Source organism: Rhipicephalus microplus, chromosome 1 (genome assembly GCF_043290135.1).
Source record: "Rhipicephalus microplus isolate Deutch F79 chromosome 1, USDA_Rmic, whole genome shotgun sequence".
NCBI classification, from domain to species: domain Eukaryota; kingdom Metazoa; phylum Arthropoda; class Arachnida; order Ixodida; family Ixodidae; genus Rhipicephalus; species Rhipicephalus microplus.
In genome coordinates, this window is record NC_134700.1 from 6,058,780 (window position 1) to 6,617,000 (window position 558,221).

At 44.9% G+C, this 558,221-nt stretch overlaps 8 protein-coding genes, 1 long non-coding RNA gene and 8 other non-coding genes across 39 annotated transcripts in view; 8 read left to right on the top strand and 9 right to left on the bottom strand.

Annotated features, from left to right (window-relative positions):
• Positions 1-569: 569 nt before the first annotated feature.
• LOC142767442 (sorting nexin-4-like) lies at positions 570-284,599 on the bottom strand. 6 transcript variants are annotated; one of them, XM_075869115.1, is made up of 13 exons: positions 284,494-284,599; positions 279,675-279,758; positions 279,514-279,614; positions 275,817-275,940; positions 255,978-256,055; positions 211,059-211,234; positions 203,268-203,340; positions 183,224-183,508; positions 144,806-145,029; positions 98,652-98,746; positions 53,383-53,509; positions 48,433-48,547; positions 31,093-31,413 (listed from the first exon to the last, which is right to left on the bottom strand). In XM_075869115.1, exons 2-13 carry the CDS (start codon positions 279,708-279,710, stop codon positions 31,306-31,308), a joined length of 1,542 nt encoding a protein of 513 aa, XP_075725230.1. In that variant the 5' UTR covers positions 279,711-279,758; positions 284,494-284,599; the 3' UTR covers positions 31,093-31,305. The 6 variants fall into 6 exon arrangements, with proteins under 6 accessions (XP_075725240.1, XP_075725230.1, XP_075725226.1 ...); XM_075869125.1 differs by lacking the exons at positions 31,093-31,413; positions 284,494-284,599 and adding an exon at positions 570-1,061 and having other exon boundaries at positions 279,675-279,850; XM_075869111.1 differs by lacking the exon at positions 284,494-284,599 and having other exon boundaries at positions 279,675-279,848.
• Positions 15,539-17,830, bottom strand: LOC119161440 (piggyBac transposable element-derived protein 2). Its single transcript, XM_075892332.1, has 2 exons — positions 17,628-17,830; positions 15,539-17,367 (listed from the first exon to the last, which is right to left on the bottom strand). The coding sequence occupies exons 1-2, from the start codon at positions 17,659-17,661 to the stop codon at positions 15,608-15,610; spliced, it is 1,794 nt and encodes a 597-aa protein (XP_075748447.1). The 5' UTR covers positions 17,662-17,830; the 3' UTR covers positions 15,539-15,607.
• Positions 21,692-21,764, bottom strand: TRNAT-CGU (transfer RNA threonine (anticodon CGU)). The gene has a single exon. It is a non-coding gene; the product is annotated as a tRNA-Thr (tRNA).
• Positions 22,147-22,219, bottom strand: TRNAT-CGU (transfer RNA threonine (anticodon CGU)). The gene has a single exon. It is a non-coding gene; the product is annotated as a tRNA-Thr (tRNA).
• Positions 22,602-22,674, bottom strand: TRNAT-CGU (transfer RNA threonine (anticodon CGU)). The gene has a single exon. It is a non-coding gene; the product is annotated as a tRNA-Thr (tRNA).
• TRNAT-CGU (transfer RNA threonine (anticodon CGU)) lies at positions 23,057-23,129 on the bottom strand. Its single transcript has one exon. It is a non-coding gene; the product is annotated as a tRNA-Thr (tRNA).
• TRNAT-CGU (transfer RNA threonine (anticodon CGU)) lies at positions 23,510-23,582 on the top strand. Its single transcript has one exon. It is a non-coding gene; the product is annotated as a tRNA-Thr (tRNA).
• On the top strand, positions 23,965-24,037 carry TRNAT-CGU (transfer RNA threonine (anticodon CGU)). Its single transcript has one exon. It is a non-coding gene; the product is annotated as a tRNA-Thr (tRNA).
• On the top strand, positions 24,420-24,492 carry TRNAT-CGU (transfer RNA threonine (anticodon CGU)). The gene has a single exon. It is a non-coding gene; the product is annotated as a tRNA-Thr (tRNA).
• TRNAT-CGU (transfer RNA threonine (anticodon CGU)) lies at positions 25,326-25,398 on the top strand. Its single transcript has one exon. It is a non-coding gene; the product is annotated as a tRNA-Thr (tRNA).
• Positions 50,543-54,766, top strand: LOC142767494 (uncharacterized). Its single transcript, XR_012884922.1, has 2 exons — positions 50,543-50,627; positions 53,360-54,766. It is a non-coding gene; the product is annotated as an uncharacterized LOC142767494 (long non-coding RNA).
• On the top strand, positions 54,788-55,999 carry LOC142767469 (uncharacterized). The gene is made up of 2 exons (XM_075869203.1): positions 54,788-55,120; positions 55,249-55,999. Exons 1-2 carry the CDS (start codon positions 54,982-54,984, stop codon positions 55,551-55,553), a joined length of 444 nt encoding a protein of 147 aa, XP_075725318.1. The 5' UTR covers positions 54,788-54,981; the 3' UTR covers positions 55,554-55,999.
• LOC119178203 (uncharacterized) lies at positions 63,516-67,125 on the bottom strand. The gene is made up of 4 exons (XM_037429398.2): positions 64,298-67,125; positions 63,884-64,072; positions 63,698-63,806; positions 63,516-63,632 (listed from the first exon to the last, which is right to left on the bottom strand). Exons 1-4 carry the CDS (start codon positions 65,526-65,528, stop codon positions 63,560-63,562), a joined length of 1,602 nt encoding a protein of 533 aa, XP_037285295.2. The 5' UTR covers positions 65,529-67,125; the 3' UTR covers positions 63,516-63,559.
• Positions 67,322-81,618, top strand: LOC142767454 (uncharacterized). Its single transcript, XM_075869157.1, has 4 exons — positions 67,322-80,055; positions 80,188-80,476; positions 81,169-81,383; positions 81,467-81,618. Exons 1-4 carry the CDS (start codon positions 79,599-79,601, stop codon positions 81,616-81,618), a joined length of 1,113 nt encoding a protein of 370 aa, XP_075725272.1. The 5' UTR covers positions 67,322-79,598.
• Positions 281,291-284,500, bottom strand: LOC142767466 (uncharacterized). 3 transcript variants are annotated; one of them, XR_012884901.1, is made up of 4 exons: positions 284,157-284,500; positions 281,832-284,028; positions 281,684-281,776; positions 281,291-281,612 (listed from the first exon to the last, which is right to left on the bottom strand). XR_012884901.1 is itself a non-coding variant. In XM_075869187.1 (2 exons), the coding sequence occupies exons 1-2, from the start codon at positions 284,293-284,295 to the stop codon at positions 283,724-283,726; spliced, it is 444 nt and encodes a 147-aa protein (XP_075725302.1). In that variant the 5' UTR covers positions 284,296-284,500; the 3' UTR covers positions 281,291-283,723. The 3 variants fall into 3 exon arrangements, 1 of the variants encoding a protein (XP_075725302.1); XR_012884900.1 differs by having other exon boundaries at positions 281,291-281,776; XM_075869187.1 differs by having other exon boundaries at positions 281,291-284,028.
• A 1,070-nt stretch (positions 284,600-285,669) lies between the features above and the next one.
• LOC142767460 (uncharacterized) lies at positions 285,670-293,808 on the top strand. 3 transcript variants are annotated; one of them, XM_075869168.1, is made up of 8 exons: positions 285,672-286,605; positions 288,573-288,702; positions 288,832-289,007; positions 289,451-289,510; positions 289,582-289,641; positions 289,704-289,808; positions 289,864-289,977; positions 290,274-293,808. In XM_075869168.1, exons 2-8 carry the CDS (start codon positions 288,587-288,589, stop codon positions 290,564-290,566), a joined length of 924 nt encoding a protein of 307 aa, XP_075725283.1. In that variant the 5' UTR covers positions 285,672-286,605; positions 288,573-288,586; the 3' UTR covers positions 290,567-293,808. The 3 variants fall into 3 exon arrangements, with proteins under 3 accessions (XP_075725295.1, XP_075725283.1, XP_075725290.1); XM_075869180.1 differs by having other exon boundaries at positions 285,670-286,605; positions 289,864-290,406; XM_075869175.1 differs by lacking the exon at positions 289,864-289,977.
• Positions 293,809-314,806: 20,998 nt separating this feature from the next.
• The window catches only part of gwl (serine/threonine-protein kinase greatwall), a 517,662-nt gene continuing 274,247 nt past the window's right edge, over positions 314,807-558,221 (bottom strand). For 3 of the 14 annotated variants that reach the window (XM_037429391.2, XM_075869044.1, XM_075869076.1), the window contains 9 exons: positions 553,266-553,369; positions 518,085-518,178; positions 495,920-496,087; positions 464,309-464,434; positions 421,154-421,267; positions 420,906-421,012; positions 380,382-380,483; positions 351,223-351,333; positions 314,807-315,901 (listed from right to left, as the gene is read on the bottom strand). In XM_037429391.2, coding sequence (XP_037285288.2) covers positions 315,851-315,901; positions 351,223-351,333; positions 380,382-380,483; positions 420,906-421,012; positions 421,154-421,267; positions 464,309-464,434; positions 495,920-496,087; positions 518,085-518,178; positions 553,266-553,369 — 977 coding nt within the window. In that variant the 3' untranslated portion in view covers positions 314,807-315,850. Of the gene's footprint in view, positions 315,902-351,222; positions 351,334-380,381; positions 380,484-393,287; positions 398,220-399,687; positions 399,873-407,543; positions 415,817-420,905; positions 421,013-421,153; positions 421,268-428,144; positions 430,442-464,308; positions 464,435-495,919; positions 496,088-518,084; positions 518,179-553,265; positions 553,370-558,221 lie in introns of those variants that run through there. The other 11 variants (XM_037429392.2, XM_075869061.1, XR_012884867.1 and 8 more) reach the window with 10 other exon arrangements.

A 558,221-nucleotide genomic window follows, 5' to 3' on the forward strand; every position in this document is an offset into this window, starting at 1 on the left:
GCGCTGTTGATGAAATAGAGATAAGGCAATGGGACCCACATGCTGTGTCTGTGAGTTTCACCACATCTTTTCTTTATATAGTGTTGACCATAAATTCATGGCTAAATAAAGACTATGCAAATGCAGCCTAATAATTGAGACACTTGATTCACATGACCTAAAAAACATTGCCCTAACTTGATGCAGCATATTTTGCCTCTATTATGAGTCATAAGAATGCTTGGCATAGACGCACGCTAAAGAATGACTGGTATATAGATCATAACAAAAGGAAATAGCTACATTGAGGACAGCATAGGTGAAACATTGCTTAAAACCTTCGTCTCTGGTTTTATCTCTTTTCCTATTGAAACAATGACATATATATACTCTGTTCTTTGTCCAAATTACCCAATGAGCAATTAATCACTAAATCCATACTCGTTCTTGGGACGTACTTATACTGTAAAGAAGAAAATATTTATTTGCTGTGTTTTATACATGGCTAAAACAGCACAGGGGCAATGCATACACCCCTGGCATCAACAAAGCCATAGGAGAAACCAGGGTATGAATATTGCTTTATTTTAAATGCACAAAATTGTGATATCCTATTACATACAAGTGCTAGGTCTTTGGAATCATTTGTCCTTTCTTCCTCAGCTTTAGAATTTTTGGCATGTTTTTAACTTCCTGCAAGAGTGGTATACTCATTTTCTGTTTTTTGATATAGAATCTATGCATACCAAAGTGGAGCTCCTGCTCATATACTAGACTTTGAAATGAATAACTCCCTCATTTATTGGGTGAGCACTTTTTCACTATGTGCTTAGTACCACATGCTGAGGGTGTACTACTGAATACATCATTTTTATGGGGTAATCGTGCAGCACAGTTGATAAATTAGAGAGAAGGCAACAGGCACAACATGAGTCTGCCATTTTCGCCTTATCTTTTAATTATGGTGCTGTTTGATTTCTTTCTCATAAAGAAACTGCATGGCATAATTCAGTCTTGGCAAATGCAGCCCAGTCCCATCTTGATACAGGCTACTGTACATAATTTTTGTAGAACAGGCAGTGCTGTAAAAAAAAAAGAGCTTGATTGAAGCTGAAGATGCAGGATGTTTTTGCCCCAGTGTGTATCAGAAGATGCTCAGCATAAACACATAATAAAAAAATGACTACAGAAATTAGTTATACCAATAGAAGATAATTATGCTCAGCAGGGCATTAATGCAGTATTGTGTGTTATCTTGGAACTGGTTTTTATCTGTTTCTTTGTTGATGCAACCACATAATTCTGTATAACATGAAAAAAGCACTGCTAGCGATTTGTCACCTGTGTTGTAATTCGCACAGAGATTGCTTCATTGAACATTTACTGTACAGCAGAAAGTTTGTTTTTATTTGTTGCATTGCATAAAACATGGCTAGAACTGTACATGGACTGTGCATGCATGTGTGGCATCGACAAAACCACACGGGAGACAGAATTAAGAACATAAGTTTATTTTAAGGCACACAAAAATGTCACATTATACTTTGATACTGACAGTTAAGAGATCGACGAATCCAACTTTTTTCACACATACTATGAACAAATTACAAAGTTCTTCATTGCTGCAAACTTGTTCAGCAAAAAGGCAAGAGCCAGTGATTTGTGAAACATAGTAATCATATGAAATAAGACACACTGATTAGAGGCTCGTTACAAGCCACTTCATGGTTGTTTTCCAGGAACACATGCTTTCTTAGCCCCTTTGCCATAGCAAGAATGCAGTTCTTGACAAGGCACCCAAAATGTGAGGCTTTGCATGTACGAGTGTTTTTTAAGTGCATTGGAGACCACTTCATAGACAAGAGGACAATAAATATATCTTCAATAGAATACAATGTATACCATAGTATAAATGACAATGCACCTTCTCCTGCTCCCTGCGGCAATGTGAAGAACGATAAAAATAAAACACATCTTTCCTTTAAAGTTGAATAAACGTGGTAATCAAGCTTTCAGAATTGAGACGATGTAAGGCACTGATTTCATATATTAAGCACCCTCTTGCAAAGCAAATAGTATGTACAAGAGCAAAGCGGTGCCAGCTATGTGCCAGTGTGAAAGAAGACGACGTTCGTGTGGTTCGTGCTTGCCGGGTTTCTGCCTGAACCAGCTCGTTGTGGCTAACACTTTGTCAATAATAACAACTCTTCGTAGGCGTACTCGCTTGTTGCATTGTAACAAGTTGTACAGATGTGACTGCCGTGGCCGGGATCAAACTCCCAAACTTCGGGTCGGCAGGCGAGTACCTTAACACCTGATCCACTGTGGTGGACGCAACTTTAAGCAGTCGTGTGGCTCTGGGGTAGAAAAATTGGCTACTTCACAGAATGCCTGGATTCACTTTTGGCTTTAACTGTGATTTTTATTATGTATGGTCTTGAAATATTGTACTTTCCGGCATTGTCACTAAAACAGGCAGCAGATTTTTTTTTGACGGAAGCTTTTTAAAGTTATCATCGTAAGATTTCCAATGTCTGTTTTAGCGATACTTGAGAATAAAGCCTTACTGTGGGCTTATGACCTGTGGGACACGCCCAAATTTTATGGGTCATGGGTATGCACCACATGTGTATGGGAAAGGGTTTCATAATTTACGCGACAGGTATTTCATGTCATTCAAGCCATGATGCGTCAATCATGTTTGTCTTAGACTCATACTCTTATATGCCAGTTTTGGTACGTACTAGTAAAGAAGGTGATCACCCAAGCACCCAGATGCAGGCAGCTAGATAGATGGATAGATCGAAACAGTCAAAATACCTTTATTTCGCTAAAAAATGCTTTGATTCTCGGATGGTGCACACACACTTAAGAACAAATTGGAAGATCATTTAGAACATAGTTAAAAGATTGGGCATGTGACAACCTTTTTCATATATTAAGAGTGGAGCTGTTTAAGCAGAGCATTGGTTTGCGATAGGAAAACAGAAATAACTATCACAACTAAACAGGCAGATGCTCTTTTTGGCCTCTTGTTCAGCTTTGTCCTGCTGTGCTTCACTCCCAGAACACATGCGCCGATACGTCTGGCATGGGATGCATTAAGACTTGTGGACTAGAGAATGAGTGCAAAGAGAATGAAGCGATGGCAAAAAAAAAAAATCTCAACGAGACGGCTTTCAAATCTATATACTGACAATCTGAAAACAACCCCTCGGCTATCCAGGCACACTAGCAAAATTTATCATAGCTTTTCATAGTACAGAGTGCAAGGGGGTTGGAAAGATAAGTGAGAGTGAGGAACAGGGAAAAAGGTTGGGAGGGGGAAGGTGTCGCATAGAAAGAATGAGGAAGGAACAGAATCAAAAAGTGAAGGAGAAAGGTGAAAAAAGAGAAATAGAATGGAATGTAAAATAGAGACAAAAATAAGTTGTAGGAAAGAAGACAGAAATAATAAATAAAAAAAGAGGAAGAAAAAAGACTAATAACACAAAACAAGAAAGTTTGCTCAGTATCATTTCTTTGAGGCTTCGCACCACTATTGCAAATCTGCCTCAATTTTTTTGTCCCATTGTTATCAGGTGAGAATAACACTCGGCACTGGTTGCAGATTAAATCAAAAGCCTGAAAAACGTGTCCCGCTGACCTTTCTTGAGTGACCAAGCCTGCACAAAACACTCTGAAGCAGATATTTTTACCCTGCTGACGAGGCCCTACGATCCACCATGAGGATCGTCTCTGCAGAAGAATACACACATTTCTTCTTTTGTCGCTGCTAAATTTCGCAAGGCATCAAGCGAGCATGTTCAGAACTTCAGCAGCTGTTTTGTATTTTACAAGGAAGAAAGTTTTGTCATTTTGCTAAATAGCACTCGCACTTATTTTTTGCATCTTGCCCTTGATAACGTGTTCAGGAAAACCACACAGATGTAATTGGTCTCAAGCTTTTGTTCCACAAGCACCCCATGCAGCCAGAACATACCAATGGAGTAAATGTTTGTTGTTTTGTAATCAGCATCCATATTTTAGCCATTTTGAATGTCGGTTTCATCATCTCTCTCGAATTTTAATGACGTATTTCTCTCAGAAATTTCCCATATATAAGATGCGGTAAAAAGGCCTTTTAAATTACATTATTTAATGTTTTTCACCCCCTCCTCCACATCAAATTTCTGCAGAATGCTAGCCTTTTCAGGACTAAACTTTGTGATTGTGGTCCAACAGATCAGGGGAGTTTGATACTTTCGGTTTCCTTCTAATGGTGCGCTTTCTCATAAGGTTAGTTGCGAGATGGTGCAGTGGTGTGTATTTGTTCAGCCTGCATCCTCGTTTTTTTGCTGTGTCGATTTCAACATGCATACAAAGCATCTGTGCAGAGATTTTAAAATAGTCAGCACAACTGCAGATAAAGCAACACTAGTGACATGAGGACAAGCACAGGCTTCCAACTGAAATTTTATACAACATACAATATATAGCCGACATCCAAAATATTAACATGCTCATGGTAAGAAAAAATAACTTATGTGAAAGTGCACTGAAACAAACTGTAAAAAAAACTAAGGCAATATAGCACATGATGATGAATACAGGTAAGCCAGTTCTTTAACAGATAGGAACATCGAAGTTTTAATGTCACCAGCTTCCTTTAGCTGTTCATGCAGCCTTAATGATAATCCTGGTGCTATCATAAAGGTGAGCTGCAATAGCTTCTGTTGTCTCAAACAGAGGCTGGCAACCACATTCTTAACAATCAGAAGCCAAAGAACCATCTCTATCTATGGTTTTTACCTTTTGACAATGTTCCTGCAAATGTATACTTAGGCACTTGTCTCTCTGACTCACATAACTGTGTCCACAGAACCAAGATATGCTGTAATCGATGCCTCCTGCACAGTCAATAAAGTTTTGCCGTGCATAGATTGGCTATGGTTCAAAGCTTTGTTAACATCACAAGTTCAATTACATAAATGATATTGCTTATTCGGTGCATTGGTAAAACAGGAAAGTATCTAAACATATGGTTACAGGGAAATTCGCAAACAGTTAAATGCATGAATAGAGACGTTTCTGTGGGTTCTCATAATTAGAAATACGATTGTCAATGCCTGTTTGAGAAAACACAAGTTCTTATAACTCATCCTCATGATGGCACCCAGAACCTTCAATACTTTTGACTGCAAAGAACTGGCTTACCTGTATTCATTGGCATATTCTATGTCACCACTTTTCGTTTTTTTTTTTGTGGTCTCTGTGACTTCACGCTTCACTTCGATTTTTTTTTTCAGCATAAGCATGTTGTTTTTATCTCGGGTGTAGGCAAAACATTACGCAGTTGAGATAAATTTCAATTGGCTGTCGGCGCTAATTCTCGTCTCACTTGTGCGGCTGTGTTTACCCCTGAGCAGTTTGAAGTATGGAGAGTAATCCCACGTGAGTAATCTCACGTGGAAATACCATGTTAATGAAATACACAAAAAACTTTGCAAAACAATTGGTCTCATCAATAAAAATAGATACCTATTGCCTGAGCCCATAAAGCTCTTGTTATACTATTCTTTAATCTCCCCTCAGCTTGGTTACGTGCACCTAATTTGGGGAACAACAAAAAAAAATAATATTAACAAATTGTTACTTTTACAGAAAAGGGCAATGAGAGTGGTAGCAAATGCTTCTTTTTATTCTCACACCCAGGAGTTGTTTGATCGGTACCGAGTAATGACCGTAAATCATCTTTACAACTACCGTTTGACGCTGTCTTACTGCGTGGCAAAGAAGAATAACTCATTTTATAATGAGCTATCGATGCTACAAAAGAAATCTCACTGGCACGATACACGTTTCCCAGAAACGTGGTCTATTCCAACACCGCGTAATAACTATGCTTCTCAATCGATAACTTATACACTGCCCCATCTATCAAATAAATTTACAAATAATGTTATTGATATTGACGCGTGTCTACATGTGGACGAAAACGATGATGGGAAACTTAGTGGACATGAGTAGTGGGACTCTAGCTTCACTCGAGACCGAAGAAAACGATCTTGTGGTTTCTTTCTTTTTTTCTTAACATACTGTCTTCACTATACAACTCCCCCCCCCCTTTTTTTTTTCGTTGTAAGCAATAATGCAGTTATCGTCCATATGAGACTATATGTTCTCTTGGCCAATCCCCCAGAGTGGATACGAGCCATGGATTAGAGGATACAAACAAACAAACAAGGCTCAGCTGTTGAGAACACGCTGCATCAAGGTGTACCTGTGTTTTATTCGCGTCGTACCGCGACACTGGTGGAAGTGCTGGGCCGCAACCCTGTCTGATGCTCCACACGCCCCCTGGGAGCCATTCATCGAGTTCAGAATCATTGTCACCGGTAGCAACTCCGGTGCATCGCTCCAGTCGACAGTTGCGAGGCCTCGCGCCAGAGGTCACTCACTCGCTGGAGCCTCCTAGGCACCGTACACCTCAACCAATGGCCAACGCAAGCCTGCAACAGGTGCCCCAAGGCAGCTTTCTGACGCCCCCATCATGTGACCATCTTTCAACCCCTCGTTCCCGATCACTTTAGTGGCGGTGCCCATGAAGATGTTCACGACTGGCTTGACAACTACGAGCGTGTTGCCAAGGTCAATCAGTGGTCGGCACAGAAAAAGCTTTCTCGCGTCTATTTCTACCTTGACGACGGTGCTCGTAATTGGTATGAGAATAGAGAAGGCAATTTGTCAGCTTAGTCCGACTTACGACAGAAGTTTGTCGATACCTTCGCCAATGTCGACAGAAGGGACCATGCGCAGCAGTTATTGGAGATACGAGTTCAAAAACCCAACGAAACCATTGCAATGTTTGCCGAGGGCATGACTCGTCTCTTTCATCGAGCTAACCAGCACATGACGGAAGATGAAAGGTTGAGTTACCTCATGCGCGGTGTCAAGGAACAGCTTTTTGCCGGGTTACTACGCAACCCTCTAAGTACCGTGGTTGACTTCATTAAGGAAGCTACGGCTATCGAGCGGGCCCTTCATGAACGCTGCAGGCAATATGACCGCATGTCCTGCAATGTCCCAATCAATGCTAACGCCATGATGTCTGAGAATCAGACCTCCTTACGTGGGTTGATTAGGTAGATAGTTCGAGAAGAACTGCAGAGGTTACGAACTCCGGTTGCTGAAAATCCCATCGCGTCGATCGCTGAAGTCGTACGCGACGAAATTCACCAAGCGTTGTCTACGACTGGTCCTGATACTCAGCAGCGTCCTATGAGCTACGCTGCCGCTCTCAACGTCCACCACCCGCTATGCCGACGCTGTAACACCAGGTGTCCATGGTTCCTTGGTCTCCGCCGCAAGAGTAGACACTGCATCAACCACCCCCGCTACGGCCATACAACCAGCCGTCCACAGCCACCCCATGGGCAGCGACGCCAGGGGAGATGCTCAGACGTCCAACGACCCGGGAAAACCGATGCATGGCGCACAGTGGACAGACGTCCACTATGCTTTCACTGCGGAGGTGCAGGCCATGTTGCCCGTCATTGCTGGCATCGAGGTGATTCATTCCGTCCTCATCGACCTTGTTTTGACGGTCGACGTGTCAATGACGAATACACACCACGCCGTGACGACACCCCTTCCTATGGAGCCCGTTCTCACTTTGGCTGCCTCCTCTGCAGTGGTACAGCCACTGCAGCGGAGGCAATGCCTACGCACCCTCCTAGTCTGAGACGTTGATCCCGCTCTTCGTCCCTCGCGCGTTCGCCTTTGTCGCACCGCCGCACCTACGCGGACCTTAATACAAGAAGGTCACCTAGCCCGCGACGTGGAAACTGGGGGCGGGGACCTCCGGAGGCAAGGTTGCAGGCCATAAAGATGATGACAAGAAGCCCCCACAGCATGACGTCGTACAGCCGATAAGCTGTGAAATTGATGAAATCGTGACTGCCGACTTTAGTATTCTTCTTGACGGCCAGAAAGTGACAGCTTTAGTCGACACTGGTGCCGACTTCTCTATTATCAGTCAGGACCTCGCTGACAGCCTCAGAAAAGTGAAGATGCCGTGGACGGGCCCTCACATAAGAACGGCAGGGGGCCAGTTACTGATGCCCTCTGGAAGATGTACTGCAAGAATTGACATCAGAGGTTATCCTTTCACTGCGTCGTTCGTCGTTATCGCCGCATGCTGCAGAGATGTAATTCTTGACATGTATTTTTTACGGGAATATGGCGCCGTTATCAACATACCAGAGAGCTTGATTACGTTTTGCAACAGTTCGGTCAAAGAAAGACTTTTTGGAGAACCTCTCCAAAAAAGACTTTTTGAAGAAAGATCTTTTGGATCAAGCAGTCTCTGCGGCGGGTTTATAGAGTCAAAATAGGCTCCTTAAAAGTATTACAGTGGAATTGTCGATCAATAGGGTCGGCTACCACAGATTTATCGTGTATTTCTTCGCAAATTTCCCCAGATATTATTACTTTACAAAAAACTTGGCTTACAAATGGACAAAAATTTTACCTAAAAAGTTATCGCTTATTTCGTTTAGACAGACCTAGCAGAGGTGGTGGACTTGCTATTTTTATATCAACTAAATTTAGTCATAGAGCGAAGATTAACTACCTGTGCATGGATTCTAACTATGAAATAATGATATTAGACATCACTCTGCCAGGCTGTTCCCCTTTTTCTTTTGTTAACGCATACTTTCCGGTAGGAGTACAGGACACAAGATGCTTAGATACAATGTTAGCTTCCTGCAGGAAGGATGTAATATTAACTGGTGACTTTAATTCACACCACGTGTCTTGGGGTTTCAAGACTGATGTAAATGGAAGGCGCTTGTGGGAATGGACTGTTGATAATAACTTATCTTGTGTAAATTTCTCCACTGTTACGTTTATTAGGAGACAATCAAAGTCGGCGATAGATCTGATTTTTTCCAGCTCCTCACTAAACATTTCGTCGTGGAAAACATTAGATTGCGCAACAAACAGTGACCACCTTCCTATTAGCTTCGATATTAACTTTCCCGGGATATTTTTAACCGGTAAAATTGGCTCGTTTGTAAATTATGAGCGTTTACAAAAAGACTTAAAGTCTACTTTGGTTCTTCGCAAGGACATGCAGGAAGACATTCGGGCTATGAGTCTGTGTGCGGTATTGAGAAAAGCAATAAAAAAGTCAACTTTTTCAATAACTTCAGGCACAGGCGGGTCGTTTAGCCCATGGTGGAACGCTGATTGTATGAGGGGGAATAGAAAACGAAAAGCGGCGTGGAAGCAACTTATCCACAACCAATGCCCAAAAAACTGGTGTGACTATAAATAAGTGCCAGCAGATTTTAAACGTACAGTACGCAAAGCAAAAGATGACTATGACACTAACAAATTTAGCTATCTTTCAAAACCATACAACAGAAAAGCGTTTTTAGATTTTTGCGTTCCAGAAAAATGATACCACCATCAGACAATATTGATTCTTCAATTCTATCGCCTAGCGAACTCACTGAATTATTAGAAAATGTTGCTAAAGGATTAGAAGAAAGATTCAGATCAACAATGCCAAGACACATAGTAAAGCCGATTGCAGGGGAGGAGTTCAATGAGGTGACATTAGCGGAACTAGCGGGTGTAGTGAGGCACTTACCTCCTACAGCACCTGGACCAGATGGAGCAACCTCAGCAATGATAAAAGTACTATATGACATTTCCCCACATGAACTCTGTAATATGGTTAATTACTCTTTGTAAAAATTCTTGGATACCGGCGGATTGGAAACTTTCCAAAATAATTCCGATACTTAAAAAACAGGGACTTGGGTATACACTTGACAATGTGAGGCCAATTGCTCTTACATCTAATTTGGTTAAACTAACTAAAAGAGTTTTGAATGCACGTGTAATAAAATACATTGAGGAGAAATCAATACTGAACCCCAGTCAAATTGGCTTTATATCGGGATGCTCCATATGGTGTGCGCACGCAGATTTGGAGAGCCATATACAGCTGGCTAGGCGTAGAAGAGAGTATTATGCATTAGTTACTCTGGATTTGGCCAAGGCGTATGACAATGTGGAGCATAAAATACTAATAGAGCAGATGGAAATGTCACACTTACCAAACTACATGACAGCATGAGTAGCAGAGTTTTTAAGGGAGAGAGAGTTTTATTGCTTTCAAAGGGGTTGTTTTTCTAACAAATATCGACAATACTGTGGCGTATCACAGGGGGCAGTGCTCTCACCGGTGTTGTTTAACATCTTCCTCAGTTCGATTCCAACACATAGCGATATTCATTTATATGTGTATGTTGATGACATTGCTTTCTTTGCGACAAACAGTGATCTGCAATTACTTTATCAGACATTACAGAATTACCTAAACATGATAGAGGAATGGCTTGAAAAAATTGGAATGTCTCTAAATGTAAACAAAAGCGCGCTTCTAGCGTTCTCGTTCAGGGATCCTGTCAACATCTCCTTGATGTATGGCACAGAGCAGATTCCCCAGGTGGATTCACTCAAATACTTAGGCATCATATATAACAGCTCATTAAATTGGAAAAGCCACATCGATCACATTGCGTCCAAAGCAACGCGAGCCATGGGGTGGTTACGCAAGCTCAGCAACATAAAAAGGGGGCTGCGAAGAAATAATTGGTAATGGTCTATAAAATGTACATTCGTCCTATCATGGAATTTGGCTGTCTTATTTTCGGGCAGTGCGACATATAAAATGAGACCGCTAATACTATTAGAAAGGGAGGCTTTACGACTGTGCCTTGGACTACCCAAGTTTGTTGCTAACAATGTGCTATACATGGAAGCACGTCTACCGTCATTGTTGAATAGATTCAAAATGCTTACTATCTAATTATTTTTAAAACTATACACTGTGCCCCAAAGAGCATCGTTTTATGCTTTTATTAAAGAACCAAGCTTATTTTTTGAAACTTGGTGGTCACGATTCCACTGCCCACAGATCTTGTTCGTTCAAGCGCTGCTAGAACCACTGAACGTCAAAATCAAACATATTTTCTCAACAAGAAATGTTAATTTAGATCTTAAGATAGAATTTGAGAATATTTATCCCTCTAACGCAAAGAAAATGCCATTTCAATATTTAAATGATCGGCTGCAGGATTGCTTGGCACATGTGAACATGAACAACATAATTGCGACTGATGCATCCGTATCAAATGAAAAGGCTGGGGCAGGTATCTTCTCACGTTCCCTTGACTGGTCCTTTTCGGTTAGACTCCCAGATTACACACCAATATTCATAGCAGAATTATTTGCTATTGTACTGGCTCTACGGAAACTTCCTTTGGGCGAATCGGAAGCAGTTGTAATTACAGATTCTTTTTCAGTATGTGCTGCTCTGTCTTCAGGAGCCAACTTAACACTTATGCACATGTTTCGACAACTCGTACCGACAAACTTGAAAAAACTGCAGCTCTTATGGGTACCAGGCCATCCTGGCATATATCTCAATGAGATGGCGGATGCACTAGCCACAGTATCTCTTAGCGGTCCCCTTATCCCGATTTAGCCTGATACGGCTTATTCGACAGCAATAAGGTTTAGAAACCTCTGTCTGCATGAATACGACTGCTACTCATTGGGTAATTATCGAGATTTCGCACATCTAAGATGCCGCTGGAATAGACAGTGGTGTGCAACACGGCACTTGGAAGTTACTTTTACAGGATTGCGTTGCAGAATTCCGCAACTGAATTATTATTTGCATAAAGTTGGTCTGAAGGCGTCACCTTTATGTCAGACTTGCGAAGAAATAGAAACGATAGATCACTTTTTTTTGTTCTGTCGCCGATATTCTCATCAGCGGATGCGGATGCAGATACCTGGTAGCTCCACTTGAAAAATTGGGATTAGAATTGAATGTGGCAGTAATTTTGTTGTTTCGCAGCATTAAATTCGGTTATAGCCACAGGGACCTCTGCTCTGCGGTATTTGAATACATAATTGAAACAAAGTGATTGCCATGTTAATCTGCCTATATATATATATATATATATATATATATATCATTTTAGACCCACCATTACCTCTGTCTCAAATCGCATCTGATAGCCTGCATCGCTCCCTGCTCAGATATTCTCCTTTTTCGATTTTCGGCTTTTCTTTCTATATTTTTTTTCAGCCCAAAATTACGTTTTGTTTGAAAACCATTAGCCTTTTAGTTAAGATCCTGCCGCCCGGTTCTTGGCCGATCCCCCTTTGTGGATCGGCCATGAGCCGATCCACAAAGGGGGATCGGGGAAAGAACTTTGTGGGTGTGCGCCAGACTATCAAGGATCATCATCATCATCATCATCATCATCATCAGTTCGGGCTTACCCAATTCTCCAGAGGCGCGACCAAACTGTTGTGTTCTGGGTTTTCGGAATCGGAATGACATGTGAGGATGCCAGGGGGCGCTGCTCTGGCATCCAGGATTTCAAGGCGACTGTAAAATAAAACGAGTGTGCGTTGGGTAACCGTGGAGTGCGGTTGTTGTTCCTCTCTTCGGCGCTTCGCGCCAACCCGCGTGTTCGGGCTGGTCGGCGTCCGCGCCGGCCGCGTACGTCTCCGTCGGCCGTCTTCTTCTTCTGCTTCGTGGGAACCAGCCAGCCCCCAACACAGCAATGGCTACAAGCACGTGTAAGAACCCATTTCGTTCTCCGTGTTCGTCTTTTTCTTGCTTCTAATGGACCTACCCTGCTAACCCTAGACGCTCTTTGTTCCCAGCAAGGTGGCTGCTGCGTGCTGCGTCGCTTCATTCCTTTTTCATTCTGCTACGCCGCCCCTGTCATCTTCTTCAAACAGTGTACTGGCATCATTTTCTTCTCGTCTGCACCTCTTTATTCTTCTTGTTTGAAATGGAATCTCCTGTTCCACCTCCCCTATTTCTTCATTCGCCCGGAGACCCGCCACTTCCGTGGGCGGACTGGAAATTGGTGTTTCAGGCCTACGCAGACGCGGCCGGGGAAGACGCCAGCAAGCCCGAGCGTCGCAAGGCCCTGCTGCTCAACGCGTTGGGCCCTGCCGGGTTAAAGCTCTTCTATACTTTGGACGCCACCAACGCGTCGCCGACGCCAGCGTCGGGCGATGCCTTCAAGAATGCTGTTGCTCTTTTCGATGAGCATTTTAAAGGTATCTCGTGCGATTATCTCGCACGCGTAAAATTCCAAGAAAGGTGACGATTGCCTGGCGAGCCAGTCACCGAGTTCATTACTTCTCTTCGAACGCTCGCCGCGTCGTGCGGCTTCGGCGCGCTCGAGGACGATATGATCCGCCATCAGCTTTTCACCGGGGTAGCCTCGCGAAACGTCCGCTGCCGCATGCTTTAAAAGGGCTCCTCGATTTCTTTATCCGAGGCCCTCTCGATTGCGCGAGAGGACGAGCTTATTCACTCCCAGTTGGAGCAATTCGCTCCGCATTCAGTGCAGCAACTTTCTGCTGCGGGGGGCCTAGGTGGCGGCTCTTTGTTTCATGGGACGCGTCAATATGGTGGCCCTTCATCTTCGTCTCGGCGGCCAACATGGACGCCCGCCTGCACAGTCCTTCCGTGGCGGCCAACATGGCGGCCTCTCTGCGTCGCGGGGGCGAGGAAGCCGGCAATATGGCGACCCCATTCCGCCAAATTCTGGTTTTCAGGAACAGCACCGAGCTCCTAACTCGCGTTCGCAATTTTCTTCTCCAAGCGCAACCGCGCATTGCTTTCTTGCGGATCGGCGCGGCATTTAGCCAATCTTGCGCAGTGTCCCACAAGAAACCGCACTTGTCTTGCGTACGGAAAAATCGGACATTTTCAGTCCGTATGCAATTCCCGTCCAGCAAATCTTCCTGAACCAGTTTCTTCGTCCGCTCCTTCGAGCACTGCACAGACCAATACGGTCACTGTTTTAAATGTCGATGGCCTCCACACTACGTCCGAGCCCAGCATCGTAGCTTCAGTGGGCCATGTGCCCTTGTCATTTCTCGTGGACACTGGTGCCTCAGTCTCTTTAATCAGTGCCGCTGACTTTCATAGTAATTTTTCCAACATTCGGCTTTTGCCTTCACACGTCGTTTTACAAACATATTCCAAGGAAACGATTGATAATTTAGGTCATTTTACAGCTCAGGATGGATGGATGGATGGATGGATGAATGGATGGATGGATGGATGGATGGATGGATGGATGGATGGATGGATGGATGGATGGATGGATGGATGGATGGATGGATGGATGGATGGATGGATGGATATGGCTGTACCCTTTATATCAGGCGGTGGCTAGCGCCACCAAGCTGTGATACTTAATGAACCAAAAACTGGATTTATTTTTTTCCTTTAAATAGTGAGGTTGAGGATTCGTACATTGCAGTGAAGAGTTTAATTTTGACTCGTGCCTAGACTTTAGCCACCGATCAGATAACCACAGACAGCTGGCGCCACCTATCATGATGTTGTGCAACTATTAGCGGTTGAGGAGAGCGGCTGCAACGGGGCAAGAGATGGTTGGGGCGAGCGCGAAGCGGTTCACAAGGCATCAGTTACGTAATCTCTTCGAATGGTTAATAAATCACTTGTTTGTCGTTCAATCAGTCGTGTCATCGTATGCATCAGCCCCTGACATGGCGACGAGGACCTAACGAACGTATGGCCGACGTAGAACAGAAGACGAAGTGAGAAGGTAACACTGTACGTACCGAGGCCTAACAAAAGCAAGTGCAGCCAGCGACAATGACCAGTATGGAAACCGACCACACCGAAGTTAAAAACTCCACGCTGATCGCGGACGAAGCGGCTTTTGGCTTGAATGAGCTGAAGCTTATGACGTCTCAAGGTATTTTCGAAGACAGCATCTCTCTAACTCGCTTGACACGCACGGACGCCATCGAAAACCAAACTAGGCCGAACGAAAACGCAAGTGGAACAACGGAGCTCGCGATGCTCAACACTAACTCGTTGCAAACGATGGCCCGACTTCTCGAAAAGCAGTTGGGAACACCGCCAGGCATATTGAACAACAACGCCACCAGTGCTCAGCTGCAAATAATTACGACACCAGATCTCACGGGAACGCTGCCGACCTATTCGGGAACTCAGACAACTTCGCTCAGTGGAAGACTGCCGTAGAATTAATGCGCGAGCGGTGTGCATTAACTGAGGCAGCAACAATCAACGCAGGAATCTCGTGACTTAGGGGCCGCGCAGCCGCTTGGCACCAAACTACGGGAAACCTGCACGTCGACTGGACATCATGGGTGACGGCATTAAAAGCTGAATTTGACAAGCCTCTCCTGTTCTGTCAATGGGTGGCCTACGTCGACGCAAGAGCTCAACGAGAGAACGAAAATATGACAGACTATATGTACGCACGCCTCCAACGCATCAGACGAGCCTGGTATAACCCTTTCAGCCCTGGAATTTTTATTTTCTACACAGATTTTTTTCGTTTAGATATTTGATACCTCAAGGACTCTAGAAACTTAACTAAGCAAAAAAAAATTCATTTCTGCGATTATTTACCGATTTACATCTACGTCGTCAAAACCGCACATCAGGGCTCAGTGGTTGCGAAACAGCGAAAAGTTGGTTTATTGCTATGTGAAAAGTACAATATAGTTCCAAGCACAAATTTCATCACTTATGCATATGGAATGCTCGGAAGCAGTTTCGAGACTTGGCAAGACACACATGCACCTTACATTTCTCACACATTATACGCGTTTGTCCCGTGCAACCCTCCAGCTTACATCGCTGCTCCCTGCTGTCAGAGCGAATAGGCCAGTGTCCCACCTCGTCGTATCGCACATCTCGCACAGGCCTATTTTCGGTATATTTTGCTTCTTTAGAAGGTTGCAAAGGTGAGAGCGATGGCCTTCCGCGTTTTCTCGCCTTGGGCAGGCTCTGTACTCGTGCAAGGGCTTCTGCAATACTCAGAGTGAAGTCGAGCAAGTCCAGCTGACTGGCAGACGTCAGCCCTCGTGCGACTGCATCTCTTCTGTATTCAAGCCATGCATTCACGACTGAAGCATTGATAACATGAAATATCATCCTCAGTGTCCATTTTCGTGACCGAATCTTCGTGCGGTAGAGTGCCACTAGGAAGTCGGTTTTATCAACTCCACCCATGCTGCTGTTGTACATTCTTACAACAGCAGGCCGTTTTACTTCTATGTAGCACCCATCTTTCTTGCTCCAGCGCTTTGCGGTGTCTTCATCATCGATAGCCACAAAGTTCGATGCCAGAGTCACAGCCTTGTTGTCGTACCATCGTGTGACCGCCACTTTTCCATCTTTGCTGACCACAGAAGCGGAAGAACCGCGACCTTTTTGCTTTAGATTTTTCTCTGGCTCCAGCGGGCATTTTTGACATCGGTTGACTCGAATTGTTCCTGCAGCAAATATCTTCTTATCAAGGAGCATGCGCAGCAGAGGCAGTGACGTAAAATAATTGTCAAAAAATAGCTTGTGCCCCTTGTCGCAGGGAATACGGTGAGCAAGCTGTGACACTATAGCGCCTGTCACGCCATACTGCTGTTTTAGGCTTTCGTCTAGCCTTGTTGTTGACCCCTGATAAGGCAGGGAAGAATACACAATGCCAGACTCTCCACACAGCATGAAGATTTTTACACCCCAGGGGTGTGGCTTGCCTTTCACATACTGCTTTATATCGAGCTTTCCTTTGAAGGGAACAATTTGTTCATCGATACACAATCGTTCCTCCACCTTCAAGGACCGACACCTTGCTTCAAATTTATCAAGAAGGGGTCTCACCTTCCAGAAGCGATCCTTTGGGTCCGGCAGAGACACGTCAACGATGTGCAGATTGTTCCTCAGCTTTTCGAAGCGGTTGCGTGAGAGTTCAGTGGATGCCACCAGCCTAGTCTTCATTTCCGGCTTCCAATATAACCGTAGCCTTGGGTATCGCATCACCCCCATGATCAAGTGAAGAGAAATCAGCTGTCGGATTTCCTGTTCATTTGTACCAACGCATCTCCCTTCTTGCAGTAAAGAATACTGGTTAGTTCTTTCTGCCATGTCAATGAATATGCTCTTGGGAACGTAGTGACTGAAGTAGTCCCACGGTGAGGGCATCTCTTCGTTAGTATTCAAAAAAGGAAGTTCGTCGCACTCAAAAGATGTGTCTGGCTTTACGAACTTCTTTTTAGTCCAAGCTGCTGCCGGCACCTCGCAAACATCATCCGCACTTTCCTCCTCGCTGTCAGCATGTTCTTGCTCGGGCTCCTCAAGATCATCACCGCTGTCAGAGGAATTGTCTATTTCTCCTTCTAGATCAGACAAATTACCATTGTCCAGTTCATGAAAAAGTGCATCTGTGCTTTCTTCTAAACGCCTGCCGTAGAACGAGGATGCTGGTATACCTGGATTAGGTGCACCTGTAAGGAAAAAAAAAGCTCAATGTAGCCGGATGCCAACGCAAGTCGCCCGCCCGCCAGCACGCGATGAACAACCACAAAGCCCTGCTGTCGTCAAAACCGCACGCCGAAAAAACGCCTTTTTGCAAGTAATCCGCGCATGCAGTGACAATAATTCAAATGCCCGTGTTATGGGCTATCTGTTTAGATATTATAAGAAAAATTACAACTTGAAATATGAAGCGGTTCATGAATTACAAAAGAAAGAAAAGCGCACGTACCTGCCGATGCGTCTGCCATGTTTGTTGTTGTCATTTCTTCTTCTTCCTTCAACGCTCCTCTGCGGGATCACATGACTAATGATGGCGATGGCACTAGCACTTCCAATTGTACAACGAAAAAGAAAACGAGCAGTTTCGGTTCTGTTTTCACGTTGAAAATGAAGTTTTTGAGTCGTGTCGTCATTTGACGACGCCAGGGCCGAAAGGGATAAACTGTTCGATAACGATGTGGTCGATTGGCTCATACAGGGAGTACGGTCAACAAGCGTAAAAACCATGTTAGGAGCTTTTCACAACCTGCGATGCGGAACAATCACCGAGTTCTTGCACTACGCCAAACAGCTGGATAGACGAGATGTTGGAATCAGCGACGAAAAAAGCCTCCGGAAGTCAGCAAATCGTCAAAGCTCAGCGAGAGAAATGCAGCTGAATCAACGACCACAACGACACCAAAGTATGCATGCTTGCCGATCGACACGTGTGCACGTTGCAAAAGGAAAGGACACAGAGCAATTGACTGCCCTGATACAGACACACGAACAGAAGATGAAAAAGCAGCAGCTGTGCGACGTCGCCAAGCGAAAAGCCCATCACAAGGCATCAATAGGGTCGCCATCGCATAGACGAGTGGGCAAAGGATAATACTACTACAGGCCAGTGTAAATGACATCACGTCACAAGCACTTTGGGACATAGGCTCTGCAGTAACACTCATCGACGAGCAGTTTGCACAAAAGCACAATTTCGAGGTTGCTGCTGTCGTGGACTGTGTATTGGGTGGTCCATTTGGCAACTCGTTCAAACCAACCAGTGTGACTCCCTTGCTCACCGGTTCAAAAGAATTTGCTCCCGTTCTGAAGACTTTGAGGCCAACACAGAGAACTTGTGCAAGGTACTTTCAAGACAACATTATTCTCCTTTCATAGTGAACGACGCCATACACAAAGCGGCAAACCTAGATCGCCAGCAGCTACTTGACCAGCAGAAAGAATTGAAACAAGAGGGACGAAAGAACTTAGTTTTAACATTTTGTAGCAACCCCCCTAACATAAACAGAATTCTAAAGAAACACTTTAACATCTTACAACAGAGTGAACGGCTATCAAAAGTTTTCCCTTCCCCTCCATGAGTGGTATATAGACGCCCCAAAAACATTAAAGATTATCTTGTGCTGTCAAAAACCGATAAAACGTCTATAACTAGATGTCAGCCATGTGGCAAAGCCAGCTGCAAAGTGTGCCAACACATACAGGTAACCGACGTTGCTGAAAGAACACAATCTGATTTCAAGTACTTCATTAATTCAAACCTTAACTGTGACAGCTCCAATCTAATATACCTTCTCGAGTGCGGAAGATGCGGTATTCAATACATAGGACAGACTGACACAGCCTTTCGCATCCACTTCAATAACCATCGTTCACATGTTCATTCACTTCCGGATCTGCCTCTGTCTCAGCATATTAACTGCGGAAACCACCCATTTCATTCCATAAAGGTCACACTCTTACAAAGCGGTTTCTATAGCACAAGAGAACGTGAACAGCACAAATCATACATGATTTATAAATTTAATACATTAAAAGCTAGTCTAAATAACACTCCAGGCATACTTTCTTCAATCTGCGCTCTGGAAGATTCAGGATAATATTTATCCTAACCAAACGTTTTAGTTTTCTTTTTTTCTACTTCTTTTTCTTTTCTTCTTCTTCTTCTCTCTTTTTTGGTTTCCTTAATTATCATTTTTCTTTTCTTCTGATTTCGCCCGGAGCATGTGTTCGGGCGTGCGGCATGGGCACGCGCATTCCGAGAAAGGTGGACCACTCTCGAAGCATCCTTAACCCCCCCCCCCTCAAAGAAATCACCCCCTCCCTCAAAGAAATCACCAGACAACCAAGTAAATTTCCACATTCAACCTCCGAGGTAAAAACTTGAAAAATAACCTCCAGTATATATTTAATATTCTTGAGCCACAGACCAAAGAACGTAGCTACCTGGCATGTGCCTATCCTGCACGTGCGGAGCTTTGACACGCGTAGCCCTTGTTTGCTGTTCTCTTTTTTTTTCTTTTTTATTTTATCACATCGTTCTGACGTAGCCCTCCTCACCAGGCTTCAAGAGCAACTATGGATGGGGAGAACAGGTGGAATGTGACAGCGACAATGATCGCAAGGAATGTACTTTGGTATTCTTTACAAGCTACTGGGAAAGCTGATGAGAGGTGAATCTGACGAGTCAAACTTTTTATCACTGGAATTTGTTTAATTTAGTCACCTGGACCAAAAAACTTGCCATGATTGCATGTTGTTTACCGCTCGTTTTTTTTTTTTTTACAAAATGCACCTGCCATTAATAGTATGCATACGTGGTCGTTTCACTACTTATCAGTGTATAATGAGTGGTATCGCCACTGGCCCAGGTGCGTTTTTCTCTTTTTCTTTTTCCTTTCTTTTTTTTAATGCACGTGCTATGCGTAGTACGCACACGTGGTCGTTCGGCTGCTTATCAGTGCATGATGGGTAGTTGGGCCACTGGTATATGTATATTTTTCTTTTTTTTCTCTCTCTCTTGACTGGACGATGGCATAAAAGCGCGTCGGAGCCTACTAAATTTTGTCTGATAAAGATCGGTCTCCGATCGAAATGTCACCAATAAACAGTTTTTTAGAGGCGTATACTTATTTTTCCTTAATTCTACGGCAACCGAAGCCAGACTCTCTATAATCTATGTATATATGTATGTATATATATATTATATTCATAATATATATATATATATTTACGTAGATTATATATATCTATATATATGTATATAAATGAGATCTAACAGACAGTAATGCCAAGGAATGTACAGGGGAAGTTATTAGAACCAATGGAATGTAAATAAGAAGAAAGAAAAGCGGATGAAAAAATAACCAGCCACGAGCAGGAATCGAACCTACGACCTTTCCTGCTCACGGCTGGTTATTTTTTCATCCACTTTTCTTTCTTCTTATTTACACTTCATTGGTTCTAATAACTTCCCCTGTACATTCCTTGGCATTACTGTCTGTTAGATCTCATTAATATTGTGTTAAAACACGGAAAAAGGAGCCCTTAGGTATACACTTTTTTCCCTTATATATGTATATATATATACATAGCCTTTAGGTTGTATACGAGGGACGATTGGTCAGCTGCCCACTCGTAACAAGTTCACGTGCTACGCGACGCCAAACAGGCTCAAAAGAGTGTGCCACACTTGCCGCCATGGCTACTGGTGGCACTGACTGGCACTCCTACGTTTAAAAGTCGCATATAAACCCAATAAAGTGGCTGGGGGGATAGCTGTCGTGGTAGCTCAGTGGTAGAGCATCGAACGCGTCATTCGAAGGTCGCAGGTTCGGATCCTGCCCTCGGCAAGTTATTTTTTCACCCACTTTTCTTCATATTTACTTTACAATTTGGTCTAATATCTTCCCCTATACTTTCCTTGGCATTATTGTCTGTTAGATCGCATTAATATTGTGTAAAAACATGGAAAAACGAGCTCTTAGGTATACGCTTCTTTCCTTATATATATATATATATATATATATATATATATATATATATATATATATATATATATATATATATATATATATATATATAAACATATGTAAGTAGATGCGCTTTCACATAACTGTTTATTCTGCCGACATTTCGACGGGAGCCCCGTCTTTTTCAAGGTATAAAAGACGGAGCTCCCGTCAAAATGTCGGCAGAATAAACAGTTGCTATGTGAAAGCACATCTACTTTCATAATTATAACATTGCGGCAGCTGAAGTTGTTATTCTGCATATATATATATATATATATATATATATATATATATATATATATATATATATATATATATATATATATATGTATATATATATAAAATAAGGGAAAGAAGTGTATGCCTAAGGGCTCGTTTTTCCGTGTTTTAACACAATATTAATGAGATATAACAGACAGTAATGGCAAGGAATGTACAGGGGAAGTTATTATAACCAATGGAATGTAAATAAGAAGAAAGAAAAGTGGATGAAAAAATTACCAACTGTGAGCAGGAATCGAACCTACGACCTTCGAATTACGCGTTCGATGCTCTAACCACTGAGCTATCACAGCGGCCCTCCCTCCATCCACTTTTTTGGGTTTATCTGTGAATTTAGAAGTAGGAGCGACAGTCAGTGCCATCTATAAGCCAAACAACGAGTGTGAAAACACTCTTATGCGCATGTTTGGCGTCACGTAGCACGTGAACTTATTATGAGCGGGCAGCTGATTAATTGTCCCTCTTATACAACCTAAACACACCAAGTCTGTCAGTACGAGACCCTCGTTCAATGAAATAAGGGAAAGAAGTGTATGCCTAAGGGCTCGTTTTTCCGTGTTTTAACACAATATTAATGAGATATAACAGACAGTAATGCCAAGGAATGTACAGGGGAAGTTATTATAACCAATGGAATGTAAATAAGAAGAAAGAAAAGTGGATGAAAAAATTACCAACTGTGAGCAGGAATCGAACCTACGACCTTCGAATTACGCGTTCGATGCTCTAACCACTGAGCTATCACAGCGGCCCTCCCTCCATCCACTTTTTTGGGTTTATCTGTGAATGTAGAAGTAGGAGCGACAGTCAGTGCCATCTATAAGCCAAACAACGAGTGTGAAAACACTCTTATGTGCATGTTTGGCGTCACGTAGCACGTGAACTTATTATGAGCGGGCAGCTGATTAATTGTCCCTCTTATACAACCTAAACACACCAAGTCTGTCAGTACGAGACCCTCGTTCAATGAAATAAGGGAAAGAAGTGTATGCCTAAGGGCTCGTTTTTCCGTGTTTTAACACAATATTAATGAGATATAACAGACAGTAATGCCAAGGAATGTACAGGGGAAGTTATTATAACCAATGGAATGTAAATAAGAAGAAAGAAAAGTGGATGAAAAAATTACCAACTGTGAGCAGGAATCGAACCTACGACCTTCGAATTACGCGTTCGATGCTCTAACCACTGAGCTATCACAGCGGCCCTCCCTCCATCCACTTTTTTGGGTTTATCTGTGAATTTAGAAGTAGGAGCGACAGTCAGTGCCATCTATAAGCCAAACAACGAGTGTGAAAACACTCTTATGCGCATGTTTGGCGTCACGTAGCACGTGAACTTATTATGAGCTGGCAGCTGATTAATTGTCCCTCTTATACAACCTAAACACACCAAGTCTGTCAGTACGAGACCCTCGTTCAATGAAATAAGGGAAAGAAGTGTATGCCTAAGGGCTCGTTTTTCCGTGTTTTAACACAATATTAATGAGATATAACAGACAGTAATGCCAAGGAATGTACAGGGGAAGTTATTATAACCAATGGAATGTAAATAAGAAGAAAGAAAAGTGGATGAAAAAATTACCAACTGTGAGCAGGAATCGAACCTACGACCTTCGAATTACGCGTTCGATGCTCTAACCACTGAGCTATCACAGCGGCCCTCCCTCCATCCACTTTTTTGGGTTTATCTGTGAATTTAGAAGTAGGAGCGACAGTCAGTGCCATCTATAAGCCAAACAACGAGTGTGAAAACACTCTTATGCGCATGTTTGGCGTCACGTAGCACGTGAACTTATTATGAGCGGGCAGCTGATTAATTGTCCCTCTTATACAACCTAAACACACCAAGTCTGTCAGTACGAGACCCTCGTTCAACGAGGGTCTCGCCCGCTCATAATAAGTTCACGTGCTACGTGACGCCAAACATGCGCATAAGAGTGTTTTCACACTCGTTGTTTGGCTTATAGATGGCACTGACTGTCGCTCCTACTTCTAAATTCACAGATAAACCCAAAAAAGTGGATGGAGGGAGGGCCGCTGTGATAGCTCAGTGGTTAGAGCATCGAACGCGTAATTCGAAGGTCGTAGGTTCGATTCCTGCTCACAGTTGGTAATTTTTTCATCCACTTTTCTTTCTTCTTATTTACATTCCATTGGTTATAATAACTTCCCCTGTACATTCCTTGGCATTACTGTCTGTTATATCTCATTAATATTGTGTTAAAACACGGAAAAACGAGCCCTTAGGCATACACTTCTTTCCCTTATTTCATTGAACGAGGGTCTCGTACTGACAGACTTGGTGTGTTTAGGTTGTATAAGAGGGACAATTAATCAGCTGCCCGCTCATAATAAGTTCACGTGCTACGTGACGCCAAACATGCGCATAAGAGTGTTTTCACACTCGTTGTTTGGCTTATAGATGGCACTGACTGTCGCTCCTACTTCTAAATTCACAGATAAACCCAAAAAAGTGGATGGAGGGAGGGCCGCTGTGATAGCTCAGTGGTTAGAGCATCGAACGCGTAATTCGAAGGTCGTAGGTTCGATTCCTGCTCACAGTTGGTAATTTTTTCATCCACTTTTCTTTCTTCTTATTTACATTCCATTGGTTATAATAACTTCCCCTGTACATTCCTTGGCATTACTGTCTGTTATATCTCATTAATATTGTGTTAAAACACGGAAAAACGAGCCCTCAGGCATACACTTCTTTCCCTTATTTCATTGAACGAGGGTCTCGTACTGACAGACTTGGTGTGTTTAGGTTGTATAAGAGGGACAATTAATCAGCTGCCCGCTCATAATAAGTTCACGTGCTACGTGACGCCAAACATGCGCATAAGAGTGTTTTCACACTCGTTGTTTGGCTTATAGATGGCACTGACTGTCGCTCCTACTTCTAAATTCACAGATAAACCCAAAAAAGTGGATGGAGGGAGGGCCGCTGTGATAGCTCAGTGGTTAGAGCATCGAACGCGTAATTCGAAGGTCGTAGGTTCGATTCCTGCTCACAGTTGGTAATTTTTTCATCCACTTTTCTTCTTATTTACATTCCATTGGTTATAATAACTTCCCCTGTACATTCCTTGCCATTACTGTCTGTTATATCTCATTAATATTGTGTTAAAACACGGAAAAACGAGCCCTTAGGCATACACTTCTTTCCCTTATTTCATTGAACGAGGGTCTCGTACTGACAGACTTGGTGTGTTTAGGTTGTATAAGAGGGACAATTAACCAGCTGCCCGCTCATAATAAGTTCACGTGCTACGTGACGCCAAACATGCGCATAAGAGTGTTTTCACACTCGTTGTTTGGCTTATAGATGGCACTGACTGTCGCTCCTACTTCTAAATTCACAGATAAACCCAAAAAAGTGGATGGAGGGAGGGCCGCTGTGATAGCTCAGTGGTTAGATCATCGAACGCGTAATTCGAAGGTCGTAGGTTCGATTCCTGCTCACAGTTGGTAATTTTTTCATCCACTTTTCTTTCTTCTTATTTACATTCCATTGGTTATAATAACTTCCCCTGTACATTCCTTGGCATTACTGTCTGTTATATCTCATTAATATTGTGTTAAAACACGGAAAAACGAGCCCTTAGGCATACACTTCTTTCCCTTATTTCATTGAACGAGGGTCTCGTACTGACAGACTTGGTGTGTTTAGGTTGTATAAGAGGGACAATTAATCAGCTGCCCGCTCATAATAAGTTCACGTGCTACGTGACGCCAAACATGCGCATAAGAGTGTTTTCACACTCGTTGTTTGGCTTATAGATGGCACTGACTGTCGCTCCTACTTCTAAATTCACAGATAAACCCAAAAAAGTGGATGGAGGGAGGGCCGCTGTGATAGCTCAGTGGTTAGAGCATCGAACGCGTAATTCGAAGGTCGTAGGTTCGATTCCTGCTCACAGTTGGTAATTTTTTCATCCACTTTTCTTTCTTCTTATTTACATTCCATTGGTTATAATAACTTCCCCTGTACATTCCTTGGCATTACTGTCTGTTATATCTCATATATATATATATATATATATATATATATATATATATATATATATATATATATATATATATATATATATATATATATTGTGAGCGCGACAAGCAAATGACTCTTTATTCTCTTTGTAATCATCATCACCTGTACATCTTCTTCATCTAGGAATATCATCACCGGCGTGATTGAGCTCGAGCCTGGCGGAATAAACCGGTTCCTCACAAGTGGTGGACTGTGCTTTTCGTTCCCTCAAGTCCTCTCGCCCGCTCTCACTGGAGCTCCGCTCGGGTCGTCGCATACAACCCCCTGCCATGGCGGCCCAAGAAAACCCTGGCCCATCCAACGTCGCCGTCTTACTGCAGCCACCGCCACCCGCTCCGCCCAACAACACTCGCCTGCGTGATCCACCTGCGTTTTCTGGTCTCCGAGGCGATGATGTCGAAGACTGGATCAAGAACTACGACCTCGTCAGCGATTTGAACAGGTGGGACAATCCACACAAGTTGCGCAGCGTCCCATTTTACTTGTCCGATGTTGCGAAAACTTGGTTCTGGAACCACCACCCGGATCTTCCCGACTGGAACACTTTCGAGCAGCAAATTCGTCAGGTATTTGGTGCTCCTGCCGTTCGCACTGAGGCAGCAAAGAAGAAACTCGCTCAACGCACGCAGCTGCCGGGTGAATCTTACACCTCTTATGCTGTTTTTCACTGGTAGATTCGGAGCAGGTTTTTTTGCTCCGTGGCGACGACCTGTGCAAGCGCGTTAACACCGGCATGTCTCAAAACGACCAAATACGCCACATTATTAAAGGCATTAACACCGTCGCCTTTAACGCCCTCGCCACGCAAAATCCTGCCACCACCCAGGACGTGATAACCATCTGTCAGCGACTTGACGAGCTTCAGTCTCTTCGCCTTTGCTACGATGCCACCGACGTTCGTTTGCCTGCACCCCTCGACTTGCGTGCGCTTATTCGCGACATCGTTCGTGAAGAGCTGCACGGGCGCTGCTCTTCCTGTGCTGCTGAAGTTACTTTACATCCTGAAAAAGATAGCTTGCGAGACCTGATTAAACAAGAGATCGCCTCCGCATTGCGTGCGACGTGTTCCAACAGTCCCTGCGTGCGCCAGACGCGCACGTACGCCGAAGTTGCCGTGCTCTCTGCCGCACCCACCGTTTCTGTGCCTACAACAGCAGACCATACGCCTGTGCCTTCGTTATCACCGCCAGTGCGTGCACCACCTTACTACGCACCTCAACGCCCACCTCGACCAATCTGTTACTACTGCGGCTATCGAGGACATATCGCTCGGTTTTGTCGAAGGCGCCAGCAAGACGAGCAACGCGGCTACGCTCCCGAAGAACATCGAAGCTTCCGTCCGACCATGAACTACTTACGGCCACCCTCCCCATCGTCCTATTACCGTTCACCGTCACCTACTTACAACACGGACATGCCTGGGAATTCCCGTACGTCTCGCCGCAGGTCGCCTTCGCCAGGTCGCCGTTCAGTGTCGCCTCTACGGCCCGCCTGCCATTCCACGAACGCCCACGCGGAAAACTCCCCAATGCAGTTTTAGGAGGGGAAACTGCATCCCTTGGACAGCTAACAATTCCTCCAGAGCGGCCATCGAATTTGATAGTAGTGTTTGTAGAAGGTGTACGTGTTGAGGCTCTTGTAGACACTGGCGCTGCCGTTTCGATTATTCGTGCTGATTTTTGTTCCCGCCTTCGAAAAGTCACCACACCTTATGGCGGCCCACCTCTACGTGCGGCGACCAACGCTCTCATTCGTCCACTTGCACAGTGTACTGTTCGTGTCTGCATAGAAGGCATTCGTCATCACATTGTTTTCGCGGTATTTCATGAGTGCACCCACGCTCTCATTCTTGGGTGGGATTTCTTGTCTTCTGCGTCCGCTTTCATATCATGTCATCAGCGCCTCCTGCATCTAAACGCCACTGACTCTTCTCCGCTTGAACAAGATGAACGCATCCGCCTTGTCACCAAGTCAGATTATGTACTTCGGCCATACATCGAAGAAATTATAAGTGTTAATTGCACCGACATTGTGGATGGTGACGTACTAATTCTCCATTACGGTCATACCCTACGTAGGGGCATTGTGATCACACCGGGGCTTATTCGCTTCTTCGATGGGTGTACGTACCTAACCGCCATAAATCAAACGCCCGAGTGTGTACTGCTCCCCTGTGGCTCAACAGTATCTTGCGCGGTCGACAGTGAGCCTGTTGCGATTGTTACTCTTCCGAACAACAACCACAACGATGTCCCGAAGTCGCAATCATTGCCATTCAATGCCTCTGCCACACCTGTGTCGCCGACAATAAGCAATGACTTAACACCTGATCAAACTGAAGATTTGCTCGCCCTGTTAAATAGACACCGTTCTCTATTTGACGTGAACTCGGCCGCCCTCAGCATGACTACCACCGCTACTCACAGCGTCCAGACTGACGGCTCTCGTATTGTACATCGGCGTCCATATCGCGTGTCTCAGGCAGAACGCAAGATCATCGAGGAAAACGTCTCAGACATGCTACGACGCAACATCATACGTCCTTCCTCGAGTCCCTGGTCATCCCCAGTTGTTCTCGTTCAAAAGAAAGATGGGACAGTGCGTTTCTGCGTCGATTACCGTGCGCTAAACAAAATAACGCGCAAGGATGTTTATCCCCTCCCTCGGATCGACGATGCACTGGATTCATTACAGGGCGCAGAGTATTTTTCCAGCCTCGACTGGCAGATACCAATGTCGGAGTCTGATAAAGAGAAGACCACCTTTTCAACGCCAGATGGGTTGTACGAGTTCAATGTGATGCCTTTTGGACTCTGTAATGCGCCCGCCACCTTCGAACGCATGATAGACGGCGTATTGCGTGGTTTGAAATGGAAAACATGTCTGTGTTATCTCGATGACATAGTAGTGTTTTCATCCACGTTCTCGCAGCATCTACAACGTCTTGACGAAGTCCTCACATGCCTTGCAAAAGCCGGTCTACAGCTTAACACCAAGAAATGTACCTTTGCTAGCAAGACAAACAAGGTTCTCGGCCACCTTGTCAGCAAAAAAGGAATTCGGCCCGACCCCGAGAAGCTTGCCGCTGTCCTCGATTTTCCTCGTCCACTACGTCAGAAGGACCTGCGCAGCTTTCTTGGGTTATCTTCTTACTTCCGGCGCTTCATACGTGGTTTCGCGGAACTTGCGTCTCCGCTCCATCAACTCCTCGCAAAGAACGTCCCCTTCATTTGGTCCGAAGACTGCGAAAGCGCTTTCACGGCATTGAAGCAAGCCCTCACGCCGGATCCGGTACTGTGCCACTTCGATTCCACCGCACCCACCATCCTTCACACCGACGCAAGTAGTCATGGTCTTGGTGCGTTACTCTTGCAGCGTAACAAAAACTTACGCGAACGCGTCGTTGCTTACGCAAGTCGTACTCTTACCGCTCCAGAAAAGAACTACACTATGACCGAGCAGGAGTGCCTTGCTGTTGTTTGGGCAGTGCAAAGATTCCGACCATATCTTCACGGCCGTCATTTTACCGTCGTGACCGAGCATAACGCCCTGTGCTGGCTTTCATCGCTGAAAAACTTATCGGGTCGCCTTGGTGGCTGGGCGCTTCGCTTACAGGAGTATGATTTCGATGTCGCCTACAGATCTGGGAAGAAGCATCAAGATGCTGATGCTCTATCGTGCTGTCCTTTGCCCAGCGGAAGCAATTCACCATCGATACTCCAAAACAACAGCACCTCTCCAATCGCAGTGCTAAGTTCATCACCTGCCACCCTATCCGTCCTTGTTTCACAACAACGTGCCGACCCGTACTGCCGCACCATTGTTGACCGCTTGACCGGCTCTACTACTCCTCCAAACGCCAGACTCCGTCGACAACTTAAACAATTTAAGCTTGCCGGTGATGCTTTATGTCGCTACATTTACCACATCGATGGCAACAAGTGGGTACCCATCATCCCACGTTCTCTGCAACGTGAAGTTCTGGAAGCCTTTCATGATGATCCAACCGCTGCTCATCTAGGCTACCACAAGACTTACGACAAAATACGAAGTCGTTGTTTTTGGCCTGGCCTCTCTTCAGCCGTCGCTAAGTACGTCGCCTCCTGTGTCCATTGCCAACGGCGAAAACGACCGACAACTGCTCCGGCTGGCTTAATGCAACCTCTTCCTTGTCCCGCCTCACCTTTTGAAGTCGTTGGAATCAACTTGTATGGCCCTCTTCCTATATCGTCCAATGGGAATCGCTGGATTGTCACGGCAGTCGACCACCTTACCCGCTACGCAGAAACAGCTTCTATACCATCTGGGACTGCCACTGAGATCGCCGATTTCTTTCTTCGCCACATCTTTTTGCGTCTTGGAGCTCCACCCATTCTCCTCAGTGATCGTGGCAAAGTCTTCCTATCTTCCATTGTCGAGGAAGTTTTGCATGTCTCGAACACTGTTCATAAGACCACTTCTAGCTACCACCCGCAGACCAACGGATTGACTGAACGGTTTCATCGGACCCTATCGGACATGATCGCTATGTACATTCACCCCAACCACACGAACTGGGATGCAATTCTACCCTTCGTGACATTCGCCTATAATGCGGCTGCTCAACGCACTACCGGCTTTTCTCCATTTTTTCTCGTCCATGGTCGCTCGCCGAGTTTCGCTCTGGATGTCTCCTTTCGGCCCCTGGACCCTCAACGGCTCCTTTCTCTCAAGAATTCCTATCTCGTCTCGCACACTGCCGTCACCAGGCCCGTGTTAACACCGGCCTCTCTAAAGACACTCGAAAATCTCGCTACGACTCGTCTCGCCGTGTTGTGAGTTTTTCCCCTGGTGACGAAGTTCTTCTATGGACTCCACTACGCGTCCCCGGCCTATGCGACAAATTCATCAGTCGCTTCATTGGGCCATACACGGTGGTCGAACAGACATCTCCTGTCAATTACCGCGTTTCTCCTCTTAGCGCTAGTCCTGATCATCGTTGCCGAGGAACAGAGATAGTGCACGTATCTCGTTTAAAGCCTTATGCGCGACACATTTCATAATACTGTCAAGCGACCAGGCGGCCGCTTTCACCGCGCGGGGGAATTAGTGTGAGCGCGACAAGCGAATGACTCTTTATTCTCTTTGTAATCATCATCACCTGTACATCTTCTTCATCTAGGAATATCATCACCGGCGTGATTGAGCTCGAGCCTGGCGGAATAAACCGGTTCCTCACAATGTGTGTGTGTGTGTGTGTGTGTGCGTGTGCGTGCGTGCGTGTGTGTGTGTGTGTGTGTGTGTGTGTGTGTGTGTGTGTGAAGGGAGAGGCCAGTTTTTGCAACCTACAAGGGCTCAGCGTTGTTGGAAAGAGAGGCTACACATCTGATAAATGACTGCTTACAACACTGATCACCTCTGCATCGGATGTGGATGCTCTAACCACTTTAACACTTGCGGAATTCTCGGAAGGTGCTCAAAGTATGTGGTGCCCCAGTGTTTGTGTGCTCTGCCTCATCAAAACATGATATCTGCTTAGTAGCAGGACAGCGATCCTCTGTAGGGTACTGCATGACATGCTCCTGTCTGTTCATGACACAATGTTTTTTATTCACTATGGCATTCATGAATAACAATAAAATACAGATGTTGATAACTGTGCATCAACTAGAAGATTTAAGCTTGAAAAGCAGCGAAAGACAGAATAGTAGCGGTGTTCCTACAAGCATCTTCACAGCACATCCCCGTTTCAGGCAAATTGTTCACAACAGATGTCCTCCATACTGGCAGGCAGTGGGTTCATCACTGGTGAAGTCTCGTTGACAAATTGGCACTTCCACCAGTTGGTGTGGTTTCGTCCTGGCACATTTCCTCGAAGCACTGACACACCCTTTCCCATATTGCAATGGACTGAAAAATTATGGCTTACATCAAAAAGCAGAAAAACAGCCCCGAAAGAGAAAGTTTTCACAGTCCCACATGAAAAACCAAGAAGTAATGGTCTATTAGAAAACTACACACAGCAATGTGTACCACAAATTTTATACCACTCACATATGAGGTATGAGAACATACACCTCCTATAAGCAAAAACTGTTTGCTTATATGCAAAGCAAATAGACATAACATTTTTTTTGTTTGTCAACAATTCGACAATGTGGTTAAACGAAAAATGTCCAATACCAGTCATTTTAGCATTTATTCAACTTGTTTTACTCATGCACCCTAAACCTTGGAGACAGTATCGCCCAGGAAAATGAGCACCTTTGCTTGATCAACATATGCATGATCTCTGATGTTTGGTGATAACTTTATGAAACCATTCTTTTTTTTTTTATATCAACTATACGCAAGTAATTTGGAGGGGGGGATAGGCTTTACATCAGAAAATTCAACATTTGCACAGGCTTTCGTGTTGCACATATCCTGTGTGATGTCTTAAGTTATTTGGACGGTGCCCTAAAAATGGCACTAATTAGCCTTGTAAACAATGTTTACAGGTATATGTGGATGATTAACTCAAGCTAATGATTCTGCTTCTGTGAGACAGATCCGGGTTGAGATTAGATAAATCTTCAAGCAACAAGAGAATGAATTGATTGTGTTTCACGCATGAGGTTCCGCAAAATAATACACTGCCGTTTCTTTATCTTGAGCTAACTTTTAATGCAAATCATTTGTGCAAGTTTTAATTCTCCCCATTCAATGAAACCAATTTTAGATTATTCATCTTATCATTTTGAAGTATCGAGTATTGTAGTCAACCTTCTGAATTCAGCTGTTAAGAAGTCATGTTGCCACGAAATGGCATGTGTTTTTTTTTTTTTTTTCAAAATAAATAACTAGCCTGCCAGATGCAGGCTTTCTGACCAATGTTCTGGTGCTCGCTGCTCTAAAGTTTTTGTGAATGAAAAAGGGAAATATATACACTACTAAAGCTGCAAAAAAATGACAACAACCTTGTATGTGCATGTATTTACACCAGGGCTGGGCAGAAATACTTGTAAAAAAATTCCAGAATACAGATATGGAAATACTTGTGTTGAAAGCCTGAAATACAGATACTGAGATACACAACCTTTGATGTAGCTGGGTATTTGGGAGATACTTCCGAAAAAAGTTGCAAAAAGCATTCTGGAATAGAAATACAGCATTACAGATACAAGAATACTTTGTTTCAGGGAAGCTTATATGCCGCAAGGACTTTAATTGGAGCAACGTAATGCAGTCAACAAAGTTGCAGAGCATTGAATCTTGCAGTCAAATTTTTGTTTATTACACTACCCTCAGAATCATTAAAACCTAACCAAGGGAGGACTTACAATATACAGTACAAGTAATAATTACATAATTGCAAGTACCAATATGTGGCACTTGGATAGGCTTCAGCGTGATTTGGATGAAGACCAAGAAGACACAGAGAATATGGACAAGCGCTGACTTACAACTGAGTTTATTTGCAGTTGAACAAGCCTTTCTATGTGCCGAAATCTGCCTGTATTAACTTATACACAGAAGAGCAAGATAAAAGACGATATAAACAGAAACCCAAGATCTATAAGCAAAAATAAAAAAAAATTCAAATGCTTACAGACGGACCAAATATCAAAGATATTACACACCTATATCACACAAGATAAACTGATCTTCGAAACGAAGATAGCACATGATTTATACTTAAAAAAACGGCCCCTTCAAAATAAAAGCCGACCAAGCGCATGGCGATAAATGTCTAACTTGTCCTGGTGATATGTAATGTGGGTGTCTAAAAGAAGAAGTGATCAAATAACATGGAAAGCACATGAGGATGAAACAGCAATGCATAACAACCTAGAGAACAGATATCGGCGTCAGTTACTGTAACCAACAACCTTCTTGCGCTCTCAGCGAAACCCGAGCTATACATAACCAAAAGCTGACAAAACCAATAAAAAGATACCCAGGAACGTACCAAAGTAAATTAAAACAACCCAGCGCAGGGGTGACAAACTACGCTCTGTGAATAACAAACTAATTTGTATCATTTGTGTCAAGAAAAACAAGCGTCAAGAAAAATAAAAAACCAAAACCAGAAAGAAAATCATGTGAGAGTGAAATGACACATCAAACGAAATCATCTAAAAAGGAACTCAACGTCCATTAGTGTAACAGAAAGCATGCTTACACATTGATCACCAGCTTTTTTCAATACAAAAACGCTTCAACAAGTTCGCGTTCAGTCCTATCTATGGCTATTTTAAAAAGTTGGGTGCCACTGAAATTTGGTGTGCAGCCACAACGCTTATAGTGCTTGGCTAGGTGGCTTTATTGCGTACATTCGAGTTGTGCTCTTTTGCACGTTCATTAAAACATCTGCCCTATGCAACAGCAGTCACGGCTTAGGAGAATGTCATAAAGCACATTTGCTACACATTCTGTGAACCTGTTTTTTGTGCCGAGCCAAGCATTGGGGTAACGCTTGCTGATTAGTCATGCTGCACAATTTCGACAGCTTACACGGGGCTGAGAAGACAACTTGAACATCAAGTTCATATCAAGAGTTCATATCAATATCAAGAGGGTAGCTTTGAAGCTACCCTCTTGATATTGTGTGAAATTTTATGCATGTAGGGCATCGCTTGTACCTGCTTCTTTCGATTTGTTGTTTTTCCTTGTCAGACCGCTTAGACTTTTGAAGCAACGATTTGGAAACCTCAGATACCAGGAAAGATGGGTACCCTGCACTGCTCAAACAGGTTACCTGATCTTTGAAGCTTTCATTCATGCAATGTTCACAGGATTTTGTTAGCGTGGACTGGAGACAATTCATAACAACTATTCCTCTCTTGAAGAGTTTCGAATCAACGCTTTCAAAGGGAAGTAGGCATTTGTATTTTATTTTATTTTTGCTTAAATATCTTGGGTTCTGCTTTTCATTGTCTTTTATTTTGCTCTTTTGTGTATAGGTAACAGGCAGCTTTTGGCACATAAAAAAGATTGCTGAAGTGCAACTAAACTCAGTTGAAAGTCGGCGCTCCTGTGTGTTCTGTATGTCTCTTTAGTCTTTGTCTAAATCACGCCTATCCGAGAACGTACCAACTTGCCTAAGTCGAAGCGTTATTGCGTATATGGTACTCTGCTTATAAGAGACATCACATATAAAAAACAAGAATTGCTGCCCTAAGCATGCCTCTTATAAAGGGGCTCAACTGTACTCAAACTTATCTCAGAAATACTATCATGATACTCTTGATACTACCCAAACCTGGTTTTCACAAAGGGAAAAAAAATGTGCAGAAAATTTTATGTTGACGTTTTTTCCTACAGCAAAAAATTTCAGCATATAGGTTCAAAAATGGACAAGAAAGCTATATGAAGATAGGCCCGTGAAGAATAGTTGTGGTGTTAAATCATGCGACTCGTTCGAATACCTGTTCATTGAACGTGGTTTCTACAATGCACCCAAGCCTGCACCAGGTTTACAATAGACATCTACCGGGGTACGTCACAGTGTGACATCACCGGCGCACGTGCAAGGCGGTGGTTGGCAAAACACTCCCGTTGGCGGCTGAGTTGGGTGCACTCACTCGGTGCTTGGGGCAAGTTTTTTTTTCCTTTTTGAAAACTTAATCTTCATCTCACAGTGGCAACATTAGCTTGGTATATGTCAGAGAACATCCAGGTGTGTGGTAAAGTGCGTGATAAAATATTTGCCAAGCTGGCTGGCTGTTTATCTCGAAGAAGTGAACACACGTGGCGACCTGTGCAAGGAACAGTGGCATCGTCTTCGAAAATGTGCAGTGTTGAGTGTGGCGTGTAGTGTGCGTTGAAAGGTATCGGAAATAATGGTTCACCTTTACGGATGGTGAAACTGGGAATATTAAGCGTTGTGTGTGATGTATGAATAAGATGGTGCACCCTGTTTGCGAAAACACTGGTATTCGTTGTGAGCTGGTTGTATTGCAAAACTTTATTACAAATATTTTTTCTGGTGAAGGTGGAGCCCTCTTGTAATAACCGGTTGTCGTTGAAACTTTACGATCTGACATTTTAGTCAAGGTAAAAATGCATTTGACGCAGTCATCTGTGAGTGGATAAATCGTCGTATGCACGGCAGGGGAAAAAAAAAAGTGCATGATGAATGGATTGGAATAAAAAAACTTTATTTTTTTTTAATGAAAAAACTTTATTTTGGAATGAAAAAACTTTATTTAAGTTATTTAAGTGCATGATCTTCGGGTGAAATATGCGATTACCAATGAGCATGTTGAGGCGTTGCCGAATCTGCATATACGCTTTACCATGGCTATAACTCGTATTATCAGATACCTGATACGTGTTAATAAAAACAGCCGAGATTTCAATTTCTTATCTACTTTGTACTGTTAAGGCGTTTAATAGCCATAAGGATCAAGCCGATTACGGCTTGATCCTTATGAGGTGACAATGCGCATTAGAAGTTTGTGTATCAGGCCTAAAGAAGCAATGTAAGTACGAAAACACGTTATAGGTGTCAAATGCAGCAAGGTAAGTGTGCCAAATAATATTCTATATAATTAAGTTGTTGGGTTTTACATCAAATGAGTTTTCACGAGGTGATTGAGAAATGCAGCGGCAGAATTTCACTTTAATTTTCCTGAAAATATGTTAACCTAAGCCTAACGCACGGCAAGAAATGTTTCTTTTTTTCATTCATCTCCCATCAGATTTTGTGCAATGAGTGAGAATCATATCCGTGATGTCGTGCACAGCAGCTCAAAACCATGCTGCCACCAATGCTGTAACTCATTTAAAACTACATTGCACATGTCACAATAGAAGTAAGTTTAAATCCATGCTGGGCAAATATTTCTTTGAGTGTCAGTTACCGTGTACATTCAAAGCTTTCGGTTTAGAAATAGATCAGATTTTTTCGTGGCTGCCATCCACGTGGGTGAAGCCCATTGCGGGACAGTCGCATCTCTCAGTACTCTAAAGTTTCTCTATCCATCCATCTACGACGAGCAAATTTCCACACTATAAGCAGTGACCATTCCTCGACCCCCTTTTCAGAAGTTGTGGCTTTAGAACATGGCAATGTAGAAACTTCTGTCGAAAAAATGCAGGCACACAGCTCTTCTATGCACAAAGATGCCGCCGGCGGAACTTTCTTGCCAACCAGCACCTGCTCCGAAAGAGGGTATGGTGAGCTTGGTGCCCGCAGTGACGTCACACTGTTTACAAACAGGGAGAGGTCTATTGTCTACCCATTGCACAAAGTGTGTTTGCGTACCTGAATTTTTGCACGTGTCCTGATAGCATTGATAGTTCTGTCTGGCTATACTGCTTTGAGATCGCGAGATCTCAATTTTGAACTACACTGAATTTTGGCAGACCATTCCCTCTCACATTTTCCTCTCTCCTCAAGTTTCTTCTGGTATACACATCTTCTGTCAATAAGTACAAGTTTCAGTGTTCACTTGTTTGTGTGCCATTAGTTTGCTCTGCCAAAATTCAATATGAATCTGTACCAACTAGCCCTCTTTGCAACCCTTCTGAAAACAGGAATCGTCGCACGTTCAAGGAGAACGACGTTTGCCGCAGTGATTAGTGGGCAGACATCAACAAAGAAAGCAATGTGTAAAATTTTTGTGTCAATCCTCCCTTTTAGTATTACGAATGTTCAATAAAGTGAGCATACACATGAATCCGATCAGCTTGCTCTCTGTAGTATACAAGCTATTTACAAAGGTAATTGCTAACAGAGTAAAGAAAACATTAGAATTCAATCAACCAAAGGAACAAGCAGGATTTCGAACAGGCTACTCAACAATTGACCACATTCATACTATCAATCAGGTAATAGAGAAATGCTCAGAGTATAACCAACCACTATACATAGCCTTCATAGATTACGAGAAGGCGTTTGATTCAGTAGAAATATCAGCCGTCATGCAAACACTGCGGAATCAGGGCGTAGATGAAGTATATATAAACATTCTGAAAGAAATCTACAGGGGATCAACTGCTACCATAGTGCTTCATAGAGAAAGCAACAGAATACCAATCAAGAAGGGTGTAAGGCAGGGGGACACAATTTCCCCAGTGCTATTTACCGCGTGCTTACAGGAGGTTTTCAGAAGCCTAGAATGGGAACAGTTAGGGATAAGAGTCAATGGAGAATACCTTAGTAACCTGCGCTTCGCCGATGACATTGCATTGCTGAGTAACTCGGGGGACGAATTGCAACTCATGATTACGGAGTTAGACAAGGAGAGCAGAAAAGTGGGTCTTAAAATTAATCTGCAGAAAACGAAAGTAATGTACAACAACCTCGGCAAAGAGCAGCGCTTCGAGATAGGTAATGGTGCGCTTGAAGTTGTAAAAGACTATGTCTACTTAGGGCAGGTAATAACCGCAGAGCCGAACCACGAGATTGAAGTAACTAGAAGAATAAGAATGGGGTGGAGCACATTCGGCAAGCACTCTCAAGTTATGACAGGTAGATTGCCACTATCCCTCAAGAGGAAGGTATATAACAGCTGTATCTTGCCGGTACTTAGCTACGGAGCAGAAACCTGGAGACTTACAAAGAGGGTTCAGCTTAAATTGAGGACGACGCAGCGAGCAATGGAAAGAAAAATGGTAGGTGTAACCTTAAGAGACAAGAAGAGAGCAGAGTGGATTAGGGAACAAACGGGGATTAAGGATATCATAGCTGAAATCAAGAAGAAGAAATGGACATGGGCAGGGCATGTAGCGCGTAGACAGGATAACCGCTGGTCATTAAGGGTAACTGACTGGATTCCCAGAGAAGGGAAGCGGGTTAGGGGGAGAGAGAAGGTTAGGTGGGCACATGAGATTAAGAAGTTTGTAGGTATAAATTGGAAGCAGCAAGCACAGGACCGAGTTAACTGGCGGAACATGGGAGAGGCCTTTGTCCTGCAGTGGACGTAGTCAGGCTGATGATGATGATGATGATGATGACACATGAATCAGGTTATGTAAATGATACATATACCTGAATGCAATTATTCAGTGATTTAATGAAATCTCTTTAATATTATAAAGTTTTTTGCTACAGTTGTGTTTATTTTTTTTATTTATTTACAGATACTGCAGGCCCTACCCGGGCCCATGCAGGAGTGGGATACAAACAATACATTTAAGCAATAACTAGTAATACACTGGAGTACAGGGCATAAATGAAAAAATACATAACTATCAAGTACAGAAAAGTCAAATATATTTTCTCGCTGTTCAACAGAACTGCGCTCAACTAAGAATATTTTCAACATTTGTAGCCGGATGATTTGCACTCAAATGACACTATTTTCTGCATACATCACTTATATGGTGAAATTAATCTTTTCTATCTGTTGAGTGAATGAAGCCGTCAAGGCAGCATTCACTACTTCCGCAGGTAATGCGTTCCAATGAAAAATTGCGCGAGGAAAGAGAGCGAACTTGTGGGCATTAATGTGGCTAGGTGGCTGCCTAAACATTTTGTTGTGATTTGTCCTAGCTGAAAGTTTAGAAGGCTGCTGAAGGTATCGTTCCCGTGATAATTTAAAATCCCCGTGATCAAGTTGGTAGACGAATTTTAATCTGGATATTATCCTGCGCTGTTCTAGTATTTGTAGGCTTGCCCTATTACGTAGATTAGTTACACTATGTTGTCGGGAGTAAGCGGAATATATAAAGCGCAGAGCTAAATTTTGGACCCTTTCTATTTTCTTAATCAAATATTGTTGCCAAGGGCTCCAAATAATGTCGGCATACTCCAATTTTGGTCGCACGAGGGCTTTATACGCTTTTAGTTTTAACGTGGGAGGAGTGTTACGCAGTTTTCTTTTCAAAAAGGATAATTTCTTCAGTGCACCCGAACACACATTTTCAACGTGCGTTTCCCAACTGAGGTTACTGGTAAGTGTAACTCCCAGATATTTAACCCGATCGGTTCTCGTGATTGCAGCATTTCCTATGAAATATGTGAAATGAAGGGGTAACGTTTTGTTGGTAAACGTAACGGAATTTGTTTTTGAACGATTTATTTTTAGTCCCCACCTTATACACCATTCGTTAATTGAGCGCAAGGCATCATTAAGTTTAATTTGGTCTTCTTGGTTATTTATGGATGTGTACACTACGCAGTCGTCCGCAAATAGTTCAATCTGGATCGGTGGCTCGACACAGAAATAAATATCATTAATATAAACCAAAAAAAGAAGAGGTCCGAGGACTGAGCCCTGCGGAACTCCCGAATGCACTGCCAACTCTTTCGAGAGACAGCCATTTATGATAACACACTGTCTCCTGTTACTCAAGTAGCTCCCGATCCATGCTACAACCTTCTGCTCAATGCCTATAGCTAATAATTTTGTTATTAAATTCTGATGGGGTACGACGTCAAAGGCCTTAGAAAAATCCAAAAATATGGCATCGGTTTGACCTTTCAAATTAAGCGTTCTGATTAAATCATCAGTTATTTCAGCCAGTTGGGTGACGGTCGACAAACCAGACCTAAATCCATGCTGCTGGGCATACAGTAGTTTGTTATTTTCTAAGTAAGTGATCATGGCCTTAAATATAATGTGCTCAAATAATTTACAGCAAGTACTAGTTAAGGAAACAGGCCTGTAATTGTTAACTTCCAAAGTGGAGCCCGATTTATGTACCGGAATTATTTTTGCCGAGCGCCAGTCATCAGGAATAACTGCAGCGTCTAACGATGCAGTGTAAATGCGATGTAAATATCTTGCCACCCAAACAGCATATCTACTCAAAAAAGTATTAGATAGTCCGTCCGGACCAGGTGATTTCTTTACATCTAGTTTGTGTAAAAGGCAAAGGACTCCATCCTCAGTGATTTCCACTTCTGGCATGAGGCTATCAGAGTCATATGACCGCAACTGAGCATGCGTGGCTGTCCGTGTAAAAATGGACTGGAAAAAGACATTAAATTTGTTGGCAATGGTAGTCACGTCAACAATACTTTCTCCCTCGACCCTGATCTCTGAAATGCCTCGTTTATCTTTTGACAGATAGCGCCAGAATTTTTGGGGTTCATTCTTCATGAATGACGGTAGAGTATCTGAAAAAAATCTTTCCTTTGCCGATCGTGTTAGTTCTCGCAGCTTAGAAGTAAGGCTTGAAAAATCACTCGTGTTCTGACGCTTGCGCTGACGCTTAATTTTGCGTTTCATTTCTCTCGTGAACCACGGATATTCCCTATTAACTCGTTTCTTTTTTAACGGCACATATCTTTGCTCGCAAAAGAGAACAATTTCTCTAAAGTTTGACCACATTTCATTGACATTATTAACTTGGCTAAAACAATCAAAGAGCGATTCCAAATATTCTAAAATAGCGTTATCATCCGCATGAGTGTAATCTCTCACGAAAGTATCCGACGGTCTAGTAAATGAACGTGTTCCCGAAACAGGACATGACATAGCAAGCAACTTGTGATCAGATATTCCTTCTTCTACATTGGCTGAACAACCTTGGAACGAGCTGCTAACCAGTGCCAAATCAAGGAGGGATGATGATGAACTGTCAACCCTAGTAGCCTCAGAAACTAGTTGTTGTAAGCAGAAGTTGAATGCGGTCGTAATCAGTATATCTGCACTTCGAGATTCTTTGCCATCATAAGAAAAATCAGCCCAGTTTATACCCGGTAGGTTGAAATCTCCTGTTATTATAATCCGGGATCGAGAATTTGTATTATCTGCAAGGTAGTCTTGAATGGCTTCTAAGTATTCGGGCGAAGAACTCGGTGGTCGATACACGCCCCCTAAAAGTATTCTTTTACCAAGAAATTTAATTCTGCACCACACGCTTTCGTGGTTGTTGATGCCATCCAAAACAGTAAATGCGACGTTATTTTTAATAGCGATTGCTACTCCTCCCCCGCGTGACTCCCTATCTTTACGAATAAGCTTGTAAGAAGACGGTATGACTTCCGAATCTTGCACATCTGCATGTAGCCATGTCTCAGTGATTACTAAGACGTGTGGCTGGTAACAGGAGATAACGTGTTCAAGGGAACTGGCTTTGTTAACAACACTACGCGCATTCAGTGAAACAACTCTGAGAACTTTGCTCACAGGCTGTCATTTTTTACTGCTGCTTCTCGTGTTCACTCGGGTTGTTGCAGAATGACCAGAATTCCGCCGGGCCTGCGCATAACGTCGTGTAACTTCCAGTCGTTGGTTTGAAAGCTCGTCCCAGATATAAACTTTATCGTCTACTTTCAGTTTATCAAACAAGAGTGAAACCTTTGCTCCATTGGTTTTTTCCACTGCTGCCGAATGCCACAACCTGCGGCGTAAGTCGCGAACTCTCTTGGAAAAATCTTCAGATATAGAAATCTGTGTTCCTTTTAGCTTGAAACAAGCCGACATAATTGTAGTTTTCTCAGAGTAATCAAATAGCCTTAACATAATAGGTCGGTGTTTCCCAGCACGTTTAAAACCTACTCTGTGGATGCGCTCTATCGAATTCACTTCGACGCCGAGTAAGTCCTTAAATACTTGTTGTTGAACCCTGTCTTGCAGAGATTTGTTATCTTCTTTTGATTCTTCACTTAAACCATAAATCATCAAGTTGTTTCTTCGACTTTGGTTTTCAAGGTCATCAACTTTAATCGTAAGCTCGTTCACTAGTTCCCTCGTCCCCTTGCACGCTGCTTCGTGCTCAACCAGCTTTTCCTCGCATTTTTGTAGCCGTCCAAGCTCTTTTTCAATCGACGCTATCCTTTCTTGAACACCACCTATAGTTTTTTCCACTTGTTTCAGGTTGGCAGAAAGCATGGTGAGCGTCTTATTGGTTTTTGTTTGCTCTTTTAAGATTTTTCTAAGAAGCTGACTGTTTACAGTAGCCTCGGATTCTGATTCCGAAGACGGACCTGGGTTCAGCTCCACGTCTCCCAATGCTAACAAGAGCAATCTAATGACAATCAAACAGTCACACAGCGAAACAAACAAACATTGTGGGCTTGGCAGCACTATCAAAGTAAGAGAATCGTCACGAATAGACTGATAGACAGGATATTTGTCACCAACCTGGACGAAAAAGCAGAAATGCATGAGCGTCCGTCCGAAGAAGGTGCTGCCAAGCCCACTGAAAGGCCGCTGAAGATGGACCTTGGTTTCATAGCCTAGCTGGTCATTGTCCGCTGACGTCACACTGCGAACGTCATGGCGTCGACACAACACCTGAGGCGTAGCTTCCCATGATGATGTTCCATCGAGGCCTTGTCCCTGTGCATGCGCGATGGTACTGTCTTGCGGTGAGGCAATATCTGCAAATCCCACGGCGGCATCCGCCCGCAACAGGGCAATCTGGACGAAAAAGCAGAAATGCATGAGCGTCCGTCCGAAGAAGGTGCTGCCAAGCCCACTGAAAGGCCGCTGAAGATGGACCTTGGTTTTATAGCCTAGCTGGTCAGTGTCCGCTGACGTCACACTGCGAACGACATGGCGTCGACACAACACCTGAGGCGTAGCTTCCCATGATGATGTTCCATCGAGGCCTTGTCCCTGCGCATGCGCGATGGTACTGTCTTGCGGTGAGGCAATATCTGCAAATCCCACGGCGGCATCCGCCCGCAACAGGGCAATCTGGACGAAAAATCAGAAATGCATGAGCGTCCGTCCGAAGAAGGTGCTGCCAAGCCCACTCAGTGGGAGTAGGAAAAATTGACATTTATTTTCACCATAAGCAACTATATAGTATTCAATGTGTTAGTCTTCAGGTGTGCCTACTAGTAATGGTATTATGTCTTGCTAGTCCAGTTCGTGTTTCTGGCACAACATTAACATTATTACTAAGTTATTCGTTTCTATTTTCTAGGCTTTTGTTTCTCAAATAGTTGTTTCCTAGAGTGATTCTCGGCATACCTGGATTTATTGTGAGTAATACTGCGTTTTATAAAAAAGAAAGAAGTGAGAAAAGTTTTGAGACCTTACAAACACAGGAAACATGCTTTTTCTTGCTTTAACAGTATAGCCGATAACCTTGGTATAAAATGTGTGAAGGATGGTGCCCGACAATCATCATTAACACTAATATGATTGTGCCATGGAACTTGGGCAAGTTGCGCTACTCACGGCTACAGAATGACAGCCTGTAATATTACTCTGATGGGTGAGTGAAGAAGTACAGAGAGAAAGATATAAAGAGAAAAATTCTTGCCGAGAAAAAAAAATCTTCACTACGCGGGATTCGAAACCACATTCCCACGATCAAAACGCAAGCTTCCTAACCACTTGGCTATTTAGGCTTGCTAGCAAGCATAGCACAGCTTATAGTGTATAATGTAGCAAGTGATTATGTGATGGTGAGGAGGAGGGGAGAGAGTAAAGCGTAGCCCAGAGAAATAGAAAGGAGGAAATAAAAAAAAAACGAGAGAGAGCATCAATGAAAGTGAAAGAAAGAAGATAAGAGAAACTTAAAAAATAGATTATCTAGCGCCAGCATACTGCACCACCTGGCCAAGCCGCACATGCGCTGTAGTTACAACACGCACATCAATGCAGACATAGCGTGCAACCTCTCCTCTACAGTGCACAGCCTGGCTGCACCTGAGTTATGGGGCATCCTAAGAAAGTGCACACTCCTGAGCAAGAAGCTTCACATCTCGAAGCCGGGCATGTCTTGGTCAACGGGGAGAACGAGCATGAAAGGGCCCGTGCTTCGCTGTGCCAAACTTTGAGCAATTTAGTGCAAACTGCCCGCAGTATCGTTCACCTGTACATTTTCTTTTTCACTTGTATCTAACTAATCTCGAACTCAATCGCTGCCAGTAGGCGATGCGGGTGCAGTTCATTGCTGTCTACTCGACCTCCTCCCGGCAAGTGTGATTGAGTCTGTACCACATGCTTTCATTAAGCAACAACCCAAATGTGCTGCACGGCCATCCACTGCAGGAACAGAAGAGGCTCACTATTGACGTAACCATGTGCGCTCAGAAATGGAGCGAGCACGACGTAAACGAGTGTGGCAAAAAATGATGCATTTAACTAACACGGCAGAGATTTTACACTGGAGCACAGAATATATGCACATACACCAGTAAAAGCAAGACGAATCACCTCCGCAGCCTTCGTGTTCCGCCTTTCGACATGATCGTGTGGGAGAGTCGTAATTTTTCCCCTTTTTGCTGGTTTTGATGGTACTAAACACGAGATGTGTGACTGCCACATTTTTGATGGAGGCAAAAATGCTTGAAGCCCGTCTATCTTTAGAAAACTCAGGACCATATTAACCCCAGCCGGTTGAAATTTCCTGAGCTGTCGATTACAGCGTTTCTCGTAATCAGATCATGGTTTTGAGACATTAAACCTCATTAACTATTAGAGCCATGAGACTCAAATCTGTTTTTGGCAGTAAGTACATACATAAGCGTGGTTCCTGTAATGTATTGACCATATCATAATGAAAGCTTGAGCAAGCACCAAATTCTTGATATGTACTGACAACCCTTCAGAGATGGTTAGGGGCAATTTGACCACCTGGATAAAGTAAAAAAGTGCAAAAATCCCTTAAAGTGAAAGGATTACTTGATTAGTCAAGTGATTTCCACGTGACTAACAATGCGACTCGCCACTTCTTCTGCCACATCGACCAGTGCTTTGGTTCAGCCATTGTGCCAAGGTCGCATGATGAAAGGAGGAAGTAAGGACACTGGTTCCTTTGTGCGCAAGTTGCCTGAGGTGAAAACAGAAAGCTGCGTCGCATCAGTCTGTGATGTTGCTTGGCTTGCTAATGAGTTAAGGCAGAAACATGATTACCAATGTGTAAATGGTGGGCATAAATGAGTGAAGAATGGCAACTTCCACAAGCTAAGCTTCAGAGGATGAAGCAAAAAAGATGACAGCGGTCACCTTGGCAATGGACGCCTCGTATTCAGACTTCGGTGATAATTTCAGGAACTGACGAAACGACGGTGTGAGTGCTCGCAATATGGAAATTTCGTCTAGCCATACTGGTTGATAAACTGTGCATACGCTATGAGTGTAAACAAGCATAACAAGCGTTTGTGAGCATAAGTGGGCCTAGCCGACCAAAGTCACAGTCATTTTTCTTAGAGAGCCCAATTTTTCAGATATGTATTGTGATGTACCACTCAGTGAAAATTAATACGTCAATAAAATATGATACTGCCACATGCAACCAAATATCCCTGCCTAGTTGTGTGCAACGCATTGCCTAGTTGACTTGCACAGTTTCTTTTGAACACACATGCATGAACACACATGCGTGAACACACATGTATGAATACACACGAATTGGCTGTGGGTGTGCCCTTCAAAGCATGCACTATTTCTTGGTGTTCTGTGCTCCTTCGTAGCGCTTCTTTATGCTCTTAAGCAACAGCTATACCATGCATCTCAACTAACTGGCCAAAGTGTCGATTCTCTTGCAATGCATGGGTGTGCAGAGTAGCCTGGTGAGACGATGACAGCCTTCGAACGATTGATTGATATGTGGTGTTTAACGTCCCAAAACCACTATATGATTATGAGAGACGCCGTAGTGGAGGGCTCCGGAAATTTAGACCACCTGGGGTTCTTTAACGTGCACCCAAATCTGAGCACACGGGCCTACAACATTTCCGCCTCCATCGGAAATGCAGCCGCCGCAGCCGGGATTCGAACCCGCGCCCTGCGGGTCAGCAGCTGAGTACCTTAGCCACTGGACCACCGCGGCGGGGCCAGCCTTCGAACGGGTGGCGTTGGAACGTGTAATGTGATGTTAGGGTTGTCCCCTAACAAAACCTTGCTGTACAATTGCTGTTAGTGCAGCATGGTTTCTTGGTGCCTGAGCAACTAAACTCTGCATTTCATGTGCTCTTGAAACCGAACTCGGCTCCTGACGTGTACTTGATAGCAGTCTCTCACAATGTGTAGCTCGAATGACAACATGGTGCGCCTATTAAAGAAAAGACATGTAGTATGCTTTTTATAGTGCTACATTAAACTCGTGGTGGCTGAGCATATAGTTGAAGATGATTATTGTGACAGGGTTGTTGACAATAAACCATACTAGCACATTAGTCAGTGGTCAACACCCTGCCTTCATTTTTTTAACACAAAAGTGTTTTGTGCTGGGGGTCCACCACAGCTCACTTGTATTTACGTCACATATATGACATAAAATAAATACTAACAATTACAAAAAAACAAAAAAGTTTTGTTGCCAAGAGTCGAATTTACAACTTCACGCTTCGCAGTGCGTAGTAGACCACAGAGCGTACGTTGTCCAGCTTGCTAACGGCGAGCTATTTATATGCTAGATTTACCATGAACCATCCTCGGAACTCCGCAATTTCAGCGCGTCTTTGTAATTAGTAACAAGATGGTGCGAAAAGCAAGCACTGGGCAAGCTATAAAGGTTATCGCTCCATGCGTTGTGACATGCGCGTGCTTCTACAGAGCATGGTCACTCATGCGCATGCGTTTATCTCATGATTCGGGCACTTTGTACCTTTTGTGCTTCCAACCCAAGTTTGCTTTGAAGTTACATTGGTTAAGGAGAACACGAAGGTCACATCGCTCGCTGCTGCGGCCACGTTTATAAAAGAAGCACACTGCTCTTATGAAGAATTGTGATCGTTGTTCATGCTTGCGTTGTGTATACTTGTGCGTTTGTTTCATGAGCCTTTCTGTCTGTCTGAGCAGCATGCTTTCAGTGTCAAGCTGCAACAATTATTAGAGTTAAAGGAGAGTACCTCAGCAACCTGCGCTTTACCAATGACATTACATTGATGGTCAATAGCCTTAACAGAGTGGCGACATGTGTGCCACCTTGCTTGACAAAAAAAGGAACTCTTTATATTTCTTTTAGGTTGGTCTGATGCCTTGGCTCTTTTGATTAATGTAACTAGGTGTTTTAAAGAGACCCGACTCAGGGGACAAACTGCAACTCATGATTACTGAATTAGACAAGAAGCGCAGAAAGGAAGGTCTTAAATTTAATCTGCAGAAAATGTAAAACGAAAGTAACGTACAACAACCTTGGAAGAGAACAGCACTTCGAGATAAGTAATAGTGCACTTGAAGTTGTAAAAGACCATGTCTACTTAGGACAGGTAATAACCGCGGACCCGAACCACGAGACTGAAGTAACTACAAGAATAAGAATGGCGTGGAGCACATTTAGCAAGCACTCTCAAATCATGACTCACATCATAGCTACTATCGCTCAAGAGGAAGGTATATAGCAGCTGCATTTTGCCGGTACTTACCTATGGAGCAGAAACATAAAGGTTTACAGAAAGGGTTCAGCTTAAGTTGAGGACATCGCAGCGAGCGATGGAGAGAAAAATGAGAGCTGTAAACTTAAGAGACAAGAAGACAGCAGAGTGGATCAGGGAACGAACTGGGTTAAGGATATTATAGAAGAAATCAAAAAAAGGAAATGAGCACGGGCCGGGCATGTAGCGCGTAGGCAGGATAACCGCTGGCTATTAAGGGTAACTGACTAGATTTCCAGAGAGGGCAAGTGGGTTAGGGGAGACAGAAAGTTATGTGGGCAAATGAGTTTGCGGGTATAAAGTGGCAGCTGTAAGCACAGGACCGAGTTGACTGGCGGAACATGGGAGAAGTCTTTGTCCTGCAGTGAACATAGTCAGGCTGATGATGATGATAATGATTTTGTGTATGCTCATTTCGTGCGTGCTTTCTGCTTGAGGCGCATGCTGCAAGTTTGGAGGTGCTTTCCATTTTTCGCGTCACATTACAATTTGTTACTGTAGCATTCATACCTTCGGCCTTGTGGTGAAACAATGCATAATAAATGCTCATTTGCCTCTGTTTAGACACGTTTCACTTACATGTTATACCAATTCCTAGACAGAAGGATAAGCCACATATTATTCTGATTCTTATCCGTGAAGGTGTCCCATAGCTCTCAATATAGAACTTGGCCCTAGATACAAAGTGCATTAAATAATAAGCTGCCCACCTCTCGACAGAGGCGGATGTTGGTATTGGCAAATATGGTCAGTGCTTTGGTGAAGTCGCGCTCCTTCTGCTCCCGAAACTTGGCTACCTCTGCCAAAGCCTTCTCAGAGAATTCCCTGAAAAGGCAAATCATCAGATGCGACATTATTACAGGCATAAAAACAGTATTATAAAGTGCTCCTACACTCAAACAAAATATTCCACACGACCTGCTCCAGACTTTCTTTCAGGTAAGACAATACAGCAATGTCATATAGATCCACATGCACGAATTGCACACTCATGCTTTGAACTGCCAGTGTCAGTTAATAAACACCAATAACAACATAGCTCGTCAAGGATGCAGCTCGCCTGCTCTAGGCCATGGGGACGTGAAACACTGAATTTATCTCAGTATGTTCTTGTTAGACGCTGTGCAAGTTTAACGAGAATGCCCTTGAGCTCATTTACAGGAACATGTACAAGCGCGTCCTCAATCGCCCAAATAACCATGTTCAACTAGCACCTTAGGGGCGTGGGTACATTAAATAGCTTCACATAGCTCACTAGAGCAATCAATGCACACGACTATCAAAGACTACGTTGGGTCACCACCTGTTAGCCCGACTACATATGCAGCCACACAACAGTGACGTAAGAGCACGTATGTATCCCAGAAATCTGAAGATGAATGGGTGATATGAGCGTCCCAATCGTAACAGAGTGGCGACATGTGTGCCACCTTGCTTGACAAAAAAAGGAACTCTTTATATTTCTTTTAGGTTGGTCTGATGCCTTGGCTCTTTTGATTAATGTAACTAGGTGTTTTAAAGAGACCCGATCTTCCTTCAAACAGTAACGTGTTGCCCCTTGATTTATCGTAAAATGCCTCTCTCCTTACTTCATTTTTGCCCTTCTGTCAGTTGCTCAGAGCCTTTTTTTTATCACTTCTACTCAGATTCAGCAAATCATCTCCACCTCTTTGACTTCTTGCTTAACATGTTGCCTAATCGCTAAAAGCCACATACATTTGTGAGCCTCCTACTTGGTTTTCTTCACTGTGTGTCAGTGCTCTTCCTATACAAATAACAGAACACCTCTGCCCATCCATTTTCCTTTATAATCCTTATCCTTACTTGGAACGTTATCTTGCTTTTCCAGCTTTCCTTGCCTCGAAACCTTGTCGACCCCGTATTGCCTTTTACAACTTCATTAGACGTCTTCCCATCAGTGCCCAACTCGAGGCGTCCCATAGTTTTTTTATTCACATCCATTCACGATTGTACCTATGAACTCACGCATACCAGTGAGCTCCTGAAAGTAAGCCTCGGAACCATTACAGTTTTCCACAAGCCTCAAAGCACCTTAAACTGGAAAGATGTGCCCTGCGCATGTGCCCTTTTCTGGCAAGCATGGACCACAGTGGCAGGCACCTTGCACGGGCAGAGGCACTGGCCCACTACTATGGGAACAAACATGGCATCTTTTACGTGGACGACTCCGGCTCTTACACGTCTGCAGTTGTGCACCAAAACGTCACATTTCGAGCACAAAATATAATACACGCGGAGTAAGTCGCCATCACGCTAGCTTCCGCAGACCAGGACGCGCACATCATCATTAGAGACTTGATAGGAGCCAGCGAAATACTGAACAGAGCTATGTCTCTTACTTGGTGCATCACATTATTTAAAGTATAGCAATTACATTGGGGGCTGCCGAAGGATATAGGGGCTTCAGCTCATATGGGCCTTGTAGGCAACAACACGGCAGGTGCTGATGCCCGCATGCTCACTCTGTGGGCCAACATTATCAACCCTTCCGAAATAAATCCCGAACCCAATCTGGCCTCAGCCATTAAAGAAGTTACTGAATTTTGCCAATTCAGCCAGGCGATTTATCCTTAACCCTGTAAGAGACTTACAAAGGCAGAAAAGCACACTCCCGGCAGTTTTGACACACTTGGATCCTCTTTAGTTCATCGAATAGTACTGCTGGACTCGCCACACAATAGATAACGTGCTGGCTTTAAACCTTGCCAAATTCAAATTCCAATGGCAGCTTGTCCAGACATCGAAATTCTTAGCATCTTCCACTGTTTCGCAAGTATGACCCCAGTCGTGGTCTGTTGATTTGCAGCTGCTGGGGACTGAGGACGGAGGGTTATTCACGAGGGAGCTAGTGGCCAAATACTGTGCCAGGGTGGCCAGTCCTCTGGTGAGTGAAGTGAAGTTTATTTTCCTTTCATACAAAGAAGGAACCTCTGCCTAAGAGATGAAATGCCTGACGAAAGCCTCAGTTCTTGGTGCATTTTGGTGAGGGAGTTTATTACCAGCAGTGTCCACCAGTAAGACAACCACCCCCCTGGTGTCCTTATACAATTCAATCACGACGTGGTGTTTTGTCCACTGGAATTAGAACCATGGACCTCTTGCCTGCGAGGCAGCTGTTGTACTTCTATGCCATCAAGTTGCAAAGTATTTTAAATTGAGGTAGCATAATAGTGCCAGTGTATTTGTTTATTATTATAGATTTTCATAGCAACATGTTGCAAAAGCATTACTGGAACTATGATATTGATGAGGTGCATTACAACAATCTCAGAATAAGAGAGAGCTGAGCTAGTTGCAAGTGTTCATTGAAAGGGCGTGCAGACACGACTGCAAGAAAGAAGTAGAGGCACCACAGACGCTGGTAAAGACGTCTGTGGTGTCTTGACTTTTTTCTTGTATCTGCACACCTCGTCTTTTTTTGGAATGACCAACAATGAACAATGGCAGTACGTTCTAGGTGCAAGCGCACTATTTGAGGTGGCACACACAGATCTTTGCTCCTTTGCAATCCTAGGCCCTGCTGTCCATCTCATGGAATACATTTTGTCACTTAAAGTCACGTTTGGTTACCTGTCCTAGTCACGACACGGGCTGCCCATTTCTTTCTCTCAATATCTACTAGGATATTGGCTTCACTTGTTTGTTTGGCTATCTGTTATGCCCATAACCATTAGTTCCCCTAAATGCTACATGGTTTTCAGATCAAGTTTCTTTCTACGTAACATTATTCTTTATGTTTTTGTCCCGCATGTTAGCAAGAGCAATGATTGTGCACTACAAACTTGTGTGATGGCAATAAGCCTCCAGTCAAGAATAGCTACTACATGCACATTATGCCTTTTTCATTTGTTAGTGAATTGTTTTTTACGTGAATAGGCTCCTCTTTAATATCTGACCAGGACACAAACTGTAGACGAGTTTGCATGAGGCTTACTCTATTAAGCACCATCAGAAAAGAATGTGACGCTCTTCTACCTTGTAGAGTGCAATAGCCGGGCTTCTTTAACTCTTTATATGGCACCCAAAAGGCAGCTGGTCAGTGAATATGGGTTTATTGAACCAGAATGTGACACAATGTGGGGTAAAGGGAGGCTTACGTGTCTGCGGTGCCATTGGCTACCATACACACAATGTCCACTGAGCTTGCAAAATAGTCTTGAACAGATTCTTGGGTCCCACTTGAAAAATTGAATTGAATGCTGCAGTTTGTGCAGCAATTCAATTTTTCAAGTATGAACCAACTAGTCTGCAAAAAAGGATTGTCTCGGATCCTGTTGTACGTTGCAAGCTCACACTCTTATGTTGCGAACTCACAGCGAAACCACTGCAGGGCAAACACTTCAGACAGTACGCTTATACTGTCACCAACTAGCCCAAGCATCTGTCTTATCACACTTATTGTATTGCGATAGAAAACAGTAAGGCAATGAAGGACAGTAGACAGTCCTTTAAAATTGCTTATTTGCTTGCTTGCACTGGGTTGCACACATAACAGAGTTTTCTATCGAAAAATCCCGAGCCCCATTTCCAAAAATTTGCAAAGCACCGATGACCAAGCTCCTTCCTCTCAACCTGTCACAGCAGCAGCAGCTTCTAGGAACTTAAGCTCTGAGCCCTTAGATACAATGTGCATGGTTTCTCAGTACTTTTACAGTGTGGCCTCGGAATTACATTCTGACTATTCAGATTTCAAGTTTGAGGCACGCATTCTTCTCTTTTCATAAAAGATGAAATTTCACACAAGGGTTCCCCCAAGTTCAGTAAAAATAGTAGATTCATGCATTTTCTGTACAGCCTTTTATTAGAAGCACAATTTTGCCTTATTCTTATAGGCTTCTCTGCCAGCATCTTGAATTTTGGTCTGCAACTGAGCAAAATCTTCCTTTATCTTTCCCTGTATGAGGGGTGCTTGCACGTAAATTTACATTACACAGAGTTTTCTATAAGTCGACTTGATCCTGCCACTCTTTTTCACAGATGCTTCTACACCCTTTACGTAATATAGTTTAATAAGGAACTCAGTTTGATTTTGTGAATCAGTTTCTGAAGATGAGCAAACTGGATTTTAACATAGGTATACTTTCACCCGTTGTCATTATTTTATGAAGTGTTCAGTAGTTTGAGACAGCTTCTTCTCTTCTTGGTGCTCTGCCACCACTTTCAAGTGCTGTTTCAGAAATCAGGGTACACTCAGACCACGATATAACGAATAATTGGTTATGACGAAGAATAACTCTGTTATAGATAGAGTGCTATGAATATACGTTTACAATAAATTTTCGGCTATAACAAAGTATTTTCGTGGCATATATGACAGTTACTACGCAGTTCGAGTGTAGTTGCAGGAAGCATACTCAACAAGGAGGTTGCTTTCAGAAACGTCTGTTTGTAATGCACATGCCAGGTATAGCTCAGTTTGGAAATGAATGAATGTTGTATATTTCGGTTAGTGACATTAGGATTCGATTTTCTATATAAAAATAAATGTTTTTACAGACATAATACAAGCAACATGTGAATCAGCTGATTTGAGACTGAAAATTATGGCAGGAACTCTTCTGTAGCAGATTAGACTCTCGTGCCGCAAAATGAAACGAAATTTGCTTTTATTTACAGTAGTGCTGTCCTATGGAACTCACTGCTTCTCACGTGCCATTGCTTGAATCTCGGCGTCCAGGCTGTGCAGCTGCTGCTCCAGTGCCTCTGTCTTCTGTCCAGGTGTGGACGACAAGTGCAGCAGGCGTGACACAAAGCCCTGCCCACTGACTGCCTGCGACAAGGCAACCGTCTCACACTGATAAAAACTATTTCCCAGAGCACAGATAAATTAGGAGGCACTCAAGTTCTGCCTTGGCAAGGTTCATACCGGTTGTGACTAGTCACTCCATCAGCTAAAAGCAATACAAACCTAACTACATCCGAATTCAGGTCATTAAAATATTCTTAATATCAAACTATTTTCAAACAAAACAATGCTTGAGCCCTTTTGCCACTGAAGAAAAAAAAAAAAGAAAATGTGCCAAAATAGCAGGAAAATCTTACCCACTCAATTTTTAGAGCTTTTTTTTTTTTTCTGAATAATATGGTGCCATTTTTTTACTTTACTTTTACTAAACTTCTAGAAAGAGATAACTTGAAGGTGCCTTCCCTACATGGCAATACAATAAAAAATGGCGATAAAATGAAATCCGAGACAAAAACATCCTAGCAAGTAGCAGCTAGAAACACAAGTAAAGCAAGTATGATCTTCACTGGTTTCGTGCAGGACCAATTTTTGATTGATAAGAAGTATAGTCATCGGCAGTCACGAAAGCATTAAAGTAGAGAACGATCTGACTAAAACCAGCAGATCATAATCACTGTAGGAATTGATTAATGTGAAGCAGGAAATGATTCAAAGCAAGGCAGCTATCTAAGAGCTGCAGACACCACACTGTTGGTCTCTGAATAAAATCAAGGCATTCATTCTGCAACATGTCACTCACTATATCATGTTTGTCATGTATGAATACATCTCGTTGTACACACAATATGTGACTTTTTATTTATATACATTTGTGTCATGTCATCCCATACACCATATTAACGAAACAACCATGAGTGCACTATGGCCTGTAAATGATGCTTGACACAATGAGACAAAGGCTGACAAAAAGAAGGTGAACAGAGTCTACCTTTTCGCCCCTGTCGCCCTGGCTTTCCCTATGGAAGAGACGGTCGCTCGGAGCAGACAGTGCTAAAGGCTTCCAAAATTTTGCTCTCGCAGGCCTAGTACCTACTCACTTAGTAACGATTTAACAAACCTCCTTCTGTGTATTAATGCATTTTTTTTAGCTTTCTTTTATTTTGATTTCACAATGGCTAGCTCTAGTGAGTTGTGTGCAAGAAATTGCTTCTCAGGCACTTCTGAAAAGGACTTTCTACCACACGTAAAATTTTTGTCTGACTGGGGCAAAAACCGTTCATCATATCGGCAGCAACGAGCATGCTTTTGTTTAATAAAAAAAAGAAATTTTAATTTGATGTTGAAAGTTGACAAATGGTCTCTTCGTTTTGGCTGCACCGGCTGAACCAGTTCAAAGGGTGCAGCACCTTCGTCCTCGTTTTGCCGGAGCAGCGCGCGCCCTCTGTCGCACCCTCTGCACTGGCTCCCTCGTTTTGTCTAGGTGTAAGCCTAGTTCCTGACGAGTTCTGTACCGGCGTGCACGCACTCCAAAGCAGGTGCAGAGTAGTGCAGCATGGCGGGCGTCCCCCCAAGGCCAGAGCAGACGACGTTGCAAATAGTTGTTCAGGGCGTTCAAAAGGAAGTTAAGGCACTTCACAATCCCGACGGGTCATTTATGACGGACGCCAACGGTTACGTCTATGAGGCATCAGGTAAGTCAGGCTGCATGCATTGCCAAAAAACGTGGTTAGCGGCCAGGAGTCGTAGTCGGTCAGCAAACAGCCTCGTAGCATTGCTTATGCTATGTCGGTATTTTTAATCTTGGTTTTCGCCCTTGCAGACGGCAAGCGCGTTACGTTGCGGTTCATGGCAGGGAATCGTGAAAATGACCCCCCTCCGGCACAACCGCCGACGCCTTCTCCTGCCTGCGACGGCGACGTTGACAGCGATGGGGCTTTAGCCGCATTTCCAGCAGCAGCCGCGTCGGCTGAAGATGTGGAAGAGCTTTGGAGCGCCCGAAAAACAAGGTTCTTCATCGCCAAATACTCGGAAATGAAGGACTTGGTGGGAAAAACCAGGGCACTTCGGTATGTCATCCTATGTCCAAAATTATTTGCAGCTTTTTATTATTCCGTTTCACTCTAGGCAAGCACCAACAAGATAAGGGCGCATGAAGTTCACAATGGCGATGGTTATTGTTGCCTACATTTTACTGCCAGCAATTTACATTTTACTGCCCCCCCCCACTGAAAAAAAATTTTGGCTATGCGCCTGACTGTGACATATACGTTTACATATACACACAAACAGTATGTATAGTCACGCACATATATACACAACGAAGGCATTCGTAATGTTTCATTAAGTCAAGTGATCTTCAAAAACAGCGACGGTGCTTTTGTGTTGGGCATTGCACAACCGCTGTCTTGCCGAAAAGGTGCAGCACCTCCAAGCTCAAGCCATGTTGCAAGTGTAGTGCTGCCTTGAGAATTTGCACTAGAGGGAATTGCATGTTGTTATTCTGAGGCACATCTCTAGCAAGTCTCGCCCTGCAGTCCTTGTGTCTTCACTGTCTGTCCGCATTTCTCTCGCACTGCCACTTTTCAAGATGGTGCAGCTCATTGTTAAAAGAGATATGCTTCTTGACACGTGCTACCCTATCTTTGAACCTAGACTGCGCCGTCGTGTCAGCAAACAAGGTTGCGCAGCTGCATGTTTTACAATGCAAAGACAGGTTAGAATATGGCTGTCTCCTTAGTGAAGCTTTATGATCCAAAAGAGTGATTTACACAATGTTCAACTTCTCCAACATAATGCTTCCCGCACAAAAAGAACGTTCGCAGTTATCAGAAGTGTGTGAATAGTGAATTTCGGAACCTAATCAAGTAAGAGTCAAATAGTAATGGCACCAAATAGAATACAAATAGTAATTGAATACTGTTTGAATAGTAAGTAGACCATTTTCAAAACAGCCTTAGAACAGAACATTTTATTTGAAACAAATAGTCACAAACTTTCGACAAAGGCCATTACAGTCAGTTTGAATCTACTCAAAATACCACAATTACGAAAACTAAGGTAATCTCGTATGCAGCAGGAACTAGAATATTCGTAACATTTTGTAATTGTAGGTTCAACTACGGCATTGACTAGCGTTATCAACGTGAGACTTTGTCACCTCACTTTAAATAAAATTGGGACACAAAAACAAAACAATTTACAACCAAACATTGCAGATACAACTAAATATGTAACGGAGCAGATCAACCCGTCATCACAACATGGCCTGCGCACTAAAAGCGGATAACAATGGGCGTTGAAATTTACATCTGCAAGAACAATTTACGCAAACGCAAAACTTGTATCTGTTGCTAGTCGTGAAGCTGCAAGCACTCGTAGTTCCCACCTTTGGTTATTACAAGACGAAGACAGGAGCTGATAAATGCGATACAGCTAAAGTGCAGTAAAAATTGAGCAAGAATGGAGCTTTCAGAAGCGCATTCATTCGACAATCAATATAGTGTAGGTAGTCTTGCAAAAGCTTGGGCTGCGTACAGGTCACATTAGGGATTGAAAGAATGACTTGTAGCTGTTTCGTTGTTTTGGGGTTCTCCCGCCAGTGCCGATTATTAAAAGAATATTTGTTACTTAGAATATGTGCAATTCGATTCGACTTAGGAACCGAATACAGTGCTGTTTGATTCATTATCCAAAATTTTCGAATAATCGAACATCCCTAGCAATTATCCCTGAAAGCTACACATATGAAGTACTAAGGAAAGGTTCATGTGCTACTGCAAGACTTGGGTCACGTTACGTCGCTTCCTTCTTTCCTACTAACTGTGCTTTGCTTTTTTGTTTAGCACAAGAAGGCTTCTGTGGAAGAAGTTGGCTGAGGCCATCAATACGGAGTTCTTGTGCAACGTGACTGCCACACAAGTGGAAAACAAATGGAAGTCGCTGGACAGAGCATATAAAAAGTCAAAAAAAGACAACAATTCTTCAGGTCACCACCGTGTGAACTGTGAATATGAAGAGTAAGTTACGATTGTGTCTTCATATCTTCAGTGATTCTCATAGTGTCTATTACAGAGAGCTGGCAGAAGTCTTGGAAAAAGAACATAGTGTAAATCCAAGGCTGCTCTTGGAGCCTGGAAAAACAATCCTGCCTAGTGCAAGTCCAGAGTAAGTAAAAATTACTTAATTTGTGCTGTAGCCTGGAAATGACATGGCACCTGTACAATTACTTTCAACAGCACCAGCATCACTGAAGCACCTCAAGATGCAGCAGTCCCAGTCGAGTGCAACACAGCATCCAAAGTTCGGAGCAGCACAACGCCAAAAAGGAAGCGCCAGAGTAGGTCCCAAGTCACGCCGCTCTTGGAGGCATTAGAAAAAATGCAAGCTTCGAGAGCTAAGCAAGAGGAGGCAGCAGTGAAACAACTGGAGGAAAGAAAAAAATGGGAAGAGGCAAAGGCAAAGCGGCATGATGAGCGCATGCAGCGATTCGATCGGTTGATCGACGTACTCTCAAATAAGGACGGGTTATAATATGGGCAATAAACTTTTATAACACTAGCAGTGTCTACTCCATCTAATTTGTTAAAAAAAAACATTGCTTCTAGACGCGGCACCCCACTTCGCAAAACATTTGCACACTGAATAAATCGCGAAGCAAAGATGAACTTCTAGCACTGTTCCTTTGCAATGAACTCTCGCAGAGACTGACTGTAGCCTGGCAGACTGCAATCAAAATCTCCTTCACTTTCATCATTGCCCACATCTTCTTCTTGGGGAAGCGTTGCAAGTTCCTCAAGGAAGTCCCTTTCATCGTTGCACATGTTGTGTAGCACACACGCAGCCATAACTATATAGCAGCACTGTTGCACACTTTTTGCATCAACAAGGTAGAGCCTCCTAAAACGCTGTTTAAGCAGGCCGAAGGTGTTCTCAATAAGCACTCGTTGTTGACTGTGTCGTTTATTGAAGCTCTTTTTCCACGTAGGAAAAGAACTTCCATTGTCCTTGAATGGGGTCATGAGCCATGGCATCAGTGGATATGCACTGTCACCCAGTATATAATTGTCTTCACATTCCTGAATTGCGCGTGCAAAGAAGGGGCTCTCCCTCAGGACACGGGCGTCGTGAACCGAACCTGGAAACCCAATAAACACGTTCAGCAACTTGTTCCTGTCGTCGCAGATTCCTTGCAGGATTATCGAAGGCCACTTTTTCCGGTTGAAGTAAGACTGCGTAGATTCGCTTGGAGTGAGTATCCCGATGTGTGATCCATCGATACAGCCGATGGTGTTTCTTGGGCCCTTGCCTTTACTTTTGGCGAGGAAGCCGTTCTTTATGCGGGTCACTTCCGCGCTACTAGGCCAGCAAATTATCTCATCGCTAATAGCGTGTAAGAAGTGAACGACCCGTGTCACACAAACATGAACAGACGACTCGGTAACATCGAATTTGTCGCCTATGGCGTACATAGATATTTGTGAGCCTAGGTACACAAGCGCTATGAGGCATGTTTTTTCGGCACTGATTTGTTGGCGGCCTTGCACTGCCCTTGGGTAGAAGGCTGAAGTCTTGAACTTGGCCCTGAAACTATCAAAAGTCTCCCTGGACAGCCTGAAGAGGCGCTTGAATTCATACTCATGGTACCTGCCGATAATGCTTTCGTACCCGGGTACACGGTTGGCATCGTCGCGCACCAACGCGCACGCGACCAAGATGCACGCATCGTCGTACTCATCGTCGCAGTCACTGCAAACGGCACCGCTGACGGAATCGTCGTCGCTGCTCGAGTCCAGCAATTCCATCGCAGTCACAAGAAGTGCCATCACGGCCGTGTATTGATCGGACAAGGCGGCGGAGGCGGCTATTTTAGGCTTACACTACAAGGTGTTCTCCGGCCTGCACTCACGTCAACTCACGCCTTCGTTTTGGCTGTAGCCGTCGCGCGCTAGTGTCGGCTAGTGCCGAGGCGTGGTTGAGGCTGCACCTGCACTTGCTCGACCGGCGCTGCACGCTCACTGCACCGCTTGGCACCGCTTTTTCTGCACCTGCACTTTTCTGAACTAGTGCAAGCCAAATCGAAGATTCCTAAAGAATGACCACTAGTGCCACCCAACAGCAATGTGGTTCCATCTACTGGCAGGACACGTAATCCGTGCAGGTAAACTAATTTTACTTAAAAACAAATATTTATAACTTGAAATTGTATTTTACGCACTTGAAGCAGCTTTAGGTTGCACCAGAGAGTATTTTTTTCTTTTTCTCTTAGGCATTCAAAGAGGTGCCCGATGGCGCTACTGACGATGTGTTCGCTTGCCTGCATTCCTGCCTGCAAATGGCGAAGAAACACAAGCACTGCGTCTGTCGCCCCTCATAAGAACAATAGATGTCTGTGTGCCTTAAATGACTACTAAGGTATTTGTTTTATTAATAAAGAAAATCTGATGAAGCCTGTAAAAACTGCACGCGGTTTAAGTTTTCGACTTTCACTAGCGGTACATTTGTCATTGCTTCCACTGACCAGTCTTATGGGTATTCATCCCAAAAATGGAATGAGACCGAATGCAGATAGAAAAGAAATCTGTTTTAAAAATTTCAACACACTTTCCAATGAAGCTGCTACAAGGTTGGACACTTCAGATGGTATGCTTCTTATTGCAATGCAAAATAGAAAAACAGTGAAGAACGGCAGACAGTCCCTTGAAAAGGAACAACAACTGACCCCAAAATGACTACCTAGATGAAAAGATTGCCCCTCATAGTGACCCAAACCAACCCTGTTTTTCTCGTGAGAAGTGGATTTATATATTTTTTTATTTCTTCATTAAAAATCGCAAAAAATGGCCTAAGGTGCCTCTGGTGGCAAGAACTTAAATTATTCTGTCGTAGAGTGGTGCACATGGTCACCAATTTTCTTGTTGGTATAGAAATATTGTTCGCTTCTTTATAGTAAAAGATATTACTCCATAAAAATGTACATATAAGCCTGCATTAAAACGGCACTGCCTTCATGTGACATGATAATCCCATGCTCATCAGCACGCCTTGATCTCTCTTCAGCATGCTCATGAAATCGTGCATGCAGTTTTCAGGTCGGTAAGATTTTGGAGCAATGTGGTTTTTTTACCTACACTTTATTTCAGGGGGACGCGGCCCTTGAAAACCGAAAAATCGCGAAAAAGTCGGTTTTTGAAAAACCACATTTCTGGGTTGTATGTCTCATAAACTACTTATTCTGTAATTATCAGCACCTAATTCAACCACAAAGTGCAAAAAAAAATTCCCGGACCATGCAGTCGTCCCGCGCCATCTTGGTGTTGTTTTGACCGTGAATTCTTTCTCTCTCGTTCGCCGCCTTGCAAAATGGCGTCGGCAGCACAGTTGAGACGCTATTGGCGTTTTCCCACAATGCGATGCGAAACGCTGATTGGCTAGAGCAGCGCATTCGTATCTCGCGGGAGAAAGCGTGCCCGCCATTGGCTGCTGTGCAGCAGCGGGGGCGGTCGCTCCTCTCGATGGCGCGTCCAGCGCGCTCGCTTCGTTGTTGCTCTCTGCTCCGTCCGCCTCGACAGACGTCTGCTTACGAGCCGCGCTTCGCCTTGTGCTATCTTTTCGATCATTTTCTCTCGTTTTTTTTTTTCTTTTTGCACTAGTTCTGTGCCTTTCGTCTTTGTTGTTGCGGGCGATGCCGGCAACGAAGCCGGAGTCAGTGCGGAAGTCCGGTGCGCGGAGGCGCGCTATGCGGCTTGTACGATCATTGAAATTCCGCTATTCTGCTGCAGGTGCCGACTGCGTAGACGCTTGCAGCGACGGAACTGTGTTGTCGGCTGTCGCCAGTCGAGAATCCGACACATCGAGTGTGGCTGGAGCCGCAAAAGCACCGAGTGTTTCCGAGATCGCCGGGCTCGACACGTGCTCCGAATCGATGCCATCCAGTGTGACACCGAGTGCTTCTGATATCGCCGGACCCAGCACTTCGTCTGAATCGGTGCCGCCATCGAGCGTGAGTGGACCGTCGCTGCGGACGCGTTTCCTAACGAAGGAAGAAATCGATGCGAATGCGAAACGTCGTGACGCCGTTCGCGCTGAACTCGAGTCTACGCCGGCGACGCAGAGGAAATTTCAACTGATGCAGCCGGCTCTTGCACCTGCAGTGACAAGTGAGGGCGAACATTTTTCGCTCGTTCAAATGAACATCTTTAACGTCGTGCTCAGCCGCACAGTGTGCAAAGAATGTTTGAAAGGTGCTATGACTGTCCGAGAGAGCACCAAGCTTGGTTTTGCAACAAAACTTGAAGTCGTGTGCGCCTCTTGTGGCACCGTCGATAAATTATGGACATCACCCCGCAAAAAGGACACGCAGGCCTTCGATGTAAATGTCCGCGCCATAATGGCTATAAAGCAAATGACCGACTCTATACGCACGACGTCGTGGGTCTTGGCGGAAGCGTGTATACGCACGACGCGACTGACGCGCCACGCGGCAGTTGCTGAAACCTTCCGGATCGGACTACCGATGCATGCTTCCGAGTAGTCTGCGCGTGTCTGTTCGGTCGCCGCGCGTGTGACAACTGTTTAGTGGATGTTGCCAAAGTAACGGGCCCTACAGCTGTGAACAGTACGATGTTTTAATGCAAACGAGAGCGTGTGCTGCACCTTGCTCACCTTATCGGTCTGCACGTAATTGCGCATGCAAAGAGCAGCAGTTTTCAATGGGGTAGACCACTATACTCGCGGACAACTTTTTCTTGGCATTGAAGCGAAGGCTGCAGGGTCAAATCGCGCGTATCCTATCGTAAATAATGTAGTCCCGCAAATGCCACCGTATTTCTAGGTAAGTTATCAGAACAACTCTTTTATTTTCTACATGTAGCCCTCTTTGAGACAGGACGCAGCACACACTAGTGAGATGTACAGACTCCCAAATCTATAACTATCCAAATCTCGTGCGCGAGCGCCGACCTTTTTGTGCGTCAACGCCATACGACGGAGCCATGTTCCAAATAGGGCGAGAGAAAACTTAAAAAAAAAAGCGTTTGCGTCGCCAGATAACAAATGAACGATCCACATTTGTCAGCTTATCTCATGCGCGGGGGCGTGTGACGTATCTGCGGATTTCATTTTCTCGGTTGCTTGCTAATCTTCGGAATATTAAGATACGAGCCAGACGCGCTGCCTGTTCTTCTGAACTAAGTTAATGCAGGGTGACGTTCTCACGAAGGAACAGCCGAGCAGACGATAGGCCCATGTGCGCGCGTCATGGGACTGCGCTTACTCTCGCCGTTTGCAACTTGGCTCCGTCGTACGGCGCTAACGCACAAAGTCGGCGTTCGCGCACGATAGTTAAAAAGATTTGGGCGGCTGTACATGTGCAGAAGCTCCGCCCCCGTAGCTTTCCCTTCATTGCCATGAAAAGTTGTCCTCGTTGGAAGAAACCAGCTTGCAGTGGAAATGGAGGTCTTTGACAACGCTAATAGGGTGAACACCCTATTATTGTTCAGCAGTGCCTTCAGTTCATATACATCTGGCCATCCTGTTTGAGCATGTGTTGGCAGCAAGCACTCCGAGCTTCAGAAAAAGTCAGCTAGCCGCGCTGTTCACACGCTGGCTGTCCTCACCGTCGAAACAGTTTCATGTTGGAGCATATTACAGTTACATGTATTTCAACTTACACTTGTATCAGTTACTCTATTTCCCTGTTTCATAGATGACAAGATATAAAAGTTTAGAAATAATTTACTGTAGTAAATTTCTCATCCTGCTGTGTCAAATTACCCCCCCTTCCCTTTTTCTCAGGGTCTCCCTATTTAAACTTTCACGCTACACAAAAAAAGTAACCTAACGCTGATGTGCTTCCTGGGTGAGAACTGAAATAGACAGGACGCAACATGCGTCAAACACTTCAGTCACCTTGGTCTCTCGCGATTCCCTCATCTCATGCGCGGGGGCGTATGAGATATACTAAGCTCTCCTGAACTTTTGCAACAGAGCGGACGGACCCGTAGCAGTACTGCAGTTTCGAGCTGACAAGGCACTGCACTACCGAAGACTGCCTACCGTCTATTCAGCAGCAAAACAAAACAGCATAAGTGCAAAGAGAAAAAAAAGCATGCGTTTATTGCTCCAGGAAGTATCTATGTGTGACTGCAACACTTCATACAGAACCAGTGACGCTTTAGGTCCTCCTTCTTCACTGAAGCACACGGCCTGTAATATAATGGAGAAAAGCATGTAAGAGCATAAATTATGACCTTATGCCATCCTATACTTACCAGTGAAACCATTCCAAGCACTGATCACACAAAACGATTTTTATTTCGCCATCATCCTTTTTCTTGCATTGTGCACAGCTCCATATGTCTCCTTTTTTTTTCACAGCAACTGCAGACAAGGAACAGTTGCTCATGCATGGCAGTCACAAAACAATGATAAACGACCAGAAAGAGATAGGTTCTTACGGGATGATGAGAGCAACAGCCATGCCTCTGCGGTGAAGTATTTCTTCAGCTTTGGCAATGATACCCGGTGGTCTAGGAGGGCGCTCGCCAACTCCTCGGGGCGCACTTCAATATCACTCTCATCGAGAATTCCCCCTTCATTCAAAACACGTGCTGCAGCCTCCTGGCCAGCAATGCCAGTTAGGATCACTGAAAAAAATATCCAGCACATAATGCACAAGCATGACAAGCCATGCCAATAAAGAACATTTCCTCAGATTAACCTTTCTTGAGGGACAAAGCTAGTGCATGTTTAAAAGTTCTTAAAAATTATGCATCTGACAAAAAATCATCACTAGAAACGTTTTCTGTTCCATTCCAAGCAAGTAATGATTGCACACTTCCAGAACGCTTGCAAAAGGCATATTTTCTTACACTTTTCTTGAGACCTCGGAGATAAATCCTTGAAAGGCACAGGACCTTCTCCTTGTCTCTTCCTCTTCATTGTTCTTTGGCGAATGCGCTTGGCAGGACGTCCTCTGCTTTTCACCACTGGAAGCTTTATTGGACAGCTTTTCCCTGTTTCCTCAGCTTTCTCCTGCACGTTTTTTACTACAACGGGTTGACCAGGATTGTCGGGTTCTTCAGCTTTCTCCTGCATGTTTTCCAGCTCAATGGCTTGACCCGAATTTTCAGCTTCCTCAGGTTTCTTCTGCATGTTTTCCACTTCAACGGCTTGACTATGAGGATTTTCAGCTGCTTGTGTGTCACACTCACTGTTACTGCTGGTGGCTAAATTTATAGAGCAGTCCCTTTTGTTCTCTTCACCTCCTTTGAGCCAAGTGCTATTCAAATCCTCCAAGAACCCGAGTCGTTGTGCAAAGATACCAGGTTGACAATCGGCCAACGTGTCAGCAAGTGACTTGAGTGTCCGCATAGCAAAATTGTATCGCTGATTACGGTTCATTTTTTCAAAATTTGGGCCAGGCATCGAAAGTATTCGGAGTTGGTCTGTGGGGGTGCTGTTCTCAGCAGCGGCTTGCTGATTTGGCAAGAATGCGGCCTGGTACCGTTTGAACCAGCGGCTTCGTACTGCTTTGTCCAAGTCGGGCTCAATGTCGTATTTGACGTACACGGCCAACAAGTGCCGGCAAGGCAACCCCATTTTGGAAGAGAAGGTGCAGCTGCACGAGTGACTTTCAATGGAAATATCATGCCACCTTTCTCCATTTGAAAATGTAACATGGTACAATTTTTCTTTTGTTTTCTTCACTTCAATATCATTTTCTGCAAGTTTGCTGAACTGCTTTCTAATTACTCCACAAGCAAACGGGGTCAGCACTTTAGCACATGCCTCTTCAATTTTATTATTGCTAGAATGGTTGTAGAAGATGCATGTCTTCAGCAATGTTGCTGAGTGGGCCGACTTTCTTTCAATACTGCTTGATAAATCTAGCAGTTTCCTTACAGCATCATGAACGTCTTTTACAGAGGTCTTCACCACAAGACGTTTCAAAAGCACTTGAAAGAGACGTTCAGGAAGCCAGAGGCCACCGCTTTGGAGAAGTTTTATGCTGATTCTGCCACAGCAGTGATCAAAACATATAAAGAAATGGACCCCAGCTTCTGCAAGGACATCACCGTAGTGTACGATGGCACATGGCATAAGCAGGGTCACACATCGGAGTGGGGTCGGTAATTGACTTCTTTACAGGTCTCATCTTGGATGCTGTAGTTCTTTCAAACCACTGCCTTGGATGCCAAGCAGGGCCCAAACCTGGAGATGCAGCATACGAAAGCTGGCAGAAGCACCACATTTGCCAGAAAAACACAGACGCAAAATCGAGAAGCATGGAAGTGGAGGCAGGCTTGACTATTTGGGCGGTCTGTATCCAAGCATGGCCTGCGGTACACCACTCTTGTGTCCGACGGAGACAGCCGTACCCTCGCTGCCCTCACAGAAGAGAATGTGTACGGGCTAGTGCCAATTGTAAAAGAAGAATGTCTGAACCATGTTCAGAAAAGGATTGGAAGTGCTCTTCGAAACATTGTGCAGAAAAGTGATAAGCCACTGAGTGGGAAGGGGAAGCTGACTAAAGCCCTCATTGAAAAGCTGACAGGATATTATGGTTGGGCCCTGAGAAACAATTCAACTGACCTAACAGCCATGCAGCGTGCAGTGATGGCAACATATCACCACGTCACATCGACTGACCAGGACCCTCACCATGAACTTTGCCCAGAGGGGGCTTAATCGTGGTGCCGCCATAGAGCTGCAGAGGCAAAGCGTGAGCCACAGCCAAAACATAAACACAGCCTACCGGACTATGTCGCTGCAGCTATGCTGCCCATCTACGAAAGACTGTCACAAAAGTCGCTTCTTCAGTGCTGCCTGGGAGCGAAGACGCAAAATGCATCAGAATCATTCCACTCCATTCTGTGGTCTCTGATGCCGAAGGAACAACACTCATCCTTGATCGCGGTAGAAACAGCACTGCATGAAGCAGTGCTGCGCTACAATGCCGGCTGCTGCAAAGCAACCCAAGTGATATCGGACTCCATTGGACTTCAACCAGGTCATCTGGCCATCCAGCGAGCTCGTGAAAAAGACGCTTTACGCCTAAAAAAGAATTCTAAAAGACACCAAGAGAAGATGGAGGCCAGGCAAAAGAAGAAAAGAGTGCGCCAGGACACTTCTAGTTACTGTGCTGGAGCTTTTTGAAGAAAACACGTGTTTTGAACTTTCTCGGCCTGTTTTCTCAGAACGGATTTTTTTGCTAGTTGTGGTGCTGAGGAAAGCAAGAACTCGAAAACCGTTCATCAGATTTGTGTGCCGTTTTTTTTATTCTGTTCCTGAATGACCTTGCAAGGGCGTAACAAGCTCCTTTTTTTGAAAATTGGTGCTGTTAATTTATAATAAACAATTAATTTTTGATAAATCTGGTCATTACTGGTTACATCAAATTCAAAGTTGCGTGAAAATTTTGGGGGGGGGGGGAATTAAAAAAAACGGCTTTGTAGCGCCCTGGGATAGCTATCAAGGAATGACCACAATGAATTTCAGCTTTCTACTATGTCCTGGGATTTCTCACGACTCTTCCTCAGGCACCCATGTGAAGCACCCAGTTAAACCTCAATAACTCTGGAACTAGGAAACACAGCTTCGTGAAACTTAGCAGTTGTGCTAGTTTTATTGTAGTGAACAACCCCTGAAAGTTTCATCCAGATATCTTAAAAAATAAAAAAGTTCGGTCTCCAGAGTAGCCTCCCCCCTTCAGAAATGACATGTACTACTCGGCACGGCTGCGCATATCCGCATTGACATTTTCGGTCACTTAGCTTGGTTCATGTGTCAAGAAAGTAATGATGACGGGACAAGCCATCCATGAGACAGGCGCAACAACTTTGGGTGCCAGTGCATGCAACGTGGCACAAATATACAGGGAAGCTATGCAAAGCCACGTCGTCTCATCGTAATGACTTCTTATTTTCAAAATTAGTTGGAAAGCTCATAATAAACGTGGTTAATCTTAGTTGTCGGCCCCTTCACCATGTTGCGAATGCAAAAAATTCAATCACCTCAGTAAGTGCTCAGAACCTACTGAAGTATAAGCAAACAATAAATCTGAAACTTTTTCTTCTGATTCACAGGAATGCACGAGCTTCTATTCGCAGCCCCTGAGGGGACAGGGAAGTGGCAAAGAAAAGAATGACCAGGATGTATGTGCTCTACTAAACACTATTCTAGGGGGGTTTTAAAAGCCTGTGAATCTTCCAGCGCAAGCAGGTAATATTGATGATGCTATGTCTCACCTATGTGACAAATATAATGAGATTTTAAAGACTAGGACTCGGCATGACGCATTATGATGCAGAGTGGGCATGTCAGCAATATCTCACGTTCAAGCGATGTGCTTGCTTTTCATGCAGAAACTTTCCCTGACATGCCTGCAGACATCCTTCCATGGGCCACTCTACGTAGCCGTGATGTTAAGGGGCAACCAGCCGCTGCATTCTTCGACTATGACGGCCTTCGTCTGATTATATCCTGGCTCCGAAAACGAGTAGCGTGACATTCTCCAAAAGCATACTCCTGCCTACTTCATCCCTCAGCTGCCTTGTGCCCTTTTTGTCTGTGGATGCATCACTACCACGTCGACCACACTGACGTCACAGCGGCACTACACTCTGTTTAACGAGTTCCATGCTCCTTGTCATCGACTAGAGTTACTGTATATGCTATTTTTGGAAAGCTGAGTTGCAGCTTTGGTAGAACTGACCACTTGTGACCCCATTCGTCAAGCAAGCTCACGTGCGTAAGAAGCGTCCTTTTGAGGGAAAGCCAACTTGATGGCTATGCAGGTGCTGGTGACCTCCTCACCACCACCACTGGTTTACCGCCATGCCACCGCTGTCCCAAGTGGTCCGTCGAGGTGATCAGGCTGAGTGCGGAATGTCTTCCATTGGTGCTGTGGCGATGTTTTATATTGTCCTTCTTAAGTGAACGTAGCATTTTCATCATGGTCAGTATGCATATTTATGAGTAGTGTGAACTAGACTGGACACTAAAATAACATTTATGGGTCTTAGGCGCCATAGACGGAAAGTACAGAGGGGCTGGGGGACTTGGGCCCTCCCCTGAGCTGCATCATGGGGGGCAGAGCCGCCTCTAGTGCTGGGTTTTTTTAAGAGCTTGGCTGAGGCTCTCATCCAAGGCCAATGTACTGTTGGCCATTTTATCTTGCAGCAATTTCACAGGGAACTGTTTATGTCCGTTCCTTTTTCTTGCAGGATTTTATACGTTCGATCATGGGGCATTTACAAGTAGTCACCCCGCCGATGCACTGGGTAAGATACAATCCGCTAGACTGACTCAAACTTGTACGGCGTCTACAATCGCCACCGTCTTGGTTGCACGAGTGGCACGACAGAGTCAGCAAGACCTACGACCAAGGCAGCCTAAAGCCCCTTGATCTTGGGAAAGCACCACCATTCACTGTACTCGCCGCAGTGTGCGCGACTTCCTCTCTGCTTTCCTGCCCTTTTCAAGTCCTCCCGTTCTCCACCACTGTTTCTGAGCGCTTGTTGGTCTTCTCCGCCGTTGCCCGTAGAAACGCGTGACTCGTGTGTTGTGCTGAAATTTTTCTTTCTCACTCGCGCCATTTTTCGCTGGGGCTGCGCATAGCTCACGTAGCGAACATTGGGTGCACTTTGTTTTCTGCACTGTTTGCTGGCACAATGTCATATGGTTGCACTTATAACTGTTGCAACCAGAATACAAAAGGCCTTGCCTTTTTTTTTTATGATATTGAAGGTGAGTGCTGTCGCAGAAACGAGAGGAAACAAGCGTGGACTGCGTTCGATGCGAACTGCAAGAATCTTTTTTTTTGCCTACTAACGCGCGTGCTCTTTCGTGCCCCTTGTCTTTTTCTTCTCCTTGTCTTCGGCGAATTTCAATAGCTTCTGGCCCGCATGAAGTTTTGTTCTTCTCATTGGAAACAACCTTCAAGTTGGTAGATATGTTGTACAGGTCTCCGAATAAGTTTTCCATTGGTCTTCAAAAGGCAGGAGCGTATCTTCCCGTCAACTCCCGAATAAACTCCCATGACTTTGGCCAGGTTCCAAAGTGATCTAGGAGTGCGTGAACCAAGCAATACGATGTCTCCTTGGTTCACCCTCGTTTCTTGTTTACTTGCGTAAGCTTGCTCTTTCAATTCCTTCAGATATTCCCTGTTGCATCTTTTCCATCAATCTTTCATGATGTTCTGCGGCTTTCTCCAGATTTCTTCAATGTTGTTGTCGTGTTGATCTTCGTCATTGCATGAAAGTCTGTATTTTCCACCTATTATGTCAGCCGGCACAATAGGTAGCGGCTCATCTGGTTCGCTGTATACACAAGTTAATGGCCTGTTCTTAAGCAACGCTTTAATTTCAGTGGTTATGGTTTCCATCTCTTCCCTGGTTAGCAGACTCTTTCTGATGACTTTCTTCATTGATGATTTCATGCTTCGTATTATCCTTTCATAGAAGCCTCCCCACCAAGGCACTTGTCCTTGGTTAGCTCTTTTAGAGGCTTCTTCTTGTAACTCCTTCAGCATACGATTGATTTCTCTCTTGGCTTTTTTGAATGTCCTTACATTGTCATTATATATTGTGCGACATAAGCCTCTTCTCGCTGTAAATCTTCTGAATGCATGTAAGAATGCTTCTGTTTTACAGTTGTTGACAACTTCAAGATGTAAAGCTCTTGTTGCACACATAAATACTGCGATGTAAAGTTTTGTCATGCCTTTCACGGCGTCTTTTATAAGCATCGAGCCTGTAAAATCTGCACCTGTTTGTCCGAATGGTTGTCGGTGGTTCACTCTGTCAGCAGGCAGGGGTGCTGTGTCTTGCTTAATTGGTTTAGCGTCAAAGCGTTGACACTTTAAAAATCTATGAATAACCTTCTTCACCAGCTGCCTTCCTTGGATTATTCAATATTTCGTTCCAAGCTGCAACAGTGTCGCACTGACTCCTCCATGCAACGCGAGTGGATACACATGTCGTACTAGCAGCTTAGTACACTGACTCCTCCATGCAACGCGAGTGGATGCACATGTCGTACTAGCAACTTAGTAGCAGTCGTCCACTTTGCTAGCAGCATTGGATGTTTTTCGTTGTATGTCAGTCCACTTTGAAACAGACGACCCTTGTGCCTTATTAGTCCTTGTTCATCTTCAAAGACTTCCCTACTACAAAGAAACATCCTTGTTGTCTTAGTCATATTGCTCTTATTGAGTATAATATGTTTCTGTATCTTTCATTGCTCCAATTTTATTATTGCTGTCTCTGCATTCTTTAGTTCCTCAACACTCATATCACCGATTATCCGCTTCTTTTTTATAATCTGTATGTATCTCAGAATCCAAGCTGTTACTCTGAGCAATCTTATGTAGGTTCCATACTTCTCTGCCTCGATCACGACCGGAATTGACGTGTATGTGTTAGTTGTATAACACTCACTACTCTCAGTGTCTTCTTCCATTTCCGTCTGCCCTGTGGTCTTGTTTTCCATAACAAATCACTTTGGACCATGCTATCATAGGTCCGACTGTCTCAAAGCCTTTTTGCTTACACCTCCGGTCATGAGACCAGCTGGGTTCTCTTCACTTGCAATGTATTTCCACTCTGATAGCTTCGTTTTCTCTTTTATCTCCTTCACCCTATTCTCTACAAATGTCTCTCATTTTTTCCTTCCGTGTAGCCAACTAAGAACAATGGTCAAGTCCGTCCAGTATCTTCTAGCATTTATATTCCTTACGAATTTGCTTCTGATGTATTCAGAAATCAACGCAGCCATCAACTCAAGTCGTGGTAACAAGATTTGCTTTATTGGCGCTATTCTTCCTTTTGCAATTAGTATTTCAGCCTCCTCCTTTTCCTTCTCGCAGTGATTTATCAAATAGGCCGCTGTTTCGTATGCATATAGACTTGCATCTGAAAACAAGTGAAGCTCCGTGTGAATAGGCTTCCTCCTTTGTCTTACATCAAACCATCAAGGTACACTGAACTCTTGAATCGATTCCAGCTCTTTAATCCATCTTCTCCAAGTCTCCCTTTCATCATTTGGCAGTGAGTTGTCTCGAGACGTCCCTTTCCGCTACATGTTTTGTATTTCTCGCTTGGCTGTTATCGTGAATGGAGTAAAAAGTCCCAGAGGATCGTATACTCTTGCAGTGAGCTGCAACATTTGGCACTTCGTTAGTGCACCACTGGCATCGATGTCTTTTATGTCAAACGATGGTGGGTACAGCCTATCTTCCTTGGAAGTTCCATCTGATGCCAAGGACCTTTATTTCGGTGAAAGCCCTGAAGCTTGCATTTTCCTCTTTCTTTATGTTTTGTTGTAATCCAGGCTCATTTGTGTTGAACTTTCTGAGAGTCATTGACGCCTCTTAAAAAATCTCCTTTGATTTCCAGTAAAGTGTTTGGCTTCCTTGGATGATTCGGCTCCCATTATTGTGTCGTCGACGTAGATGTTTCTCCTCAGCTGTTCAATCGTTTCCGGAAATTTCTCCTCCAACTTGCTGAGGTGGTGTCAAACGTCACTCTTGACATTCTCCATGTTATGATCTTCGCATCGCTTCCACTCGGAATTCTATCCCAACAAAGGAAACGCAGCGCGTCTTTGTCTTCCTCATGTATTGAAATCTGTAAGAATGCCTTCTCATCTCAATATCAGCTGTCATTGCAATGCGATGGTGTCGAAAGTTCATCAGCATGTGCACGAGATCATAATTGAGATTTGGTCCAGTTTCGAGGTTGTCATTTAAAGATGACCCTTTAGTGGGCGATGATGATGCATCAAATAATATTCTGATCTTTGTTGTTTGACGATCTTCCTTGATGACGGCTTGATCCAGCATGTAGTAGCAGTGTGTCATTGGTACTATTTGTTCCTCAGCCACTTCTGCTACTCCACCAGTCAAGTACTCTCTGATGGCATTGTCGTAACGTCGCAATACACGTTCGTCTTTCCGTAACTTTCGAGTTAGTTGCTTCAATCTGGTCATTGGGACACCCTTGTTTTCATCAAGCTCCCCAGTACCTTTCCATGAAAGTCGTGCTGAGTATCTTTTTCTCTTCACACTTTAGGTTCTTGGTAAAATACTTCATCACACTCTCTTCTTTCTTTGCGTCTTGCTCGGTGCCCTTTATGCCGATGGTTTCTATGTTCCAGAAATGCCTTAGCTCTGTCTCTATGTCGGACTTGTCCACTTCAACGTGAAGTGCCATAACGGTTGACTGTTTCATTAACGTTGCCACTAACTTAGTTTTACCTTGCACCGTCTAACCAAATATGGTCTCTGTTGCTGTCAGCTTCGCTTCATGTTTTCAAATGCCTCCGGTCATTATTTGCCAGTACTGGTCTGATCCAACAAAGATTTCGATTTCTCTGTAGTCTGTGCTTGTACATAAACCATCAGCCAACTTTAATTCGTCGTCTTAATACTTCTTCTTCAGTGGAGCTGGCCAGAACTGTATTCTTTCTCTTGATATAATGTCAACCTTGAGTGCTTCCAGCAAAACCTCTTCGCCACTATATGCGCTTCTAAGTTTGACTTCAACTGAATGCATAATCTTTTCCTCTTGTCCTCCTCCGAAAGAGCCTATGGTCAGTCTTTCTTTTCCTTTGACCGTGCAACCAAGCTTTTTTGACAAGCTTTCAAGGATGAATGTTCTTTGGCTACCAGTGTCCTACAGAACCCGACTATAGCACGACTTGTTTCTACCTTCTGCCATTGCCATTGTAGTCTGCAGAAAAATGCTTGACGATATATTCACGCTTTGGCAGGTTGTTCTTTGCTCTTCTTGATTTTCATTTTTACCTTGAATAGCTGCTGTGCCCTGTGCTATGAGTTATTTTCCCCGGCACATAGACGTTGCATGCCTTTTCCCGCATATCCAGCATCTTATGCTTGCCTTCCATATTTTGGCGGTATGTCGAGGCCTCGTGCAACGGAAGCATCTATAGGACTTTTTCAGTTTCATTTTCTTCTCTTCATACGGCATATTCATTCTGCAGTTATCAGAATAGTGGGTGTTAGTGTTACGTCCTCGTCGACCCCCGTGCGTTGGCGCAAACGAAGTAGACACAAGCTGACAAGCTGGTAGAATCGGCGTTCATTTGCAGTGTACTTTGCAATATAAAAACTCAAAGTACAGAGGGAAAGGAAAACAAGGTAAGTGAAACAAGAGATAAAAGCTTTGGCTATAACTGAGCCAGAAACTGATAAAGGTTACACTTCAGTTACAACACTTCTCTATCAATAATATTGGAGACGCTGCACAGGTTTTTCGCTGTCGTGTTGAGCGCCGGAGTTCTGTGGTCACTGTAGGTTCCCTGGACTTCTGCTTTTTCTGGCCTTGGGTTGGGGATGATGACTGTAGCTGGTGTGGGGGCTCACGGAGTTCCGCCTTTACGTTTGGCCCTGATCCGGTAGTTTCTTGCGTAGTTCTCAACATATGCATACTTCCCCTTCCTTGTCACGGTAGGGTTCAAACGAGTCTCTCCTTGTGTGAACTTGATCCACATGTCTCCGAACAAGGCCCTCTGGCGTCTCGACTGTCCCCATCCTCGCTCTGTCGGCTGACTTTATCGTGCCGGTCTTCCACTTTTCACCCTTGCCAAAGTTGCGGATGTAAACATTCGTGTCCGGCGCCAGGGTCCACTTATCTGATTCACCTGATCTTCCTGCAATCAAGGGGGGAAAGCACGTGTCCAGACGAGATTGAATTTGGTAGCCCAGGAGAAGCTCCGAAGGAGACTTGCCCGATGTGAGGGGTGTCCTCCGGTAATTGAAGAGTAGCCTGCAAAGGCAATCTTCTAATCGGCCCTGGTTAATCTTCTTCAGCCCATCTTTCACGGTTCGAACAGCTCTCTTTGCCAGGCCATTTCACTGGTAATGAAACGCAGCTGTGCACAGGTGAGTTATGTTGTTCTTATTTATGAAATCGGCAAACGCTTGACTTGTGAATTGCGTTCCATTATCTGAAACAAGGGTGCGCGGAATGCCGAACCTGCTGAACAAGCTGCGCAGGCAAGTCATAGTCGAAGATGTGGTCGCCTGCTTCACTGATATGGCTTCAATTCATTTTCTGTGAGCATATACAAGAACAAGGATCATGCTTCCATTTATTGGCCCCGCGAAATCTACATGTACTCTACATGACTAGCTTTCCTGGCATGTCAGCTAGCTAACTGGCAGGGCAGATGCCGGCACTGGTCAATTTCGAATACAGCTTGTGCACCTCGCTGACATTTGTTCGATGTCATTGTCCATTCCAGGCCACCAGAAAGCCGACCGGGCGATTGCCCTCATTGCTGATGGTCCTTGATGAGTTTCGTGGAGCATGTGAAACATTCTATGCTGTGCGCTCTCTGGAATGACAACCCTAAGGCCCCAATAGAGCAAACGGTGGGTCAGGGAAGGCTCGAGTATGCGATTGAAAAAAGGGAGTAATTTTCGTTCTAGTGCTTTAGCACTTGTAGGCCACCCATTCTTTGTGTACTGCACAACCTTGGCCAGCACTGGGTCACTGGCGGTTAGCGCTTGCGATGCCGCTGTCGATACTGCACTCTCCTGTACGGATGCGAGGGCCAAAATGTACTCGGGTGGCTCGACGTCCGCGGTTGGCTAAGAAGTTTCTCGTGGCAACCTACTGAGGGCGTCCGCGTTCAGGAGCTGCTTGCCTTGAGAATACTGCCGCTTGTAGCAGAATCCGCCCAAATAGAGCGCCCAGCGCTGTATACGAGCAGCTGCCAGCGGTGGAGCTGGCCGATCCGATCTCAGCAGGCCCAGGAGCGGCTGGTGGTCTGTGACCAGTATGAATCCTCGTTCTAGAAGATAATCATGGAACTTCATTACTCCAAATACCAGGGCTAACACTTCTCGTTCAAGTTGTGAATAATTTTGTTCTGCTTTCGACAATGTTCTCGAACGGAAGCCCATAGGCTCGTTCCTGTTTCCTTTTGTGTGAAAAAGCACTGCGCCGATGCATCTTTGCGATGCGTTGCACTCTAGTTTTAGCGGCTGTGAAGGGTCGTAGTGCACTAACGCCCGTGCCTGCAGCAAACACCGCTTTGCTTTGTCAAATGCGGTTTGTTGTTCTTCTGTCCAGTCCCAACGTCTGTTTTTTTCCAGTAGCCGATACGATGGAAAAAGCAGAGACAATATGTTTGGCAAAAACTTTGAGTAGAAACCGATCATGCCAAAAAATGAAGGAAGCTCGGCTACATTTTTCGAGCTGGGAGCATCAACGATTGCTTTGATATTTTCTTCTATTGGGTGCAGCCCTTGCTGATCGATTCGATGGCCAAGATAGGTAACAGACACCTGCGGAAATTTGCATTTATCAAGGCGAGAATCCACACTCGATGTGTCGGATTCTCGACTGGCGACAGCCGACAACACAGTTCCGTCGCTGCAAGCGTCTACGCAGTCGGCACCTGCAGCAGAATAGCGGAATTTCAATGATCGTACAAGCCGCATAGCGCGCCTCCGCGCACCGGACTTCCGCACTGACTCCGGCTTCGTTGCCGGCATCGCCCGCAACAACAAAGACGAAAGGCACAGAACTAGTGCAAAAAGAAAAAAAAAACGAGAGAAAATGATCGAAAAGATAGCACAAGGCGAAGCGCGGCTCGTAAGCAGACGTCTGTCGAGGCGGACGGAGCAGAGAGCAACAACGAAGCGAGCGCGCTGGACGCGCCATCGAGAGGAGCGACCGCCCCCGCTGCTGCACAGCAGCCAATGGCGGGCACGCTTTCTCCCGCGAGATACGAATGCGCTGCTCTAGCCAATCAGCGCTCCGCATCGCATCGCAGGAAAACGCCAATAGCATCTCAACTGTGCTGCCGACGCCATTTTGCAAGGCGGCGAACGAGAGAGAAAGAATTCACGGTCAAAACAACACCAAGATGGCGCGGGACGACCGCATGGTCCGGGAATGGCGCGCGCGCGAAGTTTGGTTTGATTTCGGGATTTGCGCCTGTTTTGGACCCCGCGGCGGCCTCGAAAATAGTATTTTTTTTGCACTTTGTGGTTGAATTAGGTGCTGATAATTACAGAATAGGTAGTTTATGAGACATACAACCCAAAAATGTGGTTTTTCAAAAACCGACTTTTTCGCGATTTTTCGGTTTTCAAGGGCCACGTCCCCCCTTAAGTGATATGTTCTCCTTCACCTTTAATGTAATTATTTCTTTTTCTTTTTTCCAGTATGTGCAGGAGCGTGAATATGCGGCATGGTTTCCTTCGCAGTTTACACAGTGTGGCGGTTGTTTGCAATTCTCAGACACGTGGCCTAGGACTCCACATTGTGCACAAGTCTGGCGACCACGACAGGTTTTAGAGCCATGGCCATACCTCTGGCATTGGAAGCAACGACGAGGGTTTGGTACATACGGCCTGATAGATGTCTTCGTGTACCCTGTTTGAATGGAATCTGGTAGTTTACTGGATGCAAACGTGAGTATTAAGTGTTTTGTCAGTATTTCCTTATTATCTCTTCTGATGATAATTCTCTGTACATTATTGACATTTTGGCTCTTCCACCCTTCCAAAAGTTCAGTTTCGGTCAGGCCAAGTAAGTCTGCGTCAGATACCACTCCGCGAGTGATGTTCATACATCTGTGTGGTGTTACGGTGATCGGTACGTCACCAAACGTTGAGAGGCTGTCTAGCTTTACAAGTTGTGCTTTGTCACGAATTTCGAGAAGAAGGTCTCCGCTAGCCATTTTGGTTACTTTGTATCCTGCCCCGAGAGTTTCAATAAGACACCTGGCAACTACGAAAGGAGATACGGTCCTGGCTTGCTTTCCGGTTTTTTCACAGTGAATGACGTGGAAGTGGGGAAAAGTTTCTATTGGCTGGTTGAAGAAATTTATGTCGTTGGTGCGTACCCGCTTTAGGCCGGTTCGATCAGACAGGAATGCTCCATGCATGCCAGTCTTATTTTTGTTCAGCAGCGTTAGCAGCCACCCACCATGGAGCCCAACAAGGGGACGCTGCAAGTTTGCAGGTGCTGAAAGCTTGCAGACGTCAGCCGTACAACACTGCCATAACCCAATGCGCCTAGACCAAGGTAGGCTATTTGCACAGGGTTAACCCTTGCCGCCAGGAAAATTGAAAGTAAACAGAAGAGATAAGTAGACAGGACAGACTAAAAGAGAGAGATAAGGACGAAGTTGTAGGGAGAGAGAGAAAGGAAAAGGCAACTGCTGATTTCCCCTGGGTGGGTCAGCCCAAGGGTGCCGTATACGTGAAGCCGGGGCCAAAGGGGTGTGTTGCCTGTGCCGGGGGGTCTGAAAGGTCCAATCGCCCAGCATCGGCTCAACCCCCAGGATCCCCTTTTCCCCGGACACAGCAAAGCCACGCACGGCTAGGCGTGGGAGGGAGTCAAAACTCCCCTGTTAGCTCGGGTCCATGGTGTCGCTACACACCAAACGTCTACTTGCGCAGGCGCCCCTGCGGGTTGCCGAGTAGACCAACGTTACTAGAACGTTGGAGCAGACGACGCGAAGCGGATGAATACATGTGCGAGGCTAATCGACTTTTTTCTTGGCTAAACTGCCAAGTCGGCTTGACAGTGCTGAAAGCTACTTATGAGACGGAGTATATGTTGCACCCCACCGTGTTTCAAAAGCTCAATTTTGCAAGGTAACATAAATATCGGACTCCTGCGGTACTTGAAAGCAAAGCTTGAGATTAAACAGCGTTTATATAGGCACTGATCATGAAAACAGGCATATACAGGCACTTATAGAAATTTAGGCACCGATGTCCTCTGTCAACATAGCGGAATACTAGAGCATTAATGAAAGGGTGGTAGGTATCGTAATTAAACTCGATAAAAGATACAAGATCAAGGTGGTACAGGCTTACGCGCTTACATCCAGCCATGATGACGCTTCAGTTGAAAGCTTCTATGAAAACGTGGAATTGGCAATGAGTAAGGTAAAAACACAGTATACTATACTGATGGGAGACTTTAATGCAAACGTAGGGAAAAAGCAGGCTGGAGACCAGGCAGTAGGAGATTATGGCATCGGTACTAAAAATTTTGAATACCTTCTACCGAAAACGAGGAAACCGTAAGTGGACATGAAAGAGCCCTAATGGCGAAAATCAGAACCAAATAGACTTTATAATGAGTGCACGCCCAGGCATCGTGTAGGATGTGGAAGTGGTAGGTAAGGTACGATGCAGTGGCCATGGAATGGTACGGTCTCGAATTCGTCTAGACTTGAAGAAAGAACAACAGAAACTGATACGCAAGAAGCCAATCAATGAGCGAGCACTGAGAGGGATAGTACAGGAATTCAGAGTCTCGCTTCAGAACAGGTGCCCGGCTCTTATTGAGAAAACCAACCTTAGCGTACATACAATGAATGATAATCTGACGAGTGTCATCACGGAGTGTGCAGTGGAAGTTGGAGGCACCGCAGTTAGACAGGACACTGGCAAGCTTTCCCAGAAAATGAAGAATCTCATTAAGAAGCAACAAAGCATGAAGGTCTCAAGTACAACAGACAAAATAGAGCTTGCAGAGCTTTCGAAGTTGATTAATAAGCGTAAGGTATCCGATGTAAGAAGGTACAACATGGAGAGAATCGAACACACTCTGAAAAACGGAGGAAGCGTCAAAGCAGTGAAAAGAAAACTTGGGATAGGCAAAAACCAGATGTATGCACTAATGGACAAGTTAGGCAAAGTAATTACAAATATGGATAGGATACTTAAAATAGCGGAGGAGTTTTACAGAGATCAGTACAGTAGCCGGGACAACTAGCAGTAACCCAGATGACACCCCACCAGCAATGATAGAAGAAGTCAGAAAAGCCTTGGGGAGCATGCAAAGAGGCAAAGCAGCTGGTGAGGATCAGGTAACATCAGATTTTGGAGCGTTATCAACCCTCAAAATTCCCAACCACTGGCACTGTTTGATAATCATAACCAGAGTCCTTCAATGCTTTTCTGGTCACGAAACTCCGCCGTCACTCTATGGGAGAGCTTCATACGCTGCCCAAAACTGCCGCGATGCGGCGCCACTGTGCCACAGAGGGCATCGTTCGGGCTGCTCGCGTACTGAAACAGACTGAAACGGACCGAAACGCGTGCGCACAGCGAGACAAACTGGCGGAAGAAGCGTGCGTGCGTGTCTGAGTTAGCCAAAATGTTGTGAGACGACGATGCCTAACACGTGTTGCGTGCCGGGGTGCCGTTCCGGCTACAGAGGAACGACCGAGAAGGTGTCGTTGTTTTCTTTTCCACCTGACAAGGACCAGCGCGAGAAATGGAAACGGGCCATACCGCGGCAGGAAAGTGGCGACTTCAACTTTGAGTCCAAATATACACGTGTGTGTGCGAAGCATTTCGACGCCTCGGACATTGTCACTACTTATGATTTCAATATCAACGGCGACGCCGTGTCCCTAGAGCGCGACAAGCCAACGCTGAAGGCTGACGCTGTCCCAAGTATTTTTGGTGGCCTTCCTTCGTATCTCACGAAGCGTAAACCTCAACCCCGCTCATCGACAAATCGATCACCGCGCAAACGAGCACGTGAGTCGTCGTGCGAGACGGAGGAGCAACGAGCATCGCCGACGACCTGTTCAGACCGCACCAATGCTGCATCAGTGAATGAAGGTATGTAAGCGCTAGGCCAGATTACATCCGTGTCGTCGTGTATGAGGGTATCGTCTGAGCCTGTAAATTTGAAACTGCATGACTTGTTTTTCTTCACTCCTTTTCTTCTTCCTTTTTTTCTTTTTTTAGCAGATGTGGCACTGACCAGTGAAACGGTCGAAACCTACCACACGGACACAGCTTGTCAGACAGACCGCTTGGTTGACTGCGCCAGCTGTGCAGCAGTGCAAAAGTTGAGGTGCCAACTTCGAGCTGCGAAGCAGCAGCTTCGGCAATGCCAAACAAAACTCGCCGAGTTCCGAAAGAAGACTGCCAAGTACGAACGACAACAGCAGAGCCTTCAAAGACTTTCTGATCGCGAGAAACTGATTATTGATCAGTGCGTGATGAAGGCAAACGCGAAGTCTGCAAGAGCCGTACGGTAAGCTTCAAGCACTACTTAACGAATATGGTTTACGTGTAAAGGCGATGGAATATTCACGTGGTAATTTTAGATATTCATCAAATTAAAAGCTACATATCCGTTGTTTTCTGAGCAAGTGTCGGCTCCATTCAAAATGAGCTTAGCGTTCAAAACTACCATGAAATACGTTTTCTGCTTGAGTCCACCTTTACTGCGCTGACTCTAATACTTTAAATTATGAAACAATGATTTTCGTCCATATAAAAGATGTGCCCTTTTTACTACTACGAGTGGCTTATTCACACCCTCATAACCATGTTATCGTGATGTGTTGATCTTTTTTTCGCACCTTACTGCTATTGTTTTGAGCACGTTTATAAACAGACAGTGAATGATTGTTCTTATGCGCAGTTTCGTTGAAAACTTGGAGATCCAATGTGCACTTATTTTCTCTATTAATTGGTTCTGGATTGAGAATGCACCATAGATCTGTGTCATTTATAGTGGCCTGCTCTCATTATGAAGGTTTTGGCCTGCATGTTGATCAGGTTTCCACTGTGTACACAGTGCAATGTGCATGTTCACATTACCCCTTGGCATGCAGTTACACTTGGTTAACAGCAATGTGTCTTTATGCTTGATAGCATTATGGAAGCACTGTGCTAGCATGTTTGTGCATGTGAATGAGATTTGCACCCTTTCCTTACCAGGTATAAGAAAGACTGGTTATATGACTGCCTGCTTTTGAAAACGAAGTCCACATCTGTGTATACATATCTCCAAGAGAACAACTTTCTACCCTTGCCAAATCCACGCACACTCTACTGCTATATGAAGAGCTTGAAAGCCGATTTTGGCTTTGATGCGCATGTATTTACTGTGCTCAAGGAAAAGCTGCTCACTTCCCCTGAAAGTGAACGACGAGGTTTGAAAGCACATCACTTAACCTGAATGCTGTGTGGTTTTGCCTTTCTGAAGTGATAGAAATTAATTTTTTTTTTCTTTCAGGTGTGCTCATGTTCGACGAAATGAGTGTCAGGAAAATTTTGCACGTCCGAGAGTCTGACATGAAAGTCGTTGGTAAGGTTGACTTTAGAGAACATACCAGGCCAGCAGACCGTGAAAAGGATGCTGATCATGTTTTGGTCTTCCTGTTTTGACACTTTCTGGGGGGATGGTCGCAGACTGTGGGTACCTTTTGTGCATCAAGTGCTGCCCTGGGATCAATACTTGCAAAGCTTGTGCTTCAGTGCATTGTACACTTGTGTAATGCTGGCACAGTTATAGATGCTGTGACATGTGATAATTCAACTACCAATCGGTGTGCCTTGAGGTCCTTAGGTAAGTGTTTAACACACAAGCTCTGCTGCAGACTATCTGGAAAGGTATAATTTATTAGTTGCTCATTTCTTTCAGAAATTCGTGGTGACATGAAAGACCAGCAGGTGTCGTTTCAGCACCTATGCGACCCCTCTAAGGTGATCTATGCTATCATTGATCCACCACACATATTTAAATGTATTAGAAATAACCTGCAGAAAGTTGGGAAGTTTTTGGTAAGTGAAATAATTACTGTTCCTGTGATATAGTCACTCATATGATCTCATCTCAAGTGACATTCTGACATTCCTTCTTTCTACAGCTGCCTCAAGATCGGGAAGTGTATCATGGTCATTATGCAGCACTTCTAGAGTATGAAGAGCAACAGTCAGGGCTGCGTGCTGTACCAAAGCTGACGAGGGCACATATATACCCAAACGCTTTTCAGAAAATGAGCGTCAAACTTGCTGTTCAAGTAAGGCGCCCAACACTCAAGTGCACATAGAAAACAAAAAAAAATTGCCTTTTTGATGTGACTCACAGTGAAATGCAATACAAAAAATTTCTTTTCAGCTCTTCAGTGAATCCACAGCTACAGCCATGATATTTTACAGTGAGCAGGAATCATGCAAAAAGCTTCACGGGTCTGCGGAAACATCTGAATTCACCAGACAAATGAACAGATTCTTTGACTGCTTGAACTCCCGCAGGCCTGAACACTTGCAGTACAGTGAAGCTGAGCATGTTGACGTAAGAATTATTACTTTGCTCTTGCACACATTTCTGATCTCAGGCTGAATTCTTTCTTACTTTATAGACACTGAAAGAGGGAATCTCATGGTTGGACAGGTGCTGCAAATACATCGAAAGTCTGCCAAAGCAAAGGCAGGTGTGCTTTTTAAGCAAGCCCACCTGTGAGGCGCTGAGAATAACTTTGCTCAGCACAATATCACTGGTTGAAAACCTCCTTGCCTCAGGGTTTCGCTACGTACTGGTGGGAAAGTTTGGACAGGACCCATTAGAGGTAAGCATGTGCACGTTCTCGCTTGATAGTTAAATAGTAATTCTTATTTTTTCTTTCAGAGATTTTTTGGCATTATCAGGCACGTGGCTGGTGACGGAGGACAACCAACAGTCCAGCAATTTCTGTTCATTTATAGAATGCTCTCTGTCAGAAATCTTGTCCAGCCGCCTCAGCGAGCATCAGTTGTAGGAGACGGCCCACAACTCCTCCTGAGGCTCCAAGACCTATTCCAGAAGGAAAAACCTGCTGCCTGTCACGTGAGCAAGAATATATTAACAGGGGTTGAAAGGGTAGAAATCTGAGCCAGATGGTAAGAATTCGTCAGGGAAAACAAAATGAAAAAAAAGTGCAGGCAAGGAAGAACACAGTACAAACGCTTTGCGGAGCGATATCTCCTGAATAGGATGAAACTGATCAAAGCGTATTAGTTCTTCAACTAAGTTTTCAGGATAGTTTTTAGGCTGCATGCATTTAGGTGTGAATTTTCTCATTTCTAGCCACACTAAGCTGTATGAGCATTACATATGTGCCAGGGGACTGTGCAGTGCAGGCAGTATCAAAGATTTTGCAGCCATTAATTTGGAGAAGCCGAGCTGATTTCTGATAAAGCCTGGATTTCGTCATACAAAAGGTGTAAAGCAATACTAGGCATTCAGTACATCTTTTTCGTTCGGTGCACTTTCTATGTTCAGCACACCAGCAATACAGTGTTTGCATTTCAGGCGGACTGTTTGGCTATTCTCTTTGATGAAGTACTTTTGGAGCCAGGAGAAACTGTGGAGCAGGCTTCACTTTTGCAACATCAGCAGTCTCCTAAGGAGAAGATCTTGGGCTACCTCGCTGGATACGTTGCAAAGAAGTTTTCCTCGCTGAGATGCTCAAGCTGCGTAGAAAGCCTGAGGAGTTCAGAACGACCGGCAACTGGCCTGATTCTTGTTAAGTCTAAAGGTTTTCTCCTTGGGCCCTACAGCCAGCTCGCCACACTCCTTCAAATTGTGGAGGATCACATGGAAGCGCACGCAGTTGAAAAAACTGCTTGTTCTGGTGTGTACATGAATATTGTGGAGGATGTTTTGATGGACCCTCGGACTGCTTCAGCTGCTGTCGGTTGCAAGTCACATTTTGTGAGCACGACTGCAGAAGTTCAGTTTTTTCTCAAGGTGCGTTTGCATTTTTTTACAGAGAAAGAAACAAACAGATGCAAGCGAAAGGGTGCGCTTCATGTCCAGCAGGGGGTGGTAAAAAACCAAACACTCAAAGGTAACTCTGCACCCAATCCATATCTCACATATGTTGCTGTCCATTCTTCACGTTTTTTAATTAGCTTTTCATGAACTGGTGCACTGGTGTTCTGTGTATGTGGTTTGTTTTAAATAAAATTAATAAATGGTTGTGCTTGCATATTGCTTTCGCACAGGCACCTTGTATGTATTTTTCTTGTTGAATTATTTTTTTCCTTCTGACACTGACAACAATATTAGCATCGATTATTGGAATATCTTAACCCCTCGTATATAGTCGGCCATTAGAAGAATCAAAATAACTTCTTGTGTGTTTTTGTCGAAATCACGAGCGGCTTAAGTTACTGGTTTACTGTCTCTTCTATATGAGACTGCTTATAAAACAATGGCCTAATTACAATACACTGTCAACTGTGTTCGACCTTACTTTTCACGTTCGTCATGATCATAAACTAAACGTCGCACCGGTTGACTGATGGGGTTTTACGTCCCAAAACCAGCTGTGATTATGACAGACGCCCCGTGGTGGAGGGCTCCAGAACGAATTTGACCACTTTAACGTGTACCAAACTCCAAGTACACGGGCCTCAACATTTCGTCTCAACCAAAATGCAGCCGCCGCGGCCGGGATTAGATCTCGCAACCTTCGGATCTGTAGCCGGGTGCCATAACCGCTAGAACACCGTGGCGGGGCAACACGCCGCACCGAAGACTGCTATGAGGTTAGTATTGCTGGCATTTAATGACTCTGATATTACATATATTGTACCTAAGGCTCGTAGAGGGATTTAATCGTTCGGTCCAGAAATTTGAAGCGCATAGAACAGGTTTTTTTTTTTTCTTGTCATGAAAAGAAGGCATTCTACGGAAGCATTTCTTGCAGTAATGGTTTAATTGTTTGGGTTTTCTGTTGCGAATAAAATGACACCAGGAGTCTGATAATGTTCACAGTTTAATAGAAATTGAGCGGCCGTGCCGTGCGAACCATCTGGCCTTATGCGCAACTTTTCGCAGTCGAGAGATTTCGCTCACTTCCGGGCGAATGGACGTGTAACAACTCGTATGTTTGCCTCTGTTTACATGTGGCACAGCAAGTGCGTTATTGCGAATGTACAGTGTCTGATTTCAGGCAATTTTTGAAAAGCTGGACCAGTTGCAGTATTGCGACGAACGAGCGGCGCTCCCCCGACCCTGATGGCTGCATTTCGACGAGGCGAAACGCAAGAGCAGAAAAAAAGGCGTGCACTTTGATTTACATGCATATAAAAACAATCCCAGCTGTTAAACATTAATCAAGAATCCCCCACTACGACGTGTATCAAAATCATATCATCGTTATTGTGCGGCAAACCCCGAATTTTTTTGTCATTTTCGACTGCGACTGCCGCGAGCTGCTTGTCCAGAGCTGTTAGTTTCTTTTCTCCCGGGTGCTCATTTCAAGGCAGACGGCGCGTTCACGCAGTCACCGACGCACGCTGAATGTTCCAAGTAAATGAAGGAAAGTGAAACGACTTTTGCACAAGTTTAGAAAGCTTGGAAATCAAAGCAGACCAACACACTACCGCAGCGGTAGTGGACGGCAGCATGCCCTCACGAGCACAGCTGCGCCCCTAGCGGCCAGTGCTGGCTCCATATGAAGCTGAGGCGGCACTTTCGTGACCAGAAAAGCATTGAAGGACTCTGTCATAACCTTCCGATCCCCGACGATGAAGCCGCCAAACAACTTAATCATTTTTTCTCTTCCATGTTCACTATCACTATCGAACCTAACGGCAACTTACCTTCATTCCATCCTCGTGATTACGACATGATGCCGGACATCAGGTTTTCTCAACAGGGCATTGCTAAATTAATCGACTCATTAAAGCTTACATCTTCTTGTGGCGCTGATGGCATCAACGCTAAAATGTTAAAAAACACACAACCCATTGTCAGTGTGATAATATGCCATATTTTTCAGCAATCACTGTCTTCAGGAGTGGTGCCGGAAGACTGGAAAGTGGGTAAGATTGTACCAGTCCCTAAAGAAGGGCCCTCTATCCCAGCATAGCAGCTATCGTCCCACCTCGCTCACTAGCATTTGCTCTAAACTAATGAAACATGTGATCTACTCTAACACCGTCAAGTTCTTAAACCGCCACAACTTCTTTCCTCATAGTCAACATGGGTTTCGCTCAGGATTATCCAGCGACACACAACTTGCTTCATTCTACAATGACATCAGTTCCAGCGTTGACCTAAATATACCCACCGATGCCCTCTTTTTAGACTTTGAAAAAGCATTTGACAAAGTTCCGCATCAACGGCTACTCCTCAAGCTTTCTTCCTTAAACATTAATACATCGACGTTCAACTGGATTCGTAGTTTTCAGACTAATCGGCAACAATTTGTGTACGCTAACAACCATTCATCTAACCATCTTCCCGTAATCTCTGGCGTCCCACAGGGCACAGTACTCGGACCCCTACTTTTCTTAATTTATATAAATGACCTCCTAGCTAACATTTCATCAAATATTCGCCTGTTTGCAGATGATTGCGTCATGTACCGTCCAATAAAAAACCCTACCGATATTGCTATACTTCAAAACGACCTTAACCTCATTGAATCCTGGTGTAACGACTGGCTAATGTCTTTAAACGTAAATAAGACCGCTAATATTCTTTCACCGTAAGCAACATTATCAGCAAGCGACTTACACCATTTTGGGCTCTACAATCTTAACAGCAGAATCCTATAAATACCTCGGCGTAACATTCTCAAGCAACCTCACCTGGTCCACTCACGTTAACAACGTAGCATCCTCCGCTAATCGTGCGCTGGGTTTTCTTCGTAGGAATTTAAAACTTGCTCCCTCATCAGTGAAGTTGTTAGCTTACACCACATTTGTTCGCCCTAAATTGGAGTACGCATGCTCTGTTAAGGACCCTCATCAATCTAATCTATCTAACCTTCTCGAATCTGTACAAAATTGCGCAGCCCGGTTCATCTACTCTGTGTACTCTTATCATTCCAGCGTTTCCGAACTTAAAACTCATGGCCACCTCAACAACCTAGAATCACGTCGTCATATATGTCGGCTCTGTCTTTTTCACAAATTTTATCACGCTCCTTTCAACGTTCCAGCCATCTTGCCTGCTCATCGATTATCCAGCCGTACAAACCATCCCCGAGCCGTTTATCCACCGCCAGCACAAACTACTGCCCACCTTCGCTCCTTTTTTGTTGCAACCGCCCGGGACTGGAACAACTTGCCTGCCTTCCCCATGCACCACCCCGACCCACATGTATTCAAGACTGTGATTGAATCGTTAATATGTTGCCAATTATGCCCATCCCTCATGTAATACCCCGACTGGGGCCTTTGAGGTATACTAAATAAATTAATAAATAAAATCTTCTGAAAGATGGAGGACAGATTGTGTTGTAAAAACTAGCCACCCTGTTTACGAGGTGTCTCCTGACGGGAAGAGTACCAGAGTCTTGGAAGAGCGCTAATATCATCTTAATACATATGAAAGGAGATGACAAGGACTTAAGAATTACAGGCCAATCAGCTTGCTCTCCGTAGTATACAAGTTATTTACAAAGGTAATTGCTAACAAAGTTAAGAAAACATTAGAATTCAATCAACCAAAGGAACAAGCAAGATTTCGTACAGGCTACTCAACAATCGACCACATTCATACTATCAATCAAGAGATGGAAAAATGTTCAGAATACACCCAACCACTACGCATAGCCTTCATAGATTATGAGAAGGCGTTTGATTCAGTAGAGATATTAGCAGACATCCAGAGAATGCAGAATCAGGGCGTCGATGAAGCATATATAAACATCCTGGCATCTGGAAGAAATCTGCAGGAGACCAACTGCTACCATAGTGCTTCATAAAGAAAGCAACAGATTACCAATCAAGAAGGGTGTAAAGCAGGGGGATACGATCTCCCCAACGCTATTTACCTTACAGGAGGTTTTCAGAAGACTAGAATGGGAATAGTTAGGGATAAGAGTTAATGGAGAGTACCTTAGTAACCTGCGCTTCGCCGATGACATTGCTTTACTGAGTAACTCGGGGGACGAATTGCAACTCATGATTACAGAGTTAGACAAGGAAAGCAGAAAGGTGGGTCTTAAAATTAATCTACAGAAAACCAAAGTAATGTACAGCAACCTCGGAAGAGAGCAGCCAACCTCAAGTTGTAAAAGACCATGTCTACTTAGGGCAGGTAATAACCGCGGAGCCGAACTACGAGATTGAAGTAACTAGAAGAATAAGAATGGGGTGGAGCACATTTGGCAAGCACTCTCAAGATATGACAGGTAGATTGCCACTATCCCTCAAGAGGAAGGTATATAACAGCTGTATCTTGCCGGTACTTAGCTACGGAGCAGAAACCTGGAGACATACAAAGAGGGTGCAGTAGACGTAGTCAGGCTGATGATGATGATGATGTCCAAAATAAGCATTTATAGGCACTATAAAAACACTATAAAAGCTTTTCTTGGCCTCTTATTCATGCTCATATGTCAAAATGGCACGATAGGCATGCAAGAAACGAAATAGGCATTTGCCTATAATCCGGTCTCTAGTTATTAGTGCAGAAAGTTTGCGGGCAGTTTCATCATGCCGCACCAGCACGCACCAGCTACTTCAAGCGAGGCAGCAGCGTCCCCTCAACCCCTCCCTTCAAAATGAAGCAATAAATGCTGCGCCGCATGTTCAATTTTATAAAATTTTTTAACCGACAGCTATTGACCAAGCAAAGCAAGAGGCGGACGTGAAACAAGGCGTAGCCACTTCGCAGGCATTCCACCACCAGAGCCGCCAGTGATGTCCTCACTATAGCTGCGCGTATTAAAACCGAATTGCGGCTAGTCCGACCAGGACGCTTGCTTTAAAAAATGAGATGACATTTAAAAAGAAAGCGTGCGAGAATTTTATTCGAACCCTATAGCAACCTCGAGCTCGAAAGGGCAGGGTCTTTTAGGGGCTTTTACCGCCACAGCAGTTATAAACGCGGATATGGTGGTGGAAAGAATTATGAAACAGCTATTCTGTAGATGAATAATGTATATTAGAGGAAAAGTGTCAATGTGTTCTGACCATTTACGTGTTATTCTGCAGACGCGAGGCATAAAAATTTGATCATGATGTGCAGACATAGACGTGACAGACATACTGGCGGCACGCGTGCAGTTATTAGTGGAAATTGCCTTGTTACATGCCACACAACTCTCCAAACAATTTATCAGCAGGGTTCCTGGAATGGAGGACATCCGCTGATGAATCACCGCAAGTTTTACGCTACCAATTCGTCTAGGCATCACGAGCCCCTGCGGAGAGTGCGTTTCGCTATTAAGATAACTTGCACAACAGAGTTGTACAACCAAACATAGCATCATGAATTTTAGGACGCATGTGCGACAGCTCTTTATTCAGTGTAATAAAATAAACACGTGATTGTGACTTTGGTGGCCCTAAGAACAAGGTGCACATGTATTGATGCACTGCATGGCTTGCCGGTAATAGACGCTCCCAAATCCAACTATAACGCAGTTTCACAACGAGAGTGGGAAAAGGCTAAGAAGAGGGTTCCAAGTAGTACATAAACAGGCCCAGATGGCTTTCAATTATGCTGATAAAGACATTGGATCCGAAGTCTAAACAGACTTCGAGAGAGGCAGTGAGCAAAACTATAATCGATGGTGAAGTCCCTGATGGATGGAAACTTAGCAGGATGAGCATGATTTATAAAGGAAGGGGGGACAAAGATGACATAAACAACTACCGTCCCATAACAGTGAAATCAGTGGTCTACAGGCTGGCGATGCAGATTATAAAGGAAAGACTGCAGGCATGGATAGAGGATGAGGGGGTGCTGAGGGAACTGCAGAATGGGTTCCGGAAACACAGGAGGTTGGAAGACAATCTGTTTTCATTGACGCAGTGCATCGAAATAGCAGTAAAGGAACTCAGGCCCCTGTGGCTAGCATTTTGGATATCAAGGGAGCGTATGATAGCGTGGTTCAAGAGGACTTGTGGGGAACACGAGACACACTGCGTGAGGAAGATGGAGTCACTAATCTTTTAAAGGAAATCTATAAAACTAACAAGGTAGTTATAAAGTTGGAAAAACAGGTATCCAAGCCCACAGAGGTGAAACGGGGACTTAGGCAGGGGTGTCCTCTGTCACCCTTGTTATTCATGATGTACCTACAAGGATTAGAGGCCAAATTAGAGGGAAGTGGACTTGGCTTCAACCTCTCTTTAGTAAAACAAGGAAAACTCATTGATCAGGCACTACCAGCATTATAGTACGCAGATGATATAGTGCTAATGGCCGACAACAAGGAAGATTTGCAGAGATTGATGGACAATTGCGGTAATGAGGGAGATAGATTAGATTTCAGATTCAGTAAGGAAAAATCAGCAGTCATGATTTTTAATGATAACGAAGGTAGTGAGCTTAGAATACAGGAGGTCGCGTTAGAGATAACAGAACAAATATCTGGGCGTATGGATAAGGAATGGGACAGTGTATCTAAGGGAACACGAAATATACGTGACGACTAAAGGTAACAGGAATGCAGCAGTGATGCAAAATAGGGCACTGTGGAATTACAATAGGTATGACGTTGTGAGAGGAATATGGAAAGGGGTCATGGTTCCTGGGCTGACGTTCGGCAATGCGGTCTTGTGCATGAGATCAGAAGTTCAAGCAAAATCAAAAATTAAGCAACGTGGAATAGGTAGGCTTGCTTTAGGGGCTCACGGGAATACACCGAATCAGGGAGTACAAGGTGATATGGGATGGACATCATTTGAGGGCAGGGAAGCTAGCAGATAAAATTTGAGAAGCGATTGAGAGAAATGGGGGAGGAGCGTTGGGCTGGGAAGGTTTTCAGCTACTTGTACATGAAGAATGTCAATACAAAATGGAGGAAGCGAACCAGGAGAATGACTGGTAAATACTTGAAAAACAGCAGGTGGCCAAACCAAACAGAACTATCGGTTAAGAAGAAAGTAAGGGAAACGGAGACTGACATGTGGGGAATTGGCATGATGAAGAAGTCCGCACTAGAGATCTATCGAACTTTTAAGCAGGAAATTGCCAAGGAAAGGATCTATGATAATACTCGGGGTAGTTCTCTACTGTTTGAGGCCAGGACGGGAGCAGACGCTCCCTGGATTTCGTGCCGACCGGTTGTGCGCCCGCGCGCTCGCGACCTTCGGCGTCATCGTAGCGCTGGCCGACTGGGCTCGTCCTACGTCATCTCCTCTCGCCGACGACCTTCGACGACAGCGCAGCTCTGATTTACTGGTCCTGCTCTACGCCATCTACAGATGCCGACACCATCTCACGCAAGTGTACCCCGTCCTCGGACTCCAGTGACCGTTCTTCCATCTTTCCTGTCTCTCCTATCCCCTCAATTTGTTGTTGCTTCTTCTTCCTCTTTCCTATACCTTTACTTCTACCCTTTTATCCCTCCTTACCCCCATCCCTTTGTGAGCTCTGTGGCGGTGTCGCTCACTGAAGCAGACAATAACGGGGCTCACTTTTCTCTTCCTTTCTCTCAAGAACCACTTCAGGACGGGAGTATTGCGAACCAAAACATATCGGGCCAAATACGAAGGGGTAGACACAGTATGCACTGCGTGTAGAGAGAAAGAAGAAACTGCCGAAAACTTGATAATGCTCTGTAAAGGGCTTCATCCTATAGTACAGGATGATGGCGCAGAGTTTTTCAAAGCACTGGGGTTTAGGGACAGGGAGGGCAAAATAGACTTTAAGCGGGTACAATTAACTAGAAGGAGGTTATCTGATTGGTGGCTTAAGTCAAGGCACGAGTGAAAATTAAACCCTTCACTGCAAAGTACGAATCCTCAACCTCACTATTTAAAGGAAAAAAAAAAGAAAAATCTAGTGGTTAGTTCACTAAGTATTACGGCTAGGTGGCGCTAGCCGCCACCCGATCTAAAGAGTACAGCCACATCCATCCATCCATCCAGTGGCTGGAACGAGCCGACGACACTATTGTGGCAGTTTTTGGGGGTGCGATAATTATTAGAGGAAAAAAAGACATCGTATTTTTCTTAAGCGATGTGGGGGGTGCGAGAATTATGCGAGTGCGAGGATTACGCGAGTAAATACGGTATTGATTATAACAGTTTGTGGCAATGTATGCTCAGATGAGCGCACACCTATAGACATGCAAAGAAAGAAACTGCCTCGCGGCCCAATGTACTGCTACGTGACCACGTGTGCGACGGAAAATAAACACAGTCGAATCTCATTAATTCGAACATGCTTAATTTGAACTTCCGGTTAATTCGAACTCACGCTGAGGTCCCGTCAAAGCTATGTGTGTTCCAATGGGCGAAAACGCCTTTTAATTCGAATGCACAAGCACTTGCGATGGTTAATTCGAACATACCGCGCTCCAAAAATGCTCCCAGCACCATGCTCGATCCCACGGCGGCACCTCTCAATGCTGCGCGCGAAGAAGGAAAAGAAGAAAAGACTGTGGTGAATTGTTTGCTCTCTCTCAAATGCCGATCTTTGATGCGCCTGTGCCACACTTCTCCCTTTTCTGTCTCTCTGCACACAGAGACCCTTCTCCTTTTAAGGCCGCGCATGGAAAGAGAGAGAAAAAAAATTGGCCACGTATTTGCATGTTACACCACAAATGTCACTGAAAGACGATTGTGTTGTACCTGGAGAGAGTGAACAAAACATTTATTTGATGTTCTGCGCAAAAAAATTGGTGAATGGTATTCTGGAGGCACTGCGTTAGAGAGTGCCTCGAGCGTGCAGCAGAGGCGAACAAGCGCGTCAAGTCACGTCACACGTGAGACTTGAGCCCTATCTGGCAGTTATCCTGGAAAACGAGGCGTGCGCCGTGCGCGCTCGTTTCTGAGGTGATAAGGTGTAGAACGCAAGGCGACGGGTAGGTGCCACCACTGTGTCGTCTTAGCAAAGCGTTGGAAAACGCTTGCCGTTTCGTGCAAGCGTTGCATGGCCAGCGCAGCGTTTTAAAGGCTATGATCCTTAAAATTACTTATGTATGCCTTTTCTAGTAAAAGTACACATACATAATATTGATGCGTTGTTATGGTGCCTCAGATATGCGCAATAATTGCTTTTCAATTGATAATCACACAAGTATTAATGCTGAACTTTGAGCAATATTGGTGGGTGCTGCAGCTGAGGTCGGCCGTTTGGAGTATCATTTGGTCACTTTGGTACCGATTAGGGTGCCGTAAAGGGTGGACAGACAAACGTACAGACAGACAGACAGAGAAACAGACAGACCAACAAACCAACATTCTCGCATTGAAGACCCCCAAGAAAGACTATCATCTTTAAAAAGAAAGCTGTCGCAGAGAGTCCTCCTTTCTCGGTGCAGAGGGTAGGAGCGGAGATGCAGCCGTTGCCAAATGAGACGAAAATCGCTTTGCACCACGGCACCCTTTCTCGGTCATGTGACCCGCTGAGAGCTTCCTCAATCCTCTCTGCTGGCTGTGAAAAAAGGATGGTTCTCTCAGCCGCGCGAGGCGTGGCTGTAAAGTCAGCGCGTGAGTTTTGAAACAGCCGCGCCGAACAAGCGTCAAACTTCGCAAAAAACTATATACTTAACACACTATGGTCAGTTTTTTTCTTGATAGACTAATTTAGTTCGTTATATCCATTTACCGGTCATTTTTACTTCTTTACAAAGAGGTTTAAAATGCATGGTTCTCAATATAGCTTTCAAGAGGAATTTCGTTTACTTCTACACATATTATTTCATTATATCCTGTTACGTTATAACGAGGCTTGAGTGTACTTCTGAAAGCTTGCATTTAGATCTGGCATGAGAATCCCCATTTGCGGCCACTTCGTTTCCTTTTCCGCTCTGTATGTTCTTGCGGAAAGTTTTCCCCACATAATTCTCGCACCCCCCATTTTTGCATCACTTTACCGCCAAAGAAAGTGTGAGGATTATGCGAGTAAATAAGGTATCCGATGCATGTCTTCTTGCAGGAGAGGCAGAACTCCATAGAGTACCTTATAGCAAAATTAGCACAATTATACACACTGTATTTACTTATGTAATGAATGCACTCACACAATAAATGTACTCCCAACTTCTGCTATCAAAATTTGGATTTCCTTTCTTTGCGTAATAAACGCACCCCCTATATTCATTCCATGCAGTCCTGCTAACAGACACCTGGCGCCCCCTCACCCGTTGAATCTCTTCTGTTTTTTATTATTTTGCAGACTCCCCTTGGTCACTCCCTCCCCCTCTTTGCCTGCTGCCCCATGCCGTATAGTTCTTATATCTGAGCGTGGCACGTCCCCCATCTTTTTTATCTGTGCGGCACAGCGGGGGTTCACGAATGGTGGGAGTGTAGAGACATTGCAGCTGATAAGCACACAGTGTGCGAAGGTCATGGAACTGTCTGCGCCAATCGACGGTCGCTTCCGGCGAATACGAAAAAGTCCAACAAGGTGCATGCCATTTTTAGGTGACGACCACGGGATTTGCTGTCGCGAAGGGTCATTTGTCGCTATTGCGTCACAGGTTTCTGGAAAACCCAAAAAAATCGCTTGTCCTCAAGAAAAGATTGTGACAATTTTATTCCGCAACATGGTAGCACTCCCAATTCTCGCTTTGCTTGTTATCTGCACGTACAGGAACTTCTCATGTAGAAGCAAGGCAGCAGGTGTATTTTGACGGTTTGTTTTGATGCTTCGGGGGTAGCTTAATACAATGTTAATGGCCTCGTCACGGTCGTCATGCGAGGTTGCCACAAAGTTGGCAAAGTGCGTCGTAGCATATGCTTTTGGGCGCCCCTCAAGATCACAGCAGATACCACTGTTGCAGTTAAATGATTGCAAGAAAAGATAGTCGCAAAACACTTTATGGGGTGCACGGGCGGCGCGGAGATAGCTTGCCGAAGATACCGCCATCAAGCACCGAAGATGAGTAAAGTGCAATAAAGCTGCTTCCAAACACTGTACGTGTATTTAAGCGGCCTAAATTTTTTTACATTACTGCAACTTTTTGCGCCTCCCGAAAAAGTTCTCATAAAAATTTACCCCGCATAATAAAGAAAAAAAGTGCATTCATTATGCGAGTAAATACGGTACTTCTGTGATTAAAAATTGCAATAACATCATCCGAATTCATAGCCCTGAAAGAATCATTGGAAGCAACACTATTTAAATGCTTTAACAAGCACTTGCCAAGAATTGTTCTCACTAACAAAAGCCTTAGTAGGCATACCTGCTTTATGAGTCTTCGCATTAAAAAATGCGGAGTTTTTTTCCTTTGCACATAGTGATGTTCTTTGCTTGCTTAAAGAGGTCATGATAATCCTTGCACAAAGCAACAGCCCGAGCTTGCAGATAGGGCTAAACGGTAGAGCTAAGTCTCATCCCCATACCTTTCGAAAAAAAAAAACATTCTAACTACACATTTCTAGGCTTTTTCTGGTGGGTTTCCCTTCCTTTGTATAGGTTCTGCTTGCAAAGCTTTGTCAAAAAAAGTTGGGCATGAAAAGGATGATGCCTTCGGAAATCGTTGCAGAGAGGAGGTCACTTGGTACACATGATTGGAAGAGTAGACATAAATGCAAAAAAAAGAAGCGAGAGCATCTGCATGGCACAAGTGGCGAACGAGTAGGCAGCAGCACAGATAATGAAAGGTTCTTGAAAGAAGGGCATACCTACTGGCAAAATGTATTCGCCTGGTTAAGCTGGCAGCTGTTCGACCATTGTCATTGGGCAGCATGAACACGAGGAGACGGTCGTCTTGTATAGATTGCCTCAAACCAGCCTCCATAGAGACACCCATCCTCAGAGCAGATTCCAACAATGTCCACATACATTGCATGTGAATGGCATTTGAGCAAAAAGCAGGAACACAATAAGAGAAACCACTAGACAAGCCTAAATTAACAACTAAAAAATAATTGATGGAAATGTACAATTGTTTAGAAAACATTCGAGGGCATGAGGTTAAGATCACAGGTTTATGATCATATAATCAATGTCAATTTTATGGTGGTTCACCGATGACCTTACCACACACATCACTGAACTTTTAAATTGTACAAGGCCTTAACAATCTTTTGTGCAGTGTATCTTCGAGCCTCAACAGAAATTTCATTTAATTTCGTAAAGGATAACATTTGCAATGTTTACAGTGTATGCAGAGATTACAGGTCTTCTCCTTCGCATCCCTGTCAGTTGCACTAATTCCATTTACTCGCTCAATGGTCCATTCTTCTGATACATTTCACGCTTGCACTATTGGTTTCTCTGATATGGCTCCAGTTAAGCCTTTTCTTTCACTGGGGGGATGCAGAAGTTCGAAACGCCAATGCCGAATCCATCGATCAGCCTGACCAGTTTTCTATTCAGCCAAATATTGGCCAAGCTACCTCCACTGAAATGGCGTCTGAAACGCATCACCTCATGTGCAACATTGTTTCCCTGGCACACATGCTGTTCATGCATTACAGTCGAGCACACATATAACCACCCCACTTAAAACGAACTTTCGCTTAGAACGAACAATATCCGCATGATAGTGAAAATATACATTGGTTCAATGGCATGAAATCGCACTTACAACAAAGGTTTCCGAGCGCCGCTGATCGGTTACAGCGAACGGGGTCGGCGCTCTGCCGACTTCCTGGGAAATCACTTTCGACCACTGATCAGGCATCGGCGAGGTGGCCATACATTCTTATTGTTAAACAGCCACCCTGCCTCCGCCCCCCTCTAGTTGCCGTTCTCCCCGACTGTTTTTTGTCAGGCACCCCTCCGTCCTTTGTCCCACCACTACTCTGAGCACCCCGCATCTCCAGACGAGGCCCGTGTTTTCACACTGCCACCGATTTTTCGAAGACCGGTCGGCCATCTCTTCTGTTTTTGATCGCTCCTACTGTTATTGGCGTCGCCGGCCTGGAGTGATCAGACAATTTGCCAACATTGTCGGCCACCGACTGTATCCAATCGTCTGTATCTAGTGCATGCGCATACGTTACCCTACCAACTTTGATAATTCACAATTCGATTCGTGTTTATGACCTGTTCTCGCTCACTTTTTACTCAGCTCAGCATGCCCTTCACACGCATGCAGAAGCGCGAAAATGGCTGTTCCTTTGTGCGAAACGAATTGCGAAATATCGAAGTCAGTGAGGCCACCCAAACCCGCCGGTGCAACAAAACGAGTTTTTGACCACGGCTGCCAATTCTTTGAGCACCACAGCGCGCGCTGATCCAGGCTGCCGTGCTTTGACTTCTGCGCGCGCAGGCACTCTTTCATGTTTTTATATGCGGGAGTTGTGCGTTTCGCGGACCTTTCAAGCAAGCTACCCGACCTGCCTGCTTCCCGCGTGTTTTGGTTTTTAAGGTCGCCCTCCCGTATCCTCCCCTCTCTTCACTCTATCACAACTCCTTGCCCATTTCTCTCGCAAATCTGCTCCCCTGCCTTGATCACAACCCTTTGGTCCGTCTCCACCACTACGCAACGCCAGCCATGCTGGCTCGAATTAGTTTCGTTTTCTAACTAGAAACGGGCCCAGAGCTGTTCCAAGTGTTCTAGTATATGTGTCGCCTGTGCGCATTTTGCTCGCTCTTGGTGTGCATGTGTGGTCACGATTGCAGACGGGAGGACTTGCACACTTTTTCCTGCTGCTCAACAAAACGTCGAAAATGTGACTGCTTGGCTTGAGCGTAATCTGCGCATTAGGTATCGTGTTGCGGAGTGCTTGCTCATAGCTGTTGACCACCTGGCAGCCAACTTGCCGCTTCGGGCGTTCCGGTATTCAGCTGTGGAGATGGTGAATATTTAGTGGGCAACAGTGACAGCTACATGCACGCAAAACTGTTTTCGTGAAGCCGACTTCGGCAACGTCGTCGGGCCAGATGCCGATCCTGAAGCTTCCGAACAGAGCCACTGCGGCGGCGATTTGTGGCAGCGCACCATTGACTCCAACATGGGAGAGCAGGTGGGACATCTGTTGCGATGGTTTCATTATGGCCGATGATAATGCCCACACCGCGGAACCGTGCACAGATTAGGGCATTGTGAATGAAGTACACGGCAAGAGCGATTTGGAGGAATCAGATTTCTAGAACGACGAAACTTTGAATCCAGTGCCTAACGCAGCTTATGGCAGGGGCCTTGGCAAACGAGCATGCTATTGTTTGAAATAAACTCGAGACCCCCCTTATCGCTTCTGCTCTTTGAAACACTTGCATCACGGACTTTTTTGGGCAAAAATTTGGTGTTTTCACTCGCAACGTTTTTAAAAGCTGTGTTTCATTTACTATGAACTTCAGGATAGAGCGAACGGATGCCACGTTAGGCTCAGGTTCGTTACAAGCAGGCTCGACTATATGTTTTTTGAAGCACTATAGCTACTGCAAGCCCTTCTGTGATGGCCCTCCCTGACCATTTCCTTCTGAAACAATGATCAACAGTTATGCTGTTTGGCTTTACAAATACGAAAAAAACACATCAACTGTCCATGAAGAATGTATGACACAGTTCAGCTACACTAATAGTAATTACAAGTAGTACAGCTAAAATCAAAAGGCAGACTTGCGATTTCAGCCTGTTGTGACTTTCTGGAGGCGTAGAGGCTCTTCTTCTGTTCCAGCTTGTACTGCAGAACCTCTTGATGACTGCACACTTCCCTGATCACAGACACAACATTACAGACACAACATTAAACAGCCATCAGTCACACCAAAGCAATAACCACTAGTATTGTGGGGGTTTTACATCTCAAAATTACGATATGATTATGAGAAGTGCTCTAGTGGAGATATCAAAAAAATTTTCCACCTTTTGATATTTTTAAATATTTATTTTTATTTTATTTCAAAAGACAGCAGACCATTCCAAGCAGGAATGATATGCATGATAGTTATGGTGATGACAAAAGCAATCCTAAGAAAACAATTGAATGCTGGGTGAAACCTGAATAACAGTTTTGAAGATACAGTGCTTTGAGCTATTCCACACACACACACCACTCAAAGTGTGACTAGAAATGATGAATGGCTCGCCTCAACACTCGCCACAATCATCAAAATGTCGGCTTCATGTGTGTACTCAATGCCTTGTCTAGAAAGATGCCTGCGATGTCACATGCTTTACCATTGGGATAGGACGTCCCTCGTGGTTCAGTGCTTTCTCCGTGAGGAGCACTGGCAGCCGACATGATCATTTACGCTAGATTCGGAAGGGAGACCATCACAGAAACACAACCGTGTTGCTTTCAAGAAGGCAGTAGGTGTTGCTTTAATATCAGAGGCAGCACGATTTGAAATGGCTGCCTTAGTGATTGACTGCTTCTGACATGTGACAACATGCCATGCCATTGGTCTAATGCCTGCACAGGAATAGCATCGTCTGCTGCTTGCGTATCTCCGGGCTACGACCATCACGGCTGTCAAAATTGTGTTACTTAGTGACTATTTCACGCTTTTTTTGTGTTCACAGGTAGACGATAATTTAGCATAGAATTGCACCTTAGCTTGTAATGTCATCGACTGATATTGTAACTGACTGACATTGTAACCCATTGTAATATTATCGACTCCTTGGATCCGCTGTTAGATATTCTGCTCACCAGTACTTAGGACCTTACAGCGAAGACCCCCGCAGGGCAACTCTATGTACTCGTGAATGAGCATGACGAGCTTGTTAACATCGGGCACCACAGCCACAACTGAGCTTTCTGCTCCAAGTCGTGGCTAGGCCTAACTCGGCTGCAAACTTTGCGGGCAAGACAACTAGCGGACATGCGAAATCGAACACGCTGTAATGTGCTTTGTCAAAAGCAATGAACTGCCATATTTACTCGCGTAATCCTTGCACCCCCCCCCATCGCCCAACAAAAATACGATTTCTTTTTTTCCTTCAGTAATTATTGTACCCCCGAAAATTGCCACAACAATGTCGTCTGCTTGTTCCAGTCACTGATGATGAGAGCGCGTGCCATCTGGCTAGGGTGGCTAGAATGGGAAGGTGTGATGACTGCGGCGGCGGCCTCTTGCCTAGCGAGGCCTCTCTGCGTGTTCTCGCCGCTGGGGGGAAATTTGGTGCGTCAGTCTGGGGCGCTGTTGGCATGTGCCGACTGTGAGCATGTGTTGCTCGTGTCTCGTAGGTGACGGAGCAGCGCAAGTTAGCAGTCGCTGTTCACGAAGTACGGCCTGCTTTTTCTATCGCTTCCCGATTTTTTGAAGGAGATGATGTCAGCGGTTGTCGTTTTTTGAACCACTTTGAAGAATGCTGTCGACGGGCAAAAAAAAACGCAGAGGTGGTGCTTTGTGCCAGGTTGCGACGCCGGCTACAAGTCCTGCGGTGAAAGACTGTCTCTCTTTCGTGCACCTGCCCATGAGGATGAATTTGAAAAGTGGGCACGTGCCATACCAAGGGCTGAGCCGCAAGCCCCTGCAAGAGAATTCTGCAGTTTGCGAAAGCCATTTTGACCCAAGGTACGTATTGAATTCGTACATGTTTAAGCATATAGAAAAGTTGAGGTTTCTACAAGTTAACACACTGACCCGGTGTGACACATGGGTCATGAGCAGCAGAAGTGCAGTGGAAAGAGCCAGACTAATTCAGATGATCGGTTGTTCTTGTACTTACATTGGCATGTTGCTCCACGTGGGCGCGTTTTGCGTTCTGCCTCTATCGACCCGCAGCTAGATGTGTGCCACCTAACGCTGCAACACATGCATTAATTATTGTTTCGTTGCTTGGAAATTCGAAGAGTCTTCATTACAGAGGCTACGCTCACTTTTTATTATGTTTTCAGGTTTATCATGAGACATCAAGTGCACATTGTGAATAAAAAGGAGGTCCATATACCACGCGATGTGCCTGCCCTTAAGGAGAGTGCTATTCTAACAATTTTCCCGAACCTTCCAAAGTATATGATGAAAACTCTGCCAAAAGAGAGGAACGGGAGAATGGGACAGGGCTCTTCCGTGCCTGCAAAGAAGAGCCGCGAGGATATTGATGATTCAGAACGCGAATCGGTTCAGCTCATTCCTCATGACGAATTGGACATAGTCAACGATGAAGTACCTCGGAAACACTTCATTTTTGGTCTTTGACTACCATCGGAGTATTGGTCACGTCAGACATTCCAAAACAAAAACATAGCGAGTTACCAAACAGCTGAACATCATAAAAGCAAAGTACCTCCTGTTGCCTTCAGCAAGATAGCTGTCTGAAAATTAAGCACCAGCTTGTGACGACGTTACACTACCTGTCGAAGCAACAGAGGTTGCGATTGAACACGCTGACTACGTTGAAGAACGCAGTGATGACTGCCTCACCTATTATATTGCTGGATATGTAGCCAGGAAGCGGATCTTCTCAACCCAATGCGAAGCTTGCAAGGATGCTTGCCTCGTGACACGTGATAGTGTGATGGACCAATTGCCAGCAGAAGCGTGTAAAAAGTGGGACACGGGGGGCCTTCTTTACCCCTCTGTCCGTCTATATAGTCTAATCAAAACCCTTGAGGATAGACTAACTTGTGCATTTAGCACCACGCGCTTGCACACCAAAGTAGTGAAGGATTTTTTTGCGCCTAGCAGCCAATGTGCCACAAATTGGCTGCAGTGAGCATTCAGCTTCTTTAATAACATCGGTTGTCAGGTTCTACAGCATTACGCGTGTCCATTTTCTGCTGAAAGGGCTAAACCAGCATGCTGTGCAGAATAAAGCCAAGAAGGTGAAACCCTGTACTATGTAATGTTTTAATGTACTGTTTCTAATAAACTTGAATCAAGTCACCAGTCTTGTACTTTATTGCATTCTTCTGCCGCACTGCATAAAAACTGCATTGACTTCCACTTTTTAAAGTACTATTGCAATCGAAAATGTATAATAAATCTGCGAGTGACACACGCAAGGTTGTTGACACCTGCTGGTCTGCGGGAGAGATTCCTCTGAACTAATTTTCGCGTGACAAGCGCTCCCACCTCGCAAGAAGTGGCCGCGAAACCCACGCTCTGTATCGGCTGCGTGGTTTGCGCTTGTAGATTACACGTGCAAGTTTCTCAACGTCAACAACATAATTGAAAAGACTACAGCCATAAAACTGAGCGCGGTCGAATTATTTACCCGCCCAGAGGGAAGTAGACGACGCGAGAAAAGCACAGCGCCCCCACCGGCAGTGCCACCGCGCAACAGGAACGCGCTTTTGGGCCAGCCTCCGGAGGCCAGTCATCACACCTCCCTAGCCACCCTAATTGGCACCATTTCCTAAGCATAGAGCATACTATTATTGCACAGTGATTCAATTCAATCCAAGCCAAGCCAAAGTGGCAAGTGGGCGTTGCGGAGTGTTTTGTACGTTGTGTCTGTAATGTTGTTACATTATGGGGCGATAGAGAAACTACACGGCTGCTTTTAACTTGAAAGTGATTCACCATGCACTAAACAACAGCAACAGGTCTGCCGGTAGGCCTTTTAGAGTCGACGAGTTCTGTGTTCGCTGCTGGTGATAGCAGCTGAAAGCCACCATGACACGGCCCTTCCGTGTTCCTAAGATTGGCGTTGATGGTGGTAAACGTTATTTCGTCAGAAGGCAACTGCGGACGATTCTGTTAAATGGCCATCAGCCCAATACTGGCGTTCGACTCTTACCTTTTGCGAGCTCCGGTTGAGCGACGAACACTGCCACTACGCCCGCAACGCCTACAAGCTTAATGTACGATATATTAATTCTCAACTATTTACTTGGGCCTTTTGTGTCTCAAATAACTCTTGTCTTGTGTTGAACCTGTGCATTGTTGAGGTAAGTTTTAATTAGCACTTCTCAAAGCTTGCTGTTAGTTGCTGGCGTGAGAATCCCGATTTGCGATCACTTCGTTTTCAGTTTTGCTCTGTACGTCTTTGTGGAAAGTTTTCCCCGCGTAATTATCGCACCCGCCAACTTGGCATCAGTTTTTCGCCAAAAAAAGTGCGACGGTTATGCGAGTAAATATGGTATATCGCTTGCTGGTTCTTCAGAACCGTGGATTGGCATTTTGAGCATCGGCAGCAGACCTCCCCCTCACTGGCGAAGCTTGCCGCACAGTGATTACTTGAAGCAGCAATGGCAGCGGCTAGCAATTTCGCGTGTCAGCACTCTGAAACGCGAGAACAAGCACGCTACAGTCAAACACGGTTATAGTGAAGCCACATATATCGAATTTTCAGGCATATCGAACTCGTCAAGTATCACCTTAAAATTTTTTTGTTAAAGTAAAAAATATCGCAGGTTTATATTGAACGATATTTTTACCTGCTTTCAGATATATCGAACGCCGCACGAGTTGGAAAGTGCATTTCGACATTCACAACGCCCTGCTATCTCCTCGGCAGCGCGGCTAGGCGTGCGAGTGGAGAGGTGCACTTTGGCACTCGTACGCCTGGTGACCTTCACGCGGCACCACGCCTCCGTCAAAACCCGAAACACTAAAAAAAAACGGTAAGGACGAGAGGGCTCGGACTGCATCATTTCTAACTTGCAGAACGCCTTTTTTTTTCGTTTCTCTTTCTCTCTCTCATGCTTTCTCTGCCAAACCGTCAGCTCGAAGAGCAGGAACAAAGAAGTTGACGTCCTCCTCATTCTGCCTTTTCTTAAATTTTTTTTTTTGCTGTTTTGCGAGGTTTGATTAGCCAACCACCGCTCGCGCCTTTTGCTGTTGCCCTCACAGGTGGCTATCGCCTCCCGAGCGCTTCGCCTGTGTTGGCGTGTTGCCTATGTACCATCGCATCTGCAGCATTTCTCTTTTGCGTGCGTGGTGTGCAAAGCCGCTGGGGAATTCTTGAATTGTCGACTTCTCGTGTAGCTGTGGCCAGTGTCAAGAAGTGCAAGACCCATTACTTTGTGACGAAGTTGGAGGCTAACAGCGTGTTGAGGCGGGCGAAAAATGTTCGACTGTCGTGGATGACTTCGGGATACCACGGAGCACTGAGTACCTTGTTGAAGAACGAAGTTGATATCAGGGCAAAGGCGGCGGAGCAGCGAACATCGGGTGCCTGTCATGCGCGCGCTTCTGCCCACGAGAATGTAGAAAAGGCACTCTATCTTGGTTTTTAGAAGTGCGCGCGAAAAACATTTCGGTGGATGGCCCAATATGCTGATCGCCAAGGCGAAATGGTTTGCCGCTGCACTCAGTGAAAGAACTTTGCTGACAACACCAGGAAGCTTTACCGATTTAAGCAGTGCTACTACATCGTTGGCAAAACCAATTCTGGCGAAAGCGAAGCTGTCAGCAGCCAAGATATCTAGCTGTGGTAGACAAAGAAGTGGCCGGAAATCTTCACAAAGGTTTCTGCTGCAGAGATCTTCACCTGGTGAGAAAAGAAGACGGACACAGTGGTTAGCTGCTTCCGCAAGGCAGGCTTTATGATGGTGTAACTTGCGGAAACCAGGGAAGACGACGACGAGCTGATAGAAGACGCATTTTGCGAGTTGTCCTGCTTCCCAGCAGCAGTTCCACATGAAGTGTCTGTGGACGACGTAGTGAAAGCGGACTGCAATGTCAGGCCGTTGCGAGCCTCGCTGACAAGGGCATAGTAGCTGCGGTCGCAGGGACCCAGGATACCCAGGCCGACAGCTCAAGTGATAAGGAGAATCGTCCGAACGAGGCGCTGGCCACAAACATGTACTCTGCCTCTGAAGTAGCGGCAGCGTTCGGCGTCATTCACCGTTCTATTAGCCAGATGAAGTGAACCGGGCTTCCGCACCTGGACAGCCTTAATAGGATCGAGACTAGCGCCTTCAACTTCACTTCAAAAACTAAGAAGCTGGCCAAGATAAGCATTTTTTTTCACCCAAATAAATTATTCTGTTGCAGCGCGTTTCCAGGATTAGTTGTTATTCTTGGATGCGCCTATTGTAGGCGATGGTCTGCTACAGGTAAGCTCTCGGGACCTGTATTTTTTGATATCGAATTTTTCATTTTTCAATTTTCAAAAAGATGGTACCATACAATTTCCCGTCAACTACCGAAAGTTGAATGAGATCACGAAAAAAGACGTGTATCTTTTACCATGAATAGATGACTTGCTGGACATTATTCGCAACGCTCATTACTTTTCTTCCATGGATCTACGCAGCGACTATTGGCAAATTTCTGTTGACGAGCGTGACCGCCAAAAGAGCGCCTTCATTACTCCTGATGGATTCTACGAGTTCAAAGTCCTTCCCTTCTGCTTATGCTCGGTGCCAGCTACTTTTCAAAGAATGATAGACACGGTTGTTTTCGGGCTAAAATAGCAATCGTGTCTTGTCTATCTTGACTATGTGGTCGTCTTCACGGACACGTTTGAGCAGCACGTCCAGCGCTTACAGAGAGTTCTCCAGGCGATTCGAACAGCTGGACTTTCTCTCAAACCTGAGAAATGCCACTTTGCTTTCGAGGAACAGAAGGCTCTTGGTCACGTTGTCAGCCACGCCGGTATATGCCCAGACCCTGAGAAAATGAAAGCTGTTGCCGCATTTCCTGTCCCAACAAGCAAGCACAATCTCCGCCGATTTCTGGGACTGTGCACATATTACAGACGCTTCCTCAAAGCCTTTTATAAGATCGCTGAACCTCTAAATTAACTTACAAAAGATGGCATACCATTTGTGTGGGGTCAGGATCAGCGTCACGCCTTTGACACGCTACGAAACCATCTCCAAGCCCCACCTGTACTCGGTCACTTTGATGACAACGCTGCCACAGAGCTACACACGGATGCCAGCAACGTCAGACTTGGAGCTGTATTGGTTCAATGACAAAATGACATAGAGCGCGTGATTGCCTAGGCAAGTCTAACACTATCATCTGCAGAGAGAAACTACTCTGCAACAAAAAAAGAAAGCTTAGCCGTTGTTTGGCCTATAACAAAGTTTTGGCCTTATCTGTACGGTCGCCCATTCAGGGTAGTTAGTGACCACCATTCTTTATGCTGGCTCGCCAACCTCAAAGATCCTTCTGGTCGTCTAGCACGGTGGAGCCTTCGGCTGCAAGAATTTGACGTTACAGTCATTCACAAGTCAGGACGCAAACACACCGATGCTGACTGTCTCTCACGTGCGCCAATCGGAAGTACGAATGCGGACGTTGAAGAGGACGATACATCCCTTTCCTCTGTACAAGCAACCGACTTGGCTCAACAACAACGCGACGACATAGAGCTAAGCCCGCTGATTGACTACCTCGAAGACCGAAAAACAAAAAAACCTGACCACTTTGCTGGCTTCACATTTTAGTAAGATATATCCGAATGGCCTTTGTGCCAGAATCAGCAGTAAATGAAGCTAAATCAATGTAATAAATAGGGAGGTCAGCGTAAAGCTGCCAATAGACCATGGATGGACGAATGCTATGAGGGTCCCCTTTATAACGGGGAGGTGACATGTGTGCCACCAGGCTCGCAAGAAAAAAAATGAAAGCTTTCTTTTTATGTTGGCCTAATGCTTTATCTACTTTGATTAAATCAATTTTATTATAAGAAAGAAAATGATAATTTGTGTTCCATCTCTCTGCCTCTTCAGGCAGAATGACTGTTTTCTCACTATTTCTGTCCTTTATCTCCGATTTTCTGTCACCAACACTCTAACCATTCCTTGCTTCTATCGTGGATATGTTCAGCTTTCCATGTTTATCCCTGAGAACCAAAGCCTCATGTAGGCTTGTACCCGCATTCAATCAGAACATATTCCGTCATTTCCTTAACTCCTCCACAGTGTGGACATTGTTCTTTTTTACTGAATCTTGCTTTATGACTATGCATTCTAAGGCGACCAGACCTCACTTATAACAGTAAAGCACTTTTCCTTGAATTATAATAAAACCTGCCCTGTCTTATTTTGTTCTTGCCCTTTCATTAGTTCCCGAGAGTCGGCTTCTTTTCCATCGCTGCCATGCAATAAATCCTCTCTGCTTCACTGACTTTTTGCTCAATTTTTTTTTGTCGACGTGTCGCCCACACTGCCAGCTGTATATTTACTGGCAAGCCTCCTAGTTATTTTTCTCTACTTCGTGCCCACGCTCTTTATAGACAAATACCTAAACACCTTCCCTGCCTATCTACGCTTCTTCATTTTTTCCTAAAGGCCCCTCTTCAAATCTCATTTTGCTCTGAGCTTCCCTTACTTCAAAACCTGTCCATTCCATATCCCGCTTTACAATCTATTCGGTGTCTTCTCGTGAGCGTCCAACCTGTACATCCCCAGTCCTTTGATTTACATCCATTTCTGATTGCACCTCTGACTTCATGCACACTACTGAGTTCCCAAATGTAAGCCCTGGAACCATTATGCCTTTCCACAGACCTCAAAGCATTTTGTACCTATTGTACCCCCATAACGCTCTGTGCTTCATTACTGAATCATTCCTCTTTCACTTTGCTGGCAATGTTTTTTCCTGTACCTTCATATGTCTATCTCCCTCAATTACCCATACTCCAAGGTACTTGTACTTGCTTACCCTCGGTATTTTTTGGCCTTTTATTGAGACCGCGTGGTCTTTGTGATCATTGAATACCATCAATCCACATTTTGTTTACACTGAATGCTAGTCCTAGAGCCTTGCCTTCCCTTCCACATATATGGTATAATTGTAGTGCATGAGGAAACAAAAGAACACAGGACAAGCTCTTCCTCACAACTAAAAGACTTATTGGAAAGAGAAGAATATATAAGGAGGCAATCAATATCAACCCATGCATTGACATTGATTGCTTTAAACTACGGTTATACCATGCATATCCAACTAACCCATCTTTTGACTCTGTTCCCCATATACCTACCAGTCACTGTATATCGTATTGACTATAAAATAGGACAATATTGTCGATAAAAATCTCCGAAAAATATATTGTCAATATAAAATAGAAAATTGGTCAATATCCTCTGCATAAAATAGACCTGAAAGCTTGTCCTCAGCCATAGCGCCAGCCTGTTTGTCATTTATATGAGTATAGCATGCCACAACAAGGACACAAAAAGAGACACACACACAGTGCTAACCTGCAACTAATGTTTTATTTGCGATCACACATGCTATTTATACAATAACAGTAGACTGATAAAACCTAAAAAAGATGATGTTAAGATACAGCACAGCTCATGCACGCGTCATCACCGATTGCGACAAATTGACCTCGCCAACATCAAAATGAAGATTATAGAGATTCTAGACAGATGAAACCCAATGTTGCTACCTTCCAGCGCTTTTTCCATCCTCACCATGTACGTACAGCATGAATAACAGCGTGGACAAAGGACATCCCTGTCTAAACCCCTTGTTGATTTCAACGCTGTCGTTGCTACTTACTCCTTCCTATTCTATGCAAACTGTATTTTCTCTGCACATTTCTCTCAAAAGCTGTATATAGTCGTCGCCTATGCCCACTTCCTTCCATATGTCCTACAAAATATCCTGGTTAACATTGTCCTACGCCCCAGTGATGTCCAGATAAGCTACGTATTTGCAACTTTCACAGATGGTGGCAACACCATGCGGCATCTGTTGTAACTGTCGTTTAGGGGATGCCCGCACAGCCAGCCCATGCCATCGTTCAGTTGGCCTCACTTTGGTGGTTCGCTGGTGCTTTATATTTTGTCGCTGGCAATTTCTACTACAGTTATTCTGAATTCGGTAGTAAACTACCGAAGTCGGACAGGTGCTGCAGATCGTAGTAGCAATGATTTACTCTTTATTGTTTGCTTGCTGAGCTAGAAGAATCACAAAATATGTTTCACGCCGTGCAGTCAAAGGCGAGGTTTCCTGCTTCCCAGTCAAAAAAAGTGAATTGGTCCAATCTGTCATACCAGTTCCTAGCAATTGGTCCTAAATGGAATGAATTGGAAAGCAGCGGGGATGTGGCGCTTCAATGTGCAGGACCAATTGGACCACACAGTTATGATAGGCCCACCAGTTTCTGATTCGTCTCCCAATTATAATGCTTGTCAGTCCAATTGGTTGCACACATCCCAATTGATAAACCCATTGGAACAGTGGATTCCAATCGGCCTCCCAATTAGAATGCTTATTGGTCCAATTGGATGTGCACACCCAAATAGGAAAAGACTTTCCAATTGGAGAAGACCCTTTAGTGGAAACATTCTAGTTGCAAAGAGTTCATGTTTTGAGTGTTCAACTGGTTCACCTAATAGAAACCAGTTAATTTCAAGATTCAAGATTGTTTATTGTCTCTTTTTCATTTTCACCAAATACATGCATGAATGTCTGGATCCTTAGCCTATTGGCTAGTAATAGATCCATTAAAAACATAATACAAATGAATCAGGGGCTATGTATGTACAACCACATGTTTGGGGGAAAATGTAGTACATACAGGTGTTCAAAAAATTGTCCATAAAAAGCATGTGTATGAATAAGAAAGACACATTCAAGATAAATTACAGTGCTAAAAACAAACGCTCGGTTTATACAAAAACTATGAATAAGACAGCTGTGTATAGTTCTCATTGCAATAACACACATACAGAAGACCACACGTCAGGACTGCAGTACATCGTCAGTGGTAGAGGCTGCAAATTTTATCGTCCCCAAAACAACAGCAGTAGGAAAAACATGTACAAGGTATTATAAGTTGATGTTATTTTCAATTTTTTTTCCCCTACTTTTTGTTCTTCGATAAGCTGGATGTTGTGTGATGCAAGAAAAAGTCTTTTAAAGCCTGATCTACCCTGGTTGATTGTAAAACGGATGATGGGAGATCATTCCAAACGCCGGCGTACTTGAGACGGCGTTGTCCGTATGTGTTATGAGAGAGAGGGATTAAAAATTTGCCTTCGGAGGCAGAGCGACTACTTTTACCTGGTGTTTGGAAAATAGTTCTAGGAAAGGGGAAGTTGTTACAAATGATTTTATATACCAAGAGAGTTATACGATAATCTCGTAGCGTAAGCACGGGCATTATTGCGGTTTTGGAAAATAGAGGCGGAGGGGGTGTACGAGGGGGAACATGGTTTATTATTCTCAAGGCTCTCTTTTGTAGGCATATTATGTGCTTGATGTATGTGTGATAGGTGAATCCCCAACAGTCGATGCAATATGTTATCTGAGATTGGAACAGAGAGAAGTAGATGGTGCGCAAGATATCAGTTTCCAAATGGTGTCGAGCTTTGGTCAGGGTAAAACAGACAGAGGAAAGTTTCTTCCCCAGTGTGTCTAAATGGGGCTTCCAGTTACAGGCATCGTCCAGCATTACGCCTAAATATGAGATACTACCGACTTTTTCTATTTCTTTATCATTGACCTTCAGCTTGCCCATAGTGAAGTCTACAGGCTTGCAGGGGGATTTAAAAACTATATATTTGGTTTTATCGGTTTTTAAAGTAAGCCTATTTGTTGTGAACCACTCGCTGATTTTTAAAAGTTTGTCGTTTAAAATATGTGCCGCAGTATGAAGTGACGGGGTGGTGAAAACTAGCGCTGTGTCATCCGCGTACATTACAGCACTTACCCTAGAAAGACAATTGGTTAAATCGTTAATATATAACGTAAAAAGAATGGGTCCGAGAACGGAGCCCTGTGGTACTCCTGCATCTACTGGTCTTAAACTGGAAACATGCTCGTCAATAACTACCCTTTGGTATCGCCCATTTAGACAACTTTTAAAAAACTGGAGGGACTGGCCTCTGAATCCGTATCGCTCAAGCTTTTGGCTTAATATTTCAAGATGAACTGTATCAAATGCTTTTCTAATGTCTAGAAACACACCTATAGCAAATTGGTTGTTGTTGAGGGCCTCATTAATTACATCTGTCACGGAAAGTACTGCAGATAGAGTTGATTTGGTTTTCTGAAAGCCATGTTGGTCCGGCGGTAGAATACCGTTTTTATGCAGGAAATTTTTTACTCGCATCGCTAATAACTTCTCGAACAACGTATTAATGCAGCTTAAGACGGATACAGGTCTGTAATTGTTGAGTTCATTTTGGTTTCCAGTTTTATAAATTGGGGTTACTTTAGCTATTTTTAGAATTTCAGGATATATACCCGTATGGAACGCTTTATTAAAAAGTAATACTAAGGTTGGAGCTAGGATTTCTATGTTTTTTGTAAGGACTGAAATAGGTATGCCATCAATGCCTTTAGCCTTCCCTGAATTCAAATTTTTAGCAGTTACTATAACCTCTGTTTCAGTTATGTCGATGTAACCAAATGACGGACCATGCCAAGGAGGTAAAGAAGGTTCTTTTGGTGAACTTAGGCCACTATGCAGGTTTGAGCCGACTGAACAGAAGTGCTCGTTGAACTGATTTGCGAGATTGTGCATTTGCGGCATTTCAGGGAGGACTCTTTTTGATGGAGTTGGCTGTATAATAGAGTTAATAACTTTCCAAAGTTTGCCACAGTCATTGGAAGTTGAAGTTACTTGTTTCTTGTAGTAGAGTCGCTTCTGTTTACGCATAGCTGCAACTGCTTTGTTTCTATATATTCTAAACTGGTTATTGTAATAAGAGTTCCCTCTGTTTTGTTTCATTTTGGTGTACCAGAAATCTCGCGTTTTTATAGCATTTAGTACGTTAGCTGTCATCCATGGACATATTGGATGCGTATGGTACGTTTTCTTTAATTTTTTACTGCTGTCCTTGATAATCGACTTTATCCGTTCGACTAGGGTCCGACAATGTTCGCTGACATCCATACCGTTAAGGTCCTCAAAATTGGCTGCAGAGAGCAGCTGCGAAACCCTCTCGTAATCAATTGATTGATTGATTGATATGTGAGGTTTAACGTCCCAAAACCACTATATGATTATGAGAGACGCCGTAGTGGAGGGCTCCGGAAATTTAGACCACCTGGGGTTCTTTAACGTGCACCCAAATCTAAGCACACGGGCCTACAACATTTCCGCCTCCATAGGAAATGCAGCCACCGCAGCCGGGATTCGAACCCGCGCCCTGCGGGTCAGCAGCCGAGTACCTTAGCCACTAGACCACCGCGGCGGGGCACCCTGTCGTAATCAAGCCGTGTAGTATAGCCATGAAAATTATTGCTGGTTATGTGGTTGTTGCCGAGACGATATAGGAATGCTATTGGCAAGTGGTCAGCTACAGGAATGTCGTATGTTCCTGAAAGGGAACTGACAGGTTTGAAGTTGCATAGGACATGATCCAAGCATGCACAGGTGTCTGAAGTGATGCGAGTGGGATATGAAATGAGATTTTGGAAGCCATAAGAATTTAGCAAGTTTTGATAGTCATCACAGTTGTCACCTAAGATATTGATGTTCATATCGCCCACAACTACTGTATTCTTATGATTGTCGTTTAGGTAAGACAAAATACTTTCAAGGTCTTTCAGAAACTGCTTGCGATGCGACTACGGGGGTCTATATACAGCACCGTAAATGACATCATCAATTTCTACAAATAAGGATTCACAACTAGTAGCAGCAGGTAAGTATGAACATTTTTTATATGCGAGAGGCTTCCTAATATATATTCCTACTCCTCCTCCCCTATTATTTGCTTCTCGAGGGTGGGATATAAACAAGTACTTAGGAATGTTATAGCTTTCGCCAGGCATCAACCAGGTTTCTGTAAGCGCAATAACATCGTACATACATGAATGCTGGGTTAGAAGGGAGCAAAGAGCATCGCTGTTTTTTGAAACGCTTCTAATATTACAGTGAAGTATAGAGCGTGTGCCTTTTGTTTTATGGAAGTTGTCATCTACAGATGGAGTCAGCATAACAGAAGGGCTTATGCTATCTGCGCAAGATCGGCTTCGTTGCGGATGCGGATAGTGTCCGAGTTCTCGGCTTTTTTCATCAATATGCGCCCGTTTGCAACCCAAGCGTGTCGCCAATCGTGACGTTTTTTTTGCGGCAATAGTTTTTCCCAGTAGGGCTTTATACGAAGGACAGAGATGTTCGTTAAAATACACAGGCGTCGATCCGGCAATTCCAAGGTCAGATGTATTCAGTCGCATTTTTTTCGTAGCATAAAGCAGCTTATCGCGGGCTGCGCAGGACATAAATTTTATGACAATGTTTGACACATTTCTGTCCTTAGTCGGTACCCAGTGGGCTACATCAATATCAGCTGGAGATAGCGTTACTTTACCAATTGATAAACCATTGGAACAGTGGATTCCAATCGGCCTCCCAATTAGAATGCTTGTTGGTCCAATTGGATGTGCACACCCAAATAGGAAAAGACTTTCCAATTGGAGAAGACCCTTTAGTGGAAACATTCTAGTTGCAAAGAGTTCATGTTGTGAGTGTTCAACTGGTTCACCTAATAGAAACCAGTTAATTTCAACTGGCTGACCAGCTAAAGACCAGTTCTTTTCAACTGGTTGAACCTATGGAGTGCCATGTGCAAGTTCTGTGAAATCGGCAATGAGTGAAAGTGGTAAAAATTTTTTAACATTTTTTTAAAATCATAAAACACCTTACTACAGTACTACTGCACACTTTTCTTGCCACTTGACATCTTTATCATGCGAGCAGCCGCCGAAGTTTATTCATAAGAGAACACAGTGAGAGAGCGGCTGAGCAAGCATGGTTTAGTACTGACAACCATTCCAAAAACGCTGCATTCGAAGTAATAAAGTAAGGTCAAAATAAACTTTAAAATTAATTATCACTATAAAATTTTGTATTGTTTTTTGACCAAAGCAATAGTCATGTAGTTTATACTTTCATAAAGTGCATGCGCTCACAGTGCAAGCATGGTGGCAAGTGCCATCAGCATCGTCATCAGCAGCGCACCACCGCAGCGAACACAAGTCATAAGCTTTACCGGCGTGTTTTATATCCAGCGTCTTTGCAATAATCATGTTGGCATGATCCATTGAATCAGCCCCATTTCTTCACAATCAAGGCAAGTATTTTGTTTTTGAACCACCTTATCTGCTGTATCATTAGCACCTTTTGCACATTTTGTTCGTTACCCTAAGTAGTGTTGGCTCGCGACTGCAGCGGACACGGTGCACGGGCGCAGCAGGCATGAAGTGTGGGAGCTGCTGTACGCGGTAAGCCTTGTTACATCGATAACATTTCCATTCTTCATGCAGAAATAACCACACTCGTCTGGAACACTCGAATGACGCACTCCGAATTGCACTGTCGATGTTGGCATGCATGACCGCTTAGGACGAATTCTCTATGTGTGGAGTTTCTCGAACTACCCGATCTGGAAAGTGCCAGAGCGTTCAGTTACAACATTTTAGACTAGTGTATTAACCTCTTTACTTCAGCCATGTAGCCCATTTTTCTCTGTCTTATATTTTTCGTTAGCACAGCCTGCCCGCATGATTCCCGATGCAACTCGGAACAAAGAAAAAAAACTGAGCACCAGCGACCTCCTTTCCAGAAGCTGCAGCAGAACAGGCGGCAGTTTGACTACAAATACCCTCACTAGCAGAAATTGGGGAGTTTTACTACAAAGCTCACTCTGCATGAGACATTTTCGCAGAACTATTGTTGTCTAATAAAGGCTCTTTGTGTTGAGCACTAGTTTACTTTAAGTGGATGACCATTTGCGCTCAGCCGGTTAACCAGTTGGCAACCAGCCTAATTCAACTGGCTGACCAGTCGAGCACCTGTTACCTTCAATTGAATGACCACATCTATTCAATTGCTTAACCAATTAAAAACCATGTACCTGAGACTTTCCGTCTAGTTGGACACTAGTTCTCTTCAACTGGCAAACCATTTAGACGCCAGCTACGTTCAATTGGATGAATACACCTATTCCAATTAGTTAACCAATTGAAGACCACCTAGTTTCAACTGGGGAACCATTTACGATTAACTGGATTACCAGTTCCACACCAGCTCACTTTAACTGGTTAGCCATTTGGGCACCAGTGAGCTTAAATTGGATGACCAATTGGTCCCCCACCTACATCATTTGTCATCAACCCCTTTCACCAATGTGGTCGCTAGGCCTGCCGATTCTTCATTCAAGACATCGTTTAGACAGCCCACAATTATCGCGAGGTTTCGTCCATTATCTTTAGTTGTGAGTTTCCCGCTCGCTTGCCTCATCACTGCTTCCAGCTTATATCCTGGGAACGTCTCTATTGAAACCCTCTTGTCGCCTCTTACCCTCTCTTTGATTGCTTCTGCGCATCGATTTAGGTTCGAGTCCCCGGTGATTATCACATGCTGTGAATTTTCTGCTAGAGAGTCCCGCACCTGGAGCTTACTTGCATTTGTACCACCAGCTACCTTGTTCCTTCCCACCCCCACAATTACTTCACAGAAGCTGGGTCTTGTGACCATTGAACCGACTGAACCTGTTTTTTCTGAACCTGTTTCCCCTTTTTTTCTCTATCATTATGGGTGCCGGTACCCTACCGTTCACTCCATTGGCTGCTTCTTTGTTCACCTTCGCTAGTGCTTCTTTGGCTGATGATGATGATATATGGTGTTTTTTGGCGCAAGGGCCATTTAATGGCCAAAGAGCGCCAGTTCATGGGACAAGGAATGTGGATAATGATTGTGATTAGCGGCTGTATAAGGGCCATAAAATTCCTCGCAGTAAGGCGGTTAAAAACATACAAGTAATAAAATCATGACCATGCCGTGAAAGGTGTGTGTGGTGTGAATAGGTGACAAAAGTTGGAGATAATGTAAAACGATGGTGGACATGTATGGCATTAGCACAAGTACCTCACTCTATCATACCCTTGCATCCAAGGGCCGTGAGGCAAGTGCCTTCCTGTGTAGCCACCGCAGCAAAAACCTCTCTGGAGAGGTCGTGCTTTGGAATGCCCGGGTATATGATATGAAAATTATGAATTTCTTTTAAAAACGCTAACAATGATTTATTACTAAAAAATGGTTCCCTACCAATGAACATTGCAGGGTGTAGAGGTATATGTTGTCGGTAGGGTAATGGAAAGTGTTGTCTTCTTAGAGTGTCTAACTGTTTACATTGAATTAAAACGTGAAGAACTGTTAACGCCTCACCACATTTATCACACAATGGTGGATCACCACCTGACGAAAGATGTGTGTCGTGTATGTGTGTCCTATCCTGAGTCTTGTTAGTGTTACCTCCGTTAGACGTGATTTTGATACTGGTCGCCAATGGCCAAGGTGTGGCTTGATAACGTGTAGTTTGTTTTGTGTGTGTGTATCCCACTTGCTCTGCCAGTAGTACCTGAGGTTTCGTTTGAGAGACGGCTTAAGATCAAGGGCCGGGATTAATATGGGTGTAGGGGCAGTGCTTTTGTGGACGGATGCAGCGAGCTGATTCACCCTCACGTTGCCTTGGATCTCACGGTGCCCTGGCACCCAGCACACTACAACATGTTGTTTGAGTGTGTAGAGTGTGCACAAAATGGAGTAAAGTGAGACAAGGACCAGGTTTTTTTGTTTTTTAAGACTGTGCAGAGCCATTACCACACTGAGGGAGTCTGTATAAATTACTGCTTTTTGTATTTGTAATTGTTTGATGTGTTTAGCTGCCACAAGTATCGCGTAAGCTTCCGCTGTGAAGATACTTGTGCCTGGATGTAGAGGGCCAGCATCCGAAAAGGATGGGCCGACAGCAGCGTAGGACACAGAGGAGTTAGACTTGGAGGCATCTGTAAAGAACTCAGGACGTGTGTATTTGTGTTGAAGTTCCAGAAAGTATGTTCGGATATGGGCAATAGGTGCATGTTTTGTAACTTCTAGGAAAGACACATCGCAGTCTATAGTCTGCCACTGCCACGGTGGCGGGTACGCTACAGGAGCCATTAAACTGTGTTCAAGTGACACTCCAGTTTCTTCAGCTAGACCCCTCAGGCGAACTGAGAAGGGCTGCCTCATCGAAGGCCTGTTTTGAAACAGAATGGAGCTCGACAGATCATTAATAGTAGAGTGGGAGGGGTGCTTCTTGTCTGCTTTCACCTTAAGAAAATATACAAAGGACATGTAAGTTCTCTGTAGATGAAGCGACCATTCATTTGACTCAACGTAAAGGCTTTCTACGGGGCTGGTGCGAAAAGCACCCGTAGAAAGGCGGATGCCCAAATGATACACGGGGTCCAGCATCTTCAAAGCACTTTGAGTTGCAGACTGATAAACAACGGCCCCATAATCTAAGCGGGTGCGAATGAGGCTTCGATACAGATTCATGAGGCATTGCCTATCACTACCCCAAGTAGTACGTGACAACACTTTTAAAACATTCATGGCTTTTAAACATTTTGTTTTTAAATACTTGATGTGCGGTACGAAGGTCAACTTGTTGCCCAAGATTAAGCCTAAGAATTTATGCCCGGCTTTGACAGAGAGACGTTGCCCCTTCAGTCGAATGTCAGGTTCCGAGTGCATGCCTCTCTTTTGAGAGAACAAGACACACGTGCTTTTTTGTGGGTTAAGTCGAAATCCGTTTTCATCTGCCCATTTGGAGACCTTGTTTAAACCCAGCTGAACCTGCCGCTCACACATTGCCAAGTTGCATGACTTGAAGCCAAGCTGAACGTCGTCGACATATGTACAATACAACATATTGCGGGGGATGGACAAGTGCAAGGAATTCATTTTGATAATAAAAAGTGTGCAACTAAGTACACCACCTTGTGGCACGCCTGTTTCTTGGACAAATGTTTGGGAGAGAACACTGCCCACACGGACACGGAATGTCCGGTTTGACAGGTAACTTTCGATTATGTGAAACATTCTTCCACGCACACCAAGGTGGGACAGGTCTCTTATAATTCCAAAATGCCATGTTGTATCATAAGCCTTTTCGATATCGAGGAACACAGAGAGAAAATATTGTTTATGGATGAAGGCGTCTCTGATCTGTGCCTCGATACGAACAAGGTGGTCTGTGGTGGATCTACTTTCTCGAAACCCGCACTGAAATGGGTCGAGCAAATTGTTTGTTTCAAGGATATGTACAAGTCGGCAGTTTATCATTTTTTCGAAGACTTTGCACAAGCAGCTTGTAAGTGCAATAGGCCTATAACTCGAAGCTAAAGAAGGGTCCTTGCCCTCTTTCAAAATGGGAATAATAATAGCCTCTTTCCAGGAGGTAGGGATAGTACCAGAAAACCAGACAGCATTGTACAAACAAAGTAAGGTTTTCCGTGTTTCGGCTGGTAGGTTTTTTAGAAATTTCATACACCACACGGTCAGAACCTGGGGCAGAAGTACTGCAGGAGTTTAGAGATGTTCAGAGCTCAGCTAGACTGAAAGCTTGGTTATATGCCTCGTATCTAGTGGATTTGTGTTCGAGTTTCTGCTTTTCTATTCTTGTTCTGTATTTTTGGAAAGTGTCAGTATAGTGGGACGAGCTGGATACCCGTTCAAAGTGTGCACCGAGGAAGTTTGCCTGATCTTCCAAGGTATCACTCTGAGTGTTTACGAGTGGCAGTGAGTGTACTTGTCTTCCTGCTACCCTACGAACCATGTTCCAGACTTTGGCCTCTTGTGTATATGAATTTGTCCCTGATAAAAACTTGTGCCAGCTTTCTCTTCTGGCCTGCCGACGCGTTCTCCTGCCTCGAGATTTTATTTTCTTAAAGCTCTCAAGGTTTTCCGCTGTCGGCGAGTTCCGCAGCAACCTCCATGCCCTGTTCTGTTCCTTTCACGCATTCTGACACTCAGTGTTCCACCACGGGACGTGTCGTTTGCCGGGCAGTCCAGATGTTTGTGGAATGCACTTGGCTGCTGCGTCAGTAAGAAAAGCCGTGAAGTACTGCACAGCTTCATCTATGCCTAATCCGCATATGTCTGTCCAATTTAAGTGAGTAAGCTTTTGAAATTGTTCCCAGTCGGCTTTGTTTACCAGCCATTTGGGAACATGTGAAGGACATTAATATATTATTGGTGTACTCAAAACTAAAGGAAAATGGTCACTTCCATATGTATTATTTATGACTTTCCACTGAAGTAATGGTACAAGTGAAGGAGATGCGATACTGAAGTCTATGGAAGAGTAAGTTTTGTTGGCAAGGTTACAGTATGTTGCCTCTTTCCTATTCAACAGACAAGCACCTGATGAAATGAGGAATTGTTCAATGAGACGACTTCGTGCATCACAGCGAGAGTCACCCCACAGACCATTATGTGCGTTCAGGTCTCCAAGGACCAGATAAGGTTCAGGTAGTTCGTCTATTAAAGACTGGAATTGAAGTTTTTCCAGACGGTGGTGCGGAGGTATGTACAAAGAGCAGACAGTGACGAGTTTGTTTAGAATAACTGCTCGGACAGCCACCGCCTCGAGGGAAGTTTGAAGGGGTAATTGTGTACATGCTATATCTTGACTAACTATAACCGCTACACCATTGAATGGTGGCATGGCATCATCTCTATCCTTTCGGAAGATTACGTAGTTGTGTAAAAAGTTTGTGTTTGTTCGTTTCAAGTGTGTCTCTTGTACACACAGCACTCTAGGATTGTGTTCATGGAGGAGTTCTTGTAAGTCATCGAGGTTTCGAAGAAGGCCTCGGATGTTCCACTGTAATATTTCTGTCTGCATATTTAAACAAGAGAGATGCTGCTGTGTGTACAAAGAGTATCTATCCTGTGTTGGAGTGAGCTCGTTAATTCAGGTGGCAGAACGGTCGTCCGGCCCCGTTATTGGTTTCTTATTTTTCTTGGCGAGCTCCAAGGAGCCGCGCCGCACTTTTGGTACCAAGGGTACCGTTGTATCCATTGCCTCCTCAGAGGCACTGGGTGCCCGCACATGCGAGCTGGTGGTTCGGATTTTAGGCCTCACCTGGTGAGGGGAGGCCTTGAGACCAGAGGACCCTGGAGTCTCCGGCCTCGATTCGCTAGGAGGCGGAGTAGACTGAACTACTGCCCCCTTGGGGGCAGGCGCCACAGCCGACGGCTCGCTCTGCGCTGGCCGAAGGGGTGGCGAGGGCTGGTGCGGCGTTGCCCCCTGACGCGCCGCATCAGCATATGTAGCGCCGTAAAATGGCGACACTCTTCGTCTTGCTTCTTTGAATGCGATATTTTCTTTAATTTTCAATGTGATAATTTCTTTTTCTTTTTTCCAAAATGAGCAAGACTGTGAGTATGCGGCATGATTTCCGCCACAGTTCACACAGTGTGATGGTTCTTCGCAATCGTCAGAATTGTGGCCTGACACTCCACATTGTGCACAAGTTTGGTGACCACGACAGCTTTGTGAGCCGTGGCCATACTTCTGGCATTTAAAACAACGACGTGGGTTAGGTATGTATGGTCTGATCGACGTCTTCGTGTACCCTGTTTGAATACTCTCTGGCAGATTACTGGAAGCGAACGTGAGTATTAAGTGTTTAGTTGGATTACTGGAAGCGAACGTGAGTATTAAGTGTTTAGTTGGTGTTACCTTGTTGTCTCTTCTAATGATGATTCTTTGTACATTGGTCACATTCTGACTCTTCCACCCCTCCAGAAGTTCCTCTTCGGTCAAGCCGAGCAAATCAGCATTAGATAACACTCCACGGGTTGTGTTCATAGATCTGTGTGGCGTTACAGTGATGGGAGTGTCACCAAAAGTTGAAAGATTCTGTAGCTTTTCAAACTGTTCTTTTTCTCGAATTTCAAGGAGGAGGTCTCCGCTGGCCATTTCGGTAACTTTGTACCCAGCTCCAAGAGTTTCTGTGAAACATCTGGCTACTACAAAGGGGGATACAGTTCTGGCTTGCTTGCTGCTTATCTCACTATGTATAACATGAAAATGGGGAAAGTTTTCATTTGATCGATTGAAAAAGCCAAAGTCTTCGGTGCGTACGCGCTTTAAGATGGTACGATCACTTAACAAGGGAAATGCTCTATGCATTCCAGTTTAATTTTCTTCAGAAGCGTTGGCGGCCACCCACCACGGAGCCCAACGAGGGGACGCTACAAGTTTGCGGATGCTAAAACCTGCAGACGCCAGCCGTAGAACGCGACTATAACCCAATGCGCCTAGACCAAGATAGGCTATTTTCACAGGGTTAGCCCTAGCCGCCAGGAAGTTTGGAAGTAGACAGAAGAGAGTAGAAGACAGGACAGATAAATAGTGAGGGATAAAGACGAAGATGTAGGGAGAGAAAGATAGGAAAATGCGACTGCCGATTTCCCCTGGGTGGGTCAGCCCAGGGGTGCCGTCTACGTGAAGCCGGGCCCAAAGGGGTGTGTTGCCTATGCCGGGGGGCCTTAAAGGTCCAATCACCCTGCGTCGGCTCAACCCCCAGGATCCCTTTTTCCCCGGACACGGCAAAGCCACGCACGGCTAGGCGTGGGAGGGAGTAGAAACTCCCCCGTTAGCTCGGGTCCGTGGTGTCGCTACACACCAAACGCCTACTTGCGCAGGCACCCCTGAGGGGTTCTTTGGCTGACCTAAGCCTTTCTTTCATAGCCCTCGTTTTACCTCTTTCTGCCACCAATGCAGTCTCCAGCTCAGCGATTCTCATCATCAGTTCACCCTGGGTCCCCATAACTTTCTCTATTTTTTTCTTGACCTCACATTGCCTACAATTGGCATCAGCTTCCTTTGCATTCACATTTGCACTAGCCTTCATTTGCAAACCCACCTTGCATTTTGAACATTTTACAGTCTTTTTAACCATGTCTTTCTGACAGTATTTTTGACACCAATTCATCAGTGTCCACATGTAGCTTAATTGTAACACTTGATAACTACAGGACGCCGCGTACGACGAACACTGTCCTAAGTATAAAAAGTCCAAGCTCTACTACAAAAATTTGAGGTCGGTGTACTTGCACTTCCACCACATGGTAGCAGGAGAAAAAAAATGCAAACAAAAAAATACCAGGTCGCTGACACCCCCAACAGTCCAACATTGTAATAAGTGCTATAAAGTTTTACACTGCTGCCTTATTAACTATAAAAGCAAGCTCAAAGCATGCAAAAACACTTATCTGCACAGTCTATCTGGAGCCCTCGCAAAGCACGTTCGTCCATCGCAAAACTAACTCAACCCGCAACTAAAGCTTACATTTTCAAGCACACCAGCGCCACCAATGGGCACACAAGCACTGGGAGGGCCTCTCGACTATTTCGATTCACTGAGAATCTGTTGAGCAACTCAGAAGTGTCACGTTTTTTTTTTCTTCCCCTTTAAACCAGTACTTTATGACAAAAATAAAATTAAAAGAGAAATACATCTTGGTTGCCGATGAAGCGCATGGGCTGTTTTAGATTTGCGGATGCATTTGAATTGAATATCAATTGACACTGTCGACGAGTAAAATTTGAGGTTTTGATTTTTAAAGAGTATTATAGAAAGTATAGTCGGCGTTTAATAAAATAAGATACATTCACTAAATAGCATGTGCGTCGCTCACACAATATATGTAACGAACGATAAGAGTGTACTAACTTTCATTGGCACTATAACTACAAGTTATAATAGTACTTACAGTGAAAATAAAAACAAGACAATGAAGAAAATACATCACCATCTCACACTCTGAAAGTTTCTTACTTGCGTGAAAAAAAATCTACAAAAATGGGCATGCACCGTGCGTGTCGTAAAGAGGCACGAAAAGTCAAACAATGAAGGCGCATGTTTACAGTTGATAAAAATAATCGAAATATTTGTCTTGTAACAACAGCAAAGGTACCGTATTTACAAGATTCTACCGCGCCCTCGATTGTAACGCGCACCCGGTTTCCACGGCGAAAAAAAAAAAAAGTAAGACATCGATTGCAACGCGCACCCATTTTTCTCGTTGGCCCGCACGATCACACCACTCGGGAAAACGACTCTTTTCGCGAGCGTCTTCCATTTAAATATGAGGTACGGGGGAAGCTTGGGCCTATCTGACGTGCAGCGAAGCATTGCCGTCACTCTAGTTTTACCGTGGCCCGATGTCAGCACGCGAACTTGCTTCACCCCCTTCTTTTCGACGGTTGTGGTGCCAGGCATGTCGAAGTAAAGAGACGTCTGATCGGCATTCCCGATTTGCCCAAGCAGGTAGCCGTTGTTGTGATGCAACTTTTGGTATATGCCCGTTCGCCATCGGAGGAAAAAGCCTTTCCTCTTCATAAAGTTAGTTAGCCAGCACCTGCTCGCTTTAAACTGGCTCCGCATTAGCCCTTTTTCTAAGGCTAACTGCATAGCCTGCACTTGGAGCAGTTCTGTCGTCACGGGCCGCTCACTGCTCAATCATATACCCGCCAAGCAGCTCTTCAATTTGCGGAAACCGACCCTGCTGTGGTCCACTGAAGCCTTTGCGTGAATGTTTGCTGTCGACAATATTCTGCTTTTGTTTCCGCCAGTCCCGCACGCACGTTTCGGGAACTCCGAATGACCGCGATGCGGCCTGATTTCTGTCCGTTTTGGCACACGCGATGACATTTCTTTTAAAAGCGGCATTGTGGTGCACTCGTCGAGTTTTTGGAGTCGGCCCTTCCATGCCGTCGATTGATTGATATGTGGGGTTTAACATCCCAAAACCACTATATGATTATGAGAGACGCCGTAGTGGAGGGCTCCGGAAATTTAGACCACCTAGGGTTCTTTAACGTGCACCCAAATCTGAGCACACCCATGCCGTCGATCCTAATGCACTACAAGATGACGAACTCCTCAGCACACGTACGAAGTGCCACACATAGGAAACACATAGGCAGAAATGGCCGACGCGCCAAGCCGACGCGCGTAGGGGGCGGCCATTTTGGAAATGCCGATGGCAATAGAATGACCGTATTAATTTTTTTTTTTTTTCGTACTCGATTCTAACGCGCATGGATTTATGAACCCGCTTAACCGGAAAAAATGTGCGCGTTAGGTTCGAGTAATTACGGTAGGCTTGCAGAACGTGTGGCATTACTTGTGACATAACATGCCTCCGCAATTTCACGCTTTGTCTGATTAGGTTGATCGAACAAAACTACTGTGGTTTCGAAGACTGGGTCACATTTACATGACTGACACAGTGAAGCGAAATGAGATGGCTCCTTTAAATGAATTTCGCCGCTTGCTGGCGTATCAGTTGGCACAGTCATCGACCAGTCTAGCAGAAATACTTTTGGAAAAAAAAAGGGAGGAAAAGGTTAGAAAGAAATTTGTGTTTAACTGCTACACAACAGATGAGAAAACTGCTGACAAGATTCTGACTGCATTTTTCTTTGGTCACTGGAGACTAATAATAATAATAATGATATCTCGTGATTACGTCCCAAAACGAAGAAATGATTAGGAGAGACGCTGTAGTTGAATGCTCCAGAAATTTCAACTATAACGTGTTCTTTAACGTGCACTGACAATGTACAGTACATGAGCCTCGACCATTTCGCCTTCATCGAAATGCGACTGCCATGACCGGGATCAAATCTGCGATTTTTTGGGTCAGCAGCCGAGCATTGTAGCCACTGTTCTACCGCAGCAGACTTCCATGCCGACTTTTGTGCACTATAGAACGAATATGATTAATCTTATTTGTGGTGGCAAACAACCCTCGCCCCACATCGCTTCTTTACATTCTTCAGGTTATGCAACTTCGCATATATATGTCAATGACCTCAAATATTTTTAGCTTCCTTAATATTCCCGGGTGAAAAATGTCCGTATATTTATCTCGTTTTGCCATGTGAACCGATTTTATCAAACCAATGCAAGGACAGGGATTTGGCGAGCGATTTTCAGCTAAAAACTACTGCTCATCTTATGTGTGCAAGTTTTGTTTTTGATTCTGTGTGTAGCATAATGTCACAATTTTTCATTTAAGAATATTCAAATGCACCGACACAAAATTAAAACATCAGTTTTGATGAACCTGCAGTGCAACTTTAAACCATGTACCAAGAAACTGCAAATTATTAGAGCAAAGAACTACTCAGATGAATTCTAGTTCCATTCCTTGTTTAAACGCACTTGGAATGTGCTCACTTTTTTGTACAATGCGTGAGTTGTGAATTGAAATAAAATAATAATATCTGTACCTGAACACTGCGAAACCCCTCAGCAGTTTCGTTATTAATTCATTATATGTTCAACCTATGAATCCCTGAACAATTATGAATTTGGTGTTCCAGCTCCCATTGCTCACGACAGCACGTTTTGACTGCGTGTATCAGACGTGATCATTCATCGCATGTCGCTTAACTGCTACATCCTGTATACATCAGCTCTGTTATACCTAGACTGACTGCGTCATTTCTTTCGTATTTAACACACAGGTGTGTTCAGGGATATATTGTATTTTGGATGTACTAATCGTCAACATTCAAAGACCACTTTCATTTTTCTTTTTTATTTGGTGCACCCACAAGCTGCGGGTGACAGAAAACAGCCGGTGTGCTCGACTGGTTCGATGCACACACTTCTCTCAAAGTGCTTAATGCGCCCGCGGGGGTTCTGGGATTGCTGGGTCGCCAGCGAAAATTTCTGTTTTTCTAATAAAGAGTCTTTCTCTATGTGGTATCGAAATGTCTATTGCAAGCAAATTTGTTATAACGATGTCAGTATATGGGCACTATTGGCTGGTTTTAGCTGCTACCGTTGTCGTAGCCATCATGTCCCATAAAGAATCAGAAAAGTATTTTTCGACACACAGACATGAAAGGGCAACCTCTCGCTCTGCAGCCCGTGACATTCGACCATTCATTTGATGCCTCACCAGTGCAGCGTGCGTAAGGATGAAATAATTGCAGGATTGACGCACTGTGTGATTGCACCTGTTCTGCTGCCACTGCTTGTTATCAAAATGTTGGGTGTTGTCCGGAGTAACGCAAAGCCGATGCTATCAACCCAGCTAACCTGTTTGCTCTGTTTTCAGTGCGACAAATCTACGACATCGAAAACTGTACATCGCATGCTCGAAAAAAATCAGTCGCAGTTTCTCCGTAGGGACAAAGAAATAATGTGATATCAACAAATTGAAACTTTGAATGAATATAGGCTACAGCAGCCACGGCATAGCCAAAAATTTCTAGGAGGCCGCTCGCCAAGCTAAGTTTGTGCACATTTCTGCACAGCTACTTGTCATGAACACCTTCGAAACAGGCAGCGGGGCAGAAAGAGCACACGGCTGCAATGCGGACCCGCGGCCAAGATCTTGCGGTAGGAGCTCACGACGCTGAAGTGAAGAAGGCTCATCAACAGGCAGACCCTGAAGTGAGAGCCCGTAAAACAGAGGCAGCACCCAAGCGACGGCAAGTGCACCTTGAATCGGAGCGGGCGCAGGAAGTGGTGGCAAGGGCCTAAATCGGTCACTTGAGGTTGGTGGCACTGCTGCACACTTTAAGCGCAACTTCAAGGGTGAATGATCGATCGGTTGGCCACAACTGTAAGGTATGCGACCGCTCGTGCTTTGACAACAACCTCACCACAAAACTTGAGCCAATGCCATTGCCATGCTCCAACGACAGTTTCCTGTCCCTGCCGCGTCATCGGCACCACCAAGCAACTAGACTGAGTACCGAGTTTGCTCCCCGTGCAAAGACTATTTGGTGGCAGGAAAGGTTCTGACCACGAGTGTAATGCACGAATACCCCTACCCTCCCAGGCCAGAGCGCCAGCCCATGCTCAACCTAGTTGAAGAACACCTCACTGCTCTTCGTCTATCATTCATGAGCATCAGGCGTTTAATTCGTCAGCGGCCAGTACGTCGCAAAGGGGCAGGTGGTCAATGTCCCGATCGACGTGCCGAACACCGTGCAGTGCTTGCTGCGGAACGTGCTTGCCGCCGCCATCTTCGATGTACACCTCAAGCGCCGGCTCATCAACAAGCCATCCTGCAAAAAGCGCCTCGACAAGAGGATCCACTGGCTCTCCCTATCAGTTCCGAGTAAGCTCCTCTATCATAATTCACCTTGTGGAGATGGCAGGACTTTTCCTTCGGGAGGGAGGGGAGTTCAATCAAGCTTTATGTATGTTAGTGGGTGTGTTTGTGTACTTATACGCATACAAAATAAAAAAAAACTAGGTAGGATTCGAACCTCCTGAATTTCGCTCCCAGTGGTAGCAGCTCACCACCGCTTAAAAAAAAAAAGGCCACTCTAGCATGCGAAATGATCTGTCTTTATCATCACCGAAAACTTTGTGAACAACTTGTATAGAGGTATGCACTGTCTGCTCATTCCCTCTAAAGATTTTGCACGAAAATACAGCCGTTGGTACAAAGTGTGCATTTTCTTCCGGAGTTGTGCTACCTCTCCTGCTCCAATCTTCATGAGCATTTCGCACAAAGAAGACAGCTGACTCCTTTCATCTCACGCGTCGTTCATCGGCAGCCTTCTCACTCACACACAGAACGTACTAGACAGTTATAATTTAGTGGACTCAGCGGGATAACAAGCTGACCAAGTAGCACAATTGAAATGGGCATGTACAGTATGCTAAAGAACCCATAGCGTGTACCATATGCACACAATTTTTCAGATTTAGCATTACCGTGTTTGCATAGTATATGTAGTGTACTTCGAGCATTGCGGTGGTTTCAGACGCCCGCTTTAAACTGAATTCAGCGATCGTGGGGACCGATCTACTTCTTTCGCAGCTAACAACTATGCAACATGGCTTCGATTGACATTAGGGAGCCTCGCCGACCGGGTATTACGAATAACGTAGGATAGTTTTTGTGATAGCTTCCCATTTCGAACATCTCTAGGCTTAGCTAGAAGATCGGTGTAAACAAATCTGCAACACAAAAATTTGCGCTATTAATGCATGGTTTACGTTCATGTTCACGCGCACATTATTGAGCTGTGAACGTTGTTCACGCTCAACCTGTGTGCGTTCCTTTTAGGCAATCTTCGTGCTTGAGCAGCATGCTGCATGTTTTGATCTGCTTGCCGTTATTCACGTGACATCTCAATATGTTGGTATCACAATTATTGCTTTGCCCTTGCAGTGAAGCTGACTTTTTTTGATGCAGAAGTACTGATGCGCTTTTCGAATTCCGATAGTTTTAGAAATGTCACCTGTGTTTCACAAAAAGGGCTCGGAGCTTCCTGACCGGTAAACAGATGGGCAGCCCATTGGCCGGAGCTTGATTGTGGCCCCAAACACTACCTTTCATGCTTTTTACTTTTCAGCTTGCCAACTTTCCAAGCAGTGTGGATAACAGCTTTGATGAGGGGGGCCAAGGGCCACCACCTTGATAGCTCAAGGCACTCTCGTGTGTAGCTTGTGTCCCTGGTATCACGATTGTACATAATTCTGACGAGTAGAGTACATTTCTTAGTACAACGTGGATTTAGAGGTGAAAAGAGGACGAAAATGTGTGTGGTGCGTGGCGGCGCTGCTCATGAGGAAGTGGAAGGAATACGAAGGAGGTTAAACGCTCGAGAAGCCAGGCGAGTCGAGGCAGTCGGACAGCAGGAGAGAACGAGGGTTGTGACGATTACTGGTCTGTTGCGGCGCCGAACCTCGCACGGGTAAACTCAAGGTGAACGCCGGGCGACGACGGTGAAAGCGTCACCATCGAGACCCACGAGCGAGTTGATGATGCTGGGGGCAACGGAGCCAAGCAAGCTGAGGCCTAGCTGCGGGACTGGCCTACCAGTGTTCCAAGCGTGGTCAAGCACGCGTCTGGCCAGCGACGCTACAGCGAAGCGGCCGTCCCAGCGACTGTCGTGTAGAAGCACCACAACCTCAAGGCGACACACATCGGACCATCTCGTCAACAGCGACGAGTGAGTGACTCACGTGCAGTGTGGTGCTAAATAGCTGCGCGGTGTCAGGGTCACGGAACCATGTACTATAGCTAAGGATGCACAAGGACAATAGCGCCGCAAAGTATTTTAAGATCATTTATGTTAGTCTAAACCCTTCATTGCGGCGATGGCGTAGTGGTTAGAGCATCTGCCTCGCATGCAAAAGGTCCGTGGTTCAAATCCCGGTGCCGTGCAGTTTCCAACAGGATAAAAAAAAATCCGCGTGATGATGCAACTGCATTAAGAAGCCTGGGATGCGGCCTCACCGGTAACCACCGCCAGGAACGCACTCCCTCACCAGAGGATTGGCCACCCTGGTGCAGTATCTGGCCACTACCTTCCTCATGCATACGTCGAATAACTCAGGGTCCTCAGTCCCCAGCAGCTGCGAAGCAACTGATCACGGCGGCGGTCAGATCTGCAATGCAGCAGAGGGTGCTAAGAATCTCTGGATTCGGACAGGCCGCCATTGGAACCTGAACTTGGCAACGTTTAATGCTAGAACCTTATCTAGTGAGGGAAGTCTAGCTGTACTATTCGAGGAGCTAGAGGGTGTTAAATGGGATATAATAGGGCTCAGTGAGGTTAGGAGGACAGATGAAGCCTATGCGGTGCTACAGAATGGACACGTCCTTTGCTATCGGGGCTTGGCAGACAGAAGAGAACTGGGAGTGGGGCTCCTAATTCACAGAAACATAGCTGGCAACATAGAGGAATACTATAGCATTAATGAAAGGGTGGTAGGTAACGTAATTAAACTGAACAAAAGATACAAGGTGACGGTCTACAGCCTTACGCGCCTACATGCAGCCATGATGACGCTTCAGTTGAAAGCTTCTATGAAGACGTGGAATCGGCAATGAGTAAGGTAAGAACACAGTATACTATAGTGATGGGCGACTTTAATGCAAAGGTAGGGAAGAAGCAGGCTGGAGACAAGGCAGTAGGAGATTATGGCATCGGTACTAGAAACGCCAGAGGAGAGCTACTAGTAGAATTCGCAGAACGCAATAATTTATGGATATTGAATACCTTCTACTGAAAACGAGAAAACCGCAAGTGGACATGGAGGAGCCCTAATGATGAAAATAAGAACGAAATAGACTTTTTAATGAGTGCACACTCTGGAATCGTGCAGGATGTGGAAGTGATCGGCAAGGTACAATGCAGTGACCATAGAATGGTACGGTCTCGAATTCGCCTAGACTTGAAGAAGGAACGACAGAAACTGATACGCTAGAAGCCAATCAATGAGCTAGCACTGAGAGGGAAAGTACAGGAATTCAGAGTGTCGCTGCAGAACAGGTACTCGGCTCTTAGTGAGGAAACCAACCTTAGCGTAGATACAATGAATGATAATCTGACGAGTATCATTACGGAGTGTGCAGTGGAAGTTGGAGGCAGGGTAGTTAGACAGGGCACTGGCAAGCTTTCCCAGGAAACGAAGAATCTAATTAATCATTAAAGTCTCAAGTACAACAGACAAAATAGAACTGGCAGAGCTTTCGAAGTTGATTAATAGACGTAAGGTATGCGATGTAAGAAGGTATAACGTGGAGAGAATTGAACACGCTCTGAAAAACGGAAGAAGCGTCAAAGCAGTGAAGAGGAAACTTGGGATAGGCAAAAGTCGAATGTATGCACTAAGGGACAAAGAAGGCAAAATAACTACCAATATGAATAGAATAGTTAAAATAGTGGAGGAGTTTTACAGAGATCTGAACAGTAGCTGGGACAACCACGACCTTAATACAATAAGAACTAGCAGTAACCCAGATGACACCCCACCAGTAATAATAGAAGAAGTCAGAAAAGCTTTGGAGAGCGTGCATAGAGGCAAAGCTGCTGGTGAGGATCAGGTAACATCAGATCTGCTGAAAGATGGAGGAAAGATTGTGTTGGAAAAACTAGCCACCCTGTATACGAGGTGTCTCCTGACAGGAAGGGTACCAGAGTCTTGGAAGAACGCTACCATCATCTTAATACATAAGAAAGGAGATGACAAGGATGTGAAGAATTACAGGCCGATTAGCTTGCTCTCTGTAGTATACAAGCTATTTACAAAGGTAATTGCTAACCGAGTAAAGAAAACATTAGAATTCAATCAACCAAAGGAACAAGCAGGATTTCGAACAGGCTACTCAACAATCGACCACATTCATGCTATCAATCAGGTAATAGAGAAATGCTCAGAATATTACCAACCACTATACATAGCCTTCATAGATTACGAGAAGGCGTTTGATTCAGTAGAAATATCAGCCGTCATGCAGACACTGCGGAATCAGGGCGTCGATGAAGTATATATAAACATCCTGGAAGAAATCTACAGGGGATCAACTGCTACCATAGTGCTTCATAAAGAAAGCAACAGAATACCCATCAAGAAGGGCGTAAAGCAGGGGGACACAATCTCCCCAATGCTATTTACCGCGTGCTTACAGGAGGTTTTCAGAAGCCTAGAATGGGAACAGTTAGGGATAAGAGTTAACGGAGAGTACCTCAGTAACCTGCGTTTCGCCGATGACATTGCATTGCTGAGTAACTCAGAGGACGAACTGCAACTCATGATTACGGAGTTAGACAAGGAGAGCAGAAAGGTGGGTCTTAAAATGCATCTGCAGAAAACGAAAGTAATGTACAACAACCTCGGAAAAGAGCAGCGCTTCGAGGTAGGTAATAGTGCACTTCAAGTTGTAAAAGACTATGTCTACTTAGGGCAGGTAATAACCGTGGAGCCGAACCACGAGAGTGAAGTAACTAGAAGAATAAGAATGGGGTTGTGCACCTTTGGCAAGCACTCTCAAATTATGACAGGTAGATCGCCACTATCCCTCAAGAGGAAGGTATATAACAGCTGCATCTGGCCGGTACTTAGCTATGGAGCAGAAACCTGGAGACTTACAAAGAGGGTTTAGCTTAAATTGAGGACAAGGCAGCGAGCAATGGCAAGAAAAATGGTAGATGTAACCTTAAGAGACAAGGAGAGAGCAGAGTGGATTAGGGAACAAATGGGGGTTAAGGATATCATAGCTGAAATGGACATGGGCCGGGCATGTAGCGCGTAGACAAGATTACCGCTGGTCATTAAGGGTAACTAACTGGATTCCCAGAGAAAGGAAGCTGGTTAGGGGGAGACAGAAGGTTAGGTGGGCAGATGAGATTAAGAAGTTTGTGGGTATAAATTTGCAGCAGCAAGCACAGGACCGGGTTAACTGGCGGAACATGGGAGAGGCCTTTGTCCTGCAGTGGACGTAGTCAAGCTGATGATGATGATGATAAAACCCTTCATATATGTGTGTCCATGTCGTATAAACGTGCTGTCGTTGTATACGTTGTATCTCTTGTCATTTGAACACCTGGGTCCACACGAACCTGTCATAATTGGCGAGCCTGCCAGGATAGGCTAACTATATTGGTAGCCAGCGCTCAAACACAGGGGTGAGGCATGGATAACGACAATGTTGTCAGCATTCAAAAAGAGCTAGGACTGAAGGATACAGAATTGAGGGCATGGGTTGGGCAGGAGCGTATAGGCTGAAATACGTGGCGCAAGGTTGACAAAGAGAAAAAAAGACGAGACAGAGCGCCAACTCACAACTAAGTTTCTTTTCATGAAGCATTCGCAATATATAGGCTTTTGGGGGACATGCGCAGACCATTTCATTCACCGCAAGTGCAGGCATGAACATTTTTATGATGTAATAACTGATAATTGCAATGATGAAATCTGGGAACCACCAACAAACAGATATGCCTAATGTAAAGACGTCGAAAAAACCAAACACACCCAAGCCTGCGCAAAAAAAAATGCCAGGAAAAACCAGCAAAAAAGGACTGACAGACACTTCGTAGCACCCAACTAAAGTACATCTAGATCCAACAGTTGGAATTCACTGTAATGCAGCACAACTGAAGGCACGCTGACGCATGAGTCACCTTTCTTCATTATGTGAAAGGCTTCGAGTAACTCCCGCGCCAGCGCATCCCGGCTCCTTCCACGTACTCGCGTGCGATCGAACTGTGGCGTGCAGCCACACGAAGCACAGTGAAAGGGCAAATGAGACCCTGTTTCACTCCTAATTGATAAGGCATGCTTTCTTAGACGGTCATTTGTACAGCGCCCTGTCTGGGGACAAACACGGACTGGGGACGAACAAGGAGCTGGGGACAAACACGGACTTGGATCCGGACACTGAAGCGACATACATATACGTGATGGAACTGCGCCAGCGACTAGAGAAGACATGTACTATCGCAAGAGAGAAATTTGAGAAAGCGCATTTGCTGCAAAAAGAATATCACGACAGAAAAGAAACAAGATCTATTTACGACAGATAAAGTGCTAGTTTTGTTGTAAGCCGATAAAAACAAGTTAATCTTGTCATGGAAAGGCCCGTTTTTTATGGTAGAAAGTTGCAATGAATTGGACTATGCTCTTAACTTTGGAAATAAGGTAACTTTTGTATATTGGTCTGTTTGATTTCGGTTCCACGATCACTGCCGCTGGTGGCACCAGTGTTATTTATGTATATAAGCATGCGCAAGTTGGAATAAGGGGGCTTTTGTTCCGATGAGCACTCAAGTTGTCTAGTCGTTCATTCACCGGCGGCACACGCTGCCACTACATTGGCGACGAGGGTGCTCGTCTAGGAGGGGGTCTGATTTTCGTCATTTTCGCCGACTGTTTCCCGCACCATGAGTGTCTCTGGACTGGCACCACCGCCCCCGTTCCTGCCCACGCCTGGCCGCAATGGATCCGCATCTTCGAGAATTTTCTGCTCGCAGCTGGTGTTTCGGACTGTGCGCCGGACCGTGGCAAGGCTCTCCTAATCCACAGCCTCGGCGTAGAAAGCCAGCGTATATTTCACACACTACCGCTTCAGTCTTCGACCAACGCAAAGTCCGGGTGAGTCAACTACTGATACAGATTCGGGAAATGTCAAGTACAGTTCTCAGACACAGCATGAAGCGTCGTCGTACGATACCGCTGTTGCAGCGCTGCATGCACACTTCACGACAACAACAAATATTGTGGTCGAACAGCACCGGTTCGGTAGGCGCGTGCAGCAAGTCGGTGAAACAATCAATGAGTACATTACCGCGTTACGTGAGCTTTCTGCTACGTGCTCTTTTCCTTCTCGGGAAGATTCCTTGCGTGACCAGTTCATTGCGGGTGTATTATCTTGGAACTTGCGCAAGCGGTTGCTGCTTGAAGGGTCTTCTCTTTCGTTCGCTCGAGCTGTACTAATAGCGACACAGTTTGAGCAGGCAACCAATGATTGCAGAGAATTTGCTATTGCAGATGTCCAGAGCATAAATGCTCGCGAAAACATCCCTCCGCCCGCATTTTCTGCCAGTGACCCCTCGAAGCGGTCGCGCAGCCAACGGGGCCAGTGTTATCGCTGCTGTTCACCTCGGCGCAACGCATCTTCATTTCGCTGCCCCGCCAAAAACAAGCGGTGTCATGGTTGCGGTATTATGGGTCATTTTTGCAGAGTCTGCAACAGAAACGCCGCTCCTGTTCGTGAACTAGACGACGAAAGTTCAATAACAGAAGAAGTATTGAGTATTCTTGCCGTGACGACATCCACTCGTCTCGCAATCTACGTATCGGTAGCAGTTGGGGAAACGAAGTTAACTTTTTTCTTGGATTCAGGGTCATCAGTATCGATTTTGACGCATGACCTATTTAGGCAGCATTTTGCAGGTCGGCAGCTTTCAGCTGCTCGAATTAAGACTACTGAACTATTCGAAGAAACCCATTCCAGTGTGCGGTTGCTTCTTTGCTGATGTCACGTACAATAACTGCACAACAAAGCTTCTTTTTTATGTCGTTGAACAAGGCACCTCGCTTTTAGGTATTGATGCAATTAGGGCACTCAGTCTGCAGATTGATGGGTCGTCACTACAGTGCCTTGATACGACAGCGGTGCGTACTAGGGCTCGAACGGAGCACACCGCAGTCATGACAGAGGCAGAGGAGTCCATTCACCTTCCATCAGAATTAGTCGAAGAGTTTGGCGCTCTTTTCAATCCAGGACTTGGCATCGCAAAGGGTTTTGTTCATCGCGTCAAAACACGGTCGACAGTTCAGCCAGTTGCTTCAAAACTCAGGCGCCTTTCCCTCTAACTGCAACCACGAGTCTCGGAAGAACTGCGCCGCTCGAAAAAAATGTACGTGATAGAGCGAATAGAGGCAGCCGAGTGGGTGTCCCCCATCGTTGTGATTGAAAAGAAAGACGGAGGTATCCGCCTTTGTGTAGATCTTCGACAGGTAAACAAAGCCGTCGTAGCAAATAGCTTTTCCCTCCCTCATACAGAAGAGCTATTCCATAGTCTAGTGGGGGCAACCCACTTTTCCAAGCTTGACCTTGCATCAGCGTACCATCAGGTCATGCTTCATTCCGAGAACGGCTTTTATAACACACAACGGCCCCTTTTGTTTTAAGCGCGTGTGTTTTGAGCTCGCGACGACACCATCTGCTTTTCAGAGTATGATGTCGAAAATTCTGCAGGGCTGCAGCGGCGTCCTGTTCTATATCGATGACATCATTGTGTTTGGGAAGGGCAGAGAGAAGCACATGGCGAATCTTACCGCAGTGCTGAGGTGCATAAAAGAGGCAGGACTCAAATTGAACACGAAATGTGTCATCGATACACCGGAGCTTACGTTCTTGGGCCACAGGATCACCGCAAACGGTATTGTGCCGTTGAAGGAAAAGGTTGCTTCCATCCGAGACACTACAACGCCTACGGATCCAGTAGGCCTTCGATCATTTCTGGGATTGGTCGAATATTATTCTAGGTTTATTCCCAATTTCGCTGACATGGTTGAACCAATGCGTGTCCTGCTAAGAAGGGGCAGCGATTCGTTTGGTCTGATGAGGTAGACGCTAGTTTCAGAAAGACCAAAGACACGCTGGCATCTAGCTCTATACTGAGAATGTTCGATGAATCTCTTCCAGTCTTAGTGTCGATGGACGCATCAGAGTGTGGAGTTAGAGCGGTCCTACAGCAGGTGGACGGCATAACTGCACACCGTTGCTTTCGGGTCTCGAGTCCTTTCGCCAGCTGAGAGGAAATATTCGGTAGGAGAACGGGAAGCGTTGGCCTGTGTTTGGGCGTGCGAGCGGAGGCACATGTACTTGTAGGGACGCCACTTCACGTTGCTCACTGATCTTCAAGCCTTGGTGGCATTGCTTTCAACCCAAGGAACAGGAAGGCTTGCTGGTAGCACGATAGACAGAGCGCCTACTACGGTACAACTATACAGTCAAGTATCGCAAGGTGTCGCAAAACCAAGTGGCGGACGCACTCTCACGCCTGCCCGCGTCCTCTTTCCAGGAAGAAGAAACCCTGTTTGACGAGGTTGTATCAGTTCTCAAATTCCTTCCTGCATTACCAGAGAACAGTTTGAGCAGTCCCAATTGCAAGATAGCGCACTGCAACAAAGCAAACAACAAAGCAAAATCTATGTACAATCGTCGTGGCCTGCACACAAATCGTTATCGGCCGAGCTTCAGCCATTCTTCAAAGTACGTGACGAACTTTCTGTGGTAGACAATCTTACCTTGCGTGGCGAACGGCTTGTGGTTCCCACGTCACTCACGCAGCAGGTAATCGCTGCAGCACATGAGTCGCATCCCGGAGTGGTGCGAACAAAAGCGCGGCTGCGAGAAAAGTATTGGTGGCCGGTCATGGACCGCCAAGTCGAGCTAGCTATTCAGATGTTTAGCATATGCCAGGAAGCAGACAAGAGCGTCAAGGTGCCAGCTACACCCTTGCAACCGGTCCCCTTTCCAGAGCAGCCGTGGCTCAAACTCAGCATGGATATTGTAGGCCCATTTGAGAAGGCGCCCTACGATTGCAGATATGCAATCATGCTTGTAGATTATTATTCCAAATGGCCCGAAGTGCATTTCTGTAGCGAGACTACAACCAGCACAGTAATACGCTTCTTAGTCGCTGTGTTCGTGCGTGAAAGCTACCCAGAAGAGGTTATTTGTGATAACGGTCCACAGTTTGCATCTCGGGAGTTGGAGGTATTTCTTCAAGATCGCGACATCCAGGTCAAACATTCGTCCGTATACTATCCACAAGCAAACGGCCAAGTGGAGCGCTTTAACAGAGTATTAAAAAGCTTCATTCAAGTGGCGGTTCTTGAGCAGCGACCTTTGCGCCAGGCGGTAACAGAGTATCTTGGTGTTTACCGATGCACACCGTATGCTACAACGGCAAGGGCTCCAGCTCTTCTGCTACACGGGCGGCTGCCAAGAACTCAGTTGGATGTCGTCGGGCATCCGTCGGTAACCTTCTTTGATGACCCTAACTCGGAACTCCGGCGCTTACGTGAGCGGGTAAAGTAAAAGCAACAGAGCAGCAAACGATACACAAACGCTCGGAGGGCTGCAAGAAAAACCAAAGTTGACGTTGGTGACTTCATCAGAGTAAAGATAAAGAAACCCACTACTAGATTTAATAGCGACCTGGAATTCAGCCACCCAAGAGAAGTGATCAGCAGAAAGGGACCATCTTCTTTCCGCCTGGCTGACGGCAAAATGTGGAATGCATCCAAGTTCTCAAAGGTGCCACGAGCCTCTACCGCCCTTTATACGTGGGGAGGAAACGGTACAGCTATGGGGGGGGAGGACCTCTGCCTACATGATGGGGCCCCACCTCAGAGATAACTACCAGGACTTCAGCTGCTGCTCCTTCGGCTGCGCAGGCACCCACGCTTCTGCGTACGCCGCACACGTACCCACGTCTTCTGCATATGCTGCACAGGCACCTACGTCTCCTGAGTATGCTGCACAGGCACCTACGTCTCCTTTGGCTGCGCAGGCACCCACGTCTCCAGCGTACGCTGCGCAGGCACCTACGTCTCCTTCGGCTTCGCAGGCGCACGGGTCGCCTGTTGCGACACAGTCAGCCAAGTCTCCAGGAGCAGTCACACAACAACGCAGGGTGCAACCACCAAGAAAGAGACTACCACCAGAGCGTTATGGCTACTAGGTGTAGCAAGAGAAGTTGTGCTAAAGTGAATGAAACGGACGTATCCAGTGCGGTGGATTCCTTTTGTAAACTGTGTGATTTTATAGTACTAAATAGTTACGTTCATTGTACAGGTGGTATTTTTGTATAGTGCTTTTTTGCATATGTGCTAACACACTAAACTACTAAATCACTAATCCATATAGCTGTTTTTAAGGAAGGGAATGTGTTGTATATTGGTCTGTTTGGTTTCGGTTCCACAATCACTGCCGCTGGTGGCGCCAGTGTTGTTTATGTATATAAGCATGCACAAGTTGGAATAAGGGAAGCAATACTTTTTTGCAGACTAGTTGGTTCATACTTGAAAAATTGAATTGCTGCACAAACTTGAAGAAAAAACAAGAGAGACAGGAAAGAGTGCAGACTACCAACTGTTTATTGTCGTTTTTTGAAGCCAATATATACATGCTACGCTGCGCTTCCACGATGCGCACAAAACCAAAGACGTCGCAAACAAAGCCGACCAAATCAAATCAAAATTGACTGTCACCACAATGACAAACGTGAAAAATGGCAAAATACAAAAGTGATACCCACCACGATCTAAACTGCTTACTCCCAAGGTGTGCGCTCATCTTTTATCTTTTATTATTCATTGCACCAAGCATCAACTAAAGCATGAAAAAATGAAAACATGTTCTAAAGATTTTCGTTTTAAAACCCTAAAAATAGCGCTTAGCACCAAATAAAACAATAAATTAACATTTTCATATTCACTCCAAGCAGCCCCAAATGAGAAACCAGAAGAAGCAGTACGCCGAGAGAGTCAAAAACTATACTAACATAAAATCTAACAAAACATTCCGTAGCGTCACATGGGAAAGAAAACAAGAACACTAATAAACAACACAAAGAAAGATGAATGGAAGAGAACACAATGCAAGGCGTTAGCCACAACATTACACATGACCTTGCAGGAAGACCATTTCCCTGTCCGAAAGTGAAATGGAAGGCATGCTTATGCACTTGTCATCATATTGCCTGATAAAGTACGCTTCAATTATCTCTCTTTCGGTCTTTTCACGCGCCTTAGCCATGACTGACGCACTCTCGAAACGGGGGGAGCAACCGCATGTCCTACAGTGGAAATCTAAATGACCGCCATTTTTTCCTTTTACGGCCAGACTGTGCTCACGCAAGCGTTCGTTGAGGCAACGCCCCGTCTGCCCTATGTACACCCTCCCACACGACAAAGGAATCAGATACACAACCGCAAATACACACCTAATGAACACGTTCGCATGCTTTTTTGTGCACTTTTCCTTCTTCTGTTTAGTCATTAACGAGCAGATCTGACGTAACTTTGTAAGCGCAGAAAACAGTACATCAACACCGTACCTATTAGCCACCTTTTTTACATTGTGGGAAACACTATGTAAGTAAGGCATAACATGAATAGGCCTCTTCTCCCTTCCTTCGACAGTTGGACCCCCGCCCTTGTATTTTTTAAGAAGGCTTTCACAAGCGCTAGCTAAAAACTGTGCTGGGTACCCAGCCGCACCCAGACGAGCTACCTGATCCTCGAAGCTTTCAGAGATCAGATGAGGGCAAGACTTGTCGAGGGCTTCCGCACAAGCTGACAACACAATGCCCCTCTTAATCAACTTCGAGTGCGCACTATCAAAAGGCAACAAGCCTTTCTTCGATCGCGGATTGTACTTGAAGCAGATGTGCTCCTTGGCAAACTTCAGCTGTAGGTCCAGAAACTGGATCTCATTATCAATCGGCATTTCGTGCGTGAACTTCAGGCCACTGAAGTTCATGCACGAAATGTTTGTTCACGCACGAAATGTTGTTTTATTTGGTGCTAAGCGCTATTTTTAGGGTTTTAAAACGAAAATCTTTAGAACATGTTTTCATTTTTTCATGCTTTAGTTGATGCTTGGTGCAATGAATAATAAAAGATAAAAGATGAGCGCACACCTTGGGAGTAAGCAGTTTAGATCGTGGTGGGTATCACTTTTGTATTTTGCCATTTTTCACGTTTGTCATTGTGGTGACAGTCAATTTTGATTTGATTTGGTCGGCTTTGTTTGCGGCGTCTTTGGTTTTGTGCGCATCGTGGAAGCGCAGCGTAGCATGTATATATTGGCTTCAAAAAACGACAATAAACAGTTGGTAGTCTGCACTCTTTCCTGTCTCTCTTGTTTTTTCTTCAAGTTTGTGCGGCAATTCAATTTTTCAAGTATGGAATAAGGGGGCTTTTGTTCCGATAGGCACTCAAGTTGTCTAGTCGTTCATTCACCGGCAGCACACGCCGCCACTACAGTAACAGTGTTTCACATTAACATGTTGACAAAATATGAAGAACGAGACACAGCCGACTTGTCTTTGATGGCTGTAGTGGCAGCTATGGGCAATGAAATTGATGACGCGGACAGCCTTCACAAGGAAGATGAAACTGTTCCGCTGAAGCAATCTCAAGGCTGGCGAGACATCGATATTTTGCCGGCACTCACGGATGGACAGAAGGCTCAAGTAGAGACGTTGTTTGAAGAACACAAAAAGATTTTCTCCATTCTACCAGGAAAAACTGACCTCATGCAGTGCCAGTTAAAACTCACAACGTCCACACCAATTCAAGTCCGTCAGTACCCTCTGCCCTTCGCGATAAAAGAGGACGTGGAAAAGGAAATACAGGAGATGGTACACTTCGAGATCATTCAAAAATCTCGACTCTTCATACAATGCACCTATTGTTGTTGTTAAGAAGAAAGACGGCAAAATAAGGTTATGTATTGATTTCCACCAATTGGATAAGGCTGTGGTCCCAGACTGTGAGCCAATTCCCCGCACTGATATGATGTTTGCTAAACTGACAAACTGCCGCTACTTCTCAAGTTTCGACTTCACGGAGAGATACTGGCAAGTACCCAAAGGCAACGAGTCAAAAGAACTCATAGCTTTTCCAGTGACTCTGGACTCTACCAGTTCGAGTTCATGCCCTTTGGCATCGAAACCGCGCTGGCAGTGTTCAACAGATTCACGTGTGCAGTCGTCAGAGATATACCAAATGTGCTGCACTAATTCGACGACGTGCTTATCGCTACAACCACGTGGCAAGAGCACGTCAACACCCTGCAGCCCGCGTCCGGCAGGCCAAGCTTTCTTCGCCCGCGTCCGGCAGGCCAAGCTTGCTATAAAACCCAAAAAAAGTGAAGTGGGCTTCCCCAAAACTAGGTTACTAGGTCATATCGTCGGCCAAGGAAAACTACAGACTATGAAAAATACCACCAACAAGAATCAAGCGGCTGCAAGGCCACAAACAAAAAAAGAGGTACGAGCATTCTTGGGCCTCACCGGGTACTACAGAGACTTTGGACCCAATTATGTAGAATTGATGTACGTCTTAATAGATCTCACAAAGAAGAGGGTGTCAAATAACGTTGTCTGGAAAGAGCAGCATGAGGTGGCCTTCCAGAGGGTGAAAAACTTGCTCACAACGCAACCTCTATTGCAATCACTTGATTTACAAAAGCCATTCGTTTTGCGAACAAACGCATCATTGCACAGCTTGGCCGCGGTGCCTACTCCAAGAACATGAAGGGCGCCTCCACCCAATTTCATATGCCAGTAGAAAACTGCTGCCGCACGAGGCAGCGTATTCCATGATCAAAAGAGAATGCCTCGCCGTGGTATGGGCAATTAAAAATACCATGCTTTCCTCTATGGTCAACCATGTATATTGCAATGCGACCACCAACCACTGGTATATATTCAATCTGCCAAACATTTTATCAACGTGTACTTTGTTGGAGTCTGCGACTCATGCAATATGACTTCACAGTTAGCTACATTTAGCTACATAGGAGGCTCAGAAAATGTGGAAACACACTATCTGAGCTCAGCTAACACATAACTTCCACTGAGTGTTCAATCTTCAGTGCACTCACAGGACAATCAGTGTGTTCCCTTGTCTAGTGACCACTGTGATTGCTGCAGTGTTGTGTGTGTTCTCAAATGGGTGGGGGAGTGCGACAAGTGGAGTACATTTTTTAGTACAACGTGGATTTAGGCGTGAAAAGAGGATGAAAATATGTGTGGTGCGCGGCGGCGCCGCTCATGAGAGAGTGGGAAGAAGACGAACGAGGTTGGAACGCTCGAGAAGCCAGGCGGGTTGAGGCAGTTGGACAGCAAGAAAGAACGAGGGTTGCGACGGCTACCGGTCCGTTGTGGCGCCGAACTTCTCAGTGGTGAACTCGAGGCGAACTTGGATGGCAAGTGATGCCGGGCGACGACAGTGTGTCACCATCGACACCCACGAGCAAGTTGGTGATTCCGGGGGCAACCGAGCCAGGCAAGCTGAAGCCTAGCTACGAGACTGGCCTATTGGTGTTCCAGGCGTGGTCAAGCACGCGTTTGGCCGGCGAAGCTACAGCGAAGCAGCCGTCACAGCAACTGTCATGATAGCAGCACCACAACCTCAAGGCAACACACGTCGGACCATCTCGTCGACAGCGACGAGTGAGTGGCTCACGTGCAGTGTTGTGCTAAATAGCTGCGCGGTGTCAGGGTCGCAGAACAATGTATTGTAGCTAAGGATGCACAGGGACAATAGCACCGCAAAGGATTTTAAGGTCATTTATGTTAGTCTAAACCCTTCATATATGTGTGTCCATGTCGTATAAACGTGCTGTCGTTGTTTGGTTGCATTTTTTGTCGTTTGAGCACATGGGCCCACACGAACCTGTCACAATCATGAACGAGCAGCTTTACACTGCTAATGTTCTAAATGAGTACTGTGCTTTTTGTATTCTGGTGCCTTTTACTACTATCTAACAAGTACTATTTGATGCAATGCTGATTTGCTATACCTTTCTATAACTTTCTTGCTATAACTTTCTTTTATGATGTTACCGGGAATAAAGTATACACGATGAATATACTGGCGAGCAAATGCGTACAACGCTGCTACAGTCTGAGCCCGTTCCCCTCAGCCCTTCATCGTCGTCATCCTCAGGCATCTACTTAGCCCGTCACATTACCCGCCAGCGGCAGAAGCACCGTCCCGGTGCGATCAACTCTCGAGGCGTGAGTAGTATAGTTTAAGCCGTGAGACGTGCACTATATCGGTCTGGACTGAAGCTGGTACTGACGTGGTATAGAGTGGAGCTATCTCATAGATCGCGCTGGTGACCTTGCGTATGACGCGGTAGGGGCCAACGTAACGGGACATCAGTTTTTCGCAGAGACCAACACGACGTGATGGTAACCACAGCAAGACGAGCGACCCCGGGGAGTACTGTACGTTGCGGGGCCGGCGATCGTAAGCACTCTTTTGGTTAAGCTGCGAGGCACATAAACGATCCCGGGCGACTTGGCAGGCGATGTCAGCTCAGGCCAGGGCATCACGAGCATAAGCAGTCGATGAGGGGGTGTCAGATTGGAGCATGGTGTCCATGGGTAAAGGCGGGTCATAACCAAACAGTAGGTAAAAAGGTGAAAATCCAGCTGTATCATGACGTGAAGTGTTGTATGCGAAGGTAACGAAAGGTAAGTGGATGTCCCAATCTTTGTGATTCTTGGAGACGTACATCGCTAACATATTCGTCAGGGTACGGTTGAAGCATTCCGTGAGGCCGTTGGTTTGTGGGTGGTACGCTGTAGTGAACTTGTGGTGGGTAGAGCAGGATCGCAGGAGCTCGTCGACTACTTTAGATAGAAAACAGCGGCCGCGGTCGGTGATCAACTGACGAGGAGCAACCACTGCGCAGAATGATGGCAGCTGGTGGGGAGGGCGCGTGTAACGGCATACCGCGTTGCGTAGTCGGTAGCAATAGCAATCCACTTATTACCGATGGCCGACACGGGAAAAGGTCTTAGAAGATCGAGGACGACTCGGAAAAATGGCTCATCTGGTACTTCAATGGGCTGGAGGGTACCAGCAGGTCCCAGAGCAGGTGTCTTGCGGCGCTGGCAGAGGTCGCATGCCGCAACGTACTGTCGCACAGAACGGTAGAGGCCAGGTCAAAAGAATCGGCGGTGAACGCGGTCATATGTGCGTGACACCCCTAGGTGTCCAGCGGAGGGGGCACCATGGAGCTGGGCCAAAACCTCTGAGCGAAGATGCGCAGGAATAACGTGTAAAAGCTCAGCACCATCAGGGCGGGCATTGTAGTGGTGCAAGATGTCGTTGTGAAGAATGAACAGTTGTAAGGAGTGGTCAGGGTGGGGAGAGTGCAGATTATTGATAATAGCACGCAAAGAGGGGTCGCGGCGTTGTTCAGCAGCTATGTCGGTGAAGTCGGTAATTGAAAGAACGAGGGCCTCTTGTCTATCTTCCATCATGTCAGGGGGATCGACTGAGTAACGGGACAAGCAGTCGGCATCCTTGTGAAGTTGTCCAGATAGCGCAGCGCCCAGCGACCAAGGCGTCCCGTGGGCTCCTTGAGTGAGAAGATCCAGCAAAGCGCATGGTGGTCCATAATAACTGAGAATGGTCGGCCATACAGGTACGGTCAGAATTACTACACAATATGCTATTTAATGCATGCACTTCAGCATTCATTTTGTATGCTAATTTGTTTTATGTTATGCCTGATTTCTAAGGAAATTCTGCACCCGCCCCTGCAATTTCTTGTGATGACACGGCAGTATATGTAAATAAAAAAATTAACTACCTACTTACTCGCTATACAATTCACATGATGTTGTGTCTGGTGTGCTGGTGTGATTATACCCCTCTGCCATAAAATACTTCTATTGCCGCCAGTGCGATTCCTCACCCAACATGATGCTTTACAAAATTAATTACAAACTAGTTTAAAGCATTGATGTCATTCTGTGGCAGAACACTCAACTACCCCACGAAATGCCTGGGTTTGTTGCCAGTTCAAATTCTGGACTTTTTTAGCCCCCAATGTGCGCAATAAGTGCAAGAGACACTGGTGATGGTGTGTTGGCATAGAAACTGGCTGTTGCAAGCTCTTAACAACTTACGCTCTAACGTTGCAAATGCCAACGGTTCGTATCAGTTGGCCAGAAGAGATTTTTGCACTTTGTGTCACACCTTCTCTTACCATGCCTGCATAACATGCATGCACTAAGGGCAAACATGCAAGGAGGATACAGTGGTTGTATTGGCAAAGCAGCAACATACATGAGTGCATTGGCGTAGGCCAGGTACTCCTTGAGGCAGTCAGCGGCTTCCTCCTGCTCCTCGAGGAAGGGCAGTGCTGCCTGGGAAATCCGGTCCATAAACTGACCGGCTGCCTGAAGACGGTCCCCTCGTACCCCAGGGCCATCCCGAAGGCTCATCTCACTCAACACCTGGCCATATTGCTGGTGGGAGGCATGGAAATCGAGCGTTGCATCCGCCAGGTGCTGCAGTGATTTCAGCGAACACAAAAAAGAACCTTTATCGTATGCATTGCCTCCAAAATAACACCGGAAAAACACAGCTATAATTAGGTAGCAGCAAATTCAAATGTAATGTTAGTCTTTTAGAATATATTTAATATATATAGCTGTTTTAGGAGCAAGCAAAAACCTGTTTCAGAGAAGAATTGGAGCATGAGCAAATAAGTTTAGAAGCCACTGAAAAGTGTGTGTTTCATAGCAGCTTTTGAACAGACAAAATGCTAATTGTATTCACTGGAGGCCGGACTTATAGGCACTAAAAAACCAGGTTTTAGGTGCCAAAAATAGGTTGTAATACACTGTTCAAGGCCCGTGAAATCATAATTACAGGCACAACAAGCTTTGGCGAAATTTGAACTTTTGAAGAAATACGTGTGGGATCAGTGTATACGACAGGAAAGCAAGCAGGAATGTTTTAGTTTACGATGGTACAAAGGTGCCAATGGCTTAGCCTAGCCACACGTTTTTTTTTATCTCGCAGAGATTGCAATATACGGTCTCTTGTTTTCTGGTCCAGCATGGTGGGTTAGGTGTCCACCTTCGAATAAACAGGGTCCTGAGCAGCTTTCTTTTCGGCATGGCTCAAAAGGGCAATGCAGGAGCAAATAGTGAAAGCGCTTACAGGCCAGAAGGTCTTCTTGCTGTGTATTAGGTTGGTCGAACAGCACAGGACCAATTTCTTTTCTGTCTGTGAACACCTTAAAGGTCCCTTCATTAGGTTTGAGAATTTTTAGCAGGCTACAGGAATGTATGCAGTGGGCACTCACAATTTCATCTGCAAACACTTACAATGCTACGTGTCTTGGAAAGAGGTGAAATATCAGACTGAATGCCTCTTGGCCATCAACTCATGGGCGCGCACCCAGCTTGTTGGAGGTGACGTATACAACTAGGAATGGTCCTGTGTACGTCAAAGTAGTTCATGACTCTGCGAGAATTATTCGGGGCAACATGTGTACTTCTTGCTATTTGTTGCCTGAATAAATGTATGAAGATTAACTAATATATTGAAACATACAAACAGAATCTGCGCACGTTATTTTTTCCTAACCTTGCATCAGGCGAGATGCAAGATTAAGCTGCCTCCATTTGTTTACGTTGGTGTTCTCGCCATTCTTGTATCGTGCCAATGCCAGCATTCACAACGCTTGGCGTGTTTTTGGTGCATCGTTCCTTAGAGGAGATCCAATGGTACGGCGCTGTCTATCGTGGCGAGGACAGATGATTCATGCCAGCCTCTGCAAACATGCATACATAGAGGGATCCATCCAACAGGCAGTACAATACAGAGAACATTGAAACGACACAACACTGCTTGCATGCACGACCCGCCAAGGGCATGTCATACGAATGTAACCTTACGTGTGCATGACGTGTTGATGCGTCAGCGTCATGTGATCTTCTGGCTCTGAATTGCTTTGATATTGAAGAAGACAGGGAAGGAATTTTACTTGCGAAGTCTACACTGGGCGAGTGGCAAGGGTTTCAAGCTCACTTCCTCTCATCATGCCTTCGCAGCTTCTAATGACCCAATTAAAAAAGTATAATGGTGCAAAGATTTTCATTGGGCATGCAAAAACTTCCAGAGTCTAAGTAAAATTTCTCATGAGACTTATATTGAAGTGCCGTTTGAAAAGTAAATAAACAACAAAACGAAAACCACATGGTCATTTTTTTATCTACACTTTACCTTCCCCTGATGACACTCAATGGTTTCGTATTCGTTCTTCATCATCCCACGGCTGCACAGAAACGCCTACTGTTTACTACGCATACGAGCAGACGCCAGGGAGATGCGGAGTAGATGACGCAAAGCGGATGAATTCATGTGTAGATGCTAATCGGTCTTTATATGGGCTAAGGGGCCTTGTAGCCTTCAGAGTGCTGGCAAGAACTTATGAGATGGAGTATAGGTTGCACCCGAAAAAAGTTTTGAAAGCTCAATTTTGCCTGGTAATATGAATACCTGTCGCCAACTGCCGTCGAAAGCAAAATTTATAGGCGCTTATAGAAATTTAGGCATAAACGTCAGAAAAAGGCATTTATAGGCACTATAAGAAAAGAACAGTGCAATAGCGCTTCTTAGTGCCTTGAGGGGGGGGGGGGGGGGAGTGTTCCCACGCGCCGGTGCCACGCTTCCCCCTTTCCCTTCTCTGCCACATAAAGAGCCAATCACTTCACTGGCACGCGTATGCTCGTGTCTACGCGTCAAAAGCATCAAATGCGCTTCTCGGCGTCAGCATCGGAGGAGCATACGCGAGGGATCAAGCCGGGCTTTATATTTTTGCCACGCGTACAGTGGCGCCCACCAACCAGGGGCCGTGCGCCGACCAACCAGAGGCCACGATGCCTCCGAATGCTGTGCCTAATGGCCGCCGCTTCGCAGGCTCGGCCAAATGCTGGAACCAAGCACGGATACTACTCCGAACGTTTCTGAAGACCGCTTTGTAATCTAAAACAACACGACGAACGACTGCGAGTGCTACCAGCGTGAGTGGTTTCGTGCCGAGTTCGAATGACGCAAACAAATCCAGCGAATGCCGGCCGGTGCCAGTCCCGAGTGCGATCTAAACATGTGTTATTGCTGCGTGCCCTTCTGTACATCGAGCCAATGTAAGAAACAACCCAGCGTGTCGTTTCACAAGATCCCTGCAGAGACAACGCTGAGGGAACAATGGCTCAAAGTGATATCGAGGAAAAACTGGCAGCCAAATTCAACGAACAACTATTTTGCTGTCTGCAGTGTCCGCTTCCTCAAAAGCGACTTCCGAGGAGACACCAAGAGGCGCATGTTGAAGCAAGGTAGCGTGCCGAGCGTTTTTCCATACTATCCGTCGTACCTCCATCCAATAAGGCTGCGGAGCGACACAAGCATCGCCAAACGCAAGCGTGAACCATCGCCGGTAAAGACAGCTTCACCTAGAGTGTATACTCGCGCTCCTAATGTAGACCTCCGTACAGGACCAAGTGTTGTGGACAGTGCGACTGTGGATTGCTTGGATGCCTCTGCACCTGAAACAGCAGCAGCAGACGCAGTGACTGCGCGATGCGGCATTTCTGGCATCACAAGTGAGTTCTTGGAGGATCGTTAACTGCCTGAAGCCAGAAATGTGCCACTTCTCGTGCCTACGGCACGCGCTATGAGGTCCTTTGGCACACAAACGAACGGATCAAACTTGTCAGCAGCCTACTTGCGAAAAAAGAAGTGGGGCGAGAAAGAAAAAGTTTGAAGGCACAATATAAAAGGTTGCACCTCACTGTAGATAGATATAAGAAAAGGCTTGATCGCCTGAAAGACGAGTGCCATGTAAGCAAGTTTCTGCAAGTCGTTGAAGATTCAGAACTGGCAAGCACTAAGGCCCAGCTAATCTTAGATCAAATGATCAACTACAAGGCAAAAAAGCCGACATGGTCCGAACCAACAGTCTGACAGTGCACTATATTACGGCACCTATCAGCAAAAGCCAATGAGCACATTAGGACTGAGAAGCTGCTTGCTCTTCCCTGCTGAGCCACTCTACAAAAACACCTGTGAAATTCAGTAGGTGAGGTCGAATTCAGTGATTTGGTGAAGGCACGGCTGAGTACTGAGCTGGAGTGCCTCACATCTCCACTGCCAAAACACTGAAGCTTCATCGTGGATGAGATGCGTATCCGACAAAAACTTCAGTATAATAAGCAGAGGAATGCATTTCTGGGAGGTGTTGATTTAGGTGTTGGCCTGAACCACCTACGTCGGAAAAAAGCCAGCTTGCAAATTCCCTTTTATGTTTTCTGCTTTGTGGTCTGCACAGCAGGTTTAAAATTCCAGTAGGCTACTTCTTTACTAAAGGATGTTCAGGTGAGCTACTTGCTAAGGCAATAAAACTCCTCACAAAGAAAACTGAAGAAGTGGGATACCACATTCTGCGGTTAGCGACGGACAGCCACAAGATAAACATTCTTGCAATGGAAATTTTGTCGCAAGGACAACTGCGAACCCCGATACCCCACCCAACTGATGCTTCGAGGCAACTGTTTCTGGCTTTTGACCAAAGCCATATAATCAAGAATGTACGGTCGCAGTTTCTCTCAAAAGAAATCGGTGGGAATAAAGAAATCTCATCTGTATATCTCAAGGACTTGTACAAGATGCAGCAAGGCTCCACAACGAAGCCAGTTCGCTTTCTTACTACAAAGTACATTTTTCCCACGAACATTGAAAAAATGGGAGTGAGAACAGCCATCCAAGTGCTCTCGCCTCTGGTCACAGCTGCCTTGCACTTCATGAAGGATCAGGCAGGTCACACTTGTGATATAAAGTTCGCAAATGTAGGTCCAACCGTGGAATTCATGTCGAACATGTACAGGTGGTTTGTGCTGATGGATGTCAGCAATTGCCAACAGCACATTCACCAAAACAATCCTGATACAAAAGAATTTTCTGACCCCGAAGGCGTAAGGCTGCACTGGCTTGAACTTATTTTTTTTTGAGTATGTGGAAGACTTGAAGGAAGCCAGCTTCAGGAGAACTTTTTAAGGGGAGATGCTACTCGAAGACACTTTTTTTAATATTCACCCTAGAGCAATGAAACTTGACCTGTTTATAGAACTTTTTATGCTGATTTCAAATATATAATTAGTTTTCTTGCAAGTTGCTTACTTTTAGCTCTGCAAAATGACAAAGCAAAAACCTTAACCCTTTTGCTTCCCTCTTTTCATCCCTGAACTTCGGTAATTTTTTACCATTCATAGTTTATGTTTGAAATAAAGTGTAGAATGCAAATAACTAATTAGGAAGCACATACAAAATATGTAATAGTCATGAAAAATAATAGACGTAAAAAGTCCATATTTCACCTACCCTGGTAAAGGTTTACATAAAACTTTTTTATTATACAATAAAATAGTGAAATTTAAACTAGATAATTGCATTCGTAATACATTGGAAAAAAAATTGGGCAAAATTTCATGCATATCTGAGCACCAGAAGTGCCCAAAAAACGAGGGGCACATTGAAAAAAATGGCAAAATTTGTGTTTTGAGAAAAACGAGTTTTCAAGTTAAAATTGAGTTTTTATTTATGAAAGATATCATTAAATCTGATGAAATTTGCACACCAAAAAGAACAATCCTTCTAGTGGTCCCTACGACTAAAATACGCCAGCACCATGAGTTTGTCCCTCTCGGCTTTTTCGAGCCGACTCCTCACAGACCTTTCGCTCACAGGCAGGGCCATGAAACGCTTGCCAAACTTCCGCCTCATCTGGCAGAGCCTTGTGCAAACTGCAAGCTAGGAAGAAGTTCGAAAGGACTGCGATATCCAAACTAAGTCCAGTGTCATGCCATTTTGCGGCCATGTTTGTGCCACATACCGTCGCACATAATGGCAATGTCGTCCCTACTAAGTTCTCTCACTGCGAGCTCTTTCAACCTGGCAAGATTGGTGCTGACGTCATCCATTGCCGTATCACGAAATTTCCGGCTGACGGGTGTGAATGACTTTTGATGCATTGGTTTTTGCAAGCCAACAACTGCCACAAATCGGACCAGCTGCTCGTAGCCTATTGCTACAGAGCACGCTGCACAACGGCTTTCACTTGCGAGCAACGCTTTTTTCATTCATAACAGAGATCTTCCTGCCGTATTTGTACTCTTTGTTTTGTGACGTTGCATTGTTAGTACACAAGTGATGTTAGTACGCACTTATATACGTATTATGCTATGCGCAATTGCATGTCATGCACTGTATATTTTTCTTTTTACCGCGTTAAAACCTGTGTGTCCACGGCATTCTCTGTGCATAATATATTGTGAAAATGTTCAGTGTGCTATATTTATATGTTATCCACTCCTGCTTATGGCTTCACTTTGAAGCCAGCAGAAATCCTGTAAATAAATAAATAGATAATTACACGAGAAAAGCATTGTTCAGCTGCGCTGCTCGACAAGACATGGACCCCGCAAATAGGCTTCACAGCACATACAGGTGCGCAGTGGCCAATGGCGGTCCCCGATCCGTACCACGTGATAAGCCAGTCCCGGTGCTCGAAAAACGCGCAGAAGCGTGCTTCTTTTTATTATTTTTTGCACCGCATCAGCGAGGAAAACTGTTGTTGCTTGAAGAGTGAGGCTCGACTCTTCGGCTAATGCGATCAACAATGGCGAGCGGCGGCGCATTATCGGCGGCAAGGTGCTCGAAGACTGCACACTTTCGACCTTTTAACAGGCCCCTCATGCTCTTTAGATGAAATTTTAAAGCATTTCCAGTCAAGTCTCGACATGTAATTTTTTTTTTTCATAACAGTAGAGATACTAATCTTATCAAAACAGGCAAAAATAAAAAATCGGTAATTTTGAAAAAAACTCGCATTTTTTGACCCGCATCTTCCCCTAAGCAAGGAAACATGCACTAGTGTTTACAACTGTCTCAAATATAGAGTGCATAAGATTTCTTTTGATCGAGTGCAACTTTCAGTTTGTTCTCCCAAGAAAGTTTTTTAGCGACCCAATAAAATTTTTTTTTGGATTTTTGAGACGAACGACAGGCTGCAATGAGGTCATGGACGTGCGAAGTGCCCTTTGTAGGGTAGAGAAGATGCTGAAGACAGGAATCGTTGTAGCATCACAGAAAAGTAACGTGAGCAGTTCTGCATCATTCTGCTCTTCCCGAGCAGTAACTGTCGCTCAAGTGGATGGCAGCACAGTCGCGGTATCTGCAAATGTGAAGCTTGCTCAGCAAGCACTTCGAGAACTGTGCATGTTGACAAGCAGCTTCATACCTACTCCACATATGGCTGCCATTGCACTTGTCGCTGGATACATATCTCGTGTAGTGAGCGAAAAAACTGTGTGTAAAAGTTGCATATCTCCAGAATCCGGAAGAGGACTTTGGTATGGATGGGCTGATCGCACACCAAGACAGAGGTGGTCTGTTCTATCCTACACAGCAGCTTATCAGAGTATTGCATGCTCTTAAGCGGTATGTAGACATTATGCTGTCTGATTGCAAATATTTGCGAAAGCCTCTTGAGGAGTCCACGAAGCATAGTGTCAATATTGTGATAAATTTACCTGTGTTGCGATGTGATCAATCTGATGAAAACTGCAGGACAAGTTTTGTGAAATTGATATGCAAAAAAATTATCAAACCATTGCTTTCTGAACATGCATTAGACATCACTGACCAAAATGCAGTGGCCAAATTATATTAAAAAAAAACATTGTTGTGCAAAGTGCTTAAACTTTGAATCGTTTGTATGGAGTGATGCATCTGGAAAGGAATGGAATGAAAACACTTCATTGTATGAAAGTGGTGCTTCTGCTTTTTCAACTTTTTTATCAATGGAGTTTAATTTTGTTTCCTACAAGACCATGTCTTTCAGTAGGAAGCATTTTCTTGCCTAGCAGAGATGTTTTTCGTGCGTTTGTTATTTTATTCCTTCTTTATTGATGCTAAGTCATTGTCTGTTAGATTGAAGAATGTTGAAATAACTAATGTGCAAACACATTGATTGTTTTCCCTTGTTATTTCTGTTTTATGCACTTATATGTATGTATAGTACCACGCTGCCAAGATCTTGTAAAAGATTGCAGTATTTATAAAGAAATGAATTGAATAAACTCATCGTACTGGCTCTTTTCTGTCATCATCCTGATGTTTTTGTTTGCTGGATTTCTGGATCCTCCGCTTTATGCATTTTCACGCCGACAATAAACTTTAGTTATGCAGGTGACTTCGCAGATACAATTAAAAAAAAAGAAAGCTGGCAAGTACGGGCTTTCCGCACTTTCTACTCTGCCAGGAAAGTGTACCCTTACTGAACAGGTAGTGTCAGAACCTCGCGCCGCCTTGTGGTGGGCCTTGCGCCGCCTTGCGCCGCCCTGCGTTCCGAAACCCAGACAATCCATTGCCCGACCTAGCTAGAGTGAGCCGATCGTCACGCCATCTGGAAGCGACAATACAAAGCACTGCATCGCTACTTGGGCGTGCTCTTTTTTTGATTATAGGCAGCTCAACACCGCATGCAACACTGGTGTTGTCGCCTCAATAAATGGCACGGAGAAAGAAAAGGTAGGAGAGGCCCTGATGTCACTTGTTGTGAAGCTGCAATGAAGCCAGAAGTCAGCCATATTGACTGGGCAAATTCTCTTTTCTTGAGAGGAGAATTTGACCAGTCAATATGGCACCGTATGTATGCAAACATGCATACATGCATACATGCATACATAGAGGCACCATATGTATGCATCGCGGTTAAATGAAGTTCCTAGTTTTTGTAAAGGAAGGGCTACTTCTTAATGACGACTCCTATTACTGTGCAGTGCGCAAAGGAGAAGATGGCTATGTGCCTGTGTATACCAATCATAATTTCAAGCCTGATTAATGGTTGTATGAGCAGCAGCAGGCAACATACAACAGTAAAATGAGTCCAAAAGTCACTTCCAAGGCTTCAGCAAAAGGCGACACAGAATTGCTGGTGCGATTTTCAAACTCGGTTTACACATACACATCTTACTCAAGTCATGAAATCGAGCTCGATTCTATCACTATAATTCTGTCTGGGGCCAGTCGAAATCAGACGCTTATGCTACGGGAAACAAGCAAATAGTAATACAATTACTTCCTTTAAGTTTTAACTGATTACAAACAGCAATTAGAGCCACAGCAATATAAATGAGCAACTACAGAAATGTAATCAAGTACTTTTGCCTTACTTTCATTTAAAAGATTTTATCATATACTATCATGCATTATTGTGCACAGTCAAGAATGCCCACTTTTCAATTATCTGCACTATAGTATTAAACCATGTTCACATTGGTTTTTTATTGTAACCAGTCCTACTCCTGGGTGATTTCAATCTTCCAAACAAAACATTGAACGATCACCCTTCTTTGCTCACTCTTTTCAGTCATAAGCTAGTGCTGAGTTTTTATTTTATCACAGCTAGTAATACAACCGGCACATGCATCAATGTTGCATATGTACACCCAACCTCGACCTTGTTTTGACATCTTACCTTGATAATAGGCTAGATATTATGTACTTGCCTGGCATAAGTGATCAGTGTATACCCACATTTTGATTTATTTATTAACAATTTATTCATGATCCCTCGAAGGTTCTGATGTGGGACATTGCACGAGGGTTATGCACACAGAACAAAGAACCGGTCTGGTTAGAACCTTTACAGATAAGTCTTCAAAGGTTGTTTTGAAATGAGAAATATATTGGTTATTAGGGCATTATCAAGGGAATCTCTGGGGGATCACCATATTTCGGTTCACAATATTCTACTGAAGCACTTACAACATATGCAAATAGTAATATCCCGAATTTCACCACTTTTTTCCCAATAAAGGTAAACTAATTGTCATCCTCAGGCAGTGATCATACAAGAGCTTTAGCATATGCCCCATTGTGTCAGTGATGCCGCATACGATGCAATAGTTTAACAATTATTAATACTTGGCACAATGGTGGAACCCACGGTGGAATGCCACTGTGTCGTTGGTGTTTTGATTTACTTGAATTTTCCTTATTTCGTGTGATAGTGGTTACGGACAGTGGCGGTGGCGGACTATTCCACACCCGACTCTTGTTGTGATCTCATAACAGCTTTCACTGTAAAAAATCTGCAGAAATATATTTGAGTAGATTTGCTGTGAGAGGCCATGAAGAGAAGACACAGCTTAGGTTTTAGAGGAAAAAGAACCGATTTGTTGGAGCACAGTCCGAGCCATTGGCGATAGACATACACTCAAAGCTCATTATAACAAAGTTGCACCTTACACAAAAGTAAGTTCATTATATCGGAAAATTCGTTATAAAGGTATATTCCTAACACTATATCTCTTGCAAGACTCTTTTTCGTTTAGTTTGTTGTAACCAATATTTTGCTATATCCGTACTCGTTATATCAAGGTTTGAGTTAGTTCTACCTGACTACCAACTTTGTCGATGTGATCGCAGTTTTCGTGGTGATAGAGTGGCTTTCATTATCAAGCATAGCATTGATATATTTATTGCTGAGCGTTTTCCAGCGAGAGCAAAGTCTGCTTTTGAAGCTGAAATTTTTTGATGACATTTTTTTTTCTCTGTGTGGCATATTGATGTCTCAATGTTGAGGATTTATTTTGTGAGTACCTTGAATGATGAATTGCTATATCTGTGAAGAAAAAATATTATTTTCATAGAAATCTCAAGGTTTCCTTCTAGTCATTATTTGAGATGATATAAATTTTGATACTTCTTCACACTTTTCTAGACATAATGTTTTCCTTTGGCCTTGAGAAAATAGTAAAGACACCCCACAAGGGGGAGTCCGCTACTTTATCTGCTATTTACAATGGAGCTCTTTACCAGAACCACTATCGCTATTGAAACCGGTATTTCTGATCATAGTATAATATAATTTGTTTGGGATAGGTATGGTCAATGTAAATCAGTGACAAGGCCAGTGGAAAAAGTAATAAAAAATTTCAAGCGAGAGGATGATGTTGCAGTAATTGATTATTTAAAATACATCTCATTACTTCTGCTAGTGATGTTGATAGCACCTGGCAACAGCTCTGTGATATTGTGAACTTCAGCACAAAAAACGTGCCTCTTGAGAGAATATGCGAGCGTTCACATCACCCACGCATTAACCGTGAGATTATGCAAATTAAGAAAAAAAATACAAGACCAGCACACAGCATTTTTTCAAACTCAAAGAAAAATTGCAACAGAGTGTTAGTAGTGCTAGCCACCAATTTTTTTAACGACACACTACCCGAGTCCATCAAGTCAAATCTAGATAAATTTTGGGAATACCTTAAACAAAGTAATCAGGAAGTTTATAAAATACTAGTTGAGCAGGTCATGATAACCGCTCAGGCATTAATTACTAATCATTTAGTTAAATACTTTCAAAGTGTTTTTTTAAACCACAGTATTATGAACTGTGTGGCCCAATACCTGCAATCCCAGATGATGTCCTGATAACTCATGAACGTGTTTTACAAATGTTACGTAAGGTTAATCGTCAGGGCCTGACAGCATTAGTAATTCGTTCCTACAATGCTATGCTGCACAAATTACTGACTTCCTTTCTGCCCTTTTCAATGCATCACTCGAATGTGGTGAAATATCAGCTCATCGGCAGATAGCTCGTGTTGTGCTGATATTTAAAAAAGGTGTTTGCCATTCCTTGTCAAATTATCATCATGTTTCTATTACTAGTAGCTGCTGAAAAATGTTAGAGCATGTTGTTGCCAATTATGTCAACACATTTTATCAGAAAACAATATTTTGTCGTCATATCAACACGGTTCCTGAGAAAATATGTCTACTAATTCAGCTTGTAACTCAGCTTGGTGTCTGAATAGATATATTCTAGATATGTTTGGTATTTGGGAAGACTGACATGTTCCTTTTAGATTTTGGTAAGGTTTTTCACAAGGTACCTGATAAAGGACCCTATAGCTAGCTTGTTTAGGATAAAGAATATTGCTTTTTTTTTTTCAGGTATTGTTTGGCGGATTCATGCGTATTGAAAAAACATTAAGCCAATTTGTTGAGGCCAGAGATTGTGCGTCTCTGCGTGTTTCTTCCGGTATGCCACAAGGTAGTGTGTTAGGCCCCTTAATATTCTTAATATTTATTAATGATTTAGTTGATGTCATACATAAGGACATATATATTCGAATATTCGTGGACGATTGTGTCATATTAAAAAAAAATATGTGTTGTGTAAATTAGTAGATGTTACTTTATCAATCTCATAGAAGTATAGACAAATGGTGCCAGAACTACGGTATGTAAATAGAGACAAAAAATTTCTCATGAAGATAATAAGAAAACGAGATCCCAGCTTTTACACTTACTGTATTTGGATTAACCTACTCAAAGATGTAGAAAAATACAAATTTCTAGAAGACACTTTAAAAAATACACTTACGCGATCAGATTACATTACAAGCATATGCATGGATCCACTTAGGAAACTGTGGTTTCTGAAAGAAAGCTTAAATCCTCCACGATGAAGAACAGATTATTGGCATACAATGCCTGTATCAATTAGATTAATACCTTGATTTGAAGTCACAGGGGCCGTGAAAAGTCTTAGAGTTAAGTGGGTTTTCAAATTAACAGAACGTACTAATATGTTGGGTGCAAGGAACTTAGAGTTATTTTAAGCAGGGCTGGTTGTTTGCTCTACAGGCTAGTTTGCGGCTCCAAGTGTTATATTTTCCAGCAATACCTGGTCTGAGTTTTGTTGCAAACACGGGAGAACGGCGAGCCTCACGGCTGCCACTGAGAAAAAAAAAGAGGACGCTGTTTTGACCAACTGAAATGCACGCCTGCGGAAAACAAGACATCTTTACTGCAACACGGTAGTGACACGCCGGCTGCATGTCGCCAGCATCTCACTGCATCAGCACGTCATCGTGTGACCATTCGTTCTGATAAAATAAAGAAGTCAATAATGGGCAGTGTCACGAAACTCGCGATGCATTTTGGCTTCAAAGCATGATCACTGAAGCTTTCGAACTTGGTTTTCGAAGTAGGCGTTGCAGGCAAGAACTCCGTCAGCAGAGCAAGTGCGCAGATTGCTGGAGAAACCAGCAATCGAAGGTTAGCACACATCGCGAACTATGGCAAACTGTCTTTGATTAATTTCTTTACAATCCCAAAAAGAATGGGTATCATGACGCGCTGACGTTGTGAGAAACATGCAATGTGCTGCTTGCGCGTCATTACTGTATTGCAGCGAAGCACATTGCGTTTTCCGCAAACACAAAGTTTAATTGACCACGAGACCGGCTTTTTTTTTTTGCGCTAGAAGTCGTGAGCTTAGATTACCTTAGCTGCCAATTATTAGTATCACTACATTACATTGCCTTGTGGCTCTTAAGGGCCGTCATTTCCGCGAATTTGCCGTGAAATCGAGATCGAGAACTGGCACATGGCACCCAAAGTCTTCGAATTAACCAGACTGGTGCTGACCGCCGCCCCAAATTATCTGCTGTGTGTGTGTGTGTGTGTGTGTGTGTGTGTGTGTGTGTGTGTGTGTGTGTGTGTGTGTGTGTGTGTGTGTGTGTGTGTGTGTGTGTGTGCGCGCGTGCGTGCGTGCGTGTGTTTGTGCGCACGTGCACGTGCACCTTGGTTGTTTGGTATTCTCAATAAACAAAAGATGTCTTGATTGTGACATATTGTGATTGTGACATACTGTGACATATTGTACAACTTTTTTTTTTGTTGTCTCTCCTGCTAGGGTGTAAGTATGGGCCTGCAGCAGCTGTAAATAAAATAAAATAAATAAAAGAATGAATCCGGGACATTGGTCATGGACAAATTCTAGAGAAATACTCATTAAGTTTATTTGATGATTGTTATAAAAAATTTCTACAGGCATATTGCAGTTTAGATCAAATTAAAGTTTCATATGTAGCTAGTCTGGCTGCAGGTGATGCTGAAGACAAGTTTTAGTATGGATACTTACAAAGAAACCAATCGCAGAAACAAATTGGAATAATATTTATAAAACCTGTAAGTTTTGTAGGTGATCTTGAACAAACTGTTTATATAACTGAAATGAGTGGATGATTGGTGGTGCATGGCAAAAAGTTCCAGAGTTTTGATGCAACATAATAAAATGAATTGGATCTGTAGTTAGTTTTTATGTGGGGTATGCAAAATGATGCAGTTAAAGTGAAACGTAATGAATATGCGAATTTTTTATATGTTTATTATGCTATTGATGGGCATGGAACAGCATTATTAAAAGTTTGTAGGCAAGTAGTAAAACATGATAAATGACCCAATCCGCTGTATATTCAGTAATTCATAAACATGTAAAACTGTGTGTGTTTTTTGTATGAAAGGAAAAGCACGTGGTGCCATATTTCGTGCTACTTTTAGAGGTTTCACCATTGTAGGGTATCTTCCATAAATTGCTATCGCATATGTGATGTGTGAATGTAAGAAATATCGACATAATGTTCTCATTGCTCCTGATGAAAAAATGTAGCATATCCTGTAAATATTAGGATTCTTTTTATACTTACATGTAGTCTCATGAACATGCATGCATATGTTGGAAAACTCACTCATGTGTGAACTCTCTCAGACTCAGATTGAGCTGTAAGTCTGAGTGAGTCCAGGTGAGTAATATTTCCGTGATGAGAGTGAATCCAAAGCGCCAAATATATTTCTTGAGCAAGTCTGAGTGCGTTACACTTTCTTTTGTCGACCTAAGCAAGCATGTGCCATGAAACTTGTGTGTCCAAGTAGACGCCAAGAAATTCTGCAATACCCATAGTGATCGATGTAACTGATAAAGAATGCCCTGTACTTCTTAATATGACACATGGTAGTTGCTGCTTGGCTGCATAGTATATTTTTGTTTTTGTATGTTGTAAATGTATAATGGATACAATCTTCATAAGTGATGAATGGTAGACATTGATATAACATAAAAAACAAAAATGGCCCCAAAATCGATCCTTGCAAAAACACTGTTCGTTATACATCAACATGACAACACACCTTTTACATATATTTGTATATGTATTTTTCTTTTTGTTATTTATATATTTAGACAGAAGTGTTTATGCGGTCCCACATATTCTATAGGGTTCTAATTTGGTTATTAATGTGTCATTGACAAGTATATCAAACGCTTTCATGAGGTCAATAAATATGCCCATTTTAAGTAATTTATATTCTGATTTACTTTTTTTTTCAACAACATTAAGTAGAGAATGTTCTGTTGATTTTCCCTTTTTTTCAGATGCATACAATTTATGTTTCTCAAAAAAATTGCTAGATATTTAGTACATTGCCCTTTCAACAACTCTGGTCAATGCTCGCAATATAGTGGTTGGACAATAGTTCGCAACTTTCATCTTGTCACGTTTCAAAAACATGGGCATTATTTTGGCGACTTTTAATTTTAATGGAAACCAACCCGTTTCACAAATATCATTGATGACATACTATATGTTGATGGCTCAGCTAGTGGTGTAGATAAGTGTTTTATAATTTCAACCTATATGCCATCGTCTCCAACAGGCTTGGTGTTTTTAGTGACAGAATTGCTTATTTAATTTCGTTCTTCGTTGACCGGATAACAAAACTTCATTTCAAGCTTTTTGTGCCGGCCGTGAAGGCACTAATGTAGTAGCATGACATTCTGTTGCTTGCGGTGCCTACATTTCCAAAGTGATTATTAAAAACATTGCTTATAAGGGCAGTTTTAATCATTATTATCCCCATTAATAATCCCTGAACCATATTCACCGTTCCTTTGTTGGGGTTTAATCAATAAATTTCCACGTCACCTTACTGTCCTTGTTACCTTGAGCTATTTTTTAACTGAAATAGCCCCGCTTATAAATTCCCAAAACTTTGTTAAGGTGGCCACTGTATCGCTTGTATCTTGCTTAGAGACTGATCTTATGCTGTTAACGCTTTAACGCTTCAACATTTTATACATGTTCTTGTGATTCATGGAGTGCAAAAGACCAGCAGTTATCTATGGTGTGCATTTAAAGTTAGACCTAGTAACAGTGGTCAGTGTCCCTCAAACCGTCCCATGTGTTTGCAAAATGTTGATGAATGCGTTATATTTTTTCTCGGTTGATTCTGCAGAATGCATTTCTTGCCTGCTTGTTTCTGGCCAAAGAGTGAAAAATCTATTTTTATTTTGTGATAAATTATGTAGGTTTGGGCGAATATTTGAATGCTTCAAATATTCGAACTTATATTAGAGTATTCGAAGTCGCTTTGATTCAAGCTTAAAATATTGAAAATTTCAAAGTATTCGAAATAAACCAATAGGTGTATGTTAATCCACATGTGAATTCTTGTAAAGATGGTTTCGCCATCTTAAATAAGTTCTAAGCCGTGAAAGTATTTTTTTTATTATATATTAGTTAGCATATGTAACCTGTAAAAATAATTTATACTGCAGTAAAAAAATGTTAGGCAGTGAAAACATTTATTCAGAAGAAATTTGCACTGCCACAAAGCTCCAATTCAAGTTAAATGAACATATTGCCTCCATGTCGATTCATTTTTTTAAAGGTCAAAAGCTTGTTATATAGCCTTACATGCACTAAGTGTAATAATTAGTAAACATTTCATATTTTACAGGTTATTACTAGCATTCTACCAAATCTCAAATCCTGCTATCATTGAAAGTAGTTCAAAAAATATAGGCAGGTTAATTAGGTTATGACAGATATGCCCAATATTTTTCTTTATAATATGTTATATATGCTATTCAAATTCGATTCGAATTTATTCAGCCAAAACTATTATTCATTTCGAACCTAAAATTCACTATTTATATAAGCCTAAAATTATACATGTGATTTTAACTTCCATTGTTTTGGTTAGTTGGATTTGATATTGCAAACACTGACAGATGGTCAGTAATGTCACATAAAGTGGCGCCTGTTATAATTAAAGATCATTGATGCATGGTTCGTTATAAGGATGTCAAGTACACTTTGTCAGAGCTTTTTATAAGAGAAGCAAATGTTCATCTTAATTTTAGCAGCGCACTGGGGGACGAGGATTAAGAAGAATGTGCATATATTGAGCACATTCGTTCTTCTATTTCCTCGTCCCACCGTGCACTGCTAAAATTAGGATGAATACATGCCAGTGTGCTCAAGTTCCAATTCTAATGCAGCCAATGTTATTGATTGCACCAGACCTTCCCCAGAGAGTAAGCCAGCATAGGAATAAATAGTCAAGTCCTTCTAAGAGGCATTAATATTGCCACCTACACGTAGTGGGTCGACTGCAAGAGCGGCTCTCAATCTGGAGGAAAAAAGAAGATCGCGTGCTTCTTCTCTGCTAGAGAGCCAGCCAGACGGTTCTAGGACACTGTGGATTAAGATTAAATATTTGAATTGGCCGATTCCTTAGCACGAGCCGCACTTGATGGCACAGTTTTATCCATACTGCCAAATGTTGAATTCATTACAGCAATAAGTATCGAAAACCAGCATTCTCCACTGATACGATAGAAAAAGTAACTACATGGACAGAATATAACCACCTCAAGTTTCCATGGCAACCCTACTGGAGCCAGTCCAGAAAGCTCGAAGTTTTAATTACTAAATTTCAATGTCGTGTCCCCCCCCCCCCCTAAACCTGTATCTACACAGAGCTGGTCAGACAACATCACCCCTCTGCGCATTCTGCGGAGAAATGTAATCACTAGAACATTATTTTTTGTATTGTCGTCGCTACGCTATACTTCGAAAAAGGTTACTAGTTATTGCATTTCTGAAAATAGGCGTTAGATTCACGGCGGAAACTGCGCTAAGCTTTGGTGCCTCAGTTTTGGGACATTGCGACAGGGATGCTTTCAATGCCGTTTGCGATTATATTCAGGCAACCAAGCATATACCTTTGTGATCTTCAATCGAATAATTATTATTTATTACTCCCCATGGCAAAGTGAAGTAAACGCAGCTGAGTGGTAATCACAACACCTGAAATCTCAAAATTGCTCAACTTGACTTTTCTATTGTTTTTCTCGTTTGCTCTCTTTTTATGTGGTTTTTCTTACATTAGTCATATTATAATACAAATTCACTACACATAGTTAAAATGATCACAGAAAAACTGCACTACACTTTCTTGGCCAATCCCCCTGAGTGGGTATGAGCCATCACCACAGGGAAACAAACAAACAATTCTTCTCTGTTCCAGCCACGACTGATGCATCCTCCTAGAGCTAGCTACTCGGTGGTTTAATAAACCCCCAGTACTTGTGATTCTCGCAAGTCCACGTCTTCTCGCAAGTCCACGTCTTCGAAAGTCCACATGTGTAGCGGTTTCGCACTTCCACTCCCACGCGTGGATGTGGAGCGTAAAGCCCCTCAGCGGAGCGAGCGCCGCAGAGCCTCCTAGTGGGCACTCTAATACTACCGACTGTCTACGCAGGCCTCCGAGATGACGGGCGCACGCCACGTGCCTACAATCTCGGACGTCATGGTTTACGACGCGACAACGGACAAGCCTGAAACTTAAGAAGCTTCGCGTCTAAAAATATGGCTGATCCTCCCGTCATAGGAATCGGTATAGACGTCAGACTGTGTCCAGGCGACACTGCGAAAAACGCCGCTATCAGCGCCCCCATCGCCGCACCGGCCATAACTATAGAGGCGCCCGCAAGCGAGCGTGCATATGCCTTTCTCTTTTGTGGTGTTGAGACGCGGTTTTCTGAAAATCTGTTGGACCTAGCAACATTCTTCCGTCAATCAAACCTCGCTTCATGAAGTGGGAAGCTCATCAAAGTGAACAGCGGGTACAATTCAAAAGACGTTTCAGTTATATTTATTTTGGCGTACTGCAACTCTCAATTTAAGCGCAAGCGAGCAACGCATGACATCGCGTTTGAAACAAGCACTCAGACGTGCGTTCTGTACCGCCTGAATGCGTTAAACTTGGGCATACACATGGTCCCCAAGTGATGAAGTGCATACACGAGCAATCAATCTTACGACCAGTGGTGTGAACCTCGCTTTATCCGGCATGAATAGCCCCGACAATTTTCCCCTGTGCAGTTGCATTCTCCATCCATCTCTCGCTTCCCGTGCGTTGAACTGTTTTATTACGCATGCTAGCATGATCTGTTTACGGTTGTTTTCCGTACTGCAAATGGGCATACATGCGTGTCTACTTTCTTTGTGCACGAAGAAAGGCAAAACCGAGGCCTTTGAGATAGCTCCTGCAATCGCGGAGACTAACGGCAAGAAAAACCTGATTCTGGTCACGGACAGCATTTTGCGATTTATTAGTATGATGTACGTGTTCGCGTTTGCTAGTTAAAGCCAGAATTTAGAGCCTTCAAAGCCTATGTGCGTGATGCTGTGTGGTGTTGACCACTTCAGACTATCGATGATCGCGGCGTGTGCAATATTCATTGTGCGCGTCACCGCTCTACCGTTGCATGGCACGCACCGAGGTCAGAGGCTCTGTGAAGCCTCATAATCAAAGTTACTATGGTTCTCTGTCAAGGCTACTCAAAACAATAACAGGAGACCTACATTATTATACTTTCTCGTGCGACCAGATGTGGCGAACACGAAAGTGTCAAGTACAACAGACAAAATAGAACCGGCAGAGCTTTCGAAGTTGATTAATAGAAGTAAGGTATGCAATGTAAGAAGTTATAACATGGAGAGAATTGAACATGCTCTGAAAAATGGAGGAAGCGTCAAAGCAGTGAAGAGGAAACTTGGGATAGGCAGAAGTCGGATGTATGCACTAAGGGACAAAGAAGGCAAAATAATACCAATATGGATAGGATAGTTGAAATAGCGGAGGAGTTTTACAGAGATCTGTACAGTAGCCGAGACAACCACGTCCTTAATACTATAAGAACTAGCAGTAACCCAGATGACACCCCACCAGTAATGATAGAAGAAGTCAGAAAAGCTTTGGAGAGCATGCAAAGAGGCAAAGCTGCTGGTGAGGATCATGTAACATCAGATCTGCTGAAATATGGAGGACAGATTGTGTTAGAAAAACTAGCCACCCTGTTTACGAGGTGTCTCCTGACGGGAAGAGTACCAGAGTCTTGGAAGAACGCTAACTTCATCTTAATACATAAGAAAGGAGATGACAAGGACTTGAAGAATTACAGGCCGATCAGCTTGCTCTCCGTAGTATACAAGCTATTTACAAAGGTAATTGCTAACAGAGTAAAGAAAACATGAAAATTCAATCAACCAAAAAAACAAGCAGGATTTCGAACAGGCTACTCAACAATTGACCACATCCATACTATCAATCAGGTAATAGAAAAATGCTCAGAGTATAACCAACCATTATACATAGCCTTCATAGATTACGAGAAGGCATTTGATTCAGTAGAAATATCAGCCGTAATGCAGACACTGCGGAATCAGGGCGCAGATGAAGTATATATAAACATTCTGGAAGAAATCTACAGGGGATCAACTGCTACTATAGTGCTTCATAAAGAAAGCAACAGAATACCAATCAAGAAGGGTGTAAGGCAGGGGGACACAATCTCCCCAATGCTATTTACCGCGTGCTTACAGGAGGTTTTCAGAAGCCTACAATGGGAACAGTTAGGGACAAGAGTTAACGGAGAATACCTTAGTAACCTGCACTTCGCCGATGACATTGCATTGCTGAGTAACTCAAGGGACGAATTGCAACTCATGATTCCGGAGTTAGACAAGGAGAGCAGAAAGGTGGGTCTTAAAATTAATCTGCAGAAAACGAAAGTAATGTACAACAACCTCGGAAAGGAGCAGCGCTTCGAGATAGGTAATAGTGCAATTCAAGTTGTAAAAGACTATGTCTACTTAGGGCAGGCAATAACCGCTGAGCCTAACCACGAGATTGAAGTAACTAGAAGAATAAGAATGGGGTGGAGCACATTTGGCAAGCACTCTCAAATTATGACAGGTAGATTGCCACTATCCTTCAAGAGGAACGTATATAACAACTGTATCTTGCCGGTACTTAGCTACGGAGCAGAAACCTGGAGACTTACAAAGAGGGTTCAGCTTAAATTGAGGACGACGCAGCGAGCAATGAAAAGAAAAATGGTAGGTGTAACCTTAAGAGACAAGAAGAGAGCAGAGTGGATTAGGGGACAAACGGGGGTTAAGAATATCATAGTTGAAATAAAGAAGAGAAAATGGACATGGGCCGGGCATGTAGCGCGTAGACAGGATAACCGCTAGTCATTAAGGATAACTAACTGGATTCCCAGAGAAGGGAAGCGGCTTAGGGGGAGACAGAAGGTTAGGTGGGCAGATGAGATTAAGAAGTTTGCGGGTATAAATTGGCAGCAGCAAGCACAGGACCGGGTTAACTGGCGGAACATGGGAGAGGCCTTTGTCCTGCAGTGGACTTAGTCAGGCTGCTGCTGCTGATGATGATGACTTGCGATTCATCGTGACAAACTGGTGGAGGTGCTGGGTAGTCTCACGAATGCTGCAGACCTCCCCAGGGAGCCGTAATAAGAGTACAGTGCCAGTCAATACTCCCGTGCATTGGAGCGGCCGCCGAATCAGGAGATTGCCTCCAAAAGTCAACAATACTGCTCCAATCACGTCGACAAACATGACCAGCGCTTCGGTGCAAACCTCGCCAACCGGCACGGGAAGCACGACGTCGAACCGCTATACGTTGAAAAGCCCATGGGCACCAGCGACGTTCCATGGTACGGAGTGCGAAGACGTTGAGGACTGGTTTGCGGACTTCGAGCGCGTAGCCACCTTGAATCAGTGAAACGACGCGGCGAAACTGGGTCGTGTCTATTTCTATCTCAAAGAGGGGGCACGTATGTGGTATCAAAATCGAGAACAGCAGCTGACAACGTGACTTGCATTCTCTCATAGACTTCTGCAGACTTATGCCAGCGCTGATCGCCAAGAAAGAGCTGAACGAGCTATTCTGGCTCGCGTCCAGTCGCCAAACGAAACTGTGACCACGTACGTCGAAGACATGACACGCCTCTTTTGACGAGCCAAATAAAAAATGACGGAGGACAAGAAGTTGCGTCACTTGATGCGCGGTGTCAAGGACCAGCTTTTTGCCGTCCTCGTGTGAAGCCCTTTGAAGATGGTCGCGAAGTTTTTGTCCAAGGCCGTGACAATGGAAAAAATATCACTGCATTTCAAGCTGCTTGAAGATAATTATGGGGCAAAGCTTTCGGAGGTGATTATTGTGATTAAAGTTGAGATAGTACTGAGACTGATTGTGGTTGTGATACTTATATATTTTTTTTATTCAAAGAGATAGTGCTGAGACCGATTGTGATATAGCGGTGATTCTTCTTTATAGCTGACATGAGGTTCCGAGTTACGTTTTGACTTCATAGTTCTGGGTTACGTTTTGACTTCATAATCACAGCTTCATTAGCTATCGTCTCTGGTGTAGAATTTTCTTGTTGGTATTGCCGCCTTGCATCCGCTTCAAGTAGTCTCAACTGCGCGTCAGCTTGGCGTTTTTCCCGCTTAGCCTTTGCTTCCTTAGCCCTAGTCTGTGGAGTAGAACTTTGTTGTCGCCATCGCCGCTTTGCATCCGCTTCCTTTTCTTTTGTCTCTGCAGTAGCTTCTTGTCGACAGCAACGCTGATACTCAGCACGTCGCGCTTTCCTGCGTTCATCTTCGTTCATATGAGAGAAGAGAATGTGAGGTATGGGACGTGGTTATATATATATATATAGCGTTGACAGCAGCGCCATCACATCTACAATTAACCACAACGCCCTCAGTTGCTTATAAGTTGAAGATTAGATGCAAAACGGTTACCACCAATGCCATCTGTTGCTTATAAGTTGAAGGTTACATGGAAAATGGTTCAGAAATGTCAGACAGATGAAGACGTGTTACGGACAAACGGGAGACGGCGGACATCGTGAGGTCTTAAGTAGCTTCACCCCTAAAATGCCGCAGCACTGATCCAACCAATACGACAGGCAAGTCAGTGGCATGTCCACTGTTGACATTTTCAGCGCCGCTGGAACCAGCAATGACTCTCTACGTGAACTCATCCATAATATAGTACGCAGAGAGTTGCAAAAGGCTGGTGCAACACTTTATCTTACGGTTAGCTCTATTGCAACTGTGATCAAGGATGAGCTGCACCAGGCCCTCCGGGACACCTTGCCTCCTGATACAGTTGCGCCAGCTCCTGCTGAATACCGCTCTGGGACAAACGCCCCGCCTTGAAACGCCCCGCTGCATCGCCGCCATTGTTCGTTCATCCTGTCCCTGCTGTTTCACTCGAGTCAGCGCAGCACATACCATACTACGAAGGCATATACACGCCACCGCCATTGCCCTTTGTCTGTGGCGCTTCTGTCACTCGTCGTTCGGTTCAACCGGTCCAGTACATCGACGATCGGCACACGTCTCCTCGGAAGTCTGATGTATGGTGCACACCCGATCACCGGCCTCTATGCTTTCACTGCGGAGAAGCTGATCACTTGTACCGCCAAGGCCCATATCGCCGTCTAGGACTTCACGGCTTCTCTGCGTGCTCGCCGCCACCCCGTTACGGCCAGAGACCACGCAACATCGAAAACTACCTCTACCAGCAGCATGCACCATCGTCGGCCGGGCGCCAGTCGCGCTCACTATCACCGAAGCGATTTTCATCAACGCCCCAGCAGTATTCTACCGCATGATCTCCCAGCCCCCGCCGAGAAAACTAGCCGGAGCGACTTCTGGGGGCAGGTACACTGAACGTCGAAGCACTGAAGACCTTTATTGATGCAGAACCGTACAGAAACTGGTACGACATCACCTGTTGCTGCAAAGGATAGTTTGCTTTCACTCGACATAGCAGTGACAATTGATGGTTGTGCAGATAATGCGTTAGTGGACACCGGTGCAGACTATTCCATACTGAGCGGGAAACTGACAATGCAGCTGAAGGAAGTAAAAACGCCGTGGCACAACTCGCAGATTCGGACAGCTGGTGGCCATGACGTTACTCCACTGGGCGCCTGCACAACTAGAGTACAAATTCAAGAGTACACATTCGTAGCAAGCTGCTTTGTTCTACGTGAATGCTCCCATGACGTCATTCTGGGAGAGTTGACTTTATACTCGAAAATGGAGCTATCATTGATCTGCAAGTGTGACGCGTCATGTTCTCAGCCCAGCGAGCAATCAACGTGCAGGATGACGGAGGGACGTACTCCGTATTTCTGAACAGAGCGTGACGCTTCCTCCACGAGCAAGTGTTCTAGTCGACGTAACATGCTGTGGTTTGAGCAATGGCGATGTGGTGGCCGAGACAAATTTAGAACACCTCCTGCAGCAAGGCATCTGTGTAGCTAGAAGTGTAATACACATTAGTGATGGCCGATCTGAATTGCTCGTTACCAACTATAGCAACGAACATCGACACCTTTTCCATGGCACTTCAATGGCGTTTGCCCACGAAGTAGCAAACGTTACCAACTGTCTTAGGTCAGAACTAGTGGATACCTCAGACACGTCAATGAGTAATATTGACATCAATCCTGATCTGTCCTCCGATAACCAGACTGCGCTGCGAGTGCTCTTGTTCGAGTTCAGGTCTTGCTTCGCAAGTTGCTCAAAGATCCGCCTGACATGCATCACTCAACACAGGATCATCATGTACGAGGATGCACCCCCGATACACCAGCACCCCTACTGCGTCTCGGCTAAAGAACGTGAAGCAATATGTATGCAAGTCCGCAAGATGCTTGACGTTGGCGTTATCGAATCGTCCAACAGACCGTGGTCACCTCCAGTCGTGCTTGACAAAAAGAAGGACGGGTCGCTACGCTGCTGCATTGACTACCAAAAGCTTAACAACGTAACCAAAAAGGATGTGTACACGCTGCCACGTATCGACGATTGGCTGGATGGACTTCGTCGTGCCCATTATTTCACTTTTCTCGATCTCAAAAGCAGGTACTGGCAAATCAATCGAGGTAGATCAGCGAGACCCCGAGAAAACAGCCTTCGTGACTCCAGATGGCCAATACCAATTTCGAGTACTCCCTTTTGGTTTGTGTTCAGTGCGGGCAACCTTCCAGCGAATGATGGACACTGTCCTCACAGGGCTCAAGTGGCAGACTCGTCTTGTCTACCTTGATGATTTGGTGGTCTTCTCTGCCATATTCGAGCAGCACTTTTACCGCCTGCGCAGCGTGCTAGAGGCTATCCAATCGGCGGACCTCACACTAAAGCCACAAAAGTGCCACTTTGGCTATGAAGAACTCAAATTTCTTAGACACGTAGTTAGCGCCAAAGGAGTCTGGACTAATCCGGACAAGCTTGCCGCTATTGCCGAATTACCAGCACCTGTCGATAAGAAAGCTGTCCGGTGCTTCCTTGGTTTGTGCGCCTACTATCGCCGGTTCATTCACTATTCACAGATAGCGGAACTTCTGACTCGTCTCACAAGGGACGACATGCCGTTTGTCTGGGAAAATGAGCAACAAGCAGCTTTTGATGAACTGCGACAGCGCATGCAATCAGCGCCCGTTCTCGCTCATTTTGACGATGATGCTGACACGGAAGTCCATACTGACGCTAGTAACGTTGGGCTCGGTGCAGTGCTCATTCAGCGTCAAGAGGACACCGAAAGAGTCATAGCCTACGCCAGCCGCTCTCTATCCAGTGCCGAAGCGAATTACTCCACTATGGAGAAAGAGTGCCTCGCAGTCGTGTGGGCAATTACCAAGTTTCGCCCGTACCTTTATGGTTGTCCCTTAAAGATAGTGACGGACCACCACGCCCTCTGTTGGTTGGCAAGCCTGCGCAACCCTTCAGGACGGCTAGCACGGTGGAGCTTGCGGCTACAGAAATTTGAGGTCACCATCGTCCATAAGTTCGGCCATAAGCATGAAGACATTGACCCACTGTCACGCGCACCCCTTCATGTCGTCAGTCAGGAAGCAGAGGAAGACGAAGGCTTCCTGGGTGCCATTAGCTCATTAGACTTGAGCAGCGAGATGACGCAGAGATTCGTCCAATCATCAATCAAAGGGCCAGGGCACTATCATACCATGTCATTTATCCCGCTCGTTGACTTCGTTCTGCCATCAAGATAGTGTGCTGTACAAGAAGAACGCTCGTTCGAACAACCGTGCTTACCTCCTGGTGGTTCCTCGAGACATGCGAGACAATGTCCTCTTCGCTTGCCATGACGAATCCACATCCAGTCATCTGGGCTACTCACGGACACTTGCCGGAGTGAGTGAGAGGCACTATTGGCCAGGACTTTCGGCAAGCGTCAAGAGGTACGTTAAGAGCTGTCGAGAATGTCAGCGCCGAAAGCAACCGTCTGTTAAGCCAGCTGCTTTGCTTCAGCCCACTTAAGCACCTTGCATGCCGTTCGACCAAGTCGGCATGGACATTCTCGGGACATTTCCTCTGTCTGTGGACAGCAACAAACAGGTGATCGTCGTGACCGACTATTTGACACGCTACGCTGAGACACAGGTGATCCCATGAGCCATGGCTTCTGAGGTAGCACAATTTTTCATGCGCTCCATCGTGTTACGACACGGTGCTCCTTCCAGTATAATAACGGCCAGAGGAACGGCATTCACGGCGCAGCTTATGGACGAAGTTTTCAAACTGAGCAACAACAGACACCGAAAGACAACAGCGTACCACCTGCAAACCAACGGACTTACCGAGCGACTGAATAAGACCCTCGCAGACATGACCTGAATGTAAATCAACATACAGCACAAAACATGGGACCGGATCTTACCTTACGTGACCTTCGCGTATAATACCACCGCACAAAAGACTGCGTGATTCACGCCATTTCGGCTTTTCTACAGCCGGGAAGTGCAGACCATGCTGGACTCTATGCTACCGTGTCAAGATGAAGACGAGCTGGCAACTGATGTCGAAGAATTCGCAGAGCGTGCTGAGGAAGCCCGGCAGCTCGCGCGACTGCACATCGGCCAGCAACAGCAGGCAGACGCACGAATCTATAACACCGCCACAGAAAAGTGTTTTACCACCCCGGAGACCAAGTTTGGGTGTGGATGCCCGTACGCCACCGTGGTCTTAGTGAAAAGTTACTGAGCCGGTACTTTAGCCCATATAAGGTGTTACGCCGCGTCAGTGATGTAAACTACGAAGTGGTTTTGGACTCAACACTGCAGGTACAGAGCAGGACACGACTGAGGCCAGACGTCGTTCATGTGTTGCGCATGAAACCAGTTATTGCGCGCTGTTCGTAAGTTTTTCTTTACCGTACACCATTCTTTGTGTTATTTATTTTTGTGAACTTGCTTCATCGTTCATTGACTTTTAATATATTGGCACGCTCTTTAATTTCTACTTTTACTTTATCCGAATTTCAAATTCTTTTTTTTTTACGTGCCTATGCTGTAACATCGGGGTGGTGCTACGTACTTTTTTTCCCCCTTTTGAGACTTTTTTTTTCTTTTCAAAAAAGGGGACAATGCCATCCACACGTAGTGGGTCGACTGCAAGAGCGGCTCTCAATCTGGAGAAAAAAAAGAAGATCGCGTGCTTCTTCTCTGCTGGAGAGCCAGCCATGACTGATGTATCGTCCTAGAGCTAGCTACTCGGTGGTTTAATAAACCCCCAGTACTTGTGATTCATCGTGACAATATTAATATCACCCAGTAAAATGATGCAAATGTTGGATTCAGTGTAAGAATAGAAGTTTTCCAAGTTCAATTTAGTGCTAGTAACTGAACACTTTTTTTAAGAACTTGAAAACTGCTTGATATATTGAGCAGTTTTCCAAGTTTTTGAAAAAAGTGTTGTTTTGTTATATTGACTTGTGTACGACACTTATCAAGGTTTTTTAGTCTTGTGTGGCAATGAGCTTTTCATATAATTCTGCAATACTCATAGTTGTCCATATATAATTCTGCAATACTCATAGTTATCCATTTAACTAATAAAGAATGCCTTGTACCACATGGTTAAAAAAATTTCTGTCTTCTGCAATGATTGCCAATGTCCTACTTGCTAGAATGATCATGCAGTTATTAAACTCCATTGTTTGTTCATCTGACTGATGTTGCAAAACTAATTTATTTGCTGACACACAACACTCATACCCTGGTTCTCAAAATTGTGAAGACCAGTGCCGTTCTAATATTCTAACAAACATTTCAAGCATTAAATGAATACATCGTCACTGCCATACACGGCAAGCTACACTTCACAGTATGAATTTAAAAACACACTTCAAAATGAAACTCAGCTTACTTTTTAAAATCTTGGTTACTCATTAATTACATCACACTCTTGATACAATAATAATTCATAGATTCAATTGTTCTAAAATTGGGTAACAGTTTTGATAAGCTTTGTCATAAACATTTACATTAAAGGTCATCTGGCCTTGGCATTAGCATCTTGTAGTGCATTAGATGCTCCTATAAAACTGCACTCACCTGGTTACCATTGATCAATGGCTACTACTCCCCGCTTTGAAGCATAATTTCTTTAGTGCACTAGTTCAGTACCCAGGTGCACCCAGTTCGTTCTCTGTTTATACTAACAACTTTTTTTCTCTGCTGTCACCTAGCATTTACTCATCATTTGCTGGTAATGGTGTTATCACTTGTGAAATATCTAATCCAGACGATTTTAACTACCTGCCATAATTACTGTGTATAGCAATCTGGCATGAAAGTAGGCGTTAGTAAACGTAAAATTATGGGTATGTCTTAAAGAATAAACATAATGCATATATTGCTACATATATTGCATATATAGGATGACGATGAAGTGACTCTGTAGCTGAGTGTTTACCCCTCATCTCCAGACTTTTTTGTTGTTTTCACATTTCTACGAAGAACATACAGCTCCCTGCTTGTCAAAGATGGAAGTGGACTCTCCTGTACACCCACCCCATCTGCCGGCACCAGTGTCGACAGCCTCGAGGAAGCGGAAAAGCGATTCCAGTGACAGCAAGGCAACCATCATTGACACCAACAGTTCCAATGACAAATACGAGACTTTAATGAGTTAGAAAGCAAAGCGGAGGATGCTCAAGGCCTCCATGGACGCAGCTGTGAAAACCACGACAAGCTCACCGAAGTACGCCATCCTCTTCTTGCCCACGCATCCTTTCACCAACATGAGACTGCTGAACAGGCAGGAGGTATCTTCAGAGCTTGAGGCACTGATACCGAACAGTATTGAAGACATGAGAGTGAACCCCCGGAAAAATGTTGTCCCGGTGGAAGTCACTCAAGCATCTGCGTTCGATTCTCTGAGCAAGGTCCCCTTTCTCGTTGGCATGAACGTTAGGACGATCATTCTGCCAGGGAGACGAGGAACTACTGGCGTCATATATGACATTGATGTAACCATCCTGAATGAAGATCTGCCAAGTCTCATTAAGCCTGCCAATGAAGGACTCGAAATCCTTCAGGTATGCCGCATAGGAAAGTCCCGATGCGTGAAGATTGACTTTAAGGGTGATTGCCTGTTGTCATGTAAAGGTGGGTCATTTCCGAAACGCTGTGCGGCCCTTTGTTCCTAAGCTCCTTCAATGCCAAAAATGTCGAAAATTTGGTCATGTGAGCGCCGTCTGAAGAAATCCTACAACATGTTCCTGCTGCAATGCAACACATTTGGCCGAACAGTGTAAGGCTGCATATTACAACTGCCCGGATCGCTAAGGACCCTATGAAGCCTCATCAAAGGAGTGTCCGAAAATAAGGCAGGAAATTTTGGTTTTGAAGTCGACTCACTGGGAAGCAGGTGCTGTCGTCAGGCGACCTCGTTCTCGTCGCAGACCTTCATCAAGAAAGCCTACCTACCGAAGCATACTTGCAGCAAAGCCCTTTTTGGTGAAATCTACATCGTTAGCAATGCCAAAGACAAACAACATGTGCATTACGAATACTACACCTGAAAAGGAGACTATGGAAGAAGCATGGCCATCACTTCCACGAACAATTACTGTGGATAAGGTGTAAAGCCCACCGGTAGCACCGCGCTCCGCATCTTTCCCAGATGAGCCTTGAGAGCGTGACCGTGAAATTTCGATGATGATTAGGTCTCTTATCAATGTAATACGCACCCTTGTAGGTGATATCAGCACTCCAACAGCATGATGCACAGTAAAAGTATTGGATGCCCTGATTCCAGTGCTTGCCAACCTTGAATAGACACAATGACTTGTCCGCCGCCTTCACTCCGCGAAGAAGTGCATAGTATGACGGTTTTCCAGTAGAATGCCAGAGGACTGAAATCACAAATTTTTTGTTTTGACCGGCATGCTTTCTGCAATAGACTACCTATATTAGTAATATGCAAACCAAACCTATCAGAGCCGATCAAGCTCTCTGGCTATGAATCTTTCACTTCATCGACTTGTGATGAACCCCAGTAAAGTAATTGTATATATTCACTCATTTCTAACCTACATTATGCAGTTGGTGCAACCCCACAACAGAAATCAGTATGTGTGCCTCCGTGTTACAAAACAGAAGGTAGCCTTGATGCTTATTAGAGCTTACACTTCTCTATCTGTTCAGTTCTACGGTGAAAGACTGCATGACATCTTGACAGCTACAGCTGGTCCCTGGATTATCACTATTTCAATGCTCATCACTTTCTTTGGGGTAGCACCAAAATTGATTCCAGGAGCCGGAAACTTGCTCACCTCGCCTCACGCCACGAACTTCACATTATGAATGATGGCAGTCCAACGTATATACGTAGTTTTAGTTACAGCAGTTGTTTGGATTTGGCGCTGATGTCACGGCAACTCACTCAAAAAGTGTGATGGTTCACCGATATTGAGACTCACGGAAGTGATCATATTCCAACGTATTTGAAGCTCATAGGTTTCGTAAATTCCTCTTCTTTTGTTTACGGAAAAGTTAATTGGCAAATGTATAAGACGAAGGTAGATGAGGCATGAGACGGTCTCACGTCCGGCCTGGAGGAGGTAATCGGAAGTGTAATAGAAGTTATGAAGCATGGAAGCTTGGGCAAGTTGGTAGGACATAACTGAATGCAGGAACAGCGCAACTTAGAAGTAGTTACTTCGTAACTACGGAAGCAAAAAAACAAGGACAGAAAAGAGCGCTGACTTTCAACAAAGATTTAATATCGGAGTGGTGTACATATATAGGCAAAAAATGAGAAAATTGGGCATGCGTAGTAGGGTGTAGGAACAACCACTGCGATACAATGTCAGCAAAACTCTTGTCTCTTGTTGAATGGGCTGAAAAACAAATACATATGTAACTTAAAAAAGATCGAAATACGCAATCTCCTTTTGCAACAACACAACTGATGGGCAACTTACACATTTACCGTCAAACTTGTTTATTTGATAAGCTTCAATTATCTCACGCGTGGCCTGCGAGTTGTGCTTGCTTAATACCTCGCAACGCTCAAAAACAGGCACGCAGCCGCAGTCTCGGCAGTCGATTCCGAGGTGTCCTTGAACTACGTTGTGTACATTGTTATTGTGCTCTCTTAAACGGTCATTAAGGCACCTTCCGGTTTGCCCTATGTATACCATTCCGCACGAAAGCGGAATGAGATATACGACACCAATAACACAAGGTACAAAGCGCGTTCTGTGTTTCACAGTGCATCTTCCTTTAATAGCAGCTGGATTATTCACCAGCTTACAAAGCTTTGCAAGCTTTTCTAGGGCGGAAAAAATAACAGTGACACCAGCGCGTTTACCGTTTTTTTTTTCAGCCGATGCGACACGTTATGCAGATAAGGAACTGCAACACATTTCATAGGAACAGACGCGCTTTGAGGCTGAGATCGCCCTCCTTGATTTTTAATGTGCTTCAAAAGTTTTTCCGCAACAGCAGAAATTAGGGCGCTCGAGTAACCAGCGCTTAAGAGGCGCTCTACCTGTGCTTTGAAACTGCATTGCATCGAGTGCGGGCATGACCTCTTGAGAGCGCTTACCAGGCAACCTTTAATGATACCCCTTTTCACCAATTTTGAATGAGCTGAGTGGAAAGGTAAAAGGGGTTTACCACTTCTCGGTGAAAACAGCCAGCACAAATGATTACTTCTAAGACAGAGTGTTAGGTCTAAGAACCTAATCGAATTTTCATACAATAACTCATGCGTAAGTTCAAGAGGATACAAGTGCTTCTTAAACAAATCTAGAAGACTAAGGACAACAACTTCAAAAACAGTATCCAAACAATCAATAAATACAATGAAATCATCAACAAACCTACAGACCTTCACAACGAGAGACAAGTCGAGATCTTTTTGAATGTGGCGATCCTTATGCGCGAGAAAGATGTCACTCAGGACTGGTGCCAAACAGGAACCTATGCGAACGCCGCTTTTTTTAATTAAATGTTGCTCATTCCAAGATGCAACCATTGACTTTAAATAAAACGAAAGCAATTCCAGAAAACCATGAACTGACATACCTGACGCATTCTGGAAGTTTATCGACCCAAACGAATCAATGCATTCTTCTAAGCACTGGAGCAGTGCGTTATGTGGAAGTGAATAATATAGATCTTTCACGTCTATTGAGAAAGCCTTCAGTCCTTTGTCATTAGACCTTAAAAACTTATTAACCGCTTCAGAGTCTTTTACCAGGAAAGGATCGTCAATAGTTAAAAAGTTAAGCTGTTCTTGTAAAAACAAGGCGACCTGTTTTTGCCAAGTCCTGTTCTCAGTAACTATAACCCGTAGTGGGCAGTCAATCTTGTGCGTCTTAGCGGTAAAAAAGATGTCAAGACTTAGCTTCTTTGATTTGTCAATAGATTTAGCAACTTTATCTAGGCCAAGAGAGCTGCAAAGCCTTTTCGCTTTCAACTTAGCTTTTTCTATAGAAGAGTGACTGGGTTTAAAAACAGAGTTTATAGCCATGGTGGCTTTGTCCTTAAACAAAAGGGAAGGCAAAACAGCAAAGCCACCTTCTTTGTCCGATGGTAAAAGGGCTAAAGACTGGGCTTTTAAGAAAGATACAACATCTAAGGAGTGTGTGTTGCCACATAAATTCCGTCGTGCTGTCAGCCAAGGCAAAGAACTCACGCCATTTCTTCTTAGCAGTAGAGAGCCTTTCTGAACGTTGTAGCTGCAGATAGAGGATCTCGCGACAACACACACTCCTTAGCCTACGAGCTGTCTCTTCAAAGAAGCCAGTCTTGCCGAAGAACCGGGTACACATCGTTGGTGATGTTGAACTTCCTGGGAAAGAGCATGATGTCTTGGGACTTGGACCAAAGTTTGCTGTTGAACCTCGAAAAACGCCACAAGAGCTACTGACCCTCATACGACAAATTGCTCGACGCACCCTGGACAGCGAGATGAACAGGTGTGTTTCTGATGGTGTGGACGTTTTAACAAGCTGTAAACCATCTAGCAGTGTAGTGCCCACTAGAAATATTGCCCACACATGCTTAACTATCATCGTCATATCTATGCTATGCATGAAAAATTGAATTGCTGCACAAACTCTACTGCTATGCAGTAGACTCTCGATAATTCAAACTCCGATAATTCATACTTTTGGTTTATTCAAACAAATTCAATCTTATAGTTGGCCCTCTATTTTTTCGATGTATTTAAAAGCCTCTTAATTCAAAATCCATCATTCGGTTATTTCATACTTTTTGCAGTGCCATACCAAAATAATCTACTGCTTTCCAATGCACATGCACTACTATTTAAAAATTTGTGTGCCTATATAATCTTAACAGTCTAAAATGAAGAGTAGGCACCTCATGCCTTCAAGAAAAAAGAATATGCCAGTAAACAAACATTTGAAACAAAGCACACGCGTGGTAAACCGTAATGCTTTTCGAATGGTATAGAGAGCTTTGTACTGAGAGCACATACCTATAGCAAATAATCAGTCAGCAATTAATGATTTCTTTAAAAGATGTGATCAGTAGTAAATTACCAATAAACTTGTGGAGCTTACGCCTCTACTTTCTGTTCATTGTGTACAGTTAAGGTTTAAAAATACTTGAAAAAAATTTAAATGTGATGAAATCAAAGCCCAATCATAATGTGCGGTGTCACCTCACCCAGGATCATCTATCTGAGAACTTTTGATAATTCAAACTCATTGATAAACTCATTGATATTTAAAATAAAATTCAGAGGTCCCTTTGAGTTTGAATTAATGAGAGTCGACATATCATGCAACTAGAAATAAACATAAGTATTTGTTCGATATAGTTGTGACTGCATAGAAAAATGGTGAGCAAGACGCAGTTTTCAATTGCAAAGTGTGGGCTATGCACAGAAAAAGGCTTATTTATGGAAACAAGAGCTTACATATGGAAGGAAGTCAATAAAAAATGCAACAACAGTGAAAACAGGTAGTGAATGTAAATAAAAAATTAGGTGTGCTGATGGTAACAAGGGTAAACGAACTAGAAATTAAAAGGTAAAATATAAACTATAAAAGCAGAGACAATGGTAAAAATTAACTCAGCAAAGTGCGTTACAAAAGCCAGTAAAAACAGATCTATAACAAGCATAAAAAACGAGATTAATAAGTAGATATATGAAAGAATGGCTCATCTATTACATGGTCAGGAATGTTAGCTTTCAACACTTTCATTAATACCAGATGACATGCGTCCCTGAATTTATATATAAGGAGAATTCACACACCTTTCTTTCATGTTGGGATCAAAAACCAGATTCCAATATCGTTGTTGTTAGTTGATCAAGCAAATGACACCGTTGAAAGGTGCAGGTTAGGATTTTTTTTTTCATTTTTTTATTTAAGTATACTGCAGACCTTCTCGGTCCAAGCAGGAGTGGTACATAGGATATACAAACAACGATGTCACGTACAGAAAGGCACCGACACAATCCAAGAAAAGAAAAAAAAACTATTGAATTCCAAGTAGCCAAAACAACAGTGTCATAATGCAACGTTCAGAATCATGCTAAAAGGACAAACCAGTCAAAGGGAAAGAAACTGCTCACAATAAATCCCTATTCGTAGATTTGCGTCTATTGTTCAAAACTTATAGTTTTAATCTTTTCAATAAAAGATTCTACGGTGTCACAGTTCACAGCTATTACTGGAAGTTGATTTCAATATGCAATTGATGACGGAAAAACAGAGTTTTTGTGAATGTTGTTGTGACTTGTGGGCAGTCGTATTGTCTTATTGTGGTTAGTTCTCGTGGCATGCCTGAAAGGTTCAAGAAGATAGTCTGATCTGGATATTGTATATTTCCCATGATAAAGAAGATACAAGAATTTAAGTTTAGAATGTATTCTCCGTTCGGAAAGGCAATGAAGTTCGGCTCTTTTACGCAGATTAGTAACTCTGGTATACCTGGAGTAATCGGAAAACACAAATCGAACTGCTAAGTTTTGCACTCGCTCAATTTTACTAATGAGAAATTTATGATGTGGACTCCAAATTATATCGGCGTATTCTAGTGCTGGTCTAATCAGGGTCTTATAGGCGGTTAGCTTTACTGCAGGGGGAGTGTTACGGAGTTTTCTCTTTAGGAAGCCCAATTTACCTTGCGCTTTCGAACAAATAGCAGTTATATGTGGATCCCAATTAAGGTTGGATGTTAATGTAACTCCCAAATATTTAACTTGATCGCTTTTAGTAATTTCTAATTTGTCTATTGTATAAGCAAATTTGAGTGGTTTTTTTCTTATTCGTGAAAGTTATGGCTACGGTTTTCCGCGCGTTCAATGTCATTCCCCACTGGGAACACCAGGCTTGAATTTTTGTTAATGAGTGATTAAGGTTAATCTGGTCCTCAGTTCGATTTACCCTTGTGTACACAACGCAGTCATCTGCGAAAAGCCTTATTTGAACGGGCGAGTCAATGACCATAGAAATGTCGTTGATGTAGATAAGAAACAAAATTGGTGCTAAGACTGATCCTTGTGGTACGCCCGAAAGGACGTTCAGGCTGTTTGACGTGTGGTTATGTGGTTGTTCACAGCGACAAACTGCTTGCGGTTGTGTAGATATGATGTTATCCATGTAATAATATTATCTTCAATACCAATTGCATGCATTTTAGTTACTAGATCAGGGTGGCGAACGGCGTCAAATGCTTTTGCAAAATCTAAAAAAACGGCATTTATTTGTCCTCTTTCATTCAGTGCATTCGCAATGCCGTTGGTAATCTCGGCTAGCTGTGTGACTGTCGATAAGCCAGATCGAAATCCATGTTGCCTATAGTAGAGTAGGTTGTTAGTTTCTAAATGTGTTATAATGGCTTTAAAAGTTATATGCTCTAATATCTTGCAACACGTGCTGGTTAATGAGACCGGGCGGTAGTTACTGGATTGTAGTTTAGAACCGGATTTATGTATTGGAATAATCTTTGCCTTGCGCCAGTCATTAGGGATTGTCTGCGTAACTATTGAAGTGGTGTAGATTTTACGTAGATATCGGCTTATCCAGTCAGCATATTTATTAAGAAAGGTGTTCGAAATATTGTCTGGGCCTGGAGACTTCTTAGTGTCAAGATTGCGGAGTAGGCACTGAACACCTTCTTCATTAATCTGCAATTCTGGCATAGGGCTAATTAAAAGATATGATGGTAAAGATGCTCCAGAGAACCCATGCGCGAAAACTGAGTGAAAGAAGGCATTTAATTCATCGGCTATCTGGTCTGGTTGCGTGATAATTTTGTTGCACGATGTGAGCTGGGTAATATCAGAATGCTGCTTAGACAAGTAGCGCCAAAACTTTTTTGGCTCAGACTGCATGAATGATGGAAGCGTGTCAGAATGTAATCGAGACTTAGCGCTGCGAATTTTGTTGTTCAGTGTAGCGATAAGGCCTTGTAGTTGATCAGATTTTCCGGCCTTGCGTCGCCTTTTAATCTTCCTTTTTAAATGTATGATCTCCCGCGTCAGCCACGGATAATCCCGGTCAACGCGATTTCTTTTAAAGGCACGTGACGAGCTTCACAATCGCCCACGATATCTTTAAAGCATGTCCACAGTTCGTCCACGTTGCTAATTTTATCGAAAACAGGAAACGACGATTCGAAATGGGCGAAGATAGCAGCGTGATCTGCACGTGCATAGTCCCTGAAATAAGTAGCTCTGGATTCCTTTGTTTTTTGAACTAGTGTTAAAGGACACGAAAGAGAAACAATCTTGTGGTCGGAAATCCCATCTTCAACACTTATACAACAGTTTTCAAGGGAATTACTTACAAACATGAGATCAAGCACAGATGAACAAGAACCTACAATACGCGTAGCACTAGATACTAGTTGTGACAATGAGAAACTAAACGCTGTTAGCAACAATGATTCCGCACTTGCTACCTCTCGGTGATCATGGCCCAATTCAGGCCAGTTAATTCCTGGCAAATTAAAATCTCCGCATAAAATTATCTTCGAACGTGAATTTGTGTGTTGTGCAATATAGTCGTGCATAATCTCTAAATATTCAGGGGAAGAGTTTGGTGGACGATACACTGCGCCCAAGAATATGCTTTTTCCATAGAAATTGATCCGGCACCACACACTTTCATGGTTGCTAATATCCTCTAAACGGGAAAACTTCACATTCTTTTTTATAGCTATCGCTACTCCGCCACCTCTTGTTGTTCTGTCTTTGCGGATTAATTTGTATGAGGAGGAGACAACCTCAGAATCAAGCACGCCTTCGTGCAACCAGCTTTCTGTAATAACTAAAATATGTGGATTGTGGTTTAGTACTAGGCTTTCCAAAAGAGTTAGTTTGTTTAAAACGCTGCGTGCGTTAAGTGATACAATTCGAAGGGTTTTAGAACGCTCCCGTCATTTCTTCGTTTGAATTTCCGGCTGCCTTTGCGCAGGCGTAACTGATTTTGTCAATCTAACCCTTCGATTGTGTTGCGAATCCCAGACGAACAGTTTTCCGTCCACTTTTAACTTGTCATAAATTAGCGACACTTTTAAGCCTTCGGCCCTTTCCTGTGCTGCAAAATGCCAAGGTTTCTGTCGTGTATCACGCACTATTTTTGAAAAATCCTCCTAAATTGCTATTTTCGTTCCTTTCAGTTTGCTGCAGCAGGACAAAATTCTGGTTTTTTCTGCAAAGTCATAAAGTCGAAGGACAATCGGACGGTGGCGTTCTTTGTGATATTTTCCCACTCTACGAATTCTTTGTAATGACTTTACTTCTATGCCTAATACTTTTTGGAATACTTCTTGCTTAACTATGGCCTCCAGTGACTTCCAATCTTCGTCTACTTCTTCATTAATACCGTATATTACGAGATTGTTGCGTCTGCTCCTATTTTCTAGGTCGTCTACTTTAGCCAATAGTTCAAGAAGTTGGATGTTTGAGCTGCTACAGGCTTCCTCACATACCGTCAACTTTTGTTCAAGCGTTTGCAGGCGACATATTTCCTTTTCAATAGACGTAACCCTTTCTTGAACGTTGGTCACCGCAGATTCGACTCTTTTTAGGTCGGAAGTCAATTCTTTCAAAGATTTGGTAGTTTCCCTTTGCTGTTTCAAAATTTTTTTCAGTAGGTCGTTAGTCGAACTGGATTCAGACTCTGAGTCTGATGTTGGCCCCGGATTGGTTTCTATATCGCCAGCGGTTAGTAACAGCAACTTGATAACATCAGCACAATCTTTGACAGTTTCAAGAAGAAAATGTGGACTTGGCAGCACCATCAAGGCCAGGGAGTCATCTCGAATGGAAGAAGTGTATTAGTGTATTGCACACTAACCTGGATAATGAACAGTAGAGGGATTAGCATCCTGTCCTTTCTGGTGCAACCAAGTCCACTGAAAGATCCATCGTTGCGCCCGGTATTTATACAGTCGAGATGAGGGACTTCTGTTGACGTCACTGTGTCAGTCCGCCACTGTCTGCGCAGTATGCTTTCGTTGATGTCGGGTGGTAGCAGTTTCGTTGCGTCCATGGCGCATTGGTCCGGCGCAGGTGTTGTGATGACTTGCAAACTGGCTGGATCACCGGCCACAGCGATATGCCCCGTAGAGCACAAAGCGACCTGGATAACGAACAATAGAGGGATTAGCATCCTGTCCTTTCTGGTGCAACCAAGTCCAAGTCCACTTGGTTGCACCAGAAAGGATATATGGTCATACATGCCTTGTGGTAATTGAAACCTAATCTAAATGTCGTTTCAGTTTGACCTGTATATTGAAATTTGCAAGCTGAGAATTCCAGCACATAGACACAGTTGTTGGTATTGCAGTCGAAGCTTCCTTTAATTTTCATTGTAGAACCATGTAATTGGGTATGTTCAATGATTCAATATATTTGCACATCTTCGGAATATTTGCAGTGCTATAACTTTTATTGTGCATATAATTTTTTTCATATTGGCTTTACATGTTTCCTACTAAAAGCTTCTGTGCCATGTTTTAACAATACCTTCATTGATACCTACATACAATAATACCTACACACAACAATATACCTACATACAACAATACCTACATTGATGCATGTGCCGGTTGTATTACTAGCTGTGACAAAAATAAAAACTCAGCACTAGCTTATGACTGAAAAGAGTTAGCAAAGAAGGGTGATCGTTTAATGTTTTGTTTGGACGATTGAAATCACCCAGGAGTAGGACTGGTTACAATAAAAATCCCATGTGAACATGGTTTAATACTATAGTGCAGATAATTGAAAAGTGGGCATTCTTGACTGTGCACAATAATGCATGATAGTATATGATAAAATCTTTTAAATGAAAGTAAGGCAAAAGTACTTGATTACATTTCTGTAGTTGCTCATTTATATTGCTGTGGCTCTAATTGCTGCTTGTAATCAGTTAAAACTTAAAGAAAGTAATTGTATTAGTATTTGCTTAATTGTTTACTGTAGCATATGCGTCTGATTTTGACCGGCCCCAGACAGAATTATAGTGATTGAATTGAGCTCGATTTCATGACTTGAGTAAGATGTCTATGTGTAAAACTTTAAACTGAGTTTTTCCATAATGTGCATGTGTCTATTTAGTTACATACCTGCTGGCAAAGCCACAAATAAAGACAAACGGAAGTTAAACATGTCCTGTGTTTTTTGCGTTATGTGAATCTTACTTCTGCACTTCATTCCCCCCCTGAAGTTGTACCATCTTGCCAAGTTATAAGCTTTGTTAAACTATTGGAATGTATGCGGCATCATCGACACAAGATGACAACAGAGCATATGCTAATGCTCGTGCGTGATGGCAGGCTGAAGATGACAATCAGTTTACCTTTGTTAGGACAAAAAGTGCTGAAGTTTAGCATATCACTGTTTGCATATGTTTCAAGTGCTTCAGTGGAGTCTTGTGAACTTAAGAATGTGGTGCTCCCCAAAAAAAAGTTTATTTCTGTACTGTCACCAACCTGGAAAACTATGAAGATGATAAGTAAAAGCAATCACAGTTGGGCAAAATTATGTGTTGCTGGACACTTCAAGTGAATGCAAGAGCAGCATTTGCCAGAACTAAAGCCTCTTGTACACGGTCGTCACAATTTTGTGCATGTGTGTGACAGGTACGAACCAGTACAGGGCACGCAAGCAGAAGTGGTCACTAGTTTTAAGAATACACACCAGGCTTTCATTCTACAGTGTCTGATAGCTCCAGTGACGAGAGTGCACATCATGATGGCTGGAGCCGTCCCTGCATGGCATCAGCTAGATTGACTGTGACAAGCTGCATACTTTCACTTGGGACAGCTGTGTGGGAACGAGAAAGGGACACTGTGCAAGGAAATATTTTGAAGTAAATCTAAGGGCCTGCGGTGAGGGGACTATGTGAATGTGTGCCGTCTTGTAATAGAGAAGCAACACTTGTACTTAGTCTGTTATCTGTTAGTAGAATCTGATAAACGTTGGTAGTACAAGTTCATGGCTACATAACAATGATGGCCAGGAGATGCCCTCCTGAAGTGACCTGCACCCTTCTTCCATGTCCTTTTTGGTGCACTGGAGGTTTTGCCCGTAGATAATAGATTCCTGGGTGGATGCTTCTGAAGGGCTTATGATTGAGCTCACTTTTACCACCTGCTTAAGGGCCAAACCTGGTGCTGGAGCTTGTTTGCCCTAGTAGAAATTTTCACCGACAAAGAGGTTTCAAGTATTACACAAACAAAGCTTGAGCACTGAAAGATTACCATACACATTCTGTACACAGACCTCTCCAACAAAATCCACTAAAGAGCCCCAAATTACCTCTATGTTGTGCCTGATAAGTAAGTAAGTAGTTTAATTGATGTTATATTTTTTAATAGGGAAGTTTACCTAGGAAAAACTAGATTGTTTTCAGTGGCACGACCTACACCATTAAAAACACCAGTAAATATAGACTGTAATGATGGTACCAGAAGCATCAGCAAAAGTAAATTCACCCTCCTGGAAACTTCATTTGACATTAAGACTGTCTATGCATTACAAACAAAGTATTTTCATAATTTCATTGCTTATAATTCCTCAATTTGCAAAATTTGCTAAAAACCCAACAATTATTGACCTACAAGGTGTTTCAAAAGTGACCTTAAGGTAGCTGCAAGCCTTAGTGGTAACCCTACTATATGGAGGCTTAAACAAGTACTGCTGTGTGCTAATCCTGTCAGGAACTTTTGGGCCTGGCCCTTTATAGCAACCTCTTTAGGACTTGGAATGCAATGCGTGTCCACACCTGATGACAGGCACTTGCCTAATTACTACCCCATCTCGCCAACAAGCAGCCCCTGTAATATGCATGAACATGTATTGTCATCTCGGGTCGCCATAAGTTTGTTGAAACCAGCTTGCTGTTAGTTCTGGCAAAATGTTTCAGAAATCAATTTCTTGCAAAGGTCAAGCTGCTTCATTTTCTTCCCCTTTATATACTCTGACGTTTGAAATAAACGTTTAGTTGAAGTTAAGCGCTTGTGTTGTGTGTTCTTTGTTATAGTGGCTGCGCTTCTTAGCAAGATGCACATAAAATTTTTCGACCATTGGAGTCTGTCATAGGTGTTTAGCACTTCTCACAATAAACTAGCAGTTCATTTTTGCGAACTGGTTTATTCTTGCTTTGCGAACTGCTTGTCACAAAATATTTTTCGAGGGTAAATGACTATGAGCTCGTTACAAAAGCTGAGGTCGGTGGCGATGCTGTCTACCATCAACGAGACAGCTAGGGAGACGACGCACACACACAAGGCCTAATGACAGTGCTACATAGTACATGCTTTGCCACAATACACTACGTGCACTTAGCCGCATAACACGTTTGCCGGCAATGTTGAATAATTCTAAAAAGACGTTTGAGGGTCGGCATTTTGAGCTAGATGGTGCTCCGAGCAATGAATTTTCGTTTAAATTTTTTTCCTTTGTCTAACCTATCTAAACTGACACTGCTAAGAAAACGGATTGTCATCATCGGTGACAGCATAATTGTTACATCGGGTGAGCGGCTGCTCACATCCCGTCTCTTCCACCTTGCGCATGCCGTATATGCCTCGCACACTTGCGCAAGATGAACCTTAAAGAATGAAAAGTGTTGGTCGTAATTCACCCAAATGACAGTCCAACTAATACCGATCCGCTCTCAGCAACACAAGCACCACACGTCCACGTACTACGTAAGCCACAATACTAAAATTGTGAGTCGAACAGGTATTCACAAATCATACAAGACATGACCTTTAATTCATACTCCTACAGCTCATTATCACTGCTTATAGATTTCGCAGCAAACACTTCAAGAGATTTGGTGTTATCTACTGAGCACCACGGTGAAATCCGTTCGCCCATCAGCGTAAATACAGCGACCTCGCAAGAACTGAGAAAAGTGGCAGCGACTTTCACGTGAATCACTCTTACACAACGCGATCACATCCCCACGGGCAGATATGGTTCTCGCTATTGCACACAGCTCATGACCAAAACCAACATTCATCACGGAGATAAAACATAAACCCACCACAGCATAGTTTCTAAAAAGCTGGTGAGACACTGTACCCTACCTAAACCACCTAAAAAAGCTTTAAGCCAAGCGTTTCTGCTGCCATCTGCTCAACCACTTCAAGCCAAGTCAAGTTGGTTTTAAGCGGCTATTGGGTGAACGGAGCGTTTTGCCCTTCAAAACCCTCGTACCCCCGGGGGAACCGAAACACTGCCTTCTACCGTCGAGTTCGTATGAGCCAGCTCATGCGAGGAACATCGGCTGAAAAAAATCAACGGTAGTTTTCGTTGCAGCATAGACACTATATACGATGCCCAAATCATCATGTAGTGCATACGGAGTTTTTATCTGCACTGCGTTTGTTTTCAACATCGGTATCCATCATTGCTGAAAGCGAACCTCGCTATAGCAAACACATTTCGGAGATGTGAAAACGTACGTATTTATATAAGTGCATTCGCGGATTGTACGACGCTGAAACATTCGTTGGCTTCGATCAAAATCGTTTTAGAGTGTTGCCAAGCTAATAACAAGCGTGCGCTGGTTGGTAGCAGTGTGATGTGACTTCGTGTCGGGTACCACCAACGCTGACACATTCAGCTGTCAGCTGTCGCATTTCCATTCATGTACAAGATAGAAACTCGAACATGCATTGCTGTGGTGATCTAAAGAAAAGTTGCATGATTAAGTGCTGCTGGTATTGCCTGCTATTTCACTTCTCGCTTGTTCTGCTTCTCCGCCACGCTCCGTAGCACATATGTTGTTTAGAAGCATTCTAACACACACATTCTCAATTTCTACTTCATTCTGATACTCATAGCTATAGGCATACAATGGTCCTTCTCCGTTGTTTTACAGTTTACTATAATATAACACGCCTTTTGTTTACAGCTGGACAGATAACTGAAAACCTTATGAGAAGCACCCGATTTGAAATCAGCTGCACGATGACGCCCCGTCACGGTGGTCTAGTGGCTAAGGTACTCGGCTGCTGACCCGCAGGTAGCGGGATCAAATCCCGGCTGTGGTGGCTGCATTTCCGATGGAGGCGGAAATGTTGTAGGCCCGTGTACTCAGATATGGGTGCACCTTAAAGAACCCCAGGTGGTCAAAATTTCCGGAGCCCTTTACTACGGCGTCTCTCATAATCAAATAGTGGTTTTGAGACGTTAAACCCCACAAATCAATCTAGCTGCACGATCACACAACAGCAGGAAGAGAAGGTCATAACATGTGTGCACAGAATGAATAAAGGTGCACTAGTATTGTACTGCACTTTGTATAGAAAAAATGAAAAAAGTGCCTCAGGTGACTTATGAGACCATTCAGCGCTGTGCATGTATTTATCTGTTCCTCCAGACTGTAATGAGCTGAAGATATTATTAGATAGTGTCGAACATTGAATCTTTGTATGTGTTTCCAAGGGCTGCTTCATTTCTGTTCAGTTTTTTAGTATATGCATAAATTTAGACTAATTATGCATGCACTTAAGCATATTCAAAATATTAAAATATTTGGTTTAGCTATGTTAGAAAACTTGCCAAAACTTCTGTACAGCGCTCTGGTGCAATCCTATGACCAATATGTGTCGCATCAAACATTTTGGACGTGCTTTATTGCATTATAGGGTATTTGGCTATTGACTTGCGAAAGCCTTCTACGCAGTGCTTGGCTGCAATTTCAAAACCAATATCTGTCTCATTAAGAAGTATCAGATGTATTTTATAGATGTTAAAGAATATTTAAACTACCAGCAAAGTGCAGAAGCCTTCAACACAGCACTGATCTGCTAACACAATCCAGCTTAGAAACCATTCGTAGTGCTCTCTAAAACGTTCAAATAAAGTTAACAAACACTAGAATGATCTACTTGGTTTGGTTCGTAATACCAGTGTGTCTGACTTTTTGTAGGCACTTGTTATATTTCTTTCATTTTTCTATTTCTCTCATTTTTTACCGGGCTTCACTTAGAAGGTAGTGATATTTATTTACGTTAGCACATTTATTGTGATACTACTGTTTCAATGCTTTCATTTTGTATTAACGTACATAACTCCTGCATTGGGCTGCAGTATTTGAAAATAAAAAAATATACCATTCGAAAGGATTCCATGCAGTGCTCAGTTCCAATCTTATGACTGATATCTGTTGCATCATGAAGTGTCGGGTGTGGTTTACTGCATTGGAGAGCATTTTGACTGCAGACAACGTTCAAAATCCTTCTGCACAGGGTTCAGTTGCAATCTTATGTCCAATATCTGTGACTTCATGAAGTGTTGTGTGCGATTTGTGTTTCTAGAGAATATTTAGACTACAGACAATGTCTTTCATACAAGATTCAGTTGCAGTCTTTTGAGCAATATCTCTCACATGAAGTGTCAGGCACAGTTAGTTGCGTTAGAGCGTATTTCGACTACAAACTATGCCCAAAAGCATTCTATGCAGTGCTTGGTTCCTATCTTATGACCAATATCTGTTGCATCATAAGGAGCCAGGTGTGCTTTCTTGCATTAAAGGATATTTCTAAAACACACATAATCAAAAGGCTTCTAAGTAGGGCTCAATCGCAGTGTTATGACCTAAATCTGTGACATCATGAAGAGTCGAGTATGGTTTATTGCATTGGAGAAGATTTTGGCTGCAGACAACGTTCAAAAGCCTTCTGCACAGGGTTCAGTTGCAATCTTATGATCGATATTTGTGACATCAAGAAGTTTCGGGTGTGGTTTGTCGCTTTAGAGAATATTTTGATTACTGACAACATTCAAAAGCCTTCTATACATGGTTCAGTTGCAATCTTATGATCGATATCTGTGACATCACGAAATGTCAGGTGTTTGTCGCGTTAAAGAATATTTTGACTACTGACAATCAAAAGCCTTCCATGCAGGGTTCAGTTGCAATCTTATGATCGATATATGTGATTTCATAAAATGCTAGGTGTGATTTGTGTTTTTAGAAAATATTTTGACTACAAAGAACGTCTTTCATACAGGATTCAGTGGCAGCCTTTTGAGCAATATTTGTCACATCATGAAGTACTTGGTGCGGTTTGTCGCTTTAGAGAATATTTTGACTACAGACAACGTCCAGAAGTCTTCCATACAGGATTCAGTTAGTACAGTATTGTAAGCAATATCTGTCACATCATGAAGTGTCAAGCACAGTTAGTTGTGTCAAAGCGTATTTCGCCGGCAAAAAAAAAAAAAGCCCAGAAGCATTCTACGCAGTTCCTATCTTATGACCAATATCTGTTGCATCATCAAGAGTCAGGTGTGGTTTGATGCATTAGAGGATATTTCTATCACAGACAACATCTGAAAGCCCTTTACATAAGGCTTTATTGCATTCTTATGACCTATCTCTGACACTTTATGACGTTTTGGGAGTGATTATTAAGTTGATGAGAGCTGTAAGTTATGAAGTGTAAATGTACTGAAAGTACCAGGATATTCAGAATGTAATGAATTTGGTAGTGTAGGTATAGCAACCTGGTGATCACTACACCTCGGTTTTTTCTAAACCTGATTTATAAACATAATTAGGGGGCGACCGCCCCTTAGTCACCGAAGAAAGGGGGGGCGCAGTGTCAGCTACACAGATTATTATAATAGGGGGGGGGGGGGGCGCTAAGGCAGCCCGTATACATTGACAATATAAGGGGGCGCTGCGGTGATCATCCTCCTCCCCCTTAAGGAGAATCCTGCGCATTCCTATGATAGACGCACAGTATCCTAGACTTAAATTTTTTGTCGCGGGAGCGGCGCATGCAGCGATGCTGATTTCTGGTGCATACCGCTGTAGTTACTCTGCTCCCTGCGATGTCAATTACGTCTAAAATAGTCAAGACTGTGGCGGGTGAAGCACTATAAATATTTTAACGCGCTATCGTATCTTCGGCATCGTACGAACCCGCTCCAGTTCAAAACGCGCCGTTCTATGCTGAACTAGGACAGTTTTAAGCCAAAAGACCAAGCAACACTGTGCATCGGCACTGGACGTGCGGGTCTCAACGCGGTCGACGCGTGCCAGTGGTTGCGCGCCCTTTTCTTTCACAGGCATGACTAGACGCTTTTGACGCGTAGGCGCATGCGTACATGTGCCAGTTATTCTTGTCCTTTCAACGACGCGCGCGAAGAGAGCAAAAAAAAAAAAGCTGCCGTGGCGTGTTTATTTACTTATTTATTTGTCATACTGTTAACCCTCACTTGAGGGTCGTTACAGGGAGGGTGAAGAATTGAGTTGCACAAAATTAAATATTTGAAAAATCGTAAGATGAACTCTGTAACATATAGCAGAATTATATGAGAAACACAGTGACATGCTTTTTCACTCAATATATTTACAACATGATCTCTATGACCAATGAAACATTTCTAAGGAAACACATACATGAACACTGCAAACTATACATTCTCAACAAAATGCCTATCAAGAGCAACCTCAAAATCACTCAAAGTTCTTATTTGCACCATATCGTTCGGTAGTTCATTCCACATATTAATAGCATCTGGAAAGAAGGAAAATCGGAAGATATCTGTTCGAGCATGTATTGGTTGTATGAATGTAGTGCATGTTGTTCTTGGAAACCTTTCGTAAGAATGCTTCAAATAATCATCCCTGTTTATTTTCACCCCAGCATGCAGGATCTGAAAAAGAAGTTTCAACCTTGTGTTGGTTTTCTCTCAAATACCAATCTGCTTCTCTCTAACTGGAGACGCTCCTCCTTTCTCGTCATGTGCTGGCTATGCTGCGGCTGCGTAGCGGAGAGCAGGAGGCTCCGCTACGCAGCAATCGTTGTTGTCGTCGTCTTTAGAAAGCGTCGACGCTGGACATTTACGCACGCAACTTCTCTTGCCAGAAGAATGCCGAAGCCGAAGTAGAAATGCTTTGCAAGCTACGTGCGAAATTGATTGACTCGCTGCAAGGCAAACGTGTCCAGACGCGCATCACCAATTACTTCAATTAATAATGGATGTCCTGTGATTTGTGAATAAATGTCATCATGATCATCATCATAATCATCAGCCTGACTACGTCCACTGCAGGACAAAGGCCTCTTCCACGTTCCGCCAGTTAACCCGGTCCTGTGCTTGCTGCAGCCAATTTATACCCGCAACCTTCTTAATCTCATCTGCCCACCTAACCTTCTGTCTCCTCCTAACCCGCTTGTCTTTCCTGGGAATCCAGTCAGTTACCCTTAACAACAAGCAGTTGTACTGTCTACGCGCTACATGCCTGGCCCATGTCCATTTCTTCTTCTTGATTTCAGCTACGATATCCTTAACCCCCGTTTGTTCCCTAATCCACCCTGCTCTCTTCTTGTCTCTTAAGGTTACACCTACCATTTTTCTTTCCATTGCTTGCTGCGTCGTCCTCAATTTAAGCTGAACCCTCTTTGTAAGTCTCCAGGTTTTTGCTCCATAGCTAAGTACCGACCAGCTACAACTGTTATATACCTTCCTCTTGAGGGATAGTGGCAATCTACCTGTCATAATTTGAGAGTGCTTGCCAAAGGTGCTCCACCCCATTCTTATTCTTCTAGTTACTTCACTCTCGTGGTTCGGCTCCACGGTTATTACCTGCCCTAAGTAGACATAGTCTTTTACAACTTGAATTGCACTATTACCTATCTCGAAGCGCTGCTCCTTTCCGAGGTTGTTGTACATTACTTTCGTTTTCTGCAGATTCATTTTAAGACCCCCCTTTCTGCTCTCCTTGTCTAACTCCGTAATCATGAGTTGCAGTTCGTCCCCTGAGTTACTCAGCAATGCAATGTCATCGGTGAAACGCAGGGTTACTAAGGTACTCTCCGTTAACTCTTATCCCTAACTGTTCCCATTCTAGGCTTCTGAAAACCTCCTGTAAGCCCGCGGTAAATAGCATTGGGGAGATTGTGTCCCCCTGCCTTACAACCTTCTTGATGGGTATTCTGTTGCTTTCTTTATGAAGCACTATGGTAGCAGTTGATCCCCTGTAGATTTCTTCCAGGATGTTTATATATACTTCATCGACGCCCTGATTCCGCAGTGTCTGCATGACGGCTGATATTTCTACTGAATCAAACGCCTTCTCGTAATCTATGAAGGCTATGTATAGTGGTTGGTTATATTCTGAGCATTTCACTATTACCTGATTGATAGCATGAATGTGGTCAATTGTTGAATAGCCTGTTCGAAATCCTGCTTGTTCCTTTGGTTGATTGAATTCTAATGTTTTCTTTACTCGGTTAGCAATTACCTTTGTAAATAGCTTGTATACTACAGGGAGCAAGCTAATCGGCCTGTAATTCTTCAAATCCTTGTCATCTCCTTTCTTATGTATTAAGATGATGTTAGCGTTCTTCCAAGACTCTCGTACCCTTCACATCAGGAGACACCTCGTAAACAGGGTGGCTAGTTTTTCTAACACAATCTTTCCTCCATCTTTCAGCAGATCTGATGTTACCTGATCCTCACCAGCAGCTTTGCCTCTATGCATGCTCTCCAAAGCTTTTCTGACTTCTTCTATCATTACTGGTGGGGTGTCATCTGGGTTGCTGCTAGTTCTTATTGTATTAAAGTCGTGGTTGTCCCAGCTATTGTACGGATCTCCGTAAAACTCCTCCGCTATTTTAACTATCCTATCTATATTGGCAGTTATTTTGCCTTCTTAGCCCCTTAGTGCATACATTCGATTTTTGTCTATCCCAAGTTTCCTCTTCACTGCTTTGACGCTTCCTCAGTTTTTCAGAGCGTGTTCGTTTCTCTCCATATTATACCTTCTTACATCGGATACCTTACGCCTATTAATCAACTTCGAAAGCTCTGCCAGTTCTATTTTGTCTGTTGTACTTGACACTTTCATCATTTGATGCTTCTTAATTAGGTTCTTCGTTTCCTGGGAAAGCTTGCCAGTGTCCTGTCTAACTGCCTTGCCTCCAACTTCCACTGCACACTCCGTAATGATACTCGTCAGATTATCATTCATTGTATCTACGCTAAGGTTGGTTTCCTCACTAAGAGCCGAGTACCTGTTCTGCAGCGACACTCTGAATTCCTGTACTTTCCCTCTCAGTGCTAGCTCATTGATTGGCTTCTAGCGTATCAGTTTCTGTCGTTCCTTCTTCAAGTCTAGGCGAATTCGAGACCGTACCATTCTATGGTCACTGCATCGTCATACTTTGCCAACCACTTTCACATCCTGCACGATTCCTGGGTGTGCACTCATTATAAAGTCTATTTCATTCTTATTTTCGCCATTAGGGCTCCTCCATGTCCACTTGCAGTTTTCTCATTTTCAGTAGAAGGTATTCAAAATCCGTAAATTATTGCGTTCTGCAAATTCTACTAGTAGCTCTCCTCTGGCATTTCTAGTACCGATGCCATAATCTCCTACTGCCTTGTCTCCAGCCTGCTTCTTCCCTACCTTTGCATTAATGTCGCCCATCACTATAGTATACTGTGTTCTTACCTTACTCATCGCCGATTCCACGTCTTCATAGAAGCTTTCAACTGAAGCGTCATCATGGCTGGATGTAGGCGCGTAAGGCTTTACCACCTTCATCTTGTATCTTTTGTTCAGTTTAATTACGATACCTACCACCCTTTTATTAATGCTATAGTATTCCGCTATGTGTTCTTACCTTACTCATCGCCGATTCCACGTCTTCATAGAAGCTTTCAACTGAAGCGTCATCATGGCTGGATGTAGGCGCGTAAGGCTTTACCACCTTCATCTTGTATCTTTTGTTCAGTTTAATTACGATACCTACCACCCTTTCATTAATGCTATAGTATTCCACTATGTTGCCAGCTATGTTTCTGTGAATTAAGAGCCCCACTCCCAGTTCTCTTCTGTATGCGAAGCCTCGATAGCAAAGGACGTGTCCAATCTGTAGCACCGTATAGGCTTCATCTGTCCTCCTAACCTCACTGAGCCCTATTATATCCCATTTAACACCCTCTAGCTCCTCGAATAGTACAGCTAGATTTCCCTCACTAGATAAGGTTCTAGCATTAAACGTTGCCAAGTTCAGGTTCCAATGGCGGCCTGTCCGAATCCAGAGATTCTTAGCACTCTCTGCTGCGTTGCAGATCTGACCGCCGCCGTGATCAGTTGCTTCGCAGCTGCTAGGGACTGAGGACCGTGAGTTATTCGACGTATGCATGAGGGAGGTAGTGGCCAGATACTGCACCAGGGTGGCCAATCCTTCTCTGGTGAAAGAGTGCGTTCCCGGCGGTGGTTGCAGGAGAGGCCGCACCCCAGGCCTCGTAATGTAGCTCCATCATCACGCGGATTTTTACTTATCCGGTTGGGAACTGCGAGGCACTGGGATTTGAACGGCGGACCTTTTGCATGCGAGGCGGATGTTCTAACCACTACGCCACCGCTGCTCCTGTGAATAAATGTAAGTTTTCCTAAACTTCCCCCTCGTGTGTTAGCTCAATGCACATATGCCACTGCATAAAGAGCCCTCCATTTTAATGCCTTCAATATTTCAAACTTTTTTTATTTCAAACAAATATTTGAGCCCCTCCGAGTTCGAATTATCAAGATTCGACTGTATCTTGGCCTGCGGTTGCAAAGTAGGGAGCCGACTACCCTCCATAACCCGTCAAAAGCAAATAGTACTGTCATGTTTCTGAGAGGAACTTCTTTATTCGCTCGGTAATATATAAATATATATATATATATATGCATATAAGAGAAAGAAGTGTATACCTAAGGGCTCATTTTTCCGTGTTTTAACACAATATTAATGAGATATCACAGACATTAATGCCAAGGAATGTACAGGGGAAGTTATTAGAACCAATGGAATGTAAATAAGAAGAAAGAAAAGTGGATAGAAAAATAACCAGCCGTGGGCCGGAATCGTCTACGACCTTCGAATAACGCGTTGGATGCTCTAACCACTGAGCTACCACAGCGGCCTTCCCTCCATCCACTTTTTTTGGGTTTATATGTGAATTTAGAAGTATGAGTGACAGTCAGCGCCATTTATAAGCCAAACGACGAGTGTGAAAACACTCTTATGCGCATATTTGGCATCACGTAGCACGTGAACTTATTATGAGCGGGCAGCTGATTAATTGTCCCTCGTTATACAACCTAAACACGCCATGTCTGCCAGTACGAGACCCTCGTTCAATGAAATAAGGGAAAGAAGTGTATACCTAAGGGCTCGTTTTTCTATGTTTTAACACAATATTAATGAAATATCACAGACATTAATGCCAAGGAATGTACAGGGGAAGTTATTAGAACCAATGGAATGTAAATAAGAAGAAAGAAAAGTGGATGGAAAAATAACCAGCCGTGGGCAGGAATCGAACCTACGACCTTCGAATAACGCGTTCGATGCTCTAACCACTGAGCTACCACAGCGGCCTTCCCTCCATCCACTTTTTTGGGTTTATATGTGAATTTAGAAGTAGGAGTGACAGTCAGCGCCATCTATAAGCCAAACGACGAGTGTGAAAACACTCTTATGCGCATGTTTGGCGTCACGTAGTACGTGAACATATTATGAGCGGGCAGCTGATTAATTGTCCCTCTTTATACAACCTAAACACACCATGTCTGCCAGTACGAGACCCTCGTTCAATGAAATAAGGGAAAAAAGTGTATACCTAAGGGCTCGTTTTTTCGTGTTTTAACACAATATTAATGATATATCACAGACATTAATGCCAAGGAATGTACAGGGGAAGTTATTAGAACCAATGGAATGTAAATAAGAAGAAAGAAAAGTGGATGGAAAAATAACCAGCCGTGGGCAGGAATTGAACCTACGACCTTCGAATAACGCGTTCGATGCTCTAACCACTGAGCTACCACAGCGGCCTTCCCTCCATCCACTTTTTTTGGGTTTATATGTGAATTTAGAAGTATGAGTGACAGTCAGCGCCATTTATAAGCCAAACGACGAGTGTGAAAACACTCTTATGCGCATATTTGGCGTCACGTAGCACGTGAACCTATTATGAGCGGGCAGCTGATTAATTGTCCCTCTTTATACAACCTAAACACACCATGTCTGCCAGTACGAGACCCTCGTTCAATGAAATAAGGGAAAAAAGTGTATACCTAAGGGCTCGTTTTTCCGTGTTTTAACACAATATTAATAATATATCACAGACATTAATGCCAAGGAATGTACAGGGGAAGTTATTAGAACCAATGGAATGTAAATAAGAAGAAAGAAAAGTGCATGGAAAAATAACCAGCCGTGGGCAGGAATCGAACCACCTACGACCTTCGAATAACGCGTTCGATGCTCTAACCACTGAGCTACCACAGCGGCCTTCCCTCCATCCACTTTTTTGGGTTTATATGTGAATTTAGAAGTAGGAGTGACAGTCAGCGCCATCTATATATATATATATATATATATATATATATATATATATATATATATATATATATATATATATATATATATATATATAGGTATGGGATATATATATATATATATATAGTCAAGTAGATCCTTCGTGAGCGGTCACAACGGGGTTTATTTCGACGTTTCGGCCTAGAGTCTGGCCTTCATCAGGATCCTGATGAAGGCCAGACTCTAGGCCGAAACGTTGAAATAAACCACTATATGGAACACTGCGGCCACTCAACCACCATGCCTATATATATATAAATATAAATATATATATGTATATACACACACACACACACATGCACAATGCACAGTCCCAGCAGGGCTGTCATGACAAGAAATTAACAAGACAGCATAAGCACAATTATGACACATCTCCTACTCAAGGCGGATCAACTTTCAACAACAGAAATATATAAACATATTAACAAGAACCATCTTACGTTACACTCACGAATACCGAACCGAGTTACAACAGCCAGAACAGAGTCAAAAGAACCATACTGCACTACATTCAGAGATACTGTAATGGTCTGTTTTTTTTTTATAATCCTGTAATCACAATCATGTAATCACAATCATGTGATATCTTTGCCTGGAATGCGCAGCAATTAACTAAATGTTACTGCGATCTTTTGGGCACTCACACTGAAGGACGCAAGAGTTAGGCTGGTAGCCAGTTTCTGGGCTTTCCAGGCTAAGGGAAAAACTCGTATGGCTCGTCATACAAGTCTGAAACACCACTTGGCTTTTGTTTTACTAGCATTTTTCGGTTACATTTTCTCTGAATGCTGCCTTTTGTATCAACGACATACGACGAGAACTGTCTTGCCCGCCAACAGATGACGCCTTTTCGCCTGAAGCCTTTGACCCAGACGGTGTCATCAGACGCAAATGAAAGAAGGTGGCGGGCAGCTTGGCAGAGATTATAATTTGTCTTTGCTGGTCCCAAACAATAGCATCCTTTTTCAGGTTACATGTCTTTGGTATCAACCTATTTTGGTTGAGAGTTTGAAGCCCCATGAGCAGCCCCACCATTATTTCGCTTAGTGGTCCTAGGGTGAAGCTAACAGAGCCAGATAGGGGTCACGAGACTTTAGCAGTAGCCGTTTGACTGTTTTCACCGTTCGTTCAACCTACCTGCTTGCTTGCAGATATCTAGATCTACATTTCACACTTCTGAATCTATATGCCTTTGCAAACACCTTAAATTCCTTGCTGAGAAATTGAGCACCGTTACCTGTCACAAGCACTTCCGATATACAGTTCCTAGTGAAAACATATTTCATACGACTAACAATGCTACTGCTGGTCAGAGATGTCAGTGAACACAACTCTGAAAACTGAGACAGCTAGTCCATCAAAAGCAAGTAGTTACGACCATTGAAATGGAAGATATCTGGAGCGACCCTTTGCCAATCGATTAGATGCCTGTGTTGGGATCATTGGTTCAATAGGTTGGAAAGGTGGGCTAGTTGGTAATTCATGATGTTTCAGCGAACTGGGAGCGCGGGGGTAAACACAGACATAAAGCAAAGAGGAGGCACACAGCACGAACGCTCAACTAACAACTGGTTTATTCTCACGTTTGAAGGACATATAAGTACACAAGGGCACGCTTGCTGCTCACACTATCATCTTATTTCTGTTGACATGCGCACCCTTGTGTATTTATATGTCCTTCAAACATGAGAATAAACCAGTTGTTAGTTGAGCGCTCGTGCTGTGTGCCTCCTCTGCTTTGTGTCTGTGTTTAACCCCGTGCTCCCAATTCGCTGAACCATCATTGGTTCACTTGGCTGGTCTCGAAATTGCAGACATGGCAGTTGACAACTAAAGAAGCAAGCTGAGAGCTCAAGCCCGGCCACCAAACAGATTCTTGTGCTCTCGCCCTGCATATCCCGATGACCCTCATGAACCAGACTCAACATTTTAGGAGAAAGTGCAGCACAACGAGGTGAGTGCCATGCATGAGCACTCTTTTACACATGCTCAATGATGTATGATCATGTGAATATGGCCTAATTACAAAGGTAACGACACAAGGCATGGCAGGCCTCGTCCTTCGCTTGCTCCTTGGCTACCAGTAGAAAGTGATTCGAATCAGCCAACTCTCACAACACACCCGAGACAAACAAGTTGATGTCAACAGAAAGGAAGTCCTTGTTTTTTTTCTCTCGTGCTGGTGCTCAAGAAAGTGCGTGAATGATTTCCAATTTTTTTCTTGAAAAAAATATTCCACCTCAAAGATGAATTGCATCAGACTCATTGGGAATTATTGAATGTGCAGTGGTAGAATATCTATTGAGTTCTCTCCTAGGAATGTAACTAGCGGTTTGTTATCTGTTTCTAGCGTCTGCAGCCCACACACGTAAATTTCAAGACGTTCAGCGGCCCATGTTAGAGATACCTAAGGTCTCCTTATCAATTCGTATTTCTGTTGGTGTTACGATCTGGAAATAGACACACACAACTGGCTGTCTTTCTTTGTTTAGTTGTACCTTGATAAGGCAGATACTTGGGCTAGTTGGTGATTTGGAACTAAAATATTTGCACAGTGCAAGAAAACGAGCAGTTACAGTGTAGCTACCGAAAGAAGAAACTTGGACAGGAAAGAGCACTGACTACAACTAAATTTTATTAGTGAAAACGCTGGATATATACACATGATAGTAAGTTTCTTTCTTGCGTACTTACCCTGTAACTACTTCATTTTTTTAAAGTAAACAGTGTGAAAAACGAAGACAGAGAAGTAGGAAGACACAGGACAAATGCTGTCCTGTGTCCTACTTCTCTGTCTTCGTTTTTCACGCTGTTTACCTTAAAAAATGAATTGTTACCAACTCGTCCAATTTTAAATACTTCTCTATAACTATTTGTTTTCTTGCGCTGTGCAAACATGTTGGTTTGTACCTGAAGCAGAACTGCCCCCAAACCGTACGAAGACACATATGCAAGAAGAATATTTTGATCATGTGTATAAAACTTTACCATACACCTATCAGAACAGACAGCATGTTTGACGCTGTGAAAGCCATCTGCAGAGGCACAGCCCAAATCAACTCCTAGTTTCCTTGCAGCAACTGACGTAACGGCACGGTCTTATCTGCCTGGGATAAACCACGAGCAACGATTTGCTAGACCAAGAAACTTGTGCATGGCACTGATATTTTCCGGCGGATTCATATCAGTGATCGCAACTTTCGCTGAGTCTGGCCTTAAGCCATCTTTGCTTACTCAGAATCCCGAAAAACAAAACTTTTTTGCACTGAAATGACTGTTTTTTTTATTCCAGGTTACCTCGGCTTCTGCTAAGCAGTCTAAAATCTGGAACAGCCGCTCATCATGCTCAGAGAAGAACCACCAAAGACCAGTACATCAATCATTAGGTTTACGACTCCCGGCACGCCATCAAGGATTTTACACACTTGCCTTTGAAAGTACAGTAGACTCCCTTTATGATAAACTCCAAGGGACCTCGATCATTTGCTCGTCTTATCAGGAGTTTGACTGATCAGAAGTACACCCAAAAGCCAAATGTTAACAAGCCAAGTACACTTAAATATGTTGCTTGAAAACACGGAATAAAGTACACTAGCAATCGGGAGGAAAGAAACAAGGAAAAGCATTTATTTGGCTCAGCTTGATAAAAACTATCCTTTCAACTAGAGTATTTAGACTAATCTAGCAAGTACTCAATTTCCCGATTTAATAACTATGCTCATGAAAACTCCTACTACGTTTAGCAACAAAACTGTAGCACGACCCTTTCTTCAACAGGCTAGGGGTAAAAGAGATACCAGCTTAATGCGTTGACCTTTCCTTTTCATTTATCTCGCTTCCTCTATCCACATCACAATTTGCTTTCGATATGCTTAGAGTCTTGGTGCCAAAAGTGATCTCTCTCTCTCTTTTTTTTTTTTTCATTTTGCTTTCTCACTTCAAGACTAGAATGTTCGTTGCGCAGAATCTTTGTCAATTTTGGTCGCTGCGAGAGTTCGTCTTAACAGAAGAGGCATGTTACACAGTTAGTCTTAAGCAGGTTTTTCTGCATTGAGTCTATGAGAAAACAAACAAATGTCCCCGTCTTGTCCGTCGCAAAAATTCGTCGTAACAGAGTTAATTTTAAAGGGAGTTCATTGTATTCTGGGGAAGAGGTTATGCCGAATGGCAGATGCTCAAAGCAGTAATGGTCAAAAGGAGTAATAAACGTTGTCAGTAGCTGACTGTCATGAATTTGTCTTGGGAGCACTTGCAAAGAACTGGATTGAAAAAGATGGGAGACGGGCGTGGCATAACAAACACACTTACTAGAAAGGACGGACAGAACTAATGCACAAAATTTGCGTTGAGCACTCAAAAATTAACTTCATTTCACAACTTTTACATACACCAGTCTGCTACTGACGGTAACCAAAACTAAGCGTTAGAGCCAACTCTCACCCTAGTAAACATCTATTCAAGATGGCGCCTCGGTATCAAAATGTTCTTACAGTTCACGTTGCGTTACCACGTTGGCTCGGTACCCTCGTTGTGTCGACGGTTCGTTGATGGTGTTCTTCAACATCCTCCCCAAGTTCCTACAGTCGTCCTCTTTCGCTGAAGAATCCGCTTGACCTTATTGTCGATTGGTTCTGGCCTTCGTTGTCTTCTCTGGCTCACTTAGGCTCCGCCTAACTTGTCAACGGCGTCCCGACTGTGGCTCGGGCCCCATACATTTTGGATCGAAGCGGAGGAGCTGTAGTACACCCAGGAACTGCGGTGAAAGGTTGCAGCAAGTTCGGGCAGCCACACTTGAGTTTTCCGAGGTCGACAGACACTCACCGGGCCTCTTCCCCGACAACCTCAGTACCGGGCAGCTCCACTGCTTTTATAGCGGTAGCAACAGTGGTTTTCCTGATCTTCGCAGTTCAAAGCCCCAACGCACAGTGACATATCCTCTGGGATTTCCCATTACGGCTCGGGTAACATGCCACGAGCCTTTCTTCGACCAATCTTGTAGTGAACGTGGCGTGTCAATGCAAAATCGGGGTTCTCACGCACAGATGTCGCATTCCAGTGCCTGGCACGTGTGCCGTGCCCTCTTACTTATGACAATGACAGTCCTTGCTTAGGTGCACTTGCTGAAATCCAGAGTTCGCGTCAAGTTTTGAAATAATGCTGCTCCGCTAAGCAGTCCTGGCGTCTCATCAACAGTAGGAAGCACGAACCTGTCAGCTGTGTGGCTCAGATTCGTACTTGCCCAGAGGGCTTCAACACGGGCACTATGGCAGCACTGCATGCATCTGGTCAGCCCTTCCACTTTACTCCGCTTCTTTCTATTTCCTCTAACTCGCATTTCACACCATCCCTCAGCAGTGTGAATGGCATAGAGCACCATGTATGCTTTACCGTACAATGCAAGCACATTTGTACTTGGCCGCAATGTCTTATAGATTCTCAGCTACATTCCTTACTTTAGATTTGGACAGACAGCAAAGTACTCACTGCTCGTGACCTTAGGAAGTTTGTCAAGTTCGCCTTGAGCTCTGTGCAGTACCTTTTCAGCTCCTCAAATTCTCTGAAAAAAAACAAACATGTAGTGGTAGTTCAGAAAAAAATGAAATGCCTGAACACAGGGTGTTGCTGGAGCCAACATTTCTACAAGCATACCTGTCTTCTTCAAGAGCACACAGAAGACAAATTGCTCATTAAAGAGCAGTGCATGCTAGGAACACTGCCCTGAATATTCTCATGAACAGGGGAAAAAGTTTTGTAACCCCAGCCCAACGCCCACATCAGTGTAGTGAGGTGGTATACTGATGGTTCAGCGAACTGGGAGCACGGGGGTAAATACAGACACAAAGCAAAGAAGAGGCACACAGCATGAGCGCTCAACTAACAACTGGTTTATTCTCACGTTTGAAAGACACTTGCAATGTGAAGCTAAAACATTGCAATTGTTTTAGCTTCACATTGCAATTCCTGCAAGTGTCAACCGTTGTTTGAAAACACAAGTGTACTTTTCCGGCATCCGCTTCAAACCACGCGTGAAATTTCCGAAGCATATCACATTTCTAGAAATAAGAATCTGTATTTGCCATCCAACATTATCACTACTTGACTGTGAGTTTAACTATATTGATAATTCGTAGACAAGTGCTTCGAATGAACGCCACGCTTGCTGCTCACACTATCATGTTATTTCTGTTGACATGTGCACCCATGTGTACTTATATGTCCTTCAAACGTGAGAATAAACCGGTTGTTAGTTGAGCGCTCATGCTGTGTGCCTCTTCTTTGCTTTGTGTCTGTGTTTACCCCCGCGCTCCCAGTTCGCTGAAACATCATGAATTACCAACTAGCCCACCTTTCCATCCTGTTGCAAGGTGGTATACTATCAGAGCTTAAAGGGGTCATGTAAAACTTACTCAAATAATCATCAAATGCTTTCATTAAATGATTTATTGCCTCACAGATTGAGAGCTGCAAAAATTTTTAGAATCCGTCAAGTACGAGCAGAGCCAGGGTATTACAACAGAGTTACAGCAGAGCAGTTACAGGCATGCATTAAATGCTTTCCTTCTCTTTTTGCATTGGCGAGTGTGCTAAAGGTTACACAGGGGGTAAGGGGGGACGACAAGGCCACAAAAAGATGTGTGTGTTGACCAGCTGACTTCATGACCTTCTTTATTATTTCTTCAAATGCTCAACTTACTTTCTCTTGGAATGCAGGCATGTAGGAGCATCTTGCAGCAGCTGCAGCAACTATGCAGCTCACAATGCTCAAGCCAGCCAATAGACACTGACTTCGTTTGTGCTCACAGCACAGAAATTTGGGCGTATGACTTTATTTGTAGAGAGAACAGTAAGCAATTTTAACTCACTTTAAGAATAAATTGTAAATTCCAGGCCATGTGCTATGATGATGTTTCGCTATGATGTTTCGGTCACGTGTTCTCAGGAGCATTGACTACCAATCAGCAGCAATTTTTTACCATGCTCAAAAACAGTTGAAGAGCCCCTAAACGTCTGGTAAAAAAAAGGTTTACTGAAGTGCAACATTACACTCTGCTTCACAAACAATGCACAGAATGAGTACAAGTTCCACAAAAATGTAACTGAGCTTTCAAAACATTTGCAAATCAAGGAATTTTCTTTTAGTGTGGCACAAACAGAAGGTGCGAAAAATTACTCTCTGTAACACTAGATACAGGACAATGCCATGAGCTAGACCAATACACATAAAACTAACCTCAAGGAAAATTCTGAGCACAAAAAAGAAAGAGCTGAAAGCTGAAGAACCTAACTGATGCCGAGCATAACATTTTGAAACAACTGAAAAACACAAAGCCATGTACGTTTCTTGTTTCAATTTTGCTGTATTTGGTTCACGCCCACAAAGACTTTCAGCAATTCTCAGTATAGACCTCACCTCAGTGTTTAAGAAGCCTCATGATTATAGTAGATCGTTTTGTTAAGATTGTGCGCAGGACTCGAACAGTAAAACTTATTCCAGAGCTTGAATGACCCCTAGTTATAAGGCCGGAGAGTTCGACACGTATGGTAAAGAACAGCCCGTCCCAACAATGGTCAGCTTTTTCACGGCCGATGCTCTCTACACCCCCTCCACCCGCTCTCAGTGCACAGAGTGTATCGCTGGTAGCCTTTTTGCTTTTTTGGTAGACATTAGGCTCTTTGGTAGACAAATGGTAGACATTTGCTTTTTAATCGAAAATGCGCACAAGTATGAACGCAGACACCTGATCAAGATGGGTGGGTGTTGAGGAAGTGGTTCAACTTTGGTCTTGGCCTAGTATTCAATCATTTTGGTTAACAGACACAATTCAGGCCCAATCAGGCTAGGCCGAATCACTGTTAGTGATTTTTAGTGGCGGTAGTGGGCAATCAAAATGTGGCTTTGTGCGGCTCTACTTGAAGGAAAAAAGGCTTGTGTGGCGCATGTAATACTTGAATGGCATTTTGCGATTCGACTGTGATCTTCTGGATACGGGCTGCGGGGTGATGAAATCGAACGATCAGTACCATTCAGCCACAGAAAATTTCGGTCGTGATGCGTACAATCTAAGTGGCCTGAAACGTAATGGGCAAATTTCCGCAATGGCATTTCTTTTTTCGTAGTTCTTTTTTCTGTGTTCATTTCATCGACAACGAGAGTCTTTCAATGTCAATTTTTGGAAATTTGAATGCATACAGTGTGGTTTTATGCCTTGATTCTCGGACATGCGAGACTGCATGCTCGGCACATTTAGCACTACTGTAGCCTATAAAAAAGGTTGTTTCAGGTGTAGTGCGAATATTTATGTTTTCTGCAATGTACGTTATCAGCAGTCTATGTTTTAGTGGGAAATAAAGTTCTAGAAAATTTCACCCTACGTAATATGCGCACCCTCAACTTGGAGACAGATTTTTTTGAAAAAAAAAAAAGTGAGCCTATTATGTAAGTAAATAAGGTAACTATCAATATAGATAGGATAGTTAAAGTAGCAGCAGAGTTATACAGAGATCTGTACAGTAGCCGGTACAACCACGACCATAATGTAAGAACTAGCAGTACCCGAGACGACCAGTAATGACAGAAGTCAGGAAAGCCTTGGAGGGAACGCAAAGAGGCAAAGCTGCTGGAGAGGATCGGTAATATGAGATCTGCTGAAAGATGGAGGACAGATATTGTGTTAGAAAACTGGCCACCCTGTTTTTGAAGTGTCTCCTGATGGGGAGGGTGTTGGAAAATGATAGTAGACGAAAAGGACGGAGGGTTCTGGCCTTGGGATCTCGCGCTACAGCAGCAATTCACAAAGTCGGGCTGCGGTTTATTGTAAATAAACCCCTTATTCTACGCAGCGGGAGGCTCGATTCTCTGTAAGTGGTGCTGAAAACCATCAGAACAATCAACCATGTCTATGAACTCAAGGTAATCGTCTTCCCGCTAACAGATTCAACCAACCGACATGCAGCTGCTCAATGCGTAGACCCAACATAGAAGCTCTCAAACTGAAGTGCAAATCTCAGAGAGTTCAATTAACACACATTATCAACAAGGCAGAAACGCTCTCTCAAGAAAGCGTCACAGAAGAAGAGCTTTGTATTTTCAACGAACGCCTCAACCAGCATAACACCGACTTGAAGGCCATTGACTGTGACATCGTTCCTCTGCTATCAACCACGGAAGTGGAGGCAGAGTTTGGCCGGGTAGTGGAATACAACGATCGAGCCGTAACCACGTCAGCGAAGCTGAAGTATAGGCTACGCCAACTTCAACTTTTCCGGAACCTTGCACCACCAACAGCCCCTACTGAACCCGTGTTACGCACGCCCAAGTCCGCTATCCAACTTCCCAAAATCAACCTCATGTGAAGTTAGATGGCCAACCTCAACGTGCATGCCTTTTTGGGAGCAGCATAGTCAACTGATTCACAACAACGGTGGGCTCCGCAAAGTACACCGGTTCGCCTATCTAGGTTCGGTTCTGACCAGTGACGCGGCATAAGCTATCGCCAGTCTTCCAGCAACGGCAAGCTGCTATTAAGAAGCCCTGGACATTTTGAAACAACGCTTCACCAAGACCGACACCATCATTCAGGCACACATTCAGCAACTTATCGACATACGACCCGTGCAGTCATCTAATGATCTTCGAGGACCTTTACGACACGGCCCAATCCCAGACACATGCCCTCAAGACTCTCAGAGTATCAAAGGACAATTACTCCACAATGTTATACCCCATCCTGCTCAAGTCTCTTCCTCACAACATCATCCCCGACTTCCACAAGACCATCGCACACCAATGTACAGAGCACACAGGCCAGCAAAAAAGGCACAGCCAACTACAAAAGCCAAGTAATCAGTCTTTACTGCTTTTTGTTCAAATAGAAATCGAGGCTCAAGAGCAAACAGACCTGCAAGTTTTTATGAGAGAAGACGCATCAAATGCCAAGCTACAGATTCTCACACCAGCGCAACGTCCTTCTCGCGACATTCATCTAGCACGCAGTGTTTGACTTCATTAATAAAATCTTCTGATAAGAAGAACGCCTGCTTTTCCTGTGAATCAGCTGCGCATTATACCGAGCAATGCGACTTTCCAATACAGTAAAATCTCGATGATACGATTATGATTGATGCGAATTCGGCGATGATACAAATTTCAAGGTTGTTTTGAATCGACTACATTATAAAAATTACACCGTGATTCGGTGTTATACGACTGGTTTCCCCAGCCACCGCTGATGATGTGAATGTGCAATTGACTGATGCATGAAAACGCCACGAGAACGATGCGAAAAAATCTGTCCGAGACCGATTTCCCCGCCACGCGATAGGTTAGTATCAGCTTTTTGCTTACGGCTTTGGCTTCACCGGCTGCTCTATTGCTCTATCTCTCAAACCACGTGATGTCAACAACCCAAAAATATTCTGTGGCCACAGTGTGCAGCAGAAGCCCCTTTGACCGCATGACCATGTGACAATAAGGTAAAGCTTGTGGACGAAGATGGGAGTGTCAAAAAGTATTCTGTGGCCACAGTGTGCTGCAGAAGCCGCTTGGACCACATAACAATAAGATAAAGCTTGTGGACAAAGGTGCGAGTATGAAAAAATATTTTGTGGCCACACTGTGCTGCAGAAGCCCCTTCGACCACTCGAAAATAGGATAAAGTCTGTGGACGAAGGTGCAAGTATGAAAAAAATATAATGTGGCCACAGTGCGCTGCAGAAGCCCCTTTCACTGCATGACCATGTGACAATAAGGTAAAGCCTGTGGACAAAGGTACAAGTAGGAAAAATTTTCTGTGGCCACCATGTGCTACTGAAGCACCTTCGATCACGTGAGCGTAAGATAAAGCTTGTGGACGAAAGTGCGAGTATGAAAAAATATTTTGTTGCCACACTGTGCTACAGATGCCCGTTTGACTGCATGACCTTGTAACAATAAGGTAAAACCTGTGGACAAAGGTACGAGTATGAAAAAATACTCTGTGACCACACTATGCTGCAGAAACCCCTTCGACCACTCAAAAATAGGATAAAGCCTGTGGACGAAAGTGCAAGTATGAAAAATATATTTCGTGGCCCCAGTGGGCTGCAGAAGCCCCTTTCACTGCATGACCATGAGACAATAAGGTAAAGCCTGTGGACAAAGGTACAAGTATGAAAAGTTTTCTGTGGCCACCATGTGCTACTGAAGCACCTTCGATCACGTGAGCGTAAGATAAAGCTTGTGGACGAAGGTGCGAGTATGAAAAAATATTTTGTGGCCACACTGAGCTACAGATGCCCGTTTTACTGCATGACCTTGTAACAATAAGATAAAACCTGCGGACAAAGGTGCGAGTATGAAAAAATACTGTGTGGCCACACTATGCTGCAGAAACCCCTTCGACCACTCGAAAATCGGATAAAGCCTGTGGACGAAAGTGCAAGTATGAAAAAAATATTTTGTGGCCACAGTGGGCTGCAGAAGCCCCTTCGTCCATGTGACAATAAGATAACGCCTGTGAACAAAGGTGGCAGTATGAAAAATAATCTGTGGCCACAGGATGCAGCAGAAGCCCCTTTGACTGCATGATCATGTAACAAAAGATAAATCTTGTGGACTAAGATGCGAGTATAAAAAAATATTTTGTGGCCACACTGTGCTACAGATGCCCCTTCAACTGCATGACCTTGTAACAATAAGGTAAAACTTGTTGACGAAGATGCGAGTATCAAAAAATATTTTGGGGCCACACTGTGCTGCAGAAGCCCCTTCGACCACAGGAAAATAGGATAAAGCCTTCGGACGAATGTGCAAGTATGTAAAAAATATTTTGTGGCCCCACTGTGCTACAGATGCCCCTTCGACGACGTGACAGTAAGATAAAGCCTGTGGACAAAAGTGGAAGTATAAAATAATATTCTGTGGCAACAGTGTGCTGCAGAAGCCCCTTTGATCGCATGACCATGTGACAATAAGGTAAATCTGGTGAACAAAGGTGCGAGTATGAAAAAATATTCTGTGGCCACAGTGTGCTATAGAAGCCCCTTTGACCATGTGACAATAAAATAAAGTCTGTGGACAAAGGTGGAGTAGGAAAAATATTCTGCAGAAGCCCCTTTGACTGCATGACCATGTGGCAATAAAGTAAAATGTGTGGACAAAGGTGTGAGTGTGAAAAATTATTCTGTAGCCACAGTGCCCTATAGAAGCTCCTTCGACCAGGTGACAATAAAATAAAGCCAGTAAACAAAGATGGGAGTATAAAAAAACATTCTTTGGCCACAGTGAGCTGCAATAGCCCCCTTTGATCACATGACCATGTGATAACAAGGTAAAACCTGTGGACAAAGGTGCGAGTATGAAAAAATATTCTGTGGCCACACTGGCCATCACCTCAGCACTCCTCACATGGCGAGAGAACAAGGAAAAGCGCATTAAGTATTATGGTAATGCCCTTTCTTGATAGACAAAACCAAATGCTTGCACTGCATAACCAGTCACCCTATACAGTTTACTCTCGTTACAACGAAGCATTATAATCTGGCAAAATGTGTCTGTTTTAACCGAAGTCCATAATATCCAAACTTCACGAGGGGGAGAAGGGAGGGGGTTGAACTGCCATGTGATGACTGTTCTGATTTCGCTCAGCAGTATGAGGCAGGATAGTTCTGCTGGTGAATGCTGAATACATTCGCCAGCATGTTTATAAAAGACTTAATCACTAGCAGTGGATATTAACAAAATTGCAGCGTAGTGCCTTTACAGTAGATGCAGGGATGCCACGTAGCTTAATAACTAGCAGAGGTTGCACACTTGTGGCACTTAGTCCTTGGCGCTCTCCAATGGTCATGTGAATTAGCCCGGTTGCTGCCAAATATGACCAAATTAACATAAGTTTGATGCCATTCAACAATACACATGCCCCTCAGAACAAGATGATACATCCTTATGATCCAATTTTCCTAACTGTCTGTTTCCAAATGATCATTTACTGTAATGGTTTTCAAATGGGGGTTCGCGGAGGGTCCACGGAGCCACTGCTATGATCTGCAAAACCCTCACCCGCTGTTTTTTTTTTGGGACACGTATTGATAAACTATCCAAAACGAAGTGATAAGGCCCGTTTGTTCGATGTTTTTCGAAGCAAAAAAGGAACCTGTTTCACACTTCAGTTGTGTTAATTCACCTACGTACCCCCTCCTTCCCCTCCACTGCAAGAAGCCCCCCATCACTTCCACCAGTCCACGAGGGTTGCCGACACATCCATGGCTGAGAACCACTGATATTAAAATACTCACTTGTCTGGGTTCCTCAGCCGTAGAGACGCATTGAAAATGTGCAGCTTGCTGTCAGCTCGATGTAAGATTCCATCTCTATCGTGATTGTCTCGCCAACTGGCCTCACGTCGCAGGAACTCGCCAAAAAGCTGACTGGCTGACAGTTCCGGATGTCTGGCTACCCGTCGCAGGAACATCTGTGCATGGGTGCAATGAAAATGAAGTGTTTCTCTACTGAAGTCCTAAATAGTTACAAACCACACTGACAAGAGACGTACACAAATAAAAGAAATTCTTGCTTTACATTGGAAGAACCATTCAGAAGTACTGTATGCCTGAAACCTAGTCAGAATCAGGAATCTACCAGGTCAGGTGCTCCATAACTATGTTCGGGATAAGTACAGTTGTTAGCAAGGTTAAAACATTATAGCATGTCCTAAAATGACGCTAGCATCGCAGTGCAGTCATGAATTAAGTGGACTCCGTAAAGTCCGCTTATAACGATATATTGGTTATAATTATGGGTTGACTTAACAGCCTCATTTTTTACATTGGGGCTATGGGGAAAAAAACCATATATAACGATAAGTTATCCACCTCATATCGGACACAACGATGAAAATTTTGCCGTTTAGATGGCAAGCTACAGAATAATCGTAACATTCACATCGATAAGTTCAACTGAAACGAACGCGACAAGATGAAAAGTTAGCGTAGGTGAGATCGTATTTGCAGCGATTGCAGCGCAGCGAAGGCAGTGCATCCTGCCAAATCGCGAGTTGCTGTGACGGGACGCAGAGCGCGGAGAGAGACGAAAAAAAAAAGCGAAAAGCAAAGCCTCTCCACGGATCCCCGCGACCAACATTGTGCCACCATGTCAGCGATGAAGGAGAGAGAGAAAAAAATGTGAAAAGCAAAGCTGCGCGCAGAGTCCTCGTTCCTCTATGCCCCCGCTGACCGGACTCGTCGCTCCTAAAGCCCGTAGAACTTCGTAAAGTAGTGATACTCTCCTCCTCTGCTCTCGTTTTTCCTCAGTCTCTTCTCTCTTGCACTCTCGTTTCGAATGTGGCGCCACCTACATTGCTCCTGCATAGTAAACGTCCTTTTGCTAGAGTGCACTAGAAGTGCGGAGTGGCGTGAACGCGCCTTGCCGCCTGATCCCTTCCGCGTTGCCCGTAGCGGCGGCACTGCAGCCGGATAGTACTGAAAGAGCCGCATGCAGGAACTGCTATGCACTTCAACTCCTCCGTTGTGCTTTCTTGACCCAGATTTCTTCGTACCTGCCCAAAATTCATGTCTAGCACATGATGCCATAGCCCTTGCAGTATGACAGCCCTATCTACTGAATTTGAGCTCCATAAAAGCCCTTGTGAGAGATCGAAAATAATGCAGAAAGGGCGTGTTATACTGATTTCTTCCGTCTTAACTCTTTCTTTGTTGGTTAGGCATCTGGAATAATTAGAATAACTGAGCTGATTTATTGGAAGTTAGCTGTGCTCAGAAAGCTGTGAGATTAAAAAATACCGTGTCAAACGCACGCAGAACCAGGAAGACTGGCGGTGAATCGAACATACGCAACGAAAGAACGACAGGAACGCCAGCACAAAACATAACAGCAAGAAATAAAACTCACACGCAACTCGCCGTAGAATACAGACCATTGACTATACACCCCGAAAACCTGGCGAGGCCTCGCCTCTGTCGCCTGCACGGAGGAAACTCCTCGCGCCTAGCGTGACCGATGCCGCGTCACCTCGCTCGCTTGCCACCGAAAAAACCCCTGGGCTTGTCTTGCACCCCTTTATATCTCCCAGCCACATTTCCGCCCTTTGTGGCTTTTTCGATGCTGACGCTAATCCCGCGCATGTGCAATGCGCCTGTGTTCTCCTCGCCCTGCTTCCACCATGCGTGCTACAGATAAGGGTTCATCAGCCCCACACTCCCCACCCCCCCCCACCCCCAAGATTGGACACCCCCCTGAGTGTCATAGTCCACCTACTACAAAAAAATAATGAACACTATAAAAAATACAAGATAGTAAACTAAGAATCAGCGCCTGATTAGTGTACACAGTTCCGTCGGGCACGATAACACTTCATTATTAGCTGCGTGTCCGTGTCGACGCAGTTTGTCAGGCATCACAATACATCACCTCTCGTCGCATGACTTTGTCATGAGTTGCACCGAACGGAGCTGACACACACATCACATAACTCTTGATGACCTGTCTTTGTCCTGCCGGTTGCACAGAATGGAAAGCACACGTAGCGTGTGGCGATGTTCACAGAGCGGACTGGGCCGGCACTCCATGACTTGTCAGCTTTGTGCTTTGTTGCTGGCTAGGTAGGAGGCACTAAAGATGCTGCTGATGATCTGCGAAAGACAACATTACTACAGCAGGACAGGAACAACAATAACAACAAAAAAGGCACCGCATCCTGAATGGCAAACAACTCATATGCCGGGCAGTAATGTCTACGATAGTGGGGGTATGAGTTTATCCGTCTGTTGGGCGCTCGTAGTAAGCTTTGAGGTCACACACATTTACAGGGCCTGTTACTCGACCACCGCATTTGTTTTTGAGAAGGTATTTTGCAATCACATAGAGACCATCTTAACGTGGTGCGAGGGAGGCAGCAAACCCTTTTGCAGCGCCACTGAGTAGATGCGTGCGGCGGAGCACCTCATCGCCAACCGTGAACTCAAGATGTCGCCTGCCCTTGTTATATTTATTGCAATATTCTAGGCGGCCCGACAAAAAATATATATATATATATATATATATATATATATATATATTGTGAGACGACGTCAGGTACGAAGAAGCGACCGTTTTATTGTCAACCCAGACGCGCGAGCCAGCAACCGAACAAGCAGCGAGCCGCTCCGATGATGATGATCACGGTGCTTTGTATGCGCAGGTGAAAGTGAAAATGATGAGCAACACAATCAGCGCTCACACTATTTCCCCCCTACACGAAAGCGGTCTGCAAGACGTTCATTTAGTAAGTGTATGAGCGCTGGATATAAGGTTTCAGGCGAGACACATGGACGATCTCGGTCCCGCGACGACGGCGATCAGAAGCCGAAGTAACCGGCGCGACGCGATAATTTACGGCCGATGTTCGTTCAAGCACGGTGTAAGGACCCAGGTATCTGTGAATGAATTTTTCACAGAGGCCGGGTGTGCGAACAGGTGTCCAGAGGAGCACTTCGTCGCCTGGGTAGAATGACACAACTCGACGTGTCGCATCACAACGAACTTTTCGCTGGGCCTGAATGGTAGAGGTGTTGGCGCGGGCGATTGTGCGGCAGTGGTTGACACGGGCAGCGAATTCTTCCGGAAGGGACGCAGATGGGACAGAAGGCGTGGACAAAAAGCTGGTGTCTAGAACAAAAGATGGTGCACGGCCATACACAAGAAAAAACGGGCTGTAACTTGTAGTGCGTTGTATGGCAGTGTTATAGGCAAACGTGACGAAAGGTAGTATTGTGTCCCAGTTCTTGTGATCGGGTTGGACATACATAGAGATCATGTCTGACAAAGTTCTATGAAAACGCTCAGTAAGACCATTGGTTTGCGGATGATATGCCGAGGTGGTCTTATGGATTGTGTCAGAGGCCTGTAAAACTTCAGCGAGCACACGAGAAAGAAATGTCTTGCCACGGTCACTCAGGAGAACACGAGGGGCGCCGTGGCGCAGGATAATGGCACGCAGAACAAAGTCGGCTACTTCGCTGGCAGCTCCAGTAGGAAGAGCTGCCGTCTCAGCGTAGCGAGTAAGATGGTCTACGGCAGTAACAATCCAGCGGTGACCGGCGGCGGTAAGCGGAAGGGGTCCGTATAAGTCTATGCCGACGAACTCGAAGGGAGCGGATGGGCACGGGAGAGGCTGTAGAGGGCCGGCGGGAAGAGATGTCGAACGTTTTCGGTGCTGACATGATGAACAGGAAGTGACGTACCTGGAAACACTAGTGGAGAGGCCAGGCCAGAAGCAGCGAGTCTTAATGCGATCGTAGGTTTTATGAAAACCCAAGTGGCCAGCCGTCGGGTCGTCATGAAAGGCTTCTAAGACTTGGAGTCGAAGTGAGCGAGGTATGACCGGGACCCATCGGCTACCGAGAGGATGGTAAGTTTGTCGAAGTAGCGTTCCGTCATGAAGTTTGAAACGCGTGAGTTGTCGTCGCAAGCGGCTGTTGGGAGCACGAGATGAGCCGGTGAGCCGATCGATGATTGTACGGCAGTATGTGTCTGCACGTTGGAGCGAGGTGAGGTCTGCGGATTGAAGGAAGTCATCCGGTGCAGTGGGCTCGATGGGACTAAGACTGGTCATCTGCGTGGTCTCTTGGCTGGGAGGTGCTGCGCAGCAGGTAGATGCGTCATGATTTTGCAACAGCGGACAGCGTGACAAAGCGTCGGCATCTTGGTGTTTGCGGCCCGACCGGTATGTGACACTGTAGTCATACTCCTGCAGTCGGAGCACCCAACGACCGAGGCGTCCTGACAAGTTTTTTAATGATGACAACCAACAGAGCGCATGATGATCCGTGACGATCGTGAAGCGGCGGCCATACAAATAGGGGCGAAATTTTTGCACGGACCATACGATAGCGAGACATTCCTGTTCAGTGATGCTGTAATTGCGTTCCGCTGGGGAGAGAGTACGGCTCGCGTAAGCCACGACTTGCTCTTGTGAAGCCTGGTCACGCTGCAGCAGAACAGCGCCGATTCCGTGCCCACTTGCGTCAGTGTGTAATATAGTAGGGGCTGTGGGATCAAAATGGCGAAGAACTGGCCCTGACGTGAGGCATCGCTTCAGGGTCTGGAAAGCAGCTTCACAGTCATCTGTCCAAAGAAATGATGCACTTGTGGTCAGGAGTTTGTGAAGAGGAGCCGCGATAGTGGCAAAATCACGGACAAAACGGCGGAAGTAAGAGGCTAAGCCGAGGAAGCTGCGAAGGTCTTTGAGCGTGGTGGGCTTAGGAAAGTGCAGCACAGCGGCCACTTTGTCGGGATCAGGTTCGATGCCAAGCTTGCTGACAACGTGGCCTAACACTTTGATGCTGCGGCTCGCAAACCGACACTTCTTTGTATTTAGCTGGAGACCGGCTTTGGCTAGACATGTGAGCACCTCGTCTAGACGTTCTAGGTGTTGCGAGAAGCTGGATGAAAAGATGACGATGTCATCCAGGTAACAAAGACAGGTCTTCCATTTTAGGCCACGCAGCACCGTATCGATCCTCCGCTCAAATGTGGCTGGGGCATTGCAGAGCCCAAAAGGCATCACATTGAATTCGAAGAGACCATCAGGAGTAGCAAACGCTGTCTTCTCTTTATCAGACTCATGCATCGGGATCTGCCAATACCCAGATCGTAGGTCGAGACTTGAGAAATATTCTGCACCCTGTAAGGTGTCAAGTGCATCGTCAATTCGAGGCATAGGATATACATCCTTGCGCGTAATTTTGTTTAGTGCCCTGTAATCAACGCAAAATCGCACTGATCCGTCCCTTTTCTTAACTAGGACAACAGGAGAAGACCAAGGGCTTGTGGAAGGTCTGATAACGTTGCGTGCGAGCATGTCATTGACTTGTTCCTCGATGACCTTGCGTTCTGAAGACGACACGCGGTAAGGGCGACGGCGGATAATACGAGAACCGTCTGTGGCGATGTGATGAGAGGTCACCGTAGTTTGACCTAAGCCATCCGAACAAACGTCAAAACAAGTCTTGTGTTTTGTTAAAAGGGCCATTAAGTCATTAGTTTGCGTTGGAGTGAGATATGGACTCAAAGTGGCTTTAAGCGCATTAGATGAGCCTCCTGGTGGCGTACACTTAGCGACTGACGGCGGAGACGATACAGTGACGACACATACCGGTGCTATGTCGATAAGGCTGGCAACAGTGGACCCCTCTGGCAGTAGTTGTGGCTCTGTTGTCGTGTTGTAGGCGGTGAGACTGGCATGACCACGCGAAAACCGCACTAGACAACATGCGATGGCGATTCCTCTGAAAATGCAGCGCTGATCGGGGACAACCACTGCGTCACCGTCAATGGTATCGCTGGATCTAATGGTGAGGATACGTTCTTGGGCCGGGGGCAGTACAAAGTCTGCAGCTGCAACAAGGTGAGGCGACGAAAAATCGTAAGCACTAGAATTTTCAGTGTCCGTAATGCGAATAACGGGCGGACCACACGAAATGACAGCGGAAGCGGCTGACAGGAAGTCCCAGCCCAATATAATCGGATGAGCACATGAAGAAAGCACAGCCAATTGTATATGGTGACGAATTCCGTCGATCAGAACACGAACAGTGCATTGTCCAATAGGGTAAATTCTATTTTCATTAGCACCACATAACACCGGACCAACATATGGAGTTTGCACTTTTCGTAGACGATGACATAGTTCGCGATCAATGACCGAAATGGCTGCTCCAGTGTCCACGAGTGCGTCAACCGAAATGCCTTCTACACAAACAGTTAGTAAATTTGCAGGGCGCGCAGGAGGAATTGGGACAATTCGACGACAGGCAGTTTCTCCTCCAAAAACTGCAGCTGCTAGTTTTCCGAGTGGCTGTCGAGGGGCATCAGGGCAGAACGTAAAGGCGAAGTAGTACGGCGGAAGGGCGATGGTGAACGACGGCGGGGTGAGCGGGAAGAACGAGGTTCACCGTGGGACAAAGGAGGCGAAGGCGAACGTCGTGACGAGGGAATGTAGGTTCCTGGAACGTAGGGGTCAGACCTCGCAGCCCGGTCACTCTCGTACGAAGAATAACCTCGTCGTTCATCTTGCTGGCGCCGACGGCAAAAGCGGGAGATATGTCCTCTTATGCCACAGTAGTAACAGACGGGGCGCGTAGGGCGCCAGGCAGGGAAGTGTGGTTGTGGTGGTGCCTTGGCTGCCATCGCAGCCAAATGGTCGTATACGACGTCCGTAGTTACAGGTGGAGTAGGTGGAGGAGGCCGTGACACGACTTCGGCATACGTAGGCACATGTAAGGGCACAGGAGGCGGGGCACGTGCGACGCTCGTCATCGACGCCAATTCGTCCTTTATAATTTCCCGCAGGTTAGGAGGGGGTGAGCGGGCAGGTGAAGTCGGTGCGCTGGCAGGAACAAGGCTGTGAAGTTCCTCTCTCACTATGGTGCGAATTAGAGCTCGCAGCTCATGCTCGCCAGTAAGACGAGTGTCATAGGAGGCGTGTGGAAGGCGCATTGAGTAAAGTGCGTCCAGGCGCTGGCAGGTGGTAATAATGTCCTGAACTGTTGTCGGGCTCTGCATGACAAGAGCATTAAAGGCGACGGAGTTGATGCCTTTCATTACTTGCCGAATACGATCGGCCTCCGGCATGTCCTTTTGGGCGCGGCGGCAGAGGGCCAGAACGTCTTCAATGTACGATGTGTACGATTCGTCAGGCCCCTGGATGCGGGTAGCGAGCTTCTGTTTAGCTACCTCAGAGCGTCCTGTAGAAGTGCCGAATATTTGACGTAGCTGCACCGTGAATGCTGACCAATCAGGAAAGTCGCGTTCGTGGTTATGATACCACGTCTTAGCAACCTCCTTCAGATAAAAGGGTACATAGCGCAGCTTATGTGCCTCATCCCAGTAATTGCAAGCACTGGTACGGTCGTAACTGTCCAGCCATTCTTCTACGTCCTCACCGCGAAGGCCAGAAAACACTGGAGGGTCTCGTTGCGAGGTACTCACGGTGTGGTGAGGCCCAGCAGGCTGAGCGGGTGGTGCGAAGAAGGCGGTAGGGGGTGGGTCGTTTTGCGCCATCACTGTTGGCAAGCACAGCCGTCGACCTGATCGGAGCTCCAGGGGTGACCGGTAGTGCACGAGGACTTGGGAATCACAGCACGCTCCACCACTTGTGAGACGACGTCAGGTACGAAGAAGCGACCGTTTTATTGTCAACCCAGACGCGCGAGCCAGCAACCGAACAAGCAGCGAGCCGCTCCGATGATGATGATCACGGTGCTTTGTATGCGCAGGTGAAAGTGAAAATGATGAGCAACACAATCAGCGCTCACAATATATATATATATATACACACACACATACACATACATAACATACATTGTTTCCTTTTTCTTTTTACTTTTATTTTGACCCCTTCCCTCCTGTGTCGACAGGCTATAAGAAGGCACTGAACATGTGTAAATATTATTATGCCTTGAAAAAGACGGAGCTCCCATCAAAATGTCGACAGAATAAACAGTTGTTATGTGAAAGCGCATCTACTTTCATATTTATAACCTTGCGGCAACCGAAGTTATTATTCTGCATATAAGCCTTACCACAAATGGCTGCTGCCCGGGCTTTTCGCAAACAACTTACATGAAGGTTTCCAATCCACGGAGCCTCGACTGCAATAATCGGTGACTCTCAACTAAAGTACCTGCATCAACACTTTGATCCGGCCAGCCCCCATTCCCCTGTCTTCATCTGCCAGCCTGGCGCATGCATTGGCGACATCGGAGAGCTAAAATACCTCGAACCTTATTCTGCACAATGGGACTAACGACCTGGCCAATACGGATGCCCCTACAGCATTCGACCGTTACGTGGCCCTCCTTGACCGCATCCGGCATGAGAGATCAGACATTTCTAAGGTGTTTGCCACCCTAGTGCTCCCACAAGCCCCCAACCAACGACTCCGCCGACACAACTGGCGTGCGGTGAGGTGGTTCAACTTCGAGGCTCGAAAGTTTACCCTGCGACTGCTGAGCTTGTGCCATGAGAGAGAGGGCGTCTTCTATGTGAACCATCGCATCGACGCGCTCCCGCCGTGGACCGTGCTCGCGGCCGATGGTCTGCACCCGAGCTTCGCCGGAGTGTCTCTCTTGGCCTGGAACATCTACAACCTGCTCCTCGACCTACGGCGGCCATACATCACCAACTGGCTGGACCACGCGCCACAACCGAAGGTGGAGGCGTACGGACTTTGGGAGACGCCATCCTACTCCCAGGCACTGCGGCGTGACTGTCCCGACGCTACCTGTCGAGGCAACGAAGGGAAGAAAGAGAACCAAGCAGCCCCAGAAACAGCTGCTGCCCCTTCTACAGGCCAGCATGTCTCATTGAGACCCCCCTCACCGAGTGCACAACCACCATCACGCTTGCCACGGCTGTCGACGACGCCTACGAGACACACCCCGGAAACGGCGACGAAGGTTAGTCCGGGCCAACATTGACGGCCAGCTGTACCACAATCAACAGCAACCAGTGGCCAGAATCAACTACCCGCAAGCAGAAAAAATCAGCAGCCAACATTATCCAAGAGCAAGCAGCAACCACCAGCAGCCAACAGCAGTTGTCTACAGGCCAGCTCGTAACGGAAGACACAATGGGATGGAGCTCCAACCCAAACCAAGTACGACCTCCGGGTACCTTGCGGCTCTCTTCGCCGTGTCTGTGCAGTGACATACTGTCTGTGCGAGTGGGCAAACACCGTCCGTTTCAGATGAATTAGGCCATAGAATGGGTCCAAATTTTCTTAAACTTAGAAAAGTTGTTGACAAAAGAATACGGCACGAACTTCACATGCAAAGCCTCGAACAATATGTACTGCCGAGTACGGTTCCGAAGGGGCTGCGCTTGTCGTTAACACCATCGATGCATAACTTTGCCAAAGAGGAAATGAAACGGTGGAACAAAATTCTCGATTGCGCCACGCAGGAGCTAACTAAGGTCACCATTGAACACTGTAGAAAGACTCTAAACGCACTGACAGACGAGGAGCGGTATAGAAGAAATAACTTGCCTCTTTCGGAGTGGGAAGCTAAAGAACTCAACGTATTTGAGCACAAAAAAACGGAGGAAATAGAAAAACTTAAGAGGAAGAAATTGTCACGGGGTCGTGACGTGGCCGAAGACAGGAGACTTCATGTTGGCATTTAACTGTTTATTTGGGCAAACCTGTGCCCGGTAAACGGAAAGTTCGATTACAGTAGCAGTCTTGCACAGATAACAGTGAACGAAGCGTCGGCCGTCGATACTACTGACAAGCGGCGAAGCGCGTCGGCATTTATAATCTTGCCGTCGAATGTTCTAGCGTTATCGCTGGCGGTGGTGTAGGTTCCAGAATAATCTGTACAGTTCGCAGAGTAGGCGTGATCTTATCGAAATGATCTACAACAGTCCGGAAGCTTCTCGAAAACTGCAGGTGCGGTTTGCGCTGAGAATTGTGTAGTGTTTTGGGACGATAACAAAACTTGGGAAATAGAACGTGGCAATATGTACTGGCGGGTATGGTTCCGAAGGGGCTGCCCTTGTCGCTAACACCATCGATGCATAACTTTGCCAAAGGGGAAATGAAACGGTGGAACAAAATTCTCGATCGCACCACACAGGAGCTAACTAAGGTCACCATTGAACACTGTAGAAAGACTCTAAACGCACTGACAGACGAGGAGCGGTATATAAGAAATAACTTTCCTCTTTCGAAGTGGGAAGCTAAAGAACTCGACATATTTGAGCACAAAAAAACGGAGGAAATAGAAAAACTAAAGAGGAAGAAATTCGCGCGAGACAATGTGTCACAAGCTATGCCCACTGCTGCTCACAGAAAAAAATACCAAACCACCTCACGTTCAAAAAAATTTGCCACCACACCCCAAAGAGCCAAACGTTATTAACCTTTCCAATAAAGAACTTAGCAAAGAAAAATTGAGTGCACTATCACGCGGACTTACATTCTGTCCTGGCAACGGAAGGTACGATGAATTCACGCTCCTAAAAGACCTAGACGACTTTGCACGAAATTTACGATTGGAGGAATATTTCTTCGATAAACCCCAAAACGATAACGCACTTTTTCGTGGGGTAATCGGACGGCAATGGACCCCAGACGCCAACAGACATCGACATCTAGATCTCTATATATACGCGGTTCAGAGAAATGTTATACATGCATACAAGGTGCACAAACCAAGCATGAATAACATATCAAAAAGAGAAAGAGAGGCACTACTTGCGTTGAGCAACTGCGAAGATCTCATCATTAAACGAGCAGAAAATAAGGCGCGATTGTTGTTCTGAATAGATCGGACTACATTGAGGAAGGCAAGCGACAACTAAATAACAAACAATTCTACAAACACCTCGACTCTGACCCTACCACCAAGCACAAAAAGATCATTGTAACAACCAACAACCCTAGAGGATCTCACACGAGAAGGCGCCATTGATTCAAAGCTTAAAAAGGCACTTATTATGGTACATTCAGCGCCTGGTCGTTTTTACAAGCTGCCAAAGATTCATAAAGAGAGAAACCTTGGCAGACCCATTATATCAGGCACGGGAACGTTAACGGAACCTATTTCCAGTTATATTGATTCTTTAATCAAAGACATACCACTCACACATGAGTCTTTCTTGCGGGACACAAACCATTTCCGCCAGTAAATATCGGACGTAAAAAGTCCAGACGGTGCATTTCTCGTAACATTGGATGTACGCTCACTCTACACAAATATCCCATATGACGATGGTGTAAGAGCGCTTGTTGAATCCTATGGCACCCACAACTCTGCCGCATATCCAAGCAAAAAAGTAATTGAAATCTGAACGAGACTTGTACTGAAATTGAACAGCTTTGAATTTAACAACCTTCAAATGTACCTTCAAAGTACTACCTTCAAATCAGCGGCACGGCAATGGGTACAAGAATGGCCCCAAACTACACTAACATACTCATGCACCACATAGAGTCCAATTTTCTTTCATCTTGTGATATCAAACCATTATTCTATAAACGGTGCCCAGATGATATATTCATAATTTGGACACATTCGGAAAACGAGCTCCTCAAATTCATACAGGCATTTAACCAAGTACACCCCAGCATTTATTTTACACACTCCTACTCTAACACTGAAATAAACTTCCTTGATGTACTCATTCGAGTTGACGATGGTGCGTTGGTAACTAGTGTATACAGAAAACCTACGGACAGGCAACAATACCTGCACTTCAAAAGCTGCCACCCGCGACATTGCAAGACCAGCATTCCCAATTCCCAAGCACACAGATTCTGACGAATCTGCTCCCGCACCGAGGACTTCCACAAAAACAGCACACATATGCGCGAAGTACTCCTTAATCAAGAATACCCGCCAGCTATCATCGATGACACCATCAAAAAAGCTGAAAATCTGGACCGCCAGATTCTTCTCAACCGCCAGAAAAACGCCGACCAACACCGCAATAAAAACTTGCTATTAACTTTCACGAGCTACCCACCAAACATAAACAAGGTCCTAAGAAAACACTTTAACATATTGGAACAGAGCGTGCGACTATCCAAAATTTTCACTTCTCCTCCTTGTGTGGTATACAGATGGCCAAAAAATATAAAAGATCATTTATAAATTCAAAGATAGGCGTGAAATCTCAAATAGGGTGTCACCCTTGCGGAAAAAGCAGATGCAAGGTATGCAAACACATGCAGACGACAGTGGCGACAAGCATCCACTCGGGTTTTAAGCACAGGATAAGAGGTGCACTAGACTGTGACTCAGACAACGTCATATACCTTCTGGAATGTGGGGTATGTAACAAGCAATACGTGGGCCAGACAAACACTCCGTTTAGAATTAGATTCAACAACCATCGGGCACATGTACGATCTCTGCCAGGCCTTCCACTTTCAAAACACAGCACATTAAAAGACCACAGCTTTGATGACATCAGGGTTACACCATTAGAAAACAATATTCGAACAATCAGAGAATGGGAACAACGGGAATCTTATTTTATCTACAAATTTAACATGATAAAATACGGAATAAATGAACAACCAGGCACTCTGTCAGCGTTACAACCACTAAAAGATGCAAACGCTTTTCTTTAATCAGTCTGTTCTCATTACGACATTACTATTACCCGCTAACAAAGTTTAAGCCTATGCATCTGATAATATAGAAATGGTTTGCCTCTTCAAGCACAGCCGGAATCACGACCGGCTTTATAAATAGCGACCTGCGCATCCGCCACCAGCGCCGTGTCCGTGATTTTTTTTTTGCTTGGTGTGTTATTTATAGTTTCCGCGAGCGCCGCTGCAAGCCGTGGCGCTGCTTTTAATCCTCACCTCTCCCATCCTCGCGACTGCGTATGCTGCCGGGCGAGGTTGATCGGCGCGTTTGCTTGTGCATTTGCATGCACGTCTCTTGGTATTACCTCAACTATTAGCTATGGTTGAAAGAAGTTGGGCGAAGTAGTTACACGGTGCAACTTGCGCAATGGTTTATTGCTGCGTACCGCTCTGCAAATCAAGCGGGCGCACGGCCGCATCACGAGGAATATCGTTCCACGAGTTCCCGATCACGGATGTGCGGAACCTGTGGCTGAAGAACATTCATCTTGCTCTTAATGTGATGCAGTCTGTTGAAGATGCTGGCTTTCGAGTGGTTCGTCTTGTTGGAGACAATCACAAGTCGAACACGAAGTTTTTTTCAAGCTTGTCAGGGGGGCAGATACAGCCTGTTGTAGAGTAAGTGCAGGGATCTTATGAAGTCACATCTGATTGGGTGAAGTGCCAGCCTTGCCTGTCGAGCCTGTCAAGCAAGCTGCTACTGGCACGGACATCCGGAAGCTCCTGCTGCCTCACCTAGCTACACTGGAACGCTACCCATGTATGTGCACAATCATTACGCAGCTTGAACTGAAACATAAGATTAAGTGAACAGTTACAGATAGAAAAAAGACAACACAAGAAAACAAAGCGACACCGTGATATAATTGTTTTCTAAACTGCTGTGCTGGAGGGAGCACCCACTTCACTTTCTTGCTCCCCACGGCGGACACCTTAGGCTATTAAATCTACTTATTCACCTTGTTCTTTTTCATAATTTTCGTAGGTCCTCCACAGCAGAGTCTGCGGTCCAGTACGTTGGCACTGATAGCCGGTTTCCTCGTCCGGGCCATTCAGGATAACATTGAATGCGAGGGCTGCCTGGTGAAGCTACAAGCTCTATCTTCCAGCTCCCCAACCACAGCCCTCATTGCTGGCATCGACAGGGGAGGCCTCTCCTATCCCACCTTACCATTTGTGGGATTTGTCCACCACCTGGAGCAAGCTGCCTCCCGAGTGGCTTCCGTGCTTGTAAAGGGACCTCAGCCGCTCAAGAAGTTCTCGGCCGTCGTGTTACCTTCACTTCTGAAGAGCCCACTTTTTGATTGTGCCGAGGACAAAAGTGTGCCACACAAAACAAAGCTGGTCAGCGTAATTCTGCAGAAATTCATGAGGCCATTTTTGTCTAACACCGCCAATGGCCTCACAGTGTCCAACGCCAAGAAAAAGGCACTCAAAACGAAACCCACCTCGCGAAAGGTGCTGAAGGTCTAATTCTGAAGGCCAGACTGTCTCTAAATGTGCTCGTGATTCAGTGTGTCATTTAACGAATAAAACATTTGGCAAGTTGTGATCTATTGTTGCTCTAAGCTTGAATGCATGGATTAGATGAGTTGGATGTGTCCTCATTTCGTCACATGTTCAAGTTTCCTTGAACTAATTCCGTAGTCCTTACGGTGCGCCTCGAAGCCCAAATGCAAGCACAGCGCGTAAAACCCAGAAAAAAAAAAAAGCGTGTAATATTTGTTGGCGCTCCCGTCACCTGCATAAAACGCGATAAATCTGACGAGACGGCCAATGCAGGTACAACTACCGTAATACAGTTTAAAAGTTAGCGAGCTCATTGCACCAATCTGTGTGACCTGCGTATCAAACAAGCCACAATTGAAGGTGAAGTTGCGCAAGAACTCTCGAAAGGATAAAGTGACAAGTACGTACGCGCACAAAATGTAACAGCCGACCTAGCCTACTTGTTTTCCTGCACTTCGGAGTGCACCTCGCGGACCTGCTAAATATACCTCATTAGACAGAACCAGCATGGCACTGCATAACATTCTATGACAATGTTGTCTAGGCTGCCAGGAAAAGCTAGCCCAGGTTGCGGGCCCGTGCAACAAGCCACCGTTACGAGTGCTGACGTTTCTACGTTTCCTCGAAGTTGGTTGGTTGGAAGTTGGTATATACTGCCTTGTTTCACGTCATGGTAGGCAGAACAAAAAACAAAACAGCTGATGTTTGCAAAGGCACGGGGTTTACACGATCTCGTGCGTTCCGCTGTCGTAGTAGCTGTAGCAGCCGACACGAAGTTGAGGATTAAACCCAGTGCCCCCTGGTGAGACGCGCCGTCAACATCGCGGCTTTTCTTGGACCGCGTAGCCCCGTAGGAGAAGGGCGCGTGCGCAGGTCGCTATTTATAAAGCCGGTCGTGGCCGGAATGCACAGATAAGTGGTCCCGAATGTCTTACAGTCCCCCCCCCCCCCCCCTTTTTTAACGCACACTTTATGTTCCTTCACTGACGGGAGCCATTGCATATAATGAATATCGATGGCGGCACCTCAATTACCGACTTTTTCATTCCTCCCGACGCCACCAGCACACACTCGAAGCGCTTAAGCTCTCCCCATCAACTTGTCCTAAAATTCAAAGAGGAACGAGCCGCCAGCGGATTACACGGGAAGGTGAAATACAAGAACGGCGGCACACTGCCCACTTGGGGAAGAGTGGGTGCGGGAGTGGTATTGTTGACAATGATGGCATTGCTCGTCTACCTCCGCCCTACTCTGTTGAGATGCTGCCCCTTTCTAATTCCTCCGTGTCGGTCTTGCTTCTTCTCCTAGATTTCCTATATTTCTTTAACATTTCTCCCCCCGTTTTGTTGTTTCTTTTTCCTTTTCTTTTGACCCCTTCCCTCCTGTCTGGACAGGCTATAAGAAGACACCGAACACGTGTAAATATTATTATGCCTTGAAAAAGACGAGGCTCCCGTCAAAACTTCGGCAGAATAAACAGTTATTATGTGAAAGCGCATCTACTTTCATATTTATAACCTTGCGGCAACCGAAGTTGTTATTCTGCATATATATGTGACGTATGAAGGTAGCGATGGTTGGTAGAAGCCGAGAGGGAAGAAGGATAACGGAATATACATGGCGTATGAGCCAGGCCACGTCTCCCATTCATCATAGCGTCACACGAGTCGAAAGGATGGAGACCTGCCTGCCCCTTCATCAGTCACTCATCATCGACGAAGTTCCCCAGAAGACACCCTGACCATACATTGACTACCGAATCATCGCCTAGAAAGACAACGACCAGCACCATGACAGAACCTTCGGCTGACCTCGACATCCCCAAGTACACCAGATCAGCGGACGACGGACCCGTACAGGACTGGTTCAACCTATTCGGGGTCCACGCCACCGCTGCATCCTGGTCGGAACGGGAGATAGTTACGAACTTCAGCGACTACGTCACCGGTGAGGCATTTAAATTTTACCTCACCCCCATATTCGACAACGACGAGTCTTGGCAAAAGATAAAAGAAGAAATGATCGTCTGGTTTCAAGACAATAATGAAGACTCGATTAGAACACACACTCTCAGTGCATTCGAACTCAGTCATCCCAGTCATAAACAGCCTTCACGCATTCGAGCACAGAGCAGAAGTTTACAATTCCCGTCAGGCGAAGTGAGTCATCTGCTCATAGAAAGACATCCGAGCCGTTTTTCTGCAAGGCCCAACCTTCCACCTGATTTCGCATCTGCACGAATATCGCCAACGCTAACCTCTTCCATGCAATACACAAATCAAGACAATATTCAAGCACCCAATGTACTTGACTCTTCATCTCGCTTACGTAAGCCATCATTTGGTTCTGTGCCAAGTAGCTCATCTGGTGCTTGTCACTCTCATCGCACCCCTCAAGATATCGCCACATACGCAACAGACCACCTGAAATATCGGCCAAATAACTTTTCAAGCCATTGCCATTCCGAAAGCGGTTGTACTTCAAGAACGCTTGGCTCGATTCTCCCGCAAAGAAACAAACATACAGAATCGGAACCACGTCAAGCCATGTTTGGGGTGATGTCATCCTCAGGAACCGGAACAACCGAAAGTCGAAGCAGGACGGAGTCACTGTTGTATGCAAGTCTCGCCGATAAAAATGAAAATGTATCTACTGCTTTCCTTGACACAAATCATGCTTGCATTCCACTCGTAATGAATGCTGGTACTACCGACAGCGTCTCCTTATTCAACGAAGATGACCACCCACAATTTTCTCAACACCATTACCAAATCAAGAAAAGATGACAGCGAATGAAAACTTCAACGGAAGCACGCTCTCAACTTGAACGACTTAAAAAATTAAGAACTTTGATCCAAGGGCCATTTCAAGAAAAAAGACGTTTCCGGATGAAGAAACATCGCCACAGACGCTCTCTGCGCCAGCGGTTACACAGACGACAACACTACGGAAAACGCTTATTAATACGCGGAGCGACTTCTTGCACGCCGCCAGCACACAGGCATTTAGCCGTCACCATCTCTCAAAAAGCACGCATACTAGATACAATGCATCTGTCGCAGCCACGACTCAGAATCCAACGCATTAGACATCTAACCTTCCAACGCTACAAGGACTCCCAAGCTTGTTCGTTTTTCGCTACTATCCAGGCTGTGTCATCATCATTTTCCAAATCGAATGCATCATCATGCTCTCCAGAACACCACAGCCAACCTCGCCAACCTGAGGTCTCCTAGATGTCACTGGACTGCCTTTCCTGTGAATATGTTTGTGCAAGTGCATGGAACTGCCGTGTTACATGGAACTACTCTACTTTGTGATATTTTTTCCCATGATGAGACACCACTTGTTCATGCTTCATAGTTTATAGCTCGCGCATTCTTTCGGGGGGGGGGGGGGGGGGGGATCATGAGACGTATGAAGGTAGCGATGGTTGGTAGAAGCCGAGAGGGAAGAAGGAGAACAGAATATACATGGCGTATGAGCCAGGCCACGTCTCCCATTCATCATAGCGTCACATATATATACATATATATGAGATCTAACAGACAGTAATGCCAAGGAATGCCCACAAGTTTTGCTTATGTCCATTTGTGAGTGCGTTCATGTCGTTAGGCTTCTGGCTATGTCCGGCGATGTTGAGGAAAACCCGGGCCCGCCAAAAGAAGATACGGGGAAGCAATACAACGAGTTAATCTCGTTGATTAAGGGGCTGCGCTCTAAGATAGACGCAAAACACGAAGAACTTATGGAATCCATTAACGAAGTTAGAGAAGCGCAAGTGTCTCTTGAACAAAAAGTGGCAGATTTAGACAACCGATTATGCGCACTTGAGGAATGTGTCCGGGTCTCAGACAGCAAGCCGAATCGTCAACGGGTACCGGAGGTACTTTCGGTTAACAAGCGCCTTGACGAACTTGAAGATCGTTCTCGCCGAGAAAACTTGATTTTTTATGGAATAGAAGATTGCGATTCGGAAACGTGGGCGCAATCAGAAGAAAAAATTTGCCAAATCCTCAATAAAACTCTGAAGCTAAACTTGGGAAGTAGCGACGACCGCATATCCCGCTCGCACAGGCTAGGCAGATTCGTAGTTGGCAAATCTCAACCAGTAATCGTAAAATTTGCTTCTTTTAAGTTCCGAGAAAGCATACTGCAGTCTAGAAGTAGTTTTCGCGAGTCTCATGTGTCAATCAGCGAGGATTTCTGCCGCGCAACAAGAAGCGTGCGCAAGAAGCTTTTTGAATTCGGCAGGGCGAGTGGCGAGAAGTATACCGTCAAGTACAATAAGCTTTACATCAACAAAAAGTGCTTTGTGTACTCTCCGGTGACCGACAGCGTTTGTGAGCTGCATACAAATGCGCAGAACTCATCAGAAGCTTCGTCCTCCGCTACGCATGCCGACGAAGATACGCTCTTATCCTAACAAAGTTCACCCCTCGGCTACTTATCGTAACTACTCAGTTTTATATTCTAACGTACGAAGTGTTCTTAACAAACGGGATGCATTATCTTCAATTTTTGATGACTGCGTCGCCGATGTTGTAGTGTTAACGGAAACCTGGCTTACCCCTAACATTGCAAGTGTAGAGCTGTTCGATTGTGAAAATAATTATACCATTTACAGATGTGATAGAGAAGAATCGCCAGGAGGTGGTGTACTTATAGCCGTAGCTGATTATATAGTTTCTAGCCATATAGTAATAGCATCACCTTTAGAATTTGTCTGTGTTTCCCTCCGTGTCAACTATCAAAATGTCATATTTTGTGGCTGTTACCGCCCTCCGAGTGCGACGCCAGTGTTTTGCGAGCAACTGCATGATGCTTTGAATGATATTGTCAAAAGGCACCCGCATACAACTGTTTTTATTCTAGGCGATTTTAACTACCCGAAAATAAACTGGTCACTTCCTTCCTGTTCATTAAGCTCACTTTTAGCCGACAGTTTACATTTCGTGGAACTGTGCGAAGACTTTAACCTTACCCAACTCGTAACGCAACCAACAAGAATGGGCCCCAATTCATCAAATGTTCTTGATCTGATTCTCACCACTGTACCTGACCTTGTCCATTCTATTTCATATATCCCAGGCATAAGTGACCATTGTTTCGTGCACTTCAATCTAACAGGTTCTGTAAGGTGTCGGTCAAACAATTGGAAAACAATAAGAGACTACTCACGCGGCAATTATGACTCAATCAACAGTGAACTCGAATCGAATTTTGAGAGCTTTGCTAATGGCTTCTTTGATCGCAGCGTTCAACAAAACTGGAACTTGTTCAAAATGAAAGTTGAATCTTTAATCACGCGATACATTCCCACATACGTTATCAAGGGTCGCCAACGCCCCCCTTGGTTCTCAACTGACTTAAAAAAATTGCGGAATAAAAAGAAACGGTTGTTCCGTCAGGCAAAGCAGACTAATTCGTTAGCCCGTTGGCACAAGTACAAATCTGTCCTTTCCGAATACAGAGCAGCTATCAAGGAAGCCAAGCGCGTTTTTCTTAATAATACCCTTCCCTCAATTCTTGTAACCAACCCTTCTAAGTTTTGGAAAACTGTTAAACCTAGGGAAAAGAAAAACATTTCGCTTACGAACTTAGACGGGCAGCCAGTTCGCTGTGAAGAGTGTTGCATTGCATTAAATGATTTTTTTGTTACTTCTTTTTCAAGTTGTTCTGCTTCTGCGTTGCCGCAAATGCCTAGTCGTGATTTTTTACCCATGTATCCTGTTACCGTTGATGCCGTTGGAGTGCAAAATTTAATTCACAAGCTTAAGTTATCCTCTTCTTGTGGCGTAGATGAAATCAACTCAAAGTTTCTAAAAAACACTGCATTGTATTCATCAATTTACTTGTCCTTAATCTTTTCGCAATCTATTCAGACCTCCACTTTGCCGCTTGACTGGAAGGTGGGGAAGGTGGTCCCTCTGCACAAATCTGGTAACACACAGTCTCCTCTCAATTACAGACCAATTTCCCTAACCAGTGTTCCTTGTAAAATGTTAGAACATATAATTTACTCCAACCTTGTCTCATTCCTAGAATCAAATTCTTTTTTTACTCCCTACCAGCACGGATTCCAAAAAAGTTACTCATGTGAAACCCAACTTCTTTATTTTACTAATGACATAGCATCGGCTTTAGATCGCGGCTCACTTGTGCATTGCATTTTTCTTGACTTTCAAAAAGCTTTCGATAAAGTACCTCACCAATTACTCCTCCTGAAAATTAGTGCCTTAAACATTGACCCGAACATTCTTAAATAGATTGAATGCTTTCTTACTAATCGCACTCAGTTTGTAACAACTAATGGCTATAACTCACCTCTTTCTAAAGTAACATCCGGCGTACCCCAAGGTTCCGTATTAGGCCCTTTACTTTTTCTTATATATATTAATGATCTCCCAGACAGCATTAACTCCGCTATAAGGTTATTTGCAGATGATTGTGTAATTTACCGCGAAATAAACAATGAATATGATAACCAATTTCTACAGTCAGACCTTGACACTGTCTCAACCTGGTGCAATAAATGGCTTATGACTCTCAACTCTAACAAATCTAAATGCATGTCAATAACCCGGCGATCTATTTCTCCCCCCTGTACCTACAGAATTAACGCCGTTCCCCTCCAGCATGTCTCTTCATATAAGTACCTCGGCGTTTACATTACCAACAATCTATCTTGGCACACGCATGTTACCTACATCTGTAATAACGCTAACCGAACGCTAGGATACTTACGCCGCAACTTTTCTCGCGCTCCGCTGTCCCTCAAAATTCTATTATACCGATCACTAATTCGCCCAAAGCTTGAGTACGCGTCCGCTATATGGGATCCCGTGCAGCAAAATTTAATTAACGCGTTAGAATCTGTTCAGAACCGCTCAGTTCGGTTCATTTGTTCTAATTATTCCCGTACTGCTAGCATATCAGAAATGAAATCTAACCTTGACCTACCCAATTTAACTGTCCGGAGGAAACTGGCGCGACTGCATTTTTTTCATAAGATATTTTTTCACAATCCATCAATGAAGCGAGACCTCATTTCACAACCGTCATACCACTCATCGCGCATTGATCATCAGCATAAGGTTGCCATTCCGTTTTGCCGCACCAAATTCTTTTCAGCAGCCTTCTTACCAAAAACAGCCGCCGATTGGAACCACCTTCCCTCTTCCGTTGTATCAATAACAGACCCTTTGTTATTCAAGACTGCAATTTCTCAGCAATGCTTGTAACTATACGCAGTTTCCATTATCTATCTTTGTCTTGTATGTGCTTGAATTCTTATACATTTTTAGTTGACTTATGTTGCCTTCCTGATTTGCGCATCTGTTACTTGTTTCTTTATTTTGTCTTTTTTTCTTGTGTGTTATATATGTTCTACCCACCCCCTCTGTAATGCCCTATGGGCCCTGAGGGTATTCTAATAAATAAATAAATAAATAAATAAATGTACAGGGGAAGTTATTAGAACCAATGGAATGTAAATAAGAAGAAAAGTGGGTGAAAAAATAACCAGCCGTGAGCAGGAATCGAACCTACGACATTCGAATAACATATTTGAGCATCGATCTCATTATTATTGTGTTAAAACACGGAAAAACGAGCCCTTAGGTACACACTTCTTTCCCTTATTCATTAACGAGGGTCTCTCACTGGCAGACTTGATGTAATTATATTGTATACGAGGGTCTATTAATCAGCTGCCCGCTCGTAATAAGTTCACGTGCTACGTGACGCCATACATGCGCATAAAAGAGTGTTTCACACACGTCGCTTGGCTTATAGATGGCGCTGACTGACACTCCTACTTCTAAAGTCACATATAAACCCAAAAAAGTGGATGGAGGAAAGGCCGCTGTGATAGCTCAGTGGTTAGAGCATCGAACGCGTTATTCGAAGGTCGTAGGTTCGATTCCTGCTCACGGCTGGTTATTTTTTCACCCACTTTTCTTTCTTCTTATTTACATTCCATTGGTTCTAATAACTTCCCCTGTACATTCCTTGGCATTACTGTCTGTTAGATCTCATTAATACTGTGTCAAAACACAGAAAAACGAGCCCTTAGGTACACACTTCTTTCCCTTATATACATATATGTATATATATATATATATAGTGTGTGTGTGTGTTTACTGTGTACATATACAAGTTTAATTTCTCAAAACAAGATGCACCACTGTCTGCCTACACTTTTAACACTTAATAAAAGAACTACGCTTATAATGCAAAACATTGCCACAAATTCGCTGGCTTGTAATGGCATTACGCCAATAGAATATTTGGAAAGCAGCACAATTTAAGCTGTTGATACAAAATGAAACTGGTTAGAATGAATTTACACGGGTTAACAAACAGGCGATATATACGATTGGCATTTTTATGTTTGTTTGTTGTTTTTAATATGTGTAATATATAATAAGCCTTTCAGAAAGCAATAACTATTATCTTCTGCAAAACTGGCATGATAAAACAGAGTTGTCACCGATATAAATGTTGTGACAACGTTACTTATACTCGGGTTTCTCTTGAAACAATCGAGCACATGTAGGCTCATATGAGGAACATTGTGCTCTGGATATCGTAGAGACTGCCAACAATACGAGCGTATGATTTAATGGTGGTTTTGATACTTCTCCTCTCTTTGTAGTTCGCCAGAAGCCACTTATGATGCTCAAAGCGCTGCTTGAGTGAGAAGCTAGGCGGATCCGTGAATTCTGATTAACTTTTTTTTTTTCGTGGGTCGGCGCAATTTCAGCGTGCCTGCATATTGACTCGTGCACCATGGCGCATAGCAGGTGCGTCCACTGATAAAGGCTCAAAAGCGCAGTAAACACAGTGGCGTCTCGATATGGCGAGTGACACGCCCTTGGAGTGAACGGACAGCAGACGCGGTCAGTACAAACCAAACAACACATACATTTATTTAACTAATTTAAAATGACGATATCATCCGCCAAATGGATACATCAATCGTTATCAATACACTAGGACATTCGTACACATATTATCATACACTCCATGACAAACACAATAACAAGAAAAACCCACAATAACATGACAAAACACAATAACACACCCAAGGCGGCATCGCCAATGCCGGACTTGCCACGCTCGACAACAACCGGCAGACGCGGTCCGCGGTGCCGAGCACCGGGGACCCACGCTAGAGACAGCCGTTCGTGGCAACCGCCACGCACAGAAGAGACTCGCTCAACTTTCGCCCGCCACCAAGGCTTGCCTTCTGCCAGGGGTCACCGCCCGCGTTACACCATAATGATGATAGTGGTGATCAACGGGAACATGCCACCTACTGCTCGGTGATTGTAACCCGAAACGCGGCTTTTGGGCGAGACACGTGCACCACACAGCGCAAACACCTTCACAGGGGGTGTCAGCATCCCCACAACGCGCTAAAACAAGCAATTACAGGCTTTCACATTCTACAGCGTGCACGCTCCCAATGCAGACGCTCCTGGGACCTTCAGTACCATGGGACTACAGCGCCGGCGCTACTGTCACCCGCTAGAAAATCAGCTTAGACGCGGCACGGCCGCCTCGTTCATTGAACTGCCCCCTTCTAGTACACTGTACTTTCATGACGAGAGCGCTTACTCGGCAGGCAGCACACTGAGGGCGTTGGCGCCAGCTGGCTAACTCACCATAAAATTATTTTGACGAGTGTAACATTGACCCACAACCGCTTTGTTTATAGCCACGCGCTATGCGTACGTGTGATCTGCCTTGATCGAGTCACTCGGCGTTGCAGTGACCAGATGGTAACTTTGTGCGCGTTACCCTTTAGAATGTATGTTCTTACACATAAAATTGTGATCATTCGTGAGAACCTCCTTTTTTCTTGACTAGAGACAAGGGAAGGGACAGAAGCGCTTCCTTCTGTCTCTTGCCTTGTCCTATGATTCTAAACGCGCCACGTCGATTAATTATGTCCTTTTTTCTTGGTCCATCGTTTAGGGCATCTGCGAATAAGTTTTACACTGTGAATACAGTGTAGACCGCTTATAACGTAAGTCACGGGAGTTGTAAAAATACGCGCTATAAGCGGTACCGCGTTATAACCAAAGCATGCTTTTTTCAGCCTTTGCCTATGTCAAAAGGGCAACCCACCTTTCAAAAGAAATTTACTACACTTTTCACTCGCAGACACATTCAACACAATCACAACACCGCGCGGAAACAAAGTTCTCAAGTCCGGCATCAGTGGAAGAACGCCGTTATTTTCGTCTGGCGATGCTTGCAAACAGCGCTGCGAACAATTTCGTCCCCCACAAAGCTTAAGCACTTGAGCGATTTCTCGCTAAAACTGTTTTTCGCGCAGTACGTTTTCACGTTAGCGAGGTATTCCAATGTGTCTTTGCACGGGAAATCTGGTTCTGTCGTCGGGTCGACATCGTCTTCGCCGTCCGACTCGTCGTCCGTTGCAACCTCCGCACTACCGCGCACCGCTGCAACGATAGCGTCATCTGTGCTCGCTTCCTCGCAGACAGAAAGCTCCGACTCCCCGGCATCAACAAATTCTTGGAAAGTGTCAGTGGCAGTTACAAAGTTGCTGTCAACGAGGCAGGACCACACGTCATCAGTGTTGAGGGTCTCATCGGTTGCTCTGCTCATCGTCTTCCAGAGCCTCTGCATTGCGCACGAAGCCTGCCCTCTTGACTTGCTTATAGTATCGGCCTTTAGCTGCATCATGCTGCATGCTCAGCAAAACTCTCTTGCAAATGCGCTTTTTGTACAGCGCCTTTACGGTTGCGATGACACCCTGGTCGAGAGGTTGACTTTTTGTTGTCGAGTTGGCAGGCAAAAACTTTAGGTTGACTGCGGTCAACTTCGGCTTGACGTTGTGGGTCGTGCAGTTGTCGAGGATAAGCACGACCCGCCGCTTCTCTGCCACCATATCCTCATCAAACTTACAAAGCCAGCTGATGAACAAATCCTGCGTCATCCACGCCTTTTTATTGGCTTTGTAGGTCACTGGCAGGCACTCTCGCTTTTTAAAGCAACGTGGCCTTGCCGATTTGCCTATGACAAAGAGGCGGCGCTTGTCGCTCCCGTCCAAATTGGCGCAAAACAATACAGTTATGCGCTCCTTTGAGACCTTGCGGCCGGAGCAGGCTTCGCCTTTCAGCGCAAGCGTGCGGTTGGGCAAAGGTTATAAAATAAATCAGCTTCATCGGCATTATAAATGTCTCTGTCAGTATAGGTCAACAGCATACTCTCCAAGTTCAAGCGAAGCCAGACTTCGATAGACTCGTCATCGACAGCGCCGCTTTCTCCGCACACCACTTTGCAGCTGATGCCATGGCGATCTTTGAAACGCTGAATCCACCCGTTCAGTGGATTCAGACGAATCTTGCTGCAGTTGCTGCTGCAGTTGCTGCCGCAGTTTGTCCTTGTTTTTGTAGATGGTCGACACGGTCGTGTCGGAAACGCCGTATTTCGCCGCCACCGACGCCTTCTTCAGGCCACTCTCTATGTCCCTTACGACGCATTCCTTAATCTTCAGCGATAAGGCACGGCGTTTTTTCACACCGCTTGAAGACGCCGCCGACGCCATGGCGACAGGAGCTACGCAACACACGTGCTCTGGGCTCTCAGACGGCAATGACACGGCGAAGGGCACACAGCAAATACCAAGAAGCAAAAGAAGGAGGTTGAGAAAAAGAAAGCATGCTACCGCTTCTCTTCCCCACTCCGCGCAGCGTGCACCCGGATTGGACGCTGCCACGGTCGCCACGGTGACGAAAACACGCTCCCTCCTTCCAAGGTCTCCCCGACTCCCTCTCTACTGAAACCTCTCTTCTCCTCCGCAATGTTTGACTTTTCGCGGCGGTCTCCATGTGCGCCCTCCCGCTCACACTCCCAACGTTCCGGCGCGCCAGGAACACCGCCGGGAAACCGTGCCGACCGTGCTCCGTTCGCCGATTTTATGGTCGCGCGCCTAAAAACTCCGCGCTATAACCGGTATTCTCCTTCGCGCGCCTACGCAATAAACGGTCGGCCTATATTGAGTTCTATGGGCGACATATCGGTGGTCAAAAAACCCACGTTATAACCGGTCCTGCGCAAAAAGCGGTTACGTTATAAGTGGCCTGCACTGTAACATCCCTCAAATGCTCAAGCACGGCTGCTATGGCTTACCCATCTGTTAGCTCGCCCGAATGCACCCGATGGGATGGTGTGGCCGTCTTTCCTTACTCAGCGCATGGGTAGTGCAAACTTCACCGTATATAGGGTACACAATATGTACAGAGAGCATTCACAGTGACTGTTACGCAGTGAAAGTAATGACTCGTGTTGACGCTGTTGACACGGGACGGCGATGTCGTGGGCAGCCAATTTTAGCGTTTAGTAAGGCATCTAAGGACTTAATAATGTGTCAGTAGACGTACAGTTAATACACTCGAACAGCTGTGGTTATTTTGTGAAGTGGTTAGATGCACCAATCATATTTCAGAAGTGAACCATGTGGATGTATCTCACAAACGAACTGTATCACTGAAAGAATGAACTAGCAGGCCACCATACGCGATTACTTTGTGAGAGCTCCACTCGGGGATATGGAGCTTCACACAAAATAGCAAAAAAACTATCATGCGAAACGACACGTATGTGTAAGGTTCCCAAAACGATGCACCTAATGACTCGAAGGCATGCGCGCTTTTCATAGCCGCATGACCTTGCATCGCGAGTGATCGGTCAATGTAAAAGAGCCACAGAGAGCAATTCACTCTGAAACATACGAGCACGCAACAAAATCTAATGAAGAGTGTGGGGGTGCTGACATACCCTGTAAAGTTCTTTGCGCCGCGTGGCGCACGTGTCTCGCACAGAAGCCGTAATTTGGGGGCGGCGGAACGATAGATGGCGTTGTGTTCGCGTTGAGTACCACTGTTGGTAGTGGTAGTGCCGACGGTGACCCCTGGCGGAAGGCAGGCCATGGTGGCAGGCAAGAGTTGGGCGAGTCTCGTCTGCAAGTGGCGGCTGCCGCGAACGGTTGTCTCTAGCGTGGGTCCTCGGCGCGTGGTACCGCGGGCCTACGCGCCCGGGGGCCTACGTGGTAAATGAAGTGTTGGCGACGCCGCCTTGGGTATGTTATTGTGTGTTTGGTGTGTTACGGTGTCATGTTGTTTGTATGGTAGCGTGTTAATCACAATTGATGAATCGATTCGGCGGATGATATCGTCGTTCTAAATTAGTTAAATAAATGTGTATGTATGTTGTTTGGTTTGTACCGACTGCGTCTGCTGTGTTCGTTCACTCCAAGAGCACGGTGAGGCACTCGCCTCGTCGAGACCCGACAAGAGTACCAATCTTATTGTTAGTTGCGGCACTCCAGTTTTTGTTTATTCAAAACTGCTGCGCGAAATCTTTGAAGTTCCGCAATGACAATTTTGAGTGTCTTTCAGCGTACAATCTAAGCGCACAAACAAGTATCGCGAACTCAAACCAGTTGGCGCATAACGACAAGAACACGTAAGCATGTAATGTTGACAAAAAAAAAAAAGTCCCCGCAGAAGCGTGAACGAAACTTGAGTGGGAGATCGCAACGTCCTAGACAATTGACTGCGACTTGTCCACGGTGTTAGAGCAGACGTTGAATTGAGCAAACATCGAACCATAGTCACAGTGAGAAAGGCGCAACTTATTTCGCAAAGTGGATTCGAAAATGTTGGCTTGAAGGTCTCATTTCCAATTCTACGTAATCATATCTTTCGTCTCAACTCATTGCGCTTAACAAGCAGTATTATAAAGAGTTTTTGACCATCACTTGACTTGTTCTGGCAGCAGAAGGTGCAACAACCACCCACGGCAATGAACAGCGAGGTCATTCTACAATGAAAAGTATTACACAGCACAGAGTGCATGGAAGGACAAGTTTGTATCCACCAAAACAGATTAACTGCGCCCCAACGGATGTGCGCTTCCAGAGCAAAGATGGCAGTCGCGAGTGACTGTAAACAAACAAACAATGCGAGCGGTTCCACATGACGGCATCTGGCCAATACCGACACAGCGCCGTCCTCGGAGAAGACGGAGGAGGGTGAAAAGAGAGGAGGCACGTCAATAACCACGAACGTCACTACTTTACAAAGTTTTAGGGGCTTTAGTCTCTCCTTCTCAGTGATCGCATCGCGCGAGCAGCACAGGTGGAGCTAAGCTTCAGCTAAGATGGCGGCGACGAAGCATAAGGCCGTGTCGCTTGACACCAAGTTGAAAATTTTACAAGACTCGCGACACGGATTCAAGGTGAGCGCCCTTGTGAAAAAATATGAGCTCGTGCAGTCGACAATATCGACAATCCTCAAAGCTGGCAGCACTGCACTTTTGAAAGCTGGATCCAGCAGCCATGCCGACGAGCGGAAGAGGATACAGGAGCCTTTGTATGCGGACGTGCAAGAGGCACTCTACCAGTGGTTTTTGACAATCCGTGCACAAAATGTGCCGAGCAGTAGGCCTATACTTGCAACAAAGGCAAAAAATCTTGCTTCTCTGCTTGGTCGGCCAGATTTCGAACCCGGAGGCGGATAGATTCAAAGGTTCAAAGAGCGGCATGGAATCGTTTACAAAAACGTGGTGGGGAAGGTGGCTTCTCTGGACTCTCACGCGAAGCAGCATTGGCTGCAGACCAAACTGCCCGCACTTATGAAGCGCTTCTCGGACAAAGATATTTATAACTGTGAAGTGACTGCCCTTTTTTATCAAATGATGCCATCGAAGGAGAGGCGATTCGTGTCCTGGTGGGAAGCACTTCAAAGTTAGAGTGACCGTATTGTTCTGCTGCGTGAACATGGATGGCAGTCATCAAATGAAGCCCTTCATGATTGGGCGATCCAAGAAGCCAGTCTGCTTCACAAATCAGCACATCTCGGTCTGCTACTGCAGCAATAAGAAGGCCTGGATGACCCGCGTTATGTTCGAGGAGCGGCAGCTCGAGATGGATGGCGTCATCAGAAGGCAGGGGCAGAAGGTGGTGTTGCTGCTGGATAACTGCAACACACACAACCTGAGCCCAAAGCTGACATCAATAGAATTGATGTTCTTGCCGCCTAATACGACGGCAGGCTTGCAACCGCTAGACGCTAGCATGATAGCAAATTTCAAAGCACTGTATCGGTGGTGCACGCTGAAGTGGCTGGTGTTAGCGACTGACCGCTCGGCTACGGGTATGTCAGGCAATGCAGATGGACCCCTTGACTTGAAGATCAGCCTTCTAACGGTTGTGCGCTTTGTTTACAACGCATGTTAGGAGGTGAAGCAGACCACCATGCAAAACTGCTTCAGGAAAGCAGCTTTGTGCGTCAAAACCAGCCTCCCCCTGCCTAATGACAGCGAGACCTGCATGAAAACTGCGGATCTCGATGAGCTCTGAAAGAACGTCGCTACTGGTGACACAGGTAGCGGGTGTGCCGCATCGGTTCAGGACTTCCTCACAGCAGACAGTGCTGCCTCGCGCTGCGAGAAACTCACCGACGAGGCAATCGTCACGGGTGTGATGTCGCGACAGACGCCGGCGTTGTGCGACGGCAGCAGTGACATTAGTGACGACGAGGTCAACAGTCATAGCGTTTCTCCAGCCCTGTCGATGACCACGCAAAGTGCACTGGTGTCCATCCACGCGCTCGTAGACTTCATGCGTGCCCGAGGAATGCCGCCAGAGTATTCGTAACAACTTGAAGCTATGCGAACCGCGCTTGTGAAGATGAAGCTTCCGCAGAAGCAACAGCGGATATCGGACTGCTTCATCACGCCGAAACCATAAACGCTCATCGATGTATAAAGTGCTTTTTTATAAGCCTTTCATCTACCCCATTTGTCACTAGTGGAAAAAGCGAATTCGTGCCTGGAGCTACAAAACGTATGTCCGGTGACGATATTTTACAACAGTACAGATATAACGATTATCGGTAATAATGACCATATTTTCAGGTATCCTCGATATCGTTATAAGTGGGCTGCACTGTAGCTCTGGGTTCTTTTTCCAAGATGTTACGAACACATGTCAATATATGTCTGAGCATATCGATGCATTATTTCGGCAAGACCGCTAAGTGCTTCACGGCTGGCATCAGTTGAATTAATTCAGCTCATGCTACAGAGCATTCGAGTTCAGCTTGCTGACAACTGTTCCAACTCAATAATAATACAAAGTTTTAGAGAAAGCATGCACGACGCTTTTGCGTTTGCTGCAACTGCACGTGTTGTACGCTAACCTATAGTGGGCTCCCGTGACATGTTGAATATAGCGGGGAATCACAATGAACGCAAACTTAGAACTACGCCATTCTGAAACTCCATATTACAAGTTTTAACAACATAATGAATGCACCAATGTGAAATAGCTGCACTGCAATCTTTCGTTTGTCCTCTGTGGTAGAAGAAACTACTGACTACAGATTTGATCTGGTGTATTATTCGTTATTTATTTATTTACACTTCCTCTACATCGCTATAAGAAGTTACGTAGAGGAGGTACACGTGGGTAATATTGTAGTATAGTTTGCAATCGATATCACAAATACAACAATACATATGATATTTTTAAGAGAGAATAATCAAATAATGATTACTCACACAAATTATAAACAATGTCACAGTCATACATTTTAAACACCCAAATGATTCCTCTTAGACAACAAACCAATCTTATTATAGTGAAGAAAAAAAAACTGGCCACGAATCTCTGTGCTTCGTTGCAAGGATGTCAAAAGACGATAGTCTTCTATCTGGAGGTGCTGTGTGAGATATGGTGTCATCTGGCTGCAATGTGAAGAAATAAAAGTTTTTTTAAAACACAGAACCACTGGTAGGTGGCAGCATCAGGTCGTTTTTCAGTTAAAGCCTGTGAACTTTTGAGTGAAGTGTAGGAAACAACCGTTTTTTTTCGTTTATGGGGTCACATTGTCAGTGCATTGTATATCTATGCATTTTTTTTATAGAAAGAGACACACTGCTAGAACTTGCATCATCATCATCATCAGCCTGGCTACGTCCACTGCAGGACAAAGGCCTCTCCCATGTTCCGCCAGTCAACCCGGTCCTGTGCTTGCTGTTGCCAATTTATACCCGCAAACTTCTTAATTTCGTCTGCCCACCTAACCTTCTGTCTCCCCCTAACCCGCTTTCCTTCTCTGGGAATCCAGTTAGTTACTCTTAATGACCAGCGGTTATCCTGTCTACGCGCTACATGCCAGGCCCATGTCCATTTCCTCTTCTTTATTTCAACTATGATATCCTTAACCCCCGTTTGTCCCCTAATCCACTCCGCTCTCTTCTTGTCTCTCAAGGTTACACCTACCATTTTTCTTTCCATTGCTCGCTGCGTCGTTCTCAATTTAAGCTGAACCCTCTTTGTGAGTCTCCAGGTTTCTGCTCCATAGCTAAGTACCGGCAAGATACAGCTGTTATATACCTTCCATTTAAGGGATAATGGCAATCTACCTGTCATAATTTGAGAGTGCTTGCCGAATGTGCTCCACCCCATTCTTATTCTTCTAGTTACTTCAATCTCGTGGTTAGGCTCTGCGGTTATTACCTGCCCCAAAGTAGACATAGCCCTTTACAACTTCAAGTGCACTATTACCTATCTCGAAGCGCTGTTCCTTTCCGAGGTTGTTGTACATTACTTTTGTTTTCTGCAGATTAATTTTAAGACCCACCTTTCTGCTCTCCTTGTGTAACTCTGTAATCATGAGTTGCAATTCGTCCCCTGAGTTACTCAGCAATGCAATGTCATCGGCGAAGCGCAGGTTACTAAGGTATTCTCCATTAACTCTTGTCCCTAACTGTTCCCATTCTAGGCTTCTGAAAACCTCCTGTAAGCACGCGGTAAATAGCATTGGGGAGATTGTGTCCCCCTGCCTTACACCCTTCTTGATTGGTATTCTGTTGCTTTCTTTATGAAGCACTATGGTAGCAGTTGATCCCCTGTAGATTTCTTCCAGAATGTTTATATATACTCCATCTACGCCCTGATTCCGCAGTGTCTGCATGACGGCTGATATTTCTATTGAATCAAACGCCTTCTCGTAATCTATGAAGGCTATGTATAGTGGTTGGTTATACTCTGAGCATTTCACTATTACCTGATTGATAGTATGAATTTGGTCAATTGTTGAGTAGCATGTTCGAAATCCTGCTTGTTCCTTTGGTTGATTGAATTCTAATGTTTTCTTTACTCTGTTAGCAATTACCTTTGTAAATAGCTTGTACATTACAGAGAGCAAGCTGATCGGCCTGTAATTCTTCAAGTCCTCGTCATCTCCTTTCTTATGTATTAAGATGATGTTAGCGTTCTTCCAAGACTCTGGTACCCTTCCCGTCAGGAGACACCTCGTAAACAGGGCGGCTAGTTTTTCTAACACAATCTTTCCTCCATCTTTCAGCAGATCTGATGTTACCTGATCCTCACCAGCAGCTTTGCCTCTATGCATGCTCTCCAAAGCTTTTCTGACTTCTTCTATCATTACTGGTGGGGTGTCATCTGGGTTACTGCTAGTTCTTATAGTATTAAGGTCGTGCTTGTCTCAGCTACTGTACAGATTTCTGTAAAACGTTTCCGCTATTTTAACTATCCTATCCATATTGGTAGTTATTTTGCCTTCTTTGTCCCTTAGTGCATATATCCGACTTTTGCCTATCCCAAGTTTCCTCTTCACTGCTTTGAAGCTTCCCCAGTTTTTCAGAGCGTGTTCAATTCTCTCCATGTTATACCTTCTTACATCGCATACTTTACGTCTATTAATCAACTTCGAAAGCTCTGCCAGTTCTATTTCGTCTGTTGTACTTGACACTTTCATGATTTGACGCTTCTTAATTAGGTTCTTCGTTTCCTGGGAAAGCTTGCCAGTGTTTTGTCTAACTACCCTGCCTCCAACTTCCACTGCACACTCCGTAATGATACTCGTCAGATTATCATTCATTGTGTCTACGCTAAGGTTGGTTTCCTCACTAAGAGCCGAGTACCTGTTCTGCAGCGACACTCTGAATTCCTGTACTTTCCCTCTCAGAGCTAGCTCATTGATTGGCTTCTTGCGTATCAGTTTCTGTCGTTCCTTCTGCAAGTCTAAGCGAATTCGAGACCGTACCGTTCTATGGTCACTGCATCGTACCTTGCCCACCACTTCTACATCCTGCACGATTCCTGGGTGTGCAGTCATTATAAAATCTATTTCGTTCTTATTTTCGCCATTAGGGCTCCTCCATGTCCACTTGCGGTTTTTCTCGTTTTCGGTAGAAGGTATTCAAAATCTGCAAATTATTGCGTTCTGCGAATTCTACTAGTAGCTCTCCTCTGGCGTTTCTAGTGCCGATGCCATAATCTCCTACTGCCTGGTCTCCAGCCTGATTCTTCCCTACCTTTGCATTAAAGTCGCCCATCACTATAGTATACTGTGTTTTTACCTTACTCATTGCCGATTCCACATCTTCATAGAAGCTTTCAACTGAAGTGTCATCATGGCTGGATGTAGGCGCGTAAGCCTGTACTACCTTTAACTTGTATCTTTTATTTAGTTTAATTACAATACCTACCACCCTTTCATTAATGCTGTAATATTCCTCTATGTTGCCAGCTATGTTTCTGTGAATTAGGAACCCCACTCCCAGTTCTCTTCTGTTCTGTCTCATAACTTGTTCTGTTCTGTCTCAGAACCTGCATATTCTGTCTCAAATAAGCATAATATTTCCTTTTTGATAGACAATGTTCACAAGTATGAATGCAGGCACTAGATCAAGATGGGTAGGCTTCAAGCACTCTCTTAAACTTTCTCCGGGTGGCTAAATAGTTACACAGACACTGACAGACCAGAATTTTTTTTTGCGTGGAAGTATCCCAAGAAAGACTATCATCTTTGAAAAAGGAATAACTATCACTTTCATTAACGATATCATCTGGGAGATGATTCCATTTCTGTATTGCTTTTACAAATAAGGAACTACCAGAAAAGTAGGTTTGTAGAGGTATTCTAATAGTTTTCATGAATTGTCTCGCTGATTTGAGATGTCCATTGGTACCAACAGAAAATCAAGAAGGTTTGTGGCATCAATTTTGTAATAAATATTATGAAAAAAATTAAGCCCCAGTTTCTGCCTTTATACCATTAGTGCCTCCCATTTCAAGGTTCTTTTTTGTTTTTTTTTTTTGTTTTTTTTTTGTGATGCTTATGCTTGCAAAGGAACTGTAGTTGTTACTAACAAATCTGGCTGCTTGACTTTGAGCTTCCCGTCTGCCGACCAAGTACTGCTGATGGGGTTCATATATTACACAAGCACAATCTAGCATAGGTCTCATACACACCAGATATAGAGTTTGTTTCATGGTCTATAAGGCTTGCTTAAAATTGTCTGTGATCCTTCGCTCAAGATACAGCTACCATCACAACTTTCCCGTTCTGATGCGACACTGTTATGCCATGTTTGGTTGGGTGTTGCATTCACAAAGGTGTACTCCTTTCGCATCCGTATGGCCGACACCTCTACATATGACTCCGGCAGAGCTGAAGAGACCATCAAACACATCCTGTGCAGCTGCGCTTGCTACAACACGCAGCGATGCCAGCTCCGGATGGTTTTCAATCAACTGGACTCTAGACCATTCTCTGTGCAGATGATTCTAGAACCTTCGGCGTCTGCCTCAATTGTGCAGAAAGCGACTAAAGCACTCCTACATTACTTGAACACAATAAACCTGAGCGACCGCCTGTAGATTGTGTGTGCTCCCCCGAGTGTGCTCGTCATTGTGTGTACCTTTCTTACCTCTCTGCAACCTCTTTTCTCCCCTTCATCCCTTCCCCAGTACAGGGTAGCAAACCGGATGTGTGTCTGGTTAACCTGCCTGCCTTTCCTTGCATCTTTATCTCTCTCTCTCCGTGTATTGTGAGGGTGCTGACACCCCCTGTATACTTGTTTGCGCCGCGTGGTGCACGTGTCCCGCGCAGAAGCCGTATTTCGGGGTCACAACTATTGAGCGGTAGGTGACGTGTTCGCGAGCGTAGATCATCGCTATCATCATCATGGTTGGTAGAGCAGTAGCACCGGCAGTGACCCCTGATGGGAGGCAAGCCTTGGTGGTGGCAGAGAGAGTTGAGCGAGTCTCTCTTTGGCTGGTGGCGTTTAGCCCGAACAGTTGTCTCTCGCAGTGGGATCCTTGGTGCACAGCACAGCGTGCTGTCTGCGGTGGGCCCACGTGGTGAGTCAGGCGTTGGCAACACCACCTTGTTTGTCATGTTGTTGTTGAGTATTGTTTAATAATGTGTAAGGATGTCTTAGCGTGTTGATCACGATTGATGTGTAATAATTCGGCTGACGATATGGTCGATCCAAAAGTAGGTAAATAAACGTCTGTTTGGTTTGTCCTGACTGTGTCTGCCGTGTCCATTCACATTAAGAGCGTGGCGTGGCTCTCTCCATTTCGAGACCCCACAGTATAAAGTATAGCATTCTACCTGCCTTTGTCATGGTTATATCAATGTGTTTAACCCACTTGAAAGTATTGTAAAAATGCACACCTAAATACTTATTATGAGATTAATTGCTCATTATTGAGCTGTTGATTTTGTACATTGTATCTGAAGTAATTAAATCTGATACTTGCATTACTGCGTGGCAAGCGACAGGACTGCCCAAAATGCCAGAAATAAAAGAAAAAAATGCGAGCTGCCTTGCTTATTTCAGTAGCCCGAGTAAAAGAACCGCTTTTCCAGTTTTCTCACCACTGTTTACCTAATGCACCAATGTTCCTTCTGACTTGCACACCTAACACAAATGAACCTTAGAGTAGAAGAGCCTAGTGTTGGGTGTGCAAAGCACCCATGCACCTTGCACACCCAATAGCACCTATGCATGTGAGGGCACGGCGGCACTCGTCGGAGCAGCATGTTTGATTCTGCTTGGCTTGTTGTGCAGGTTGTATTTTTGATCCGACCGCTGCCATGTGCCGAACAACCCGCTCATTCTGGGCCTGCGCTGTGGACTGCCGATTTATCGCACAAGTGGAAAACGCCTGCACGGACTGATCATCTTTTCATCGACTCAGCGGACGGGACACCGAATTGGCTGCACAACTCGGTGACGTCGACCATACAGGATATAAAGTCTCCGGTCGAGCCCTGTCCTCTCAGAGGGCACGGCGGCACTCGTCGGAGCAGCATGTTTGATTCTGCTTGGCTTGTTGTGCAGGTTGTATTTTTGATCCGACCGCTGCCATGTGCCGAACAACCCGCTCATTCTGGGCCTGCGCTGTGGACTGCCGATTTATCGCACAAGTGGAAAACGCCTGCACGGACTGATCATCTTTTCATCGACTCAGCGGACGGGACACCGAATTGGCTGCACAACTCGGTGACGTCGACCATACAGGATATAAAGCCTCCGGTCGAGCCCTGTCCTCTCAGAGGGCACGGCGGCACTCGTCGGAGCAGCATGTTTGATTCTGCTTGGCTTGTTGTGCAGGTCAGTTTTTACAACACGCTTTCTGGATTTCGTTCAAGTTCATACACTGTTATAGTGCTGCCGTGCCCCCAAAGATGTATTCATGTTGTCATAGATTGCTGGTCTGTTTTTCTGCTCCTTTTATGTGGCGATGTGGAAAGTAACCCTGGTCCCGAGATAGAACAAATGTTGAAGGATATTATGCTTCAGTTAAAAGAGCTAAAGGAAGCGGACACAAAGCGCGATGCCACACTTTCTGAGGTAAATGCGAAGCTGTCAAAACTAGACGAGGTTCTGAAAATATCGAAGGAAAATGAAGAAAAGATACAGAAGCTGGAAGGAACAGTACAGCGGTTGGAGAAGGCTTTGGCTGAGCAGGACCGGAGACTGAATGATTATGAAAATCGTTCACGCAGAAACAATGTAGTCGTCTTCGGAATTCCTGAGGAACCAAAAGAAACTAGGCAGGATCTAGAGGATAAGGTTTTGCGTAAGGTTTTCGGCGAAACACTTGGTGTTTCCGTCAGATCTGTAGAACGAATTCACCGAATAGGAAGGCTGCAAAAAGACCGCCACAGGCCAGTTATCCTCCGGCTGTACGACTACAACGAAAAAATGGAATTGTTCAGGAACTGCTCAAAGCTCAAAGGTTCTGAAGTGTCAATCTCCCACGATTATTCTCAAGCCACACAGCGCATAAGAAATAAGTTGTGGCAATCTGGATTACAGGACAAGCGTACTGGTGATAAGATGCAATTGGTGCATGACAAGTTGTTTCTAAACGATAACGTTTATGGGTGGGACGACACAGCTGGTCGCAGGGTGTTTCTACGTAAGTCTTCCCGCGCGGAAAAATGACAAACCCAAAATAAAACTGAGCATGCGCAAAAGGCTTTCCGATTGCTGTGCCTGAATGCTCAAAGTGTATGCAACAAGCAAGAGCAACTCGAGCACCTTTTGCTTTCTTACGACCCACACGTAGCAGTAATATCGGAGACATGGTTGCACCCTCAAACTCCAGATAATTGCATATTTCCTCCTTCACACATATGTTATCGGAAAGATCGTCAAACAAGAGGGGGCGGAGTTGCTATCCTTGTTAAACGCGAGGTATCGTCCGTTTCCTTGCCTGATATTAATAGCTGCCACGAAAGTGTTTTTTGTAAAGCTGTAATTGCTGGTAACCCTATTATTATTGCGGGAGTCTATAGGCCCCCTGGCGCCCCACCGGCTTTCTTGATAGACCTGTACGAGCACTTAGAAAAATACCGAAATCAAAACATTATTATTGCAGGTGATTTTAATATGCCAGGCATACATTGGGAATCGATGAAATGTGGTTCTATTGATGTGCAGAGTGCTGAAATATTACTAGACATGTCGCTTGCTTACTCCCTTACGCAAACAGTTCTTGATCCTACGCGCGTGACAAGTTCAGCTTCTTCAATACTAGATCTCGTTTTCTGTTCCTCAAGTTTTGAATCCTGTATGGCAACAGTTTTAGATGGCATTTCTGATCACAAATTGGTCAATTTCAATTGTTCTTTACCTCGTAGAACAAGGTCATCTAGACCTGAGCCCGTAGTTGTAAAACAGTATTCTGCTGCAGACGATTTCCAGATTGTTCACTACCTAGAAGAAGCTTTGCTATCATTTTGCGACGGCAGTGTTAACTCGCTATGGACACAATTCAAATTTTATTGCCACTTCTGCATTCGCAATTTCGTTCCAGATAAACTTAAAAAAGTTGGCCGTACAAACCCCTGGATAACGCGCGATCTAATTCACCTAAAACGCAAAATTAAAAGGCGTAGAAAGCAAAAAATAGCTAATGATGTAGTTCTGCACGATCTAAGAGATACTTTAGCATCCAAGTTGAAGGAGGCTAGGGAACATTATTACACCGAGACACTAGGCCGCTTTGCGGCAGAGAGTCCCCGAAAATTTTACCAGTTCTTGCAAAACAAAGACAACCGTATCCCTGATGAAATAATGAACGGAGAAACCACTGTCACAAATAAAAACGAAATAGCAAACGCATTTAATTCCTACTTTCAGAGCGTTTTCTCAAGACCACAAAACTTGAGTATTATGACGGTGCCAGGTCCTTCAAGTCTAATAAATATATCCTTGGAAGGGGTGACAGAACTATTATTGCGGCTAGACGTAAAAAAATCGACCGGCCCTGACGGTATCCCAGCTGTTTTTCTAAAGAGGTATGCTGAAATTATAGCTAGATTCCTAGTAATAATATTTGATGTTTCGATTAAAACTAGTTCAGTGCCCGACGATTGGCTGCTAGCACGTGTAATTCCGGTATTTAAGAAAGGTAACAGATTATTAGTCAGTAATTATCGACCAATCTCCCTTACCTGTATTTGTTGCAAATTACTTGAACATATTATAGCGAAATATTTAAATACTTTTCTTGAACAAAATAAAGTAATTCACAGCGCGCAACATGGCTTCCGACGGGGATTATCTACCACCACACAATTATTAGCAACTGTTAACGAGTTCTCCAAAGTTCTGGACAAGTCTGGACAGGTTGATGTCATCTTTATGGACTTTTCCAAGGCCTTTGACAAGGTCCCGCATATTAAGCTAATAGATAAGATGAAGGTTATTGGCATTCCTCCGGAAATAATTAACTGGGTCATAGCATACTTAACGAACAGAAAACAGTACGTAGATATAAACGGTTTCACTTCTGGGTATTTGGGGGTGTTATCTGGAGTCCCGCAAGGGTCAGTTCTCGGGCCTCTACTATTTAATATTTATATTAACGATTTAGTTCAAGCCATCCGACCTGGCGTGTCTGTTAAGTTATTTGCAGACGATTGCATAATTTTTAATACCATAAATTCTATCTCTGACCAGCATGACTTGTGTGAGAACTTAATCTACATAAAAGAATGGTGTAAAAAGTGGGAAATGGTAATTAATTTTGAGAAAACTGTATATTTATGTCTGAGTAACAAAATCCGAAAACTGGAGTTTACTTATAATGTAGGTGGATACGCTATCAGGCAAGTAGAAGAATTCAAGTACTTGGGCGTAACGATTACATCGAAGCTTACCTGGACAGCACATATTGATGATATATGTTCTGCTGCCAGGAGAAAATTAGGCTTTCTAAAATATAAATTGGGTCGTTCTTCTAGTTCACTAAAACTTAGAGCCTATAAAGTCATAGTTCGTCCTTCTCTTGAATATGCCAGCATTGTGTGGGACCCCCACACAGCTGGTAATATACAGAAAATAGAAAAAATACAACGATTAGCTGCTCGATTTATATACAACCGGTATAGATGTCGCGATTCGCCGTCAGCCCTGTTGCAGGATGCGAACCTCCAACTTTTGGCCGATCGAAGGAAAACTGCACGGCTTAACTTTTTCCGCCTTTTATACTTTTCCAGATCAGGATTGCACGCACCAGATTACATAACACAGGACACAACCAGGTCTTCACGTCATAAACATAGTCGTAGCATTACACCTATATTTGCACGCACTAACATTTACAAGTATTCATTTTTCCCGAGAACTGTCTCTGATTGGAATGCTCTGCCCCATGATTCCCCTATGCTCAACACGCCGAGATGAAACTATACCCTTTTTTTGTTGCTTAAGTCTGCTTCTTTGCCTGTATTTGTCCCTTGTTTTTCACGAGTTTTTAATGTACATGAATTTTGTTCTGCAGTGAATGTATACTGCAGCGGAAGTGTATGTATGTAGAAGAATTTTGTACTGTATTGCCCTCTCCTGCATGGACCATACTTGGTCCGCAGTATGTGATAAATAAATAAATAAATAAATGTCAAGTGTTCGTGGTATCTAGCGCTGTTGCCCACAATTGTAAAGTGTTGCTTGTATGTGATGTCATTGGTCCTACGAGTGTCTGCTATATATGTATGCTGGTTGCATGGAATAAAGGTTGATGTTATCTCACCCACATCGGAAGTGGCTCAGTCCCTTTCTCTGCTCCTGCGGCCGGCCCGAATGCGCATGGCCTTTTACTCGGCCGTAACTCGACATGGTGTCAGAAGTGGCCGTCTTCTGATATTTGAGGGGTGTTTCACAAGTCTTCGTCAAGCTGTGCTATGTTGGAAGACAAAGAAGCCAACTCAGTTTACGACATGTTCGCTGTTCCAGCTTCAACATTTTACTTCGACCGGACAACCGAATGATTTTCCTGGATCCAACTATTCAACGACTACCGCTTTGCTTCTGGCCTAAATGAGCAAAATGAAGAAGCGCAAATCCGGACACTACTCTACACAATGGGCAGGCAAGCGAGAGAGATCTTTTCAACCTTCACACTATCTGAAGAACAGCAGAAGCAGTACGAAGTCGTCAGGAAAAAGTTCGACGATTACTTCGTGGCCACATGGAACCTTGTTGACGAGAGTCAGCCGGCCAATTCATCACCGCGTTGCACACACTGGCAAACCGGCGCGACTACAAGGAAAAGGAACGCATGATCCGTGACCAGTTTGTAGTCGGCATCAGTGATGCTTTCGGAGTCTCTGTAAATGGATGCAAATTCGACATTCGCCAGAGCTTCGGCAAAAACTCGATTGAAGGAGACCGTCCAATAACAGTAGCAACAGCTGCGAGAGACCAACGACGAACCTTCAGCAGCACCAGCCAGCAACCTGGACCCGGTCAAAAAACAACGGCAGCCCAGGAAGAATTTTTCAGGACGTTTCAACACCTAGTCAAGAACCAGTGCACCTATCATACAATGTCAACGCAGACCACAGTCCTACTGACCTCTTACCCCAAGTTCATGCCCCAACTGCGGTCAAGGAGAGCACCCTAGGACCTTCTACCGGGCTCGAGCTGCGACATGCTACTGCCGTTGTTCCAGGCATTCTGCAGTAGTGTGTCGGAAAAGGCTCTAGGTGAGCAAAAGAAGGTTCAGCTTTCTTCTCTCCATATAGACAAGGGGGCGTATTTCGTAGGCGCGGTAAATGGGGAGCACTCTAATTCTCGGTATGCTCAAGTTATCATTAACGACACTCCTGTGTTCGCTAAACTTGATTCGGGTGCAGAAGTGCGACATAACCTTAACAGGCCCTGCGAATGAGCCACTGCTTGTTCTCGGAAAGTTCTTTGCCACTATCCAGTGGAAACAAGGCATTGTCCAATAAACGGTGTTGTCACGTGTAAATACCGCGAAACGTTGGGGCCGTCCACTGAGCATGGGGGGCGAAAAAGAAGAGCGCGGTGGATTGGTGTCACGAGGTGTGCTTTCAGGGTTGGGGTCAGGCGCAGTGCAGTTCCGGGCTCCAAGACGAGTGAGACATTCTGCCAAGTGAAACGAGTGCAAGTACGGAGAACCATGGAGCTGGGCGAGTTACGGATATTCGCGACTTCCACGACCCTCCGTATAAGCGATCTATACTGTATTATGGTTATAAAGCACTAATGGCTCATATTGCTCCACATTAACTATAGTAGTAAAACAGCCTAAGGCTAGTTGGTAGTGGTTCATTATAAAATATAGAAGTGAGGTGCAGTACGTAAGAGAGACTGGAGAATAGAACAACACAAGGCGCATATAATGCAAATTAATAACAAAGAAGTGTGTATAAGACATTTCATTGAACAAGAAAGTTTGCAAAGCGAGTTCTGAAATGCTCCACCCATGTTATTGCTTACAATAGGTTCATAGTAGTTACATAATTGATAGTATATAGCATTAAAAGAGATTACACTCCTTTCATGTTAAGGAATGTGTGGAGAAAATTTCATCTGGATCTGAACATGAGAAACAGAAAATAAAATTATGTTCAAACTCAAGATATTGTCCTAAACTGCATCCTCAGAAAAACAAATTTTAAACATAGAAATGAAAACTGATCGATCTTGTAAAAATACTTTTTGAAAATTATTTATTCTGTCAAGGGAGCTTGAGAATCATGCTTATTTTGGGCATATAGCTTTGGTGAACTCCTCATGTGAAATGCAATGGCCAGCAGCAAGGTGAAAATTTCCAGGGGACTTTAAGAGATGAGCTCTTTCTAGTTCTTAATAGCCACCTTGTGCTCTTTAAAAGTGGTTTTAATCTAGTTTATTTATTTACAACTGTGATTTTTTTGTCATGTAAGTAAAGAAACTGAACTTGTGAAAGCAAGTGAAAACAAAAAATTTTGCCTTTTTTGAGCAGCATATCCTCTGGAGATAATCTGGCTGTAGCCGAGACATTGCAGCTTTTGAGAATACCACTTGTGCCGTTTGGCTATAAGTGAAATTGAGGGGGCAAAGATCTGTGTTCCACTGCATTTCATGCACGAGTTGACATCCACGCTTGACAATACCATCTGCACTCGTAAAGGGAGGTACATGCTGCACCACCATTATAGTAACTACTTCCCCCTATGTACAACCTGGGTAGAATAGTTATGAATTATGTAGTGCAGAGCAATGCCCGGCCATATCAGCAGCCATGGTTTTTGAGATTGCTTGTCTTGCTCTTGTTCGGCAAGCTGCTTGGGTGTGCAATCCTATGACTACTTTACATTTTGGAGAAGGCTGCTTTGGTATTCGCCCACTCAAGAAATGAGCAGCTGAACACCAAGTCATACAGCTCTACCTGCCAATGTATGTGCTGGTGGCCAGTGTCAGCGACACCCTGAGCTTTTCAGCAGCCCCGATTGAGCAAGGCATTGAGGACAGGTCGAAATCGTGCAAAATAATCGCCATCCTCCACAATAGGATGATATTTTGAAGCTCAACAATAAAATCTATGGGTGTCACCAGTTTTCGGCTGCCCTGATGGGTGCAAACTTCAGACAGAACAATGCTTACGAAGCCGATGGTGGAAAATGTAGGCGATGTCTGCCATCTCATCCAACAATGTCCTGTTGGATGAGCTGGTGTTGTAAAAGCTACTGTTAAGAAGGCACTGCCCCTCAGGTTATTGAGCTTTGCTAAGTTTTGCCAACCTCCAGAGACAGCACCTTCTCACATGACACCCATCCATATTTCAATGAGACTCTCTTGAGCAAAACTTGAACTTCAACCAACAAAGACCTTATCTGGCTCTGCCAGATAAACGCCTTATCCATGCTTATTTCCTTTGACTCAGAAACTTGTCTACATGCACATCATGATTGTTCAGCGAACTGGGAGCGCGGGGGTAAACACAGACACAAAGCAAAGAGGAGGCACTAAGCACGAGCGCTCAATCACGAATTACAACTAGCCCACCTTTCTATCCTATTACATGCACATCTTTGTGCCTCGAATCCTGTTCTTACCACAAGGCTTTGGAGACCACTTATCAGATGCCCGCCCTAATAAACCGTTTGTAAATAAACTTTGATGTTCTACTCTACCAATTTAAAAAACAAATAAGACTATTCCTATTAAATGAGCACACAGCCATTACAGCATAAGCTCATGCATGCCGCCATACCATTTTTCTTTACATTATCCAACATTATTATATGTTTCAAATGTTCTCATTTCTTGCATGTACCTATCTTATTCACTTTCCTTTATATTCGTGTGTTGAACGTTAATGTGCATTTTTCTGTAACATCCATTTCATGGTATCAGTGCATCATGTTGTATCTTTTTATAAGTTTTTCTTTCGTACCTCTGTTTTTCATATAACAAGTTTTCTTTCGTACCTCTGTTTTTCATATAACAAGTTGTATAAGTTATATAGTTTTTTTTTTTTCTCTGCAAATATCCATTCACTGCTGCCTGTATGGTCCTCCCAGGTTTCCTCAAGCTGTTTTTAACAGCTTTTTTGCCTGGGGAACTCCCAGCTGTTGTGTGTTAGAAATAAAAAATAAATAAATAAATAAAAATGAGCAAGGCATATTCAGAGAACTAGACAAAAAGTTTGCCAAATTGTAAAACAAGCCTAAATTAATAAACATTAGGAAAAACTTGGCATAGTGACAAGTATTTCTGTACAGTGACATCATTATAAAGTTGATGATCGCACTAACTTTAGTATAAAATTGCAATATTTTAAAGCATTTTTGAACCTTAGTGGGTGTGATCTTTCATGCCACAAGCATGTTCCTACAACTTGAAAACTATAGCTCATCTAAATTAGGGTGAGCCCTACCTCAAGACCAGCTCTTCTTCGCTCCACAAACTCTGGGTCCAGGGTGTCTGTGGGCAAATTCTGCCAGCGGAACTGCACCTAGAAAAGGCAAGCACTTCACTTGTGAGCTCAGCCAGCCTAGAGTATTGAAAGTGCAAAAAGATTCAAAAAGAAAAGACAGTCTCTTTCTCTTTCTGATTATTAACGGTTAGATTTATTACAAATAACGTAACTGCTTATGTTGAAGGACTGGTTATGATGCAATCTTTTTCGACGTGCATATACACTCCCATTTAACCCCATGTATACGCATACCGCTTCTTGTGCAATCCCCCAAGATGAAAGACCGGTCTTAATGCGGGTCCCGGAAAATCTACGACAAACCCGGCAGAGAGTGCACGTCTGAAAGGAGGCGCTCTGGGAGTGCATCTTGGGAGCGAGTGACGACGTTGTTACGGAGGAGAAGGGGAGGCGGAGTGGACGAATGAAGGGTGAAGGAAGGAAAAACAAAAGAAAAAAAGACTGCAGCACACTGCATGTGCTCGTCTAGTGGAAAAAGGGCAGTTGTGTAGGCAACGAAGCCTTTGTACCGGCGCCGACGCGGCTACAGTTTACTACCGTCGTTCGCGTGGCTTCGGCCGCTATCTGCTGGCTGCGCACGGCTCAACATGGCATCTGCGATCTTTTCCTTATCAACTGCGCTTAACGGCTTCTAGCTGGAAAAAGTGTCATTATCGAGCTTGCTGCAAATATCGTGTTTGCTACTTCATCCCTAAATTTAAAACTTTTAGATCTTTATGACACAAGCTTTCTCCTTTGTTGCCAGTGCACGGTCTTACATAAGCATGACGGGCTTTCGTAGTAGTTGATCTCCTCGCGGCGAACTCAATTCGTGTCATGCACACTGTTCTTGGTTCAGTGCTCGAGTGCAATCTTTTGGACGCCAGATCTTTATGTCTAAACCAAACTTCCTGCAACAATGTACCGAACGGCAGGCTAAGCTTAATCAGTGTTGGTTGCATTTTGGTTGCAGTTTTGTACGTGTGATAACCGAGTAGTTCGGGGCCATGCGGTATGCCGGACCGAATCACACACACGTACGTTGGCGGGTTCCAGACTGACTGAACTCGTCAAGTGCGTCGTATTTATTTCATTTCAACATTGACGCCCCTGGGTGCCGGAACGGTAAACTAATCTTATCACATCCCTCCCCCTTTATTAATGAATGCAAACAATTGTTTAAGGTGAGTAGTGCAATACTGGTCATTTAATTCTGGTACTTCGAAGCAGGACAGCAGTACTGGATGCTGTGACCGCTAGTTCCGTTTCCCTCGCCACGTCTTCCCTGGGATCTTGCCTAGACTCGGTGTCGTGTAGGCTATCCGGAGTTGGCTGCCTCTTACCCACGTTAAAGCTTGGAGCAAGACCTGTAGCCACGGGTCTGCCTGACTTTTGGTCTTCTCCACTCAGTTCCTCATAGGGCAGGCGGATGTGATCCAGATGTCGAGTTAACCACCGTCCATCCTTCTGTAGAACATCTATGGACGAAGTGCGTTGTTTGGTGAGGACTGCAAGCTGCCACGCAGGACCTGGACGGAAGTTTCTTGCGAGCACCTGGTCACCAAGGTGACCCAAAACCCTGGGTCTTCTTCCTTTGTCCCATCTGATTTTCTGCTTAAGTTTCTTAGCACCGTAGTCCGGAGGTTTTGGTGTAGTAGGTCCAACACAGTCTTCAGCTTCCGCCCCAACACCAGCTCTGACAGACAGCAACCCGTGACCTCGTGAGCGTGAACCTTTGAGTCAGGAGAATACGGGCAATTCAAATGCGAATATCTCCAGAGCCAGCCTTCCGCAACTTGTTTTTGACAGTGAGCACAGCTCGCTCTGCAGCACCATTCCACGCTAGATTATACGGCGGCACCAGCATTCGCCTCACCCCGTTTTTCTTGAGGAATGTGGAGTAGAGCTCACTGGTAAATGCCGGCCTATTATCCGACACGACCACGTCTCGAAGGCCTTGGTTTGCAAACATAATTCGCACGCTGGAAATAGTGGCTTCAGCCGAGGGTGTGGAGACTGGGAACACTTCAATCCACTTTGAGAACGCATCGACTGCGATAAGGAAATAGGTGTTCCAGTAAGGACCGGCATGGTCCACATGCAGCTGTGACCACGGTTTCTTCTGGAATGGCCAGGGCATGACAGGCACTGGTCATGACACTCTTTGATGCTCCTGGCAAACACGGCATTTTTGAATAATTATCACTATATCGTTATCCAAGCTGGGCCACCACACATGGCGTCGCACAAGTGCCTTCATTTTGGACAGTCCTGGATGACCCTCACGTAGCAACTGGAGGACTTCCCCTTGTAAGGATTTCGGAACAATGACTTTGTTTCCCCACAGTAGACAGGTCCCTTGCACACTCACCTTCTTAAAGCGCGTCTCTTAGGGTCTTCCCTCAAACCCTATGTTTATCTGGCAGCCTGACCACAATGCTGCTCTTACTTGCAACAGCACTGGGTCTCTAGAGGTGACTGCCGCAACAGCATTTGACGACAGCATCCTTGGATATATCGGCAGGGCAGTCAACAACAAAATCGGCACTTGGCAGAGGTAGCCGTGTTAACCTATTGGCATGTGCAATTTGTGAACCCGGCCTATACATCAGGTCGTAACTGTACCCCGACATCAGCAAGGCCCACCTTAGCACTCTCAGAGAAGAGGATTCGGGAACTGGTTTGTCAGCTGCGAGCAGGCTGAGCAGTGGTTTGTTGTCCGTGACGGCCCCGAAATGCCAGCTGCATAAGTACTGCTTGAACTATGTGCGCGTGTGCTGCCGAATGTGCTGTGTTTATCTCTCTTCGCTCTCTGCTCTCTACCTTTCATCTCCCTCATCCCCCTCCCATGTGCAGGGTAGCAAACCGGCTGTCTATAGGCTGGTTAACTTCCCTGCTGTTCTATTCCTTCTATTTTCCTTCCTTCCTTCCCTCCTGGACTGGACTTCTGGAAGCACTGGACTTCTGGTTTCGAAAATTCGCTTTTGGATAACTTCAGTCACAATCCCGCGGTTTTCAGGTGATTCAACATTCGGCCCAAGTTTTCCCTATGCTTTTTGTCACTGATTCCTGTGACCAGAATATCGTCAAAGTGCACTACGACATGGTCAAAGTCGAGCAAAAGATTTTCCATCTCTGGCTGAAATATAGCTGGAGCTGATAAAACCGCGAATGGCAGCCTTGTGAATCAGTATAACCGCTTCAGAGTGTTAATGATGACTAGCTCTTTGCATTCCTCAACGAGTGAGACCTGCTGGTAGGTATCTTGCAAGTCAAGCTTTGTCAACTTTTTGCCCCTTGTTAGCAGCGCAAAAAGTTCCTCAATCCTAGGAATAGGGTAGGACTCGACGACTGTCATTGGGTTTATGATAGTCTTAAAATCGTTGCAGACCGGAACCCGTCTGTCGCGCTTCAATACAGTAACGATGGGCGCGACCCACTGAGAAGTCTTCACCAATTTGATAACGCCTTCCAGTTCCATCCTCTGTAGTTCTATGAAAACCCGATCATGCAAAGTAAATGGTATCGTATGTGCCTTGACAAAACGCGGCTTCGCGCCCTTTTGTACAGATATAGAAGCTGCAATGGTGCCAAGCTGCTCTGAAAAAACTTCGAGATATTGGCTTACCAGGTCTTTCGTAGACTTCATGACGCTGACTCCCTCTGTCTGAGCGATGCCTAGCTTGAAGGCCTGCATCCAGCTTCATCCATCCAAACAGTGTAGGACACGCCCCTTTCACAACAAATAGTGGTAGCTAACGCTCCTTGTCACCAAATTTGACCATTGCTCCCAGCTTTCCTTGGTTGCGTTTCATGTCGCCAAAAAGCTTCTCACATGTACACTCGATGGCTCCAACGGCACGGACAGAAAAACCTCGGCGAACTTGCCATCATCAATGGTCGACACACTAGCGCCAGTGTCCAACTTCATATCGAGCGTTACGCCGTTAACTTCAACCGCTATGCGCATTGGCTTCGAACTAGCTATGTGAAGCATCCACACGTCGAAAACTTCAAGGTCTTCAACAGAGTCAGGCAGGTCATCCAGGTTGTTCACGCGATAGACCGGCTGCGACTAGACTGGCTCCGGTCGAAATTTCTGCTGCCCGGCTGAACCCTGCAAACTCTTGCAAGATGCCCTTTTTGACGGCAGTTGAGACAGATTTTGCTGCTGTGCCTACACCAACATGTAGAATGAGCTCCCCTGCAACGAAAGTAACAGCTATAATTTTTTCCCGAGGCGACAACGTTCACTTGCTCCGGAGCTTCGTCAGATAGTAGCTGTGCTTGCTGACAGCTCAATGCACGTGAAGTTTTACACGCAGCCTCCATAGCTACGACGGTGACTTTCGCAGTTTCGAAGGTGAAACCCGTCGTTTCCAGCAGCTGTGTTTGCATGATTACGTTATTAATTCTGCTGACAATCTGGTTGCTCAACATGTGCTCTCGAAATCTTGCAAAGTTGCAGTCTTCAGCTAATTTCTTCAACGAGGCAATGTAGTCACGGTCTCCCCCTCTTTTCGATGCCTTGAGAAAAACTTGAAACTAGCCATTACTTCTGATATGCGAGGGACGTAGTGCATGCCAAGTGTGGTAAAAATTTCAGTCATTTATGCTTGGGCGGGCCTGCTTGGTGCTAGGAGGCCTTGTAGCAGAGAATAAGTCTGTGGACCACAGCATGTCAAAAATACAGCTGTCTGCTTGTCGCTCAGGATGTCGTTCGCGATCAAGTACACCTTGGCCCGCTCACGGTATTCGGTGGCACGTGTAGCACACGATCGGTGGTTCGCAATTCGATTGCGATGTCTTTAAATCAGATGCATGCCCGCACAATTAAACGATTGATGTCTTTCAGCGCATGAAATTTTGGACATAATTCGACATAGTTTCTGTGTAATGCACACAATCAATGTGGTCTGAGAAGTAGCAGCGAAATTTTTGCGACAATGTTTTCTTTTGTTAGACCCCTTTCCCCCTCCTTAATTTCAATCCTTGCAATGGCAACATAGATTTTCAGACATTGAAGTTTTTTAACATTCGGAAATTGAAATAGTTGTAAGCACCATGCATCACGTGCTTTAATTATCAGACACGCGAGGCTGCGTCCTCAACCACAGAAAAAAGTTGGCTAAAGTGAAAGGTCACTGCACTGAAAAAAAATAGCTGTGTTGCAATTTGTTATCACAAGCTAAAGAGAACACCGGTAATTGAAATGAAACTTGAATCTTTTTGTTTGCAATGTTATTTATTTGAACGGGAATATCTGTTTGTTTAGTTATTTTGAAGATTATACTTGTAGCGCCTCAGCATGCTGTGCCCGTCAAGGAAGAAGTTGACATTCGGATACGTAGCGGGTGCAGTGCAAGAATAATAAAACACAGTTAGAAACTAAATGCTCCTATAACTGGATCTTTCTTGTGCTTGCTCGGACAGGTAATGGTGACCTGATGAACATACAGCCCCAACCATTATGCACGGATACCATCAGCTCTTCCACCCTTCCTACTAATCCTGACGCCCGAGCAAGACCTAGCGCACTTTCGTCAACGGCAAATCCCCCGCCCAACAGACCAAGTATTGACATGTGGCGTCCTCCTTACCTCCGGACGTAGCTAATATTTTAGCATTACTGCACCCGAGTCATATCTCTACAACACGTTAAAGGCAGCTATCATTTCCCGAAAGTCTTATCCGACCCCAGCAGAGCTATGGTTACAAAGTTTGGTGACCATCGCCCATCACAACTCCTGCAACACATGCGCCAGCTCCTTGGTGGGTTCTCAAGAGGAAAGCTGTTATGTGAGTTGTTTTTCCAACGCTTACTGTAGAGCATGGTCCCGTTTCTCATGGCTGCAGGAGATGTCCCAGTAGACGCACTTGCTCCATCACTGCAGATCTCGAACTCGTGAGCATTGTTTGGATGCCCTAGTCAGAAGTCTCAATGACTTCATACTTTCGCATTGTCGATCGTCATTCAAGTTGCAGTTATATAGTCACTTCTCGATGCCCCCAAGCTCTCCAAGACTTTGACTAACCAATGCACTGTGGGATGGCTCATCCTCGACCGTATGCCGATACCACAGCCTATTCAGTGCCTCTACTTGCAAATGCGCACGCGTGTGCTCTTGGTCAGGAAATTCGACGACTGGCTACAGACGGCAACTAGTGGTACTGGTCGAAAGTCATGCCACCTTTTCTGCTTCTTATAAGATCACGAACACTTGCTTCCTTGTCAAAACAGAAGCCCATGTTAGAGTCATGTGGGTCTCATGTGCAGATCACCATCGCAACAGACCTGCCCACTGTAAGCGATGAACGATTCCGCCACCCGCACATATGACCTACGCTCTCTCAAACTTGACCTTGTACTGCGCTGTATGATTTGCTGGATTTACATTCTTGATGTCTTCGAAGCTGTTCTTTGGGCTGACTTCCTCAGTGTTTTCAACCTTTGTGTGCAAAAGCATGCTAATCGCCTTGTGGCGACCACTGTGCACAAACCTGCGCAGCCTCCATCTCATCACTGGTTAGCCCGGCGTGACTCGGCCACTTGCTTCAACACGCTTTCTTAAAGAGGCAGCGTCACCACAGCTTCACCGGAGGCTCATGTCACCACTGGTGGCTATAAAACTCAAGTTCCCAAGCTCGGTTTCATCACTGTTTCTCTAACCATTCAAGCGCATTGTCGGCATGCTTGCCCCACTGCTGCTATCACGTTAATGAACAATTGTTACATTTTATGTTATGATGTGTCCTATCGACACGGCATACCACATCTGGTAACCCGAAAAACGAACTAACCGCACCAGCATGTTTGACTCAGAAGCCCTCACTGCTCTCCACCATCGAGTGCAACAACTTCAGACCCAGCAACAGCAGCAATCTCGCAATGCTGGCGCAAACGAGTTCGTGCCTACCGGCTTCATTGAGGACGTTGCAGCTCCTACAGAAGCCATCTCACACGCTGCTTCCTGACGTGTTGCTGTCAAGCTTCCGCTGTTTTGGGTGGACTCGCCTAAAATATAGTTTGCCCAACGAGGCCAAGTTTTTGATGGCGCGCATCACGCAAGACCAGACCCTCTATAATTACATTGTCGCCCACCTGAATGCACATTTCGTCAATGAGGTCATTAATGTACTTGCCAACCCACAAACAACCAACCTGTACGAGCACCTGAAGACAGCACTTATCTGCCGCTTGTCATTCTCAGAAGAACAGAAGATACCGACAAATTCAGTCTGCAGAGCTTGCCGAGTGCACACCTTCGCAGCTCCTTTGCCACATGCATGTGCTTGCAGGCAACATGCAAGTCCAGGATTCTTTCCTGTTAACACTTTGGCTCCAACTCCCGCCGCACGCATGGGCTATTCTAATTCTACAGGCTCAGGTAACGCTAACTCTCAATGAACTTGCGGAGACTTCAGATTGTGTTGTTGAGGCCACAGTTTTCGCCTACCATCTAGGCTGTCACCGCACCGCTGAACAACCAGAGCTTGTGCGCTGTATCGATCGACCGATGGTTCACCTCCATTCAACAACACCTGAGTGAACATCTCTTGATGTAACATTGCCGCCATTTGCAAAGCAGCAACCATAGCACCACCTCATCGCTGCAATCTAACATCAACGGTATGTGCTACTACCACCGACACTTCAGTGACAAAGCCTGACAATATCAATCACCCTGTTCTGTGTGACATTCGAAAAATGACAACAGAACCTTGTAGCGTAACGCTAGTGGGGGCCAGCCAGCTAGAAAAAATGAAGACGAGCGCTGGCGGCTTGTGGCCCCTAGAACAACCTAGCTCCTGGCTAGCTGGACAGTACAGCCGCTGCTCTGTACGTCTCGTCCTTCCATTAAACCAGCGACAACAGCACGTCAATGTCGGATGCCGTCACGTCGCGCCAAAGTCAAGTCACATCGCGCCAACGGACACACGAAAAAGTGACCGACGCTGCACAACTGTCACCGAGCTCCACCTACACGTTCCAGCCAGCGCAAGTCTGGCAGCCCCAATTCGACCCACCACTGCCACCATTTTAGACATCTCGCCTAGAATCATGGTTTGAGAAGTTCGCGGCGGCCTTGGATGGCAACGGCATATGGATCCAAGAGTTCATGTACGAGGTATTGGAATATCATCTCCCACATTACCTCAAACACTGCTTCACCTACATCTCCTGGAGCCCTCGCCCGTACGATGATCTGTGAGACGCTGTGCTCAAGCTTTACGGCATCAAATGGGATACTTCTCCCAAAAGCAACACAATTGCACTTGGCTCATCACCATCCAGGACGCCTTCGCACCACAGCTAGTCCAGACCGTTCCTCTGCCAACAATGACTGGCCAAACAGGTAACTAAGACTGACCTTCCATGCCAATCGACCCGTTGTTCCGGAGACCCGCAGCCCCGGAGTCCATGGATGTTGCCTCCGGCGTGCCGGATATGCCACCTCTCTCAATCACGGATTCGACGCTGGCCGCTGCCCCACGCATAGTCGGATTCACTGCAGAAACCTGCTCAGCTGCATTGTCTGCCTTAAGTGTTTCGACGACCCCAGCCATGCCAGCTCATCCGACTGCAGAACCCACGCCTGTTCCAACACGTGTGGAAGGCCGTGACACGATGCCCACTATAGAGTTAGAGCCCGCTGTCGCGCCTCATGCCATCAGCCTTCCCAATACACTGGTGCCGGCTGCTGAAACCCTCATAGGCTGTCAGCCCAACCTCGGGTTCTCAAATCCCTCAAGGGGCAGCCAGGGTTTTCCAGACATGCCTGCGAGTATTCCCTCTCACCTGTCTGAAGAGCCAGGTCACACGCCCTGTAACCAATCCTTAAAGCAGGTACCAGCCAGTGTCGCGAACAACCATTCCGCATTACCCCCACCTTCTTGTGAAAACAGGAGGGGCAGCATCACGTCTATGTGCAGTGCACGACCAGTGGTCTATCCAAAACATGCATTCCGCTGTCACAAGACACACTGTTGTTGGGGCTCAAGAAGCTGCAACGCACGATGATTGGCATGACGTAGACCACGGCGTCCGCACTACTTCCACCAACTCCATTTCTAACACACCCTTCTGATTTGCTTGCTGCTCACGACGACACGCAATCATCAAGGTCCTCGACCGCTGCATGGTTCCCAGTGCCATCCACCGGAACTGTCGGACTCCTCCTAATGCCATCCACCCTGACGAGATTTGGACTTATCAGTGGACACTCTAAAAATTGCCACGTACATGGTGTTATGTTCTTCTAGCATGTTTTACATTCTTTTTTTTTTTATCGCATAACACGCTAGGCGGGGAGCCCTTGTAGCGTAGTGCTAGTGGCGGCCAGCAGGATAGAGAAAAAGAAGACGAGCGCTGGTGGCTCGTGGGGCGAGGTGCCTAGAATAGCCTAGCCTGTAGCTGGCTGGACACCATGGCCGCTGCTCTATTTTGGCAGCCCGCTTCCAATGCGTCTCGTCCTACCATTAAACCAGCGACGACGACACGTCTATGTCGGACGCTGTCACGTCGCTACAAGCTTATAGAGACTGCCGCAAGCAGTCAACCCAGAGGCCGTCCATCTTCGTCCCCAACCAAATCATGAACTAGGTGGACAGCTGTTCTCCGACTTTTGCTACTACCCGTGATCCCATATTCAAAGTTCTCGACTGCCAAAATTTTTCAAGCTCAGCGCGGCAAACGGCTTCATAATCAAGATGTAAGGCTTGCTGCGCCTGCACATCCAGTTCAAGAACCCATGTAGCGATTTTCACTGGAACTTTGTCATTATCGACGTCCCCGAGTTAATCTCAGACTTTTTAGCTCACTACAATCTCCTTCCCGACTACCGTAATGACCAGCTCATTAACTCGACAACGGGACATTCCACACCAGACCAGCAAACGACCGCCCAACAGCCAAGCATCAAGGTACTTGATAAGGTATATTGTCATCATCTGCTCGCTCTGACAAAATTACACCAAAACTCCTAAAAAATACCAAAACCGTTCCTGCTTCCTTTGTAACTTTGCTTTTTTCTCAGTCGTTAAACATAGGTAACCTGGGAAAAGAATGGAAGGTGGGGAAGGTCATCCCGATCGACAAGTCAGGCCAATAAAATATAACCTCTAAACTACCACCCTATTTCCATAACAAGCATCCCTTGCAAGCTTATGGAACATGTCATATGTTCTCACATAATAGATTTTTTTTACTCCAATAACTTTTTTCTTTCTTCACAGCACGGGTTCCGAAAAGGACTATCATGTGAAACTCAATTAGCTATCTTTGTTCATGATCTACTATTCAACCTCGACATTAATACATAGACTGATATTGTTTTCCTCCACTTTGCTAAGGCATTTGACAAGGTAGCTCATCAGGGGCTACTGTTAAACTTTCACACCTCGGCCTTCACCCTAACGTTCAAGCAATTTCTTACCAACTGCTCTCAATTTGTGCAAATAAACAATTCTTCTAACCTAGTTCCAGTAACATCAAGCCTCCCCCAAAGTTCTGTGTTAGGTCCCCTCCTTTTCTTAATATATATTATTGACCTACCTCTTTGTGCCTCTGGTGATATTCGCATATTTACTGACAATTGTGTTGTTTATCGTACCATATATAATACAAATGACCAAATTTAGCTTCAAACTAACCTCATTAATATCCAAAACTAGTGTGATGACTGGTGATAATCTGAGCCCTTCAAAGAGCAAGGTTATGCCAATAACCCGTCGTCGCACTCCCCTTATCTCATCTTACATAATACATGATGAACCCATCTTATCAATCAAATCGTTCAAATACTTAGGAGTCACTATAACCAGCGACCTTGATTGGTGCTCACGTATTGACAATATCATAGCATCTGCTAACGAAAAGATAGGTTTTCTCAAACGTCACCTAACTAAAGCTCCGCCCCACATACTACTTCTAGCATACACATCGTTTATTAGACCTAAACTCTAATACGCTTTTTCAATCTGGTGTCCACACGAAACTTCTACACGAAGCTTACCTTGCCTCTTTCTGGAACTCTTGAACCTTTTACTTTTTAAAAATCGTGCTGCTAGGTTCACTCACTCCGTATATTCATACGATATCAGCATATAATCATTAAAAACATTCTCCTACTTATCATCTGTTTTCTACAGGTGCCATATTATCAGCTTATCATTAAATCACAGATTTTTTTACAGTTTTCCTGCCATCGCACCACACATCTCAACACCAGCACAAGTGTCCCATCACACCGGTCTATCTTTAAATGTTCCTTGCCCACAAAGTGCGCACTGTCATTTTTTCATCTTTTTTCCTCGTGTAGCTGTAGATTGGAATGGCCTTCCCTATGACATTGTTACTATCACATACTCATCCGAGTTTATCGAAGAAGCATATGCACTTCTCTCACCATAACTTTTTCTTTCTATATTTTTGTGAACCCACCCTTATGTAATGCCCCTTTTTGGGGCCCTTAGGGAATAAAAAATGAATGAATACACAGTTTGCTAATAACTCGCCATACGATATGCTGAATTTCCTCGATTGATGCGGCCCAGTGCATTGGCATGCAAGGTGCAGCACACCACCATGCACTACATCCGCACCACTTCAGGCTCCCTGGTTTTTTTTGCCGGGCCTGTTGCTTTGCCCCGGACTGCATGCACATCACCAAAGCAGAATTCGAGGCCATGCTCAACGAAGAAATAGCCTGCCACTCTGACAGCCCATGGGCCTCCCCACTCCACCTTGTCCCGAAGAAGACTGAAGGCTGGCTTTGTGAAAACTACCCCACCCTGAACACGTGCACCATCCCGTACAGGTACCCCATCCACCACATACAAGACTTCGCCCATCGCATTCATGAATGTGTTCTCCCTTTTAGGCTTTGAAGGCCTACACACAGATACCCGTCAATTCAGATTACGTCCCAAAGATGGCAATAATTACGCCCTTTGGCTTGTTTGTATTTCTCTTCATGAGCTTCAGCCTGCGGAACGCTGGACAAGCCTTTCAGTGCTTCATAGTCGAAGTCGTCTGTGGCCACGACTTCTTCTTCGTTTACCTTGACGACATCTGGTATTTTCCTACAACGCCGAAGAGCACCACTGGCACCTTCGTCTGCTGTTCGAATGCCTCAATGACAACTGTATGCTCGTCAATATTCAAAAAAACATGCTAGGCGCTGCCATCGTCCGTTTCCTTGGCCACAAAGTTTTATGTGAGGAAACTCGGCCCTTGCCCCAACGCATCTAGGACCTGCAAAATTACCCTCGACCCATCACTGCTAAAGACTTGCACCGTTTACTTGGCATGCTGAACTTCTACGGCCGTTTTTTTTTTTCACAGGCATGAGGCTCACCTCCTTGATGCTTTGGCTAGGCTACAAGAAAACCAACCTACCACGTGGACACCAACGTTAGCGAAAACCTTTCAAGAAGGCAAAGCCGTCTTCTGCACCACCATGCTCCTCACCCATTTCATGCCAGACTCTTTATCGGCTGGATTGCTCGTCTCAGCGCCCCCCCACTGTGTAACCGTCAATCAAGGAAGGCAGTAACGGTCGCACCTATTCAGGTTCCTCGGACTGACTATCCGTTTTGAACGCTTTAGGACCATCAGTTACCACCCCTACACCAACAGAATGATCAAGCGTTTCCACCAACAATTCAAGACAGCCATCATGTGCTATCCGGACTCATCCTGGCTCGAGGCCGTCCCATTTATCATCCTCGGTCATCGTGCAACCTTCAAGCCGGACATCCACGCTACCCCAGCAGAGCTCGTCTACGGGGAACCACTCTGTCTCCCAGCTGAATTTCTGGCAGCTCTGCCATCCAGCACTACGAGGTCAGACCCCATCAACTTTGCCGCCCAGCTCCAATGCACCATCGCCACTTTACACCCATCACTTGCAGCCTACCACAACAAGCCTACACCTTTTGTGTTCAAGAAGCTAGCATCATGCACGCACACTTTCCTCCACGACGACACCATCCGTCAGCCCTTTCAGTCACCCTACAGTGGACCCTACCTAGTCGTCCCTTGGGATGACAAGAACGTCCCTTTGCGCCTGAACAGCAACGACGTCCCTGTCTCGATTGACCAACTCAAGCCCACATACATCGCTGTGAGCAAACCAGGCAGCGCCACTCCTTCCACAGGCATTCTTTCACAGCCACCGATGTCACAGCTCGCTCCTTTCACAATACACTCTGGACGTCTGGTACACTTCCCAGATTTAGTCAGACCCTGAGGGCTCTACCCCTATGGCGGCGATGGCATAGTGGTTAGAGCATCCGCCTCGCATGCAAGAGGTCCGTGGTTCAAATCCCGGTACCGCGCAGTTCCCAACCGGATTAAAAAAAAAATAAAAAATCCGCGTGTTGATGGAACTGCATTAAGAGGCCTGGGGTGCGGCCTCACCGGCAAACACTGCCGAGAACGCACTCCCTCACCAGAGAAGGATTGGCCACCCTGGTGCAGTACCTGGCCACTACCTCCCACATGCTTACGTCAAATAACTCACGACCCTCAGTCACCAGCAGCTGCGAAGCAACTGACCATGGCGGCGGTCAGATCTGCAACGCAGCAGAGGGTGCTAAGAATCTCTGGATCCGGACAGGCTGCCATTGGAACTTGAACTTGGCAACGTTTAATGCTAGAACCTTATCTAGTGAGGGAAGTCTAGCTGTACTATTCGAGGAGCTAGAGGGTGTTAAATGGGATATAATAGGGCTCAGTGAGGTTAGGAGGACAGATGAGGCCTATACGGTGCTACAGAATGGGCACGTCCTTTGCTACAGGGGCTTGGCAGACAGAAGAGAACTGGGAGTGGGGTTCCTAATTCACAGAAACATAGCTGGCAACATAGAGGAATACTATAGCATTAATGAAAGGGTGGTAGGTATCGTAATTAAACTGAATAAAAGATACAAGATGAAGGTAGTACAGGCTTACGCGCCTACATCCAGCCATGATGACGCTTCAGTTGAAAGCTTCTATGAAGACGTGGAATCGGCAATGAGTAAGGTAAAAACACAGTATACTATAGTGATGGGCGACTTTAATGCAAAGGTAGGGAAGAAGCAGGCTGGAGACCAGGCAGTAGGAGATTATGGCATCGGTCCTAGAAACGCCAGAGGAGAGCTACTAGTAGAATTCGCAGAACGCAATAATTTACGGATTTTGAATACCTTCTACCGAAAACGAGAAAACCGCAAGTGGACATGGAGGAGCCCTAATGGCGAAAATAAGAACGAAATAGACTTTATAATGAGTGCACAACCTGGAATCGTACAGGATGTGGAAGTGATTGGCAAGGTACGATGCAGTGACCATAGAATAGTACGGTCTCGAATTCGCCTAGACTTGAAGAAGGAACGACAGAAACTGATACGCAAGAAGCCAATCAATCAGCTAGCACTGAGAGGGAAAGTACAGGAATTCAGAGTGTCGCTGCAGAACAGGTACTCGGCTCTTAGTGAGGAAACCAACCTTAGCGTAGATACAATGAATGATAATCTAACGAGTATCATTACGGAGTGTGCAGTGGAAGTTGGAGGCAGGGTAGTTAGACAGGACACTGGCAAGCTTTCCCAGGAAACGAAGAACCTAATTAAGAAGCGTCAAATCATGAAAGTGTCAAGTACAACAGACAAAATAGAACTTGCAGAGCTTTCCAAGTTGATTAATAGACGTAAGGTATGCGATGTAAGAAGGTATAACATGGAGAGAATTGAACACGCTCTGAAAAACAGAGGAAGTGTCAAAGCATTGAAGAGGAAACTTGGGATAGGCAAAAATCGAATGTATGCACTAAGGGACAAAGAAGGCAAAATAACTACCAATATGGATAGGATAGTTAAAATAGCAGAGGAGTTTTACAGAGATCTGTACAGTAGCCATGACAACCACGGCCTTAATACTATAAGAACTAGCAGTAACCCAGATTACACCCCACCAGTAATGATAGAAGAAGTCAGGAAAGCTTTGGAGAGCATGCAAAGGGGCAAAGCTGCTGGTGAGGATCAGGTAACATCAGATCTGCTGAAAGATGGAGGACAGATTGTGTTAGAAAAACTAGCCACCCTGTTTACGAGGTGTCTCCTGACGGGAAGAGTACCAGAGTCTTGGAAGAACGCTAACATCATCTTAATACATAAGAAAGGAGATGACAAGGACTTGAAGAATTACAGGCCGATCAGCTTGCTCTCTGTAGTATACAAGCTATTTACAAAGGTAATTGCTAACAGAGTAAAGAAAACATTAGAATTCAATCAACCAAAGGAACAAGCAGAATTTCGAACAGGCTACTCAACAATTGACCACATTCATACTATCAATCAGGTAATAGAGAAATGCTCAGAGTATAACCAACCCCTATACATAGCCTTCATAGATTACGAGAAAGCGTTTGATTCAGTAGAAATATCAGCCGTCATGCAAACACTGCGGAATCAGGGCGTAGATGAAGTATATATAAACATTCTGGAAGAAATCTACAGGGGATCAACTGCTACCATAGTGCTTCATAAAGAAAGCAACAGAATACCAATCAAGAAGGGTGTAAGGCAGGGGGACACAATTTCCCCAATGCTATTTACCGCGTGCTTACAGGAGGTTTTCAGAAGCCTAGAATGGGAACAGTTAGGGATAAGAGTTAATGGAGAATACCTTAGTAACCTGCGCTTCGCCGATGACATTGCATTGCTGAGTAACTCGGGGGACGAATTGCAACTCATGATTACGGAGCTAGACAAGGAGAGCAGAAAGGTGGGTCTTAAAATTAATCTGCAGAAAACGAAAGTAATGTACAACAACCTCGGCAAGGAGCAGCGCTTCGAGATAGGTAATAGTGCACTTGAAGTTGTAAAAGACTATGTCTACTTAGGGCAGGTAATAACAGCAGAGCCGAACCACGAGATTGAAGTAACTAGAAGAATAAGAATGGGGTGGAGCACATTTGGCAAGCACTCTCAAATTATGACAGGTAGTTTGCCACTATCCCTCAAGAGGAAGGTATATAACAGCTGTATCTTGCCGGTACTTAGCTACGGAGCAGAAACCTGGAGACTTACAAAGAGGGTTCAGCTTAAATTGAGGACGACGCAGCGAGCAATGGAAAGAAAAATGGTAGGTGTAACCTTAAGAGACAAGAAGAGAGCAGAGTGGATTAGGGAACAAACGGGGGTTAAGGATATCATAGCTGAAATCAAGACGAAGAAATGGACATGGGCAGGGCATGTAGCGCGTAGACAGGATAACCGCTGGTCATTAAGGGTAACTGACTGGATTCCCAGAGAAGGGAAGCGGGTTAGGGGGAGACAGAAGGTTAGGTGGGCAGATGAGATTAAGAAGTTTGCAGGTATAAATTGGCAGCAGCAAGCACAGGACCGGGTTAACTGGCGGAACATGGGAGAGGCCTTTGTCCTGCAGTGGACGTAGTCAGGCTGATGATGATGATGAGGGCTCTACACTCTATGGGGGCGGGGGGGGGGGGGGGCAGTGATGTGGTGACCACAGCATAGAAACCTGCGCAGCCTCTGCCTCATTGCTGGTTAGCCCGGCGTGACACGGGCACTTGCTGCAACATGCTTCCGATAAGAGACAGTCCCACTGCAGCTTCATTGGAGGCTTACGTCACCACTGGTGGCTATAAAAACCCAAGCTGCCAAGCTCGGTTTCATCTTTTTCACCAAGCAGTCACACTCGCCAAGCAGCCTAAAATCATGCATGGTAATCTACCACTAACTGTCAAGAGGAAGGTATATAACAGCAGCATCTTGCCAATACTTACCTACCAAGCAGAAACCTGGAGGCTTACAAAGAGGGTTCAACTTACGTTGAGGACAATGCAGTGAGCGATGGAAAGGAAAATGATAGATGTAAGCTTAAGAGACAAGAAGAGAGCAAAGTGGGTAAGAGAACAAACCAGGGTTTAGGATATCATAGTTGAAATCAAGAAGAAATGGACATGGGCCGGGCATGTATCATGAAGGCAGGATAACCGCTGGTCATTGAGGGTAACTGACTGGATTCCCATAGAAGGAAACGCACGAAGGGGAGACAGAATGTTAGGTGGGCCAATGAGATGAAAAGGCTGGCAGGTCTAACAGCAGGAAGTACAAGACTAGGTTCATTGGCAGATCATGAGAGAGGCCTTTGCTCTGCAGTGGGCATAGTCAAGCTGAAGATGATGTTTGTCGGTTGGAGTTGTGCTTAGAGTGGTCTGTGTGTGGCGTAGCTTAATGGAACCAAACAGGCGGTGCCAATTTAATGATGCTTATAGAAGAAAAGTTGTCCTAGCCACAGAGTTGTTGTCCAATGCTCGAGCCAGGTAAAACCTTGGAGTGGACGAAAAAAAAAATGTTGCGTCGCTGGAGGGGCTGCAGTCTGCGACGACGACTCTTAGAACTTTGATTATGCACTCTCTGAATGACTCTTTGAAGTGCGGCATATCCAATCGCTTGACGGCACCGAGGATTGTGCACTGTTTGAACACAGGGAGAAAGAAGTCGGCGACAATGACTTGGAACAAGTGCGGCATCTTCATAATGCCAATAACTAGAAGCAACGAGAAAAATATGACAACAAAAAAACGCACGCAAGAGGACTTGCATCAGGGTGTTTCTCGAGTTATTTGCATCATGAACCAACTGCTTTGTTTCATCTTCATGTTGAATAAATCTTTTATCTTTGTTAATTTGTGAACCCTGTCTTCGCTGTATCGTTCGATCTATATTCAAGATAAGTTTTTTTTTTCTGGGCTTCAGGCTTTTGGGGGTTGGCTTAAAATCAGGGTCGGCCTAGAGTGGAGCAAATACGGTATGAGGACAAGATGTACATTTTGAACAATCCCTTGTACATTGTGAAGCTGAGCCATGATCAGACAACCAAGGCAGAATGGCAGCTGGTCAAACATTTACGAACACTGTAAAGGTTGCTTACCAGCGCAAACGACAGAGCAGGAGGGGACAGGAGAAGAGACGAGACAGAGCGCTAGACACTGCACAACAGGCATATAAATCCAACATTGTTAGCTATTTTGTTCAGACTCCTACGATCTACCTCAGGTGCACAAAGAAGGTTGTTTTCTTCGTCCTATCATGCTGTTTATTGGGTAACCAACTTACAACTTGTCCAAACTTTTGGTTGGATTGCAGGGCCACTAACCAAGAACAATGCCAGGCCAATCAAGAGCTCTCACCAGTTTGCAACTAATGTGAGCACGCAGCACCTCGATGATGACAGCGTGAGGATGCCTTTTGATTTTATTTGCTTTTTTACAAATGTCCTTGTACTCCTGGCCATTGAGGTCGTGGAGGTGCATTTGAAAAATCGAAATTCAGGAAGCTCAAGGAATCAAATTGAAGCATGCCCTATGAGAAGTCGTGTTTATGTTGTCGTGGCAAACTTTGTTATTGAGCATATCGAAACAAGTGAGCTGGCCTTATAATTACCCTTTTCCATTAAATGCACTGTAGTTACCCTGATGACACTTTTGTTATATTGAAAAGCATAAATCAGGAGGCCTTCAACAAAGCACTAAACAGAGGACAACCCGCCATTCAGTTCACATACAAAACAGAGAAGGACGATGCCTTGCCTTTTTTTATGTGCTTGTACGTAGGGCTGATATTGACAGGGTGGTAACAACAGTGCACCAAAAGCATATTTTGTGATTTTATTCACGTGACTAGCTGTTACATGATATCAGCTGGAACATGTGATGTGATCAAATGTTATGTGGTTTTAGTGGGCGCATGTCACGTGGCTTGCAGTTACAATATTGTCTGAAAGGGGAAATGAGCCCTTGAATTTAGGCAGCTTTCAGTTGCATGATTTAGAGCCATGTGACAAGTTGTTACATGGTTTAGGGCTGTAACATGTCACATGACTAGCCATTACGCCTTCTCACGTGATTTTAGTCACGTGAGACTAAAATCACGTGAAGTTACGAAGCTTTAGTCCTGGACTAGTTATTGCCTTATGTTACGTGATTTTCATAATCTGACTATCTGTTAGATGATTTCAGCACTGTAACTACAAGTTGTACAATTATTGTTGAGTAACCACATGTCACGTGATTTCGCGTTGTGACTAGATTTTGCGTTATTTATAGCGACAATACTAGTTGCTATGTTATGTTGTTACGTTATATTTAAAAACTTGACTAGTTGTTACGTGACTGTTAGTCACGTGACATACTAGCCCATCATATTTATTGCATTCTACAACCAGACAGGCTGCAGGAGCAAAGCAGTGGATGAAGAGGACGAAGCGAGCATGTGCCAGCTCAGTTCTGTTATCACTACCCATCACAATGAAAAGCTTGAACATGTTGTAACAAACGTAAAAAAGACAGCAACAATGAAGATGAATTTAGTAACATGGCTTACAAAGTAACAGTAGCTAATTACAAAAATTAGTCAAGGCACTCGGTAGCAGTAAATTTAAAGTGTGATGGACGCTGTAGTGAAGTGCTCCGGAAATTTTGACCAGCTAGATCATTTTCACTTTTATCCAAATGTGGCCACCGCAGCTGGGATTTCATCCACAACCTTCATGTCAGCCATAATGTAGGTCACATAACTTTTTTGCACTAATTAATTTGCCTTACGTGCTTTGCTCAAGAGGCCATGCAACGAGACCCTTAAGGCTTTAACAATTCAGTATAAGAAAGTAGGCCTTCACACATACCAATATAATTTTCTATCCATACAAATATCGTTCACTGAAGAGCTTCCCAACTAACTAACCAACCAGATATGACAAAAGAAGACTCGCTCTGGTACACATACCTTCTTTTCAGGCAGAGGAGGGATGACAACATAGTGGTACCTGCCTTGCAGGTGACTGTGCAGGTACTCGAAATCTCGATATCGTCGCCATACAATATACAGTGTCTTCCGCGGTTCCTGGATGCTGCCGTCAAAAATAACAAAAATTAGTTATTTTACATTTTGTACTTTTCGGTCGGTGCTTCTTTGTGTGTTTACACTGAGCCCATGTGTATAATAAAAATAAATAAAAGCTGTGCTGAGATCAGAAGCTGTAAACCAATGCAGGAGCTGTAAATCAATGTTTTCAAAGTAACGGCAAAGGCAGATAATTTTACACCATTGCCCAGCTATACCTTTAGTGCAGTGCAGATGCTTTGAACAGGAGTTGGACAGTCGACACTTACACTGCACAGAAGTTCCAAAAAATGAACATTCTCAGTCAAATGTGGGCACAGTGAAAAAAACTATGGCAACATCACGCTGACCAGTACATGTTTATAGGTTGCTTGTGCAGCATCAGCGCAACCTGGACAGCTTGGACATGTTGGATTATTCGTTCTGATGTAAGCAGCCAGTAAAGAAAAGGACATAGGCTCCGTGTACACACGAAGTTAGCCACAGAGGTACCAAACTGCTAACAACATAAAATAGTCAACCTATGGTTTTTGTACCACTTTCCCTCAAGCTAATTCCGACATTAAAAACACAGCCCACTAACTTTGGTGGGAAAAAAACCTTGGTCAAACAGCATGACTACAGCAAGAGGGACCCTTGCCAGATTCTGAACACTTCACCTAGTGTATTCCAATGACTATTGCTCTCAGCAATACACACGATTCGCAGCATTAATTTTGAATTATGTGTCCTCCTTTTAGCTGAAAATGTACTAGAACTGGGCAGAGATACCCAGAAAAGTATTCCGGAATACAGATATCAAAATACATGGGTTGAAAGCCTTAAATACAGATAGTGACATAGGCGTGCACACAAGGGGGCAGGTGGAGGCAGCTACCCCACCTAGTGACCCAAGTCGTGGGGTTGCAAAGTCAGCCACATACGCCGACTCAATAAGGATGCTGCAGTCAGTGGCGAATCCGGAAGGAGGGCGGTAGGGGCGATTGCCCCCTTCCCCCAAACTGTCTGTCAGAAACCCCCTTTCCTCAATTCAGTGCTCGTAGTCAACCTCCTATCAATAATTAGGACAAATGAGGGAAACCACTCTGAGTACACATTAATAGTATTTATGCTGCAAAGGTATTTTTCTGCTAGTAAATACAAAAGTCGTAACTGAGCGCCCCTCTCTGGTATTGCTTTAGGCAATCACCCCTTCTAAAATGAGAGGCGGGATCCACCCCTGGCTGCAGTAAACATTTGCCTCCCCCCCTCCCTTTCATAAGTGAAACCCTAGGCACAATTATGAATACTAAGATCTGCGTTGCCACTGGCAGCTACTTTTCGCCCAATTTGCCATGGTGAACTTGAGATTGCCGTCTCCGCTAGAGTCCGTGAGCAGACTTTATTCACCTATACCGTCAGTGTCCAAACAAGCACCCCTTTGCAGAGGCTGAGAGTCTGCTTTGCGCAGCTTATGGTATGCTGGGCTATGGGGGGTACAAGGACTATCAGCCACCTACAGTGGCCAGAGAACCCACTGTCTTCCTTTTCTCTGAGCCTATCCTCCACCTTCCAAAGCATCAATAAAGTTGCACCCTCCTCCTCTCTTGACGGCAAACCCTGCACCCACCATGATGAAATGCACTGTTTTTAGTTTTCAAGCGCCTTTTCAGACCAGTTACTAACAAAAATTGCAGTTTTAGGGCAGCATGTAGTGGCATTTCTGTTTTCAAGCAGTTTGGAGCAACTGAAGCAGCATTGTGATTTCGATGCCTTTGGAGGCCAACCCAAATTCTGTATTGCTGTTCAATGTGCTTGTTTACGTTGCCCACTTGCATCATTGTGCTATCCACCATCAGATCTTACCACCTGGCCAGGCAGCTTAAGTTTGTGGCCGCTGCAATCGGGTAAAGCACCTACTCTAAGAAGTTAGCAAACTCAAACGATTTTATATCATTATGGGAAGAACATATAAGTTTGTAGGTAACAGCATCTAATGTAGCGTCAACAGGATCGATGAAAACATTTAACACGAGCCAAGTAAGAGCCATCTCCAGCCCATAACGAAGATTACCATATACATAGAGTTTCCCATGAATACACGAGAGGGAACTCTGGCGCTAGTGTCTATAAAGTCCCCAGAAATAACTGAAGTAGCAGCATTCGTGTCAGTGAACAGACTGTTCGTCTCCTATATGCTTGGTACTGCGAGCGCCATCTTGTCTGTTCTCGGTCATGTGTTTTCTTTCGCTTCTACGACAACACTGGCTTATCCTTTCCTGTGCACCAATAGAGGGCAAGCCTATGTCCGAAGTTACTTGCTGGATGCTGAGATAGGAGGCAGAGGCAATGGGGCGCAGTTGGCGTTACTTTAGTTTTTTTAGGGACTTTTGTGAAAGTCTATGGGAGCTGCAATGCATGGTGCTTCAGCGAGCATGGAAAATATGGGCAGTACATAAATTTGTCTAATCTTTGTAGTTGTGGCTCGATTCGGTATTACGTGGCTTAGAGCTGCTTTGTTACAAGACAACAATCAGCAAAGGTATAGCAGCTACGCATCTTTTTCGGCTCCCCGATTCAAATTGGGTCATGAAGTTCAAAACAGTTTATTCTTTTATTAGGAAAAAACACACAGACACACCAAAACAACAATAAACAAAGCCAAAGTGCATTTGAAGCCTGCAAGCATGAAGACTAGGCAAATCCATGAACTACATATCATTCTTATGGTGGCTGAATGGCCAGAGTGCCAGAGTTCCCTCTAGTGTATTCATAGGAAACTACGCCACTTCACAGTGAACTGTATACAAATAGACTCAGTTATAGTGGACTAGATTATCTAGCACACTATAGACCCAGTACACATCATGGAAAGAGTTTCCACAAGGCAAAGTTCGTGCATGCGCAACCTTCAGCAGATTCTGAATATTCTGCTCCACCAGCAGCCGATTCTGGCTGCTGGTGGAGCAGCCAGAATCGCAGACTGACACTTCCACGTTTAGTTCACATATATACCCAATGAAGTGGATGGGGTAATGGCCGCAGGTAGTTCAGTTGGTAGAGAATCGAACTCATTCAAAAGTTCGGTTCCTGCCCACAGCAAGTTATCTTTTCATCCACCTTTTTTTCCTTACATTACAATTAGGAGGTATAATAACTTCTCCCTATACTTTCCTTGCATTTTTGTTTGTTAGATCTCAACGCACACGCACACACTAACACACACGCACACATACATACACACACACACACACACATCATCTGGAAGCGACTTGCACATCGCCCAAGCCTGTCATCTCGCACAAATGACGAAAACGTGCGAAAAAACACTCCAAGCGAGTTTTATTGAGATCCACTGAGCTGGAAAAAAATCACCCAAGTCGGCCTTCAATGGTTGCTTTTGTACCCCCGAATGTGCTGAAAGTGACATTTGTACCCCCGAATGTGCTGAAAGTTTAACCTCCGCTTGATGCACGGCAGCCAATTGATATATGCAGTGTACGTGAGGTAGGCAGAAGACCATTAGAATTTAGGTGGGATGGAAACGCAAGTGTGCGCATTTCCCGAAATTACATAAGTGCTTTTGAAAGGTGCAACTCACACTGATTCCACCTGATAGGCAATGTAAACATCTTTCAGCGGCATGACAGTACCCGTGCAGCGACGCTCCACCTCTGTTATGCTGACTTCGCAGATTCCACTCTGCACAAAAAGAAAACGCTATGGATGTTCCGATAATCCACCGAAAGAGAGATGGGATACCTGTAGCGAGTTCTCATGTTCCGCAGTTTCAGACATCTCAATACGTTGTTAAATGTGTAAAAGGGAACGATCCGCATGCGAAACATGAGGAATCTTCGATTTGGCTTGCACTAGTTCAGAAAAGTGCAGGTGCAGAAAAAGCGGTGCCAAGCGGTGCAGTGAGCGTGCAGCGCCGGTCGAGCAAGTGCAGGTGCAGCCTCAACCACGCCTCGGCACTAGCCGACACTAGCGCGCGACGGCTACAGCCAAAACGAAGGCGTGAGTTGACGTGAGTGCAGGCCGGAGAACACCTTGTAGTGTAAGCCTAAAATAGCCGCCTCCGCCGCCTTGTCCGATCAATACACGGCCGTGATGGCACTTCTTGTGACTGCGATGGAATTGCTGGACTCGAGCAGCGACGACGATTCCGTCAGCGGTGCCGTTTGCAGTGACTGCGACGATGAGTACGACGATGCGTGCATCTTGGTCGCGTGCGCGTTGGTGCGCGACGATGCCAACCGTGTACCCGGGTACGAAAGCATTATCGGCAGGTACCATGAGTATGAATTCAAGCGCCTCTTCAGGCTGTCCAGGGAGACTTTTGATAGTTTCAGGGCCAAGTTCAAGACTTCAGCCTTCTACCCAAGGGCAGTGCAAGGCCGCCAACAAATCAGTGCCGAAAAAACATGCCTCATAGCGCTTGTGTACCTAGGCTCACAAATATCTATGTACGCCATAGGCGACAAATTCGATGTTACCGAGTCGTCTGTTCATGTTTGTGTGACACGGGTCGTTCACTTCTTACACGCTATTAGCGATGAGATAATTTGCTGGCCTAGTAGCGCGGAAGTGACCCGCATAAAGAACGGCTTCCTCGCCAAAAGTAAAGGCAAGGGCCCAAGAAACACCATCGGCTGTATCGATGGATCACACATCGGGATACTCACTCCAAGCGAATCTACGCAGTCTTACTTCAACCGGAAAAAGTGGCCTTCGATAATCCTGCAAGGAATCTGCGACGACAGGAACAAGTTGCTGAACGTGTTTATTGGGTTTCCAGGTTCGGTTCACGACGCCCGTGTCCTGAGGGAGAGCCCCTTCTTTGCACGCGCAATTCAGGAATGTGAAGACAATTATATACTGGGTGACAGTGCATATCCACTGATGCCATGGCTCATGACCCCATTCAAGGACAATGGAAGTTCTTTTCCTACGTGGAAAAAGAGCTTCAATAAACGACACAGTCAACAACGAGTGCTTATTGAGAACACCTTCGGCCTGCTTAAACAGCGTTTTAGGAGGCTCTACCTTGTTGATGCAAAAAGTGTGCAACAGTGCTGCTATATAGTTATGGCTGCGTGTGTGCTACACAACATGTGCAACGATGAAAGGGACTTCCTTGAGGAACTTGCAACGCTTCCCCAAGAAGAAGATGTGGGCAATGATGAAAGTGAAGGAGATTTTGATTGCAGTCTGCCAGGCTACAGTCAGTCTCTGCGAGAGTTCATTGCAAAGGAACAGTGCTAGAAGTTCATCTTTGCTTCGCGATTTATTCAGTGTGCAAATGTTTTGCGAAGTGGGGTGCCGCGTCTAGAAGCAATGTTTTTTTTTAACAAATTAGATGGAGTAGACACTGCTAGTGTTATAAAAGTTTATTGCCCATATTATAACCCGTCCTTATTTGAGAGTACGTCGATCAACCGATCGAATCGCTGCATGCGCTCATCATGCCGCTTTGCCTTTGCCTCTTCCCATTTTTTTCTTTCCTCCAGTTGTTTCACTGCTGCCTCCTCTTGCTTAGCTCTCGAAGCTTGCATTTTTTCTAATGCCTCCAAGAGCGGCGTGACTTGGGACCTACTCTGGCGCTTCCTTTTTGGCGTTGTGCTGCTCCGAACTTTGGATGCTGTGTTGCACTCGACTGGGACTGCTGCATCTTGAGGTGCTTCAGTGATGCTGGTGCTGTTGAAAGTAATTGTACAGGTGCCATGTCATTTCCAGGCTACAGCACAAATTAAGTAATTTTTACTTACTCTGGACTTGCACTAGGCAGGATTGTTTTTCCAGGCTCCAAGAGCAGCCTTGGATTTACACTATGTTCTTTTTCCAAGACTTCTGCCAGCTCTCTGTAATAGACACTATGAGAATCACTGAAGATATGAAGACACAATCGTAACTTACTCTTCATATTCACAGTTCACACGGTGGTGACCTGAAGAATTGTTGTCTTTTTTTGACTTTTTATATGCTCTGTCCAGCGACTTCCATTTGTTTTCCACTTGTGTGGCAGTCACGTTGCACAAGAACTCCGTATTGATGGCCTCAGCCAACTTCTTCCACAGAAGCCTTCTTGTGCTAAACAAAAAAGCAAAGCACAGTTAGTAGGAAAGAAGGAAGCGACGTAACGTGACCCAAGTCTTGCAGTAGCACATGAACCTTTCCTTAGTACTTCATATGTGTAGCTTTCAGGGATAATTGCTAGGGATGTTCGATTATTCGAAAATTTTGGATAATGAATCAAACAGCACTGTATTCGGTTCCTAAGTCGAATCGAATTGCACATATTCTAAGTAACAAATATTCTTTTAATAATCGGCACTGGCGGGAGAACCCCAAAACAACGAAACAGCTACAAGTCATTCTTTCAATCCCTAATGTGACCTGTACGCAGCCCAAGCTTTTGCAAGACTACCTACACTATATTGATTGTCGAATGAATGCGCTTCTGAAAGCTCCATTCTTGCTCAATTTTTACTGCACTTTAGCTGTATCGCATTTATCAGCTCCTGTCTTCGTCTTGTAATAACCAAAGGTGGGAACTACGAGTGCTTGCAGCTTCACGACTAGCAACAGATACAAGTTTTGCGTTTGCGTAAATTGTTCTTGCAGATGTAAATTTCAACGCCCATTGTTATCCGCTTTTAGTGCGCAGGCCATGTTGTGATGACGGGTTGATCTGCTCCGTTACATATTTAGTTGTATCTGCAATGTTTGGTTGTAAATTGTTTTGTTTTTGTGTCCCAATTTTATTTAAAGTGAGGTGACAAAGTCTCACGTTGATAACGCTAGTCAATGCCGTAGTTGAACCTACAATTACAAAATGTTACGAATATTCTAGTTCCTGCTGCATACGAGATTACCTTAGTTTTCGTAATTGTGGTATTTTGAGTAGATTCAAACTGACTGTAATGGCCTTTGTCGAAAGTTTGTGACTATTTGTTTCAAATAAAATGTTCTGTTCTAAGGCTGTTTTGAAAATGGTCTACTTACTATTCAAACAGTATTCAATTACTATTTGTATTCTATTTGGTGCCATTACTATTTGACTCTTACTTGATTAGGTTCCGAAATTCACTATTCACACACTTCTGATAACTGCGAACGTTCTTTTTGTGCGGGAAGCATTATGTTGGAGAAGTTGAACATTGTGTAAATCACTCTTTTGGATCATAAAGCTTCACTAAGGAGACAGCCATATTCTAACCTGTCTTTGCATTGTAAAACATGCAGCTGCGCAACCTTGTTTGCTGACACGACGGCGCAGTCTAGGTTCAAAGATAGGGTAGCACGTGTCAAGAAGCATATCTCTTTTAACAATGAGCTGCACCATCTTGAAAAGTGGCAGTGCGAGAGAAATGCGGACAGACAGTGAAGACACAAGGACTGCAGGGCGAGACTTGCTAGAGATGTGCCTCAGAATAACAACATGCAATTCCCTCTAGTGCAAATTCTCAAGGCAGCACTACACTTGCAACATGGCTTGAGCTTGGAGGTGCTGCACCTTTTCGGCAAGACAGCGGTTGTGCAATGCCCAACACAAAAGCACCGTCGCTGTTTTTGAAGATCACTTGACTTAATGAAACATTACGAATGCCTTCGTTGTGTATATATGTGCGTGACTATACATACTGTTTGTGTGTATATGTAAACGTATATGTCACAGTCAGGCGCATAGCCAAAATTTTTTTTCAGTGGGGGGGGGCAGTAAAATGTAAATTGCTGGCAGTAAAATGTAGGCAACAATAACCATCGCCATTGTGAACTTCATGCGCCCTTATCTTGTTGGTGCTTGCCTAGAGTGAAACGGAATAATAAAAAGCTGCAAATAATTTTGGACATAGGATGACATACCGAAGTGCCCTGGTTTTTCCCACCAAGTCCTTCATTTCCGAGTATTTGGCGATGAAGAACCTTGTTTTTCGGGCGCTCCAAAGCTCTTCCACATCTTCAGCCGACGCGGCTGCTGCTGGAAATGCGGCTAAAGCCCCATCGCTGTCAACGTCGCCGTCGCAGGCAGGAGAAGGCGTCGGCGGTTGTGCCGGAGGGGGGTCATTTTCACGATTCCCTGCCATGAACCGCAACGTAACGCGCTTGCCGTCTGCAAGGGCGAAAACCAAGATTAAAAATACCGACATAGCATAAGCAATGCTACGAGGCTGTTTGCTGACCGACTACGACTCCTGGCCGCTAACCACGTTTTTTGGCAATGCATGCAGCCTGACTTACCTGATGCCTCATAGACGTAACCGTTGGCGTCCGTCATAAATGACCCGTCGGGATTGTGAAGTGCCTTAACTTCCTTTTGAACGCCCTGAACAACTATTTGCAACGTCGTCTGCTCTGGCCTTGGGGGGACGCCCGCCATGCTGCACTACTCTGCACCTGCTTTGGAGTGCGTGCACGCCGGTACAGAACTCGTCAGGAACTAGGCTTACACCTAGACAAAACGAGGGAGCCAGTGCAGAGGGTGCGACAGAGGGCGCGCTCTGCTCCGGCAAAACGAGGACGAAGGTGCTGCACCCTTTGAACTGGTTCAGCCGGTGCAGCCAAAACGAAGAGACCAACGGTGCTTTCGAACGCACCGTGCCCTCATCAGCTGCTGATCGCGACGGACCGAATTATACGCCCCGCAAAGCTTGGCCACAGAACGCCTACCAGTTTGGCCACAGAACACCTACCCCTCCTCTAAACAATGCCTGGGGAATGGCTCGCGCTCCCAGCGGAGTTGGCCTGCCTTAAGTTTTGAGCCAGCGCCGCGCGGTGGCGCTCGCGACTGAGACTCGCGACTGAGATCAGATTGTCTTCCAACCTCCTGTGTTTCCGAAACCCATTCTGCAGTTCCCCCAGCACCCCCTCATCCTCTATCCACGCCTGCAGTCTTTCCTTTATAATTTGCATCGCCAGCCTGTAGACCACTGATGTCACTGTTATAGGACGGTAGTTGTTTATGTCAGCTTTTTCCCCCTTTCCTTTATAGATCATGCTCATCCTGCTAAGTTTCCATCCATTGGGAACTTCACCATCGATTATTATTGTGCATGAGATCAGAAGTTCAAGCAAGATTAGAAATTAAGCAACGTGGAATAGGTAGGCTTGCTTTAGGAGCTCACGGGAATACACCAAATCAGGGAGTACAAGGTGATATGGGATGGACATCATTTGAGGGCAGGGAAGCTAGCAGCAAGATAAAATTTCAGAAACGATTGAGAGAAATGGGGGAAGAGCGTTGGACTAGGAAGGTTTTCAGCTACTTGTACATGAAGAATGTCGATACAAAATGGAGGAAGCGAACCAGGAAGTTGACTGGTAAATACTTAGAAAACAGCAGGTGGCCAAACCAAAAAGAACTATCGGTTAAGAAGAAAGTGAAGGAAACGGAGACTGACATGTGGAGCATGGGCATGATTAAGAAGTCCGCACTAGAGATCTATCGAACTTTTAAGCAGGAAATTGCCAAGGAAAGGATCTATGATAATACTCGGGGTAGTTCTCTACTGTTTGAGGCCAGGACGGGAGTACTGCGAACCAAGACATATCGGGCCAAATACGAAGGGGTAGACACAGTATGCAGTGCGTGTGGAGAGGAAGAAGAAACTGCCGAACACTTAATAATGTTCTGTAAAGGGCTTCACCCTATAGTTCAGGATGATGGCGCAGAGTTTTTCAAAGCACTGGGGTTTAGGGACCGGGAGGGCAAAATAAACTTTAAGCGGGTAGACTTCACCAGAAGGAGGTTATCTGATTGGTGGCTAAAGTCAAGACACGAGTGAAAATTAAACTCTTCACTGCAAAGTACGAATCCTCAAACTCACTTTTTAAGGAAAAAAAATAAATATAGTTTTTGGTTCATTAGGTGTTACGGCTTGGTGACGCTAGCCACCGCCCAATTTAAAGGGTACAGCCATATCCATCCATCCACCCATTATGACGAAAACGTGCGAAAACGTGCGGTTTTTTGAGCGCTCCGGATCGACTGCGCAGATAAGTATTTTTGCATGTTTTGAGCTTGTCTTTATAATTATAAGGCAGCGGTTGAAATCTTCGTAGCACTTATTTTCATGGTACGGCTTTTTCGGGGGCCAGTCACCAGGTATATATTAGTAAGCGCGGGTGTGTGTGTGTGTCTGAATTTTTTGTTGTTTTGTTTTTCTTTTGCCACCCCGTGGGGGAGGTGCGCGTACATTGGACACGCAAATTTTTGTAGTAGAGCTTAGACTTTCTTTTTTTTTTCTTAGTGCAGGGCTTGAGTTTAGTAATTATCGACTATAGGGACAATTGGTGTCTGAAAGACATTTTTTAAAAGACTCTAAAGTCATAGAGAAAGAAAAAGACAAGGGCGGACACTCCGCGAATATTGGCCTTAGGAAGTGCGTCACGACTACGTAACAAACTAGTGCTCTCACCAAACGTCAGAGGGCACAAGCGCAAAAAAAAACAGTTATAATCAATGCAACAGAATTGTTTTTACAAAATAATAATTATACGCCCAAATTTGGTATGTTTTTTATACATAAAAACAATTTGTTCAACACACCTTACGCTATTATTTTTCTTCAGCCGTACTGTCATAAACACCATCTACCCAGTGACAAGCCCATGCATGACTAATAGCGAGAAGCTTTCATCGCTTTCGTCAACGTCGGCTGCGTCGGCGTTTTCGTGCGTGAGATAACAGGTGAGGCACGTTTTCAAGCGAAGCTTGTTGAATGACATGTTGTTGGTCTTGTTGGGTCATTTTTTCAGAAAACGGTTACACTTGCGCGAATAAGACACCATGCAACAAACATAGAAAGATGCACACACACGTTGCGCGGCAAGGTTCCATTTGGCGTTGCATAAGTGGTTGCCAGACTGGAAGGGTGGTTGTTGCCAGATTGCCGCTAAATTTGGCAGAAAATGTTTTTTTTAGTTGTGGCTTTTCCGCAAGAGTTTGGTGCTATCCGCGGTGCATTTCTTGGCTGAAAACTTTTCTTCTGTAGTTGTGGCTTCTCCGTAAGAGTTTGGTGCTATCCGCGGTGAATTTCGCGAGTGCATGAGCGACGCTGGCCGTTTTAATTACCGGAATGTACCGCGCCTAGCAGAAGTCGAGCGCGGCGCTGCTGTGCAATTAAGAGGCCGTTTCAATTCCGTTTTAATTACCGGAATGTACCGCGCCTAGCAGAAGTCGAGCGCGGCGCTGCCGTGCAATTAAGAGGCCGTTTCAATTCCGTTTTAATTAACGGAAGGAACCGAGCCTAGCAGAAGTCGAGCGCGGCGCTGCCGTGCAATTAAGAGGCCGTTTCAATTCCATTTTAATTAACAGAAGGAACCGAGCCTAGCAGAAGTCGAGCGCGGCGCTGCTGCGCAATTAAGAGGCCGTTTTAATTAACGGAATGAACCTCCCATTACAGAAGTCGAGGCGCGTTCTCTTGCTGTGTGCGCAGCTGTGCGATTACGATATCGCGTCTCAGTATTAGGGATTACGGGGAAAACTGATTAGAGTCGCAGGAGGGGATGCGCTGCCCCCCTTCCCCTTTACTTTTCTTTTTTTTTCTCTCTCAGCTGATCGTGTCGCGTCGACCGACCGCGCGCTACGACGGGGGATGCTACGCTTCCCCTAGCTGTGTCAGCACAAGACACATCGTTCGGACTCGTATATACATGTGATGAATAAGCGTTCCAAGGCTGGTTAATCGGAGTACGTCGGATATGCTACAGCTATGTACGCCTGGAAGCCAAGAAGTGCACCGCGGATAGCACCAAACTCTTACGAAAAAGCCACAACTACAGGAGAAAAGTTTTCTGCCAAATTTAACGGCAGTCTGGCAACGACCACCCTAAAGTCTGGCAACAGACTTATGCAACGCCAAATGGAACCTTGCCCGTTGCGCTTCGAGTGTGCGAGTTTGTTTCTTACGTGGCGTCTCATTCACGCAGTTGTAACCTTTTTCTGAAGCTTGTAAGGACTGGGAGGTTCGCTAAAAAGAAAGTTTGTGGCTCTATGCGGCGGCTAGACGGGAACATTGTGCAACGTATGCAGTATAGCAAAGGCGGCACGGCGTCAAGCCGAGGCGACGCGTGCTGCGTCTGCCACGGACGCGAGCGTCTGTGCGCTGAGCGTAGCTGGGCAGCTAGGTCATAGGCTCGGTGCAAAATATTGAGAAGCATTCGCTGGGCCTCGCATGCTTCACGACGCGTTTCCCGAAGGCTCGGAACACGAATAATTCTTGGTGTGCCGGAGGCAAATCTGGACTAGCCAAGTGGCCATCATCTTCGTTTTTTCGCTAGCCTTGTGCCACTAGTGCAAGCTGCTCACAAATTTTTTTGACGTTTCCAGTATAATTTTACCGCATAAATTTCAACTGCGATTTTTCTTCCCAAGGTACTGCTGGTACTGCGTACGTACGAAGATGTTCTAAAGTTCCCAGGCCGCGATACCATTGCATTACAAGGGATAGCGGCCTGGAAACTTCTGAAGATCTTTGTACGTGGTCTTGACGTATATCTTTGAAAGTCAGAGTTTTATGGGTCAGAGATGTATCACTGGTTTTGTATTGTGCATCAATTAGCTAATCATTCAGAGGGGTTTGTTGGTACACTTATGACGTGCACATATCTTTGTCGTAATTTGACAGCGAAGCATCCACTTACTAACATTTTCAGACCGCGCTGACGCCATGCCGTCCGGCGGTCCAAGCTACGGCAGCTACTGCTGTGTATCGTGGTGCTTCAACAATGGCAGAACCCACAAGAAGCCTGGGACGAGTTTTTTCCGCATACCACGGGACGGCAGGTGTGTTAAAGCTTTTGTATGGTTTGCATGTCTTTAGGCTTACTGTTCGTACTTGCTCAGTGAGGGTAACAATAAAAAATCACTGTTCAAGCACTTCCCCTTTCAGCTGATAGTTCATTGCCAATGCAGGATGAAAGCATGGATGCAGTATGCTGGACGCGATGATCTCCTTAGTAAGCCGGCCAGCCTATTGTACGCAACGTACAGGGTTTGTAGCGACCATTTTACTGCTCAAAGTTTCATGGACCCTGGGCACACAAGGCTTACAAGAATGGCTGTTCCCAGTGTGCAACCAGCTGCACCATGTAAGTGCACTCAAATATGTGCAATAGCAGCCACTTGTATTGAATCAGTGGCGACAGTTAAGCGTGAAGATCTTTGTAGCCGATGGAGAAGCCTCACTATAAAAGTAACACTTGGAAAGTCTTAAATTTTGTGAATTGTGGGCTATTACCTTCCTAACAGCAGCTTTACATTTCTGTCGTTTTTTGATGCTCTTGACCTGCGCAACTTGTTTTAAAAGACTTTAAAGGGCTATTTCACGTTATCTTCAAGCCCGAGTGCACATGTACGTATACCTTTCATCAGTGAAAGCTGCCACTGTTGATAATTCCAAAAATCACAAATTACTTGTTTCCTAGTTGGTGCCTTCTCTTCCACGTTCGACCAACTTATGCGTTTGAAAGAGCTGTTTAAGTTTCCCCATGCTACAAGCTTTGTAACTTGTACCAACTGCACATATATGCAGGTTCTCTGAGCGTCGCTTCAAGTAGTGACTGTGACATGGCTGCAGAAGCTGCACTGCAAGGTGCGGATGAGCTTCAGTTTGTGTTATTTTAAGCCTCTTACTGATACATTGTCGTAATTTCATTTCTTCAGGACCTGCGGTAGAGGCTTCAAAAAGCGGCTCCCACACATTGAGGTGCCCCGATGAACAGGGTGCGTTCAGTGTCGCGATTTCTTTTTTTTACCGAAATTGACTGTTGACCAAACCTCTGCAGGTGGCAGCTCCCTTGTAGCTGGTGAAAGAATTTCCGCTGACTTCGTCTTGCCGGAGAAAACCTTAACTAGTCATTCAGCTGTCACAAAAGGAACTTGTGTGACCGGTAAGTTGCATGTTCACTTCAACACCAGAGTGGATTGATATAGAGACTTCCGCAGGCCGCTCGCAAGATTGTTCTGACAGCACTGTCCGAGGCACTGAACAAGCTTCACAAAACCCTCCAGAAGACGTCTCCGCCAACAGCTCCACGCCTGAGTGCCCTAGAGAAAATTGTGACTATGCTTTTATTGCAGCTGTTTTTAATGTGCTATTTTATGTTTAGGACATTCTGAGGAAACTATCCTCAAAAGGACACTACGTGTGCACTTACAAAATGTAAGGGTGGGCTCTCAGTGATTTTTATTTTTTTTTGTGCATTGTCAACATTGTGAATGGTTTGTTTTTAGGTAGTGGAATCGAAAACTTTGCACCACAGAAAGTTGTGCACCTTGGGTCTGAAAGAGCGAGGAAAGTGCTCGTATGGGATTAGTTGTTCTTCGCTTTTACATCCATTTTTTGTTTATTGCAGTGCGTTCCTGTGTGCCAGCGACAATGTTTCCATCAATGAAGTACAAGCAAACCATTAAACATCTGCAAGCCAAAGTAGCAGCACAGCGGAAAACTATCAAAAGACTGCGGAGACAGCCTCACCAAGCACCGTCATCGACTTCAAAGGCCCTTGAAGTTATCCGACCGCACATCACCGAGGAGGTTTTTAAACTTCTTTCTGCACATGTTCGCTTGAGGCCCAAACGCAAGGGCAAGCGGTTTCCCGTGTGGTTCAAGAAATTTGCTCATCACTTAAACTTCCGAGGTCCGTGAGCATACCGATTCCTGGCTCCATATTTTTCTTTGCCCTCCCGGCGTTCATTAAGAAGGTGGCTAGCTAATGTAAAGATGACTCCAGGCATAATTCCAGGAATCCTTTCTTCCATTGCAACAAATACTCAAGCTTGGAATGAACGAGACCGAGTGTGCGCTTTAGTTTTCGACGAAATAGCACTCAAAAAGAATTTGTACTATGATGCTCCAAGAGACGTTGTCCAGGGTTTTACAGATGATGGCACTCATCGCACTTCAACCATCGCTGATGGAGCACTGGTTTTTCTTCTTGTTGGCGTTTCGAGAAAGTGGGTTCAACCGGTTGCTTTTACTATAGGGCAAACATCAACACCATCATCTGTTATGCATAACTTGCTGGTGTCACTCATTTTGGAGCTTAGGAGCATTAATATTGCAGTGAAAGCAGTCATTTGTGACCAGGGCAGTTCAAATGTAAGTCTCGCTAACCAACTAAGAGTGACTGTAGCAAAGCCTTTTTTTGAAGTTAATGGTGAGCGGGTATATTACATTTTTGATGTTCTGCATTTAATTAAAACAATGCGCAATAATGTCCAAGCACACAAGTTATACATTGGGGATGACATCGTTAACTGGTCGCACATTGTAAGCCTTTACCAATCCTCACATGAGTTGCGGTTGCGATTGGCTCCAAAGTTGACTGAACGGCACGTTCATCAGAAACCTTTTTCTAATATGAAGGTCAGCAGAGCAACTCAGGTCCTCAGTGCATCAGTTTCGATTGCTATCACGACATTGGTGTATGCGAAGGTGCTGCCTGCCTCGGCCATCACTACAGCTCAATTTTGTGATCGTATGGACAGGATTTTCGATGCCTTGAACAGCTCGAGTAAAAGAAGAACTTCGCAAAAGCTGCGACATGCAATCATGAAAAATGATTCAGAGCTGATTGACTTCCTCCGAAGCCAGCTTCCCTGGATTGCATCATGGCAGTTTGTTGGCAGACGTCAACAACAAACCATCGTAGGTTGGCAAATTACAATTCAGGCAATTTGTCAACTATGGGACGACCTCTCCAAAAATTACAATTTTGAATACCTGTTAACACGCAGGCTTCAACAGGATCCTCTGGAGAACATATTTGGCCACATTAGGCAAAAACAGGGTTGCAACACCAACCCCAATGTAGCACAATTTATTTGTGGCCTGAAGCACATCTGCATAAGAAAACTCTTCAAGCTGTCAGAATACGGAAATGTCGAGGATGATGAATGTAACCTCCTCCAGGAGCAGCTCTCGCCATTCTCCCTCACCAGTGCGTCTCTTGTGGATAATGAGGAGTGTGCACAGCCACAGCCTGACGACTTTTCCGCTCTAGACGATCTCTCTGAACTTGCGACAAACGTTCACTCCCATATTATCGATGACTCCGCTGCATATTATGTAGCTGGTTTTCTCATCAAACACTTCCTTCGGAATGCATGTGACAATTGCAGTTGCCCACAGTTACTGAAAGACGACAGTGAGACGCTTAAGGGTACCCACCAGTATTTCACAATGCTCAAAGCATACCACGTCCCCAGCAAACTTATTGGGAATCTCACTGTGCCATCAGAAGCAGCTTTTGCATACGTACAACAACTTGAATCTCACTTTCTTGCCATAATTGAGGCCACTGCACATCACCTGAAAGTGTGCGATGTTTTGTATCACCATCTGTCAAGTGTTGGCGATTTTCATTTCTGCTCTGCTGGGTGTCGCGCGAAGTTTCTGAAAATGTTTTGCCGGGTTCGTTTATGTTGGCATGTGCGTTTTGTCAACCGAAACTTGGATAGGGTTAGGTTCCAGTCTTCAATCTCAGGCATACAGCTTGACAAGTTCAAAGGTTAGCAATTAGTGGCGGGTTTGCACTAAAGTATTCGAGTTGAGCCGAATCCTGCAATAGCTTTGTTATGTTATTACTTCGTTACAGCAGACTTGATTATGGTCTTATATGCTTATATTCAGCTCAACTGGACTAGCCATTCCTTCGTTGCATACATTGTTTAGGTTACCCGCTATGAGGAGTATGGACACTGTGTATTCGCTCGAAGTGATTTGCATAACCTTAAAAAGAATGTTGGGTATCCTGTCTGTATTTTTGTAGCAAATGCGGGCGAACTGTACACTTTACTGTGGCTCGCTTGGTCACTGTGTATGCTTTATCTCTCCAGCTCAAGTAATATATCGATAACAAAACCGCTTGTTGAATTGTCTTCGAGCGGGTAAGGAACACAGTATGAAGTGGGCACGGTTCACGTTATCACACTTTTCGTATTTTAGCTTCTCATCAACCTCCTCATCTCGCCCATCAAAATTTTCAAAAGAATACTCAAACTTGTAGCGTTTGATGGGGCTGCGGACGCTGCCATTTTATTTTTATATAGCTTTTGAGTGATAACGTACGATGTAGAGCCTTTGCGAAAAATAATGAGCCAAAGTGGTTTCCTTCTGCTATTTATTAGCCCTGTAATACCGCTCTCGTAGCACCAATTAAGGTCCACAATTCTGGATAAGTGATGACTACAATCTATTTTAGCTCGCAAGCGTCACAGCAACACCCAGACGCAAATCACTTGGGATCTTAAGTATTTGATGAAGGCGACGCATAAGAAGAGCCACAAGACCTGCCAGTGTTGTAGCATAAGGTTTGTCTTTCACGTAGTGAGCTAGCTGCAAACCCCTACCTTTCTGAGGACAAGCAGGCATCAAGTCTGCTTTTTTTTTCATTTTGGGCTAGCTGTTCTTAAGTGCAGCCAGCACACTGCACCTTTGCCTTTCTGCTATATTGTGTCGTGTGGTTTCTGTGCGCTCTTTTTTTCTATGCATTATTTCGGTTAACCCCAGGCGTGATTCGCGACTTCATTGCTGTGTATATGTCACTTCTTTCTTCTTCATCAGCATTGTGCGCTGTGTTTTTGCCATAGATCCTTACTTACCCACTGGCCCGGTGTGTCATACTTCACCAGCTTCTCGGCTTCTGCCAACTCTAGCGATGCGTGCGTTGTCTGTGTTCTCTCTGTATTTGTTACAATTTATTTGTAAGGCGAGATGCATTTGTTGTCTACCTTTGTCATATTGTGCTTTTTATATTCTCAGACTCTACCTTGCCTTTGAATAAAACATTACGGATACTCTGTCTTTTTGACTGATATATACATTGATCACTCGTTCCAAAAGAAAAACACAAGAGCAATGAATAAAACCGTAGTGAATTATCATTACCTGCATCTCTTTTTATTATAACTTAATCGAAATAAAAATTACGTCACGACCGATTCGCACGAACCACTGAACAAAACAAAACAGGGAATCGCTAAATCAAAACGACCTACAAAAACTATCCATTTGGGCGATGAATAGTGGACTGAAATCATGAACTTTCGTCATAGCCAAATGTCGGTTATGCAAAGTAATTCAAAATTTGCGCCAGTGAAACCGAAACAGAAAGCGCACGCCACCTGCTCTCACCAACCACTAGGTGTGCTAGGGTCGATTGGGCCGCTGGGGTCTACGGGAGTGTCCACTCTTAACCTTTATTTCTCTATGGTAAAGTGTTCAGGATGTGGAGTAGGTTTGTAAGTGGACCCAAGCGTAGAAGAGGCTGACGCGAATTGTAGGCAATGTGAGGTTGAGGAAAAAATGGAGAAAATGATGGTTGCCCAGAGTGAACTGCTGATGAGAATAGCCGAGCTCGAGACTGCGTTGGCGATAGAGCAAGAGAAAACGAGGGCAATGGAAGAAAGACTGAAATCCGCCGAGGAAGCACTAGCGAAGCTGAACAAAGAAGCGGCCTGCGGAGAAAACAGTAGGGAACCGGCAACCAGAACGGTGGAGAAGGAAGAGCAAGCAAGTTTGGAAAAAACAGGTTCAGCCGGTTCAATTGTCGCAAAGCCCAGCTTCAGCGAGGTAGTGGTGGGGCTGGGAGGGGACAAAGTAGCCGGCGTCACATGTGCAAGTAGCCTCCAGGTGCAGGTCGCTCCAGCTGAAAAGTCACAGCATGTGATAATCGCCGGGAACTCGAATTTAAAACGATGCACAGAAGCCATAAAAGAGAGGGTAAGAGGTGACAAGAGGGTTGCTGTAGGGACGTTCCCAGGATGCAAGCTTAAAGCAATCATGAGGCAAGCGAGCGCAAAACTCAAAACTACAGCTGATAGACGAAACCTCGTGATAATTTCAGGCGGCTTAAACGATGTCTTAAATGAAGATACAGCAGGACTAGCAACCACACTGGCTAAAGGCTTCGATGACATGCGCGCCACTTCTCCTAAGGTACAGGTAGTGATATGCACGATACCGGAGGTACCGGTGCGTGATAGCAACCTGCAAAGAGCGGTTGTCAACGCAAACCAAGAAATATGGCGGATGAATCGAGAGAAAGGATTTGAGGTGGTGGAAATAAACAGAGAGGTGCAAACATAAGGTTCTAGATCATCTAGGGACCTTATGCTGATGATGATGATGATTAAAGACCTCTCTTTTGAATCGGGGTGACAGCATGCGCCATCTAGCCTACCTTAATAGTTCGAGTTTAAATTTTGTCCCTCAACTCGGATGTCTTTTTAATTTTGCCCAGCCGCTACTCTTGGCTGGGATGTTATTTTATCAACTTCTCTGCTTTTCCTCCACCAATACTCTAGCCGCTGCTTAGTAATACCTACTGCTGACCAGTTAATGCTTCCGTCCACCGCGAAGCCCAGCGCCTCAGGGAGTGTGACTTTCCCCCCATTTCTATCCGGCTGAATCTTTTGGCATTCCATGACTATGTGGTCGATTGTTTCTTTATTTATGCCACATCCAACACATGTCTCATCCTGTGACGAATATTTGCTCCTGTAAGTTAGAGTTCTCAAGCAGCCAGCCCGCGCCTCAAAGAGCAACGCACTACCTTTATTGTTGTCATAAAAGTTCTCTTTCCGGATCTCTTGTTTGCTTGCCTTGTAGATTCCCAGCGATCCCTTCTTTTCCATCCTCTCCCTCCACATGAGCGTCTCTGTTTCCCTCACTTGCTTTTTAACTGGCCCCCTTTGTTTATTTTCCGCGGTCAAGTTATATTTAGTCGCCAGCTTTCGCGTCCTCTTCCGCCATTGGGTGTCCACACTTTTCAGGTACAGGTACCTGTGCACTCTGGCTGCCCAGTTCTTCTCATCTAAATGTCTAAGTCGCTCCTCAAACCGTATTTTACTTTGTGCTTCCCTCGCCTCAAATGAAGCCCAACCCATATCGCCTTGTACAGCCTCGTTTGTAGTCTTACTGTGAGCTCCCAGAGCTAGCCTGCCGACTGCCTTTTGGTTAACCTCCAGCCCCGACAGGATATCTGACTTTAAGCATAATACGGCATTAGCGAACGTGAGCGCCGGCACCATTACCCCTTTCCAGATGCCTCGTACTACCTCGTACTTATTGTATCCTCAAAGTGCTCTATGTTTCATTACTGCTGCATTTCGTCTCCCTTTCAGTTTGAGGTGTTCTTCATGAGCATTCAGGTAGCCTTTTCCTTCATTAAGCCAGATCCCCAAGTATTTGTACTTATTTACTAATGGTATGGCTTCCTGTTGTATCCTTATTGGTGCTACATGAGCTTCCTCGTTGAACACCATGACTCCAGATTTCTGTGGGTTAAAATGTAGGCCTAGGTACGTTGCCTCATCACCACAAATGTCAGCCAGTTTTTGAAGTTCTTCCGCTTTATCCGCCAGCAGCACTATATCGTCTGCGTACATCAATCCCGGAATCCGTTGCTCCACTAACACTCCATTGCTTCGGTGTGACAAATCAAAGCCCAATCCACTCTCCTCTAGTAGTCTTTCCATTCCTCTAATGTACAGTGTGAACAGCAATGGCGAAAGAGGGCACCCCTGTTTTAAACCTCTTCGAATGAACACGGGCTCTGTGTATGTACGTCCTTCCCATGTAATGTGTGCCCTGTTATCCTCATATATTGCCCTTAGCAGCCCTACAAATTCCGACCCAATCCCCTCCTCTTCCAGTATATGCCACAGCAATCTCTTGTCCACGTTGTCATAGGCACCCTTTATGCCCAGAAACAGTAGCCATGTTGGTCTGCCCTGTGCTGCCGAAATTTCGATGGTCTGGGATATGACGAAAAGATGCAGACAGTGACTGCAGCGCCACGGCGAGTCATGACGCGAACTAATACGAGTGGCCGCGCTCTAGGTGCTTTTTTCATGACTGCGTGCTGCCTAGGCACCCAAATTGCGCGAACATCCCTAGGCGCTTTAGTCTCTAGCGGTGCGTCGACTGTCAGCGCTTCCTAAGTTCAAGTGCTCACCTGTAGGGGGCGAAAAAATCAACCGTGGCGCGTTTCTGTTTCAAACACCCAGAGTGGATCTACTAACCTCTCACACCACTCGCGCTATTGCACTTTCTTGTAGAGGCGCCTTCGTCGGGGCCAAGTTTTATTTTAAAATGATCAAATACTACATGTTCGTGTACCGCTACACATAAAAAACATTTTGTTCTTTTAGCAAATAGTTTTTCATAAACATGTGCTGCGTAATCAACTTTTTGTGATAGTTTTTGCTCCAGCTGACTCGACGTCAGTAGCAGCCTATCGACATCTTGAACTGGTATAGCGCATTACGGGGAAGAAAAAATGGCCCAGCAGACCGACACAAAAGGACAGAGCGCTAACTTCCAACTGAGCTTTAATGTCAAACTGCATCAAATATGTAGATCAGCGCAAACATACAAAACCACCCTAACGCAACGACAAGATTACACACAACATCGCACCGTCACATACCACAGATTCATAGGCGGTTATCCTGATTAAGGAAGGCCACTTCATGTTCAGATAAAACCAAAGAAGGGGCGCTAATACACGTGATGCCAGCTCTTGCTATACAATGCGCTTCTATAATTTCACGAGTTAATTGTGACGGGTGCTTTTTAACCACTTCACATTGATCAAACATGGGGGAACATCCACAATCACGGCAGTGAATTCCAATGTGGCCCTGGATTGCTTTGTGAACATTATAATGGTGCTCTTTTAGCCTTTCATCAAGGCAGCGCCCAGTTTGGTCGAAATACCACTTACCATATGAGAGTGGAATCGCGTAAACAACCCCCACTACACACGGCACAAACCGAGTTTTGTGCTTGGTTGAGCAACCAGTGGTACGTGATTTGAGAGGATTGACTGCTTTGCAAAGCCGCTGTAATTTATCCGGCGCTGAAAACACCACTTTGACGCTGCATTTCTCCCCTATCTTGTTTAGCCATTGGGAAATGTCATGCACGTAGGGTAAAACTACGGGTCTTTTTTGGTCGTTAGATTCCGGCTGAGCCTCGGAGTTGCAGCCTTTCTCTATCTGTTTTAATAGCTTTTCAGCTATGGATGCCAGTAGGATAGCTGGGTACCCAGCAATCAAAAGCTTTCCAGCTTGAGCTGCAAAGCTGCGCTGCATGACATGATTTCCTAAAAGGATTGATGAGACAAAGATTTGTGATGCTTCGCTTAACTAACTTGGAATGGGAAGAGTCATAGGGTAAAATAGGTTTTCCAGTTCTCATTTGGTGCTGTAGCCTTTCAGAATCTCACGGGTGTCCATAACAGTAACCTCTTAGAGCTTCTGTATTTTTATATTAAGTCGACTTTTGTATCTTTTAATGATCGTAGATACATACAGAATAGTGGTGTCTGCATCGGGTCATGCCTCGCCCCGATCCTTAGTGACATATACTTCGCATATCATGACCGTTTGCTGATGAGCATGCTTGACTAAAATATTGTCACCAAAATATGTCGTTACGTAGACGACTTTTTAATTTTCATCGACTGCAGCGACGCTGCCGGCCAGCACCTAACCGACGGTATTGTAATGACTTTTAAAGAATGTTTTAAACCGCTTTTATTGACTCATGAGATGCCAGTGACAACTGCTTACGCTTTTTAGATTTGAATTTAATTCTTTCACCTGACCATATGTGCTGGCTATTTGAACCTAGCACTGGAAAACCTCTTTTACCCTATGACTCTTCCCATTCCAAGTTAGTTAAGCGAAGCATCACAAATCTTTGTCTTTTCAATCCTCTTAGAAAATCATGTCATGCAGCGCAGCTTTGCAGCTCAAGCTGAAAGGCTTTTTATTGCTGGGTACCCAGCTATCCTACTGGCATCTATAGCTGAAAAGCTATTAAAACAGATAAAGAAAGGCTGCAACCAGGAAATTGACTGGTAAATACTTAGAAAACAGCAGGTGGCCAAACCAAAAAGAACTATCGGTTAAGAAGAAAGTGAAGGAAACGGAGACTGACATGTGGAGAATGGGCATGATTAAGAAGTCCGCTCTATAGAGATCTATCGAACATTTAAGCAGGAAATTGCCAAGGAAAGGATCTATAATAATACTCGGGGTAGTTCTCTACTGTTTGAGGCCAGGACGGGAGTACTGCGAACCAAGACATATCGGGCCAAATACGAAGGGGTAGACACAGTATGCAGTGCGTGTGGAGAGGAAGAAGAAACTGCCGAACACTTAATAATGTTCTGTAAAGGGCTTCACCCTATAGTTCAGGATGACGGCGCGGAGTTTTTCAAAGCACTGGGGTTTAGGGACCGGGAGGGCAAAATAGACTTCCGATTGGTGGCTAAAGTCAAGACGCGAGTGAAAATAAACCCTTCACTGCAAAATACGAATCCTCAACCTCACTATTTAAAGGAAAAAAAAAAAAGATAAATCTGATGGTTAACACTAAGTATTACGGCTAGGTGGCGCTAGCCGCCGCCTGATCTAAAGGGTAAAGCCGCATCCATTCATCCACCAATGCACTCCTCACCCTACTTGTCTGGACAGTGGACCCTACCTGTCACCTTCTCGCCCTACTTCCGAGCTGTGCGGATGTCTTTTCGCGCGCTCCACCTGTTCGGCAAATTCAAGGTCGTGCAAGGTTGTGCAAGGACAGTTGGTGCAGAATCAGCGCGCAAAGTTGGTGCAGAATCAGCGCGCAACAATATTATTATTTTTTTCGCTCCTAATCAATAATTAGCGTTGCGAGTACTGTAGGTGTGGGACACGAGCAACGTTGTAGCGACGTTGACCACGTGAACGGGCTAGGCGGCTGTTTTGAAGAAGGTCGGGGCGCCCGGTTAGTTGTTAAAGAGCAAGAGCCGAACACAAAGGGGACCTAGTGAGAGGCTACTAGCGAAATTGAACACGTATGTGTGCGGTGTAGGCGGCAGCTTCAAACAGTTGTTGAGGTAGGAGAGTTAACGGAGGCGGCTGGATAGCGGGATTAGGGTTGAACGTAGGCCTGTCGGGCACTCGGTTCGATGGCCGGGCGGGCGATGGCTAAGGAGGCTAGGAAAAGTACGAGCGAGAGTGAGCTGGTGAGTGCGAAGAATGCAAGCGCTGGTGCTACTTAGATGAGACAGCATTCATGAGTTTGGCCGACGCGCAGAAGGCGAGCTTCGTGTGCAGCCTGTGCGAGGCACTGAAGGCGGCCGTGCAGCGCATGGAGGCTAGCGTCAAGGGGCTCTAGGGGGAGCTTAGGGCGGAACGGGAGCAGAGGATAAAACTCCACAAAGAGCTCGGAGCGTCGAGTGAGCGGAAGGAGGCTACCGCCAGCCTATTAGAGCAAATGAAGGGCGACCTTCGAAAAGAACGGGAAGGGCGGACCGAGCTAGAGCAGCGGGTAAAGGAACTAATGGCGCTTTGCCCCGGCCCCGAGCGGTGTGAGACGGAAGGCGTGGGAAGCGGAGAAGGCGACAGGCGGGAAGGAACAGGCGAGAAGGGAGGTCAGGGGGCCGCAGTGTCTGGCCACAGCACGGAGGCTCCGAGAACATACAGCTCGGTGGCGCAGCAGTCTTCAAGCAGGGCAGAAACACAGGACAGACGGCAGAGAAACAGGTGAAGCAAGCAGGGGTGCCATCACAAACAGGAAGCCAGCGATTGGAGCGTAGAAGGGTCCTAGTGGTGGGGGACTCTAACATGGCCAGGGTTAGGGATGGCGTCTTCAAGACAGTGAAGGAAGATGGGAGAGTCAGGGTGGAGGCACAGTCAGGGAAGAGCATGGTGGATGCACTGGCCAAAGCTCAGGAGGTTGTAGAAAACAGCATGGAGGGTGAAAATCTAGTCATTATTTATGCTGGGCTCAATGATGTGTTGAAGGGCAGGGATCGAAACCTTCAGAGAAAGCTAGAGGATGGGATGCGTAAGCTCCGAAAAGCCTCTGGGAGTGTGCATGTGACCATATGCACAGTCCCAGAGGTCTGGGGGCAGCCTCGAGGGATTGAAAGGAAAGTAGTGGAGGCCAATTGTGTGATCAAGGGTTTGAGCCGGCAACTCGGGTACAGCGTAATGTAACTTAACCAAGACGTGCAAGAGGCCGGCGCTCGCCCCTTTGCACAGGATGGCATTCACTACAGTGGGGCGGCGGGCAGGAGGGTCGGTAACAGAATGGGTCGCCAAGCCATAGCATTTTTAGTGGACCCAGAGCCCTGAGGCCAACAGTGTAGCCAAAGACGGACCTAAAGGGGCACAAATATTCAAGCCACACGAAGTCCGTGAGAAAAGAAATCCACGTAAGCACAAGGGCCGAGCTAAGTCAGACCTAGGCTATATTAACATGCAGGGTGGCAGGAATAGGTTAAAGTGGGAAGAAATAGACGAGCAATTGAGGCAGGAGGAGCTGATGGTATATGAGGTTGTGGAGACACATCTTCGGGGCCTGGAGCAACCACCCTGCAATCCAGACTACGTATGGGAATATTGCAATAGAACAGAAGGCAGCAAAAAGAGGGGTGGAATTGGTTCGTTTATACATAAGAGCATACGTTGGCAAAGAGTCAAGCAGGGATGCAAGGAACATTTATGGCTAAAAGGGAAAGTGGCAGGGCAAATGACTCTCCTTGGTTTCGCGTACTTGTGGACGGGAGCTAAGGCCAGAGAGGAAAACCAGGCAATGGTAGAGTGTATATCAAGGGACATTCAGGAGTTAGGAGGAGAGTGCGAGATAATTATACTAGGAGATATGAATGCGCACATAAAAGATATAGATGGGTATACTGACTCAACAGGCAAAATGATCATGGATATGTGTGAAAGGCATGATTTAATCATTTGCAACAGTACCAAGAAGTGCGAAGGGCAAATAACATGGAAGGTAGGAAGGCTGCAGTCAACAATAGATTACGCATTGATGTCACATAGGATGTATGATAAGCTCAGGGGAATTAACATACGTAGATGAATGTAGCTTCAGAAGTATGGGTAGTGATCACAAACGTATCAAGCTAAGTTTTCGAAGAGTAGGGAAAGGGGGAAGGAGACAAGATGAGCTACTACAGGAAAATTTTCATTCAGAAAGGCAAATAGAAATGGCTACTAAATAAATTGAGAAAGTAATCACTGACGATAATAAAACATTGTGGACATACACAAATTTAATTAGACTCTTTGGGCTAGAGCTTGCTAAGGCACGTGACAAGTCACCCCGGAAAAGAAGACACAAGCCCAAGAGTTGGTGGGATGAGGAAGTTAAGAGAGCCATAGAAAAACGTCGGGAAGCCTCTTGGGAATACAGACGTGCTAAGCAACGCGGTGAACCAACAGATGATGTTGACAGAAAATGGGAAATATTTCTAAGCTCTAGAAAGGAAGCATCCCTCCTGATCAATGAAAGATTAGAAGAAAGGGTGCTCAGTGGCTGGCAGAAGTACATAAAAAGGACAGAAAGGCAGCTGCGAAATTTTGGAACCATCTAAACTTCCTAAGAAATGAAACAAATCTAGAGCAGAGGTTTATAACTACAGCCCAAGATGCTAGGCTAGAAGGGGACGAAGCTATTGAATATATAAGAACAAGGGTCCGGCAGCGGCATGATGTGCAGTCGCTACAGTGTCTTCTGCTTCATTTTGCAGATTGCCGCCAGTCTGGGAAACCACTATCTCCACTTGCATGCCCCTCCCAAAAGCCACCTTTGCAACGCGCCCTTCAAACGGCATGACAAAGCCTTCAATAACAGCACGTGCGCCAAATCATCGACTCTCTGGGACGTGCCCGCTGCCACGTGGTGCTCGCCCGTCGGCTGGTCCATGATCAGCTGGCCAAATTGCACACGGCGTGGGACGGCAGCGACACCTACCTGGAGGCAAACGGACATAAAAGCATCGTCGCCGACGCTCCCCTACAGTGGGTCCGGCAGCGGCATGATGTGCAGTCGCTACAGTGTCTTCTGCTTCATTTTGCAGATTGCCGCCAGTCTGGGAAACCACTATCTCCACTTGCATGCCCCTCCCAAAAGCCACCTTTGCAACGCGCCCTTCAAACGGCATGACGAAGCCTTCAATAACAGCACGTGCGCCAAATCATCGACTCTCTGGGACGTGCCCGCTGCCACGTGGTGCTCGCCCGTCGGCTGGTCCATGATCAGCTGGCCAAATTGCACACGGCGTGGGACGGCAGCGGCATGATATGCAGTCGCTACAGTGTCTTCTGCTTCATTTTGCAGGTAGGGAATCCGTACCGGTATAAATGCCATAGAAGTGACAACCGTTTTTTGCTGCTTCTGCCGGACCCTACCTGCGCATGGCTTTTGAGTGTTGTCACTAGTGTAAAAATTGTCTTGAGATTTCTGTTACTTTTGTCTGGTGACGTCGAGACCAATCCCGGCCCCGCATCCAAAACTGAACAAATGTTATTAGAATTGCTAGCTGGGCAAACACGTATTAGCGAAGATATATTAGCACTCACCACAAGGGTTGCAGCGTTCGAAGCCCATCTAACAAAGTTGGAGACTAGTGTCACTGATAATAACGATCTTGTGAAATGTGTGCCGGAAATGGAGATTAAAGTGAATGATCTAACTAAAGCAGCGCACACACTTCATCGCAAAAACGACGACTTGGAAAATCGATCACGACGAAATAACCTTATAATACATGGATTGCTGGAACCACATGATGAGAAACCCGAGCAGCTACTGCCGTCGGTCGTGAACCTTATATCAACGAAGCTTGATATTGAATGTGACAACATCGAACGCTGTCATCGCCTCGGAACACGCAGAAGCGACAGTCCAAGGCCAGTAATTATCAAGCTACTCGATTTTCGAACCAAATCCGAGATCTTAAGCAAGGTTAGCAAATTAAAAGGAACGGATATCTTTATCAACGAAGGTTTTTCAGTCAGGGTTCGACAAATCCGCAAGGAACTATGGCAACACTCTGCTGACCTAAGAAAAGTAGCCAAAAAAGTATGACTACAGTACGATCAGTTAGCAATTGACAGTGTTCGCTACGTCTGGGACAACGTCACAAAGTCAGTTATTGAAGCGTCTAGCAATCGTGTTCCCCGTAGCAATGAATGACTTTCCGGAAGCCAGCGTAAATTAGTGCTGCTGAACGTAAATGCTCGTAGTTTGGTGAATAAGACTGTAGATTTTAATTGGCTCATCCAAACTTACGCCCCATCACTAATTTGTGTTACTGAGACATGGTTAAATAATACTATTTCTGAGGCTGAATTCCCACCCCCGGGTTTCTCGGTGCTACGTAAAGACAGAGAGGACAGCCGCGGTGGCGGTGTCGCCATCTTCTTAAAGAATAGTTTGAAGTTCTATCCATTACCCGACCTTCCCGAGTCAGAATCTTTATGGTGCAAAATCAGCGTTGGGGGGAAAATAACCGTATTAGGCGTAATATACCGGCCTCCTGGTACTGACCACGTTGTTTTTCCTGCTATTAGTGATTATATATTGAAAAACAGGCTTCACAAATTTAAACTGATTTTATGTGGTGATATTAATGTACCGCATGTTGACTGGAATTTACTCTTACCCACTGGTCGAGATAGGGCACTCAGTGAAGCTTTAGTTGACCTTGTTGTGTCGTTTGATCTTACCCAAGTAGTCGATGTTCCTACGCGGGAAAATGCAATTTTAGACCTTGTATTCTTGAACGAGGCTGTACAGCAGAATGGATTTGAATGTGAAGCAGTGAATGGGGTATCTGACCACAAGGCAGTCCTTCTTAGCTTGAATGTTGCCTGTGAACCCAAACTACCGACGTACAAAATGGTTCTGGATTTTACCCACGCGGACGACAATTCAATTCTTGCAGTTCTAGCAGCGTCTTTTGATGATTTCTTGTTCAATAGCAACCAATGTCATGTGGACTTGTTAGTTGATCAGTTTTATAAGATTGTTGAACACTGCATACACACATATGTCCCACAGAAGTGCCTAAAACGAAACCCTCGGCATCCTTGGCTAAACAGAGAAATTATTCAGCTTACTCGGCGAATAAAGCGACTTCGAAGGCATCGTAACACTCTCCTAAATAACCAGCACTTATTGAACTCTCTGAAAACAGAGCTAAGAGAAAAAATGCATGCTGCCCGCAAATTCTACTATGAAAGTTCGTTAACAACCTTTATGAAAAACGACCCATCTAAATTCTGGAAAACTCTTAATCCTGCAGGCCCGACATCTTCCTTACTTATTGTGAACGAGCAGCCCTCTTCGGATTCTTTAACTATCTCGGAAGCGTTCAATGGTTATTTCAAATCAGTGTTTAGTACAGATGATGGCACCAGTCCCGCTTTCGGTCTTGACAGTACATTGCCTGCCTTCCCAGAACTACAGATTAGTTACGCTGGAGTTGTCAATCTCCTACTGAACATCGACACAAATAAGAGTGCCGGTGCTGATAACATCCCTAACACATTTTTAAAACGTTACGCTGAATGGAATGCGAGGTATTTAACAGTCATTTTTCAGAGATCCCTTGAAACAGGAATTGTACCGCAGATTTGGAAAAATGCAAAAGTTGTTCCGGTGTTCAAATCTGGCGACAAACAAGTAATTCCAAACTATCGACCTATTTCATTAATCTGCACCTGCTGTAAAATTCTTGAACACATTATTCACAAACATGTAGTCACATATTTAACTGAAAACAACCTCCTCTCCCAAAATCAACATGGCTTTCGTGCAGGATTTTCAACAGTCACGCAGTTGCTGGGGTTTACGCATGACATCGCTTCGACTTTAAACAATCGCGGTCTAGTGGACGCCATTTTTATTGACTTCTCGAAAGCGTTTGACACTGTTTGCCACAATAAACTCCTCCTCAAATTAAAAGCCTTTCTGCGCGGCACTCACGGCATTCGTTTGTTATCTTGGCTTTCAGATTACCTAAATTTAAGGTAGCAGTTTGTCGCGTTTAACAATTCGCATTCGTCATCCCTCCCTGTCTCATCAGGTGTGCCGCAGGGCTCGGTCCTTGGGCCTCTTCTTTTCCTAATTTATCTCAACGATGTTGTCGAAATAACAAAAAATACAAAGGTCAAACTCCGTCTATACGCCGACGACTGTGTCCTCTATTCTTGTATTAGTACCTCCCGTGACCAAATACAGTTAAATAATGTTTTTTCTTCTTTCCGTACCTGGAGCTCAACGTGGCAAATGGCACTAAACCTTAACAAAACGGTAAGCATGACATTCACAAACAAGAAGGAACCCTTACGTTTTTCCTATGGCCAGAACATGAAGCATGTCAACGAATACAAGTATCTTGGCGTAACATTCTCACCGAACTTAAAATGGCATAAACATATTAACCTAATCTGCTCGAAAGCGCTCCGAAAATTGGGCTTCTTGAAGCGAACGTTAAAAGATGCAACTCACGAATGCAAACTAACAGCATACAAATCCCTGATACGGCCTGTTCTTGAATACGCCTCCGTTGTCTGGTCACCTCACTGCGCATGCGACATAGCACACTTGGAAGGTGTTCAAAAAAAAGAATAAGATTCATATATCACCGTTATGATCACAATTTTTCGCCTTCGTCACACGCTGTACATCTATCACTCAAATCACTTGAACACAGACGTACTTGCGAGCGTATCGGCACTTTACATAAAATCGTGAACAAGATAATCACCATTGACAAGCCCTTTTCCTTTGCCAACTCCGTTGCAAACACTCGCAGGTCAAACCCCATTAACATCACACCCTTCATGCCATTTCTAGATTGTTTTAAGTTTTCATTTTTTCCTTTCACAGTGGAATTGTGGAATAATCTGGATGTTTCTCTCCGAAAGTTGCCTACCAATAGTTTTTTGAATGAACTACCAAACCATGTGTTTTGTTAGTTTAGTGTGTATTCACTGTTATGGACTCACTCCTGCAATGTCTCGAACTGTGAGACAGCAGTATTTGTAAATAAAAAAGAAAAAAAGGGTGACAGAAAAATTTCAACAAAGAAGTGCCTTATGCACCACAATAGACAGGGATGGATCAAGTGGCACAATGGCTCCATTTTCACAACGAGAGTGGGAAAGAGCTGAGAAGAGGGTTCGAAGTAGTACATCAACAGGCCCAGATGGCACTCCAATTATGCTGATAAAGACATGGGGCCGATGTACAGACTTTTAGAGAGGCAGTGAGCAGAACAATAATCGATGATGAAGTCCCTGATCATCAGGTGATGAATGGAAACTTAGCAGGATGAGCATGATCTATAAAGGAAAGGGGGACAAAGATGACATAAACAACCACCGTCCTATAACAGTGACATCAGTGGTCTACAGGTTGGCGATGCAGATTATAAAAGAAAGACTGCAGACATGGATAGAGGATGAGGGGGTGCTGGGGGAAGTGCAGAATGGGTTTCGGAAACACAGGAGGTTGGAAGACAATCTGTTCTCACTGACGCAGTGCATCGAAATAGCAGAAAAGGAACTTGGGCCCCTGTGGCTAGCATTTTAGGATATCAAGGGAGCGTACGATAGCGTGGTTCCAGAGGACTTGTGGGGAATACTAGACACACTGGGTGTGGAAGATGGAGTCACCAATCTTTTAAAGGAAATCTATAAAAGTAACAAGGTAGTTATAAAGTGGGAAAAACAGGTATGCAAGCCCACAGAGGTGAAACGGGGACTTAGGCAGGGGTGTCCACTGTCACCCTTGTTATTCATGATGTACCTTCAAGGATTAGAGGCAAAATTAGAGGGAAGTGGACTTGGCTTCAACCTCCCTTTAGTCAAACAAAAAAAACTCATTGATCAGACACTACCAGCATTAATGTATGCAGATGACATAGTGCTAATGGCCGACAACAAGGAAGATTTGCAGAGATTGATGGACATCTGCAGTAATGAGGGAGACAGGTTAGATTTTAGATTCAGTAAGGAAAAATCAGCAGTCATAATTTTTAATGATAACGAATGTAGTGAGCTTAGAATACAGGAAGTCACGCTAGAGATAACAGATAAAGACAAATATCTGGGCGTATGGATAAGCAATGGGACCGAGTACCTAAGGGAACACGAAATATACATAACGACTAAAGTTAACAGGAATGCAGCAGTGATGATAAATAGGGCACTGTGGAATTACAATAGGCATGATGTGAGAGGAATATGGAAAGGGGTCATGGTTCCTGAGCTGACGTTCGGCAATGCGGTCATGTGCATGAGATCAGAAGTTCAAGCAAGATTAGAAATTAAGCAATGTGGAATAGGTAGGCTTGCTTTAGAAGCTCACGGGAATACACCAAATCAGGGAGTACAAGGTGATATGGGATGGACACCATTTGAGGGCAGGGAAGCTAGCAGCAATATAAAATTTGAGAAGCGATTGAGAGAAATGGGGGAGGAGTTTTTCAAAGCACTGGTGTTTAGGGACAGGGAGGGCAAAATAGACTTTAAGCGGGTAGACTTAACTAGAAGAAGGTTATCTGATTGGTGGCTAAAGTCAAAGCAGTAGTAAAAATTAAACCCTTCGCTGCAAAGTAGGAATCCTCAACCTCATTATTTAAAGGAAAAAAAAAGATAAATCTAATGGTTAGTTCACTAAGCATTAGGGCTAGGTGGGGCTAGCCACCGCCTGATCTAAAGGGTACAGCCACATCCATCCATCCATGGAGTTGGTCATGCAAGGTTGTGCAAGGCCGGTTGGTGCAGAAGCAGCGCGCAACGAGAGATGACCTCTCGGGAAGTCATTAGGCAGCGCGCTGCTTAATGACTTCCCACAAATTTTAGACACTAGTGAAGTTATTATGTACGCCGATGACACTTGTATAGTTATAACAGCAGACAACATTCAAGATCTGCAAACTAAAGCAAACAAAGAGTTAAATAAAGCAAGTGAATGGTTCGTGAAGAACAAACTTACTATAAACGTCAAAAAAACTAAATATGTAGTGTTTCGATCACGGAACTATATCATGCCTCCTATATCACTAGCTTTGCGAATAAACGAATTTCACCTTGACGAAGCCAGCTCACTTAAATATTTTGGCGTGATATTTGATAAAAATCTGCACTGGCAAGAGCAAATGAACGCAGTTTGTACAAAGCTCTCCTCGGGATGCTACGCACTTTCACAAGCACGTCGTCATCTTGATACCAATACTCTGCGTACTTTATATTTTTCACTCATTCACAGCCACATCTTATACTGCAATGAATCATGGGGTACGACATATAAAACGTTTCTTGAACCTGTTCGCAAACTTCAAAAACGAGCCCTGAGAATAATCACCCAATCTTGCTACAATGAGCCGAGTGCCTTTGTTTATGAAAATGAATATTTTGCTTTATGATAAGGTACATGAATTAAAAATTGCCACGTGTGTTTTCAATGTTGTCAAAAACAACCTGCCTTTTCATGTTTCTTTATTTTGCACATCCTTGCGTGTAACCAGAAATCAAACATATGAAAATTTCAATCTTCCTCCAACGAAGAATATTTACGGACAACATTTGCTGCAGTTTTCAGGGCCAAAAATTTGGAATAAACTACCAGCAGAAATAAAACAGTCGAATAATTTTTCATCAGTTCTCAAGAAATACATACTTACACAGAACAATGTTTATCAATGAAAACAATTATGATGCCATTTGTGTGTGTGTGTGTATGTATGCATGTGTGTCTGCGAGAAACTTGTGAAATCGTTTAATAATACCATTGTCACCTAATGATTAGGTTTTTTGTTTTCGGTATTAGCCATGCATATTTTAACCTTCATAATAATGCAACAATCTGCTTTGTTTATCTGTATTTTCGTAAGTTAGAACTGTTAAAAACAATCGTGCATTTACCGACACTTTCGCTCTCCCTTTGTTTCACTCGTGCAAATTAACGATGCACGACAACTATCTGTATGCGTGTGATACATCTTTTTTGTACATAGAACGCTTAGTTACTTATTTTTTGGACCCCCAACTAGCCTTCGGCTATGGGTCCAAACAGTCGTGATGTTTCTGTATGTTTCACAGTTTGCAAATAAAGAATTGAATTGAATAAGTTTCTCTTAATTTCTTTGTGTTTGTGAACACCATTATTATTATTTTTTGCACTTAATCAATAATTAGCGTTGCGAGTACTGTAGGTGTGGGACACGGGCAACGTTGTAGTGACGTCGACCACTTGAACGGGCTAGGCGGCTGTCTTGAAGAAGGTCGGGGCGCCCGGTTAGTTGTTAAAGAGCTAGAGCCGAACACGAAGGGGACCTAGTGAGAGGCTACAAGTTTGGCAAGTGGGCAACCGGTAACAGGTGAACTCAAGCCATTTTCGAAAGAACTGCCTACCGTTAATGGAGTGGTCTTTCCCATAGTAACCATTCCCCATAGTAACGTCCGGCGGTTCTTTATTCCATGAATCAAACAGAAACAAACAAGCAGCATTTTATTGTGTCTCTCAATGCACGGAAGGCTCTTAGATTATTTACTAGTGATTAATTGTAGGCGGTCTGTCTGATGTCATCGGGATCATTTCGAAAATGTCCTACTGTGGGGCTTGTGTTCTTGTGCATTTACACCAATTTCTCGGTAAGTAGTGCACTGTTGTTGGTAATATTGTCGTTATAGATGTAGTCATAGATTTAGCTTTCACTCTGACGTAAATTGTTATTTGACTTTAGTGCCTATTTAACGCCGTGATCGTGTCTATGATGCAAATTTCTCCTGCATGCCGCACGTATGCTTACAAACAGCTGAAGGAACCACTTCAAATGCAGCTGCAGCTGATCTTTTTTTGTTTGCGGGTGACTCGTGCGTTGTAGTTCGTGACGCCTTATTTAACATTCCGGAAGTTGAAAAACTATCTGACACGTTGGCACGATCAACCGTTGCAGCATTCAGTGCTATTTTTGCTAGATTTGGTGTGCCCATCGAAGTCTGTACTGATAACGGCCCTCAATATTCCAGCCATGCATTTCTCTTGTTTTAAAAAAAATACGACTTCACGAACGTCACTTCAAGCCCTCATTATCTGCAGTCAAATGGGCTTGCAGAAAACAGTGTGCAGGTTGTGAATGAAGAGCATTTAGAAAAAAACTGCAGATTTGGGAGACTTCTGGCTAGGCTTACTGGTCTACTGCTCTGCCCCACTGGAGTGCGGGTGATCCCTGAGGGAACTACCACAAGGAAGGCGCCTTCTTGCGCCAATCTTCTAGACGTTAGTGCGGCGACTGCAGCTGACGTCATGAAGTACCGTGAAACCCTCGGAGGAAGACCTCTGCCTCCTATGCAGAAGGGTACCACCGTGAGGATAGAAACACCGCATGGTCCCGAAAAGCTCAAGCGATGGGTAAGAGGTATGCAAGGTCCTACTTGGTCACAACAGAGCACCAGCAGGTCCTCAGGCGCAACCGTCGTCGCAACTTGCTGCAAACTGACAAACAGTTTGCAGCAGTGCCAGCGACGACGACCTAAATACAAGAACAGTGGACAACATTGGTGACCGTTCTACAGCGCACACCCCCACTTTGCAAGCAAACTGCCAACGTCACGCAACTTCCGTCGTACTTCGTAGTTCGCATATATGTCATCGTATTTCAGTCTAAGGTCTCACATATTGAATGACATTACAGCCAATTCAGGTAGCCCAAAATACTGACTGATTGATATGTGGCGTTTAACGTCCCAAAACCACCATATGATTCTGAGAGATGCCGTAGCAGAGGGCTTTGGAAATTTCGACCACCTGGAGTTCTTTACCGTGCATTGAAATCTAAGCACACGGGCCTATAGCATTTCCGCCTTCATTGGAAAGGCAGCCGCCGTAGCCGGGATTGACTCCCGCGACCTGCGGGTCAGCAGCCACGAACAACTTCAGGGATACCTAGGGTCATAAGGTGCTTTGATGTATTGGCCCTCTAGACTATGATGTTGGGTTGGATGGCACTAGGAACTCTCAGCAGCTCAGAGCAACTCCTGAAGTTATTCCTGTTGTGTGCTTTAGGCTGCTCGCTGTGTGTTAACAAACCTTAGCCACTAGACCACCGTGGCGGAGCTAGCTCAAAATATTGTTTTCTGAATAATTTGTTTTTCCCAGCGTATTGAATTTATACCATTTGCTTATCCCTTACTAAATATTTTACCGCTGCATAATCCAATTTTACCGCTGCATTATCCAATACATTCCTCTTAGTTAACAATGTTTGCAATTTCACGTGCTTGCCCAAACTATGGGGCATTTTCTTTTATAAATACTGCAGTTAGTCTTGAGTCTACCTTTCCTACAGAAATCACTTCATCATCCATTGAGCATCTATCTAACTCACTGGGCCAGTACTTTCTAAAAAAAGCAACTTCATTTTATTCGTGTTTTATGTATCATTCACCATTCTGTCTTTTAATTTTCTTTAGAGCTGTGCATAGTTTCTTTTTACTCACTGTATAACGATTTCTTTTGTTTCACATATGCGTTCGTATAGGATGTTTTAACGCGATACCATTAGAGAGCTCCTGTCGCAAAAATTCCGCCGTTTGCACCGCTGGTTGTGAGCGAAAAATCAAGAAAAAAGCAAATAAAATAAAGAATAAAATTCTTTGTTTCATTGTGGCAAGCAGGTGTCCTACTACAAAGCCACAATGTTACTTGCAGCTGCTTCGGGAAAAACACTAGATAAATGCCATGTACAGGTGTCACGATGAAAACCCTTTTGGCGATTTGTAGGCGCATTTGGGAGGCCATCAAACTACATCGAAAAAGGCTCAGATAGTGCAGCCATCACCCCTAAAAACACACAGGAACTTTCACACAGCTCTAAATATAGACAACTATGTCCACCTAGCGAAAAACGTATCATGCCTTTCCAGAGGCGTTGATCAAGCAAACAACAAACGTTAAATAATGCGCTGCAATCTGTGAGGCATTGCGAGACTTTTTATGGCCTCTGAGATTGCAAGTGCGCGGCGTGTATCTTGGAGGCCATGCCAATCTTGCTTTAGATCAAAAACCTTTATGTACCATTCGTGCGTGCATGCGTGTGTGTGCCATCTGTTAGAGATTGTGAAAAACGTGTCTCGGCTACAGCAGAACGCCGTTCTAGCAGAGCGAAGTGGCCGCACTGCACAGTCACTGCATTACTATAGAAACGTCGCACTTGCGCGCGTTTGTGTGTGTAACAAAACATATTAATAAGTATGCACTTAGCGGCTGAAGGGCACACTAGGGGCCGGATTTCGCTATCCCATTCAACTACTTTTACATGAATTTTTTCTTCTTTATATTTTCCTACATATCGCATAGTTTAAAGTTTTGTTTTACACACTGTATAATGGTTTGTCTTGTTCTGTATACACCTATACATAGAATCCTTGTAGACCGATTTAAATAACATTATTTGTCATAGGAACGCCTTCCACAATTTGTGCTGACTTCTGGGGTCCCAACTGTATAAACATTACACATTGTACTTCATTTTTGTTAAGAATAATAAACTGATTGATTGATTATAGTGTTTATATTAATAGCATAGTTGATGGTATTACCTCTCCCATTAAGTTATTCGCAGATGATTGTGTAGTGTTTAGGGTGATTAAATCGCACAAGGATGCTGAAATTCTGCAGCATGATCTGTACCGAATATCAACGTGGTGCCAAAAATGGAAATTGAGTCTAAACATCCGTAAATGTTGCTGTGTATCATTCATCAACCGGATTAGTAAACTAAACACAACATACGAAATAAATAATTCAATAATTAGCAATGAATCCTATTATAAGTATCTGGGCGTCTATTTTTCCGACAATTTCAAGTGGAATAAACACATTGACATAACTGTGACCAAGGCAGGCCGGATGCTATACTTCATACGCAGAAATTTTAGGCAAGCTTCGCAGACCGTGAAACAAACCCTTTATCTCGTGTATGCAAGACCTATTCTAGATTATGCTAGCGTAATCTGGGATCCCCATCAGCAATACTTGATTGACGCACTGGAAAAAGTTCAAAACCAAGCAGCCGGATTTGTTAGCAACAACTATAATTCCTTTGCAAGCATCACAGAAATGAAACGAGCATTGAAATGGGAGACACTGATGGTAAGGAGGCAGAAACTGAGGCATAAGTTTCTTCATTGTATAAATTGTAATAGAAATGCCATTAACCCTCTTGATTATCTGTTCACGCCAACGTACGTCTCTAGTCATCAAGACCATTCATGAAAAATATTAAAATACCGCTACAAAACCCACTCTTTCGGTAGTTCTTTTTTCGTAAAAACAATACAGGAATGGAACCGTCTACTGGATGATCTCGTCAATGAAACTGATAATGAATCCTTTTTTTTCTTTCTTGTAACAACTCCAACAATATCACTGCCACTAAGGATGGTTTGCTGTTTCGAAGCGTGTGGGTGTTTACAAATGCATGACTGTGACGTTGTTTTCGTTTACCAATATTCGTGTGTTTTTTTTTCTTCTCTTAAAGTATTTTGAGTGCTGTTTTATTTGTTGTATCTATTGTTTCGATTGAAAACTATATAGTCAAACTATTATGTGTACCTCTCCTAAGTAATGTCTCATGGCGATGTAGGTGAAATGTAAATAAATAATAAATAAATAATCACGCTCGACACTTTGCTACCCAATGTCACTGATGAAGAAAAGCTTGATGTGGCAGTCTACGGTCAGCATGCAGAAGCTAGATAACTCACCTGTCTGTGCATCCAGAGCCAGAAAAGGACCAATAGCTGTCCTTACAACTTTCCCAAGGTCATGTAAAATGCCTGGTGACCGTGTCCGCATGTGGACACTGACAAGCTCACGTGGTGTCAGTGAAAAATTTTCTTCAGTGATACCTTGGGTCATACAAGGTACTTTGATGTATTGGCGCTCTAGACTATGATGTTGGGTCGGATGGCACTTGGAACTCTCAGCAGCTCAGAGCACCACCTGAAGTTGTTCCTGTTGTGTGCTTTGGGCTGCTCGGTGTGCGTTAAAAAAGCATAGGAGTGTAGCTCTTGCTAGCTTTATTACTGCTATTTCATAATGAAATCAAATTTAGAGTTTTCGTTTTATGTTTTAAGCATCGGGGCGATTGCTTTTAAAGGGGAGGGGGAGGGCACCATACCGCGTGTTTACTGGTTTATTTTGGTGTATTTGGTTTAGCAAAGCTTGGATGCTAGCAGTGCTCAGCTAAGACCATGCTGCAATGTTTGAAAATCTCCGCAATAGTTTGCGATCGTACTTGGTTAGGCTTCAGCGCGAATTAGACGAAGACAAGGCAGACACACTGCGCTCGTCTGTGTGTATTCTTTGTCTCCGTCTGATTCGCGCTCAAACCTATCTATGTACCAACTCGCCCAAGTCAAAGTGCTATTGTGATCGTACTTCTGTCAGTATTACGCACAGGACCCAAGCTTACTTGAGGACTTACGTGAGCACCAGCATAATGTTGGAAAGATCGATGACTGAGGTATACAAAAGTTTCACCAACGATCAGAATACATTCGATGACTGTTTTTATCACTATCAGTGTACATCGCTTGTATAGTGAGTTATCATTTTTCAGGCACAAGTTTGCTAAAAAAAAAGCGGTCTGTATTTTCCAGTTTTGCTGCAGCCTTCTTCACCGTCACAACTTCGTAACGTTATTATTTTAGACCCAGTCAGTTTATTTTTTGCACTGCTTTTGAGCATTGTTAGCCTTAGACTGTACTGAAACCTACGTGACCATAAAATGTCAGGTGGATGACTAGTTGGGTCCTTGGAGTGCTCCGCAGGCAAAACTGAGCACATTGTCGAAGTGACATTATAAGCTAGGTTGTAAGCTGGAACCACCTATGTGTGGAACGGAAATTTATGTTCGTGCAGACGAATGACATGGGCACGTAGTCACGTGATGCACTGTCACGTGAATTACAGAAAAGATCGGGAAATCATTAATGAGAACTAACAATCAAACAGACCAGGCTAAAACTTTTGCAAGCTAAGAACCAATACACGCTAAAGCACTAAAAGGAGCGACGCACAATCGTCGAGTTCTCGGGGCAGGCATCAGCTAGGAGCCAAAGCTTGAAAGCTGCAGGTGCTGCATCTGGTTGCGTGCTGCACAGAGAACACATCCAAGAAGCAAAATTGGGTGAGAGCTGTAAATCATGGGTGACATTGCTGATCACTCCTGGATCACAAAGGTATTCCAACTTACACAGACTTACAGTTATGACTAATTCACTAGTCGAAATGTCGGCTTGCGACCCCTGTTTACACAATTATTCGCAATTATTCATAACACATGCATAACACGTCTGATGTGACTGGAATAATGGGCAGCATCAGGACATCAATTATTGGTGGCAAGTACCATATGGGGCTGTGCAAATTATTCAGCTAGCAAGAAGGCAGACTGTAAATGATACTTGAGTTTCTTGAAAACATTATTCCCATTAGAAAAATACAGCACGCAAGAGCTATTGTCTCGATCATATTTCTTTTCATAGCGCTGCTCCAGTGATAAAAATATGGTTGCATTGCCGGTGCGAGATGTACGACGATCGAACAGTGGCCATAACTGCAATAGACTGAGATATATCTAGGTGCAAGAAATAACAATGTTGCACTAATCCGCTAATTTTGTCGCATGCTTCCATCAGTCGTTCAATAGACTCAAAAGCGGCCACATGACTGCACAATTGCTCCTTTCTATCGTTATTCGTGGACAGTATGATAAGGATATATGTTTGAAGGGTAATGGGCAGGCCATTAAAACTTGAACAGGCCATCGCATGCGTTGTTCATACCGTATTTCATCTTGATTTGTGTGGCACAAACTCTGTTCCAGATGTTAAGTTTTTACAAGATTGTACAGTCTCGCCAAACCAGGCTGTCTACCACTTTGATCTTTCCAAATTCCTTGACATTTCCAGATTTTCTATGATTATTATAAGCAAATTTCGTAACTGTCTCGTCTCATTGCAAAACTCTGTGCACAGAAACCCTCGAGAGGCAAAAAAATGAAAAATAAGGTTAAGTCAACTTATTTACCATACATGCTCAGAATGTTCCGAGTGTATGCCGTAAGTATGAAGAAAGTGGTACATTTGGCCAAAATAAAACTTTTGAGCCACGCGGTGAGCAAATTGACTGTTTGATGTTTGAAAAACTTGGAAGCAAACTAACGAGTTAAAATTAACCACAGCTGAAAGTTTGAAGGAGCTCGTGGTAGTTCGTCAAACCGGTCAAAACTGCTTCAAAGCACAGAAGTTGCACAATCTCGTGACATGTGTCAAAAAGGAAAACGCCAGAGCCTGGTTGGTTCCGCCACTGGAGTATATTCGAGTTCACAGTAAAGGCTACAGCCCAGGCTGCTTACGATGTGGACTGTATTGGATTAGATTGACCAGGAATGCTGTATTCATTATTGATTTACATCCCCGCCTAATTTCCACACCTCTAAAATATACTTTTCAGCAAGAAAAACAAAGAATAACTACTGCTCACGTATCATAAGTGCACGCTGCCTTGACAGCGACTAACGACAATGTCACAAGTACGAAGATTTGCTGCGAAATTTTCTCTTCTTTTTCATGACAAGCACATAATTTCTATGGGCTCTGACCCTTGGAGCACGAGGAAAGTCCTCACACACCTCCAATGAAAACTGGGAGTGACGCTTAAAGAGCCGATGTTTTAAAAATATGTGGTGGCAACAAGGAATCTGTTAGGTCGAAACAGCTTCCTCAATTCCATAGATGAATCATGGATGCCGGCACGTTACCTTCATTTAAGTACTCTTCTGTGTTTGTGAGGCTAAAAAATAATCACAGATTTAAAACATAAGCTCATAAAACTGAAGTGAGAAATTTAGCTACAGTGACCCAATGCTACAGTTGAAACATGAGCTACCGGCAATAAGTGCATAGCCAAGAACGTTTGTAATAGCATCACCAATAATAATATTAGTAATAATAATAACAATGAAGTCATGACACAGCCTGACAAGCCGCTTCTGATGGCATTTATAGCCTAACCAGAAGGCCTTCCAGTCGGCCGAAATCATTGCCAAGACAAACATGCACAAATTTACTTACGTGAATAATGTTGTGGTGGTCAGATATGCTTAGTGATATAAAGCAACAGATGTCAAATTAGCATATGCACTGACATGGAAGCTAAGAAATACCTTGGTTGACATGAAAGACAAGTTTCCGAGCGGAAATTTTCCTGATAAGACAGGGGGAACTTTCCCGGTCATGACGGGGAAAAGACGGAGAGAAATTTTTCAGTCATGTTTACGCCATTGGTTACCACGATTGTGACAACCAGTACAATGATAAAACGATGATTTCAAGAAAAGAGTTGAACAACACGAGCAGTTCGTCTATCCAGGGTGTTTGAGACACCCAGGATAGTATTGCATATAGTTCCTCTTTGGCCGCATGCGCTTAGATGGAGACGCAAAAGCGCTCACGCAGATATTGAGGTTTGGTAGTGAACATCCCGGAGCCAACCACTATGGGGCTTTTCACAGCTAGAAAGTTGCTTCGAGATGTTTAATCTGTAAATGACTTGATACACACATTAGAAACAAAAAGAAAACAACACGAAAGGAACACACGCACTTGAGTGCATTACAATGATCGTGGGTCTCCAATGAAGGTAAGTCGTGGCGGCATTCATGCTCCCTATGCTCCAAGTTTACGCTCCATACGTCTTCGTAGGGCTGGCGCCTAGGAACAGGTCGTAAGATTATAGAGGAGGTAGTGGTCTTGCCATCATCTGGGCTACATTGAAGTTTTGCCCTACCTCTACGGCAGGCCTCTCAAAGTTGCGAGCGACCACCATACCTTGTGTTGGCTAGCTAACTTGAAAAACCCTTCGGGTTATCTCGCATGGTGGAGCCTCAGATTTCAAGAATTCAATGTGACCCTCGTTTACAAGTCTTGAAGAAAACACTCTGACACTGTCTGCCTGTCTCGTGCTCCTGTCGACCCACTGCTGCCCAACGACCTGGATGACAATGGCATCTTGGGAATGATACCTGCTGGCAACTTTGCCGAGCAACAGCGAGCTGACCCGGAACTTAAGAGCATTGTGGAATACCTCGAGTGTAAACAGCATGACTATTCCGAAGGTTTTCTAAAGAGGACTGAAGTCCTTCCTGCGAAATGGAGTTCTCTTAAAAAAGAACTTCTCTACCCTTCTCAAGTCAAACACTTTCTTGTGGTTCCTTTAGCAGTGAGACCAGAAGAACTTGTGGCCCTACACGACGACCCAATGATTGTACACCTCGGTGTTTCCTGCACGCTCGCGAGGATACAAAAAAAGGCCAGGCCTGCGCAGAACGTGCAGCACAGTCACAGTGAAAGCTAGAAGAGCGATCATTAAGAGCCTTCTCCAAACACTTTTTGGGTAACTGCTACAAGCACACTGCTGGGTACCCACTATGGTATAAATAATAATTTTTGTGAAGTAGGTCAATATTCACTATGCTCGTTTTCGCCATTCTTCTGAGAAGCGTGGTGTCCGCTGAAAACTTGTTGGGAATTTTGTTCAATTTTTTATGCAACGGCTGCAGATGATGAATTATGCCTGAAGTGGTTATGCGCCACAGTTAATAAATAATCAAGAAAGAATTTTTTAATGGGTTGAAGCACTGGACGATCCACTAGATGCGCAATTCGCATTGTGTGACCACTGTCTGTTCCTGTGATGCCAGTTTAGAAACAAGTTCCAACCACTGACGTGGCTGAGTGATGGAATACTGGGCTGGCATGCAGCAGACCCGGGTTTGAATCCCATTGTGTCATTTGTGTTTTTTATTAACTGAGTTTTTTCTTTTGATACTGGTTACAGGCACCAGCGGCGGCGGACAACTACGGAGCTGTGCATTGATTGATATGTGGGGTTTAACATCCCAAAACCACCATATGATTATGAGAGACGCCGTAGTGGACGTCTCCAGAAATTTCGACCACCTAGGGTTCTTTAACGTGCACCCAAATCTGAGCACACGGGCCTACAACATTTCCGCCTCCATTGGAAATGCAGCCGCCGCAGCCGGGATTTGATCCCACGACCTGCGGGTCAGCAACGGAGTACCTTAGCCACTAGACCACCGCGGCGGGGCGGCCCTGCGCGTGACCCATGTTCTGATATCATAACAGCTTTCGCTGCAAAAAGTACGACTGGTCAGGACTTGCCGCCAACATTACTTGTTATGTCAGGAAATGCCGAGACTGTCGGCGACGAAAGACACCGCCGACTAGGCCAGCCGGACTTCTCCCGCCCATCGAGCCACCTAGCCAGCGATTCCAGCAAATCGGCATGGACTTACTGGGCTGCTCCCAATGTCGAATTCTGAAAATGAGTGGGTCGCTGTAGCTACTGACTACCTCACGCATTAGGCCAAGACAAGGGCCCTGCCCAAAGGCAGTGCTGCTGAGGTAGCGAAGTGCTTCATCGAGAACATCCTTCCATGTCATGGAGCTCCAGGAGTCCTCATTACAGACAAAGGTACAGCCTTTATGGCAGACTTAACTCTGGCGATCCTGAGGTACAGCGACACAAGTCACCACCAGACGACCACCTACCATGCACAGAGAAATGGCCTCACCAAACGTCTTAAAAAGACCATTGCCGATATCCTGGCCATGTACGTTGCTGTCGAACACAGAACGTGGGATGCAATTCTTCCGTACGTGAACTTCGCTTGCAACACGAAGCTGTTGTTTCTTCTATGGTTGAAACAACAGCTATACAACTGCCTTTTTTATTCAGAGCTTTGCTATGGAGCTCTGGTTCGGAGAACGCCTAAAAACGACTAAAACTAAGTATAATAAACTCCTACTTTTATAGAAAAGAGTTCTCTCTCTGTACTGCAAACACCAAAAAAATTACCCTAACTTGAGGGCAGCACCTCTATTTGAAAGATATAATATGATTTGGGCTGATCAAGTCTTCTACATAAAAATGTTACAAATCATATACAGCAAAAAATTGTATGAGCACTACAAAGGAGCTAGACAACACATTTATCCCATTTGCAAAACCTTACGCTGTCTACAACGAACATGAACAAATTATGGTAAACTAACGTTTACTTATCAAACAACCTGCATATTAAATAATTTGACACATTATGACGTAAATATAGTGCAAAAAACACAAGTACAAGAAAGTGTACACCACAAGCGCTTAGAACATTTGCTTAATTTTCATTGTACAGAAAAATCCTTCAAGGTACAAGTTAAAAAGAGTGCTAATTCAGGAGAACATACGGTTTGATGAATCTTTAATAGTAATGATGCAAGCAATGATAATAGGCCACCTATAAAAATGTTTACTAAACGTGTTGTATTGACTATGAAAAAGTTATGCATATCACATGCCTCTAATGTTCTAGACTAATCTTTTTTCTGAGTAATTATTATGTTGGGTATATAAACAGCTGAGTATAGTCAAAGCCAGATTCAATGTAACAAGGAAGTTCTTGCGAGATATATTTTGTAAATTGATTCTTTTGTTCACCATGGCCTGAAAGCCGAAAACACATTTTTTGTGTTGTTTTTTTGAATCAAGACTGATCTGTGCTGTGCGAACTGTGTGCAAGGGTGTTGAGTCTTCTGTCAGGCTATATGCCTTTAGGCCCAACATACTTTGGTTAAGAAGAAAAGCAAACAATAAAATAATTTTTCGAAATTGAAACATTGCCATGCAAGAAACGACGCAAATGATGCCATACAAGTTGGTGTCAGGAAGCAGCCCGGCCAAGATGTTTGACGCTATGTTGCCTAAAATCACTGATGAACAAAACATTGGCGTGACTGTCTACCTCAGCCCGTCAAGGAAGCCCAACAATTTGCCTGCAACAGCCGCCATTACAATCTTTGATGAATTTTCGTAGAATACCAGCCTGGTGACCGAGTTTGGGGGTGGACGTACACGTGGACTCAGTAAAAAACTTCTGCAACGCTACTTCGGACTGCACAGAGTAGTTCGACGTCTCAGTACACTAAACTTTAAGGTTGTCCCCGACGAAATTATGAACTCTTAACGGCGTCGTGCTTGACCTGAAGTTGTTCATGTCGTGCGCCTCATGCTGTTTCATGGGCCTGTAGAAAACTAAGAACTGTATTCCCTGTTGTTCTTTTTTCATTATAGTGCTTTATTGCTTGTACTTATTCATTATTGTACTTTCTTGCTTTGCTGCATGCATTTTTTTTCTCGTGTTCTGTTTTAGGCATCGTCCCCTGAGGGCAATACGATGCGTGCTCCTTACTTTCACTTTTGTTTCATTCGGTTTTCACCCACAAAGCCAGTGAGGAATGCTCAGTAAAAACTGCGCCTCAGTGTTTGAGAAGATTCACGACCATTGTAAATCATTCTGTAAAGTTTGCGCGCAAGACATAAGCACTGAAGATTATTCCACAGCTTGCGTGACAACAAGCAATAAAGCTAGAATATCGGACGGCACATGTATAAATGCTGCTGCGCTTTGGCGCTTGTCAGTTGATTGACGGCCAACGCACTGCTCGCCGCTATCAATGCCAGCGAGTATCACTTTAATCTGACTTTCCCTTTACCGGCTACAAGTTCGGTCGAATAGACAGTTTAATCTTGAACCTGCAGTCTGCTCCCTCTATCGTTGTCACGGTTCTTTGACAATATGTTTTTAAAATGATTTCTTCTGTCATGAGAGCTTGGCAATGATTGTTATTTTGAGCTTGTCGATTTGAGCATGAGGAAATGCAAAGGCAAGCAGCCAGGTGACAATATCCTAGGGATTGTGACACTGAGCTCTTTTCAGTTTCCTTTAGCAATCGTGCTTTTTAAAACCCGTTTTAACCTATTTCAAGTTTAATTACAATCTTCAGTTTTTTCATTGTGAAAATAAAGAAATTAAACTTGTGAATGAAAATAAAAACGTAATATATGTAATATTACAAAAACTTGCATCTTTCGACTCGAACCCATTAAAGGTTCTCAACACAAGTGCTCTTATTTAGAGCAACAATATGAAAATATCTAAATATTTCTGCATAAATATTTTATTTATTTATTCATTAGCACTTCAAATGCCTCTTGAGAGGTATTACATGAGGGGTGGGTATAACTAGTACATGATGGTTTCTATTGATGCCTTGAAAGATGTAGGGCTGGAGTGGTGCACCCCATCGGCAGGCAGACAATTCCAGTCCTTGGCAGTCTGAACAAAAAATGATTTCATGTGGGCGGTAGTGTGGGCTGCCGAAAAATAAACTACTTTTGGGTGGTCATGGTGGGATGAATGATGCAAAGGTGCGATAGTAGCCTGTTGCTGTAGCAAGTGGTAGAACTAATGAAAAAGACATAATCTTGCAGTATTTCAGCGCTGCTCAAGGGTTTAAAGATGAAGACATGACTTGAGTTGGGTGACACTCGTGTGATAAGAGTAGTCCAGAAGAACAAAGCTAGCCGGTTTTGTCTGGATTACAGTGCTGATGAGAGGTTAGTTTGATGTTGGTCCCAAACTGAGCAAGCGTGCTCAAGTTTTGGTCGAACAACTCCTAAGTTTGCTAGTACTACCGTGGGAGGAACGAGGCGCAGGTTACGACGCAGATAGCCAAGCGTGCGCTTAGCCGAGTTTGTGATGTTAGAGATATGGATATGGGTATAGCGCACCACGACAAGGACACAAAATACAGATGCACACACAGTGCTGTGTGTGCGTCTATCTTTTGTGCCCTTGTCGTGGTGCACTATACCCATATGAATGATGAACCATGACCAACTAGTTAGAAATAAGAACGGACCAAGTAAGGTTATTGCATAAGCTAACACTAAAGTATTTGTATGATGCAACAGCGCTTCTTTCCAAGCCACTTATCGTGTATTTGGTAGTAATGAATGACTGATGACGATGAAAAGTTAGAAGGGATCCTTTGCTTACGTTTAGAGACATTAGCCATTTGTTACACCAGGATGCTATGAGAAAAAGGTCAGACTGTAGAATGAGGATGTCAGCGTTGTTAAGTATAGGCTGACAAATTACACAGTCATCAGCAAATAAACAGATTTTAGAAGTACAACCGTTCGGTAAGTCGTTGATGTATATACAGTGAAACTCCCTAATGCGCACCTGCCGGGGACGATGGCATAATCACACACTAAATGTACTACACATTAACCGCCAGCTACAAATTTGTATCTCCTGGCATGCGCCATTGCCGCCAACAAAGGAAGAAACTCGGTACCACTGGAAATATTGCCTGAAGTGCCCACCGCAAAGCCATTTCTTCCCTTTAGCCAAAGTACAGAAACATTTATGAACTATTGCACAACCGCCCGATAGCACGTGGTGGCGACGCCGATGAGCTTTTCGAAACTGCCGCGGGATACGCAGCGTGGTACAGCGACAAAACGGACACAATCGACTCTCCGTGATACTGTTGTTCCGTGGTTTGCTTCTAAGCGAAAACTGACACAGTTTTCTTTTTTTAAAACCCGTACAGTCGCAGAAAACCAAACCTTTTACTGCGTGGCTAGTTGTCTGCAGCGCTTCACTCACTCTGCATGCACCGTGACTGCCGATCTGCTTGCTGTAGAATACACCCTCTACGCTTCAGGCCATGCACAGATTCTGGGAGTAGCCTGCTGGGTTAATCACGCAACAAAGAGCTTTTCCGCAAGCAATGTGCTCTCCACGATGCTCTAGCAGTCCTGGCAGCGGATGGAGGTGCATTTGGGCTGTCGCTAAACAAAAGTGTGCAGCATAGTAACAACAGCGCTACGCTCGCTGTTGTTACCATGCAGCGAGCGTAGCGCTGTCGGACAGCGCTACGCTAACTCCGTAATCATGAGTTGAAATTCATCTCCTGAGTTACTCAGCAATGCAATGTCATCGGCGAAGCGCAGGTTACTAAGGTACTCTCTATTAACTCTTATCCCTGACTGTTCCTATTCTAGGCCTCTGAAAATCTCCTGGAAGCACGCTGTAAATAGCATTGGAGAGATTGTATCCCCCTGCCTTACACCCTCCTTGATCGGTATTCTGTTGCTTTCTTTATATGAAGCACTATGGTGGCAGTTGATCCCTTGTAGATTTCTTCTAGGATGTTTATATATTTCTACTGAGACAAATGCCTTCTCGTAATCTATGAAGGCTATGTATAGTGGTTGGCCATATTTTGAGCACTTCAGTATTACCTGATTGAGAGTATGAATGTGGTCGATTGTTGAGTAGCCTGTTCAAAATTCTGCTTGTTCCTTTGGTTGATTGAATTCTAATGTTGTCTTAACTTTGTTAGCAATTACATTTGTAAATAGCTTGTATACTACAGAGAGCAAGCTAATCGGCCTGCAATTCTTCAAATCCTTGTCATCTCCTTTCTTATGTATTAAGATGATGTTAGCGTTCTTACAAGACTCTGGTACCCTTCCCGTCAGGAGACACCTCGTAAACAGGGTGGCTAGTTTTTCTAACACAATCTTTCCTCCATCTTTCAGCAGATCTGATGTTACCTGATCCTCACCAGCAGCTTTGCCTCTATGCATGCTCTCCAACGCTTTTCTGACTTCTTCTATCATTACTGGTGGGGTGTCATCTGGGTTACTGCTAGTTCTTATTGTATTAAATTCGTGGTTGCCCTGGCTATTGTACGGATCTCCGTAAAACTCCTCCGCTATTTTAACTATCCTATCCATATTGGCAGTTATTTTGCCTTCTTTGTCCCTTAGTGCATACATTCGATTTTTGCCTATTCCAAGTTTCCTCTTCACTGCTTTGACACTTCCTCCGTTTTTCAGAGCGTGTTCGATTCTCTCCATGTTATACCTTCTTACATCGGATACCTTACACCTATTAATCAACTTCGAAAGCTTTGCCAGTTCTATTTTGTCTGTTGTACTTGAGACTTTCATGATTTGACGCTTCTTGAGATTTTTCGTTTCCTGGGAAAGCTTGCCAGTGTCCTGTCTAACTACCCTGCCTCCAACTTCCACTGCACACTCCGTAATGATACTCGTCAGATTATCATTCATTGTTCTACGCTAAGGTTTGTTTCCTCACGGGTATCTTCAATATCATCTTCTGGCAAGGGTGACGTCAATGGAACTGCCACGACGCTAGGATAAAACTTGGAGACAACAAGCCAGGCACTTCAGTTGGCTTGGTGGCACCGACCTGGGACACACGCTCATGCGGTTCTTTTTTGTAACGCAGATTGCTTTGTGGCCGGTAGCCTTCGTTACCAGAACAACCACGCATGCTCTGTCAGAAGGCATCGGATCAGCATTCCCGGCTGCCCAGCTCCCCTTCCTTGGGAATTCATGGACGAAGCAAGATACGCAACCAGATTGGTATCTTCAATATCATCTTCCGGCAAGGGTGACATCAACGGAACTGCCACGGCGCCAGGATAAAACTTGGAGACAACCAGCCAGGCACTTCAGTGGGCTTGGTGGCACCGACCTGGGACACACGCTCATGCGGTTCTTTTTTGTAACGCAAGTTAGTGAGAAAAATTCAATATCATCAATTCGAGACGATGATGTAACCCTTACGGTGCTGCCAAGCCCACAGTGTCTTATTGCCACTATGTTTGATTGTTGCCATGTTATTAGACTAATATTACTCACATCTGGGGACGTGGAACAGAACCCAGGGCCAACTTCTGACTCAGAGTCTGAATCCACGTCAACCAATGCTATGTTGAAGAAAATCCTTAAAGAACAATCGAAAACAACCAAAACGCTTAAAGAACTTACAGCTGATTTGAGACAAATTGAGGGTGTGGTATCTACTATCGAGCAAAAAATTACTGCCATGGAAAATGAAATCGGTCAGCTAAAGCAATGTAAGGAAAAACTAGCAGAGTACGAAAAAAACTGCCTAGGCAAGACTCAGCAAATACTAGAACTGACAGCTAAGGTTGAGGATCTGGAAAACAGAAGTCGTCGCAACAATCTCGTAATATTTGGGGTGACTGAAGAGTCTGATGAAGATTCAAAATCACTGAAAGAAAAGGTTCAATGAACTATTTTTACTAATATGCTTGGTATTGCCGTAAAATCTGTTGAAAGGATCCACAGAGTAGGCAATCCTCGCAGCAGACGCCACGATCAACTGTTCTATGACTTTTCGATTTCTCTGAGAAGTGTAAAATTCTCTCTAGCTCTACCAAATTAAAAGGCACGGAAATATCGATTTCGGAGGATTTTTCGAAAAGAGTGAGAGATATGCGCAGTCAGTTGTGGCGCTCTGCCACAGACGAGAAAGCACAGGGAGCGAAGGTGTCCCTCGTGTTTGACGAGCTAAAAGTCGATGGCAAAATGTTTGTCTGGGACCCTATACAGAACGCGAAAGTAGAAGCTGCTGCAGGGTACTCTCGACCGAAAGTAGCTACAAGGGCAAGACCTGACGTTCAGAAGGCGGATTGACAGGGGAAGACCAAAACCTTGAGAATATTGTCCCTGAATGCCCGCAGCGTAGTAAACAAGCTCAGCGAAATCGAAAATTTAATTCTGTGTCATCACCCGCACGCGCTGGTAATTACCGAAACTTGGCTACATGCTGGTGTGTTGGACTGTGAAGTAATTCCGGCATCATATAAACTACTCCGTAACGGCAGGGCTTCGTAACGGTGGCGTAGCGATAGCCATTAAAAACAACATCAAGTTTTCTGTTCTTGATGGAATTCCCGAACACGAAAGCTTATCGTGCAAATTATTTTATTCTGGCAAGACGATATTACTTGCTGGCGTATACCGTCCACTCAATGCTGCGCCCCAGTATCTGGAAGCTGTTCACGACTATCTTTCGCATCACACAAACTCATGGTCAAACATAATAATAACAGGGGATCTTAATCTGCCGGAGATAAACTGGACTGACATGTGTTACGACAGCAGAGATGCCAGAAGTGTGGAATCGCTGCTTTTCACTGCGTTCAGTTTTTCGCTGAACCAACTAGTGTCTGAACATATGAGAATTGGGGTGTCATCCTCTCTTCTCGACCTGATGTTGTTTGGAAATACGCTTCAAAACAGCACAGTTAGCGTAGAAGAAGGTATTTCAGATCATAAGTTGCTTGTCCTGACTTGCCCTATCACAGTTATTCACTCATCTACCAAACGACACTGCCTTTACGTAAAAGATTATGCGTGTGCAGACGATGACAAAATATCAAATATATTAGAATGCAACTTCGACGAATTTAGTGCCCTGAACAGTGTTCCGGAATTGTGGACGCGTTTAAAAAAAATATATTTTTGAGAAAACAACTTCATCCCCCAAAGAAATAAACGGGTCAACAAAGATTACCCATGGCTAACACGTGAGATAATTCAGTTGAAACGAAAACTGAAACGGCGACGCCGCACAAAGGGAGATAAAAACGAAATCGTTGGTATCGTTGGCACTATGCGTGATAAAGTACGTGAAGCAAAATCACGATTTTACGGTGTAACTTTGCCAAGTTTTATGAAGGATGACCATAAAAAATTTTGGCGCTACTTGTCAGAAGATAGACCAATCATTGCGCAAATCAAAACTGGGAATAGAACATTGACTGAACCTAAAGACATTTCGAATCAGCTTAACAACTATTTCCAGTCAGTTTTCACACACACTGCTTCACAAGAGCCACTGGCGGCCTATCCTGTTGAGCAGCCTATAGAAAAATTATTTATAAGTGAAGAAGAAATATTACATTTATTGAATAACCTTGACCTAAGGAAGTCCACTGGTCCCGACTCTATCTCTAATGCATTATTGAAGCGATATGCTGCCTGGATTTCAAAATATTTACTTATAATATTTAAAGTGACTTTGGATACCTCGAGTATTCCTGATGGCTGGTGCAGGGCAAAAATAATTGCAGTACTGAAATCTGGCTCTAAATTTGAACCAAGCAACTACAGACCTGTATCATTAACAACCACATGTTGTAAGGTGATGGAACACATAATTTTTAAATCTATTATCAGTCATCTAGAAAGGAATACCTTATTTATAACCAACAACATGGATTCAGATCTGGGTTGTCAACACTAACACAGCTGGCCGAAATAACTAATGACCTCGCCAACGCTGTTAATACCAACAGTCAAGTTGATGCCATATTCTTAGACTTTTCAAAGACGTTTTACGTGGTCCCACATGAAGATTTAATCACAAAACTACAGGCTTTTGGTATTGATGACACCTTAATCTTGTGGATTTCCAGCTTTTTAATGAACAGAACACAATGTGTAGCCGTAAACACGGATATGTCCGATAGCCTCCATGTGTACTCAGGAGTACCGCAGGGTTCAGTCCTTGCGTCTCTACGATTTCTTATTTATATCAATGATATCCAATTTTGTATCCAGTCACTGATCCAGATGTGGCTTTTCGCAGATGATTGTGTCGTGTATACAGTTGTAAGACATTCAGAGGACCAAATCGGCTTGAATAACTCTGTAAAAAATATTTGCGCTTGGTGCCAAAAATGAGGGATGAGACTGAACGCATCTAAAACCAAATGTCTCACATTCACTAATAAGAAGAATCCACTTAATTTTTCGTACACTTTAGAAAATATTGAACTCCCTAAAAGTGATCAGGTGAAATACCTTGGTGTCACGCTTTCAGTAAACTTAAATTGGGAACCTCATATCGACACCGTCTGCAAAAAAGCGGTAGGGAAGCTATCCTTTCTCAGAAGAAGGTTGTGAAATGCTCCGGCCCAAGTCAAATTAAATGCATACAAGACTCTTATTTGCCCTGCCTTAGAATATGCCGACATAATATGGAGTCCCCACCAACAACACCTAATAAACAGAATTGAATGCATTCAGAAATTAGCTGCACGGTTCATCTACTCTAATTATACGCGACATTCAAGCATCACTGACCTAATTAATAGAGCGAATCTTCAGCCACTTTCCAAACGAAGAATAATTTCTAGGTTAAAGTTCCTGTACTTACTCTATCACGGTCATTTTAAGATACCGCGCAATCTGTACTTACAGGACCCATTTAAACACTCACTCAGGACAAACCATAATAAGGTCATCTTTCAACCTGCTAGCCGTGTCAACACACATAAGTATTTTTTATTCCCAATGGCCATTAGTTTTTGGAATAGGCTGCCAGTCAATGCTGTGAATTGTTCTATGCTGGAATCTTTTGTCAACTGTCTAGAAGAGATTGATTTTTCTAAAAATGTATACATCTGAATCATGAAGTATCCTATGTGTATCAATACTTTCTTTCTTTTCTTTTTGTGGAGCGTTATTATGTCTCATGTTACCTCTATGTATACACTCCTGCATGAGCCCGATTAAGACCTGCAGTATGTGCAAATAAATAAAATTAAAAAATCATTCAGTAGATCTGATGTTACCTGATCCTCACCAGCAGCTTTGCCTTTTTGCGTGCTTTCCAAGGCTTTTCTGATTTCTTCTATCACTACTAGTGGGGTGTCATCTGGGTTACTGCTAGTTCTTATATTAAGGTCGAGGTTGTGCTGGCTACTGTACAGATCTCTGTAAAACTCCTCTGCTAATTTTACTATCCTATCCATATTAGTAGTTACTTTGACTTCCTTGTCACTTAGTGCATATATATGGTTTTTGCCTATCCCAAGTTTTTTTCTTCACTGCTTTGACGCTTCCTCCGTTCTTCAGAACATGTTCGATTCTCTCCATGCTATACCTTCTTACATCGGATACCTTACACTTATTAATCAACTTCGAAAGCTGTGCCAGTTCTATTTTGTCTGTTGTACTTGAGACTTTCATGCTTTGACGCTTTTTAATGAGGTTTTTCATCTCCTGAGATAGCTTGCCAGTGTCCTGTCTAAATACCATACCTCGAACTTGTACTGCACACTCTGTAATGATAGTCGTCAGATTATCATTCATTGCGTATTCACGAAATGAATGATAAGCTGAATGCTAAGGCTGGTTTCTTCGATAAGAGCCGAGTACCTGTTCTGAAGTGAGACTCTGAATTCCTCTACTTTCCCTCTCAGTGCTAGCTCATTGATTGGCTTCTTGCGTACCAGTTTCTGTCGTTCCTTCTTCAAGTCTAGGGAATTCGAGACCGTATCATTCCATGGTCACTGCATCGTACCTTGCCAAGCACTTCCACATCCTGCACGATGCTTGGGTGTGCACTCAGTATGAATTCTATTTCATTCTTATTTTCTCCATTAGGGCTCCTTCTTGTCCCCTTACGGTTCCCTCGCTTTCGGTAGTAGGTATTCAAAATCTGTAAATTATTGCTTTCTGCGAATTATACTAGTAGCTCCCCTCTGCCATTTCTAGTACCGATGCCATAATCTCCTACTCCTGGTCTCCAGCATGTTTTTTCCCTACTTTTGAATTGAAGTCTCCCATCAGTATAGTATACTGTGTTTTTACCTTGCATGGTGCACGTCCACCTCTGGCACTATAGAGGAGTCACGCACCTACCCTCTACAGGTTTACACGTCCTGTGAGCCTCTTCGAGTGCACCTTCATCTGCTGACCCGTCATGCACAGCACCCGTTGTCTTCGCTACAAGTGGACCGACCAGGCTGTACCTATTCGCGATGCTTCGATATGATAGGCACATGATCCCTTCAGGCTTTGCACCTGCCATGATCGCTGCAGTGCCTCCATGGACATTGACTAAACCACTGGTGTGCCTTCACATACTTGGAATTTCGTATAAGTCGCGTGTTTCTTATATTGCCCTCAAGCAGCTCACCTTGGCACATTTAGATGACCGATACAGCGACTCTGTGCACATTTACACCGATGGATCCGTAACTTCATCTGCCTCAGCTGCAGCCTTCGTAATCCCTGAACTCAGTATTTCCCGACAGTAGAAATTAGATCATAGGTCATCTTCGACAGCTGCAGAACTTGTTGCTATACAAGAAGCCATAAAATGTGTGAACAACCAAGCACCGCGTAAATGGACGATTCTGTCTGATTCAAAATCAGCGCTTCAAGCTATCCATTCTTGCTCAAGAAGAGGCCAATTTTACAAGTTAGCGTTAGGAATCGTCCAAGCATTTGACCTAACACACAGGAGCGGTCACTTGATTACACTCCAATGGATTCCTGGACACTGCAGCCTGGTTGGCAACGAAACAGCCGATAGTGAAGCAAGAGCGGCAATATACAACGCTCCTATGCACGTCAAAGTACCGTACTCGCGAAGTGACGTCAACACATTGTTGAGATCACTCATGCGCGAATGCGCTGCCACTTACTGGTCGCTACCAGATCACCGGAACAAGCGCCTGCGGGAAACAGACTTCGGTATGACTTTTCGTCTTCCAGATAAAATCAGCCGAAGGCATGCTAGTATACTGCACCGAATTCTCCTGGGCGTCGCCTTCACTTGCCACTACACCCACCTAATCGGCTGTGCGGACAGCCCGAATTGTGAGCGCTGCCAAGTGCGCGAAACGATAGCTCACATATTTTGTGACTGTGCATTATACGTGGCGCAAAGAAAAATGCTAACTGCAACGTTGACAAGCATTGGACGAACACCATTAAGTGAAAGCCACATATTGTCAGCAATGAACGACCAAACAGTGTCAAAAACTGCTACAAAGGCTGTTCTAGACTTTATAAAAAGCACTGGACTAGAAACTATACTGTAGGGTACTATGCTAAGTGGCTACTGTACATACGCACCACCTCTTCTTGTCCCTATCATCACCCTTCATCCCTCTTTCCTTCCCCTTTCCCTTATCCCCTGTGTAGAGTAGCAGGCTAGAGCGAACTAGCTCAGGCCGACCTCTCTGCCTTCTAATAAATTCTCACTCTCTCTCTACCTTGCTCGTTGCCGATTCCACGTCTTCATAGACAACAGGTAGACAACAGGAAATAAATGAGAGGAGTGTAAGTTGGTGTATGCAAATTGTTGATGGTTACTGTATAAACCGGACTATAGGTCAAGTGAGAATATAGGTTGACCCCCCAAGTTCATTGATTGATATGTGGTGTTTAACGTTCCAAAACCACCATATGATTATGAGAGACACCGTAGTGGGGGGCTCTGGGAATTTCGACCTCCTGGGGTTCTTTAACGTGCACCCAAATCTGAGTACACGGGCCTACAACATTTCCGCCTCCATCGGAAATGCACCGCAGCCGGGATTCGATTCCATGACCTGCGGGTTAGCAGCCGAGTACCTTAGCCACTAGACCACTGCGGCGGGCCCCCATTGTTCAGGTTACCGAAAAAAAAAGGAAAATCCGAAATTGCCGAATGTCATTTATTTGCGAATTAGGCACATCGCACCCGATCGTCGGAGCTCCCCTCAACCACCATCGCAATTGTTCCTATTCATCAGACGAAGCACCCCTGTCTTCTGAAGACGGGAGTTTGTCGCTGGCTGCCTCCCACAGAGCTTTGTCTTCCATGCCATACAGTGAGTTGCTGATGGAACATTTCTCAAAAGCATTTTCCACCATGGAATCTGGCAAGAAACGCCAGGTGGAAAGCACCCAGTCACTAAAAGTCGCAAGCGGAGGCCTCTGTAGGCGGCCCATTGGTGTCTTTGGTTTGTCGCCAGACATCCACTTTTGGTACTCCAGCCGCACTCGGTCCTTGAACGGCTTGTTTAGCACAACGTCAATCGGTTGGAGGGTGGACGTCATACCACCTGGTATCACGGCGAGGTCCGTTTTTCCATCACCCAGTACGCACTTCACAGCGACAGTTAAATGACTACAAAACGCATCTAACACCAGCATGCTGCAAAGACGCAGCAGTGCACTTGGCTGATGGTTCCAGACTACTCATATCCATTCGAGCATCATGGCCTCATCCATGTATCCCTTTTTGTTGATGCGAACGACAACAACGGGCGGGAACACTTCCTTCGTCATTGTCTTACGTTTGATAATGACGAAGGGCAGAAGCTTTCTACCATCTGCCATGCATGCCAGCATGATGACGAAGTGCGAGTGCTCGTTGCCAGTGGACAACAGCTTCCTATCCTTGGGGCCACGCTGCATGATCATGATTAATGAAGGCATGTCAAACCACACGGGGGTCTCATCGGCATTGTCAATGTGCCCCATCATGTAGTTGTTCTACTCCCGAAGCTGATTCACAAAGCCCTGAAAGTTTGTAAGCTTGTCCTCGAACTCGTCTGGAAACTTCTGACAGATGAATGTGTGCCACCAAAAAGAAAATTATTTGCGTCTCATGAATCGACGCACCCAAGAGTTTGGTGCACGAAACTCTTCTCTCATGAGCCCAGTTTCTCGAGTGAGTTCCACAGCATTCTTGAAAATGGCATCCACGGTCACTGGCAGCGAGCAAGCATGAACTTTTCACACAAAGTTCCCTTGCGTATCCTCCAGCTGCGAATGAACTGCACTTCGCCAACGAAATGATATTTTCTGAGGATTGCACATCTGCAGCTTCCCTTTTTGCACCCTCCAGTAGTGCACGCTTTTTTCTGATACACAAAAGCGGCACTGAGCAGCCATATTCCCATTTGTTTCTGCGAACTCAACAACCTCTAGTTTAAACGCAGCTGAGTACTGCCTTCTCGTACCGCTACTCATATTCAGTGAACGAAAAAAAGACCACTAAAAATGGAACGCAATGTCAAGCAAAGGGAGAATTTAGAACAGATCGGAGGCAAATCACAAACACAAAAAAACAGACAAGAGAGAAAAAAAACAACCTGCTATTAGATTTGAATGCGAATATGGCCGTGTCCAGCTTCTCATGCACATGCAAGCCTCATGTTGCTGCACTGTCGGATAGACACCGCTATATAAGACGAGGGGCGACTTTAGCTTGTTGTTTTATTGCAAATATCTCGACTTATATTCCGATTTATACGGCACATAAGAAGTCGCAGAGCTAATTGCAAACAGGAGGGCTAAGAAGTAATCGGGAAAGTTTTAAACAGAGCCATTTATGAGCAACCTTGTCAAATGCCTTCTGAAAGTATAGGAAGAGGGAATCAACGGGTGTTTCGATCGAGGTGAGAAGATATGTCATGGATGAAAAGAGCGAGTTGAGTTTCGCAAGACATGCTCTTTTGAAGATCGTGCTGGTTAAGATTGAAGAAATGACAAGACGCTTGAAAATTTGCCGCGTGAGAATAAATTATATGCTCCGTAAGTTTGAAACAGACACTTGTGAAAGAAATGGGACGATGGTTATTACATGAGGATGATGAGCTTTTTTTCGGTGTTGGAATTCTCTTGCCTACCTTCTGAGAAAAACAAACGGGCTCGTAATGCAACATGCAGTTGCACCCACTCGGGGCACTGCAGCAGTTCTATGCAGTCGCCGCCATAGCTTGGCACACTCACTCACCCTCACTTGAACACAATGAGTGAGTAGTACTCATGCGTGTGAGGGGACTTGAGTATGAACATGAGTGACTACTCACGAGTGTGAACAGTGGCGAGTGTTCACAAATGTGCTTAGTCGAACGTTAGTGTGTACTCATGACTGTACCTGAGTAAAACAGAAAAACACGATGACACACACACGCACAGCGAGTGGTCATGCTGAGGAGGTGAGATGCCCTAGTGGTGCTGACATTAGTGTTGTAGGGGGTCCATGCTATGTATGGTTGACGCAGAAGCTTAGCTAATGTTCCAGTCGCACACACCTGTACCATGCACGATCAACGTCCCTTTTCCATATCTTGTCTCATCGCAGCTACATGGGTTCGGGCAAATAAAGCAAGCTACGCCAATAAACAATACTTTATGGCTATACGTTAACAAGAATGCGTAAATGTCACGTAGAGAGACTTCAGATAACAAATGTGTAGATGCTTACACCTCGGTCGTTGTCGTGCTTGGCTCGCCGGGGGTTCTAGGTTCGTCCTTCCTCTTTGGTGGCCGGCGTCAAAGAGAGCGTCCAGCCGTCAGCACGCTAGTTTTTTCTACCACCCCGGTTTCCCCTTCCTTGACGAGGATACGTTCTCTCGATGAGGAAGGAGAAACCGGTTGTGTGTGCCGAGAAAGGGGAATTGCGAGCGCCGGCCGCGGGGGTGTTCCATCCCTTCGCAAGAGGCTTTATTGACTCGTGTCTCGAAGGAACAGTCATGTCCTCACAACTCGGCTGTCGCGCTGGTGTAAAAGGGGAAAGGGTGATTGAACGCACATGCTCCCCCACATCCTCCCCCCCCCCCCCCCCTAAAAAAGGCCCCTGCAAACATGGGAATATTTTGCTATTCATCATCGAGGAAGGCTAGGATGGTGTGTCCTAATCAGTGCCCTCCAGCGGTTGGCCCTCTGCCGTAGGTGCCGCTGCTGTCCTCCCCACTTGTCGCCGCTGCATTCGATGTAGCGACCACTGCTGCAGTGCCCACTTGCATCATGGCCAGTCATCGCCACCGCTGTCACCTCCGCCGTCGTTATTGCCACTGCTGTCGCCATCGCTGCCGTTACTGCCGCCGTGGATTTAGCTCCCGTAGTACTCTCTTGTTCGAAATGCGCCTCGTTCACCCTCGCTACTCAGGTCGTTAGTGGCGACTGAGGGTAGTCAACTGGTGATGGGTCTTGTTCAGCACTGGCGCAGGCCACTCTCTCCAGCATGCATGGTCTGGGCTGCCGCATCGGGTCACAGCTTCCCCATCTGGCGGGCTCGGAAGCCTCATCTTCGGCGTGCCGCGCATTGGCCTCAAGATAGCAGAGGCCATAAGGGTGCCTGACAACCTTGGGTCAGCTAGGTAGGCTCATCGTCGTGACAACGGCTCTGAGGCAGCTGGCTCTCCCAGCTGGGATAGCAGTTGGTCACCCTGGCGCCTCTTGCGTAAAGGCTCGGTGATGAGGGCAATGAGGTAGTTTGGAAGCGGCTTTGCTTGGTTGGGTGGGGCCGCGATGATGGTATGAATGATGTGGGGGGTGAACTGGTGGGAGGTGCAGTGTCCTCTCCTAGCTGTTCCGGCAGCATCTCTTTCCCTTTGATTCTTAATAAGCTCAGTGAAAGTCGACACAGAAAAAAGGAAAGGTTAACAATCGCACATGTGTTGCACGCGAACCCTTGCACCTCGCATTGAACATATCAAACGCAGCCTGTCGTACAGAGTTATCTCTGCCTATTAAGCAGGAAGTAACGCGGTTCTGGGCTCCTCACTTGATGTCAAGCATTCTCACTTTGCCGCCTGCGGACTGGAGGGGGACTGCACGTAGTCCTTGTGCTCCTCTCGTGACACGTAGTGTTTCCAGTCACATACGTGTATCGGTCCGCCGCTTGGTTTGCCTTTCATCTTCGCGAGCCGATAAACAAGCGAGAAAACTTTCTCCCGCACTCGGTGCGGCCCAGACCATTTCGGTGCCTGTGAAGCAGCAAACTGTTTGGTAGTATCGCTGAGAACATGATGGCGCCGCAGCAACAGATCGATTACTTTGTAGTGTATGTTCTGATGCGTGCGGTTGTACTGCGCCTTCTGCTGTGCCCTAGCAGTGCTCAGATTATGCTGAGCTTTATGTGAAGCTTCCACTAGCTTCTCGTGCAGCTTCGTTGCGTATTCAGTGCATGCTGATGTCGCCACTGGCACACCACTGCGATCTGCGAGGAGTCTCCATCGAATTCGGCAGTTCTCTTTCGAGGTTCAGAGATGAAGGCGCGTACCCAGTTGATTGGGTCACGGTCAATCGCAATGCAAAACCGATCTCTGGAAGGTAGGTATCCCAGTCCTTAGGTCTTTCAGAAAACACAACAAGCATGTGCTTAATGTTGCGATTTACTCACTTCGTGGGGTTTGAGTGAGCATGGTAGGCGGTTGTTTTTTTGTGCTTAATACCCAAGGTGACGCACACGTCAACAAACCTTTGCAGTGAAATAAGACGCATTGTCTGTCATCGACTGCTCAGGAAACCCGAACATGGTAAAAACCCCCATCAACTTCTCTAAGACCACTTGAGCCATCAGCTTCCTAAGGGGGAAAAGTTCTACAGATTTAGTGAAGTGATCCGTGATCATCAGCAAGAACTTGTTTCTGCAAAGAGTTGAGGCGTACAATCGCATTGCATCACATGCTGTGATTTGCCAGGGAGTCTGGCTGTTAGTTGGCTGCATGAGGCGGGGCGAACGTCCACCTCGTGGCTTGACACTTAGGGACACGCAACATGAACGAGCCTAGGGAATCACATCCCGCTTCATGCCTGGCCAGGTAGCGAGGCGACGCAACTTAGCTCAAGTCTTAGGGCTGCTTGCATGCCCAGCAATGCACGAGTTATGAAAGTAGTGAACAAGAGCTCCTCTCAACGTGCGCGGTATCACGACTTTGAATGACTCACTTGTGTCATCGTCGGATGAGATGTACTTCAGCAGGACGCTGTCAGAATCCAGCAGATATAAAACCAGCGCGCTCACAGCACTACCAGCTGTTGCCGAGCGCTCCACACCGACAGCAATACCAGCTTCCCCCATGTGCGCGGTGGCCTAACTGCCACCCGGCTCCCAGAGCCCCTCGAACACCTTTCGAAAAAATGGAGCTTTCTGCTGAGCTTCTAACAGTTCTCTTCTGCTGAAAACAATCCCTGCGCTAACAACAGCCGCTTCGTGGTTCATGCTTTTGCTTTGAACTAATGTTTGCTCCCCTGTTTCCGCTAACACGAGTCTCTCACTCTCAGATTGTTCGGGGTAGTCGCGTGACTTGCTTCGTGTCGGACTGTAGCACGTGATAGTGCATCAGTCGCGGCATCGTTCTTACCCTTGCGGTAGCGAACGGTGAAGTCGTAACCCTGCAGCAGCAATGCCCAACCCGCCAGGCGGCCACATGAAGACCCTCAACCACGTGAGTGCCATGTGGTCAGTTTCAATCACGAACGCCACTCCACCGACGTAAAAGTCAAACTTATGGAGTTCGAAAACTATCGCAAGGCGCACTTTTTTCAATTACTGAGTAGTTTCTCTCCGCTGGCATCAACAAGCGGCTCGCCAACGCAATTGGTCGGAGGGAACCTCCATGCTCCTGAAGCAGAATTGCTCCTAAGCCCAAGTCGCTTGCATATGCGTGAATCACAAGCTCTTTGCTAATTCGGGTAGCTGCAGTTCAGCCGTGTTGGCTAGCAACTTCGTGAGGCGACGCAGTGCGGCCTCTTGCTCTTGGCTCCAAGCCCAATGCTCGCCATTTTATTAAAGCTTCGTCAAAGACGCCTGCACTGCCGCGCAGTCTGGAATGAACTGACAATAAAAATTCACCATCCCCAGAAAGCGCCTCAGCTGACCGATATTGTTCAGCGATCGATAGCTGACTATCGCTTCAAGCTTACCCTTATCCCGCAAAATGCGACACTCGTCAAGCGTGAAACCCAATAATGTGAGTCTGGTCGCCGCTATTTGAGCTTTGTTTGGGTTCAGAGTGACGACCGCAGACCTTAGCCTTTCTAAAATGTTTCTCAAGTGGTGCAAGTGCTCCTCGAATGTTTTCGAGTAAACCACTGTGTCGTCTAGATATGCGAGTGTGTGCTGCCACTTTGCGTCCCCCAAAACACGGTCCATTAGCCACGGCTACGTAGCGGGAGCTCCCGCCAAGCCACAAGACATTTTCCTGAATCGGAAAAGTCCTCTGTGGCATGTGAAAGCCGATTTCTCTTTATCCTGCTCGTCCATCTCAACTTGAATATATCCACGGCTAGGATCAAGAGTAGTGAAGTACTTTGCCACGCCTAGGTTGGATACTAACAATGAAATTGGGGGAAGAGGGTATGCATCCTTCTTGGTAACCTTATTCAGCCTGCGGTAGTCTACACAAAGGCGATATGTACCATCTTTCTTTGGAACTACACCTTCCGGGAAACCCCATGGGCTGTTTGACCTTTCAACTATGCCTGTGTCAATGAGTTCGTCCGAGGTGGCGTCAAGTGCTTTCCGCTTAGCCAAGCTGATTGGTCGGGGATGGCATTTCCAAAGTCATGCATCACCCAGTCATTTCTGTGCTTGACCAGTGTTGCGCGGCCGGGGTGGTCAGTGAACAAGGCATCGAAATTGTACAACAGTGGCAACAGCTGCGCTTTTTACCTTTCTGGTAGGCTTTGTGCCTCTACTAAAAGCGGGTGCACTGACCTTTTCTGCAGTGCAGTACAATGTTCCGGCGGGGCGGTTACTCGCTTTCTTGGCGCGCTTTCTTCCTCGCGTACTCGTGCCTCTCCATGCGAATGGCATGTCTTTGTCAATGCGGGGGCCTTCGAGAAAAGCTATAGCGCATCTCTGTCGCGCTCTCGGTAACCACCATTTGCAATGTCAATGACGATACCCGACCTGGCGAGGGAGTCTCGACCCAGGACATTGACAGCCCAGAAAGATGCACGAAACATTGTCGCCTCACGTGTCTATCCCAGTGGATCACTAGCCTAGCCACGCCGCTCGATTGTGCTGTGCCCGTAGCAAGGCAGAAAATGATGTTGCTTTGTCTCAAGCAAATATTGTTCTCGCGGAGATGGTACAACACGTCGTCGCCGAACAATGAAGCGCTTGCCCCAGTATCAAAAATGCTACGAACCTCTTTCGAGCTATATAACTCGATTAGCGGTGTGGGCAAGTCTACGGCATGACTTGCGCGACAGACTAAGGGTGCAAGTGGTTCGAACGCATCGGTGGAACTACTGATGGCTGCGCGGTGTCCAATGTGGTGCACCGGCGGCGCTATCCGTTTCCCGAACCGCGCGTTTGCTCCTTACCCAGAGTGGTGGTCGCATTCGCAGGCGCCCCGACGTGCCACAGCGATAGCAAGGACCCCGAAAACCACGCCGGTTCGATCTTTAGTCGAACCGATCAGGTGGTTCTCGCTCCGGGTTGCGCCGCTCATTAGGCCTCTTGTTGACCACGCGCTCCTGCTGTGGAATGTCACGTGTGGGGGCGGCATGGGCATTATGAATTGCATAAGCGTAGGGGTCCAAAGCGTGGTCTGACAGCTCCCAACCGCGTGGTAGCTGCTCATCAGCGAACGATCCTGACGCCTTACCCATAAACGCATCTGAAACTCGGGCGCCACCATTTCACGTACAGCGAGACCCGATTGACTGCGCTGCAGGCGAAGGTGGGTGATATGATCGCGCTGCAAGGATGTCCCCTTGTATGCGCTTCGCCTCGCTTGCGAGCTCTTCTAGGTCTGCGAACTTGCATCCCCTGATGTGCGCCACAAAAATCGGGTGTGCTTGTCGCGTAACGCGCTTGACTTTTTCTGCGTTGGTGGCATAAGGGTAAGCGAGACGATACAGTTTGTTCATCGCCCGTACATACTCCAGCAAAGATTTGTCCAGATGCTGGGTGCGTAGCTCTATCTCCCTCCGCAATCGCCACTTATAATTAGCGGAGAGGAATTCGCTGCGAAAGCTGTTGCAGAACTCTTCGACCGTGTGTGCGCGGTGTTAGATTAGTCAGAACTATTGAGCCGCTTGCTCCGGAGTGACACCGGAACCACGTGTTTGAGAAGTTCAGCGTCAAAAAGCCCTGTCGCCTATTTATAGTGCAGCAATCAATCGAGATACTCGTCGGCGCTCTTGCAGTAGTGGTAACCAGTGTAGGTAGGCATGTCTACCTTGACACGTGGCCGCACAGTCTGTACGGGGGCCTGACTGTGTTCTGCAGGGCGCTCGCCAGGCTTTGCATAACTGACAGCGCATTCTGTAAGAGTACCTCGCTCGTGGCCAAACTGTTGCCCGCAGACTCGCCTACAGTAGTGGTGTGTGTTGAAGAAACTTATGGCGGCACCCCTCTGTTCGCATCGCGAGGTGACTGAGCGCCCTGTGTGATGCTTTCCATTGTAGGCCTAATCTCTGCTAATACGGTCTCTGCACCCTCCTGGTCGTCCCGCACAAAACGAACAAAAATCTACGCTGTTGGAAAGTTCTAACAGTGTTCCCACATTAGCCAAAGCATCAACACTCTCAGACGTGTCATCAGACAACATGGGCAAATCCGGGAATTCCGAAATACCTGTTGTCCTACATTTGGAGGAGCGTCGGTAGTCATTCGCATCCACAAAACTGGCCGCGCTGCCAAATTCGTTCCGCCTTAGGCGCCAGATGTAGGGGGTTCGTCCTATGTATGGCTGACACAAAAGCTTAGCTAATGTTCCAGACGCACACAGTCATACCGTGCACGATTAACATCCCCTTTCCATACCTTGTCTCATTGCAGCTACACGAGTTTGGGCGAATAAGACAACAGGCTAGGTCAACAAATAACACTTTATTGCTATAGGTTAGCAATAACGCGTAAATGTCGCGTAGAGAGACTTCAGATAACAAAAGTGTAGATGCTTACACCTCGGTCGTTGTCGTCCTTGGCTTGCAGGGGGTTCCGGGGTTCGTACTTTTTTTGGTGGCTGGTGTCAAAAAGAGCATCCGGCCGTTAGCACGCTAGTTTTCTCCACCGTCCCCGTTTCCCCTTCCATGACGAGAATACGTTCTCTCGCTGAGGGAGGAGAAACCCGTTCCGTGTGCCGGAAAAGGGGAATCACGAGCACCACTTGAAGGGTGTTTTATCTCTTCGAAAGAGACTCGTGTCTTCAAAAGACAGTTATGTCTTCACAACTCTGCTGTTGCGCTGCCGTAAGTAGGGAAAGGGTGATTGGGCGCACATGCTCCCCACCAGTGTCTAGTGCTACAGTTGACTAGACAAGCAATATTAGGCCACAAAAGGCTTTTTACAATGCCATGTTAGGTCAGCAACAGGTGTTTCAAGTTGGAAGAAAACAGGCAGCAGAGTTAGCAATTGGAAAATGATATGACTTTTCTTTAAAGGTAGCTGTCACTCATGCAGCTCATTTTGATAAGCTAGCGTGTTGAAAACCCTGCCTAATGTGCCAACATCACATGGCTGGAATTTTAATGCTGCGCCGTTCATGTACACTGTGTGCCCAGGTACACTGTCACGTTCGTGCCTTTCTTGGCACGGCGGTGACTGTGGTGGCAGCATTTCTCTCTGTCTCCCGTCTCTCAGACTGCAGCAGTGCGCTACTTGTTTGACAGCATTTCATTTGAGAAACGGGCTGCCATGTGATAGAAAGAGTCTATATGGTCGTAGTTCTACATGGTCATACCGCGAACGTGGTGTAATTCACTCGGGAGATGATTAGTGGAGTTTATTGGCGCAAAGGCCAGATGTGGCCAAAGAGCGCCAAAGCGATGATAATAAACTGTGCAATATGCAGTGTGGATAAAAGAGATGTGACGTGGCTGTAAATGGGCCTAAAAACAGTCACTGTATGTGCGTAAAATATACATATAGTAAAACTATGGCAATGACAAATAATGTGTGCTATGGAGACATAAAATGCTTTAAAAATGATAGGTATATGAAATAAAAACTTGGCGAGGAGCACCAGTGCCTCGGCAGAGCCCTTAAAACAAGAGCATGGAGGCCTGGGCTCATTGAAAGCTGCTATCACAGCGGCATCTTCTGGACAGAGGATGCGATATCAACTTGTTGCCGCGACGAGCGATTTGTCGGGCGCAACATAGCTCGTAGGAGAGGAGGATGTCACGCGCGCCCAAAGGGAAATGGCGCTGCGTTGTGACGTAGGCCCGCGCAGCACGTCAGCGTAGTGTGCCCGGACATGCCAGCGCGGGACGGAGCCGAAGCTTGACTCGCCCAGACCGAGAGGCGCCCTGCCAGCCATCTTGGCGAATGCCGGTGATTATACGCGCCCGGGCTACGCTGTTGCCGCGCGCGGGGCAGCTGGGGAACGAGGCGCCAGGTAGGAGGGCGCTCTCGATTCCCACATCGTGGAATGTTTCCCACTCTTCATTTGCTCGCATATTCCTTGTTATTAACCGATTTAGGACGAGCACGTAGTCAGTGCCTGTACAGCTTCTTTAGGAGCATGCGCTACACCCATTAGTTTTTCTCCTGTGCTTCTCTGTATGTACGTATTGCGGTTACTAGAATAACATTGCCATAAATACACGTGAGTTGGGTTTGTTGCTAATAACTTAATTTATAAACCCGTAAAGCAGCAATCGCTGACGCCTAAGAAGTCATCGCACTTGACGGCAGAAGGGCATTGATCACTGAAATATTGTAAGACAACGGACATACTTTCACGAGCGCGGCTGCGAACTGTGAATACGTTGTTCGCATGAAAGGTTTTTCTTGAATAATCTCTCTGCAGGTGGGCCTGCCTTCGTCAGAGTGAAACTCTGATTTTCACTCTGACGAAAGCAGGCCCACCTGCCGAAACGTTAGTAAAACTAGTGTTTTTTCGCACGTTTGTCGACCTCTTTTTCTACCGTATACATACATACATACATACATACATACATATACACACACACACACAAACACACACACGCACATACACACACACACACACAGTCGATTGATTGATTGATATGTGGGGTTTAACGTCCCAAAACCACTATATGATTATGAGAGACGCCGTAGTGGAGGGCTCCGGAAATTTAGACCACCTGGGGTTCTTTAACGTACACCCAAATCTGAGCACACGGGCCTACAACATTTCCGCCTCCATCGGAAATGCAGCCGCCGCAGCCGGGATTCGAACCCGCGCCCTGCGGGTCAGCAGCCGAGTACCTTAGCCACTAGACCACCGCGGCGGGGCCACACACAGTTGAGCCCACTTGTAACGGCTCCACTTCAAATGCACTTTCACTTAAAACAAACGATATCCGCATGACCGTGAAAATATACATTGGTTCAATGGCACAAAATCGCACTTACAATGAACGTCTCCTAGCGCCGCTGATCGGTTACAGTGGAGTCAGCGGGCTGCCGACTTCCCGGGAAACCGATTTCGACCACCGATCAGGCATCGGCGAGGTGCCCATACATTCTTATTGTTGAACGCCGATTCTGCCTCCGCGCCCCTCTAGTTGCTGCTCTCCATGACCGCTGTTTGTTACGCACCCCTCTGTCCTTTGTCCCCCAGTTACTCTGAGCACCCCACATCGCCAGACGAGGCCTGTGTTTTCACACTGCCACCGATATTTCGAAGACCGGTTGGCCATCTACTCTGTTTTTGATCGCTGGTACTGTCATTAGTGTCGCTGGCCTGGAGTGACCAGACCATTTGCCAACATCGTCGGCCACCGACTGTATCTAATCATCTGCGTCTAGTGCATGCGCACTACCCCACGGACTCTGATAATTTGCAACTCGTTTTGTGTTTAGGAATTGTTCTCTCTCACTTCGCACTCGGCTCGGCATGCCCTCCTCACGGGTTCGGAAGCGCGAAAACGGTTGTTAATTTGCGTGGAATGAATCCCGAAATATCAAAGTTGGTGATGCCCCACAAACCTGCCGGAGCAACAAAACGATTTTTTGACCACGACCGCCGATTCTTTGAACACCACCGCACGCACCGATCCAGGCGGCCATGCTTTGACTTCTGCGCACGCAGGCACTCTTTCAAGTTTTTCTACATGCGAGTTGCACGTTTCGCGGACCTTTCAAGCAAGCTACTTAACCTGCCACCTTCCCGTGTCTTTTGGTTTTTAAGGTCACCCTCCCGCCGCATCCTCCCCTCTCTTCACTCTATCGCAACTTCTTGCCCTTCTCTCGCAAATCTGTTCTCCTCTCTTGATCACAACCCCTGCGCTCATCTCCAACGATCCGCGACGCCAGCCAGGCTGGCTCGAATTAGTTTTCTTTTCTGACTGGAAATGGGCCCAGAGCTGTTCCACGCATTCTGGCATGTGTGTCCCGTGTGCGCGTCTTGCTCACTCTTGGTGTGCTTGTGTGGTCAGCATGGCAGATGGGAGGACTTGCACGCTTTGTCCTGCTGCTCAACAAAACATTCAAAGTGTGACCGCTTGGCTTGAGCGTAATCCGCGCGTTAGGTGCCGCATTGCGGAATGCTTGCTCATAGCTGTTGACCACCTGGCCGCCAACTTGCCGCTTTGGGGGTCCCGGTATTCAGCTGTGGAGATGGTGAAAATTTCGTGGGAGGTGGTGACGGCTACATTCGCGCGAGAGTGTCTTTGTAAGGCCAACTTCGTCGGCATCGAGCCTGATGCCGAGCCTGAAGCTTCCGAACAGGATCACTCCGGCAGTGATTTTTGGCAGCGCGTCGTCGACTCCGACCTGGAGAGCATGTGGACATCTGTTGCGAAGCTTTGATTACGGCCAATGATGATGCCGACACTGCGGAATCGTGCACGGATAGGGGCGTTGTGAATGAAGTACGTGGCGAGAGCAATTTGGAGGAATCGGATTGCGAGAACGACAAAACTTTGGAGCCAGTGCCTCATGCAGCTTATGCCACAAGCCTTGGCGAACGAGCACTCTGCGCTTGAAATGAACTTGAGACCACCCTTATCGCTTCTGCTCTTCAAAACATGTGCATCATGGACTTTATTGGGTAAAAAAGTTTGTGTTTTAAATCGCAACTTTTTTAGAAACTGTGTTTCATTTACTACGAACTTCGGGACACAGCGGATGGATGCAGCGTCAGGCTCAGGTTCATTATAAGCGAACTCGATATATATATATATATATATATATACATATATATATTGTGACGGCGAAGACCGAAACTGGCACTCTGGCACAGACGCACATGCTAGGCAAAAGAAGAGAAGAACGAAGAAAGAATAAGAACAGCTGGTCAGGATCGGGTATTGTCTCGTGTTCTCTGTCTCGCTCATCACAATGGCGCAGCCGACGAAGAAGAAGTCTTACGTCCCGGCTTCGTCATCCAGGACAGCCGTGATAAGTGCCGCTCGAGGACGGCGTCAAGGCCTCCTCGGTGGCTGTTCAACTGTCTCCACTGCCACCACCGTTCGGGGACGGCGTCAAGGCCTCCTCGGTGGCTGCAGTACACGTTACCGGTACCATTTCACAAGAGACGCCGTCCACGTGTCCTTGCCTATGGATTCTGCCGTCAGCGCAAGCCGACAAGTGAACCCTCTGTGGAAAGCCACCGGTACGTGTCTTCGTGGTTCGTCGGCAGTGCGGGCTTCTCCATCCAGGAACGCCGTTCACGCTTCTTTGGCGATGGAGTCAACAACCCGGCCGCCGCTTCAGCTGCCCATCGGACCATCAGTGGACGGTGTCCATGCCTCCTCTGTGGTACCAGGGCATCACCCAATAGACACTATGCTACGACTTTGCGGCCGTAATACGCACGGGCTCCTGTCCTTTGGGAATGCTGTTCAAGCTTCCCACGGCCTGCATTCCCTGTCCGGTACTCTTCCAACACATAAGCCGCCAAGAAACGCTGTTCATGCTTCCTTGGACGTGCGTGTCACCACCGTGAGTACTACTAGAGCCACATACTTCACGGACGCGAACCAAAGCGGTTCAGAAGCCTCGTGGGACAGTGCCGTGGAGCTGCGGCGTACCATCGCACTGCTCCGCGCCGAGACTAACAAACTGACAGCGTTGATCGCCGAGCGAGCTCCTACAATGTTGCCAGCATTGTGTGACATTAACGCAGTGTTGGATGTAGCTGCCTCATACGACCTTGAGGCAAGCACACCGGAGTAACGCAGGGAGCTTCGGTCTTCTCTGATCGAGCTCTCACACCAGCTTGACTGCTTTGCGTCGGTGATCTCTGCGTTGCCACCTGCCACCTCACAATCACCAGCCGTCTGCGAACTACCGGAATTCCACGGGGTCCGGAACGACGCCGACAGCTTGGTGGCAACCGTCAATGCGATAGCAATGCGCGAGGCCTGGACGGAATCTGAGAAATGGTATGTGGCTATAGACCGTCTTCGGGAAGGTACAGCGGCGTGGCACCGGTATGAAGATTGGAAGCAGCAGTCATGGGCGGAGTGGAGCTTCAAGCTCATAGCTGCTTTCGGTCCGATTCCCTCTGCCACCTGCCCACGTAACTCGACCTTCTCTCAGGACGGAACTCGGGAAAAGCCCGACCTAGAGGATGCGATTCGAGCCCCTACCATCCTGTCATCTCTCGGTGACCAAGATGTAGGGAACAATCACGATCGTGTAACTCTGCCTTGCACAGGCATTTCTGCTGTCGTATTTAGAGCTCCTGAGGAGCATCGGCCCGACGGTGCAGCTGTGTCCGGCGGGTCCCTGATGGCAAGCTTTGCGCAACGCTCTGCAAGGGGCCCCAACGCATGTCGTCCGGTCGACTTAGAGGCACCGGCCCCCATCCTACTGGACATTTTACCACCTAATGAGACAGGTCTTTCCGCTGAGTCTAATAATATCCCATCTGACCAGACGGAAGAAGATATGCGTGTGACACATGCGCTGCCTGAATCGGTAGAGTCTCCGATTTTCGGAACGGCTTCCGTCGAGGATCTCCCGCCAGTACACAGCGCGGGTTCAAGAATCGCTGACTTTACAGTGTCCGGGAGCCCCATAGCGACAACGCTGCGCAAGTCGCGGACTACGCAAGTCACGGCGCAGGAGCCACGCCACAGGTCAGCACGAGAACTTCACCCCAAGTTCGTGCAGATGTCTAATCACACCGAAAAACATCTCTCGATCCGCAGAAAATTGCGCAGACGGCTGCATAAGATGCTACTCGTTTCCTTGCCGTATCCATCATTTCCTGCCCTGTTTTCTAAAATGTGGTGGGACAAAGGAAAGCGTTCTGTGATCAGCCTGCGACCATGTCGATCCAGTCGGGGCCGCCCGCCAGGACCCGCCCCATCAAAAAGGGGGGGAAAGGGACCAACCAGGACCCAGTCCCCACCACGACATAGCGAACGACCCGGGCGACATAGCCAGTGTCGGCCGCCGGATTCGATTTCGACAAACTTCCAGCGTGGTCGGGGCCGACCACAATGATGCAGCCAACCCCGCCCACCTGAAACAATGTCAACTGCTGCAGCTAGCCTCACTCACATGAACATTGTCGTGTGGCCCATCGACAATATATATATAAATATATATATATATATAAGAGAAAGAAGTGTATACCCAAGGGCTTGTTTTTCCGTGTTTTGACACAATATTAATGATGACGCTATGATGTGATGCTATGATGAATGGGAGACGTGGCCTGGCTCATACGCCATGTTTATTCTGTTCTCACTTCTTCCTTCTCTACCTCTACTAACCATCACTTCATACGTCACACGATTCCCCCCCCCCCCCCGAAAGCTGGCACCGGTTACAAACTACAACAAATTGAAAACAAAATAATGACCAAATTCGCAGTTTCACGTCCCGACGGAGTTCCACAATCTCGCTAAATCTTCAAGGCCGAGGGAGCAGTCCAGTGATTTTCATGACGACTCTGGTGGACGAGCTCGACTGTTGCGTTCCGGACAGAGCGGGCTACACATGGATACTGACAATATTGCTTGTACTCCTCTGGGGACTGAGCAAGGATGGAAGGCATTGTTGCATCGGTAGCTCGGATGTCGTCGGGGTTGTATTTTTCGTCGCGAATGGTGCAATCCCGGTGCTTGTTGCTTTCGTGCTTTTTGACAGACTGTGACGAAGTGCCTGAGTGCTTGCGGTGTGCAAGCAGAGCTTCCGCGTCTTTCTCGGCGTTTTCTGTGGTGGTGCAGTCGGTGTAATAGCTGAGGCAGGGAGTGTCTCTGGTGACTTTTCTTTGTGCGAAAGTGTCTGATGTCTTGAATCGGTCTTTGGTTTCGAGATCTTATTTTTTGATGTTCTTTAATTGGTGAGTGCACTTCCGTTGAATTTTGCGTTTTTCGATGCCCTCGTTGCAGTCTCTTTCGTTTTCTCCTGAGTTTGTGTACTTGGCTTTGCTTGCTTTGCTGGTGCTGCTCAGGAAATGGCTGTAGTGGCGCCCCTTCTGGAATTGGGCATTCATTTCCTTCGAGGTTTGATGCTTCCTGTAGACAGCTGATGCATGGTGAAATGGTGTCTTGCTTATCGGGCATAGTCGGTAATGCGCCATCATTGCAAGCATGCTCTTCAAAAGCTTTGGTAAGGTGGTCCAGTATGAACGCCTCTGGCAGACAGCTGCGTGTGAGGTTTGGTGTATGTAATACTTCTGCATTGTTTCGGTTCTTGGAGCTGTGAGCACTGAATGGGGATACCATAGGTGACGTGGCATTTTTAAGTTCGGACTGCACAGCCTGCTGAGCCATAGAAATAAAGTATTGTGATGAAAAACACCTTTTCGAGTCGTCATGGCGTGGTGGGGTACTTTCCCGATGCGTCGATGGTTCACCTATGGTGAACACGGTGTCCTTACGAGGCAGACGGTTAGCGTTACGAGCACCCGAGGAGCCACGTGATGGAAAACCGGTTGGTTGACCACGTATGCGAGACGAAAAATCAAGTGCATGAGGTGGGTAAGCAACGTCTCGTGTCGTGTGCTGGAGCGACGACTTTGAAAATACCGGCTTTCGTGAAGGGAAACCTGGTGGAAAGCTACGTTCCTTGAGAAATAAGCGTGGACTGTGACGGCCGCGTGTGGTTGTATGCAGATGGCCGGTAATGAGGAAGTCCTTGTCGTAGTCGTTAAAACAAGCAATCATCTCTTCTCTGATCTTTTGCCATGATTCGTCGTTTTCGAATATGTGTATCAGGTAAAACTTAAATGCCTCACCGGAGATGTAGTCGGTAAAGTTGATGATCATCTCCCGTTCCGATCATGATGCAGTGGTAGCGTGGAGCTCATACAGGTAGAACCAGTCCTGCACGGGTCCATCGTCCGCTGCTCCGGTGTACTTGGGGATGTCAAGTTCGGCCGATGAATCTGTCATGGTGCTGGTCGTTGTGTCCTGGTTGAAGATGAATCGGTAGTGGATGTATGGTCAGGGCGTCTTGTGGGGAGCTGCGTCGATGATGAGCGACTGATGAAGGGGCAGGCAGGTCTCCATCCTGTCGACTCGCGTGACGCTATGATGAATGGGAGACGTGGCCTGGCTCATACGCCATGTTTATTCTGTTCTCACTTCTTCCTTCTCTACCTCTACTAACCATCACTTCATACGACACACACACACACACACACACACAAACACACACACACACACACACACACACACACACACACACACACGCACACGCACACACACACACACACACACATATATATATAAGGGAAAGAAGTGTATACCTAAGGGCTCGTTTTTCCGTGTTTTGACACAATATTAATGAGATCTAACAGACAGTAATGCCAAGGAATGTACCGGGGAAGTTATCAGAACCAATGGAATGTAAATAAGAAGAAAGAAAAGTGGATGAAAAAATAACCAGCCGTGAGCAGGAATCGAACCTACGACCTTCGAATAACGCGTTCGATGCTCTCTCTCTCTCTCTCTCTCTCTCTATATATATATATATATATATATATATATATATATATATATATACATTTTTTCATATGCCCTAGAGATACACCAAAAGCTTTGTTGAACTACGTTCCTGATGGCCACTGACCAGCTATAGAGGCTTGCCACATGGCCAGGTATGCCCGACTGCCACTCCACGAGTTCTCGATTTTGGCAGACAGCTTAGCCTTGTTATTTTTATAGAAAATACTTCAACTGCAATGAAATTTTTTCTGACCAAAGCAAACAAAGAATGTTTGTTTGTGACTCACCATCAAAGTAACAAGTGTCGGTGTCATCGTCAGGATTAGGCACGAATGGAGGCTCCTTGTCCAACAGGCTGCTCCACGTGACACTCTCGAAAAACGGCAGCAAACAGAGTTCTGCAGACACACAGTTAGGGTGGCAATAAGATGTAAAAGTCAAGTGATAATAATCTCGAGCTCCACTGGAAACAACCCAACGCAAAGCTATGATGAAGAGGTTTAAGTACAATTACTTTTGCTCAACAGTGCAAAAGTATTGCACGGGAAGAAGACAATCCTGGCCTGGGAAAAGCCTAGAGTACTTTCTAAGCATTGATGAGCTCTTGTCCCGTCAGAAAAATCGAGGCACTATACTTTGACTACGATAGCAATTATATGGACAGCCTCAGCGTATACGCCTGGAACAATCACTTGGGGGCGTCACCGCTGAGTGCGCATGCAGCGCCAAGTGGTAACTTCGTGCATTTTGTTCCTAATCCTTTGGTGGTGTGTAGCTTGAAGATGTGTGCAGAGAAAGTTGGTCCGTGACAATAGCAAAACAAAATGAGCTACGCTTGCTGTTGTGCAGCTACGCATGAATAGCACGTTGAGAAATACATTAGATGAAGCAGTTTGCTTTATGGCCGTGACTTGTAAGCTCCTAATTCCGTTTGTGAGAGAGAGCTCTACAGTGCCCTTTGACCAACGGAAATTCCAGTAAGTGTGCCACGCAAATGAGCGTAGAGTATGACATGCGTTAAGAGGCCAGCAAACGTTTTTCCTTGACAGACAATAAAAACAAAACTATGTGAAATGAGCGCATTAGTTCGTACACGGTGGCTGAATATGTACGAAACCCTCATCAAATTTTTTTCCACTGCGCAGATCTGGGCATGCACACTTTAGCAGGCTAGTTTAACAGTCTATTATTTGAAAACACATCTTTGCAGGCATACACCAACTGTACTTTTCTTCTGCTAGTTATCAGCGCACGAAAGAAAAGTAGTACAATATCATTGCACCTGCAAAGCTTTTTTTTATCTATTTATTTATTAATGCTGTCAACCCTCGCTTGAGGGTCATAACAGAGAGGGAGTGCAATAGTAAGTACAAACAGAAAACCAAAACAACTGGTACTGAAATAGCAATGCACACAAGAAACCAAAAGTGGCAGTAGTCCAATTAAACCATGACCAAAATAAGCATCAATTTCTCTGTCAAAAGATTGCACATCGGTACTATTAACAACATGATGGGGTAAACGATTCCATTGTTCTATAGCATCCAGAAAAAATGACCACCAAAAGATGTCAGTGTGAGCGTTGAAAGGTTTAATGGGGACATCATGATTCAATCTGGCGCTACGTTTTCCGGGAAGGCGTATGTACTCGTCTTTAAGTATTTTTAATATGCCTTGCATTATACGATATAACGTTTTAAGTTTTTGTCTTCGAATTTCCAGTGGTTCTAAATTGTATGAATTGAGAATCTCAGTTACTGAATCCCGCCTTCTATATCTAGAGCACACAAACCGTACTGCACGCCTCTGAATATGTTCTAACTTGGTAACCAAGTGTTTTTGGCGAGGGTTCCAAACCACGGAGGCGTACTCCAGTCTAGGTCTAATATATGTTTGGTATGCAAGCAGCTTAACGTGTTTCGGTGTTTTATGCAACTTCGCTCGAAGATAACAAAGTTTTTTAAATGACTCTGAACAAACTGATTCAATATGACAGTGCAAAGTTAAGTAGTTCGTAATTGTCACCCCTAAGTATTTAAAATATGCTGTTTCACACAGGGTGTTGCTCCCGATGCTGTACTGAAATTTGAGAACATTTTCTGATTGGTAATGTGTACATAAGTTGTTTTTTTTTTTAGGTTAATTTGCATATCCCATTCGCGACACCACAATTCCAAATATTCAAGGCACTTGTTCAACTCAAGCTGATTATCAGTACAGCTTACAGGCATATAAATCAAACAATCGTCAGCGTAAAGTTTCATCTTAACAGGTGGCTTTACAATAGTACTTATATAGCTGATGTACGATAAAAACAACAGCAGGCCAAGAACGGACCCTTGAGGCACACCTGAAAACACATCTACCGTAGCTGAACGACAATCATCAATCCTCACCGCTTGCTTGTGGTTACTCAAGTATGCACCAATCCAATTTATAATTTCATCACTGAATCCCATTTTTCTCAGTTTAAGAAAGAGCTTAGTGTGATTGACGACATAAAAAGCTTTAGCGAAATTAATGCAAATTACATCAACCTGTTTACATTCGTCTATAGCCAAACTGAAATCATGAATCGTTTGAATCAACTGTGTCACTGTGGACTTGCCGCTTCTAAATCCATGCTGACAGTCATTAAGTAATTGATTGACCTCCAAGTGAACCACGATATGCTTTCATGGCTTTCATGAATTTCATGGCTGGTACAAAACGACGCAGCATTGACATTTTATCTAAACAACCACCAACCCACGTCACGTCCTGACTTGCTATGTGCCTAGCAGAAGCCGCCGCCCAGCACTTGACACACACAAAATAAAATCCATTAATGCACTGTGAGCGTTTCCTTATATCTAATGAAAACATACTTTTCAACATGTGCAAATGCTCATATTGGAACAAGCAATTGTGTTTTTCGTTTCGTACCACCATAAAGCTGATCTTGAGGGCCTTCAGCCCAACAGATATGTATAGTCGGGTACAACTTAAAGAAGGCAGGGGCTTTTCCCCTCAAAGGCGGATGTACACGAGCCTCCACCAATAGACCCACATTTTAAGTGAAGTCATGCGCCGGACTACACTCCAGCCGCTGACCCAGCCGATGGAGAACACGCCTAACATATCCACGCTTGCTTGGAACTGGGCCGAGTCCCGTTGGCTGTGTGCGTCTTCCTTAGTCGGAGTGAATTCGAGTTATGTGTGGTGGTCTGTCATGCTGAAATTATTATTGGGGGCGTGGCACCAGCTCGACTATGACTGAATCGCTCACGCGGATGCTTTTGCTTGTGCAGTTTCTCGTCACTTTAGTTTCCTGCCATTGCATTGCAAATTGGCAGAATGAATCTTGGAAAGCTGCATCTTCGTCTGGCGATTCTTCCATCGCCTATTTTTCTTGGGAAGGCATTGAAGGAGGTAATGACATAAGTGACGCACAGATCAGCACCGCTTCTTCTGAGCAATGCCAAATACCAGTCAACGAACCCTGGAACGTCACTGTGCATAGCTACAGCCTACATATACATCGGCATTTCAATGTGTCTCTGGGGCGTGGTACCGGCTCGACTATGACTGCGTCGCTCACGCGGATGCTTTTGCTTGTGCAGGTTAGTCGGAAAGCCGCATGCGATACTCAATATTTTTTATTTTGCCACTGCCACCTCCTGTGCTTTTCGATAGTGTAAGAGCCCATGCGTGTCATTCGCGACCCATATATTGTAGATGCTATCGGTTCAAGCTACTGCGCTGTTTTGCATTTTACTTCTTATTGTTACTCATATGCGGGGATGTTGAGACTAACCCTGGTCCTGATGATACCATTCTAAAACAGCTAGTTGAAGGCCAAAAAGAAATCAAGAGAAAACTGGGTACTATTGAGAAACATCAAGCTGAAAGCAAGTCTGCCATTTCGAGCCTCAATAAACGTATGAGTAGGTTAGAAACTGCACTCTCTAAACGAAGATTTGCAGGGTGTCGTAACGAAAGTCAAACAATCGTGTGAAGAGCAACAGACTCAAATAAGGTCGCTTGTCGACAAGGTTTATGAACTTGAACACTGTAGTAGGAGGTGTAACCTAATATTTTATGGTGTGCCAGATGACCAAATGCACGAAACATACAAAAAAGTTGAGAAGTACATAACTGAAATTTGCGAAACGAAACTACACTGTAATAAAGTCTTCATAGACAGAGCACATCGTCTTGGAAGGTACAGTCCGAATAAAAAGAGGCCAATAATTGTGAAGTTTCTCTCGTGCAAAGACAAGCAGTTGGTATTTTCGAATGCTAGGAAATTAAAAGGCATATCTATTAGTATATCAGAAGACTTTTCAGAGAACGTACGCAGAATGCGTTAACGCCTTTGGGATTACGCGAAGAAGAATCAAGGCGAAACTGACAAAATAAAATTTAAGTTCACGACTCTTTGTATTAATAAAGTAAAGTATATCTGCGATGCTGCCCTGGACCAGGTCATGTGGGCGGATTGACAGGATTCAAAAACGAATGCGTAGATTATTTCTTTTCTAATTGTGAATTGCAGAAGATTATGCAACAAAAGCGATGAATTTTTTAACCTTGTCGAAATGACTAGTCTGACTATCATTCTTGGATCAGCATCCTGGCTTCATGCAGATATTGCTGATGAAGAAGTATTTCCAAGTGGTTATCTTTGTTATCGCAGAGATCGATATGGCTTTGGTGGCGGAGTGTTTATTCTAGTAGATGCGACAATTTGTTCCCAGATAATAGATATTGAATTCATTGGAAGCGAAATGTAATGGGTAAAGACTAGATTGAAGAATGGCCGCTCAGCATGGGTGTGTTCGTTTTATCGTCCACCAGGGAGTAAGATTAACGTTCTTGAGGAACTTAGCAATGCAATTGAAAAAGTGGACAGTGATTACTTATTTATTGGTGGAGATTTCAATCTTCCAGACATCAATTGGTCACAGGCAGATCCAAATTCTAGTGTTCGCAGCTAGCCAAGCAAAGAACTGCTAAGGTCATGTAGCCTCTTTGGGTTAACACAGCTTGTTCTGGAGCCCACAAGAGAAACAAATGTTTTAGATTTGTTTTTTATCATTGCACCTGAGTCAGCATGATCAATGCTAGTGCTGCCGGGCATAAGTGATCATGACGCTGTCCTATGTGATATGAATTTGCAACACGTCAAAATTCCGAACGGTGACGCCCGTCGAATTTTCAGCTATGAGAAAGCACGTATCTCTGATATAACCCTCGCTTTAAGCTCTTTTCATGACACATTTGAGATGCAGGTGGAATTTATGAATGTTGAAGAGTTGTGGCAAACATTTAAAGAGAAAATGCTGGAACTGCGCGAAAAGCATGTGCCTTCATAGTTTCTAACTGCCAGACGCAGCAAAAGCAAACCATGGTATTCACGTGACGTTAAACACAGGGCCAGGCAACGTGCACGTGTTTACTCTGCTTATAAAAAAACCCTTCATTAAATATGAGAGATGAACTTAGGCAAAAAACATTTGATATAAAAGCAGCTCTGAAAACAGCTAAATATAAATTCTTTCATACATTTCACCTGCGCATAAGGAAGCACCCTAAGGAATTGTGGTAATTCTTTAAGTCAAACAGCAAATACGTCTTATCGATTCCAGCTCTTGATGAAAACGACACCACTATCCATAATGATGTAGATAAAGCTGAGTGCTTTATCTCATTTTTTAGTTCTGTGTATACCCCTCAGGTTAACATCACTGACACTTTCGCACAGTCTTCTGAGGTGGCGGCGGAAGAAATGAGCGATATTGTGATTGGCCAGCATAGAATAGAGGCTTTTATTAAATCCATGAATGCCTCTAAAGCCACAGGGCCTGATTATTTGTCACCTATATTGCTTTCTTTGTGCCCGTGCGTACTAAACATCTGTGCATCATTTTCACTAAGTCTTTAGAAGACTCTTTATTACCCTATGACTGGAAACTTGCCAACATAGTGCCCGTTCACAAAAGTGGACCGTGAAGTAGTGTTTTAAATCATAGGCCAATTTCACTCACGTGTTGCATGCGAAATACTTGAACATGCTCTGTCTACCAATATAATGACTAACATGAACACATATTCTTTACTTAATTCTCAGCAGCACTGCTTTCGTAGTTTTTTTCCTGCACAACACAGTTACTTGAAATGACACACAACTTATCCTCTGCTTTAGATAAGGGTTTCTCTGTTGACAGCTTGTTCCTAGATTTTAAAAAAGAATTTGACGTCGTACCCCACTCTTTATTGATTGAAAAACTAAATATGTATAAAGTGAATGATATGATTGTGAACTGGATAAGGGACTATTTGAATTTAAGGAGGCAAAAGGTTGTTATCAATGGTAAGTCATCCTAGGAAGTTGATGTGTCCTCTGGAGTGCCTCAAGGGTCAGTCTTGGGTCCCCTATTGTTCCTCATCTACATAAATGACATTTGTTCTGGTATTTCATCATATATCAAATTATCTGCCAATGGCTGTGTTTTGTACAGACTTATACATAGCTCCCTTGATTGCACTACTCTTAAAAACGATCTTGACACAGTTTCTGAATGGTGTGGAAAATGGCGCATGTTCATTAATAAAAAAAAAAAAGCAGTGCATATGTGTTTCATTAGGAAAAAGGCACAACATGACTCACTTTACACTGTAAATTTAACCAGGCTGCTAACAGTTCGTGAACACAAGCATCTCTGTGTATATTTTACACCAAACCTTTCCTGAAGCCGTCACATCAATTATGTCACAAGGAAAGCAGGACGTCTATTACGTCTTCTGCACAGAAGCGCAAGTAAGTTACCACTTGAGGCTAAGAATCAACTATATGTGACTAACATTCGATTTGTCTTAGATTAAGCTTGTGCTGCGTGGGATCCGTGGAAGGCATGTGATGTGTCCAATTTAGAAAGAATTCAAAACATGTCCGTTCGGTTTGTCTGCTCTCATTTTACCAGAGATTTCAGTGTTTCAAAAGGAAAAGAAAGCTTGGTTGGGAACTTCTAGACAAGCGAAGGGAATATCTGAAGTTGAAACTTTTTCACAACATATTTCATAGCCGTACACGTCTGGACCCCTCACAATAATTTTGCAAACCGGACTAGGTTTCACAGTGATTAGAGTATGCCAATAAGATAAGGGGAATAAGCTGCCGCACTGACGCATTTAAAATGTCATTTTTTTTCCCAGGACAATAACACGGTGGAATATGTTGCTTTCTGAAGTAGCAGAAGTTACTTCACACTAAGTATTTTCAAGATTACTTCAGGGTCTAAAGTAGTGTACTCGCGAGGATGTGTAGGGACAAAACGGTACTGTGAAGCTGCTTTGTATTGTCTACTTTCACATGCCCCTACATATAGTTCACAATGAATCGCGTTATTATTGTGTTGTAGAAGTGTGAGTACCTGTATTCAGTGTTGAAATTTTGTATTCCCCCCCCCCCCCCCCCCCCTGTAATGCCCTTGGGCACTGCCGTACTATGATAAATAAATAAATAAATTGTGAGCTTAAGATACACAATTTGTGCTGCATGTGTTTGTTCTGAGCCGTGAGCCAGCAAAGAGAGATTGCGAACATCGGTGATGCTGCGCTGCGCTTCGTCCAGAAACAGGATCGCGCGGCAACATACCGATTGAAACAAATATCAAGCGTGTTTGTTTGATAGTGTTTTATTTGCACCTAGGTGAAGTTACGACGAGGAGAGTTATCCAAAGCCTGCTACTTACTGTGAGCGGCGGGTGTGTTTGTGTACTGTGCACCTGCGTTTCTCATCAGACGTGGCGAAGTGATGAAGCAAAATCATTACCAAGGTAAATGAGAAAAGCGTGCGTAGATGAAACCGACCTACGAGTTTCTCAACAGAAATGATTTGCGACAGCAAGCTACAACGCAAAAATTTGTCGGTGCTAGCTGAGTGCGCAAAAGACCGATCGGTGGCAGCAGTGCGATAAAATAGCCGAGTGTCAAGCAGCATAGCTCAAGTGCTGTGTAGCACCGTCGATTGATTGCTTTCCACCAATGCTAACAATCAGCGACTAACACACGCTGCTTCAGAGAATGTCATTGGATTATTAACAGTCAGGCGTTTGAGAGCAGTGTCTGTTTCCTTAATGTTAGCCTCAGTGTTAATATAAAATTTTGACTGATACATTGGTGCCGTTACAAGGAAGCTTGGCATGAATTCCTGCTGCTGTGTGGCTTAGTACTCTTCGCTCACTGCACGCGCCAGCAGTAGAATGCCTGCTGCGACACAATCGCGCATAAGTTGTGCTGCCAGCCCTCGACTTGCTTTCGCACAACACAGTTTAGCGCTGCTTTTCGATTGTTGTGATATGTCGCTACTAAAAAGTTCCAGTCACAATGAAGGCAGCAGAGCCGTTAAAATGTACATTAAAAAAGTATGACAAAGTAGTCACAGCTGCTTGTGAACTGACTCCTCATAATAGTTATACTTGGGTCTGCGTTAAATGTGTGTGCGCTTTTGTGTACATTTGTTATTTTAACCGTTTTTGTATTTTTATTCTGTTTCCACACTTACGTTTGTGTGAATATGTGAGTGCTTTCATGTCTGCATATGTGTATTCTCATTTCTGTCTTTTTTGCATTTGTTTTTCCAAAGCATGCTGCAGCCACATCTTTCTTAACAACTTAATTAGTATAACAACACAATAAGTTAATCAAATCAATAATTGTGCTTGCATTTTACTTGCCCAAGTCAGATTAATAAATTAAAAATTAGCTATGGCAACGCTTCAACTCTCAGTGCAGACTAATAGAATCATAAAGTGTGCTTCGACTACTGCTATTTCACTATGAGGGGCAACACATTCAACGGTGGCTGCCTGAACGAGCATTTCGGGCCTCACTAAGCTAATGATGTTTTATATTAGTTTTTTATTTGCAATACTTGTGTGAGCCAAATAACCAAAATAAAAAATGCAGCCACATGAATGTGCTTTGGCATGCAAGCGGTCAACAGTGGCTGTCAGTTTCATGTTGACTACTGCTATTTCACCAGCACTGGCTATGAAAACACTTTAATTCCTAATGCAGACTGGCAACAGAATCATAAAGTGTGCTCCGGCTACTGCTATTTCACTACGAGGGGCGTCACATTCGACGGTGGCTGCCTGAACGAGCATTTCAGGCCTCACTAAGCTAATGATGTTTTATACTTGTTTTCTTACTTGCAATACTTGTGTGAGCCAAATAACCAAATAAAACAATGCAGCCACATGAATGTGCTTTGGCATGCAAGCTGCTAACAGTGGCTGTCAGTTTTATGTTGACTGCTGCTATTTCACCAGCACTGGCTATGAAAACACTTCAATTCCTAATACAGACTTGCAACAGAATCATAAAGTGTGCTGCGGCTACAGCTATTTCACTATGAGGGGCGTCACATTCGACGGTGGCTGCCTGAACGATCATTTCAGGCCTCACTAAGCTAATGATGTTTTATATTTGTTCTTCTCTTATTTGCATTACTTGTGTAAGCCAGATAACTGAAATAAACAATGCAGGCACATGAATGTGCTTTGGCTTGCAAGCTGCTTACAGTGGCTGTCAGTTTCGTGTTGACTGCTGCTATTTCACCAGCACTGGCTATAACAACACTTCAATTTTCGGTGCAGACTGCTCACGGAGCAATAAAGCGTGTCAAACTCGACGGTGGCTGCCTGACTGAGCATTCTGAGCCCGCCAACGATGATTAGGGTTAACAACAGTGTTTCGATTCTGATATGCCAACATTGAAACGTGTTTCTATGCCACTTCTCAAATCGAGCCTGATGTGTGAGGCACGTTGTTTATCGGAATTGAGCTTCTATGAAAAAAAATAGGCCATAAATGAAACTGCTTATTTGTTTGAGAGGTCATGGAATGAATGATTGGCTCTTGCAAACCCACTGGGCAAAAATTTAATAGCCCTTATAAGAGCTGTTTTTTCATTAATACAAAGCTGCTATGCTTCATCAAGTGGCTCAATGCCAGAAAGCTCGTAGTCATTGTCGTTTTCATCAGTGTCATCTTCACCCAGCTGAATGATGATGGGTTGAATGCGCTCACTTCCAGGCATCTCAAGTCTGAACTTAGCCGCCACGTTCATCACGTGCTGAATGCTGTTCCTCCTGTATTCTGCTGTTATCCGATTGATTTTATCTCTCAAGATGGCGCCGACCGTGGACAGCTTGAAATTTCTGTTGTTCGCAGCTACACCATTTTTGACCTTGGCCCACAGAAGCTGAATGGGATTATATTAGCAATGATACGACGGGAGCCCGAGTACAATGCAACCAGCCCTTACAGCTGTGTTGTCTACGATGTAGCTCACAAAGAGTGACTTTACTGAAGCCACCAGCTCAAGCAGCTGCTTCCTTATCATCCTTTTACTGTAGGTGATGTTTTTGCTTGTGAGCCACTCCTGTATATTTTCCTTGTTTTACGTCGTTGTCGGCAATTTCTCTTCTCGTCGGCTATGGTGAGGTGCATTGTCTATAACAATGACACTACCAGCTGGCAACTTCTGCAGAGCGTCACTGAACCAGCCCTCAAAGCTATTGCCATCAATTTTTGCGTGGTGGTCGCCAGTCTTTTGGCTTCGAAATACATCCAAGCAGTCGTTGACAAAGCTATCTTCGCTGCCTGTGTGTGTCACGATCAAGCCCTGACCTTTCCCAGAAAGTTATTTTAGACCCGTTGGCAGGCCATTTGCTCGAGCGAACAGCCGTCAGTGCTTCTGCACCACAGTATCTGTCCACACGATCGACCGAGTGTGTCTCGCCGTGACCCATGTCTCGTCCAGGTACAAGATCTTTCGGCCTTCCGCCTGGTAACGCTCCATGTCATGGAGGTAGCGATTCCGCCAATCAGTGATGTCATCCAGGTCGATAAGAAGCAAGTTGCGGCTCCTGTTTTGATGCTTAAAGCCGATATTGGCAAGCAGGCGACGCACAGTACAACACCTTAGTGATGGGAGTTCCATACGCTCCGAAAACTTGGCAGTTATTTTCTCGACCGTCGGTATCTCACTGCGGCGAAAGAAATTGTGCACACAAGACCTCAGCACGCACAACGGGAAGTTTACAGTTTTACCAAAGCACTCGTCACGATACACAAATCTTATGTATACCGACAAATACACCGTTTAGAAGCAGTCACAATTTTTTGAGCGGGACTAGTTTTTTAGTCACGAAGCGAATTGGCTGCTGTGCTTCGACCATCTGGGCAAGGCCTCTCCTGCCTTCTTAAGTTGTACCCGACTATAGATGACTGTTTTACCTCACACTGGTTGCCACCAATCTTCATTGGGACTAACAATTAAAAGAAACAAAGTAACGAACAATGTGGTAATACTAATTGGTGCCGTAGCATACGTAGCCAGACTTTTTTTTTTTTTCAAGCTGGGGTTGGACGATACTTTATGTGTGCTCATGCAAGCTTTTGTATGAGCGCATGTGTATCACACACATAAAATTCTAAAAAATGACCCCCCTTCCTCCTAGCTTCACCAGTGATGCAAAGAGAAAGCGAAAGAAACCGTACCAACACAGACTGTGTTTGCTTACCAAGGGCTGAGATCCACTATTTCGCCTGTAACCCTTGTACAATTTGGAAAGGGGGTAATAACAAAATTTCACCCTTGGCAGTTTCCAGGTCATGCTCTTGATTTTGTTACGACATCCAAATAAGCAACAGCAGATAGAAGTCAACTTTTTTTCGCCACGTACACGCGGTTTCACTTCTAGGGGCCATTGCCAACCTGCTCCAGCTGGGCCTGGCTGTGCTCAAGGAACGAGACATTTTGCCAGCAGCTACCGCAGTGGCACTGCATGCCCGATTTGAAACAGCAGTACATGAGGCCTATAAAGTCCGATTAGATAAGATCCCCCAGCACAACGTACATTCTACCCATGGGTAATAGTGATGAGGGAGGGGGGGGAGGGTCATGAATGCGGCTTGTTGAAAATATAATAAATGCTGCCAGCTAGTGAAAAACAAAGAGGAAGAAGAGGCTTCTGCCTGCCTGCGCCACTTTAGTTAACGACATGGCGTCCACATAATTTTGTGCTGAAAACCCTCGTGCAGACAAGCCTTCCTTCTACGCATGGCGCACAGGGCTTCTACAGTCGCTTCGCATTGCGAGCGGTGAGGACTCAACTGGTAGATGCGAGCAGCAGTGATCTCAGAATGAATCGACTCAAAGGCAAGCGATCCGCACGACGCGCGCAGAACACAAAAATTATTCAGGAAGCATGAATTTTACTTGACTCCACTAGCATCAACATCGCGAAGCTCACAGCCGTAAAGCAATGACTCTTTGCTAGAAATGATAAGCTGTCGCAGATTAACGAGAATAATAATAATAATAATAATAATAATAATAATAATAATAATAATGTTTTATTTTTCATTAATAGTTTGAGGAAGCACAGCTGCAGGTAAAAGCTGCTTCTTTCGGAGAGCTGCTCTCCGAAAGAAGCAGCTTGACAAAGGCCCACAGCCACCTTTTAGCACGACAGTAGTGGCAAACAGTCAGCAATGTGAACTCAACAACGGCAACAAGAAATAAATAAATGAATAAATAATATAAAAAATCAAGTCCGAATTCCAAAAATAAAAATAGCAACCATGATAATACAGCAACTGCAAAGAAATCTCAAAAAACTAGACATATGTATATCGCGCAATTGAGTCTGTGTACAGTGTAACAAATCTATGTCAGCTTTCACACATTTATTAAGTAACGTAGGAATTATGTAGGATAACTTATCTGCAGAGTAGTTTGTTCTCGAAGTTTTTATTTTCCATGTTTCTTTATTTCGTGTTTCAAACAATGTATTATTTGGCTGCAGTTCTGGAAGGTCGTACAAAAACTATTGACTTTCTTTCAATACACGCCTGATCGCCAATGCTAACTTAAAATTGTAAAGACGATGTACAGGTAGTATTCCAGCTTGTTCAAGCAATTCGCTTGTGTGAGCATCATACGACAAGTTAAAAATGATTCTAATATACTTCTTTTGCATCAGGTACAGTTTTTGCAAGTTCCTGTAAGTTGTAGTCTCCCATACCAAGAAACAATAGGTAAGATTGTTTCTGATTACATTAAGAACTCCTTAAATGAGCATGACATTCTAACTCCTTTTCAACATGGCTTTAGGAAGGGTCTTTCAACAATCACCCAATTAAGAACGGTCATACATTCTTTCGCTACTGTTCTTGACAGAGGTGGACAAATGGACGTCATCTTTCTAGATTTTCAAAAGGCTTTTGATGTAGTTCCTCATGACAAATTAATCTGCAAATTACAGTTCCTTGGTTTTCCTGGCTTCATCTTATGGTTATCTGCTTATTTAATGCATCAGAAACAGTGTGTTATCATTGACGGACAACAATCTGACTCTTTCTCGGTAACCTCAGGGGTCCCTCAGGGAAGTGTGCTTGGCCCACTATCATTCATTATTTATTGCAATGACATAACAGATGTCATACAAGCCCAAGTAAATATTCGTCTTTTCGCAGATGACTGCGTTATTTTCAACGAAATTAATAGTGTTGAAGACCAATTCTTGCTTAGTGCATCCTTAAACAGTATTTTTAAGTGGAGCAATAAATGGGGCATGAAGCTAAATTCTTCTAAGTGTGTGCTTCTGCTTATAACTAAAAAAACAATACCCTTGATGTTTTCATACTCCATTGGCCTATACCCATTGATTGAAGTTATGGAGTATAAATATCTTGGAGTTACCATATCTAACAACCTCAACTGGAGCACCCATATTTCTAACACCGCCTCTTCTGCTTTCAGAAAATTATGTCTACTTCGACACAAGCTTAAACATGCATCCCATGACATGAAAACTTTAGCCTATACAACTTTTATCAGACCCAAGTTAGAATACGCCTCCATTATTTGGGATTCTTTCACCAAAACTAATATCAATTGTCTTGAGAGAACACAGAGAAAAGCCATGCGATTCATTTTTTCTAAATACAGCCGTGAGGATTCTGTAACGGATCTTATACATTCTAACGGTTTTCACGCACTTCAAATGAGGCGCAAGATATCCCGGCTGAAGTTCCTCCATTCTTTGTTAAATTGTAAATTCTTCATAGATCCCAGTCCTTACATAACCCTTTCTGAGACTAGGAAAACCCGTCATTCTTATCCCCTCACACTTTCCCCTTATGTTGGCAGATCTAAGCTCTTTAAATATTCTTTTTTTCCCCGCACCATAGAGGAATGGAACCTAATACCTATTCATCATCTCGACTCGACTGAATCAATACAAAATTACTTCTTCACTATTTCCTAATTATATTTTATTTAAATTGTTCTCTATTGTTACCTGACTTGTTTATGATATTCAATTGTGCTTTGTAGATGTATTTATGCTGTACCCTGCCCCTCCTGCATGGGCCACATGGCCTGCAGTATTTTGTAAATAAATAAAAATAAAAATAAAAAAGATGTGAATAAAAAAGTGATTTATAAAGTAAGAATTTTACCTTGTACGATAGAACACTTTTGCCACTGTACACCATACCCACTACACGAGATAACTGACCCAGCACACTGTCAACGTGTTCGTTCCAAAGCATATTAGTCAAAAATGTAACTCCAAGAGTTTTTATACTATTTACTAGCTCAATATATACTATTTACTAGCTCAATATAAGTATTGCCATACTTGAGGTGTATGTTTTCATTAGCAGGCTTATTTTTATGTAGGAATAATACCGCTTGTGTTTTACTAGTGTTTAAGTTTAAATTATCACAGAATGACCAGAGCTGTAGTTTCAACAAAAACTGGTTCATTTTTTTCTCAAGCGCAATACTATTTTCAGCTGAAACAAACATGCTGACATCATCGGCATATAAGACGTATTTAGCATCTGGATAAATACGAGTTAAATCATTTATGTAGGCTATAAAAAGAAGGGGTCCAAGGATGCTTCCTTGAGGTATGCCCTTAGTAATAGGCTTTAGTTCTGAGAATTTTCTACCTATTTCAACTGCCTGTTTGTAATATTTAAGGTAACTTTTTATTTGGTCTAGTGCATGACCACAAATTCCATAGCATTGAAACTTGTCAAACAACGTGGAATGCTGAGTATTGTCAAAGGCTTTACTAAAATCAACAAACATACCGAGAACGGCACGTTTGTTTTCAAATTCAGACAATATGAGCTCCTTTTGTTCTAATAAAGCCAGTTCCGTAGATCAATGTTTCCTGAAACCAAACTGATCAGTATATACCAACCGAACGTATCAAAGAGCAGTACACTACTATTGCGGAATACCAAGATGAAGCGGTGAGCATGCTAGCTGAGAGGGATTGCAGACTTTCACAAATAGAATGAGCAAAGAGCGGCCACGCGCAAGCGGCCAGCGATGAAAGCACAGAAGCAAAGGCTTTCAACCACGAGGCTCCTGCAAGATTTATGACACCCCGGTTGCCGCAAGTTCGATACCAAAATTCAAAAGCGACATTGCAAAGTGGACAGGCTTTCGGGAGCAATTTGAACAGCCCATTGACCGCAATAACGACTTGATGCCATTTATAAAGTTTTACTACCTGAAGAACTTCATATCCAGTGACGCAGCAACAGCGCCCACGAATGAATTTTCTTTTCCCGATGCCGTGCATACTTTGAAGGAAAGATTCGGTGATAAGACGATGATTATTCAGTACCATCTGATGGTGCTGAAAAATCTCCCAAGGGTGACATCTGCCAACGATATCCATGGTTTGCGAAGATTGTAGTATGCCACGCAGTTGAATATTCACAGCCTTAGAGCTCTGAACATGCCAACACTGACGTATTCAACTATGCTCATCGATATCTTGCAGAAGGCTCTACTGCAGGACATCGGCCTTTCTTTCACTAGAGAAAAACGGCAACGCGCCTTGACAAGGCCCACCAAAGTACGTATCGCTCAAGCCTCGTTGAGTACACCAGCAGAGGCATTGGCTGTGTCAGATGCCGAGCTAAATGACTTGGAACTATTCATATGAGTGGAGCTCGAAAGCCGAAAGCAGCACGCACTATCGCATCAGAGACCTGCTTTTGAGGATCGCTCGGACTGTAGAAATGGTGGCATCCCTGCGGCACCAGTTTTGCACGCCACATCTATACCCAAGTTCAAGTGTTTCTCCTGTCACATTGATCAGCACCAGACGCGCAGCTGCAACGCCGATATTCCTGTTGCAGTCAAAAAGAGCAGCTGAAAAAAGACAACCGGTGCTTCCGCTGCACATCAAAAGGCCACCGAGCAAGGGATGCCACATCAACTCACTTTCAAATCCTGCCGCGAAAAACATGCTTCCAGCATGTGCGACGCCAATCATAAGAGGGCTTTGACGACCGCAGGTACCTCAATGAGTGCCACTGTGTGCGTTTCTTCAAATGCTCTTTCATCATGTGAAGACACATCGTACATTAACCAACCACCTAGGGACAACGCGGTCTATCTTCAAACATTTCGCACCGAGTTGGTCGATAACAACAGCAGGCGATGTGTTCAAGGTATTCTGGATGGTGGAAGCCAAAGAAGCTTCATTAAGGAAGACGTGGCTCGTAAGCTTAACCTAAAAGTAGTCAGACAGACCCGGTTGGCATTGAATACCTTCGGAAGCACTTGGTCTTCAGATGCACAAAAACGGAATGTTGTTGAAATAGAAATTTGGAGCAGAGACAAGAAGGTTGACCTTCGTATAGAGGCTGTAGTTGTCTCTGTCATTAGCCACGATGTGACTCTACCTTCAGGACGCACCTGACACCGAAATCGGTCTGCTAATAAGGTTTGACTATATGTGGCAAGCAATCACCGGGGAAGTTGTGTGGTCTAAAGACGTGCCAGGACTCGTGGAAATGGAGACAATCTTTGGGTAGACGGTACAAGGGCCTATCAGTCAGAAGACTGTTTTAGACTGTGGAACTCGCCTGCTTGTCAATGTCTCACGTGTGTACGCAACAGAAGGTAAATCGACTGCAGAAATCCTACAGTCTTTCTGGCGACTCGAGTCTATGGGTATTACTGACTCCAACCAATGTCTCACCGATCGGAACATTCGATATTTTAAGGAAACCGTTGAGAAGTCAGACGGACGGTACTTTGACAAGCTTATGAACGGTTCCATAAGCTCGTCAGAAGACTCTCACATCAGGATGGCCTAATTGAGCAATACGACATGACCTTACGTCAATACTGGCAAATAGGACATGCTGAAGACGTGCCGCAGCTACAATCTGATAATGCTGCATACTACATGCTGCAACGCGAGGTTGTACAAGGAGACTCACTGACCATGAAACTTCGAGTAGTATTCGATGCCTCATCACATAAAAAGGGAGACATGTCACTCAACGACTGTTTGGACAAAGGTACAAACCTGAACCCAGATCTGATTCAAGTGTTGCTTCATTTTCGATGCCACCCGATAGCCATCAACACTGACATTGAAAAAGCTTTCCTGAAGATAGAAATCAAGGAAACGGATCGAGGTGCATTTCATTTTCTATGATTCAAGAACGTGCCCCATAGTGAAAACGACAAGATTATGGAATGGCGAATGACACGTGTGCCATTCGGATCGACCTCAAGCCCTTTCCTGCGGATGGCAACGATACACCACCACCTGGACAACGCAAGCGGTGAGCAAGAAACCTTGGCCCGAACACTGAAGCAGAATATCTACATGAATGACTTGCTGGTAGTTTTTACAAAGGCTTAGACGTGTATGAAAAACAATGCTCAACTCCAGGAAGTGGTCTCAAAAAAAACGAAGAGTGCCTGGAAAGATCGGACCGTACAGTAGACTCTCAGTAAATGAAAATCTGTTAAAGGGAACTACCGCTTAAAAGAAACTATTACCTCTGCAATGCTTGGTTTCATGCTTGTATTCTGCAACCATGTTCATCTCTAGTAAATGCAACTGTTGGTAAATGGAACACATTTTTCTGGTCCCTTCAGGTTTTGTTTACTGAGAGTCTATTGTACTTCCACAATAGTTCTAGGTATGCTATGGAATGCAGAAGACGATTACTTGGCATGTACTTCAAAGCCCGTCATGCATTTCCTGATTTTGGTTAAGGAGGACTCAAAGCGAACCATCTTAAGAGAACAGCTTCCAGAATATTCTATCCTCTTGGTGCTCTTTCGCCTTTCACGATAATAGCGAACATCTCATTTCAGAAGCTATGGCTGTTAGGGATAGCATAGGATTCCAAGTTACCTATGAAAATCGAGAAGCCATGGAAAGAATGGTGTACTGAAGTTGCTAAGTTACCCCATATTAAGATACCTAGCTATGTCATGAATCATCCGAAAGAAGAAATCACTATGAGGCAAGTTCATATCTTCGTTGATGCTAGTCCAAGGGCCTATGGAGCATGCGTGAACCTTAGTATGGTGGACCTCAACGGTACGAAGATTATTGTGGCTGAGTCTCGAGTGGCACCTATAAAAGCCTTGACCATGCCAAAGTTGGAACTAATGGGTGCAGTTGTTGGAGCGAAACTACTAAAATACCTCACGAAGTCATGGGACATGGTCCACTTCTCATGTACAATGTGGTCAGACTCGAGAATTATGCTGAGCTGGATTTGAACACAGCAAGATAAAATCAGCCCCTTCGTGAGAAACACAGTGGCCGATATAGCCGACTGTACCGACAGAGGGCAATGGGGTTATTGTCCTGGAGTGAAGAACCCATCTGATTATCTGACACAGGGATTATCAGCGGCCATGCTTCGGGAAAGCGTCAACTGGTGGAATGACCCAGAATGGTTAGTACAACCTGAAACCGCTTCGTCAGTAAAGCCCACTTCGGTTGTCGCCCAAGCAAACAGCTATGAACCAGAAACTCTGTAGACAGAACTACTGCTACAGACGTAAGAACCCCTTCAAGATGTCATAAACGCCAAGAAGTACAGCAGCTTGACCAGGCTTCTTCGCTTTACAGCATTGGTGTACAGATCTTTGAAAAGGACATGGTGCGCATGTGTATCGCGAACGGGGCCAATTTCTGCAGAAGAGCTGAATATGGCCAAGAAGTTTTGCATAATAAGAGCACAGCCAGAAGCTTTCTCTCAAGACGTAGAGCAACTGTCCAACAGACGCGCGATCTCAAGGCGATCAATGCTTCATGACCTGCATCCATTTTTGGATACAGAAGGACAAGTTCATCTGCGAGGACGCCTACAGAGAGCACAACTTTCAATTAAAGAAAAAGATCCAATGATTTTGTCTCAGGACCATGAATTCACTAGACCGGTAATCATGGACACACATTGTCATGTTTTGATCAATAATAATCAAAAGTTGATCAATAATTGTTACCTTTGCAAACGATTCCATACGAAGGCCATGAATGTGAAACATGCCCCACGGAAGATCGAGCTACTCTGTCACGCCCATTTGAAGTTGTCGGAATAGATTTTGTAGGCCCTATATATATTGAAGTCAACTGGAGGAAACCTCAATGTACCATGGTTTACATTGTGCTATTTACCTGCGCAGCTACAAGAGTGGTGCATCCAGAGCTGGCAGATTCTCTCTCATCGGACAGTTTTGTTCTTTCCTTCAGGGGGTTTCTCGCTCACAGGAGTACCTATAGGCACCCTACGATGCAGTTTTAAAAACAGGGCGCGCCACCTGGCGGCCTGAACAATAAACTTGAAGGCGTTCGTGTGCGCAGGCCAGTCTTCACTGCACGTGCTTAGCGTGAATCAAGCGTGGGCTTTTCGAGTGCATGTCCTTCGTGTCCGAATAACTTGCGCCCGATCCTGTAATTGATGCCCCCATGACATCATCAGAACCGTCTGGCTGCCCCCATGTCAAGAAGAAAAGTGGACCCAGGTACTGCTCGGTCAAAGACTGCTACAGAAGTCACGAAGGCGAAAGTGGATTATCGCCGTGCGATGAGTCAAGTGAGTGAATTCATCTTTATGAATTCTTTGTTCGCAGTGTGCTGCTTTCACTACACACTGTGAAAGCAGCCTAGGACGAGGTTTAGTCTTTTTTTCTAAGCAAATTCGAGTAACAGATTTTTTTGTCGTTGTGCAGGTAGTTTACCCGGGGATGTTGCTTAATGTGAGTTCACTGTATTCTAAATGTCTCACGTTTTGTAGGCTGATATTTTTGACCTAAAATTACGGATATCGTCCTGAAAAAATGAAAGACATGCAACATGATTTCTGCGCTAGCTTGCGACACACCGAGTTGCTGTCTTACGCCATGCGTTTTTTGTTAATGACGATTGCACTACACTTGGGCAAAAGTGAATTATCGTGTGGTTCATCGCAAGGAAATCGGAAATTGCATGTTTACTGGAAGCTGTTCTCTGTTTTGTTCGCACTTTATTTTGTTTCAACACCACATGCTTTACGCGGCGTTGATGTGGCTGATGGTGGCGGAGAAGAAACTGCAACGGACTTGCGCTGTCATGCATGTTTCTTGTCCGCTGATACTTTTGCACTATTCATTAATGCTATTTATCCCCGACTGTTGTATCAGTGCATTCCTGTACATTGAAAATGCGATAAAATTTTGCGCCACTCATGCAGGTGAGGAAACTTAGAAAATGTGTGAACATGACATGACGTAAAAGATGATTTTAATGTGCAGTGTGTTTCTTTATTGTTTCAATCATGACCCTTTCATTGATTGACACTGCTACACCAGCTGCAGCTGGTTGATGGGACTTACTCCTGTTTTATTCATTTCAGTTTCGGGGACTCCTTGAACTGGCAGTCTCGTCAACTTCTTGGACGCCGAACACATAATTATTGTCCAGCAAGCGGCATGTTTTCCCCAGTAGCAACGGTTGAAAATAGTTGTTGAGGCCTCCGACAGGCTTGAAACCGCAATACACAACAGGCGACATTGTGCATAGCTTGCGCGCTGTGTGCAGGTGTTGCTGACTGAAGAAGTTCCTGAGCAAACACATATGGTGCTGTTGTACGCTGCAACTTGGTGGGAGCTGTCACTCTGCAAGAAAACGAGACGTTGGTGACGATTTTAAGCATCAGCGGAAAGAAAGGCTCGAAGAACGCCGACGCGCGGTAGAGCGCCTGTGTGATTGGCGACATCTCCATTGGTGGCGCTGAGGTCAACCCGACGGTTGCGTCGCCCGACGATTGTTGGTTCCCTATTACTGGGTACTCCGACAACGCATTGATGTTCAAGAAGGCAAGCAAAGAACTACAGGACATAGGCAAGCTTATCAGTGGATCCTTGCTTACTGAATTTCTCGCCAATCATTGAATATCTTGGAAATTTTTTGTGCTAAACACCCTGTGGAGGTGTGGCTGGTGGGAAAGGCTCATCCGTTTGATCAAATCAACCGTTCGAAAAGTTCTCGGGAAAAGCAGTTTAGGAAGCGATGAAATTAAGACGTTGCTTCAAGAAGTCGAAGCTGTTATCAATGCCCGTCCTCTGACATACACGTAAACGCAGGCAAGGGAACCATCACCAGCGTGCCCGGCTCAATTTCTCATCAGGAGTTCAGTCCTGGCTTATCCGGAACTTAGCCCATGTAAAAGTTCAAACTGGCCGCACACTACTAAGAATGCTGTCATTCAAAAGCTGGAGCATCGTCAAAGGCTACTGAATCATCTGTGGCAAAGATGGAGAAAGGATCATCTCCTGGAACTGCGGTCTCTGCATAGGTATCCGCAAGAACCTAACGAAGTTTAACAGTAGGCGAAGTCGTACTATTGCAAGACGACAAAAGAAATCGGTCTTTTGCCTACTAGGCCGAATATTAGAAGTACATCCTGGTCGTGATGGACTGGTGCAGGTCTACACCATCAAAACACACAGCGGAAAAGTGTAAAAGAAACCCTCTCAAGCTCTGCATCAACCAGAAATGCCCACTACCTGAGCGGCGGGGCAGGATGTAAAAAAAGATGATGTACAAATAAACACTGCCAGCCAGTGAAAGGCAAAGAGAAAGAAGGAGATCGTGTTCGGTGACAGCAACGATGGCTTCTGCCTGAATTCTTCCGCACCAGTTCATGTCATAGTATCCACATAGTTTGGTGCAGAAAACTGGGAGCTTCGTTTTTGAAAGCCGCCGATTCTGTGTTTTCAGTACTGCGAGCTTGAGCAAAACATACTTCAGTGGGCTTTGTCAAGGCGCGGTGCCCTTTTTATCTAGTGAAAGGCAGATATTCCTCGATAGAGCCCTCTGCAAGATATCGAGCATAGCTGAATATGTCAGTGTCGACACGTTCAGGGCTGCGAATATTCAAATGCGTGGCATCGTAAAATCTTCGCAAACCATGGATGTCAATGACGGATGTCACCCTTGGGAAATTTTTCAGTGCCGTCAGATGGTGCTGAATAATTATCGTCTTATCGCCGAATCTTCCCTTCAAAGTATGCATGGCGTCTGCATAACAAGGTCGGCAAACCGCGATTGCTGTTGCTGCATCATCGGATATGAAGCTCTTCAGGTAGCAAAACTTTGTCGATGGCATCAGTTCATTGTTCCGGTCAATCAGCTGTTCGAATTGCTCCCAAAAACTTGTGCACTGTGCAATGTCACCTTTTAAAGTTAGGGTCTGAAGCTGCGGCAACCAGAGTGTCATAAATTTTACGGGAGCCTCATGGTTGAAAGCCATTGCCTAATATTCAAACAGCTCAAGCGGAGATCAAACAGGCCAGCCAGCTCATCTCTGTCGCTCCAAGAGACTTGCAATAAGACATCCCTGCTAGTGAGACTAGCCATCGAATGCTCAAGCAAACTGGAATTGTCGCGGCCGTCTTTAACAAGCACTAAAAGACGCTGGGAGAAGTCTTGTTCAAGCAGCAACTGTGAACGGTAATTTTACAGGTGAAGGCGTGATATCTGGCCAGCAATAAGTGGCTGTGTTTTTAGCGCGAAGAATGTGTGAGAAGTGTCCCTGAAACGGCCATATTCCCTTACACTAGCATTTTGTTGAGTTGCATGAGATCGAATCCACAAGAGTTAGCTGCCAGGCACACTTTGTATAAAATTACTAGCTTTAGTATTGCTTCAACCTTGTAGTGAAACTGCAACATTTTCTTTCTTTTCAATCGCATTGAGCAATGTTCCTTTCCTTCCTTCCTTCATGTGCTTAGCAATACACTAGCTACAGGCAACAATCATGGACATGCGTTCCATGTCTGGGCCACAATGAAGGGACCTCAACAAAAGATCAGAATACCATATCGGGAAGGGCTGATCGCTGAGAAGGTTATATTCTAGCGAGCATAACTGTTGGAACATACGAACACGCACTTGAGGGCTGCATTTCTGCATGCTTGTTGGCACCAGCTTTTCCATGCACAGTGCCGCCCCTAAAATCGGCTTGTTATCACAGGCTTGACTTGAAAAAACACGCAGTGCAACAAAATTAATACGACAATACAGCCTAGTGCATAATTTAGGCAAGCGGCTTGCTTTGTTTCACTTTTCTGTGAGCTTATGTCCCTTACAGCTTAATTTGTGCACATGAGTTTGCAATTGTATAGTTTCCCTCCTGCATGGTCCTTCATGACGGTGGTAGTATACTGTATGTAAAGTTTATGATAAAAAAAATGACACGTGATGGTGCAGTTTAAATGGCAGGTTGGACAAACATTTGTGTAATGGTGATCGGTCAAAGCAAAGATGGCTCTCCGCTCGCTGTAGCAGGTGTGGGGGTAGACAAAGATATTCAGATTGTAGTATTGTTGCGAAATGCCGATATTGCATATCACGCGAAATTATCGAGGCCGAAGAGATATTTTTCTTCGAAGGACAACTGCATAAGTAGCCTTTTGTAGAGCTCAGTGATAAGGAGATGATGTACTTAGCTTTGTTCCCATGATGAATTCTTGTAACATAACTGTGTTCTGCACATGGCTGTTACAACATTAAATAACTGTAAAAAAGTGAAGGCGTCCTAGAAAAAAATTAATTGTTCGAAGTTCAGAGCTCTGTGTTCTCTCTCCTGTAGACACCAAAGTGCATTGGTATGAATGTACCTTCTTTGTGTCCCAATGATCAGTTGCATTATATAGGCTACTGGTCGTACTTGAGCAACACGCACAGTCTTCAATCTCAGCAACCCTCTTTTCTGTCATTTGCACTGATTTGCAGTCATGATTATGCAGCACAAACTACCTTGCTGTGCTCAATGTTCAACTAATAGAATGTGTAGAGCATATCGAGCGCCACAGTTGTATTCGAAAAAATCTTTGTTATTAACACTGATGGATGAATCACAGCACCAAATTTGAAAACATTCGCTTTGGATTACTATGTTGTCACGTGGCTATTATGGTAAAGAATTAAGCAGTTAAACTTATAAAAATATTAAGCCATTACACGGCAGACCTGTGCCCAGCAAAAAAAACAAAAAAACACTAAAACTTGCCAACAAGCAATGGTACAAGGCTGGCAGCTACAGTTATCGCTAATTCGGTCTACTAGTGAGCCGCTACATGGGCACGATCGTACATTCTAGCACTATCAAATGTGCTTGCATTAAATCTCAAATAAATTCAACTACTCGGGCCCGAGCACAAAAGGCTTGGGCCCAGCCCACTTCAGCCAATTATGCCTTGAACATTAACAGAGCACTGTTCACTCCTCAGTTATTGTAAAGATACAGTAGAAGCTCGATAATATGAATTCGAATGGAGCACTCAAAATAATCGTATAACCCCGAATTCGTAAGAACCAAGAGCCAGTTAAAGATGATGACGATGAACAGGAACTTTATTGGGGCTAACTACTACTTGCTCGAAAAAAGTCCATGATCTTGTTTTGAACTTTTCTGCATTCACCGCGTCTTCATAAACAGCCGCCGTTTTCTCGCTGATGCTGCTGATGCTTAAAGCGCGTCCACACTTCGCATCATAGAGAGAGAAAACAGCAAAACTTATGAAAAATTCACTCCCTTTGCCACTTAAGTGGCCAGAATAACGCGTCGCGAAGTGGACTAAAGAAAAATCCGTCACACGGGAGAATTCAAACGCCAGAACAACCCGGAAACCACGTACGCACCCGCCGAAAATTGTTCACAGTCACTCTGCCTACCGCTGCGGCTTTCGCTGCTTGAGAATTCATTCCATTTTGCCCGTTTTACTGAGTTCAAATTATGCATCCAAAGCACTAAAAAAAAGGCTACACTGGTACAAACGCCGTTTTGCGAGATAAACTTGACTTGCTCCCCGGATTCAGCGCCGATCAGTCGTGCAGCCCGTGAGCTCCAATGCCAGTGCAGCTCTCGCCGACTGGTTCGCCCTTTTGAATCTCCTCGCGCTGCAAGGCTCTTGTCGTGTGGTGCTCTGTCCTCGGACTCCTCCAACCATGTCCCAACTTTCCTTTCCTATCTCCTCCTTTTTCTGTTGGTGGCCTCTCTTAACTTGTACCTTTTTACTTCCTATCTTTTTCACTCCCTTTTTCGCATCCTCCTCAACAATGTTGCAGAGGTTTCGTCTACAAAAAAAAAAGACAGTAACGATGCCATGCTTATGTCTTCCCTTTTCCTTTAAGAACCTCTACCTGGAGATACCCCAGCAGAAATGGCATGAGCGGACGCATCGGTAAAGAAGGCGACAGATTCAGCTGGTAGTACAAAAGCGAGCGAGACACGTTAGGGCACGCCAAATCGCTGCTGCTGCATTTTCTTTCACTTCCAGTGTTCGCAGCAATCGTAATCAAAATCAGGCTCTCGATGGACGTGTCCTTGCGAAGGCCGTGAGCATCGTTGTACTGCGCAGGTAGTTCACGATTGTGCTGACGTGAGCCACCACCGACGCTTTTGCCGCCATGTTGAATTTGCGACTCGTTGTTTACATCACGTGGTTCGAGACCAAGTGCAGCTGGTGTAACCCATGCCATGAAGCAAACATGCGATCTGCTATGGCGGAAAAATAGGCCTCAGGCAGACTTTTTCTCTGTCAGCCTCACGGCATGCTTTTTCGACCACGACGGCGGTAAAGCGAGGAAAATTCCTGAGTTTTGCCGCGCTCACTCCCTTTGAGGCACAGTGTGAACGGGCCTTCCCCCCACAGACAAGTCGCGTAGCGCTGTTTGGGTACAGCGGTCACTTGTGCATTTGTATCATCAGCAGTGGCTGATGATACGAATAACATTCGTTCGAATAACATTGAGTCACAGCGTATTTTAAAATGCGACTGCATTTCGTTGTCGACCTCTGTCAGGCGTCCGTCGGGATCCATCTACCACCCTCTCCCATAGCAACAGCTGCAGGCGCGCGCGTCTGTAGTAACCGGAGCTTCCACCATGTCACGCTACGGCGTTGGCAGCTGTCAGAAACAGCTGCGGGCACGCGCGTTTATTTTAACTGTGCACGCTAGCTACTAAAACTGGAAATACATACTGCGTTTCTCGCAACAAAAAACGCCACGTGCGGCAAACAGCACTAGTGGCTGCATGGAGTAAGGAAAAAAAAAGAGAGAACATTATTTTTCGAACGCTAGGTTCTCATGTGCGAAACGCGGTTATGGACGCTTTGCAATGCATTCGCATTACCTCATGATTCCCTTCGGGGAAGTGGGGCTATTTTTTTTTTTTTGTAATGTAGTTCACCCGAAGGAACTTTAAAACATGTATCATCGCGAAATTAGCATCAACCGTAATCGTATCGTCGACATTCTGCTGTGCCTCCCTCACAAAAGATATATTCTAGTGAGTGTTTTGGAACTTCTTTCAGTGTAATGACTTTTCACTGGTATATTGTGTGAACTTTCGTTTCATTACACCCGTAACACTTTCTCAAAATAACTGCAGGGTAATATAAGATCTAATTGTAGTTATAACTGGCTGTCTCATGCATGCAGTGCTAACCACACAATCTTATTTCTGCATTTCAAAGAACCACTACGATATATACTACTCCCATTAAGTCGAAAAAGTGGCAGACATTTATAGCTTGAGTCTACATAAATTGCATGCAAACCAGGGCTGTTGAGTAAAAGTAACACACCACTATGCAATAAAAACACACACTCTAGCTACATCTGAGAGGAATACAGCAAGCTGAGCAGCGTTACATAAGTTAAAACTATCATGTCGACTCCTCAGCTGTCTTCAATACACACTATGTTTTAAGCTGAAAACAAGAAGGTTATTTTCCCCACACTTCTTGTCAGAGTCGCCGCCATCGCAGTTTTATAATCGGTCAAAGTGAGCTGCACCCATCAGTAAGCAAGACACCATCCTCATTATTCCTTGAAGACGCCTATTTCGTCGTCTTGTTGTGACAGCCTTGGATCTTTGAAAGTATTATGTCTTTGTGGGAAAATCTCTTTGGAGCCTTTATTGGCGCTCAGCGCAGTGCTCTCTACAACATGGCGTACGAACACTCCAAGAACAGACAAGACTCTGCCCCACTACCCTTCTTCATCTCTTCAGTCAGTGTTGCGCGCAATTTTCGACAACCTCCACCTCGACAATTTTACTAACCTTTCCCTAATATTTTCCACCGGCCGCCTTTTACAGTCCATATCATCCTTACGGAAATCCTCCCCACAACGAATAACGCTCAGCTAGAATTTTCACCTTATTTGCACGAGTGTGGAGAAGTCCTACAATAATGTGTCTTAAATGTTTAAACTTCTGTACACGACTATCTGTGTTGAGTATTTCTTCCTCATAGGAGTTTGAAACTCTGCGCAATAAAAGGATGCAATACGTTAATCTCGATGCCATGTCAAATAAGTGCACTACTCTAACTGGCCCACGTTTAGCGATCACAATACACCCTTCCATGGTAGTCCTCCCCTCTACAGCCACAGGCACAACACTTCAGGAGAGTTACTAGTTTAGCAAGTTGGTACATACCTAGTAAACTACAAAAGCCAGAAAACGTCGAAATCGGGAAAAGCAGAGCAGCAGAAACAGTGACAGAGATGTGGCTGTCTCCGTTTCTGCTGCTCTGCTTTTTTTGTTTTCGATGTTTTGTGGCTTTTGTAGTTTACTAAGGCACAACACTGTCGACACTGTTGACTTGAAGCAGCTTCGATCAGGACGCACTGTCTTTTGGAAAGGTGTTGTAGCTGTTGAGGGAACACTGAAAGTCGCTGCTTGCATCACAATTACTGCGCACTTGTTTAACACATGATTGTCATCCGAGTGACCAGAACCGTTCACATGGCTCAGCGAGAGCGCCATAAAGGCCACCATGACACTGGCGTCGATGCATGTCACTCAAATAGAGGTGGGTGTGCATAATGCTGATATTGCGGCATCCATGCAGGTCAGTTGCAGTCTTTTCAAATTGTCGCATTTTCGAAGGGAGAGCACTGACACCAAGAGTGTCTTGTCTTCAACTCCCTCTTCAAGTTGGACACTGAAGGGTACTCTTCTGCTCCGTTCGAAGAGGCGTCATACATAACTGGGGTTCGTGTCGTACCTGTTTCGCAGATTACTTCCGACATTTTACCAGCAGCGATCTTATCCGCATGTCCATTTTTCTTGTGTGACCTCATACTTTTTACAGAAGGTTCAACTGTTTCTTTCTTTAAAGAAATGGCAGCACAGCTACGGTCCTTCGCTGATGTCCTCGGTAGCGCAACTTCATCACGACCATTTTGGAAATCGATGGGTTCATTGAACTCTCTTATGTCGATGTCTTGTTTGGGGAATGTCTTTCATGTAATACCACTAATATCGAGCTTTGAAATCCATTGTGACGAGTAAGAGAAACTTTCCTCCCCATAGAAATTTGTTCGCAGGATGCAGGTATTACTGTTCGAGTACTGGCCACATTGCCCCTCGACAGATGATGGCTAATTTAGCTGACGAAACCAAAACCCATGCGCCAAACAGTGCATCTACCGTTCACTTCGAAAACGCCCTCAATGAAAATTTGTTCTCAACTGTGTAAAAATTTAATTGTTTCCATATCTTTAATTGCTGTGATAATTAATGTTTGTACATATCTGAAGATGCTTTCTGCCGAAGAAAAGAGAACACCATAAGTGGCTTGCCAATGCCTCCTTTATGTAATTTTTAAATAATATTGGACACATTTTTTGGAACACCTCATATATGAAACACGAGCCTGTTACGGGCCTGACTCAGGCCCGGGTGCGACCAGAGCCCTAAGCTCATGGGCCCGCGCCTGACCCGGGCCTGATTTAACAATGCCTTACCGGCGCGGCCTACGGACCAGGCCCGCCCGAAAGTCCGGTGCAGTTTTCTACCGGTGCAGTGTTCTACTGGGGACTTCGAATTCGGAACACCTTGGCAGAGCAAAATATCCTATCTTAAAGTACTTCCAAGTCGATAATTTTGCATCTGAGAGCACTTTGGAGCAGCTAATTTGACCCCTCTGGGGTATACAAGAGAAACAATTTGCACTAACATTCAAGCACCCTATTATGGGGCTCAGCTGAAGAAATATTTCGATTGATTGCGAATATTACAGCTCAAAGTGAACGTACCATGGAATCCCGGCCGTGCTTCAGGTTCTCGAGTGAGCAGCTCTGACACAGCATGCACTGCTGTGGCCGACAGTGCCTCCTCCCCAACGGGCCACTCAAGCTCTGCAAGGAGTCAGCATCAATTCTTGCGCTGGCTCGGCCAGTCATTGGAAATAAGCAGGAACACCACAGAGAAACATACTTATGTAAAGAGCGGACACTCCCGTAAAACCTTGCGACCGAACTACTGCGCTGCTTTCAGCGCCATGAGCGGCTGGTCAGACCCGATAATATCTTCAGCATAAATAAAAGAACAAAAATTTTTCTTACCAATGCTGCGATTTGAACCCGTACCCTCATTCTCCGAAAAGCGAGTGTATTTACTATTAGGCTACACATCCATGCTTTCACAAAGGGAATACATGTACAGTACATCTAAACCATATGAATGTATACACTTTGTGCAAAACAAATGCAGTAAGACAACATTTTCTAATCACACTCGTAACGCATTATTGTTCTCAGCGGGACACGATGTCGAGCCAATATGAAGAATCGCACAAATCGATGAATTTTTTTCTTTGAAAAAAAAAGTTTGATGCCAAACTTGGGTCTCCAAGGTCCTCGTGAGACGGCTATAACATGTGTTGACTAACGAGTAGAAGCGAGCATGAGTGCACCATCTAGCGCTTGGTCAGACCCTCCCTTGCTTGTCCACGAAAAGGCTCCAGTGGCCACTCTTTACAAAATATATTTCTCTGCGGGAACACAAAGCAAACGAATAATACTAGTATGCTGTTAGTGTCTCAAACATAAATTTAGGATGAGCTTACTGATATAACAAAGCTTCTTTAATGTGAGATGGACAACGAGCTTTGACTGTACAAAGCACAAAAAAATGCCAGGGCGAGTGCTCAGCTCCGAATGCAACAGCCCCACTGACACAGATGAACACTCATATGCTCACAGTGTTGCCTATTTGTTTAAATTCTATTTCGATGTTGGTAAGCCAATGCTCAGAAAAAATTATTCAACAATAAAAAAAACAACATCATTAATGCTTAAGTATTTACAGTCAGATAGCACGTACAATAGTTATAGCACAAAAAAAGAAACGATAAGTATTTTTGATGAAAGTGTTAAAAACTTGCAAAAGTTAGAAGCACAGCAATGACCAGAGAACCACATAGATTCTCTAAGTACTGTGATGAGTTAAACATATAGAAACAAGCTTTTAAGGTGGTGAATTCAGTCTAGAGTTCGACGGAATACTGTCCGGTCAGGTAGAGGAATTGCTGACAAAACAGGCAACTGACCACAGTCAAAACAAAAAAATAATGACATTTCGAGATCTGTACGAATCTCTTGTTCCCAATCTATTTTCTGCGAACAGATAATTCCCAACCTGTTCACAATCAAGATTGTGAACAAGGTTCTTTTTTTTTTTTACTTTAGTCAGTGACCTGTTTTGTCAACAAAGGTGGTGACTACATTGACAGAGAGGTGAGAGGGCAGTGAAAAGTACAGTTGCAAAGCACTGAACGTGGTGAAAGTGACCCCTAGTCTGAACAATGACCAAAACAAAAGCCAAATTGGTTCAGAAAGTGCCGCTAATTTAGAGAGTTCAACTCACCAATTGTTTTTTATGTAGCATCCACTTTGCAGAGTTAGCACTATTTTGAGTGGAGACAGCTTGTTGGAACTCATATCAAGCATGGCTGTTCCTGCTACTTTCACATCTATGGCCTGCAAGATCTGTCACTTCTTTACATGTGGGCACTGCAGTTTATTATTATCACTTTCAGGGTTTGTACAGGTTTCCAAAGCAAAAATTCAAGGATACTACTAAAGGATGTTCCAGGACCAGTTGCAGGTTTTTCAAGGTCTCAAAGCAGCATGCAAACTTGGAACGTTGTCTTCTAAAACCTTCAAATATGGCTAGTTTTATTGTACTTACATAAATGGATGTCACAATTATAACAAAAACATCTAGTAGTCTAGATAGGTTCTCAAGAACACAACACGTGGTTGAGATCACAAGAATGATTGAGATAGCATTCATTGCTATGCCACACCGACAGACAAACTGAATTTTTTTTCCAGTGCAGTTCTGCAAAACAGAACCATGTGTGCTCATGTGAAATTACTGTTTATGAACTGGGGAGTTTCTCAGGTGGACAGCAATCTACCACATTAAGAAGGTTGAAATGTCAATCTGGAAGTGCACTTCTCAGGAAATTCAAGAATTTTCAAGGACGAGGAAAAATTGCAAGACTTTCAAGGGCCTTAAAAATCTGTTTTTGTAACTCAAAAGTTTTAAAGGATTGCAAGGACCTATACACACCCTGCACTTTTCTAATTCCGCTGTTGGCACCACCCAACCGACATAGACGAGCAAATAAGGCAAGCCACAAACATTAAGGCTACTAATAATGAGCCTCCAAGCATCACTAGGCACGCCAACCGTTCCAAGCATGTGTCGAGCAACCAAGCTTCTTGTTTCCCTTAAGGGAAGAGTGACCAACTTTCAGAACTCAGCAGGCCTGCCCACTGAAAACGTTTCAATTTTTATTGAATTCTATTTCATTGCTACTTTTATTCAATTTCACGAGGCACGTTTTCTGCAGGATTGGTGTGTGGGCATTCAGGGTTGTGCAGCACTCGTTTTGTGGGGCATTTGTTTATTCCTTTAGTCTTTGAAGCGTGTATTCAGAGAGAAGTGCATTTTAAATGCTTTTAGTTACGTAGAAGTGTGCTTCTTTGGGCTAGCTGGTCAAACGTGGTAAAAGGTTACCATTCCTCTTGCATTTCAAGGTAGCACGATCACTCAAATCCGCGATTACAATCGAGCTAATTATAAGGATATGAATATTGCACTTAACAAATTTTTCGTTCGGACATTTTTACCTTCGTTTTTTGATAGGACCGTTGAGCAGAACTGGGTGCTTTTTAAGAACGTGCTAACAAATTTAGTGCACCGATACGTTCCCGTGGTGTCCATTTCCAACGATAAAACTAATCCCTGGTTTAACAAACATCTAAATCGTCATCGTAATAAAAAGAAGCGTCTTTACAGAAAAGCTAAGCTTGCACCTACATCATCGGCTTGGAAAAAATATCGCGAATGCTTAAAAAGCTACTGTTGCGCCGTTCGAACTTTAAAAAAGAAATATTTTTCCCAGGATCTTCCCTCTCTCTTGAAATCTAATCCTAAAAAGTTTTGGCGTGTTGTGTCTCCTAATAGCATTAGTAATCACATTTCACTGTGTGACGATAAACAGCAGCCACTTGATGATAGCGAATGCCCGCATGTCTTTAACAGATATTTTGCTTCTGTATTTACGAGGGAAGATCATTCCAACATACCCATTGTTCCTGACCATGATTATCAGTACATGAGTGCGATTGATGTCTCCGCTGAAGGTATCGCTAATCTCATATTAAATCTCAAGATCTCAACCAGTGCTGGAGTTGACAACATTAACTCTAAAATATTAAAAAACACAGTCCTAATATCAAGTAAAATTCTTTGCTATATTTTTCAGCAATCATTATCATCAGGCTTATTACCCACAGACTGGAAGATCGCCAAGGTCATCCCAATTTTCAAAAGCGGTAATAAAAATTCCCCGCATAACTACCGACCCATATCACTAACATGCATTTGCTGTAAGTTACTTGAACACATTATCGCCTCCCATATTTACGCTCATCTTGAACATAATTCCTTCTTTTTTCCTCAGCAACACGGTTTCAGAAAAGGACTGTCATGTGACACGCAGCTGCTAGAATTCACAACTGACTTGCACTCTAACATGGACGCTAATCTTCAAACGGATTGTATTGTTTTTAGATTTTGCTAAAGCATTTGACTGTGTGGCACACTCGCGTTTATTCTCGAAATTATCAGCTCTCTGTCTGGATTCTTTAACATTATCATGGCTTCGTAACTTTCTTTCTTTCCGTCAGCAGTTTACTTCAGCTAACAGTTTTACCTCATCTCTCTGTGACGTAACATCAGGTGTGCCCCAGGGCAGTGTCCTTGGTCCTTTACTGTTCCTAATATACATTAACGATTTACCCACAGGCATATCTTCTAACCTGCGTCTTTTCGCTGACGACTGCATCATTTACCGCTCAATTAAATCCACCGAAGATCACCTCGTACTTCAAAATGATCTCATATTAATTGCAAAGTGGTGTGACAAATGGCAGATGAATCTTAACTCTACTAAATGCAAAGTTATCACTTTCAGCCGCAAGCGCATCAATTCCGATTTTTCATACCTCATAGATAGCACATTAGTAGCCCAGGCATCATTGTATAAATATTTAGGCGTCCATCTCAAGCACAATCTTTCATGGGACATGCATATTAACACCATTACTGCCAAGGCATCCAGGTCACTTGGATACCTGCGCCGGAACTTGTGGAACTCACCAAGCAGTCTAAGACAACTCATCTATGAAACCATCGTTCGTCCGCAATTAGAATATGCTTCACCAGTGTGGTCTCCTCATCAAATCTACCTGACTAACAAGCTTGAGTGTGTACAAAACAGAGCCGCTCGTTTCATTACTTCCAACTACAGCCCACATTCCAGCATAACGCAGATCAAACATGACATACCGCTTGTGCCATTAAATGTACGTCGTTCCATTTCTCTTTTATCTTTATTCCATAAATATCGCTATAGCATCAGGCTATCTCCCTTACCACTGGAAGCGCCTTCACGCATATCACGCCGCTTGCATAATCAATATAGCATTAAACGCATCAGTGGACGAACTAACACTTTCAATTCATCAGCACTTCCCCGAGCCATTGTTCTATGGAATGATCTTCCTGACAATATTGCATCTATCAGTAACCATGAAGCATTTCTTGACCAATCGCGTAAGCATTTCTTGAATTAGTATCATGTCGTCACCATTACTTTTTTTTGCTGTTATTTGCTGTTTTTTGCCATGTGTAAAAATGTGTAACTACACTGTACCCTTTTTTTCTTTTTTTTCAATTTTGTTTCCCTGTATTTATTAATGCATTTATCTCTGATATTTTTTGTTTCGTACTTGCTCCCTTACTCAATGCCCTATCGGGCCCTGTAAGGTATCATGAATAAATAAATAAATAAATAAATAAATAAATAAACACAGCCAAAACTTTACATGAATGCCGCGAGTGTAAAAGGAGGATGCAGAAGGCCGGCCGGTTCCATCACTGGAGTATATATATCGTAATTCAATAAAATGGTTACAGCCCAGGCCGCTCAGGATGCAGATTGGATTGGTTTAGATTGACATGGACTGCTGTATTCACTATTAATTTGCATCACCACCTAATTTGCACACCTAAAGAAATACACTTTTCAGCTGAAAAGAATAGCTACTGTTTGTGTATTGTGCCCCTCGCCTTGAAAATGACTAACGGCAATGTTATAATAATGAAGCCATAGTGCAAATGCAAAATCTTTACTTTTTTTTCCATGACAAGCACATGCATGTTGGTGTTTTACTTCTCTGGACTTTAACACTAGGAGAATGATGGAAGTTCTCAAATGCCTAAAATGAAAATGGAGGGTAGCATTTAAAGAGCTGACATTTGAAAAATATGATGGCAAGAAAGAATCTGTAATGTTGAAACAGCTAACTCGATTCCATAGATGAATCTTGAATATCAGCGTGTAACCTTCGTTTACATACCATTAGATGGACGTCACGCTAAAAATAATCACACATTTGAGAACACAATCTCAAGAAACTGAAATGAAAAATTTAGCGGAAGTAACCCAATGCTACCCTTGAAATGCAAGCTACCAGTAGTAAGCGCGTAACTGAGGACGTTTGTCATTACATTGCCAATAATAAAAATAGTGTACAATAGATAGGGCGCAAACAGCAGTACCAGCAAAAGACGAGGACTGTTGTTGCTGCTCGTGATCGCTCTGATTGGGATCACAGAGTGCTTGACCTTTGTTCGCTCTTGAATAAAAGCATCATAGGCTCAACGGTCAACGCGTACTATCAAGTGGTGTAGACTGCTGGTTCTCTTTTACATCCTGGAACTTCGTAGCCGGACTCTACGTGCGCCGTTTACCATGGCCGACGACGTTGCTGCACAGCCGAATGCTACCACACACCCCGCTCTGCGCTAGGGAGCGCGACCCAGTTCTCTTCAACGGCACCGATGAGCAGGAAGTCGAGGATTGGCTTGCTTCGTTTGAAAGAGTGAGGGTTAACAGCCGGTGGGATGATAACGACAAACTCGGTCGCGTCCACTTCTATCTGAGGGGTATCGTGGAGCTTTGGTTTAAGAACCACGAGACTGAGATTACCACCTGGGCGTTTTTCAAAACGACCTTCGCGGATGTATTAGGCCGACCCACAGTGCGCAAGCTCTGTGCAGAGCAGCGCTTGCGTGATCGCGCCCGGATGGCAGGAAAAAGTTTAATATCTTAAATTGAGAACATCGTAGGCCTCTGCCGATGCTTATATCCTGCCATGTCCGAAGCCGACAAAGTCAAGTATATTATGAAGGGGATCGAAGACGATGTGTTCTACATGCTTGTGGCGAGAACTCCTCAAACCGTCACACACGTCATTCAGCACTACCAGAGCTACGACAAGTTGCAAAAGCAGCGCATTTCCACGCGACAGTACAGTTTCGACACGACCAGCACGTCAGCACTGACCGTTGGCGCCATCTCTCCAGATTTGAGGGTATTGACACACAATTCAACGGTTCAAGTATCAGAAGCTCTTTCACCTATGCACCAGCCACCACCTGTATCAGCACCGTTGACCTATGACGACGTCGCGAGAAGGCCTTCACATGCACTGCCACATAGCACAGACTCCCCTCGACGCCCACAGGTCTTCTACTCACTGCAAGCACTCGCAAGCCCGCACGTTCCGTTTTATCGCCATCCTGCTCCCCTTCCCAATAATCCTTGGCGCACACTGGACATCCGACCAACATGCTATTACTGTGGCCTACTCAAGCATGTTGAGCGTTTCTGCCGCAGCCGCATTCCTCGTCCAACTGCTGCCAGTTACAGCTACGATCATACAGAGCCGCAACAGCCAATGCCCTCGCACACTCCTTCAAACACTTCATCGTCGAACCGTCGCACCACCAACTAGTCTCGATCACCCTCCCCGCGGCGGCGCTTACTATCGCCAATGCTTTGTCGTCCACCACCCGTCCACACGAAAAACTGACCATCAGAGTTCCTGAGGCAAGAACTGTGCCACTTTCGAAATCTACAAGGCCTTATTCCCAACCAAATGAAATCACAGTCCACATTGAAGGTGTTGTCGTATCTGCCTTAGTCGATACTGAAGCTGGTGTGTCTGTGTTGAGCAAAGCAATGTGCCGCAAGTTAAAAAAAATTACGACTCCGCTTTCTGGTGTTTCTCTCTGTACGGCGACCACACAAGACGTACAACCTTCCATGACGTGCACAGCTCATCTACTCATTCAGGATGTTTTGTATGTGGTTGAATTTGTCGTCTTTCCACACTGCTCGCATGATGTTGTATTGGGCTGGAACTTTCTTTCCACGCATTATGCCATTGTCAATTGTGCCCGTGTCGAGCTAGAATTATCAGCGATTTCTGACATCAATCCTGCCAAGTGATTTTTTTTTTGTGTCATCATCGCCGAGGACACGGACATTCCACATAGGTCATCTGTTCTTGTGCCAATCTCCTGCAACTATGCTTTCTCTACCGCCTTGTTTATGCTGCCAGCAGAATTCAGTTCACGTAAGCATCTTAGTCGTCCTTTTGCTCTTATCTTGATCGAAAACTCCTGTACGACCATTTATGTCACAAACCTGCTTTCGGTTCCAACCACTATGTTCCGCGGAGAAAGTATAGGGCGACTTGAGCACACTGATTCAGTCTGCCCTAACTCACTACCTGATTGCACAGTAAGCCTTCATGTTGTCAGCGTTGATCTCGATACAACGGCCAACACATCTACCCCAGACGCCTTCCTACCATCGATTGCTTCGGACGTTCCATGTGCTCAGCAGACCCAACTCTTGAAGCTTCTCGGCCGCTTTCAAATGCCTTTGGTTCACAAGCAAACCAGTTTGGGTGGACCAACTTTAATCGCTCATCACAAGACACCGGCAGCCATGCACTCCTGCGCCAGCGCTCATACCACGTCTCTCAAGCTGAACGCTGTGTTATTGATGACCAGGTGATTGACATGCTTAGTCGGGGAGTCATACAGCTGTCCCACAGTCCTTGGGCATCCCCGGTGGTGCTTGTGAAAAAGAAGGACATTAACATCTGCTTCTGTGTTGTTTATAGGCTCCTAAACAAGATCATCTGCAGAGATGTCTATTCGCTCCCCAGAATCAACGACGCGCTCGACTGTTTGCAAGGAGCGGAGTTCTTCTCTTCGTTGGATCTTTGATAGGGGTATTGGCACGTACCTAGGGATAAAGCCGACCACCCCAAAACTGCGTTCAAAACTCCAGACGGCTTGTACGAGTTCAACATGATGCCGTTCGGCCTTTGCAATGTCCCGGCCACCTTCGAGTGTCTTATAGACAACATACTTCGAGGTCGCAAGTGGCACACATGCCTTTGCTACCTGGACGACATCGTGGTTTTTTTGAAAGACATTGATACCCATTTTCAGCGCCTCCCAAGTGTCCTGGAATGCTTCACACAGGTTGGGCTACAATTAAATTTGAAGAAATGTCACTTGGCCGCCCAGAAGCTCACCATCTTAGGGCACGTTGTCAGCAAGGACGGCGTTCTGCCCAACCCAGGCAAGCTCCATGTCGTCACCGAGTTTCCTAAGTGGTTGACACTCAAAGAACTTAGGAGCTTTATAGGGCTATCTTCATATTTTCGAAGATTCATTCGTAATTTCGCATTCATAATGGTCCCTTTAACATGTCTACTTGCTGACAACCAAGGCTTCTTGGCATGTTCGTCCACCTGTGATGACGCACTTGCGAAATTACGTCAACTCCTGATATTGCCACCGATTCTCGTCACTTCGACCGAGATGCCCCTACCGAAATTTACACGGACGCTAATGGAGTCCGCTTTGGTGCTATCCTTGCTCAGCGGAAGCCTAACTTCGACAAGTACGTTGTTCTAACGCGAGTCGCACTCTGACCAGAGCTGAAGAAAATTATTCGGTCACGGAAAAAAATGTCTAGCCATCGTTTGGACAAACGTTAAATTTAGACCTTACGTATATGACCGCCCATTTAATGTTGTGACTGATCACCACGTCCTCTTCTGGTTGTCACCCCTAAAAGACCCACCTGGTCGTCTAGGCCGCTGAGCATTACGTCTCCAAGACTACGACATCTGCGTTGTTTACAGGTAAGGGTACAGACATTCAGACGCCAATGCTCTCTCTCGGTCTCTGCTTCCCCATGACTGTGCAAATACGCCTGTTTGAACATACGATTCTGCGTCCCTCACACACGTTGACAATGCCATACGAGCAGTGTTAAGAGCCTTGGATAGTGTCTTTAATAGAGTTCCTATCCAAGCTATCATCGAGTACCGCCAGTCGCTCGCTGCGGCGCACAGCTCGCCGCTTCACCATGCGCGATGGGCTACTTTACCACCGCAACTACCTCACTGACGGTCGCAAGTGATTGTTGGTGATTCCTCGCCACCTACATGCCGATACTTTCGCCTCGTTCCATGCAGACCCTCAATGCGGCCACGCTGGTGTAATAAAGACGTATGCCCGCCTCCGGCTAAGGTACTATTGGCGTGGAATGTACTGATTTGTTTGCCAATACGTGCCTTCGTGCAGAAAGTGTCAACATGGGAAGAGCGCACCGTGTACAGTTCATGGACCGCTCCAGCCATCGCCCTGTCCCTCACGACCTTTTGATCACATTGGAATTGACTTGTACGGCCCCCTTCCATACACACCTGACGGGAATCGCTGGGTGATTGTCGCCATTGATCATTTGACACGGTATGCTGAGACTGCCGCGCTACCAGAGGCCACATCAGGTGAAGTCGGCTTATTTATTCTTCACAAACTTGTTCTTCGCCACGGCGCTCCTCGTGAGTTACTCAGCGACTGCAGACGCATGTTCTCAGAAGTCATGCAAGCCTTCCTGCATGAATGCAACGTTGTTCATCGATCGACCAGTCTGTACCATCCCCAAAAGAATGGCATGACTGAGTGCTTTAATCACACATCGACATGCTGTTCATGTATGTCTCGCCTGACCACACCAACTGAGACCGCATATTACCATTTGTTGCGTATGCCTACAACAGCGCCACTCAATCTACGACAGGATTTTCTCTTTTATATGGCCGCGAACCCTCCTCATTTATGGATACCATTCTGTTGTATCGCCTGGACACTTTAGAGTCTGCCACTCCCTGTGAAGTCGCGGGCTATGTGGAAGAATGCAGGCAGCTAGCGCGATTGTTAACAACACAAGACCAAGCACACGAAAAGAATCGCCATGACACCAACCTGCGTCCCCAGTCATATTCACCAGGAACATTGGTGTGGCTTCGCGTTGCCCCTCAGCTCCTGGCTATTTTTCGAAGCTGCTCCCTAAGTGCGAAGGCCCCCACCGCGTCCTGTGTCAAGCATCCCCTGTAAATCATAGTGTCGAGCCCGTTGAGTAATCGCAGACCGCCGCCGTCACGGCCTAGAGACTGTCTACGTCCACCAACTGAAGCCACGTTATGACCCACCAGTCGTACCTGTTCCTCAAGTCGCCAGGATGGCTCCTTTACTGCGGGGGAGTTATTTGTACAATAAATAGGACGCAAACAGCAGTACCAGTAAAAGACAAGGACGAGGACTGTTGTTGCTGCTGCTCGTGATTGGTCTGATTCGGAGCGCTGAGCGCTTGACCTTTGTTCGCCCTTCAATAAGCACATCAGAGACTCGACGCTCAATGCATACTATCAATAGTAAAAACAATTAAAAAATAACAATAAAGGCATGACATACCCCGGCAAGCTTCTGCTGATGGCAGTTCTAGCCTAACCAGAAGGTCTTCAAGGCAAGCCGAAATCATGGCCAAATCAAACAAGCACAAATTTACCAAGTAAGATATGCTGCGTGATATGTAGAAGCAACAGACATTCAAATCAGTGGGCACGGTGGAGGCACGATGGACGCACATTCATCAAACCTCTTTTTGTTCTTTGTACAGACTGTGCTTGCCATCACCTTGATCCCCTCGTCAGGTGACACACGTGTCAAACGCACTGGGCCGGATGCGATGGAACGTATCTTCGACTGGCACATCGATACACAGAGGGATAACGCAGCTGACCTGGACATGCGCATCTGTACTGCACCATTCGGAAGACTACTGGCGCCACTCTCGTCGACGTCATCGTGTGCATCTGGTATAAGAACAGTCGCCTCCACCGCCGTAGCTGACTGGGCCAGTGGGCACGGTGGAGGCACGATGGACGCACATTCATCAAACCCCTTTTTGTTCTTTGTACAGACTGTGCTTGCCATCACCTTGATCCCCTCGTCAGGTGACACACGTGTCAACCGCACTGGGCCGGATGCGATGGAACGTATCTTCGACTGGCACATCGATACACAGAGGGATAACGCAGCTGACCTGGACATGCGCATCTGTACTGCACCATTCGGAAGACTACTGGCGCCACTCTCGTCGACGTCATCGTGTGCATCTGGTATAAGATCAGTCGCCGTAGCTGACTGGGCCAGTGAGCACGGTGGAGGCACGATAAACGCACATTCATCAAACCCCTTTTTGTTTTTTGTACAGGTGAGAGACAACCGTTCAGTTTCCTGCTACAAAAGCAATAACGTGTGTCTTTTGCTTCTACCGTGCCCACGGTCACTGCTTTCAAATATGCTTGCCATATATCATTGTTTCATTGACTTGTTGACTTATTGTGGTGACGTAGAGGAAAACCCGGGTCCTAACACGGAAGAAATGCTCGGGTCGTTAATGGAGAATATGAAGGAAATATAAGCGACCATCAGTACTAGTAGCCTGAAAATGAACGAAACAACGCAAAAGCTGACATCACTTGAAACGAAACTGGACGGCCTTTCGTCCACTGTGTGTGGTTACACATCTAGAGTTGACGACTTGCAGAAGACGGTTGATCAACTAATTTTGAAGGTAGACGATTTAGAGAATAGAAGTAGAAGGAACAACCTTATTATATATGATATTACGGAGCCTCGGGGAGAACAACTCGAGTCGTTGGAAGAAGTTACTCAAAAAATACTTCGTGATACCTTGAGTGTTCATGACGTTAAAATTGAACGTATCCACCGACTGGGGAAGCCGAATCCGAGCAAGGACCGTCCGGTAATTTTCCAGTTAGTGGATGGTAGAGACAAGACGAGAATACTGAATAATTGCAGGAAACTTAAAGGTACCAACTATAGTATTTCCGAGGATTTTTCCCCTCGTATTCAGGCAATCCGGAAAAAACTATGGGAAGTTACGAAGGAAAATAGAGAGAGAGGTGAAAAGGTTGCTCTTTTGTTTGATAAAGTAAAAATCAACACAAAACTGTTCAGATGGGATGAAAGAAGCGGCATGATGGTTCCATTACACTCGGAATGACACGATTCTTCCCTGCATAATGATCGGGCATCTAAAAAAAAAATGACACAACGCCACTGCCACCATGCGCCACCCAGAATACGTTTTCCATTATGAAAATTAATGCAAGAAGCATTTTACCTAAATCTGCTGATTTGGAGGGCCTTCTTCTAGCGTATAACCCAGACATGATGGCAATAACTGAGACGTGGCTTCACGGTAACTGAATGCAGGAACAGAGCAACCTAGAAGTAGTTACTTCGTAACTACGGAAGCGAAAAAACAAGGACACAAAAGTTTTTTCGCTTCCGTAGTTACGAAGTAACTACTTCTAGGTTGCGCTGTTCCTGCATTCAGTTATGTCCTACCAATTTGCCCAAGCTTCCACGCTTCACGATAACGTTTCTGATGAGGACATCGTGCCAAGGTCGCATGAGATTATTCGCCACGACCGGGCGGCAAGGGGCGGTGGCGTCGCAGTTGTGCTGAAGAAAAACATTGAGTACACAGTGATATCTCACAATACCAACGTAGAAATGTTATGGATTCGTGTTCACCTGTGCCAATACAGTGTTTTGGTTGGCGCAATTTACAGACCGCCAGATGCAGATCTTTCAATTCTAGAAAAACTGCATGATTTCATGTATGAGCACTGTAAAAGCAATGCTAATGTCATCTTTTGTGGTGATCTCAACCTTCCAAATATTAACTGGGACCTACTGTGTGTTCTGTCATCATGTCAGCATTCCGAGTTGATGCTTGATATTGCTTTCTCGTTTCGCCTGAAGCAGCTTGTGGATCAGCCTACGCGTGTATCAGCTACTTCTCATTCATTCATTCATTCATTCATTTTATTACCTCAAAGGTCCCGGTTGGGATATTACATGAGGGAGTGGGTATTACAAAGGCTACCAATATAATGGTAGTTATGATGGGATAGTTTCGATGAGCCGTTTAAATGCTTGGGTGTCGATGATGGTGGTGACTTCAGTGGGTAGGTCATTCCAGTCTTGGGCTGTGCGCAGGAAAAACGATTGATGAAAGGTCACAGTATGGGCTTGTGGTGGATATACTGCGTTACAGTGACTGTTGCGGGAAATACGGTGGGCTCTTCTGATGTATGTGTTATCTAAAGGCAAAGAATGGAAGAATTATGATAAAGGTTAGGACGTGCGATTTTGCGGCGCTTAGCCAGACCGGATAAGTTAATCTCTGCTTTTAGTGCCGAGATGCTTGTTGTGTATGAATAGTTAGACAGTATAAATCGTGCCGCACGGTTCTGGACAGATTCGAGGGCGTAAGTGAGGTTAATGTGGTGAGGGTCAAAAATCCCGTTACCATATTCTAGCTTTGGCCGGACAAAGGTTTCGAAGGCAACTTTTTTAATAGAAGGAGGAGCGAGCGAAAGGTTTCGGCGTATATACCCTAGAGTACGATTAGCAGAATTGATTATGTGGTTAATATGACAGGTCCAAGTTAGGTCACGCGAGATGTACACACCAAGATATTTAAATGAATTGGCTGTAGTAATCTGGTTGTTATTGATGCTGTAGTTATAAACAACGTGATGTTGACGACGGTGAATAGACATTAACACAGTTTTAGTTACATTCAAGGACATGAGCCAAGTGTTACACCAGTTCTGTATGCGGGTGAGGTCACATTGTAGCATGGAATGATCAGAGGGCTTATTAATTGCGCGGTAAACAACACAATCATCTGCGAATAGACGGATGTGAGAAGAAATATTACAGGGGAGGTCATTAATGTATATCAAGAAGAGGAGGGGACCAAGTACGGTACCTTGCGGTACGCCTGAAAGAACGGGTGTTAGAGATGAAGAGCGTTAGCATAAACAAATTGCTGACGGTTGGTTAAAAATCCTCGTATCCAGTTTAAAACACAGGGGTGGATGTTAAGACGGGATAATTTTAATAAAAGACGACCATGGGGGACCTTGTCGAATGTCTTTTCGAAGTCTAAGAATATTGTGTCAGTCGGAATGTTACGGTCTAGGTTTACGTGTACATCATGCAGAAAAAGAGCAAGTTGAGTGTCACAGGAGTAATGTTTGCGAAAACCATGCTGACTTGGGTGAAAGAAATTTACAGATGTTAAGAAGTTAGCAGTATGCGAGTATATGATATGCTCCATTACTTTACAAGAGACGCTTGTTATAGAGATCGGACGGTAGTTACTCGGCGATGCTCGGCTTCCTTTCTTGAAGACTGGGATGACCTTGCCCACCTGCCAGTCATGTGGAACTGAACCGCTGTCGAGTGATTCCTGAAATATGAGCGACAAAAACAGGCTACACATATGTTTAGTATTTTTTAGCACTTTAGCATTGATGCCGTATACTGCCGTAGATGATGAGTTATTCAATGATTCAATGACTTTGACTATGCCGCATGAATCAAATGTGATGTTTTGCATCAGCGGATATGCGGAAAATGGGAGATCGGGTAAACTGTCTGGTGGCTCATTAGTAAAAACAGAACTAAATACTGTGTTAAGAGAATCAGCAATTTCATTCTCAGGAATAGGAAGGCCAAAGCTATTATTAAGTGAAATCTCACTACATTGAGAGGGATTAATTGTTTTCCAAAATCGCTTCGGGTTATTTTGCAACATAGCTGGTAGGGTGTTAGAATAGAACTTGTGCTTAGTTTCGATGGTTAGTTTATAATATTCTTTCTCCACTGCGTAATAATTCTGCCATGTGGAAGCACAGTTAGCTCGTTTGGCAGCTTGAAATAGCCGTTTTTTCTTATTATTTAGTCGTTTGAGGGATACATTGAACCATGGGGAATTCATTTTCTCTGTTATTGTGATGGTAGGAATATAAATACGTATAAGACGATGCATCTCTGCTTTGAAAAGCAACCAATTCGACTCGAGAGAATTTAGCGGAAATTTAGCGGAAAAAGTGTCAAAGGATTCTGTTAATTCTCGGTTTGTGCTAACGTAGCCTTTTTTATCGTAGAGGGTAAGTGTTTTTCGATTTTTTTGTTTCTTTAGTACGTTGCAATAAAACGAGACATGCACTGTTAGATGATCACTCAAGCCGCGCAAAAGGGTGATAGGCGTGAAGTTATCAGGATGCGTTGTTAACACAAGGTCCAAAACGTTGGACGAGTGATCAGTGATGCGCGTGGGATCAGTGACGAGCTGCGTTAAGCCAAATGTTATGCATGTGTTTAGGAAATCGCTTGCCGAGCTGCTGTTAGATAGTGAAGAAGCGGGATCAGACCAGTCAATGGAGGGAAAATTAAAATCGCCGAACAAAAGGACAGGGCTATTACGGTACTTGTTTAATAATGTGTTCAGACCTTCATGAAATAAAGGCGTGAATAAACTGTCGGAATTAGGGGGCCGATAGCAGACACCAATGAGGATGTGCGGGTGTGTGGCTGTGCATCGAAGCCAAACCATTTCCAATGGTGAAAGAAGGTTTACAAGAGAACAATGCAGATTCCGGTTAGTGGCGATTAATACACCGCCACTGCGCGAGTAATCGGCTCTATCTTTCCGGAATACGTCAAAGTGTGAAAGAAAGGGGAGAATCTCGGAATTATCGACGGATGTGTTAAGCCACGTTTCTGTTAAAAGTAAGACATCGCATGAAGATGAGCCTATTAAGCTGCACAGTGCATCGCGTTTGGGGATTACACTACGAGTGTTAGCCAGTAAGAATGAGAGGGGCTGATTCCGTGAAGAAGGTTTATTTCGAGATCTCAATGATGGCTATTGGCGTTCTTCTACTACCCTATTAGTAGTGTGGTCGTAATAGTAGGTTTTATCATTCGTGATAAGCTTTTCATGATGTAACCTGTATCGCATGTTCTGGGCCCTTCCAAACTCGGAGAGGCGTTTATGGGCAAGGCGCATGCTGGGGGAGAAGTCTTGCGCGACGGCATAGCCTGTATCTTTGAATTTGCGCCCCGAAAACAAGATGCGCTCTTTATCTTTAAAGTGAGCGAATTTCACGATTATAGGCCTGCGTTTCCCAGTTTGGTAAGACCCGATGCGGTGTGCACGCTCGATATCGCGCGGTTCTACCTGTATGTCTAGGATTTGTTTACAATGCTCGATGACAATTTTTTCGGAATCAAGCCATGTTTCCTTAGGTTTATCTTCTATGCCATAGAAAACAAGGTTATTTCTTCTAGATCTATTTTCAGCCTCATTCATTCACTTTAACTAATTCAGCCTGCATGTCGTCGATACTAGCACAAAATGTCTCGATTTTGTCGAGCCGTGCTTTAATTTCACTGAACGTTTTATCATGATCAGCCAATTTCTTTTCGATCGACTTTAGCTGTGTTAGCATCACCGTCTGCCAGGATTGCAGTTCATTCAAAACTTTCAGAATTTCTTTGTCGGGGCCGGGATTAGATTCAACATCACCAGCTAGCAAGACAAGGCTTAGTAATATATGAGAACAATCACTCACAATGGAACAAAAACGCCGTGGGCCCGGCAGCACCAGGAGTGCTCGGTGACTAGTTGGTTTTGCGTAAAGGCAATAAGAGTTCATTACCTGCACCAGGAAGAAGCGAGGAACGTTAGCAAGGGCCATCGTTAGCGTGCTGCCGGACCCACTGAAAGGAGTGTTGCTCTGAGCTTGCTTTTTAACCAAATCCCACGCATGCCTGGAATGTGCAGGAGAGGTTCCGGTGTTCAAATGGCCGACTGAAAGCCACGATGCTTGTTGATACGGTCGACCGCCGGGCACGAAGTGCGCAGACCGGGATGCTCCGACGACAGGTTGATTTGAGGACCAGAACAGTCCCACCGCATGATCCTCGGGCAGCAGAGGCGTCGCGTTCGGCCATGGCCTAACAGCAGATGGTGGGAACGGGGTACGGGGGCCGGAAGGCTCCAGTAGCTGCAAACTCCAGAGTCCGAGAAACTGCACCAGGAAGAAGCGAGGAACGTTAGCACGGGCCATCGTTAGCGTGCTGCCGGACCCACTGAAAGGAGTGTTGCTCTGAGCTTGCTTTTTAACCAAATCCCACGCATGCGTGGAATGTGCAGGGGAGGTTCCGGTGTTCAAATGGCCGAGTGAAAGCCACGATGCTTGTTGATACGGTCGACGGCCGGGCACGAAGTGCGCAGACCGGGATGCTGCGAAGACAGGTTGATTTGAGGACCAGAACAGTCCCACCGCATGATCCTCGGGCAGCAGAGGCGTCGCGTTCGGCCATGGCCTAACAGCAGATGGTGGGAACGGGGTACGGGGGCCGGAAGGCTCCAGTAGCTGCAAACTCCAGAGTCCAAGAAACTGCACCAGGAAGAAGCGAGGAACGTTAGCACGGGTTATCGTTAGCGTGCTGCCGGACCCACTTCTAGCACAGTTCTTGATCTTTTTTTTCATTTCGGAAAATATCAGTGCTGTAGGCTATGACATGTCGTATTTGCCTGGGCTATCTGATCACGACATCATTCTTTTTTCTGGTCGTATGCGAGTCGCGAGGATAAAGGGCGAAAACGTCCCTAAAAAATTCCCTGATTTTAACTGTGCTCAAGATGAGAGTATACTAGACCTTCTGGAAGAAAATTTTGATATTTTTCAGCATACTTATGCTACTGGAAATTCTACTGTCCAAGATTTGTGGATTCATTTCAAGGCTGTTGTTAATAAATGCATTAGCAATTATGTCTCTACTAGACAAAAAAAAGGTAGTCGGCGGAATTTCTGGGTCACTCGCGAAATATTACAGTTGAAGCGCCGTGTCAAGCGATTACATCGCTCGGCTGGGAACAGAGGGGCGGTGTCCCTACAGTTACTCCGAGATGAATTGCGCACAAAAGATAAAGCTATCCAAGTTCCATTTTTTCAACGTCAAAATGCATCATTTTTTGGCAAATGACTCAAGAAACTTCTGGTCGCACCTAACTGTTACGTCGCGAGTGAACGGCTCAGTAACCAAGCAAGAACAAAGAGGTTTATTTTGCATGTCTCGCTTTTATGTGCTCGGCGATGGCGATGACGCCATGACATGATTGGCGACATGCTTGCATGACGTAGCACATCTCCCCCTTTTACCAGTTGAACCTTTGAGGTGGTCGCCGTAGCCTGTTGGACTGGCGAAGCGGCGGCGGTGCCTCAGGTTGGCTAGAGGGCGGCGACCCCGCCGGCAGCCATGCCGGCTGGCATCGGCGAGGTTTCGTTAGCGGTGGTGGTGGATGTTGTAGCGCCCCCTGGCTGCGTTGTGTTCGAGTCCTTCGGAGTGCGCAGCCGCAGTTGGTTCGCATGACGACGTTGCTCGCCGTCCGGCGTAGACACAGTCGCCATCCGAGCCCATTGGGTACTGGTGACCACTCCCGGCAACCATTTTGGCCGGCTGTGGAAACTTCTCAGCCACACCAACTGTCCTGCACAGAACGGCATGGTGGAGGAGCGCTCTTCAAGACGCGGTTCCCCGCCTGCACTCGGGAGGCAACAGTCTAGCCTGGTCCGTAGCTGATAACACAGCAGTAGTTCGGACGGAGACTTCCCAGCCTTTACCGGTGTCCGTCGGTATCGGCATAAAAACTGACTGAGACATTTAATGAATGTGTCACCCTCTTGGCTTTTTCGAAGGCCTTTCTTGATCGTGCGAACCGCGCGTTCCGCCAGGCCATTTGACAGCGGGTGGTAAGGCGCCGTCGTCACGTGGTTGATCCCGTTCATTCTTACGAACTTCTGGAACTCGGCTGAGACGAACTGTGGCCCATTATCTGAAACAAGTGTATGTGGAAGTTCGAACCTGGCAAATATGGACCTCAACGCTTCCACGGTGGCTTCTGATGTCGTACTCCACCTCGATATGGCCTCCAGCCACTTTGTTTCAGCATCTACGACCACCAGTAGCATGTGTCCTTTGACGGGGCCTGCGTAGTCGATGTGCACTCGAGACCATTTCCGGCTTGTTTCTGGCCATGGCGCCGGAACCTGCGCAGGAGGCATTGCACTGGTTTGAGCACACCTCTCACATTCGCGTACCATCCTTTCGATGTCGGCATCCAGCCCTGGATACCAAAAAATGGTTCGAGCAAGGTTTTTCATTGCCGCCATCCCTGGATGTGTTTCATGTAGGAGCCTCAAAAGACTCCCAGCAGCCGCTGATGGCACTACTATTCTATGTCCCCAATAAATGAGGTCCTGATTCACCGTCAGCTCATCCTTTTTCTGGAAGAACGGCCGGAATCGCTCTTCGGACTCTGTCAGGTACTGCGACCAGCCCTGCAGGATCCACTTTCGCACCTGCTGTAACATAGCATCACGGATGGTTAGAACCGCCAACTCTTTGGCACTGATGGGTGCCGCGTTCACAGCTTCAGTGTATAATACATACTCGGGAGCGTCGTCTTTTACGTTATCGGGCTGCCCCCGAGGAATAGGGAGTCAGCTGAAGGCATCTGCGTTTACGTTTTCAGATCCTTTACGATAGGTTAGGCTGTACCGATATTCACCCAACAGCAGGGCCCAACGCTGAATGCGGGCAGCGGCCATCGGCGGAATTCCCTTGTCTGGACTGAACAGTCCGGTTAACGGTTTGTGGTTGGTTACTAGTCCGAAGTGGGTCCCATACAGATAGTCTCTGAACCTGGTCACGCCGAATACGAGGGCGAGGGCCTCCTTTTCCAACTGGGAATAATTTTTCTCGGCTTTTGTTAATGGTCGTGACCTGAATCCGATAGGGTAGTAAATTCCTCCGACTCGATGCGACAACACTGCTTCCAGGCATACTGCTGACGCGTCGCACTCTAGGCGAATGGGCTTGCTTGGGTCAAAATGCACCAAAAGTTTTGCATTCTTCACTGCTTGTTTAGCTGCCTCGAAAGCATTCTGTTGTTGTCTGCCCCAGACCCATTTTACGCCCTTTGCCAACAATGCGTATAAGGGCGCTAGTAAGGTCGACATATTGGACAAAAACTTGCCGTAGTAATTTAACAGACCTAAAAGAGCTTTCAGTTCTCTTACCGAAGTGGGCTGGGGGGCGTCGAGCAGTGCCGTGATGTTGTTGCTTTTGGGGCGTAGGCCGTGTCTGTCGATGCAGTGTCCGAGAAAGGTGATTTGCTCTTGCCTGAACTTGCATTTCTCCCGTCGTAGGCGCAGGCCGTGTTCCCTCAGGCGCTGTAGCACTTGCTCCAGGATCCTGCAGTCGTTTGCCTTTTCCGATACAATTATGTCGTCCAGATATACCTGCACGCCGGAGATACCGCTGAGCACGGCCTCCATGTGCCGCTGGAAGATTGCTGGCGCTGACGACACTCCGAACGGCAGCCTGTTGAAACAGTAGAGACCCTTGTGCGTGTTAAAAACGACTAGCCTCTTCGAGTCCTCGTCAAGGGGCAGCTGATTAGAGGCGTTTCTCAAGTCCAATGTGCTGAAAACTTCTTCGCCGTTGAGGTTCGCAAAGATATCGTCAACCCGCGGCAGCGGATATTGCTCCATTATGGTAGCTGCGTTCACCGTAAGCCGGAAGTCGCCGCATAATCGCACCTGTCCATCTTTCTTGACCACGGGCACCACGGGTGTGGCCCATTTGGCCGATGTTACCGGTGATAACACCCCTTTGTTTACCAGCCGATCTAACTCTGCTGATACCATTTGTTTGAGCACATACGGCACCGTCCGCGCCTTACAAAACCGGGGTCTTGCGCCTTCTTTGACGGTCAGGTGTACCGGTGGCCCTCGGAGCAAACCCAACCCCGGAGCAAAGACATCACTGTACTTTGATAGCATGGTTTCCATCATTCTGTCCGCATTTTCCGCCAGCACACACGCCACCTCGTTTCCAGTGAGTACCGGCACGCCTGCCGTATTGAAGCTGCGTATAGTGTCACGGCCGCAAAGCATCGGTCCCGGACAGTCGATGACGAAAAGTTCGGCCAGAATGGTCGCGCCACTCATGGTCGCATTGAGTTGCAATTTTCCGTTGATAGGAAGTGGGCCCTTGAAACACGACAGCTTCATTGTTGTGGCTTGCAAACGTGGCCATTTGCCTCGGTGTCGCTCGAACACTGACCGCGGAATAACACTCACAGGTGAACCCGTGTCTACCAACATCGTGAGCGGCACTCCGTTCCAACTTATCTGGCACAAAATAGGCTTTACGTGCGCGCTGTCCGTCACTTGATGCGCAGTCCGCGTGTATAAAGCTTCGCAGTCATCCGAACTCTCTTGTGGGTCTTGCGAAAGGGCGCTCGCTTGTTGCCTCCGATTAGTGTCTTCGTTCGACGCTCTACACACTCGTGCCAAGTGGCTGCGTTTCCGGCATCGATGGCACGCTGTTCGGAGATGACGACAATCATCCGCTTGGTGCGAGGATGCACCACAGCGGGTGCAAGGCCGATGCTCATCGCGAGATAGCCCACTTGCTTTCTTCGACTTCGAACGTGAGAGGCCCGGCTGGACAAAATTCGTTGTGTCGGCTACCGGGAACGGCAGTGGCTGCATGTGCTGCGCGTTTTCCGCGGCGGCCTCAGCAGCCATTACGAAGTCTTCTGCTTCCTTCAAAGTCAGGGAACCGCGGGCCAACAACAGACGTCTTACATCGTCGTCTCGAACACCACATACAATGCGGTCCCGCAGCATGCGGTGCAACATGTCGCCGAAATTGCAGTCTTTGGCCATGCGCGAAGGGCGGCTACAAAATCCCGCACTCGCTCACCTTCTGCCTGTGTGCGCGTGAAGAATCGGTAGCTGGCTGCTGTTTCGTTGACCTGCGGCTCGTAGTGGCTCTGCAGATGCTTGATGACATCGCTGTAGATGAGGTCGTTCACGCTTTTGGGGTGGCATCGTCCCTGAAGTACTTTGACGGCGCCATTGGACAGAGCCGCCACCAGCAGGGCTCGTTGTTTTGCCTCGTCTGTGATTTCCTGTGCTCGAAAGTATGCTTCCAAGCGTACCTTGTAGGCGGACCAGCCTCCTTCTTCTTCCGTGAATGCAGGCGCCTGTCCCGGCGCCATTGCTGCCTGTTTCAGCAGCCGCACTTCAAAGCCTCCTCGCTCCGCGTCGATTCGTGCCTCGTCGCCACTGTTACGTCGCGAGTGAACGACTCAGTAACCAAGCAAGAACAAAAAGGTTTATTTTGCGTGTCTCGCTTTTATGTGCTCGGCGATGGCGATGACGTCATGACATGATTGGCGACACGCTTGCATGACGTAGCACTAACGAATAAGAATGAGGCTATTAGCAAAATGAAACTTGATGACACTATCATCAATGACAGTAACTGTATAGCCAATACATTTAATGACTACTTTTCGTCTGTGTTTTCTCGTGCCACCGTTCAGCCCTCGTCATATCCAAAAACTAGTTATGCTATCCCGGATATAGAAATCAACGAAAGCGGCATTTTTTCGGCGCTACTCGAATTAGACACTAAAAAATTTATCGGCCCGGATGGCATACCAAATATGTTCTTGCGCAGATACGCCGAATGGTGCGCGAAGTATCTGAACATAATCTTTAAAGAAAGTATACGGACAGCGGAAATACCTTTAGAATGGAAAACTGGAAAGGTGGTGCCTATTTATAAGACTGGTGACAAACTTAAAGTAATCAACTACAGACCAGTTTCGCTACTGTGCACTTGTAGCAAGGTTTTGGAACAGTTCATATTTAAGCATATCTGTTCTTTCTTAGAGGACAACAATTATTTAAGTAGTCAGCATGGTTTTTGGCGCGGTTTGTCCACTACGACGCAACTTATTCACACTGTAAATGATCTAATAGTAATGCTTGACAAGGGCGGACAGATTGACATGGTTTTTCTTGATTTTGAAAAAGCCTTCGACCGTGTGTCACACTGACATTTAATGATAAAGATCCGATGCCTTTTTGACAATCCTCGGATAGTACAGTGGCTCGACTCGTATCTTACACAGCATAGGCAGTTTGTTCACATAGGCAATTCGGACTCAGAATTCGCATCTGTTCTTTCAGGCGTTCCTCAGGGTTCGGTGCTCGGCCCGTTACTCTTTTTAATCTATATTAATGATTTACAGATTACGTCACCAGTATGTTGCCGTTTATTTGCAGATGACTGCGTTGCATACATGCACATTCAGTCAGTGAAAGATCAACAAATACTAAACAACTTCTTAGCAGCTATTAGCAACTGGTGCTCAACATGGCAGATGCGCCTAAACATTTCCAAGTGTGTTTAGATGAGTGTTACACGCAAGAAGGAGCCGCTGGTGTGCACCTATAGCATCAATAATGTTCCATTAGCTTCAGTAGACCAATTTAAATACTTGGGTTTGCATATCAGTTCTACGCTAAGCTGGAGTGGTCATGTGCAATTCATTGTTTCCAATGCTTTGAGAAAACTTTACATGCTAAAAAATCGCACGGTGCATTGCACCCCTAAAACTAAGCTTGTGGCCTACACGACATTAGTTAGACCGCTATTAGAATATGCGGACGTAGTTTGGGACCCGCACACCAAATGTGACATCGATTGCATTGAACGCGTTAAAAAAAAGCGCTAAGATTCATCTTCAACTCTTACGGCAGGCACGTGTCCATTACTGACCTTAGACATTTAAGCGAATTTCCAACGCTAGAATCACGCAGGAAAATGCATCGACTGCAAATGCTTTACAATATTCTAAACAGTAACATTAGAATGGGCTTCACTGATTACATGCAGTATAACAGCGCAAGGCCAACAAGATGGAAGCACAGTAAGACGATTGTAAGGCCACGAGTTAAAACGAAGGTGTATCAATTTTAGTTTTTCCTCGAACAATAGCAGAATGGAACGAGCTCCCATGTGACATAGTCGGCCTATCATCAGTTCATGCGTTCACAAATGCTGTGCAAGATTATCTGTGATGATGTTATGCGCAGCTCTTGTCATTCTTTCGCTTTTACAGCTTGAAATGTATGCGGGTAACCATTTATTTCGTGGTATTCTTCTGTTGACGTAAGCTGTCCTCCGGTTCACATGCTTATTTGTTTCGCTGACCGTTTCATTCATGTTCTGAAATGTTGTATGCGTCTTTTGGGTGTTCAATCACTTGATCCTGTATGTGTTATTGCTCCTGTGTCTTACCTCGGTGTATTATTGCAAATGCTATTGGGCTTGTTTTTTATGTTCGCGTCTTGAGTTCACATTTGGCCGCATGTGTTGTTACCATTAGACATATGTGCATTTGTTCTGTTTTTCTTTCTTTTATTTCGGTTGTCGACTGAAACAATGCAATGTGTAACATTATGTGATGTACCCACTCCTGCCATGGCTCCCAAAAGGCAGCTGGCAGTATCTGATAAATAAATAAATAAATAAATAAATAAATAAATAAATAAATAAAATAGTTCATGTACCAATTGGAAGCTAAGAAATGCTATAGTAACGTGCAGGACAAGTTGCTGAGCAGAAATTTCCCTGGTCTTGTTTATACCATAGGCACGGTTGTGACAACCAGTGCAATGGCGAGTGATTTCAAGAAGGGTTAAACATGAACTTGATGTCACGAAACGATGTGTGGCCTTGAATGCCCTTGCGGAACATGTGGAATCTACAAGCCATGAAATTGACTGGTCAAGTGCACATGTTCTGGCAAAAAAAAAAAACTATGCTAGCATCAAGCCTACACTTGGAATTCCTGCACATACAGACAACTTTCCATGTGCTGAACAGGAGTGATGGAATGCTTCTGACAATGTACTCTCGGAGCTTATGTCACATACTTTGGCATTCTTAAAGGGACACTAAAGAGAAACAGTGACTTGGTTTAGATTGACAAACTGCACTCTATCATAAAGAGAAAATAAAGGTTTATTAAATAAAGTTGTATTTTTAAATTTTAATTTAAAGGAACTGAAAGCAGAGCTAACCCAAAACACTTACTTAGCGGTAAAAAAACTGTGTTATTATTGCGATGGCAATTATATGAACACTCTCGGCGGGTTTTTGCCATTGCCGCCATGGTCCGTAATAAGTCTGAATTGATGACATGCTCCCGCGCACCGTAACTTTTACGAGCTGGTAAAAACAGGGATCGAATGAGCTGGCCCACCTCTATTGCCCAGAGGGGGCAAAGGCGTGTTATAACTGCCGTCGAATGCTCAAACAGAAAATAAACCACCCGCATTGAAGGAGAATGAAAAAACGTGGGGAAGGAGGGGGACGTTGCTGGACTAGCAATGGTGAACTTTGATTTTGAGGAGAGTTGCTTGTTGGGCAAGTTGGTGCATGCATACTTATTTGATTATAAGACCTGGGCGCAGTCACGATCACTGGCGCCTGCTATCTCGACAAGCATCAGTGCACTTTCAACATGTAGAGACTGTGTGAAAAGAGCACTTCTCCCTGAAGTGGCCGTGTTTGCTTACAACAGCATCTTGTAGAAGTACCGCAATATCAGATTAAAAAAAGTTGGAATCGCGAAGGCTATGGTTCCTCAAACTAGCGAAGCAAACAGAAACGTCGTTGTTACCATGGTCTTGGAGAGTTTCTATCAGTGCCTAATCTGACATCTCCTCGGTAGCAGTGGTGGGGAATACCTTTCAGCATTTCAGAGCAGCCATTGGAGCAGGCAAAATCTACTTTTGGAGCAGTTGCTTCTGTGTTTGGGGCTATAATACACACTTAGAGGAAGAGAGTGATGACACCATGTCCAATGGCATGCGGTGGGTATACACCAAAGAGCACATATCGAAACTACCGTGAAGTCCGGGATACGTAGACAGCGCAGTGACTGACATAGCGACAAAACAGACCAAATTACCTATTGGCGATAAATGTGTACTGCGGTCTGATCATCTACTGGCCAGTTGCTTGCAGCGCTACGCCTACTTGGTGTAAACATTGTGCCGAGCTGCTTTTGCGGCCACTTTGCCTGCAACAGTGCACAACAGTGCACTTGTAAAGATACCTGATGGGATCGACAGTATGAATAAATAAATAAATAAATAAATAAATAAATAAATAAATACACGGTGAGAAGCCTGTTGCATTAACGCAACGATGCGAGCTTTCTGCAAGCAATGATCTAGCGGTGCTAGCAGCAGACGGAGACGCGTTTCCACTGCCGCCTCATAAAGCGTGAACTATGCTTGCTGTCTCGGTACCCGTAATCCAAAACGCCCAACTCCACAACGACGAGCTGGTTTCGTCTCTGCAAAGCGGTGCACGCTGAACATGGTGCCGCACAACAATTGAGGCGGCAGCAATCTCAGCCTCAGCGCTCTCAGGTATATAGTCGCCAGCTATTAAAAGCGTGCACTAGGCCTAAAGCAGCGCTGCGCCTCACACGTCGCTTTTCGACGGCGATAAGTCATACTGGCGCCCTTTTCGGTAGTTGTCATATCGCCTTCATTCTTCACCAATAGTTACAAGAAAAAGCACCTCCACAATAGCACGGAAGTTCGAGTAATTGATCGGTCGATTTCGAGCTCTAGCATACAATGCAAGTGTACAAGACGGCGACCACCATGTGCTATATCCACTCACGATGCATGCTGTCAACATTACTTTCGGTTCTAAGAACACTTGTGGAGCAGTAATGACACAAATTAGACAAATAAGACCCCTTTGGAGTAGTACGGCGCTGTAATTTTCAATTGGCACAGGTTGGTGCAATTGGCGCAGGTTTCCCACAACTGTTGGTAGTGACGACACGATCATCTTTATTAAAACAAAAAAGCAAAGCTGAACGTTGTCAGGGGCCACACCAAGCATGCGCAATGTAACTATGCGAGTGTGCAAGGCATTGAAAACAAAGATCAAACAAGCAGATACCACAAAAAACTATTCGGTAAAGCACTCTTCATATCTAGCGCGGCTCTGTGTATAAGGTGCTAACTTGCAAATGTAGTTTTTTTTAGTTTGGAGGGGGACAACACATCCGCGCATGCGCCCGCGGCAGCGAGAACGGCTGCAACGCCGGCTCGTGGGCCGCAGGCCCGTCTTGCACACACCCGTGCGCAATAACATGTGCTCGCTCTCGCCTGGGAGTCACAAGGGCCACGAGCACGCTGCTGCCATTTTGCGCTTCGTCAGCAGCGGGGAAATCGCGAAAGATGTCAGCTTGTGCCACAATGATGAAATCTAGGGCGAAATTTTTACATTGTTTGTAGCGAAAATCAAGGTTGCCTCGCACTGTTACTTTGTTACATTGGGGTTGCAAATACATGTGCTTCTATGAAGTAACAGCGGGAATTGATTGATATGTGGGGTTTAACGTCCCAAAACCACCATATGATTATGAGAGACGCCGTAGTGGAGGGCTCCTGAAATTTCGACCATCTGGGGTTCTTTAACGGGCACCCAAATCTGAACACACGGGCCTACAACATTTCCGCCTCCATTGGAAATGCAGCCGCCGCAGTCGGGATTCGAACCCGCGACCTGTGGATCAGCAGCCGAGTACCTTAGCCACTAGACCACCGCGACGAGGCGGGAGAAGGTGCCATCAGTACTCGGTGTTTCCAGGTGGTCTCCCTTCCAAGTACTGACCGAGCCCAATGCTGTAACAGCGGGGAATAGAAAAATTTCGCTATATTGAGGACTTAAATTATGGAGGTTCGTTATAAGCACGTTACACTGTATTGAGGTTTGAGTGCATGTGGTTTTGCCTTCAGTAATATTGTTACGAGGTCATAATGCGAACTTAGGCAGCAGACTCAATGGCCAAATTAAACTCTTTATTTGGGCTAAACTTGTGGCCAACAAACGCAAAGATTAAAACGATACACATTGCCGCCAATAGCGGTGGACAGAGCGTTGGCCGTGGATCAACTGACAAACGGCAAAGAGCATTGGCATTTGTACACTTGCCATCAAATGTTCTAGCGTTATAGCTAGCGGTGATGTAGGTTCCAGAATAATCTGCAATGTTCAGAAAGTGGGCATAATGTTAACAAAACGATCTACTATAGCCTCGAAGCTTTTCGAACACGGTAGGCGCTGCTTGCGTTGAACATTGTGTAACAGGGTTATAGCAAAACATGAAATGGCTTATAGCATGAAATGGCTTGAGGCGCACAACACGGACAACTTCAGGTGAAGCATGGCATCGTTGAGAGTTCATAATGCCGTCGGGAACAACCTCGTAGTCGAGTGGGCAGAGACGTCGAACTACTCTGTACGGTCCGAAGTACCGTTGTAGAAGTTTTTCACTGAGTCCACGTCGGCATATTGGCGTCTATGCCCATACACGGTCACAGGGCTGGTACTCCACAGAGCTTTGTCGAAGATTGTAACGGCGGCTGTCGGTTGCTTGCTGATTCTTGATGTACAGACGGGCGAGTTGACAAACTTCTTCCATGCGCTAAAGGTAGATGGCGACGCAAGGCAGCATGGCGCCGAGCGTCGTTGTCGAGTTCCTTCCGTAGACCAACTTGTACGGTGTCATCTGCGTCGTTTCTTGTACGGCGATGTTGTATGCGAAGGTTACGTACAGAAGAATGGCATCCCATGTCTTGTATTCAACGTCGACGTACATGGCCAGCATGCTAGTGATGGTCTAGTTTAGGCGCTCAGTGCCTGGCTGTATGCCAAAATCACTTGGGTTTGCTCAGCAGTACATGCTGTACCTCTGTCGATGATGAGGATCTCTGGGGCGTTACTCAGGACAATGTTTTCGATGAAGAATTTGGCTACCTCACCTTTCTGCAGGGCTTAAGTTTCAACGTTGCGGGTAAGGTAGTCGGTAGCTACGACGATCCATTTGTTTCCGACAGCCGACGCCGGGAACAACCCAAGTAAGTCCATACGGATTTGCTGGAGTGGACGGTGAGGTGGTTCAATGGGCTGAAGAAGTCCTGCTGGCCTTGTGGGAGGTGTCTTCTGTCACTGGCAGTCCCGGCATATCCTCAAGTAATGAGCGACGTCGGCGGCAAAGCGTGGCCAGTAGTGTTTCTCTTGTATTCTTGCGAGCGGGAAAAACCAAGATGGCCAGTCGTTGGGTCGTCATGCAGTGCCTGCATAATTTCCGGTCGCATTGCCGAAGGCACGACGATAAGGTAACCGGCTTGGGCAGGATAAGTTTTTTTTTTTCACGAGGACGTTGTTTTTCAAGAAAAATGATGCCAGTTCTTGACTGAAGACTTTTGCTACGATACTGGTTTTGCCCTAGAGGTATTCTACTAGCCCTCTCAGTTCCAGGTCGCCTAGATATCGCTTGGTGAAGTCGTTGGCACCTATGATTCCCAAGAATTACTCATCATTCTGGTCGTCCCACTGTGGTGGATAGACTGGGTACGAGACAGGCAGTCGGCGTCGGATTGTTTTCTTCTAGACTTGTACACGACGGTAATGTCGAATTCTTGGAGTCTTAGGCACCACCGTGCGAGGCAACCTAAAGGGTCCTTCAAGTTAGCTGCCAACACAGGGTGTGGTGGTCGCTCACAACTCTGAAACGCCTGCCGTAGAAATAAGGGCGAAATATTGACGCTGCCCAGATGACAACAAGGCACTTCTTTTCTTTTGTGGAATAGTTGGTCTCGGCCTTTGATAGCGACCGGTTAGCATAAATGACAATCTTTTCTAGGTCGTCGGTCTTTTGCACGAGGACAACGCCGAGTCCTACGCTGTTTCCGTCGGTGTGTACTTTTGTTTTGACGCATTCGTCATTATGCGCAAGTAGCGGTCGTGTCTGCAGGCATCGTTTGAGTTTCTTAAATGCTTCAATTTGCATTGTTTCTCCTTTAAAATCGATGTCTGTCTTCATGAGTTTTGTTAGTGGCTCAGCGATGTGTGAAAAGTCTATGATGAAGTGTCTGTAATAGGCACACAAGCCGAGAAATCGGCACACGACCTCCTTGTCGGTGGGTGGTGAGAAGGTTATGATGGCAGCTGTTTTCTGGGGGTCTGGGTGAACTCCAGTTTTGCTGATCACGTGACCCAAAAACAGGAACTCCTTGTACGCGAAGCGGCATTTCTCTGGCGTTCGGGTAAGTACAGAACTCCTGATTACTTGAAGTACAGATTCGAGACGCAGGAGGTGTTCGTCGAAGCTCGACGAAAACAGAACGACGTCATCCATGTAAACGAGGCAAGTCTGCCACTTCAAGCCAGCCAAGACTGTATCCATGACTCGTTGGAAAGTCGCAGGCGCCGAGCAGAGACTAAAGAACATGACCTTGAACGCGAGCAGGTCGTCCAGTATTATGAAGGCAGTCTTTCTCGGCCTCTCTTGGCGACTTCGATTTGCCAATAGCCGGTTTTGAGGTCCTTCGAAGAAAAGTACCTCGCACTGTGAAGGCGATCTAGGGTACCGTCTATCCTTGGAAGCGGGTACACATCCTTCTTCGTGATTTTGTTTAGGCGACGATAGTCGACGCAGAAATGTAGAGTTCCGTCCTTCTTCTTCACTAACACCACTGGTGATGCCCATAGACTCTTTGAAGACTGAATGATGTCGTCGCATAGCATTTCGTCGACTTGTTGCTTTATGGCCTCGCGTTCTCGTGTCGACACTCTGTGCGGACTTTGATGGAGTGGCCTGGTACTTTCTTCTGTTATGATTCGATGTTTTGCGACGGAAGTCTGTTGAATTCTTGACGATGACGAAAAGCAGTTCTTGTATTTCAGTAGCAAACTTTTTGGCTGTTTTTGTTCATGCGTCGTTGGACTTGGATTCGTCAGAAGCCGGTTGAAGCGCATGAGTCCTCTAAGGGCATTCAACAGAATCATTGACTGCGAAAATGTTGCTGGTTTCCAGTATTTCTTTAATTACCCACATTCCTTTGCTCACGTGCTAAAGTTCGCGAGCATCACTCTTGCGTTATCTCCTCGCAGCTCAGCTATTCTTCTGGCGACGCAAATTTCATGGTTGATCAACAAATGCTGGACGCCTTTAACGATGCCTTGCATGTCTGTTGATTCTTGAGTGGCGACGAAAATGCTGATGCTGGAGCAAAGAGGAACGGTGACTTGGTTTTCTAACACATTCAAAGCGTGCCTCTCTGACGGCGTGAGCAGGGGCAGTGCTTTTTCTGTGGATAGCGTTATTGCCTCAGTCCTTAGGTCGATGACGGTGCTGTGTTGACTTCAGAAGTTCATCCCAAGTGTCACATTCCTGGAGCAGTGCTGTAGAATTAGAAAGCTGGTGGGATAAGCCCGATTATTGACGGTGACATTTGCTGTGCAGACTCCTGTCGGTGTTATTAAGTGACCTCCAGCAATCTGAAATTCAGGGCCTTGCCATACAGTCCTCACTTTCTTCAACTTTATCGGAAAAGTCCACTGACAACGGAATAGTTGGCTCCAGTATCTACGAGAGCGGTGACATTGTGGCCGTCGATTAGAACTTCGAGGTCGCTAGTTCATAGCCTTGCATTGCAGTTGGGTCATGGTGTCTGATCGTGGCTACGTCGGTTTGCTGCACTGTTTCCATATGGGTCGTCTGGTCTTCTGCCCGGAAAGCGTCGACTTTAGGTTTTTGTCCTGCTTGCGATGTGTTCTTCGTAATTTGTCGCGTTCTTCGGTATTTGGTCTTGCAGCAACCACACCTCCATCGGTTGCTGTTCTTACTTTTCCTGGTAGGAGCTCTGAGATAGCCTCGAGCAGGACCAGTGAACTGCCTGAAGTGTGGCGACATTTAGTAGCCGGGTGATGGTGAACGATACGATCTTCGGGGTGTCAGCTACGATGAGAGTCGGCAATATCGCGTGATCTTTCACCTCGCTGAGGAGCCGGCTTGTCGATAGCGAAACTACGTAGTTTCATCTGGCGGTACTGGCAGCGGCGGTAGGGGATGGCCGACTTCTCTGCAGTGGTAGTACAGTGGGCGGTAGTCAGGCGTGTGCCAAATGTTGGTTTTTCTCGGTGTGTAGCGCTGGCCGAGAAGAGAACCGTAAGGCGTCGGTGGTGGTGGCGGCGGCGTCTGGCAACGCAAGATTAGCGGTGCGGCGTCTTGGTGCGGGCGCTGCGGCGGGACGTAATGGCAGGCTGCAGCAGCATAGCTGATAGCCGGTAGCTGCGGCTGTTCTGGATGAGGAACACCCAGTGACTGTTGAATCTCCTCACATACTGCTTCAGCAATTGACGTCATCCATGACTGTGGCAAAGACATCTTTAGGAGTTCCTCTTGCACGATGGCTCGGATAGCTTCGCGCAGGTCTTCAAAGCCAAGGACTTGAACAGCTGCAAAGTCTGGAGTCAGGCGACGATTGTACTGCCTGGTACGCATTGCTAGCGTCGCCTCAATCGTCGTTGCTTCCGAGACGAATTCTTTGACTGTCGAGGGTGGGTTTCGCATCAGCCCAGCGAAGATCTCTTGCGCAACTTCTTGCATGAGGAAGCGGACTTTCTTGTCCTCGAGCATATCTGGATCTGAATGGTGAAACCGTTTCGTCATTTCTTCAGTGAATAGTGCGATGCTTTCGTTTAGCAGCTGGATACGGGTTTCTAGAAAAGCCCCGGCCCTCTCCTTACGGACGACGCTCGTGAATGTGGCGAGAAACTTCGTGCAAAATATCTCCCACGTTGTTAGCATCCGTTTTTGGTTTTCAAACCAGGTACGAGCTGCATCCTCCAAGGCGATGTATACATGTTGAAGCTTATCTTTGGTGGCCCAGGCATTAAAAGCGGCGAATCGATCGAATGCTTCAAGCCTGCTTAAATATTTTAAAAAGATGAAAAAAAAAAAGGTGTTTTGCAAGGCTTTTAACAAATGAGCCCTTCCCTCCCGAAAAATTCCTGGCTACAGGCCTGCCATGTCACTGCATGTGGTTCTAATGCTAGATTTATTAGGAAGAAGCAGTAGCGCTTCTTTGAGACTTGCTCCAGAAGCATAGCTTATCACAAAGATTGGAGATTCTTGTATAAGTGAACCATCTGTCACTTTACTGTACTCAAAACCTGAATTAATCCACAACCTCCTCTGATTTTGTTAGTCTGGAAATAAAGAGAATGAATGAACGTACACATGTTGCCTCATATGTTTTTATCTGCACACATGACAAAAGGACATATATATGTGAAACCTTCCCCTGCTGCACTTCAATCACAAGCCTCATACATGTGAAAGAGGCCTGCCTGCTATGACACATTGAAATAGTGTGTGTTGACCAAAATTCTTTTTTTAAATAATCAAAGGTGTGGCCATCAACAGCGTAGCCGTCAACGAACATTCGAAGTAAATTGCGTCTTGAATTTGTAGCCGTTTGAGGGTTTTCGTTCCGAGTCGTCAACGCAGCGCCATCTCTAGAAGCTGCACTCGTCAGTTTCCCGGGGGATAACCAGAATAAGCCAATGAAGGAGAGCGGCAGCGTTGAGGGGAGCATGACGGCCGACCCTAAGGTGACGGCGAGCGGCTAGACCAGTTTCTTTGAGCAACGACGTCAGCGCAGGACGGTTCGGAGCGTGAAGATGAACGGCGAGGTGAATGGTCCTGAAGATGGTCATTTAGAAAAGCGGGTTGCAAAGAGTGTGCACGGTCCTGACGACGGTCGACATTAAGAAAGCTTGGCTGGAAATACCACCTGTTGGGGCAATGGCGGGAGATGTGCCCAACTTGAGAGCAAAGCAGATGGGTCGATCATCGTGCGTGCGCCACTCAGATTAATTTCGGTAGCGTGGTGGAAACCGAGGAGTCGAAGCTGCTGCAGCGACAAGCGGAGCAGAGTGGTGGTCAGCGTTGTGGACGAGAATGCTCATGGGCTGCGGCATGAGCCTGGCAGGCTGGGGAACATGGACGCCCAGTTTAGCAAACTCCTGACGTATGACGGCTTGAATAAACGAGACCGTTTCCCAGTTGCATTGCGCAGGGGGCTGACAGGAAGCGGGTGACATGGCCTCCAGCTCCTGGCAAACAATCCTTGCGATAGTGGCAGGTGGCGCAAGTGAACAGGGCGTTGCAGAATCCTCGCAAGATGAAGTCGCAGCAATGTTTGGTAGTCTCGTGAAGTGGTGGGTTATTCGCCTGCTTTTAGCTTGTTCAAATCATCGGCATTCAGATATGATAGAGTCGACAGTAGTACAGCTCTTACACATTAGTATGTTGAAAGCATCGTCAGCAAATGCCTTTCAACACGTTGCTGATCTTGTCCGCCTCGGACATGTTTTTGTCAGTCTTCCGGCACAGTGCCAGTACGTCTTGGATGTACGTGATGTACGATTCCGTCAATGATTGAACATGCGCAAGTTCCTGCCTGGCTGCCATCTGACGAGCAACTGACTGACCAAACAAGTCGCGAAGGTTTTGCTTGCATGTGTCCCAGCTGGTTAATTCTTCTTCATCTTCCATACTCGTATCAATTTCAATCGCACTGCCAAGACCTTGTACAAAATTACTGCTTCCCTAAATAAATAAAAAAATAAATAAACAGTTGTGAGTAGTGCGTATTTGTCTTCTTTCTTGTGTTGGTCGATTTTCATTCTGCACTATGTTTCAGCCAGTCATTCCAACGTCAACTATTCCAACGATTCTAGTTCACAGGCATAGTATCATTATTTTCGAGAACTCAAGCAAGTCAGTGGCAACACAGCTGTAATTACTGTTGTGTACAGTTAAACCTGTTTATCACTAACCTCCATATAATGAATTTCTTGATATAACAAAGCTTTTCTATTCCCCGCCATTACTCCATAGAAGCACATGTTTTTACCACCGCTATACAACAAAGTAACAATTGAAGACAACCTTAATATTACGAAATTTTGTCACAAGCAATCTATAAACTTTTTCCCGGATTTTGTAATTTTAGCACGAGCATGCACCTTTCGCGGCCGCCAAGCCGCTGACAAAGGGCAAAGCAGCGGCGGTGGAAACTTGTGGCCCCGGCGACACCCAGGAGAGAGAGAGCGCTTCTTATTGCGCGCGGGTGTGCACGATGCGGGCAGGTGGGCTTGAAAGACATGAGCAGACGTTGCCGTGTTCTCGCCGCCATGGGCGCATGCGCGGATGTACCCGAGCTCTCCTCCCTCCAAACTGAAAAAAATAAAAAATAAAATAAAACTATTTTTGTGTTGGTGGTGGCACGCTTTTAGTTAGCATCAGGTAAGTGGCGCCGCGCTGCATATGGAGCGCTCTACCGAATAGTTTTCCGTGGTATCCATGTCGTTTCAATGCAGTGCGCACGTGCACCGTGTCACTGCGCGTGCATGGTGATGGCGACGGTCTGCTTTGAATTTTTTTAATGCAGACAACCGTGTCGTCACTATCGAGGGAATGTCAGAATAGGCACTGATGGAAACTCCCTAAAAACATGATGAGGAGAACGACAGATATTCGGAGGTCGACTGGTCACGCACTTCTATCTTGTGCTGCGCCGTGAATTCGCAGGACTGTAACCTTCGAAATTAGCCCATTATCTCAAGCAACAGCACGATGATGTGTTGAATGCAATGCAATGAATGCGATAGCAATGAATTTTAATAATATACAAAATAAGGCTGGCAGCCAGCTCTTTTGGATCCATTATCGTGGAACTCCTACAGAATGCTAGTGTAAGCAAACATGGCCACTCTATGGAAAAGTGCTTTTTTCGCAGAGCCTGATAGCGTTGAAAGTGCACTGATGCTTGCCGAGATAGCGCATGCACCAGAGTCCTTAAAATTAGAGGTCACCATAGCTAGTCAAGCGACCCCCCCCCCCCCCCCTCACATTTTTCAGGCTCATTCAAGATGGGTGGTTTCTTTTCTGTTTGAGCATTTGATGGCAGTTATGACATATAAAGAGATGTTATCGTATGTGCCCTTTAGGCGATATATATGGGCCAGCTCATTTGATCTCCACTTCAGCAGCATTTGCATGCTTTCACCAGCTCGTGAAAGTTATAATGCACAAGTGCATGTTATCAATCTGGACTTGTTACGGAATATGGCGGCGATGGTGAAAACCTCGCCGAGTGTGTCCATATGATTGCTGTAGCAATAATAACGCAGTTGTTCTACCGCTAAATAAGTGTTTTGGGCTACCTTTGCTTTCAATTTGGGTGCATATATTCCCAATGTTTGCACTAAACCTGCATATGACGAAATCCTCTTTATAACGAATTCTTCAGGGAATTGGTCAATTTCGTTATATCCAAGTTGAACTGTAGTTATGAATTTCAAGTAAAATGTACAAGCATGACGCGAAACACCAAAAGGAACAACATGATAATGGAGGCATGCCTGCCTGGTGCTTCATGTGAGGGCAGTATGAAAAGATGGAGAGAGATCTTGTAAGGTCAGCGACCCACTTCTATTTTTTGTTGCATCACCTTACTGTCAGTGAGGGACACAAACAAGCGCAGACTACTGATCTGTGATGAGGTGCATTGTCAGTATTCATAGATGCAGCATCGAATGTTATGGCTTTATTGCTGGCAGTTGTGTAAGCTTTCGAAAAAACTTCAGCATTCACGTCCTGCGCGTATTCTTTAAAAGAATGAACACCGACTAACGTGAAGCTTCACAAACATTGCGGCATGGTCTGTCCTCAGTATTGCTAGCGGCTTCTACGGATGAAACTCAAATACATAAAGACAAAGTAAGAAATAGGCGTGGCATTATACTAGAGGATGTATCAGCGAAAGGTGTGTACACATGTCATATGTCTGATAAGCGATAATCTATTTTGTATACTCAGTGACAATGAAAAATCATGGTTGTCAGCAAAGGTGACACTGATTTTTGTAGCACATATATTTTGTGGGAAAGTGCAAAATTAACTACCCCCGAATGAGGCTGGAGTCGTCCACTGTTACCTGCTCTGCATTCCCTGCATCACCGCGCAGACAATAGTAAAATGTCTCAAAAGCAGATCAAAGCATCATAACTGAGCATGACGCAAAACCTGCGGGAACATCTGCAGTGCGCATACAGTGTGGGGGGGACCGCAAGGTGACATTGAGGGGAGAGACTCACGTTGCCAGTTACAGATATGCACCACCAGTGCCCCTCTGCGGCAACTTTGTTGCTTTTCGGCAAAGTCCCCTTGCGAGGTTTGCCAGCAACCATTCTGGAAGGGCGGCATTTTTGGCCAGCATGCTCAATGTTAACTTTTCCTTATTTTATTGCTAGCCTCTCGTACTTAAAAGCCATTTCTTTCGGATACAGACTTTCGAAATAAAAATGTTATGAGAGCCAAACTCCTGATAACCTCAGCACACCGAGTTTAGGTTGAGACTGAAACACTTTACAACAGGTAAAGGGAGACTGAAATGACTAAGAAAAAGTTGTTTATTTCTTTTTAAATTATCGTACTCACTCACGTAATGAACACACTTTTTTCCCCGAAAAATCAGAGCAAAATTGTGGGTACGTTTATTATGCGGAAAAATTTTTATAAAAACTTTCTCAGTATGAGCAAAAAATGCGACAATGCAAAGAAAGTTAGGTCGCTCAGCACTTCACTCATCTTCGGTGGTTCAAGGCACTATTTTCTGCAAGCTGTGCCTGTGCCACCCATGCACGCCATTTAGGCATTTCGCGACTATGTTTTTCTCACCATCATTTAACCGCGACAGCAGTATCTGCTGTGATCTCGAGGGGCACCCAGAAGTCTACGCTACAATGCTACGACGCACTTAGGCAACTTTGTGGCAACTTGGTATGACGAACATGACGGGTCAGGCTTTATTAGCTCTGCAGTTCATGCTGCTTTTCTTGGCAGAACTGAATATATTGTGCTCAGAAAGAAGCTTGCTGTCAATTAAGCTGTTAAAAACAACTTTCAGCTTCCCAAAGCACATTTCTGTCTTTGACATCTCTCTGAAGTCAAAACATGTCAACCCTTGAAAGAGAGGACTTCTCTCCATAATTTTCAGTATTATATACAAAATAGACTTCCGACACTCGCTTCTTAACTCAAAAACAGGTTTGGGGCTCACTTTCCTGTTCTTTAGGATATTCTCCGCCGCATGTCCAAGATCCACCTACTCAAGCAACGTGTAAATACCAGCAACACTATTATATATTCCCAAAATTTTTGTGATGCTCGTGCTTTCTGTCAATACTGAGCGCTTCACAGACCCTGCAAAAAGGCTCCTCAAGACACTTTTAACTTCTTTTGTAAAAAAAAAAAATCTTGGGAGAATCGCTCTGAAAAACTGTCAAGGAGGGCCGCACAATGATCATAAGGTTTAGCGAAAAGTTCAGTTTCGCAAGTGCAAGCGGGTCCTTAGAGAAGTGCCGACATTCTCGTAGGCTCTATATTTTGGCATGGGTAGCCTGTGGTCACCTAAAACTTCGGTGTAGTGCTTCAAGTGCTCCCACATTGGCAGGGCTCTCTCCAGTACTAGCACATTGTCGACATGACAGTGGAATACAAAAGGAAGTAGCTTACTACCTGTCCCTTTGGTGGGAATAAATAGGAAATGAGTCTTTTACGAGGCAGCCCAATATTATTTAAAGCGAAACACAATGCACCGTTGATTCTGCCTGCACAAGTTTTAGACACCTGCTCCGATGGATCGCAGCACTGCCCGCACATGCATAATGCCGTGAACATTGCCTAGCTCGAGAAGATGCGAAGATAGCAGACTAGCGAGATTTAAGAACTCTAGATTGGATGCTCCTTAGATTGGATTCATCTCCAATCGAAATTAGTTACCAGGTGCTGTAACGGCTGTGCCATTTAAAACTGAAACTCCCTGATGCTTTTTAGTCAGCACAGTTTGTTTACAAGGTCATTCATAAACGAAAGGGCCTTTGAAATGAGCGTGACTTACAGAAATATGTCGTCAATTTTCTCTAGTGGAACAAATCCCACAACATTTTTAAGAATTACAAAGAGTACACGAGAACTCAAGGAGTTTCAAGGGCCCTAAAACTTGTATTGTCAATATTCAGGGTATTCCAGGATTTAAAAGGGGCTGTGTGAACCCTGTGATGATCACAGTGCAGTTGCAGCTGTTCGTGGTGCCCTGACCATACAGCACGGTATATATAAGAAAGAAACACAACACAGATGTAAAGAAAGGTAGCCACTAAACTTCCAACTGTTTATTTCATGCCATTCACATCAATCTTATACATGTGCAAGAAACAGAACTTGGCTTGTACGTGATCTTGGAAAGTCATTTGCTTTTCAATCGAAGCAATTGATGATGAACTCACAAGAAGCTTTCCATATCTGTTATAGCTTTGGCTCTTATTTCACATGTCAGCCTATTCTTAGACCAGTCAATAATGATACAGCTGTACAGATTAGGAGAGCACCTACAGTTTTTATTGTGTGCCGAACCCTCCCGCTGAAAGTCTATTTCTTGCATTGTAGCTTTGTTCACGTAGTCCATCATTCAGACACCGCATAGTCAGCCCTATATAGTACTTCCCGCACGATACTGAAAGAACTTGTAGACTACGCAGCACTCGCAATCAACAAATCTAACCTGGTGTCTCTTGTCGCAGGCCAAGTGAGCAACATCATTTGTGCATGTCAACTTGCAAAGTTCCCCTAGTTTATTACGGGTTGCATATGTTAGCCTGCTGAGCAATATTTTCAAGTTATGGGAAATAGTGTGCACATATGGTATCACACCTACTCTGCAGCCTGAACACTCTAAATCTTCTTCTCTGTTTTCGTTGCTTTAATCTTTCAGGATGTGTTTGGCGGCAGACACCTGTAGCAGAACTGGATACCCTGCTTTAGTGAGTCGTTTGCTATGAGTCTTGGAACTGAATGTGTGTGATTCTGTGATTTTTGTGAAGTTTTTGTGATGGTATCAGCCATCGGTACACCAATTCTTCAAATCAGGAGAGCTGGTGTGTGTGAATATAGCTTTCATGCTAGACACAGAATGTCCAAGGAGTGTACATTGGTACTCCACATAGCTATCCTCAACACACTGGGTCTGGAATGTGCATCTTAACGCCAAAAGAGCTGTCCTAGGCACCATTGTTAGACTGCCATTTACTGATATTTGCAGTCAATGCTGAGCAAATGAAGAATGGTCATTGCTCCCATATACCCTTGCACTGAGTGGCTAAACGAACTTTTTTCACCGGCGCCTTCTGTGCATGCGCACCAGAAACTGTAACACCCTTGAACATTCTTGGAGGTTTGTGGCATATGAAACCTGTCGTCTCACCATCTCAGACGTCATGAATGCGAAGGAATGCCCAAGCTCCCACACTGTCTCGTCGGCCGAGAAGCCACCAAATTTGGTTTTGGTGCTCGCCACTAGGGGCTCTGTACCTATCATGAAAAAAGTCCATTATGTCTCCACTGTGATTTTAGGTTTTACGAAAGGCATCGAGATCCAAAAGGCCTTAATTCCTTTGCCGAAGCGGCCAGACTGAACAAACCATACAAAAAAAAAAACTCAAGCAAACATACCTCCATGCAGAATGTTAGCGAAGACTGCCTCTGGGCTCTGGTCACAGAAAGGTGGGATTCCTGTCATGAACTCGTACAGACATATGCCAAGGGCCCACCAGTCCACAGGTGCACCTGAAGAACAGAATTTGTGCTTGCAAAGACATCGTCTGTCTCAGCTCAGTTTCTTTTTTTACAAAATTAAAAACGATGACAAGCAAGTGCTTGTAATAGCATAACATACAAGCTGCACCATTCATGCGCTTCAAGGGCTACTGACACAAAAATTTTGGCCTCGCAATTTATTGCTTCAATGCATTGTTGGGGGCCCGTTAGTCATAACACGACACGTTGAGACTGAAACACAAGTCACCTTCATAATTCAAATAAATATGTCATGCAGCAGTGCATGACATATTTATTTATTCCCAAATACTGCGAACACGTAGTCCAAGCAGGGAGGGCAAATAAAATGGTACAACAGTGAACATTCCGAAAACAAAAGAATAAATGAAACATGAACCCTAATACAGAAATAGAGTCAATACGTTTGGCGAAACCCTATACAAACAAATTAATAATAGTCAGCATTTTGGTGTTGATTCGATTATGCAATTCCATTCAGTTATCGTACGAGAGAAAAAAGAATTTTCAAAAGTATTTGTTCTCGCGAAGTAGGGTGTTAATGCATCTTGTCTACGGTGACGAGTGGTTCGGGTTAATAGGGGCGACAGATATCATGATGAGTCTAGGGGTATATTGTTCGTGTAAACTAGTCTAAAAAATTCCATTCTGTGTTTGTGTCTTCTCATATCAAGTAATTCAATGCGGTTAGCGTTCATGAGTTATGTGAGTGAGTCCTGTCTTGAGAATTTGTTAAATATAAATCTAACTGCCTTTCCCTGCACTCGCTTGAGGTTATTGGTATTAGTTTTTGTGTACAGATCCAAAACGATACATGCATATTCTAGTTCGGTTCTGATTAGGGTGCTATAGCATAGCAGTTTTATGTTGGAACATGCTTTTTTAAGTTTGTGCCTCAAGAGGCACAATTTTCTGAAACCTGAGGAGCAAGTTTTACTGATGTGGTCATTCCATGTTAACACGTTGTTAAAGGTGACTCCTAGATGCTTGTATTGGGTTACTTCATGCAGGGGGGATGAACCTAATTTATACGTATGAAGCAAGGGTGATTTCTTATGTGTCATTCCCCAGTGCATGCACCATCCAAGAATACTATTTAAACTAATATGTAAGCTAATTTGATCATTGATAGAATTGTTGTCTTCAAAAAGCACGCGATCATCGGCAAATGATTGAATCTGGGCACCACCTTCAACCATAGTAACAATGTCATTAATGTATATAATAAAAGGGAGAGGGCCGAGAACACTGCCCTGCGGCACAGCTGATGTGACTGGAAATGAGCCCGATTTTTCACCATTATTTCCACGAATTGATGCCGGTTTGTTAGATATCCCGCAACCCAGGAAATTAACAATCCTGGGATTCCTGCGTTTACGAGCTTCAGAATTAATTTATCATGAGGGACAGTGTAAAAATCTTTTCGGTAGTCTAGAAAAATTATGACAATTTCGCCGTTTTCGTCAAGAATTGACGCAAAAAAATGAACAACAGTGATCAGCTGTGTGACAGTCGAATGCCCCCTCCTAAGCCCATGCTGACACTTAGTTAAAACAGAATGCTTCTCTAAATATGTAGTTATGCTGTTTGCGATTATATGTTCAATAAGTTTGCAGCATGAGGAGGTTAGAGAAATAGGACGTTAATTTACAACGAGAAGATGATCTCTCTTCTTATGAATTGGTGCGATGCGGGCTGTTCTCCAGTCACTCGGTAATTCTTACAATAACAGTGACGTACGAAATATTATAACAAGAAATTTTGATAAAGTTACCGCATATCTACGAAGAAATCAATTATGGATATTGTCAGGTCCACTAGAACTTTTGGGTTTGAGGTTTAGCAACATAGCAAGTACACCCGGTTTCCATATAAAGCTTGCATCAGAAAGTTGCGGCACTGTACACTTGTGTGAACAATCACTAGAATTAGAAAAAACATAGTGAAAAAACTTATTAAAGTGATTGGCAAGTTGTAGCTTATCAGTAACCATATGTCCATTCACTGTCATATGTCCATTCACTGTCATCTTTGAAGTGAGTCCAAAGCATGTTCACATTACTTTCATCAAAATCAGTTAAGCAGTTTTCCAAGTAATGAATCACACATGTGTCATTTGCGTAAGAATAATCTTTGACAGAATGGGCACATGATTTATCGGTTTTTCTGCAGGAGGCAAGCAGCAAGAAAATATAGACAAGATAGTGATCTGATAGCCCGGGCTGGACAACCACCGTGGATTCAACAAATTGGCGAGCAAAGAATACCAGGTCTAAAACGAATGATGAAGAATCTTGCACGCGAGTAGGTTCAACTACACCTTGCACGAGATCGTGGGTTAACATGATATCAAAAAGTATGTTAACATCCCGGTTGTGATGAAGCCCAGAGTCAAGGGGCACCCAGTCTATACCAGGGGAATTAAAGTCACCTACAAGAATAATCTTGCTACTCAAGTATTTATTCATAATACAGGATAATTCATGCAAAAATTCAGGGGCGGCGTCAGGGGGCCTATAACTGCGAAAAGTACAAAGCTATAGCCCCAAAGCGATACCCTCATGCACAGGCATTCTAACAAGGGTATTGTTTCCAGAACAGCAGCTTCAACTTGATTTTTAACTAGGACTGCCACACCTCCTCCCCTAGAAGACCTATCTACTCGATAAACATTGTAGCAAGGGAGAAACACATCTTGGTCGTCAATTTCCTCGTGAAGCCAAGTCTCAGTAATAACTGTAATATGGTGGTCATGTTGAAGTAACAGTATCTCAAGCAAAGTTGTTTTATTTAAGACACTTCGAGTGCTAACATTAACTATTCACAGATGCTTATTTCGCCGATATACGTTATTTCATGCTTCTGTTTGCCGAGGGGGGCCTTGCGCAGCCTGTACGCGTTTATTTTGCGATTTGCCCTAAAAATAGATAAGCTTGTCTACCTTGAGTTTGTCGTGTTTAAGTGACACCTTCTTTCCTTGAAGCTTATCATTTCTTGCACTTTCCCACAGAAGCTTGCACTTATTTAATGTGGACTGCGAATAGTCGTTTTGAATGAAAACGTTAGTTCCCTTCAATTTTTTAGCATTCTGAAGTATTTCTTTCTTTTCATTCAAAATCTGAAGATATAAAATTATGGGTCGCTGGTCACCTTGCCTGCCTAGCCTATGCATACGACCAAGGGATTGACACTGTACAGTTAGTTTGTCATTAAATACACCCTTGACTACTCTATCTTTCAGTTTATTTTCTGTCTCGTTTGGAAGTTCGGGTATCCCATGGATTATTATGTTTAAGCGCCGGCTACAATATTCGGGATCTTCTAGCTTTTGAGATTGAAATGTAATAATACGTTCAATGCATTGTAAACTATTGCTCCTTGCTGGTGGATTATCTGTTGTTTTAGTGATCTGGGTCTGCATTTTTGCGAACATATCGTGAATCTCTAGAACCAGCTTCTCCGTTTTCATGAAATGCGTTTGCAGTGCCTGCATATCATTACGAAGCACCTGCCCATCAACTAACTGCTTAAGCATTTCGGTATGAGTAGGACCAGGATTAACTTCAACATCACCGCAAAGCAGCAGCTTGCACACGAATAGACACTCATACGCCATAGCTAGACATCGCCGTCCATAATTATTTACAAGCCCCTCATTACCAAGTACTTTCAGTTTCAGTTTAGGAGGGCTTAAAAAAACTGCAAGCAGCTATTACCACCTAGCATGTGCAGTACTCGACTATGTCAGCATACAGAACTGACACACTTACGCTCAGTCTTCATCAAGAAGTCCTTTCGAACAAAAAACGTGACAGCAGTGATGCCAAACACAGAACTTTGAATGGATGTGCCTAGGCCACGAGCTCGCGAGCAGCCACCAAGAAGTATAGAATGCTAGAACAAATGCAGCAAAAAAAAAAAATGGCAGCTATAACGTAACAATTCAAGGCTGTCCAGAAGACCCAGGATGCAGCGGTGAGGCTAGGCCTTTCCATCCCTATGTGGGAGCGGCCCGTGATCCAACCCTTATAAAATAGGGGTGAAATCTTTCAGGTGCCCAATAAAGCTTTTTATTCATCTAACCATTGCAGTGTGGTGACATGTCGGAAGTCAGGGCGTTCCCATGGGGTCTCTTTTGATGGTGTCAATACCTTCAAAATTTAAAAATTTTAACTTCAGTATTCATATAAAATACCTTTTAAGCTATATTTGCTGTTATTATTTTGCAGATGATATACGCATGTTCACAGTAATCGATCCCGCAAGCTGTCTGGGCTTCGAAAATTTGTCAGTGGTACCCCTTTAAATACATCTAAGATCACCTTCACGAATGCATAAAAACCAGTTTGCTTCTAGTGAAGCTTTGAATGACAGCATCTTGCAAAGAGTATGGACAAGGGCAGAAAAGGAGGGTCTTATGTCCCTGTAAATGTTTCAGAACCAAGTGTGATGCACATGCTTGAACATAATGTACTCAGTAAGACTTGCCAAAAAAACCGTGATGAAGGCGAAATAGCTCAGAAAAGCTAACCAGATGTTGGTCATTTTCAGAGCCCTCCCATCCTTCATATTCAGATTGTGGTTTTGAGATGGTAAACCCTAGATTTTATAATATTATTATTAAAATTAGAAACCTCAATTCTTTTTTCTAGAGAGCCTGGTCTTCCTCGTCTGCGTTTCACGCAAGTGAACAATTTGGTACGCGGTACTCACTACCTAGAATGGGAACAGTTAGGGATAAGAGTTAATGGAGAGTACCTTAGTAACCTGCACTTTGCCGATGACATTGCATTGCTGAGTAAGTCAGGGGACGAATTGCAACTCATGATTACGGAGTTAGACAAGGAGAGCAGAAAAGTGGGTCTTAAAATTATACTGCAGAAAACGAAAGTAATCTACAACAACCTCGGAAAAGAGCAGCGCTTCAAGATAGGTAATAGTGCACTTGAAGTTGTAAAAGACTATGTCTACTTAGGGCAGGTAATAACCGCGGAGCCAAACCACGAGATTGAAGTAACTAGAAGAATAAGAATGGGGTGGAGAACATTTGGCAAGCACTCTCAAATTATGACAGGTAGATTGCCAGTATCCCTCAAGAGGAAGGTATATAACAGCTGTATCCTGGCGGTACTTAGCTATGGAGCAAAAACCTGGAGACTTACAAAAAGGGTTCAGCTTAAATTGAGAACGACACAGCGAGCAATGGAAAGAAAAATGGTAGGTGTAACCTTAAGAGACAAGAAGAAAGCAGAGTGGATTAGGAAACAAACGGGGGTTAAGGATATCATAGCTGAAATCAAGAAGAGGAAATGGACATGGGTTGGGCATGCAGCGCGTAGACAGGATAACCGCTGGTCATTAAGGGTAACTAACTGGATTCCCAGAGAAGGTAAGCGGGTTAGGGGGAGACAGAAGGTTAGGTGGGCAGATGAGATTAAGAAGTTTGTGGGTATAAATTGGCAGCAGCAAGCACAGGACAGGGTTAACTGGCGGAACATGGGAGAGGCCTTTGTCCTGCAGTGGACGTAGTCAGGCTGATGATGATGATGACTCACTACAGTGAACACTCAGCTGAGTGAGGACACGAGGAAATGGTTCACTCGACTGAAAGTTAACTAAAGAGAATATACACTAAAACATAGAACAGCAGAAATCAAGTCATACATGTGAAATGCAATTTATTTTGAAAATAACTATACAGTTCTCAGTGGTCAAAGCTTTCCAGAGAGGCCTGACGATAGTTATAGTGTGAGAGCAGGAAGACAACAAAGAGACAAGGAGGACACAGAGGACATGAGTGCTAACTTCCAACTGTAGTGTCCTTCGTGTCTCTTTGTCGTCTTTCTGTTCTCGCGCTATATCTATTGTCATGTCATACCAATTAGCCCAAGCTGCCACATTTCCAGAGAGCCTATGTTACATTGCGCAGCTTCTGGAACAGCTTGTTGCTGTGACACAGTCAAGCAACTTTAAAATGTAACCTACAGCCTAGACTAGAGATACAGAATTTGAATGTGCCTTAGCGATTCTTAGATGCACACTTCTTTTGGGTTCTAGATGAGCAATGCAAACAATTGCCAAACTTGACTATTCTGCAGCGTACATTTTGTCTTCCGCCTGGCCTCGATGGCACTGCAAGCACAAGTGATGTTGTACTACCGCAGGTGTATGAGCGTTTTGGTGATGGCATGCATCGGCTACGCCAGGGCTGAAGGGTGCGAAACTTTATTGATTTGATCTAAAACATGAGTTCCAGCCCGCACATCACGTTAAGGGGAGACGCTCCTCGAAAAAGTTTTTTTTTTATTTCTAGTAATAGAGACTTGAAAAGTTTGTTATTAGTATAGTTTTTCATGCAGATTTCAAATATGCAATCATTTTTTGTGTAGCTGCTATAATTATTGAGTTGTGCCATAAACAATAGCAAAAAGTTACATTTTTTGCGGGCACTCTTTTATGTACTAAACTTTCAGTAAAAGCACTGTGTCTGATCTTATTTGACTCTTGGTAGATTGAAAAGTGCAAATATCTATATAGATATGTCACAGAAATATTGGAACCAAGAAAAAAAAATTGTATTGAATGACTTATTATTTTCAATCTCCCTTGAAACAATAAGCTAATATTTTCACAACTAATGCTGGTAGGCATTGCAATTTAGAGTAGATATTTGCATTCTGCATGTGTTGAAGAATATGTGTGCCAAGTTTCGTTACTATACAATGAATATATGTTTCTAAAAGGCTGCCCGGAAAACGTGAAACTGTCAGAAAAAATGAAAATGAGAAAAAAGTTTGAAAGTTCGCAAAGTTGGCATTTGTTAGGAAATCATTGTTTTTGCATCAAATTGGGGCACAATGAAAAGTACCTTGCCTTGAATGCACTGCAAGTGTCTATAAGTCCCCTGCACCATAGCTTGGTCCTTCACGGCTCTTGCGGTCAGTGTCCTCAACACGAGCTCTCTTCGCTGTGTTGCGACGGTGTGCCCTCGCTTCTGCAGTTTGCTTCAGGTTCATCTTCCTGATGCGCATGACGTCACAGTGGTCACCATGTGTGGCCAGATCTTGTGAGGGGAGAATTCCAATGCCTTCGAGCACTTCTTCAAAGCCCCTGTGGCCTTTGTTGTACCAGAGTACAGCAAGAGCGGTGGCTGTCTCCACAGTTGTTCTGGAGGCGAACTTTGTTTTTGGACATAGCAGCCATATCTTGCTGTTCAGCGATTCGGCTGCATTCTGTGTCTTGCCATGAAGGCACCGAATAAGGAGTTTCTCCTCTGTAAGGCGCTTGTAGATAGGCATAATTGCCAATCCTTGAGCCTTCGTCAACAGTGGGGTGTGGTGTGGTGCAGGCTCCCCCAGTGCTTCCACACGCTTGTGCTTGCACCACGAATTTGGTCCCGCGGGGCAAAAGTTGTGGCTACTGGCACCATCACTGGAGCAGCAATGAAAATACGATGCCCATATGGCAGTGTACATATTTCGGACACTGTCCTTGTTGCTCGTGATGGCAATCTTGTAATATGTTTGTAGTTTTATTATTGTCGCATCTTTCAGTTTTTCGCCTCGTGGCAGTGGCGTTGCCAATTTCCGTAGGGCAGTTCCCAAGCACTTTGCAACGTGGTTCGTGCACTCTTCTTTGTCAATGGGGGTGTCACAGTATACATTTGCCTCGCAGACTGCAGTGTAGGCCTTGCTGTCACCATCACTTAGGAAGCTGGTGAATCGCAGTGGAGTTTCATAAGACAAGGTCCTCTGCCATATATTGACAGCTGCCGCAGGTTCCATTGCATGGGATAAGCAGTCAGTGTTTTTTTGGCAAACTAGAAGATGAACAGCTCGCCATATCTCTTCATCCTCCCCAAGGTCCCTGTGTATACTGCAAGCATGGCAGTAGTTCGAAAGAACTTCAAAATCGAGGCAGAGCCCCGTGTCCAGGGACACGACTGTGCCCACTCCATTGTGGCTTTTATGGCCTATTTTCTGCCAGGTGCCATCAAACATGACTGGCACGTCTCTGCCGCCGACTGCGTCCTTCGTGATGTTTCGTGCCTGGTGCAAGTTTTTGCTCACTGCCGTCATCGCCGCACCATGGAGCTTCTTGCAAATGCCGTTGAATGTCTTGTGATGCATCGGGCTCGGAAGACCGAGAATCGCACAAAATCGTGAAAGTTGGTCGTGGCCTGCGCCTATAGCGCGTGCTGCCAGAACTGCCTTCACGTTTACAGCAAAGCTGTCACGCGAGCTGCCGCTGTCAAAACGAGCGCTCGTTCCTTGGTCCCCGGCCGAAGCAGTACGTCTCGACGTGTGCGTGAACGAAAGTGCAGATTCAGGGCAATCAGAATTTTCACAGCACAGTTCGAGGAATGCCGAAAGTCCTTTGCGCTTTCCAGCTGCCTCTCGCACGCCGAGCTTCCGTTCGCGGCAGGTTGGGCATTGCGCACCCGCCACAAGTGCCGTCAGCGCATCGATTTCGCAAAGCAGCATGTTCGCAGTAGCAGCATCTACCGGTCTACGTTCACTCTCGAAGAATCCAATCTTCCTTTGGGATGCACTGACGAATTCCACGGCAGTGGCTATTTCACAACCACTGTCGCAGGGTTCGGTGACGGTGTTAGGCCTATCCGAAGTCGGAGCGTCGGGGCGTTGGTCGGCGGCGACATCGTCGTTCGCTGTCGCTTTGCGAAGCGTCCGACGCCGTTTCCCTCGATACTTGTGGCGAGTTCTGAACTTTCGATTATCTGAACTGCACTTCTTCGGGCTTGCCATGACGCAAAAATGCAGAGAAACGCAGAAAAACTCGATCGCGACGTCCGAGGCTTCGCTCTTTTGCCGGAGAGATAGGAGGGGGAGGAGCGTGGAGCGCACCGCCGTCCAATGGCGGCCTCGCGCTGTGTGCCGCGATAGTCAAAACGCGTGACGTACGCGTTGTTTTTCTCGTTTTTTGTTTATTCTGCGTGAAGGCACGAGACTGGCTACTAGTGGATTATGAAGGATACGGCCTTCGCAGCATGCGTGTACGATTGCAAATGGCGGCCAACGCGTCGTTTTCGCGACAGGACGACGCGAACTTCACCGTTTTTCGCGACTTTCGCGCATTTCTCGCGTCACCGCTGCCCACTTGGAAGAATTTTTTGATAATTTCTCGTGCGAATTTTAGCTTGATATTTTCAGAAGTAATAGATTATAGTCCAAGGATGCCAATACAGCCGAAAAAAAAAAAAGCGAGAATTTTCCGGAAAACCGCGACTTTTCGACCCGCGTCTCCCCTTAATTCAACTGAAATACTTACTATTGGAAGTTCATTTAACTGAAAGATTTCTGCATAAAATGCATGAGAAAACCAACTAGTACTTTCGAAAAGTTCGCTATTTTGAAATATTTTCATTAAACCAGCATTCGTTCAATCGACAGTTCACTGAATTACTAATGCTATACAGTTAAAACCCTTTATAATAGGCATGCTCCGAGCAGCAATTCTTGTCTTTTATACAAGCAGTCTCTTATAGGCAGGGTACCTCGTATGCATTTTCCTATCCCCCGTATTTTACTGTATGCATACTGCTCTCTCTTATACCCATTTCTCTCTTATATCAGTGTCTCTTATAAAAGAGTTCGACTGTATTGTTATAAGTATGAATGTGTGTATGTATCTAGATAAAACATTTTGTTAAAGACGCATACAATCAAGGAAGAAAATAATGTCCCACACTGCTTGCGTCAGTGTGTATTTCGGTCTCAGCGGACTCGTCGAAATGCGCGTGTAATGGAGGCATCTGCAGGCGTCGTTTTAGTTCCTGAAGTGCTTGCTCCTGAGGTGTTTTGCAATTGAACTCCTTGTTGTTCCTGGTAAGGTTCATGAGCGGTTTGGCAATGCAGGCGAAGTTTTTGATGAACCGCCTGTAATACACGCACAGGCCAAGAAATCGGCGCACAGCCTTCTTGTTGGTGGGCAGTGGAAAGTCGGCGATAGCGACTGTTTTTCGCGGGTCAGGACAGACACCAAACTTGCTAATCATGTGTCCCAGGAATAAGAGCTCCTCGTACGCGAATCTGCACTTTTCTGGCTTCAGGGTGAGCCCGGACGTCTTGATGGCTTGAAATACAGCTTTACGGTGCCGAAGATGCTCGTCGAAGCTCGAGAAAAGAATGATAATGCCTTCCAAGTAAACAAGGCAAGTCTGCCACTTCAATCCTGCTAGCACTGTGTCCATAATGCATTGAAAAGTTGCTGGTGCCGAGCAAAGACCGAAGGGCATGACCTTGATCTAGAAGAGGCCATCTGGTGTTATATTCGCAGTCTTCTCTCGGTCTCTCTCGTCGACTTCAATTTGCCAATAGCCAGTCTTGAGGTCTATCAACCAAACAAAATACACAACCTTTTTGGTCACCTTGATTTGGAGACAATAGTCGACGCAGAAATGTAGGGTTCCGTCCTTCTTCTTCACCAAAACCACAGGGAATGCCCAGATACTGTTTGACAGCTGGATTATGTCTTCACACAGCATTTCATCGACTTGTCTCTTTACGGCCTCGCATTCTCACGTCGAAACTTTGTAGGGGCTCTGTTGTAGTGGTCTGGCGCTTTCCTTTGTTATAATGTGATGTTTCGTGATTGGGGTCTGTCGAATTTTTGATGAATTTTTGTCGAATTTTTGATGAAGACGAAAAGCAGTCCTTGTATTTCAGGAGCTGGGCCTTGAGCTGTTCTTGCTTTGGCACTAGAAGGCTTGGATTGACGCTGAAATCGGGTTGGGAATGTCGACTCGACGAGGCAGATTTGGAAGCGGCAAAGAGGGCGAAAGAATCGCCGACGCTAACAACTTCTTTTATGTGGGTGATCGTCGTACCAATGTTAAGGTGCCTGTATTCCTGGCTGATGTTCGTCACCATCACCTTCGCTTTCTCATTACTCAGCTCGGTGATGCCTTTTGCAACGCAAATCTGACGGCTAAGGAACAGGTGCTTGTGGTGCTCGATGACACATTCAAAGTCTGTGGGTCCTTCGGTGCAAATTAAAACAATGACTCTTGAGCAAGGCGGAATGGTGACTTCGCCTTCCAGCCCATTCAATGAATGAATACTTGGTGCTATGGGGGTCAGCAGCGTGTGTTCGGACGCTAATGTTATTGACTCAGACTCCAGGTCGATGACAGCGCCGTATTGACTTAGGAAGTCCATCCCGAATATCACATCCCTGGAGCAATGTTATAGTGTTAAAGTTGAACACAAATATATCAAACTCAAAGATCGCAAATTAGTTCGATATATTAAAAATTCCATATAAAAAAATAGAGGCCCCGAGAGCTTACCTGTAGCGGATTATCACCTGCAATAGGCGCATTCAAGAATGACAACTAATTCCGCACACAAGCCACAACAGAATGATTTATTTGCAAGAAAAAAATTGCTAATCTTGGCCTGTTTCACCGTTTTTGAAATGTTGAAGATGCCAGTCTCGATCTTATCAAGGCTGTCCAGGTGCGACAGCCCGATTCCCTCCATGTGGCTGATAGAACGGCCAATGATGCCGAACGCTGCCGCCACTTCAGCGGCAGAGTACGGGTGTGTAGCCAGTGTCCGGACGATTCTCCTCATCACATGAGCTGCCAAGAAGCGACACGAAAACTCGCGAAACGAGTTGTCTATGCGCTCGTTGTCGTTGTCTTCACCAGTTTCCGCAAGTTCCGCTGTCTCGAAGCCTGCCTTGCGGAAGCAGTTGACCACTGTGTCTGCCTTCATGTCTCGCCATGCATTGAAGATCTCCGCAGGAGAAAACTTCGCAGAGATTTTTGGCTACTTCTTTGTCATCCACAGCTGGATGTTCTGGCTGCTGACCGTTTCGCTTTGCCAGAATTGGTTTTGCCAACGATGTTGCAGCACTGCTCAAATCGGCAAAGCCAACCGCTATTGCCGGCAAAGTTGTTTCACCGAGTGCAGTGGCAAATTATTTGGCCTTGCGATCAGCATCGGGCCATCCACTCGAATGTTCATTGTGCGTACTTCTAAAACCAAGCATAGAGTGCCTTTTCTACTATCCCATGGGCAGAAGCGCGCACACGACAGGCTCCAGACGTTCGCTGCTCTCTTTGCCTTGATATCTGCCTTGTTCTTCCACAAGGTAGTTGGAGTGCTCAGTGGTATCCTGACGTCGTCTGCGACGGTCGAACATTTTTCCGCCGCCTCAACCACTGAATCGCGTTCAAGTTCGTCGCAAAGTCAAGGGTCTTACACTTCTTGACGCTGACCATTGCTACACGAGTAGACAATTCAAGGAGTCCGCAGTGGCTTTGCACACCACGCACAACAGCGGAAGCAACAAAGCGCTGGCGAGGCGATTGCCACCTGCGAGGGCAACAGCAAAAGGCTTGAGCAGAGGTTGGGTGATCAAAACTCGCAAAACAGCAAGAAAAAATAAAGGAAAAAGCGAAAGGAGGAGAACGTCAGCTCTTTCATTCCTGCTCTCCTAGCCGACAGGTACGCGGAGAAAGTGTAAGAGAGAGAAAGTGAAATGGGAAAAAAAGCCTTTCTGCAAGTTAGAGATTGTGCAGTCAGGGCCTTCTCGCCCTTACATTTTTTTTGAGCGTTTCGGGTTTTGGCGGAGGCGTGGTGCTGCATGGAGGTCTCCGCGCGCTGGGAGTAACAATGCGTGCCTTCCAACTCGTGCGCGGAACCGTGCTGCTGCAGAGATCCCTGGGGTGGGGGGTGTGGCGAGTGCCGAAGCGCACCTTCAGCTCACGCGGCGTTTGATGTACCGAAGGTGGGTAAAAATACCGTTCGATATAAACGTACACATTTCTATACTTTTACAAAGGAATTTCAAGGAGATAACTTACGAGTTAGATATACTGAAAAATTCGATATATGTGGGGGACTCGCTCGCTGGATTCCGTGCCGACCGGTTGTGCCCTCGCGATCTCCGACGTCAGCGTAGCTCTGGCCGACTGGGCTCGCCCTACGTTATCTCCTGACGCCGACCTCCGACGACAGTCTAGCTCTGACCGACTGGACTTGCTCTACGCCATCTCCTGACGCCGACAAGGGCTCTCGCAAGTGGTGCCCCGTCCTCGGACTCCTGTGACCGCGTTTTCATCTTTCCTATCTCTCCTATCCCCTCGATATGTCGTCGCTCTCACACTTTCACGTTTACCTCATCTCTCTTTCTCTCTCTCTATACCTTTATTCCTATCCTTTTAAACCCTCCTCACCCCCATCCCTTGTGAGCTACTGTTGAGGTGTCGCTCCCTGAAGCAGACAGTTACGGGGCTCACTTTTCTTTGCTTTTCCTTCTTACAACATAACCACTCCCCCCACCCCCCTCGTGACTCTTGCTGCGTAGACTCCAGTCGGCGTTATTAAATGACCTCCAGCTGTCCGAATTTCGGGGCATTGGCATGCAGTCTTCACTTTCTTCAACTTCGCTGTAAAAGGCCCACTGACGATGGAATAATTAGCTCCAGTGTCGATGAGAGCAGTGACGTGGTGACTGTCGAATAGTACGTTGAGGTCGCTGGTTCGACGTCGTGCGTCGCAGTTGTGTCGTGGCGTCAAATTATGGCTAGGACTTGTACCGCTGTTTCGACGTTGCATCATTAGATCTTCTTCTGACTGCGAAGTTTCGGCCTCGGGACTATGCTGAGGTGACGACGAATTCTTGCAGTTTTATCGCAGCGTTGTCGTCGGCGGCAGAGGGTATTCGGCAATTCATCGTACAATAACTGCACCTCCATTAGTTGCTGTTCTTAAATTTCCAAGTATGGGCTCGAAGGAATGGCCCTAAGTAGGGCCGGTGTACTGTCAGCGATGTGGTAACATCTAGCGGCTTGGCGACATGGAACGGTAAGGCTGTGTGTCGATGGTGAAACCATGCAGTCCCATTTGGCGGTACTGACAGCGGCGGTAGGTGTGCCCGGCTTCTCCGCAGTGGTAGCAGAGCCGGTGGTTGTCAGGCGCATGCCAGACATCAGTTTCCCTCAGCGGGCTGCACTGTCCAGCAGGCGAACAGTAGGGTGTCGGTGGTGGTGGCGTCTGGTGACGGAAGTGCGACGGGGCAGTGTCTTCGCGTGGGCGTGGAGGAGGGGCATGACGATGGGCTGCAGCAGCACAGCTCATGACTTAAAGCTGCAGTTCTGGAAGCTGAGGAATGCCCAGCAATCGCTGGATCTCCTGGCATACGACGTTTGCGATGGAAACCATGTGAGGCTGTGCTGAAGGAAGCAATTTTCACAGCTCTTCTTGCAGAATCGCTTGGATCATCTCACGAAGGTCGGTGGTTCCTAGCAATTGGATTTCGATGTAGCTTGTCAATGAAAGGCTACGGTTGTATTGTTGTGCTCGCATCTCAAGCGTCTTCTCGATCGTACATGCTTCCGAAATTACTTTGGCAACCATCTTTAGCAGGTTCCTGATCATCCCGGGGAAGAGCTTTTGCTTGACTCCTCGCACGAGCAGGCGGACCTTTTTCTCCTCGGGCATATCGGTGTCAGCGTGGCAAAAAAGTTTAATCGTAGCACGTAGCAATATCTTCCATGAATAGCGCCACGTTTTCAGTTCGCATCTGCATACGAGTTTAAAGGAGAGCTGCAGCCTTCTCCTTGGAGACCATACTTACAAAAGTGGTGAGGAACCTGGTGCGAAAGAAGTCCCACAATGTGAGGCTCTGCTCTTGATTCTCAAACCAGGTCCGAGCAGCATCTTCTAAGGCAAAATAGACATGCCGGAGCTTGTCATTGTTGGTCCGTTTATTGAAGAGGGCGACACGGTCGAATTTCAAGCCAACTTTTTAGGTTTTCCAGTGGTAAACCGTGGAAAGTTGGTGGCTCTTTGGATTGCCGGAGTAGAAATGATGCAGGTGGCACAGGCGCTATCATTGTCGCCATGGTCAACGTCAACATCTTCGTCTTCCTGGTGTTGTCGGTTAAAAGCTCGTACTCCGGCACAAACCTTGTTGCCTATGGCCAACTCACTGCTCACGTCATGAGCTAGGTTCAGGGCTTGACGGGGGCGTCCGGTACATGAAAGAAGCAGCACCTTCACCGGATGTCATGGGGTCGTGACATGGCCGAAGACAGGGGACTATATGTTGAGATCAAATTATTTATTTGGACGAACCTGTGCCTGGTAAATGAAAAGTCAAATTACAGTGGCAGACTTGCATTAATAGCAGCGAACGAAGAGTTGGCCGTCAATCAACTGACAAGCGGCGAAGCGTGTCGGCATTTATACACTTGCCATCAAATGTTCTAGCATTATCGCTAACGGCGACGTAGGTTCCAGAATAACCTGTAATGTTCACGAAGTGGGCGTAATCTTAACAAAACAATCTGCTACGGCCTCAAAGCTTTTCGAACATTGTAGGCACAGCTTGCGCTGAAAGTAATGTAACGTGATAATAACAAAACTTGAGGAAAGAAACGTGGCAACACGGTATCACTGCCCCAGCTTGCTACTGTTGATGTCCCATCGTATCAAAAATTCATAACTACTAAGCGCAGATATCACACAATGCCTAGTTCTCACTTGGGATCACGGGGTTGTGATGTGAATGAAAGGAGCAGACTTCAGGTCGAAGAAGAAACTGTTTATTTGAGCCGGACTTGTGGCCTCGCAAAAGGCAAGTAAGACACTGGCACTAATAGCGGCGAACAGAGAATTGGCCATCGATCAACTGACAAGCGGTGAGGTGTGTCGGCATTTATACACTTGCCATCGAATATTCTACCGTTATTGCTAGCAACGAAGTAGGTTCCAGAATAGACTGTTTCCCTTTCCTCAGCAAAGAAACGAATTCTCGCCAGGGAGAGGGAAACCAAGGCGGTGAAGAAAACTAGCATGCCAATGGCCGGACACCTTCTAACACCGGCCACCAAAAAGGAACGACAAACTCAGAACCCCTGCGAAGCAAAGACGACAACCAAGGTGTAAGCGTCTACACTTTTGTTATCTGAAGTCTCTCTACGCGACATTCCCGCGTTATTGTTAATCCATAGCAATAAAGTGTTTGTTGACCTAGCCTGTTGCTTTATTCACCCGAACTGGTGTAGCTAGAATGACTCAAGCTATGAAAAAGATACATTAATCCTGCATGGTATGACTGTGTGTGGCTAAAATATTAGTTAGGCTTCTGCATCAGCTGTACATAAGATGAAGCCCCTACAATGTCAACGCACACAGCCAACATATCAGCGATGTTCTTACTGAGACGCTCAGTGAGGCCATTCATCTGTGGATAGTAGGCGAGGTACCGCGGTGACTTGTCTGGCTGCACCTCAGGATCGCCTGGGTTAGGTCCGCCGTAAAGGCTGTACCTCTGTCAATTATGAACACCATTGGAGCTCCGTGACGCAAGACGATGTTCTCGATAAAGAACTTTGCTACTTTGGCAGCACTGCTTTTTGGCAGGGCCCTTGTCTCGGTGTAGCGCGTGAGGTAGTCAGTAGCTACGACAATCTATTTGTTCCCGGAATTCGATGTCGGGAACGGCCCCAGTAAGTCCATACCGGTTTGCTGGAACGGCCGGTGAAGTGGCTCGATAGGCTGGAGAAATCCGGCTGGCCTAGTCGGCGGTGTCTTTAGTTGTTGGCAGTCCCCACATGTCTTCAAAAAACGAGTCACGTTGGCAGAAAGGCGTGCCCAGTAGTGCTTTTCCTGTATTCTTGAAAGCTTACAGAAAACACCGAGGTGTCCAGCCGTCGGGTCGTCTTGTAGAGCATTCAAACCTTCTGGATGTAGTGCTGAAAGTACCATGATGAGGTAGTTGGCTCAATGCGGCGAGAAGTTTTTCTTGACGAGGATGCCGTTACACAATAAAAACGACGATAGTCCTCTCTTGAATACCTTTGGAATAACGGAAGCCTTGCCCTCAAAGTATTATACAAGGCACTTAATTTTGGAGTTGGCTCGCTGTCATTCTCCAAAGTCATTGACGCTTAAGGTTCCCAAGAAGCAGTTGCCATTCTTGTTACCCTGCGGCGGTGGGTCAACGGGGGCGCAGGACAGTGCCTTTGCCGCAACTTGTAAACGAGGGTGATGTCGAACTCCTGAAGCCGCAGACTCCACCGTGCAAGGTGACCTGAAAGGTCCTTCAAGTTAGCTAGCCAACAGAGTGGTCCCTGAGAACTTTGAAAGGCCGGACATAAAAGGTATGTGAGAAAACTTGGCGGTAGCCTATATGATGGCAAGACACTCTTTTTCTGTTGTGGAATAGTTGACTTCCGCCTTAATTAGCGACCGGCTCGCATAACCATCGACCTTTTCAAGCCCATCAATCTTCTGCACCAGGATGGCTCCGAGCCCTACATTGCTTGCGTCAGTGTGGATGTCTGTGCCGGCATCCTTGCTTGCGTCAGTGTGGATGTCTGTGCCGGCATCTTTGTCGAAATTCCGAAGCATCACAGGGTCTGTAGGCGTCGTTTTAGTTCTTGAAATGCTTCCTTCGACAGCATTTCCTACTTGAACTCAACGTCAGTCATTGTAAGGTTAGTGAGTGGGTCAACGTTGCGGGCGAAATTTTTGACAAAAAGCCTGTAATAGACGCACAGGTCGAGAAATCGACTCACAGCCTTTTTGTCGGCGGGTGGCGAGAATTCAGTAATGGCAGCTGTCTTCTGCAAATCAGGTCTTACTCTGGACTTGCTTATCACGTGTCCCTAAAGCAAGAGTTCCTTATATGCAAAGCGGCACTTTTCTGGCTTCAGAGTGAGTTCCGAGGTCTTGATTGCTTGAAGTACAGCTTCAAGGCACCTGAGATGTTCGTTGAAGCTCAAGGAAAACACGATGACATCATTCAAGTACACGAGGCAAGTCTGCCACTTTAATCCAGTAAGCACGGTGTCCGTAACATGCTGGAACATGGCAGGTGCCAAGCATGGACCAAAGGACATGACCTTGAACTCGAAGAGGCCATCTCGTTTGTCTACTTTGATTTTCCAGTAGCCTGTTTTGAGGTCCATCAAAGAAAAGTATTTTGCTTTGTGGAGTCGGTCAAAGACATCGTCTATTCGAAGGGGAGAGGGTATACATCCTTCTTCATGATCTTGTTGAGGCGCCGATAGTCAACGCAGAAGCGTGGTGTTCATCCTTTTTCTTCACTAACAGCACTGGTGATTCCCATTGTGGGGTTTCGAAGAGGAGATCGCCACGCTCTTGGAGTGAACGGACACTGCTGACATGGCCAGAACCAACCAACAACACACATTTATTCAGCTACTTTTAGAACGCCAATATCCTCAGCCGAATTATTATAACATTGATTGTGATCAACACGCTAAACGACCTTACACAATATTACACAACACTCGACAACACGACAAACACAAGAACACACTCAAGGCGGCTTCGCCAATACTTGACTTACCACGAGGGCCCACGGCTACTGTATACCCACCGCTAGAGACAACCATTCGCGCCAACCTCCACCTGCCAAACAGAACCGCTCATCTCACGTGCACCGCCACCCAGGCTTTCCACCAGGCGTCACTGCCGGCGCTATGCCCTAACCATGTTAATGATAGTGGTGACAGATGGATAGACGGATTGATATGGCTGCACCTTTTAGATCAGGCAGCGGCTAGCACTACCTAGCCGTAACACTTAGTGAACAAAAACTAGATTTATGTTTTTTATCCCATTATCCTTTTCTACCGATAATTAGCCAGCAAGAGAGACTGTACTCACTACCGGATATCACAGCAACCCACCACGCAGAGAAAAATGGTGATCAAAAGGCAAAAAACTAGCAAAATAATAAAGAACAATGCACCTTTATTTCTACCAAATTCGGCACACCAGCTGGAAGATCACTTTGAAGAAAATGGTCGATAATAGACTTTTACCGATTCTTCTTCGTGCGCGTGACGGCTTTTTAAGCTTCAGCAGCTATTTCGAGTCCATCCCCGTAGTCATCGTAAGCACCAAAAAAGCGTCGCAGCAAGTCTGTCCCATCCAGCGCTTGCGCGGGCGTTGGTACTTCGGGTTCACTAACATTAACCACTGGGGTGTCGACGCATTCGTCACTGTTGTCATGCTCCCCCGTCACTGCGTGCACAATACCCACATTTGACAACTCTTTCGGTTCACCCCATCAGCATCAGCACCGACGCATGTGCAAAACATTAGGCACAATGTTGGTGTCAAGGAGAGCGCCCCCAACGTCTGGGCCTGGTCGCCTGCGGCACCCTCACTGGCGACGACATCGCTGAAATTTTCTACTACTTTTTTTTTTCCTTGACGTCAGACTCAACAGTTTTCAACATTGCTGATTTACTTACACTTATGTTTGCCGCTGCTGTTGTCCATCTCGTGTCGGGCGGCGAAACTAATAAAGTTGGTGTATGCGCAGCTAATGACAAGAAACATAGCCACAATCTCCGCCGTACCAGTGCAGAGCTGAAGGAGAGGAGGAGGTCAGATGCGTGGGTGGGTCAATGAGTTCTACAGGAGAGGGGAGGCCGGCTGACACGCACACTTGCACGAGTTGCTACGCGGGCAAGTCCAATAGTTCCTGAAGAAAGGCGAGGTAGGGAGACACACCCATGCGCGTGTTGGCAGACGGCTCCCGGCGAACGCAAGGCGCGAGCTGTGAATAACCGCAGCCACGATGATACGTAAACCGTCGCACGCTATAAGATATTGAATTGACGTATACCAAATTGATCAGTAAATGGTTGTTGTGGACAAAGGATGGTTTGTTATATCCATTGTGAGAAAATTTTCACTTCGTTAAAACAAGGTTTTAAATACATGAGCATCTATGAAAATTTCAAAGGAAATTACGATTGCTTCGTTATATACATTAGTTCATCATATCTTGCTTCAATAAAACGAGGTTATACTTGACATGAATTAGCGTGAAAAATGAATGTGGGCTCTACCGCTGCTCGACAGTGGTGCTCCTAACATGAGATCATGTGCCCACACACGTGCACTTGATTGGATGCTCTGGATATTGTCGTTGTATGGAATTCTAACTTAAACGGCAGCGTGATGTTTTTGGAACGAGAAAATCTGGTTACCAAATCAGTACTTGAGGCCTTTTGCAGTCTCTCGCCTTTTTATTTTACAATATATGCAATATGTTGTGCTTGTTGCATGCTGGTTTTGCTGTTACGTGTAACACCCTATTTACTCGCTTAATGAGCGCACTCACATAATAAGCGCACCCCCAACTTCAGTAGTCCTAATTTGGATATTTTTCCCCACATGATAAACGCACCCCCTACATTCATACCCTGTAGTCCCACTAACTGACACCTAGCGCCTACTTACCCTTTGGATTTCTTCTGTTTTTTAAAATTATTATGCCGACCCCCCTCGGCTTGCTCCCTCCCCTCTTCACCCGTTGCCATGTCCCGTATTGTTTTTATTTCTATTTGTGCGTGGCACGTCCCCTGTCTTCCTTATCTGTGCAGTACAGCCGGGTTCACGAATGATGCAAGTGTAGAGACATTGCAGCTGATAAGCACACAGTGAGCGAGAGAAAGTGAAGGTCACAAATCTGCCCGCGCCGACCAACGATCGCTTCCTGCAAATACAAAACTTTAAGGCCCAACGACATGCATGCTATTTTCGAGCGACGACAGGATTTGCTGTCGAGAAGTGTCTTTGTTACTATCGCATCTCAGGTTTCTGGAAAACAAGGAAAAATTGCTTGTTACCCAGAAATGATCGTGACGATTTCAACAACATGGTAGCGCCCCCTATACTCGCCTCGCTTATTCGCCGAGCGTACAGACACATCTCATGGGGAAGTGAGGTGGCGGTCATATTTTGTCGTTAATCTTGTTATTGACAGTTTGCTTTGATGTTTCGGGGGTAGCTTGCAGGAATGTTCGTCACTTGCTACAATGACAACGGCGTCATCGTGGGAGGTTGCCGTGAAGTTGGCAAAGTGCGTCGTAGCGCACGGTTCTGGGCGCCCCTCGAGATCACAGCCGATACCACTGTTGCAGTTAAACAATTGCAAGAAAAGATAGCCCCAAAACGCTTTTGTGGCATGCGCGGGCGGTGTGAGGAAAGCTTGCTGAAGATAGCATTATCAACCACCGAAGATGGGTAAAAGGCAACACAAAAACATGTTTTCGAACAGTCTACGCATAAGTGAACAGCTAAGCAACCTAACTTTTTTTTTTTGCATTACAGCATTTTTTGTTCATGCTGAAAAAGTTTTCATGGAATCTGCCCCACATAATAAACGCACCCCCAACTTTTCTCAGATTTTTAGAGAAATAAACGACGTTCAATACAAGAGTAAGTACGGTATTTCTGGCTGCAACTGGGTTTCGTTTGCGATTAGAATACATATATATGGCATTGGTGTACGCGAGTAAACCAATGCAGAACTAATACCACTGAAATCACCGTCATGAGCCGTGACACATCTCTACCCTTCTGCTACAGTTGCGCTCATCGGAGCTTTGATTGCGGTCCCGCCGAAGAATGAGGTTGAATTTCATTGCTCCACAGAAGTACTGGCGGCCAATTTTTTTAGGTGGCATCGGCATGTTCGCAGGAAGGTAAAGAATTCTCTCATTAGACTCGACCTCTGTCTCTGGTAATTAAAACATTAAGTAATGTTAATTAAATACTGCTGCAATCAGAGTGTCTAGTGATTTCATGATTTCTGACGTCATTCAGGGAGCCGCATTAAACTGCCCTGCAAGCCACGTGTGGCCTGCGGACCACAGGTTGCTGACCCCTGAGATGAAGTTTGAAGTTTATTCATCATCATAGTTTTAAACATACATCACTTATCCAGTGGTTGAATGGAAAGGGGTGGTGAAAAGGCAACTGAATGCCTGACAATGCACCGATCCCCACCCAGACCACAATAATGCACAACACTCAGTATGAGTGTCTAGAGCATAAATACATAGATTCAATACAGTGAAATATACAAAGTGTAGACGTAGAGCGTGGAAAAGATAAGAAATAATTACACATCTATAAATGCACTCTTTACACAAAAAAGCCCTTTAAAATCCCCCCCCCCCCAAAAAAACGTAGTTGTGAACAGTTGTGAGCAAGTGAAAAATTTACAGCAAAGCTACACGAGTTGCACTTCATTAACACACAAAAAAGACATATCACGTTTGAAGCATGAGTAGATAAGCGTGTATCTTCTTTTTGAAAATTGCTGGGGATTGACTTTCATTCACTATGGTGGTGGCCATAGTATTTGAGTTTAAAAACGAAGGAATAAGGTGCGCTAGCTTTTGTCTACCGTAGTTGGTCCGAGTCCTCTCACTGTAATAGGTGGTTCTTCTAAAGTTATACATTGGTAGTTTCCGGGAGTAAGCATCATGAAATTTAACTGCGTTTGATTTGATTTGATCGTAAATGACTGTCGCTAGCTTTTTATGAAAGATATTTTCAAATGTTAGGATTCCATGCTTAAGGAAAAGAGGAGCAGAAGGCGTTCGACGCGGAACATTCTCGATTATACGTAGCATTCTTTTTTGCAGTCGGTGAATCCCAATTTTATTTGTTTTTGTTGTCGAGCCCCAGATTAACAGGCAGTATTGTATGCGGGAATAAACTAAAGCGTAGTAAAGTTGCTTTGTCACCCAAAGTGGTAGAAAGCACCTAATTTTTCTAATCACACCAATGGACCGTGATACCTGGGTACGTAGTTTATCTATCTGACTAGACCAGTTCAACGTTTCGTGAAAAATGACGCCTAAGAACTTTTGAGTCTGAACTCGCTCAATCGAAACTCCTCTGAATGACAGCTGCGTATTACGGAGAATGGAATGGTTTCGAGGGTGAAAAATAATGTACTTTGTTTTCTTGATATTTACTTCTAACTGATTTATTTTCAACCATAGAGACAAATTGTTAAGCCAAAGGTTAGCTTGTTTTTCTATACTAGAGATATCCTGACCGGAAAAAAATACATTAGTGTCGTCTGCGTATAATGTAATATCTGCTGTTAGAGGTACGTTTACGATATCGTTTATATATAATAGAAAAAGAAGTGGCCGAAGTATGGAGCCCTGTGGGACGCCATAATTTATCTTGCCCATTTCAGACTTTGAGTGTTTCATATCAGTATATTGGAACCGGTTACTAAGGTAACTTCTTATTAAATTAAGAGACGAGCCCCTTATTCCGTATTCGGTAATCTTTTGTAGAAGAATTTCATGCTTAATAGAATCAAACGCTTTCTTAAAGTCAAGAAATATTCCGATTGTGAGGCGTTTTTGTTCAAAATTATCGATTATTTTATCTTTAATAGATAGTAGGGCTTTTTCAGTAAACTTATTCTTCTGAAATCCATACTGATGTTCTGTAATTACTTTTTTTTTTGAGCTACAGAAATTTGCAAATCGTACATATATCACACGTTCTATGATTTTGGAAAATATGGGCAAAACAGAAATGGGCCTGTAATTACCCATGTCATTTTCATCACCACCTTTGTGGATAACAGACACTTTAGCTACTTTTAGTTTGTCCGGGAACAATCCAGTGTTCAAGATAAGATTGCAGATATGGGAAAAAGGTGCGCTAATATTCTCTGAAACTGCTATCAAGGGTTCAGCCTTTAAACCGTCAAAGCCAGCAGCAGAATTGTTGTTTAAATTCTTTATCAGCAAGGCTACTTCCGATTCATCTGTGGGAGTTAGGAAAATGGATTCCGGGATGCATGCTGTAATATACGATTTATAAGGCTGGACGGCACCAACTGAAGTATCGGAAGCTCTTGATCTCAAGAAATGGTCGTTGAACATATGGGCAAGTTGAGTACCGGAATAAGATCTGCCCTCTATTTGAACCTGAGAAATGGTCTTCGTATTCTTGTGTTGCAAAAGATCGTTGATAGTGTTACAAATAGCTTTTTGATCATTCAGTATATTCGCAAACTTATTTTCGTAGTAGTTTATTCGGGCCTTTTTAATATCAGATGCTAATTTATTTCTGACCTGCTTAAACTCCATCAATTACTTTAGGCGTTTAGATTTTATGAATTCAGTGAATAACTTATCTCTTGCTTTCATCTTTTTTAGAAGTGCAGCATCAATCCATGGTTTTCTTGCCTTTTTGGGTTTTTCGTATGCCACGAAAGGAAAGGCTAGATCGTAAAGCTCTGTTATCTTTGTTATAAATATGTCGTAGGCGCTCACAGGGTCAGCGTTATTGTAAACACCATTCCAGCTCTCTCGTGCGATAATGTTTTGGAAAACCTTGATATTTTCTTGGTTAATTTTTCGATAATGCGTAGGATTTACTGGACTTCGTTGTTTTATTGCCCAGGTAAAAAATGCAAAAATTGGAAAATGATCGCTGACTCCGGCTGTCAAAACCCCTGCGCATACCTCATTTTTACAGTTCGTGAAGCATAAATCTAATGCAGTTTCAGTTAATTGTGTAATCCTGGTGGCTACATAAATTGTATTTTCATAACCAAAAGAAAGCATTTGGTCAAGAAAGTTTTGCTTGTTGCAACTTGAGGACAGCATATCTATGTTAAAATCTCCGGTAATAATTGCCCGTGCGCCACTTTTTTCACAGTACTCAAGCATTTCATATATGAAATCTAGGAAATTAGTCATAGCGCCTGAAGGGGGCCTATATAGAGCAGCTACTAGAAGGCTTTGACATTTTACCATGACAGATTCAAAATGCGTCGATATTACAGTGTATTCTTTGACAATATTGTATTTCACGCTCTCGTGAACATAAATCGACACACCACCCCCGCGTTTATTTTCCCTACAGATTGATGCACAACTGTAGTTCGTAAACTGTATGTTATCACGGTTATCAATAGACCACGTTTCGGTGAAAGCTAAGAAGTCAAACCGGTGATTCAAGTTGTTCAGAAGGAGGTCAACAGATTCTTTTTTATTTTGAAGGCTTTGTGCATTAAGATGAATCAGTGATAACTGTTTTTTGTGCAGTGAAGCAACTTTTTGGAAGGCCTCGGCGTCATAGTAGTTGGTTGCCATGTTTGCGAATAAAAAGCAGTCATCTCTTGTGGTCAGCTATCTTTCACTTCATCGTATTTTTTCAAGGTCTTGCGCAGTTGCGATTCTAATCAACCTATCATTCGGGCTTCGGCGCACGAAAAGTTTGCCGTTCTTGTGCCATGCAAAATTGTAATTGTTTTCAAGTGCTTTAGTTTTCATTTGCCAGAAGAGGTTCTTGTTGTATGCCGTTAGGTTTTCACTGAAGAATATAGCTGACTTTGCTTTCTTCAGTTCCCCTTTCTTTTCAAGCCATTTTTCTTTCGTTTTGCGAGATGCAAATCGAACTATCACAGTATTGGGCTTCTCTCGAGTTCTTTCGTTTCTTGACGGTACTCTGTGGGCGGCTTCGATCTCAGACTCAGAAAGTTGTGGAAGCTTTAGATCAGTTGCCAGTTGGTTGAGCTTCGCCAATAGGTTTTCGTTTTCGTGATAAGTTAACCCATTCACTTCGAGGTTGAGACGCCTGCTGTACTGGTCTAACTCGTTCAACTCCTGCTGAAGTTTTTCCACATCTTTTTGTTTATCTTGTGCTTCAAGCCTCATAACCCGCTTTCTGAGATCTGACATTTCTGCCGATTGTTTTGCCATCTGTGCAAGAACTTCATCGTACTTACTGGACATAACTTCCATCGATTCTTCAATTTTATCGACAGTTATTTTTATTTCTAACAAGGCGTCGACCTTTACTTTGATGCCCAGTAGTTCAGTAAGCTTGTGATGAATTTCCGCCAGCTCTGAGGCAAACTTCTTTTCCACTGCTCCGTTCTGCACTTCTGCGGTCTGTGCAACACGCGTCGGCGCTTTGCATGCTACGCATGTCCAAGATTTTTTGGCAGCCGCAGATTTCTTTTTGTAGGCGTTGTCAGTAATCGCCGAACATGAGCCAATATGATAACTACATTTGCATTCTGAACACAGAAGCCATGACTCAGATTCATGAATCTTGCCTTCGCATGAAGGGCATATGTCACTCATTATACCTAGCACACATACACTTCAAAGTTCGCTCACAAAGTGCACCCAGCGTTACAGTATGGCGCAGATAGACAGTATGGCGCAATTTACGTCGATTTTATCAGGTTGGCGCAGCCAATCTCGTTTGGCGCACTTTGGCGCAGGAATGGGATCCCTGCACAAGGCTTCCATACTCACTCGCTTTGGGCTTGGCCTATGATTCACGTGCTTTCAGCTTTACTTACACAAGGATGCAGACCGCATGGCTCTTGTCCCAACTTAACAACATTCTTTAAAACCAACCACACAAAAAAAGCTTCCGAGCAGAAAAAAAAAAAAACTCAACGTGCCGACAAGTTCAAACTCGTCGCAACAACCGATCTGCTTGCTCTTAAAAGCACACCGCTGACGCTAGCAACGAAAGTCTCCCTAAGCCTACTCTACCCCAGCTCAAACACAAGCTTGTACGAAACCTTGCTCAAACCAAGCTCCAAGAGCCCCACATTGGTGCCAGTGTGGGGTCTCAATGTTGAGAGAGTGCCACGCTTTTCGAGTGAAGGGAAAGGGCAGACGCGGTCGGAACAAACCAAAACTACGCACATTTATCGAACTACTTTTAGATCGATGATATTGTTAGCCTAACTGTTATAATGTTGATTTCCCAATGCTTGAGTTATCACGAGAACCCATGGCAGACAACCCGCGATGCCGCCTACCGTAGACCCACCACTACAGGCAACCATTTGCGCCATGCGCCACCCCCCCATTAGAGAACCACTCATCTCACGTGTGCCGCTACCAAGGCTTCCCACCAGGCGTCACTGCTGGTGCTACACACTAACCGTGCAACACACTAACCGTTTCTCCCCCTCGATATCAATTACCCCACCAAACGAGAATGCTACCACTTATGCGAACTAACTACGAGCGTCAGGACCTTGAGTATCAAGTACCCCGGCTATTGAACATTGTTGAACATCATATAGATTTTCATGCACCCCGCTTTAAAAAATTTATGAAGAACTTTCTGTTACATTGCACGATAACTTATCAATAAAATATATCTGTCTAATTTTCTACATGTACCGCATATACAGTTTGTGCTACAATTTGAAAGATCACAATTTAATGCGTATAGGTATATATTCTTGGAGTGTGTGTATGATATTTTTGTTTTCATGAAAAGTTTTCATGTATGATGTCTACCTGTAATGCTTTATTTGCAGTGACAATTATGTACATGCATGTTTTGATTTGTCTGGTTGCTCTGTTGTTTGTATACTGTTGCGAAGCGCGCCTCCGACGACGTTACGAAGGGCGCCTCGAAATCTCACTGCTGCAACCACTGTTTCGAAAGACGGCGACGCCAACACGGTCCCGAAGGCGCCACTGCTTCGAACTCCGCCGGGAGGGCCACCAGCCGTTTGGTAGAGTAGGTTTTTCAGCTCGCGACTGCTTCTGCGCAGAGCTGATAGACGAGCGGACGAGACGACGGTGAGTTAAACAAGGTTTATGTACAGCATATATACAGAGGCGTTACAAATTCGGCACTGGGGCCGACAGAGACTCGAAGAGCCGAGCTCTCCTCTCTAACACATAGGTCTGCTCTCAAAAGGGTCTGCTATGACACACATGTCTGCTTTCACCTAGGACCGCTGATCGCGCCGCGCCGCAGGGCTTCTTTTATATGCACCGGGTCTAACCCAAATGTCCTACCAGAAGCGCCGCTGGTCATGAGGTCAGACTCCTCCAATGGGGTCGCCGCTGGGCCGCGTCATTCTTTCTCATCGAATCTGGAGAGGCTGCGCTGCAGGTGGCTGCACCCAAGGACGAGTGACGTCGCTAGGCATTGCGTCAGCCGCCAGACAGGAAGACGCCGGTCGTTTACTCGACGGGCTCGCTTGCAGAGGTGACTCACTGCACGTGCACGCCAGAAAGGCGCCGTCGCCTGTTGACGCCGTTGAGTTGTTCACGTCAGGCGGACTTGCGGGCTGGCCTTGACACAGATTGCCTTTTTCAGAGGCACGGACGTTCACTGTCGACTCGCAGGCATAACAATACTCGCATCGCATGCAAACATGTACACGCATGCCGAATGCGCATGGGAGTAGGAGCCTCTGTCAGGCAATACGGCCTTTAGCTCTTACTCCTCTTTCTGTATCAGAAAGAAATAAAATAAACTTCAAACTTCAAACCATGATGATGATAGTGGTAAGAAACGCTCCCGAGCGAAACGCCACCTACAGCTGAATATTTGTGACCCCCTAAATGCAGCCTATGTGCGAATCAGGTGCACCACGCAGCGCAAACAGCTTTACTGGGGGTGTTGGCACCCTCTTACTATGGACTCTTTGAAAGCTGGATAATGTCGTCCCGTAGCATTTCGTCCACTAGTTTCTTTATGGGCTCGCGTTCTCGCGTCGAAACTGTACGGGCTCTGACAGAGTGGCCTGGCATTTTCTTCTGTTACAATTCGATGTTTCGCGACAGGAGTCTGTCAAATTGTTGGCGGCGACGAAAAGCAGTTCTTGTATTCTAAAAGCAAGTTTTGGAGCTGTTCCTCTTTATGCGTAGGAAGGCTTGAATTAGCATCAAAAGTCAGTTGAAGGGCTTGAGTCGCTGGAGTAGATCGGGCAGAATCAGTGATCGCGAAAGCGTGGCTGGCTTTCAGTATCTCTTCGATGTACGCAACCGTAGTTTTGCTCAAGTGCTTGTGCTCGCTGCTGAAGTTCGTGAGAATCACTGTTGCGTTCCCTCCTCGCAGCTCGGCTATTCCTCTGGCAACGCAAATTTCACGGTTGATCAACAGGTGCTGGTCGCCTTCAACGACGCATTGCATATCTGTTGATTCTTGAGTGCCGACGGAAATAATGACGCTGGAGCGAGGAAGAATAGTGACTTGGTCTTCCAGCACATTCAAGGTGTGCGGCGGAAGTGCTTTTTCTGTAGATAGTGTTATAGACCTTGTTCTCAGACCGATAATCGCACCGTGGAGGCTCAAGCAGTCCATTCTGAGAATGACATCTCACGAGCAATACTGCAGTACGACGAAGCTTGCCGGATAAATGCTGCTGTCACTCTGGCTGTGCAGATTCCTGCCGGCGTAACTAAGTGACCTCCAGCTGTATGGATTTCAAGGCTTTCCCAAGCAATCCTAACTTTTTTCAACTTCGCGGGGAATGTGTCCCTGATGACCGAATAGTCGGCACCGGTGTTGACGAAAGGTGTGATGCTGTGGCTGTCAATGAGAACCTCGAGGTCGCTGGTTCGTCGTTTCGCTTGAAGTGGGGGCGTGGTGTCGGATCATGGCTAGGATGGTTTGTACCGCTGCTTTGACATTACGTCATCAAGTTGTCTTCTGGCCGTGACATTTCGACATCGAGATTAAGTTGGCGTTGCAGCAGAATCTCAAGGTTTCGTCGCGGTGGTGTCGTCAGCAACGGAGGATCTTTGACAGTGTGTTGTACAGCAACCGTACCTCCATCGTTTGCTGCCTTTAGTTTCACGAGTATGGGCTCGGCGAATGGCCCCGAGTAGGGCTGGTGTACTAGCGGCGTTGCGGTAACATGTAGCAACCTGGGGACAATGAGTGGTAAAATCGCCAGGGTGTCGACTGCATTCCCACAAGGTAGTTGGCAATGTCATGCAATCTTTTGCCCCGTTGTGCACATGACGTGTTGATGTCGAAGCCCCGTAGACCCAGCTGTCAGTACTGGCTATGGCTGTAGGTGTGACCGGCCTCTCCGCAGTGGCAGCAGAGCGGGCGGTTGTGAGGTGCATGGCGATTGTCAGTTTTCCTCCACGCGCTGCACTGCCTACAGGCGAATGGCAGGATATTGGTGGTCTTGGTGACAACGATGGCATCTGGCAATGGAAGTGCAGCGGGGTGGCATCTTGGCCTTGTCGTGGAGGCCGGGCGTGACAGCACGCTGCAGGAGCATAGCTCATGGCTTGCGGCTGCAGCTCTAGAGGCTGAAGAATGCCCAGTGATTGCTTAACTTTTGGCGTACGACGTCCGTGATGGAGTCCTTGTGAGGCTGCGCTGAAGGAAGCAATTGTCGCATCTCTTCTTGCTCAATCGCTCAGAACGTCTCACACAGGTCGGCGGTTCCCAGCGCTCGGATGTCGACGTAGCTTGTAGACTAGAAGTTACGGTTGTATTGCCAGGTCCGCATCTCGAGTGTGTTCTCTATCGCAGATGCTACCGAAATGAATTCGGCGACTATCTTTGGGGGATTACTGATCAGCAAGGTGAAGAGTTCTTGCTTGACTCCTCACATGAGCAGACATGTTGGGGTCAGCGTGGCGGAAGAGGCCGGTCACTTGTTCTGTGAAAATGGTAACACTTTTATAGGACAGCTGCGCCCGGGTCTCCAGCAATGCAGCGGCCTTCTCTTTGTGAGCCATGCTTGTGAATGTTTGCAGGAATGCGCCGCAGAAGAAATCCCAGCTTTGAAGGACAGACTCCCGATTCTCGAACCAGGTCCTAGCCGCGTTTCCAGATAAAGTAGACGCGGCAGAGCTTCTCTTTCGTGTCCCAGTGGTTGAGGGCGACCACTCTGTTGTAGGTCTCACGCCAGGTCTCCGGGTCTTAAAACGATGGCCCATGGAAAATCGGTGGTTGCCTTGGCTTCTGCATGACTATCACCGGCTGTGGCGCAGCAGTTGTCATCAATGCCGCGGTTGAGGTCACGGGCTTGGTTTTCCGAGGCTTGTCTTGTAGAGGCCCGTACTCCGGTGGTAAATCCTGCTGCCTGCGGCTTGTTTGGTGCTCGTGGCTGGCATCAGTGTCTTCTTCGCGACATGGGCTGGGTTCAGGGCTTTGCGGGAGGGTCCCGTACATGAACGAAGCAGCACCTCTACCAGATGTCACAGCGTTGTGATGTGAACGAAGGGAGCATACTCCAGGTCGAAGAAGAAACTCTTTATTCGGGCCGAACTTGTGGCCACGCAAAAGGGACGTAAGACACTGGCACTGATAGCAGCGAACAGAGTGTCGGCTGTTGATCAACTGACAAGCGGTGAGGTGTGTCAGCAGTTATACACTTGACATCGAATATTCTAGCAATATCGCTAGCGCCGACGTAGGTTCCAGAATAAACTCTACTGTTTACAAAGTGGGCATAAGCTTGACAAAATGATCTACTGCTGTCCCGAAGCTTCTCAAACAGTGTCGGTGTGGTTTGCACTGAGAATTACTGACAGTAAAACGGGGTGATAACAAAACAAGAGGAGACAATGCGGCAATATGTACCCGCAAGCACTGAATGCCGACCATGAAACCTCGCTGATGCTATGGTAAAGGCACATCCAATTCGTACATCGGCATTCAGCCTTAGGATCATACTTGGATCATACAATATCTCTGTGCAACACAACTTGTATTCATCATTAAAATATCAAGCTTTTCCACATTCGAATCTTCACGTGTATAAAGACAATTACAGTGAACGGAGGCTAAGCTATATGGCTTACGTGGCTTTATTACGGTATACTTAGTAATTGTCTCTAATTAATACTACTTTCTCACAAAACAAATGAGCAGCAACAAAAAATGCCAAGCTGTCTACAATGAAAGTCACAAGCACACACTGCGATGTAGATACTTAGGTTAGGCCAAATGTAAGCAGGAAAAGCACATAGGTGAAAAGAGCATGATGTGATGCAACAATAAACCGATAAAGAGGCAAGCAAATTGGGCAATTTTGGCACAGCTGGCTCCACATGATGGACAGGTGGTGGTTCATCATTTTTTTTTCTTTACAGAGGCACCTTACAACATGAAACAGGCTATGTTTAAAAAGTGAAATTATAATGGCCCATTTCAAGGTATATGATAACTGCATCTTACAGGTCCTTACCTATGGAGTAGAAATCTGCAGGGTTAGAATAAAATTGAGGTTTAAACTTAAATTGAGGACGACACAGCCAGTGATAGAAAGGGACATGTAAAGTGTAACCTTAAGAGACAAGAAGAGAGGATAGTGGATCAGGGAACAAACAGGAGTGAAGGACATCATAGCTGCAATCAAGATGAAGAAATGAACATAGGAATGAAACGTAGTGCGTAGGTAGGATCACTGGTCATGAAGGGTAACTGGTCATGAAGGGTAAGAGAAGGCAAATACGCGAGGGGGAGACAGAAATTTAGGTGGGCCGATGAGGTTAGGAAGCTGGCAGCTTTAACGAGGCTGGAGCAAGCACAGGACTGGTTTGATTAGAACATAGGAAAGGCCTTTGCCCCACAGTGGGCATAGTCAGGCTGATGATGATGTTACCCAATCGAAATCAGCTTAGCCATGCCAGTGTAACTCTGCCGAGCAGAATCGCTGGTTATATACCTCGTTTCTTTGTGTGTTTGTTGTTCATTCCTGTTTTGTACCTTTGCAATGTATTAGAAGTGTGATGAGCTGGATACATGTTAAAATGTGCATTGAACAACTTAGCTTGGTGTTCTAAGTTTTCTCCCTAGGTAACGAATAAGCTTGCTTGCCTTCCACCTTGTTCCATCCTTCTGCCTCATCTGTATACCAGATAAAAACTTTTGTCAACTCTCCCATCTAGCTTGGCAGCGCATACTGCTTCCCTGTGATAACCAGGTTAACTGCTGTAAAAGAGTCGCAAATTCTGCGTAACATTTCCTCAGTAGTGCTTGCTGTCAGGCTATTTGGTACGTGCCTAAAGTGGAATTGATGGCACAAATACATGGACATATACAAGCACACAGTAGCAACTAACTTTATTGTTTTATTGTTTAGTGTTAAATATGCTTCATAACCCCCATGCATGTGCAAAAGAGCGAACAAAGTAAAATAACATGATCTCTAGCGGGACCACCAGAAAGCAATGCTTATTCTGATAAATGGTCATGAAAGGAATGCTCACACTTAAAAAATTATAAAGTGGTGTCTATAATGAATAAAACATGCTTGTATGACTTATAGGACATGTTTTTTTTCCATGGTAATGATTCTTTTTCTCCATGTAGGGGCAAGCTCTAGAGTATGCCACTTGTTCACCATTCCAGTTAGGACACTGCAGTGTGCTGCCACAGGTGTGCTTGTAATTGCCACATTCAGTTTAAGTAAGTCTGGCACGACAGTAGAGGACCTGGTTAGGATGTCCTCATGTGGATACCATTTAGGTCTTTCCATCCTTCAGGAAGCTCTCTTTCGCTCAAGTCTGTTAAAGAGATCACTCCTCGTTCCTCTATCAATGAGGAGTTAGTGACACCACCAAATGCCACCGGGTTTGGGAGCTTTTCAATACTCTGCATGGTCGCATACTTCAAGCAAGATGTCACCGCTCGTCATCTTCATGGCTTTGTATCCAGGTCCTATAGCGCTTTGCTACAGAGAGCAGAGAAAGAACCATTTTCTCAGGATCTGTATAACGGATGATAAGACCACAAGAAAACATTTCTTTCGGTTTTGGCAAAGAAGTGGCAAGACTCAGCAGTGTTGCCACTATTACGCAGAAGCACTGGAGACCATAAATGTACAATTGATTCTGATAGCCTAGCAATGTCAGCCACCATGGGGATGCTATGAAAGAGAATAGACACAAGCTATACATGGTCGTCCAATCCTTGGGCGACCATCGCCCTTGACCTTGGGCATTGGTTATTTCACACAAAGTTGTTACCAGCGAAGACAAATAGCAAAGATGAGAGAGGACAAGTGACACAAAGCAAAAGGGGTCCCCTGCTAGAGGGTCTTTGTTGAAACAGCACCCATTTTCCCCAGACACACAACGAGGGAGGGAGGGGGCCCTCCATTAGGTCTGTACACCAAATGCTTGCACAAGCAGACACCCCTGCAGGGGAAAGCAGCCCAGGAGCACTGGTGTACAGGGTGTGGCCGACTATCGCAGAGCCTCACCCCTTTCTTTATCACCTGGTAACCCCTTATGCAACAACTTCATGCCATTACCAGTGTAATGCATCACTGCACTGGCTGGCAACAGAGAAATTAGCTTTAGCTACAACACGGAGTGCATCCATCACATTGGATATTTTCAGGAGACTTACAAATGGTAAAAAACAAAATCAGCCGCCGGTGTTCGAGAATCGACATAGACTGAGGAAACCAACGACACACACGAGGCGAAGCCTGACGAAGCTTGTGTACTGGCAGCGCATAAACAGGGTCAACTTCTATCTATTCCCTCCCACTGCTGCCGCCTCACAGTCCTCGTAAACATCACAGGTACCTTGAACGGCCCAACATTGATAATTTTACTGCCAGTCTTCATAAAGCAAATCCAAAATCAATCAAGCAAAGGCGAAGAAAAATATTTCTAAAACAGCCATTACAAGTAATCTTGGCTTGTTTAAATATATCCAGGAGCTGTTTGGCCTCGAGTAAATACATTCCAGTGATGTTATCATCGGTGGGCTACTCAATCTCACTAATGACACTCTGTCGCCTTCAAGAGCACAGTTACCTCGAAGAAGTTTAGACCCATGGAATTTCCTGCGATGCTTGCAGATTCCTACAGGTGTTTAATACAGCAGAAACACTTAAATAAGTGATGGCTCATACTATCAATTCAGAGTCGTGTCACTCGAGCCTACAACGATAAGAAACAAACAACTCGGACCGGCACAGGTGGATACTTTAGATTGCCTCTCGAAAGTAAACACCAACAAGACTGAAGGTCCAGCCATGGCCCTTTCAGCAAGCTCCGTTGTTGAATAAACTTTATTTGCCCAACGATTGTTGCTGTGCCCGGGGCTAGGCTGCCAGGGACACATCGTTCGAGGAACATCTTTTGAGGTTCTCGGCGACAGCCCTGGCCCGCTGGACGGCCCGCACCTGGTCTTCAAGGGCCTCGCTGAGAAAGGTGGCTTGCCATCGCTCAGCAAAGTGCCCCATTTCAGTGGGTCCCTCAGTTGACATCATCCTTTCTCCTGGCCTATCTTCATCTCTTTTGCATTGACAAAGTATATGTGCCATATCGGCCCGTTCATGCGCGCACCACGGGCAGCCAGGCGATGGGTGCAGCGTGGGCCATAAGCGGTGCAGATGGTAGGGGGCTGGTGAACGTGCCCATCTGCAGCCTTCTCAGGACCGCCTGCGACCTGTCCAGGCGCACGTGGGGTTGCGAAAATTTCTTCTGGTCTTTCCTATAGTGCGCAAGCCCGTCGTGGTATGTGGCAGGAAATTCTTCTTCATAGCAGTCGGCGCACCTCTGTTGTCTCGCCTCTTCTGCACCAACTTCAGTTGCTGCAGCAACGGACGTGGTGGGGTGGTAATTTCGGCATTGCCAGTGCCTGTGGCCACCACCGTGCCTCGGCCTGTGCTCCTCCCAACCACGGTGGCGGCTGCTCCCTGGGTGGCTGCGTCGCGGCAGGTAAGCTGCCTTGCGATGAGGTGGGCGCGCTCGTTATGGTTGGATGGGATGCCGGTTAGTCTTTGGCCGTTGGCATTGTTGCTGCTAGTTTTACGGCTGTTGTTGATAGTTCCACTGTCCTCCATGTGAGCGGGAAACCACTTGAGGGCCTTGTCAGTAATCTTGCCTGACGCGAAGTCCCCAGCTCTGGCGTTAAGCATGCTTGCCACCTCTTCGGACACCCAGCCTTTAATATAGCTCCGAATCGCTGATTTAATAATGATTAATAATCATTATCATTATTAATTATCTGCACCGCTGTGGAGTACCGCTAAAGCTATGGCCATTTCTTCTGCAGCTTCGGATGATGGCAGCCGTGCTGATGCCGTGACCCGAACCTTTCCTGTTGTATCCAGGACCGCCAGAGAGAAAGCAGGTCCCGCCGCCGCTGACCGGACTCGCTGTTGATGTTGCCGCTGTCGCTGCAGTCGTTGTTGTTGTAGTAATAGCAGTGTTGGTAGTGTTAGGGCCTCGACTTTGCCTCGCTCGTTCACGGGTAGCGGCGGGAGTTCCGAGCGTCCCCCATCGCCGCCGCCGGCTGACAGTGGATACCTGGCCGCATTGACGAAGAGGACACCCTCTTGGCTTCCATGCGCCTTCAGGATTGCTGCGGCTCTGCATTTGCGTCGTTGCAAGTCGTGAGCGGGGTGCATGTTCCTGGGGATGTTTTATGTCAGTATGGCGTCCCTGACTTCCGGTAGCAATGCTTCCTTCAGTCCACGCGCCTCATGATATTGAATCCCGAGCAGATCGAGAATGCGTCTTCCCATTCTTGTGCCAGACAACCTCTTGAGCTGCGCGATCCTCTGCGCTTCTGCTATCTCGTCAAGGGTGTTGTGCACACCCAGCTCCGAAAGCCTACGGGTTTCCGTGTACTGGGGCACACCCAGGGCTACCTTGAACGCTCGACGAATCGCCGCGTTCAGCTTCTCGGTTTCACTTCTGTTCCAGTCGGCATACGCGGCGACATACGCTATCTGGCTCAGCGCGTACGCATGTATTAACTTCGTCACGTTGTGTTCCTTTAGCCCTTTTCTTTTTTTCGCTACCCAATGCACAAGGTGCATTGCGGCGGCCACTTTCTTTTGCAGTCGTACTACCAGCTCGTGGTTCGCACCGTTCTCTTCCAGCCACAGGCCGAGCACTCGTATTTTGGACACCGTTGGTATTTGGGTCCCCATCTTCGTAATGACGCGGATTTTCAAGCGACGGGCGTCCAGCACAGCCTGCGGGTAAGGTCCTTTCTTGCGTGGTCTATGCAGGAGTATTTACGATTTATCGGGAAAGCAGACGAGTCCCGTGCCTTCGAGGTGCCGCTCCACGGCCCGGACGGCCTGCTGCATTCTCTCTTGCATTTCACCAACGTTCGTATTCGCTGTGGTCCACACGGTCACGTCGTCTGCATAGATCGTGTCATTGATGCCCTCTATTGCGTCGAGACGGTCTGGTAGTCCGATCATGATGAGGTTGAAAAGCATGGTAGAGAGCACCGAGCCCTGTGGTGTACCCGCACCCCCATGTCAACTGTTCGTGGTGGGGCACCGTCGACCTTCACCGTCGCCTTGCGTCCGGTCAGGAAGCTGCTGACGTACCGGTGGAACCTTGAACCAAGACCTAGTTGGCTGATCTTGTCCAAAATGGCAGCATGTTTTACTGTATCGAAGGCGCTTTTGAGGTCTAACCCGAGCAGGGCGTGCACGTGCGTGCTTGGTGCGTTAATGACCTGTTCCTTGACTTGCAGCATAGCATCTTGCGTTGAAAGTCCTCTGCGGAAGCCGATGATGTGAGTGCCGAAGGCATCCTGCTTCTCAAGAATCGTCGTCACTCTGTTGAGGCAGGCGTGCTCCATGACTTTCCCGACGCAGGACGTCAGACATATCGGCCTCATATTTCGAACCTCAAGCGGTTTATTTGGCTTGGGTATTAGTATGACATCCGCTGTCTTCCATTCTTCTGGAATACGGCCTTCTTTCCAGCATGCGTTGATATACTGACGTAGCTTCTCGATGGCGTCATCATTCAGGTTCCTCAGAATTCAGTTGGTGATTTTGTCAGGACCAGGCGCCGATTAAGTCTTCAGTAGCTAGAGGACTGCTCTAATTTCCTGCATGGAAAATTACGCAACTAGTTCCTCGTTGGGAGCCCCACAGTATTCCATGTGACTCCCACCTGCCAGGGCGTGTGAGGTGCGTCTGGATTATCTCCTCCACGAAGGCCTGCGGGTCGTCTTTGTACGTGTGTCGCAGCTTGGCCATCTGGGAACGAGTCGCCGTTCTCGTGCTGGTTGGATTCAGCAGGTGCCTGAGAATCTTCCATGTGCGCCCTGCACTCATATTTTCGTCCATCACATCGCACAGCTTCTGCCATTCAGTCGAACGCAGTGGGCCTCAATCTCTCGGTTGATCTCGGCAATCTTCTTGCGTATCTTCCTGTTCAGTTTCTGCTGACTCGCTCTTCCCTGCATAGATTTCTTGGCCTCTACAAGATGCGCAAGCCGGCTGTCCACCCTGGATGGCTCGGGAACGCTGTCGTCGACGCTTCCGCAGGGCCTGTCTCCATCTTCAGGCTCTTTTCGCCTGTCTGGCCATTCTATTTCTTTTGTAGCTTTTTCTACGTCTGCGAGTACTTCCCTGCACCATTCCCCGATATCCTCGATCGGCCCTTCCTGCTTCTCTCGTACTCTTTGCTCTCGAAACTTGTCGCAGTCCACGGCTCTAGCTTTTTGGCAGCCGTCCATTTTGCCTCTATCCTCTCTCATTGTCATGCACAGGACTCTGTGGTCGCTCCCCAGATCCTCGAAGGTGTTCGACCTGGTGATCGCGCCCGCATCTGACCAAATGGACAGATCAGAGGACGTGTCGCGGCACGCGCCCTGTCCAATCCGGGTGTGCGATGCCGGTTCATTGAGTAGAACCAAGCCAAGCTCGTCCATCAGTTCGGCTAGCCTCTTCCATTTGGGCGAGTCGGCTCCATATCCCCATTGCGTGTGCGGTGCATTGAAAACTCTGCAGATTAAGAGGGGACTGGAGGCGGCCTTCACCATCGCTTCACGAAAAAGGGCACCAAAGTTGTGCGTGAGGCCCCTTTTTGAAGTGGGGCTGTACACGTTAAGCACGAATAGGCCGGTCTTCCAGTTTCCAATGCAGGGCACAACCTCAATCAGGTTGTGGTCTATGTCCGACTCCTCGCTGATATCAAGTGAATGGTCGATAAAGGTCGTCCCTCTCTTAACTAGGGCACACCTTTATGTCCTTCCGCATGCATTCACATGGAGAGCCACATGCTACATAGCCTGGTAGCTGAGCCCGGTCGAAAGGTTCTTGCAAAGCAATCACGTCGGGAAGTTTGCTTTTCAAGAGAGTTTTCATATATTGCACCATTGTAGCTTTTTTGTTTTTGAAGCCCCTACAGTTCCATTGCCAGACAGTGCGTCTGCTGACAAACTTGCGGGACGCAGCCATGGTTGCGTCCAAAGACGTTGGGGGAGCGCGACTGTCCGTGCGTCCCTCCTTTTTCAGGGTGGGTGGTGTTGACATTGCTGCTTCTGTTCAGAATGGTCGATGCGTCCCCTCCCAACTCGTCGTGGCCTTGTCCCTGTTGCTGCAACTGCGCCGTCCTGCATACCAGATATTCGATGCGCTTATTCACGTGTGCAAGTTGGTTATTGACCGCGGCATACTGTGCGTTCCTTTCGGCGTCAGACTCGTTCAGCCGAATGAGGAGCGTCTCAAATAGTCGCTCTGTCATGTTGATTAGTTTGTCTACCATTTCTTCGATCACGTCTATTTTTCGGCCTGCCGGTCGTGCCCGCTTCGGTTCTTGCGCGTGATTTTCAGTGCTTTCAAACTGTTGAGAATCGCTTCGGCTCTTACGCTTAAAGCCCACCACCACCGGCGCTTCATATTCACCTCCACAGCCCATGTCCGTGTCCCCGTCTCCTACTGCTGAAGTTGTGTCGCGTTCATCGGCAGCTTCATGGGACGAGGAGGCGCCAGAAAATGGGGTTTCTGCGGGGTGTCCTCCCATTCGCTTGAGGATTTCGTTCGGTGTCTGTTGTAGCTCCTCAATTTTCCGCGTTGATTTTTCATTCTGCTTTCTAGCCTTGGCCAACTCTTGTCTAAGCTCCTTATTCTCTTTCTTCATGTTCTCCATCCTCGTTGCCAGGCCGGGGTCCGCGGCTGCCCATGGGCGGCCGGAGAGAGGGTGCCCCTGTGCGGAGTCCGCCGTTGTTCCCGTGACTATGTCACGCCAGGTGATTTTGCGCGGCCCTTTCTGTTTCCCACCAGGTGTGGCCCCTCCTATGTCTTGTTGGGGGTGGTGTCGATTCTCGCTGCGGCTTCTGCACCGATTCCGACTTCTGCTCGTACTACTACTTTTGCTCCATCTTTTAACGGCGAGGGGGATCCGGATCTGGTTGAACGACCTATGACCTGTTGGGAGCGGGTTCTAGATCTCGAGCGACTAGGGCGGCCTCCTTCCACCGCACCAGCATTGCTATCCTATAGTGACGGGGTTCACTCTTGAAAGTCTCTGAACCTGGCCTTCCACCTTCTCTGCTTCACTATGTGCGGCACCTTGTATTTGGCCTTCCACATCCGGTCAACCGTGGGGTGCGCCTCACTACATATTCGGCACTGGTGCGTACACTCGTGTCCATTGATGGGGTTCTTTAATCCACAAATTGGGCACAGTTTGATATCTGGTCTGGGCCACACGTCAGGTCTGTGGCCAAGCCTGCCACATTCCTTGCAGAAGTCTATCTGCTTCTGGTACCGAGATACTCTTATCATAACGCTGTTGAAGTAAACCCAGGAAGGAACTTGGTTTCCTTCATAGAGCAGTATCACGTTTGTCGTACTATCGAGCCTCTTCGCATACGTTAGAGAGGGGTTTCTTGTGTTCACCAGTGCTTCCACGAGCTGATCTTGATTATATTTAGGAGGTAAATTGCATATGATTCCTTTTGTGATATTCTCAGGCGCCGAAACATATGCGTTCGTTTCTTACCTCTTTTCGTTGATAGTCAAAACCTTCATCTTGGCGATTTTCGTCGCTGTGCCTTCCTCCGTTGTGCTTATCATCAAAATGTTTTGGGTGGGGTTGGGGCAGATCGTGATCATCTCGTCGTCGCCCACTTCTGCTCCGTTGCGTATCACTTCATCAAGACTCGCACCGCACGTGCTCCTTATATTCAGCCCGTTCCTCGGTCGAACGATTACCTTGATATCGCCCCTGGGCAGTCTGGGCATCTTGCTTGCTCGTAGAACCTTGCTGACAATGCTTCGGCGGCCTAGGCGCATCGGGCTTGGTGAACGGGCGTCTTCTTGTCTCACCACCTTGTTTTGGCTCGCGCGTCCTCTTTTTTTTTCGTGTAACTTCAATCCAGCCATCTGCAACGCTGTCAGCGCCTTCGTCTTCACTCGTGGAAACGCTTCTTGTTTGTTCAGTTCTGTGGCCCGTGGCTTCCCCTGTCCCTGCCTCGTCTACATCCATCTCGGCTGTTCTTTCAGTCTTCGAGTTGGACACGGTATGCGCCAGGCCCAACCATTATTAGGCCTAGACGCTCACTCGTATAGTTCTTGCAGTTTACGAGCCTTAAAGCTCGTAAAGCTCACGCTCACCCAAAAAGCTGGTATCCGTGGGTTTTCGAAAGTGGCACACCATCTGTCCGATGGTGTGCCACTTTCAAGGGTAGAGTTCGAAAAACCTCCGGAAACATTCACAAATCGACGGAGCCGATGTGACATGCGTTTGCTCCCACTAGCGACCATAGCGCCTCCCCCGCAAGCTTCGTCTCTCCTTCATTACCGTGAGCATTGTCTTCTACACTCACTGTCATGGTCTTTATAGATGGAACACTACAGAGGAACAAAGGCGAGCGAAAAATTCTTCATGATCGAAAAAACTTGACTATGAGAAACTTAAGCAATAACTAGCAAAATATAGCACACCCATACACGCTTTAGTATATAATAACTAGAGAGTCGTATTTACAGTTTGCCACAGGTGCACTGCCTTGACGTAGCTGCGACTTCAGCGACAAGTTGTGTGGTTAGGCACATCGGTGAAGTTCGTAGCGTTGCTGGTGCGGGGCCGGCAGCTGAATCATTGATGATGCACAGGAATGACATTGAAGTTAGGACCCCTGTGCAGCTCGCCCCTCTGAAAGTGCAGCCTATAAAGCCTGTCTCCATACGTTGTGTGACTAACCTCCCTGTGATTTTCCCTGTCCTTCCTCCTTTCTTCCTCATCCTCCTCGTGAGAGTGACGTCACCGCTGGGTTCAAGCATCACTTCTGATCGCTCCCCTACAGTTAAAGGGGTGCTGGTGTGAAGGGGCATCATTGCAAGGGGGGCTGCTAGCAGTGTTGCCACTCCGAAATTGGAATGACTCCAAAATCACTCCACATTTTCACAACCATGAAATGGAATGGGAATAGAATGGGGACAATGCTTGGAGGAATGAAATGGAAATAGAATTAAGTCTTCTGAAAATAAAGCAGACGACGCTACCCCAAAGCGAACATCGGGCCAATGGCGAGGCGGGCTTGAGCGACACGGAGAAAGCAGCCAATCGGAGATCTTGAATTAAATTTTAAACATCTGCCTTTTGTGAGCTTTTATCTGAAAAGAGGAGCTAATTGCCCTTTACGAAATACTTTTACCTTGAGCTCAAAATGGTGGCACCCTGTGGTGCGGATAGGGAGCCCCAAATGTGCACCTTTCGGCATGCAGGTGCACACATGAAGTAGCTCCTAATAGCAGAGCTGTGATTTTCTGAAAAATGCTTTTTATACGTCTGCAATACATACTTTTGAATTGGATAGAAAAAGGGCCACAAAAACTAAAAATATGATATTAGAAAAGTACATTTTTTATTTCCCCATTGAGAATAAATCTGTTTACGACTGGTGATTCTCTCAGGCTACAACCAACCTATTAGATGTTTATATAAAAGTTTGTTGTAACAGCATTTGGATTTTACATACTTCTTCTACAACAGACCGAAATCCCCTTCATCATTGAGGTCTGTTGTAAGGAGATTATACCGTAAATATTAGTTAAAACAAGCATATTTCCATAGACTTTCACATGCACAGCTTTGTTCTTTGTTGGCTTTGTGCACTCTGTTGTACGTATATAAGAAGGTCTGTTCGGTGCAATAAACAGTTGGTAGTGAGCGCTGTAAGCTCTGTGTGTTACTCGGGTGGTTGTGTGAGTGATCGTGTGAGTGTTTGCGAAAGTCGAGGTTGCGCTAAATATCTTACAATATGACTTCAGTAGGCTTAGAGAAAGCTTGAGAAGCACTAACGATAACAATAAAACAATTACAAGAGGACTCAGTTTCATCTTCGTTGTTTGGGCTTTTCAAGTTTCTTCAAATGATATGACCAACTCATAAAAACAATTAAAACAACACACTGAAAATTATTAAAAGCAAATAAAAGCACGATGTTTCGGCTCCCGTATTTATTGCTCATGGACCTATTCACCCAAACCAAGGTATTGCGAAGTTGGCTCATGTAATTATGCCTGGTAATAATTTTTCATATAGGTAAGAGAATATTAGTTTTGTCTATTGCACATTATTGTTTTATACCGAGCTCTTTTGTTTGCTATGGTCCTCTCATTTCCATGGAATTTCTTGCATTCCAAAGCTTTCCGTAAATAGAAAAAAAAAAGACAGCACCTTGCTTCATGGCACACTGCAAACATTCTCACCATGTTTCTGTCCCAGGAGCAGCTCAGGTGCTAAATAATCCGGGGTGCCCAACAGACGGTGCTGGCCTCTGGACACCTTGGGGGTCCTGCGCTCTAGGCTGCTGGCTGCAGTGAATGCCTCAGCCACTGCGAAATGGAAGATCGCAAGGTGCCCTCTAAAAAAAATAAAAAGAGCCCATTGCCAAGGAAACGTCCCCTGGCTGCTGGCCATTGCACATTGGGAGTTCACCAAGGTCACAACTCAAAATAACCATGATTCTCACGCTCTCACAATTGAAAAGAATATACTAGATGAGGATTCATTTTTACCTTTAAAATGTCTAGATCTCAAGAGATGATTTTCGGCAACTTCTTGAGTTTACACATCATGCTTATGGTACTACTTATGGCCACATCTGAATGAAAATTTTCCCACACATTCCATTGCATGCGAAGGGTGCAACTACTTTCTTCGAAAAGGCCCTGCAACACTTTCCCAAGCAGCCATGGAATGGATTCAGTAAAGGAGCTTAATGCCTCACAAATTGACTGCCGCAAGAATTTTTAGAATTTGTCCAGTATGAGCAAAGTTTTGACACACCCTACAATTGCATTCTCTCGTACCGATGAAAGTGCTGGAAGCTGGAAAGAAAATACGTCACGTGTGCCTCGTGAGCTTGAGCACTTTTCCTTTTTTTTTTTTGAATACATGTTTTCTTTTTTTTTATTCGAAAAAAAAAAAAGCTGTTGGCTGGAACATTGTTCATCATAGGCTACACTACTAGTGCAAACATGTTGAACATGCAATCTCGGATGTCTGACAGCTGAGGTATGCGACATGGCGTGCTTTCGAATTTCCAAAAGTTAACATTAAAAGACCAGGGTTCCCAATGAAATGAACACACACACACGTCAAACAGAAAAAACCATCGTGGAATTTCACTGATTACGTTTTAGGCCACTAAGATTATGCACATTATCATGACAGATATTTTGTGTGCTGAACCATATCAATTTCTTGATTTATGATGACGTATAGAAAAAATGCGACACCGGTATTGGCTGAAGGCAATCACGTGATCTAAACGTACTTCCGGTCTTTTTGTTTGTTTTTGTTTCTTTTTATGCAAGACGGGGGTGTGCATAGATGTTAGCATAACGCTAGTTTTGCGATACGCCGTATAAATTATGCCGAAGTGTGTGGGCTTTTCGCCGACAGTGCCGCTGAAACGAGTTGTGTTTTTACGCAGTTGGTGTGCTCAGATTTTTTATTTATTACATGTTCGTTTGGGTTGCCAGCCAGCGAAGAAGACACGCCACTTGAACTACTCCGGATGTCAGCTGTTTTAAGGTAAGTGGGTTGTACCCAAGGAGGATACCTAAAACTTGCTGGAGTGGAAGGGGCGCTCTGCGAGTGAAGCCAGCCGCCGCCGTCTTGCCAGTGGCAAAAAGCGTGCTCAGCGCCATCGCGAGCTGCTGATTTCGCCCGTTCTTGTTTCATCTTGTCGGCAGGTAAAGACAAATGGTTTACAATGGCTGTCTCTTGCATCGTTTGCGGATGTGCCAACAGGTTGAAAAAACATTGTGGCTTCACATTCCACTTGTACGTACACGAAAACGTCTTCAACATAACCATTTCGCGCTCGTTACTAAAGGGAGCTATAGCTGACGCGATCGAAGCATGCAAAGCATAACAGTCCGGATTTGTTTTACAGGTTTCCTAAAGTTACCGTAACGCGGAGCCTCTGGGAGTGGGCCGTTCGCCGTGAGAGGTAGAATGCGAAAGACTGAGATCACTTCGCTCTGTGCACTTCACGCCAGAGTGCTTTGACCACCTCTTTGACATTGAAGGGAAGCATGTGAAATGGGATTATGAAGTGGCATTGAAGACACTTCAATGTGAAGAAGGGTTGTGGCTCGAGAACAAACTTACGAAAGTCCACGTCCAATGGTAAAAGCAAGAAAATGAAGGTATGATATGCTGTACAACTGATCGAGTGTCTCAGTTGCCGACGATTTGAACTTCTGTGAACAAAAGCGAAAGCTGCCACAATTCAAAGGTGCCAGCACAAAATCTACGTCTATTAGAACTTTTAATCGCTTGTTTGACATCTTAAACTCCAGAAACCCGCTGGCAAGGTCGTACAAAGCGCCCCTTAGGCAGGGGAGCAAAGCAATTTGGAAGTTGTTTTTTGCGGAGACTCGAGCGTACATAAACAGGCTGAGAGATCTGGCAGTGACAGAAGGACTGAAAAAAAAAAAAAAAAAACAGATTAATTGGTTTTTGGATACGCATGGCAAGCACGGAAAGAATGTTTGACAGACTTGTCAGGCAGGGTCAGCTTAAATACTTACTGACACACAAACTCAGTCAAGACTATACCGAAAACTTCTTTGAATCAATACGTGGATGAGACGGCCATAACAACAACTCAACAGCTTCGCAGTTTATGGCTGCATAAAAGCGTCTATTGGTTCAGACGGAAGTCACGTGTTCAAGTTCTGGACACTGCTCCCAAGATGTTCTTTCTGTATGGAATGCAACGACTCTTGCAGCCATGGTAGATCCAAGAAGCAATCTCACTGACATGCGCAAGGCCCCAGTCCTGCAGCTCGATGACCACGACAATACGAATTGCATTGACTAGCCCGAAAGCTTTTCTGCTTTTGTCGGTTCCGTGGTGCCATACATAGCAGGCTTCATTGTTCGAAAGGTCGAACTGCAACTACCTGTGAAGAGTGCATAGCAGCCATGCACTCAGATGAGCTGACACCTTTATTTAAATATAAGAGGCGAGGTGATTTTGTTTCACCGTCGCAAGATGTCATTATCCTCTGTAAAAAAGTCGAGGACTGAGGCGGCTACAGGCTGAATGTGATTCCATCACAACGGTGAAGTCAAGAGCAAAAAACCTCCTCCTGAAAGTTCTATGAGCTTCCCCTGAGAAAAACTGGTTCCATAAACTAGAGCAGCACGTCCTAGACTTTGATACGCTTGATAATCAGGTTTACAGTTTGTGCAGGCAAATCGCCGAACAATACGTAAAAGTGGGGATACAACACATGACGAAGAAAAAAAAAACCGAGAATCGGTCAAAAGTAAGGTGGGACCACTTTTGACAAGTTCAATAATTTTAAAACACCAGTAGGGCACCTATGTTTTCGATCATGTGTTTGCTTTAGGCATCGCTATTTGATGCATATGCACTTTGAGTTCTCTACATGCCACTTGGCTGCGTACAAGTCGCAATAAACATTTACAACCAGAATTACTTGTTTTCGTTGCTTTATAAACACACGAGTCACTTCACCCGCAGCGCGATGAAGCATAAATTTGCAGCGCTCGGCTCTTTTCTGCCACTGGCAACAAGCCTCCGCACGCTCGGCGTGGCTTCACTCTCTCCCGTAGCGGCGCATAGGAGGCTTCCACTCTAGCAAGTTTTATGTATCCTCCTTGGTTGTATTCATTCATTCATTCATTCATGATACCTTACAGGGCCCGATAGGGCATTGAGTAAGGGGAGCAACTACGAAACAAAAAATATCAGAGATAAATGCATTAATAAATACAGGGAAACAAAATTGAAAAAAAAGAAAAAAAAGGGTACAGTGTAGTTAAGGAACTTTTTTTTCCTTCCTCCTTTTCCCTTTTCCCTTTTTGTTTTCCTTTTTTTCCTCCTTTTTTTTTACACATGGCAAAAAACAGCAAAAAAAACAAATATATATACATATATATGTATATATATATATACACACATATACATATGTACAGTGCAAAGCATTTTCAAACAGAGGAACAGCATTTCTTATTCCATGAAACAATTTTACGCCAATCACACACACTCGCAAAGGAAAGAATGGAGGAAGAATTCGCGAAAAAAAAATAATAATGGTGGCGACGTGATACTATTTCAAGAAATGCTTACGCAATTGGTCAAGAAATGCTTGATGGTTACTGATAGATGCAATATTGTCGGGAAGATCATTCCATAGAACAATGGCTCGGGGAAGTGCTGATGAATTGAAAGTGTTAGTTCGTCCACTGATGCGTTTAATGCTATATTGATTATGCAAGCGGCGTGATATGCGTGAAGGCGCTTCCAGTGGTAAGGGAGATGGCCTGATGCTATAGCGATATTTATGGAATAAAGATAAAAGAGAAATGGAACGACGTACATTTAATGGCACAAGCGGTATGTCATGTTTGATCTGCGTTATGCTGGAATGTGGGCTGTAGTTGGAAGTAATGAAACGAGCGGCTCTGTTTTGTACACACTCAAGCTTGTTAGTCAGGTAGATTTGATGAGGAGACCACACTGGTGAAGCATATTCTAATTGCGGACGAACGATGGTTTCATAGATGAGTTGTCTTAGACTGCTTGGTGAGTTCCACAAGTTCCGGCGCAGGTATCCAAGTGACCTGGATGCCTTGGCAGTAATGGTGTTAATATGCATGTCCCATGAAAGATTGTGCTTGAGATGGACGCCTAAATATTTATACGATGATGCCTGGGCTACTAATGTGCTATCTATGAGGTATGAAAAATCGGAATTGATGCGCTTGCGGCTGAAAGTGATAACTTTGCATTTAGTAGAGTTAAGATTCATCTGCCATTTGTCACACCACTTTGCAATTAATATGAGATCATTTTGAAGTACGAGGTGATCTTCGGTGGATTTAATTGAGCGGTAAATGATGCAGTCGTCAGCGAAAAGACGCAGGTTAGAAGATATGCCTGTGGGTAAATCGTTAATGTATATTAGGAACAGTAAAGGACCAAGGACACTGCCCTGGGGCACACCTGATGTTACGTCACAGAGAGATGAGGTAAAACTGTTAGCTGAAGTAAACTGCTGACGGAAAGAAAGAAAGTTACGAAGCCATGATAATGTTAAAGAATCCAGACAGAGAGCTGATAATTTCGAGAATAAACGCGAGTGTGCCACACAGTCAAATGCTTTAGCAAAATCTAAAAACAATACAATCCGTTTGAAGATTAGCGTCCATGTTAGAGTGCAAGTCAGTTGTGAATTCTAGCAGCTGCGTGTCACATGACAGTCCTTTTCTGAAACCGTGTTGCTGAGGAAAAAAGAAGGAATTATGTTCAAGATGAGCGTAAATATGGGAGGCGATAATGTGTTCAAGTAACTTACAGCAAATGCATGTTAGTGATACGGGTCGGTAGTTATGCGGGGAATTTTTATTACCGCTTTTGAAAATTGGGATGACCTTGGCGATCTTCCAGTCTGTGGGTAATAAGCCTGATGATAATGATTGCTGAAAAATATAGCAAAGAATTTTACTTGATATTAGGACTGTGTTTTTTAATATTTTAGAGTTAATGTTGTCAACTCCAGCACTGGTTGAGATCTTGAGATTTAATATGAGATTAGCGATACCTTCAGCGGAGACATCAATCGCACTCATGTACTGATAATCATGGTCAGGAACAATGGGTATGTTGGAATGATCTTCCCTCGTAAATACAGAAGCAAAATATCTGTTAAAGACATGCGGGCATTCGCTATCATCAAGTGGCTGCTGTTTATCGTCACACAGTGAAATGTGATTACTAATGCTATTAGGAGACACAACACGCCAAAACTTTTTAGGATTAGATTTCAAGAGAGAGGGAAGATCCTGGGAAAAATATTTCTTTTTTAAAGTTCGAACGGCGCAACAGTAGCTTTTTAAGCATTCGCGATATTTTTTCCAAGCCGATGATGTAGGTGCAAGCTTAGCTTTTCTGTAAAGACGCTTCTTTTTATTACGATGACGATTTAGATGTTTGTTAAACCAGGGATTAGTTTTATCGTTGGAAATGGACACCACGGGAACGTATCGGTGCACTAAATTTGTTAGCACGTTCTTAAAAAGCACCCAGTTCTGCTCAACGGTCCTATCAAAAAACGAAGGTAAAAATGTCCGAACGAAAAATTTGTTAAGTGCAATATTCATATCCTTATAATTAGCTCGATTGTAATCGCGGATTTGAGTGATCGTGCTACCTTGAAATGCAAGAGGAATGGTAAGTTGTAATTGGATAAGCCTGTGATCACTAAAACCGTCAAGGTATAAAACATCACCAATTGGCTCAGGAGCATTGCAGAAAACGAGATCTAGAATATTAGTACTGCGGGTTGGCTGATTAATTGCTTGGAAAAAATTGAAGTCTAAGGTGAGGTTTATGAGCTCTGTTGCATTTTGGCAAGAAGATGACAATTGAGACCAATCTATTTGCGGAAAGTTAAAGTCACCAACCAGGTAAGTAATGTCGGCTGAGTATTTACCGATAGCCGAAGTAATGGAACTTCGAAGTTCGTCAATGAAGGAACTATTGGAATCCGGCGGACGGTAGCAGACGCCAACCAGTACCTTTGCCGTTGATGTAGTACAGGCGGCCCACACTATTTCAAGGCAGGAGTCGGTATTCACCAGAAACGGCGCTAATCCTTTTTTGATAGCTATAAGAACACCACCGCCTTTTTTAGCTTTGCGGTCATGTCTATAAAGGCTATACTTATTTGGGTTGGCAAAAATTTCACTGTCCATTACATTCGGATGCAGCCAGGTTTCCGTAAGTGCAACAATATCGCTATCAGCATCTTCCAAGAAGGAACACAAATCATCACGTTTAGGAAGAAGGCTTCGAATATTAGTAAGAAATAAAGATAGTGTTTGAGAACTGCTGCGACTAGGTCTAGGTATTGCTCGAGTTTTTTTATCCCTGCCTAGCTATCTAGCAGCTGCTATAACAGTGTCTGTCGCACTATCATACACATACGTTTGTTGATCAATCAGTAGTTTATCAAAGACCAGCTTGCCTCTCTTATCCTGCATCTTGGCAAATTGAAGTAACTTTCGCCTTGCTAACCTGGTCGCAACAGAAAAGTCTTCTCTAATTGAATAAGTCGAGCCTTTGAGCTTATGCGCAGATGCAAGAATTCGCTGCTTGTCCTTGAAGAATGCAAGTTTCGCAACGATAGGTCTGCGCTTATTCAAGGCAAATTTCCCTAGTCGATGAACACGCTCAAAATGGCTCTCAGTGATAGTAACATCCAGCTTTTGGGAGCAGAAGGTAATAATTTTCTGCTCAGAATCATCCCATTTTTCTTTTTCATCATCCTCAAGCCCAAAGAAAAGCAAGTTCGACCGCCGAGACCTGTTGTTCTCAGCATCGTCACATCTTTCTGTAACCTTATTTAGTTTCGCAGCCAGGTCACACAAGGAAGGATCAGGGCCACTGAGCTTAGGTATGCTAAGTGACTCTATTGTGTTTTCCAGTGACGTAACACGGCCAGACAGCTGCGTAATTGCCATATCTGTAGCACGTTGCTTTTCCTTTATGCCCTTCAGCTCATTAAGTATTTCCATTTGACCGGTCTCGAGCCTACGCATGGTATCCAATACTAATGAAAGCACACCCTCCTGTGTTGTTTGCACAGGGGGTGGACCAGGATTTGTCTCTATATCGCCGGCAATTAAGAGCAGCAAGGACATAGCAGCGGAACAACATCGCGACACTGAGCAGATAAAGCTCAGATAGATCACCTGTGGTATTGACGCTGTGGTCTTCTGTGCTCCGGGCGTAAGCTAAGATGATACGAACTTGTTTCAATGTTAGTTGTTTTGTGACGGTGTGCTGTTTCTCACTACGTTGCGCGTTCGCTCAAGGGTCCTTTGCTATCTTACTTCTCTTTATATCACGTGACACACTGCGAGCTTGTGCTCTGTTAACGCGCACAGTGCTCATGAAACTCATGTAATAGAGTAGAGCGGTTGGAGCCTAGGCGTTCCCCAGATGCAACTCTGCATTTAGGAAGGACACTGAAATGCGCATAGCGTGGGCCTTGCCACATTAAAAAGTAGATAGCGCAGTTGTCCCCCCCAGAATGATGGGTAATCTAACGTTCAAAAATGTTTTGGGCTGTTTTGAAAAAAATTGAATGCCCCTTAATGGATATTTTTGTCATGTTGAATAAAACATGCAGTGCAAGTAGTAGTGTCCACTGTTGTCCATGCAACCTGAATGTTTAAAAAAAATTGTATTGTGAAACAAAAAACATGGCTACTGAATACAGAAACATAGCTGTTATACAGACACACGTGGTATTTGCAGACAAAGTTATTGAAAATATTGTACACATTTTTTACTGTCACTGAACATATATTACACAAAAGTATTGATGCAAATATCGACCAATGAACTGCAAAAACTTTGCTTTGCCAGAAAAAAGAACTAGCAAGAAATTAGTGAAGTAATACACAGTACGAAAACACAGACAAAAGGAGACAGATGTGTTCACCCTTTAAAAATGAAACTGATTTATATTTCATGCACTTCTGAAAATGAAATAATTTGTGAGTCACTGCACATCTTTTTGTGCCATTTATCACTGCACTGTGTTTCAAAACGAATTAATCCACAAACCCATACACTGCAAATACCGTTTCTTAAACTGTGGCATGTTTTGAAAAAAAAAAAATGATCATGTGAAATAAGAGTACTTCACATTGCATGTTATCTAAGGGAGACATGTCATGATCACATTGAAATGACACTTCTGTTCTCAATTTAACATACCATGCAGCAGCCAAACTTAGAAGATCTTTTACTGGAAGCAGGATTAAAACACCACAGTATGTGAAGTGGTGTTGAATATTGGAGCAAATTTCGTGTTCTGATACCTTGCACAGATGCCATGAAATCGCATTAGAACGTCATTAACAGAAAGATGTGTCTTCCTACCCTTTGCTTAAGCCTCGCCATGGTGGTTCTAGTACCGAAGACAATAAACTGCTGACCTGTAGGACGCGGGATTGAAACCCGGCTCCGGCGGCTGCATTTTCCGTGGAGGCTAAAATGCTATACGCACGTGTGCCCAAATTTGGGGGCACGTTCAAGAACCCCAGGTGGTCGAAATTTCCGGACACCTCCACTACGTCGTCTCTCATTATCATATGGTGGCTTTGGAAAGTTAAACGTCACATATCAATCAATCAACTCTTTTTCCTAAAATAGTCTGTTCCCTCGATCAGTTCATGCGAATGCACAGTTCACCCAATGTAGCTTTCTTTACAGTTCGTCCATAGCTGAGGTAGTTTTCATTTTTCCACTAGTGATTTTTTAATTATATCATGTTATTCAGCCAGCATGAACTCCCACAAGAAATTGTTAATGAACATTTGTGTTGCCTTAGAGGTAGCACTAAGCTTACAATACCACTTGGTAAGCACAGACTTGAGCCTGAACAACTGATTTATTTATTGATTCATTTTTTTTTCATTATATCGTACACACTGCCAGTTTTGAGCAGGAGTGAATTTAAAATGATGTAAAAATAAATGAAACAACGCCTAAGAAATTACTGTATACGGAACTTTAGTGATGCATGTGACAGCACTCGGCACTGTACACGGCAAAGTAATTGTTGAATTACATAGCTAGTTAATCAAAACCAAGCAAATAATACAATGATGCATCTGTTTGATCATAAAAAAGATAAAAAAATATGAGTAGATAAATTACAGCAAGCAGTATGAGATTGCATGTCAAAAATTAACATATACAGCATCTCAGTGTCCTTGTGTATGACAAGTAAAGACTAAAAAAATCACGGCTAGTTAAAGCAAACAGAAAAGAATTACTGTATATCGAAAATGCATGAAAAGTGTATGGAAGGCCTACAACCAATAGTTATGAACAATCAAGTGCACTAAATAGAAACGAACTAGTCTGGCATTGACCCAGCTCAACATGCAGATCCTTTCAAATATGAGCACTGCTGTAGATGAACATCTTTTGTGGTGATATTTGCTAACCTTCATAAGACAAAAGGCACAGATTTGCTACTTCTGTACTGGTGAAAAGCATTGTTTCTGATCTGCTCCTATCTCTGTTTCTTATCTACTTCGACAATCTACGTCAACCATTGTAACTCTGAATTTCTGTGTGTTGGTGACTAAAATTTCGAACAGGTTAGGCAGGATATGCAGTACAAAATAATTAACTTTTATTGCTTGTCTTTAAAAAATGAAATTACAAACCGGCACATGCCCAGCATGAGGTCATTTCAAAATGTGGGGTTTATTGCACACTTAGTGATGGCATCGATCCTAAGTAATTCGGCACACAATCTCGAGCAGCTAAAACCTCAGTTTTAATAAGCAAATCAGCCTTTTCTGGCACTTGATAGTCACACATTTTCAAAAACACATTTTAAGTCTCTAAGTGTGAGTAGTTTATCATGTTTAACAAAATAAATATATGCATGCACACTTGTATATAATGCCACAAAAAGTGAAGTTAACCCACAGCTTCTCGGTTTCATGCTGACAGCCCCAGACTTCTGTATAGTGTTGGCATCAGGCTTCTTGACATTCCCTTGTGATGCACACTTCATTTGCTAATCAGCACAACTTTCCCTGACGCCTCCAGAGGCATAAATTTTCCACGCATATTACGTTCACTATCAGAAAGAACTAGCCGTGTGATGACGTCTGAGCTTTCAATGAAACCTAGAAATATGAGTTACATGGCGAAGTACGTGCTGTTGTACTTTATGGACAAACTCGGCAAGCTTTTGGTTCTTTTGCACTTAATTAAGAATCAATATATTGTAAATTCCAACAATATGCAACATGATATTCACTAGAATAAAAGGCTAGGCTTTGCACTTCATTTAGACAGTTTTTTTTTTAACTTGCACTGATGCCAAAAAAAGAGGACCAATATACAAGAATAATAATTCACTGTGCTACAGCAGCAAAATCTTCTCGCCACTGTAGTGGCTGGCATTGTTTATATATGCGGTCCATATAGTATGATAAATAGAACTTCAGTGACCTGTATAAATCCAATAGAAGTCAGAAGAAATAGAAATCTAAAATTTTCTAAAATTACTGAACTCATGCGACATGTTCTAATTACATACATGCTGCAGTAGTGAATACGGTTCAAGAACGAGTTGGAAAATTAATCAGTAGGACGGTGGAAGATTCACAGGTACATCCAAGTGATGCTCCACATCCAAGATTTTAAAAAAGTTAGGACTTTATAACTTTATATTTTAATTTATAATGTGGACTCTATAACTAAAACAGTGCACTCCAATCGGAAAGGGTATCCAGCTGAGATGAACTGAAATCGACGTATGCTCATTGTGGGTTATGGAAATGGTGTTGAATGCGTGTATTGTGCATGATTGCAGAGACAGCAGCCAGCTCTAATTCTGTCAAGTCTTATCAGAGTCTCCTTGTCATCTAGCAAGCCTCTTAAAACCTACTGCTCTGTCTTGGTTGTGAGGAAGTTGTCAATTTAAACTCGTGCATAAAAGTCACAGCGAACAATGTGAGGCTCATTTTAGCTCAAAAGTACACAATTTAAGAATGGCCCCAAGGCCTAACTTGGTTTCAGCAAATGACTAATTTGACCTAAGGTTATGTGCTTTTGCTAGAAATCGTGCTGTAATAACTGTCCAAGTATGTGATTCCTTTCATGATAAGCGTACAATCATCGTATCACACAGCTGTTCTTCATTGATCGGGCCATATGATTTCTATAAACACACAAAAAAAAACTTTTTCAGTGTAAGTCATGAGCCTACAATAGCCAGTTTTAGTGGCAATATTGTCTGTAGCTGTTGGATTTTTCAGACACTGAGCATCCTTACTAAGAAAGAAAGCTCAGTGTCTGAGAAACCCAAGTCGGAATCCAGATGGTGATCATTCATCCTGCCATAAAGTCGGGGATGAGTGGCGACTGCGACGAGCGAGCCGTAGGGGCAAAACCCTGAGCACCGAATAGAAACGAAAAAGAAGAAGAGAAGAAAGAAGACTGGTGCAGCGAATATACGCAGCCGGCTTCAATGGTTGTTGGGGCATTCGACCCCGTGTCCTAGGCGCTCGCTTCCGTCGAGCGTGACCTGGACACCAGCAAGATGTCAGGGTGCTGGACATCGACATAAGCTCGAGCCAGGGAGCTACACGAAAAGTTGCCCACAAATTTTGGCGAGCCAGAAGAGAAGAAAGAAGACTGGTGCAGCGAACGTGCACAGCCGGCTTCAATGGTTGTCGGGGCTTTCGACCCCGTGTCCTGGGCGCTCGCTTCGGTCGAGTGTGATTTGAACGCCAGCAAGATGTCAGGGTGCGGGACATCGACGTAAGCTCGAGCCAGCTAGCTACACGAGAAGGTGTGTTCTCACCGTGAACGCTACCACGACGGACTCAATGCCACGTTGCCCAGTGCTACGGTCACCGCAACGACGGTGCGCGTGAGTCGTCTTGAAAACTTGGTGGCGCGGGAGTCAAGTGCGTGGAGTGTTAAGATGTAGACTTACGTCTCGCATGGACAAGAACTTGCCAGTAGACTCTCGTTAACCTTGTATCATCCTGATGTTCTTTGTGAGATTTCTTCGTGTGTGTTCTTGTCCTCGTCCGATATAAAAAACGCCTTCGTGTTATCAGGTTGTCTTGAGTGCGTGCGATGACCTGGGCCCATTGAGTAAACCCCCTTTGCTCACCACAATTGGCGAGCCTTGCCAGGATCACCAATACCATCTTCCCGCCAAAAATCCGTCACGCTCAAGATGCCTGTCAACTTGCAAAGACTACTATGTATTGGAGAGGAGGTCGGTTGGTCTTGCTCCGATTTAGAGCAAATGTTGCGAGAAGACCTCGAAGAGGAACGCGAGAGGATTGATTTCGAACTGCAGTACATATGCAAAGATGATAATGACTATGAGCGTGTAAGACGGAAAGGAGAGAAGCTATTGTCGGAAATACGCACGACTATCTCAGACATACGAAAGATTGCAAGACGCAAAGCAGCACGTAATAAGGCTAATGAGGTGAATAGGGTAAAACCTCACCAATACGAGACATATATCGCTGGTTCGCTGGCACGCAAAAACGTGAATGATAAAGAACTTGACGTTGTTGTTCTAGATACACAGTCTGCAACTACAGGTGCGAAGCGGGCATGTGGCGACAACACAGTTCGCAGTGATAGAGAGCAAGTTAGTCTTTGCGTTCCTCTGTTAGGATCTGTTAGTCAAACTAACACTGTTGCAGACAGATCTCAGTCTGTGACCTCAGAACCGCCAAGTGGTCGCGGTAACAGAAGTGATGTGAAGGAAAGCTCAGCCAGTAACCATGGTACTGTTGACGTGCAGGAAGCTTGGGTCCTTCGCGAAAGCATGCCAGCAGAGTGTATGCTAGGTCCGAGTCAGCTGAAACCTTGCCGGCTGAAATGATCGTTCAGAAGCTCAAGTTAAAGGAAGTTCCTGACGACATTCCTGAGATAGAGCCACAAGGGCAAAGGTCGGGCAATACAGACCTGAACCCCCAAAGCACTAGAGCAGTTAGGAACGCCATGAGCCTGATATATGGCTATTGGTACCACTTCAGAACAGATGGGCATCCATCCAGAGGAAGCTTGCCGTGCTGTGGGTACCACCCAGCTGGATACTCAGGTACAGATTTCAGGGTTGAGTACTGGTGGTTGGATCTTAGCAGCATCTACAGAGCTCCGCGTTACCCAGAAGGTAGCAGTAAAGAAGAACGCTGGTTCTGCGTGAGCACGTGGAAAAAAAAAAGAGTCGGCCTATAAAGCTGTACTGATACGGAACTGACCTGTGCTCCCATTGTATTTATACTTTTGTGATGCCCACTTGCACCTTTTAGGTATCGTGACATGTCATATGACAACAAAATAAGTTGAATCGCTCTCCACTTTTGAGATAGGCTCACGTCAAATATGTGCAAGACATGTTCCTTGGTGAAACGTAGAGAATATATTCAATGTGACATCGAAATGAATGCTGCAAATAGTGCCCTTCTTTACCGGTAAATCTTTCAGTGTATATTGAAGTGCTCCCTAAGTGCCGGTGAAATACTTGGATATTCCAGCCTACAACACTGGTGCAACTCCGTATTCAACATGTGCGTCTGAACTTCGACCCGGCAATGGACTTTGAACCATATGAATGTCAGCAACCAAAGTGTCTATCTAACAAATCTTCTACATTCTTCTACATTTTGGTTTCGCTTGCTTGCATTATTGAAGCGTTTAGAAAAACATTTGGGGAGAGACAATTCGATTGTTCAGTCTAAAATCTCACTGTTACACCACAAGTATATTTTTTGGACGTTCGCGGCCGCTCAGTGACCCTCCACATGTCCTTACGTCAAGGACGCCATGTTTACTTTTGGAAAGGGCTTGCCGAAAAGGTGGTGCTGTCTAAGAAAGTTCCATAATAAATAAAAGTGCTGTCCAAGAAAGTTCCATAATAAATAAAGCAAGTTCCATAATAAAAAAAGCAGTATTTATTTCAGCAAGGCAAATGAGATGTTAGAGTGCCGATAGAGATACTATCAGTAAATTAATGTACTACCAAACTGGTAGGTGTTCTGTGGTACTACTTTTTGACGCGGTAGCAGGCATGCATTTTGGTTCTGTTGTTTGCAGGGTGCTGTTACAGAGTACTGAAGGGGTAGTGCTGTCAAGTTGTCGCCGAGTGTGAGCGCTTTTTACCTCGCTGATACCGCTAGTTCTCCACATCTCGACCCATTCGCCAAGCCTAAGTCGATCTAATCTGTCACCATGAGTAGCGTACGGCGGCAGGCCTTCACGGCACAGCAAAAGCTTAAGATCATCGCCGTCGCCGAGGAATTTGGAAATCGCGAAGCGGGAAGACGGCACGATGTGGACGAGTCCTGCGTGCGACTGTGAAGAAAGAAGAAAGAGAGCCTACAAGCTGCGCACCGCGACCGTAGGTCATTTCGTGGCCCCAAGACCGGTGCCTACCCCGAGCTGGAGGCGGAGCTAGTAAAGTTCATCGAAGATGTGAGAAGCAGGAGTCACGCCGTATCGACCGAGATGGCCCAAGTGGAAGCGCGGCGACTTTCGAGGGAGCTAGGCCTACCTCACGAGTTCCGTGCGAGCCGCGGATGGCTGCACCGCCTTATGAAGCGGCAAGGGCTCTCATTCAGACGGCGGACTACAATATGTCAACGCTTGCCGGCTTCTTGTGAGGAGAAGCTGCTCAAGTACCAGAGATATGTAATCGGCCTGCGAAAGCAGCACAATTACATTTTCTCCCAAATCGGCAATGCGGATGAAACTCCTGTTTATTTTGAAATGCCGTTGGACACAACGATTGAGAAGACGGGCAGCAGTTCGGTGAGCGTGCTGACCGGCGGGAACACGAAACTGCGCATCACAGTCTTGCTTTGTGCCCTCGCCGACGGCATGCAACTGCGACCGTACGTCATCTTGAAAAGGAAAACTCTACCAAAGGTTCATTTGCCTGCCAGTGTGGTGGTGCGCGAACACGAGAACGTGTGGATGAACAGTGACTTGTTCGTAGACTGAATCAAGACGGTATGGGAGAAGGGGCCCGGTGCGATGCTCGCAAAGAGGTCCATGCTCGTTCTTGACTCATTCTGCGGCCACACAACTGAGGAAGTGAAGAACCGCCTTTCACGCAACAGGTTAGTTGTTATACCCGGTGGAATGACGTCAATGTTACAGCCTCTAGATGTGTCGCTTAACAAGCCCTTCAAAGCGCATGTCAAGCGCTATTACGCCGAGTGGATGGCCGAAGGCTGCTACGACTTGACGCCGACAGGACGAGTCCGAAGGCCTGATATTGCCCTATTCTGCAAGTGGATTGTTGAGACATGGAAGGCCGTTCGAGGTGAGATGGTGCGAAAAAGTTTCAAGAAATGCTGCATCACAAACAACATGGATGGCGCCGAAGATGACCTTGTGCATAATAGTGAGAACTGCAACTCAAGTGATAGCTCTAGCGAGAGCAGCGACAGTGAGTGAATTGTGACTGGCCTTGCAGACAGCGTATTCTGCTTGCTAAATAAAGCTTTTCTGTCTACATATGTGCTATGTTGCTTGAGCAGTAGCTTTTGTACAGCCTTTCCTGTATATCAAATGTGCGGGCAATATGCGAGGATTTTTTTTTCTTTCTCGGTGAGCTGAAAGTGGGGGTGCGGATTATATGCAGGGGCGGGTTATACGCGCAGAAATATGTTAGTACAACTATTGACCATATCTATTGAGACTTAGGACAACTTAAAAACACCATTTCCTCAGTAAATTTATAGATGTGAATCTACCAGTATAAATTAAACTTATGAAAGCTTTGTTTTTTTTATTAAAATGCACTTAGCTTAATGCTTAACATTTTACCTTGTAAGGGCTCCCAAGAAAGGCAGGAAGTCATAGATTACTTGCAGTTCATCTACAAATATTTCAAAAGAAATGCTTTCACATTCCATAGTTCTTATGAAAAAAGACTTGAGCAGCATTTTAACACTGAAGCAATTCAGATAAGACTACCTAAGTGCTTTAAATGAACTGAAAATGTGTAGGTTAGAATCTTTACCACTGGTTTATGGTTATCACAAGTGCAAAGTTTAAATATGCGATAGGCAAACACGGACACATGAGATATGCACATGCAAGTTCGCATGTCTGCTTTCTTTTCTGCTGCTATGCATCTTTTCAGTTGTTAGTACGCATTTGTGGCACCTTTATTTCTCTCTGGTGTCCATGTTTACATGCCCTGTCTCTTAACAGGGAGACAAACCATCTAGCTCAGCTCTGTTATTGTAGTGCTGATGCCGACTTGTCTCTCCTGAAATAATATTGTCGAATTCATTACAGGTAACATAAATGCATGAAATCTAGAAGCATTTTTAATGCATATTGATTGTTCATCATGCCATGACAATTATAGAGCACCTTGTTATCGGCGTAAGATAAAAATGCCTTTTAAAAAGCATGTTATGAGTAATGCATATTTCGACCTCATCCTTCATGTACTTATGTCTCTTAAGTACACTGGTTAGTGCCAAGTATTGCCAAACATATCATAAATTATTTAATGGAGAGCTCACCTGACCTGTTTCACATCCTGGTTCATTTTGTTCAAAATTTGTCAACATTTTTCTGAGAAATATTACTATAGCATTGATATAACTTATTAGTCATTACGTACTTTAAAAACAGATAGTAATTTTGTATTAACAGATGGTAATAGCTTACTGAAGCAAGTTCAGTGATCTTTTGGCCTGCATCAAGAAGCTGTGATATGTTAAACAGCACATCTTTAATGAAGTATTGAGCATTTAGTAAACAATATTGTACTACCAATCTACTTGGTGTAACAAGCTAGCCTGATGAAAAGCTACAAACAGTGTGCAGTTGAATAAGAAATCTGATAAGGGGAAAAAAGCAGAAAGTTTACATGTTAAAGAGGCTCCATGTGATGTTGTTTTCGGGTTGCGAAACGTATGTGCAGTCATTGGCTTCTAGTTAAGAAATATGTCCTGTTGTGCAAGTAATAATCACATCTGAATAAACAGTGTACTTTTCCATTAGATGAATATAAATTAAAAACAAATGCTTGGGGAGGGCACGGAATTGTGCATTGTTATATTGTCATTAGTGAACGTTACACATTACATCAATTAAGCAGAGCCTGTGCTCAAATACCATGACATATGTCATTGTTTCGGCACTGCGAGTCCACGTGGTATGTGCATCATTCATCTGTGTAATTCCTGGAGGTTTGGGAGGCAGTTGTGGAGAGCTGCATATTTAGATACTTCTTACAGCAAACATGTACCCACCATCGTGTATCAGATTCGACATTGCAGGACTTTACAAAATGTGGGTACCTTCTCCAGGCACACCATTTCGTCAATGGAGATCTGCCAATTGTTCCCTAGGCACTCGGGCTTTTTTTCTTTTTCTGCCCACATTGCTAAGCTTGTTTAATGTCCTTCATTTCACAACATGCCCTGTTATGGTTTCGTAATGTAAATGTGAAGAAAGAGAATTGGACTAAAAGATAACTTGCCGTCGCCTTCCTCCGTGCACCGCGCCAAGGCACCCAGCGCATACGAACGGCGGCAATCCAAAAGGCAGCGGCGACTGGGGGAGCAAGCAGCGCCGGCCCACCCATGCCGACAGCGTTCTGCGGCACCTTCGTTCCTCCATGCGCGGTGCCAAGGCACCCAGCACATACGAACGCCACTGAGGACGTGCTTTTGGAAATTTCTAATCTTGAGGGGAAGCTTTTGCGGATGGACTCAATGAAAGTGGAGAAGAAGCTTACAGATCTTTTTAAAGTGCGTGCCATAATTTGCTACGGCTGTTGGGAATCGCGCCAGCGGATTGCGGTGCATTTGGGTTTGTTTCAATGAATAATACCTAGTACCTGAGCGGCAGTATTCTTTTCGCTTTGTTTTAGAGCCCTGTAGAGCTTGTTCATAGTTTCTTGCTGCTAAACGTTTTCTTGCATGCCAAACGTTTTTTTGTGGGTGTAAATTTTCATGTTTAGATTTCACGATGGCCGCATATTATGACAATTTTGCGCAGTCCCGAAGAAGTTGTGAAATCGGGATACCACTGTACTATGTGAATGGCTCATAGCGTGAGTCGTACCAGTATAAAAAACAGGCGATAAACCATGGTCTCCGAGATGGAAAGCGCACAGCGGGTTGCTCTCTGGCCGTCCCAATCGCACGAAGAGCGCTTGTTTCCAGAGGTGGGTGTAGCCCGCTTTTTTCTCCGCACTGCGGTGCTCTTTCTTTTCATCGAAAGGGCTGCCGTGCTGTTGGCGAAGCTTCTATGTGGCGAGAAAAAAATGGTTTTGAACTTTTATATAGCATTGTGTTCTTGTGTTTGTCTCGAAATGTCGGGCCAAGGAGTACGAGAGGCACAGTCAATGCTGAAGCATTTTATTTTCAAATGGTGTTTTTACTTTGATGTAGATTGGTGCAGCCCATATTGGAGCAGTTAAAATTGTCATACTTTGCAAGAGATCCGCATGTGCTCGAAACTATACTTCGAAGTTGAAGGGCTGTATAGTAGTGGGGGAAAGGGGGGGGGGGCACTGGCAAAAAAAAAAAAATGGCAGCAAAGCAAAGTCAGAAGAGCGCCGCGTTCTACGTCCATGAATTACTTTTTACAATAAATTGAATGGACTCTTCTTGCTCTCATTGAACTATAGCGCTGCTTTTCATTGTAACGCTGTTTCAAGAATTCTCGCAGACGTTCTAATGTAATGACAGCAACGACAGGACGTGGTTTTATTGCTTCTTAGAAGCATTCTTCGCTTCTTAGGCTGGCATGCCTGCCACCCAGCCATGCTCGCAACAACTGGTCCTCCCGGCAGATGAGGCACGTTCAGTGGGACTTCTCAAGGAGGAGCAAAATGCTGTCCGGCGCGTGAGGCATAAATAAACGAAAATCACAGCATATGCACGGAGGTAATGATTAGTGGGGCAAAGTGTCCATCAATCAGTCCGTGCATTAGTTCGTCCTCGTGTCCGTCGACTTTTATCACACTACAGCACGCATCGAACGGATGGACGCTTCGCACCACTCATCATATCATTCACTTCGTGAATATGTTGGCTACGCCGAATATAAAGATGTAGTGTACACGCATCCCGAAGGAGTGCGGCCACTAGCGTGGGTCCGGTCTTCGCGAGCCACCGTCTTCGCGAGCAACCCTTTAATGTCCGTGGCAACACCAAACATAGCGCAGCCCGTTGCAAAGATGCGGCGGGAAAGCAAATGGGCTTACCCACGCCATGGGCGCAAAGTACCACACAGGGTGCCACGAGCACGTCTCCATGGTAAAAGTGATTCACGGAGACACCGGGGCCTAGGCCCGGTTGCTCGAGCGAGGGCAAAGGCGCTCGCGTTGGCTTCGGAGAGATACGGGTCGGCGTAGCCTGGCCACGCACTAGGAACCCGCACCACTCTTCTGCGTAGCGTTCGGAAGTGGGGGGGCCACATAAGATAAGCGTTCGCCGCGGGCGCAAGGTGCTGTTAGCAAAGTCCGAACGAGCCCCCACAGGGAGCTGACGGACAGAAAAGAAAAGCGTGCTTACCCCCATGTCGTCCCCGGAGAGTCACGGCCTGGTCCTGACGCAGCGCGCAAAAACCTCTCGGGAGACTCCGCACGTGGCGCCATAATCAACATCTGCTACAGGGTGAGGGGGTTAAACGTCACTCCGCTCTTTCAGCCCGGCAGACAGCGGAGGAGGGGAGACATGTCGGGACATGGGAACGGCAGAAAAGGCGGCAAAGCCCGCGTAAAGGCAGTGGGCTGGCCTCGATTACCACAAGGACGACTGACCAACTGATGCTACGAGGAACTTCGTCCCTAAAAGCAATATAAACAAGTCGTGCTATGCGTCGCAGCTGTGATTACGTCAGAGTGCCTGACGTAATCAGGGGTAGTTACACGAAAGAAACAAGAAAGTGAATAATTTATTCACGTATAACTCGTGAATCGAAGCCTTGTACAATATTGTGTCGAAGCCTTATACAATATTCCGTCAAAATTACTTCACGCGTACGTTATTTATATGACATGACCAGGGCACTCAGTTACCTTGAGCGTAACTGTGCTTCTACTAACCACCTTAAAAATATCCGTACGCAATATAACAGTAAAACTGTGAGACAGAATAGGAGGGCAATATGAATAAATGACGATAGCCCAGTTTTTCCCTATGCAGTCGAACCTCGATATATGGAACGGCGCGGCGTTTGCGAAATAGTTCGATATATCTAGAATTCGATATAAAAAAAATAACGAAAAAAATGCGTCAACAGCTTGCTGAAAAGGACAAACGAACCGTTCAAGCGTGGTGCAGTAAATACTCACTTGAAGATTCAAACATGGTATTTATTGTGTTGGTTTAAAATATTGAAAAAGAGCAGCCTGCTTTTTGTTGGCCATGGCGTGTTTGACGACTGCGTCCTCAATATAGTCCAGGCGATCCATAAGTGATAGGGCGGTGCCTTCAATCGCGCCGCAGTGGTGGCGCACAAGGGCCAAGGCAGCTACGACCTCAGCTGATGTCGGTAGCGGGGCACCATCAGCGCTTGCGGGATCCACCTCGGCAGGGTCTTCATTTGGCTGCTCAGCAGTAGCTTCGGCGACAATATCCACATCCGTGAGCTCCGCCGTTCAGAGTTGGGCCTGTCGCGCACCACAGCGCGCGACAGGCCCAACTCCAAACGCACGAACACTACGAGCACAACGACCGATGCCTGCCGATGCTAGGGGAAACGAGCTTGCAACAAGTGCGCAGTGTGCCGTTGACACCATAGAGACTGCAACGACTGCAAGCTACAAGGCTGCGGCGTGAGTCCGGGTGTAAAGCGCGCAGATGGCGCGCCCATGCCGGCTCGCCTGACTGCTTTCTCTTTCCCGGCGGCAGCGCGGGCCGCGCCCGAGACAGTCGTCTGCGTCCTTTCCCTTTTATACTTTTCTCCTCAATCTTTACCTCCCCCTTCCTCCGCGCGAAGCCGTGTCGGTGCCTTCGTATTGAAAGAAAATAACAGCTCCGCGCTTTTCTCTTCACTTTCCTCATTCAAGAACCTCTACTGCAAGGCTGCGGCGCGCGTACGCCGCTACGCTAAAGTGGCGCTCTCGACGCCATGAATGTGTGCAGCATTCGTAAACGCCCGCCGCTCTACCGCTACTTTCGAGAGTTGCGGGAAAGCTCGCCGCCTGTCAATGGAGCGCGGGCGGTTTGGGGTGGCTGAGTTCGATATATCCATTATATGACAAACTTTGTTCGAAATAAAAAATCAATAATGCATGCGATTTCCCGCGTGATATAGGAACCGTTCGATATAGGCAATAATTCGATATATCCGTGTTCGATATATTAAGGTTTGACTGTACAAGTCTCCAGAAAAAAGGTATGCTAGAATGCCTCTATAATTCTCAAAGCGAGGTGTTTAGCACAGAGCTACAACGAATCGTAATGAAAAAAAAAAAATTATTACTGCCACAGACGAATTGATACCTCCTTACAATTACCTCATCCCCCTCTCCTAAATTTGCCTTTTACCGGTCTGCAAAGGCAGCCGGACGTCACCCATGCAGTTAAAATGACACTGCTATGAGTGACAGCTAACCTCAGTCCAGCCTCTAACTGCTGCTAAATAAAATGATGACAAAAGAGAAACAAAAACATTATTAACACACTAAACACAGGACACTATAAAAATAACTGTGAAAAGGAGCACAGGAAAGTAAGAGTAGTGTTCGTGGTGCTGAAGCGGGGATAGCGTCCACGCGCGGAGGGGCGGAAGAGCGTGACAATGTACGCGGGTTGCGATGCCCGAGTGCGTGGTCAGAGGCACGGAAGGAGGCTTTCTGATGACTCGTTGCTGCTCTTGATTAGCCGCGAAGACGTGTGGGTTCGTATTGTGGGGCACTCGCCAGGTATGTACTACATTGCTGCTGTTGGCGCTTTGTTATCACTGCGTTCACCACGTTTTTCCTACCATGTGCACAATAAGTGTGCTTTTGTTTATGTGGAGACCCAGCTTTTCTGTAGTACTTCAACACTGTAAAAGCAAAGTTGTGCGAAGTTAAGTGCGGACAAGTTTTTTTAATTTTGTGCGGAGTGTGAAGCATGCACGCGTAGCGCGAATTCGGCGGCAGATTCGAGCAGAGTTGTGGCGGCTGTCCGCCTCTGTTGGCAGTGGTGTTGGAGGGGAGCCCTGCTCGCGAGTGACCACTATTTTTGTTTATTAATTCTGGGGCATTTGTTAGCTGTAAGCGTTGATGCCTGTTCATATTGTGCGCTATTGTAGTGAACGTGTCAAAGGCAGTTTCATCAGCTATACGTTCCATTTTAAACAGCCACAGTATCGTTATACATTATGACTACTATCAAAGAAGTTTTTTTCTTGCAAGTGGCGGAATGTATGCTGGTGTGTGCATCCGCGCTGGCACGCGTCTTTATAAACTACCGTTATACTCGAGTTTATGCGTGTTAGTGTGCAGCGTGTTGCATCGTCTTAAGTAGGCCTCGCAAAGGTTGCACTTAAACTTAGGTGTTCATGCAGCTCGTTTAGTAAAATTCCAACTTCCGGTATACACCAGCAACATAGGTTGCCTCATGTGGCCTGAATCCGTGCATTTTAAGCCATTCGTTTATCCTCAACTGTATTTTAGAACAAGTATTTCAAGGCTAAATGTGGCCAAATTGTTGTACCTTACTGTGCGAGCACTAATTCAGTCATTAGTCCACGCGTTCGAGCACCAGCAATATTATTCTGCTTGTTTCCACTATGTTTGTATTTTGTTTTGCTTTAATAAATAATTTATGCACATCACCCAACCTTGCTGTTGAAACTTTGCTAAACACTTTTATGTGTAGGAACATTAAGAATAGTTTATAGCCACACCTCTAATGAAATTTTCTGATTAATGACAAGCTTCACACTATATTGAATAAAGCAAACATTGTAGACATGCGCTACAGATGTTGACAGAATCTGTAGTATGTGCAGAATAAATATTTTATTTACCACTCAAAACTCGTGATAATGTTATAAATCATTGTAAGCATGCATAAGTCATGCTCGTATTGCTGTTAAAATGTAAAATTGGACACTATATTTATTTGAGAATAATAAATAGAGACTGCAAGTTTTCAAGCTATTGGCACTGAAGGAATTATACAAATTCGGAAATCAGTTTCATCAAATTTATTGCTAAATCGCAGTCAATAGCTTCCAAGATTCTGGTTCCCAGAGATTGTTGCAGAAGCTTGCATGCTTTATTGGGATGGTGTGTGGTTCAAGGTGGGTGCCTCGTATGTTTTTTTTTTTTTATTAGACAGCCTCTGATGCTTGAGTGAGGGGTACTGCCATTTGAACCAACCAGAATTTATAATACTGATGACCATAATTTGGCAGCACACAATAGTAGTTTAGTGACACCGATTTCTGACATTATAGGTATAATCGTCCCAGTGTCCGAGGTTGTTGTACATTACTTTCGTTTTCTGAAGATTAATTTTAAGACCCATCTTTCTGCTCTCCCTGTTTAACTCCGTAATCATGAGTTGCAATTCGTCCCCTGAGTTACTCAGCAATGCAATGTCATCGGCGAAGCGCAGGTTACTAAGGTATTCTCCATTAACTCTTATCCCTAACTGTTCCCATTCTAGGCTTCTGAAAACCTCCTGTAAGCACGCAGTATATAGCATTGGGGAGATTGTGTCCCCCTGCCTTACACCCTTCTTGATTGGTATTCTGTTGCTTTCTTTATGAAGCACTATGGTAGCAGTTGATCCCCAGTAGATTTTTTCCAGAATGTTTATATATACTTCATCTACGCCCTGATTCTTCAGTGTCTGCATGACGGCTGATATTTCTACTGAATCAAACGCCTTCTCGTAATCTATGAAGGCTATTATAGTGGTTGGTTATACTCTGGGCATTTCTCTATTACCTGATTGATAGTATGAATGTGGTCAATTGTTGAGTAGCCTGTTCGAAATCCTGCCTGTTCTTTTGGTTGATTGAATTCTAATGTTTTCTTTACTCTGTAAGCAATTACAGTGCAGTCCACTTATAACGATATCGAGAAAACCTAAAAATATGATCGTTATAACCGGTGATCGTTATATCTGGACTGCCGCCAAAAAATCGTCGCCGGACGTACCTTTTGTAGCTCCAGGCTTCATTTCGCTATTTTCACCAATTAATAAATATTGTAGATAGTAGGATGTCAAAAACAAGACTTTATTTTTTACTCCGAAGAACGCATCACGGGTTCGCTGAGGAAGACAGACTGACCGACGGCGGGGTGGGAGCAGTGGGAGGAAGAAAGCACAGCCAGAGGTACACAGCCGGAATGCCAACGAGGCCCCGCCCCGATGCCGCCGCGCCGCTTTGCTTTTCGCTTTTTTTATTTTCTCTCTCTTTCCCGCTTTCGTTCGGCAAGCTACGAGTAGCTTGCCGGCTTGCCGTTGTAGAAGGCGGGGAGCCGCGGAACGCGGCGCTTTGCTTTTCGCATTTTTTTTTTAAATTCTCTCGGCCTCTCCGCGGTCGACGCGCGGCGAGGCGCAAAACGTGACACACCTGGCGCCATCTGTAGCGCGTCGCGCCAACTCGCGATGCTCTCCTCGGCTTTTTGAACGGCCGGGACGCGCTGCCGGCGCTGTCCTGCAGTGGCGGCAGATACGTACTCGCCTACGCTAACTTTTCGTCTTGTCTCGGCATAGTTCGTTTCAGAAGAACTTATCAATCTAAATGTTACGATTATTCTGAATGAAACATGCCGTCCACGGCAAACTTTTCATCGTTGTATCCGATATGCGGTGGATAACATATCGTTATATATGGTTTTTTTCCCCATAGCCCCAATGCATAAAATGAGACTGTTAAGTCGACCCATCGTTATAACCGATATATCGTTATATGTGGTATCGTTATAAGTGGACTGCACTGTACCTTTGTGAATAGCTTGTATACTACAGAGAGCAAGCTGATCGGCCTGTAATTCTTCAAGTCCTTGTAATCTCCTTTCTTATGTATTAAGATGATGTTAGCATTCTTCCAAGACTCTGGTACTCTTCCCGTCAGGAGACACCTCGTAAACAGGGTGGCTAGTTTTTCTAAGACAATCTGTCTTCCATCTTTCAGCAGATCTGATGTTACCTGATCCTCACCAGCAGCTTTGCCTCTTTGCATGCTCTCCAAAGCTTTTCTGACTTCTTCTATCATTACTGGTGGGGTGTCATCTGGGTTACTGCTAGTTCTTATAGTCCTAAAGTCGTGGTTGTCTCGGCTACTGTACAGATCTCTGTAAAACTCCTCTGCTACTTTAACTATTCTATCCATATTGGTAGTTATTTTGCCTTCTTTGTCCCTTAGTGCATAGATCCGACTTTTGCCTAACCCAAGTTTCCTCTTCACTGCTTTGACGCTTCCTCCATTTTTCAGAGCGTATTCAATTCTCTCCATGTTATACCTTCTTACATCGCATACCTTACGTTTATTAATCAACTTCGAAAGCTCTGCCAGTTCTATTTTGTCTGTTGTACTTGACACTTTCATGATTTGACGCTTCTTAATTAGGTTCTTCGTTTCTTGGGAAAGCTTGCCAGTGTCTTGTCTAACAACCATGCCTCCAACTTCCACTGCACACTCCGTAATAGTACTCGTCAGATTATCATTCATTGTATCTACGCTAAGGTTGGTTTCCTCACGAAGAGCCGAGTACCTGTTCTGAAGCGAGACTCTGAATTCCTGTACTTTCCCTCTCAGTGCTAGCTCATTGATTGGCTTCTTGCGTATCAGTTTCCGTCGTTCCTTCTTCAAGTCTAGGCGAATTCGAGACCGTACTATTCTGTGGTCACTGCATCGTACCTTGCCAACCACTTCTACATCCTGCACGATTCCTGGGTGTGCACTCATTATAAAGTCTATTTCGTTCTTATTTTCGCCATCAGGGCTCCTCCATGTCCACTTACGGTTTTCTCATTTTCGGTAGAAGGTATTCAGAATCCGTAAATTATTGGGTTCTGCGAATTCTACTAGTAGCTCTCCTCTGGTGTTTCTAGTACCGATGCCATAATCTCCTACTGCCTGGTCTCCAGTCTGCTTCTTCCCTACTTTTGCATTAAGGTCGCCCATCACTATAGTATACTGTGTTTTTACCTTACTCATTGCCGATTCCACGTCTTCATAGAAGCTTTCAACTGAAGCGTCATCATGGCTGGATGTAGGCGCGTAAGCCTGTACTACCTTCATCTTGTATCTTTTATTCAGTTTAATTACGATACCTATCACCCTTTCATTAATGCTATAGTATTCCTCTATGTTTCCAGCTATGTTTCTGTGAATTAGGAACCCCACTCCCAGTTCTCTTCTGTCTGCCAAGCCTCGATAGCAAAGGACGTGCTCATTCCGTAGCACCGTATAAGCCTCATCTGTCCTCCCAACCTCACTGAGCCCTATTATATCCCATTTAACACCCTCTAGCTCCTCAAATAGTACAGCTAGACTTCCCTCACTAGATAAGGTTCTAGCCTTAAACGTTGCCAAGTTCAGGTTCCAAAGGCGGCCTGTCCGCATCCAGAGATTCTTAGCACCCTCTGCTGCGTTGCAGATCTGACCGCCGCCATGGTCAGTTGCTTCGCAGCTGCTGGGGACTGAGGGCCGTGAGTTATTTGACGTATGCATGTGGGAGGTAGTGGCCAGATACTGCACCAGGGTGGCCAATCCTTCTCTAGTGAGGGAGTGCGTTCTCGGTGGTGGTTACCGGTGAGGCCGCACCCCAGGCCTCGTATTGCAGTTCCATCAACACGCGGATTTTTTTTTAAAATTCGGTTGGAAACTGCACGGCACCGGGATTTGAACCACGGATCTCTTATTTTATTAGAATTTTGCTAGAATTTTATTAGAAATTATTTGACCAAAACCACTATTTGCTTTGAACCTAAAATTCACAATTCGCACAAGCCTACGTAAAATGTACACGTTCGTGGCCGAGCCATCTAACGCCACGCGCTGCGGAATGTGTGGTCACCCATTCGAATCTGCAGTTCAGAAAATATTTCAGCCCCTGCAGGCTAGCTCACTTGGTTCCCTGTAGAACACCAAACAATGCTGGGCAGCCAACAACTACCAGTGAAATTCTTTGCACAACATCAGATTCTTAAAATGTGAGGAATGTGCATTATTCTTTTCCTTTCATTCGACCCAAAACATACAGATTCAAAACGCAACCATTTGTGCTTTCATCTACCCTACATTGCCACTGTAGTGTAGATGTAGTGGCAATGTAGGGTACCATCACATATGTGTTGTTATATCATTGAATTTGCTTTCAACGTACTATGCTCGGGCGCAATTCAAGCATGGTTTTGACACAGCTGCTATGTGGAAATTGCATATTCTTTCATAATGTTGCAACTGTGTTTGCCAAGAACATCAAGAAAGTATGCATGTAACATCTCTCGTGTGTGTACATCCTACTTGTTTTAAGACACATTGTTCCAAATCATTTTAAATATACTGACAAATTCAGTTTCTCTAAGAGACATGTGTCACTCATGTCACTAAATTGTTTTCTTTTTGGGTGTTTCCATCGCAGCCTATGCATGCACTTCGTACGAACTGAGTGTGAAAGAATTCTGGACAAGCCCGTCATCAATGGTGGCTCGTGGAAAAGTTGGCTACTGAATGTACAGCAGCTGCGCATGGCTTCTGTTTCCTATGCAAAGGGAGCTTCACTAAGCCACCTGGTTGCTGTATTCAAGTCTCTCGCATGTTCAGGATGTTCAATATTAAGCCTTCTGTTTTTCTTTTAAAAAATCAGTGCTGTAAGTTGTGTGTGCAAAAGCCACCTTTGCAGATAGCTAAGTGTTGAGGGGAACACAATGTGCAACAATAGTTATCACTGTCAGCTGTGCGCTTGAATAAGATTCAATAATGAACTTATTAGTGACTGCAGCAGGCGGTCATAGACGTATCAAAAATTTGAGCCAGTCACATTTCTACATAGGTCCAAAGAATACTGGCATGCCTGTGCTCAAATAACCCACTGAAAAGTTTAGTTGTTGATTGATTAATTGATTTGTGAGGTTTAACGTCCCAAAACCACCATATGATTATGAGAGATGCCGTAGTAAAGGGCTCCAGAAATTTTGACCACCTGGGGTTCTTTAACGTGCACCCAAATCTGAGTACACGGGCCTACAACATTTCCGCCTCCATCGGAAATGCAGCCGCCACAGCCGGGATTTGATCCCGCGACATACGGGTCAGCAGCCTTAGCCACTAAACCACCATGGCGGGGAAAAGTTTTGGTGTGGCTTGTATCATTATGCATGCAGGACAGTGAGCACTAGCACACAGCTACTCCTTCCTGAGGTGCCGCATATATTCTGACCATGAGTCGAAGCCATAGACAAGCATTATAATAGTTACCTTTTTACTACCGCCTGATGATAGCAAGCACTGACTGCTCGTCTCACCAGGGAGTAATGTTTTGCTGATCCTCACTGCCTTGCATGCGTAATCATGAAAAGCACAATAAACTTCCAAGTGGAATATCTCAGAGCATAGACATGCTCGAAGAATTTTTCCATGCGGGAGTGTGTAGAAACACGACTGCCACAAAGTGTTTTATGCAAACATACCCACTTACTGTAGGCACCAAAATTTTGGTATTCTTAGTTACTTAGGCAGCTGACAGCAATATTGTCTTACATTGTGTCCCCCTGGACACATAACTTATCTGCAAAGGCAGTTTTCTGTTCTTAGGGCTCAATTTTATTACAAGCACAAAGCACGTCTCTGAATATGTCAGTGCTGCTTTCTGAGGTTTTATGTCCAGTTTAATTTTTGTGTAATCTGCAGTTAGTCACTTAAAATTGAACTTCCACATTGCAATAAGGCTGTAGCAGATCATGTGTATTATTTTCACTGCAATATTGACTGAATTTTGTGTTTTATTGTTTTTGTAACCTTATTTCATTGTCTTCTCGAATACAATGCCGCAAGTGAAATCAAGTGATTTTCTACTAAAATACTTAATCATACCTAACTTTGCCAATATTTAACCATGTGTGATATAATACAGTGATACCTAACCATGTTTAACAATGTAAATGATGACTGACAGAAGGAATTCTGGAATACTGTAGCGTGTTTTACTGCACTGTGTCTTTTGTGCGAGTATTTTGCGACGAAATTCAAATTTGCGGTGTTGCCAAAACCACAATTTGATTGTGAAACACAGATTTGTGGTGAAACCCATTAATTTCGACTACTCATGGTTCTAACATACCTGAATTTAAGTGCACTGGGTGACAAAAAAAAAATAATTGTTTGACTGCTGCTTTTTGGCTGTAACAAATTTTCCACCTTCATATATTATCTGCTAGGACAATGTGTTTGCCGAGCTAGCCTGCTTAATTTCAGTGCACTGATAGAAGTCTGCTCAAGGAGAACAGTTTGGGCCTTTTGTATCTGTGCAAGGTTCCTGGACAAGTATCTGGCCAGCCCCTCAATTGCTTTGTATGAATATAGTTACTATAAAGGATGAAAGTTCGGGACAAAGTCTGCAGTCATTGTTATGTACAATAAAGGTTACAACTATGCAACAATATTTGTTGAAATTTTGCATTTACTTTTGGATGTGCAGTATGGTGCATTACAGGCAACACCAAAAACAATAATCAGTTGACGTTTAAAAGCCTGTCTTGTCTCCAAGCAAAACAGATTATCGTAATGATAGACGGCAGTCACTAATTAATTATTTCAACAAATGTGGCACCAATCTTGCTGATTAGAATAGTGCCAGCAATAATTTGATGCCAAATTATGTTGCTGTCCCTCCTTGTCGCTCTCAACAGTTGACCGATTGTAAAACTCTGACATGATGCAACAAATTAGCCACGGGAAACGCTCAACAATCTGGTTTGCATGAAAAAAAAATGTCTAAAAAAGGTGTTAAAGATCTAGCAAAAGTCTTTTTAGAATCTTGGCAAGAAGTTTACTAGGCTTCTAATAACATAAGTATAGTAAACATTTACAAAAGTTCTTTAAAGAATCTAAAAAGATGTTTTTGAATTCTTGCGACACGTTTTCTAGCCGTATAATAACGTGGCGTTAGCACAGCTATAGAAGGTTTTCAAGCTGCTTAGGTTTAAATAACATCTTGTGAAGACTTCATATATGTTTTTGAACTATCCTGTTTGGACAATTACTAGAAGTTTTTTAGCTTTTCCTGTGTTTCGTGGGTCGTCTTTCCACGCATACGCACTGATACTCAAGGTCACACTCTCTTTGCGGTAGACGAAATTAACACGAAGAAAAAAGTAAAACAGAACAAAATGACACTCAATCTCTGGCTAAAAGAAAATAAAAACATAAAATACAAATAACACTTAGTATTAGACAAAAGAAACATAAAATACACATGACGACTTCAAAAAAAAAAAGAAACACTGGCAGCAGACTGGGCGGGGTTGACTTCTTTACGAGAAAAGAAAGGCCGTAAAGGAGCTAACCTATACTGAGGCTAGACAGTAAACTGAGGACCTTCGGTTGCGGAGAAGTTCGGCGCGAAAACACAAAGGTCACCACTTCCTCAGACTATACCGGTGCGCGGTCCGAATGCGGTCCGCCGCTCCGGGTGTGCCCCGTTGCTTGCGCGAAGTGCCGCAGGGCGATGGGGCGAGCTCGTCATACCATGACAAAGGGCTTCAGGTCTGCGACGTGGGCATGACTGAGTTTTCCCAAAGGGGATTTTTCAGCTAGTATGCGCCACGGACTTCTGATGAATGTTGGTCACTACTGTGTATAACTAGAATACTTTTGCACATTGTTAGATTTGCTTTTCTTGATTTCACTGTGTAGAGCTTGTGTCTTTGAACAGCGTGTGAGTTGTATTTTAGTACTCCATTCTGTATCAGCCTTTTGGCTAACAGTATAAATAAATAAAATAAATAAAATTTTAAAAGTTATAACAAATTTCTACGATTTCAGGACAGCTTCGTGCAACTGCAACAGCTGTTGCACACTTGCCCTTGCCCATTCCACATTCTTGTGCATTGTGAGCACAAGGGCAAACAAAACATTCCAGGCACTCACCACTTGGGTGCAAACCCAATGCTGAATTAATGCCAATCAACCCACAATTTGTCACGCCTGTCTTGCCCTACCTTTACAGAAAATTTGCCATGCTAGTTGTCATCAAGACTGTACAGTATAGCGATTTTATCTTTGCTGCCCGTGTCCAATGTGACACATTGTCAGACCTCACCAGGAGTGATGTCAGTGGGTCTTGATGTAAACACCTCTTCACTGTGGCTGGCACCATCAGCCCACTCGGGACTCAGGACATTGGGCGACTGCAGACTGCTGCTGTGAAGGGGACTTCGCAGAGGTGGGCTGGTTCCCAGGTCAAAGTGTAGGCGCTTGGCATTTACCACTGCACAAAAGATACCCGTCTTTAGAACTGTCATACAAAATATGAGGATTGTGAGCAGCTCTTGCTCATGTTCACTTTGAATCAGGGCTGTGCAAAATCAAACTTTTCTATTATAAATTGAATATATGACTGTGAATACAAAATTGATACCGAATAACTAAAAGAGGTGATTTTATCTCCTGTAATCTTTCATTTTACTAAATAGTTATGTCTAAAACAGTACGCTTGTAAGCTTGTAAGTGGCGCATGCACAAGGTCTGTTAACCCGTCAAAGAATATCTATGCAGTTAGACCCCTTTATAAGAGGCATGCTGCAGGAAGCCATTCTTTCTACTAATCGTACAAGTTCTACTAACCTTGCTATTCTTTCCTTATCAGACTTCATCAAACACTCCATGGACGCAGGATTTGTAGTAGGGTCAGTTTTCTTGGACTTCATAAAGGCATTCGATACCATTAATCATCTCATTTTATTCAAGAAACTCGAATCATACGGTATTACAGGTCCATCCCTCAAATTTTTAAACAGTTACCTCCTTAACAGAAAGAATACTGTTTACATATCGGGCTCATTTTCTTCTACTAAAACAATAAATCAAGGGGTTCCTCAAGGGTCATTACTGGGTCCGTTACTTTTTTTACTTTACATTAATGACCTTCCTGACATTATACACATGGCTCACTGCATTTTATATGCTGATGATACTACCATTTCCATTGCTGATAGATGTATTGACATCACTAATAAATTAAATGCTGTACTTTGTAGCATGTCAAAATGGTGCCAGGAAAATTTCTTAGTTATTAATCTAAATAAATCTAAGTTTATGGTTTTTAGATCAGCTCAACGCAAGTTAACTTCCTCCCTACAGCTCACAGTTGACTCTCATTTGATTAATATCAGCGACAGTGTATCTTTTCTTGGCGTTCACCTTGACTCTAACCTTAACTACGCTCTCCATATTGCTCAGATTAGAAAAACGGCAGCATTCGGCATTCGCGCATTACTCAAAGCTCGCTCATATTTTTCTCATAAAGCGCTCCTTTCACTTTACTACGCATTCATTCATTCTCATATCACTTATGGCATCGCATCATGGGGGAATACTTACCAGTGTCATCTTTCATCCGTACAACATCTACAAAATCGAGCTATTCGCACTATTTTTAACTGTTCTAGTGACAGAAGCGCCGCTCCCTTTCTTCAATGCAATAAAATGTTAACTGTTAGCTATCTATTCAGGTTTAATCAAATTATTTTTCTGCATAAACAAATAAGAAATCAACTTTCTGCTAATTTCATTGATCCTAAGATGTTAGTTAATACTAACACAACCAGGTTTGTGGCTAATAATAACTTTTTACTTCCTAAGGTTCGTACTAACTATGGTAAATCATCTTCTCTCTTCTGTACCATCACCATATGAAATAATTTGCCCACCTCGCTAAAATGCAAAGTTTCTTTAATTTCATTTAAAAACTCATTAAAAGGGTGCCTGTTAAATAGCTGATCTATCTTCTTTGTGTTGTTTTATCCTGTATTAATTGTTTTTTGATTCAATGCCTTTTTGTTTTCATTCTGCTTTGTATATTTTTGTTTCTACGATTCTAACAGCTGCTTGTGCTTTTATTATTTGTAATCATCACCGAGGGTCCAATTGCAGTCGTGTACTTTGGGACCCTCGTCTGTATATTTTACTCCCTGTAACATCCTTTTATGACATGATAATAAACTGATTGATTGATTGATTGATTGTCTCTTACATAAAATGTCTCTTGTAAGCAAGGTACCTCATATGCATTTTCTTATCAACCCGTATTTTACTGCAGGCACACAGACTCTTATACTCATTTGTCTCTTATATCAGCATCTCTTATAAAGGGGTTCCACTGTACTTGCCAGGAAGTGCATGGCTGTGCTAAATGGTCAAGCTTGTGACTAGATGGCTTACGTTCAATGCATATGTAGTACCTTGTTTTCTCTATTCATTTTTGTGTGGTCTAACTGCATTAAAATAAAGAAAAACTAAACAAAAGCTCTTGCACCCACAATGGTGGCAAGTACAAGGGCACTGGTCTGATTTCTGCCAAGGCGTTGCGATCGGGTGAAATGCAACAATAACTGCCGATGGTGGTTAAAATTAATCAGGAGTCCCCATGAAAATGTGGTTTTGGGAGTTTTAGCTCATAAGGGCCATTAATTTAATGCTTTATTATTTTTTTTTGCTCCTGTCTTCACCAGTCGACACTCAAAGACGAACAACTACAATTGTTGTACTTCCTTTCTCAAAAACTTTGCACTGGCTACTTTCCTGCAATGTAATGCTGATAGCTGCACGCCAATCGTGAGTATAAAGTGCGTACCGATAATACAAAGAAAGCAGGTGGGATGGGTGATAATAATCGTTGTGTAGCAGAAACATGCCCAATATACACTGTCAGGGTTTACATGAGCAGCAAGCGCACTGTTTTGCCAATTTAAGGACTGGCACTCACTGCCAACTGCAGTAGACCAACATTGGTAAAACGATAGTTATAGCGCGATAACAGAATGACGACACAGAGACAAGAAGGATACAAAGGACATGTCTTCTTGTCTCTGTGTCGTCGTTCTGTTCTCGCGCTATACCTATTGTCATGTCGTACCAACTAGCCCAAGCTGCCACACTTCTAAGTTGGTGGAACATTGAGATCACACGAATTGAGTAAAGCAGGATTTATTGCAAAAGACGCCTGACATGTGCCACCACCAGTAATGAAAAAACGTATGTCATTATGCCATCGTAAGCATTACTAAAAGCACCCACTACATAGACTCGTGTAGCTTTTGTCAATGCGTACACATATCTGGCGATCCGTCAGCAAGAATCGCCGCAGGTACATCTGAAGCGCGGTACCTGCGGCAGTGTAGCTCCAAGCCTTCCTAGCTAGTTGTGTGCACTTCACCGCCTATCAAGCTCACTCAGTCAGAAATGGGATGCTCACTATAATGTACAAGTGTGTTTGCCTGTATGCAGCGAAATTTCTTTGTGCTTGTACTGCCCTGGACCATGGTGCGGCGACTATCTTGTGAGACGTATGTGGCCACGACGAGCTGCTTTCATTAATTCTCTAAGTGACAAGCATTTAATTCACTCACTCCTAACCAGTGTTGTGGAGTTACCACTCCGGAACTAGAATAATCCTTGTATCATTCCACATTTTTGTGACCCCGGGAATTGAATGGGGACAATGTGTGGAGGAATGGAATGGAAATGGAATTGAGCTTCCTGGAATGAAATTACGTCTTTTACCAAAAAACAGAGCACGTTTTGGTTTACGTGCTGTTTTTAAAACTTCAAACATTATTAAATAAGAGCCTCGAATTTAACAATGGAGCAGCATGTTTAAAATGGCTTGGTTGATTAGAAGCACAATACATTTATAAGAAACGTGCTTACTACAAGTTTGTCCTTATATTGACTGTGCTCCTTTGAAGTTTGTCTCTATTTCTCGCATAACAGCTGTCGAGTGGAACTACGATGGCAGCATCCCCTTCCCTCCTTTATGCCTTGTGATTTTTTTTTTAACCCTTGGCGGCACGCCTGCTACAGTCCCCAGCTGTCTGCTGTCTTCACACCCTTCATTTCTTTGTGCTAGGTTCTGTGAATGTCGGCTGACTCAGATGCATGTTAAAAAAAAACACTTCTTTAAGTTGTGATGTGTATTAATGCTGGAGCAATGCTTTTGCTCAGTACAATTTCACTTCGTACCCCCCCCCCCCCCCATAACATTGACCATATTTTCCTTCCTGTCTAGACACATGAGCGATTTCGCTCGAAAATCTGTCAGAAAAAGTCTTTAGGTCAGTGAAGCACACAGTCATACACAATGAACTGTGTGCACTCCCCCTCTGTACAGATCTACAGAGAAAGAGAGCTTAAACCTTTGAAAACTTTGGCTCCGGAAGCCGCCTGAGGCAGGAAAGCCCAGGTAACCACAACCAGGGCGGCGCCTCCTCGATTCCTGAAGAAAACCCACGTGCCGAACTAAACGTAAGTTCCCTCTGGGTTAAGGCGGGGGGAGGCCCAGGTGGCGGCTTGAGAAGCACTACCATAATGCACTACCACACAGGCTTTTGTGTCCAGCTGTTCACACTTGAGCAGCTTATGTTTGTAAAGCGCAACACTTTTTTTTTACAACCAACCGCTCAAGGAGCCGTCCTGTCACAATTCGAGTTTTAGAACTAAAGGGCGAATCACTCATTTAGCTTTCAATATTCTGTTGCAAAGTTTCGATTAATGAAACCAAAATAAAATTCTTTTTGCACGTTGTAGTGCTTGTGACCTTTATTATGGAATTTAAATATCTCAAGGACGCTTAAGCACTTTTTATGACATCAACTTAGTAACCAAAAAACTAGTGACTGATTGCCAAACGTGTTTGGGAGATCAAGCCCAGAAAATCAGACGTTCCTGAATCTCAAGCTCAAAGCTGGTAATCCAGCACTACCAGTTCTCCAGGATGGTATAATTTCATTATTATTATCTTTTTTTTTTTTTGTAACTTCGCTAGGTTCCTACGACTCTGCAGATATTCGTGTTCGCATTGCAAAGTAGAGAAGAAAGTGGGGTGGGGGAGCAGACGTATTTTGCTACACTGTTAATAGCTACTACTGTAATATCATGCTCCAATTAGTCATGTAGGCCTGAGTACATGTGCTCTATCAAAGTCGGAGGCGAAGACGCTTTCTCTAGGTCCACCTTTTGTTAGCCAAAATCAATGGCAGCCATGATGTAAAAGTGCGAACCGTCTGCCAATTTGTAAAAGAGAAACCGCGGAAGAGATGCATTATCCCAAGAGATACTGAAGGGAGAAACAAACAATTTTCACAGGTTAATTCTCATTGATACTTCCCACAAAAGGAGCGAATACTCTATGAATGGCCTGGTTTTTATATCACGAGAAGTTTAGTACCTGATACACGTGAATGACCTTTGCGAAAAGAAAGACATTGCATGCCTGTGCACAGGGTGAACCATAAGTTCTCCTCACCCCATGAAGAGTGCTGATGAGCAGTGCAGCCTTGTGTTTCATATTCGATGCACAAAGTGCCCGAGCAGTGTGGCACTATTTCATCTAGAGCGTTTTGTAGCCCATTAACCAAATTTTAGTTTTCTTTATATTCGTGACCACTCGAGACGAGGGGAAAACTGCCTAATCTTCTTGAACACTACTTTTGTCAACATGAAAATGCGCTATGTCATCAGTTTAGTATCAACAAATTTAACCTTGAACAATTGAAATATCACCATTCCTTCAAATATGCTGACCATGCACATACTATGTATAGCGGGAGAACTGCTCCTATGGGAATTAGTAGGGTGGTTTTACTGCACGAGATGTGCCCTCAAGCTACTAATACTAACCCTTGACCTTGGTAACATTTTTTACGTACTTTGAGAGCATCTAATGACACTAAAATTATGGTGTCATTCAATCTTACTCAATACAACTATCAAGAGATTTCCTACATCAAGGAATTGAAAGAATGAAATTAATCGGCCCTGCCATTCTCGGAATGGGAATAAACCAATTTTTTTTTCATTCCGAGAAAATGAAAACGAATAAAATTGCGACAAGCCCTGATTACCCGGAGTGAAATTGAAATGGAATGGAGGTGCTCATCTCGCATTACTGGTCCCAACTAGTGGCGAAAAGCACATGGCGTGTTTGGGTTGTCACATATTCTTTAAAAGCGTACTGACACAAATGACACAAAATTTTAACATTTTGTTAGTTCTGTTGGGATAGGTAGCTGACTACCCGCTTATCATGACTTGAAAACTCGTAGGCTCAGACACACACTGGTCAACTTCTTGGAGACTATTTTACAGCAGTGCATTTTATGTTAAAGTGAGCAAGAGCACAAATGTCTCTCGAAAAACCAGGAAATGCTTCACCACATGACACGAGCAATGAAGCAGTACTTCGGTTCAGATCGTTTTCTTTATGTTAATAAAAACATTGCACAGATCATTTATTTTTTAATTATACTCCTGGGTCATTTATCTCAAAAATGCATGTTCTCAATTTTCTTTGTTTCGAATGTTTTTGAACATATAGTGTTTTTTATTGCAATGATAATTAGCTGGCAACTGAGAATTGCACACTTTTATAATTTTTATACATTTAAGAATATTTTTGTTGCTCTACAACTTATATTTTTGGAATGAATGAATACATAAACTTTATCTAAAGTCTGGCAGTTTTACCGGGCGAGGTGGGGAAAGAAGGAATTAACCCCTGTCCCTTCCCACTCTCAGTCGATTATGATGGTGGTGCCTCAGGTGACCGCTCGAAGTCCTTGCACCCGGGCGGCATCTCAAGCTTGCCGGACGGCCCAAAGCTGGTCGGCCTGCTCGTCGCTGATGAGTGCCACCTCCCAGCGGCAGTGCAGCTAATGCAGCCGATCGGCAACAGTGACCGCAGCCGCGGCGCAGGCCGGCCCCAGCCCTCGCGTTGTGGTAGCAGCAGCGATTGGCCTCAGAGTTCGTCTCTGCCTAACATGCGTCGCGAAGGAAGCGGCGGCAGTGACATACTTTTTCAACACACTCCCAAAGCATGTGCCGCAGTGTGGCCCTTTCCCTGCATACTTTACACGCCTCCGTCGGGTACAGATGAGGATAACACAGGCGTAGGATTACCGGGCTGGGGTACGTATTTGTCTGTAATAACCTCAAAGTTATGGCTTGTCTTCTGTCCAATTTGTTGTGTTGTGGTGGGTTTGAAAAAAAACATTTTGTTATGCATGATATGGTATACCCATAGTATGTGCTGAAATACTTTTCAAACTGACAAAAGCTGTCTTCTCGAGACATATGAAAAATGACCATTTTTTTGAAGTAACAATAACGTCAATAGATAGCCACTGAGTGTGCGGGGGTGGATCCATAGACAGCTTCAAGCTACTACAAATGGCAAGTTGTCTACTTTCCCTATCTTAAAATTGAAATTTGTGGGTACCTGCTAGGGAATGAAAACTTTTTCGTTGGATTGATAAGTTCATATAATCAGGCTTTGTTTGATAGTTTGAACTGTATTTTACTAAGCACCAAGTAGAATTTTTTTATAGTACTCCAGGCATGCCAATACTCCAGTTAACTCAAGTGGAGTGGAAATATGTAGGCAGCTGCCAATATTATGCATACAGTTAAAAAATAATGACTGTGTAGTTCATTTTTCCCTGTGCCTATAAATCATCATATTCATCTTTGTCGTTTGTTTCGCCAGTTGTTCTGTGAATGGCTCGTGTGCCTGCGTTGGAAATACAGCAATCGTACTGTCGTACTTGACGTCGTCTCATAAAGCCAGAAGCTTATTTTTACAGCACATTACGAAAGACGCGTTGCAGGAAAGAGACTAGAAAAAAAAAAACAATAGCAAGAACCAGTTTACATACCCAAGAAGGAAAGTTAAAGAAGCACTAGTTTTGTTAACAATTCAATTATGCCCTTAAGAAGTTCTATGAATGAAGATAGCAGGAATAAAACATCTCATGTGATCCTTGTGACCTTTAAAATAACTAATGCGTGAAAGCCAAAAGACACGATGCAACCTCAACCTTACATTTTTCAGACAAAAAAATATCGATGCAATAGAACCTTTGATAACTACTCTATAGCAGCATGTGTTTGGGTAAAGGGACATGCAACTAAAAAGAACGCAAGTTTTTTTTTTCAAACTTATATTTTTTTGTTTTTACAGTCTACTGTCGTTAATTCTAACTCGAAGAGACCTCTGAACTTTCTTTGAATTATCAAAAAATTTAAATTATACAAAGTTCTTAGATATATGGCTGAGGGTGAGGTAACATTATAATTAGGAATTGATTTTATCAGGTTTACAACATTTTTAACAGATTCTAAAACCTAACTGCACGCAATGAACAGAAAGCAGAGGTTAACGTCAACAAGTTTATCATCCATTCACTGCTAATAGGACCTTTTAAAGAAATTGTGAACTGCCAACTGCTTCTTTGCTGCATGTGCCTTCAGCACAAAGCCCTCTATACCAATTAAGAAGCATAACGGTTTACCATGCGTGTGCTTTGTTTCAAACATTTGTTCACTCGCAAAGCCTTTTCCCTTGAAGCGCTGAGGCACTTAATTTTCATTTTTAGACTCTTAAGATTATATAAGCACAGAAATTTTAAAGAAGTACTGGGAAAGCAGCAGGCACTTTCTGGTATGAAACTGCAAAAAGTATGACTTAACCGAATGATGAACTTTGAATTAAGAGGCTTTTAAATACATTGAAAAAATAAAGAGTCAACTAAAAGTTGAATTTTGTTTGGCTGCCCGATTCAGTTTCATGTTAAGCATTTTTGCCCTCAGGGGGTGCTACCCTGTGTATAGATGCGTTTCGGTTCGGACTGTCACAGTGGATGGACGTGTTTTTTGAGCGCTCCCGATCGACTGCGCAGATAAGTTGTTTTGCATGTTTTGAGCTTGTTGTTACAATTATAGGGCAGAAGTTAAAATCCCTGTAGCACTTATTTTATTGTACGGCTTTTTCGGGGGTCCGTCACCAGGTATTTATTAGTCTGTGTCTGTGTGTTTGATTTTTGTTTTGTTTTTTTCCACCCCGTAGGGGAGGTGCACGTACATTGAACACGCAATTTTTTTGTAGTAGAGCTTAGACTTTCTCTTTTTCATAGAAAGGGCTCGAGTTTTGTAATTATCGAGTGAGACAAGTCATAGAACGATTGGTGTTGGAAAGACATGGTTAAAAAGACTGTGAAGTGTTCGGAATGTGTGGTTGGTTTCAAAGTGAACCGAAGTGTAGAAGCGGAAGGAGAAGAGGCTGCCGCGAAGTGTAGGCAATGTGAGGTCGAGGAAAAAATGGAGAAAATGATGGTTACCAAGAGTGACATGCTGATGAGAATCACCGAGCTTGAGACTGCGTTTGCGACAGAGCAAGAGAAAACGAGGGCTATGGGAGAAAAGCTGAAGTCCGCCAAGGAAGCACTAGCCAAGGTAAAAAGAGGAGAGGCCTACGGAGAGAACAGTAGGGAACCGGCAACCGGAACTGCGGAGAAGAAAGAGCAAACAAGTTTGGAAAAAACAGGTTTAGCCGGTTCAATTGTCGCAAGGCCCAGCTTCAGCGAGGTAGTGGTGGGGCTGGGAGGGGACAAAGCAGCCGGCGTCACAGGTGCAAGTAACCCCCAGGTGCAGGACGCTCCAGCTGAAGAGTCACAGCATGTGATAATCGCCGGGGACTTGAATTTAAATCGATGCACAGAAGCCATCAAAGAGAGGGTAAGAGGTGACAAGAGGGTTGCAGTAGGGGCGTTCCCAGGACACAAGGTGGAAGCAGTCATGAGGCAAGCGAGCGCAAAACTCAAAACTACAGCTGATAGACGAAACCTCGTGATAATTTCAGGCGGTTTAAACGATGTCTTAAATGAAGATACAGAAGGACTAGCAACTACACTGGCGAAAGGCGTCGATGACATGCGCGCCACTTCTCCTGAGGTACAGGTAGCGATGTGCTCGATACCGGAGATACCGGTGCGTGATAGCAACCTGCAAAGAGCGGTTGTCAACGCAAACCAAGAGATATGACGGATGAGTCAAGAGAGAGGCTTTGAGGTGGTGGAAATAAACAGAGAGGTGCATAGGTGGGGTGGTTTTCAACGAGACAGAATTCATTTCGTTGGGCGCCTAAGTCATGAGGTGGGTTGGTGACTTGCAGGACGCGCAGTAGCTTTTTTGGGGGGCAAGCGAGCCCTTCGGGGTGCAGGATAGCTAGTAACGAGGAAAACAACCAGGGAGACTTTTTGACAGGTGGTATGGACAGATACAATTCCAAAGTGGCACCAGTATTTAAGATAGGTAGAGTCGGGGGCAGAAATAGACGTAGCCACGATTGCCGAGCCAATTCAGACATAGGGTATATTAACATGCAGGGGGGTAGGAACAGGCTGAAGTGGGAAGAGATAGAAGAACAGCTAAGGGAGGAGAGGCTGATGGTATACGGTTTTGTAGAAACACATCTCAGGAACATGGAACAACCTCCTAACAATGCGGACTACGCGTGGGAGTATTGTAATAGAACAGAAGGCAGCAGAAAGGGGGGTGGTATTGGGGCATTCATTCATAAAAGTACAGACTGGCAAAGAGTCATGCAGGAGTGCAAGGAACATTTATGGCTAAAAGGGAAAGTGGCAGGGAAAATGACACTCCTTGGTTTCGTGTACTTGTGGACAGGAGCAAAGGCTAGAGAGGAAAACCAGGCACCAGGCAATGGTAGAGTGTATATCAAAGGACATTCAGGACTTAGGAGGAGAGTGCGAGATAATTATACTAGGAGATATGAATGCACACATAGAAGATATACATGGGTATACCGACCCAACAGGCAAAATGATCATGGATATGTGTGAAAGGCTGGATTTGGTCATTTGCAACAGTAACGAGAAGTGTGAAGGGCAAATAACATAGGAGGTAGGAAGGCTGCAGTCGACGATAGATTATGCACTGATGTCACATAGGATGTATGATAAGCTCAGGGGAATGCAAATAGATGACAGCGGCTCCAGAAGTCTGGGTAGTGATCACAAACGTATCAAGCTAAGTTTTGGAAGAGCAGTGAAAGTGGGAAGGAGACAAGATGAGATCCTACAGGAAAATTTTTATTCAGAAAGGCAAATTGAAATAGGCACTAAACAAATTGAGAAAGTAATCACTGAGGATAATAAAACAGTATGGACATACACGAATCTAATTAGACTGTTTGAGCTAGAGCTTGCTAAGGCACGTGACAAGTCACCCGGAAAAGAAGACACAAACCCAAAAGTTGGTGGGATGAGGAAGTTAAGAGAGCCATAGCAAAACGTCAGGAAGCCTCTAGGGAACACAGACATTTTAAGCAGCGGGGTGAATCGACAGATGATGTTGAAAGAAAGTGGGAAAACTTTCTAAGCTGTAGAAGGGATGCATCCCTTCTGATCAATGAAAAGATTAGAAGAAAGGGAGCCCAATGGCTGGCAGAAGTACATAAAAAAGATAGAAAGGCAGCTGCGAAATTTTGGAACCATCTAAACACCCTAAGAAATGAGTTGAGCCTAGAGCAGAGGTTTATAACTACAGCTCGAGGTGCTAGGCTAGAAGGGGACGAAGCGTTTGAATATATAAGAACAAGGGTGACAGAAAAATTTCAACACAGAAGTGCTTTATGCACCACAATAGACAAGGATGAATCGAGTGGCGCAATGGCTCCATTTTCACAAGAAGAGTGGGAAAGGAGGAGAAAAGGATTCCTAGTAGTACATCAACAGGCCCAGATGGCATTCCAATTATGCTGATGAAGACATTAGGTCCGAAGTCTAAGCGGACTTTGAAGGAGGCAGTGAGCAAAATAATAATTGATGGAGAAGTTCCCGATGGATGGAAACTTAGCAGTATGAGCATGATCTATAAAGAAAAGAGGGACAAAGCTGACATAAACAACTACCGTCCTATAACAGTGACATCAGTGGTCTACAGGCTGGCGATGCAGATTATAAAGGAAAGACTGCAGGCATGGATAGAGGATAAGGGGTGCTGGGGGAACTGCAGAATGGGTTTCGGAAACACAGGAGGTTGAAAGACAATCTTTTCCCATTGATGCAGTGCATCGAAATAGCAGAGGAGAAGAGCAGGTAGTTTGCTGCACGCAGAAAATGAAGGAGTGATGCCATTATTGGTAGAAAAAGAAACAGATTTGAAGTATGTATTAAAAACATTTGCTATAGCTTCCATATTTGAGAAGGATTAGCCATCAAGAATGAACAATGAGGACATATACTATGCAACATAATCGAACACTAGGACCTGGATGGATTTTTTCGTAATGTAGCAAAGGCTTTGGTAAAGTATAGTAGTTGTCAGCCTCTTGATATTAGCTTCTATTTACTTTTCAATGCATTAACCCAAAAAGAATCATCATTACACTTGGGATGACAATACTTAAGTAAGCGCTTTATGCGACGAGTAAGATGAATTAGATCTCTTCGGTAGCATGGGTGGATTGGGTTCCACTTAATATATTTGCGTGGCACATACTTTAATAGGCATTATAACAAAACTTAAGAAGGAATGCATATACAATGCGAAACTCACTAGAACATTCAAATTTCTCAAAAGAAGTAGTCGAAGCGTCCAGTACAGAAGTGTCACCAACTTTAACAAAGTTCAAAACAATCTTCAAGACTTTGAGGAAAACACGCCAAGTTTGAGGCGACATAAACAGTGTTATGGCCAGAAAACCCTTCAACGACTTCACATTTTACACCGTGCGATAGAATCTCGCAGTCCTATAATGAACTTAGGCTACTGCTATCTCTTTTTCATCTTATCTGGTGAAACTGTAAAACGCTAGTGTATGAGAATACGGCTGCTTCCAGGAAAATAAGCAGGGTTCTTTAGTGACTGGGCCGGAGCTTTGTCAAGCCGCAGTACTGCGGCTTTTTTTCCGTCACCCCCATATTTCTCTATGAGAAATAAAAGTTGATTGATTGATTGATTGATTGATTGATATAATAGCGTGTAGAAGGGTCAACGAGCCGTTCGCTGATGCCTGCTGATGCCGCTAGCACGTGTTAGCACTCGCGACCATGTGCTTATATTCTAAATTCACAAATGCGGATCAAGCCACACAAGCCTAAGTATCCTTTCATACTCCTTCGTTCAGCAAAAGACTGACAGAGCGTCCTTTCCGATTAAAGGGCAATCGACGGTAGGCATCCCAGGCAGTGTCATATTATCGCATGAGCCCTCCTTGCAATGATAAGACATATATGCGATAGAAATGGGCAGCTTGTTTTATCTATGCTTCAGCAGTGTTCCTCGCTATAGCACTCATGAGAATTCATCTGCAGAACAGCATACTACCATCGTCATGGTTAGAACAGTGGCACCGACAGTGACGCCTGGCGGAAAGCCTTGGTGGCGGCATGAGAGAGAGGAGCGAGTCACTTTGGCAGGTGGCGGTTGGCTTGAACGATTGTCTATAGCAGAGGGTCTGCCGTAGACGACCCCGCGGGCCGTCTGCCGTGGGTCCTCGTGGCAAGTCAAGCGTTGGCGAAGCCGCTTTGTGTGTGTTCTTGTGTTTGTCATGTTGTTGAGTGTAGTGTAATATTGTGTAAGGTTATTTTGGCATGTTGATCACAATTAATATATATTAATCTGGCTGATGATATCGACTATTTAAATACAGTTAAATAAATGTGTGTTATTTGGTTTGTTCCAACCATGTCTACTGTGTCCATTCACTCCAAGAGCGTGGCGTTTTCTGTTGCAAGACCCCACACTGGCTGCCCAACGTGGAACTCTTGGAGCATCGGACTTCAGTTTTCGCGGTTCGGTACAAGTTTTTGTTTGTGACGGGGTACAGTCTGGGACATGCCTGGGACCTGCGCAACGGCCTGCGGTCCGGCACCCTCGTGAGTGCTGGTCACAACCAAAAGACGTGTAGGCGCGAGTGACGGTTTCTCGCACCGATGGCAATGATGCCGTTGCGGGACCGGTACTGAGGTGAAGTCGTGGAGCTGGACAATGCAGCAATGTCGACCAGCGGCGGTGTCGTCGTGCACGGACATTCTTTAGGAACATTTGTAGTCATCTTTTGTTAGCGCTTGTGTAGCCGATTTCTTTTTTTGTTCTTGTTTGGAATATGGTTTTAATCAAGGTTGAGAGGGTGCTAACAACCCTGTAAAGTTGTTTGCACATCGTGGCGCACGTATTTTGCGCATTTGCCGCAGTTAGGGTTCACAACTACCGAGAGGTAGGTAGGTGGCGTTGTGCTCGCGAGCGTTTATCACCCCCACCATCATCATCATGGTTAAAGCGGTAGCGTCGGCGAGGACGCCTGGCGGCAAGCCTGGGTGGTGACACGGGAGAGATGAGCGGGTCTGTTTGGCGGGTGGCGGTTGGTGGCGGCACGAACGACGTGAGCAAAAACAGGCGGCGCGCAGCTCTACCTGCGCCCCACGAGCCGGCGTTGCCACCATTTGGCCGCCACCAGCACATGCACTGGTGTGCTAGCGGTACGCCCCCGGTGCGCGGCACCGCTGGCCCTCATGGTGTTAGCGAAGCCGCCTTGTGTGTGTTGTTGTGTTTGTTATGTTTTTGAGTGTTGTGTAATACTATGTAAGGTTGCTTAGAGTATGAATCACAATTTGTATAATAATTCGGCTGACGATATTGTCATTCTAAAGGTTGTTAGATAAATGTGTGAGCTGTTTAGTTTGTTCCGACCATGTCTACTGTGCCCGTGTTCCAAAAGCGTGGTGCTCGCTCTCCACATGGAAACCCTCATGTTATGGAGAGCTGCGTAGTCTTCGCTCTAAAGAATTCATCTGTTGTGAGAATGAAATAATTCAGAGCCTTTTCCTTTGCTTTCATTCTCGATTACACTGGACTACACTCCCACTCTCTTTACTATAATTCTTAGAGGTTCTTCGACATTTATGTCTCTATAAAGCATGTGTGAGATGTGAGTGCTGCGTTTTTAGCCTACCAGGATTTTGAACTTCTCGGCTACACTCTTCTCATGTCCACTTGTGCAATTGAAAACTCATAAAATGTAGCGAAATCACAATTACATCGTGCATGAAAATCCAGCGAGATGCGAGGCATAACAGGTGTGGCGGGTGGCGAATGCATAGTAAAGCAGGGTAGAAAACAATTTTCAACTCGTATTTCTTGTAAATGGACCATGCATTTTAGAGTATGTGCCCTAATCATGCCGCATGAATCACTGTTCTGGCGATACGAAAGGCACTAAAAGAACGAGAAATGCCAAGAGAGAATAACATGCTCGACTGTGTATCTTCAGAAGCTGTTATAGGGTTCTGCATAGCGCATCCAAACACCAAAACAAAAGAGCAGTCACGACATCGCAGATGCCGCTCTCAGATATCTTAAAACTGCGAAAAAGCAGGTGAAGTGATGTATTTTATGCCCAGATTCCATGCTTAGGTAAAAATATGACAAACGGCGGCGTGCCGCAAAATATTGTCCAGCGGCGGCGGCACGAACGCCGTGAGCAAAAACGTGCGGCACCGGCAGTGCGGCGCGCAGCTCTACCTGCACCCCACGAGCTGGCGGTGCAACCATTTTGCCGCCGCCAGCACATGCGCGGGTGTGCCCCCCCCCCTCTTCACTTGAAACCGAAATAAAAAAAAAAAAACTACTTTCACTTTCACTTTATTTCCTTAAAGACCCCACAGGGGGAGTGTTACATAAGGGGTGGGTTGTACAACAAAGATACAAAAGCCACAGGTTAACATTGCAGATGCATTGACACACTTTGAATAAAACGTGATGGACAGGTGATTGAAACAACATCGTGGGGAAGGTCATTCCATTCTTTGGCGGCGCGGCAGAGAAATGATGCAGAAAATGTTGAGGTGCCAGATCGGGGTCGGAAGACTTGAAGTGGATGGCCAGTGCGGGGAGAAATGCGTGCGGTGGGAGCGATGTAAGGTGGTTGGTGGAGTGAGCTGTGATACAACTTGTGGTACAGTGACAACGTAGCAATTCTGCGGCGAAGGGAAAGACTTAATAGACCGGATTCATTTTTAAGGGATGAAACACTGACATCGTAAGAATAAGAAGAATGAATGAAGCGAGCGGCACAATTTTGAACTGCTTCGATAGCGTTAATCAGATAAACTTGATGAGGGCTCCAGATGGGTGATGCGTATTCTAGTTTGGACCGGATTAGCGACTGATAGGCCACAAGACGAACGTGATACGGTGAGTGACGTAGGTGACGTTTTAGAAATCCCAATGATCGGTTGGCTGATGAAATCATGTTAGTGATATGCGTTCGCCAGGAAAGATCAGGGGTTAATGTTACACCAAGATACTTATAGGATACGGCTGTTTAGACTGGCATGTCAGCAATTTCATAGGAAAATTGGAGTGGGTTTTTGCGGCGGTGGAAGGAAACTAATTTGCATTTGTTAGGATTAAGGGTCATAAGCCAATGGTCACACCAGTTTAATACTTCATTAAGGTCATTCTGTAGTGCTGCTTGATCAAAAGTGTTGATTATTTTGCGGTAGATGACACAATCATCTGCAAACATACGAAGGTTGCAGGATAAATTGTTAGGTAAGTCGTTAATGTAGATTAGGAACAAAAGCGGGCCAAGGACAGATCCCTGTGGCACTCCAGACCTAACAGGAAGCCAGTTAGATTTGACGTTGTTAACGAAAACAAACTGAGAGCGGTTAGTCAGAAATTGAGAAATCAAATTAAGAAGTTCAGCTGGTAGATTTATTTGAGAAAGTTTTTTTAGTAGGCGCTGGTGTGGAACTTTGTCGAAAGCTTTAGTGAAGTCAAGAAAAATAGTATCAGTTTGGAGGTTACCATCGAGGTTAGCATGCAGGTCGTGAAGCAAAAGGGCTAGTTGGGTTTCGCATGAGCGGCCTTTTCGAAATCCGTGTTGAGAGGAATGAAAGAAATTGTTAGAATCAAGAAAATGCATGACATGAGTGTATATGACATGTTCCATGAGTTTGCAACACACGCTGGTTAATGATATGGGGCGATAATTTAACGGGCAGTCTCTTTTACCTGTCTTGTGAACCGGAATGACCTCCCCGCACTTCCAGTCGAGAGGCAGAATACCTGAGGAAAGTGACTGGGAAAACAGCAAAAACAAAAACTCGGCTGATATGTGCTTTGTGTTCTTTAACAGCTTGGATGTAATTTCGTCGGTACCCGCCGAGGATGACAGTTTCATTTTTTCTATTAAAGACAGGATACCATTGAAACCTATGTTAAAGGGTGGCATTTCAGGCAGATTAACAGGGACTAATTCTGTTTCAACGGGGTCAGATTCATTCGTAAACACTGACGAAAAGGCGGCATTGAATATATTGGCACATTCTGAACAACTTAATTCTTGACCAGTAACATTAGTAAGGGTGATGGGGGGCGTGTTAGGAGGGTTTATTATTTGCCAGAAACGCTTCGGTGAATCAGCAAGAATTTTCGAAGTTCCGTATGAAAAAATGAGTGCTTGGCGTTGCGCACTTCACTTGAATATGCTTTCTCGGCAACCTTGTATTTTTCCCATGCAGAATCAGTGTTTTTATTCTTCGCAGCCCGAAAGAGGCGTTTCTTCTTATTTTCCAGCCTTTTTAATGTTTTAGTAAACCAAGGTTTTTGGCGGGTAGGACGAAAGCTTATTTTAGGGATAAATTGGTCAGCTAGCTGGTTTAACTTGTTTTTGAAGATTAACCAGTTATCGTTAATGGGTCGCTCCCAGAAACCATCACGGAACGTCGGAAGAAAACTTCAAGTTCTCGAGTGATGGCCGCGTAGTTACCCTTGTCATATAACCTAATAGTTTTAGTGCAGGCTTGGCGCATTTGAGGAACGAAGGTAAAATTAGCGTGAATGACCTTATGGTCACTTATTTCATCAAGATATGTTATAGAAGAAAGGCTCTCAGGATCAGTTGTTAAGATTAGGTCAAGAATGTTAGCAGTATCTCGAGTAACACGTGTAGGTTGTGTTATCAACTGAGTGAGATTAAAGTTGAGGCAAACATCAAGGAAATCATTGGCCTCCTTTGCATTGGGTGCAGATGAAGTTAGATTACACCAATCAATGTTAGGAAAATTGAAGTCCCCCAGGAGGAGGACGTGAGCATTTGGGTATTTGGTCGTAAGTTCGGCTAAAATACCATTAAGCTGGCGCGCGAAATCCGGACTACTTTTGGGAGGCCTATAACAAACACCTAATAGTACGGACAGTGGTACGGAACGAAAAAGCAACCACAATATTTCTAAGTCGGAATCAATGTTTATAAGGGAGCATGAAAGTTGTTCGTTAGTAGCAATCAGGACGCCGCCGCCCCGGGTGCCGGGACGATCTTTTCGAGAAAGATTAAAGTGAGGCAAGTCGGTCAAAATTTCGCTGTTGGTGACGTCAGAAGTCAACCACGTCTCAGTTAGTATAAGTAGGCTGCTGTTAGATGAAGATACAAGGTCGGACATGTGGTCGCGTTTGGAAAGATAGCTACGTATGTTGGTGAAAATGACCGAAAAAGAAAGATTGGCTTTGTGACCAAAGACGGGACAATTAGAAGATCTGGGGCGTGAAGGCAACTGCTACGAGCTTTCTTCTACATTTTCAGTTGCCTCGTTAAATACGTATCGTTCGGAGCCCATAAAAAGGGTCTTATACCGTAAAAGGAAGGGATCTGATTTTACTTTAGCCAGTAGGTGCTTCCGTGCATTCCGGACCCGATGCGACAAATCCTCCCCGATGCTAAAATCTGTATGTTTAAGCTGGGGGCCCTTAGCAAGGACGGCTTCCTTGGTTTTGAAGGATGTAAACTGCACTATAATACGCCGACACCGGCCTTGCGAGTGGCGGCCAAGACGGTGGACACGCTCGACATCCTTGGATTCGACAGTTATTTTTAGGTGGTCCCTGCAAAACCCAGTAATACGCTCCTCAGACTGCGCATACGTTTCGGATGGCTTGTCGTCCGCTAGGCCGTAAAACAACAAGTTGTTTCGTCTGGAACGATTCTCCGCGTCGTCCAGCTGAGCCTCTAGTACAGAGACCTGGGTAGCTGTCTGGGAGGTGGCGGTGGCCATGGCGTCAAGATCGGATCGGAGTGTATCGACACTACTGTAGTGAGATTCTAGACTGTCGATTCTCTTGCCAAGTTCAGAAATGGCTTTATCAGTGGTAGAGAGCTGGCTTTTTAGGATTTGTACATCGCTAATGAGCTAGGATTGACCGGAAGACAAGCTTTTTCAGTAATTATTTGCTCTAGGGTGGTCGGACCAAGGTTAGTTTCAATATCTCCACCCAACAGCAACAGCAGAGAAAACACAATGTTCATACAATCAAAAATAATGCAAACACAGCACTGGGGGCTCGGTAGCTGAACAAGGCATCGGTTGCTTGTTTTTTTAGCAAAAATACAGTGATGATTACTGACCTGCATCACGAACAGAAGTGGATTAGACTGCGTCGTGGCACAGCCACCGAGCCCACAGAGCGCGGCCGGCTGGTGGGGGGGATTTATACGCCGTGCGCTTGTTGAAGTCGATGACGGTGAAGCTGTGAGAGCTCTTTCGAGCGTCCAGTTTCCGAACTGCAGCGTCGATAGGGCAGTGGTGGCCAATGCTGGAAGTAGGCGCCAGCCATCTGCGTTGACAGACCTTGACGGGAAAGGGTTGCTCGCATCGATGCATGATACCGGGCCCAGAAGAACGGGTACGAGCACGCAGCTGATAGCGCGTACGAAATCCTGCATCACGAACAGAAGTGGATTAGACTGCGTCGTGGCACAGCCACCGAGCCCACAGATCGCGGCCGGCTGGTGGGGGGGATTTATACGCCGTGCGCTTGTTGAAGTCGATGACGGTGAAACTGTGAGAGCTCTTTCGAGCGTCCAGTTTCCGGACTGCAGCGTCGATAGGGCAGTGGTGGCCAATGCTGGAAGTAGGCGCCAGTCATCTGCGTTGACGGACCTTGACGGGAAAGGGTTGCTCGCATCGATGCATGATACCGGGCCCAGAAGAACGGGTACGAGCATGCAGCTGATAGCGCGTACGAAATCCTGCATCACGAACAGAAGTGGATTAGACTGCGTCGTGGCACAGCCACCGAGCCCACCCACTTTTGCGCATTGGCAGTGCCACGCTTTTAGTTAGTGTCGTAGGGCCACGCTGCATATGGAGGGCACTTTACCGAATAGTTTTCCGCAGTATCCGTGTCTGTGCTTGTATCGTGAGCTCTTCGTTTTCGACGCCGGGCGCCCGTGCATAGTTTCACTGCGCACGCATGCTGTGGCCCGCGGCGAAAGCAATTAAATCGGCAGTCTTCGCTGGTTCTTTGCTATCGCCGCTGCGCTGTCAGTCACTGTATATGTATACGTGTGTGTGTGTGTGTGTGTGTGTGTGTGTGTGTGTATACATATATGCAAACTCAAGAAAGAAGGCGCTGACGCGCTTATCTCCTACACGTATTACACCCCGCGAAGGGGGGGTAGATCTTTCTGTGCACATGCTTATCCTTCGGTCTGGACAATCGCATGCCTTTGACCGTAACGATTGCATTTAGTTGCCGGGCACACAAAGATCACTTCGCTCACTGGGCAGGTGCCGTTTGAGAAAAGAGCGCGCTTTTCAAACACAACGAAGAAACAACTAGGGCACTTGTTAGTTTGCACTCATATTTATAGCCGTGGTCCCATTTCGTGCCTTGTTTTTGCTTAAACAGCGCATTAGGTGTCAAGCGGTAAACATTGTTAGTCCCTCTTGTCCTGTGTATGTTGTTTTCGCGCATCATTTGTGCATGAGCAGCACACTGCATGTTTCGATCTGCTTGCCGTTGTCAGAGTTACATTCCAATTTGTTGCTATGGCATTCATTGCATGTTTCGTCCTTGCGGCGAAACTGTGACTCTTTTTAATTTCAGATAACCGTATCGTCGCCATTCAGGGAATGTGAGATAAGGCACTGATGGAAACTCTTCGAGACCACAGTGACGACGGATCTTCGGAGGTGGACTCGTCACGCACTTCCGTTTCGCGCCACACCGCGAGTTGGCAGGCTGGTAGCTTTTGCGATTAGCTGATTAGTTCTGGCAACATGACGGTGCATTGAATGGAACACAATGCAATGAACGCGATAACAAAAATTGTAATGTTATAAGAAGTAAGGCTGGCAGCCAACTCTTTCCGATCCGATTTCGCGAAACTCCTACAAAACGCTGGTGTAAGCAAATACGGTTACTCCAGAGAGAAGTGCCCTTTTCACAGAGTCTTTCCGCATTGAAAGCGCACTGGTATACTTGTTGAGATAGCGAACACACCAGTGATCGTGACCGCCCTTAAAATCCAAGTTCATTAGTGCTACTCGAGCGATACCCCCCCCCCCTCCCGGAGTTGTTTCATGCTCATTCATGATTTGATTGATTGATTGATTTGTGGGGTTTAACGTCCCAAAACCACTGCTCATTCATGCTCATTCAAGACGAGTGGTTTACTTTGCTTGAGCATTCGATGGCAGTTCCAACACGTGGGAGATGATATCTTATGCACTTTCCAGGCAATACGGATGGGCCAACTCATCTGGTGTCTGCTTCAGCAGTGCTCACGCGCTTTTACCCACTCGTGAATGTTATGATGCACAAGGGCATGTTATCAATTTGGACTTGTTACAGAACACGATGGCGATGACAAAAATCTGCTGAAAGTGCCCACACAATCGCTATCACAATAATAACACAGTTTTTCAATATAAAATAAGTATCAGCTCTGCCTTCAGTCCTCCTTTTGTTTATTTGCGCATATACTTTCCGAATTTCCGTACCGAACCTCCATATAACGAAATTTTCTTTATAACAAATTTTTCCGCCAATTTATCAATTTCGTTATATCCAGGTTTAACTGTTGCAGTTTTCAGTTTCCGAGCAGATTAGATACCTCAGAAGGACAACGACGAGCTGCTGAGCGGGATGCGTGTGGACTGCAGCAGTGTTGTACGCATTTGTTCGCAAATACATCCTGTTCATATACTTTCTTCCATGTAACAATATTTTCATGCTACTGGCATATTATTTGCTTCCTAGTATTCCTGTGAGAGGTCCCAGTCCAGACTCATATCTCCTCAGAATTGCAATGTTAGGTGATACAATATGTAACTTTTTATTCTCCTTTTGACACTTCTGCATGATGTTGATGTGCCTCTATTTTTTTTTCCACACTTTCTTCATTTTTTATTTCATTTTTTGCTTTCATTTTCTTGTGTTCTTCAAATAGAACTTTCAGTTGAGAGCCAGCGCTCGTATGTATCCCTTCCATTTTCTGCCTCCGTCGATCTCATGCTTTGACCAAAAATGCACAGCTAGTGTGAATCATATCCCATGAATTCTCTCTGAAAATGGTTATTCATTCATGATCGTAATTCCAGGCATGTTGAACAGCACCTCACCCAGGGGGCTCGATGAGGGCCGCTTCATGGAACCACCAGCAGAGCAGGAACCTCGGGGAAGACGCCGTCGTGCTGATCGCTGCGGCGGCTCAGTCTGCACAAGATGAATCAGAAACAGGGGCCATTGCAAGACCTTCAAGAACTTATGAATCAAGGACTCGACAACTAGCCAAAACAAGATTTCTGTTGCGCACACACCGAGGTTGCAAAAAGTGCTTTGCATAACACTACTACAGTGTTATGCAAGATATCGTTCCCTTTTGTGTTTTCAGCCATCACCAAATGGTGCTAGCACTGTGGAAGCTACCAAAACATACCACACGCCTACTGGCAAGCTATCAAGAAGTACCTCATTTTGCTCATAGCTTTCTCGTTTGCCTGGCTCCAATAGGTACTGCTATAATTATTATGAGACCAGAACAGTTGTCGGAAGTCGTAGGTTAAATGAAAATGTCGTACACTTTGAAATAATTTCTGCTTTTCATTGCTTTTCATTGCTTTTCAGACATGGATGCCTATTTTACAAAAGTACATATCAAGTCCCTGACGTATTTTGATCCATGTACGACCACAAGCTTGCCGTTAACTGGACTAAAAAAATATATATACTCGTAATATGACACTCAAATGTGCACTCAACAATAAAAATATCTCTCTTTTATTCACATTTTTCATGTGCATGTTTTTCTACACGTGTTGGCGGTGGAAGCAGGCATAGCTGCAATCTGTCAATACCACTATCGGGGTAACATGAATATGTGGAAGCTCCATAGCTACTGCCGAAATTGACAGTCCCCAACTATAGCACTAGCACTATTTTTCTGGTAGCTCACAATGATGCTCCTGGAACTGCTGCTGTGGCTTAAAAAAGTGCACCGTTCTCAAATACAGTGGCTCACGCTGTATGGTCTGAACCAGTGAAAATAAACTTTACTCTGATGAACTAAAAATACACTTCACCTTGTTTCACACGTAAGAATGTTAGAAAAATGGAAGTCACTTCTTTTGTCAACCACTACCATATCATCATCATCAGCCTGACTACGCCCACTGCTGGACCAAGTCTTATTCAATGTTCCATCGATTGACTCGGTCCTGTGCCTTCTACTGCCACTTATCTCATCGGCCCACATAACCTTCTGCCTCCCTATCACGCATTTGCTTTCTCTGGGAATCCAGTCAGTTACCCTTAATGACCAGCGGTTATCCTGCCAACACTATAGCCCGTACCATGTCCATTTATTCTTCTTGATCTCAACTACAATATCCTGAAGCCCGGCTTGTTCCCTGATCCACTCTCTTCTTGTCTCTTAAGGTTACACCTATCATTCTACTTTCCATCACTCGCTGTGTCATCCTCAATTTAAGCAGAAGCCTCTTTGTAAGCCTCCAGGTTTATGCTCTGTAGGTAAATACTGGCAAGATGCAGCTGTTATATACCTTCATCTTGAGGGTTAGTAGCAGATTACCATTCAAGATTTCAGAATGCTTGCCAAATGTGATCCACCCCATCCTTATTCTTCTAGTTATTTCACTCTCATGGTTCGGCTCCACCGTTATTACCTGTCCTAAGTAGACACGCTCTTTTACAACTTCCAGTGTCTCACCACCAATCACAAAGTGCTGTTCTCTGCCGAGACTGTTGAACATTACTTTAGTTTTATGCATATTAACATATAAATGTATACAAAGAAGTTAACCACTGGCAAACAGTGTTTCTGTGTTTACATTTGAATTTAGTAAGCAAATTAGAATCAGTTGCCATAGGGATACATAATGCGCACAACCAAGTGGCACTCTCCTCCTTACTGCACGCATCTATAATGCATTCGGTGTGAAAAGCAGCATAACTTCTAATCTAAACGCCATAAGAAAGTAATATTGGTATCACTTCCCATATATATACATAAATATATATAAAAGAAGGTCACAGTGAAAAAGAAAAACAATATTTATTCTGCGCTTACGGCCTTTATCAAAGATCTTTGATAAAAGTTGGTCCCCGGCTAAATCTCAGAATAAATATTGTTTATGTTTTTCAGTGCGATCTTCTTTCATATATTTAAACCAGTTATCCATGAATATCCTTTTAAAACAACACACACACGCACACACACACACACACACACACACACACACACAAGCACATACTAGAAGCGAGACAAGTAAATGACTGTTCATTGATTCCCTCGAATCCTTACTACTACCCTGTGGCTCAACAGTCACTTGCGCAGTTGACATTTAGCCCCTGTTGAGATTGCCCCTCTTTTAAGTAACGACGTACCAGAGTTTAGATCACTGCCACACAATGTCTCTTCCATACTTTTGTTGGCAACCATAAGTACTAACCTGACACCTGCCCAAAGTCAAGATTTGCCTGCCCTGTTGAACCAACACCGTTCTTATATGACCACGTAAATCGGTTCACTTGTATTGAGGCACTTGTATGACCACGTGAATTCACCTGTCATCAGCATGACTACCACCGCTACTCACAGCACCCAGATCGACGGCTCTCGTATTATACATCGAAGCCACATCGCTTGTCTCTGGCAGAACGCAACATCATCAAAAAGACATCACGCTACGACGCAACATCACACATTCTTCTTCGAGTCCCTGGCCACCTCCAATTGTTCTTGTCCAAAAAAAAAAAAGATGGAACAGTTCATTTCTGCGTCGATTACTGTGCCCTAGACAAAATAATGTGCAAAGATGTTTATCCTCTGCTTCAGATCAATGACAAACAGGATTCATTACACGAGGCCGAGTATTTATCTAGCCTAAATCTTAGGCAGGCTACTGAAAATACCAATGTCAGAGGCTCGTAAAGAAGATCGCCTTTTCAATCCCAGATAGATTGTACGAGTTTAATGCGCTGCCTTTCGGGCATTGCAATGTGCCCCCCCCCCCCCTTCGGACGCATGATAAAAATAGAAAACAAGTATATGCTATCTCAACAGCATAGTAGTGATTTCCTTCATGTTCTTGCAACATCTGTGATGTCCTGATGAAGTCCTCGCATGCTTTGCAAAAGCTGGTCTACAGCTTAACACAAAGATATTTACTTTTGCAGGCAAGACAATCAAGGTTCTTGACCACGTAGTCAGCAAAGAAGGAATTTGACCAAAGCCTGAGAAGCCTGCCGCCGTCCTCGACTTTCCTCATCAGTTACGTCAAAGGGACTTAAGCAGCTTTTTTGGGTTAGCTCGTTACTTTTGGCACTTCATACGCAGCTTCACAGAATTTGCGTCTCCGCTCTATTGACTTCTCCCAAGTAACACTATCATCAATTGGTTCGAAGACTGCAAAAGCACTTTCATGACGTTGAAGCAAGCTCTTATATAAGATTTGGTACTGTGCACTTCGATCTAGATGCACCTACCATTTTTCACACTGATGCTTTCACACTGAGTCATGGTCTAGGAATTGCAACAACACCTCGCGTGAGCGCATCATTGCTGATGCAAGTGGTGTTTTTACCACTGCAGAAAAGAACTACAGCATCACCGAGCAGGAGTGCCTTGCTATTGTTTGGGCAGTGCAAAGATTTCAATCAAGTCTCTACAACTGTCACCTTACAGTCGTTACTGACCATAACGCACTATGCTGGGTTTTATCACTGAAAAGCTTATCGGGTCGTCACGGTCGCTGGGTGCTTCACTTGCAAGAGTACAATTTCGATGTTTCCCACAGATCTGGGAAGAAGCATCAAGAAGCTAATGCTCTATCATGCTGCCCTCTGCCTAGCGCAGGCAACTTACCATCGCTACTCACTCTCTCCAATCGCAGCGCTAAGTTCACTATCATCCGGTACCAAATCTGTTCTTGCTTCACAACACGTGTCAACCCATACTATGGCACCATTGTAGAACGCATGACCGACTCTACTGCTGCTTTGAACGTCTGACTCCGTTGACAACTTAGACAAATTAAGCTTCACGGTTGTGCTTTATGCTTCTACATTTACCACGTCGATGGAAACAAGTGGGTACTCGTCACCCACATTCTCTGCAACATGAAGTTCTGGACACTTTTCACAATGACCCAACCGCCGGTCATATAAGTTATCACAAAACTTACGACAAAATATGAAGTCATTTCGAGCCTGGCTTCTCTTCATCCGCCACCAAGTGCGTCACCTCCTGTGTCTATTGCCAACGGCGAAAGCGACCCAGAATTGCTCCTGCCAGCTTAATACAACCTCTTTCTTGTCGATTGTTTTTAATTGGTGGGACTAAGAACGCTACGTATGCTGCCAGAAGCTTGGAATTTCATCGGGGCAGGCACAGGCAACATGGACGACAGACTAACCACCCTCGCGGATTAGAGTTCTAATGTAATGGCCCCAGCAGTCGGGGCTGCCGGCAGATGATTTCCCAGGTGTTCACGCACCCCGTAAGCAACAGGGTGTCGGGTCGGGGGGACGCCTTTCCCAATATACCAGAGGGTGACCTGCGGCAGGATTCGAACCACCTACCTCCGGAAGCCGAGGCAGACGCCCTATCCACTAGGCCACAGCTTAGTCACTAGGCTATCCACTAAGCCACGGCCAGAGTCATTAGAATCCACTTACATAATTCTCTTCCTATAATAATGAACGGAAATCGCTGGACTGTCACGGCCATCGACCACGTTACCCGCTACGCCGAAACAGCTTCTCTACAATCTGGGACTGCCACTGGAGTCACCCATTTCTACCCAACATCTATTTACGCCATGAAACCCCATAAATTTTCTTCAGCGATCATGGAAAAGTATTCCTCTCTTCTATTGCTGACCAAGTTTTGCGTGCACCCAACACTGTTCACAAGACAACATCTAGTAGATAGTATGCTTTGATCAGATCTCTCAGACATGATCGCAATTCACAACCACATGAACTGAGATGCAATTCTGCCTTTCGTGACGTTCGCTTACAGTATGGCTGCTAAACCCACTACCAGCTTTTCTAGATTTCTTTTTAGAGTCCATGATCGCTCACTGAGTTCTACTCTGGAGGTCTTATTCCTTTTGGCCCCTGCCACTTCGACTGCTTCTTTCCCTGAATAATTCTTATTTTGCCTCGCACACTGCCATCACCTGGTCCGCATTAACACCAGCCTCTTCCAGGAAACTTGAAAGTCTCGCTAGACTCGCCTCGCTGTGTTGTGACTTTCTCCTGGTGATGAAGTTCTTCTATGAGTGTCGCTATGCATCCTTGGCTTACACGACAAATTCATCAGTCACTTTATTGGGCCATACACGGCAGTCAAACAGACATTTCCTGTCAATAACCGCATTTTTCTTAGCACTCCTCCTGATCACTGTTGTTGTGGAACAGAGATAGTGCATGTACAGTCAAACCCTTTTACAAGAGACATTGAAATAGGAGAGAACCGGGTGAAAGAGACACTAGTGTGCCTACAGTAAAATACGGGTAGGTAAGAAAATGCATACGAGGTGCCTTTTTGTTAAAGCGATCTCGTATAAAAGACAAGAATTGCTGCCCGGAGCATGCCTGTGTGTCTTGTTCAAATCTTTATATGTGACGCATTTCATTATACTTTCAGGTGACCAGGCGGCCACTTCCAGTGCATGAGAGATTAGTGAGAGCGTACCAAGCGAATGACTCTTCATTCTCTTTGCATGTCATTGTCACTTGTGCATATTCATCATCCGTACGAATTGTTACAATGAAACATGTTTATTTAAAGACAAGCTGATGAAAAAGCAGCTGAACAGCTGTCGCCCGGCACTAATACGCTTGCAAGACAAGGACTCTTCGTCCTCTTCTTCTTTTTCTGCGGCTTGTCACGTCAACATAGCACTCCTCCTTTCACAGACGAAACCCACTGGGTGAGCAATAGCTACGTGAATGCGAAGTGGCATGGATTACAGTGCTTTAGGCACCCAGAGTGAACAAGTTGCATCTGCCAAGAGCGGTAGCGATGATGTAAGAGATGAGATATTCAATTCAATACGTCAGGTCACAGAGGTGGTCAACAATGATGAAGGGACTGGTGTAACATGCTAGAAACTTGTGACACAAGCCATGCTTGCAAAGCTGCGTCCAGATCCTAGCTATGTCTGTCATAAGACACATCCTTGTGCCACTAATCGTAGGTGATGTTGAAACTGTCCTGGGATGTGAAGCTGACCTACACGTGGTGCTTCCTCTGCGCGGCAGAGAGTCTGTGCAATAGAAAGGTTTGCACAAGAATTAAAAGGCAGCGCTGTGTGTGAGCTAAGAAGGACGGTTCGCACAGCAAACACCTTCAAAATTTCTTTTACAACACACCTACAGTAAAGACAGAGAGCCTAGAGAAAATGTAGCCCGGTACTGCGCTCACGATCTTGTGAATGAATGAAACACCAAAATTGCGTTGCTGCCCATTGATGCTAATACCACCTTGCAGATCCAGGTTCAGTGCAGCAGTGAACCTTGAGGATGTGATGACACTGGGAAGTATAAAAAATATTCACACAATTCACAAAAGACTACCCGTGCCATCATGAATGTGCCACATAACTGCCAAATTGAATAATACTATTTTTTCGATTGAACTTAGGTATACTTCGATTACAATACAAAAAGACGCTGTCTAAATGGTATCAAGCTAGTGTCGCTCAGAAGAAAAATTCAGTGATGCTACTAAGGCCTGTTGATATGAAGCAATTTTTGGAGGATCAAATTTTGCATTTTGGAGCACTTAGCAGCAGGAAAATTTTTCATTTTGGAGCAATCCTAAGCAGCTGACTTTGAATTGAATTGAATTGAATTGAATCTTTATTTTCATGTCTGGTACAACATGAAGGATGGCGGGAGTAAAAGCTGCACTAAAACAGCTTGACTAGCTCCCGCTACCTAAAAATAAATGGGTCACAAGCAGTGGCATACAAATGAGAACAAAAGCATAATGTACAGAAATTCCCATGCTATTGGGAATAAAATAATTACATAATCTGAACGTAAACAGGATACAACAGTTCCTACGAATAGAAGAACAAAACATCAGTAGCTTGAAAAGGCTGTGTATACATGTGTTGAAAAATACATAAGAGGTCAAACGGATACAAAAGGGTAGATTTCATCATAATACAATTTATAAGAACAGAGATGCAATATTTTTTGTGGTCATGGTTTCTATATTTACGTCATTGCTGCTTAAATAATTCAACATTCTGGGAATAACACTGCGTACCATTTGGTCACCATACTTTGTGCGTGATCGTGGTATTAACCAGAGGTTATGCTTACGGGTATCATATTTATTTTCCGAAGGTTGCAGGTTGGCTAAGTCAGATAGTACAGTTTTTTGCTTCAGCTCTTTTTTTATAGTCCTACAAATGTTGTAACTGTAAAGATTTTGAAAACTGATTAGTTTATATTTTTGTTGCATGTACATAACTGATTGATATGGTTCTTTCTTAGCAATAATTTTCAGAAATCTAGTTTGAAGTCTAGTAAGCTTCTCAATATTTGTTTGTGTTGTGTCACCCCATACTATAAAGCAATAGTTTACATAGGACATAAATAAGGAATGATAAATAATAAGTATTGTTTTTAATGGAAGTAGATAATTGTTGCGATAAATTATACCAAGTACACGTGCCGTTTTTGTTGCCACCTGCTCTACTTGTGCATCCCATAGCATGTTGTTTGAAAATACGATACCTAATGTTTTGACATTGTCAACTATTTCAATCAGACTGTTATTAAGATAGAGCGGAGAACTTACTTGTACCTGCTTGCCTTTTGCTCGAAATATAACCGCTTTGGTTTTACATCCTGAAGGAGAAGCAAATAGCATTTATATTTAAGAACATGAATAAATACTATGGGGATCTTGTGAAAAGCTACAAATATTTTGATTATTTGACCTCATGACGTTTCAGATCTTAGGAACACTCCCTATTTTAGCTGATGATGCAAAAATAATGTCGCCACGCTGCTGAGCATTCTAGAAAAACTTGTTTGGTAATTATTCTTGTAGCAAATAAACAGAATACAGGTTAAATAAATAGTACTTCATGAATTAACATTCTGAATGCACCCATGTGTTTAACAGCAAATTTGGTAGTCATACGCTGGAGACTCACACAGTCCCAACTGCATTTTTATAACATGAATGCGAGGATAAAAAAAGTTATTTTTCTTCCCAACTGATTATATAGCTGCGTGTAACATGGCGGCATTTAGCTAGTCACATAAAGCCAACCTCCTTCGGCACTCATCTCTCTGTGCTGAAACTGAACGACTTAACAAACATCGTTTTAATTTTGCAGTGGTGTTTTATGTGGCTAGGGTCTTTTATTGTTTTGTCTATACACCAAAAACGCTCTATAGTGTGCTCTAGAGAGCAATGAAAAAAACAAAAAAAACCTCAAGGGGCATCTTACGCATTCACCTAGGACACCTTGAATGGGAGAGCCATTTATTTTTTATTGCTATGGCAATTATATTGACCTTCTCGACTGGATTTTGCCGTCACCAGGGGCGTAGGAAGAAATATTTTTCATTTTTAGAGTTGGGGGGGGGGGGGGGGGGGCACCTTGATTTGAAGGGGGTGGGGGGGTCAGGCAGGTAAACAGTCATTTTGCACCATTTATCCAAGGTAAAAAAGACTTTTTGGGAGGTTGGGGGGGTTCACGTCGCCCCCTGACTACGCCACTGGTTGTCACCGCCATATTTCGAGTATTGTCCAAATTAGTAACATCCTTTCGCATTGTGTGTTGCACGCGGGTATAAGCGCACGAGCAGGGCCGAGGAATGCGGCTAAAGCAGAAATAAAAGAGCTGACGTATGTCCTTTACACGGAGGACATATGCCCGATGACATCGCCTGGTGTGTCAGGCCTGCCATCAATTGTTACTCAAGTATAGAGGAACGTGCCGCTTGTTTTAAAGGAGCAGGTAGGAACTAGCACCACAAAGAGGGGAATGGGGGCTTGTTATATGAACTTTGACTTTAAGGGTGTCGACAGGCATTAAGGACAGCTGGTATTTCCTTTTATCTTGTACCCTCAACACGAAGTGACTTGGTGAAAGTGCTTAAGTTTCTGGAGCAGCCTTTTAGGGGTGTGCACTAAGCCTTGATCCCAAGGCAGTCACACCATAGTCGAGTCATTTTGGAGGTCTATTTGCAAGCGCCGTTCGCCGTTCATAAAATCACACTTCTCCAGAGCAGAGGAGCGCGTGCCTGTCGACAGTGTTGTTGGCCACGGCTTCTATCTAACGTTGGCTACAAGGTTATAGCACAAGGACTTAACACCCAGTATGACCATGTCTGCTATAATTACGGCGCCTCTCTTTTCATATTTCTGAAAAGATAAAAAAGTACGGCAGCTGGAGCCCCCAAATAAGTGCTCTAGACAACTCTGAGTCTATCTGTACGTGCGTAGGTGTAAAAGACATGTTCCGGGGGTCTCGTCATCCAAGTCGCTGTAAGAATATCAAAGACCGCGGAAGCAGAAAGTGTTCTGCGCGTACAGCGAGTGCACAGACCTCCAAAACGGCAACCCTGCCGCTAATGCCCCTCGCGGATGACATCAGGCCTTAGTATTTGGTATAAAAATACAACATGTAGGTATCGAACTCATTGCCGAGAGCTTATGTAACAACAACAAGCTGTATATTTTAGACCCGCTATCACGGAAGTCAAAAGAACGCTGGCTAAAGGGACAACGATCCCTCCAGTTGCCGAAGCGGTTTTCACACTGTCAGTTATCCGAAATGTGAAGCAGAGGTTCACGCAAAGCACAGAAAGTTTATGAGAAGTCTCATTATGCCTCAAAATATAGTACGCATCAGCGACAGCGCCCTTCGAGCGACGCAGCCTTCCCCCACACCTAAAAAAGGCAATGAATGCAATGCCGTGATGTCCTTTTTTTTTTTCCATACACTACTCACCCTGGAAAGCGAGGGGTATACATGTAACATGGTGCAGCCACTTCACAGTGGGCTTTCCAACACCAGAGCCACCAGCAATGGCCCCACTACTGAAAGTTTTGCGTACTAAAACCAAATTGCGGCTGCTCCGACCACGACCCATTCTTTCATTATAGAGATAACATTTAAAAAAATAAGAACACAGCAGTTCTGTATTCGGACCCCAGCAATATCGAGTTCGAAAGGGCAGGGTCTTTCGAGGGCTTTCACTGCAACAGAGATTAAAAAGAGGGATGTCCTGCAGGAAGGCATTACGAAAAAGCTCTTCTCAATGAATATCCAATAATAAAGTATATTAGAGAAAAAGTGTCAACACATCCCATCGTTCACGTGTTTTTCTGTGGACGCGAAGCACAGAAAATCACATCCCAATGTCCAGAAGTAGACGTGACAGATATTCTGGCAACACGTGCGAAGTTATTAGCAAAAATTCCTTCACTTACATGCCACGCAACTCTTTAAACGAGCTATCAGAAGCGTTCCAGAAATAGACAACAACCGCCGGTGAATCACTGCCACAGTTTCATGCTACTAATTGGACTAGGTGTCACGAGCCCCAGCGGAGAGCGCGTTTTGCCGTTATGCGGATTTGCACAACAAAAGTTGCATCGGCACCAAACAAAGCATCCTGGATTATTTAGGACGCACGTGCAACCACAGTTTATTCAGTGGAATAACTCTAGGTACGTAATTGTGACTTTGGTAGCCCCGAGAAAAAGGTGCACATGTTCTGACGCCCCGGCGTGAATATCGCCGGTGATAGACGCTTCCAAATCCGACTTTGGCACAGTTTGGCGTAAATACCGTTGATATTATCAGGATGGCACAGTGTATTTGATTTGGCGCACTTTGGCACAGGAGTGGGATCACTGACAGTGTCTTGCACGACCTTTCTTACCTAAAAATAAATAAATAACTACGCATGACTGAAAAATGAATACTTCATGCAATTTAACTAACCGTGGTAAACAGATGTTATGCCCATTATTGCTGTATAACAATATTGTTCATGCTATCTATAGTAATCATAGTGTAACTGTGAAGAAAGTGGGAAAAGAAAGGCAACTTGCCACTAGCAGTTATTATTTTTGTATTTGAGGGAGGAGGGGGAGAGTAGTATATTCTTGCTGCTTTGGGTACACAATGCTTTTGTAGGCGCCAAATTCACGAGTGAGCCGCGTCAAGCCATTTTGTGGCTTTTAGCTCGCCACTCCTGACGGGTGTACCTTTAAGAGTCTAATATCGAACTAAATATGATCCTGAACTTATTGTTTTCATTTAACAGTCGCTGCAGACAGACACACATCTCTAGACAAGCACACACACAGTACACACAACTGTTGTTCATTGGCATGCATAGAGTTTCTCACAAACTTACGTAGAGAGATATCTGGCGCTAGTGAGCTGCTGGATGCAAGAGAGTGACCGGATAGGTGAGCTTCGATCTTGACTCGGATTTGTATACCTTGAAGACGCATTTGGCTTCACGTTAAAAGGATTGATTTCTTACTGAAAGAGCATGCAATAAGCTATTTGTTTTTTTCATTGAGCGCAAAGGTGTTTTATTTAACACTGACACCTTCTGCATCGATGTACAATTGTACGAAGCATAAGAAGCAACCAACGGCCGCTAGACTCGGCAGGCCGACGACAACGCGAGCGTTCCCTTTGGCACTTTTATGTCATCTGTTTCTTTTTTTCGCAGTTTGGTTGTGCCGTCACGGTAAGTGGACTTTTATTTTAGAATATTATACGAGTAAATGAGACTTGTCTATAAACTTTTTGTTTTAGAGAAACTTTATTTACAGTCATATTCACTTTTGAGCCAAAGCCTCGCTCAACACAAGCCTCGCAGGCACATATACCTTCATTTCCAGCGCTCGGACGGGGACCCTTAATAAATTCGCATAGACAGTGGCGCCACACTTCCCTCTAGATATTTTTGTGAGAAACTCTATGTTGGCTAAGGTTGCACGGCGGGCTTGTTGGTTATTCATGTTGTTCGAGGTATAGTGCATCCAGGAAGGGACAGAGAAGAAGACACAGAACACATACATGGCGCTAACTTTCAACAATGCAATTTAATCCGAGAAACAGCAATACTTATACTCAAACATGGCGCGTCACAACCACGTGCTAGAACCAGAAAACTGTGATCTACTGCAACTCATGCGACATCCAAATAATGCAATTCTTTCAACGATAATGATACCGATGGCTTGCTTATACATGCGTCCCCAAACTTAGCAATGAATTTCGCTTCTATAATGAGCCTTGTCATTTGGTTAGTGCTTCTTCAGATTATGCTGGTGTGATTAAAGAGGGTTTGGCATCCACACTCTTTGCAGTGAATTGCAAAAAAACCCTCAGGCTGTGCCTTGGCCACGTTGTTCTTGTGTTCATTCAACCTATCATTGATGCATCTACCTGTTTAGCCTATATAGCATGCATCACACGTTAATCAGATCCGGTAGATGACTCCTGTGTTGCACGCGACAAACCTAATACGGTGATTCTTTTCGCACAGACCTTTCTCTGGGCGCTCCGGTTTCGTCTTTCGGCAAAGACTGTTTAGCTTGATAGGTGCCGAGAAAACTACTCGCACGTTGCAATGTTCTGCTAATTTTTTCAGGTTATGTGAAACACCATGAATATATGGGATTACAGATAATCCTTTCTTTGCAGGCGTAGCACGCGTTTCCGCGGCTCCGTCGGAGCGGGTTTGCCTCAGAAGGCTTTCCGCGACAGAAGTCAGGACGTGTTGTGGGTACCCCGAGTCAGCTAATCGTTTTGTTTGTTCTCTCTTGCTTAAAGGCAAACAACGCTGGCAGGACTTCTTCAAGGTGTTAGTAAGGCACATCTTAACGAACCCTCGCTTGACGAGCTTGGAGTGCGCCGAGTTATACAGCAGTATAGGTTTGTTAGCACGAGGGTGATAATACCAGCATGTCTGATCTTCATTGAAAACAAATCGGACATCTAAAAACCGAATCACATTGTCACATGGCATTTCAAAGGACACATCGAGGTGTTCAAGGCTCTTTTGAACAGCGACTTGGATGCTGGAACACACTTCCTCAAACTGTTCGGTTGAGCTGTCAACAAATGAAATAAAATCGTCTACAAAACGAAAAATTTTAGGAACATTTGACCCTTGTAGTACATCGTTGAGGTCTCTGTCTAACTTAGCTAAGTACAAATTGCTTAAAACCGGAGCGAGACAGGAACCAATACACACACCATTATTCTGAAGATATGCTGATCCTTTCCAAGTAATGAAAGTAGACGACAGGTAAAAACTAAGAAGCTCAATGAAGCTCGCTGCTGAAACACCTACTTGGTTCTGAAATTTGACAGTTCCAAATTCTTCAATGGATTCGTGAATGCATGTCATTGCTTGGGAGTGGGGCAGTGAATAATAAAGGTCCTTTATATCTGCCGAGAAAGCTTGTATTCCTTTATCAGCATGCTGACCAACAAATTCTAATATCTGTTCAGAATTTACAACAAAGGGTCGTTGATGGGAAGAATGTTAAGCTTATCCATTAAAAACGATGCCATGCACTTTTGTGAAGTACCCCTTTCTGATATGATAAACCTTAACGGGACGTCAACTTTATGTGTCTTCGCGCTAAAAAACACTTCGAGGCTAAGCTTCTTTCTCTTTTCAACGCTTTTTTGCAAGCCTGTCAAGTTCATCTGCTTGCATAACTTAACAGCCTTTGCTCGAACCTTATTGAGTGAAACACGAGAATGTTCACTGAAAACTGATTTGATGGCGTCACTTGCCTTTTTGTCAAATAATTGGTGTGAAAGGATGGTAAAACCATCTTTCTTGTCTGCGGGAACAACACATAACGAATTGTCACGTAAAAAACTGACAGCGCAATTCACAGGAAGTTTAGAAGGTGTCTACGTCATTTTATTCCCTTTTCAGAAAGGAGAGATAACAGACTTTATTGAGGACGAACATTTGCAATGCATCATAAGTAACCCGTAGCATTTCAGAAGGCTCATACTTAGCACTGAAGGGTTCCAGATCTGAGAGGGCTGATTTTACATGAGCACACTATCCTTAACATTCAAGAATATGATATTGTAAAGACAAATATTGGCACATTCCCTCAAGTTTTGTTATCATCCCGTTTTACAGTCAGCGATTCTCGGTACAAACTGCACCTGCAGTGTTCTAGAAGCTTCAAGACTGCAGTAGATCACTTTGTTAAGATCACTTAGTGAATAACGCAGATTATTCTGAAACTTTCGTCGCCACGCACGATAATGCTAGAATATTCAACGGCACATGTATAAATGCCGATGCACTTCATCGCTTGTCAGTTGATCGACGGCTGACGCTCTGTTCACCGCTAGCAGAGCCCATGGGCATCGCTGTAATTTGAGTTCCAGTTTAAAGGCCCCATTTCACCTAGTAATTAAAATCTGCTTCTTTCGTCCATGTCACGACCCCATGACATCTGGTGGAGGTGCTGCTTCATTCCTGTACCGGACGCCCCCATCAAGCCATGAACCCAGCCCACGTCGCAGAGAAGACATCGATGCCAACCACGAGCAGTAACCAAGCTGCAGGTACGACGGTCTACTATTGATGTACGGGCCTCTATACGACAAGGCTTGGAAGACAAAGGTCATGACCTCGACAGGGGCAACAATAACGACCACGGCATCACAGCCCACGATCAAGGGAGCCACCAACTTTCCGTGGGTCATCGTTTGAAGACCCGGAGACCTGGCTGGAGACTTAAGACTGTGTGGCCGCCCTCAAATACTGGGACATAGAAGACAAGCTCCGTCCCGTGTACTTCTACCTAGAAGATGCCGCAAGGACCTGGCTCGAAAACCAAGAGTCTGCGCTTAAAACCCGAGATCTCTCCTGCAGCGCATTCCTAGAGAAGTTCTCGAGTGTCACCCGCAAAGAAAGGGCAGCGCTGCTGCTTTGCTGGAGACCCAGGTGCAGCTGCCAAATGAAAATTTCACTATATCCATGAAAGAAATGACCCACCTGTTCCATCACAGTGACCCGGGGGTGCCTGAGAAAGTTCATTTCCTCATGTGAGGGGTCAAACGGGCTCTTCGCGGGATTGATGAAAAACCCAGTGAAGACCATTCACGAATTCCTCTCAGAAGCGACTACAATTGAGAAGAAGCTGGAGATGCTCACGCAACAGTTCCATCGCCTCTCGATGCCTGAGTGCACAAACATTCAACCAATTTGCTCCAATGACCTGAGCGACACCATCCAAGCGATCGTGCAGAAAGAGCTGCGCATAGTGTTACTTTCAGCCCAGCCTCAATTGAAATCTATCGCAGTTCGAAAATCGCTTTGAGTTCTCAAAGCACCGGCTTCAAGTTCCCGTAGCATGGGCCTTAGCCAGTGATTCGGGAGCTTTCACCTCAAAGCTTCTGGGCTTAGCCGGAAGCTTTGAGACACAAAAACTCACTTCGTTCTCCTGAACGATATGAATAGTAACTACAAAGAAGCATACAGACAAGCAGAAAGCCACACACTAAATACTAAGTCCCATAGTGACCATGTCAAGCATGTGTCCCCTTTTCCAAGTCAGTAGGTGTCTATATTAACACCCGAATTGAAGGCGGCGCATCCGTATTTTGTGTTCTTAGTGCTAGCGCTGAACGTCATATCGTGCATGATGTAAAGCGCTCGCCTGTCGTTCATTTGGTGCACCCACGAAAGTAGGCTCTCCTAGTATGCCCCTGGAGACCGTGGTTCATACGCTGTGGTGGGGCAGACAGGCAGCTGCGAGCCTGGGCTCGTTGAAGGTTGGCGGCGTGACGCTGACTCGTCCCGGCAGCTCACCACCAACCTGAACAGCAGGATGCCTGAAGCATGAAGACAACAGCTCGCCGAGGTAGAAACTCGGGCGGACCTCCAAACTCTGAAAGACTGGGGCAAGACCCAAACCGCCTAGAATCATCCGCCGTCTACTCTGTCGTCCTGGCCTGCCATCTTATCTACCGCATGCACCCGTTTAATATGGTGTCCCCGCGTGCACCTCTTGCTTCTTTTCCTTCTTCGCTTGTCATCCCTGACGTGATAGCTCCAATCTTCTCGAGTTTTTGTTCCCAAAAAACTTCCGTCACACAGGCACCACACTTCAGGTCACACCTCACTTCGTTGCATGCCGCCGACGCTTCACTACACCAGCACAGCACTTCACCACAACACACAGTGTCACCACGCACGTCACCGCTGTTTTGTACATCACTAAGACTTCAGTGCACACTGCAAACACTTCACTGCACATCACAAACACGCACAGCTTCACAATTCACTATTAAACCATTTGTCGATTAGCACCCTTCTCTACCCCTCTGCAATATCTTAATCAGTCACAACAACACTACACTTCACATAACTATTGTCAATTTGTAACATCCATCAAGCGTGACTATAGATTTTTCAATACCATCACTGTGTTTATGTGCTACAGTCATACTGCTCAATACCCCACGTATTATTTAACTTTGTCCAATTTCTTCAGCGTGCTCATACTACATTTGGCACATGACCTGAGAAACTATTTCACATGGCTCTGCATGTACGGCCAGAAAAACTGTTCTGCAATTATACTAGCTCTCTTTCTTACTCCTTTACGGTCATCGCTTCCAGTGCCATGTGCCCGATTGATAATTGGCCTTCGCATATCCAACGGCACAACCACTTTATCTTGCTTTTCCACTTTATCTGGGCCCTTCACTATTCAGCAGCGCAGTCCTTCAATCTTGACTAACTCGTTCTTTCGTTGGCTCTCTTTACAATAAATCCACGTCCCTTGCGCATTGAAAAACCAACACTAGGTACTGTCCGCTTCTTGTTTTTGTCTCAACTCATCGGTCGTTACTTTGCATAAGGTATTTGCCTTATTCATTTTACAGTCTTCTTTCTTGTTCTCATTCCTTGCGATTTCCTCTGCTGAATGTACAACAGCTTCTCTTGTTTCTAGGTCCTATATTTCCTTGTCGTCTTTATTGGGGACCTCACTCTCTTCTGTCTTTCTTCTATTTGTAATTTTTGCAGTGAGGATGCTCCACAAAGGGTCTGGATTATATACTCCTCTAACACCTGCTATATTCCCCAGAATGACATCGTACGTTGGGTTCCTAGCACACCGTGCCTTGACCCACCCGCAATAATATGGGGTCAAGATGAGGACCCGTGCCACATTCATGTTCCACAAGGTTCTGCCCGTCAATCGGACCAGTGTTTGTTCACCTTTTAGATCTTCCTCAAAGACGAGGGATTCTTTAAAAAACATAACGTTTGATCCCATATCTCTAAGTACAGTTACTAGTCGACACTGTACGATTCCCTCCACCACTGGCATAACAGTTTTTCCATGTCTGGGCTGTACTGCCATTGTGACAGCACGTGTCTCGTCCTTGTCCTCTTGCTGAAGCCTCTTGGTGCTGTGACCACCAACTGAACTTTCGTTGGCAACAATGCAAGCTGTCTCGTTTGCTGGCCAGCCTCTGCAGCTTTCTGTGGAATGTCTGTGACGTCCACACTGATCGGGCTGCAGTGAAGAGCTGCGCATACGACTCAGCTGACAACTTGAAGCTCGATGTCCTGTTTGGCCACAGAGAAAGCATTTGATAACATTTGGAGTCTGTTCTTTCTTCTCTTTCTCTTCCTTTCCCTTTCCAAGATTTTTCTGGCTTTCAGCTTCCAGGTAGCGGTCCGCATGTTCTGCCAGCTCAGCCACAATCTTCCCGTCACGCTGTTTGAGAAACACGGTAACTCCCCCATGACAAGAAGCCAAAAACTTTCGCTATCAGGTGGTCCTTGAGGTCTTCAAATGTTCTTTCTATCCTCCCCATCAACGATCGAAGTAGTTAGAGATGCGGGCGGCGAACAGCTTGCCAGTCTCCTTTTCCTGGGGCTTGTAAGTTCGAAACTTCTCTTGGAGGCCTTCAGCAGTGAGTCGAAATGATTGCAGCAGCACGACCTTCAACTTGTCATAATTGAGTGCATCAGCTGCTGGCATCCAGCTGAAAACGGCCAACGCTTCCCCCACAAGACACATACTGAGCCCCATTGCCCAATTGCCCAATTGCATCTCTGCCACCCTTGTGTGGTTGCGATCCTCTTGAAACACTGAATATAAGCATCAATATCATTCCAGTCCTCGGTAAACGGCACAATAAACTTTTGGGGACAGACCTTGTCCACCCTCTGGGGTGCAGTATGAGGTCCCGTTCCTGCCTTATCGCCACTGTTCAGTGCGTACAACTGCCATTTCTTTTTGGTTAGCTCTTTCTCTAGCAACATATTTCTATATGCACACTCATCTGCTGCATTAGCTATTTTTTCCTGTTCTTTTGCAGCCTGGCGAATCTCTACTCGCTCATCTCTCAATATCTTTTTCTCGTCTTCATACAGCTTCATAATTTCCTCTGCAGATAAACCCGCGGCCTGTCCAGCCGCCAGTAACTGTTCAAGGTCCATCCCGCCGCTCACAACAGTCCAGGGCACGTGACAAAAATTAATAGATCCTGGGCCGGCTCGTAAATATTTTCAGGTTATGTTGTCGACCGGCTCGGTTCGTTGGAGCAAACAGAAAGAACTCAAGAAGGGAGACACAGGTTGGCACAAAACTCACTTCATCCTCCTGAATGATATGAATAGTAACTACGAGGAAGCATAGAGACAAGCAGAAAGCCACACACTAAATACTAGGTTCCATCGTGGCCATGTCAAACATGTGTCCCCTTTTTCAAGTCAGTAGGCGTCTAAATTAACACTCGAATCGAGGGCAACGACTATTGGTCGCGCGGCCGCACTATCGTCGTTCTCCGCATTCATCTCTTTTGTCCTTGGTGCTAGCGCGGTGTGTCGTATCATGCATGATGCGAAGCGCTCGCCTGTCGTTCACTTGATGCACCCACGGAAGATAGGCTCTCCTAGTACGCCTCTGGAGACCGTGGTTCATACGCCTTGGTGGGGCAGAGGGGCAGCTGCGAGCCCGGGCTTGTTGAAAGTCGGTGGCGTGACACTGACTCGTCCCAGCAGCTCACCGCGCAGCTGGACAGCAGGATGCCTGAAGCATGAAGACGGCAGCTCTCGGAGGTAGAAACTCAAGTGAACCTTCAAGCACTCAACGACTGGGGCAAGACCCAGACCCCCTAGAACGTCCTCCGTCTTCTCCGTCGTCCTGGCCTGCCACGTTTTCTATCGCGCCCGCCCGTTTATATGGCATCCTCGTGTGCGCCTCTTGCTTCTTTTCCTTCTTTGCTTGTCATCTCTGACATCCGCTGAAGTGTGCCGCAAGCCCACGACAAGACCCTGTCCCACCACAATTCCTCAGACAGCCACCCCTGCCGCCATACCTTTCACCGGCCGGCCAGCGCAACAATAAGAAAAAAACCGACGGGTGGCGCGCCCCTGACCACCGACCTCTCTGCTACCACTGTGGAGAAACTGGCCACACCAATCGCCAACACCAGTACTGCCAAATGGGACTGCGTGGTTTTGCCATCGAAGCGCTGCGTCCACAGCGGGGCGAAAGACCACCCGACATCCCTGACTACCTCCCAGCAACACAAAGGACACCCCAAGAATTTTCACGGTCACCTTTACCCGGTCGCTACAAGTCGCCTCGCCGCTGGTTGTACACTCGCTTAACCCGAGGCCAGTCACGTAGTGCGTATTCAGAAAATTAAGGGCAGCAACCGATGGAGGTGCAGTCGCTGAACGACGAACGACGAACTACCGAAGATCTTCCGCCGCTGACGCCGACGCCGCGACACAACTTAAAAAACCCGCTGGAACCTCAATGTTGTCTCGACGCCGAAATTTTGCAGCCAGAAGACCTGATGACGCAACGTGGAAACGGTGGCCAGGGATGCAACCGCTCAAATATAATTTGGAGAAATTTTCGGAGCAGCAAAATGTTGCTTTTGGAACAGTAAAATCCAAAATTAGAGCAGGCTACAGCCAAAAAACTTTTATTTTTCATCACGAAAGACCAAGTTTCGAGCAGTATGAAAAAGAAGGCTAACATTTAGTAAGAAAATGTATACAAACCATTCAACATTCCCTGGATTGTGCAGAGTGAATGATCACTGTTATTTTAATAAATGCATAATTAATCACTTACTCAGCAAACAATGATTAAGTCCACATTAACAATTGTCATGCCTGTCAAATCCTTTCACAAACTAAAAATTCAGATATGGATCAGCCAAGCTGGTGATCTAGAGATTCAGAAGATTTGTAAAACTGAAGAGTAGAAATGGCGTAAAAAAAAAAAAAAAACTAGTCCACAGTTCCATTTGATCTTTTAGGACTGAAGAAATGTCATACTAGTGCTCCAGATGGTACCATTGCCAGTGACTTTTCTAACGTTAGCGATCATATTGGTACTCCCATTAATGAGGCATATTATTAATTGATTATTTGAACAAACTGCGCCATATACCATGACCAGTGCTAAGAATCCCTTCGAAATCTTAAAACGCTTTTCCGCAAGCCACCACTATACAGCGGCAAAAGTGGCTTGAGCAGCGTTCTGCAATGATTGGTACAAGACCAAGAAAATTTCTAATCGCTACACCCCCTCCCCTTATTTTAAAATTTACGACACGGTTACATTTAAGGCACAACTTCTTGGCTCGCTTGCATGGCGCGTTTGACCAGATAAAGCAACAGCATGCACCCATTGGTTCGGTAAGGGCATCTGACATCTATCGCATGTGCCATTGCTATGACAACTAACGTGGTCGCCAGGAATGGCAGCATTCGCAACACGCCGAGTTTCTTCACGTGCAGTAACAGCGGAATACGCTTTCAGGTTTAGTTTCTAACAAGATTATAATGATGCTTTAGAACTGGGGGCCTAAGACACTGGGTTCCCAAGCCGAGTAGCATAGCTTTCCCTTGCGTTCAGAGTATCAGCAGAGTTTGAGAATTGGGTCAAACGCAGGCTGCATTGGGTCAAACGCACGGAACACCACAAGTGAAAAAAAAAAAAAGAAAAGTTTGCTTGAAAAGTGAAAACAACAGCATTGTTCTACACAAACAAAAAGAAAAAACTTGAAAAATTATTTTTGCCTTATGACATATTTCACCCTAAATGAATGTGATCAGACCTCCGCCTCTAGTACGTCAGTTTAAACAAAAACAAATGTAAGACATCAAATAAACACGTTTTCTCCTAATTGACCAAGTTTCTTGTAGTGAAATTATATCCGGATTAAATTAATTTACAAAAAAATAGGTCTACGAAAGTTGAAAAAATGTAGCGGCAGTTCCACTGAAACACTTTTACGACTCTAGTGAAGAAAGTGCAGCAGTCGAAATCGCCTTCTCTGGTACACTTTCTTTCAGAATAGTTTTTGACTCAACTTTCTTTTATTTAGACTGAGGAAGAGAGGATAAGTCCTCCCTAGCAGCCCAAGCAAATGTTCTGCATCTGTCATTTCTATATCCTGAATGGGCTGGTTTTCAGAAGCAGGGGTAAAAAAAAAGATGAGTTCCTTGGCGCAATCTCACACTCAGGGTTGGGCATCCGATGCCTTTCCTGATTGGTACACTGTGTCGGTTTCGGATTCAAGGATGACACAGCGCACTGATCAGCAGACTGAATAACAACATTATTTTTTCCAAAATAGCCTGTGAAATACTATCTCTCAGGTTCGCTAATAGCTGGTTCATTGCCTTCGCTACTGCCTTTTGCACAGCTGCTCCAATAATTGCAGTGAAAGATTGCTTTGGGATTACGTTATGTTGAGCAGCAACTCCTGCATAATGAAATGCCCCCCCCCCCCCCCCTTTTTTCTTTAAGTGAGAGTCGCTTTTCTCCTAGAACATTGCCATTTATCTATCATTTCCGGAATCTGTATTTCTAGGGCACGAGCTGAACAGTTGGGATAATCAGCAGCATAATCCCCACCACACAGGCAACATCTCTCATCTTAAGAGGTGCAATCCTTTTGGCATGGTCTTCCTTACATTTGCAGCAGCGTGGGCCTGATATATATCTGCCAACACTATGATCAAAAAAAGGCAGCCACATTTTCTTTGTCCTTGTCCTCACCAAGTGTTCTGGCGCTGCTTCTTTTTCTTCGCCACTGGCACATACGTGCGGCAATATGTTGAAATTTTAGGTGGGTTTCCCGCACACACAATCATTTTGAAGTCAGCTTGTGGAGAAGGTCATAAGCATCACCAAGGCTGCTAAGACATCTGGCTCTGCAACGTATAACTTGCAGGAACCTAATAGTGCTGTGTGTCGGAAAACAAGGTGCCGTTTTATCTTACAGAGGAGCCCCTTTCAGACCCTGTACTAAGGCTCTTTTGGAGGGTCAAGAGACATGAAATTAAATCCTCCTTTTTTGTTTCTTACTACCTTGCCCCTCACACACCGAGACAAGGGAAGCCATGGAAGCTTTTCGTAACATAGGAAGGAGTGTGAAGCTAGTGAAACGTTTCAGAACTTGGCCCTGATGAGTGTGTGAGCCCACCATCTGTGTTTCTGAATGACAAAGAGCTCCAGTTTCTTGCAGGGGTGGAACAAGGTACATTGGTTTGGGAGCAGTCCTAAGAGCAGGCAAAAGTGCTTTTTGTAGCAGGCTTGGAGCAGCCAGAGAAACATTTCGGATAAGGCTTGGAGCAGCCAAAAGAGCCTTTTTGAGCAAGATTAGAGCAGTAGAAATATTCAGACCAGTTTTAGCACTATTCAAAGCACTTGTGAAGCTGTATTTGTTCAATGCAGCATTTTTTAAGCACTAAGCAAAAGTGTGCAACAGCCTCATTATTGCGATAGAAATTATATGGACACACCCAGCGAGTTTTTGCAGTTGCCGTCAAGTCTCGTATAAATTCCAAATTTATAACATACTCCTACGCATCGTATATTCTATCCCCGAGTAAAAGCACGCGAGTGGGGGCAACGAACGCAGCTAAAGCAGAGGTAAAACAATCAGGCCCATCTCCAATGCTCGGAGGTCGCGTGAGATAGCATCTGATACCCACGCCCAGGAGGCCTGTCGTCGAAGCAGAGAGAAACTCCACCCGTCTTGAAAGAGTACTAAAAAAATGCCCCCCCCCCCCCCCCCCAAAAGGAATCGTGAGGAAATTCGAATGCAATGCATAGCGTTCATGACACTGTTTCGCACGTGAGAACCCAGCGTTGGAAGAAGAATAATGTTTTTTTTTCTTCTTAAACCGTACAACCAATAGCGCCATTCACTGCACATGGCGTTTTTCTGTTGTGATAAATGCGGTATGTGTTTCCAGCTCTAATAGCTAGCATGCAGGGTCAAAAAATACTGTAAAGTGAACAAAACAAACGGCGCTCTCACCTCAGCATTGGCGTTTCACTGTGGCATCTCGTGCACACACTTCCCAATGTTCTTGAGAGGCGCCCAGCCAGTGAACAGTCGAGAGTGAGGCATGAGCAGACGAGAAAGTGGGGTGCAGGGAGGAGAGAGAGCGAACGGGGAGTGAAGGAGCGGCGAAGCACTGCTCCTGTCATTGTACCTGGCAGCCACAGTGTCAGTGTCTTATCAACGCAAACGCTACACAAACACTGGCAGCACAAATGCTACAAATGTCTTTCAAACCCACTGCATTGAGGTGGTGGCAAGTCACGTTCAAGTCAAGGAGGCGCGGTTCCAGTTGCTAGGGGCGAGGATAAGCGCACGTGCTTACAGCTGTTGCTGAAACCGTGACATGGGGGGGGGGCTCCAGCTGCTAGAGACGGGTGCTCTTACAGCTGTTACTATGGGAGAGGGTGACGGACGGATCCCAACGGAGGCCTAACATAGCTCGACTAAGAAACGCATTCGCATTTAAATATCACAGCATATATATGGAATGAATCATGATGAGTGGGGCGAAGTGTGCGTACGTCTGGATGCACGGAAGTGTGGACAGCCTGACGGACGCACAGACAGACAGGCAGAAGCATGGACAGACGGACAGACGCATGAATGAATAGACGGATGGAAGCACTGATGGCTGCTAGCTTGGCAGTTATCAGCAAGCGACTCACATACACTTCCAGTGCTGCCCTATGATCGCATCGAGAATGTGCAAAAAATGTTGCTCTCCTTACAGCGGTCGTATTCTCGTACACCAGTGTTTTGTGCAGCTACATGACTGAATCGAAATAAGTTAGCCGCCAGTGCCACTACGTATAACCTAACAATTTGCTGCAATCACACTAATTGCTCCACACTTGCAGTGCAATTGAGAATCTCTTAGATAAATACAGTCGCCAATGTTTATTTCTGTTTTTTACCTGAAGGTGCGATCATCAACCCCTGAGTTGATAAGTGCGAAGCGCAGTGGCCAAATGAACTAGAATACACGCATACGCTCAATGAGCACTTATGTGCATGGTGCTTCCACCAGTCTTTGCGAAGCTGTTCCGAGAAACGGACACCCCCTTCAAACCTGCCAAGTTCAAGGATACTAAATCCGGGAGATTTCCGCACAACAGGGGGGTGCCTCCAAAATACACGCCACGCGCTCGCCATTTCGAAAGCCATAAAGAGTCTCATAATGTTTCACAAATACCAGCACATTATGTAGTGTTTACTGTTTGCTTATCAACGCCTCTGAAAAGGCATAATATGTTTTCCGCTAGAGGGACATAGTTGTCCATTTTAGAGCTGTTTGAAAGTTCCTGTGTGTTTTTAGAGGCGACGGCTGCACTATCTCGGCCTTTTTCAGCGTGGTTTGAGGCTTCCCGAATGCAGCTACAAATCGCCGAATGGGCTCATTTTCATCGCCACACCTGTAAAAATAAATGCGTTAAAGGGGCTCTGAAACACTTTTTCAAGTAACCATGGAATGAATTCACTAGAAGAGCTTATGCCTCACGAATTCAACGCCGCAAAAATTTTAGGAATCCGTCCAGTGCGAGTGGAGGCTTTCACTGAAACAATCGCGTTAGTTGCTGGGCCCACAAAGGTCACTTCAGTCTCTGCAAAGGCCCTGTTTAAGAAAACAGCGCGCTTTTCATACACAGCGATGCATAACAACAGGGACTCTTGTTAGTTAGTACTCCTCTGTACTTGTGATTACGTATTGTGCATAGTTTTTGTTTAAACAGTGCGTTACGTGTCGAGCTGTAAATGTCGTTGGTTTCCTCTCGGCCTGTGTGCATAGTTTTCGTGCATCATTTGTGCGTGGGTAGCGCACTGCACGTGTTGATCTACTTGCCTTTCTCAGCATGACATTCCAAGTTGTTGCTGTCATAATCATTGCTTCACCCTTGCAGCGAAACCGTGACTTTTTTACCTTTTTTTCTTACATACTATTAACTGCCTTTAATCTACCACTCGTGCTCTCGGAGCTCGTAGATTGCTATTGCGTCGCCGTAATCCCGGTTTTGTGCACGGCGGTTGGGGCAAACAGTAGTCCTTTTACGATCCCCGTGCGCTTGGCTCCGCAGGGGCCTTCAAACCTAAGTCGTTTTATGCCTCTACAATCGCCTCTGCTGCAGTTTTGTCTGCAGAGTTTGCCAAAGCCACAGTGCTTTGACTGCTTGAGTGCACATTTCGGGGTACTGTCAGTTACATTGTCGCCATACATGATCGTGTCCAGAGTGACCGTGGCTTCATCCAGAGCAATCATATGCGTGTGCCAGTCGCACGTGTACTTCCGAAGCTTTGAGTACACTGCTCTGGGCCTTCGTTCGAAGGTTTCCGTATTCAAGTTCGTAACACCTGCCGCGACTAAGAAATGTGTTCGAAACATTGGAATTTAGCCCAATGGACATAGTGGCATTCAGCTGGGGAATTTCAGGAATTCATATCTAGTCAAGAGTCCGACGGAATTCATATCTGCTGCGGATTCACATCACTGACATTCTACTGTACATTTAGATGTATGCCTTAAAGTTATTTATAATAAAACGGGGTAGGTTTGAAAAGCCTGGAGCGGATTGAACTGCTTTTTTGTCAGTGCGGCTAAATCACGCACAGAAATTTCTACTTCTGGGAGATTTTCATGACAGCTGTACAAAGGGAAGAAACGTCGAAATTCAGGAGTTTCCCGGCCGATCCGGGAGACTCTGGGAGAATCCGGCAGATATGCCAACCCCGTTCTTTTGAGCGCCCTTACTGCTATCCTTGATTTCTTTTCGGCACACTCCTATCATGTTATAAAAACGGTTTTAACGGAATGGCGAAGCAATGAATCAGACTACAACAAATGATAAGGCTTCGATATTGCGTAACTCTACAAAACAGAGAGAAATGCTATTATCGCTCTCTCTTTGCGTTGAGAGCTCCGCACATAGAAGGATTCATGAGGCATTCGTGCCGATGCCTGCCGTGATCACGCGCATAGAGCAATATCGACCGCGTCCTTAGGATCGAAGTTTACAGCTGCTCCTGTAGCGATCACAGCATTTACGAAACCGAAACTATACCTGTTTCGATCAAACCAAAAAGAGAATGTTTCAGCCACGTTTCCAGGCACAACACTTGATGGCAACCGCACTTTATGGACAAATTGTGGTGCTGCAGCGTAGTACGGCGCTTATAGGCAAGTTTGGCGCAGCAGGGGTGGTTTGGCGCAGGCAAGCGAGTTTGGCGCTCAATCCCGCAAATAACACAGCTGTTTTACCCTTGTTCTTCACAGTGAATCAAGCATGTGGTGATAGGTGGCCTTTTAGTGCGATTGCTGTTTGGGTTCATGCTCATATCAGTTCCATTTCGATCAGGTTAAAATCACTTGATAGTCCAGCATCCTTCCTGTCCCTGTCTCTCTTTTTTTTTTTTTCATTTCTGTTGCTTTTGCTTTCTTTGGGTGCAGTTGGTATTCCCTTAGCAAGAACTATGTACACTGTAGACCACTTATAACGTAACCGCTTATAGTGCAGAACCAGTAACAATGTGGTCTTTTTCGGCTCTTCATCACCCTCCCATAGACCCCCCCCCCCCCCCCCCATCGCACATTTGTTTTAACACAATGCTTGCAACCATGCACTGCGGAGAAGCTGGTTCACAGGCCCCAGTGCCGAAAGTGGTTGCCGTCCACCTGGAATCTATCAAGTGACTGTCGTGTGCCCAGTAGCTCGTAAGCTACGAACTGGTGCTTTTATTTGCTTTACATTCATTTCCTCAAGCTTCAACAGCAAAGTATTTTTCGACACCATTTTTAAAAAACATATTGAAATAATCAATGTTGTAGGCTCAGTGGAATGCTCCTTGAATCTCAGAGGACCTATGTTTTGTGTTTGTGAATTGTTGCTTATGTTTTACAGCTGGGGCCACATGACTATGCGGCATGCTAATCGGCAACGCACTACGCCTTTGCGCTTTGCGTTACCGGGCAGACTCACAAATGCCTTTTAACTTCCCTGGAACAGTCCCGAGAGCAGGTGTTTCTTCTTTTTTCGCCGACCATTGACACGCCAAGCACGCGGATTGGCGATTGGCGACCCGCTTCATCGATCGGCGGCAGGCCTGGAAAAGCAGAGCCCGACTTCACCGCGTAACTATGGTTCCTAACCAAGTGTAAGGAAAATATAAAATGAACTAAAGTTTTTCACCTTTGTTTTGCGTGTGCCATGTGATGAGAAATGGACTAAGAGAGACGACGTGTTAAAAACACACAACTTTTATGACAAGACAGAAAAGAAACCAACACAGAACCAGAAAAAGCATTAAAGCAATTGAGTAACAAGACTGTCAGACCGAATGAGGAAAACAAACCCTAGTTCAAAGCGAAAAGTTCCAAAACCTTATGATGAGATAGAAGACCCAGCGAATGCTGAGGTGTAGGGCAAGTGGCAGGTGAAAGGCGCGATGAATGGCTCACGTGTGGACGAGCAAAGCTCTGATGACAACGATGACGCTTGAAGGCGCGGGTCCAACTATAAAGCTATCACCCCGCATCGGAGACGCGATGCTCCATGCAGACAATGGCCAGCCCATCCAGCGAACAGCTTGGATCCAGACGCGATGCTCAGTGCAACCGTTACCATTAGCCATGCCACGTCTGTCGCTGTGCCGAACGGCTAACCGCAGAGACACCTCGTCGAAATCCGCGATGCCCTCTGCAAGGAATACAGCAGCAAAGCGAGCCAGGCCGCGCCAAGAGATACAGTCCTCGTGCCGGCAACGCCGCCACATCTGGTGATTTGGCGGCAGCAGCGTGGACAGCCGTATTCCATGGCCGAAGCCTGGATCACCGACGTACGACGCTTGGGCTCACTGTATTCCATCTACTGCTGCTTCAGCTCGTCCCCAGCAACAAAGCTTCTTGCCACATAATCCTCACATGGCCCAATCGTGGCAAATCACCTCTATGAGCCACCACAAGTCATCAGCTGATTGGCTGACTTCACGCGCACAGTTGGCACGAATTCACACACGCGCGCCACCGCACCTTTGTCGTTATAATCGTTTTTGTTGACTATCGCACCAGGCAAGATGGCAGACCTATGTGCCACTCTGCTCCTTTAGGGAGCATATACAGTTATTCTAGTCTGGATTTCGACACATGGAGCCTATGGGGAGTTTCACAACTCATGTGATTGAATAACTCTGCTCTTCACGACTTGCAACATCATGCACACCATGGCGCGGTCACTGGCGGTGGGTGGAGTTTAGAACCGGCAACTTTTACGGCTTATTTTGGACTCAAATAACCTTTTACAGTCCAGTTTTCCCACATGCACAAGCATATCTGACCCTCTACCTTTTGTTTTTCGCCGAAAACCGTTAATTGTTGGGTGACCTTGTCGTGACCCCTTTAACAGTTTCGTGTCGGGAAAAGCGTCATCGTTATTTTGTGCTTCCTGCAGATATCGCACTTGCTACCTCGTCTGTAAATTTAAAATCATTTACGGCTTCATGACGCGAGCTTTCGCCTTTGATGCCAGTGCGCAATCTTGCACAAACTTGGCGGGTTTTCGTTGTTGATCTGCTCGCTGCATGCGAACTTCGAATCATGCACGCAGTTCTTGGTATAGTGTTTGAGTGCAGTCTTTTCGTTCTCGATGTTAATTTCTTGAACAAACTTCTCGCGACAACATACCGAAGGGCAGGCCAGGCCAAATCGGCATTTGTGTTTCGGTAGAGGTCGGGTGCTATCTAAAACAATCAACAAACCTCTTTGCGGTGGCAGCACTTGACAGGAAGGAATCCATATTGTTAATAAAAACAAGATTGGCACGTGTGCGATCCTAATGGTGGTTCGCGATTCGATTGAGAGATCTTCAAATCGAGTGTGCACCTGAGAAATTAAACGAATGGCACCTTTCTGAGTCGTGAAATTCCGGACGTGATTTGACATTGTGTAATGGGCGTAATCAAGGCTGTCAGAGATGCAGTCACATGGTACTTTCTGTTGTTAGACCCCCTCCTTTAGCGAGTTCATTTCGTTGGCAACGGGTGTTTATGGATGTTAAATGTTTTATAACATTTGGAAATTTAAAACATTGTAAAGACCATGCATTGCATGCTTCGATTCTCCGAAATGTGAGTTGGCATGCTCAACACTTTTTGCGCAATGACGGCCTGTGAAAAAGGTTGTTTTAGTTTTAGCGCGGTACCGCTTCTAGTGCGGATATTCGTGACTCCTGCGACTTATGTTATAAGCGGTTTATACTTAACTTGCCCAACAAGCCACCGTACTAGGATGCCTAAGAGCACACTCAGTCCAATTGAAGCAACCATATTTTACAAAAAAAAATGACGTGTATACTCTGTTTCACCACTTTGGTTCAGCGCTACCAAAGCTACGGTGAGTAAAAAAACCATACACTTGCGCAACGAAACGTATTCCCACATACAAGTGCCTTAAAGTTGACAGGGTTGGCAAGAATTAGCATTTCCTTGGTGTGTCTTATGCCACATCGACACATATGTTTATTTCTTTTTGAATTTATTTTGTACGCATTTGATTATTTGTGTCGGTAACTGCCAATAACTGTGTTCACAAATCGACATGGCAGCACCCATGCAGAAGTGACCACCCGCTTTGATCTGGACTTATTCGTGCTACACGCCCACTTCACTGACAGCCGTAAACAAATGGTAAAATCAGCCATCGATTTATTTAATCTCACTCCGGAACTGCAGCATCAGGCATGTTTTGCCGATATCAGTGAGATATGCTGCACGCTTAGCAACACCTGCTAAGCCTAACGCATTGAGGCAGTGTTCGGACTATGTCTACAGGCAGACACAAGAGACCCAGAACAAAAATAGTTTATTAATGTAGCATCTGGTCTTTCATATATAATGCCGGCCTCATGGTTGTTAGACCAGCAGCACAATGCCGATACACCTCCGTTCTTGTAAAACACAGAAATAAAACAATATAAAATCAAGGAACTTGGTGAAACTCCTTTGCCCTAGATGAGGCAAGAGGGCTTTATTTCTAGACCTCACACTATGACGAACACCAGTTATTCGCTGACGAGCGGCTGGTCATTCTTGATCGCTGAGCCTAAGTGTCCTGTTGCCATGGGGAGTTCCGGAGGAGTCCCTGACGCATGACCGGCTTTTGGTGAGGCTGATAAAGACCACGAAGTGGATGGATTTAATCTTGGTGATAATTCAAAGTGCCCGCTGTCTTTTTGCCATCCATATTGTGTTTCGCCCGAGTATGGATGCGCGCCGCATGTTATTCGGCTCTAGGGTGTTCAGCAAGTGTTGGCGAATTCAACGAAGGCAGCCTCTATGTTCCGTGCGATATTGATAGGATCGAAGTGAGAGCGGTTTTTTGACCCACGCTGTTGTAGTCTAGCTATTTTTCCTAGAATTCTTATTGATCCCCCTCGCTTGATGGTGGGAGCAGATGCTCTGATTGGCTTCCTTGTGTGCGTTTCATAACCTCGAAGCCTCGCATTCAGCAAAACTTGGCAGTCGTCCCCTCAGCTTTCCGCCCATCAGCAGCTTACACGGTACTTTCCCATCTTTTAATCCTATAATTTAGAAGGCCAATCCATAAATATTCTTTTGTAAACAATGTCTTCTTGAGCAGATGCTTTATTACTTGCAATCCCTTTTCTGCTAGGCCATTTGAATGAGAAAACCACGGACTTGAAATTATGTGCCTGAAGTCACACTTTCTGGTGAAGAAGCGACATTCTTGTGACACAAACTGTGGGCCGCCATCTGTGCATACTAGGAGTGGAATGCCATGGTGCGCAAAGATTAGTCCAAGGTTATCAATTACTTGGCGGCTCGTCATTTGTGAAAGGAGCTGTAATTCAGGGTAGTTGGAGTACGTGTCATATATCGCAAAGTATGTTTTACTGACATGTTGAAAGAGGTCCTACACGGACCCAAGGCAGAGAAGGGGGATGGCTCGTTGGCAACAGCAGTTCATCTGTCTGCTGGTAAGCAAATCGTCAGCACGTTGGACATTTATGTACCATTTTTGTTATTTGCACGCACATGCCGAGCCAGAATATTATCAGTAGCTTTGCCATACCTTTGCATTTCGCTATTTCCAAGTGCCCTTCATGAACACGTTGTAGCATCGCTCTTCTGAGCTTCTTAGGAATTACGACTTTTGATCCTCGAAGGAGTATGCTGCTAACATATGTTAGCTCCTCTTGAAAAGGTGCTAAAGGCCCCATGACTCTGCGGCCACTTTCCAAAGCCTCTATTACTTGCCTTAGGTCGTCGTCTGCCTTGGTCTCTTATGCCAGGCAGTCCATCATCACTAAGCTGACGAGGCTGTTCAGCACTGAGGTCGCATGAATGTGATGTCATCAGCATTATGTTCATTGCTCCTGTTGTCGCTGTCTGCTATCCTGGACAGTGCGTCAGGCTACCTCAAGTCCTTTCTGGGAACAAACTGCAGTAAAATGTCAAACGGCATTAAATGCAAGAAAAAACGCTGTAGGCAACGTGGCATGTCACACAAGTTCTTTTGGGCAACTGGGAGCAAGGGTCGGTGATCTGTTTCGATTGTCGTGTGAAAGCAAATTATGAAATCACGAAATCTTTCACATGCGCATATTATCATACGCACTTATTTTTCTATTTGGGCGTATCTTGACTCGGCGTCTGATAACGACTGCGAAGCGTAGGCAGCTGGACGCCAGTTCTTGCCGTGCAGCTGTAGAAGGGCAGCGCCGAGCACAAAACTACATGAGCCTGCAGTTGCTTTCAATAGTTTAGATGGATCAAAAACCGCCAACATAGGGGCGCAGTTGATAACAGGTCACACAATTCTTTGTATTCTTTATTGTGCGCACTCATCCAGTCAAACAAAGGATTTCATTTTAGCAGTGCGCGCAAGTTCTGAGTCCTCTCTGACAAGTTTGGTATACATCTGTTGAAATAATTTACAGCACCTAGCAGTTACATAATGCCACGTTCCATTCCTCAAGTTTTGTTATCGCCCTAATACACTGCACGATTCTCAGCGCACACCATGCCTGCAGTTTTCGAGAAGCTTCAGGACTGTAGTAGATCATTTCGATAACATCACGCCAACTCCGCGAACTGTACAGATTATTACGGAACCTACGCCGCCGCCAGCGATAACGCTAGAACATTCGATGGCAAGAGTATAAATGCCGAAGCACTTCCCCACTTGTCAGTTGTTGATCGACGGCCGACGCTCTGTTCGCCGCTATCAATCCAAGACTGCTACTGTAGTCCGACTTTCTGATCACTGGGCACAGGTTCGCCCAAATAAACAATTTATTATTCGACTCGCAGTGTGCTCCATTCGTTCCCGTCACGATCCCGTGACAATATATAGTGGCATGTTAGCAACACACTTGACCAGCTGTGCATCTGGTTTGATGCCATCACCCAGAAAGTGCACTTTCTCAACTCTAAAAACGCCTTGAAAACGCCCTGGAGACGCTGTTCCTGCGTTCTGCCCCACACATCATCAATGTAGACGCACATTACTTCTAGTCCATCAAACACGTTATTCACTGCCTTCTAAACCACTTCACTTGCCATTCAAATTCCAAATGGGAGTCTTAGAAAACAGTAGCGTCCATATGGAGTCCCCAATGTGCAAATTTTTTACGACGCTCTGTCAAGAGAAATCTGGTAAAATCTACTGTTAGCATCTAGTTTGCTCAACACTTTGGCTCCCGCCAGCTATAAATCGATTTTACCTTAAGAGGGGAGTTGATTATGGTCCTGTGTTAAGCGATGATTAACATTAGAAGGGTCCATGCAAATGCGCAAACCACCATTTTTATTGAGAACAATGACCAGAGGACTTACCCAGTAAGAGGGCTCCTCTACCTTTTCAATGACGCCGTGCTGTTCTGCGCGTGCAAGCTCAGCCCGCAGTGACTCTAGATGCAGCGTGAAACCCGACATGCTGGCAAAGCAGCTGGCGTCGGCCCTTCTTCGAGGCGTACACTGCAGGTTTTCTCCAAGCATCCCAGACCGAAAAACAGTATTGGAAATTTACTGACGATCCTGGACTGCAGATGCTCTTGAGCCTGCAGGCACTGCGCCCTTGATATCAGACTGAAGCGTACACAAGTGTCCAGTCCCAACAAAGCTTGCTTGCCTTTCTTAAGAACGAAAAAGTTTGTTGGCTCCTCGATTTCACCGATTTCAAGCAGCAAAATGACAACTCCAAAATGCTTGATTATGCTACCGTCATAGCCTGTCAATACCGTTGCTGAAGGTTGAGTTGTCGCTTTCTTGCCAAGCTTGAGAACAATACAGTGGGGAAGAAGATTGGCCTGCACACCTGTGTCCACCTTTAACGTTGCGTTATGGTTAGCTAGCGTCGTGGCGACTAACCATTCCAACCTTCTTAATACATCGTTGACGCTCACATCTAAAACTTGAAAATCGTCATCAAATTCGTCGGTTTGTTCATGTGACGCATTATGATAGTCTATTTGCTGAACACTTTTTCGTGCCATGCAGCAAGCTGCGAAATGATTCTTTTTATGGCAGATGCCGCATGTCTTACCCCATGCTGAGCACATTCTTGAAGGATTTTTTCCCCCACAGTACGGACTTTTTTTTTTTTTTGATGAGCTCTTTGGTCCTTGTTCTTTTTTCCGTACAGTGTTAAGCTGAGCTTTGCTGTGTTCCCAAGCTTGGTTTTGGCTCTCAACAATTTCGGCCGTTTTACAGAACTTGATTGCTTTTTTCAACGTGAGGTTCCGCTCTCGAAAAAGTCGCGCCCTCAATTTGCTATATTTCGTGCCCCACACCACTTGTTCTCGAACCATTGAATTCTTCAGCTCTCAAAAGTTGCAGTACTGCGACTTAAGCTGAACATCCCTCAAAAATTGCTCGAATAGCTCGCCCTCAAGTTGTAGGCTTGTTCTAAAGACGTAGCGTTTATATGTTTCATTTCGTTTAGGACTACAGTATTTTTAAAACTTCTGCACAATAACATCATAGTCTTCGCATTGCTCATTCGACTGTTGAAAGGTTTTAAAAACATTGATTGCTTGCTGACCTGCAACGTGAAGGAAGAATGCCGCTTTTTGGGCCCTTGTCCATTCCGGCGTCATTGTTGTAGCCATGAAATACAGCTCCATTCGTTGGCTAAATTTTGTGTAGTTTTCTGCGGGATCTTCGGAGAGTACCAGATGCTCGGGCGGCGGCAATGCTTCCATGGTGGCCTTTCAGCTGGCGGGACGCTGGGCTTGTACTTATGACACCATGCGTCGACGAGCAGACACAAGAAACCCAGAACGAAAGTAGTTTATTGATGTAACGTCTTTTATATGTAATGCCAGCCTCATGATTGTTAGACAGCAGCAACATGATTCCGATATAGTCAGACCAAGAATGCTGCGTATCCAAATATCAGACATGCAACATCGCACAGCATTCTGTGCACATCAGATCCTCCTTCGGCGGAAACGACAAAGGGCGAAAAGAAACGTTGCAGCAGGAGATACGAAGAAACGTGACGACGGAGAAACAGACATACAAGTGGCACGAACAGCGTCGGAGAAAAACAGCCACAGAGTGAAGCTATCCGCCAGCATGAGATTCTAGCAGAGCAACAAATTCATGCTGCTTCAAGTTGCAATGTAGTTGCTCGTTTAATAGCTTTATTGCATTTTGAAGTTAATAAACTAGGCATAATAACTACAATTCAGTGAGCAGACGCCATGAATACAGTGAGGAGACGACACGGCACGAATGAATACATGTGCAGGGGCTAAGTGCTCTTGCTATTAGCAGAGGGGCCTGTAGCCTCCACAATGCTAAAGGAAACTTCTGAAACAAAGCATAGGGTTCTTTCTTTTTCTTTTTTTACCACAATAAAAATTTAGAACTCACAAAGGATAGGTCTGACGTAAGTGACAGAAGCTGGCCAGGTGTGCGTCCCTGGACAGGACGTGATGCACGACTTGCCGGAGTCCCAATCAGATCAGCCAGATCAACTGCACATCAATTATACACACAAACTTTTATAAGGTGCACAGCACATGGCATGTTTAAAAATATGCGGGCAAAACTAAAGCAAGATACATGCTCTACCACAATTACCATTTGAATGAACAAAAGATATACTGAGGCCTCATTTTCTTTGCTACACACAACGTAATGAACAAATAATAAAAAATAAAATGACTAATAATGTCTGTAGTTTTACATCCCCAAACCACAATATTATTATGAGAGACACCGTAGTGGAAGGCTCAGGGAATTTCGACCATCTGGTGTTTTTTAAGGTGCACTGACATTGCAAGCTGTATGAGCCTCTGCTATTTCACCTGCACCAAAATTACGACGTCCGTGGTCGGAATCGAACCCCCTGCCTTCCGGTCAGCAGCTGAGAAATTTAACCATGGCTCTACCGCGGCGGACAGCCTATTGAAACGAGCAGACAGTGAAGCCAGGTGACATTATTTGTAGTCTTTGAACAGCAGTGCTGTTGTTTTGATATACTAAAAGCACTTCTTTCACAATCATTTAATTTACCCTTAGAGGCCCTTTTCAAGGTATTACATGGGGGGAACAAAGGCATCAATAACAGCATAATCATTATTATGCAATGCTAGAAAAAGTATAAAAAAAATGTTTGAAAAAATACAAAATAGCTGATTTCACTTTCAAAAGCAAAGCAAAGACAATGCAATAGGCAGGACAAGTGGTATAAATGCCGTTACAAAAATGATAGTACATCTAATAACACTGTAATGGTGGAAGATTATGGGTTGATAAAAGATAAAAGGTTGAGCCTAAATTTACTGGAGTCTTTCTCACTTACTATTTGTTCAGGCAATGTGTTATAGCTCAATAGCTGTAGGTAAAAAGGATTTGATGAATGCTTTAGTGGTACCATGTAAGCATTGAACACTGAGGTTATTAAATAGACGGCGTGAAGTGTGGCTGGGAAAAAGAAAAATAGTGTCTCTGAGGTGAGGGAATCTACAAAACAGTTTGTGGAAAAGAGAAAGTTGTGAAATGTTAAGGTGAAAAGATAGACTAGTTATGCTGAGGGAACATTTGATGGAAGTGATACCAGTGTACCTGTCAAGGTTTGAAGCAATAAAATGTATAGCACGATTAAGTACTACTTTGAGGGAGTCCATAAGACAAGTCTAGTGAGGGTTCTGAATCGCCGAGGCATATTCAAGTTTCGTCCGAATAAATGTTTCATAAGTGAGTTTTCGGACAGAGATTGGGGATGGAAAGAGTGATCGCTTAAGAAGGCCAAGTGATTTGGAGCAGTCTTTTATAAGGTTTGTTATGTGTGCAGTCCATGTGGGTTGATCGGTGATTGTAACTCCAAGGTATCAGTAACAGTCGACTTGTGTGAGCGCCGAAGATTTAAGAGAGTACTGATAATTCAAGGTTCTGTGCTTGTGGGTAACAGGCATGTCTTAGGGCGAGCTGGTACACACGCCACTTAGGTGCAGTTGACTGCGATGCAAAATACTATTCATGAAAAAGGAAGAACCAAAAGAGAAATGGAGTGCCGACCTACCAACTGTTTTGCGAAACTCTGAGAAACATACAGAAAAAAAAGAAAAAAAAAAAGATTATCAGTAAAAGCAGGAAACAAGCTGCCAAGGAGTTGTTGGAAGCCTTCCATATAAAAAAATAAAAATAATATCTGGGGTTTTCCATCCCAAAACTAAGATATTATTATGAGAGACACCGCAATGGAGGGCTCCAGAAATTTCAATCATCTGCTGTTCTTTAATGCACACTGACATTGCACAATGCACGGACCTCTACCATTTCGCCTCCGTTGAAATGCAACCACTGTGGCTGGAATTGAATGCATAACTTTTGGGTCAGCAGCCGATCTACATCAGAAAGAAAAGGTCTTAATTGTATCTGTGACATCTATAACTTCATATTCCACAGAAATGCACTTTCTCAATAGCATGTTGTCTCGACCAGGTCACGGCATGTCACATTTTGGCTGTTGTTCCAAGTGCACAACCGACATCAGAGGGTCGTTAAACAGTTGGTAGTTTGATTCTACCCTTTCGTCTTTTATCCTCCACCCATTTTCACAAAATATATCTTGCACCGCAGTCAAGAGTACCTAAGCAAAGTTTTGGCATAAATGCAAGAAAATTAAAGTGGACAGATAGACAACCTGCCAATGGTAGGGACAAATTATACAAGTTTTGGATAACTGCAAAACTGCATGAAAAATCGACAAAAAACAAAGGTACACACACAAGCGCAGACTAGCAACTGAAAGTTTATTGAAGGATACACATTGAAGGATACACCTAGCAAAAAATTATGATGTGAAAGATTACTTTGTGAAACATGGGTGTTGTCCCTGCACAGGAATAGGACAGCGAGAGAAGTTGCAAAGACTTTTTATATGCACAAGTATGGCGACACGTGTGTTGTGAAGCCTTCGGTAACTTTGCACCAACTAGAGATCGATTATCTCACTGCCTGCCTCTAATCTTTGAGGTCATATTTCTTTGCTAGGTATATATGTGTATTCTTCAATAAACTTTCAGTTGCTAGTCTACGCTTGTGTGTGTGCCTTTACTGTTTCTTGTTGATTTTTCGTGCAGTTTTGTAGTTATGAATCACCAACTCACCCAGAGTTCAGTACTCTGAAGCTTTGGATAATGCATTCTATGCTCTACCAGTTGAGCAATGGCAAATGGCTGTCCTCACACCTACTTCATTCGAAATTTATGTGTGCATGTTAAACCTGGAAGTCGAGGGCTAACAAGTGGGTGTGTTGGTACTGCATGATCCACAGTAAAAGGCAAGAGTGTGATCACCAGAATAAATAAAATTGGGTAATAATGGAGGCAGGAAAGGTGGTTGAGGCAGGTGATTCTTGCCTTTAAGGCCAACTCTGGCGATTTTTTTACCATGTCAGCATAATGCTGCCTTTATGTTGCTGTGACACTCTTGTCAAGTGCCCAATAACTGAAATGCTCAACAAATTCAAAACTAATTTTTAATTAGCAAAAACCACAATACCGAAACCGAAACCCAACCAAGTGCGCTTCTACATGTGACGTAATCCTTTGCCCGAACCTGCCTGATTGCGCATATTGCCCACCAGATAGCACTACCTGTCCACGCAGTCCAAGTTTGTGCCTGAGGTTATCGGCTAAAATGCTTATGCTGTAATGATGAATATATGGCGAATCGTTTGCAACTCACAACGCAACAACACTTGCCACTTTATCACACTCCCGCCAACACAGAAAAAAATATCGCATGCTCTACCAACGAAGTGCCGGCCAAACCCACACAGTCCATAGCAGACAAGCAGACACTGCAGTGGCACATCCGTTCAGTCCCTTCCGCCAGGCAAAACTCAGCATCACATGCAAAATGTCGCCATGAATTCTGGCAAGCGAGGTGAGCATTTTGACGCAAGCTATAACGTGCAAATGATTGTACCCAGTGAATTTCATTGAGATCCACTAACCTATAAAAATCGCCGGAGTTGGCCTTCAAGGGGACACGGTAAGCCCTATACCCACCATGTATTTTAGACAAATTTTATGTATTTTTTCCTCCATATTGATAGCAATTGATTGATTTGTGGAGTTTAGCGTCCCAAAACCACCATTTGATTATGAGAGACGCCGTAGTGGAGGGCTCCGGAAATTTTGACCACCTGGGGTTCTGTAACGTGCACCCAAATCTGAGTACACGGGCCTACAACATTTCCGCCCCCATCGGAAATGCAGCCGCCGCAGCCGGGAATTGATAGCAAGTATAGTAATTATTAAAATTATTATCATATGCCATTCCTCTTTTAAATGAAGCAGATATAGCACTGAAAATTGTAACAATAGTTTTTTGTAAGTTTCTTCAGGTACCTAATTATCACTCGGTAATAACTATTAAATGTCGTGTTGCAGAAGAGCACTTCCCCATTCAACAATAATCCTGCTTCAGCATATTTCCCATTAAGCTGCCTAAATACTGCCTGAAATCTGCAACTCTAGATACTGTGGTTGTCGAGATAAAAAAACATAAGTACAAAAAAAATCACATTTATAGTCAGAAGTGTGTATTACTTCAAAAGTTCAATAGGCACTAGTGGGTGCCTATTGCAAGCGCAGAAATGAAGTGCCGACCTACCAGATACTCATCACCAATTTAATTTTTTTTTTCTTTTTGTGTTGAAATGGCTCGCCTGGTGGGCCTCTTTTCTAGCCAGCTGTGCAGCCCTGTCAGCAAAATATTGTCGACGCAAGTGAAGGGTGCGTAGGCCCTGCGTTGTGCAGTGCCCTGGTGAAATTTCAAAGGTGTTAAGCACATTCACACGGGCTATATTGCCATCATTAAAAGTGAGCAAAGCATCAAGAATGCATACTTTCAGTGTTTGGTGTCCGAGGAAAACATGTTTTCAAGTGTGCCCCAACACGAAAATTTATTGACTCGTTAGCGTTTGAGTTTTCTTATAGAGACACTTAGCAAGTAAATCTAGATAAGCTAGTTCTGGATAATTTGGCTTAACAGCCTCAATAATTTGGCTTAACAGCCTCAATAACAGATGCTGAAAGGTGTTTTTTATGAATGACTGGTTCACCATTCGACTGGGCTGCTTTGTTGAATTTACAGCAAGTTGCGGCATCCTTCATGCAAAGGCAAAGATTGATTGGTATGTGAAAATATGAGAACCAGATAGCTTTTTGCATGTTCTCCAAGCTAGCTATATTTCTTTAATAGGCCAAACAATAATAGTCTTGGTGCTTACCAATGATGTCACTACTAAGATGTCCCCAGCCAGATAGGAATTTCCTGACAGAAAGCTTGATGCCTCTGCTTTCTTTCGTT

What these genes read in the sequence shown, in the direction of transcription:
- LOC119161440 (XM_075892332.1), bottom strand. Translation starts at nt 17,661, where the DNA reads ATGACAACAACAAACATGGCAGACGCATCGGCAG. An exon ending in CATGGCAGACGCATCGGCAG is followed by an intron (nt 17,368 to 17,627) that starts GTACGTGCGCTT and finishes TTTTCCTTACAG; the next exon opens with GTGCACCTAATCCAGGTATA.
- LOC142767469 (XM_075869203.1), top strand. Translation starts at nt 54,982, where the DNA reads ATGGCGGGCGTCCCCCCAAGGCCAGAGCAGACGACGTTGCAAATAGTT. An exon ending in TTACGTCTATGAGGCATCAG is followed by an intron (nt 55,121 to 55,248) that starts GTAAGTCAGGCT and finishes TCGCCCTTGCAG; the next exon opens with ACGGCAAGCGCGTTACGTTG.
- LOC119178203 (XM_037429398.2), bottom strand. Translation starts at nt 65,528, where the DNA reads ATGCCATGTGCCATCGTACACTACGGTGATGTCCTTGCAGAAGCTGGG. An exon ending in GCTGTTGCTCTCATCATCCC is followed by an intron (nt 63,807 to 63,883) that starts GTAAGAACCTAT and finishes CCTTGTCTGCAG; the next exon opens with TTGCTGTGAAAAAAAAAGGA. An exon ending in TGCTTGGAATGGTTTCACTG is followed by an intron (nt 63,633 to 63,697) that starts GTAAGTATAGGA and finishes ATTATATTACAG; the next exon opens with GCCGTGTGCTTCAGTGAAGA.
- LOC142767454 (XM_075869157.1), top strand. Translation starts at nt 79,599, where the DNA reads ATGCCTAACACGTGTTGCGTGCCGGGGTGCCGTTCCGGCTACAGAGGA. An exon ending in TGCTGCATCAGTGAATGAAG is followed by an intron (nt 80,056 to 80,187) that starts GTATGTAAGCGC and finishes TTTTTTTAGCAG; the next exon opens with ATGTGGCACTGACCAGTGAA. An exon ending in AAGTCTGCAAGAGCCGTACG is followed by an intron (nt 80,477 to 81,168) that starts GTAAGCTTCAAG and finishes TTTCCTTACCAG; the next exon opens with GTATAAGAAAGACTGGTTAT.
- LOC142767442 (XM_075869115.1), bottom strand. Translation starts at nt 279,710, where the DNA reads ATGTCTGAAACTGCGGAACATGAGAACTCGCTACAG. An exon ending in ACAACAGGCTGAAATCGCAA is followed by an intron (nt 53,510 to 98,651) that starts GTCTGCCTTTTG and finishes TGTCGCAGGCAG; the next exon opens with TCAGTGGGCAGGGCTTTGTG. An exon ending in ACATCCGCCTCTGTCGAGAG is followed by an intron (nt 31,414 to 48,432) that starts GTGGGCAGCTTA and finishes ATAATTTTTCAG; the next exon opens with TCCATTGCAATATGGGAAAG.
- LOC142767466 (XM_075869187.1), bottom strand. Translation starts at nt 284,295, where the DNA reads ATGGCGGGCGTCCCCCCAAGGCCAGAGCAGACGACGTTGCAAATAGTT. An exon ending in TTACGTCTATGAGGCATCAG is followed by an intron (nt 284,029 to 284,156) that starts GTAAGTCAGGCT and finishes TCGCCCTTGCAG; the next exon opens with ACGGCAAGCGCGTTACGTTG.
- LOC142767460 (XM_075869168.1), top strand. Translation starts at nt 288,587, where the DNA reads ATGCCGTCCGGCGGTCCAAGCTACGGCAGCTACTGCTGTGTATCGTGG. An exon ending in TGTGCAACCAGCTGCACCAT is followed by an intron (nt 289,008 to 289,450) that starts GTAAGTGCACTC and finishes ACATATATGCAG; the next exon opens with GTTCTCTGAGCGTCGCTTCA. An exon ending in GAGGTGCCCCGATGAACAGG is followed by an intron (nt 289,642 to 289,703) that starts GTGCGTTCAGTG and finishes AAACCTCTGCAG; the next exon opens with GTGGCAGCTCCCTTGTAGCT.